Source organism: Strix uralensis, chromosome 3 (genome assembly GCF_047716275.1).
Source record: "Strix uralensis isolate ZFMK-TIS-50842 chromosome 3, bStrUra1, whole genome shotgun sequence".
NCBI classification, from domain to species: domain Eukaryota; kingdom Metazoa; phylum Chordata; class Aves; order Strigiformes; family Strigidae; genus Strix; species Strix uralensis.
This window is the reverse complement of record NC_133974.1, coordinates 8,571,533-9,148,248: the sequence shown is the minus strand read 5'-3', so window position 1 is coordinate 9,148,248 and position 576,716 is coordinate 8,571,533. Positions and strand designations below refer to the sequence as shown.

Here is a 576,716-nt window from a genome sequence, read left to right as displayed (position 1 = left end):
TTTTTTAGAAGATACTCAACATCACTTCAAATAGTCATGTTAAATGTAAATGCCAGACTTAGAAATGTGCATCCACACTGTTCTGCAGTCACAGCCTTACTGTGCTCCCCTCTGACTCATTTCCGTTAATATTTTCTGTTGATAATTGAATGACTTGTAAAATCATTCGGTTTATAAAGTGATCATTTGCTATTGTTCCCTATGATAACAAGGTACAGAGCTCGTCATAGCTCCCGTAGGAGATTACTTCCAGTTCTGTGCACCTCAAAATCCCAAACTCCTAAAGATTTTGTCAAAATAGCAATCCTGAGAGAAGGAATATCACCTGCAAAAGAGCAGTTTTAGAAGCATTTTGTTTGAAGGGATACAGATCTGTATGAGGTTCAAAGATCAGAGGGAGGAAACCATGGTGTGGTCGTGACAGGCTGTGATTTTAGCTGTGGTGGAGCAAATATTCCTGAAGGAGGGGAGGGAGATAGGTGAGTGAAACAGAGGGAAGAGGCCAGTGGGCAGAAGTCATTGGGGTGAGGAGTTGAAGAGGAGGATGTGAAATCTGTTCTTGTGTCAACAAGAACAAGGGACAGACCATAAACAAGGCAGAGAGTAAACAGGAACTGCCTAAGAAGGGTTAATAGAACAGGAGAAACGTACCATGAAGGTGGAGGGATAGATAGATGTTATGAGTCAAAACAGGAGTGTGGGTTATGAGCAGTGGTGATGGAAAAATGGTCCAGGTGAAAATGAAAAATGTTATTTTTCTCACTGGGATTCCATAAAAAGACAACTATGTTAACAAGTCTGAAGATGACTAAAATAAACAAAATGCCATATCAAACCCCAGATGTTTCACCGCCTTTACTGACATAAAAGTCTGTCTAGACTGGTGTAACACTTCTCCCTGCTATCTGTTTCACAGTCCCGCACCAATGTTTAACATCTAGCAACTACTGTGTATGAAATGCAGAAGATGGTACCAAATGCTTCTCAGCTGATCTGCTCACTACACTGGCCTGGATGTTAAGAGTCTTTCCCAAATAAACAGTGTGATAGGAAGTCAGTCCCATAAACTACTGCTGCTGCTATTTCAAGCAGCAGTCCCCACAGCTTGGGGCTTTTTTCCATACTGGTCCCCTTCAATCTGCCAGGAAAGCTGTTGAGAAGCAGACAACTTCAATGTTCCCCCAAGGAATTCATGTCTGAAATCTAAATAATCTATTTCCAGTACTTCCTGAGAACCAGGAGAATACAGCTGATCCCCTGAGGAATGCAAAAATCTTACAGTATTATGCTGTAATAGCAGAATGTCAGCAAATACTAAGGAAATCACAAAGGGTGATTTCTGCTTCTCACAGAAGTGAAGAGTGTATCAAGCACGTATAGAATAAAAAATGTAATCAATACAGATACCAAGACAAATAAGAAAGAACCTATAACAGCATCTGCAATCTGGAACCAGAAGAACTGATCTTTTAGTTCAACGTGGAATAAGAAAGTTCCATCCCTATTGCGAACCTCTTAATAAATTAAGAATTTAAGCAGCTGTTTTATGTATCCCTACAACATACTGAAGACCTCAGCATGCTGAAAGAATTTCTTGGCAACTGAAGGTGGTTTTTAAGTCTCTATTATTTTTTTTAGTAGGGTTTCTATTCAGAATTTTGAAGTACCCAGATATTTCTGTTCTGTCTTCGTTTATACCCTTTCCACCTGACATACAATCAGTTTAGATTTTTCCATTGAGCTGAGTGGCTGCTAAATGCTTGATAGATGAATGATCATTGCTCAAGTGATTTTCTACCAGACTCATATAAGAAGCAATTTTGACCTCCAGTTCTTCATACTTTTGCTTTTCATGTAAATCCTCATCTTGTTGACCCATCTGATCCATTATCACATCACCACCTGTTCAATCATCAGCCTAGATTGCAAAGATGAACCTTTGATAGGAAGACGTGGATTGATGTGTTTTGTTCAATGTTGCAGGGTATTTATTGCTCTGCAATGGAATTTTTCTATGAACTTTAAAGCAACATTCACTGCTTTGTTGATAAATGTCTTTTTTTAAATATATATAGCCTTTTTTTTTTTCTTGCAATGAGATAAAGCATCTGAAAAGGCAAGAAACTATTCTGATATCTAAGTCACAGCTTTAGTCTGAATTAGGACAATGCCCCTATTAAATACCATTTTTATTTCAAATACAATAAATTCTTAATTTAGTATTTATCAATACTTGTTTAATGAATTGAAATAAGAAAAATCCACCTTAACACTAGAATATAGAAACAAATCTTATTGGCAAAATTATTCTGGGTAAGTTCTGTCTGATCACAGTTTAGACTTTCACAAAACGGAAACTTGCAGTTATCCAAGGCTGGTTTTATATCAAATGGAGAAAAATAACCATTTTTAGGATATCATTATTGTCTTCCTAAAGTGGATATCTAAATTAAGTTAGATAAATGAGGCCCTGAAATTGCCTATTTCTCACCAGCGACAGTTCAGGGATCACTGGAAGACTAGCTAAATGTGGACATCTAGACACATGACATTTAAAACTGTGGAAGTTTAATCATGTCTTCTGTGTTTTATTTTGGTAAATAAGTTCAAAATTTAATCTCTTTGTAGATCTCATGCTCTCTCTTATTTTTTAGCACTGTTTACCATTTGCATGAAACCACATATAAGTACTTCTGATGCGAATCTTTCAAACAGAAGATTGAATTGAAAGGACAACCAGGGTCATAAAGTCTGGTCTCTCGCTGTCCAAGGCAACAAACTGAGAAAGATCTATCTTGAAACCCCTCAAAACTCTTCATCCACTCTTCAGATGCTAAAATAGTGTTCCCTAATTTCCAACCCAAATGTATTCATGGTCCATTTTTAACTATTTGACTATATGCCAACACTTCATTTTACCTTTAAAAACCTCCCTCATTCTCATATACAGAAAGAAAGCCCGCTGATTGAGTTACAAAATCCTCTTGGAACAGCTGAGACCTGATGTCACCCCATCACCAAACAGTTCCTTTCTCTCTTTCTACACTGTTTGATGCTGATGAACCTCCCATTCTGCCTGCATAGAAGCTCTATTCCTCTCTGAAAAATTGACCATTTCTTCTGAAATGCCTACCAGAAATCCACTTACAGTGATACCAAGGTTGAGTAGCAGCTAGACAGTAGTCTATTTTTGTTATATTTACATAATAAAACACCATTATGAAAGGCTTGAGGGGTCTGAACAATTTATTAAGCTTAAAATAACATAATGATCACTTTACAAGACTATTAAATATTCATATTCAGGAAACACATTAACTGAGACAACCAGAAACATTAAATAACAATGTGCAGGTGACAAATTAACTCTACCAATCAATATATCAAAGTATTTTAAAAACATTTTCTCCATCTCAGAAACATACTCTTACTCAAAAATACCTTCAATAAATTAAATACTCTATTAATTTTCTTTTAGTAGACTTTCAAGAGTTTCTATGCCATCAGGGAGTGCACTAATTCATCTATATGACCTTACTTCAATTAGTTTTGTTCACCCTGCTGCCTATTATATTCCTATATTTTGTCTGAAACAGGTTTAGTGGGTAACATTTCCACACTAGGGTTACATCTTCTTGAAGGTCTGCTCACTGGCAGAATCCTCATTAGGGCCTTCAAACTTGTACATTACTACCTCCTATAGAAATTAAGAATGATCCCAAGAAAACCAGGAAAGATGAAGCTAGTCACAGCACTTTCTCATGTGTCTCTACTTGGGCAGAAGGATTGAGGGGTGGAGGGAAGGGAGGAGGAAGTAGTGTGTTTGTTTCTTTTCATGATGCATGGTTAAGAGACAATCTTTTTAAGACCAAGGAATGGATTTTTGGCCAGATCCTTGTCTCCAATCCTGACCTAGAGTCCCTGGTGCAGGTGACCACCTCCAACATGATATCCTTATCATAAAATGAATATCAATGCCCAAAGTGCTATCTTGTAGAACTGGACTAGCAGTGCTGGACAGCATCAAAATCTCCGCCATTTCTGCTGCCAGCTTGGGCTGGATTCTTATTGCCCTGGGACAAGTAAAGATAACAGACATGGTACTGTTTTACATCATGACAGTATCAAGAGCTTGAGGGAAAGACTAGGACATGATAAGAAAAAAACATTGTTGCTTAGGTTTTCCTGTAAAATTTTTTTGGAGATGAGAGAAGTTAATTCATTGTTCATATAAACTGCCAGATTAAAATTTACAGAAAGTGGAATTTCCTCATTCTTTCTAAAATGAGCAATGAAGAGACGGCACTTATGACACATCCTTCTCTCTGTCTCACCTTTGCTCCAAGCCTCCACCCTGCATGGACTCTTTATTGAATTGCCACCAATATTCAGTTCTCTTACTCATTTCAGGACTCTTCACCGATGCCAATTACAACTTGTGATGACAAGTTATGACCTGGACACCCATGTGCTAGAAATGGTCTTGGTTCACTGACCTGTTCAGTGGTCACACAAATCTTAGGTATTTAACTGACATTTAAAATGTCTTTCATATGGAATTTCATGCTCTGTCCCAGATTACCTACTATGTTATTTCCAATAAACAGGTAATGATTCACCTCAACATAGGTTCAAGATAACCATCCTAAGAGCCAGGTACCACTGAAAAATCTCAGAAATACTCACATTTGTTCCTTGATGGGAACATAGGAACATTTAATTGGGAAAAAATGCTGCTTGTTTGATTTTTTTGTTAGTATTTTTGGTTGCACAATTAAAGATTTTTCTTGCTTCAGCAGTTTTCCCTGCTGATTTGTGGGGGCTCTCAGAGACTTTGCTGCCTCAGCAACACCTGGGACCAGAGGTAAAGCTGTTTTAAACTACTTGGCCTATAGAAAAACAATTTGAGCATTGAAGCTGAAATTGCACTAAATTTTCTCAGTTGTCCATAACCACACAGATTGGCTGTATACGGACTACATTGTGGGAAGGGGGGGAAAAAATCCGCAGAGTGCACTTCGATAGGTTTCTGACTAGAGAGTACATACAGCTGATTCAAAAATGCTGTAACAAGCTATACAATGTTTAATCTCAGGCCGAATGTTTTTGTTGTTATTTTTCTTTTTCCAGCTCTCACCATACTGATTAAGGCCAGTCTCATACCTTTTACTCCCACTGATTAGTATCTTCCTTCATGATTACTCCCATTTAAATTACAAGTCTGCTCAAGGATTCTCATATTCTCCAGAATGGGTAAAGCAACTCAGTTTGTCTCTGAGACATTCAGAAGCAAAAGGAAAAACACATATGTCTTCCTGTGCAGCAGAATGAGAATGACCTGTTCAGACATATACTTATGTCACCCTTCATTTGTTCTCTGTACATGGGAGTCAAGTTTGTGCTCCCTTGGGCAGCTCACTTGAAGAGTTTCATCTCTTCTGAGCAAGTGAAGGACCAGTTCCTTGAATCAAGTATGAGAATTCAAGAGGTGCTGTTAATCCATGAAACCATGGACGTGTCCTTCTAGTGTTGGTCATAGACCCGTCTTTTGTTCAGGACAGGACACTACAGGACCTCTAACCCCAAGCCATACTTCTGCATACTCCTCAAGGTTTTCATTAAGTAAGAGCAGGTTTTCACACCTCTTATTTTATGTGTGGGCAGCCACTCTTGCCTCCCAAAGTAGTCAGCTGAAAAGATATGCTTCTTAGCATAATATTCTAGAGCATGTACTCTAGATATGCTGCTTATGCAACACACCCTCTGAAAAGGGAGAAAATCCCTCTCCATTGAACAAAACCTCAAAGACACTGGTCACTTAAATCAGATGCCTGAGACAGATGATATGTAGTGCCACCAAAGATGGTACAAATATCTTCCCAAAATTTCCAAAACCTTGGGTTTGTTCCATATTCTGTTGGGAAGTGTGGGATGCTGGAAAGTAAATGTATTAGATTAACAATATGCTGAAATGTATTAGATACAGCAAAAACCAGACCCAAGGTGGGAGACACTTATTCATGTACAAAGTTTCACTGAAGTAATATATGGTACAAATAAGTGCTTTATTAATTTGAGTATAACTTGTACAGCTGGCCCTGAATGAGGGTTTATGTGCACAAGACTGAAAGATTAAAGCTTCACCTCCTACACTTACTACAGCACTTCTCCTTTGCCCAACCACATTTAGCAGAGTATGGCGTTACAGAATCACCCACCATAAGCACAAAATTCAAACTATTAAGTTTGTGCATCTGTCCTGGTTTCGGCTGGGATAAAGTTAATTTTTCTTGAGCTGGGAGGGGGCACAGCTGGAGTGCCAGACCTGGGTTTCAGCTAGTATAGAGTTATTTTTTCTTGAGCTGGGAGGGGGCACAGCCAGAATGCCAGACCCAAATTGGCCAATGTATTTCATATCATGTGACACGATGCTCAGTATATAAAGGAGTGGTGGCTGGGAAGGAGGCAGGTTCTCTCTTGCTTCCAGGATTACAACAGTGGGATCTTGGATATTTTGGGGTTGCTATCCAGGAACAGGCTGGGTATCAGTCGACAGGTGGTGAGCGATCACATCGTGCATTACCCATTTGTATTTTCTATTATTGCTACAGTTTTATTTTATTACAATTACTAAACTGTTTTTATCTCAACCTACTAGTCTCCCTTTATCCCTCCAATTATTTCCCCATCTCATAGGCAGATGTGGAGGGTGAGCAAGCAACTGTGTGGTGTTTGGCTGTCAGCTGAGTTCAAACCACAACAGCATCTATAGTTACAAAAAGTTCTATTTTGTAAAGACAACTTATTTACCAGGTTTTACTCACAAAGTAGTTTTGAAGAATAATCATTTCTTCTTCTGTGTCTACAAAATCATGATTAGCCCTGGGAGGGTAGATTGTATCTACCAGTAAGACACTGCCATTTGAAGAGCTGGGAATCATCCAATGAAACCAGGTGGAAATGTGTTCAAAACCAACAAATACACATGGTTATTCCCAAAGCAGATGATACTTCTGAAATTCCCCAAAATTTGTTAGTTGTATGTATATGGGTTCAAGGGAAGACTCAACTAAGAGTTTCTAAACATAAAAATCATACTGGGCTCAAGAAACTCCATGAACTTAAATACCTAGAGGCTGGGTGAGCAATAGGGAAAATAACAAATAGATTTGGCCTCTTCTTACCTTTCATTTCTGTGTGGAGACACTTTTATAATAAACATAAATGTATTTCTTGAGTAGTGAGGATTAAAACTGACCATCTCCTTGTATAAATGTATTGTTTCTCTTTAACTTCCTTTCTAAGAAGAGGATTCCAGTAAATAGTTCTACCACTAGAATACCTAAATCATTTGCATGCATAGCCCAGGAAAGCAAAAGAATGCTATCAAACCTCCTGCATATGTTCTGAGCAAAGTAACTTCTGGCTTAGCACAGCAACCTCTGGCTTAGTTCAGCATGCACATTTTTAGCCCACAATGTAATTGTTTTGCAAGGTAGCAGTTACCAATAAAAATGTATAAACTGAAAAAAAATATACTCTCAAATACACTATCAATACAAAATACTTAACATATAAATGTATTTGAGTAAGAAGAAAAATTTGACATATAGTATGAACACACTACATCCCAGGGTGGGGGAGGGGGGAAGCCTTCTCTCCTGAACTACAGGGCATTGTGGTTTTTCAATAAGTATTGAAGATTTGAGGCCTGTTCAAGGCCTTTAAGAACTGGCTTAACGTCCAAAAGACAATGTAGTTCCATATACACTGTGGCATCAGGTGCAGCTCTTAACTTCATAAATATATCAGGTCTAGCAACACTTACCTTTCACAGCATATTAAATCAGGTCAAATAAAAAAATTTAGCCCCACCTTTGAAATCCATCCTCCACTGGTCTGCATTTACTCGCAAGAAATATTGGTAGACTCCTCTGAAGCTGTAGATAACCTTCAAATAGGCAAAGCTTGTAGGGAGCAGACGATGTTGCAGTCCTCTTCCAGAGGAAGATAGGAGGGAATAATACCCTCTTCCTGAATGTTTTATGATTATTACCTCTAATATTTCAAAGGTAACTTCCTTCTCACAAAGCAGAATACACATTTCTACTTCAAGACTACATGCACACCAGGTCTGATGTTTTTAAACAAGACTGAGTTACCCAAGCATGAAATAGCTGAAACAATTTTCTTAACAGCTGAAAAACACTTGGCTAACTCAAAAATCGCTGAACCAATTTTCCTCAAACTTTCCAATGCAGTATACCTTTGGACTAATACTATACCTGCTAAATTTGTAACCTTCACATGTGTCTTTGCTTTTACCCAGTGACTAACAAGAACATAAAATAAGGATTAAAGATCTAATCCTGCACATACACAGCTACATGATTAAAATTACTACTACAATATTGAGTCTATGTTGGCAGGGTCAAGCCCTAAGAATGTTTGTACCATTTCAACTTCATAACACTGCTGTATTGACACTATAGCTCATAAATATGGAATAAGTTAAAGTCCACTATATTTTATAAGGCTGTAACTTTTCATGGGTTTCTCATATTACTCTCAATAACACTCCAGGGCAAATCTAGTTGGCTGACTTCTCAGAGACTGCTTTCTAAATCTGCTTGGGGCTGCTATTTCACATCAGTTGTGCATGTAAATTGGAAATGTTTTTATAAGAACAAATCATGTGACAAGTATGAATCAAAGTAGGATGCATTTTTGCATGCAATCATGCTCTGAAATGAACTAAAATGCTCACAAGTCAAACAATACCATTCACCTTTTTTAAATCCAAGGCAAACTTTTAATCCACAGCCTATTAAGCTTTCTTCCAAACCAGTGCAGGTATCATTCCCAGTTTATGCTCTTACCTGTGATAACTGAACTATGTTCCCCTATATATTTCCCTCACTCTAAAAACAATAGTCATCTACTCTGTGCAGATCCAGTAGTGCAAGATGTATATGGACCCTGACACCCTAATCAACCTCTGCTGAAGTTTTACATGTATTAGACATCTATTAAAGTCAGCATATATGGATTATTATATAAGAATTTAATTTAAAGTCATTATTTTGTTTTCTCTGTGTTCCTCATCAGTTTCTTAGAACAGCATAACTCCATTTAGCAGTCATGTAAGTAAACCACATATGTTGTTCTCAAAACATAGGGGTAACACTGGAAACCTCGAAAATTAATCAAATTAATCTCAGCTTCCAGTATTGCTCTTTCCTTAGCTTGGCCAAGCACAGAACATCCACCAAACTGGATTACATCTTGTACATTGGTAAAGTATATGATAAACTGGTCCTTATTCACCTATAAGAAAACTCCCAATTACACTGACTTCACAAATGACTTTGTCTTCATAATCTACATTAGCTCTCCCCTGTTGTTTTAGGATGTAAACCACTGTGGCACACTTTGTTCTGAAAGTACAGCCTTTCTTTGCAGACATACCTAGACAATGCCTAAACCAGATGCCAAATCTAGTGTAAACTCTATACCTCTATCCAGTATTCACCCATATAGGTAATCCAGGCTTTATGTTGAGATCTGTACTTCTGTGACTCCCATATTCACATGAATTCCTTCTTCATATTTCACATTGTGGAAACCTCCTAGAGATTTAACAAAAGTTAAGAATTCTACTGATTATTCTACAAAATGACATTGAAAACAAAAACCAAAGTATTACTGTATGCTTTGTATTATTACTTCTTGTAGTTCTCCCATAATTGATAAATGTCCTGCATAGGCACTTATATATTCCAGGTTCTTCCCCACACAAAAGTTTAAGTATAATGTGCAAAGGAAGCCGCTGAATGTCTAAAACCAAATAAATTCCATTGTAAAGCCCTGTGTGTTTTAATGCAGAATGATATGGTTTTACTCGGTGCATTTGCTTAAAAATCAGCATTATCGTTTTGTGTCTTAAAAGATCCATAGTCAATTCAGATCACTTTAACGTTCATGGGATCTCTTTGGTATACTCCTGATTTTTGTTAACCTATTCCTATGAGAAAGTTACCCAGATTTATTAAATGAATTTACATACATTTCTCTATAATTCAGCAAACACTCCTTTTAAGAGACTGAGATTTAATCTCACCTGCAAGGTTAAGATGTAGTTTTTATGTGCCAAATAAACTGAAATTCAATTTATGATCAGCTTCAACTGCCTAAAATACACTATTTTCAGTTTGCAAAACTTCACAGAAAGCCCTTTGCTATGTCATTTCACATAATTCTGTATCAACTACTTTCTTTTATTGGCAGTTTCAACAAAATAACTGTTAAGTCTCAAAAAAACCATTTGCTTCTCAGTCTAAAGTCCATTTTCTCTCAAACACTGGGCCCATTACAAAATCAAGTCACAGTTACTTAAAAATCTGCTGAGCTTATAAAAATTTTTCTACAGCAATGGTTCAGTTTCAAAGGCATCACAAAATCTGGAGTACTAATGTTTCATGCAAATTTGAGATCTGCTACCATAATCTTCCTTTAGCATTATTGAGTGTTTTCCAGTTTATGAGAGTGTATTTCTTAAATGGAAAAATCCAATCCAGGAAATATTCGTGTTAAACTCATTCATAGTGCCATAGCTGTCTGAACAGATTTGTATTGTAAACAGAAAATTTTAAAGCTGCATTTAATGAAATCAGGTTGTTAAGAGTTTATTGTCTATAGCTGAACTTGAGGTCTTAGATTAATAGGACTAGAAGGGATCTGAACGGATCATGTAATCCCTCTCCTTTTCCTAGACAGGATCAATTAGGACAATGACATTCCCAACTGACGCATTTGTAAATTGTACTATCGACCTTGCTGGAAATGCCACAAAGTAATCTCTTCAATGCTTCTCCTTACTACTGGGAAGCCTTACTTTCTAATTTGAATTGTCCTTCCTGAAATTTAAGCCCATTATATTTCCCTAGGCTCTACATGCAGACTACTCTCTTAAGGATCTCTCTGTATATATGAAGACTGTTACTAGGGTCTTCAATCCCTGAACTTCTGTGGTGAGTTGACCCTGGTTGAATGCCAGGTGCACACCAAAGCCACTCTATCACTACCCTCCTCAGCTGGACAGGGAAGAGAAAATAGAATGAAAGGCTCATGGATCAAGATAAGGATAGTGAGATCATTCACCAGTTACTGTCATGGGCAAAACAGACTCAACCTGGGGAAATTAGTTTAATTTATTACCAATCAAATCAGAGTAGGATAATGAGAAAAGAAAAATAAATCTTAAAACACATTCCCCCCACCCCTCCGTTCTTCCCGGTCTCAACTTCACTCCCAATTTTCTCTATTTCCTCCCTGCCAAGGGCAAATGGGGACAGAGAATGGGGGTTGTGGTCAGCTCAACACCCGTTGTCTCTGCTGCTCCTTTCTCCTCATGGGGAGGAGTCCTCACACACTTCCTCTGCTCCAGCGTGGGGTCTCTCCCAGAGGAAACTTCTCCATGAACTTCTCCAATGTGACTCCTTCCCACAGACTACAGTTCTTCATAAACAGCTCCAGTGTTGGTCCCTCCCACGGGGTGCAGTCCTTCAGGAACAGGCTGCTCCAGTGTTGGTCACAAGTCCTGCCAGCAAACCTGCTCCAGCATGAGCCCCTCTCTCCACAGGTCCACAGGTCCTGCCAGGAGCCTGCTCTAGTGCAGGTTTCCCATGGGGTCGCAGACTCCTTCCAGCATCCACCTCCTCCGGCATGGGGTGATCCACAGGCTGCAGGGGGAGATCTGCTCCACTGTTAACCTCCATGTGTGCAGGGGCACAGCCTGCCTCACCGTGGTCTTCCCCATGCGCTGCAGAGGAATCTCTGCTCGGGCACCTGGGGAACCTCCTTCCCCTCCTTCCTCGTTGACGTTGGTGTCTGTGGAGTTCTTACTCTCACATATTCTGACACCTCTCTCTGTCTGCAATTGCTGTTGTGCAGGGGTTTTTTCCCCTTCTTAAATATGCTATCACAGAGTTGCTAGCACCATCACTAATTGGCTCAGCCTTGACCAGCAGCAGGTCCACCTTGGGGCCAGATGGCATTGGCTCTATCACACAAAAGGGAAAGCTTCTAGCAGCTTAGAATCATAGAATCATAAAATGGTTTGGGTGGAAAAAGACCTTAAAGGTCATCTATTTCCAATCCCCCTGCCATGGGCAGGGACACCTTCCACTAGACCAGGTTGCTCAAAGCCCCGTCCAACCTGGTCTTGAACACTTCCAGGGAGGGGGCAGCCAAAACTTCTCTGGGCAACCTGTTCCAGTGCCTCAACCAACCTCATAGTAAAGAATTCCTTCCTTATATCTACTTAAATCTTTCAGTTTAAAACTACTACCCTTTGTCCTATGACTACATTGTAAAAAGACCCTCCCCCTCTTTCCTGTAGCCCCTTTAAGTACTAGACGGCTGCTATAAGGTCTCTCTGGAGCCTTCTTTTCTTCAGGTTGAACAACCCCCAACTCTCTCAGCTTATCCACAAGGGAGGTGTTCCAGTTCTCTGATCATCTTCATGGCCTTGCTCTGGACTTGCTCCAACAGGTACATGTTCTTCTCATTTTGGGGGCCCCATAGTTGATCACAGTACTCCAGGTGGGGTCTCACAAGAGTGGAGTAGAAGGGGAGAATCACCTCCCTCAGCCTACTGGTCACAGTTCTCTTGATGCTGCCCAGGATACGGTTGGCTTTTTGGGCTGCAAATGCACATTGCTGGCTCATATTCAGTTTTCCATCCAGTAAATCCACCAAGCCTGTCTCCTCAGTGCTGCTCTCAATCCACTCCTCACCCAGCTTGTATTTGTGCTTGGGATTGCCTCAACCCATGTGCAGGACCTTGCACTTGGCCTTGTTGAACATCATGAGGTTTCCACAGGCCCACCTCTCCAGCCTGTCAAGGTCCCTCTGGATGACATCCCTTCCCTCAGCGTGTCAACCACACCACACAGCTTGGAGTCATTGGCAAACTTGCTGAGGGTGTACTCAATCCCACTGTCCATGTCACCAACAAAGAAGTTAAACAGTGCCAGTCCCAACACCGACCACCGAGGAACATCACTCGTCACCATTCTCCACTTGAATATTGAGCCATTGACCGCAACACTTTGAGTGCGACCATCCAGCCAATTCCTTATCCACTGAGTGGTCCATCCATCAAATCCATGTCTCTCCAATTTAGAGACAAGGATGTCATGTGTGACAGTGTCAAATGCTTTGCACAAGTCCAGGTAGATGACGTCAGTTGCTCGTCCCTTATCCACAAACGCTGTAACCCCATTGTAGAAGGCCACCAAATTGGTCAGGCACGATTTGCCCTTAGTGAAGTCATGTTGGCTGTCAAAAATCACCTCCTTATTTCCATGTGCCCTAGCATAGTTTCCAGGAGGATCTGCTCCATGATCTTGCCGGGCATAAAGGTAAGACTGAACGACTTGTAGTTCCCCATGTGTTCTTTTTTCACTTTTTAAAAACAGCTGTTATTTTTCCCATTTTCCAGTCAGTGGGAACTTCACCAGACTGCCACAACTTCTCAAATATGACGGACAGTGTTGTAGCCACTTCATCCGCCACTTCCCTCAGGACCAGCAGATGCATCTCATCAGGTCCCATGGACTTGTGCCCCTTCAGGCTCCTTAGATGGTCTGAAACCTGACCTTCTCCTACAGTGGGTGGTTCTTCAGTCTTCCAGTACACATCTTTGACTTTTGTGTCTTGGGCGGTGTGGCTGGAGCACTTGCTGGTGAAGCCTGCGGCAAAAAAGTCTTTGAGTACCTCAACCTTCTACATGTCCTGGGTAAGCACATCTCCCGTTTCTTTCCAGAGACAGTCCGCATTTTCCCTAGTCTTCCTCTTCTCACTGAGGTACCTATAGAAGCTTTTCTTGTTGCCCTTGATGCCCATTTAATTCTACAAGCTTTCCTAACCTGATCCCTGGCTGCTAGGACAATTTTTCTCTATTCCTCCCAGGCTGCCTGTCCTTACTTCCACCTCCTGTAGGCTTCCTTTGTGTGTTTGAGCTTGTCCAGGAGCTCCTTGTTCCTCCCTGTAGGCCTCCTGATGTTTTTGCCTGACTTCCTCTTTGTTGGGATGCATCGCTCCTGAGCTTGGAGGAGGTGACCCTTGAATATTAACCAGCTTTCTTGGGCCCCTCTTCTCTCCAGGGCTTTATCCCATGGTACTCTACCAAGCAGATCCCTGAAGAGGCCAAAATCTGCTCTCCTGAAGTCCAGGGTAGCAAGCTTGCTGCACACCCTGCTCACTGCTCTAAGACTATTAAACTCCACCCTTTCATGGTCACTGCAGCCAATGCTGCCCTTGGCTTTCACATTCCCCACCAGCCCCACATTGTTGCTGAGAACAAGGTCCAGCATAGCTCCTCTCCTCATTGGGTCCTCTATCACTTGGAGAAGAAAGTTATCATAAATGTATTCCAGGAACCTCCTGGATTGCTTATGCCCTGTTGTGTTGTGCCTCCAACAGATACCAGGGTGATTGAAGTTCCCCATGAGGACCAGGGCTTGTGAATGTGAGGCTGCTCCTATCTGTCTATAGAGGGCCTCATCTGCTCGGTCTTCCTGGTCATGTGGCCTGTAGCAGACCATCACTATAACATCACCTGCCTCTGCCCTCTCTTTAATCACATAAACTCTCAGTTGGCTCCTCATTGGCAAGCCTCTGACCAAAGATGTTCTTCCCCTTCTCTGACAGATGAACCATCAGCCCCTAGTAGACCAAGTTTCTCAAGCCCCATGGTCTAAGTAGCTGAACCCCTGGCTGTGGCAGCAGTCCTGTAACCGTTTGTTGACTCACCAGATTCAACTGGCCATTTCAAACTCCTTCCCTTTGACCTGGAGTATTGATGGAAAAAAGCACCTGACCTCCAGAGTCCCTTACTGCCACTCCCTTCCTGATATTCCTCAGACTACTCCTGGCTGTATCACTGGTGCCCACGTGAAATGACAGTGGTGGATAATAATCAGTGGACTGTATGAGGCTGAGTAGTCTTTTGGTCACATTCGTGATACAAGCCCCCAGTAAGCAGCAGACCTCTCCAGAGTGCATCAGGTCAGCAGATGGGTGCCTCCAAACCTCTCAGAGAGTCACCTACCACCGTCACCCATTACTTTTACTTAGTTGAGCTGGTTGTTACACAGGGTGGAGATCTGGCTGCCTTGCTCAGCTCCAGCTTCTCTCCTGATGTGATGAGTCTTTCCTCTTTAGTCTTCAGAGTGGTGAAGTGGTTCTGCCACGGACACCTCAGGCTTCGGGGCAAGTCTCCTTCTCCTGCAGGTCCTTGCCGTTGCAAGCTTTCACTTTCCTGCATTATCTGCCCCCCTCCATTCCTTGTATGCTGGTGGGGGATTTTTTGGCTGTTTGACATGGTCTGTGGGTTCACTGCAGACTGTGCTTGGAGCCAGCTATCTAACTCCTCTCAGCCTCCCTGATGTCACGCCACCTTCTCACCACCTCCTGCAGCTCAGCCACCTGCTGCAGGATGTCCTCCACCTGGGCACACCTTTTGCAGGCAGGTCTCCTGCCTGTCCCTGCCCTGGGAGAAAGGTCTGGGCACAGTCTGCAGTCTGAGGTCTGCACTGCAGCCTCTCCGCTCAGCAGCTCCGACTGGTGGAGGCATTGGCCACCACTTGGGTAGATGGTGCAGACCCCCCAGCCGGAGCTGCAGCCTTTGCTCTCAGACAAGTGCCCACCAGCCTGCCCTGAGGGTCAGGTTGGATGAGTGCCCTTGGCCTGTGTGGATGGTCACAGAATGGATCCCAGTTACTTGGTTATGTGGATTTCAAGCCTCTCCACTTGGCCAGTGGAATGTCCCTCCTTCCAAGAGGCACCGTCCCACGCGAATGGTGCCTGTTTGCCCACCCTGTTCCCAGTGCTTCTGGTGCCTGGCACTCCCTGGGGCTGTACATTGTGGGAGTAGGGAGTGGCCGCTGTTATTCCTGGCCCTGCCCACTCCTCCTCAGCTGCTCTGTCTCGTGAGAGCTGCCAGCTCCTGGTGGGTCTCCTCACTCCCCTAGGTTTTTCCCAGCTCTGGAAACCCACCTGTACCACAGTCCCCCTCTTCACTGCACAACATACCTACACCAGAGCTGATCTCCTTGGTGGGTGACAGCTTCTCACAGAAGCCACCCCTGTAAGACCCCCACTACCAAAACCTTGCCATGTAAACCCAATACAACGTCTTAAGACAAAACCCACTATACTCATACCTTCTTTCTTCCTCAGTTATATCTGCAGGATTCCAATCCCTCCTGTAATACGTTCATTTGGCCCAACTCTTGTTTGAACTTCAGCATTCAAACTGGACAAAGTCTCTCGTCTAAAGTTTAATAGGCTTGAGTAGAGTCAAAGAATTATGTCACATTGTTTCTAAGATGTATTTCAGCTTGCACATCTTTTTCAGAACATGAAATAATATGAAAATACACCTTAAGCCTTCAATCTTTTTTGATTTTATGCAGATCTGCTAACAAGAAGCACTTCTTCCCAGTCAGTATACATCTGGTTTTCTGGAACTAATTTTTCCTATGTGCAGCATTTTGCATTTATTCAACAAGATTCATTCTTCAGTACTATGTTCGAGTTTGCCAGTACCATTTTCATATGCAAGCCTGTCCTGTAACATAACAACAGCACAATGCCATCTGAAAAATTTAACAAAGATACCTTTTACTTCATCGTGCAATTTATTAATGAAAATATAGTATTGGAGACAAAACAGGCCCCTATCATGGCAAAAATAATTTGAACAATAAACATAACTAATTCTTCTTGTGTAGCCTTAGTATTAGGAAGCTGCTTTCCTCAGGTAGTGAGGGATATAAGACAAAATTAATCTAGGCATACACAGGTGGGCTTCTCATCAAACAAAGGCCTAATAGTTTAAAAGCATCCAGAAGAAGCATAAACTCACCATGTGATATGTTACTTTTTCCCATTTTTGTCAGTATTCTGACTGAACAGAAACAAAACTTGATAAAGTATATCCCAAAGCAGATCTTGTATGACGGTGAGTCAGTCAGTGTTATATTCATTATTGGACTGAAATTACTTGAAACAGAACGTGCTTTTGAAGAAAGCAAAAAGAAAAGGAAAAGGAAATGAATGATTCAGTATATTATCTCCTCAGGCTGTAATATACAAAGCTGGCAGCTTCAGCTTTACAAGCACTTTAATTTCAAGAGACAAAGGTCTCATTTCTATTATTATTCCACTCACTAAAATTTACATTTTAACCAAGAAAGACCCTCTGTGCCAACTGATGTCAGAAGTGACCAATTTATATCCATTAAAAAAAAAAGAGAAGTATTAAGAATAACAGTTGAAATTCTGGTCCAGTTCAAGTCAATGGCAGCTGTAGTCTCAATTCCAGCAGAGTGCACACAGAGGATTTGGTATTCTGTGTTACATAATTAGACCAATTAAATTCTGCTCTTCTGCTAACAGCAGTTAATCTTCTAGTGAATACATAGAGGCAGAGCTGCAAAAAAACATATAGGTATACTGCTTATCCATTAACATGCAGCTTGTGTTTATTTTAATACCTTTTCCCAACAGCAAGGTTCTTATCAGCTTTCTCATATCAGTATCTTTTCCTCTAAGTATATACAATGATTTAAATAGGACCTCTGGTGGCATAAGGTAAATATGATAGGACATTTAGCATCAGTGACAATATCTGAGAGAGTATCTGAGCTTCATCCCTCAGTTTCCCTGATAGCTGATATGTAGAAAGTGACATTGCACAGAACAGCTCTTAGCAATATCATAATATGTACAAATCTTTGCAGTTTTCCTGGGCAGGAGGATGCTGTCCAGACTACATATCATAAGTTAAAGTACCTATAAATTGGTTAGAGGATGAAATCCTGCTAGTGAAGGGAAGATGGAAGAAATTGTAGGTTTCCATCCTAAGGTCCAAATGAGGCAATCTCATTTTGCCAGGCGTCAAAGTACAAAGATGTTACAGAGCAACAGGAGTGTTCTGCACCTTCACATCAGGACTCAACAGCTACATGGTCCATATCACATCAGAGAAGCCCTACTGCAGATTTAGTGAGCACCATCTGAAAGCTGTTGAAGTTTTTGCACCTTTCCTTCATTTTAGGTGCAAATTCTACTCTAGCTCATGCAAACCTGCTAGCACCTCCTTCTGCATCACTAATAGGGGACCTTTCCATTCCAATCTCCTGCTTTAACTGTGTGACCACTGTAGCATACTGTTTGCATATATTAAATCTCGTCTTCTTAGAGTGCCACTCTGAAATACAGAAGATCTTTAATTTACATTTTACCGATTAAAATTGAGAAAAAATCTGAAGACATTTACCTGGGGTCCAAAACCAAAATGTTCCCTTGCCCTTTGGAGCATACGCTAAACCTATGTCATGTAAAGCTTCCTACATCAGTGCTTTTCTTACATCACTCACATGATATAAATACATTCACTGGTATGCATCTGCAATTCTCCATGTCTTCCAGAAAAGCCATCACCTGGAAGTAGGATTTGGCTCTCTAAATCTATATATCTGTCCCCCATTCAACAGGGATGCAAGTAAAGGACAAAATATGGTATTTCAATTATGGGATGAGAAATCCATTCCAAAAGTTAGTAGTGGGCTTAAACGAGTCTATAAAGCAAGCATAAGCTTTTGGGATAGTGCAAAGCTGTCCCATGCTTAGGGGTGCTTGAGAAGGCAGGAATCTTTCCTGAACTGAGTAGAAAGTTGGTAAAGCATCCTCTTCCCTTCTCCTAACTGTACATTAGTGCACTTGGTGTCACCATAAAGCCCCTACTGACTCCCTTTGGCAGACCTAAAATTCAGGGAATAAGGGTATTATTCTAGCAGACAGCAAAAATACAACCATATTTCAGTAGTGTGGAGAGTCCTGCACAAAACCGGGGCATTTGGTGTATATTCTGGCCAATGCCAAAAGCTGAGATTTAATATGAACATGAAGCCAGCACTGAAACTATTTTAAGCATTGAGGTCTTTTGAAATCTAGCTCCAGGTGTAACTAATATGAATCAAACCTATCCAGCCTAATAATTTGATGCCTGAGGAATTTTTGTGATGTAATTAATCATTTGGTTCCATCTGTGGCTCGAACACAGCATGGTATCAGCATAATATAAACATTTGTGCTGTTACTCTGGACATCCACTCATTTTCAATCTTGCAGGCACCTAACAAGGATCATAGGAGGCAGGCTAAATCAACTTCAATAAAAGTATTGCATTAAAAAAACTAATAGGACATAAAACCCTCACTGTTCATCCTAACCAAATTATAATACATCATGTTTACATTTTATGCATTTGTGATAACTGGTCTGAGCAGCGCACAAGGAAAATGAGCTTTCTATGTACAGTATATTCATATTGAAGAAGTTTGCATTATTTATAACAATGGGCCTACCAACACTCTGCATACAAATCTGTTTTGGTTCGGGTTTTTTTCATAGGGACACCCGCGTATTGCTTTAAAACATTTTCTCAGTAACCCTACAGAAATTGTTAATCATTTCAATACACAGAATCACATTTGTAAACTTTATACATAAGTAACATGTTTTCAGATTCGCACAGGCAAAGCCTGTAACTTTATAAGCTGTCTGGGGAGGGATATATCTTTTGTGTGTGTTTATATGATGGTTAGAACAATGCAGTACAGAATAAAAGCACTCAAATAATAATAATATTTATAATAATAGGTCAAGATTTTCATTAACTTCTTTGTGTGGCTAATCAAAGCTCAGTGTCTTTGAAAGATAAGCCCACTTTTATATCAGTGCAGACAAAAATTCAGGTTGCTACATCTGAAAGCGATGCTCCCAGTTATACACAGCTTATGACTCAGTTATGGCCTGGATTTTCAAAAGAGTCTAAAAAGTCATGCTTTTTAATCCCATCACATTTCAATAGCTTTGGGTTCCTATATCATGCGTGCAGACAGGGTAATACTATGCAGGTTTGAGAAGCAAGAAGTCTAGCTGTCTTCACCGTGATCTAAATGTGCTATAACTAATAACTAGGTGAGATACACTCACACAATCTGAAAAACTGCTTAGTTGCGTATATGACTAAGCAGGCTACTCAGCAAAGGATACTGGGATCTGATTTACCTCAGCTGGAGGAAATGTGTCTCACAAAGAAGAATTAGCTGAGAAAAATCCAAATACAGAATTCAAAGATATATGGCCTAGTGTACCAACCAAACAGAGGAAGTCAACAGTGATTAGCTTTCAGTGGTAAATGCTTCAGCATTTAAATGAAGTCATTAACTAATCACAGCATGCGGGACAGACACATGATAAAAGGTTGATAACCAAAGGACTACCATGTGATTGAATATATAATACCAGTGGAAGGTTTAAGTACAGCATATTGCAGTCACTGGTCTTGGCTTTCTGGACACCTGGACTTCACACAGGTAACATCTCACCTCTAGTTCATAGATCTATGCTTGCTACCTCCAGCCTCAAGTGTAGACTGATACCTCATCTTTGTCTATCTTCTGGGGCTTGGAAGGCAGCCTCGTTCTTATAACTGCCTGGTCTAAACATGTCCTTTAGAGCACATTCATCTTATACAGATCTAAAGCCTTTGTGAGGGCAAGGAACCTTGACCCTGGTTGACATGTTTCACTTCTAGGGCAGGCTTCACAGAGAAACAGATTAAAGACGTATGTATTTAGGTTTAATGTAAATATCTGTGAGTAGTAGCAGTAGACATCAGAAACAAGAGACTGCAAGTGCTAAAACATTTGTAAATAAAATATATATCTATATATATAAAAGAAATTCTACCCTATTCTTAACAACACAATATCTTGCTAACAGTACTGGAGTATCTCAGCCGAAATACAGAATCTCAGAATCCTGCATTTATAGCAACCCTGACTCCGATTGTAGATAAACTTTTGTCTCTTCCTCTTAATATGCTAGTCTAAGTAGTCTTGATTTAGTGGAAAACAAATGAAGAATCAATGGCTTGTCTAGAGTGGCTGCCCTCTTTGTTATTAAAAGACTTCCTGGGTTTCACACTCCTTCCCTTTGTATTACATATTTCTGGCAAGAAATCTTTTTATTCTAGCTCCAGCCAACTCATCTTGGCCCATGCTACCTAATACACATTCTAAAAAGCTTTTCATTTTTTCTAATATGTCGTATATCATCCATCATAAAAGTGATGCAGGATGATGCAGGCAGGGTGGTGAGCACACAGCCTCACAAAAATTATTTGATCTGGATTTGATAGAAACCAGAGCACTTTGGAGTACATTACCAGAAAGACCCTAGCCACAAGAATAAAGTACTTTCCCAGACAGACCTTAGAGAGCAAGCATCCTTCCTTCTCTTTTAATCTTTATTCCCAGTTGAGTCCATCCAGAATCTCAGAGGGACATTGTACTGGTAAGGATGAATTTTCTGCAGTATTATAGGCCCTGTGTTACAAATGCTTCCTGTCACCAGTTTACCATCACCTTTCACCACTCCCTTTCCTTATTTATTTATTCCCCATCTTTCTCCAAAAGAGGAGAAACCGAGAGAATGAACTGGAACATAACTTAGCTGCATTTTCCTCTTTAGCTCTAGACAAAATGTGGAGGAAAAGCATGATGTCAAGGAAAAGCAGTGTGTTTTTCAGTGACTACTACCATCGTGCACCACTAAGACATCTTTGTTCTAATAATATTGAAAGCAATTGACCATGAAAATGCTATGCAAATCTTGTACTCAAGGAGAATTCATTGTTTTAGTAAGCGAGCTATGCACAAAGAGACGTAGATCCTGTGGAAGTTATATTAGCATGAGATATGAGTCCAAAGCAAAATATGAAGAATGCTTAGAGAACTATGACTTTATGTGCACTGTTTTCCACAACCTAAGTTCAGTAAATCAACAGCAGAAAAAGAACTACTTCAAATTATTAAGTCTTTCAAAAAATTAATGTAAGAGTCTTTGTATCCTTTTCTCCCCTTTGTATTTAAATTGTTGTGTGAATCTCAGCCAGTCTGCATTTGTGGAACCCACTGGATCTATACTGATATATTTGACTTTGATTAGTCTAAAAGAGGAAGTTATGCACTGGCAGAAAATCATGTATTTTGCAAATAATACTGCCAATATATATCTGCACAGTGCAGTCAATTCAATTATAAAGACCTAGATATAGGGTGCAGTAGTTATCAGATGTTCTCAGCAGGTTGTTAGTTTTTTTTAATTGAAGTTATATGGGAAATTTCAGTTGATAGATGTATTTTAAGCAGAGTGGGGAGATAGCTGCAAGACTCATGGGAAATAGGTGGCTTTGTAGGGTCACTGGATCCTGAAATATATGAACCTCAGTACCCATATGACTTTTGTTACAGAAAAATGTTTTCTAAATCATAAGAAGGCCTTTGCTTTTATTACATATAGTTTGTCCAGTCACAACAAGGGTTATGGGCCTAAAGGGAGTAAAATGCAAAGGATGGGGTCTGAGTCAAATACAGTGTCAGGACTAAAGAAACCAATGTCTGCATCAGCCCAAGGACAAGATGAAATCTTCTAGTATTAGATAGACATCAATCTGGAACCAAGAATAAGAAAATCAAGAATAAAGACAGGGGCATCCATTCACTTTAAGCAGCTGGTAACAATTTTTATTTTTACTCTTATAATGTGGCTCCCAATCAGGCTTCTGAAAACCCAGAGATGGTCTTGCTTTTCAGGTCTGTAGCTGTCAAGGGAACTCTTACTGTCAACCTTGACAGTAGCTGCAAAGCAGTCAGAGAAAAAGTGTTCTATGAGGATCACCAGTTGATATAAGCTACATTTCTTTCTTTTATTTTTTGTTGCCCAGGCTGTATTTTCCTTGGAATGCCTGTCAATGTGGCATGAGAGGGAGTGCTTTCTCCAGCCTGGGAACAATATCTCTGAGGCACCCAGCCCTCACAGTGCCCTCCAGAGTGCTCCTTCATTCAGCCAAGGTGTCATCCAGAAGCTTTTTTATCTGAAGAGCTGTGAATCAGCCCCACAACATGAGCCAAATTTCCCTCATTCACGGAGCCCCTCTTCAGAATTTTCAATAGACAAAGAGAACAAAGATCTTCCACATTTATACTTCGATAGCCTTTCACATTTGTAATGTGATGGCACCACTCTAACAAAGACCTGGTCCCCAGAGGACACCTGCGACAGAAATCGCATGAAACTGGAATATTTGCAACATTTCCCAAAATCTACACCTACATATGTAGATTGCTGCCAGACAACTTAGAGGAAGACTAGAAAACTGCAAGATTAAGGTTAAAAAATCTGAAGGAGGCCTATAAATCAGCAATAGCAATCTGAGGCAGAGGAGGAAGAAGCAAAACACTCCTCAGAAATAAAGTGTTTCAGAAGTCGTCACCTGAGGCATGATAACACCTTCTTTCTCAGATGGGGGAAAAGGGAAGAGATGGAGGGAAAATCATGTTAGCTTCTGCCTCTAGGAATATCATGAGAGAGCAATGGCAAGGTAATTGACACTTTACAAGTGACTATGGCCATGGCACCAGCCCAACAAGAATGTTAACTAATGTTTTTTCCCCAGTGTGCCTAGACTCGTCACATGGCTAAGCAGGGTGGATGCCTGAAAAGACAGATCCCCAGTCAGTCCCATCCTCACAGGAGTGCTTTAACCAGGATGCTTTTAACAGTCAAACCAGAACTGTATTTATGTTCTCTGTCAATTACTCTAGGAAACCTGACACAAACCACTGTCTAAAGGGGATGTGGTTAATCTCAGCAAGTTCTGAGGGATTTCAGATGGCCCCAGGAAACAAGCAGGTCCTCTATGAAAATATTTTCTTAACTGCGATTTACAAATAACGTGGTCTGGGTCCTCTAAGAGCAGCTGCCCTTCCTGTTCAAATGCTCTCTTGGTTATTAGTCTCCTTATGTAGCAGGTAGTCCCTGGGGTGCCCTTAGGTATACCCTGGATTTCAGGGCTTACCCATAACCTGGATAACCTGCCTCAATACCCAATGTATTTTGCTTGCAGACGTTATCAGTAAATAGTTTTCACACTCAGCAACAGAAAAGTATTTATGTGCTTAGTAGTGCATCTGGTTTGGGGGTTCAGTGTATGCTAGGAGGGCCTATAGCTCTATCAGTCCTTTTTCTCCTTCACTGTAGTCCTGGCAGGGTAAAAATACCAAACTGTCATAAGTTTTACATCCTAGGAAAAACAGATTCTTAAAGGAAGATGTCATATACGTGGGAGATATTGTTTGGAGAATACAGGCTGGAGCACTGGGATCTGGTTCTTGCATGTGAGGAGTCATGAAGAGGAGGAAGTGTGAATTGACTGTGGGAGCTAGTAGGCAGTCCTACTTCACCTTTAGTCTGAACTTAATGGCACTGAAATCTGTTCTCCTATCCCTTGTCCTTGGGCAGGAGCAGCAGCTGAAGCATGAACCTGCAAGTGTAGAGAAAAGTGGGATGTTTAGCATTTACATATAATGTTTCCTTACCAGCACAGGCCCACTAAGTGGTTGCTGTGTGTCTTTGTATAGTTTGTTGTGGAAGGGCTCTTAAGAAGGGATCTCCAAATCCCTCATTGTCCTGCAAATAAATTGTGAAGTGCAAAACAAGCAATGCTCAACAATGCTGTCCCTATCAGTGTCAAACCAGATAAACAAACAGAGGCAGATTATCTTGCATCAACTAAGGGCACATGTAGGAGAAACATGGTTATCACAGTAGGACCACAACATCATGGCAGCAGAGGATAATCAATGGACAGCACCAAAAATAGTGGTAGGTGCTCTCATGCCATCCCCATGAATTACACGTGGAAGGAACAGAGGGGAAGCCTGACTTAGGAGTTAGACAGGTATCAGAACTGTGAAGCATGGAGATAACATGATCACAATATTGGTATGATATGAATCATTCCTAAAGAAGGAAGGAAGCATTTATCTTCTGATTATAGTAATCCCTCTTGAAATTTCTGGTACTGTTATAAATGTCTCATGTGGCAATAGCATAGATATACCAGCCAGTATATTTGCATATCATGCTACTAATTACAACGACTTGTCATCAGCAACATGTGACACCACTATGGCTTGTCAGCATATCTTCTGTGCTACAGCTTGATAAGAGCTTGACATAATTCACTTCCTGAAGGCAGCATCGACATGGTGAGTTAAGCTAGGGCACCAATAGAATCAACAGTATAGCCATCTTGACAGTGTATTAAAAGAAGATCAGCATAGTTGTGTCTGGAGACATCCTGTCTGGAGACATCCATTATATCCCTGAGATGAGATCTCATCATCTGGTGCCATGTTGGTAGCAGGCTTAAGAGAACAAGGAGCACTGGTGGGTGAGAACCTCAGTGCAGAGCTGCACAGTGGATTAGTGGTATGATCAGTATGGAGAGGTCAATGGCAAGCTGACAACGGGGCTTTACCAGCAGTTTTACAGAGGTTGTGAGTGGGGGTGATGACTGGGTAAAACTAGGGCCTTTGTAAGAAACTGTATGATCTGCAACCTAGAAGTACTCCAGCTGAGAGAATTCTCATTAAATGTTTGACAGAAGAGTTCTGGTAGACTTTACAGATTAGTGTGGGCATAAGCAAGTACTACCTTCTGTTTTAAAATAATACTGTAGGCTGCTTACAAAACTTCCATGTGTTTACCAAGAAATTCTTCAGTAATCTATCTTTGAAAGTGTCTAAAAATGGGTGCCCTTTATTCAGGGTTTTGTACGTAATGGACACGGTGTTTATTCCTTGAAATATTTGTTAAAAAGACAGAATTTCTTGTTTGTGCTTTAGAGGGGCCATAAACTGATGATGAAAGACAAAACTGTCACAGCATCTTTCTGACTGCTTCTCTAATAGCGTGATAATAGCATAAGAAATCACAGCCAATTCCAGGCTTAAAAAAAACAGTAGTATGTGATCTATGGATAGAGTTAACCAAAGGCTAACAGGAAGATTTGAGGAGGGAGGAAAGAAAGAAACTCAGGGATTTGCCTGAAATTCTGAGGTCCCTCAGAATGATGCATTTGCAAGAGACCATTCGTCTGTGACTGCAGGAGGAAAATATTCCTTAAAATTCGGTATCTAGGGCTGTCAGCCTCACTTTTGATGCCTGAAGCTCAACAAGAGACATCCGCCAACCTCCCAGTTCCTGCAGATGGTACCTTCATATACTGTTTTATCTCTAAAGGTCTGCCACTCACATAAGTTTAGTGACAAAGTCAAAATTCATTCAGTAAAGCAATCTTCTCCAAGTTTTCTCTTCTCCCTATCTTTCTTTCATTTCTTATTCAACAAAAATGCAGTTACCTTTGAATCATCACTTGCACCAGTCTTGTCTTTGGGAATTAGACATTGAAATAAAACTACAAAATGACACATTATCCAAGAGTTCTTTGCTATTCAGAGAATTTCCTTGGTAATTAGAACATTGTTGAGGTTCTTATAATTGAATTGTAAGAAGTATTAATCTTTCCTACATTCCACTATGCCCATGGTCTTCAGAAAGTTTTAGATTTGGATAAGGATGACACATAAAATCCTACTTCATTTTTAGTGTAGTAGACCATCCCAGAACCAAATTCTTTGTCTAAATCTCTTACTATTAAGTGGGAACAAGTTTCTGTAATCCCTTTGTGCCTGTGAAAATGTCTCCCTTTCTTCAGTCCTAAGATTTTTTTTTCTTCAACAGGTTTTCAAAACAAAAAAAACCCAAACAACAACAACAACAACAACAAAAACTGAAACAAACACTAAGAAATTAACTTAATATTGAGGAATTAAGAAGTTATCTAAAAAAGGCTTGATGAGGTTCTCAAAGTTTACAGAAATAGAAGACTGCCTTTTGGCTTTTTTAAAGTATCAAAAATCACAAATTTGTTACATAAAATCTCTTAATAACTAAATGATTCCTGATGTTTCATTTCTGTGTTTAGCACACAAAGTATGACAGAGAACATTTTGCAGACTAACTTCCAAACTACTGTCCTATAGCTACCCCTTCATTTTAGAGTGTGCTTGACCTTATTTGTCTTAGTCATTATGTAGATGTTTTGCCCAACATCCTCACATTCTTTCACCCAATGCTGTCATCGCTGTTAACATACTTTACATGTGAGTCTCAGTTTTTCCTTTCCATCCTCCAGTGTCAAGGGGAATGATGTCATCAGCATGACAGCTGTCCCTTCCCATCTGGTATTCATAAATGGATAATATTCTATTTCCACAAAAATAGTTCAGTGCTGCCTGATTGCTTGGGTTTGTGTGAAAGTCAGAGGGTTTTGCCTGCACACACATTCCAGTGGGCCTCTGATGATTTCCATAGCGTCAGCCCTGTGAAACATCCATCCCCAACCCTGTCTGCAGGAAATATAGACTGCAGAGATCTACCAGCTTCTTGATCTTTTCTTACTAGGCTGGATGAAGTGCAGATAGTTAGGTCTTATGGATGGAAGAGTTTGAAATCTGAATTTTTGTCTGTGTTAGTATTGAAATGATCGTGATGGCCATGGGTTTGACTGTGTCCTTGGCATTGTTCTTGGCTCTCAGACCTCTGGGAAGGGCACAGCTCTAAAACAAGGTAATGATTGCCGAGCCTGTACCTGGCAATGGCTGGGGCTGACTACCTCTTATTTTAAAATTTGCAGAGATTCTTTTTTTGTACAGAACCATTTTTGCTATTTTTTATTGCAGTCAACCCTGTTTGAAAGGGGGGGAAATTGTATCAACAGCTGGGAAATTTTTCAGATTTACAATCTTTCTCCATAATAATTTACATCACTCGCAAATTCTACAGCAGAGATATAAAGTAGGCTAAAAAATTTTGTGCATATATTTAGCATCTTTGAGACTACCAGAGACTGTGCAAGTTGCCCGCACAAAAGAAATGGCACAAAGTTGGCTTTTTTGACACTCTTGCATTTCATTGTTCTGTTCCTAGCTCTCAAAATCACTGTGAAAAGAATGGCATTGTTTACTAACATTATCCACAACCTCAGTTAACAGGGCAAAATTCAGCAATCCGTGAGGCCATATTAGACCACATTAGTTTCTTGCAATGAGTGGCAGCCCTTCCAAAACAGGGATAAATCCAGCTGGTACAATAAGGTGAAAAAAATCTTATGCTGTCATTGCCTTTTGCCATCACATCTTTCAAAAACAAAACTTCCACACAGAAAATCGTAACATGCTGAAATAAATCTGGTAGTTTGTATAAATATATATATAAAAATTATGAGAAAAGTAAAATCTGAAATAAGACCCCAGAGAAATACAGTGCATAGCACATCTATAATTTTAAACAGATGAGGAACTACTTGCATTTTTTAAAAGCTATGTTGAATCAGAGCCTGAGTTATTATGTGAATTGGATGGAAATGTACTCCATATTTTGGAGGGCTTTGAACGAACTTAGGCACAGTTCATAAGCTGCCTCACTTAGGTGTTAAAAATTGTTCTTCCACATCTGTGCTTCTCCCAAAGGAAACAGCAAAGTCAATGGCTTTCTTGTACTTCTTTTTTCCCAAACGATTAAGACAACAGAGTAGGATTTTAACGGATATAGCACTTATTTCATTTTTTATCTCCCTAAATGAGCAGCAAAATTTGGTATAAAATGACCTATCCCTTTTCTCTGTGTTTATAATGCTTGTTTATAAAATGATGCCAAATTGTCTGCCCTTGAACAACACTATTTCCATGCATGTAAAAAAAAAAGGAAATCATAGGCAGCAGCAGTGAAAGATTCCACAGAGGTCTCCACCAAAATGCTGTAATATTGACATAAAGGAACAATTTACATGGATAGAAGCATAATATGTTCTCCAGACCAGCTGCAACTACATTTTTTTTTTTCTGTTATGAGGCCTTTCTGCTAATCATCAGACTAATTTCAAACATTTCAGAAAATATCAGATTGTAACAAGCTTAAGTTATTTCTGACTTGAACAGAATTAATAGCTGCAGCTGAGGCCACATCTAGATGAGGATAAGTTTATGTCTTCAGAAGTTTCAGCACCAGTCTAGGTAACCTGATTTAAAATAAAACTTTGCACCCAGTGTTCCCTTGCATTCAAGGGAAGCTGTGATGAGGACATGCTGACTGGTACTTCTCTGTCTTAATGTCCCATTATGTTTTGTAGCCCAGATTCAGCCAACAGACATGAGAAAAGCATCTGAAATGTCTGGGAAAGCCAGCTCTTTGCACTGACTGCTCAAAATGATTTTCACTCTGTCACCATTGGGAAAATGAGGAAGTCTTCACTCTTTTGAACTGTTTGAAGAAATATAAAGAGTAATTTTGATTTGTACGTTATATGATTTTAACCTGTAGAGGAATTTTATTAGTTGAAATACTGTCTCTTCTTTTGACTATGTCTGAGTATATATGTCCACATACATACTCATCATACCCATACTCCATATATATAATATGAGCTTCAGCCTCAGGTATTTCAAAAGAATATGGAAATGTCCCATTACTACCATAACATAAACAGACAAGTACATATGTCATAAAAGCTTGTACGTTCAAAAGGTACAAATTATTTTTGTACCATAACTCCTCCTGCAAATATCTGACCACTTAATCTTTTTAGTCTCTTCTTCAAAATACAGCCTAAAAGCATCACAGAGACTCCCAACCAGATGGCACAAGTATTCCAGAAGAGGATACTCTGTGTCTTCCAAAAAATTGATAACATGTTGAGCTTTATTTTATTATCGCAAGAGAATTAAATATTTCCATTTTAAGCAGCTGCTGCATCTTCTCTGTTTACGGTCCTCTTTCACTATTGGTGTAAGTCACCCATCCAGTTAAACACCAGCTACAATTCTCTTTACAAGTGCTAAGGAAACTAATTAAACCTAATGAAAGCAATCAGTCTGCAAGTGTGAGAATGTTCTTCTTTTCCATTTCTGAATATAGGTATAATGTTACCAACCTTTGGCGGTGGCAAGGCACTCAAACATTGTGCTAATGTATAAATTAAACAAGACGTGAGCTGTAGATTAAAAATCTTAAGTGCCAATTCTAAGTCAATACCACAGACCTGTCGATTTTCTATTTCTGGCATAAAAGCTTACTATTTCCTCTTAAACTTTTATTACAAGGTGTGAAATCAGTACTATGTAGAGGTTAAACCTTTTCGCTTGACTACAGTGACCCAAATATTAAATTATGTTAATTTAACACAAAAAGTTACCCATTGAAATAGAGCAATATATCCTAATCATTTTTTTAAGAGTTTAGGACTGGATTTTCAAACTCTAATTTGAGGTGTATTATTAAGTATTTCAGTAGGGAAAAATGCCAGTGTGGAACATTGTATTCTGTTCAGCATGGCAATGTGACCCTCTCCTGGATTTATGCAACTGCAAGGACATTTTTAGGAGTTCCTATTGTCTCAGTCAGGAAAAATTATATAATCTTTCTTTACAAACTTGAAAATACTATGGACTTTTGCAGTAAGTATCAGTCATTTTACCAAATCACCATTTTTGGACAATTTTTGGTAAAAAAGATATAAAAATTATGATTAGCTTTTGTTTGATTTCAAGTTACGGAAATTTTAAGTTTAAATCGCAAAGAAAAAACATTCTGTGATTTGATTCACCTTAGTTCTCATATAAAACAGGGCACCCTTTCCACATGTTTAATTCCTCAGTCTCAAAAAAACATCCATCTTCAGAACAAAGAAAATTCAGGCTGATTGCACTAATTGATTTCCTTGGAACAAGTGATTGCATAGCGCAGCTAGCTGCTAAGTAAAGAATCAAGCTCAAAAAACCCCCAAACCCAAAGTCATGTGCTTTAGTTACAAAAACTGATTTATAGAAGCAACTTTCCAAGTCTCTCATTGCTGTGTAACATTCCAGGCGTATCAGGAAAATTCAGCATCTGTGCTGCCTGATGTTTTTTTGCTGGTTCAACACATCCTAATGTGTGCTGGTGACTGTGATGGAACATTGGAACGTCAGAGGAACATTGCTCCAAGGAACGTCGCAGAGTGGATACCACAGTGAAAAAATAGCAGGGGGACAGATGGAAAGAAAATTGTGAAAATTTTTAAAAGTGGCAACAGCTTAACACATTCCTCTGAAGATCAGATCACAATGGGGCAGATGCTGCATTATAATTCATGGAATGTGTGTTGTTGGGGTACACTTTTAGTCTGAGATGCAGTGGAAGAACTCAGAGCCTAGAGAAATGTTAATTACAGTGCAGTTTGATAAAGACTGTCCATTGAATAGGTTTCACCCTTAATGTTCAGACTCTTGTCTTTAAAGATTTATTTAGACCTTTTAAAATCATTCTCTTTGCTTATTCTAATTGGTTCTACCCTGTTGACTAAAACTGCTAAATGGAGTTCATTACAGAATATAGCAAATAAACACTAGAGCATCATTATAGAAAGTAAGTGTCACTTTCCTAAGGGACTGTGAAATGAAGAACGGAAATAGGAAATGCTGGAGGATACTTCCAAAGTTCTGTAAGTTATTGCACTGCTTCTAGACTACAAGATCTTTGGCCACCATTATTTAAAGTTGCTCCTTTTATTTCTGTCAGAAGTATTGTGTGATTCTATGGTTCTATTTTAAAAGAAGACAATGCCACTCATGTTACTCATTACAATTAATGTAATGATTTTTCCAGAGTTGTACCTATGAGCCACCCACTGCCAGGTTATAAAGTCTTATTATGTTAAGTACTTCTTTGGTCATCAAAGAAATGCCAAGAACAAGTATGCTGTATCTTATGCACAAACACAACATTACCATGTTTGATTTCACAAAATTCTGTGAGTGTACCTAATGCTTACAGTATAACAGGTTTCTTTTAGCAATCTAAGATCCAGAATTTAAGGCCCAACTTATGTGCAAAGGCTTTATTAAAAACCTCTTGTTACACTGGAACAATAAATGAGATTACTGGAAAACCATGTAATTTTTATTTAGCTGGTTTTAGCTGAATTATATATAAGCAAGCTAAATAAAAATAAAAGGAATTTTTTTTTTTTAAATGAAAGTTGTATTTTTTTGTCTTCTTCAGTGCTCTGGACATGACTATTCATATGTGTAGATCAAATTTTCCAAGGAAAATTACTAAGATCTTTCTCATAGTCTCAGACAGTAAATAAGAAATAAATTTACTCAGTTATAAATTTGTATCTTCTCAAGCAGGAAAACAGTGTAAATGATAACAAGCTGGGAAGAAGGAAGTCGAAGGAACTGTTTTCATAATGCTATCGTGTCAGGTCCTATAGCTACTTAGTCATGTCAGACACAAAGAGATATCTGGGGGAAGAAGGGCAAAAGAGAATCTTTACAGAAAGCAATCTTGCAATGAATCATAGAGGCATGACAGCTGCTAGGTAAGAACTTTTGCTGTGTTGTACATATAGGCCCAAACTCATCCCACCTAGATGAAGGCTTACAGCAGTGTTGGGGAGGTGGGATACTTTTTGCTCTAGGGTCCCTTTAAGGTCAGTATAAAGCAACTTCTCCAGTGAGCAGTCTGGCTCACCTGAGATGTGATTCATATCTGAGGTGTCAGCTACTCTTCCTTAGCAGTCAGACAGGTAAGACAGACATGTCTAGAATATGCTTAAAATTAAGTGGGATAAATCTAGTGTCTAAAATATCATTGTCTAAAATCACCTAAATCTGATTTTTTAAATAGCTTTCTTGCTTTGTGAGTGACAGCAATGAGCATCCAAAATTAACAGATATGAGACCAAATTTCAGGCCTTTCTTTCACTGAGTAAAAGTAAATTTATAAAACTGATTCAACTGAGTAAATTTCAGACACTTCTTGGAGGAGTATCTTCAAAGAAACAATTTTGTTTATTATTGGAAGGAAGCAAAGATTTAAGTCCTGTTAAGAGAGACAGAATTTACAGCCACATTCATATTATTTTAGTTTCATGCCTTTAAAAAAGAAAGAGATCAAAACACTTGAAATTCTAGTAGCTTGTCAGAAAAATGTACCATTGGTTAGGTCACATCTCCTGCTATCATTAAGCAGAATGTCATAGACAGAACACTTTGAAACGGTAATAAACCGCTACTGCGGTGCTTAGGAAACTGAGAAGGGAAAAAATGTTTCAGGACAAATGAGAATTCAAGATTATAATGGGCCTAATTCTCTCACATATAATTTACCAAAATTCTCATCATAACATTACTAATTCAAAGGCTTTGTAAATAACTTGACATCTGGAAAAGATGAACAACAAGAGGAAAGTGGCCTTTTCACTTTAATGCTCAATGAAGTAATTATGGTTGAGAAAAGAAGATGAGTTCTCACTGGCAGATAAGTCAAATAATTATGGTGAGTACGATAGGTGAAAGAGGGTCACCGAAACAAAGAGCAGGAAACTGAACAAACAGATAAATTCAGATTTGAGGTTCAATAAGGAAGAAAAGACAATTTATTCATTTGGAAAATTACTCCAGTAATGTTTTGAATATGTGTACTTAAAATCTTTTTTATTAAAAATTTAAAAATTGAGTGACTGAAGAATTTAGTGTATCTTGAATGAAATGGAACACCAAATGCAAGAACTCACTACACTATTGGGAATCCAATATTGTTGGATTTTTAACTCTGCTAACTAACTTAGAAATAGCAAATTGCAGTAGAAATAAGACCTTGAGGTGACATCAAAGTAAGAAGCTTTTCTAATTGGTTTTCTCTTCCAGACTAGTTCTCTAGCAGAAATTGCAATATGGAATGAAAATGACGTCATTAAACAACTTTACCTATTTGAAAGACTGTGATAATGCAAAAGCATGTGTGGTTTTAAGACCTGGGAGCTGGTCCAAAATTCACTGAAGTCAAAAGAATTCTTCATCTACAACATTTGGTATAATTCAGACCCTGTCTGGTTTAATAACAAGATTTTGAAGTATTTGGATTGCTTTCCTGCAGGTCAGCATATCTGATTAACCATTGTTTCCCACTAAATTTGAGCATTGATGAAATTTATCCACTCCCAATATGCAGACATTCTAAATAGTCTGTGGTCTCACAGAAAACAAAGCCAAAAGGAATCATTAGGTCACCTAATCTGACTTCAGGTCTATCAGAGAAAATTATATTTAATCTAAATAGCCTACATATTTAATTGCAACAAATGTTTCAGTTCTCAAAAACATGAGAGGTATGACAATATAGAGATCAAAGTGTCCAAGGTCCATATGAAAGAAGAAAACTGATTATGTGTTAGCTAAAGAGATATATCTGCAGCTGAAGAAGAAAGCAAAAAGCAAAAGGCCCTTTCAGAATAATCTAGGATAAAATTCCTTCTCAACTACATATCTCAAAACAAATATGACTCTAAGTGTGTGAGAAAATAAACCACTCAGACACCTGTGAGAATTCTCTGTACCAAATCAGTGACCTATCCAATATCCAGCTGTTGCTTATTTCTGTTACTTCTGAGGGTGGGAAAAAAGAAAAGAAAAAAAACTAAAAACTTGGCGGCAGGGGAAAAATTCCTCCTTGACTCTTATAGATAACGACATACAGTCCAAAAGCCATTAGCTTTGATTATAATCATTGACTTAATACAGTTCTACGTAGGCCTACAAAAAAAGCATGATCAGGGAATGCAAATCCTTCTCCCAGCTGTCACTCACCCAGGCCAAAGAACTTTCTCAAACAGCTAGAGCAAAACATATTTTTCAGAAAGCCATCTAGTTTTGCCTTAGAAACACCTAAGGAATCTTCCCTGTTATTTTGTTATTTTAACAATCTATCACACATTTCATATCATAGCCTAGATAATTAATAAATAATGTTAAATAGCCTTTTAGCAAAAGTTTGTATTTTGGGGCAATTCCAATCAAAACAACTCCTCTCATGATTACCTTCCTAAGAGCTACTGCATTGTTAGATTTCAGTGAGACAGAGTTTAACTGAGGTCCTAAGCACCCTTATTACTACCACATAATGTAAGTCTTCCAGTCAAAATGTCACGGAGTTTAGTCAAGTGCCTTTGAGAAAAAATATTTCGGGTATGATTGAAGACCATTTAAAAGCATTACCAAGACTACCTCTGTATCTTTCTCTAGAGTCACATTGCCAACTTTTTTGTATAAACGTCCACAAAAAATGTTTATAAAAGGAAAACTTAGTTTCTCTTCCCTCCAATCTCCTACTAAAAAATTGTTAGATTTTACTTTTGAAACTGGCCTAATTAGGCAAATAGTCCACTGACCACCGGTGGTAATGAAGCCTGACGAGAAGCAAGCAGGGCTGCAAGACAGCAAGGTGGTCAGATGAGTACAAGATTAGGAGAAAAAACTTGGTGTGACATCATGTGGCAGCTAGAATGAGTTAAGCCTAGTTAGCATAGCTGTTAGGATAGCACTTTAACCAAATTTTTGTTTTAGTAGGAGTGGACAAACTTTAAACAAACTTTTGTTTAAGTAGGAGTAGGTGAAATATCAGCAACCTCTTGTCCCACAGAACAGAATGAACCTTGAATAGCTTTTGTGTGCTCAAGGAAACAGAGCCAAACCATGTAAGCAACCTGCTGATAGTCAAGTACAGCCATGTTCAGAACAAGAAGGTTGTGAGCACTAACAACAATGAAATCAGCCACTTGCTGATAGCAAATCAGAAAACATCACTGGAATTTGAACAGACCAGTCAACAGGGAGTTATTTTCCACCCAAATAAAGAATATTGGAGGGGGATGCAGGGAACCAGAGAGACTCTGAGTGGTCCCATGACCCTGGAGTGGTGAATCGGGACCATTTTTCCAACTCCAGGAGGAGTCAGGGGTCTGAAGAGACCCCAGAGGACCTGTAACCCTGCCCCATAGTGATGAGTAGCACAGCTGGAACCACTACACTAACCCCTCCAACATTTCTCCTGGACCACGTCACCTCTCCCACATCACAGGGAATCGTGTAATTATTAAAATTGCATATCTCTGTGATTAAAGTGTTTTGGTATCCAAATCCATTTAGTCTTCAAACTGGCATTTGCTCTTAAACCACAACATGCCACTGAGTGAAAGGGTGTAGTAAGAGCTCAGCTCTTACTATGCACCAGAGAATCCTCACAGGAAACAAACACTAAAAGGAAACCTCAGTGCTTGTTTTTTTCCACATTCAGACTATCCCTACTGTACCTAGCCATTGACTCTGTGTGTGCAAGTTGACTTTTCAGTCAATGCATCATCCCTATGTGTATTCTTTAGCTTCTAACAAGCTATGAAGACTGATTAAAGCTTTTCTGAAAATGGAGCATCCATAACGGTTCCCACCTGTCTGCATTCCTGCCTGGTAGGATCTGAGGTCATACTACAGTCCCCGTCCCAGAAGGGACACCACCTTCTTATTCACATAGAATTTTCAGGAAGTTAAGGTGAAGTCCAGTCCAAATGTTCACACTTCGGCTTGTCATCTATCTCAGAGAGAATGGAGAGAAATAGAAATAGCAAGACTTGTCTCATCCTACAATAAATGTCTAAAATAGATTACATAAATCACAATATACAGTGACCATTCCCCTCCACTGCCTATGAAGGGAGCCTGGGATGTTGAGTTCAAATGGACATATCCACACTTTCAGCCATCTAAATTTACATGAGATTACTCTCAACCTTACTGTCTTTGAGATTTCTTTCCACACAAATGCAGTTGAAATTGGCCAGTAAGCCCAATTTAATACCTACATATACACAGCATGATCGCATAAGCATTGATTTCTTAGGAAACCAGGTTAAAAATAGGAGGTAATAAATCAGTGCTGAACGGTGTTCATTTCTTATCCTAAGTCCCATTATTTCTTTATGGTCTCTGAAGCTGCATGGGCTAGAAATTCACAGAACTGAAACATTATCCTGGATATTGTTGAATGTTATATTATTTAAAGATAATTATGAAAATATTTGGAACCTGCAATCATTCGTTTCTATATGTGGAATACTCAGATGATGACAGCTTCAGCTGAACAGAATATACCACATTGTAGTTTGATAAATGCTTTGTTTGCATGTAATAACAAAAGACAACTGTAATTTACTGAGTGTATTTGAGCTCTTTTGGGTCTTGATATTCTCTTCATAGTTACTTGCTCATTCATAGTTTCAAGCCAGCCTCTTATCTGGAAAGTAGGAAAAACCAGTCTCAAAAAAATTAATTGACACCATTTTGGTAATTAGTGGGAAATAGGTGGAATTATACCTACCGCAAGGCTAGTTCACACTGTAAATGTGATAAAAATATTTTTAGTGTAAATGAGAATCAGAAATGAAGTGTTCCATTTCTAGAATTTTTTTTTCTGGAGTTCTTCAAGGACACCTTTCTTTTGGCATTTAAATCTCTTCTAATGTTAGATTTCCCAGAATAGTGAGTTTTATCTCTTCAGGAAGCTGAAAACCTGTGATGTCTTCTTGAATATTTTCCCAGGTGGTAGCATTTATTTTTTTAATTATTTCTAGGTTTATTCTGGCATTTTCATATCACCTGCAACAAAGCATATTTTACTTTCTCTCTTCTTTCCAGTTTGTCACCAGCCACTTTCATTACTGGGGTTAAAAGCAGCAGTTGCCAGAGCTTTACCTCACCCAACACAGACAAAGAAGAATGTCTGAATAGAAGTCTTCAGAGACAGGCACCTCCAGAAGGTGATTCATCTGCCCTATCTTAGATACCTCTCTTAGGAAAAGATGAATAGTCTTTTGACTAGAATTCTGTCAGTGAGAAGTTTCATATAAATATCTTTCAGAAGTGTTTTTAACAGAATATTTTTTATCTAAGGAATACAAATTGTTTCTATTCCTACCAGCTGATGTATCTCGCTGGCTATGAAAAGTGAGTTTGCTTATCTCACTCCAGCAACCACTGTATTCAAATTCTACCACTGCCATTGGTTCATATTACCCCTACCTCATTAGCACTCCATGGAAAAATAAAGAATGGAGGAAAAAACACACTTCTTACCATCTGGTGCTCCCTCCGTATCAAAGATGAAGAAGTTTGAATGGACCGTTATGGGAAATTACTGATGTGTGAAAAATATCTCTTAATTTTAGTCATCTAAAAATAAGGGATCTTCTTAAAACTAGTTATCCAAGTTGCTTATATGATCACTAAAGGTAGACAGCAGATCATCTTTCCTGATTTGAGGCACCTATTTTAAGATGAGTCATCTTATATAGGTGTCCTGATTCTGGCTGGGATAGTTAATTTTTCTTCTTAGTAGCTAGAATAGTGCTGTGTTTTGGATTCAGTATAAGATTTAGTATGAGAAGAATGTTGATAATAGACTGATGTTTTCAGTTGTTGCTAAGAGATCAAGGACTCTCCAACTCCTCATGTCCTGACTGTATGCAGGTGTACAAGCTGGGAGGGAGCACAGCCAGAGCGCCAGACCCAAATTGGCCAATGAAATATTCCATATCATGTGACGCCATGCTCAGCACATAAAGGAGAGTTGCCCAGGAAAGAGGGGTCCTGTCACTTCCGGGACTGCAATTGCAGGTTCTTGGTATTTCGGGATCCCTAGCTGGGAACAGGCTGGGTATCAGTCGGCAGGTGGTTCAGCAGTCGCATTGTGCACTACTCATTTGTACTTTCTATTATTGTCATTGTTTTATTCTAGTTCAATTATTAAATGGTTTTTATCTTAACCTATGAGTCTCCCTTTACCCCTCCAATTTACTCTCTCCCTTCCCCCAGGTGGGGCAGGGTGAGCAAGGAGCTGCGTGCTGTTTAGCCGTGGACCAGGTTTCAATCACGACAATAGGCAATTATCCTTATTGACTAAGCAGTGGCCTAGACAGCTAGGCTACAACAGATGCTTTGGTTTCAAAAATTAAAGTTAAATCAGAGAAGTCCCTTGCAAAAACTACTGCCCATTCCATGGATTTATAGAGACCCATACAACAAGAATTGCATCCTGATAACATTGAAGTTATGGGAGTATGAGAATCAGTGAGACAGATGCTTAGATCTGGAGTACCTTGACAAGGTTAATTAGCGAGCCTCTGTCTTAGGGAATGGAGCTTGGCAGGTTTGCTGTGAGCCTGCTTGGAAGGAGGCTTACCAACAGCACGTGTGTTTCTTTTCTAGCTTTCACATTCTCTTGTTCAACTTTGTAGACAAAATCCTTCTCTTAAAAACACACACACAAAAGATCTCACCATTTTCTGAACTTTCAACCACACCATGTCATAATGATTTATATTGACAAATCTGGGTCCTCAAGGGCACTACTTAGAGTTAAGGGCCAACATTTGGTTAAAAAGAGAAACAGAGTCTGCATAATTATGAGACTATCTACTGACTCCAGCAGTCAGAACATTTATGAAATATTAAACCACTGAGAGGGAGGGAGGGAACAGCAGAAATTAAACAGTGAACCCTAAGGTCAAGTCCAGTATTTGCGTGGGCCTGTTGTGCTAATTCCAGTGTTTGGCCATGAGGACTGACGATAAGTGTTCCCAGACTTACACAGCCCAACAAAGACTCAACAGATGTTCTATGAATTCTCCGTACATAGCTTGACCAGAAAATGCTAACCAAGCACAAATGGGCAGCTCTCCAACTAGTGCTTACTGGGTGTAGTTCTGAGGGCTTCCCTGGGGAATTGCTTCTGTTTTGTGTTAGGATCTATATTCAGGACAAATACCTCTGCACAGGGACAGCAGACACTCCTCATCCAATGCAGAGAGAAGGCCATGAAAAGACCAGACATCTGGCCATAGTGATTGGCAGTGTTTGGCCATGTACAAGGGGACACCTTTTGTTCCTTTTTTTTTTTTCCTAGCTATCATTAGGCTCCAGGATCAGTTTGCACTGGACTGGAGCTGCCCAAGCTGCTCACATTGTATGGTCAGGAACAAAGGCTAAGAAAAAGGTGGAGAAGCTTTGTGATGGTTGAGAGGGGCTCCCTGTGGTGGTTTAGCCCCTGCCGGGGCCTGAGACCACACGGCCGCTGCCCCTCCCCCACAAAGGGAGTGAAATACAAAGCCCCAAGACTGAAATAAGGAAAGGTTTAATACAACAGTGCAATAGCAACACAACCAACAACAGCAATAACAATAACAGTAATAGTGATAGCAATGAACAGAGCAAAACAGCTACCAAATACAGCAGTGGGAAGCACGATGTACAAAACCACGAGTCCACCGCGCTCCACACCAGGAAAATGTGACCTGCCAGGCAGGATGTGACGTCCACATGGTATCTGAATAACCCGGCTAGAGCTCCCCCCCACTGCTGGGGAAACTTAACCCTATCCTGGTTAAACCAGGACACTCCCTCTTCTTGAGGGAAGAAGAGTTGTTTCCCAGCTTATTCAGAATTTATTCACAGGGAGATAGAGTGAAGAATACAGCAAACTGTTGACAGAAATTCCCAGAAACCAAAACCACTTTATTACACAGAACCTAAAGTCCCATCCCTCACAATAATGTGTTTCAGATTTCCTTCCACATTATCTCATGTGGACCTCCTGAAAATGGCTTAACACAGCATGAGAGAGTGTAACATATTACTATATGACACTTCTGACTAAAGTAGAATATATAAAAACTATTTAAAATATCATCTCTGCTAGCAGAAAGACCCTGAATCATCAACCTTCATTTCTGATCTGTGTATGATTCCCAACCACAACTTAAGTTTAATCAACCTCATAACTTCTTCAGTTTTCTTCCACAGAGACAACCCAATGCATAAACATAAAGCACCTCCTCCTGTTTCTCCTCCTCAAGGGTATCTTTACATGTGAGCAGACATTACATGCTCAGCTCTATGAAAAGTACTAGAATTAGATTTCTACAATATTTTTTATGGCTGAATCTGCCTTTGCATTCTGAAAGGTCCTGTGCTTTTATTTTTATCAGTATTATAGAAGCTTTTGTGTTGGCTGTGTAACTCTAATTTAATTCCCCATCATAGTCACTGCTCCATAGTGACAATCGGTGTCTAACTGAAGACAACGATTTCTAATTCATTACATGTGTTCTTTTAACTTGTGTATATGTATTGCTAACTTCCCTTTTTGACTGTTTCTCAAGAGCAGAAATTAAATCATCAGTGCTGGATGCATAAAATGTTTTTATATGGTTCTATGTTTCAGATTAATTTGCAAGTCACAAGTTTCCAGCACATTGTGCTAAACAACAGCCATGTATTTATCTTGACAAATGATGCAGGAAAAACTAATAACAATGAGGCATATAGAGAGCCTTTCATCCAAAGATCCCAGGACACACGACAAACTTTACATGCTGATTATACTCTACACTCAGTATTGTTCAAGCTTTTAATTGGCTTTAATGGGCATAAATATAAATAGAAAACTATGCACAGGTAACTTCAGTCATTGATACACAGCTAGGTCTGGGGTGGGAAGCGTGAACAAGTAATTCCTCCTCATAATGTGACACAGGACATGAGGAATACTGTGTTCAGATAATAGTGAGGCAGCAGCTTTAATTACTCAGTGTAACCCCTGAGTTGTTTTCTCACTCTTCTCAGCAGCGTTCTTAGTAAGAACCAAATAAAAACCAAGTAAGGGACAAAAGAGTACTTAGAAGGTGATCTGACTTTGATTGTGGTCTACGCTATTTTAGGGCAAGAGCAGAGTGAATTATGGCCTTGAAGCTGGGGTTCTTTTGCTGCCTCAGGGCATTGTTAGTTTGGAGGCTTATTTTAAAGGCTGAAGAGACTTCTCTTTATATTTCCTGACTTACTGATGTCTTTCTCTCCTGCGCTTACATGGTTTTTAAGCAATTTAAGCTGGGCCAAACCCCAGAATCTTATATATAAAAATACCTGAGGTCTTTCCAGATCACCACAAGCTGAAAAGGCTATATGGTTTTTGTCTGTTGGCTGACTCTGTGGGACTGAAAAGCTTTTCTGTATTTGATAATGTGCCTTTTCTCCTTAATAATTCCTGAACCCCTAGAAGTAATTCAGCTAGGTGAGACTAAAGCTCCCATTTGCCCAGTGTCCTACTGTCAGTTCCCTGTCTCCCTAAATAGGCAATGTTGGCAACAAGGGCTCATGAAAGAGGTCCTGCAGGAGAAGACAGATTTGTCTTTGTAGTCAGAGAAAAGCAGTAGTCAGCACAACCCAAGCAGTCACCTTGCATGGCATTTGTACCATTGAGAAGTCAAGGTGTTGGAGCCCAGAGAAGTTAGGTTGGACCTGTCCAGTTTTTGGAAGGTACCTACAAACCTCAGCTGCTCCCTTCTTATATTTCCTCTGCTGCATCCCACAGAATGTATTCCTCCTCTCCAGTGCTCAATATAAACAAATATAATATAATCAACAGCTGGTTATATTATACAACTCTTTTAAATATAATATGCTAGATGGGTAGAACAAACTCAGGGTGGAATGGGTCACATCTGTGGGATATTTTATCAAGTGCTGCAATTACCATGATTAGGACAGGTTATGGTGAGGCACAAGTGCTAGAAGAGAGTTATGTTTATGAATACCTGACTTGTGAATAGATGGCTTCCTGGAGGAAGCCCTTGACCTTCCCCTTGACCTTCTAAAAAGAGTAACGTGGATGTAGCTACTCACTCTTTAGTGAACAGAATTACACTGAACATAAAAGCACAAAACCTACGATAACATGTCGAGCTATGCATGTAGAATTTCTTCTGTTTAAGCTCAGATACTTAATGGACAGACCTGAAAACATGGGGGGATTTATCAATTGAGAGCACAAACTGCAGAAACAGAAACAGGAGATGGGAAACTAGAACCTAATTTTTACAAATCCTGTATGTTTGGATTTTCATTTTATTTGAGGTTCTGCAATTGTTTGTTTGACTGTTGGAAAGGGTGAAATTAACAAAATGAAAGAAAATGCATTTGACTAACATCAGAATACTTTGTCTACAGTTATTTAACTCCCCCCCCCCCCCCCTTTTATTTAATTGATTTATAAACCAGCAATTGTTGGACAATCACAGACAGAATCTTAAAAAGAACCTTAAACCCTTGGGATATTTACATAGGGTGATGTTCACAAAAGGAACCAAACATCTCAAATGAGATAGTTAGTCACTGCTTGGATGGTGATGAGAGACTTTCAAGCACCCTTGCAATGGCACCTTCAACTGTTCAGAGTGAGACTCTCCAAACCTCTGTTCTTATACTCAGTTCTTACACCCACCCAGCCTGTGTACCTACTACATAGAAAACATCTCCTATCTTAAGCATATACCTGACCATTTCTGCACCTGCTGAAGGAATTTGTACTGACTATTTAAAATGTCTTATCTATGTCCAATTTGATCAATTCTGCAGCAGGAATCAGCTTGGAAGCCTCAGAGATGACCAGATTCTCCACTCTTGATGATAATCAACACATCTGAGCATAGGGACTGGCCTAGGCACAGTTGGAGCTGCTGGGGAAAATCTTCAAGACAGGCTGAAATTTCCACCTGGAGAGTTCCTGCACCAGTTAATCAAATGGTTTGTGGTGAAGCAGGCTAGGGGTTAAGTTCACCCTGTCTCAAGTCTCTCCACTGATTCAGATCAGTCTATTATCTTATCTATGCAGCTAGATGAGGAGTTCCTGGGACGCCCAGGGAACTCATGTCTAAAGTGCACTGGGTTTGCACATAGAGACAGACCTGAGCTGCACCATGGTTATACAACTAACTTGAGCTTCATGTTTATAACTAAAAGTCCACAGTTCTTATCACACAATGCTTAAAAAAAAAAAATGTAGAAAACAGTTTTTTACCCTTTCTATAAGAGGATACTCTATTTCAATACATCAGGGTGAATGTTCTCACCCTGGTTTTTCACCAGGTTTAATTTTCTCCATTCTTTTCAGCCAAAGTCAATCAATGGACTCTGTCTGGTTAACTGAATATTTCAGTCTCTCACAAATACCATTTTTCAGCAGATTTTCTACTCATTGAAAAACTCTAGTCTGGAATTACTTTGCTTTGTCTTATTATCCAAAACTGGCTGTGAAGTAGGTCATGTGCTGCTGGTCTGTTTCTTAAGCATCAGGAAGCATAGTGCTTTAAATAAAGTATTCACCTGTCATACCTATTTCAAGAATTTATGTTGTGGACCCTTTCTCTAACCACCTCATTTCACTGCACCACACTTACCAAATGAATATCTAGAGCATATAACGAAACTTTCCTTCACATTTATACTACAGGGAGCTATTGAGGATACTCTGACTCTAACAGTGCTATTAGGATTCTGACTCTAGAAAAGCCCTGTGTTAATATTGTATGCACTTTCTGCCTTGAGTAACTGTCTATTTGTTCGTAGTTAGAGCACAGTTTCACTTGCTATATTAAACATTTTTTTTCATCACTTCATTTGTAAAAATTTTTCTTCTCTTTTCATTTAAGACTTTTCACTATCCCAATTTTATCAATTAGAGTAATCTCAATATTTGGCCTGAAGCATTCAAATCTTACAATGAAATGGTTCACTGCTCCTCAGCACTGTGCCCATGCACAACATGTGTGTGATTGGAAAGATGGATGCTCTTTATCTATCCTCAGGCTTCAAGCATGAGCTACATTTTACTGCAACTTCACTGCTAGTTCATGCTGCAGACAGAGTGTCACTCATCCAGGAAAGGCAAATAGGATGTTCTCCCATTACCATGTGTGAAATTTTTCAAAAGGTATATGCAGATGCACACCCTGAAAACAGGCTTGTCCACTGGCTACCTTCTGCCTCTCTTCCTTAGCTGCTCTCTGAGAAAAAGTCACAGTTTCCACAAGTCAGTTCTTGTGATTCCTTAACCCATTTTGATCAAAATAAATTGGGTTAGCCATGACCTATACCCATTACTTAAGCTAAATATGACTTGGTGTAACTGAAATGAGTGAAGAACTACTCACACCATCAGTTCTGCTGGAAAATAAGAGCAAGTCAGCACTGATGCACAGTAATCTCCTCACAAGCAGAGCTGGGCTGAGAAAAGCACATCTGTTCCCAGCCTGAGTTATGTTCTGCAAAGCCCCATCCACAAAATTAGCCATGCTCTGCTATACATTGCTATACAAGAGTTTCAGCTTACTTTTGTATTATTATGAAACTAGTAATCGCCATGACTGTGAAAACATGAGAGAGTGAAATGTGGGACATTGCAAAGATAAACACCTGAAATTACAGCTCTGAGGATATGGCGTTTCCCTTACTTTCCAAAGGAATGTTAAGTCTGAAACCTAACTACCACCATTTCAATGGGGGTATTGTTAGCTATTTTACTGCTGTACATTGTAACAAATCCAGCTAACTCATGTGCTAAAATTCCAGAGATGCTCAAAATCATCTGTGTCCTGAAATGGCTGTTAAGGGAAAGCCATCAAGCTATTATATCTTTGGCATGAGAAAAATGGGAAATGGGCTGAGCATAAAATAGAGTTCTCCAAGAAAGCAGATGATATTTTTTAGAACTGTGCCTGCAAGTATTTTTCTTCTTACATAAGTTACTGCAACTTGATCTTAAATTTAGTTTCTGTTGAAGCATCCCATATTTTTTACCAACATAGCAAAACTCAGGTATACTACCATAGGCTTTGAGTCTAGTTGATCAGAGAGTACACAAGGAGATGATCTCATGCCAGCTCTTGTAGCAGCCACCTCTCCTTGCTCAGGTTGCATCCCCAGGATTTGCACCAACATCAAATTTTAGGGAGAAAGAATTCTGCTGTTTCACAATTGCTGCAGTATATTTGTACCAATAATGATACAGCACACAGAAACAGTCAGAAGCTGGACACTTTGGGCTACAGATTGTGCTACCACTCCACTCTGCAGCATTCAAAAGACAGTATAGAATAAAAAAGAGTTAGGACTTTAGAGTTGCCAACTGTAAATTCATTATTTATTAGGGAAGTTTTTAAAGTGGAGATAATAATCCCTTACTTGCTTGTTGGACAGATGTTTTTCCATGCTTACAGCTGTATAAAAGTAGAAAAAAAGAAAACTAAGAAGACTTTTTTTTTCCGTACAGAAATATAATATAAACTGCTCTGTAATAGCTTTTTCAATTAAAGCTAGTTCCATACTGTCCATATTAACAGAAGCCCATTTTACTTGATCATTCAGCCTGCTAGCTTAATGAAAGTAACGTGTACAGCACAGTGAGAACGTTCTCAAAAATCCAGTTTTTAAGCAGCTAGTAAGTATATAGTGGAGCTACAACTTACAGGTTTCAGAGAGGACATGAAACATCCTGTTTTGGAGGTAAAATAGCCTAGGACCAGGTTATAATCTGAATTGTATAGATGTTGTTCTTGGAGGCTGTGGGAGGAAAAGATCTGATTTTAACGGGGAGAAAGTGAGCAATCTGGTGAGTAAAATCTAAGTGAGTTGTCCTAGGCTTCTAGGCATCTTAACGCTTCTCAGAGTTACGACCTTGGAAATGAGAGACTCCTCATCAATACACCATGAAACAAGTTAATAGCCATTATGTCTTTTCTCTTTCCTTCTCCAAATGAATGTCTTTTAATAGAGAGCGCAAGGCTCATTCTCTTTATAGGAAATTACTTTCACATACAGTACAAGAGGATGTTCTCCCTCAATTGCTGAAACAGATGTAGGAACAAGCTGAACAGTTACAGGCCCATGTTAAACCAATATGAGTGACTACAAACAGGTTACCAGCAACTTATTTAAAACATTGGAAAAGCTATTCAGTTTGATTTATATGAATATAGGATCAAGTTCTTTTTCGTATGAACTTTATATAACCTAGGCCTTGTCTGGGGAACAAGAGAGGGATGGGGCATGGAAAGAAGAAAAAATCATGAACTTAAAGAAAATATTTGGCTTGCTAATGTGTCACTGTTACCTGATCCCTTCTTATGCCAGATTCTTGCTTACTATCAGAACTAGTTTTGGATTTCCATGCATTTCCAAGAGCAGTTTTATTACACTTTGCTTGTGTGTGTACCATTCTGCCCTTATGCAAAAATATTTACAAATAAATATTCCATTAAAATACATTCTAATTTCATAAGGGAGAATCATCCATCAGTCATTATGCTCATCTATGCTGCCTATCATAAAGCAACATTTTAGCAAACAGGAAAAGGTAGTCTATTGTTTCTTCACTATATGCATCCTTAAACTATTGCTGTACTGTTTTTTATGTACTCCTCCAACAAAATCCTACAGAAATCAATATATTTAGAAGACTATTTAAATTAATTTTCTTTACACAAAAGCTGAGAAAATTACCAAAATTTGCATTAAGCACAGAAGTTTTATATCATCCTAATAGCTATAACCTAACAATAACATTATCTTAGTTGATATTGTCTCTAAACTTTTCTTGTGGATAACCTAAATTAGCCTTCCTTACAAAATTCTGGGGATTACAATTCTCATCCTAGGGCTCAAACAGGCAGGATTTAGTTGTGTGCAAAGTGGGAGGGTTTTGAACAGGAAACACTCTATGATTTCTGAAAAGTACAAATCTTAGAAATAACGTACCTATAATCATATTCTGAAAAAAAAAAAAATATCAAAACTCTCAGAGTCTAATCACTGGGGCTTTAATCTGGTTAGCAAAATTAAAGTTTCTATGTCTAAAAGACATAGAGGAGCCTAATTAATCTAGCCTAAAAGTGAGGGAAACAACAGATATTCTAGTCCAGCACCTCCTTTTCTCAGCAAAAATGAATATGCAACCAAAAAACAATGTATGTCTCCGTAATTTATGACCACAAGTGTTCCTGAATTTATTCTAGGTGGCACTTTCTGAGACACCCCCAAATAAGTTATTTAAAGACATATTCTGAAGTCAGAGAAAGAGGGCTTTGAAGGGAACCTTGCCGTTAACTAGTCCAGTGCCTTTCAACTTTTTTAGCTCACATTTTATTTTGTGACTCATTTCAAGTGTGTGAGTTCTGGGACAGCAAGGTGCTTCATGCCTCATTTACTGCGGTAACATTTTCACCAGAAAGGAACATATCTCTGGCTGAGAATTTTGTCTTATCCAGTGCTGGCCCAAACTCAGGGTCTGCTATATCTAAATCATTCCAGACAGACACTTGTTCTATCGTTACAGTGACATGCTTTTCTCTAATGTCTTACCTAAATAACCCATGCTGCATTTTAAGATGTTATTTCATGTCATGTCTGTGGACACAGGGAACTGATTATTTCTTTCCTTTTGCTGGCAATCCTTTATAGCACTGTTACCGTGTCCTCCTCCGTCTTCTCATCTTCAGGCTAAGCAAAACAAATTCCTCCAATCTCACCTTAAAGGTCATGTTTTCCACATCTGTGGATTATCTGCACTCTCTCTGCTGGACTCCCTCCAGTTGGCCCATCTGTTACAGTGCACTGCCCAAAACTGGGAACAGGACAAGGTCTTATGAATGCTGAGTAAACCAGAAGGAGTAAAACTTACAGCACGTCAGCCATACACCCTAGTATGTGGTTTACTTTTCACAGCGTGGGATTCTTCACTCACATTCAGTTAGTGATTCAGTGGCGTCTGTTTAACTTCTGCTTTGCCAAGAGCGCTCTCTTTCTTATATGTATGCAATTAATTATTCCTCAGGGTAGTGTTCTGCACCTCTCCTCACTGAGTTGTCTCCTATATTTCCCCCAGATCTTTTCTTCAGCTTGTCAAGACAACCATGAATCTTTTTTAATCTTGTTTTCAGTCTTTCAAATGTTTCCTCCTGAGAGCTTGCAATCCCCTTCCAGGTTGGTATTGTCTGCAGATATTACAGCTGTACTCCCTCTTCCATCTTCCAAGGTGATTAATGAAACTATTCTATACACTCCAAGCCAGAAGAATCCCTACAGCAAGCACTCCTTTCACTATGAGAATGGGCCCATAATCCCTTCTTAACTTTTTTTTCCCCAGTGGTTTTGCACTCACCTTATGATAGGTTTATAAACCCAGTTTGTTAATAAGAGTGTCTATTAGACAAGATTAGTATTTTGTGAGAGTCAAGTTATATGACATCTTCTCCTTTCCTGGTCAGTTTTTTTCCTAATTATAGGAGTAAACTTATAGGAGACAACTTTGAAGATAATATAGGAATACGTACACTTGAAAGGCTGAACAAGACCTCTCAACATAAATTCTGCAAACAGGGAAAGGAAAAGCTTTGTAATATCTTTTAATAGGAAGAGCATTGAAGACAGCTTCCTCAAATAACCTACACAATTGGCTGGGAATCACCGGTGCAGATAAATAGTGTAGATTTATTACATGGCTCATAATTCAAATAGAATAAACTAAATTACAAAATTAATGTCTTAAAAGACTTTTCTCTACCAAACTGTTGTAAATTCAGAGCATGTACTCTAAGGAATAAAGTGCATTTATGGTTGATAGAACATGGCTTACAGCTCTGAAGGTATGAGAAGGTGAATGAACTGAAATGCGGTTCTCTGTGCTCTGAAGAAATAGCCATGCAGAGTAAACAGTCATAAATATCAGAAATTCATCTGTTCACTGAGATGAAAATACTGATCATGGTAACAGGAACATTATAGAAGGTATAATGTAGACAATGACAGAAGCGAAATTAGTCCATTATTGTCATTGGCTTAAGAACCAAAGGTCTACTGCAACTTCTACAGATAAAAAACATGAAGTTGTTGGAAAAGCATTCTTTGAGGGCACCTATCTGCAAATCAGATCTGAGACAGCTGCAGAAGAGAGAAAGGCATTTAGAATGAAAAAGCATGTTCCCGTACAGGGCAAGTTTTCATTTTTTCTGGATCCAAGTAAACACTATTGCCAAATGGTTTGAAGTATCAGGAAAATATCTAAATGCCTAAATCAAGGCACTCTTACATTAGCTTTTCACCAATATATCTTGATGTAACTCCCCCAGGGACACAATTCTGATTTACTCCAAATTTATCTGTGATTGGAGTAACTTTCAAAAACTGTTCAGAAGTGACAAAGAGAACTTGGAGATGAAATTCCCATTCTCAGTAGGCATTCAGACAAACAGGAGATTGCATTTTATGTATTTTCAGTAAAACTTTCACTTCAAAATTTCTAACATGAAGCAGGCATCCTGAGGTCACTGGGGTTTGTCTAAGAGCAATGATGACAACTCAGTAAGAGAGATTCATCCCCTTTGGTTGAATTGGAGCTGCCCAGCTGCCCACTCCTGAGGCTGGATCCAGCCTCCTCGTGCACAGCTGCATGCCCACTACCTGCCTGGGTGCACACATCATTCTGGGGAGGAAAATGACTGGCACATAGGGGAGTCCCACCAGTAGCATCTGCTCACAAATTCAGAAAGTTTGGATAGTTCTGATTTCAAACCATGAGACAAGCCACTCTAAGGAGAAGGTAAACTGCACTCACCCAAATTAATTCAAATATAAGAAAATGATATTTCCCTGAGGGAATGTGTTCATAACATCTACGGTAATTAAAATTCTTTAGAGCTGACGTGACAACAACTGACCAAGCAAAGCAACCTGACATGCATCAGAAGTACTGTTTTTAAGAAATCCCTCATCTCTGCCTTGATTAGATGTCAGCAAACACTTCTGACAGTAATTTTTCAACAGCAGAGGAATGCAGTCAATGGTTGTTCTCAGCCCACCAGAGAACAAATCTATTTCTAGAAAGGAAAAGAGAGGAAAAAAAAGAAGAAAAAAAAAAAGGAAAAAAATCAACAATCCTCAACTTCAAGGATATATGGGCTTCCCTAGGAAGTTTGCTTAAGTGAATACATTAGAGTCATTGCATGCACCACAGAGCACTGCTGAACAGAAGGCAAACAGGTGAGATCTTATCCTCTCCCCAGAATAAGGACCCTCCCCTGACTGCCAATACCATGATCAGTGGGAGGCCCTGCCATAAGTAGTTGAAAGGGCTAAATCGCGCTGTCACTAAGTGAAAAATAAAAAGTGTTATCAGTGTATGACTCTGTTAACAGCAGTGGATACACTGCTATTTAATGTTCCCACTTGAACCAAGTGGGTATTTGCAAATCCCCATGCTTTATACCCCAAACTGCTACACAAGTTCAAGTTCAAATAACTCGTTGACTTATGTAGGTTTGCCCCAGCTTTACACTAGCCTGCTGAGGACAATAATGTTAAAAGCCATTTGTGGCTGTAGTCACTTGCTACAGCAGTTCAAGAAATTTTGATGAAAACTTGCCCCTAGGCAAAGACTACACAGGTGTTGAAATACAGAGATACAGAAAACACATCATAGGCTTTACAAGTACATGAACTTTGGGAAAAGCAACTTGTTAGGGGCTAACACACATTACTGTGCACTGAGGAAATAGGATATCTGATTTTTTTATTTTAGGAGAAAAAAAGTAAAAAAAATGAAATAAAAAATGTCATGTCATAAAAACATAATGTTTAAAAAAAATTTAAAATATTATATGTCAGGTAATATATACCCTTCCGTTTGGGCTGGTGCTTTACTCTTTTATTTGAAGTAAATTTAAATGATCACAAGTTGCTACTTTTCCAACTGAAATGTCACCTTGAAATGGAAAAATCACAATTTTTTTTCAGTGCTGAAATATTTTTATTCTTTCAAAAATTGTCTTAGTTTTTCAGCTGAACTTAAGTTTACATATACTTCTGTGTGATCCAAGCATCATTTACCATAGAATGGAGCACTTTTGACAGAATACAATTGTCCATTTGCATTAGTTTGCCTTATGTGCACTGCAGGGCACTAAGGTTCTTTGTGCAAACACTGAGAGAGGAGAAGAGTCTCAAGCTGGTGAGCTTATACCATAACTCAAGCAAAGAGCAGTTTGTATAAACAGCAGATGCTGACTTTTTCACTCGGTGAGAGGGGGAATTGTCTCCATCTCAGCTGGTCACTCTGACTCCATTTATAGTCAGTGGAGACAAATGGATAGTTTTAGGACAGAATTCACAAAATCTTATTCAAACATCTACATTAGGATGAGATGAACTGCATCCTAAAATAAGCTGCTTTCTCCCCCAACCATAAAAACAAGCTGTTTTCCCCTCCTCCAACTATAAAGCTAGGGTAAGCTATAGCTCAGATGCAGACATCTACATTTAGACTGATGAATCCCATCCACCAAAGCTCGGTGAAATCACTGTGACTCTCTACTGAATTCGTTGGGCACTAAAAGGGAATCAGTCCCTGTTAAGGAAGCATTTAGCTGCATTTATTACTCACAGATCATAAGTGTATTTATTTTGTTTTACTTTTAATACCAGGTCAATAGGTCTTGCATATTGATAATAATGTGGCATTACTTCTTAATGGGATTTGCATAGATATAATACTTAACAGCCAGTCATGAGAGATCACACACCTTTTCTATTGAAAAATCAAACCCTTTTTCCTTTGTTGACTGTGAGGAGACTATGGGCCTGATCCAGTAACCTGTCAATTCAACAGTAAAGTCCCCTGTGATTTCAACCAGTCCTGCATCAGAATTTAAAAGTGTGGGTGGGGGTAAAAAAATCACAAATTTTCTGTTTTGCAAAGCATTCCTGAAACAAATTCACTACTTGCACTCAAATCTTTTGTTTTTCCCCAGAGCTCAGACAACCCTCCCACTCAGAAATAATTATTAGCTGGAAGCACATTCTGGCTTTTACCATTCCAAATGAACCTGACAAGCAATTTCCAAAGGAATTTATGTGCTGTTGTATTTCCCTAGGCTATGTTTTAAAAGTGTGATCCCCTTTATTGCCATTTGAGAGAGTTTAAGCAACTTTACCATTCCCCTTAGGGAATATTGGAGGACATTTTGTGAATAGAACAAGAAGCGATACCATCTTTTCTGCAGGAATTCTCATTACTTCACCCCACTCAGAGCAGTGGAAAAAGGGTATTTGTGAAAGCTCTTTTGAATAATCACTTATTTAGCTTAATAAGATTGCATTTGCTTTCCGGATGTTATTTAAAATAATATTGGCATAGCAAGTAACATGAATACTTGTAAAATATGTATAGAACACAATTTACTGCAAGCAAACCTTCCTGTACCACAGATGACACCTTCCACTTCCTTTTTAGTTAATTCATACAAATACAGAAATAAGTGACTAAAGTATCCAAGTCAAAGAATTCAAATATCTAAAACTACCTGTGACTTGAACAGTTCAGAAATAAACTTACAGGTTCACGTATGTTCACATGAAACCTTCACTAAATACTTTCAATTAATCAAAGAATGTATTTTGGCCTCTTCAAGGAGAAGAATTAAAAGACTAAACTTGTACAATGAATTACTTCCTGAGAACAGTTCAAGCCAGGTAAGCGTGAATGGTGTTTGGATTGGCTCCATGGGCACATCTGTATGTAACAGAGAAGAAAGATGTCACTTAAAATCAATAATTAGAGAAAACAATAATTACACTGAGCATGTATGTACAATGACATTGTGTTCCAAGTATCATACCTAATTATATATACCTTTATGCATGGGTGTATGTATATATATATTCATGTATATATTTCACATATACCTGTGAAATGCATGAGTTTCAGTTATCAAAAATTTGCAGAGGAAGTCAACTGATAAAGAAAGTTGAAGTTTTGGCCAAAGGCAAAAAGCAGCAGCTGAGTTAGGATGAGAATTCAGACCTGATAGGGGAAGTCCCAGCCCCGAATGATATGGACAACAGTATTTCTGTCAAAATGGGTGTATATGTTACTACTACACCAAACTAAAATAGGTCCAGGAGACCATCTAATAAGGTCTGGACATCCCCATGCCATTAAACTCTTACTTTCCAAAACATGACAGCAAAACCCATACCATGAGGGCAATATTGCTTGCCCTGTTCTAAAAACTGTGACCATGTAATTGTTAGCAAAAGCAATAATTTGTCCAGGCCAAAAGTGGGCAGCCAGGGACCATTTAACAGCATGGATAACCAAGTTTAGTGCTTAGGTTTGTGCTTGACAGTGCTTAATTAGCTAGTAAAGAAATAATCAATAGGGCTAGGCTACATCTCCATGAGTCCCCACATTGAACTCAGCCTCCAACCATCCTGCTCTGCCTTATTTCTGTATGTTATCCTCTATCCAAGAGTTGTTATTTGTTTCCATTTGATCCACAGAGAATATTTTTGCTATACCTGCCTACAGGAGGCTTAGTCCTTTAACTCAAGCAACAGAGGTTCTGTCTTTTGCATTTGATATCTGAGGCACACTCTCCAGTGATGACCTAGATACCAGGGTTACATAGAGATCGTGCTTCCATGCTGAGTTAGGCACCCTATGGAGACATCATTTGTTTCCCCAGGCAAGAAAGTATTACACATATAAACGAAAAATGCCTTCAATTGAAAAGGCATTTCACACTTTTCCCAAGTGCATGAGGGACACAACTCACAGAAACATAATTTAATAGGATTTTTTAATGAGTCCTATGATAAATGTTTTATGGACAAAAAAAGAAAGTAAAAGCCCATTGTACTTTACAAAGAGGCCAAAGAACATGTGAGTTCCCAAATTAATTCTTAGGTCTCCCTTGAAGAGCAATTCTTAATGCCCTCTATTAAATTACATCTCTTTATTTTGAGAAAATGGATTTACTTATTCCTTTGCTAGAAACCTGAGAATAGCATCACCAATCACTTTGTGTGACATCTACATGCCAGCGACTGACAACTGAGACTTCTGCTATACCTAGGAAGAGCTTAATAAAATTGACTTAACGGATATTTTTTATTATTCCCAAGAACAGGGTTGATAATGAGATTTTTTAGCTAACCACACTTCTCTTGACAAATTATGAAGAGATCAATTTTTTTCCCATTAGCCTCACCCTCATCAATGGCTCAGCTGAGGTCAACTAGCCCTTCACTTTTAGTTAATGGTACACAACCTTTGTCTACTGATTTTTCTTTGTCAGAGCCTAACAGAAGAAAAATCAATGGCTCTTATTTCAAATTCAAAGGAAAATATTTTTCTTTAAATAAAAAACTCCTCTCACTTAAAAGACACAACAAATATGTTTGGGAGAGTAAGCCATAATCTAGTATGATGACAACTCAGTGCAAAGGCTGAAGGCCATAAACTGAGTGCTGTCGAGCATTTGGAAATCCCATAGTACAAAATCTTAGTTCACTGAGAATATTATTGGTAATTTCAATGAGGCCTAAATGTTGTCTTTGGATTTTACCAGGAGGGGTAAGTATTCAGTAGCAGTTTCTATTAACATATTAATATCTAGAAGACATATTCTAAAACTTAGAATATTTTAAATTATGATTACTTCATTGTATTTTTGATTTGCTCTAGAAGGTACAGAGTGTACTTTTTACACCCACCTCCATTCCCTTACCTGCCTAGAAACTCAGCATTACCACAGTGCAGGTTGTGACTTTTAATAGAAATGTATATGTGCAAGCTGATTCCCACAGAGTCACATTCTCACTCCATCTTTCTATCATGTATACATAAGCCACCAATGTAAATCATGTTAGCATATAAATAAGTTATCAAAAAACATTTTAATAATGTTATAATAAGGATCACCTTCTTCTGGGAAGCTGATCATAATTTTGCACCGTTGTTGGCTTGGGTGGGGATGTAACTACTTCTCTAGACAGACGTATTAACCATTAGCTGATTATTCACATCAAAATTCAGGCCAGATTCATCCTTCCAAACTTCTGATGCTCAGCTGAAGCATTCCCCTCAGGATCCCTCTGTAGTCCACAGCAACTTAAAAGTGCAGTTTGAATCTCTGGTGGAGAGGATCAGCTCGATAGCCTTTCCATTGATTATAAAAGCCTAGGGTGGTCTAGTAGTGTTCCCAAAGAGTCATCAAAGGTTAGATTGGAGGAATCTGGATCTCTGTATACTGGATGGCTCTGAAAGGAGCACAGATGCATCTTGCTTAATTTAACATCAAGTATCTGTGTTAACACAGCAGTGTTATAGCCACAGAGGAACACAAGTATTTCCACCAGGTGATTTTTACTGACCTAGGTGTGTGCCTGACCTCTCTGTTTGGAGACACAGAGACACTAGTAAAAACAGCCTTCTGCTTCTCTTTAATGAAGTTATTGTTCCCTTCCTGGAAACGTCCTTACCAAGTAAAAGGGTCCTCATACTGGGAAACAAGCTTTAGAAAACTATTTTCTCTTAGGATATTATTAATAGCAGGAATAATTAATAAATAGATGTTGTTTTATAGGTTTAATTAATAGAGCACACGTGCTCTAGGAACAATACTGACAGTTCAATACAGTGTGCACAGGTGCTCTAGGAACAATACTGACAGTTTAAGCAATTTAGAAAGGCTAGGCAATGAAAAGATAGACGTAGACTAAGTATTTTTTGAGTCTTTTTTCAGAAGTCTAAAAGGGAATTATGGTGAAGATTGTTCAGAAGATAAGTAACCATGATGACCAAAGACTGCATCAGTGAGCAGTAGTGTCCGAAGAGAAATTGGAACTAGCCTAAACTGTGGAATATAATGGACTTTTGAAATTGATGATGAATTGAGAGCTGAAAGTTCCTGGAAAATCAGCAAAGACTCTTTGTATTGCATGTTATATCATATATATAGAGGGCGCTTTGTGTTAGCTGTTGCCACTCACTGAGGTGATGGCCCATCTCTGAGTGGTTAATAAAGCAAGCCTAGAGGTACTCTCAGTCTGGTGAAATCCTTTAACAAGTCCTAAAAGATGAAGGAACTAATACGGGATTTTAGATTTGTATTCCTGAAATTGCAGTGAGATTTGTATGTTCAGCCTGAGCATCTTTGCACATCTAGTCAAAGGATGTATTCTTTCAATGTCTGCCACAACTACATTTAAATAAAACTAAGATTCAGGGGTTCTTCCTCTCGAGTTTTACTCAGCTACATCCCTTTAAGCTCACACACCCTATCTGCAAGATTCTTTCAGACTTCAAAAAATGCTGAAACTTTAACTGATAATTTACACAAGAAAGGTCTATAAGAGCTGCATGTAATAAGGACAATCCAGATATAAAAGACATAGCAAAAATGTTGGCAGCCAAATTAATAACTGGTAGAAGTCTTCAAAAATGCCTAAGGCTTTTTAGGGCTGCAAGTCCTTTTCCAGTTTGTCCTTAAAATTTTCTGCATGAGTCATGACTAAAAAGGATAAATTATAGATAGGATTTAGCTAGTAATAATATCAATACACTCCTTTGGCCACAATGAACAGTAATCTCTTTTTTTATGAATGGATGTCGGGAAGCTATTTGTTTGGGCTAAATGGACCAGTCTTTTTAATATCTTTGATTTGGGAAGTGTGTTTTGATCTGATTATAGTCTTTTGTGTTAATCTTCTCTTCAAGATATTGACTTTAAAGCACCCATTCTCCTGAAAAAAGGCAAGGGAGACCATCAGGCCAGGTATCATCAATAGCTTGCAATGAGTGGACAGATCTGGACTCCATTTTTATACCAAACACAGGAAGGATTGGTCCTACTCAAAATAATTTAAGATCCAACGTTCCCATCCAGAAAGTTATTTAGATTTTCCTATGTCCACTGAAATCAATACCAGTTACAAACCTACATGACTTTGTAGATCTGGTCTCAGGTAGTTACAGTGTTGTATCAGGAGTCAGACAACAATCTATAGAGATAATTACTTCCTATCTAAATGATCTTATTTTACCCCATTTTACTGAATTTTTTTCTGTTTTTTCCTCAGTTTCATCTCACCTTTTAATACAAAAATAATTACTTCTAGCCCAGATATTGCCAATATTAATACCAGAACTTTTTGGAAATGGGTGGATGCATGGGTGGATGGATAGATATTAGATCTCTTCTTAATGGACTACAAGTACATTGAATACTTAGGGATTTGTTTAACCTCAGATGATCACTACAAGAATAAAGTAAATTTTGTGGAGATAAATAATCAACTTCAGAGAAAAGCTTGCAAGTGGGCACCTTTATTCATTAGCTGACTGGAAAGAGCCAATGAAGCATGAATTGATTACCTGGGATACATTTTTTTTCTAGATGCTGCCAACTGTGGTTCCTTCTTCCTTTCTGCAGTACATTAAGTAGAATCATGACTTCTGTTATTTGGACTAGAAAGACATTGAGTTTGCATTTCAGATTCATGCAAAAATCAATACAACTTACTAAGTCCGTATCTGAAACTTGTATCATCTGGCTGTAGTTTGCAATAGAGGGATATCCAATACTAGAACAAGACTAAGGTAAAGGAACTTCAGTCTGGAAAACAATTATTGATAAATTAACTGAATTTCCCCCACATCCCAGGATCCATGAGAAAGTATTTGAAGTAAATTAAAATCCAAGAAGAACTTTGATACATAGATATGTCAAAATATTAATTTCCCTAACCTACAAATTTAAAACCTGTCAAATAAAAGCATGGACATCAGCATATCTGTCCCTGGGCTATGATGGATTAGCCCTACAATGAAATACACCCAAGTTGTCAAGTCTTATGATTGTCTATGGACATGTTACCCCCTGAAATAGAGTATTTTGAAGCAATTCTTACAGGCCAGATCCAAATCCCACAATCTTTTCATTTGCTTCAATATAATAATATCTATACTTTTACTCATCAGTAATCTATGTAGCACAGTCTGCTGAAATAGCTGCAGAGAGGAGGCACAGAGGTAGATCTGACATAAATAAGAAGTAAAAGTGAGGTACATGTTTGTGCTCCACACGAACAGCAAGCTGCAAAAAACACATAGACCCCAGTCCCTATATCAGGGGAGATGTGACACTTATCCCAAGATTCACAGTGACAGCTTTTTGTTCTTCTAAGAGCCAAAGAAAACTCCTGTAAAGCACAGCACTGAAGAGTAGTCCTGGCTGCCGATACCATAGCAGGCTGGGAAGGATGAGAAGAAAATGGAGGAATCATAGGAGTGAGATCATCAATCTCCCTTCTCTCCTTGATAAATCTGCATGAGCATATGTTGTAGCCATACAGTAAACTAGTCATTTTACAAAATGTCTAAAACATACAACCATTTCATGAAATGACTGCTTCAATCCCAGATATGACTAAAATTTTCAAATATTTCAGAAGATTACCAGATATCATAGACAAAAATTGTGGGAAATGCCCAAACCTGGTTTCTCTTGGATCATGGGACAAGTGAAATGATGTTTCTATTACATTTATTTTTAAAACTATATACTCATATTTGCACCTAAAACTACATAGCAATACACATCGCAGATCTAACATTTATTTTCAAAATTGACACTACTTCAAAAAGTGATTTTTTTTTTCCTTTTTCAAAAAACACCCTAAAAGAGATTACAGGAGCTCAGAGAGGAGTTGTAGGAGGGTAGGAAATGAACGTGTATATGGCTAGACAATACCAAAGAGAAAATAAATTTTTCCTATAATTTATTTCTCGTCCATCTTTGTATTCATGATTTGGCATTCACCCTTTTAATTTGCTTGGCCCTTTCTATCAAATGAGACATCACAAGCTTCTCCAGCAATGTAATGTTGGGATCACTACAGTTATGAGAGAAAATCTGAGTCCTGCCTATATATAGCAAAGTGCTACTCACAGTAGTTACCCTGGGACCAGCGTGACCTCCTGCTAGTGCCTTCATTTACGTGGCTCATTACAGCCAGCTTCCACCCTCAATGCTGCTATAGAGGTTTGTTGAAGGCATTTTCCCTTCAGTGATAAACTAACCCTTGCTAGTGCTAGGACTTAATACCCATGCTTACTTGCCAAGGAAAGGCTCCATGTCAGACGTGCATGAATGAATAACACACGAGAGCAACTGATGACATGCTAGACTCCATCAATGAGCACCATCAGGTGGAGACCCAGCTGCAAAAACTCTGAAGGGTGCCACTGTTATGGCAGAGTACCCACTGCCTGCCAAACTGAGGAAAGATATATTTGCAGTAGGAGTGGAAGGAAAACAGGTGCAGATCCATTGACAGGTCCAACAGCAATGAAGATTTCTGACACTTTCTGGCCTTATGATTCCTTTTTCTTTTTTTTAATTGATTATGGACAAGGGATGAAGTCATAGAAGCAGCTTCAGATGTGCCCTGCGACCCTGCCACACACCTGGAAGGGAGAGAGTGAGTTGGTTTTCTCCATGTCAACCTTACCCTCTCCCAAATTGCTAACTTTGAAGCATTTTCTAGCACCCTGCTCCCCCACAGCCAATACCAGAACAGCAGGAGTCTTGGGTCATTCATGTGCCAGTCTTTCCTGGAATTTTTGAATACTAATGTGTCCTGATTATCTGAAACTGAAAATGAACCCACTAATCTCCTGAAGCACCTCTGGTTATAAGCATGATTTTGGTGCTGTGTGGGAGCCAAACAGAAGAGACTTCTACCTGAAGAACAACAGTTTCTCCTTCACACTCCAATGAACAAATTGAAAGAAATAACCTATGAAGAATACAGATATTAAAAGGAGACAACCTACTCAGAGAAATTTTGAGTGTAAGAAAGTTCCCTGAAGGAGAATCAACAAAAGGGCATCTTGTCCCATGGCTGGGGAATTTCCAAAGAACTGAAAAATGCTTGACTGCTCTTTTTCTTTGTATCACTGCCGTTGTTTATTAATTCCCTGAATAGTAAGAAGTGGCTAGAGACATTATTTCCCGCATAACCACAGTGTGAAAACACACGGATAATGCCAGGATTCACCTTCTGTCAGTTTATAAAACCAAGTGAAATAGGCATATCATCCAGAACACCTGTAATGCCAGTCAGTTGGCAAAAATAATTGAAACCTTTAATTATTTCATGAAAGGACTGATTTCACAAGATGACAGTAATAAGCACAGACACACAGAGACATACGTACATTTTAAAATACTTCAGTTTATACTTGCATGTATACATATATATGCATGCCAAACTAAACAAACAGCAGCCAGTAGTTAAAGGAACTGGTTGATTATTTCCCGTTGCCACCAGCTGCTCCTGTCTCTACAATGATCACTGAGTCCAAATGAATGACCCTTGTCCTATAAAGAACAGTTTGTCTTTTCACAGTTTGATTTGTCATCTAGGATAATACTGCCTTAACTTTTGCACTGTCCACCACGGTGTTCCTATAGGGCTTCCCAGTAAGCGGAGAGCAATGAATCAAAATCATTCCAGTTCCAGTCCCAGCAATGGCTGCACATCACATAAAATGACACTTTGGTGGTTGTTTTTTAAAATGTCATTTTATACTACAAGAAAAACGTTTCTGAAATTTTCAATTCATTTTTCCACTTCTTTCCTGAGCTAACTTGGCAGTTCCAGATATCTCATGCTTCACAAATTAAATACAATAAAAAGATGAGAGCCTTTCTTTTTTGGAGAGTGATATCATTTATGCTTTTATTTATTTTATTTTATTTTCACTTCAGTCACAACTGTTTATATTTCCTCTTGTTGCATTTTAGGCTAAAGAGATAATTTAAGATGACTGTGGGTTTTCCCAAGCCATAGCCTGTCAGATCGCTGAATTATCAGTACCTAGTCAAGCAGCACAGTAGCAACAGATCACATATGCCAATTCCCCCCTAGTTGGTAACCATTTTCCAGTCACTGGAGGAAAGTGCACAGTCCAATCTCTCTTTTGCATGATCGAAGTTAGTTCAACTCTATAGCTTAGCAGATGTCCTTGGGCAGCAGGTGGTCCAATGAATTATATCAGAGAAACCAATAAGTTGTGTATTATTCTGGAGACTTTTAGCCCTCTAACTTGTTAAGAGAACACATTGCCTTTTTCTTTTCTCCTTTTTTAATGAATTTTCAATCAGGCTGCCAACCTTCCTTAAAAATACTCTCTAAGAAAATACAGAAACAAAACTGCTTTCTAAAAAACTATTTCGAAATCTAACATCAATTGTTGGCATCTGGAAACAAAATGTGGGATGACAGAATATGATGAAAATATCCTACAAATATCGTGCACATTGACATCCCTCTATTCAAGCTGTTCTGACTAGAGTTATTCTGGTTTACATCAACAGGAAATCCTCCCCGTATTTGTCATGTCAACACAGATCAGAAGGGAGAACAACCTGTGCTGTCAAAAGCAGTTAGAAACACCCTAAAGACGATGACCACAAAAGTCACATCACATAACTACACAGAGAAGCCACAAGTCCTTAATGCATTGTCAAGTTTTTTGTTTGTTTTTTTTTTTTTCCTATCGAGAAATGAAACAAATGTTGACCAACATTTTAACCATATCCACCTTCTTCACAATATGATTCATATTCACTTCGATACCAACCTCAGAGTATCTATTAACAGTCATGCCTCCAGGCAAAAGTGATGTTTTATGTTTAACAAAGAGAACAGGGAGCCCAGTCATCTGCATTCCATCCCTGTTTCCATAAGACTTTCTCTGTGGACTTTGCAAGCTTCACATCTTCTATGTTCCTCAGTTATCCCACATGTGAAATCAAGATAACAAACTTTCCCTCACACACCAGGAAGCTGTGAAGCTTAATTTATGTTTAACGAGTTGTTTTAAGGTGTTGACTGAAAAGGAGTGTATATGTAAATTATTTCCTATCTGTATTAGGTTACTGATGCTGAAAAACATAATGCATTGTACACAGGTGAATATAGATCTTTTTCTGTGTATAGCATTACAGACTCCAAATTCCAGCAGCTTCAAGAATTAACAGAAGAAAGGATGAGTGATGTGCATTTTCTTCTGTAAGGTAAGGGCTGTATATTACAGCCTACTTTAATCAATAATAGAGTTATGCTACTAAAAATGAGCTAGAAAATTATTTAGGAAAGCAAAGGCATGGAGTCTTAAGGCTCTTTTCTCCCACAATTTAACTTCCCTATATTTAGGCTTTTAGCATACTTTAAGCAAAAAAACCCTACCAAAAAAAAGCACATCTCTCTAGCAATTCAGATGGCATAAAATCTAGTCAACTATTTCAAAAATCCCCATCCTCAAGGAGGATGGCAGCAGATTCCTATGCAGTGACAGGTTTAACAAATCACCTGATAATTGGGTGTGACCTGCTAGGAAGAACAAATTGAAGTGCAAAAATGGAGTCTGCAAACATATTGCTTTCTTCCTCAATGGATACCTTTTCTCATGCATTCAGGGATTATGTATTTACTTGTCGGCAAAAATAAGTTAGTGCTTTTCACTCCTTTTAGCTTTACACAGCCAGCACAGCAAAAAAGAATTTGAATTAATCTATTAGTACTTGTGCATCATCAATACATTTGTTTACAGAGTTCCTCATGCTTTCAAGACAACAGAGTTACGTGATTAAGTGCAAAACTAACACCATGCACGAAGCGAAGTCAGACACTCAACTGCCTTGCACTTTTCCTCCACTCCATGAAAACAGTGTATAAAAAGCTCCTAAGGCAGAATTCCCTACTGATATGCATAGCTCAGAGGAGAGTTTAACAGCCAGTTTGCAGCTATTTTCACACAGGTATAAATGCCTGCATAACATTTAAGGCAGTGCTGTGTGCATTGTGTTATTATTACATAACATGTCCTCCAGAGTTGTTATGGCTTTTGATGATGCTCAAGAAACAAAGAAATCAGCTTTGTTCTGAAAACTGGAGCAGAATATGCAGAGCTGATACCTAGCAGTAAGAAGGCAGGCAGGATAAACTTTGAGCTCTATGATATTTCTAGAGTTGCTTTCTTGGAACAGTCACATTTGAAGGACTTAATCACAGTTCTTGAACATTATCAGCACCCAAGAAAGGTGTCAGTGTGCATGTGAAACAAAACACCCCCACAGCACTGGATAGTAGTGCACGCTTCACCCTCACAAGTGTACATTTCAGGCAATCCAAAACTGGATTGTCCAAGGGAAGGTACAGGCGCCCAGTGGTGACATTTGCTTTGTCCCAGCGGGACAGCGTGTTAGGGCTAGTTTACCTTCTCTCATAGAACAAGCAGCAGTGTTGTTAGGGATTTGAGGCTAGAAAAGCCTCCAGACCCACGGGACCAAACCCTAAACGGCTCATCAGATTGTAGACAGCTTTCAAAAAGACCTTTATGCCCTGTATATAGAGTAACCTACAGGGAAAGGTATTGAAATAAAGGGCCTAAATTGCAGAGGCCATTCATGCCAGAGGAGGGATTTCCCTTCCGTTTAAGAGGCTGTTCTGTACTGTGATGTTAGAGTGGAGATCTGGTTAGTAGCACATGAGTCTCTGCCTTGAAATTATGAGTCATATGGCTGTTTTCACTTTCTACTCAGCAGCAGAGGACAGCACATCAGAGCCAATGTCTACCCTCAGATCTACATACATGTAGCCTGGTATTTCTTCAGTCCAAAGGGGAGAATTTAGCTCTCCTTTATATTATCTCATATTTATAATCAAAATGTCAACAAATCCTTGCATAAAATTTTTACCAAGAGTTCATTATGTAGTCACTGTAGCCACAAAGATACCCACACAAAACCTGCATTGTCATTCTGAAGGATCAAGAACTGTGCTTTTCATCCTAACTGTAGATCTTTTTCTCCATGAAAGTCAATGTTAAAAATTCCTCAAGCTCCCTAGAATCTGATCCTGGCTTCGAGAAATTGCCACAGGGCAACTCAGAGCAAACTCTGTAAGTAATTCAGGCACCTAATCACAGATACCCTAGGGTGTCTGAGGGATTCTGGCAGGGTGAAAGAAATGCCACAAAACCAAAGGCAGAGCCTTTTAGGACCAACAGGACAACCTGGCAGAGACACAGCTAAGAGGCCAGGTAAAATATCCTTGTTAATCTAAAACCACACCTGTGTTCAAGCAATTGAATCCCATTTGGTCAATCTTTGCACAGATTTCTTCAGTGAGTACTAGATTAGGTGCCTGGGGCTTTATTTGGAGGGCGGGGTAGTCTATTAAATATACAGATAGAAATACAATGGTATATTCAAAAAGACGAGGGAATATTGCTGAAAAACCCACTCACCAGTCCTTGGCTGCACCATTAGACATCCAAACAGCTCCAAAATATTGGTCAGTCTGCAACTTCTTACAGAGAAAGTAAAAATCCATCTTTTATATGATGAGAAAGCACCAGGTTTCCTTTCTGTGACTTTACATAAGAATAAAAATAATTAATAATTAATGTTATTTCTACATCTATTGCTCCACCTCTATATCAATGCTATCTTACTATAGATAAAAATACATTAGTAAAAAATGTACAGCAGTTCTAGGCAAAGTGGCATTCATCACTGTAGTGTATTTCAAAGCAGATGGGCAGAAATTCACCAGTGGGACAGTTTAAAGTCTGTTGGCTTATCATTTTCCCCTTCAGTCACATGGCATTATAAGAGATCAAAACAAGGAGCTCTGAAGAATGTAAACCTTCAGAAAGCTACACCAAAGGAGAAGGTGAAATATAATGTGATTTGCCATTACAGCCACAAAGTCACAAAGTACTGAGAAAGAACAAAGCTGAGTGTTTAACAGTATCAGATAAGTAGGGGAGGCAAAGGGGGGAGAAAGTACCTGTTAAATTACCCTTATCCAGATGTGATCAGATTTCTGCAGAAAACATGGAGCTGAATGTAGTTCAGTTACAGTGATGAAATTACAGTAAATGGGGTTACTAAAGTTCTTGCCTTTTAAAGACTAGTAGAAATGTTCAATGGAGCCCTGAAATTCTGCACTGATGGGGATTTTATTAGTACATGGATGGATGAATGGATGTAAAACCGGATAAGTAAATTTGTACTTAGAGAAGAAGGAGGATTATTTGGACTAATAAAAGAGAAAGAGTTTAGGACTGGGCTCAGTGCCCTGATTTTAAGACAGATTGATCCAGACTTCAAGATTTTCCATTATGTCAAAGAAATGAAAAAGGCTATGGCCCTCTAAAAATAAACGTGTTGCAGATAATATATGATGTTGATACCTTTCTATAGAAAAACTTCAGACAGTAGCATATTTCATGACTTAGAAGAGTCAGTGGAACAATTATGTCTGCAATTACATAAGTCTGTTCTATTTTGACTTTAGCCTAGTTTCATTATATTTTAGGTTTTAACCCGAATCGTCATAGGCTTTAATGACTTTAACAGAGATCCTTCTAATTTAAACCAATGTCAGCAAGAGCTAAATCAGGTGCTTTGTGCTCATATGATTAAAAATAGATTTCACAGAGCCATTCAAGTATCTTACCTTTATAGCTAAGAAGTAGAGTCAACAGCTTGTACCTAACAGGAATGCAAGGGAAATTAATTAATTGGACAGGCATTCTTCACCCCATTTTGGATGACTGCTCACAAAAAAAGTATGTAAGCTTCTTGCTTCCTAAGACCTCAGTCACTACAAATAAAGCAGCAAGACAAGAATAGTTAGAAAGACTGTTTATCATATCGTGAAGTCCAGATACATGAAAGATATTGCCCATGAACTAAGGTTAGAAAAGTGATACACCTATGATATAACTATGATAAAAATCCACCAGCTGTATTACCACCAGAATTATTATTTTCAAAGAAAACTAAATGCCTTCAAAGCCATCAGCTGGTAGGTAGAAAAATCACTGTGTTCAATTAAACAAGAGAGGAAAGTCACTCACTGAGATGCTGGATTTGCTTGTCCCTGTTTACACCCACTGCTGACCCACTAGTTCTGATGTTCACCCAAAGAGAGTAGAGCAGCTCTGTTTTCTGCCTACCTGAAATACTCAGTTTTTTCTGTAATCTCAAAACACTTGTCATGCCTGAACTTTCTGGAAGGAAAGCTAAGTAGTACACAGCACATGCAAATATAAGACAAAGTCCTACCTACGTCTTCAGCTGACAATACCATCATTGTAAATTCTGCAGAACTTACTTAGGTGCAAATATTGTTAGTTGGGATCTAATGCTGCTCTACAGCTGATAGCTGACTACTAGCAAACTTTCTAATTTGTACCCAACACCGTATCGCAAGGTGAGGAGATAACAGCCTACCTATCTAAACTGTAAATCAGTATCTATCTGAAGTATCTCTCCTCTCTGAAGGCTATATCACCGCAGGAAAACTGCCCTAAAACCTGAAGCCACAAAAGTAAGTTTTCAAAGGCATCTAAATTACTTCAGTTCAGCTTTCTGCCATGTTCAAACAGTGACATAATTGGAGCAATTTAATAAGCTACTAAGCCTTAGTATTCATTGCCCCCCCTAACAATTGTGATCCTGTCAGCTGAGAATGGGCTGAGAGTGCTCCTGCTCCCTTTCAAAGCAAAAATAGAACTGCTTAAACCACCCTTCAGACATGCGTGCAGTTTCCAAACATTAACCGAGACTCAGTTTCTGGCATTTGTTCCTAACATGTTTTCAGCCCATTTGAGACAAAATAATTATTTTATTCATCTTTTTTAGTCCTGTTTCAGAGTAGCAACCATAGTTTTATTCCATGTGCACAGCATCTGTTACAACATGGCACTGCCCCACATGGTAGTTCCTACTCATTGTCACGATCACAATCTCCAAGCTTTCACCTTCCACAAGGACATGGTGCCACCAGAGCCTTATGTAGCCACCGTGTATCCAAAAAACCAGTAACAACATCAGTGGGCAGGCCCAGAAGAAGTTCACTGCAGAAGCACTGTTTTAAGTAACCAGATTTCTGACCACAGTTTGAGCATGATCTCAATATTATTAAGTGGTAAGGACGTATGCCACATGCCATACTGTGGTCAATGTGGAGTGCAACAGTATTTGAAAATGGCTTGAAGTATGTGGAGAGGAAGCAGCTAGTGTTATCCACATGCACTAGGGCTGAAAAGTAGAAGGAAACTGGATATTCAGCTTTGCAACTGTTCAGGCAGATGAAAGATTACAGTGTCCATGTGATCCAATGTCAGTGCCCTAACATTGCAGAAAAAAAGTTGCAATAAATTTGGAGAAAGACCTATAAATCTCCAAAGTTGAAACTGTCCTTAATCTAAGACAAATGAACTCAGATTCAACTCTCCATGTAACAATTCAGTGAAGAATAACGATGAGACATGGCTTAGTATGATGGTGCAAAACAATTCTCTGGGACACCCCAGGCTGACCCAGTGGCCTTCTGTCCTGGGAAACAGAAATCAGGTTTGACACTCTAAAGTGCGGGAAAGGATGTTGTTATTTCAGCAATAATGTCTCGATAACACGTTAGTTTTTCTGAAGTACTTCTCTGCACATACATGATGCTGTGCATTTGTTTCTGTAGCACTTTTTGTCCTTTTATAATACTGTCTATTGCAATGAAACTCTTAACATATTGATTCATCTTTTTGCCCCCATTTTTAAGCCTCCAGTTTCAAGTTCACAGACACTCTTGTGGCACTTCAGCCCTCTAGGACTTGCTAGGCCCATCTTCTACGACCTAACTTGCTTTCTTGTCTGTACAAGGGACAATGCACATTTGTACTAAAGACATGTCTCAGCAGCTTACATCTCTTCTAGGGCTGTAAGAACAACCTGTATCAAGCTTTAGCTTGCCTAGTGCAACACTCAAAGGCAGGTCAAGAAAAAGACAACCCTTGCCATTTCTCAGCTACTTCTTGCTGAGGCAAGCAGGACTTAGCAGTACCCCTCAAAGTACAGATAGTGCCAGGACAACACCATCCAGTTCAGGAAAGAAGTCTGATTTAGTCTGTGTAGCAGGTAACACGACCATATCTACCTGCATGCACAAAGTACCCAGTTCTAGTCCTTACAGCAATAGCTAGGGACTTAAATGTTTTTTAATTGAGTGTGTTTAAATCCTCAATATTCTGTAGCCTCACTGTAGAAACTTTTGTAAGTCTCTTAGAATAAGCTCCACCTACATCAGACATCTAGTCTAATACAGCTCTTCAAAATGTCAGCTGTTGGTAGCAGAAGAAGGAGTTCAGGTGGGAGTCTGATCCCTGTGGATCAAATTCTGGTCAACCCAGGAAAGGGAACGGGGGTCTACATTCAGGTCAAAATCCATTTCACCAGGATTAGGTATTGAAAGTTTGTCTTCCACATCTAAGTCGGTCACCATAGACTCCCTGTTTACTAAATGCACCCAGAACAAGTGGTATCAACATTTGCCTGTGAAAAACATTGTGGAACATTTTTAAATACCAAACAAATGTTTAAACATCACCATCTGGTTGTAGATATATCAATACAAACAACCAAACATGATACAACTAAGTGTGTTAATCAGTGCCTGATAATTAATTCCCACATTATTTCCCTGCTTCCCCACTGTTCGGTGTCTTTTAGAGCCAGGCTCCTCCACTCAGGGGTTCTTCCATACATGCATGTGCCTACATACACACACACAAACACACACACATGCACATCTAATTAGCGCTAGGCACAGTGGGATTCCATTTCTGACCAAGACCTTTGATTCACCCATATTGTAAATTATGAATAATCAAAGAATGGAAAATCCATGAACAGGAAAAAAAAACCAGGAAAACAGTTGCCCAGATACAGTCTGCTCCCAGCTCTAATTAGACCCCAGTAGCTCTGCCGCATACTTCATCCGTCAGACTACGCTGCCTCTCACTTCAATTACGACGAGGCTGGGTGTGCAAAGTTGGATGAATACACAAAACCATTTTGTCTTTCTGCAGTCCTGTTGGTTGGCTCAGTCATACTTTGCTGAACACAGTAATCCTACAAGCCACCATCCCTTAAGAAAAAAAAAAAAAAAAAAAGAATGTATTTCAGATTGCCAAGAACCAAGAGACTCAAAGAAAAATACATCTTCCAGTAGTTTTGTTAGCCATATTTCCTCCCATGACACTTTTTTTATGTAGCAGAGGGTCCAGATTTCAAAGGATGGGTTTCTCATTATCTCATGCCAACCTGAGAAAGAAAGGAAGATGGAGCAGAAATCAGCTATAGAGATGTGTTTTTCTCATTATCCTCAACTGCCCTTTACTATTTTGTTTCTCATCCTCCCAATCTTCTGTCAGCTGACACTCCTATTTTGGCAGCAAGGTTGCCTGTGTAAGGATCAAGAACTGAAACTGAATCCCTCCCTAAATTTCCCTGTTATTACCTATTTGTAACAGGGACTACAAAAGACATCTTTCTCACTTAAACCTGACAGCCACAAACTGTACAGATAAGTGTTTCTCCCCTCCTCCATGACCTCTTGAAATATCTTCCAGGTGAACTGTAGAAGAGGTGATAGCTAGTAAGTTTTGATAATTGTGGAATATTTCCATGCAGTATATATCTGAAACGGATATAAAGTCACAGTCTCTTCCATAAATACAAGTAAAAAAAGTATTTTATCTAATGCTAAGTGAATTTACCAGCAACAACAGGAATAAGATACATCTGCACCACCCCAATATTCTCGTACTGCTGAAGAATACCATATATGGACAAAAGAGATTTCTATGGTTCACTGTGTGCACATTTGCACTTTGCTTTGAATGGGAAAATTCCAAATTTAAATGTCAGAATCATAATTTGAATATCCAAAGTTAGGCAAAGTTAGGTAGTTAATTTTCCAGCCTTCTTATATAATGAGAGACAGGTGTCTTCACTGTAACCATCTCAAACAACTATATTAGATTTTTTTTTTTTTAAATTGATTTAGATATCAGAGCTCTGGACACACAGCAAGTACTGATTTTGTGAAAAACTTCATCCAAAATTCTTTTGAAAAATATTTCTTCAAGAATCTAAATATAAATAGACTTCATTCTGGCAGCAAAACTTGATAGATGCTACAATGTAGGTGAAAATTTCCTTTTTGAGAGAAGGCCTACACTGATGAACAAATTTTTCAGATTCTCTAGCGTCAGCTCTAAATATGGGTGAACCAATTATATTTGGCACATCCTGCTTTGCAGCTCACTCCTCCTTTCTTGAAGATTCATGAAGAGGAGGTATGTGCCATATAATGCTCCTCTCCACTAACTGACGGCATTTTCTAATCTAATTGATACTCTCAGGTGGCCAGGTTCTCTCCTCTGAACCTCTGTAAAGCAGAAGTGCTATAACTCCACCTCAAAAAGAATGAAAGATGAAGAAGCAATATAAATGGCATCTCAAAGTTACCTGCCCTCTCCAGTACCACCTAAGAGTAAACAGAGACAAAAAGGAAGACGAAAAAGAAACCAGCTTGATAACCTGGTCTGATACAAAGAAGTCAAATGTAAACTGAATTAATCCTGAATCCTCTACATGCACCCCATGACAAGGAATGTAAACCCAGTATCTCAAATGTAAATGTCAGCCCTGTAGATGACAATGACAACACTCTAAGCTTCTCTTTTACTCATCAAAGCAATTTAAATATGTTAAGATATTTCCTCAACAAGCAATACTTGCATATTGGAGCCTCATATCACTGCTACTTCAAAGCAGAGGGTTTTGAAGCATGTTCTTGGCTCTCGCTGGGAGAAATCACTCATGTAACAAGGATGCAAGGTGCAGTTGCAGCAGGTGTCTACACTGCATCATATCTATTCAAATGAATTCAACACCCGCTGAATTACCTTGCATATTAAGTGAACAAGGTTGTCAGTTTCATTTGCCTTTAGCTTTCCCCTGCAGATGATCTAGGGCATTTTCTATGTCCGCTTTTAAAGGAGCACAATGTGAATGTGGAGAGTTTGGTGTCTTCTCTGCACTTCAAGGATGAAAAGAGGAGGCAATCTCTTAGTTTGAAGAAGATTAAACAATGTATCTCTCAGTCAGTTAAGAAGTTGCTTTCCTCCAAGCCGCTCTGAAAAACAGGCCAGTAGCAAATGGAAAGCAGTCTTCAGCTTCTCTTGGCATACTTCCACAGACGTCCACATCTCCTCTAGTGGAGACCAGATGCTATGTACTACTGTGAAGTCAATGCAGCGTGGCCAACCACACAACATCCAGTTCACGACAGTACTGATTACTCAGTGAAATTCAGAATGCTTGTGTAGAGGCTTGTATGAATGTGTGCATAGGGGCTAGTGGTTTCTCATACTTTCAGACGCTTATTTTTGAAATGCTTTAGTAAGATTCCAACTCTGAAATCTCTTGATCCATCAGAGAAATACAAGGAAGAAAGAGATGAGTTTGTTGTTTGTTGTGGTTTAACCCCTATAGGCAGTTAAGCCCCACACAGTCACATGCTCACTCCCCCGCAGTGGGATGGGGGAGAGAATCAGAAGAGTAAAAGTGAGAAATGTCATGGTTGAGATAAAGACAGTTTAATAAATAAAAACAAACAAACAAACAAACAAATAAGAAAAGAGACAAAACCAAGAAAAACAAGTGATGCAAAAAAACCCATTGCTCACCACGAACCAACCGATGCCCAGCCAGTCCCCAAACGACAGCAGCCCCAGACAACCTTCACACACACCCCCCCCAGTTTTACTGCTGAGCAAAATGTCATACAGTACGGGATATCCCTTTGGTCAGTTGGGGTCAGCTGTCCCAGCTGTGTCCCTTCCCAGCTTCTTGTGCACTCCCAGCCTACTCGCTGGTGGGGTGGGGTGAGAAGCAAAGGCAGCCTTGATGCTGTGGAAGCACTGCTCAGCAGTTACTAAAACATTCCCACTTTATCAACACAAATCCAAAACATAGCACCTTAAAAGCTACCATGAAGAAATTCAACTCTATCCCAGATAAAACCAGTACATTGCTGGACCAAGAAATCTGTGGGGATCAGAGGAATACAGTCTTGAGTCTACAGGGAAAAACTACTAGGCTAAAGAGCTTTATTGTGTGAGGAGAACAAATGGATTTTTAATCCTAATTGACTCCTCTTGACATGAAAATGCTTTTTACGTGTAAATATTTTATCTGTAAATGCTAGAAGATAAATGAGGGTGATACAGAGAATGGGATTCATCTCACATAAGTTGCCTAAAGATTTGGAGATCCTGTTCAAACTACTGGTCTGGGCTCCTCAATAGCCAAAGGAGAGGGACCAGCAATGCCAGAAGGCAGTTCATCTCACTTCTGTCAAATGTCTACTTGTTCTCCATCCTCTGAAAGTCCCTCTCTCTCCTTAGTGACTCCACAAGTAAGCTAGACAGCTTAGGCTTTGGACAGCTAAAGGTAAGTGACTGGAATCCCAAACATGTTTTGGGAACACCATGGGAAAGAGTCATCAAAAACAGAGGTCTGAAACAGAAACCCTTCTGCAACGCTCATGTGGCAGTTGCCATCACTGTCTCCACTGCGGAAAGTGATTTTCAAATGATGCACACACACACAGCTCCTTCTGAACCCAGTGGCACTTTTCCAGGCAGCAGCAGCTGAGGATCTGAGTCCTATGCATTTTACATGAGCACTGGTGGGAAGAAAAAAAAAAAAAAAAGTATTATTTGGGGGTAAAAAAAGCATTAACCTTTATTTTAAATGAAATATTTTTAAGAGTCAGCAGGAACCTGTGGTTGCAGAATCCTGCCAGTGGAGAACCCCTTGTGGAATTTCGAATATAAGTGTCTTCGCCAAGTATACAAATGACCTTCAATTCTGCAAGAAAACACCTATGCGTTTCACTTTAATGTTTGTCTTACCACCATAATTAGACTACAGGTGTGATGACACACACACACATAAAAGGTACACATCGGTGTATGCATATTGAACTGCTCCTTATATAACACCATTATGCTGCACTTTCAGCTTTTAAGCTAACAGAGAAATTGAGAACTTGACTTTCAGCTGAATGGAAAAATATACCAAATGTCATTCGTTTTTGAAATGAAGGAGAAAAATGCACAAAATTCAAGGAAACTGTATTTGATTAATGTATTCTCAGAAATTCATTGTTGATGTAGGTCAGGCAAGATGGTCTATGGATTCTGGAGGAAGAGATTTGAATACACTATTAAATACAAATCAGATAACTTAAAAAATCAATTTTGTTCAAGGGAAAAAGTTCTCTCAAGCCAAAAGAGACTCAACTAATTATATCAAGAAAGTGCATGTAATGCACTGTATATGCACTAGTATAGATTTTTTTGTCTGTTCACAGAAACAGGCAGGTAGAAAACTATGGGAGATGAACACAGCCCAGCTCAAAAAGTGAATTTTACAGCCTTTTGCAGATATATGACTCTGACCTAAACTGGAGTTTGATCAATTTCCATATTGTCATCATTCTCCAAAGAAGATGAGAGTAACTATAACTTACAAGCAGAGCCCAAAGCAGAAAGCTATCCCTTATCAGATGGAACAGGGACAGCTCAAAAGTGAAACCTGATCCTGGAATGAGAAATCATATGAAAGTACTTAAGCCTTAATATTAGATACATTAATTTAAGATGTAGCACTTCCCATTTTCTTAAATGTGGCACTCCAATTTAAAGCACACTATTCTGAGTTTGAGTTCAGCTGAATGCATTTCCTATCCTCACCTAATATCATAAGGGGCAAATAGGATATTCGCCCCAGAATATTTTTCTAGCACCCTAGATCCCAACAAAATGAATGAAGATGAAGCATTAGTAACTATAGCCTACTGTCAAGATCTCATAGCCACTAATTATCAACACAGGTCTTATTATGGAAGTCATCTACACCTCTGTGCCATTTAAGATTTAATAAGTATGACACCTGCAGATGGCAATCTGAAAGGTGCAGCAAAGGTCCTGACTTTTGTAGGATCAGTGCCTGTAAACTGTAGATGGCTCTGCAGCCTACACTTTATCTCAGCCATAAGCGTCTCATTGCATTGCTCAGTACACCTGTAAAATAAATAGTCTTCTGAAATCACAAGGAACGTCTCATTGCCAGAAAAATTCAAAGTTTGCTGATGCTTCATTGATTTTAAGCACCAAAGATGTTAAATACTAAAAATTGAGTTCTGGGTCTGGAGCAAGAACTATGTCTTGGTCTTCTCTTTAACGTCTACCCCACATAATACAAATAAGATTCTGGGATCTACCATTTACAAAGCACAGATTTTAGAAGTCTAAGGAGAAGGAGTCCTAAAACGCCATAAATAAGCATTTATTTCATTTATTAAGAAAAAACAATGCGGGTAAAAAATCCTTGGTTATCTCCCTCATTGGTATAAAAGTGGTACTTCGAATGAATGGTCTCTACTATGTATTCTAGGTAGCAGACATATTGATCCACCAGAGACATCTTGCTATTGCTATATAATAATATTTTAAATCCTTTTATTTCCTTCTTAGGATTCAGCCCTACATATAAGAGAATATACCCCTAAGGACCGGACAACATCTGGTATATATATAGGGATGAATCACAAGATGGATATAAAGAAAGAAAGATCTCAAATCCCTTGACAAAGTAGCTGTTTCAATCCTTTAAGAAGCCTACCGAAAGTTTATCTTAAATGTGATTTCAGGAGCCAAAAAGTTTTCTACACAATTTATTTTCTTTACAAAAGAAAAATGTTTTTTTAAAAAACAGAGCTGCCATGTGGATCCCCACAGCAGTGTAGCTATTTTCTTTCAAGTTATGGTTGCTTCTTAACACTGTAATTAAGTTTGAATAATGCTGCCACAGTAAATCATGCACTTTACACAATTACTGTACAGAATGTAAAAGGGAAATAAAATATGATGTGAGCTTTGTTAAACTTAAAATACACTTGACAATCACTTAACTTAATTAGATACTTATGCCTCCTGAAAAAGTTACTGTACTAAAGGTGATGTTCACCTTTCCAAGGAAAATAATCCTCTCCCAGAGCCAAAGGCATATATCCTACCTCTATTTATTATTATCACAGTAACACTTCTGTATAAAGCATCACTAGCCCAGCAGCCAGGGGACACTTTCCTACTCCCAACTCTGTCAACAATCTGCTCTGTGTTCTTGGGCTGGTTATGCCAGCTCAGTGCCTCTGTTTCCAGATCCATTGCTTGCAAGTCTTTTCCTTTTGGAAGTTATTATAATACTATGTACAGCATAATAGCTAATAATAATTACTGTAATATACATAATTATATTATGTGCCATGTAGAGAAGAATATAGTAAGAAATCCCTAATACTTTAAGGAAATTAACATTTTGTGGTTATAAACTAACCTAGATTTACAATTCCCCTGGTTTCATGAGGTTCCTTTAATATTTTTAAATACCGTTTCTTTTAAAGGACACGTAAGTGTTCCTTTTCTCTTTCTTTGTACATTTGCAAGCAGATTGGAATATGCATAGAGCTTAGACAATATTGTCCTTTTGTAGAGCTTGGCAGAGCTCCATTTATTTCCATGGGGTTGCGTCAATTTACATCAGATGAGAATCAAGCTTTTGTTTTCCCCTACCTTTTAGAGACGGATTTATTTTAAGCACCCATAGTGATAAAAAAGAAAGATTCATCCATTATGGTTTCATATCTGTGAAACTCATTATTCTTCAGGGGGAACCACAGAGAGGAAGTTCTGTCTTGGACACCTACCAGCACAGTACTGAAGAATAAGGTGCTGGGTTTGACCATGATGCAGTTGCCTATGCTCCACACAGCTAAGAAGAAAGATGGGCAACAATGACTCACATATTTTTCTTTCCCTCAAGTCCAAGGTCCACTGAAAAGGCACCAGATGTACATTTAAAACAGCCTGAAAGCTCTTTTATGTCAAACTGTCCAAAGCAGCAAGGCTATGTGCTCCACCTTGTCTTGCAACACATGCCTCTCCATTGAGGTTACAAGGTGGCATAGAGTTGGTGATTCCACCTGCACCTCCCAAGGGGTGTCCTGAGTCAACAAGAACCTTCCTTGTGTCTCTCAACACACCTCCCTGGCCACTTTGCATCATCTTAAAATGACAAAGGTCTGAACTGTTCTCAGAACTATTAAAGTCTGTCATAGACAGCTTTAATATAGGTTGACTGTAGTCAGGAGCATAAAGAGCAGCCAAAAATGTAACAAAAAGTTTGATGTTATGTGGGTTTCACATCAATTAAATCTACCACTCTCCTAAGGTTAATTGCTAATACGTTATTTTCAATTAAAAGGTCATCTCAAAAAAAAATGGTCAAAACCTAATTTAATTCAAACTTTCCCCATTTTTATCCATATGTGTGAATTTGACAAATAGTTCCCTCAGGCTACAGAATCTACATCTTCCAAGAAACACCATTTCATGAGATTATTTATTATTTAATAATCTAATTTAATAATTGTGAGAGAGGAGAAACCAGGCCTGTGAGAAACTAAGAAAAACAGTCTGAGAAAGCAAAAGTTGAGGCTGATCAAAGAAATGCCTCAAACACTCGCAAGACAAAACTATGAGTCACAGGGTGCATTCTGTGGAGGTCGAAGCTGATAAGGCTGCCCGAATAACACAAGATGGGACTGGAGGAGGGAGCCCTGTGAAGACAGGACGGCTCTGCTCTGGTGCACCTGGCCAAAACTTCAAGGGCCATCTGTCCGGTGAATGACCTTTGCTTCATTATCCACGAAATGCATATTAAAGTTAACACCCCTCAATATGCTAACGAGGGCTAACATGATCATGCTAATTACATCATCCCATGAAACACCTCACCCCTCCCCGTACATGGGATACGTAGGTATGTGGGTCGACCTAGGGGATGGACCCAAGGAAAGTGGGTATAAATCAAGAAGGGGGGGTGGGGTGCGTGCCCCGAGGAGAGAGAGTGCAGTGAAGCGAAGAAGACGGATGCCAGTGAAAAAGACGGATGTCTCCTGTGCCTCTCGGAACCCTCGTCGGCAGGATCAGCGCAGAAACCCAGACCGGTGATCTGTATTTCCCCATTCCCTCTATCTCCCTCTTTTCCCTTTCCTATTAAGAAATGCAAGGCATATTATATTGCTTGCCACAACTTGCTATATACTTAGCCAACTATCGTGTGTTCAATTAGTACATTGTGAGTAGTTAATAAATGTTTAGACTTGGAGACTTGTTGTCCACTCCATTGGGGATTTACGAATCTGAGTCACTTGTCCCCCTCGTCTGAGCGGGACGTGACATTAAAATTGGCGTAGTCGGCAGGATCCCCTTCGGTGTCGGAAAGTCTTATGAGATACTGGTTCTCTATCCGACCAACTCGGACAGGGAGAACTGGGAATTGGCCCCTCAGCTCTACGCTGGGAAAGGGTCGGAGGGATACCGATTCTCTATCCGATAAGGACAGGGAGAATCGGGAAGTGACCTCTCAGCTCTAAGCCAGGAGAGGTTCGAGCAGTGGCAAGCCATGACTGGCCAGGAAATGTCGGTGCTTGACTGCTCCCCTATTTTTGAGAAACTGAAGGAGTATAAGGCTTGTCCTCCTCATTTAGTAGAGGTTTGGGCCCACGATAATTGGCATAATCCAGAAGCAGTGGCAAGCTATATCAGTGCACTTGCGGGGGTGCAAGGGTCGCGACCAGGCAAAGGAAAAGCTGTAGTGTGCGCTGTATTAGGGGCAGCACTGACTGCAGCCCAAAAAGATAAACATGTTAAGAAACAATTAGAAGGGGAAATGATCAAATCCTTACAAGATCTGGTAAAAGCTCTCCAGGATCAATTGGTTGAGGAACGTAAAGTTACTGAACAAAAAGCTAAACTCTGGCAAGAGCAAACTGAAGTTCTGAAAAGCCAATTAGCTGATGAGCGTAACACCTCTCAGCGATTTCACATGGCTCTGTTAGATGCCTTGGACCGAGAAAAAATCTCACGGTCCGAAAAAGAGAGGAATGAACAAGAAACCTGCAACCGGACAGATTTCGGCTCTGTTCCGGATAGTGAACAGGGAGTTATGAGTCTGGCAAAAGCAGCAGCCAGACCCTTGTATCCAACAAAGGATTTAGAGATAAGCCGAGAAATTTTTTACCCCGAAAATGAGGGGGCAAATTTAAGACCATTAATTAAAACGGAGACCACCGAGGGTCAGGGTGGAAGAGCTCCACAGGTCACCATTCGAAGTACACCATATCCAGCGACTGAGCTTGCAAAAATTCAGGAGAAATATACCAGACAAGCTCAGGAAACTGAGACTGAATACGTGTGGAGGGTATCTTTGACTGGTGGCGACCGAATTTTGTTATCAGAAGATGAGGCCCAGGGATACTGGGGGCCAGGGGTTTTCTTAGTTACTGATGACCAGAGAGAGCCGTGGTCGTTAACTCAACGAGCTGCTTATTGGGCTGGGGGTCTGGACCCCTTGGAAAGGGGGGATCCAGTATGTATTGAGACCCCAACCGTAAATCATTTGACTGAAAGTCTGCAGAAGGCTGCTTGTCTCCAATTAATGCATGACAGGCGTTTGGTTCCGCAGCAGCCTTCCCCAATGCTATTAATTGCTAACCCTGATCAAATGACTCCCCTGATTCGGGGTTTGCCGGACTCTTTGAAATCACATGCAGTACAATTACAAGATCGTTTGCGGAATGCATTAGCCCCGCGAGGGGGGAGACGGGCGGGGGGAGAAGCCATGACCTGGGGAGAGATAGCTCAGGACTTAATAAATTATGGCCGGAGAATGGGCCTTACCAGGGGAACGGGTAAACCTAAGCCCTCGGTACGCAGAGTGGAACAGCAGGAAAATCCGCCTCCTTCCCCTCCGCAAGTTTTAAGAGCAAAGAGAAACCTTTTGTGGACTGAGGGAATTGGACAGGGGATTCCCCGAGAGTTAATGGATGGTATGCGTACTACAGTTTTAGAAAAGCTCATTCGAGCCTGGAAAGACAAAAGAAAGCTGCCCCCCCCAACCGAGCGAACCTTTCGAGCAAAGGGAGGGACAGAGCTGGAAACTAACGAGATGGTGGTAATTGCTTCTCAAACACCAACTGCCCCTGAAGAAGACTTGATTGATTTAGGGTCGGGAAACTGGATGCGCCATCCCCAGTAAGTGAGCCGGGGGATGGCGGGTGGGTCCACTTAAGGAGGCTCACAGAGAATACTAAAGGAGACTTGTTGATTACCTTTCCGCTCGGTCCCTTTAAAACTCCAGTTACATTTCTAGTAGATACGGGTGCTCAGATTTCAGCACTCCAAACTGAGGTTGCCAAGCGGAATGGCATAATTGCTGACAAAAAGCAGATCTGGGTTACAGATGTTTTCGGGGACTCTAAGCCACAGCCGACTGCTCGGGTGAAATGCTGGTTACCTGGGAATGAAACTGCAACAGAGGCTATGATGATCCTGGGAAATTTCCCCACAAATATCCTGGGACTTGACCTATTGAAGGGACAAGCTTGGGTGGATTCAAAAGGAAGGGAATGGAAATTTGGGTCCCCAACTGCCTCTATAAGACTTCTACAGCAAGCGCCTGCGCTTCCTCCTTCTAAAACTGTTAATGTGAAACCTTACGCCTTACCGTTAGGTGCAAGGGAGGGGATCACTCTGGTAATAGCAGAGCTGCGGGAGCAAGGGATAATCGTTCCAACTCACTCACCCTATAATTCCCCAGTGTGGCCAGTCCGTAAACCTAACGGAAAGTGGCGTCTGACAATTGACTATCGGCGATTAAATACCAATACAGGTCCTCTAACAGCTGCAGTGCCTAACATAGCTGAACTGATTGCAACCATACAGGAACAAGCCCACCAGATCTTAGCAACTATTGATGTGAAAGATATGTTCTTTATGGTCCCCATACAGGAGGCAGACAGAGATCGCTTTGCCTTTACATGGGAAGGCGTGCAATTTACTTTTACACGTCTCCCCCAGGGATACTGCCATTCGCCGACCATCGCTCATTATGCACTAGCACAGGAGCTTGCTCAAATCCCTCCAAGGGAAGGGGTCAGGATATATCAATATATTGACGATGTTCTGATTGGTGGCTCTGATGCTGCTGCAGTGGGACAGACCCAGACAGAGATAATCACCCACCTAGAAAATTTAGGGCGCCAAATTCCAGCTGAAAAGGTACAACTCCCATCCTCTGAGGTAAAGTTTCTGGGTATTTGGTGGCGGGGAGGAACAGTGTGTATTCCCCCAGAAACTTTAACTACCCTGGAAGAAGTAAAGAGCCCTGAAAATAAGAAGGAGCTGCAACATGCCTTAGGCTTGCTGGTATTTTGGAGGAAACATATTCCCGATTTTTCCATCATAGCTCGTCCTTTATATGATTTGACACGCAAAAGGGCTACTTGGGACTGGACTCCTGTCCATGAAGAAGCCTTAAAGCTGCTAATCTTTGAGGCTGGAGTATATCAGGCTTTAGGGCCGATACATCCAACAGATCCATTCCAAATTGAGTGGGGTTTTGCAATTCATGGACTATCCATACACATGTGGCAACGTGGGCCGGAGGGTACCACTCGCCCTATAGGGTTTCATTCGCGCAGTTTCAAAGATGCAGAAAAGCGTTACTCGATCTGGGAGAAGGGTCTTTTTGTGGTTACCCTAGCTTTGCAGGAAGCTGAAAAAATCATAAGGCAGCAACTAATCATTCTACGAGGACCCTTTAAGGTCCTGAAACCAGTACTGGCTGGAACCCCCCCTCCTGTGGGGGTTGCGCAGCGAGACACAGTGAGGAAGTGGTATGCACAATTAGATCATTACTGCCACACATATCAGATAGAGGAGGGGGCACCCAAAGTGCTCAAAATACAAGATCCACCTTCTGACCACCCTGAACCTCCTCCCTCATACATAAAACCTGCTCCCCCATTTGAAACCCATCTAAAGAATGTATGGTTCACCGATGCATCTTCTAGAAGAGAGGGAAAGGTATGGAAATACCGAGCAGTAGCACTGCATGTTGACTCGGGGGACCGAATCATAACAGAGGGTGAGGGAAGTGCTCAGGTGGGAGAGTTAACAGCGGTATGGAGCGTGATTGTTAAAGAAGCTGAGACTACAGAACCAGTATTTATTTACACAGACTCCTATGCCGTATTCAAGGGATGTACCGAATGGCTTACATTTTGGGAACAAAACCACTGGGAAGTAAATCGGGTACCAGTGTGGCAGCGTGAAAAGTGGGAGGAAATCTTAAACATTGCAAAACGGAAGTCCTTTTTAGTAGGATGGGTTGCTGCACACCAGTCAGGAAATCACCCTGCCCACCTGCTAAACAACCAGGTGGATTCAATGACTCGTTTGATGAGAACTGCTACAGAAGGTGAGGAGGAGAAATGGGAACACTTACTGGAATGGCTGCATGTAAAGCGGGGTCATTCAGGAAGCAAAGATTTGTTTAAAGAAGCGATAAGCAGGGGATGGTCCGTAACCAGGGAATTGTGCAATACCATTATTTCAGCGTGTAGTCTATGTCGTACTCGGCTGGGAGAGCACAACCCTCTTAAGGACCAACCCCTACACCTAAGGGACAACAAGGGACTATGGGACACCTGGCAGGTGGATTATATTGGCCCTTTCCGGCTCTCTGAGGGAAAACGTTATGTATTGGTGGGGGTGGAAATAGTATCAGGCCTAACTCAAGCAGAAGCTGTATCTCGAGCAACTGCAGAAAATACGGTGAAGGGGTTAAAACGTTGGTTTAGCTACTTGCCTAAGCCCAAATCGATCCAATCAGACAACGGTAGTCACTTTACTGCCGGGGTGGTTCAGGAGTGGGCTCAAGATGAAGGAATTCAGTGGATTTTCCATACTCCATACTATCCCCAAGCAAATGGAATTGTGGAACGCACCAATGGACTGTTAAAGCAGGCCCTAAAACCTCTCGAACCAGGATGGCCACAACGGGTGTCAGACGCAGTAATGAAGATAAACAGCCGGTGGGGAATTAATGGATGCCCACGACTTACCGCGTTCTGTCCTAAGCCTCTGTCCATACTCGCCAGGAAAAAAGAGACTAAAGACCCTGCAAACCCGCTCCATTATCCTGGACAACCTGTTCTAGTAGACTTGCCCACTGTGGGGCAAGTACCCCTAACCCTAAAAACTCCCATCAATATTTGTTCATGGGTGGCTACTGATGCCCATGGGAAAGAATACCGCATCAATACCAGGTGGATTGTCCCTTCTTTCTAACCATCATTGTTTTGTCATGTATATATGTGTTTTACAGAGCATTGATCCTGGACAACAGGAGACCTATGTTACTTTTAGCACTTTCAATGGTTGTAGGCATTATTGGCTAGTTATTATTTGTAATCTGCTTACATTATTATATAATTTGTGGAATCATACCTGCTGAGTGTGGAATAAATCATTGCCAATCAATTACAATCAACGATCCAGGAAATTTTACAGGTACATTTAATGAGTTCACTTATTAGAAGGTTAACCTGGAGTTGTGCCTTAAGTTACCTTATTGGGAATCACCTCCAAAATAAAGGAAGCCTGTGAGCCACCTGTGACTGCAAACTGGTGCTTGCAAATACCAAACAGATCACAGTGCTAGCTCATATAACTGTATGTGGTCCTTACAACACCACATCCATCAACAGCAAGATGCAGTCATCAAAGACTAGTTGAAGGGGTCTGATCCCACAAATTAAGCATTAATGAATTGTACCTGAATATTAAATTGTATTCCCATTTAAATCCTTATAGACCTGATAATGTCATTGTGTAACCTCAAATAGTTTTAGAAAATTTAACTTAGCAATTATATGTACTAACAAGATATGCCTTTAAGGAATTAAAGGTGCAGACCCAACAAGCATCTAAGATGACGTTGCAGAATCTGGCTAGCATTGCTGAAGGAACATGGACTGTGCAGTGTGCTGAATCTAACTGAGGGAGAATGCTGCATCACCATCCACAATGCCACCACCTCTACAGAGGAGACCGTGCCATGATGAAGATGATCAACAACGGGAAGTGAGAACCTTTTTATTGACTGATGGACTAGTTTGATGGATGGAACCCTGGGTCATGGGTCACATCACTGGGATCCTCAGGACTCACGGGGTGGGGAAGATGGCTTGTAAATATTAGTATTGTGATATTATGCAAATTTTTGCTTTTAATGGTATGCCTTGCAGCAATTAGCTATATGCTCTCTCACCTTCTGTCTTCCTTTTCCCTATACCTTTTGGGATCACAATGGTCAAAGAAGAACTTGGAGTGTTTGAGTCACGGGGTGGGATGTGAGAGAGGAGAAACCAGGCCTGTGAGAAACTAAGAAAAACAGTCTGAGAAAGCAAAAGTTGAGGCTGATCAAAGAAATGCCTCAAACACTCGCAAGACAAAACTATGAGTCACAGGGTGCATTCTGTGGAGGTCGAAGCTGATAAGGCTGCCCGAATAACACAAGATGGGACTGGAGGAGGGAGCCCTGTGAAGACAGGACGGCTCTGCTCTGGTGCACCTGGCCAAAACTTCAAGGGCCATCTGTCCGGTGAATGACCTTTGCTTCATTATCCACGAAATGCATATTAAAGTTAACACCCCTCAATATGCTAACGAGGGCTAACATGATCATGCTAATTACATCATCCCATGAAACACCTCACCCCTCCCCGTACATGGGATACGTAGGTATGTGGGTCGACCTAGGGGATGGACCCAAGGAAAGTGGGTATAAATCAAGAAGGGGGGGTGGGGTGCGTGCCCCGAGGAGAGAGAGTGCAGTGAAGCGAAGAAGACGGATGCCAGTGAAAAAGACGGATGTCTCCTGTGCCTCTCGGAACCCTCGTCGGCAGGATCAGCGCAGAAACCCAGACCGGTGATCTGTATTTCCCCATTCCCTCTATCTCCCTCTTTTCCCTTTCCTATTAAGAAATGCAAGGCATATTATATTGCTTGCCACAACTTGCTATATACTTAGCCAACTATCGTGTGTTCAATTAGTACATTGTGAGTAGTTAATAAATGTTTAGACTTGGAGACTTGTTGTCCACTCCATTGGGGATTTACGAATCTGAGTCACTTGTCCCCCTCGTCTGAGCGGGACGTGACAATAATTAACAGTTGTCTTTAATGTTAGTCATTAATATTATGAACACTAAAACTAATAAAGCCTTATTCCTTAAGGACTCATGTCTTATGGCTGTAGCTCCTGTTGTGTAATAAATTGTATGTTCCAACTAAGATCTTTGTCCTGTTTTGGAGCATAGAAGATATTCCTCCATGTGGCCTCTCCCGTGTCTGGTCTGTAGTCACTCTAGAGCCTTTCCATCATTCAGACTCTAGTTGAGTCTTATCTGTTTTGAAATTCCCACCACTCTGTAATCAGGCTTGACACTGGTCAGCATTTTCACACAAACACAACAGAAAATCAGGATAAAGAATGACAAATAAATGACGTATTATGGTAATTTAGGGATCTCGTTTCCCAAGAGAGGGCTTTCCTCTCTCTGGAATGTCAGAGCAAGAAGGAAGGGAATGATGAACCAGTTCAGTTCAGCTTAATGCACAATTTTTCATACCAGAAGGTAAATCGATAAATGGTTGCCTAGATCAATTTTCTGTCATGTCTATGCAACATACTGAGGAAATGTAGCAAGGAAGCACTTGAGGATGTGGCAGGTAGGAACAGAACTGGCATTTTGATTATTATATCTGGAGAGTTTTGAATTACTAAATTGGGGGGGGAATTTTTTTTCACATATGAGACTGAGCTTTGTATTCATTACATGTGCACACTACTGCATTGGTTGTTTATGCTCACCGATTAACTGTAAAAAATGTTATACCATTTAAGTGTGAAGGTCTCCACTAAAATTATAGAAATGTATTTATGGGAGACACAATATGTACAGCAGTTGTTTATTAAGGTCATTGGTATAAAATATATGATTGATGCAATGACTGTGTATCATTACAGCGCTGAACATAAAATACACCAACAGGGCACCTTGCCAGATGCAGGCAGCCTCTCCCAGGCAGGCATGAGGCTGATGATCAGGCAGCATATGTGCTCAGCCTCTTCCTGTGCTGTACCTCTACCAAGCAGAGGTTACTAAAGCAGCATCCTGCCCATGCTGAACTCTCTGGGTGTTGGCCCCCAGCATTACAGGTGGAAGCTTTTGACTGACCAGGCTCTTAAATCTGCTTTGTGCAACTCCAGCAGTGCAAAACAGACTTAATGCCAACTTATTGGCAAGTGCATGGGTGTGATGAACTCGTAGGTGGCAATAAGAGCACCTTTTTTGCCCAAGAGCAGAGCATCTGGTTGAGAGATGCCAGACCAGGTTTACTACCTGGTTCTGCTCTCCACTTGCCCCTGTAAGAAGAAAGAGCAACTGGAATCCTGAAACCATTCCTGGTTTTCAGTGGGTTCTTGCTGGGTTTCCTTAGTCCTCTACTATTTCTCCATATTCACTGATGATTTCAGCTGACAATTATGGGTGCATTTTGGTCATTATAGGTGTGCCTTTAAAATACCTTTTAATAGTTTTCCAAAGTAGCCTGTAACAAAGCTGAAAAGAAAAGGTAGCTAGGTATTATTTGTGCACTATGTAAAGCAGCTGCTTTGGACTGCTGCTAAATCCGTATGAAACAACCCTGCATTCTGAAATAAAAGCAGACATTCCTGGGTATATTTTTTTGTCGAGCTGAATAACAGGGAGAGTCCATATGAATGTGGTCCAGGCAAGCTGTTGAAAGCAAAAGCTCCTGGAAAAATATTTCCAGCTTGCACTCTGATGCCAAATTTTGCAAGCATCCTGTTTACTGACTGGGACATTCATGTGAAATCAGACCAGTGGGCCATGACCGAAGATTAAAAAAAAAATTACAAGAAGACGGTGTAAAGCTGCAGCTCTAATCCCTCCAGAAAAAGGTATGGCACCTTTTTCAATTTCATAAGGCTTTTAAGAACCCTTCTCTCCTTCTAACACAGCTTGAGACTTTGAAAAAGTGGGTTTTTTAAGAAACTGTCCCACTGCAATTTGGGCCAGGTACAGATGCAGAGCACAACCCTAACTTCTCTGGTCTGTCACTAAACAGAATGAGTTTATTACAGCATGCAGAGAGAGATTTTTGACAGACAGCTGGCCATCCAAGCACTCTATTATTAAAGCCTGTGTTCAGCAGGATGCATTGTTTGAAAGTCATGTTTGCAAAAGCAGTCTCCTACTACTAGCATCTGCATTAACTATTAGTTTTATGAAGTACAAACTGCTTTGCAATGTCATCGACACAAAGCAAGCTTAGCCCTGTGTCTACTTGAAGGAGAAAGAAAAAAACATCTCCTGGGGTTATTTAATTTTTTTCCAAACATATGTTGTGAAAGGCCTCACGGCAGTTTGAAGGAACTCTCAGAGCTACAGCTAGAGGCATGCTGAGACCTTCTCTTTTGCAAAGAAAAAGCTGAAGACTTTTTGCTTTCATCAGGAGAAACAATGAGGATGGAGTAGGCTGAGGTACAGGTAAATCTTGTTTTGTCTGTGCTGCCATGAAGGTAGGGCCAAAGAAGGCCTTAATAGCCTGAAAGGTGTATTGTCTTGTGGTAGTAAATCCAGGCACAACACACAGGTAGGAGGTTAATACAGTTTTACTACCAGAGCTCTGGTGCTCTACTCCACAATCCAACAGCCAGCCTAATCTCCAGATGCTCCGGGGTTGTCATATTACAATGTGGCAGCTATGAAGGAAAGTGCTATTAATGGGAGGAGAGAAATACTAAAAGTAAGGCTAGGTTCCTGACACAGAACTTGTATTTCCCTACAGGCTTACCCAAAGCTCTTGGCCATTCATTTTCCATTATTTGGATTCCCCTGAGCATGCTGTCAAAGATGTAGATACTTGGCTCCCTCTAAGGGGATATTTTTGGTTTTCTCATGCTTAACCCTAGAAATTCCTCAGATTCATATGCAGACTTGTAAAGTCTTCATATTTCTCTTTCCCTGAAGGTATGTTTGGAGCCAATCAAATCATTTCCCAATATCTCTGTTTGCCAAGGGTACATTTACTTGCCCCTACTACACACACACATAAATACAGCACATACAGCACTTAGAATGGGCAGACATAAACACACACATGCTCCTGTCATACAGGATGAGGTTAAGCAAACATGGTCATTCATTGAGAAGACCCCTTGCCACTTTATGTAAAGCTTCTCTGCATTGGACTAGAAACATGCAACAAACTTCAAGATAAGAACCATGAGAATAAGGAAGGAATTGGAAGGAATCAGTGTTTACATCCAGCAGCAAAACATGACCATCACAGACAGCTTCAACATTCAGACATTTAGTGTCTCAATGGACTCTATTTATTTTCCATCTATAAATAATGAAGAGACAGCAGCTGTACTTAAATCATAGGACCCACAAGTTCTTCATAGTCCCAGGGCTGGGCACTGGCCACACAAATATCCTCACTAAAATTTGGGGTTTTCCCCCTCCATCCTCTGGCTTCCCCTGGAGAGAAACCTGTGCATGGTAGACACACCCAGAAATGTTAGAGCATCTCCAGAAGCCAATCCATCTTGTTTATCCTAGACACATATCTTATGAAATGAACCACCCACCTATATTTCTGTTGACTGTAGATGACTCACTGGACAGCTAAATTCAGATGAAATGAATTCCATCTGAAACGTTCTGCAGGATCAGACTCTATTTTACAATTACATGGTATTGTAGGAGTTTGAAGAGTTTTCTTTAAATTAAAAAAAGAAAAGCTCAAAGAAAAACTACAAGAACCCGTGCTTCTAAGCTCAAGTCCCTAAACACACCAAAGCTGTGAATTTTTTCAGTAATCCATTTTCTGCAGTGGTAGGAACATGTTGACTTCCTCTATTAAGTATTATAATTGATAAGAAAAAAAAAACCAGAACAGAGAAAGGTCTTTGGCTGCTGTGTTAGCTATCACCTCCAAGAATATTTTGATCTTGCAATTGTAATAGACAATCTACAGCACAGAATTTATATAAGACATTTTTGGCTGGTTTATGAGAGAAAAATCTTGCCACTCTCATAAACATCAACGTATGTGTCTTAAAAGTAATGTTCGTAATTTACATAAACTAAATAAGATAAATTGGAAATTTCAGCTCTCAGGCAAAAAGTATGTCTAAAAGACAATTTCAGATTGAATTAAGTGCCCAAGGGACCAAAGCCTAATAAAATAATGCCCCTTAATGCAAAATGATAATACCTCAAAACTGGGCATGCACATACACACACCCCCCCACGCCCCTAGGACGTGTAACACAGACTTCTGTACCTGTCAACTCTTCCTCTTCAAATCCAGAGAATTTTGTACCAATGTACTGCTCTTTCTGCAGTCCAAGCATCTTTTCTAGCCTAGTCAGTTTAAAAGCTGGTCTACCATCTCTTCCTGCACCTCATTTTGATTTCAGTACCATAAATTGTCAGGCAGACCTGTAACAAAAGGTCACACTGTCTGGTGTTTGCAGTGTGGACCCAGTCGGAGTCGAACTGCTCCCAGCCATATCTCCCCTCCAGTAAACTCGCAATGATATTGCTCTCATGCAGCCAATTCACAGGTCTTCTTTCAAGATAACGCTCAGGTCAGTCACCATTTTTTCTGCCATGGTGTTGCCAAATTTGGGGTATGTATACCCCCTGGTTTTTGGGGTTTTTTTCCCAAATGTGATAATCTTGTAACTAGTCTGATTAAAAAAAAAAAAAAAAGTGTTTATGGTTCCGATTCTCTTTTGTCATGCACCCTGTCTGTGCCTCTGCAGCCAGATAAAATGAAACCAAATTGGATCAAAAAGATGATTAAACCAAATGTCACTGTTTCACACCCACCTTGACATCTTTTTGAAAGGCTGTAAATTATCAGAGGACTCAGCAGGGGAGAATTGAGCCTAAACAATTAAGATTCACTGTTCAAGTTTCTCAGGTGCCTTATCAAGTTCTGGCCTGGCAAAGGAGAATTAGAGAAATTCACAAAATGCAAAAGTGTTTTAAGGATCAATCATGGGATGGTTTTTGTTGCTTTAGTAGCTCACGTCCATTATTGTAAAAATTACAATGAAAGCAAGCAAAAACAAGAACAGAGTTTAGCCCTGAGATTTATCCCTGTTAAGAATGCAAATGAAATGCACGTAGATCTCTAAAAGGTTATTTATTATGTTGAAAATAATAAGTAAAAGTGTTTCAAAATGGATGTTCTTACATATCCCTGTGCTTATGAAAGTCCATTTACTGTAAATGACAATTAACAAAGGTGTGTTTTATTTCAGACTATAAATAGTTGAACTTTGCTAGTTCTCTCAGAGGGACACCATAAGGCAGTTGCTTAGATCACACACTCCATGTTAAGGAGCATAAAATCCCAAATCACCCCCCAAAAAAACTTTTTTTTTTTAAAGTATCGGTATTCAGGTTACATACAGACTGTGTACTCTTCCTTTTCCTTAAAGTGTATTTAATTGCCCGTTCATCCAATGAGAATCATGAATAAAATACATTTAAAATTGAAAATAAACAAATTAGACTGAAAGTTAAATTTTAAGTAGTCTCAAACTCCACCTAGCAGGGCCAAATCCTAAAGTTCTGCTGACCAAGAACCAATAAACAGCTATTAAGAAAGGAAGGAAAAAAAAGATATTAATCCAGACATTATAAAAGTGGATTTCAACAATTGTCTTAGTTCTGTCACTTATTTCCTATGCAGTCTTCATTCAGTTGCTTATATTTTTACAACAAGATTCCTATAAATAAAGCAGAACATAATCCCATCTGGTTTCTCAGAGGTTTAGTGTTCATAAAATAGTTAGTAGCCCAATCAATCATAGATGTTATAGGAATACCAGCCATTATTGGGATTTACATGAAAAATGAGCAGGAAACCAACTTTTCAAGAAATTTATGGAAAAAACCCTTCCAACCATGTTAATAAAAATACTATCCTTGTCCTGGTTTCCACTTCCAATATCATGGACACCACTCCGTAAGAAATGAGACAGGCTGGAGAGGAAGCATCTCACTGTACACTGAGTTCTGCTTGCAGAAGCAGGTGCTGCCAGGCTAACACAAAAAAGAAGGGAGTAGAAAAGTATTGAAGTATTTAGGAAAAAATGTCCCTTGACTAAATATTTCAGAGGTAATAAACCACCTGTTTTTGAAGATATGAGGAAAAAACACACACAGGTTTTTGAGATGGGAGGTAGAATTCTCATATAGAATATGAGCAAAATTTCTTAGGAGCTGTGATGACAATTCCCCCAAGTGGCATGAAATAACTGGCTTACGACAGCCAGCTGAGGGCCCCATCACAGCTGCTCAGAATGAAGCTTCTCACACAGCATGGTTAGGATAAGTTAGGAGGGAATAGAGATGTAAAGCATTTGTAGAGACTCCAATGTACATCATCAGTTGATGGATGCTCAATGCTGGCACCAAGATTATGCGACAGAAGGCATAACCTGGTGGGACCTGCCTGGCCAGTGGTTTTCTCCTTAGGGAACAGAAATGGTGGGAGCAGATATCTCAGCTAGTAAACAAGAATCACAGAATTATGGAATATCCTGAGTTAGAAGGGACCCACACAGATTATCAAGTCCAACTCCTAACTCCTTGAGGGTAACCTAAAACTTAAACTGTGTATCTAAAAGCATTGACCAAATTGTTCTTGAACACTGATAATTATAAAAGGAAGATATTTATGACTTCACCTTGTAGTATGAAGTGCAGACTCTGCCAGAAGGACACAAATACTGATGTTTCATAAGACTACATGAACGTGATCGCAACCACAAGTCATTAACAGAACCACTGGGCCACTGAGACCAAGGCTCAATCACTGAGACCACCTAGTGCTATAGAGGTACTTCAGGTTAGTTAAGACTAAGGCCTATGGGACACCTGCACTCTTCCAGACCATCAGCTGGAAATGAGCACTCATATCCTGGGCATCTCATAAGGCACCAGGTATATATATTTAGGCAATTTCTTCCTTGTGAACAAAACAGCTGGTGAAAAAAAAAACTAGAATAAAAAGTCTCCAAATAACCACTTAAAGAATGGAATTAGAGAAATCCTGGAGAGAAAAGACAGAAGTAATGTCAACTATTTTAGGAACATTGATGACTCAGCCCAAGACTTGCAAAGCCACCTAATTACCTGGAAATTTCTATCAGACTACAAGTCTTCTAAATAAAAGGATTTTAGAGACTTTTTCAATATCCCCACAGTAAGTTCATATGTAAGAATAACCTGTTTGATCCTAATCCAAAGTTGAAACACACTCAAAATAGATTCATACCTAACCATTATTTTATTTTTAAGTTTAAACCATCTTAATAACTACATTTTCCTTCCAATACACTTGAGTCTTAGTCACAGACAAGAACAAAATTGTACCAGGTAATTTAAAAGAAGTGAGAAAGCAACAGTTCCTATGTTAAAGAGGTTATAACCAGAATATAAAACAGGAGACAGCAGATATGTGTATTCATCAGAAGGACACAGGGAAATGATGAGGCACAAGTCAGTCATTACAAACTGGAATGGAGTCAGTGAACATATAGCCAAAACATCATCCCCTTTTTTGAGGGCACCACAGAAAATACGTTTTTTTAAAGAGGAGTTCAAAAGCAGATGACGTGATAATTTCAGGTGTATTTCTGTGGAACTTCCATTACCATGAGGAAGGTAACAGGAAAAAGCACAAGTATACTTGAAAATTCATCAAGTAGAGGATGAACAGTGGCATCAAGGGCCAATTCAAAATGGTTTTAGAAATACCTATGCTAATAGAAAGAGCACAAGTGGGATAAGGATGAGCATGAACAACACAGATAGCTTGTGGCTGCTCTGACAAAAGTGATTTAGTGGAAATACTTTTAAAAATGGCACAACTTCTATATGTTAATTGAGAAATGAACGTCCAGCTTTTACAGTAAACAAAGTCGGGTGTCATATAGGATCTTTTTCCTACAACTTAATTTTTAACAATAAAATGGATATATTCAGCTTTTAGACACTTGACAAATTCTCTTATAATTAAGTTTAATATCACCGGTCAAGGGAATCCTCTCCATTCATTTCAGGACTAGACTTGTGCTTTATTAAAGAACATTTGAATATTTTTTTTTATTCAAGAAATTACTCAGATTTTTATTCATTTAATTTTTATAAAGGACAATGGAAAAGTTAAGAAGTTACTTTTTTGTCCAAAGATCAGAACAGGCTTTGGTGATTTTTTTCCAAAAGTGTTATTTCCATTGTAATGTCAAATCATTTTGCAGCACTGAACTCCTGAGGTAAAACCTGTGGCCATTATTGAAGTTGATGGGAATTCTGCACATAGAATATAACCTTTCTCCTTGGTCATCTTTGTTCCTTAATACACTTTAGAAGTCAGAGGAAAAATATATCCCAAAAGCCATGCCATCCATTCTTGGAGTTCTTCCCAGAATAATACTCTCAGAAAGATCTTGCCTTTTCTTAGTCCTTTTAAGCAGGTGTGGCGCTCATTAGAGAGCGCATCTGATCCCACCACACTCCGTAACAAGCTGCAAGGCTTGCGGTGCCTGCAAAAGGGCAAGTCTGCAAAAATTGCATGCACCTGATTTTAACAGTTTTAAGTTCTGCATTTTAGAAGCTTGCAGTAAACTTCCCTGATATGTCAACAAAACTGGATGCTATCATGAATTCCCAGTTACCTTCAGGTGGGGGGGTTCCTCTGCCAAGGAAACAACTGCATGAATGGTAGCCCTGAATGAATGTTTGAAGTAGAACTCCTCCTCACTTACTATTATCGCAATTATTAAAAATTCTAGGAATATTCAAGTAGCACCCAGGTATATTAAAGTAGCCCCCAGAAGACAGCTATAACTCCTGAGTATACAAATGTATAGTAAAAAGAAATAACCCATTCTCAGCCTAAGTAGAGAAGATATCTGAGGAGTGAGCAAACAGGAAACCTGAGGGTGGGGAACTGAGGCAGAGAGACTTATTCACTCTCTTGAGGTAACAGAGCTCAGAACTGAAGAAAAATTTCCCAATTTTCACACCAATGCCTTAACCATATAGCTAATCCTCTGCAGACCTCTATTTTTATCCTTCATAACTCCTTTAAAAACATTCCTATAGGGCTCCATTTTCTCATTGCTTTGGCTGAGCACAAGTGTGAAATACTGGTGGGCAGGCAAGTAGATGAATTGTATTGGAGTTACACCACAGTAGGAAAATACGTTTGTCCTTTAACAGTGAAAGATGCATTTTTCATTCAGGTAACTCAAAAACAAATTCTTTTTTATTACATATTGAATGTAGATAAAAGTGAACATATTTCCTTATACACCTGTGCTCACAGAAAGCAAAGGCAAAGTAATGTCCCCAGCCAGTTCATCTTATGCAGCTTGTTAGGAGCGTCCTCTCTTTGTGTCTTTCTCATGATTTCTTCTCTCATGATTTCTTCAAACTTGACAGAAACATTTGTCCTCACTGAGAACAGAGGCCAGATTGGAAATGCAGTGATTTTAAAGACAAGTTTTTGTTGAGTTTTCCAAATGTAACAACACTAAAATATAATATATCCCTGAAATGTAATGCTTTTCACTGCACATTATTAAAAGCAATTTTGTCATAAACTGACAAGCAAATGTTTTATTAAACCTGTTGGAATCCATTGTTAAATAACAACAATGTTCAACATTTATAACCTTAAATCTCTGCACATACATAAACCACCAAATCTTGCAACACAAGTGGATCAATTTTTCTTTTATTATTATTACTAAATCTGCTTTATGACATGCAGCGCTGAGGCTCAATTTTCCACCATCCAGGATTTTCCCATGTGTGTTCATTTACCTATGTGAAAATTAGTTTAAAATGAGTAAACATATCAGTTTACACCCATATTGAACTCACTATTTTGATGGGTTGACCCTGGCTGGATACCAGCTACCTACCAAAACTGCTCTGTCACTCCCCTCCTCAGCTGGACAGGGGAGAGAAAATATAAATGAAAGGCTCATGGGTCAAGATAAGGACAGAGAGATCATTCACCAGTTACTCTCATGGGCAAAACAGACTTGACCTGGGGAAATCAAATCAGAGTAGGATAATGTAAAATAAAACCAAATTTTAAAAATACCTTCCCCCACCCCTTCCTTCTTCCCAGGCTCAAATTCACTCCTGATTTCTCTGGGTCCTCCCCACCAGTGGCACTGGGGGATGGGGAATGGGGGTTTCAGTCAGTTCATCACCCATTGTCTCTGCTGCTCCTTCCTCCTCAGGAGAAGGACTCCTCACACTCTTCCTCTGCTCCAGCGTGGGCTCCCTCCCACAGGAGACAGTCCTCCACTAACTTCCCCAATGCAAGCCCTTCCCACAGGCGGCAGTTCTTCATGAACTGCTCCAGCGTGGGTCCCTCCCACGGGCTGCAGTCCTTCAGGAACAGGCTGCTCCAGCATGGGTCCCCCATGGGGTCACAAGTCCTGCCAGCAAACCTGCTCCAGCGTGGGCTCCTCTCTCCACGGGTCCACAGGTCCTGCCAGGAGTCTGCTCCAGCGTGGGCTTCCCACGGGGTCACAGCCTCCTTTGGGCATCCACCTGCTCTGGTGTGGGGTCCTCCCCGGGCTGCAGGTGGAGATCTGCTCCACCGTGAACCTCCCTGGGTGCAGGGCACAGCTGCCTCACCATGGGCTGCACCACGGGCTGCAGGGGAATCTCTGCTCTGGTGCCTGGAGCACCTCCTCCCCCTCCTTCTTCACTGACCTTGGTGTCTGCAGAACTGCTTCTCTCCCATATTCTCACTCCTCTCTCTGGCTGCTCTTGTGAAGGTCTTTTTCCCCCTTTTTAAATACGTTATCACAGAGGCGCTACCACCATCGCTGATGGGCTCGGCCTTGGGCAGCGGCGGGTCCGTCTTGGCGCCATTTGTCATCAGCTCTATCAGACACAGGGGAAGCTTCGAGCAGCTTCTCACAGAAGCCCCCCCTGTAGCCTCTCCGCTACCAAAACTTTTCCATGCAAACCCAGTACAACTATGCAACAGTGTAAAAGGCACCATAAAGTAACAAAATGAGATTTCAGTCCTCATAGGCTTGGAAATCTCATGGAGAGCAATATTTGGAGCAGACCAAGAAGGTCATTGGGCGGTAGATTTGGGAGCAATCCCTGAGGTTTCTGTATGTTCATCTCACAACATCAACTGCTCTGCTTGTAGCCTGTCTGCTGCATTGGCAAAGAAGTGCAGATTTATTGCATCAGGCAAAATTAAAAGGACATGAATTTAACTTTAAAGAGCTCCAGCTTGCCCTCCTATGTCATGTGTCAAACATGTAGTTGTGCATCTCCTCTCTTCTCCTCCAATCCATCTCTCCACTGACAAAGTCTGCAAAACACTCAGTTCTGGACCTGTGAGGATGTTTGCTGTAGAGACAGAAACTTTTCCTTCTCTTTACACATCTAGCATCTACTGCTTGGTAAAGCTCAGATGGTTTTGCTGAGAATGGGAAGTGATCACACCAGACAAAACTCAGGGGAGTGTTTAGGGAGTAAAGCAGTCTCTTTCTGTGAGGATGATACAAGAGGTGAATTTTAGGTTGTAGGAGTCTGGGCCGTGCTGGAGGGAAGTTAGTGCGGGCAGAAGAATGCAAGGACGAAGACGAGGCCAGCAAAATAAGGCTGGCAAAAACACACAAGATAGCAGATAAGTGAGAAACACTTGTGGTCAGCAAAAGCACACAAGTCTGAGCAAAACAGGGTATGAGATAAGGGAGTTTTTGGCAAGTTTTGGGCTTTACGTGCTAATTGCAATTAACCAATGCAAATGCTTGTAGAGGTGCATGAACAGCGCGTGTAGATGACCTGTAGCCTATTAAAAGATAGATGAGTGCATGTACGGAACTTAGTAGAATATAAATGTAACCAGGATTGGGAAATAAATGAGGACGATCTGATCATCATATTGGTGTTGTGTCGTTCCTGTTCCTGCACGGAGAAGTAAGGACCCCGGCAAATGGTGACCCCAACATTAGGTGATATATTTTCTAAACCCAGAAAATAAAAAAAAAAGTTGCAAAGACCTGGGATATCATTAATTATCTGTTGCCACACTGTTTCATTCAGTTCTCCTTTTGATCATTCCAGGAACAGAAGGAAACAGATTCTGTCCAGGTTTTACATCAAGGGGATGGGGAATATTATTTTTGTATCCAAGCAGTTCATGTTTCAGGGCACATGGGCTGATCCCTCGAGAAGAAAAATGGTGAATCACATAGCATTTATGCACTCGGATTTTGAGTTGGTTTTTTTTCCCAAAGCTAGCACACAACATACCTTTCCCATGAACAACTCTCCTGCTCACAGTTCCAAACACTTTTCTAGACTCTACCCACAACATTAATCTTTCTTTTATTTTTTTCCCCAGGTCCTTGATACAAATATTTTCCAGGGTGACTCTGTTTCTTCCCTGTTATCCTTTTTGGGTTCCTCTTTGCCCCTTCACACAAAAAAATGAGGGATTTACCTGGAACGACATGATAGCTTCTGGTTATCTGAAACCTCAGCCTGTTTCCTCCAAGTTGGTCCCTGGTTTGATAATGAGAAATCCATTCCAAGGCAGTGTTTGGCAGAATTGACCTCACTGATCCTTTTGCTTTACAGGAGATATTCTTGCATCTCTTAAAGTCGTCATGGGCTTCAAATGTCCCAAGAGTTGCCCAAACACCACTATATATTTGAATTTACTACTTCAAGGAAGACACCCCTGTCCACTTGGATTTACTTTTCCAGCACAAAGCAAGCATTTGAGCGGGATCACTTTTGTCACACCTTGCAACTCAACCATGTACGGAAGCTACAGCCAGGCTTTTTGTGTTGTTAAATTGTTTGTGAGATCCCTGACATGCTCAGCTACTGCTCCCCAAACAACTCTGGCTCTGTGCATCCAGCCTTCCTGTTCTGGGGATGAGAGAGTTTCCAGAGGCCAGGAACAGTACAGATGTGGCCAAACTTTTGCCAGTAGGTCTCAGAGGACAGTTAGCCTCGAGGCTCTGGCACTTTTGGGATAACTAGTATAGATGTAGTTTATTATTTATTCTCAGAAAGACAAATATAACACTCTTCACAAATTTGGATGTAAGATTATGCAAAGAAATGTAGGTTCCTTCTAAGCTGTCCCTGTGTCCCTGCTCACATGTCCCCTCGAATTTTCATTTTGCTTCATCTCTCTTCCTTCTGCTCTTTATTTCCAGACAGGTTCCTTGGTTGCTATCGAACAGGAATACAGCTTCCAAGGCTTACATCCTTTGCTAACAAATATGCATGACTGATGGTCAGCCCTTTCCTACTGGAAATGGGAATTTCCTTGCTCTCAGTGAGCAAAGCTGCTAGTACTTGGGTAAGGTGGTGTTAGAAGCACTCTGTTAGGAGCCTGACTTGCTCCAGTCTTCTCACTATTCCTTGCTTTTTTAAAAAGTAGAAGCTAATTTAACTACAGCTTTAGCAGTGCTATTCTTTTTATCAGACAGCTTAATATGCACTGTAAAATCTTCTCTTGATTTTGCCATATTTTGTAAATATCATAAAAATTTTCAATTACATAACAGTTCTGTTATCTCCCAGCCCATAATATGGGCATAGATTTTCATGAACCACACAGGATACACCATTAATAAAGTACCCAGCTGCCTCATCAGATGAATGATTTACCCAAAACAGCACCTTTAACACTTAGGGGGGTCCTGGTGAACAGAGCACTCTCAACCATGACCATTCACACTAAATGGGAGTGTGCAGTGAACCACCTCACTAGTGTTTCCCATTGATTCTGATCCACATTGTGGGCTTTTTCTTTTCTTTTCTTTTCTTTTCTTTTCTTTTCTTTTCTTTTCTTTTCTTTTCTTTTCTTTTCTTTTCTTTTCTTTTCTTTTCTTTTCTTTTCTTTTCTTTTCTTTTCTTTTCTTTTCTTTTCTTTTCTTTTCTTTTCTTTTCTTTTCGTGATTTCTATTATTTTTCTTGAGGGGCTGTTCTTTCTAGTTTCAAAGTATTTATTCCAGTCCCTAAAATTTTGTTGTTACTGTTGCTGTTGTAGATCGTGCTCTACCTTGATACTTTGCACATTACAGACTTCAAAAAGTCTATGGCTGAGTTAATCACCCAAGAAGTCACAAAAAACATATCCATCAGTAGAAAAAAATGGCGAGGACACAGATAATGATTTATCCCAAGAGGAGACAGGTTTCTAAAGTAGATAGAGGTCTTGCCTTGTCTTTCTCTTTTGGTTACAAAGGAAGCCTAGGATGACTATGTCATACTTCACTGTCCAGTTTTTAAATACTTAAAAGTTAGAAGAAATGAGCCACAGACCTACTGTGCAGGAGCCAAAATGACAGATTACGACACCATGGTGCTGGGCACTGTCCAAAAATATTTTGGCCAGCCCAGAAGAGTCATCATTTAATCCTCTGAACTTTGGAGAATTGGTTTGCCTGAGGTTTTCACTACAGGAAAGTAGCTTTCTTGGCACGTATAAGTGGGAGCGGTAAGAGAGATGCAGACATTGGAAAATTAATTAAGAAAAGAGAGGGTCAGTGGGGAAGATACAATAAGAAACCAATCTTTAATCAACCTGAAATGCTATGGTATACTCATTGTGTCCTAGAGATGCAGATTTGCTCACAGAAAGACTAGAGCTACTGCTCCTGAAGAGCAGGTGCCTGCATTGCTCCTGCTACCTTGGGAACAGTCTTTTCCCATTGGAATGGCACATATCAGCACTATCCCTCCTGCACCCCTGCTGCCATTCCTCCTTCAGCAGGCTTTGCAGCAGTGACTGATGTCTCCTTAACTTAGTTTCTCCTTGGATAGAGTGAATTGTAAGCAGAAATACTAAGAACAGACAAAAGTAGAAGGAACAAGCAATGAAGGATTAAGGCAACAGATACAGGAGCCTTCTGAAAAGGAAACAAAATATAAATGATGAGCAAAGAGACTAGGGATGTTAATGAGGAAATAATCATAAAGAAGTGAGATTTCTTTCAGAGATATTTATAGCAGTACAGAAGTACAGGGCCACAAAAAACAGTGGGGTAAGGACTGTAAGATGTATCCCTCTACAAGGAAGCAAAAGGAAAGATTGCAAGGAGATACACAAAGTGTGTGAAGAAGCAATGAAAAAAGCATTTGGTGAATTCACACAACCGATTTCTGATTTAATTTTAGCCCAATATTATATGGACCTTGCAGCATAGCAGTCCTTTCAGTGCTGGAGCACAGATGTCATAGAACAGGGTAGGATAAAACACAAGAGAAAAAAGAAAAATCCACAGTTCAAACTGTTACTGACATGCAGGTAGGGAAAAAGGAATTGACCAAACTGGTGTCTGAGCCCAGTGGGTACACAGTGTTTGTATGAGCAGACATGTAGCAGAGAACTTTGCATTAAAAAGGACTGTGGAATCTGTAACCTCTCCTCCAGCCCTCACCAGCCTCTCTGTGCCTCCTCAGCCCGCACTTGGGTTCCTGACTGTGGGCTTGGGAAGTGAGCTGTGCCAAATCTTGCTGTTAAGAGGTGGGAGGGAAATGTGCACCCCCTGCCAGCGTGGCCAGAGCTGCACCAGCAAAACAACACACGTCCGAAGACACCCTGCTGCTGCAGTTTGAGGTGACATCTTAGACCAAAACAACCATCACTTCAATAGGCCGGTGAGCTGTCACATTTGAGCCAATGACACAAATCTCCTATGCTGCCTTTGCTATGGGAATAATAGTGTTTTTGACTGCACGGCAAGATCCAGCCAGGCTCAGCTGGGAGAGAGTTTCCTATACAGTGAATCATTGCTGAAGTTGAACCAGTCCATCACTACTGGTGGAGAAAACCACCAGGGGCTGCAGGTGGCACAGTGACAGGGACAGCTGACAGAGGCCAAAGGGGAGACAGTAAGGAAACTACAGTGATAGGGAGAATGCAGTAGAAAATATTCCTACATCCTCCTTGTTTTGCTAGTTTTATTTTCCACTTTTCTCCTTCACGAGGGTAGTTCACTCAGGTCCCCCATTCCTTCAAATTACTTACATCAATAAAACAAGTGGCAGCATCTGCTGTACCAGCTGCAAGGATGTAGCATGCACAATGCCCATAAAAGCTCTTATCTCCCATTCCCCACTACAGGCTGTGTCCTGTGATTGCTGGACTGGCCAACAAAGCTGTTGGGATTTCATAAACATCATTTTTCAGAGGGAGCCTAGTCAAATGGTTGAGGTACTAGACTGGGACTCAGAAGAACACAATTAACTCCTATCTTGCCACAGGTTTGCTGGCAATCTGGAGAACATCCCTGCCTCAATTTCGTATCTGTAAAATAGGGATAAAACCACATTCATTGCCTATTTAAGGCATGTCCTTTCTCCTTTCTTCATAGAGCACCTCGCATCATGGGACCAACAATTGCAGGAAGGGCCCTCAATAAAGTTCAAACAATAAAGATAATATGCCCTAGATGGAATTCTCTGAGGAAAAAGAGGGCTTAATTGTACCAAGATTTCAAAAACTATGTATGCACAAAAGGCTTTTAAAAATAATTGTGTTTATTTTTAATCTTATTTGCCAGTCTTATCTTCCAAGCAGTCAGAGATAGCACCAATATAATCTGGCAAAAGCAAGAGTAATTTAATGGAAGGAGTAGATAAAGTGTCCAGATGCATGTCCAGCATGTAAATTGAAGGAATTGCTTTATTGTACTTGCCAGATTTAGTGAAGAAAAGTGCAAAATATCTTAATGAGACAATTGTTAAAACTTGGAGAGTTGGTGTGTCTCCTGCATGGCTAGAAAAATCAAAGGACACAGAAGATAAAGATCTATATTATTCCAAAGTAATATAGTGACAGGGAGACTTGGGTTAATAAACACCCTGAACTAAGAATGACGTGAGCACCATAAACAAGTCATTGTCCAGAGAGTGCTCCCAAAGTTCGTAATGCATATTCTAAATCAAGAAGCTCATAAAAAGTGCTGATAGACAATTCCACTGGGAGAGACAGATCAAGAGGTGACTGTGAAGCCACCATAAATACAGCTGCTATGGATAGATCAGAAACAAACCACAACCATGCACAGTTCAAGACCAAGTCTGTTAAATGAAAAACTTAGTTGGGGAAGGAATCCAAAAGTAAGAGCAGACAAATGGGAGCTGGTATTCATTTTTTGTTCTGCTGTCTGACCTTGGAGAAGTTATTTTGGGCTTGGACTTGAAAAGTACCGACCAGTCTATTCCTGAACTAAAAAAGCCTTTAGAAATATGCCTTGCCAACACTGTTGTTTCTTGCGGGCATGGAGAAGATACTTCTCATCCCAGGACAGAGCCTGCCAAAGTACTCTGTTATGAATTGTAAGGATGGCATCTGTTCTCAAAGCTGTATTTGCACTGGCCATGAATACACCATCAGTGTGGGTAGGCAATGGCTGATCACACTTAGATCTCATCTGCATGCACAGCACTGAAATCCTGGAAGGGGACCAAGCTTCTACAAAATCCCTCTGCCAGCTTCACTTCTGTCTCTCTGCACGCAGCTTGTGGATCTCCTCCCCCAGCTCCTGGCCCCTTTTGAGGGCTTGTAAGTACCCAAGTTATATGCATGGTTGGAGGGTTGGTTGGAGCATCTCTGCCAAGTGTGAGTGTGCCTCCGTTCACCAGGAATGCTGCAGAAGCCATCTGTCCCTCACGCCCCAATCATATAGGGTCTTTCAGACTTCAGTAGACCCCACCTCCAAGACATCCCCCATGAAACCTTCAACCCTATTCATCACTCAAAGTCCCATGAAGGAAACGCACATCTAAGCACAGTTAAGCTCAGGCTGTGTATTTTCTGGACCAGATTCCTCTCTGACTCATATCAATTCTACTGCAGGATAACACTATTGATTTTAGTGAAGGTACTGCTGATTTACACAAGGTTGAATAAGAGGAGAGCACTGGTGACCCCTGTAAAATGGGGATAATAATCTTTACCTACAACCCAAGGGAAATGTGTAAGTTAATTAATTAGTATTGTAAATCTCTGTGAGATCCTAGCAGTCTATAAATGAATTGAAATGGCACCAGAGAGGGCATCAAATTTTTCTTCTTACAAAAGTTAAAAAATACAGACAAGGAGGAACAAGTGGAGTACAGATCCAAATGTTCAAACACTGAGCAGTGTGAGTGCATTTCAAGCCCCCTTCCAATAAAAGGATTTGAAAAACATATAGACATAGGATGATTTCACTCTTGAAAGCAAGATTCCCCAACATTTGCTTTAAAAGAAATTTCTGTCAATACAGCCGATAGAAGTTCACAAAAGGGCCTGTTTTAAGTTTAGTCAATTAAAGATGCAAGAAAAAGAACTTTAGACATCATTGACCCAGATACTCTGTGGCATTTATATTCATAAAAGAACAGAATATGGACACAATGAATTGCAAGAAAAATTCCCAATACAGATGGTTAACTTACCGTTCTGCCCTTCAATAGTGCAGAAGTCTGAAAGGTGATAGAGTCAGATGTATAGGGCTATTCCCTGATCAAGGGAGGAAAGTGTGCTATTTAATAAAAATGAGAAAGGAAAGGAGGATTTTTTTAAAGCTGTTGGAGTGTCGGAATGATGCTCCAATAGACCAATATCTCCCAAAGTCTGCATTCTGTACATACAACCAACCACTTCTGAAACCTTAGTAAGACACACCAGTTTATTTGCACACCCAAATATTTAAATGTGAGTGTACACATGGTTTGCACTGGATCATTGGGATTAGCTACTCTTTCTTCTACAGAAGTATGTAAAGACTCTAAGTGGAACAAGGCTCTTTTTTTAGTGCTACACACAAAGGGCACAAAGACCAAAAGCTTAGAATGTCCTTCTCCCAAGTGAGACTGAGAAAGTGTTCAGTCATGCTCTGCAATCTGTTTCTCTCCACTGACCATAAAGCCCTGGGAGAATTGTTGAATGACTTGAGCAGCCAAATTAGGTTCTGACAATGGAGCTTTACAGGATATTCCATGTCCTTAAGAGATCATGTTTGAAAATACTACCTGAAAATTTGTCAGAGGCCTAAAAAGGGTAATAAAATCTCACCTGTTGCATTCCTTAGATAGTGGGGGGGTTTCTGGTTTCGGTTTGATTGTTTGTTTAGTTTTTTGTTTGCTTGTTTGTTTTTTAACTCTTATCACCTATTATTCCCCAAAGCCAGAGGAAACCAGGTAACAATTTTAAGGGTACCTGTATAAATTCACAGCTAGCATCACTGGGAAATCAGCAGAGTTCCTCTTCATTTAGATGATTCCATGGTCTCCATCTGGCTCAAGTAAATTTGCTGAAAAAAAAGAAAACGTTCATCTATGAGCCGTCATCATCAAACCAATGACTAACTCAAAGGAGGCTGGTTAAAGTTTCTTCTCATTGAGTCCTGCATAGTCTAGGATGACTGTATTATCTAAAGATGGTGAACCAGGACAGCTGTAGATCCAAATGACAAACCAAGGGAAGCATTGCTAGCTTAACTCATAGCATCATGTTGACGAGCCACTTTGCTGATGGTTTTGAATGTATTTCCCACCATAGAGTATGCTTTTTCCATCTAAAGAGTCCTGTGGCTTCCTTCACGCTGATGTTCCATTACTGCCTATTTGTAGCTAAGAGCTCTGTGAATACAATTACAAATACAAGGACATTACTTCCACAGTCATCTATCTGTCCTGTAACTAATAGCTTCCTTAACTTCACAAATGACCTCGCCAGTGTGATCATGCTCCCTTATGTATATGCAAAACCTTTGTTGTTGAGGCATTTTAATAATTGCTGTGTTGTAAAGAACCATTTTTGGATGTATGGTACTCAGGCAATGTTAAAAAAACACCCTGAGCATCAGCTGAAAGCATCAGCATTTTTCAGCTGCCTTCTGTGATCAGTGTGCTATATCAGGCATAATCCAGGAGGAAAACAAAGCAAACCATGCGATAGCTGAAGATTTCTTTCAAAAAGTCTTTGAAACAAATAAGCTCAAAATATTTTTGTAACCAACAAAAAAGTACTTTATTTATTAGCACTGAGCCCCTCAGGCAGAGATTACACCTGGATCCTAACCCCAAAATCCCATTGATCTGTGTGTTTCTTCTACCTTAAGAATGAAATGCATTTTCAAAGCAGCATGAGGAACCTTCTCTGATATTGGCCTGTGTAAGTAATTGCATGGATCAGGCTGGGCTCTGGACTCTGAGTCAGGCAACCTTCCCTCTTCTCCCTGCCTGGGAATCTGAACCTGCATGTGTAAGTAGACTTCTTGATGGTCTGTCTAGACAGAAGAACATCTCTTCTAATGTACAGCACCTAACACAACTGGAAACCAAAAGTTGGGGTTTATTATAATGTACCTATTACAAATAGATTTTTCAGTTTCCAAGGGTATTTGATCTTCCTAATGACAGGCAAGGGACACTGATGAATTAAAATAAAAATGAGATAACAGATACAAAACTATTGCAAAGACATTTAAAAGTAGTATAATGTCTCAGGCTAATACAGTCCCCTAATATATTCTACTACCGCAGTAGAGAAAGTCTACCTATACATGTCAAATACCGCTTCTTCTCTTTTCGTGTGTTGTCTTTAATCTTTAGGATTTGTGAAGGTCCAGATTTTGAAAATTTCTGTGGTGACTCTTGGTACCTCAGTTTCCTCATCTATAATGTGTTGGCACATTATTGTTTCTTACATAGCAATAGTGCCTAGAGGTCAACCAGCTCAGTATCCCATTGTGCTTTGGTAAAATATGGAAAATTACAGTCTCTGCCCCAGAGCTTAAAATTGTTTATCTTCATTATAGACCTCTTATGGAGCTTAATGCTTCTGAAGTGCTTAGAAAGCCTGCAGTGAAAGCTGGGTTATAAATGCAAGTACTACCAATGATAATAGATGTCTTTGATTGAGGTAAAATCACAGAAATATATACAGTGTGGTGCATTAAAAATAAAGAAAAAAGCAAGGATTTAGTAATCAGCTATCACCAAACTAAAGAAAAATATCTCTGTCACCAAGGAGTGTGGCTAGAAAGTGATGGGTGGACTTCAGTTCAAAAGTTCAATTATACAATTTCAGATTCAAAGGAAACTTCAGCTCAGCTATTGCCTAGCGATACGATTACTGAAACCTTGAAGAAATGAAATTGAGTTTGAGCTGAGTGTAGGAGCAGTAATTTACCAGGTGGAGTATTCAGAAAACATTAACCCTGTAAGTGCCATTGGCAAGGTAGAATTGACTAATGCAACAGTAGCTTATTTCTGAAGATATCAGCCAATTTCTAACTCATAACACAGAAAAAATATATTTTCAATTTAATCATTGCTCAGACACAGCAGTGAATTCTGTCCAAAGCCTAAGTAAAATTTCTCCATCTTGAATATTTGATAGAAAAATCACTCTCCTCTTGTAGTCCATCTAATCCCGGGTCCCCAATAACAGCATCACTTGTTTTGGGGAAAGAATAAGAAATCTTTTAATAGTTTTGACGCAATAACCTGCCCCAGTTAATTCCCTTTTTATATAAATTATAAAACAATTTATGTTCCAAGTTACCAGGTTGTTGGCATTGTCAAAAAGTCTTTTTTTTAACTATTGTTGTTGGGAGCTAAAAATTCAATTTTTGCTATGTTACCTATATTAGTCTTCTTGTCCACTTTGGTAACATCATTCCCTGACATTTAACAGTGTCTGTCTTCACAAAAGCCCATGATTAAAATGCTGATTTCATTTTGCATTTACATGGCAACTTTCAACCTGCAATGCTGAAACCCTGTATGTTAGCATCAGTCCAACCCTTGAAGAACTATCAAAGCTACATCAGGTGATTGCAATAATCTAGTTCAACATTCCACTTTTGCCATTTTTCTTGTCAAAAGCAGTCTAAACAAGAGGACCCAGTACCCTATCCAGCCAAATCTTAAAATTGTCCAATGTTGGGGAAAAAATCTGATTCTGCACATCACCTACAAGAACCCCATTTTTCAGGAGAAGCAACTGGAAACCAGGCAGGACATACTGTGGTCTCTCAAAGTGTCATTATAAGTCCTGATTAGATAACTGAATCAAGGTTCTACTCAGTGCAGTCAGTGAAATCTAAAAAGACCTTTGAATGCCCAGCCCCTGGGCCACTCAAACAGAAACATTTTATGCTATTTCAAGCTCTGTCAAGTGCCCTCCCCAGGGTCCACCTGCCACTCCAGAAGGACACAGGTTTCCTGTAGATTGTATCACATCTGCCAGTCTGTGCAGTAGCTGTGGATGCTGTAGAGCATCTCAGATGGCACGAGGTACCTCATGCAAGGCAACCAGCTCCATAGGTCAAAATTCAAGTACAATATGTGAACAAACTGTAAAGGGCAACAGACCTGACCGACCGCTGACCAAGTGTATGCTTTGATGGGAGATAAGATTTAGTTCTCCCAAAAGAGACGAGACACGGCTGTTCCCATGGGAAGTAGCTGGATGACCCCTTGAAGAAGACAGCTTGGAGCAATGACCACACCTTTGATGCCAGAGGAACTGCCAATGCAAATAAATCCTGGACTGTTGGCGAACATGGCACTCAAGGAGAAAAGCTCTTAATCTCACTAGACAGCTGGGATAAACACGTATAAAGAAAACATTTTCAAAAGACTAGGCAGATTATAAAGGCACCAGGAGTCACTGAAATCTTGTTAAACATTGTTCACTGCATTACTTTAGATTTTAGTTTGAACTTACACTGTCAGATAAATTCCATTTATCTCCTGAATGCTTTTCTCACCGTGAGTGTTTGTTGCTATGAATTCACACCTTCACTGAAGATTTACATTTCGTCCTTGATCGAGACAAAGATAATGCTCAGCTTCAATCACTCTAAGGCACCTTTTTTTTTTTCACTTAACTGGGTCAGTGTTTCTTAGTGTGATGCTAAAAACACAGGTTATGGTGTACAACCGTTTGTATAGGAAAGCAGGATGGTCTTATAGGTAAGACACTGAATTAGTCCCCAGAGAGAAAGTCTTTCTCCAACACTTCCACAGACTTCCAGCCTGACTTTGGAAAAGCTAGATTAGTCCCCCTGTGTATCTATAAAATCGGGAAATAAATGCTTTCTCTTCCCCTTATGCTGACCTTGACTTTTGCTACACACAAGTCCAAGCATATTGGGAACAAATTTTAATTGAGGTTTATGGTCATTCTTTCAACACAGCCAATGATGAATCATCAACATCATGGTAAATTTGGTGATTTAACCAGTGCAATTGCTCCACTATAATTCAGAAACATAAAGACTTAAATTATATTTTTGGAAGAACTGTAGAAGAATTCCCTTGAGCACTCCCACACTTCCATTTGCTATCCTATCTCACTTGTCATTAATTACGAACTAATGAGTGCCATTTTCTGTTCTGCATTGATACTTTACTTTCTCCTCCTGTGGGGCTATCAACCAGCATTGAAGGACGTGTCCAGACTGAAAGCATTTATCTATGCCATCTCACGAAGCTCAGCATTTCAGATAAAACAAGACTTTAATACAAAATAACCCCTCTTTTCAAAAACTAATTTCACTGATAATCCCTTCAGTTTGGCTCAGTCTGTACTGGAAATTAATTTTACCCATACTCTTATTTGGATGGTGGTAAGAATGACCATGTGCCCCCTGACATTTCCCACTGCCCCCTGTACTTTTTCCTGATTTGCTAATATCGTATTTTGAACCAAACTATCATTAACCAACTCTGGTTTGTTTCCTGCATATTTTGCCTCTATGGCAATAGAGAGAAGATGATTCTGATCCAAGTTCCTTGTTATAAACTGTGTTTGAGGCAATGGAGTAATTTATACTAATAAATCTTAATCATTGTCTCTACATACTTAATGACTATGTCTACAGTAATTACCTATGCTACTAAATCTATAATTTTAAATTGTTAAACTAGTTGCTGGTATGGTTTTGGCTTGGACTAACAAGCTCAAATAACTTCTAGGCACAGTGAAGGCATTACCATGATCCAGAAACCACTCCAAAAAGGCTGTTTGGATACAATAACCTTATTTTGGGTGGTTAGAAAGTTTGATAGTGCAGCCATGGTCAGTTCTGTGCTACATGGCTGCCAGGCCACAAAACAGTGCCAGGTGCATTTACCAGTGTAAGTAACTGAAGGAAATAATGCCTCAAACATTAATTGACACAGAAAACCTCAAGGACAAATTGTGGCCTTTGTGATTAGTCAAAGGAATTAATTATCTGCCTAGGGAAGCACAGGGTGTATTGAAGGGTGCATGGCTCTGCTCCCTTGCAGTTGTATAACCAAATTCCTTAGATAAGCCTTGAAGAGAGGAGATGTAGGACTGAGTAAAACCATATGTTCAGGTTAAGGCCTACATTTAATTTAAAACTATAGCCTCAAAGAAGAACTAAAAGAGTGATAAGTAAGATAAACAACTGACACCAGATGGAGATAATGACTGGATAATCGCCCAAGAAACAAAAACTGAGGAAAAGGTAAAGGTGATAGGGGGAGATCATGACCACCGACTCAATTGCACAGTAGGGTTACTGTACCCCATTCCTCCCCCAACTCATGTACAGAACCCATGCTTCACCTTTTGCCTGTCTCTCATGGAAATAACTTCATGGAATACCTGCCTCTCTTTGTCTAGTATGCTGATCAGCTGATAAGATGATTTTTAAAAAGCGACAGAAAACTTTCTCTGTGTGCACCCACCACACAAGATTGCTGGACCTGAGACAACGCTGGATCCAGGGGTCATGATCCAGGTTTCTTTGACTCTCTTTCTCTCCTTTCTTTTTCTTTTCTTTCCTTTCCTTTCTTTTCTTTCTTACAAATTTGTAAGAGACCACATTGCTTATTATCCTTTTCCAAGTTTAAATTGTTTTTTACCACGAGTAAAACATTTTAACCAGTCATTTGGTGTCATTTCACCTTAATTTAACCTGAGGGGATCACAGAACCATTGCGAATCTCGAGGCTTCCAGTCCGGGTCATGACAACCAGTATACATAGCCAACAGCAAGAATCTAAGGGAGAACTGAGAGTATATCTGAAAAGGCAAAAATATATAATTGTCACAAAAAATACACTGTGGATAGGCTGCAGAACTGTAAACTGGATGCTATGTTACCTGATGACAGAGAAAGAACAAAGGTGGTATCTTTTATACCACCTGGAGTGAAGGGAGATGAATGGGGATGTGAATGATCTCAAGTACAACCTAAAACAGTCCCATGACTGCCCGGACTATCCAGGGCTCCTTGTAACCTGCTTTGCAGCCCCACATCTTCGTGGACTCTGGACCTTGCAGCCAACCTTGAGAGGGAGGGAAGCATCAGCACCTCCTGCTCCTACATTAGAATTCCGCATTGCCCATTTTGTGGTTCAATGAAATATGTCAAGTGGTTTCTAGGGCTCAGACCACAGACTCACCTTTAACGCCAACATGGAGAAAGTAGAGAAAGTCAAAAAGCTTTTCTGTGTTAAAAAAAAAAAAAAAAAAAGAATATCCCAGAATCTAAAAGTGATTGAAAACTCAGTGTCATAACTTCCCAGCAGCAGACATACTGAAGTTATTGGTAAAAGCATTAATTAATCACACAACTTTAAAGATCTGTGCCACTGTCAGTAATAAAATAAATACAGGACAGTGCAGTCAGACTATTCCTGAATATTGGATGTGCTATTACAATAATTAAGATGAATAGTGATTACCTGTCTTGTTTGTTGAGACTTTCTTGGGCACATAACTATACCTACTTTAAATGACATTCTAAACATATGTTTGGAGCATCATTCACTGATGCATTAACCCCTCTCATATGGCAGGCATAAGCCACAGATATTAAGAGCTAATGTGCAATAATCAACTTACTTGAACTCCAAGGAGCAGTGGTGGGAAATAAACTGTCTACAAACTACAGAGTGAAATTCAATCCAACCATGTTGTGCCTTTATCATTCATCCATGAACATGAGATCTTTGTTTACACAAACTTTGAAATATGGTTCTTCATTGTAAAAATACAGCATATTGATAGAAGTGAGGTTAGGCACATACAGTCTGAGTCTAGTTATATCTGGCAGTGGAGAAGATCAGAGACAAGAAGATAAAATGACAGCAGTTTACATTTCCCCCAGGAAAGACGGAAATTACTGGATTGAAGTCAATTTGAACAAAAACGGACTTTGTTTGTAAGCTGGAGAATGAATGTCCCAATTAATTATTCTCAATTACTCTAGTCCAGCACATTTTACCATAACCAAACATAATTTCAGAAAACTGACAATATTTGCCACTTTGCAGGATTAGCCTCTACCTCCCGTTGCTTCAGGATATCAGCTTTGCCTCCCCATCACCTCTTCTCCTCCCAGTTTACTCTTCCTCCTTCTTACTCCTGCAGCAATAACTGTGTTGTCAGCATCAATAGCGACCAAATACCAGCTGTTTCTCTGGGTGGCTTTGTATCCTGCTTCCAATCAAAAGATAACAATGAGTATATGGTAGTTCTTTCTGCTTGTATAGAGTTTCCATCCCAAATCCTTTCCACTCCAAAGGAAGCTGCAGTTCAGCACTTGCAGAAGAGATAGATTAGATCAGACTGGGTTTGCAAAGTACTTTGGCACTGTTTGGGAAACAAGACCTTGTAAAAATGCAAGGTTCTGTATTAGCATTAAAGTGATTAACTGAGTTACCATTAAAATGAAGAAATAACCAACAGGCTGGGAGTTTGTCTGTCTGTTTGTCAATTAGTAGAATTCTCATTTTATGGAAGCTGAGCTTGAGCCAGTTTTTAAATGTGCAGCCTCAAATGTCCAGCATACATCGAAGAGGTGTAAAGATAACATAGCAAAAACATAAAGGACCTAACTGCCTTCTGAGCTGGGAGGAACACTTAGGCTATATCAAAGTTTTATAACAGAGGGAAGTGGGATCCCAGCACAAAAATGCTAAAGAGGGTAGGAGTCTGCGTAGAGTGCTGAAGAACACCACAGTTTATCTCTTCAGGCTCAAACAGAGAATTATCTAACAAGAAAAACAGAGCACAGGCAGAGAGAAAAGGTTTGAACCACTCAAGTGGAGTAGCAGAGAATCCTATGTATACCTCAAGTTGCTCCATGATCTTGAGAGGCCAGGATAATTTGAACCATTAGAAATAGGAGACAGACAGCAGCCTGTATTGTGATACAAATAGCAAAGTATTTGTGGTGGTTTGACCTTGGCTAAATGCCAGGTACCCACCAAGTCGCTCTATCACTTCCCCCCCTTTCCCCTTTTTTTTCTCAATAGGGCAAAGGGAAAGAAAATAAGATAGGAAAACAAAACAACCCTTGTGGGTAAAACAACAGCAGTTTTAATATAAGCAAAGCGAAGCAAAGGTCCGCGCGCGGAAGCAAAAAAAGAAAACAGATTTATTCTCTACTTCCCATGAACAGGCGATGTCGGGCCTTCTCAGGAAGCAGGGCTCCAATACACGTAGTGGTTGCCTCAGAGGACCAAGGCTGACCCCACCCCCTTCCTCCTTTCTCCCAGCTTTATACTGAGCAGACGTCATATGGTATGGAATATCCCTTTGGTCAGTTCGGGTCAGCTGTCCTGGTTGTGTCCCCTCCCAAGATCTTGCCCACCCCGTCCCACTGTGGGGGGGAAATGTCAGAAAGAGCCTTGGTGCTGTGTAAGCACTACTCAGCAGTAGCCACAACAGCAGTGTGCTATCGACACCCTGCCAGCTCCCAACATAAAACACAGCACCATGAGGGCTGCTACAGGGGAAAACCAATTCTGGCTCAGCCAGACCCAATACAGTATTCCAGAGTCATTTAGAGCAGATTTTGGGGGTCAATGAGGACATTGCACAGCACAGGGGAAGAAGGTGCTAGCACATGACTTGGGCAGCAGGGGAACTCTGAAAGCACAGACATGCTTATATTCCTCACATGCAGAAGCAAGGGATGACAGGACAAATCATATCAGGTACTCCTAAACAGATATAATACAAAAGGGAGTAAGGAGTTCTGTGTTGTTCAGGTAGAGTGAAAAGAAAATCAGAACTTGTATAAGTAATACCTAGGAGGGTCAGACCAGCCATTAAAGGACTTACATGGAACTCAGGTCCTATCCTGCTCAGTTTGCACATGACCTTGGGCAAGTTGCTCAGATCCTCAGAGAAACATGAGCACCTCACCCCTGCTGATTTAAATAGAAGGTAATATCCTCAAAAGACCAGACCTAATCTCTCTGAACTTCATTTCTCCATCTATAAAACAGGGATAGCAGCACCTTACTCTGCCTAGGTTTTAAGAAGAGAAACACATCAATGATCATGAAGAGCCGCACAGTACAACAGTAGCAAAGAACATATGAGCAATGAAGGTAAGGTAAACAATCAGACACTTAATAACTTGTGTCTTATTTGTTTGTAAATACTGTAGACATTGAGTCCCATTCATTCTTGGTACAATCTCATTAATGAGGCCACATTCTGCATTGTGTGTCTTTATCTTTCTGATGATCCCTATGGAAAATTGAGGCAGAGGAAACAAGAAGCTTTATTGTGCTTAATATCCAAAGTGACAAGTCTTTCGTAAGTGGTGAAATGAGATTCTTCTACACAGGTATAGTGATGAGGCTTGAAAGAAGCCTGTTGCTGGATTAAACAGGGTAATTGCAGTACAATTAGGTACAAGCACTTAACTCCCCTCTTCCAAATTCTCAATTATAGTAATAAAACTGCTTTTGTTTTGCCTTTTGTGCTTCATGGCTTACAAATGCTCCTGTCTTCTGCAGCTCCAGAGAAAAAAAAAAAAAAAGAGAGCAAAAGAAAGAGCTTTGACACATTTCCAATGCAAGTGGTACAGCGTTCCTCATGATACATTATAGTGATGCTTAAACTCTGACAGCCTTAGTGTAACAGCACAGCTAAGTCTATCACTGTACTTTCCTGCCTTGTGAAAAGAGCTTTGGATAAGATGCAAAGCAACACTCCTAAAAAAACTTTCACTGGTTTTCAGAATTATCTCTTGGACTCATCTGGTAAATCATCTCCCATTTGCAGAGTGCGTGGGAGACATCTTTGCCCACAAGATGACAACAGGATCCTTACAATTTAGTCATTCTTGTGTTTCACAAGCATTGTTCCTAACAGCAGGCAAATGAGCCCTGATTCCTACAAACATATCCATTATTGGCAAATATTCTCTAAGTCACCTCTGTGAAAAAAAATCCCCAAGATGGGGGAAGCTGATTTATTTGCAATTCTTTACTCACAGGATTTGAAGGGCACTTATGTCACTTGACACTGTTTCCTGACTGGATGGCTTGAACTTTTTTAAAAATTTAATTTTTAAATTAAGGCCAACAAAAAAATAACCACTGGTGAATAGCAGATATCTTTCTATGTGATTACCTTTCTTTGCATGTGGATCTGGGTATTTACAAAAAGGAGTAATGAGGAATTGCCTAGCCCTAACCAAATTTGGCTTTGATTTTAACCTGTCTGTTGCACTGTTCATCACAAGTGTCCACCTCCAATTCATATCCTCTCCTTGCTTCCCTCTCCCTTTGTTGCTTTACGAGACAGACCTATCTACAAATCATGTCTGTATTACACTGTTTGGAGGTCCCTCTTGATTTTGGTAGGGTTCTGCACATTGCACAGTGGACCCCTTTTGTGGTTTCCTCTTCATACTTCTCTAGCATCCAAAATGTTGCAGAAGGGTTCACAAAGCCCCCAACAGGACATGGAGTACAGGGGTACAAAGCAGGACAGGGTCTTTAGGACCTGTAACAGAACAGCACTTTGGAGGTGTCCACAATTCTTAGTAGGGAAAGAGAAGAGGGTAGTGATGGGTTTCAGATCCTACAAAGGATGGTGGGTTTTCTACATTATCACCTTACCACTTTCCTATAGGGTTAGTATTCAGAAAACCCCAGGCATATTTTATATCTTCCCTTCAATCTCTTTTGGAGTGATGCTTGGGGAGGCTGCAATGCATGGTAAGCCAGATGTACATTACTGCTTCAGACGTGCTTTCCCCAAGTTTTAAGCTGCACCAAGCCCACTGTTCTTCACCAGGCAATCTCCATGTGTATGGCCATTCAAGAGATATTTGGGAAACCTGTTCCATTGTCAAAACTAAACTGGATTCTCAGGCCTTCAAAAAGTATTACTTTTTCTCAAGTGTTTTAGCAAAGGAAATCCCTTTCCCACAAATACTATGGGTGATACCGTGGTCAAGTAGAGCAGATACTCAGAATCGAAACAAATAGTCATGTATATTGGATTCTGGCTATAGAAGACTCAGTCCTGAAGAACACTTAGGTATTCACTTAATTTTATTCATATGAGTAGCCCCAATGGCATTAATAGGCATGAGGCTTAAATAATTGCTGGGTAAGTGCCCTGAATTACAGAACAAAAGAGAAAAGAAAAGAGAAATTGAAAGTAAAACAATGCAAAGATTAGCTGATTTTTTTTTATTATTTCACTGGAAATTTTCTTTTGTATATCATTATGCTAAAATCTATGCATAAATATGTATGCCTGAAGTTTCATTAAGACACATTAATCCTATATTTTATTACCTTGTACATTTCAGATGAGTAGAGAAAAAGATTCCTTGACCTAAAGAAAAAATTGATTCTGTCTATAATTTATGTAAAGTTTCAACATATCTCCTAGATTCGTTGCAAGAGAAGAAAAGATTGTAATTAATTTTAAAGGCCTCTCAAAAATGTTCAATCAGTTTACTCTGAGAAAGTGCACTTCTAAGCTTCTGCTGTTTGTCACCTTTCAGTCATTCGCTGCATTTGATCTTCACTGCCCACTTTTAGAGACAACCTGGAATAACTTCAGCCTCTCCTGGTCAGTTGGCGCTGTAGGCTCTTTCAGTTAACTGTAACCAGTCTCCACTCCCATTTAAGATGCCTTAGGGTTTAACAACTCCAGCTGCAGCTTCAGAAGGGCACACAAATTCCTCTTTAGTAGGTACAGACAATAGCACCTAGAGGGTGACTTAGCACACCCTAAAGTAGGTAGAGGTCCAACTCAATTTTCTAAACACAGTGTCATCTGAGATGTCCCATGGATTTAATACATCACGTGCACCAGGGAGCAGCAAGGTGTGATGCTGTCCCACAAGTGAAGCGGAGCTGGGAGCAAGGATGACATCAGGGCAGGTAGGGCCAAGACCTCACTAGCAAAGGGGCAGCCTCATGGTACCCCAGCAAGGTGAGCATAGCAAGTGCAGCAATGGTAACCAGGGCTAGTCAAGAGCCCAGATTGCCAGACAAGACCACAGTGATAAGGTAGATCCAGGACAGGGACAGGGACTGAATCAACAGATTACATGGCCAGTCACAGGCACAGTTGCTCATGGTCATCTAGGTCAACATTGATTAAGCAGGGACTACTTAAATGCAGCTCCCAAGAGAAGGGTGCAGAGATGCTGCTGCTGCTGCTACTCCTTAGAGTAGAGATTTCTCAGACAGCTCCTCGTAACCCCAGACACCTCATCTAAGTTGGTCAGGACCCTCACACCATAAGACTGGTGACAGGAAAGAGAGCTTCAGGGTAGCCCACCACACCTGAGATGATACCAGACACCTATCCTTACGCAGCAGGCATATATATATTAGCATCAAATGCCATATAAGATATCCTCATTGGACTGGCACAGGACCTAAAGCAGGGTCATAGCCTTTCTATGCAGGTACAATACCCTAGGCCATTTCAGATGCCACTGGATGACTGCATGGACAACTGAATCTGTCTTCTAGTTGTTGACTATCTGAATATCTCTGTAGGCTGCAATGACTGCACTGATAACCTCTCCTCTGGTTATAAGGGTTGGCCTAGTATCTATAGGCATCTGCCTACAGGTACATAAATTTAGATTCTTAATCTTGAAGTCTGCCCGAACTGTTCAATACAGTTTGAGGAATTTGTTTGGAAAGAGTGAGGCAGTTGGAGAAAATGGTCTCTAGAAACAGTGGTTCCTGTTCTCTGTCAAACAGAGACAGACATAAGCCTTTTGCTAGTATCATTCTTGTGATTTTAGCTGTTGTGAAACAGAGCCATCTGCACTTACCAAATTAAAATTAAAATTAGATTGTATATTTCATATTTTATATGTATGTACAAAAAGCAGCTAAAAGAAGAAAGAGCAGAAAATCTTACTGTATTGGTGGGAGGACTGAAAGGTCCCATCAATCTCATTTTGCAATAGTCCTTTCCACATGTCTACTGTAACAAATTTCTTTGTGCATATGTACAACCCAAGCAGGCTCAGAAGTAGACTTTGTTATGTCCTTTCTGGATAGAAGTTTAAAGGTGTTGGGCTAAAGCTTTATTTGAAAAAAGAAGACTTGTCTTCTAAGAGATTATTCTCTTCTGCAGGTCATGTTATGGCTGTATGAGAAAGGGACAACTTCATGAAAATAAGAGAACTGGGACCTCAAGAGGCACATGGGTGAGGGACACATTCTAAGAAGCATTAGACACCCCATCTGAAGTAACTGTGTGGAAATAACCCCTTCTGTCTGCCTGCTTCATCTGCAGTGATGAGGACAAAAGCTTTTCCCAGGTTTGAAAGAAAGAGAGCACTGAAGATTTTGAAGTGTTCGTGTACTTTGGTAAGGCAGGTTATATGAGCTATACACAGGAACTTTAACACACATCTCATTAGAGGCTGTTTCAGAATAACATATTTCCTCTTTCTTAATACAATATTATGGTTTAGAGGGATTGCATTTGCTGGAAATTGAGGATCACTCAGTCTGGAGAAAAATTTTCCTCCACCATCACATGCCCTCTCTCCCCGTAAGATCATGTACCATTTTTTTTCCATGCCACTGTCCCTCCTGACTTCTTGTCATGAATCAGAAACAGGTGTGCTTACTTTTCCTTAAAAGCAAGCAAATAACCATGGCGTGTGGTGATCCTACAGCAATGCCTCCTCCTGCCCACCAACTTAGTCCCTTTTGAACTCTATTGTTACATTTTTTGGAAGATTTGGAAAGCTTCTGTAAATTTTCTGACCAGAGTACACTACATGGATACTTGTTCTCCCAGACATACTGTCAGTGCTGTGTATTAGATCATAAATATGTATTTACATGAGGCTGATGTTGATAACAGCTATGAACCTAATAGAAAATTTTGCATTCAACAAGAGAAAAGATTTTCGTTTTCATCAGCCTGTAAGTCTTGCTCTCAAATTCATTTCTTTCCAGTGGATACAATCTAATATGGTTTGAGAGTATCATAGCAATCTTGATGCAGCACCTGTTGAAATATACATGGCCACCTCCTGGGGTGTGGATAAAACCTCAAAATGGAGAATAAATAACTTATTATAAAGAACTAGATTTCCAGTTGTTATTCACGGTAATATAAAAGAACTCCTGCTTTATAATTTAGAAACTCCATCGGGTTCATATCTTTATAGTATTTTGAAGGCATGCATCAGGTAGAAGGAAAGAATAAGCATTTACTTTTCCATTAAGAAGGGTAGAAGGAAGGGAGTGCCGTGCCGCTTTATATATAAAGGTACTAGTCACTGCTGAAAAACTGATGATGAAAAAGCTACATATATTCCCATAAAAATAAATAAGGAGTTCATTTCTTTCATCTGTGAAAGAAATATATTAAAGAAGGTCCCCTGACATTAAAACTTTAAGGGGAAAAAAAACCAGACCAACCCAAAAAAACCTATACAAAGATGTACTAAGGCTTTGGGTCACAAAGTCAGAAGACATCAGCATGAGAAGAGATTTGTACTCCTGGCCCCAAACCAGGTGGAGAATGAGTTCCTAGTGGGGGTTATGGGTTCCTATCACGGGCAAGGTGGGACACTTGCTACATCAATCATCCACGGTGTCTCAGTGGCAAATCCATGGACCAGTGAGAATCCTGACACTGAATTGAGCTTCTTGGCCTCTTGGCCAGAACAAAATCAAATGCCATGATATCACAGCAAGTGGAAATGAAAAATGCAATATAGTGAGCAGTAACACATTAAAAAAATCAAAAAGAGATTTGAAGATACCCAGAGTAGGCTGACATTTGGATGTTGTATTTCAGTTTCAAAAAAGATGGCTATTATGTGAAAGCTATGAAATGTGACATTTTTTACCAGCTAGCGTTAGGCTTCTTGTTATATCTGTTACATACTTTCTCTGCATGTATCTATGCCTGTGTGTGAGCACAAGAGAACGTAGTTTTTCATTACAACTTTGCACCGCTTGAAGCAATCATAGTGCCGAGGTCTAAAATTATCTCATATTCTTTCCCTTTAGATTGTTTTTTCTGTCCTAAGAAGTGGGTTGGCTTTTCAAAGCCACCTGGAGAATATGGATGAATCTCAGCATCGACTCCTTCAGCCATTATCTTGATCTAAAGTACAGAAACGCAACAGGAGCTGTCTGAGGATGGCGTATGCATAGGACAAAAAGAATTTACATTCAAGATACCCAAACTCACACTATTGGCTACATCTGTGCTAAATTAAGCAGTGCTGGGGCACAGGCCCTGGAGCCCAATTGTCTGTCCTGTTAAATGGTTTGAACAGTGTGTGGCATGTTTTTTCCCAAAGCTAACTAGCTTTCTCTCAAAAATATATTGCAGACACAGTTTAGGGGTTAGCATGGGCTATGGTCCATCCCCAATAGGGATGTCAGATGCAGCTACCCCATGTTAAAGGACTGGTACTGTCATGCTGTATCCATAGTCAAAGGCCTTAGCACTGTTTAGTTTGCCATATAGATGTAGTCACTTCATCAAGTCGCCATGGCATGACTGCAGGCTTCTCTAATGCTTTTTAGCACACCACACACTACAGATGCTCCAAGCAAAAGAACAAGTAAAATGCAGTGAAAAACAATGATCAGTTATGCATACTTTTGACAACAGCTGGGAGCAACTGGAATTCAGCACTTATTTATTTACATTTAATAATTTTTTTTAAAAAAAAGAGTACTGGGAGGATAGCCTTGTGTCTGACCATGGATCTGGCATGGCAGTGGATTCAGGTCCTAGCTGCACTGAGTCTTGCTGTGTGATCTTGGGAGTTAGGCTTCATATTCCTGAGTCTCAGCTCATCAATAAAACTGCAGCGACAAAACATCCTCAGTTCTCGGCTAATATACTCAGCTTATCAGGGCAATGTGTGTACATCTCTTAATATCATTTTGGACAGCATGAAGCTCAACGGGCTCTCATTCTCGGTTTGGGCCTCTAGGCTTCTGGAATACACTGAACAATAAAACTGTATATTTTGAATAGCTTTGGTAAATCATCTATTAAAAAAGAGTTTTCACAGAGCTCACAGTGTGCCTCATCATGGGATGTACTGCCAAAATTGTAACAATTAGCTGTCTATCTTAGGTACTTCTGTGGCTCCCAGAACCATAGTATATCAGCATATCACAAACTTTAATGGATTTTTCCTCCCCATACAGCTGTGAAACTGGGAAGGCAGTGTTAGCATCCCCCTTTTACAGCAGTCAGTGAGACCTGTATCTTAACTGGGGGAGTCTGGTAGCTTGGGAAGTATACTGCGTGGTTCCATTGCCACTGCCCCTTCCCCACTACATCCTCACCATTAAAGAAATCCCATCTTGGAGGCTAGAAGGGGCTATTGCATACCCTATCCTGATCCCAAATGGAGTGGGGGGTAAAGAACCAGGATCTCAGGGTGCACTGCAGAGCACATTTCTCCAACTGCCTGGAGCTAGCCAGTGAAACTAAGTCATGTGAAAGTCTAAATGCCACTGATTTCAATAAGGTTGATTTTAAAGGCACCTATAAACCCAGGCTGAGACAGATATGTGCTCTTAAATTACGGACGGATCTGATTGTAATGGAAGATAGCTTACTCTCGATAGCTACGAATTTTGCCAGTTGAGTACAATTGTCTGGATGAGCTGTGGGGTTGACAAAGCCCAAGGGACTGACCAAGGCTACAGAAGACATTACTGACAGGGAAAGCTATTTCTCCTCCACAAAGTCCAAGGCAGACCCTGTAACCTCTAAACTATATTTCCTTTTAGATATAATTTCTCTCCTGGGTGGCAGAATCAGGGAATCAGAATTTTGTTTTCAAAATACCCTTTCCCCATCTTGATGATAATTGACCAGACAAGTTGTCTTGCAACTTCTGGAAATAATGCAGTTATCACAGATTAAGTGGTTTCTCATTTCAGGAAAAGGTTTTACTCAAGTACCTGTCAAACTGAGTCCATACTTTAGGATTAAATACCCTGTAACTTTTTCCTTGTCTGTAGAGAGGCCAGGAATTGGAAGGGGACTACCTCTTGGTCCTTGGTGGATCTGACAGAGACAAGGAAATGTGGTCACTGATTACTTACCACTAGACCTTGAAACTCTAGGCAACGTCCCTGAGCCATCACCAGTGGTGGAGAGGGTCAGAAGAAACTGATATTTTAAAACCTATTCTGGAGTTAAATGAAGCTGCAAAAATAATCTGCATTTTGAAAGAGCATTAAAGATCAATTAAAAGCTAGGTATATTCTTTTCAGGTGATTTTCCCCCCCAAAAAAAAAATCTGTAAATTTGCTTCCTGGCAAAGAACTGTAGCTTTCCTGGTTCTTCGGTGACGTATGTCGGCACTGTCATTATTTTGCTAAGGAGACGCACTTGGTGAACAAGACAGAGGTAGAAGCTGAGAAAATGGTTGGTTGAACAAAGCCATCCTTTCTTTTCCTGCTGTTAGGCAGCACTTAAAAGAAACTGAGGTGGAAGCTAGTTTTCTTTTCAGCATGAGGTTGGAGAACACACAAGATCTTTAAATGCAGGTCAGCACCTTAGCCAGTGAGGAAGAAGTAATTAAATTACATTTGTCCAGGCTGGTTGTTAAGTTGTCCTGGGTGGCTGAACAATAGGCTTTTCTGAGCCTGGAGAAAATACATGTTTTTCCAATTAGATGAAGCAACAAGAAGACAAAGAGATCTAGGAAGGACGCTCTAAATGACAAGAGCTACAAAGACAGAAAATCTTACGTTTGTATTGCTAAAACAGCATGAAAGGAGTTTAAGAAGTCTGTGAAGAAAGAAGACAATGTAAGTAAGGCAGAAGAAATTCAGAGGTGTGTACATAGACAACATATAAAAGAGACCAAAATTTTTGTGTGTGTGTGTTATATTTTCTCAGTCTGTGATGGAGTTACATAAATCTAATACCAGTAACTGCAATATCAGTTAGAGTATGAAGAACCTGCAAACAACTCCTTTCTATCTGCCTCTGCTCCAGGCATTCCCCAACTTCAGCATCTCAGACCCCAATACATGCAGGGCTCAGTGTCATAATCTGGAGGAACATTGCTTTGAGAGGTAGTAATTTGAGATTTATGTTCCTCACCAAAGAATATGGTCTTCCAGGACACAAATCTGTTGTACCTTTTTGGGAACACACACACACTTCACTCTGTGTGATATTTTCAGCAAATCTGAAAAACAAGTTACATCTATATTCCTAAAAACAGATTTATGTGATCATTTCAGGCAGTAAGCTATGAACATTTTTAAAATAAGTTACTGTTTTGTAACTTCTATCACCACTGTCTTTTACTTAAGATATTCAAAACTTCTATTGCACTGATTTAAAAATGAACATTTCCTTTTACTTTGGGGCGTGAAGCAAAACAGTTTTCACAATATGTTGTTCTGAAAACCTTATGTTGTTTTTTATGATGTTACTAATTTTTGTTCATGTCTTTTTCAGCATCCTATTGCCGATAGCCTATGACACTGTGAGTGATCATTTGTGTGTTTGCATATCTGTGCAAGTCAAGGTCTGTGTAAAAGGAACAATAATCCCCTGGCACACACACATCACACAGAAGGTTTTCTATTTTTGAATAGTCTTTTGTCCCATTACTTTACTTCAAGTCTTCTCTCTTCAAAATAGGGACAACTGTTGTTTCTATAGCATTTAGGATCCAATATGACAAATAAGTGTTTGTAATAGATGTTCTTATTCACACAAGATGATCCACTCATGTCAGAGAGGCTCTTTTCAGACGCATAAGGGTGGCCTTTGGATTGAAAACAGCATAATTTGTGTCAAAAAAAAAGTCATCAGGGAAACAAAACAAAACTCCAAGAAAATAAACATAATGTGGCAAATTTAAACCACAGCTGTATATCCTCCATCTTATGGCTAGCTCAACTGCAGAAAGTCGTAATTACCTAGATTAATGTGGCCGTGGGACCACCACAGAGTTGGGGTGTTCTGCAGTTTTCCATTAGTAGAAAATTGACATAGTTCCAGAATATATTTTAAGTTGGTCATGGACTTAGCTCTCCTACATATGGTAAGGGAAAACCAAGAAGAATGTGATACATTCCGATCCTTATGCTTCTGATTTATTTTCTGTCTTCTGTATTTTTTTTTATTACTATTAATTTCAATTTAATTGGAAGGGCCTGGCCTCCTTTGCTCTAGGCACCATATACATTAATTAAAATATGGAAAGAAAGATTAAAAAGTAATTCAACAAAAATTTTTTTGATTAGACCAAATATATGGGTCCAGTAGGTCATCTTAAAACATTCCTCAAAAATACCATTCACAGCAACTACAAATTTAGCTCTTTGGCCTCTCCAGGACAAAGACCAAAGTAGGCGGCCAAACAGATTACAAAGTCTGAGTTGAAGAGATCAGAGCATTTCTGACAAAAAACAGCCAGCAGGATGCTCCATTGCATCTCAGATGGTGAAGTCCAGATGGAACTCCACCACTGACATCAGTTCCCCAGTTCAGGGAAGGTGAGGAAAAAATATTCTCCCAAGGAAACAGGTTAGTGCTCTGCTGTTACCACCAGCTTTCTGAATTCTTGGCAGCAGTTTGTTGGCAGACTTGGTAGTCTGCGGGGCAGCACTGTATGTGCTCTCAGCTCAAGGTGTTTGTTGGTAAGTGGACTTGTGCATTTTTCACATGCTCTCACTCCCAGTCCCTTCCACAGGAGATGCTACAATAGCTCTTTCTTAAGGTGGCTGATGCACAGGACGTATCAGAGAAATGATCATATTTATCTCATCAGGACTAGAATTTATTATCTTGGGCTCTGTTCAAGGCTTCAGCCTTATTGTAGGTGCATTTTGCTTTTTGGGAACCAGTGTTGTAAACTCCTTTTCGTACTGATTCTCTCTTTGCACTGATTGACTTTCTGGACAAAGGAGGTTATAGTTCAAGTCTTCCAAGGATTTTAAGAATAAAGTAGCTGAGCTGATAGTAAAACACAATATCTCTTTCAAGGTGGATACTCTATTACGATTTTGTGGGCTTGTAGACACTGGCCCTATACTTTAGAAAAAGATGGATTTATACACTGGAAAGTGATATATCTTTATAATTTTTTTAAAATAATCACTGCATATAGAATAACATGCTACCTGATAAATCATGATAAGACAATATCTAATCAGCATAAAGCAGAGACAAACTACGCCTCACTACTCTATTAATACTCTTTGAATGTGTTGATAAATTAGCAGGTAAAGGAGAAAAGATTTCTTTGATTACACCAAGTTTTTGAAAGGGTTGTTAACATGTTATTACTGAACTTAGAAAGTCATACAGAGGCAAAGTGCCAGTGTGAATTAAGAATGGCTAAGAGACAGAAAACAAAGTAAGAATTAATGGCCAAGTTAAAAATTTAACAGCAGATGCCTTGAGATTTTACATTGTCACTGGCGTTATTTAACATACCTATTAACACCTGGAACAGGAAGATGAACAGTGAAGCATCTCAATTTGCAGATGACAATATATTATTTACACAGCTGAGGACCGGGAACCATTTCAGGAATTCTCAAAGAAACTTAACCTATACAGATCTTAGTTTAATGAACACAATAGCAAATAAAGTTCACTGCTGAAAAATAGAAAGTAATATGCATCAAACTGAAAGAAATTCAGTTACACATACAACATGCACTGCTTTAAACTATGTTAGCAAAGAGATTGGTTACAATTATAACCATGTAACTGCAATTGCAATTAAACAAGCAAATACAATTTAATAACAAGAAAAATCATAATGCCAGTGTATGAAACAATATTGTGCCATTATAATATTGTATCCAAATCAGACCCTGTCATCTCAAAAAAGTTATTAAAAATTACGTGTTCAGAGACAAGTTGAAAATCATTAAGAGCACAGAGGTCACTCACGTAAAACCAGAATGAAAAGACTGGGATTGTTGACTTTGCAAATTAGAAGACCTAGAAAGCCTACATAAAAGTGTATAAAATAATGAATTGCTCAGAAAGGCAGATTGCTGGCTCTGTTCTCCTTTGCCAAGGAGACATTCAATGAAAATGAAAGATAATCAATTCAAAGCTGATAGAAAGTAATCATTTTTCATCCAGTGCATGATAAGACTGTGGAACTCACTGCTGCAAAGCAGTCTTGAGATCAATAGTCTAGTAAAACCGAAAGAGGAACTTGCTTTCTTATTGACAACAAAAACATCCCTCTTTTTAGCAACAACGTAAAAAAGTATGCTGGAAGGAATAGATACCCCAAGGTTTAAGTCAAACTCTGATGATTGTGGACTTTCTTGGACACATTTCCTACAATGTTCCCACATGTTTGTTGACTCAGCTGGCTTTGGCCCCTGCCAAAGACAAAAGGCAGCCTGAATGAACCGTAAGTCTGATCCAATATGGCAGTTCCTTATATTCCCATCTTTTTATAAATAAGCTTCAAGGACATGTTTGCACATACATCCTTCAGTAGGAGTCTATCAAATGTACACTGTGGTTAGTTGTCAACCAGCAGTTCAGTATTTTGGGGGGCAATTTCCATGACATGGCCTCCTAAATAGCTCTTCCTATAATGCTTCTTTCTTTACACATCAGGCTGCAGTACTTAATGAAGGCAGAAGCTTATGTATTGTCAAATAGTTCATAGAGTGGATTTTCTATCTATTCTTTTTCTCATTGTGATAGATAGCACAACTCTTCTTCCTCTCATTTACAAAGATTTTTCTCAAATGAACTATGAATAATTAAAATCTAACTCCATTTGTTCTTTTTTTTCTTAATTGAAGAAATTAAAGATGTATGTAGTGTGACTTCAAGGACTGCATATGAAAAGATATACATTATTTTATTCAAGTATAGCACTTTAAATGGTACAGTGCATAATTTTTTACTAATTCATGCCTCATTCAAGTTAAATATTTGCGCTATATGTGGCAAATTAAGCTAATAAAAGCAATTTTATTAGACACTGGTGTTTTTGTCACATCTACAAACTCCAATTTTTCCATCCTTGTGCTCACTGAGCAGTAACAATTTCTTTCCTACACTTTCTTCTCCTTTTCCTTTTTTTAACCCCAACATTGAGTTATTGCATTTATATTATTAATAAGACTGTCCGTAGCTAAATGACTGAAATATAGATTCATTATGGACATAAGCCCTCTCGCTGCAGGGCACAAGCATATCGCTGACTGTTTGGGGTTAAGAAGAAATCTCCCCAAAGGTCTGGTTGTTACAGTTATTCATTAGGAGATTAGTTGCACCCTTCCTAGACGTATCTCATTATGATGACTTTTGGAGACTGGATACTGGAACAGGGTAATAATTTAACAGGTTCTGTGCTCTGATCCTAACACGTCACTGATAGAAAACTTACTGAAGATCATTACTGGAGGTTAAAGAATAAGCAAAACCTAATAGGAAATATTTTCTGTATGTATCATTTGTTAATTAATTCCACCTATGGCTAATAAAAAGATGATAGAACTATAGGTCATTGGATCATTGTACAAATTTGTTTGCAATGCACTCTTAAAGACTTTTTTCTTCTTTTTAACAAACCCACAGGTGTTAGAATTTTGCATCTCATTCTATTTCAACGGTTGTCCTTCCTACTCCCATTTTTAAGTCATCAGGATATTTATTACATCTTCAGTTAATTATACAAGAGAAAATATAGAAGGATGAGGAGAAGTTGTTTGGTGAATAAAGAATTTCATTGTGTCTCATTTCCAAAATCCCTCCCATCAGAATATTTGCAGTTCCTCCTCATCTTCTGAAACGTACCACTACAACTACTACAACTCCCCACCATTCCTTATGGCATAAAATCCCTCTCAATTTCCCAAAGCCACCTCCAGATCCTCTTTCTCCACTTTGCTTGCCTGCTTGGCAGATGAAAGATGACTTGGACTGCGGTTAGTTCAGCACTACTTAGTGCTGACCGACCGCTGCACAGGGACTGGCCAGTTGACCATTGCCAAACAGAATAAATAAGGGCTGAACCGTCCTTGACATGACTTCAGCTGAAGCAATGATATATTCTCTCATCTACCAAGCCGTTGATTTTCACAAAACTTGTGGGAATGTAATACCTTTGAAACCTTTACTCCTCTGTCAAATAGAGCTGAAATTGGCCCCAAGTTCAGAAATTATAAGGAGGGAGCTGACAGACAGCGTAATGGCGTAAGCCTTGTTTCCTTAGGAAACCTGGCTAAAAATACCAGACCTTAAAAGCAAGAAAATGAAGAGCAAAAGACATCATAAATTCTACAGTACTCCCATGATAAACAAAAATACATTATCCTTGCCAAGTGCAATGGAATGAGATTTCACCACTGCATAACAGCCGGTGAAGTACTGACTGCTTGTTGAAGTCAATGGTGCAATAAGAAAGTGACACACTGCAGAGTTAGTAACACACCTAACTGTATTCACTGCCCGCAATTAGATCTTGGAAGCTAACATGTCATAAATTAGTGTCTGTGTGATCTGACAGGGATTATTGTTCTGCAATCCAGTGGCTGTCAAGAGAGATTTTGCCAAGAAAGTTTGGACCAGATGATCCTTGAGGACCCTTCCAATGGTCTGTGATTCTATGATTCTGTGATCCAGTGGCTGTCATGACAAATGGGAGATGGAGGTTTGTAGCTCCTCTTTAAGCTTGGCCTTATACACTTGAAGTCTTTGGTGATATTCACCTGGTATGAAGTCAGACACCTGGCTGGAGGTGCCCAAGCTAGAAGGCTGATCATCTTAGCCTCTCACTATTGATGCTGGAGAAAGATTGGCTGTTCTGAAGAGCATCTCAAACAAGCTTCTGTGCTGATTCATCATTTGAAGGAGTTTCTAACTCTCTACTGACCAGCAAAAGAGGTTTATAATATGCATCTCCTAATTTAAGCTCCAAAGATTGTTGTCTAAAGTTTGGTAGAAACAGCACCACCCTTTAAAATGCTTGTAAGAAGACTGGATTTTGTTAAAATTTTTCCTTTCCATAGAGCAAAAACTCCTCATTTGTTTATTTTCTTCTTTGAACACAGGCATCACATATGCCCTTGCACTAGTCTATGGAGCACGTATATTAGCTGGCCACAGTTCCTTTTGCTGGCTCTGCAAAAATGGAACCTAAGCAATACTGATCTATGCTTCATAAAAGGTATGCATCCCTCAGGCTCAGCCTGTATTTGTTGCAGTTTTGATGAAACAACTAAGTGTTGGGCAACTAAGAGCCCAGGCTAGAGCAATTAATTTTAACTAATTATTTCTAGGTCCTTCTGCATTGAAATGTTTAGGGCCTAATGTTGTTTCAGTGAAAGCAGTAGTTTAAATAAAATAGACCCAGAAGAACATATCTTACCAGTCTAAAATAATTGAAAGGCACAGTAATTTAAACACATTTTGAACCTGAAGTAGAAGACTATCAATTAAAGGGGCAAAACCAAGAAGACTAATCTTGTGGCCTGCCTTCTAGGGTGATTATTGATTTATACGGAGGGGAGGGTGCTAACTGGGCTTCTAGGTGTATATACAATTTCAGTGCCCTCAGCAAAGTCTAGACACTCTCTAATACCAAATGTGTGCATACTTTCATAATGATATCATGCATATGCTAAAAACCTGGTCAACAATTTACTGATTTTCAGGCAAGCTATCCTGACCAACAAGAGTGCAACAAAGCAGGTAATTCTATTCATAGACTCACAGAGGGCTAAACTGTGGCTTCACCAGGAGCTCAGAGGAGGGACAGCAGGATGATTCACTGTCAAGGAGGAGAATGAGAAACAGGCTGTGTTTCAGAGCCACAATCTTTTCCCCAATTCCCTCCAGCACAACCATCTCAGCTCCATTATTTTGAACAGTTTGTTTCCCCTCAGGCACTTGTAATACCCAAGCCTGCTGGAGGTGCAGAGCCATGACCTAATCCATCACCTCCGCATGTCAAGGGGGAGGTCACTCCTCCAGTGAAGTTGCCCTCTGCAATGCATGGGTCGCCCCACACCAGAAAATGGGAAGAACATTGCACATGTTGCAGTAGATGCCATGCATTAATGTGCTTTAGGACAGTGGTAATAAAGATAAATGGCCCCCTTTTTGCCTCCATACTATTAAACAGTTTAGTTTAGGACAAACCAGGCTGATAACCCTCATTGAGAAAAATCCATGGCCATGCTTGTGCCTTTAGACCAGAAACATTCTTAGAAACCATGCATTCAGATCTAACTGAAGCTTTTCAGAAGCCCAGAAAGTACCACCAGGATGCAAGCAAATTTTGGAATTTCCACCTCCCATTAAATTCCTCACTTGGAAATGAAAAACAAGTGAGATTCTCATTTATAGAAAGGTCCCTTTACATTGCAAAGTGGTATGAATAGGAATCAAATATATTGTGTTGCATATATATAGCTAATATGTCTTTGCATGTGTACAGAGTATCTTGTGTGAAAGGAAGCGCTTCAATATTTGTTCAGTATTTCATCTCCCAATATAATTTCAATATGTAAAACAAATGTTACTTATACAGCACACTCTTGTAAGTCATATAGATGTAGTTTGTTTCATGAGGCAGGATTTATTAGTCACAAATCCTAGCCAGCTTGTTTCTTTTTCTTGTATGTTGTAGTGTTCATAAGACAATTGAGTCTGGGGACTGGAAAACATCCTTGTATGCAAATCTGCATATAAAGCACACCTTTTAATTTATTGTTTGGATATTAGGTGCTGTGACAAGATAAGTCATATGATGTGTAATTGGCCCAGTGAGGATTTATTGGTGTGTATAATGTATACACTTTTATTAAAGTACAAGAAGAAAATTACTTTGTCAATCATTTCTAAGAGAAAAAGGGCCTGGAGAAAGCATTAATTCTTCTGCTGTCACTTTTGGCACTGTAGTCCTTTCTATGCACAACTACGCTTTTAAAAATATTGCTACTGTACTTTAATCATAAATAATACAGAAGTTTTCTAATTTCTGATTTGATGCAAAAGATAGTCATATCAAGCAGCCAATATCAGAGTTAATAATTTATAATTAAAAATCCAAATAGATAAAACAACAGATGGGAACAACATTGTTGTCCATGTTTTGTCAGAGGAGAGGTAAACCCCATCTATAAGTATAATCAACCCAAGGCAATACTAGCACTTCTAGCACACATGTATTATCAATACACAAACCGTTCTGTATCTATGTTGATGTACTTCCACTTTGTTGGAAATAAGAAGACCTATATAATCCTCCCTTCTTCCCGAGCTCAACTTCACTGCCTGTTTTCTCTACCTCTTCCTCACCAGTGGTGCAGGGGGAGGGGGAATAAGGGTTGTGGTCATTTCATCACATGTTGTCTCTGCCTCTCCTCAGGGGAAGAACTTTTCACACTCATCCCCTGCTCCAGCGTGGGGTCCCTCCCACGGGAGACAGTCCTCCACTAACTTCTTCAACATGAGTCCTTCCCATGGGCTACAGTTCTTCACAAACTGCTCCAGCAGGGGCCCCTTTCTCCACAAGTCCACAGGTCCTGCCAGGAGCCTGCTCCAGCACGGGCTCTCCACAGGATCACAACCTCCTTCAGGCATCCACCTGCTCTGGTGTGGGGTCCTCCCCGGGCTGCAGGTGGAGATCTGCTCCACCGTGAACCTCCCTGGGTGCAGGGCAGAGCTGCCTCACCATGGGCTGCACCACGGGCTGCAGGGGAATCTCTGCTCTGGTGTCTGGAGCACCTCCTCCCCCTCCTTCTTCACTGGCCTTGGTGTCTGCAGAGTTGTTCCTCTCACAAATTCTCACTCCTCTCTCCAGCCGCAATTGCAGGCTTTTTTTCCCCCTTCTTAAACATGTTCTCACAGAGGTGCCACCACCGTCACTGATGGGCTCGGCCTTGGCCAGCAGCGAATCTGTCTGGGGAGCCAGCTGGCATTGCCTCTATCGGACATGGGGAAAGCCTCTAGCAGCTGCTCACAGAAGCCACCCCTGGAGCCCCCCTGCTACAAAAAACTTGCCACACAAACCCAGTACAGTCTGCTGTCCCAGGGCAACTCTGACTTAACTGCAGAGGGAAGAGAGTCAGACCCACACCAAGCAGTCTGGCATGGCGCAGCCTCTTCCATTCTCTCATGCCACATATCCTCACTTTTACTGCCAAATAGTCTTTTGCTGTGGGTTTGGGTTTTTTCTTATGTAACTTCCAAAGCATTTGTGAACTTGAATCCTTAAAAGAACTGTAAAATAAGATAGCATTACATTGCCTCCTGTCCTCTCTCCCAGCCTGACAGAAACCTCTGGATCTGCTCTTTAGAGCCTGCCAGCAGAGGTAAGAGAGTATCTGACAGTAGCCACTGTTTCTCATCCTCTGGGTGCAGATGAGGGGAATAAATGGGTATTTTTCCAATGTGATTTACAACTAAAGCCAGAAGGAATGAGATGGTTCATTTCAAAACAGCTAGCCTTCCCCATCATCCCAAAACAGGGGGCCTACACCCAAACTGTCTCTTGCAAATAGTTCCTGATACACGCTAACACCAGGACCACGCCTGAGCATCATTTGGGAGTGTGGTGATTCTGTGATTTATGCAGGCCAAAACTGTACCTGAGTCTGTGCTAACAAATATAACAAAATAAACTATAGTACTACAGTGCTGGGACATGTGGCCCTGACACCATTTTAGCAATACAGGTGTAACAACAGTCTGTCTTTGTACAAATACCTGCCCCAGTGCTCCTCCACTGATTCCAGGTACTGTTTCACACATCTTCCCCCAGTTCTTCACCAGGATTTTTCTACTTTTCTCCTCCACTTCCAAACCACAGACTCACCTCCGAGCTCCTGATCTCAACCACTATAGCCACATCCAGTTTCCTCCTCCTGCTGTGCTTCACATCCCAGCCATTCATGCTGCAGCAGTCCCCAGCTTGCCTCACTTTCTCAGGGTTCTCACTGGATTTGAAACCTTTAGGACCTAGAATAACCCTCCAGCAACAAAAAAAGCATATAAAGATGTTTCAGAGACGAACAGTTTGGCTAAATGGACATAGCTGTGTGCAAGGACAGCACTTCCCTGACACACAGGCAATCTATCTGCCAAATTTCAAGTCCTTGCCTGAAATAACAGTTAAAAGCAGAACAGGCAAAAACTTATTAATAAAACAACTGTAAGATTTTTGTTTTAATATTGGCAGAAAAACATATTTTCCCTGACCCAATTTTGAAAAGTGCTGATTCATTTTTCTTTAAAGCTTCCTAAAATATTCAGCTAAACACAGATGCTTTTCACATTTTGAGAAAGTTTTAATCCAAATTATTACAGTCTGGCAAAGTTATAAACCAGTGAAAACAGAATTCAACAATGATAAGGGCTGAGCAACCTTAATCACAGGCTTTGCTACTGTAGTTAATCCCCAGAGGGGGTTATTACACCAATAATAATTTTAAAAAGATTATGGAATTACTTAATTTTTGATTTCCTGACTTGGAGAGATTTCTGGTCTAAACATTTTTTGATGTCTAATTATGATAGGAGAATACAGCACTAGTAAAAGTTATTGCAGCACACACATCACTCAGACTGACAGATTTTGCTAACAAAAGAGGTTTCTTGGTAAGGGGGACAGTGAAAGAGTTGCGGAAACCTTACCGTTGTTCCTAAGCCTGGATTTTCTTCCACAGGATAATACAGTCACTAGTAGGCTGGTAACAAATTCACATTTCTGTATTGGAATATGTTTTTTTGTTATCTGTAGACAAGAGAGGGAAAATTCAGGAAAAAAATATATATACATTAATTTTATTGCTTTTTAAGTCCCATAATGCTGTGAACATCATCCCCTAACTGGCAGAAAGATGGGCTTCCCTGCACCATTTCAAAAGAACACACATTTCAGACTAGAAAGCAAAAAAAGTGATAAACCTCCCCTCTGAACATCAGCCACCATTTTTAGCATTATTGTATCAGGCAAATGCATTCTGTTTCTTAAAGCTTCAAATGAGGGACAAGGAATAGCTGGTTTTAACTTTGTTTAAAAGCTGGCCAATGTTATATTTGTTTATTTAAGCTTCATTAAATTCATGTTCCCATCTGCCTCTTTTTCATACCATTTCCAAATCCTAAATAAAAGCTTTAGCCCTTTCTGCTAGTTATAACAAAACATTCTTGTTGGTTATTGCTCTCTTGACAAAAAAAACCCTCCACCCTTAAAAACTTAGCTAATAGCTCTATATAAAAAACACAATACTACCAAAACCAGAAAAAAGCCCCCTCCAAAAACCCAAACTCCTGGCCTTTCCAAACAGGCCAATATATTTGTAACAACATCTTTACCAAGTTCATGTATCTTCTTTATTGCTCTTCATAAACAGGCTATTGGATCCTTCGGACTTCCGACGTGAAAAATGAAAGAATTTCCTCTCATTCTTGCCTCTCTTATCTCATAATTGTTTTGTTCAGAGCAGTAGAAGAGACCAATATAAATGTCTCTGCTGTTTTATTTGCCCTTTTCAAGCTCATTCATACTTTTCTCGAGGGCATTTTTTTCTCCTTTTCGTTTTGAATTTGTATCTGTTTACTGCTCTGTACACGCAAGCAAGCTAAACTGTTTGAGATTTTATTCCAGAGCCTTATGTAACACAGATAAGAGAACAAAATATTTAACAGTGAGATTTCACAGTGTCTTGTAATAATGGTACGAGGTAAAAAATTTAGGGATATGTTCAGCCCTGAGGAATGCCTACACAACTGAACTTATGTTCCCAAACCTGTTAATCTTCTGAGCATGCAACATCAGACATCCTTTCTTCCAGACATCTCAGGCTACGTTGTTACAGCCCTTGTTCTGAGCTCATAAGGAAAAGGGTGCAGGAGACGGCAGGATATTGACAGCTGACAGCACTGTCCTGCATGATAGGGTTCACAGCTCATGCACATCTTGAAGTGTGGCAAGTGCAACTGGAGAAAGCACAGAGCTGGTTTCAGGAAAGACGTTATTTCTCATGACTTTAGGAATATAAATTGTGGTGTAGAGCTTCAAAGAAATCCCAGGACAGGATAGCAGTAAAGATCCATTTCCTGCGGCTGAGCCTTCTTGCCATATATCTCTGCTAACCAAAGTAGATACATGCTGCTCCTGCCTTCCTCCACCTTCCCACCTGTAGCTTAGGGAAAGCACTTTGGGTGTCTCTAGCAGACAAAGGTTAGAGAGGACCATGGGTCAACTTAACCTATGCCTATATATATATATATAGGTTAATAATCTGGAATTAAAATTCTATAACTGACTCTAACATTCTCCCATAACCTTTTGCTAGCTGAAATCTGGCACAGCACAAAGTCTATGCCTGTGTTTTCAGATGACAGCCTGTAAGGCATAAGACTGGTATGGGAATAAAGGTGATATGCTATTAATTATACAACAGAACCTGCATTGAGAATCTAGACAAGGAAGTGAGGAAATGATCTCTTAAGGGAAATTGTCATTTGGTGTTGTTTTCTATCCCCTTCTTTCCTCTGTAGGTTCTTATACCACGCTCACATCTGTACCATCCAGTGGAGCATTAAGCAATGTGACTAACATCTGCCAAATGTGTGGTGTCTGCTTATGTGAATGCTTAATTGGAGTGTTCCTGAGGCTTGGCAGCTGGTTATCTTTTGTGATCTGGAAATCAATCAAGGTGGACTTCTGCCAAATCAGAGATTTTTCCACTCTTCTCCTTATTAACCACAGCAGACATTCTCTTGCTGAGGTAAATACCAGCAAACTGTGGGACTGACAAACAGAAGTACCCAGAGACATGCATTGCTCAGGATGGTTGGGCAAGGTAAGTCTCCTGGTGACTGGTGGAGAGCAGCACCCTGTGCTGCCTCATGAGATGAAGTGAAACCTCAATTTCAGTTTTAATTGGACATACTGTGATGTTCTAGGCACATTTTATCCAGGAACTGGGGAAGATTGCCTGAAATCTTTCACCCCAGAAGTCATCCCAAACTGACAATCCTGTCACTGCATGATGTGGGTGAAAGCTCACTTTTCCATGGCCAGCTCTTCTGTGATGATCAGAACACTGGATAAGGCAGATGATTGATAAATGTTTTAATAAGACAGATAAGAAGAGGAATATAGAGAGCAAGCAAACCTTACATCCCTTCAGACAGTGGTACCCCAGCGTCGCACACACCCTGGAGGGATTTTCCCATGGCACACTGCACAGAGCGGATCTTGTCCATGGAGAGAAATATCTCCTTTTTTGGTTATTCAAGCTAATACATAATTTTCTTACAAGACAACTCTATTCACAAAGGACTTTTGCATGACAACTTCTCACTGAACTTTTAGATAAAGACAAGGCCACGCAGCCTATGTAATCACCGATACCAGGTGGGGGCTGTCTGCAGGATTGCTCTTACAATGAGCTGGCTGAAGTTGTCCTGTGGCCAGGGGGTCTGTGCAGCACAACCAACCTGAAGGCCACGCTGGATGCGCAGCACAGTACAGCACAGCACAGGCTGCTCAGGTTAACTGCTATGCGGATCACCAACTCCACAACATGCAGTGGTCTCCTGGTCAAGATCAATACATTCCACCCCTCAATTCACATAGAGTTTTACTTTCCCAAATATGTTATAACTTACAGATTATATTAATAACGTATGGGCTTCTCAAGCCCTAAATACAACGGCCAATGGAGCAGACAAGGCCTGTTCAGGATTGCTAACTCCTCAAATACAATGTCTTCTGCACAGCTCCCAGTACAGGCAGTAAGGGAGGTGGTTTGGGGAGGTTCTGGCAGGGTTTCCCAGGGAAGCAGAAGAGTTGGGTGGTTGTGCAGAGCTGCTGGCCCAGGACATAGTACTACCTCTTCTGGGCCCTTCCTGATCTCCATTTCAGGCTCATCGTGAGTCACAGAAAAGCTGTTGACCCAGACATGTCTCTTACCATTGACAGCATCAAGATACATAACTCCCTTTGAGTTATTTAATGGCCCTGCCCTCTGGTGAAAAGGTATGAGCAGCCTTTCTATGGCAACACAGCCTTGCTCAGCATTGCAGGGTTGAGGATTTAGCCATCCCAGATCCCAGATTCAGAGATACCTATATCCTACTGACTCATATATGGAATATATGGAATAACACTATTGGAAGGGGGTAGTCTGTGTGGGATCGCACCAGCGAGATGTCTCCTGCCAGCAGCACTGTTTCCTATCAGTGCTTGCTGCAACTATGCCTCACACCGTTTAAGCTCATTACCCTGGGACTCACAGCCTCCCTAAGACAAGCAAATGTAGCTTGTGGCTAACAATGTCAAACATGACAGAGGGATCCACAAGTATGAGAATGGATGTTTGTCTTCTGTGATGACTGAGAAATTTATTTCAAAAGCTGAACTAAACATTGTATCAGATAAACGTCTATCCTTTATAAAACAGTTGAAGTACAGTTACTGAAGCACACTTATTTAATATAATACTGAAATAAAATACCTAATAAAAAATTAGCTCAATTAGTCAAAACATTTTTCTTTCTACCACTAACCTAAGACATATGTAAAATTTTATTATGTTTAATGGCTGTCTGGGCTCCTGCTGTAATGACTTCAGGCAGCTCACTGAGCTATGATGTTTTTGCCATGTGAAGTCTAAGTGGAGGGCAAGACATTCCGAGGGAAATTTCAGAGAGAAACATGACAAGCTGCTGGACTTGACAGAGGCAGGGAGGTCAGGAGAGAACAGGTAGATTTGTAAGTCATTGGTACCAAGCACATAGCTGAAGCCATGTGAGGCAGCGAGCTCACTAAGAGGAAGGTTTAAAATGAGAAAAGTGAGCCAAGGACAGTATCAATAATCAGCAAATAATTGCCTGGTTTTACATGTGATGTCAGAGACACTGTAGGAAGTGCTTCCTGGGATTCACCTTAAATACTGTAGAGGAATTGAGTGTGGAAGGAGACAGGGAATGTTCCTACAGCAGTACTTTAGCTCCACTCGGGATTGTGCACTAGAAATAAATCTGATCATCACCTGTAGGCTCATAACACAAGTGGTCTCAGAGTAGGCAAACTGGACTCTTTAGGGGTTAAATTAAACCAAAGGATGTGCTCCAGGTGCACTCCAGCTGCCAACAGAAGTTCATTTCCCTGGATGAGAGTAGACAGCATCCAAAGTAAAGCTTCCAAAACAATTTTAGTGTGGATGTCAGGTTTTCAGCACCACTCCTCTCAGTATTACAACCCCCCTTCTACAGGGCCCCACTGCTTGCTAATGTAAGCACAGCCATGGTGGCATTTTTTCCAACTTTGCTGCAGACTTCCTGTATGGATTCACATAAATCACTTCACTTCTCTATGTCTCTGTCCTTCATATACGAAATACTCTTAATATCACATCCTGCGCTCGCTGGGACATGGAAAGGGTAAAATTGTCAACATACATCAGGCACCCAGACACCATGGTGACAAGCATCCCTCTACAAGGCAGGGAAAACAGTCTGTTCGAAACAAGATTCGACTAGTGTTCAGTGAATGAGATGGGGACCTTACCCTGAGCACTGAGGATAAACATGGACAAGAGTCCTTGATTCAGTTGCCTGTGCCCTTTCTTGCACATTCTGAAAAATGGGTCCTGCTGAAAGACAACATGACATAATCAAAGACAACCAGTTGAAGAAACAGCACTGCCAGCTCTGAGTAGTGGGTACTTCACCTTGTGGTCTTCATGTTCTTTTGAGATACCCTGGGATGTTCCACTGCTATGAAATTGCATAGTGTTCTGCCATTGTTTCATTCAGGCATTATCAAAAACCAATTCACTGTACAGCAGCAAGGAAAGGCTCCCTACGCTTTTGATTCCCAGCAGATCTCTTTGCTTGAAATCTGGTCATCATTTTTTGTGATGTTCTTGAGTTTGATTCATTCTTGTATTTAATCCATTTAACCTATTTAATAGCTGTGTTCTGCTGTAGAATCCACTGAATTCCAACCAGAAGCGCCAGTCCAATACCTCACAGCCCTGAAAGCTTTTGCTAATTAATTCTATACTCAGCATAACCAGTACATCTATGTTCTGTAGCAACTGTCAGTGCAATGGTTACTGACTTAAATGTAAACCAGCCTTTTCACAGAAGGAGTGCTATTCCCTCTTACTTCTTCCTCAGAACGCCCAATTGTACAAACCCTCCAACAGGATCTGTTCCTCTTGCTGTGAGTAATTATGTTCATTAAGGCTGCAAATGGTCACAAAGCATCAGGTAGCAAAGTGCTTAAGCCCTATATTAAGAGGCCATGTCCCATCTATAGAGCTTTCTCTTTAAATCAGTGAAATTCCTGAATTAACTCCAAAAGAACAGTTAGATTTTTTGAGCATTCGCTTTGACACACTTTACTAGCTTTTCTGGGAAAATAGTAATAGTTTCCAAATATTTTCTCAGCTATTGAATTTATGTTTGTTTGCTCGTTTCTGCTATTTGCACACAAATCTCTTTCCACTACACTTAAATCACTGAAAAGGGAAGATCCACACTCCCAGCACCAGGCTGTAATAGCATAAAACATTTTTCTGCTTTGCTGGCACATCACATTATAGAGGCTGTCCATAATCTTAGTAGAACAGACAATGTAAAAACCTTTCTGCTTATATCAGACCTTGTTATTAAATTTATATCCATTTCTCATAATAACCTACATTTCCCTTTATCGGAACTCTGAAAAATAACTCCTCATGCAGGACTTGAGCATGGCATTTGATACAGTCATCAGAGGAATTCTGATGTCCCATCTTGGAGACATGGCAGGGGATTAGTGGGATTGTGAGTAGATGGCTTCAATCATTCCTCACAGACAATACTCAGTGAGTCATGAAGACTTTCTACTTCCAGGGCTATCACCCATGAAGTTTTGAAAGAGTCCACCTAATTCAGTATTTAGAAGAGGGCTCTCAGTGTGAAATAGTTTGGACTAAAGCACAAGCAATATACCGTAGTCACTGAGCACTAGCTGGAATTGCCTCCACACCTCTGCTGTCCGAGGCCCTGACTGCACAGCTGGCTGAAGAGCCAAGGTGGGCTGGGCTGCCAGAGAGAAGCCCCCGTGAGCTCCCCGCAGCTCTATCGAGCTGGGACAGCCAGTCTTTTCGCTGCTCTGCTGACCCAAGGATCCTGACACTTATTATAAAACTGCAGTTTTGAATGGCAAATGAGAAGAACCACTCTCCAGTTAAAACAAGAGGTGATGTGACCCAAAGCAGCCCCTCTCTGCTATCAAATCTACAGTACCTTCTGTCACCTCTTTCCTGAGATACAACTACTGAAGCCAAGTGCTCAGTCACCATTCCACTGCTCAGAGGCCTGGACTACTTCAGTCCAAGAAAACCATCTTTTCCTCCTCAGTGTAAGTCTGGGCATATTTATGCAGAATATTTTGTTAATATCTTCATTCATGGATTTTGCAGAACATCCTCCGTTTAATATCTATAGAACTTCAAAAGTGCAATTAATTTTAAATAATGTAATTGAAACGAAGACTCAGATGCATCTGTAGCAGAGAGAAAAGAAGAAAAGAAATTTCATTGCATCTGTGCAGGGAAAGGCAGCCAGACTATCCGTGTTCTGTGAGAGTGAGCCCTTCGCATCCAGTTGTCCAGTTTACTGACAAATTAAAACTGGGATGTCATTTTTCTTGTGATGTGGCTGTAAGATAAATGTTTTTAAATACTTCTTTGCCTAGACCTAATTATTCAGCCCTCTCACCTTTCTATGTAGCATAGCTATTTTAGAAACTCTTACTAGGAGTGTCATATATAATGTTATACCTACCAATATGAGAAAAAAAGAGTTTCTTCTTTGGAATAATTTGCATAAGGGATAATACATTTGTGCTTTTTGCAGGGATCGCATGGATGTATTTATCTTCTTTGTTTTGGACACCTGGTCAGCACAGTCTGGAGGCAAGTTTACATACCAAAGAGACACAAAGCACTTATTACTTTCACATTAGTTTAACAAAACTAAAACCGTATTTTTTAAAATATTCTGAGAAATAATATATTCAACTAGCCCAACCCATCAGCCTTTAGAGTACATTCTTGCCGGAGCTCTCTGGTGGCATAGAAATTATTTTTACCAGAGATCTGCTTAGGAGGAAAAAGCAGAGAAGGCCTCCAGCATTCAGCTTGGATTTATGCAATATTTTTAGTCATTCTGCATGGCAGAGGGAGTTTACATGCTTTCCAGTTTATTCCATGTACCTAAAATTTGCACCCTGAGCTGCTGGGTTATATTCTGCTCATATTTTACTTTTTCAGAGCTCAGCATAAGCAAGCCCCTGGAATCTGGACAGACTATATTCCTGATGTTTTGTATCAAGCCTGCCCAGCAGCTCCAAGATAGGATAATGGGTTGTGGCCCTTCAACATAACCCTGTCGCAGAAGGGATTGAGAAAAAGCTTATTTCTCTCCCTACCTTCCCATTCATATCTACTAAAGTTTTCATTAATCTCCTGATTCTCAATTTTAAGATGAATCAGAGTAATTTAGACATCCCTTCTCCACTTTGCTTAAGGTTTTAAAGTGAGAATCTACCTTTTAATATCAAGATACTGAGACAGCTGTCCAGCTGATGCAAAATGATGACACTTGCTACACAAACGTTTGCAAGCAGAGGATCTGGCTTCCCAGTCTGCGTGGAGCATCAGTAAGCTTAAAAGACCCATTATCTTTACTACTCTAGTTAACACCTTGGTTAATTTAAAGATACCAGAGTAAAATAGCTCCCATGACTCTGTAATAAAACTGCAGTCCATTGACTATGAATGTTTGTACAGCTAAAGTCAGATAAAGTAGGTAATTTACAATGACAACTCCCTTGCCTTTTTGACTGTCCACTGAAGACACCTGAACAACACAAGCAAAATAGTCATCCCATCCTTAAACTGTTCATGGTTGACATGGTTATTCAAGGAAACACAAGCCACAGTTAGGACCAGCTTCTTATTACTGCTGCATTAGATGCAAACAGGTAGTCAAGGATGGTCTCCAGTCTCTGAATTTACAATCTAATAGACCAGATGAGAAAGGGAAGTATTTCCCTCCACTGAGAATAAAGTTAGATGAAGTGTCTTACTAGCACTAGAGTCCTAGTTAGATGAAGTGACTGACTAACAGGAAGGATTTCTCACAGACAGGAATTTAACTGAGATCTTTTAAGGTGCTGCTCAGCACCTTAATTACTGGATCATCTATCTTCTCTTCTCCTTAGGAGCAAAGGTTTTCCCATAATATAAAATTCTTCCTACAGGTCTAAAAGGTTAAGCTATTTAAGAAATGTGATTTCTTAAACCTGGCAAGATTAGTCCAAATATATATTAAAAAAAAAAAAACCCACACAACAAACTAACAGCAATAAAACATAAGTAGTTTTAACATCTCCAAAGCAAAGCAGAAAATATTAGCTAATTCAACCTTACGAGACCCCTATGAGTTAAGTACAGGCTACGCTTCTCAAATATGCTTTTTATCCCTCCCTCTCTCTTTCTCTAAGCATGCAACCAAAATTACAAACAAGGTGCATAATGCTTCTGTGTGGTAACCATGGTAATCAGCTGTATCAACTACTGTAAATGGCAATATAGCCAACAAGTCTCCTAAAAGCAGACCTCCTCCACTCTCACATGAGGTTTCCTACATGCAGCCATAATGTCCTAAAACCAACTTGAATATTTCTGCTGAGCAACCTGTTCCAGGCAATATTCAGGAACTGCCTTTTGTAAACCTGGGTAAGCAATCACTGGTTGCTCTGGAAAATCCTAGCCCAATGCCTATCCATGTTTCAGACACTCTCTGGCCAGCACAGCCCTGGTCTTTATTCTTACAGATCCTGTACCCTGAACAGAACACCTTGTTCCATGACCGCTCTTTCTATCTGGATGATATTAGCATCTGGACTGATAATAAACATTATGACTCAGGGAAGAGGTAAGATTTAAATGAATGGGGCCAGAAACACAATATTTTGAGAGTTTTTTCACCAAATTTTTGCATTTCTGCAAACAACTTTGTTCCCTTCATTGCTTTAAGTAAACATGGTTTCACAAGAGGTTACTGGGCAGCACCTTTAGGATATAAGTATGTTTTCCAGCCTAGGCCACCTCAGTACAAGACTGACACTCTGCTTTTTTGATTAGTTCAGCCTAAGTAATATGAAAGCCAGTCCTTCTCTCTGAGGGCACTGATACGAAGTTACAGATACCTCTAACTAGTATAACCTCTACCCTTTTCTATGCCCTACCTCAAATGTTTTTTTATTAACCTTATTTTCTTTCAAAACTTAATTCCTCCAGGTGCTTTGTTGCCACATGATGACTAAGGCTGCTTAGTTTAATCATGTCAAACACCTTTTATGTCCTTTCCGCCCATTGAGGCTAAGGCTTCTCTTACCTAAAGATGTAATTTTTCACATCCTAATGGTCAGCTAAAATGGGGGCTCCAGCAGGTTGAGGAGGGACTTGAGCATTCTAAAAAGAAATCGTTTAAATCCAACAAGACTTTGCATCAGACGGAATACGGTTCAGCTGCCATTGTGCTGAAAATTTGGCATGCCAACATTCACCTTTTAGTCTCCAAAAGCTATATAAATAAATGCAGCGTACCTGTCTGATTTGCAAACCGTTCTGTTATTTAGACAAGCGTTATAGTTGATCTCAGTGAGAGCTCAGCCTGAATCTACAACATCTAGGTCTGTGCTCTGTTTCTAGCAACAATTTGCATAATGGTATTCATTTCCAAAATGCTTCACAGACTTTGCACCCACAAGACCGTCTCTGGATGAAGAAGACAGAAAACCAGAAAAGAGAGTGTTGGACAGCTGCAGAAAGAAAGGAAGATTCGGACAGTACTGATATTTGGGACTGAAAGCCTGGTTTTATAACACAAAGATCATTGGCAAACATAGCAACATCCGTCAAGGTCTGTGTAACCCTGGATGCCCAACGACAATGGGGTAGGGGCAGGACTGGGACCTTTCTATACAGGAGTGGCCAAACCTCAGTTATTCAGGTTTCATTCTGAACATAAATGCATAGTACCTTATTAACTGACTCACTAAAAGTGTACCTGCAATTCTAACAGCTGTTTGCAATTAGATTCTTAAAATACTCCCCAGCCTTCCCCAGCAGCTCCCCTGTGCTCCCCTGTTTCCCTAAACACAGGGAAATTTGCACATTTTAATTCTGTTCTAGTCCAGGTAGTTTTTTAGTACACCTTGCTCACCAATAGTACTATCAGTGACATGATAAATACCTCTCAGGTATCATTCATCTTCTCCTGCTTGTTATTAAGGTGAACTGTGTGTGCAGCATAACATTTTGTTTTAAAAGGACTTGGGATTTTCAGGGGAGAAAGGAGGAGATTAATATAATCGTCCGTTCTTATTCAGGAGAAGGCAGGTGAAAGAGGCAGACGTCCAGGAAAGTGGGAGGTTATAAGGTTTGCAAAGGTCTTTAGTCCCTGAGCTTCTTTATTTAGTATGAGAAAAATACACAATCAACTCATTAATGCCTGATTGATAGCAGGGTAAAGAAGAAAGAGGCTCCGGGTTGTTCAGTGTCTTTCTCACTGCAATGATGTGAGGAATTGCATCACATCTCTAACGCTGAGCCTGAAAAGGGACAAACTGAAATCAGCAGCTCTTAGATTTGCAGGCAGCGGCGCAGCAGCCGGGGCGGGCAGCGGGGGGCGGGCAGCGGGTGCGGGCAGCGGGCAGCGGGTGCGGGCAGCGGGCGGTGGGCAGCGGGTGCGGGCAGCGGGCAGCAGGTGCGGGCAGCGGGAGGCGGGCGGTGGGCAGCGGGTGCGGGCAGCGGGCAGCGGGTGCGGGCAGCGGGTGCGGGCAGCGGGTGCGGGCAGCGGGCAGCGGGCAGCGGGCAGCGGGCAGCGGGCGGGCAGCGGGTGTGGGCAGGCAGGAGCACGGGGCGCCCCCCTCTGGCGGCCAAGCGCCCAACTGCGAAGTGACAGCGCGGGCCGCCCGACCTGCCGGTGCAGGCAAATCTACGCGGGCAGAGGGGAAAAAGCGAACAATGTCACTAAGGGCTATGTTACCCTTTTTTAGTTAAAATATTAGCTTTGCGCACACTCGGAAATGGCATTAAAAATTGTAAAAAAAAAAAAAAAAAGACTGATCCTTTCATATTCGTATTTCTGTAGAACTGCAAGACTTTATTGATGCAGCTAAATTAAGGCAAACGATGTTCCTTTTCACTACTCAATGTTTATGCTTTTGAATTTGAAGTCTTTGACTGAACTGGGTTTTATAAAAAACCTGATCCTGTATTACGTTATTTAAATATCACCGAATGTACCAGAGGCTAAGCAAGCAGAGCTAAGACAGAGGCAGTGGTGACTGTGGCATGAAACATGGAAAATGAAAAGAAGAGGAAAGTAATAAACACTGTATTCAGCACAGGCAAGCAGCAAAAGAAGGATCTAAAGAGGAGAGTTTGGTTTGTCTGACAGTTTCATCTGAAATGCAAATATATTTAACTGTTTTTAAAAGGGAACTGTAAAGGGAAGTTTTCAAAACCCGAAGATCATGTTTATGAAACAGAAAGGTGAGTGTAAAATCTTTGCTAAATCAGGAGTGCTGTTTCCTAAAGTCTCTCATTTAAAGAGAGATGGTGCTGTATCTGCTATAAAACGAGTATTTACAAGGCAAGCATGTTGACTGTGCTATGATATTTTGCATTGCTTCCTATAATTCAAATAAGAAATATTTCAACATACATCTTAGGGTCTGTCATGTTTTTCTGAACATCAAGCCCAATTTTGTGCTACCCCTTAGAAGACCTTTATAGGATGTGGAGAGATCAAGAAAACAAAAAACAACAAAAGCATAGTCCCTTAACTTTACTTAGATCCGGAGTCTACATATGGATACATACATAGAAGAAGAATTTCATTTCAGAACTGTAAATATTCATATGTGTCTCCCGCAAGCAAGTGCATCTCAGAAGGAGAGAAGGAAAGTTCTTAAAAATTGAAAGACACATTAAAAAACAAGCCGAATCATTTCATAGCTGTTGTATATACACAGTAAAGTTACATGGTAAGGCACAACTAAGGATCTTTTCTAGTGGAAGCACAGCTCTCCCTGTCAGAACTCCTTCGTACAGAAATGCAGGACGTCTCCAGTACAAATTAAATTGAACCATTCCCCTTTTCAGCACTTGCTCCATCCTCCCCTCTTTCAGCTGATGGCGTTTGGTGTTAAACCACAATCACTGTCCAGCGAAGAAATAATTCCAGTATTAACACTTACAACTTTGCATAAATACACCCTAATAAAGGCATATAGGCAAAGTGTGGCAGATGAATAAAGGTGACAACATAATGGTGCACACACTATTTAAAGCAAAAAGGGAAGGAAAAAAAGCTTCATACCGGCTCTTGGTAAGATTAAACATCCTCCTCTTAAGGAAGGAAGTGAACCAGAACTGATCGGAGCCGGAGTCAGCAGAGTTTCGGAGTGCTGTGTGTCTGCAAGGAGGGTCATTCCAGTTCTTTTGGAAATCGATTACATTCCCCAGCTACCTACTGTTATATTGCACCAGGATATTATTGTACAGTCTTGCTACACAGCCCTCCATTATAGAGCAGCTCTATTGGCATTTCAATGTTCAATGAAGGCTAGAATTGCCACAGAGGTTTCAATTAAAGAAAATTCAAAACGAAAATGGAGAAAGAAAAAAAAAAAAAGGAAAAGGTTGGGTTGAAAGTTTCCAGCAAAGGTATTTATGGCTGTCTGTCACCCTCTCTTTTTTCCTCCTCTCTCCTGAAGGGTAGTCTAAAGCACCCATTTATACAGACATGTGTTTTGCAGTGTTCTTGGGAGGAACACAAATGGCATCATTTCAGTGGTGTAGTAATAAATAAAAAATAGACATCCTTACCCGTTTGGTATAAACTCAATATTGCCCAAGTTAGAAGGGGGTAAACTACATTTACCTGTATTCACCCTTGGCTGCATCACTGCAGGATGCTACTAGGACATATCAAAAGTAGTTATTCAGTCCATAGCAGGCTGTAATCACTATTTTTCCTAACTCCTAGTCTGGTTAAAACACCCTGTGGTACCTACCACAACCACACAGGACTCCATATATCCTTATCTAAACTGAACAGCCCAGCAGAACGGGTTTCTACCGATTACTTTATGCACATCAACATGCAAAACTGGAGCACTCCCTGGCTTAGCAGAGAACATAACTGCCTGCAAAATGTGGCTTATGTTTGTCTCTACTAAGGTTTGATTTTTTTAATGTTTTATCTTTTGTATTAATGGTCTGAACAAATTGAGTTAATTGTTTAGTTGGCTGTAACAGACCCTATATTTGAGTTCAAGATTAACGTTGCAGCCAGTTTCCAAGGTGATGGCCATTTAATTATTGTTTATGTAGAAGCGATTAACTAAATACCAAAAAATCCTAGCTAAAACTTGAAAACAAGGAGGGTGTGTAAAAAGCTAAACATAAACCTAAAGAATTCAGGCAAGCATGTGAGATCCTGTCTATAAGGGGGTTTAATTTCCTTAAACAACTTAATGTCAAGAGTATGCTGTTTACAATGAGTTTACAAATCTTTAATTGCATTTTCACCGTTCCATTACATTCTTTAAAACTTTGCACAAGACATGTCTGGAATGAGAGGCTATCATGGAGGGCAACAGCGGTATTTGAGAGGGCGTTTTTTCATGCACAGGTCTCTTTCTAATCCTTATTTTTACATCTTGATTGCATTTCACAATAGCAACCAAGCACTCCAGGCAGTGTTTTTAGGGCAATTACTACAATTCTTGGGTGGTCACTCTGCATTAGATTTCATGCCTTATAAAACAACATGAGGTGTGCTATAATGACTCAGAAATATACAACCTTTCATGTCCTATTGCTTAATTAAGGAGGGTGTTTTGCAGTACAGATATTATTGCTAGTCTGTGGTTTTTAATTTTACTACACAGTAAAAGCACCTTAATTCATACCAGTAACAGGCAAACCTGCAAATTAGCGCATTTTCTGAATTAGAAAATAAGTGAATAAACTGCAGAAAGAAAATCTAAATGTGAACACCACAATATTAAAGCAAATGTGCTCATTTATCCTGGGAAATATAGCTGAGTCTCATTCTGGTGATATTTGATAGTGTAACACCTTGGATTTTTTTAAATATAATGAGGCCTCACACCCCAGCCCTACAATGAGCTCCCTGTGTGCAGACTCCTGTGCAAACACAGATTTCAGCAAGGCCTCCTGGGAGAGTTATCTGAGCATCACTTGTGGCAGTACCAAGAACAGGGTAACAAGATACTGGAAGGACTTGTTGAGACAGCAGGGTTTTGTGGTGATTATGATTTCTGTGAGGTGATGAAATAAAAGCCAGTGATCTTCCAGCGACTTTTACATTAGCATAAATACTGTAACTTTTAAAGCTATCCTTGATTTTTGGAGAGACACTGATAAGTAGATAAGTCACAAAATTTGACCTACTTGAATAAATACCTATAATCTGGCCAACAGTGTACTGTAATCTCCATTTTCCTCTCTCTTTTTTATAAACCCACTGGCCTTTTTGCTGGGATATGTGAAATGGCCAAGCGCATAGACAACTCACGGAGTAAGTGCACTCACTCTGCCCATCTCCCTTTATCCCTGTATCAGAAGTTAATAAAACTCTTGGTCCCAACCCTCACCTTAAATTATTTTGACACCAGCAATTCTCCACATGTAGACAATGAAAAGCAATGATCACTTATTTAAGCTGTTTAAGCCATCCTTTGGTCAAGTTGGCCAAGTTGGCCAAAAGACATTATTGGTCAAGTTGGCCAGATGAGATTATTGGCCAAGTTGGCCAAAACACCTTTCCACCAAGGCTCTGAACAGCTCTTGTTGACTCACTCCAGCAGCATACTCCGAGAGCTCAGCCAGGATTGTAGTTTTTGTCCTGCCTTTGGAGAGTTTCAGCTCACCAAACTCCCGTCTGCACCTGGCTAGCAATCATTAATGCCTAATTATTGTCCCTAGTCTGGTGGAGATATGTTTAGTCAGCAAATAGCTAATTGCCTGGCTACTGGAGAAGTTCATGGGGTCATCTTTACAGCTTCAGGCAGATTCTAAATCATCCATATTCTAAATCATCCATAGACAGGTTACCCAAGTCATCACAATGATGCTTCCACAACTGCCTGGTTCACAGTGTTTTGCTGCTTCTTTCCAAGCAAATCATGCTACTTCTATGTTAATAGCACTCTAACCTGCACTGGCAACTTCTGGGCTTGAAACTGTTATCCCACAGAGAGAAAGGGAATTTGTGACCTGTCTGGGAGCCAGGTTTCATCCTAGGTTCATGAAGAAGTGTGTGATGTTCCTCCTGAAAGTGAATAAACACTGTACTCCTGCCACAGGAATTATTCAGCACTCTTCAGTCTGGTATCTGACTATTTGTGACCATGAGCCCAAAAATTACTGAATACTTTTGAAAACTACTTTGGGTCTATGACCCACAGCAGCAGTGATCTTAACAGCCTGTCTACAGTGCAGCGTGAGGAAATATTTCCTTCTATTGGCTTAAAATTTGTGTGCAACCTACTTAAGTGAAGCACACTTATTTTTCTCTTCCCCTTGGGAAAACAGTGGGGAAAAAAAAAGAAGAAAAGGCTGCTTTGGTTTTATTTATGTCCTCTGTAATCATAAATATCTGCATTTGGTCTCCCTCTTATAAGCAAAACAATTCAACACTGCAATCTCTTACGCCAAGCCCACTTCTGCACTCATTGTGGTCAGTGGCCAAAATTCATATGGATTTCACAGGGAGCAAGAGTAGGCTCTATATATAAGCTCTCCTTATACATCTCGCCATCTGTGCTGAAGTAAACAAAAAAAAGCCATATTAAAATCAAGCTCAGCTGGAAACAGAAGGAGAGAAGGAAATACCAGCAATTGCTAAATATAAAGTAATACACAGATTTAAAAGGTGTTACAAATAATGGGTGGCTTTTTTAAAAAAGTTACAGCTGTGCTGAATATGACTTTCTTAAACAGGCCCATGTTGAGGCTCTTTCTTTAGTGAGTATTGCCTTTATTAATATGATGTATAAAATAATCTATAATATTCATTAACAGTATAGACAGCAATATAAAACATTTTAAATTATTGATAATTTTTCACTCCTGCGAGGAGAAAGATTTCTTCATTACAACCCCAACCCTGTTATGGGCTGTCTGCATGCTCAGATTTGCAGAGTTTCATTTAACAGAGAATCACACAAACCCTGGGATTTACCCCCAGAGATTTTGCTCAGGAGTAACAGAGTGAGGCTCTCATTCTACAAAACACAATGGTGTGGTACAGGCTTCAAATCAGTAAAGTACCCCTGTTTAGGAAAATATTCCTAAAACAAGAAGCCTTAGGCTTGTGCTTATGTGCTTCCTTGAATCAGACTGATTGCTGTAAGTATTTTCCCGGAGGCAGAGATAAGGTTTACAGACACAGATCCCAAATTTGGGCCAGCCCAAAGATAATTTAAATGCATCTCTTTCCTCTCCCTCTTTTCGCTACTGAAAGAGCTGGGTTTGCTGCACATCTTATTTCTATCTGCCTTTATTAGGCTTTTTATAAATGTGTAAGGAAAAAAATAAAATAAAATTCAGCATCCCAGACATCTTCTTGGGTTTAAGATCTTAACAAATGAGGACACAGCTGGGCTACTTGGTCTGTGGATTTGCTAGCTGCAGGATTAAGTCCAGCTGAGCTGAAGTTTATAAACCAACTTATTGACTTTAAAAATTCTCATACCGCTTATCAAAACACACCACATTGAAAGAACACCCTTCGCAGAATCAAATGTGGTAAAGCTTTCTCAATTATAGGCAGTCTCTCCCCATACAGCCGCCCTCACTGTAACCCTACTAGTCTCCTGCATCTACTTTATTTCAAGACTCACTCTCAAGTCACTCTAAAAAATAGGCTTTTCTATCTTCTATCCCAAATAAGCAGGGTCTAGGCAGCAAAAGGTCGGTTGCATATATCCTAGTACTGAAATGGGAAACAAATAGTGCCACACCAGGCATCATCCTCCCCCGGCAAAGCCTGGGCTGCCATTAGGTGCTACTCGCCTAAAAGGATTTGTTTCTAGTCTGAAGTTAGCACAGCGCCTTTGTACATTGCTTTTCACTAAAGGTCTGATCCAGCTGCCATTAAAATCAATGAAAAGGCTCCCATTGACTTCAAAGGAATTGAGATATACCATATATTGCAGTAGATGAAAAATATCAAAGGAAAGGAAAACCTCTGCCTTTTAGTATATACTTTCGATTTTTATATAGTCTTCAACATAACAATGTTCTGAAGGAAATGGACTGGAAAATTTTTCAAGTCTGTCAAAGCTGAAAACTGAAAAAAAAAATAAAAGTTTCTGACAAATGAAGACACTTTCTTATTTTCAAAAATTTATTTTTTCTGTCAAAAACTGTTTTCAATAGCAAATATGTGACTAGTTTAATTTCTAAGCTATCAATAGAGCCAGGAAAGTATTTTAAAACAGATAATCTTTGGAGGCATGCACATTCTTTCTGCCCACTTACTCATCAGTCACCAGGCCTCCAGCTCCACTTTTCTGTGACTTTGGAGCCTTAAAAAAGGAAAAAAAAAAAAAAAAAAAGGTTGGATATTAACGTTTTTATTGCCTGTGTCTATAGGGAGGATCCCAGTGCCTGCCTCTCAGCCCAGTGCTCTGTGACAGACATAAGATGGGATAACACATATAAGAAAGAGAAGGATTTATTACAGTACAGAAGAAGGCTGGGCTAGAAATCCAGCTATGAAGCTTTATAGATGCATATATTTAAAACACCTTTCAGCAGCTTTATATACCATTACAGTTATTGGATTTTTCATCTCTGACTTAGATATGAATTATTTAATTAGAAACTTCAATACCTGCATAACTTTGAAACCCTTCCACTATTATTCTTATTAAAAAAAAAAATATTTGCACCTAAGAGAATTTCCCAGCAGTCAAAACTTTTATTGAAAGCAGTAGTACAACTGAGGTAGGCTAGGTTATTCAGGTAATTTGGATCAGGCCACACTTTGGTTCAGATTACATCTGGCTTTCTTTGAATGTAGTGACCCAACATTTGGTTATCGTTTAGTGAATATGATTTGCTGCCAAATTATTCCCTCTGGATTCTCTGGAATCCAACAGAAAACATCTTGAAAGCATCCAGACGTTTAATTTTTTTAAAACACTCATTTTAATTAATTCTCTGGTTTTAAAATATTTTATAATTCAGTATCTCCAGCAGGTCTTTCTGTTTTTTTCCCCCAGTAGACTACTTTGAAGGAATCACAAGCTGCTGAAACTCTACACAGGGCATTTGTCCGTTATGGAAAGAAGATCACAAAAGCATTTCACATCCTGCTGTTCAGAGTAAGAACAAGTCTGTTTCTACCTCACATGGTAGGGTCATGTGCGTGGTGGGTTCAAAGAAGAATGATTGGGAAAATACTCTGTATATCTGATGCAATTATACGATACATATAATCGACTGAAAAAACATACCTTACCTAAGGGATCCCTGCTGACTTGTTCAGCACCAGAGGAATTCCCATCCATGCAGGGTCTGCAGATGAAGGATGTGGGCAACATGCTGGGTCTGTCCTCTGGGGTTAACCCCTCACACACCCTGGGAGAAACAGACAGGACAGCATCCTTCCAAGACACCCCATATGGGTGCTGTGGGCTTCTGCTAAAAATCCCGATGTGCTGTTAGAATAAGTGACTTGTTCCTTAAACAAAAAATAAAGGTCATTCAAATCAGTCAAAGACAAAGTAGGATGTGCCTCTAAGCAATTTATATGCATTATATTAAATTGCCAAGCAGATGTTTTGCCATCCTACATCTGCACCATACTTGGTGTTTTAAGGGGAACGGCGACCATTCACAAAGAGCAGCAATTGATCTAGTTACTGAAGAGTAATTAGAGTATTACAGGGGTGGACAGGCTGGTTCATAAAGCTGCTCTAAGGGGAGCAGCTGCTCTTTTTACTCCATATAAGCAGCAAACTTGCAGGCTCCTGCTGCTGCCCTCTACCTCGCACAGACAGCACCGGTGCATGGGATGCTGCTGGGAAGGCAACACATGCACCTGGGACACACATGAAGTCCCTCCCTTGCAACCACCATCCCACCATCTGGGCTCAGAAGACTACTTAGACCTCAGGGATCTGATACAGGTCTGCAGGATTCACTGTGTGCGCTCGAATCGATCACACATTTCACAGCCGACCTTCTCACTGTCCTCCTCGTGTGCACATGGGTGGCATGAAATCACCATCAGAATATTCTGCACTGAAAGGCACTGGTTTGTAAAACATTTTTATTGGTATCTGTCAAAATATTACTGCGAACTGGCAGAAAGCACGCTGGACATTTAGGATTTGGCATCATTTCATATATGATTTTTTTCTTTTTTACCTAGAGAGGAACACCCCTATTTTATGGAACTATATCCATTTTGACACCAGCCAGAAAAAAAAAAAAAAAAAAAAAAAAAAGGAAGTTTGGGTAAATGATTGAACAGCTTGGGGTCTCAGCTTATGCAGTTCACAGGACAGCAGCCCCTGACACCAGGCAGGGATGGAAGGGCTGTGTTAAAAGGAAAAACAGTGATGACCCTGTTTGATCTGGAGTTGTGATAAATAATGAATGTGAATCACAAGGACAAAATAACACAGTAGTTTTCACTGCCCCTAATGTGAAAATGTTTCCTCTTCCCTCTGCTTCATGTCCAAGAGAGCATCACCATTACCACCTCGCCCTTATGAGCACTGCTACCCTGAGAAACGAAGAGGCTGGAAGTGATTAATTTTGGGACTCCAGCCCCGGACACGCTAACCCGCATGCCTAACTCCACATGAGTAGCCGAAGACCAAGGGATTACTCCTGCAAGTCAAGTGAAGCACGTGTGTGTTTCTGGCTGAGGGTTTCTGACACGAAGGAGTCCAGCTTCCCAGGATGCAAGGATTAGGTTTTTATCCCTAGTGCCTAACAAGATATTGCTCTTTAAAACAGTCATTGGTGCACAGAAATAGGAAATATAAATGCCATTTCCAAGAGAGACGAAAATGTTTTCAGCGTAGTAACAAATATCCTGAAACAGTCTGCACTGGTGAGTGAACAGAGGATTACATTTAAATTCAACACTCTTAATGTACATTTCTAATCTTAAATTTCTAAAAAGATTAGCCATTTACAGTCTGAATAACGGCTTCTGCACTCATTCCAGCTAGTATAAAAATCATAAAGGTTAGCAAACTGTGTGGATCGGAATATAAACTAATCGGCATCTGGGATTAGGAAGAAATCTCCTCCAATTCATTGGTAAAGGCTTCCTCAAATACTGAACGGAGCCCATTATTCTGTTTGGCTGTTAATAACTCAGGTGACATTTGCCATATGCCATCAAAGAGCCTAGGGTCAATACAAATTTTATCTCTGTTAAGGCCTGTAGATTCAGCCTCAAATTGTGAGTCCACAATTCAATACTGAGTTCAGCATTCCTGTTTTTAAACAGTTTTTGAAAGTGGTAGGGATTATTTGGGAATCGTGTGATGCCAAGGTGCAAGGGAAGAAGCCACAGAGGGCCGGAAAAGAATGGAAATAAGATTTTGAGATAGGACAAATATCGAAGTAGGTGATCTTCTTTTTTTCTTCTTCAACCGTGCTGAAGTTGTCTTTTTAAACCTGAACCACTGTATCTCTCCAATCAAATCACATTCAAAGCAGTTATTCTAGTATGTCTCTAGCTGCATTTCCACAGTGATTTAGATACATTATTAATATGCTGAATTTCCTACAGAAAGGGAAATAAACTGAAGGATTTTTTTTCCATAGTTAAAGTACACTGAAGGTTTGACCTTAATGTAAGGATAAGACTCAACATGTTCCCCATTGGTTTTTCTGAAATAAGGTTTGACAGCCTTATATAGGCGGAATTAAGCCTCAGTTTCTTACGCTTCAAAACGAGTTGGCTTCACAAATCTGTTTTTTCTGGAGTTGCCAAGAATCCCAGCTAGGAACAATCCTCACTCCTCGATGTTGCTGCAGTGTCTTCATCCCACACGCCTGCAGTGCAGACCTACTACCTCTCCTGCACCTCCAGAGAGCCTGCGCCGTCTTTGCAGAGTGCTGGTGGAAAGGTTATAGAATCATAGAATGGTTTGAGTTGGAAGGGACCTTAAATATCATCTAGAATCATTCAGGTTGGAAAAGACCCTTGGGATCATCGAGTCCAACCATCAGCCCTACTCTACAAAGTTCTCCCCTACACCATATCCCCCAACATCTCATCTAAACGACCCTTAAACACATCCAGGGATGGTGACTCCACCACCTCCCTGGGCAGCCTATTCCACTGTCTGACCAAGTTTCAACCTGCCATGGGCAGCGACACCTTCCACTAGACCAGGTTGCTCAAAGCCCCATCCAGCCTGGCCTTGAACACTTCCAGGGAGGGGGCATTCATAACTTAGTTGAAGAGTTACATTTTCCCCAGAAGAATCCAACCACCAAAAGCTTTTCCCAGACCATCTAAAACCAGAAGTCCATCTGTACACTACCTGGCAGGGGCTAAGGGAGGATGTCTAGTGAAGAACACAAAATGGGGAGATTACATGGTGATACCTTGTTAGCAGTTGTTCCCTGACTCGAACTAATTACAGCAAACGGGTTTCTTAAGCCAGCGCCGGTGCCTCTGTGTTCAGCAGCTCTCCACACGTCTTTCTTTTGGGAATTCATCTGAGCCCTTTCTGAACCCACATAAACTTTTGGCATTCAGAGCACTCAGTTTTGTGAATGTCCTGTACGGAGAAGTTGTCCAGCACAAATCATGAGCAGAACAACTCCCTCGGGCTGTTTTGAAGCTCGCACCTGCTATTTGCCTGTGACTGGCCCTAAGTCCAGAGGTGATGCTGTCACATGCCTGGAAACCCTGCCAATCATGACGCCTGACAGAGCAGCCAAACACGCTCCATTTCCAGGAATATGAGAGGTTATTATGGTTATTTCTCAACGCTGAGTGAGGGCCTGCAAGCCTACAGCCCCAGTACTATGTGAAATAAAGGGTTCCCAGAGGTTCCTCCTTGGGCTGCAGCCAGCAAACACCTGCACACATACAAAACTCTCCATTCAAGCCAAAGGGACAACACCTGCGAGCAGAGTCACCCCCATGATGATACCTGTCTGGTTTCCCAACTGGGAGAAAACATGTTCCAAGCTGCGCCGAGTGACTGATGTGCTCCATGCTAATATTTGTTTCACAAGTCATAAATCTGCTTCACTCGCATAGTTCTGGGGTAACCATAAAACAACCTCTGAAGGTGGAAACTGCAAGAATTTCAGCCACCGCCAATGAGTGATAACTCACTGTAGTTTGAATATCTTATGCGTTACTAAATCAAAATTTAAATTAAAGGCAACTTTTAAAAGACACTAATATGATTTCTGAGCCTCTGAATACCTACCAGATCTATCCTTTGAGCACTGAAAATTTTTAGCCATAATATATCCAAGCCTGATGCTGTAAAATACTAAAAGCTCTGAACTGCAGTTACCAATTGATGTGGATGGTTTTCTGCCTGGGTTTTACATCTACATGCACACATTGCCAGAAATTAAGGTGGATGTTCACAAAAATCATTAAGATGATTTCTGAAAATCATTAAGATAAGTAACATAAAAGGCAAAGTCCTTGTAGAAAATCCCATATTATTGGAGAAGTAAAAAGACAGTTCTATACTAAACACTCTCTCTAACACAGTGAGACTAGAATCAAACCAGCTTTTAGAGACAGAAGGAAATAGCATCTCCCAAAACACCCAGGTATAGCATGAGATACTAAGAAACATATTTCGAAGAAATACGACTGCCTCTTCTTTGAGGAGTATGATGGAGAACTCTCAGGTATGGCAATTCTGTCCAGCCACAATACACAGGGAATGTAATGAGAAACACAACATATAGGACTAGTTTTTGGGAACACTTACATGCTTAACTTACTTGTGTGTGATCCCCTGGAATACATCCATTTCCCCAGTATTCAAATACAAAGGGTTTTAAGATGAAGATAACTTGCATCCAAGTAATGGAAGGAGGGTATTCTCCTCTTCCTCTCTAAAGAGGCTACAGGATTTATTGCATTGTATTGTGCCATTTCAAAATGGTTGTAAAAGTCTGTCCCTAGGCATAAAATCTGCTCACTTACTTTGTAGCAGTGCATCAGCTAATGAGCTCTTATTTGCCTTTCCAAATTAAATTACTCGTTACAGGTAGGAGGAATTTTGCAGTGGTGGGTTAAAAGTAATAGAGTAAAAAAAGCACATTAAGCAACTTTTCTAGTGTGTTCTAATTCAAAGGTACTTTACTGTTCTTCTAACACAGTAGTACTAAATTCACACATCAAGTCAAAGTTGCTGGGAAACTCCGAGGAAAGGTGCCCTTTTCTTTCACCATCAGACAGCGACGATGCTGCCGTTTTCCTCCGCCTCCAGTGGCTATGTCATCTCTGAGGCCAGTGTTCTGCTTCTTGAACATGACTTGGATGTTTATGAAATGTGAAATCAGCATCAACAGTCGGTAGCAACTTCAAGAAAGAAGCCTTGGGCTAACAAATAATTAAAAAAATCCTCATTTTTGCCCACAATGAGAAAAATCTACACAGCCACCACCTAAGGGCTTTCATTGCCGTCGGCACAGAAGGAATCCACATTTAGATAGTGCAGCCTAAACATTTTCACTCACTGAGCTCATCATTTATTTCAGTGGCAGACATCCCTATGTGAGACAACCTCACCAGTCATCAATCCCTCTTTAGATTAAACATGAAAGGGGGTATATCCTCCCATTAGCACAGGGGAGATGTACTAATATGGCCCAAATTAATGTCCTAATCATTCCTTGACAGAACAGAATTTAAAATATCCCAACTCTATCACTCCAAAATCATACAGTCTGAGTCTGATCATTTGAAAAATCGGTGTTGGTCATCAGGGATCTCAGATTTCAGATGAATTATTCAGAGTATCAGGCACAACCACACAAATTATGCTGGGGCAGAGGAAGTGGAACAACAGGGGGAAATGAGGGAACCTCGGTGAAAATTTAAACACAAAACAGTTCGGCCAAACCTCAACTTCTTCCCAGTTATTTAGTTACAGAACAGCACTTTCCTCCAAGAGAGTGCTTGCAGAAAACACCATCTTTGTGCATACTTGCTTGAATACACATTCGTATGGGTTTTCATTCTTAGTGTTTACTGGGGCCCTGGTTACATTCTCCAGCCAATTTACTCATATAATGTGTTTTTTTCTCCCTCTGGCTACCGTGAAACAAAGCTTCAAAAGGGATAGGCAGGAAAAAAATTCCTCTTGATAATGTTTTTCTCCTAAATACTGAGGAATTCTACTTCCCTAGCACTGTTCGCACTATTTACATGCATGTAGCTGTGTACATATCCCAGCTTACCAACCTTACTAACTGTGTTCCGCACAAGGGATATAACTGAATAGGGTTATTCATAACCAAACCCTCACACAGCTCAGCCAGTGCCAGAATTTTAGTCTATGCTCACAGGGCTGTGATTAGTGCTAGAGAACATTGTGAATATCAGCCCGGCTAACTATTAGTCCAAATAACCGAGAAAGGAATGCAATAGATTCTCCAGGAAATACTGTAAGAGAATCAAGGTTTGGGTGTTTGCATTTGTTTGTTTGTAAATGTTCTCATTATCTCATCTGTAAGATTTACACTCCATGAAAGAATTACCAGGGGAAATTCTATAGACTGTTCAATGAAAGAAGGCATATAGATCATCACGTCACTCCTTTTGGATACGAAAGCCTCTGAATTTCCCAGTGCCAAAATTTTGTGCAGAATATTCATCACGATACTGTTAATCATATCCTTATTGACTATACAAACCATTTGTAGAAAGTTTCACAGAATTTAAAAACAGAGCTGAGAGCCTGATCTCCTATATATCTCAAATCAGTATGTTTTATCCCTATTTTAAACCCCCAAATTAAATCACAGCAGTTTAGTCCTTTGGAGAGTAGATTTATATATAAAAGGAGAAGAACCTGTCACTAATATCAAGATCTCTACAAAAGAAAAAATGGACTAAGTGAGAAACATCTAGCTGGTTCCAGCGAGCACATTGTGCCTGATATACTGGAGAAGCTGTGTAACTCCTGATCTGACACGAGGTAAAAGTCCTAATCAATTTAACTGTTGCAATTAGTTTGACCATAAATATGAAAGGAAAATACAGCATCGAGGCACCTATGATCAGGGAAGGGTGGGTTTGCACCGGTGCAGAACTGGCAAAAAGCCATCCAAGGCCCCCCGTTCATCTCTTATGCTCCAGAGGGATGCAGAAAAATGAAACAACTCCCAAATAACCAAGATATATGTGGCCAATTTCATCCAAGAGAAAAAATAAATCCTTCCTGACAGTCTGTAAGACCTCACCGGAGCCACAAAACAAGAGAATGTTTATTTGATAATAATTATTCTCTTTTGAAACTGCAAGTGTTACGAGGATGCTGAGAGCAACACCGGCTGTGCTGGTCCCCGTACCCTCACCAGGGACTGAATAACAGGAGGGATAACAGGCTCTCAGACTGCGAGACAAGGAACTGCCACCAATCTCCTGACAAAGCTCTCACTCACACATGCACAGAAAGATGTACAGATTTTTCCACAAAGCGGATGAAAGAATGTATTTAAAAATACATATTTAACATCCTCTTAAACATCCCTACCTGTGACAGCTTTTACAGGACAAACAGTTTTATTATTTAGGGCTCTGTGGGATAGGAAATTGTGTCTTCTTTTAAGGGTGGATTTGTCTAACTTAAGCTTGCAACCACTGGGTCCTGTAATACCTTTGTCAGGTAGATAAAGTGGCTACTGACTCTTGGATATCTTTTCCATGGGTCAGTACCTACCTGTGGTGACCAAGTCACTTCTCAGCTTCTTCCCTGATGAGCTAAATATGTTGAGCTGCTTATGCCTCATGTTGTCACGCCTGTTTTCTGAATCCTTTTTCATACCTTTCCTTTGAACTTACCATACTACTTCTACATTGCTTTTAACTGTGAACACCAAAACTGGATGGAGTTTGTAACAGTAGCCTTACCACTGTTGTGCATGTGGGCAACATCAAATCCTCTTATCTGCTTGATAATACTCTTTTTTACATCTCAGGATTGCATTGGCCTTTTTGCCACAGAATTACAGTGAGATTTCATTTTGAGGTGCTTAGCCAAAAAGAATCCTAAATCTTTTTCAAATTCCTTGCTTTCCAAAAGAAAGCCTCCTGCCCTGTGTAGCCTCTTGTCTTCATTCTTTATTACATTGCTTTGCACCTAGCTAATATTCAAACTTTTTTTTTATTTTGACCTCTTCATTAAGCACTTCAGGTCACTCAGCAATAATAATTTGCCCCTTTATCATTTTTTCTTCCATTTGTTCACTATTAACCTGTGCCTTGTGTAAACCTGATTCGGTATCATTTCTTTCATCAGTGATAAAAACATTTGGCCTTTACTCAAAACTTGATTCCTAGAGGAATCTATTAAAAAGGAGTTTTATGTAACATTCAGAGTCTGTGCAAAGCATTAACCGTATCAAAATCGGGAGCACCATCGCCATTTTCAACCTGACTTTTACCAGGCATCAAGTATAAAGGAGGAAAACTTCTTGTCATAGTTAGAGCAATGATGCCACCCCCTTCCAGGGTGTTGTGATGATGAACTCCCCTAAGATACTGCAGGGACAACCTGTTTGCCTCAAACACTTGCCTCATATGTAAACTTTGAGGTAAATCAGCCCTTCTAAAATAGATGTCTATAGGTATGCGAGACCTCCGAGTGCCTCCAGGCTCCAAGGTATGCTGGCACGCCTGGCTGTACCTCAGATCCATCCCTAGGGAAGCCCCAGGTATCATCAACTGTTCGATGAGTCTGAAGGGACCTGCCCTGGTCAGTCTGGATAAAAGGAAAACAAAGACTGTAGGGTGTAGTACTGTCTCCATCTCACTCCAGAGCCTAGATCTGGTTCCCTGTAGTCAGTGGCAACAAAAGCAGGTGGCAACTAAATCTTCTGTGAGGCTTCAGCAGCACCTAGTTGTCTCAGTTTCCTCTCCGTGAACCTACTTCTGGTTCTTTCCACAGTCAGGTTTACGAGGTACTTAACATTTACATGAAAATTCAGTATTTAATTAAGCTGAATTACATTCCAGCATTGTGCTGAGATTGTTTTGGAGGCCAACTAAATATACAGAAAAATTATGTGTAGCTGCTTAAGCAAAATATTATAAGATAAATTTGGGTCTCTCTATTAAATGACAGAATGGCAGCATCTCTTCTCCATGCCCAGTGTGTTACAACACTGTTTCACTCAGAGCTGAAATGAATTATTTGACAAGAATGGGGGGCACGATGTGTCTCCTAAAGGAAATGTGACTGAGTCATTTATATTTTTTGTTCTCACTCTCTGTTCTACTTATGCCACAGATGGCAGAAAATAGGAGTCAAACCAACTTAATACAGACACTCAGTTCAAAATGGCATCTATTTTAGTTTTCCGAGTATAATTACGAGGAATAGGTGTAAACATATTGTTACTGTTTTAGACAAACAAATCAAAAAATGCAGCTCCCTCCAAAATCACCCTGAAACTCCAATTCTTCCCACATTCCCCCTCATAAACCAGTGTAGCGGAGTTACTTTGACAAAACCCAAGCAACTGATGCAATGATTTCAATGGCATTGAAAATGCCTCTCCATGTGACTGAGTGGGACCAAAGGTGACCGGAAATAAAGTTGCTAAACAAAATCTTTATAAGTTTTCGAAAAGTCAAGAGAAAAACCTGACTTTTGTGCTATTCCCAATGATTAGAAATCTTCACATAATTCAAGACAGAGCTCTCAACTCTGCCAATATAGTGAAATAGATCTTACTTTTATTGCTGCCCATCAGAAATCAAAATCGCGACTCCAGCAGAATCCACTTCTGCCTTCTGGGGGAAGTTTTAGCAAATGGTTCTGCCACAGCTAAGAGAAATCAACTCAATATACTGCTTGCTCGTAGAAGATCAGACTCTTCTCATTCCCTTGACAAGTCAGAGACAAGGAAGTTTTGGCTCACACACCTAAAATCACACAAATCTTTATTTCATCAGTTCCAAGCAAATGACTTCATAACCTTTGCCCCCAGAGCCATGCATGTATCTGCAAACAGTCTGTGGTCCGATTAAAAAGCTAAATGCCTGAGAAAATCAGGGATATGTAAAGTCTGGGAGTTACAATATAATCCTCCTGTGAAAAAAAATGGGGACAATGGTCCAATATTAAGGAGATGATCATATACCTTCCTCATCTCTTGGCAAAATAATTTTAGTCCCTCTATAGGTTATCAGCCAAACAGTGACCCTCTGACACTCACCTTCTTGTCTGAAGATTGATTCGTTTCACAAGAATAGTTGCCTGCCTTGATGACTACCCTACAACTGACGTGGAGGTGGACACAGTTTGGCATGCATGAAATAGAGAATCCCTTTCTAACCACCTCCAAGTGATGAGACATCGTACCTACCGGCTCTGCCTTCCCACCCCGATACCAGCTTTGGTTATGCAGCAGAAGAGAGAAGGTTTGCTCAGGGAAGGAGATATTTCATTAAACATGTTGTGTCCACAGAAGTCAATGATGTTTTTCACTAAATTCCACAGGTTAGCAGTTTTAATCCATCTTAAATTTATATTTTGGCAATTAACTCAAGCTGCACACCTGAAAATTACTTTAAATGTCGCTTCCTGCTTCCTTTGGGGATTATCTTTCTGCTAAACGCTAAGGATAATTGTAACAGATATGTACAGATGAATGCTAAAAGTACCAGTGAACTGTCTTTATACTTCAAATAAATAAAAATACATGACTGAAAAACAACTAAGATATCTTCCTGATCTCCACTGACTTTTTCAGAACCCTTAAAGTCTGGAAATACACAAAATATCTATTACTGTATTTTCTAGATATTTTACTATATCTGTCACCATTTGCAGACAGCAGAAAATTAATGCATTGACATTAGTATCCAAATTGTAAACCTGTAATTAAGGAGATTTTCATTAGCTGAAAGCAGGAGTCAAACCTTGCAGTTAAAGTTTGGGTAGCAGACATTCCTCTCTGGCTATGGCTTAGAAAAATCTCATACAACAATTTTGGAGGTGAAATTTCATGACCTTTGAAATGGCTCAACCTTCATCAAAAAGTAAGAATATTTTAGTAACAATTTAAAGAATTATGTTTTAAATCCCTTAACATAAGTAAGAATTTCACTCCCTTAAGCACGTCCAAAACTAGGAGATTAAGTTTACCGTAAAGTGGGAAATATTTATGGGAACCCCTTTGCAAAATCCTGGTACCCAATTATTAATTTGGTCCCTTTAATATGCCAACAGCTAATCTAATGGCATTGCCATCAAATATTTGGCAGACTAAAATGAAATCTCCAATAAGATGAATAGATCTGTGTGTCTTCTAATATTTTATCAGAAGATGGACTTGATGCTCTGACAATTCAAGATGCCATTAGTTTTGATATGATCAGCAAAGACAGGGGAAGTTGGATTATTCTCATTCTAATACACGCCTTGTAACATAATGATCTATTGCTAAAAGAGGAAATCTCTTCTTTCAGTGGAGCAAGCTTTACCAGCCACCAAAGTCTTGCAGGCTATCAGCTGCCTAATCCAAAACTGGGATTCTCACAAACAATCCTCAGCCTGTCAAGTACAACCCTGTAACAGATTCTATTAAAAAAAACACCCACCCATCCAAATAAAAACCTCACCACAGAATATGTGTTTTTTCTGTAAATAGATCTTTTGTTTCACCGGCAGTTTGAGGATCCTTATTTTCAGTGCTATTACTTGGATGTAGGTTTGCCACCCTTAAGACATGCACTAAATGAGAGGACAGGATTTTCCAAATACTGAGAAAGCATGTGAGTGGCAGTGCATCATTCCCAGTGCCAGGAACAGCATGCCAAGCACAGAGGAGTTTCTCCAGACCCCAGTATTAACCTTAATTTTTAAAAAACTTTTTGCACACTGTGACCCCATCGAACCATGAGCAGAATGAATGCCCCCAAAATATTTTTCAGCCACCTGCCCCTCTCTACAAAGCCCACCTGTACATGTCTTTCTCTCAGAAATAGGTCAGAAAAAAGAAAAGGAACTAAAAAAAACTAATAAGATGAAGCAGTTTCTTCTTACATTACTGAAGTTACTAAAACACGAAAATCAAAGCAAGAAAATGAATGTAAAATACTGTATTTAATGTAATCATAGGCTTATTCTTCATGAATATGGAATTGTGGCTCAAATTCTGAGTTAAACTAGTTTAGATCTAGAATAAAGTCACTGAGGATCAACAAATTTTTTTTAAATTCATTACCTATAAATGAAATCAGAATCTGACCCTACATCAGCATTTGTAAATCAGGTATTTGACCAAATTTGAAGGGAAAACTAAGGTCAAGATTTGAACTCTATCTTCCTGAAGGGAAAGAGTATGAAAGGACCTTCCTAAAATGAAAAACCCAGAAAATGGTCAGTATAATAGACCTATAGAGCTTCATAGCTTAAAAGTGCTGTCCAAATATTAGCTAAATCCTTACTATAAACCTGCGAGGCAGATAAGATGGAAGCACTTATGCTAAAAATAAATAAAACCTAGAACTGTCTCATATAACCATAAGATTTTATTAAAAATAAACAGGGCTGGTTGGTATCCTTAACCTCAAGGTCACAAAACAAAGTACTAGGCACTAGAGGATAGCGGCAGAAGCCAGTACTCCAAAATCACTGTGTCTAATTAAGGATTCCAGAGAATCTCTGCTTTATGCTCTCTCCTGTCTCGAAGCATTTGCTGCGAGAACATTCAAATGCCACCGGGAGACTGACATGCTACTTGTTAGGTCAACAGTCCCATTGAGACTTCTTCTCATCGGCTTCGTCGGATTCTGGGTCAACTATATATGCTGGGCAAATAACACCGCACCAGGGCAAATAACACCGAGTGGGGCTCTCGTGTTTAAAAGGGAGAAAACTAAGGGAAAAAAACAAAAAGCTGCGTGGAAATCAGAAGAGTATGTCGTGCGTGCGCTTGCTAAATAATTCAGATTTAAACTGTTCTGAACTTCCGACCCTCACACTCCGCTGCCGTGTACAGGACTGGAGGTTCCAGTGTTAATCCACAATATATTAATGACAAAAATGTATGGAGCCTTCCTGTTTCAGAGTGAGGCCATATTCTGCTAAAAGCTTTCTAATATTAATGATGATGGCTGGTTTTAGACATGTTTTAGTCCACTGCAATAACGTATTTTCATTTCTTTGTGAGGTTGGGGAGAGAGAAAATGAAATTACCCTTTTAACGCTGCACCCTGCTTCCTCCCAAGCATCGGGCAGCGTGTGTCCCTTTTTCAATAAAAACATGCATTTGCCTATTTCTGCGGGTTGTGTGCTTCCCTGCCTTCCCTTTGCTTTGCTTGGCTCTCGTTTGGCACAACTGCCTCACTTTCAACACATTACAGAATATATTTCTCCACGATGCATTTTTAACTGGCAAAGTAAGGAGAAAAGAATTTGATTAAGCTTATTTTTATGCTTACAGGAAATATAAAAGACAAAGTGTTCTATGTTTAAAACTACAGCATATGCAGCTTGCGTGCACATCAGAAAGATCTCTACAAAGCAGCACACGCAGATACAAGATTACACAGAACAGAGAGACAGATGCAGATTTCCACGCGTAAAATCTGTAGTGATTCCCAGCGCGACGGATATTTAAAAAAATAAATTAAAAAAAAAAAGAAAAGAAAAAACCAAAAAGGAGCGGTGTCGGGAGAGAATCGTACCGACCTATTCAAACACTCCCGTGGACTTCAAGAGGCTTTGGATCACGCCCCCGGAGAGAGATGATTTAATAAAGCGGGGTAATATTTCTTTTCAACTACACGCTACTTTTGAAGACAGCTGGGGGACCGGTGACCTTTTCGGGAACAGCCGCTCTCCCCCCCGCGCGTCCCTCCCGCGGACCGAGGGGGAGCGCGCGGCGCGCAGCTGCGCGGAGCCACCGCGCCCGCACCTGCACCCGCGGCGGGGGAGGAGGACTCGGGGCGGGCGGGGTGGGGGGGGGAGCGCGGCGGGGCGGCCCCCGCGGGCCCGGGCGGCGGCGGCGGCGGGGCCGGGGCAGCCTCCCGCGGGGGCGGCCGCGGGGCGGGGCGGGGCGGGCCGCGGGGCGGGCCGGGACGGGCTCCACCGCCTCCCGCCGCCGCGGTGATTGGCCCGGCCCGCCCCTCGCCCCGGCGCCCAGGCCGCCTCCTCCCCGGCTAAAGCGGGCAGTAGGTGAGGGGAAGGCGGCCAGACGGGAGCATGGTCGCGGCTCCGCAGCAGCCTCCGCCGCGCCGCGCCCCCCTGCCCGGCCTCCAGCGCGGCTCCCGGCGCCCGCAGCCGCGCGGGGCTCTGCGTTAGCGGCGGAGGCTGCGATGCACAAGCCGCCGCCTCCTCCTCCCGTCGCCGCGCATCCTCCCGCCGCCTGAGGACGCGGCCGCGCACCCGCGCTGCCGGCCCAGGGCCGCCTGCGCCCCCGCGGAGGGAGGTAAGCGGCGCGGCGGCTGCGCGCCCGCGGAGCTCTCCGCCGCCGCCAGCCGTGCCGGGCATCGCCGGGCTGGCGGCTGCCCTGCGCCTGCGCTCGCTGCCCGCATTAAAAACTTCCTGCGTGCCTCCTGCTGCCTGGGGTGTGCGGTGCGGGGAGCCAGCGGGGGATAATAATGTTATTATGATGATTTTCTTTCTCCCTTCCCCCCCTTCAGTTTTTGGGGTTTTCTTTGGGTTTGGTTTTTTTTTTTTTTTTTTTTCTTCACGTTGGCCTGGGGGTCCCCAGCTCCGCCGCGCACCCACAACTTCAGGCGCTCGCCCGCGGCGGGGAGCGGGGTCGGCCCCGCAACCCCCCAGCCCCGGGGGGCGGTGGCTGTGTCCCCGCAGACCCCCCCCACCCCCCCCCCCCCCCCCCCGCGCCGGCGGCGGTCCCGGTGGATCCCCGCTTCCCACCCCCGGGCCCGCACCCGGAGCCGCCCCCGAAACTGCTGGGGAAGGGATCGGCGCGCACCCCGGCAGCAGCCTGCCGCCTCCTCCTCCTCCTCCCTTCCCAAATGCCTCCGCCAGCCCCGTCGTCTCCCTGTGCCTAGAATACATTTCCATTCCACCCCTCCTTTTTCTGCCCCCTCCCCACGCGTGATGTGTACGAGGAACTTCTCGGCACAATATTGCTTAAATAGGTGTATTTTTTAAAAAAACCCACTTCGTACGCCTTTCCCACGCCGTGCCTCGCCACGCCGTATGACATACCTCGCTGGTGTGAGGTTTTGTTTGGTTGCTGCTGGGGTTTTCTATTGATGCTTTTTTTTTTGATTGTTTTCTTTTAACTTATCTTTGAGCCGAAGTGCTGTCTGGTGCCGTTAGGAGCACAGAGGCGCATCCCCTGGGTACCTGTTTTCGAAGGTCTTGCTTAGGATGGGAGGGAAAAGCTACTTTTTTTTTTTTTTTGACATTGAGTGGATGTGACTAGCTGTCCTTGTCGTGTGAGGATGCAGGTCTGTGATCCCCGGGATTTTGGGTTCAGGTTCCTTTGCTTCCCCAGAGGGTGGAGAAAGGTCTGGAGGGAGGGAGTTCTGGGGATGGATGGTGGTGTTTTTCATACACTTCATAAATAGTGTGTGCTCGTAGTTTCCCAGATTATTTTATTTTTTCCCCCCCTCTGGCTTCATTTATTAAACTGAAAAAATTCCTAGAATGCTCGAGATAGATTTATCTCCCTACCACCACCAAAAATTATAGAGCCCTGGTCATGTAATTGACTGCTTATCTTTTGTTTATTGTATATGAAAACTGTTTAGGGAAAAAAATACAATGTTTTGGTAACTAGATTAAGGGGGATTTAATCACTTTTCCATCAATGAAGAAAAAAGACGTGCATGTTTCTGGCTTATTATTGGTTTTGATGGGAGATCATATAGAGCATATTTCTGATAAATGCAGAAACTTTCTTTTTCCTGGTATTCTTTAAAACAACTGAGCAAGTGTGTGTGTGTACGTGTAGGCACGTGTGAGTCTCTTGGACAGATTTAAACACATTTATCGGGCTATCCTTTTGAGGACGATTTTGAGGTACTTAAAACCCAAACTACTGTAGCTTTAAGGTGACTGCAGATAACAGTATTACTGTCTCTTATAATTAGCAATCTGCTGAAACTTTAAATCCTCCTTGATAGATATGATGATCTGTGTAAGAGAAGGAATAGTATTCCAGCAAGCTTTATTCTTTTCATTATTTTTTTGCCGCCAAAACAAAGCAACAGTGTGTCTTTTATTATTGTTGTGTTCTGGTTTAAACTGCTAATGGCTTTATTTCTTTTTTTCCCCATGTGGAGAAAAATAAAGTACAGCTGTATTTTTACACTGACATTTATCTGCATCAAACTTCAGTTATGCTCGTGAGGTTGTTTAATCTTCTCTGAGGGTACAGGGCTCTTTTTTTTTTCCTTATAACCTGTCCTTATTGTGTGTATTTATGGAAGCTGTCTTCAATTTAAGATGAAATATGGGAAGTATGCAAATAATTTAGCGACCCATCCAGAGTGAGACTTAGCCAGCATATGTAAACTACGTCTTTCATTGCCTTGTTTCATATAGATATCTTTTCCTATAACATCTATTTTGATATTTCTTAATAGAAGCTGAATAATGCCTACGGTATTTTAATTGAAAATTAAAGTTTGGGGTTTAAGTTACTACCTCTTCTAAAATAGAGAGTATCATTGTGTTTTATTTAAAAGTTGAAAAACATCCAGTCATACCAAGTAGTGTCTTGCAAGTAATGACCAATAACACTTAATTTGGATGAATTTTTGTTCGTGTTCATTTAGCTTCCTGTAGAGGGTCTTAAATGAACTCTGAAATACATACTAGGTTCTTGCTCTCAAACTGCCTGACTTTCCTGTATTTGTTGTTTCTGGTAGCTTATGAAATGCATGCACAATGTGTCAACCTTTCCCTTAACAACAAAACCTATGAGCAAATGTTCAGTGTGAATTATATTACTGAAATAAAATATTCTATAGTTGTCATGGTTACAAATAGAGGCAGGGTTACTGGTTTTCATCTGCATGCTGGGGAGGGGGAATCTAGTTTTGTCACTTTTTAATTACATTTCTAATGAGTGATGGTCATACTTCAAGTACCCAATATATTAGATACACGGCATAGCGAATTAGATTTTTGTCAAAGTCTTGCTGAAATGAAACAAAGTGGTGGTGTGCGGGAGCAAACCCTTTCTTGTTCATTTGTTTTTTCGAAGCGGAAATCTTGAGGAAAGAAAGTAACCACCTCTGTTTTGTCTCTTCTTTTAGATTAGCATGCTGCCAGGGTTGCTGCTCTTCAAACAATAATAAAAAGTATATAGTGTGTCTGTTGACTGGATATCCTCCCAGTGATGGGAGAGGAAAACATGGATCTAGAAATTAGATATGATTTTTGAGTTTACTGTGTACCATATCTGGTGCTATCACTTTTAGTGCCTGTTTGTGAGGAGAATTCATTATCCACAGGTTTGCTGCGCTCATCTCACCAGTGGTATTGCTTTGCTCCCCTGCATCCTTCTCCTGGGTTGTGATCCGTTGTTTCCCTTGGAGTCACTCCAGTTCGGCACTGTGCTCACAGCCACCAGAATCGGGGCCGTAACTATTTGCAGTTGTTGGCGCTCATCCCAAAGCTGTTTCTCTGCTTCTCCGTGCTCATCTGCAGTTCAGTCTTGTCCATGCCTACTTGTTTTCCTGACCTTTTAATTTAGTTCCAAAAACCAATGGACCCACTTCTGAAGCACAGCAAAAAAAAAAAAAATCAAGGGGGGAGGAAAAAATTAATATATGTAAATTTTTTTTTTCCCTTCTCTTCTCTGTGTAGAGCCTCTGTGTGCTGTGGTGGAAACTCACACACAGTTTAAGAGGGGGAAAAAGTTCCCCTGGATCTGTAAATGGAGAGACATATTCCAGTCTGTCCTGTCTTGTTAAACCCCCTTCCCTTCCACTATATGCCTGTTGTGGGATTTATGTTTTTAATCTTAAAACTGATCTGGAGGGGTTTTTTTGTTGCACCCTTAAATTTTGGGGTCTCTTTAATATTTTTGTTCATTTTTTTAGCATCCCTTCTTTAACTTTAGGTTGAGCGTAGTGTTACTCAGGTTCTCACAGTGACTTGTCCACTAACTATAGCAATGTGCTTGGATTTGCTGTTGTAGGCTATGGACCCAGGGAGCCCAGACACCTGAAGGCCTGATCCTGAAGCTGTTCTGTTTGCAAAGCATCAACTTCACAGTGCACCACAGAGGTCTACATCATTTTCAGATCATTAATTCTTTGTGCCGTAGTCGAGGCTTTTAGCTAGCTAAAATCTCAGCATGGGTTAGTGACTTATTTGGTCCTTCAGCTTTTTTTTTCCCTCCAGATCTTCCATTTTGCAATATTTGGCCTCGCAGTGTGCTGATTCAATAACCTTAAATATGACACAGTATCCTTAGATTCTGTGATTTATTTGTGTTTCTAATCACTCCCTTAACGTACTCATCTTCTCCACAGAAGAAATACTGTATAAATACCTGTATCCTAAAGCCTATAAAAATATAAATTAGACAACGTTGCCTTGAATGTAGTTATGGGTACTTGAAATTATTGTATTAACCCTTTGTCACATTTTTAAAAATTTTCCTTTTGGTTTTGTGCTACCTTAGCCAGAGTGGGGAAGGGTTTTAGCATCCCTCTACGCACTTAACTCTTCCATAAAGTTACTTGTAGGAAGATGGAGCTCCTGTGCAAAGGTTGAAGACTGTCTTCACAAGAAGTAACCTGCCAACAGCAACTCCGAGTGTGAGGCTGTATGAAACGTAAACAGCTTTGACATGCTTCTGTCACTTCTATGTTTCCTTTGTTACCAGAAGTACAAAGAACTCTTCCTCAGCTATAAAGAGAGAGATTAAAAGGAAATAGATTAGACATCTCTTACGAGAACGCCTTTCTGTCAGATTTTTAAAAGTCAACACACTTCACGGGGTGTGAATATGCGCTGTTTACCTGTTATGTTAAACCAGAACTGAACAGACCTGGTACAGGAGATGCCCCAAGAAGCCTTCCTGGTGCTGTTGTTATGCAGCCGATTACCTCTGTGCTGTCCTGACCATCTGATAAATGACAGTAACTGAATTCCTAGTCACACTCTTCCATAAATAATTTTATGTTGTGGATTAGAATATCTGGAACATGGGACCATTTTCCTTAATTTTTATGTGCTGCTTTTTTTAAATCTGTGATGCTTAGGTCTAGGTTTTCAAATATCCTCAACTTGGATTTTTGCCATAATTGGCATTAACATCAGAAAAACACATAGTTTTTCAGTGGTCTTAAACTTCAGGTAATTTATAGTGCTGGCTTGCAATAGTAATACTGATTCACTGAAGCAGTCTGCTGAAACTACAGACAGTTTAAAATTAATTCAGCATTCCTTTTGTAGTGTTTTGTGTTTTTAGTTTTCTTTAATTCCCTGCCATTCGTTACAATATGCTATGTGGTGTGATATTAAGTGCTGGGACTTCTGTTCAAGTTTGGTTTGGCTTACTGGAAGACATGAATGTACAGTTCTTGGGTTTGTCTCAAGTTTTAGGACTAAACTCTGCATGAATACAGGTAATATGCAATTAGATTGAGGAAAACCAAATTATTTCTAGGGGCATGTTTTGGAACTCATTCAGTGCAGCAGTCTGCAGGAAAATCTGCCACAGATACAATTCCTCTGCACTATAGCTGCTAACTAAAAACTGTTAGGTGTGCATGTGGTAGGAGGTTTTTTTTTTGGACTGTCAATGTAGTTGAGAGCTACTGTGAAGAATCCCTCAAGTGCGTACAGAGGCAATAATGCTGTCCTGTAGCAGGTCTCCTAAAAGATGTGCCTAACTTGTTGAGCTGGACTTTATTTGTACATATCTTGATATTTTTGAACCTTGAGAGAGAGACTCATTATCAGCCTTCACTTTTTTAAAAAAACAGCAAAAAAACCCCCACCCCAAAACCATGATCTGCATGACAATGCAGACAGTAGAAATCCTGGATTTAAAGTGTGATTTAAGAGCTTTTGTTTCAGATGCTTCTTAAAGTCCATGCTGATGAGTAATTAATATTTAAATCAGATAATTCTGCTGTGAGACATGCTTTGTCAGACCTTGTTGTAGGATTTTGGTTTTAGGTCTGCAAAAGCAGTGCCAGTGGATTTGCTGATTGCATCATGCTGTAACTACTCAAAAGTTTCTCTCCTCTATCTGAAGCTTAAACATGCCATTTCCCTTAATTAGAGGGAGAAGGATTTCAATGCCCTTAGTTTTTCCAGCCATAGGTAAATCCCAGATCAAAAGCAGAGAGGTGAAAGAGTTCAGGTGGCTCATTGTAATAATCCCATGACATGGAGTAACTTTAAAGGGGATGCAGCTGTGTTTACCTGTGCTTTGAAATACATATGTATTGCAAATTCTGGTTGACTTGTAGCTTGTTGAACACCTGAATTCATTAAATGATTCCTAACATATTGTATACTTCAAAAACTTAATTTTTAACTTTCTCTTGATTTTTATTGTCTCTTGCTTGCCAAGAGTGGAACAATGCCAAATTGGAACACTTCATATTACAGAATGTTGTTGGGTATATAAATGTCTGGAAAATGCTCTTGAAACTATATGAAATGTGACAGAATAACTAAACTTAAGCAATATCTTTTTGAGCTTACTCCTTACCCCTTTGTGAAGTTTGGGAAGCAGGTGGGAGAAGTTAATTCTGTATGAAATTTCTTACGTTTTAGAACAAGGGGCAGAGCATAAAAATACATGTGTATAGAAAATGTATAAACTAATTCAACTGCATCAACCTATACACTGTGAAGCAGCTCCTTGACAGTGCCTGTATTCTTAAGTATATTCTTAATATATTGGTAGCAGGATGTGTCAGCAGAGCTGTTGAGCATGATGCTGTTGTTGCTTGGAGTGTCAATGCTGGGAACTCTGATGGCAGTGGAAGTTGGTTCTTCTAGTTTGTGTGTTTTTTTTTTCTTTCTGCCTTTTTTGAATGGCTTGTTTTGGCAAAATGTGTTGGAGGCTGTAAAAGATATCTCAGAAGGACTCTTCTGACAGAAGGAAAAGGATAGAAGAAACTCTTTACTCTAAAATTGTACAGGTGGTAGAAGTCCCTGGAACAGGTAGAGATTTCTGGAAGGTAGGAATAAGTGTCTGCTTGATTATATGACATTGTTATATCTTAAGGGTTCTTTTTAAGAAATGGGAGATTCATATAAATAACTGCTTCAAAGATGCAACTTTTTTCTTCCTCATCCTCCCTTCTCCCTTGGGAATAGGAGTAGATGCAACAAAACTTACCCAGATGTTCTCCATCATGACTGTGGACTCCTCTGCTTTCCCCCCAGACAGTAGGTACCTGCCCAATTTCACAAACAGATTGACAGATTACATCTGAAAAGCCTAGATACTGCCACAGATGCTTTGTAGTCTGTCCTACTTGGAGTAGAGAAATACCAGATACAGTAAGGATACTGTGTGGTGAGAGGTTATGAAAAATGCTGTACTTTGCTTCTTTAGGAAAAGGGTAAAAAAGGTGTGTGGCTAACACTTCCGGGTCATCTGACAGATTTGCTAATAAAATGCAAGGTAAAATGTTAAATATATTGCACTGCCCTCTTTAATATATACTTTCCTCATGATCAGCCAAAAATAGCATAATAAACAAAACTCACTGTTCTGAGTATGTCTTCCCTTCATTCTTTCCCCCACATTATTTCACATTTCTAAACATTGAGCATACCAATCAATATTCCATTAAGAGGAGAATTAACTTGGGAGAAGCTTGCATGTATTTGCATGTAGTAGCTTATTTCTTGGTCTGTGGCTTTGTGTTGCCTGTCCCCCATGTCACTTTTTTTTTAAGAACACTCCAAATATTTGTGCAATTACTTTTAATAGTGAGGTTTGCCATGCTCCATCTTGATTCTGTCAATATGAATTGTTGGTACAGCCTTCTGCAGTGCCCTGCTTGCAGGCAGCATCAGTCAAATGTTTGTAGCTACCTCTTTGCTCCTGTCTTACAATAGCTGGACATCAAGGTACTAGGCTTCAGATCAAATGTTGCTCTTGGTTACATGCATGTAGTTAACAGAAATCAATGTTGCATGGACATAAATGAAAGTTGGATTTGATCTTCTGTGAGTTAACTCTTATCTCATTTACACTGATGTTAGTCTGGATTTTCTGCAGGCTGGATTGAATGCCCAATCTCAGATTCAGAAGTCGTGAGACTTTGGCTGCCTGTGCCAACGTTTTATTCCTTATGGTCTTTGTACAAGTCTGAAAGTAAAAACCACTCTCTTGCTTTCTGAAGTCAGCGTTGAGACTGCAAACAAATGTAATGAGATTTGATTAAAAGCTGTCTATAGCACATAAGAGCGTGGGATGTGGCTGCGTGGGACCTTCTGGGGAACCTCTCAGTTGATCTGGATGTGTGAATTGTCACAAGAGCTGCTGAACTGTGGACCAAATCCTGATCTAGTTAGCACCTGTGGAGCTGACATGTTCCAATATGTATCTGATGTTGCACAGTGCTTCTGTACCCTGAGGAACAAATCACTTGTGAAATTCAACTGTGAAGGTCTTAAGGTCAGAGAAAGAGTCTCAGTAGATGACAGCAACTGCAAAAGAGGGGGCTGGCTGGTTGAGGAGTAGGCATGTTTTCTGGTCCCTGGTGTGGTCCTGGTGCTTCAATACCTTTTTTCTTCTTTCCTCTGACACTTCTGTATTATATAAAATGGGCCAAATTTGTCCTTGGCCCGAATCTGTGGAGTTAAATGAAGTTACATTTGGTACCCTGAAAATCTTAGATAAATGTTCTGCCTGTTCTTTAAGATTATCAAATCCCCAAAGCAAAGGCTATTTTCTAGTACATTTTTCTTTTTAGAAGAGAAGTGTGTAATTTTATGATTAAACTTCTGGGCAGTTATAGTTCTGCAACATCACAACCTTATCTCTCTGTGAACTAAATGGCAATGGGAAGTTGTGGCTGATATTTGGGTTGTTATTTATAGGAGGAAAAAATAGAGCATAGAAATGGTATAGGAATTAAGGAAACAAAAAGGTTTGCCTGAAGTCTCTAAAATACAGGACTGACTTTAAAAGTGGTACTCAGATACAGAAATGCAGTCAGAGATGAAGAGGAGAATTGTGGTTCACTTGCTGCCACAATACTGTTTATTTGGGTTTGTTTTTCTTCCGTTTCAGATAGAAATTTTGAAAGCCTCTGTGTGGGGAGGGAATGCTCTTGCTAAAAGAGAAATTGCAGCAAGTTTTCCTTAAACTCAGTGTTTCAATATCACAGTTGAACAGTTCACAGCAGCATCCTTCAAGCCTTCTAAAAACTGTTCTTAGACAAATCTTGTGGTTGCAACAGCTAAGTTACTGAGGTATTGTGTTTCAAGAATAATACAAGTGAAACAAAAAAACCAAACCCAAAACCCTGTGCTGGCTTCTTTTATTCAAAGAACTTCATGCAGTGCTTGGATGGCAGAGTTAAGGTGGTCTAAGCTGGAGATGAAGAATGATACTGTGTTGGGTCAGATTGAGAAGCTTAAACTCTAATTTATGATGGAAATGCAGGTGCACTTTGAGTGCAGTCATCTACTGCTTAAGGTGGTGGTTAATCTGGGCATTAGGTACCTCTGTACTTGTCATTTGGAGAAGCCAGTGGGCTGGTTAGACTGTTGCTGCATGTAATCTGAGTGGAAGTCCTGGTTAACCATTTCCTCCTTCCTATTTTCGGGCTACACTGTTTATCATGCAGTTGTTCATTTTCAGGAAAACATGAACAGGCTCAGATTTCGTCCAGGTGGTTACTAAAATGACATCGCATATGACTGCAGATTATTAGTCTTCCCCTGTCTAAATATTATCTTGTAAAATTAGAATATATCAGATCTTGTTTTTGAGTAGACCTGTAACCTCTTGAATTTTACTATAGCCATTTCTAAGTTTGCTTAAGAGGATAGTTTTACCCTAAGAAAGTGAAGGACAAAAATTTTATATATAAATACTGTGAATTTAACAACAATCAGAACTGTACAGCCTTGGGCCATCTTCTTGATTAGAAAATGGAAAGATACAAAAAAAACCACCACCCAAAGAAAAGTGTTTTTTTCTCTGTGCTTGTCAGGTCCAGTAACGTATTTTTTATATATTATGAATATTTTATATATTTGTTTTAAGGGGGCAAGAGTGGGGAATAGTGTAATTTACACCTGTAATCGCTACTCTAACAGCAAAGCTGCTTTTAAGAAAAGACAGAGTCAGGATAAGATCCAAGAAAAGTCAGTACTAATCTTACCTAGATAATCCGTTACTCTTAATTTTAGGCAAAAATTTAGGAGCATGGGCATTGTGTGTGTAACTGCTACATCCTCAAATACACCATTTAATCTTGGCTTGCTGTATCTAACAAGAGAAATATGTTTCAGTAGCTGCAATCAACATAATGTCTAGAGATGCTTGCAAGAATGATGATCATGAAGTGGTGATAGAGCTTATACAGTACAACACTGAGTGACAGCATTGCTCTGTGAAATCCTTAGCCTCTGTCTTCAGAGAAAATTGTAAATGTAGCTGAATATCTGGGTGGGCTGTTGGCAAAGAGGAATAAATGGGGGATCTTTGAATCTTAAACTAGAAGTTTCTGATCTTTGAGCTAAAAACTATGTTAGCAAAGCCCAGAGCAGGCTTGCCAACTGGTATGTGACCTGGCTGCCACTAGAGAGGGACGGAGCTCTATACAGAGCAGGAGTGCATTACTTATATAAAGAGCAGATTTAAAATAAATGAGTAGTTTTTTAACAGTTTTGTTTTTCTTTCTGAGGGTAGAAAAGGAGAGGGTGAATCTTAAATCATACCCAAGAACAACTTCACAAGCAAGGTTTCGTTGCCCAGAAACATCTTTAAAAAGACAGAAATGCTTCCTATTCCACATATAGATCAAACTCTTAGGTATTCTTAGCATAAAGCAACAATTAACTGCAAATTGTACTGTGGAAGCTGGAAACAAATTTCTAACCATCTGGGTGAACAGAGAAAGTGCCATATCCTGTATGAAATGGAAGCACAAAGACTTCCCAAGGAACTTGGGAATGCAGTGGAGTTCTTCAATTTTCCTTCATGTGTCACGAGTGTTTTATTCTGTTTATCCTTATTTAGCTGTGACTCTGAAGCTTCTCTGTTGCACAAAAAAAAAAATTCCCGAGAAACTATGTGGGGTCAGCTTCAATTCTGTGTGTAACTGCAACTTCCTTTGGCTGTGTTAGGGTCAGGCTTGCATAGTTGGATCTGCCTGGTGGCTCTCCTTTTCCAATTTGGCTGTGTTTTAAAGCAGTCTATTTTGCATATATATTCTCAAAGTAGCTGCACATGCACTCTGCCCCCAAGTTGCTGAATTACCTCTTCTGTCACTATCTTAAACTTCCAGTTCTCTGTTTTAGATTTATCTTATTTAGATTAACAAAAGCACCACCCACAATTATTGACCATTTTAAGGATGAAACACATCCTGTTAACTTCAGTTTATTTTTGAGGGGTTTTTCCATCCTTGCCCCTTCTGTTTAGGCAGTAAACTCTTCTGGGATAGGGGCTGTTGTTTTTTGCCTGTACAGTTAAGGCCTCCTTCCTAGCTGTGCCTTGTGCTCTATCTAACAGGACAAAAATGATTCATAAGCTCTGAAAATGCTTTGCTTTTCCACCCCTCCTTTCTCCATTTTAGTCTACAAAGATTCTCTTATGCTGAGGCAAAGCAAAACTTAATGCCGCTTTCCTCTTCTGTTTCTCTTAGCTGCTTATTTTTGAGGAGGGAGAAGTATCCTAAAGAAGTAAAATGAACATTAAAGTAACTTTAGGAATCATGTAATGCTTTAATAGGCTTTTTATTAATTTATAGCTCATATTCTAATCCAGAGATACATAGCAGTAGAACATGGGCTTGCTAGTCAGGGGTGTATCTGTTTCTTCTGGAAAGCAAGTATGTGCTTTGTCTCACTCCATTAAAAATAGTAAACCCAGGAATACATTGAAAGCTCTGAACTATTTAGGAGGTGGTTGTTGCCATAGAGGTCCACAGTCACGCCCACCAGAGGGCATTTTATCACCAATTTCTTGGGGAGAAAGTTTTTTCTTAAGTCATGCATAAAGTAGTAAATATTGGATGGAAAAGCAGTGTATGAAACATCGTACAGATAGCTTTTTTGTTTATACATAAATACATATGCTTATTTCCTGGCTGTATTTATATGTAAATAAGTAATGATGTCAGCTTGAATGGTTGGGTTCCCCCTCTGCTTCCTAAATACTTTCTAATTTTACTTAGGGATAATCTGGAAAAAAAGGAATTCTTTAAAGCTCTCCCACAGCTGGTGTAGCCATCGGTTACCAGGAAACTGGCCTCCCTACCAAACAAGCGCAGCAGATACTCTGGATGATTGCAGTGTACCTCTACTCCCCCCACCCCCCTTTCCAAGACACTCAGAAGCAGAGGCTGCTGTTCAGAAGCCCTACTCATTTAGAAGGCTGGAATTTGCAAATATATTTAATAGCGAAGTGCCTGAATCTTAAGGAAACACTTGGCAGCCGTGGAAGTGTACATCTGCCAGATGGACCTGACATCTTGTGTTTGGCAGCAGTTAATGCTAAGGCATGATATGCAAAAACCCAAGAATGACAGCTAGGAAATGAATTTTTATTTTAAAAACTGTATTTTTGTTTTGTTTTTTTTTCTCCCATCCGTCTTCCATTATGAAATAAAGCCTCGGCAGGAAGGAGGGGAAAAAAAATATCCACTTCTGAAAATACCTTCTCTTGCCCCTTTTCAGGGTGCTTCCTTGTAAAGTTGACATCTGTGCTGAAGGTTGGGCTGCCCCAGTTCAGATGTGTGACCTTGGTCCACCTGGTACAGCACACATAATGTGATTAATTCCCTTTGGTTCCCTGTGGACAAATATATTCACTCAACCAGAGCCCCCATGACTTGTTTGCAGCCTTAGCAGAGGCCTGGGGTCATAGGAGACAGCACAGCCTGTGCTTTGACATGTAGGGAGAGCAGTAGTAAAAGCCTTCCTCCCTATGTAGGACCCTCTCTGCATGTGTGTGGGACATGCTGTGATTGATTTGGGTAGAGATTTGGATACCCATCATAAGTGCAACTCTAGGACCTTTGGTTAAGACCCTGTGTTTTTGTGGACATCTGGATAAAGGTGGGAGTTGTTTGGAGCATGTCTGTTGTTTGCTGATGTCATGAGGATGGATAATGATGAAATGCAGAAATATTTTTTTGTTGTTCTCCAAATTGTTCAGGTCAAAAGGCTGCACCTTGCTAGGATGAAGCAAGCACAGACCCTGCAGACCTCCTGTCACTCCACCCTGAATGAAGCTAACATAGAGACTTTTTGATTTCTTTGAGAATATGGCCCATGGAGGTTACAGTGGTCTTGTTTGGGATGAAGTGAGGCAAATATATAAGCCAACAGCATAGTTTTGTGGAGCACACTGTCTGGGGAGATACTTGCAATGAGGATGGATGCTCTGTTTCTTGTGTGGTGTTAGTGAGGAGGCAGAAGGTGCTGTGGCCTCACCTTATTCCTGGTGATTCGTGGGAAGATGAGAATAGCGCTGAACAGCTCTTCCTTCTACCCAAAGTAGGTTAAGACCCTCAGCAAGTTGGGGAGTTGTATGGAAACAGTTGCTCATACTTTAAAAAAAAAAATTGCAATGAAAAAATTAAGGTGGAGAATTGAATCAAGACTAGCTCCTGTCTGATCAGCAGCAGGCAGTCTCCTAGTAAAATGCCTGAATGTTTTTCAGCCTCTTTATTCAGATGATAGATCCTTTAGCCAGGAATTTCTGTGGGTTTTTTCCAGCAGTGTTAGTGTCTGTGCAAATAAACAACTTACAAAGTAATTTTATTAATCATCTAGTACTGAAATTTTGAATTAAATTTTTAGCTAGATAAATTTGCTTTCCAGAACTGTCCTGATGATTTGATAAGACCTAAGTCTTTGCCACCTTGTGTTGTGGAGGGAGTGACACACTTCACTCATAAGAGAGAAGTAGCATATGTTTGTTAAACTGCTGTTCCGTATCAATAAAGTTTGATAGTAAATGTGACAGTGGTTTAACAAGACTTGTGCATCAAGGTTCACTTGATACTGACTGCACAGAGGACAGGGTTTATTTGAGGGCTCAAGTGTAAATGAACATTAAAAGGACTTAGGATCTGATCCTGTATTCAGTTTCCTTTGCTTTTAATTTTGTCTGTGGTGATGAGCTGGACTAAGTATAAATGTGGAGACCCAACTGTAAAGACTCAAGTGAGCCAGTGTTGTTGTAGTGTGTGAGCTAGTCTGCGAAGAACTTTGTTAGGATAAAAAAACTAAAAACTGTTAGGATAAAAAAAAAGTAGATGGCAGCACTAAGCTGTTCTGAGGGAGAGAGGATTTGAAGGTGAGAAGGATGAAAAAGCCTGTTAAATCTGCAATTATTGCAACAGTGCAAAGCTCCCGCAACACTATAGTAACTCATATTAGCAGAAGAACCTTGCAATCTGGTTTCCCTGCTGTTACACTGGGAATAGATACTACTGCTTCCTCTCATTTCATTAGCAAGGACCATATGAGGTCTCTGTGTAATTCTGAGCTAAAACAAGCTCATATCTAGGTTTCCTACAGAGTGACTTAAGGATTTGACCTGGCTGCTGTTTGTAGCTTGGTGTTAACTTATTAGCACTATTGTTACTGTATCAGAATCAATTCTTTGGCTTCCAAAGTACATGCAAAAACATACTTAATTTCAGTATATTTTAATTTTTGGTGTATAGGTCTGTGGCAGAGTCCTGGGAGTTATTTGATTGGTTAGGAGGACAAAGCAGCCAACACTGGTTTTTGACAGAAGTAGCCTGTACCAGTCTGAAATCTTATGCTGATTATCCAGTATTTGAATTAATATTTTGACATGCTTCAGCAGAAGCCTTTCGTATTGAAACCAACTACTTGTCACCTTTTGCAAACTTTGCTGCTTTGCTCGGTCTGGTGTTGAACGCTAATTTAAGGCACCTCTGGAGGTGGGGGATGAAATTGTTGCATTGGAGCCAGGTGACCACATTGCTTGAAAAGTATCTTTGAGCAGAGAAAAGCTGTCCTTCCATTTTGTCAACTTCCAAATAAAGCGCCCCCCCCACCCCGAAAAAATTCACAAATTCACTTTTGTTATTGTTCTTGTGCTTTGAGGCAGCCTGCCTGCCAATATTCAGAGAAGTTGGCAGCATGTGCCTAGGGAAGGGGAAGAAACTTGGATGCCTTCAGGACATCCAGCTTTGAACAGAATAGAGGAAAATCCATGTGGTTTAATTTTGACATAAGCACAAAACCAGCTGTTTCCAACTCTTTGTCTGACCAGTGCTCTCCTTAGCGATCAGGAGAGCCTGCTGATGTGCAGAAGGTGAGTTTCCCCCAGAGCAGGTTGTGTGTGGAGAGGGGACTCTGGGGGGGATGTGAACTAGCAAGGAGAAGAAAAGGGGTAACAGATGTCACCTGCTGGGGATGAAGGTTGATTTACAGGATTTAAGTGGTCTGTGGAAATAAAGGCTTGCAGAGCCTAACTGCAGGAGTGGTACCAGAGCTGCAGTACCTCCTCCACAGATAATGTCTCCACCTGACCTGTAGTTGTGGGCTCTAAGTCTCCTGTTGGAAGGTAGTGGGTACTTTATAGTGCTGGAGGGTGTGTTGTGGAGGATCATAGAATCTAGAATGTCTCAAGGTGGAACAGATTCATAAGGATCATCAAGTCCAACTCCCTGCTCCTTGCAAGACTTCCTCAAAACTAAACTGTATGACTAAAAGCATTGTCCAGGTGCTCCCTGAACTCTGACAAGCTTGATGCCAAGACCGTTCCCCTGGGGAGTTTGTTCCAGTGATGGACCACCCTCTCAGTGAGGAACCTTTTCCTATTGTCCAATCTGAACTTCTTTTCATCAATTTGATCAACTGCAAATAAAAAATTGATTGTGTTGTTGCATATTTGGTGTAACTAGTAAGAAAACCTCCAAAATAAATAAACCCCCCCAAAAAAGCCCCCAAAATACACCCATGAACTTTTACGTAGGTTGGTTTGTAGCTTCTCCTGCAATGAAAGTAACTAACTTTATATGGTACTGACTGCATGTACTGTTTGTATTATAAATACTGTAGGAATTTGGAGAGGTTTAAGGCTGCTAAAATAAAATGTAATTTTAGGAAACACCCCATAAGTCCTACTTCTGCAGAACTGGATGTGTTTTGAGGACACAGTTTTTAATATTACAATTTTTTGTGCCCTCTTGAGCAGCTAAGGTGTTTAACTGATATGTGTTAGGAAAGGAAGAGCTTGCTCATTTTGTGGATCTTATGGTTCTGTTGTGCACTCAGAAGGAAGATGGGAAATATGATTATGTGTTTTTCGTCTGAATTTAAGTTCATGTCATGTTACTTTTTTAAGAATGTTCATTTAACTTGGTGAATATTTTTTCTGAAAAAGTCCATTTTCAAGGACTAAATGTATTGTATCCAACTGAAGCTTAAAACTTTTGGTCCATTTAATCAAGTACCTACTTCCAGCAGTTCCCATGGTCAACCATTTATAAAAGAAGACATGATACTTTGATTTGGGCAGCTGTAATTATCTTTGTCTCTCATTACTGTTCAGGGATTATTCCAGAAGTTAAATACCTTGTCGCAAGAGTTTTCATCATGGACTCTTAAACCTCTTGATGTTCTTAACCATATAGATGTGTCTGATTGCGTTGAGGGGAATTCTTGCTTTTTTGGTCTTGACAGCTGCTTCTGGCTTCAAGCTCTGCAATCTGGTTAGACATTTTGAGACTGTCTTATTTTTATCTGTTCTATAACTTGTAGCTTTTATTGAATTCCCCTTTGTTATGAGACCAAGAAGAGAGAAACTGAAGTTATGACTTCTCTCTGCTAGTCACAGTTTTACATTTTTATTCTGTCTCTAAAGTCTGCTATTCAGTCTTCAGTCTGCCTTCAAATAAGCATCTCCACATCCAAAATGTTGTTGTTATGGTCCTCTGAGCCCTTTCTGAGTCTACAGTATTTCCCCTGGGTTTGGGTGTCTAGTGCAGAGAGCAAGGAAGCAATACTATTGATTTGATAGCGGCACTTCAAAACTGCGTTATTGCTCAAGCTAACACACTGAAGACTTTTTGGTATTGTTTTCCCAGTCTCATTGAGCAGTTATTTCAGGATTTTCCATGACCTCTCTGGAATGGTACCCATATGAATTTAGCTGAAATACTTAAAAAGTCTAGCTTGTTCTCCCTGAGATGAAATAACTCAGTCTATTCTGCTTATTTCAATACAGGTTATCATTGGTGTTTTTAAGGATGGGAGTTTCCCTTTTGCTTAAATCAGTGGCTTTTCTGAGCGGTCCTGCAGATTAAGACATTTTGGGGAGTCTGAACTGGATCTTGTTCTATCTTTGGAACAGGCTAATGTCAGGAAGTTTGTGGATGGATGCTAACTACTTCTGTGTATATCAAGGATGTGTATTCTATCAACGGTCCTGCAGTTACATAGGTTTCCTTTCTTTACCAAGCCTTACACCAGTAGGAGATGGTGATCTGCTAAAGTTTAGCTGTTTCCTTACTGTTCTCAGGATTAGACACTAACTTTTGTCTCTTTTTTTTTTTCTTCCACTCATGAATAGAACATGAAGAGGAGGGGAAGAATGAGTAGTATGAGTCAGTGTACATCATGCCCCCTCTGTTTGACAAGCTGTACAGCCCATGAGGTATCTGTTGGCTCAAGCTGGAGCAGCAGTATCTTTAGTGCTGACAGTCTTGTATTTCAGTCCTCCAGGTCTACACTGCAGCACACCGGTATATGTTGGATTCCCCCAACTGAGCAATGCCCTTCTCTGCTTGTGTGTCTCATCGCCATCCCACTCATTCTCCCATGCTGCCTTTATAATGAGTCAAGTTGAATTTCTTTCAAAAACTTGATCAAAACCCCCTCAAACCCAACCTCCCTCCCCCCAACAAATGTGGCTTCGACTTCTGGCTGTCATTTCTCAGGTGTCTGAACAGTTGCCGCAAGGCTTCTACTTCTCTGTTCGTTTGTGCTGATTTAAGCTGAACACAGCTGACTTATGAAATATATCCTAAACAAAGTTGGCTGACTAGCAAGGAGGTTTTTTTATTCACTTCATGGGAACTTAATTACTGGGGGGTAGGAAGGATTTGGGTGGCTGGTGTTTTTCTGTTCTTATTCAATTTCATGAAAATTAGATCCAAACATAAGTACCGTGAATTTCCTTCACGCTGCAAATTCTAAGAAAATATCACTTATAAACACTGAAACAAACAAATAAAAACGTATCCCTTGCTTGTTTGCTTTGAAGTAATACTTGTTTATAATCAAATGACTCCAGAAGCTGGCAGACTGCTTTAAGAACAACATCAAATGTGATTTAAAGAAAATACTCAGTTGGCAACTGTTGGACCTTTATCACAGCTGAGGCTTCTCAGTGCTCCTGAAACAATGTGAGAATGAATAAATAACCATCTTTGGAAAATCTGAGGTGATCGTGTCTGGCCCCATCTTGCCATTCTGCTCAGTGACTTTCCGCATTTCTGCGGTGCCTTTTGCTCGTGTATGTCAGACTTTGCAAAGCCGTACGGATGGGAAAGTTGAGATGCAGAGAGGAGAAAGGATTTGCCTGAGGCTCTCGGATCAAATGTATTCCCAGTTCTGGTGGCAAAAATTGCAAATAGCGCATTTCTCTTTAGGCTCGAGTAATCTGTCCTGTCGGTCAGCACTATTTATTTGTGCCTGGGCAGTCTCGAAGGTGACCTGCCCTTGGGGATGGGTTGGTGGCTCTCAGCTGCAGCGGGGAGGTGAAGCTTTGCCTGTGTTTTGGACAGGCTGTAGTGGTGATAATAAAACCGTGTCTGCCCAACTGCTAAGGACTCGGTCTTACAAAGGAAAATTTACTTCTGGTATGACTGTCCATCCTAGTCCTCATAGAATAGATGGAGACAAGACAGTGATATTTTATAGTTTTTTTTCCCCTTCAAAGGCAAAGTGGTACTTCACCTCAAAAAGATTGAGAAATGTTCTTTGTCATATGCTGCCACTGCAGGGCCTGTGGCTTTCAACACTTGAATTTTGCCACTTTGTTTTGTGAAATATCTGTTCTTCATTTTGGTTTTACACTGGACTGTGGAACACTGTAGGGTCCTTAGCAAGACCATTAGTCGGCTCCGGTGTGCCTCTGTGATGGTTGACAGCCCTACCTCTGGCACCAGTGCTGTGCAGTGAGCCTTTGCATTGATGCAGCAAGGAATGGAGCTGATAGACTTGTGGTAGACTTGGCCCTGATCTGTTAGAAGGCTATCTTGATGGGTAGTCCTTATCCTGTTGCTGGTGGATGGCTGTGGGTGCCCACAGGTGGGTTTTTGCATGTAAAAACAGTGAGTCATGAGGTAGGAAGAGCCTTTTACACTTGGTTCTGGGTGTTGGGTGCCCAAACACCAGCAATAGCTGTCGCATACCTCTTTCTCAGTAACATAGGAAAGTCATGGCTGTGGGGTGGAACTGAAGCTCTTCAGCAGGAGGATGTCCTTGGAGCATAGAAGCTGGGGCTCAGGCCAGGATCAGAGGTAATGCTGCTGCAGAGACGAGTGCTATAAGCAGCAGCTATCAGAGCAAATAGGGTGTTAGAAATCTGAAGCACTGTCCAGAAGGGAAACATCCATGGAAGGAAAGCGGGATGTGAAGGAAGGAGATGATAGAGCTTTTCTTGTTTGAGTTTAAAGGAGAATTAAGAGGATAATCTGCTGTGACAGCTGCCAGATAACTACTGTACTGCAGTGTTAGTGATGCACCAGTCCTCTCCTAGCACCCATGGCTGCCAGCTGCTGATAGAGGGATGCAGCTGTGGGTGGGCCAAGTGGAGACATTTCCTCCATTTGAAAGAAGGAGGAACTTGACTTATGGGGGAAAAGGAGAGCCGTTACAGGGAGCAAAATACTTCCTTTCTACTTGAAATAGGGGGCTTTCAGTTAAAAATAGGCTGCAGTGTTGCTTACATTATTCTGAAGACCTTCCAGAAAGCAGGAAGTAGCAACTGAAAAGGTGGTTCATTACTAATCTTGCTGCTGAGAGCTGTTAGGTGCTTGAGCCTTTGAGTTATTCAAATTGCTTTATTTCCATATTTGAAAACCATCTGAGAAGGAAATTACTGTCCAGCTATCTTCCAGTTGCATTCTCATAGAGGTTGACCTTACTTCCAGCATGAGAATGTGTTGCCAATTACCTCCCTTTTTTTAGTTATTGCTTGCTTTAAATGTCTTATCTCTTAGTTCTTGCCTTGTAGGGGTTTCTCTCCATCAGTCATGAACATACTTGTGCAGGTGGTAGGACAAGTCTTTAAGCTTTGAATGGTGGTGGTTGTGGCAGAAAACAGTATTCAACCATTTGGGGAAACGTTACTTCCGAACAAACTAGATGCGCCACCTTCTTTTTTACTTTCTATAACCAAGCCAACCCTGCTGTGGTCTGGTGGGACTTGCTCTGACTCGAGGATCAATAGGTCATGAGTTCCCACTTCCCTTTTTGGCTCTTTATAGCTATTGCTTTAGGAATGAGGAGTCTCTGCTGGCTTTGGTACTTGACTGCCACTTAAGAACTAAACTGAAAGGCTCTAATAGGGCAGCTTTTCTTGAAGTGACCTACTTCTTTCATCTGGGCAGTGACATCTCACCCAACCAGCAAAGCTGCATGTGCCAAAGGATGTGCTTGTTTGGTAGCTCCAGAGTCTAGACCACAATCTTTTCTTAGCATGGAACCAAACATTGGAGTTGGGGTGTTCCCCTATAGTTACCTGCTGCCTGGCAAATAATCCTGGCAATGTGCACACAACATCTATCTGTTAATAATTGGTCTACACAAGCTCTCACCTACATCTCACTTAAGAGGCAGAGGTTTGTGCTTTGAACATGAGAAGGGTCAGGGTTTATGCTGTCCTCTAAAAGTTTGTGATTAGAGTCAACTGTTTGCTTGCTTTTTATGGAGGAAAAAACAAACAACAAAACAAATCAGTAGTTCAACACCATAAGAAAGTATCCTTTAAAAACGTGTTTGACAGTCAAAAAAAAAAGCCTGTTACGCACTTACTAAAGGAAACGCTGTGTGTTTTCACAAATGGCTGTGTGTTACTGGCTTATGCCACTTTTGGCAAGTTCAGCAGTTAAACAATATTCTAAGCAGTGGTGGAATGCAGGGCAGTAATAGGGAAACTCCCACTGATGGAAACCTAGCTTAAACTGTTTAAAGACTTAAACTGGTCAGATCTCTAAGTCAGAGAAAAATGTTGAAATGTGTTAGTTTACAGTAAGGGATGTCCTTATGAATCCCACTGGACATCTTTAGCTTGAGAAGAAAATCAGCAGCACAAGTAGATTCCAAATCTGTTCTGCAAAGAGCTGTCAGTCCCACTGGAAAGATGCCTGAACCAGAAACTTGCACCATGAGGTACCACTGATGGATCCTTCCCCAGAAGGAGATTCAGGAGTAAAAAACGTGGATCATCCATCAGGCAAGTTTCTTGAGGTATTTTACTATTCTTTCATCACTTCTAGTGACAGAGGGCAGCCAGTCTTTGCTATATCAGTTGGTTTTGGGCTGTTTTTTTTTCCTTTGGAAAAAATAGTAGCATTGGGGAAAAAACATAATCGCATGAGAGAGTTCAGTACTTCTGTAAAATAGGCAAACTAGTTTGCTACGAAGTATCATAATTAAAGGCAAAGTACAGTTGTCAAAATAAATGAACAAAACACAGTTTATGGTACATTAACTTGTTTGCTTACTTGCACGTAACCAAATTCTTTTGGATTAGCAATTGGTCTCCCACTCATTAGTGAGCATTAATTAGATTCTATTGTGATACTTATTGGCAAATTTGAGAACAGGGAAAGAACACAAGAATTGTTGGGACTGGGACCAATATGCTTCTAAGTGCTCGTTGGCTTGATCTGAATTTAAAGGCATAATTTAAGCTTTCCTTCATGACAGGGGAGAACCAGCTGCCTGCAACCCGCCAGGACGGCAGCGAACTTGCTGTTGTGTTGTCAGTCACAGCCCAGTTGCTTGGTAATTCGGGTTTGATTTTTCTGAAAATGTCAGAGGTATTGCAGAGACCCTCTTGTGCTGCCAGACCCAGGCCACGGTGTGCCTTTTGCCTTTCCCTGTCATGCTGGGAGATAAGGGGTACAGCTCAGCCATTTTCATGTTCCACCCGTTGGAGCTGCAGCTGCCTACGCTGTTACTCATAGCTTTCCCAGAAGATACAAGATGAAATTGGGGTGAGTCTTGCCAGCTCCTTCACTGTCTGTGAGGCTGTGAATAGCATTAGTGAAAACTGACCGTAGAAGAAATTCTCATGTTGCTGTTGGGAGAGCTAATGTCTGTGTCTGAAGCATTTCCATGCTACCAACATCGGGAATGAAGCACTTGTTTATGTCACAGCCACAAGCTGAATCCCTGCAACAGGAGGCTTCTGCGTCTGTGTGAAGGTGGCAGGGGTGGGGTTCTTCCCCCTCTGTTATCAAGGAGGCTTTCCTCTTGACTGGTGAATGTAATGAGTAAGAGTTACAGGAAAGAAACTGTATTTCTTTGTACTGTGTTTTGATCAGATGTTAGCACTTCGCAGTTCCACATCTGTGTCTTCCTAGCTATCTCAGCAAGTTTTTTTGGATAGTAGTAAAACAGATCATGTCACTCTTATCTTTTCTTGCTTCACCAAGCAGGACTCAGATGAGGAGGTCAGTTACAGTGATACCCAGCCAAAGAGCCTCAGAGGTTTTTAGCTGAGAAAAGACCACAGTGGCAAAGATACACTGATGAGGTGACATAGCAGAAGCTCCTTAGTGTTTCTAGCATCCAGGATGCCAAGGAAGAAGCCATTTTGTCCTTGTACCTGAATGTTATTTCTTCATCTTAGGTAGCAGGTAAAGAGCTTGCTCCTCTCTTTGTGAAGCACTTGTTGATCAGTCTCCTGTGTTTGGCATGGACGTTTGTAGCATCTGTGGTCAGAGGTATATTCTTTTATATTGTCTTAGTAAGCTGGGCACAAAGTTGGTGCTTTCCTGTATACTCTTAATTAATCTCATCTGGAATGTGCATCTAAAATTTATTCTAAATTTTGTCCCCAAACTCTTCTATTGAAAATATGATTGGCATATACATTTAGTGTTTTTTTTTAAAGAAGTTCCTTTATCTAGAGAAATATGATAAGCAAAACCAGATTGAAGGAGTTGGTTATGCTTGGTCTCCAGTGCTCCATTAACTGTATTGCTGGCAAGTTTGGAGGGTTACAAATAGCTATCTTTCATGCTGAACTCCTTATTTTCAGGGTATTACAACCTCACTCTAAAATGCTGAAGTACTTCCAGTGGTTTTAGAAGAGACACAAGTTAATTTTAGAACCTGTGGTAAAGCAGATTGATTAGTAACTTGGGATAGCTAGAGCATGAAGAGCGATGGGCTGTCATAACTCTCTGGAAGTCATCTGTGTCTAACTGAACTTGAGATGATGTCATATCTCAAGCCACTCTGTGATCAGTGAAGACTATGGGGATGGATTTTTCCCTTTGTTGTCACGGGGAATCATCTGGGTCAACTCCAGACTGGAACTTGTCCCTTTTGGTCTCTGGCTGAGAATTTTTTTCAGGCATGCTGGAGATACGGTTCATTTAGCGAGGCTTATCCGCGAAGCCAAGTGCTGTGTTAAAGTTAATATTCCTGCATAAGAGAAGGTTTGTTGCATTATTTCCAAGTGAGTATTTTTATTTTGCTGTGATGGCCAGCACTTAACTGCGTGTCTAGTTGCCAGGTCGGCTAAGCTAGGCTCATGAAGCATCTTTGGTTACACAGTGCTGAATGTTTGAATGCTGAGCTGTCAGGTGCATTGCCAACCATCAAAACACAAAGATTCAAATTGGATACCTTTGTACTGAATACAGTTCATAAGTCCAGCGCTCAGGTCCTTGAGATAAATTGGGCAGAGGAACAGTTAGCTCTGAAGCTCTTGCATTGTGCTGTGAAAACACTGAAGCTACCCAATCTTGGTCCAGTCAATAAGTGGAAGGGTAGAGATGAGACTCTTCTAGGGTATGCACTCTAGTATCAGCCTTTTGGCAACACTTGGACTCAGCCAGGCTTCTGTTTTTTCTGCCTGTCATTGAGAACTTAAACATGGATAGGACAAGGGGTAACGGCTTTAAACTGAAAGAGGATAGGTTGTAATGTAGATGTAAGGAAGAAGTTCTTCACAGTGAGGGTGGTGAGGCACTGGGACAGGTTGCCCAGAGAGATTGTGGATGGCCCCTCCCTGGAAGTGTTCAAGGTCAGGTTGGATGGGGCTTTGAGCAACCTGGTCTAGTGGAAGGTGTCCCTGCCCATGGCAGGGGGGTTAGAACTAGGTGATCTTTAAGGTCCCTTCCAACCCAAAACGTTCTATGATTGAAGAGGGGCATAATTGCAAGAATTTTATATTGGGATTATTCTAATAAATGTCATTGGAGTTCAGATTCCTAAAACCATTCACTAGGGGCACATCAGTTCCTATCTTGATCTAGTTGCTAGGATTTTTAAGCTGACTTTATTCTGTGTAAATAAACAAAACTGAGACCAAACTGATTTTGAGGAAGTTATTTGACCCTGTAGAATTGAGCAGAGTGATGCTGGCCTTCTAAATTTATGCTTTCAACCTCTGTACCAGGAATATCAAGTTGGGACTTTTCCACAGTCATTTAAATCTTGCTGTGTGCTTTAAGTTTATCTGCAGGAGTGCGTGGCATGTTCTTCCCTTTCTACCCTCTCCCACAACTTTTTATTTTTACATGATTGTCCCCTATTGGATATAAAATAAACATACACCCTCCAGAAGGCTCTGCAATGCAAAGAAGAATAGAGATCTGCCCTTCCCATGGTGACAGAATGCCTAAATAAATAGTTGCCAGTGTGAGCAAAGAAGCTGGAGTAATGGTAGTTGAACCACTAGGAAATACATTCAAAGAACTATTGGTATTAAAAGAAAATCAGCTAACAGTAAGTCTGCCCCTTCCTAATGTTGCATGGTGGGTAGAAGGGAAATATTTATCAATTTTCCACTCCTGCAGCCCCCCCCCTCCTTATTTGATTTGAAAATTCTTATTGAATGGCATAAGGGGATTGTCATCAACCAGGTATGCAACTAAAAGTATTTTTTCCACCCAGTAAAACAACTTTTATATTTGTCCCTTCACTTTCTAGTACTGAAAATAGCCTTCTTCCTGCAGAAGGATGAAGAGTGCCGCAATATGAGATCTCGCTTGCAGAAAAATGTGTGCTTTTCTTTTAAAGACAGCAGTAAAAGGATTTGTTTTGGGTGTTAAATATGTCAGCATTGTAAAGAGCCAGCAACCCACTTTGTTTTTAAATGTTTAAATAATTGTTCGTATGCTATGCGTTCTTAAATTATGATTAATTATACAAGTCACAAGTTGGTAAGAACCAACCCATGAATGAAATATTATTTTCAGGGATTTGTTTTTCTACTTTTTTAAAAAAAAATTGAGTTGTTTTTTTATTTTTTTAAAAAAGGCTGGCTAAGAGAGGCCAGCTGGCATTATTACAGAGTAATATGGGAGAGCTGTGAGCGTCGAGGAGGCACAGCGTGACGGAAGGCAGCCAGAAGGATTAAGGTATCTTAGAACTTCTTTGCCGCAGGCTTAGTCTGGTGGCAGAGGGAACGCGTAATTCCTGCCTTATTTTATTTGTGGTGTGAGTGAGGGAAGGGGTTGGAGTTTTGCTGCTGCTGTTTGCGGGGTGGAGGCAGCGGAGCTGGCAGCGGGCTGTCGTGGAAGTACAGACGGAAAAAATGGGAGGGATGTTTTAGGTCACCTTTTTTCTAAAGCTGCTGTCCTGTGGGTCTGTTGGCATGAAAGGATAGTGAACAGGGCCATTCAAGTGGCAAAGGTCTCCAGGGAAGATTTGGAGTAATAAAAGTGCACACCGCTTGCGCACACCAGTTCGGTATTAATGCTGGGTTGGCAGAACTCTGCAAATACTTTAAAGTATTTTCACTGGACATTCAGGGATTACTGTTGCCTCCTGTCTGAGACAAATGTCCTATTTAACCTGTAAGAGGATAGGCCACCTTTTCTTTATGCCCATTTTTTTTATAAGCAACAAAATAATGCAGTAGGTGAGATTTGTTGTGGAAATTCAGGGGAGAGACTTACTTGTTTGGATTGAGACTCAAACTCCAGCAATGTTAGTCTGCTTCAGGACTTGGTTTTATATTGCAGGCATCATTGATACTAAGTTGTACGTGTGTATATACACATCTACATGCTTATATATCCACATATATGTATTTATGGATGTATATTGGTATATATATTTACTGAAGGCCCACAGAATTAAGAAAAAAAGACCCAAACTCTATTTCAAAGTTTTTCAGGTTTATTCTAAGAATACAGGTGTGAAGTTGACAGTATCACTTTAAGACTTGCACTGATGGTATCTCTTAAATACTTCCCATATTCGGTTTTAAAACATAAGTACTTGTGCCTCTTATCTTATGTGGCCACTGTTCTAGGAAAGAAAATCAACATTCTTTGTAGCTATTTTACTTTCAAGGTATTGAGCCCTTGTGCCCTAATCTCTCTCAGAAGGGATTGTAGGAAGTGAAGTGCTGTCTTGCTGCCTGTATTTAAATCCTCTTTGAGAACTTTTAATCTCTTTTATTTAATATTTTTAAGTCAGTTTGCAGCACAACGCTACTCACAACTGCAGTGAGACTTACGTTTTAGGAAGGTGAGCACAACCTGTTTCATGATGATTGAGATCTGGATGTTGGTGTATTTAGTAAGCCCTTAGGACAGGTTGGCTGAACCTTAGGAACAGCCCTTAAATACATATGCATTCACCTTGTATAAAGCTGCTTGTACTTCTGGCAATACCTGTTCACACTGGGTATGCCAAAAGGCTTAATGCTGGCATTACATTGTATTGGGTTGACTAACGTTATTGCCTTAGCTGGTCAGGAGTGGACTAAGCTAAGTGCTACCCAACCCTTCCAACACTGTTTACAAAAGTAATTTGAGGAAACTTAGAGAGCTAACAGGTGGTAGGCACATCTCGAAATGGTGGCAGACGAGCGCAGTTGCCGAGGAACACTGTAATTCTTTGCATTCTGACTTTGGAATTCCTTGGTTTTTGCCTTACCATGGTTAAACTTTTTGAAAGGAGATCTTTTGCCTTTCCTATATTTCTGGGATATTCTTGAATTGGAGCCTTGAGTGTTTTATTATGCTTAATTTCTAGGTCTGAGGTTTTTGAGTTGTGGGTTACTGTTTGTTTTTTCAATTCATGTCAGTTGTTATGTGGCAAAAATATTTTTGTTCTTAGCATATGTATAGCCTTATAGCTTCTTAATATTATCTAAGCATCATTTGTGCAATTTGGCCGAAACCATAAACAAACAGCAAGTGCTTTTATTAATAATTTTTTTCTTCTCTTTGTTAAATTGCCGTAATTGTTGCAAGATGAGCCTACACTTTAGCAAGAAGGGGAAGAAAATTGCAGCTGGCAAGATTAAAGCCTAGTCTGAAGTGAGTGTTGACAAGATAGATTTGAAGAGGGAGGCCATGTTGTTACTGTGGCACTTAAATCTCTCTCCCAAAACAATTGCATGTAAAGCTCCACCTATGTGGCTAATCATGTTTGCATTGTTGAACAGTTCCATAGCACAGCAGTGCTCGAGGTGCTGCTTTAGATTAGATTAGCTGCATACTGTGTTGAATAGATAGCATTTTGAGTAACAATGTGTCAAATGATACAGCCAGTATAAAGCATCTGAAGCAGCATCTTTCACTCTCTTCCCTCTGCCTTACCCAAACCTGCAGGCCTGTCTCCAGGAGGCTATTTAAACTCATTAGAGTCAACAGTTTAGTAGAACTGACCAGAAAAGGTGATCTGAAAATATTTTTTTCTCTGTTGGAGAGGCAGACTTTTACTTACAGAAAAATAATAATTTTAAAAAGCAGCGGTAGCTAAAATTCACTTTGTCTCTTACAAAGGGAACACATCTCTTTTTCTGTTGCACAGTAATTTTGTGATCAAGACCTGGATGTACAGTCCTGCATAGACTAAAATCTGGAAGTAGGTTATTAAAGAGAAGAAATGTTTTTCTTGTCTAGATGCTTAAGTCCTAATTAGAGATTTTTTTTGATATAGACAGCAAGGGAGGTGGTGCAATATGAGAAGGGTGACTTCTGTTCATGCTGCAGTAGCATGTGCTCCTGGTGGTGGTATGTCTTTCTCAGATGTCTGATGCGGGGATGTCAGTGAGTTTGCACACCTATTGTCAGAGCATGTCTGGTATCTTGGCAGAGTGTGGATGCCTGTTGTATAGAGGCAAAACCAAATATACAGGTGTGGCAGCATGCACTGCTGGTGAGTTTGTTTTTAAAGCACAAGTCTCTCTATGCTGCTTATTTTGGGGGTTGTTGAAAAACTTATTAAAACTAGGTTGGAAGAAAAGATGCCTTTTAGACCACTTAAATAGCTCTACTGACTGCAGCTCAGATGGACAACTGCCACCGGTTTTCTTAGTACATTCAGTGTCATGACTCAGGCAAGCAGATACTCAATTATTAATGACTTATCTACAAAGAAAAATAATTAAAAACAAACCCAAAGCAATAGAGCACTTAATTAAGAGTTAGTGGTGGAGTTTCTACTGTCTCTTAATGGAAAGCTTCCAAGAACAATTTTACCTTCCAGAAAGAGTACCTGCTTCAGCCTGCCTGATTAAAAATGCTTCCTGTGTAAACCAGAAGTTGGATCATACTTTTAGGCAGGCAAATAAAGTTATTGATTAGACACTAATTGGAGTTCTGCAAAGTGGAAGGGAGCCTGTACATATTTCAGAGACTAGTGTTATATTGTACATGATCCCAAGAGCAACTTACAGGAGGCCTAAGGAAACTTTATCCTAGACATGAGTTAAGACACTTTGGTCCTCTGTCTGTTATGGCATCTCTTGGTATCCTGTTGACTTATGAACTCCACCAGCCATCTAAGCAATGTCAATGTTACTGTCCTTGCTGTAGTACCATAGATTTTTTTTTTGAGGCCCATCCCTCTTCCATGTCTTCAAAAACAATCTGTAGCAAATTTTCCCCAAAATAGAAGGGAAAGCCAAGTGTTTTAAGTAGAACTTAGGTTTTCTGGAAATGGAGGTTAGCAATACTTACTTGTAAGGTAAGATGTAAATCTGTTGTGGAAGAGCTGTGTGTGCAGTATGTGCGAAGTCACATCCAAGCTGGCTTCTGCCTCCTGCCCTGCTTCTCTGGCGTTTCCTCCCCCAGCAGGTCTCTGAAGCGGAGTTCAGAGAACACAGCCCTATCAAGTCTTATAGCAATAAGACTTGCATGAATAAAAAGTTGTCTGTGTCTTGCGAATTAAGTTCATGGGGCCAGAGACCATGATCAGCTGCTTAAAAAAAAAAAATCAACTCATTGCAGCTGAATTGACTTTCCAAAGTTATTTATTTCCTTACATCTGTCTTGCTGTCTGGTTTTGTGTGTTGCTGTATGCTTGCTGCTTTCCTTCAGTGTCTTCCTCCCTACCCTGTGTTTCTGTGGTTTATCTTTCCACAGTAGTACGTGGTATAGACTGTCCTTGCTTTTGCAGTCCTGTTGTCCTGTTCACCTTCCATCTGTGAAATGGGTCTGTAGTTACTGAGGGTGCATAAACAGCAAGCGTGTTAAGTGTCTAAATGTAATTTGGTAGCTTGAAGTAAGGAGCAAAACCATCAGGATGTGACCAACAACTACTTTGCAAACCAAGTTGGGTGAGTGTGGTGTTAAATGAAGTCACTGTCCTTTCTCTTTTTTTTTCTTGTCTTAAAGTGCTGGCAGTTTCAGTACTGGAGGGTTTTATTTTCCCTGTAGTCTTCTGTATTCTATGTTGGCTGACAGTAACTAGCTGATAAGGTAAATGATCTCAAGTCCTGTCCTCATGTCATTACTGTCTGTGGTGTTTTTGTTTCTCTTTTTTCCCCTCAAGACATAATATACCAGAGGAGGGCTTTAATTTAATTACTTGGAAAGAAGAGTTGGTGAATGGTCACTCAAGATCTTGCAGAGGGTTTTAACCTACAACTCGTTAGTGTGGCTCAAGATGGAGTGATCAGTGAAAACGGAGGAGGCAGCCTTTTACAATCAGTGCAATCATCTGCTTTAATTATGTTACTTTATGTTCCCTATACAGAAGTAAGTAGCCAAAATTAAATTTTATAAGGAAGCTGTTAATGAATCTTAAGTCACTCAATTTCTGCCTTTTCAGTTAAATTAGAGATAATAAATAGCCAAAACCTTGGCAGTGTCTGTGCTAAAACTTGTCTCCGGCTGAACTGTACTTCCTCAGAGAATTAATGAGCAGAAAAATTATTTAAGCTGCAAGTTTTCAGTCCTTCCTGCTTGAGTTGTGTGGGTGTCAGAGGCTGGATGGTGGCGTGATGTCCTTTAGATGGATGGGCAAGAGAAGAGTGCTTCTGAGATGTTGGGCTCTTCCTGCTTTGCATCAGTGATGGTCCCAAAATCAGTAGCAGAGAGAAGAACTGCAAAAGGGAGAGTTATGCCTTAAGTGTCATCTATACCTGCAAGGCGACTGACAGCAGTGGTATCACGGCATTCATGTCTATGTTGCCTTTCTGATTCCTTGTTCAGTGTGTTTAGTTAATGAAGTTTTGTTTTTCTCTGAAGGCTCAGCTTACCCCAGACTTTGGGAACATGCAGGACATTGGCTGCCACAGGTAGCAAAGCAAGGATCTTCTGAGTGACTTTGTCAGAGGACACATTGCATTGGCTTTCCACAAGCTAAGATATCTTGGTATTTTTTCTTTTTGATTTTACTCTAGCTATTCTTTGAAACTTAGGTATTGATCTGTCAAAACCTGTATGCTCAGAGTTTCTGGAAACCACCTTTGATGGGAAAGCTGAACAGGGCTGCTCCTGCTGGTATATGCATCTCGTCATAGGCATCTTGTTGACTAAAATGTGGCCGTCTTGAGAACAGCAAAGACAGGCGTGTTCTCCCTCCCTTGAGGCAGATAAATACCTTTTGACAGTTAACTTACTGTGTATTTGTGCATTGTGTTAAGTATCATTCCTGACACACCTAATTACCTTGAAATAGCAGATAAAAATCTCTTTATACTGACTTGACCAAAAATATTTTTGTTGCAACTTTGATTTATAAGAAGGTGCCTTTTTTCTGAGGTGTTTTTAAGCTAACATATTCAATAAGTGCAGCTGTATTGTTTGTAATAGAGCTTTGAAAGGGGATTGTTGATTATTATACCCTTAAAACTGCAAGACAAATTTTGGTCCATTTAAGAAATTCATGTGGATGTTAGGGAGCAGTCCAGCTGAAAGCATGCGGTGTGGCTGCTCCTTTTCATACGTAGGATGTTTATCAGTGAGTTGGGAGGTTGTGTGGGCATTATTGTTTTTGGTCTCTGTGTTTCTGTTACTGAATGTTAGGAAGCTTAAGGAAAATATCATCTGCATTTTTAACCTTGCTGAACAGCCAGCCTGCTCTGAAGCTCCTGATTAGTGCAGAATTTGATCAGAAAGCGTGATTGAGAGTAGCAGCTTGTCACTGTGTGTGATTAATGACAGCTCCACCTGCCATAGAGCTTCCTAAGTGGTAACAGCAATCCAAACTGGAGTGTTCTCTTCACTGAGTTGCAATTTAGGTTGCAGATTTATTCCCTTATCTTCCCCCCCCACCCCAAGAGTGTGAAGCCGAAAGAAATGATCAGAAATACCTGTAAAGATTCAGGATTATAACAGCAAACTGCTGGCTAGTGTGGTGAAATTGTGACGCAAAGAGTGGTGCAGACATATTGGTGGCTTTAGTTGTGGGTAAATAGAATATATAAATAAATATGCTGGGCTGCTCCCAAAATAGGTACTGCTAGTGCAAGATGCTACACAGAATTAGTTCAGGTGCATTCACTGTGCCCATGCAGGCAGTCCCACTGGCTATCCAGGCTTCTGTGACTATTTTTCAGGCTAGTTCTGTACTAATTCTCAATAAGAACTGCTACTACTTTCTTTTTTTGCATTTATTTCTCAATACGTAAGTCAAAACTTAACATCTGCTCCCCAGCACTGCTCCCTACTAAGCTCCTGTTTGGCTTATGCTCTGACCAAAACCTGCACAGCTGTAGGACCAAGCTTGTGTGTCCTATTTGGCTTTTGAGAGCAAACCAGTCTGGTACTATACCTGGAGAAATAAAGGTACCTAGAATATATTCCTTAGTTGATGATTTCTGCATGAATGAAGTCTTGCAGATATACTTAGTCATCTTGATTGATCTCACTATTATTATTCTGGAGAAGAGTCTTTTACATTGCTATTTGTGCAAACCACAGACTAGGTTAGGGACCTGCCCGGGGAAAGCATGTATCTCTCTAATTGGCAAAGAAATTAAACCTCTACTAGAAATGAAACTATGAGTCTCACTAGGGGTAAGTAATGTGCTTCAAAACTGTGTATTAGTGAGAGCCTGCTCCCTTGTTCTGATGCCTCAGGTAAACACTGTACATAAATGATGCTTACAGTTTTGTAGCTGACAGATCTCAAAAATACTTAAAAACAAACAAAAAATTTTTCTGGCATTCAGCACTTGCTGCAGGTGGTTTGTCCTGGTAAAGGCAGCAATGGGCATGGCGATGCACGGGGTAGTAATAATGACTCGTGGTAGGAAGCACGGGCAGGCTGGGAGAGGTCTGTAGCAGTGCTGGAGGTCCAGAAGGGAAGAATTTGAGAGGTAGCCATGGTGGATTGCGAGGGTGACTCAAGCATATTCTAGCATTGATTGCCTTTCTTAAAATAAAAGCTGCTTACATTTGTGGCAGTGAGGGTGGGATTCGTCTCCCCTTACTTCAAACATCTAAGTTTAAGCTCCTTGCCCCAGGGTGCCTGCACAGTCAGGAGAAAGAAATAGATTGCACTCTGAACGTGCCTGTTTTGAATATCGTAGGCGCTGAGCTTAACCGGGGTTAGCTTCTCTCTTGGCCAGTTTGTGCTTATGACCTGTTCCCTTATTGTTAACCTCATGAAGGTCAATGTGGCCAAGTGCAAGTCCTGCACTTGGGTCAGGGCAGTCACCAGTATTAGTACAGACTGGGTGATGGACTTGGGGATATTGCTAGATGAAAAGCGGTGTGAGCTGGCAGTGTGCACTTGCAGCCCAGAAAGCCGATTGTATCCTGGGCTGCCAATTGTATCTGGGGCCCTCAACGTAAGGGGGACATGGCCCTGTTGGAGCGGGTCTGGAGTAGGGCCACAAAGATGATCAGGGGGCTGGAGCACTTCTCCTGTGAGGACAGGCTGAGAGTTGGGATTGCTCAGCCTAGAGAAGAGAAGGCTCCGGGGAGACCATATTGTGGCTTTTCAATGCTTAAAGGATGCTTACAAGAAAGAAGGAGAGAGGCTTTTTATCAGGGCCTATAGTGACAGGATAAGAAGTAACAGTTTTAAACTGAAAGAGAGCAGATTTAGATTGGACATATGGGAAAAATTTTTTACAGTTCCGAGAAAAAAGTGGTTCAGAGAAGACTACTTTGGTGTTGGTTTGTGGTTGCACTTGATGTAGGGCTGCAGTTGCATTCATTACATACTCAGCCTGAAATTCAGCTCTGGCTGCTTCTGTGCTGCTGCTTGCTTCCAGTGAGCCTCCTCAGTGCTCTCTGCTGGGTAAAAGCTTGACACTTCATTTTAAACAAAAATATCAATTTCCAGTGCTCCTGTTTTGAATGCAATAGGAGAGAGTGTGTGCATAAATACTTCCTCTGGCTTGTGCCTCTGTCTGCAATATGAATTAACATCAGTGTTTTGTCTTCAAAAAAAAAATGTTACCACATTGTTACATGCCAGTATGACAACCTAATAGGACCACTGCATCCAACTCTTCCCCTCTGTACTTACTGCAGGGAAATGCTATCAATTTAGCTAATGAGGAAGCCAAATACTGTAACTTGCAAGTATTTGTATTTTGGCAGGCTAGTGTGTCTACAATATACAGGCCTGTCTCTCCCTAGTTCTTTGGTTTCAGGAGATGATACACTAGTTATTTCCTTTTCCTATCCTTACCACAGAGTCTAAAGAACAACATCTCTTAATGCTAAAATACAAGCATAGAATGTAACGTCTAAAGAAATACTTGATCTGACTTGCTTCAAAAATGTGCATTTGTGGGGAAAGAAATGCTAGAAACTGTTTGGATGATAGGAATTTTTATGGTGCTTTTATTTATAGGTTGGCATCACTAAGTATATGAGTACATCAGCTCATCCTTTGATTTAAGGTGTTACAGAACCATTTTTGTTCCTAATCAAATTTGATGCCAGCAGAGAGACTGTGGATTGGCCCCAAACCCCACAGACCTTGGTAAAAGGGACAGTGAGAACCCAGTTCTACCAAATCTGAGTCCTATTCCCTACTGAGTTGTTTAGAAACAGGACACAACTTCTTGAGTGTGCATAGGAGCGTGGCTTTGAGACACCATGGGCATTTGTTGGTCCTGAGAAAGTCCAAGCGGTCCTGGCTGTCACCAAGGCCGGGCAACAGTATTATCTGGCCTGTGGCAGTTCACTGTACAAGTCACTCTCTTGAAGGGTGTTCGGGGGTGTTAAGTTTGGAAAAAAGCAGTCTAAGACTTACCTTATTCCCTGCAAGCTAAGAGGATACAGCTGGGTACTTGCCTTGCTGACACGTGGTGACTTGTTATGGTGTGATGACTTGATCAAGAATCTGAGTGATCAGAAAAATTAAGTCGTTTATACTGCAAGGCTAATAATATTTTTATAAGTGGTGTGAAACTGGTGGTGGTTTTGGGTTTCTATTCATTTCTGGGTATTTCAGTTTGAGCAGTTGTGCAAAATGAATTATATTTATTTAGTTGACACCAAAACATCTTCTTGGTCTGTAATTTTGCTATCTCTTTCCTGATACATAATTCAGTTACTGCCTTAAAGGCAGAAGGAGCTTTAAGTGTACTGTTGTTTACTTCTATCAAAGAAGAATTTTACCTGCTGACCTATGAAGGACTCTTAAGATAAAGTTAGTTTTGCTGTGCACAGAATGCTGTTAAACAGATAAAGCTAAACAGAATGAATCTGTACATTGTGAAGTCCAAGTGATGTGCAGAGAATGTAGCATAAGCGTATGTTTAAGCTGCAAAATAAAAATTAAAAGCCCTTGGTAAAATTGCTTAGCCTATAACTCAGAGACCAGATGCTTAGGCTGTTTAGAAGCAAAAAAATACTTGCTTTAGTTTCTAGAAAGTGGAAGACAAGTATTACCCTAACTCTGCTGTCAGAAAAGTGAATTTAAAAAGGTGATGTCTGGCTCAGCAGGTCTGTTTCTAGCCTGTATTTCAGGGTCTATTTTCCTTATTTTATTTTATTCGTTCCTCCTGATGAATGCTTTTGCTCTTGTTGGTTTTGCAGAGCTAGCAGAGTGTTGATCAAGGGGGGCTGGCAGATGCAGCAATTGGAATTATCAACTGCTTTGCCAAATTCTGCATTGCTGACAGCTGTGCAAGCCCATTGGGGACACTGGGAATGTGCATGTGTCCCTGTGCATGGGCTTGGCCTGTGGTCCCAGTATTACTGGTAGTGATGGGCAATGAAAAAAAGAGTCCAGAATGACTCAGGAGTGTATTGCAGGGTTGGCAGGTGGGAATGTTGAGAGAACATCTTTTATTTGTAAACTGAGACTTGAGATAAAAATCATGGAAACACTGTAAATCTGGAATATCACAGGGTCTTTTAAAGTCTTTTTTTACCACCTCTTCTTGTTCCCTTCCATATCCCCTTAAAGGAAGTCTTGTTTTCAGTCCACTTAGAGGAGAGCTGCTTGCTTAGAGTATGGGAGTGAAAAAAGGAAAAAGCTAAAACTCTAGTTTCTTCTATATGGAATATTTCATTTTGTGAAAATTACCTTAAACTGATAAGGCTGCAGAACAAGTTCTCTGTGAATTCAGGCCATTTTGTGCCTTAAAGGCTTTTCCCTTAAGAAGCAAAGAAAATAATAATAAAAATAAATCCAGCCATCCACTTAAATATTAGAATTTTGAAAACTTAGGCATAGCAATTAAACAGAGCCCCTTACTCCTTTTATTTTTTCTGTCTATTCTAAACAAGCCCAAAGCACTTTGCAAGCTACAAATGGAGGTCATACAACACAACCCAGTCCCTGTGGTCATTAGCCAGAAAACTGAAATACAGATGTCTCTGCGGCAAAACAAAGTAGTTTTTAAGTAGGACACAACTTTAGGACAAGAAAACGATGTCATCGAGCTGAGCTGAAATTTTCAAGGTAACCAAAGAATTGGAGCCCTTAGGTTCTAATTTTAAGGGTCTGTAGACAGCTAGCAAATGGACCACAGTCTTAAGTATATATTTATTGTTGCATTTACCTCTGTTCTCAGTGGTCCCTTCTTGTCCCATCTCCCCCTCAACACATGGGGTTTAGTTTGTAGCATCCCATTTTGAAGTTAATTCAGAAATTCTGTTGTTCTTCCATTAAAATGTCACAGGAAGGTTAAAGGACTTTCTCTTTGGCCAAAGCATAGGAATTTTTTTCTTAACCTGGATTAATTTAATTGCTGTGGCAACCAAGGAAATGGAATAATCCCACAGAACTTGTCAAAAGGGAGGCATAAACAGGGGCTTTGAAAGCCTACGTTTCAACTGGAAAAGAAAGCACCTTCTCAAGCTGTGATGGTTGATAGGTGTTCACAGTACTTTGACAGCAAATGCTCTAAATTGTAGAAAAAAATAAGGAAAGTATTGGGGGTTTTAATAATTAGTATTTTTTTTAAAGACACTTTTGCTAGATTCCATCACCTCACTTAAATACAGTTCCATGACATAACAAATACTTAGTCATAGCAATTATGATTGCTTCCTTTTTTTAACTTTAGCCCATACTAATGGTATCCTACAGGTTGCAGAATAGCACCCAAGGATGTGACAGGGAATATTTCTAATCAAAGCTTCAGGCAGGGAAGAGTTATTATTTGAGGCCTGCATATCTTCTAAAACTTAACTGTGTTGCTGTGAACATGGGATTTCTAGCCATCTTCCCATTCTGTTAAAGGATTTCTTAAACTGTTGATTATACTACCATCTGGGGACTTGTAATAATTTTCAAAAGTGTGAGAAATCTCTATAGTCATTCTGTGTAGAAAAATACTGTTGGAGATGTGGCGAAGCTCATGGGTGCAGCTACTGCAGGGTTGTGGTATGTTGACATGAATTTAATGGGACTCTTTGGCAAGAGTCTTTGTAAAACTGACTGCGCAAGACCCGCTTACAAAATGATGGGTTTGCTTGTTGAGAAGCATATGGAGGAGATGCTGTTGCTCCCTGATGTGAGTGATCAGGCAGGGTTTTTCATGACTTGCTCCATACAGTTGCTGCCTTCTTTTATTTCTACCTTAGGATATTAGTTTGGCAAGCAACCAGACCTAACTTTTTGGAGTGGAACATGAAGTTGGAGTCTTAGTAACGAGTTGAGTGATGCTCAACTTTTCTTTCAGAACTAAAGTAACATATACTGCCCTTCCTATAGAGTTATGATGTTATTTCAACAAACGGAAGCCTAAAACTTAATGTCTATGGTGGGGAATAATGGAATTAAATGGGAATAAGTGTGTGAGTCTTGCTCCATAATCCACCTCCGGTATGCTGGCTATAAATCAATGGCTGTGGCTGGTTTAATATTAAACAAGACTCTGCATTTTAATGGAATGAGCATGCAGCTGAGACATTAGCTCATGAGTCTTAATCCAGTGTTGCCTCTAATTCATTTAGTTTTTCAGTCTGTCTGCCTTTGAAGCTGTAAAATGGGTAAATTCATAATCCCTTCCTGAGGAAACTGGGAAGGATTGCATGGCATTAAATCATACCCTACAAAGGTCCCAAGGGAAGCACTTGTTGCAAGGATGTTGTAGCGATGTCCTTTTTTTTTCCAAAGTGTGTCAAAGTACTGTCTTGAAAGAGAAGATGACCAAGAACTACACGAGGTTAACTGTCCACTAGAAAAGTGTGTAGGTTGTAGATAGAGAAATATCCTGGGGGTAGGCTGTCTCAGCAAGGGCTGACGGAGCAGACGGACACTGCCTGGAGGCTGTGTGCAGGGGAGAGGATGCTGCTCTAGAGTCCTTTCCTCTAGTCTTCCCACACAGTGTCCTTTGGCACTCATTTGTTACCATGGGCTTCAGACCTTCCCTCATCCCTCCTACTGTGTCATTTTTTCCCCCCATTTTTCCTTGCCTCAGAAACAGCCAGACAAAAATAAATGGGAATAATGAAAAGCTACATCACCCATGTAATTCTTGTTGCCATTTCTTTTTGTAAGGTCTACCTCTTTCTCCTCCAGCTTCCATCTCTGCTATTTTGACTGGCTTTTTAGAGAGGCAGCAGTGCCAGTTGTGCATTGCAGATAGAGCTATGACAGTGGTTGGTCCTGAATGATTTTAACACTAAAATAGTGCAGAGTGCTATCTAAAATACCTATAGATGAACAGGTTTTTCATCTCAGGTGATTTTGCCACTTCTTGATTCAACCTCTCCTACTCATATGCAAGGTTATCAGAGGGGTTCTGCAAATCTTGGTGTTAATTTGATAATTTAATAATAGGGAAAATGTGGGCCCTCTGTGGAAGGAAGTGGGAGACTTGGTCACCCAGGATATGGAGAAGGCTGAGGTACTTTTTGCTTCAGTCTTCACTGGCAAGTGCTCCAGCCATACCACTCAAGTCACAGAAGGCAAAGGCAGGGACTGGGAGAATGAAGAACCACCCACTGTAGGAGATCAGGTTCAAGACCATCTAATGAACCTGAAGGTGCACAAGTCTGTGGGACCTGATGAGATCCATCCACAGGCCCTAAGGGAACTGGTGGATGAAGTGGCTAAGCCACTATTCGTCATATTTGAGAAGTTGCGGCAGTCTGGTGAAATTCCCACTGACTGGAAAAAGGGAAACATAACCTTCATTTTTAAAAAGGGAAAAAATGAAGACCCAGGGAACTACAGATCAGTCAGTCGGACCTCTGTGCCTGGCAAGATCATGTTGCAGATCTTCCTGGAAACTGTGCTAAGGCATATGGAAAATAAGGAGATGATTGGTGACAGCCAACATGGCTTCATTAAGGGCAAATCGTGCCTGACAGACTTGGTGGCCTTCTGTGACAGGATTACAGCATTGGTAGATAAGGGGAGAGCAACTGATGTCATCTACCTGGACTTGTGCAGAGCACTTGACACTGTCCCATATGACATCCTTGTCTCTAAATTGAAGAGACAAGGGTTTGATGGATGGACCACTCAGTGGATAGGGAACTGGCTGGATGGTTGCACTCAGAGTTGTGGTCGACAGGTCAATGTCCAAGTGGGGAGCAATGATGAGTGTTCCTCAGGGGTCAGTATTGGGACTGGTGCTGTTTAACATATTTGTTGGTGACATTGACAGTGGGATAGAGAACTCCCTCAGCAAGCTTGCCGACAACACCAAGCTGTGTGGTGCAGTCGACATGCCGGAGGGAAGGGATGTCATCCAGAGAGATCTTGACAGGCTGGAGAGGTTGGCCTGTGCAAACCTCGTGAAGTTCAACAAGGCCAAGTGCAAGGTCCTGCACGTGGGTTGAGGCAATCCAAAGCACAAATACAGGCTGGGCGATGAGTGGATTGAGAGCAGCCCTGCAGAGAAGGACTTGAGGGTATTAGTGGATGACAAAGTGAATATGAGCTGTCAGCATGCATCTGCAGCCCAGAAAGTCAACCTTTATTGTGGGCTGCATCAAGAGGAGTGTGGCCAACAGGTTGAGGGAGGTGATTTTCCTCCTCTACTCTGCTCTTGTGAGACCCCACCTGGAGTGCTGCATCCAGCTCTGGGGACCCCAATATAAGAAGGACATGGATCTGCTCGAGCGGGTCTAGAGGAGGCCGTGAAGATGATCAGCGGGCTGGAGCACCTCCCTTATGAGGACAGGCTGAGAGAGTTGGGGCTGTTCAGCCCAGAGAAGACAAGGCTCTGGGGAGACCTTATAGCAGCCTTCCAGTACCTAAAGGGGGCTACAGGAAAGATGGTGAGGGACTCTATCAGGGAGTGCAGTGATAGGATGAGGGGTAAAGGTTTTAAATTAAAAGAGGGTCAATTTTAATTAGATGTAAGAAAAGCTCTTCACTGTGAGGGTGGTGAGGCACTGGGACAGGTTGCCCAGAGAAGCTGTGGCTGCCCCCTCCCTGGAAGTGTTCCAGGCCAGGTTGGATGGGGCTTTGGGCAACCTGGTCTAGTGGAAGGTGTCCCTGCCTGTGCAGGGTGTGGGAACTAGATGATCTTTAAGTTCCTTTCCAACCCAGACCATTCTACGATTCTGTGAATTTAATTTTGTCCAGATTGTTGTGTGTTAGGCTTTGTGTTGTGGCTGTTGGTAGCGATCCTGCTGCATCTGTGAAGATCACATCTGTCTGACATGGAGTTTAAGTGGCAACATAGATAATAAATGTACAGTGAGCCTGGTTGGTTGCTGTGTATGCTTTTTGTCTCCAGGATCGGTTTTTATGCATAAGTGAATTGCAGCAAAGTAACTAGAGCTCTTAAGGTCTATCATTCTTCGACAGTGTTCTAGATGAGCATTTTTTTAGGGCTGGTAACCTTCTATTGATCTCTTTCTGATTCAAATAATGCTAATTTGAAATATATTTATGTTTATATTGATATAGGTGATGGGAAGAGGAACTTCTCACCAGAAGTGCAAGTTAAAATGAGTTCATTACACTGAAGAGAATCATAAGCTAATTTTTTAATGATATTTTGAGATAACTGTTTCAGACAGACTCTTTGTAATTTAATGTCTGGACGACTTTTCCTTTTTGGAAATGGGGAGACTGTTCTTTCCTCCAGCTATTTTCAGTGAACCAGTTCCTAGAATTTTATAGAGAAAGGATAATATTTAGGTCATATGAAGTAGGCTGTTGGAGGCTTACTTCAAATATACTGTAAATATCATAGCAACAGTTATGAAAGAAGGAAAATAGTCACCTCTCATAGAATTAAACATCAAGTAGCTCAGCTAAGCTATTAATTAAAACTATATGAAATGCAGTGGAGTGCCACATTAGGCTGTGTGAATGAGCCGATAAGATTTTCTATCAGAGAGGAGAAGTAACCATCCAAGAAAAGTAAATGTGGGAAGATTAAAGCTGGAATATTTTTTTAATGGAATAAACTAGAGAGGAAAAAGAGTAGTTCTGTTGGCTATCAGAAGAAGCTCTGTAGCTCTTCACTAGACAATTAAAATCTCTGGGAATCCAAACCTGGGAAGTGCTGCATATATGCCATCCAGGCATACCCACATTGTAAAGCTGAGAGATGTGCAAGGATACATAAAAACTCAAGACCTGTGGACATAAAAACCTTTCTTAATGTAATATTTTTTCCTATTGCTGAAAAGAGTTTTTTGAAAGCCTGGGCATGGCTTGACAGAAATAGGTAAGAATTAATAAGTAGATTCTTTTTTATTGTTTACACCAAAGTTGTGCGGTATCAAAAGAGAATGTTAAAAAGTGGCCTCGGTGAGAGTTTGATAGAGTACAGAATCCCACAGTGGCACATGGTCAAATTAAGTTAATCTCTTCTCTATCACAAACTATCAAATGTTACACTTTGGCTCATGGGTAAGTGCTTGTTAGTGACCAGGAGCTGCTAGTATCACTTTTCAAGGGCCTGGAGAGACCTTCTCTGAGGTGTTGTGACTGTGCCAGTTCAGGGAAGGTTAAGTCAGGCCAGAAGAAGCACTTGAATGGCTGTGTCACCCTATCGTCCCCAGACTAGAGGGCTGTGTGAACTCATGGATGTCTCTTGAGGGCATGGGTTTAGAGGGGACCCAGGCAGTGTGCTGCAGCCTTGCAGTTGGCTGGGCAGAGAAGGTAATGCAGGTCTCCCTCTATGGGTCCAGAAGAGATTTTCCTTGAGCAGTTGTGCTTGAATCCAGCCCTGAGTATGCTCCCGAGGAAAAGTGGACAGTTGCAGGTAATTTGGCCACCAGCCCAGCTTTCAGGCCACTAGTAAATCGAGGGAAGACGTAGTCGTCTTCTGCATCCTGTATTTTGACATTTTGTCTCTGGCAGTTAGAGGCAACAGATACAAGTAAGGATGGAGTGCTTGAGAAGTGATGTTTCCCTGTGGATGATTACTGTTTGGAGAAACGTAATGTGCGATGTGAGAGGTGGGAAGCAGAGGGTTTTTCTTCACCTTTCTTTTCACGTTATCATAACTTCACAGTACTGTCATTACAGAGGGGTTGCTGAGATGGTATTAAGTCTGCACTTCCACTGCCCTTTCCTTTGGAGGGGCAGAAGGAAAAAGGTTTGGTGCCCTATGACTTGTCTCCATCTTTCCTGTCTTCAGGCACCTGTGGTTCAGCATGGAGTTCCCTGGACAACAATCTCTGTAGTTGCAAGGTGGATTAGGCACATTGAATAGATGAAGCAGACTTAAGTCCTTTGAAAAGCAATTAAATTTGACTGTCACTTGCTGATCAAATGTGTTCAAGTGGTATGTTGATGGGTTGAGTTTGAACTGAAGTGCTGTTTTATAGGAGAAGATGCTGAGCTGTGTGGGTTTCTTGTGGGTTTTTTTGGTGGTTTTTTTCGTACCTGCTAAGAGTGCTGTAAAGTAAGAGCTTATGAAACTGAAAAATGAATGGGTTGAAGCATACCCTCAGTAAAGCAGATAGGTGGGCATCTCAGACAAAATCCTCCCTGCCCCCAAATGATCAATTCAGGAAAAGAATGCAGGAAGAACCAAGATTGCGTGAAAATTGAGCTCTTGTGCCTGTGTAAGTACCCGGTTGTGGCTTACCTTTCTGTTGCTGCTCTCCAAATGCTGATGGGATCGTAAATGGCTCTGTTAAATGTATGCAAACCAGATTGTACAAAGCAATGATTTAAAACAACAACAGTCTTTCATCTTTGGTGAAGCCAACAAATATTATAAAATCTAAATTGTCTGGAAGAAGTAGTTTATCTTCGAATCCTGACAGCGTTCAGCAGCTGAAATATATAAATGCACTCAATTCTAGCTTTGGAGCGTAGATTTAATGAGATGCTCAGAGGGAAATCTTTGGATGGGCTTATATAAATTGTAGAAATGGGCCACTGTATTGTCACAGATAACTATTTTTTTCAACTTTTGATCCATTTTTATAAGTAATCATTTTATCAGACAACCCTTGGGTCTGCTCTTTACCTGTCCTTTTTGAAAATAATTTTCAACAGTAACAAATAATCACAGGCTGGAAATGGAGTCCTGTCACTGATGCTGCTGAATAACAACTGATGAACGTTGCATGGTGTGTGAGCTGCCAGGCTCTGCATGGGTGCAGGATGCACCTACCTGCAGTTCAGCCCCAGCCTTCCAGTTGATAACTATGGTGCAGGAAGAATGGAGGGGACAAAAGGGAAGGGTGTGCTGTGGGTTAAAGAAGAAAAAGTGTTTTGCTGTTGGTCTCTTATCCTAAAAAAAAAAAGTGTAGCTAATACCTGAAAAGTATGAGAGCTCATACTTCCTTATAACTGACTTGCTTCTAACATAGCACTCTGTAACTTCACTGGGCAACCCATCCTTCTTATTCACCACTTGGTGTAGCTTGGTGGTGAGAGATGTTATCTGACCTCAGCATATTCCATTTAATTAGCAAATGGCCTGGGATGTTTTTAAAAAGAAAGACATTCTCACATCAATATAAAAATAAAATTATGTTTTGGCAAAGGTGTCCTGGTAAGAAGTAGAACAACCCATGGAAATGCCAAGGGTTGCATCAAATCTTAGAAGAAAGTTGTAAATTTGACCCAATATCTGCTTATGAACTGAAATTTCTGGAAGCAAAGGAATGCCTTTTATGTTTTCCCTGTTGTTGACAGCTTAAAATAAGTTAGTCTAAAGAGTATACGCTCCTGCTTTCTCCTCCAGTGTGAACATGAGCTATAGATACTGGAATCTACTGCTTTTCTGTTTTGCAAAGGGCTCATATTTTGATGTATCATAAAGACAATTAGAAACCACATTTTGGCTCCAGCTGTTCTAAACACTGCTCAAGCTCCTGGAGGCAATCCTTCTCCTAAACAAGCAAATGAAATGCATGGAGAAGGGAACCAGAAACCTACCACATACCTGAAGCTCCAGATTCATCTTTCTGATATAAATCTAATTCTGTACTTTCTCGGTTATCTAAGCCTGCTTCTTTGCTATGCCATCGAGGCCAACAGTCTTTGATGTGATGTAGTGTCACTTAGTTGCCAAGTAATGGCCACTTCTCAGGTACCACAGGAATATTTTTTTCAGCCTTTTCTGCATTTTTTCCCAGTGGTTTAATTACCCATGTAGATGTTGTCAGATGTTTTTGCCTTAATATAACAGATTTGAAATATTTTAATCTTTTCTTGGGAAACATCAATTTTGATGGCTCTTGTTTATTCATTGACTTCACTTATTTTTTTTATTGGACATTCCCAGAGGATTTTTTTTGAAGGTATCAAAATGTCCAGCTGCAGTTTCAGATTTTTTGCTGCCAGACAGTAAGTTGGAAATAACTTTCAAGTAGTCTCCCTTACCCCTCCTCCAGTGACCAGATCATTCCAGCATATGTCCTGTCCATGCTCCAAGGGTTTGTTTCTTCTTGATGAGTTGGGTGAATTATTTGCATTGTTGCATTCTTCTCCCTTCTTATACAATGATTGACTTAAGACTGAGCCTTGGGTTTTACAGCCAGTTAATATTAAAAAAAGTACTCAAAATAGAAATAAAAAAAAGTGAAGTTAATACTTAATGCTGGGTGGGATCCCCTCCCCTGCACACTTCAATCTTTGGTTGTACATTGGCTGAGTTACTGCTTGGAGAATATATGTATATCAGCAAATTACGTTGTTCTAGTTAGAATCACAGAATGATTTGAGTTTGAAAGGATCTTTAAAGACCATCTAGTCCAATCCCCCCACCATGGGCAGAGGCATATTCTACTAGATCAGGTTGCTCAAAGCCCTGTCCAACCTAACCTTTAACACTTCCAGTGATGGGGCATCCATAGCTTCTCTGGGCAACCTGTTCCAGTGTCTCACTCAATGTGTTACTGAGTGTAGTAGTGGGTAGGTAGTTTTTCATGCATTTTGAAGTGAGGTCTGTGGTAATAGTGCCTTCCTGGTGGGAGAAGGTGGTGTTGGGGTTTGGCACTGGTAACTGTTTTAAGACCATTTGTTCAAATTTCAATTTAGTTTAACTGTGCAGGATACATGCAGATGGTGATGTTTTACTTTTCCATGTTACAACACTTAAGGAGGTGTCTGTGAGGGCATCATGGGGGGTTATCCTGCCCCTGTAGTTAAGGAAAAGAGACTAGAAGAGCATTTGTCATTTGATATGCTATTGTTAGATTCCAAGCCAGAAGACTGTGGGTTAACTGCAGGTTTGCTGCTTCCTTTTTCCATGGTAAAGATGATGCTGGAGGAAACTTCTTGTTTACTGTTGGAAAGGGCATAATGTCTCTTTAAGTCATCTTTATCTGATATTTTAAGTATACTTTAATTTTCCTGTTTTATCCTCTGTGTTCTTTTCTAGGTCTGGAAGAATTTGATTTTTTTTTTTTCAGTCATCTCTTTATCCCAGAGTTTCAACGTTTTCTCCAAGTTGGTTTTCACTGGCAGCTTTCCCCTAAGCTGCTGTTACTGTATGTTTCATACCATTGTCTGTGGTGTGAAATGTTAAGCAGCTTAACCATGACTGTTTAATTTCTGTTAAAGCCTGTGCTTTTAAATAGTTGGCCTGCTTAGCACCTCCACAAAGTTTGTGGGTATCCCCCCATTACACTCTTCTGGTGAATGTTTTTACTTTGTCTATAGGTGATAGCTGCTTTCTGGGTCAGGCCCCTGAACTTAGAAGGCATTTTATTTTAGCTTCTTTCAAAAACTGTGTTTAATATCGTTAACTACATAATTTTTTGGGGGCTCTTTTTCCTTTTCATTTTATCCCTAATGTCAGCTGCTTATTTCTCTGAAGCTGTGTGTGAGAACTTAAATGTCTTGTATCATCTTTCCTACAGAGAATATCCCCTGCCTCTGATTTCTACATCTCCAGAATTACCTTCTGTTGTGGGAAGCGGTTGGTGCGTAGCCTATAACATGTCAATTTTGAGTTGTGTTGGATATGCATCTAACAGGCCTTAAAATCTTTTATTGATATTGATCTAAAATTGCCACTGTAATCGTGTTTAGTCCTCCAATGTGGATTTTTCTCAGTACTTTTTGTTTTGTGTTTTTAAAGTTTGTTTTTTGTTCTTGCTTTGCATGAAAAGTGATCAGATCAGATGTCAGCTGCACTACACACTTTAATATCCTGGATAAGTTGAGCTACGTTTTCATTCCAGTAGACAGGTTTTTAATCTGATGTATGGGTAGATATCTTACTAGCGGAATGAATATTCTACCAACAAGAAACCCCAGAGCGATTCTGTCAGTCTTTTGCCATCCTGACTCTTTTTATTATTATTTTTATTTATTTATTTCCAAGCATGCTTACCTATTTCATTCTCTCTGGTTGTTGTCAGCACTCTCCAATGTAAGCAGATGTCATGGCTGAGGACACTGTCACAGTTTGTAGCAAGCTGCGAGTTCAGCAGCACAGTTGTCTCTTGGTGTGCAGTATCCTATAATTGTCATTTTCCTATATCACATTTGAAATGCAGCTTGCAGTAGTTGGCTGTTAATTGGCTCACAGTCCTTCAGCAGTTTTTCAGCATTAGAAATCCTAATTTAATGTTGCTCTTTCTGCAGGGAGGGAAGGCCATTTTCCCATTTTGGTTCATCATGTGTATGATGAATTCTTATATTTAGTTATGTCTTTTAACCCACTCCTCAACATCGACATAAGCTGTGGATTTTGAGAACACACTCATCTGGTTTCTCTGTTACTTGTATAGCTTTTGACCTTGCTGATTTCTGGTATCCTGGAGAGCTATAATTGTAGTTGGTAGAAGAGAAGCATTCATTTTGGAAATTGCTGTTGCATTTGGAATATGTTACTGCCACTCCTCCATGCTTTCCCCAGCTGCGTGGTGCAGTGTTGCTGGTGAATGGGGAGATGGAAGCACTCTAGTATCCAGTTTGTCAGTCAGCCCAGCCAGCTTCGCCTGAGAAGTCATCGAAAAGCAATTTGACTAACCCAGGCAAGGAGAGGCTCGCAAAGTGCAGTGGAGATGAAGCCATTGCTTGGCGGGTAACTATTAGAAGTGGCAGAGCATAGTCGCTGTCTTCAGCTGCTCCTGTCTGTCCATGGGCAGAGCTGGATCGTCAGAGCCTCACTATCCAGGTAACTTCTCTAAAGGCTCAATTTTTGAGACATTCTTTTAGTGTACAGTTCGTTGTAGTGGCAACCTTGTTTGGCTTGACTTAACCACCCTACCTGGGTACCTCAGTTCCCTGCTGAGGGTAACTGGAAAGTCAGTGGGTCTGTAACACAGCAAATTACTTGCTTTTCATGGGATCCTTACTCTTCTTGACCTGCCTGTCTTGGCTTAACTGATACTGGAGAAAGTTGCAACTCTTGGTGTAGCTCACAAGGTTCCCATGATGTTCTCAAGTCTCTTCTGTCATGTCCACATGCAGGTCCTAAGGAAAAGACCACTGGCCCAGATGATGTTAAATTTTAAATGATATATTTATTTCCTTAGAGATGGATGCTTTCCCATTCCTAACTGTGGTCAATCCTTTTACTCAAAAGGTATGTACTTTTGAGAATTGCAATGATTACAAAATTGTTCTACTGAATTTTTTTTTAGTCCAGCTTTGTGTGCATGGCAGGGGAATAGCCCTTTCTATTGCAGTTGTGAAATCTCTCTGTATAGGAAATCCAAAATGATACTTGACTTGCTCTCATATAGTATGGCATACTGATCTGTAATCTTCAGTCCATTACCATGTGTAGGTTCCTTGGCTTTTCTCCTATGTCTGTAACTATATATTAAGCTATGTATATGTGCCATATATATTAATATATATGTATATTAAAAAATACTCTTCTGAATGCAACATGAGTATTATTTGAATCTTTCATTTATGTGACATGGAAGTACAGTGAAAAAATGTGCAAGCATGCATCTCCAGGTTTCCTTGGGATCTTGGACAGTGTTACATAGTACTGGTAATGCATGTAATCACAGGTGGAGACTGCTGCAGGGGATAATCTCTTGTTTGTTACATTGAGTGCTTTTTCTTTTCTTCTGTTTTTTAATGAGTCCCTTTCTGAAGTAGGCTAAGCCTAGTTGTCATTTTATCAAATCCCATTTGGTGATAGCTGTTAGCAACAAGATAACACGTTTTCACAAGCTTGCACCTGGTTTTAAAAAAAAAAAAGAGCGTGTGCTGCTTTGCACATAAGCTTTCTCTCTTAGGTTATAAGGGTTCAATTTGAATAGCTGATTTATGTTCTGTATGTAGATACCTAGTACTTTGGCTTTCTGAGAAGCTGTAATGTGTTTTGTTGGGTCTGCATTTCACTAAATTAAGTAATCTGGTTGCTCTTGGGACAGCCTGGAGAAGTTTTAAGTACAGAGATTTTCACTTCTGTTAAGCAGTAGTGATTTACAGTTGTAATGAATAAAAGGCAGAATCTGAGTTGCCACTGTAGGTATGAGGATTTTCTGTAAGAAATAAAGCTTGCTTGATGATCTTTGTAGCCTTAATCAGTTAATTGCTTGATTAGAACTTGAGTTATTAAATCAACTATGTGAATATTCATGAAGCAGTTACTGAGGTCCTTCCCAGCAGCTCCTCTTCAGACAAAAAAGGACTGTTTCCAGTCCTGAATCCAGCGTTCCTGACAATCAATGAAAAGGGTGTTCTGTGTTTGTGAACTTTGGATCAAGTCCTACGGCACTAGAAACAATGGGGTGATTTAACAACTCGGCATGTGTTGTGCTTGTTCCCTACCACCCACCCCACCACTTGGTTTGGTCTGTCTTAATTTTAGTAATAGAAACCATATTGAGTTTATATGAGATTCTTGGCCTTGGTAGTATCTCCATGAGCTTCTAAGATTCCAGCAAGGCAGAGTTTTAGAGGGAACTCTAATATTATGAACTGATGTATGGAAGAAAAAAAGTGGAATGGTTTTCTGGCACATGACCCCTGAAATTTCAACAATGTCATCTGCAGGAAACTTAAATCTCCAGTATTTACATAGCTGACTCTGTGCTTAGTCTTCCCATTGACAATAAGTAGTATCTTCATGTGCCAGTGCTGTTCTGGGTACGCATGTTTTTAAGAAGCAGAGTGTATCTGTTCTGGCTGAAGAATATGCAAGAGGAGTTGTACTATGTCAGTTGTTCAGGTTAAGTTGTTCTTAACTATGTCTTGGAAAAAAAAAAAAACACAACAAAATAAGGAAACAGGTGGAAAGCATTGTTTCTTCATATATTTCTGTGACAGGAAGCATCCTTCTAACAGAATTACCTATATTAAATTATGGATGAACTATATAGCAAGCTAACAAAAACTTCAGTCTTTTCCAGCCATTCCCCCCATGTGTGTCCCAAATGACATTCCTCTAAGTATTCCTGTAATTTCATCATGGGACAAGCAAAACTACACCCCCTGCAGCAAAGCCCTTGATGTAGGGATTTCATTGAAACAAGTTAGTGAGGAGCTCTGGATCTATTTTTGTTTGCAGTAAGATGTTTCCTAGCACCTGCTAAACTTCCTGGAAAAAAAACCCAACCCTTTTCTTGGTGAACTTCTGTATTTGTTTAATGTGGCAGTTGGCCAGAAGTCACACCTGGGTATAAGAAACTGTCACCCCAGTAGGTTGTGAGTGTAGTTCCTGGGTGGGGGTGCTAGGGAGATGCTGAGTATGCTCTCCTGGGGCAACCAGAGCCCTTGCCCAGCTGTTTGGAGATACCAGGGAAGTAAACAAGATCGGTGCTAACTAGTTCCTGAGGGGACTTTTGCTCAGCCCTCTGTATCGGGAAGCTGGTTGTTGTAAAACAGTCTTCTGTGTGAGGAGCAGCAAGCCCCAAGGCTGCTGGTGTGGTGAGCAAGAGCAATGGAGTCCTCACAATAGAGCTCTAAAATATAGATGTGCCCTTAGTTAATTAACTCACTTCCCTAACTTCTATGTCTCGCAAGAAGTGGGAATATTTCACAGGAAATACAGGGGTTTGGGTTTGAGGATTTTTGTTCCTTCCCCAATACTGGCTGCATTAAATTGCCAGTTAAAGCAGCATGAACTGAAGTCCTGGCTGTGGGTTAGGCCATCCTTGCCACTTAAGGCCTTCTTAAGGCTTTGTATACCCAAGGTAGCTTTAAATACTATAAAGGTTGAATTTTAATTTGAGCTTGATTCTGTATGGCTACATCAATATTGGTAAACTAAACAGGTCCAGGGCACAGGCTCATGTGTAACTGTGCCTTTGTGGGATCTTCGCACCTTCCTGGGCAGGGTTTTGGCTGAGGGCTTTCCCTGAACCATGCTCAGGTGTGGGCATGTCTCTGGAGGCAGGATGGACAGAAATACATCTCTGGAGGGGAGTTGGGCATGTATGTGGGAACTGTGCTGTGCCAGAGAATTGGCACTGGCCTGCTAGTGCTATTTACTGGTATAATACATTTATTATGGTGAAGAGCTTTTTTGTTCTGTTTTGGTTTTTTGGGTGCCTGGACCTCATAAGCATGTGTATGTACATGCAGCTGTATGGTATGAGGTGGCAGAGCAGTTTCTGGCCGTATGGGAGTGCAGTGGTGGGGAGCAGACTTGCCCTCCTCCTGTGCCACAGCAGGGAGCAGGAGAGCTGCCCTGCTGGGAGAGGTGGAAAGGGTCCTACACTCATGCTCGTGTCCTAGACTGTGCCGTGCCGGTGGTTATAGCTGCCTCCTCCGGGCGGAAGGTGGGATTTCAGATCTCAGACAGCAGAGGGGATTGAACCACAGATGTCTGTATTTAAGGAGAGTGCTTCAACCACTGAGCCATTGAAGGGAAAGGGAATGATGCTTTTGAACTGCTTAAGGGGAAGGAACTGCTGTCGGCAGAGGGGAAGGGAGATGAAACAAAGAGCAAACTCTGGTAGCGAGATCACACCTGGGAAACTGAAGTGAGGGTTTTACCTCCCCACAGAGAGCCAGTTTTAACGATTGGTTCCTCTCCTCAGCATTTCCTGGGCTTATGTGGACTCCTGCCCGCCCAGCATCCAGCCTGCTGCGAGCCCCACACCTGGCATGCCTCGCTCAGTGCCACGTGCCCGGCAGGGAGCGGGGACACCCTAATGCCACGTGGCATGTTCCTCCATAGGTACCACCTTTGGCAGCACCTTCTGCAAAATGCTGAGTTGTCTTTCATGATCTAATCTGTGCTTAATAACTAAAGAGTATTAAGACTCAGTGCTTTAAAGGTGGTGCATAACTACAAGTCCATGTGGTTTTTGTTTTTTTAAATATACTTTTTCTGATGTTGATCTTAATTCCTCCTTAATGCACTTGAGTTCCAGTCTGAACTGATCTTGTTACTTGGTTGGGTCTAATTCAGGGGCTAGGGAGGTGCTTTTATAAAATACTAGGGGGTTTTCACCCCCTTTTTGGTACTGTATTCATCTCTGACACTTAGAGTTTCATGAAATACAGCCTTGAATTGATGAAATTAACTTTTCTTGATCCAGGAGATTAAATGTGGTTGTAAATTTTTAAGCAGAACCAGTTGCTGCAATTCACCATCAAAGAAAATTTTGTGGACTTGAACGAATAAGACTTAGGGAGAGTGTTCTCCTGGGGAAGCTGATTAGTTAATACTTAAGTAATATCTTTTTCTTTCCTCCCCCCCCGCATCTCCAGACCTGAAACAACACAACTGATTCCTAGATCAAAAGAATGCTCAAGTCCCTTTTATTGGACAAATATCAGGAACGGTAGGCTCTTACTTTTCACTTGAGTAATGGCACAGGCTTTCACAATTCCTTTAATAAACTTGAAGTAGGTCATAATACCCACCACTGCATCCTTAAACTGGTATAAATCTTGGTTTCCAGAGTTTTAATTACAGTGGCTGCTCCCATTAGGTGGTCTTGTTTCATGGCAGGATGCTAGACAGCTCTCCTGCTCTAAGTCATTTATGTGGACTGCGGGTATGTCTGTCAAACCATAATGAGCAATGAAAGAATGAAGAATGTTAATTTAACTGATGCTGCTTTTGCTGTTAATGTAAGTACCACCAGCTGCACCTCGTAAACATTGCTGTTTGCTTGCCTGCACATCGCTATTCAGTGAGACCTAGTGTGATTGATAGAGGCAGAATTAGACTGATGGCTTGCATGCTGCAACTTTTCTGTAGTGCTACTTCTGTGAATGCTTTTTTGTTGCAAGAGACAGCTCCTAAATTTTAATTGCTTTTCAAACTAGCAAGTGCTGCTCGTGTCAAATGCTGATAATTGGTTTATGACATAGAGGTATTATAAATTAAGGAGAGGTCAGTGTAGATAATGTGCATATTACCTGCTGGAGGAACGATGGTTGGGTTGAAGTGACACTTAGGAGATGCTCACTGTGGCGTGCGGGGGTTCTCGGTGCTCACACATGGCTTCTTAAACAATGGGCCCTAATAGGAAAGGACTGGCTGCAACAATAGTGGTGCTTGAAGTCGCTTTATAATTAGAGAAATTACTGAATAATGCAAAACTCCATGAGTGGGTTTTTTTCCGGCCCATTAAGCGTTTATGTAAACCTTCAAAATCTGCATACCTCCTTTCACCTGTCAGTTGTGGTGTGCACTGAGCAAAAGCACGTTCCTCTGGCGGGTCATTAGGAGGGTGATGAACCCCAAGAATTTGACACAGGCCACTTGTGCTCCAGTGCCAGCTCATCCAGAAGCATCTCTCCTTCCTGCCCTTGCTCCACTGATTAAGGTGCTCCTGTACCTCTTAGCATGAAGCTGCTTCTCATTGACATCCTGTCCAACATTTTCTTCTATGCCTTGATGGTTTCCTGAAGTGTTTCTCATCTCTAGCATAGCTTCATTCTCACTCTGTCCTGATATACCCAGTTATTTTAGAGGTGATTTGCTAGATGTTTCTGCTCTTACTCCAAGTCTATGTCAGGATGAAATGCTCTAAGTCAAAATGACTGCAGTCTTTAGGATTTAAATTATTTAGGGTTTAACACAAGTAATGCTCATTTAAGTAATTGATTAATTTTTGTTTTGTATTACATATAACTTATTTCCATAATATTCTCCAGTTAGTAATAATTGAAATGTTATGACTTGCAACTAAATACTTCAAATTTATACCACTCTGTGCTAATCATAATAATACACTCTTATCTCTGCCCACTATTAGGTTTTAAAGCTTTATATTCTTAAGTAATAAATATTGTAGCTTTATTAAATTCTTAACAGATTAATTAATTCATGACAAGCCAGACTTTGGATATTTTTCTGAACACCTACAGTCAGTGAAGCTCCTTGTTTTGAGTAGAGATGGGAGAGACACAGAACAAGGCAGAACTGGTGCTTATGACTTGAAGGACCTGATGTTTATGCCACCAAACAGCAGGCCAGGTCTGGTCCCTGTGTCTGGGATACACCTGTGAGGGATGAGAACAGTTGTGCTGCCTGACTTCTCATGTGTCCTACCCATAGACAGTATCTTACGCTGCCTCTTTTTATGAGGGTTCTTGATGTTTAACACAAAGCGAAGCAAGGTGGATCCTTAGCAGTATTTGGGTGCTGCTTCATCTACTTTCTAGATTGCAGAGGCAGATCACAACCTTGCTATTTCAACTAGCACGGTTCTTGTACATTGGAAAACACAACAGTCTTGAAAGCTTTCAGTCCAAATAGAGAAAAGCCCACACAGAAGCGGCCTTTAAGTCATTAATACCATGGATGTAAGCTCATAAAGCTTGCCAAAACTGTGTTGTATACTAGTGTTGTCCTCTGGTCACAACCTACCCCATAACCTGTGTGTATCTAGGCTTTAGAGTTTTTCAGTTACATACGTGGAAACTTCTGGTGTCCATGCACTTAAGTGCTGTAATGAGATTTTTCCAAAAACACTTGCACGTACTTCTGCGGACCTGAACTGGTTACTATATAGCCCCATGTCTGTAAGGCTATAATATCTTTCTCTCCCACTTGGTTATCTTTCCAGCCTGTGACTGAGAAATTAACTTTTCTTGGTGTTATTTTCAGTGAATTGGTCCCAGTAAAGAGAATACTTTCTGAATAACTGCTGGCTATGTTGAAACAAACAAAGAAAAAATGTAGTTCTAGACAGCCAAGGCTGAAAAATCTGACTTCTTGGGAAAGGTTACAGAAGGAAAAGATAAAAATAGTAGCAGTTAAGCAGTTGTAAAAGTAATAATATAGCTATACACTTGAGCTTTACAGTATTTAAATACACAAACATGCTTAAACTGATATCAGATGGCAAGGAGGTCTTCCCTGGATTTTTTGTAAAATTTCAAGTTGTTATCCCTTTACTTATATCCTGGTGAGAATTCACTGATATAATTTAACTTTTTTCTTTAAACCTTAGCCTGTTTAAGCCTTTATATTAAACCTAAGTTTTAATACTTTGGTGTTTTAAATGAAATTTGAAAGTATTAAATTTAAATCCCATATAACTGAAAAATATTTATTTTAATACAACTGCATATGAATTTCACTATGCTTTCTTAAGGGGAAAAAACCATTTTACTCTTTTGTAAGAGTATTTTCATTTAGTGGACATGTAAAACTATTTCATTTATAGCCACTAAAAATAAAAGTATTTCTTCCATAAATCAAAGGACCATTTTAATAGGCCTGACAAACAGAATGCTATTAAAATTTCATATTCGCTTCAAAGCATGATGTTTCCATTTGTTATCTATTTCTTTCTGGTGACTTTTTACCCCATCCTGGAATACCTTGTGAGCAGACCAAGGGAAAGACCATGTGGGTGTGTACAGATACTGTTTCCACTGTCATAATGTGTAACTTCAGCGGAAGACCTGTCCTCCCCCTCAGTGTTGATTCCTCATCCTCTTTCCACTGGCCAACACAGGCTTTGGGTGAATCTGGTGAAGCAAATCTCAGTTCCTCAGTTCATGTTGGCACGCAGCAACTTTTCCAGTGCTGCTCTCAGCAGCGGCACCAAAGGAAGCTGGTGCTGAAGCCCTGTGCTGTGGTATCAAAAAAGGCTTGGCAAGAAGCGACAGTGGTTAATAATGTGTCCTCTTGCCACAGAAGTGATCTGAAACTCACACCTGAATACAGTTTGGGGAAGTGAAGAAGGGATAAGAGACCAAGTGAATTATGGAGAGGTGACATCCTTACCACCAGGCATTTCTTTCATCTAGTTTCAGAAGAGGCTGTTGCTATATTGAGCACTGTAGTGGTCTGTAATCTGGTTGTACTGCTGATTTTTTTTTTTTTCTTCTTTGAGAAGGAAAAGCTTCTTTGCTTTACAGGGTAGGAAAGCCTTGGGGCAGTAAGTCTAACTGGGTGTTGTTCACCTTGGTTTATAGGCTGGAGATGAGAAAATGAACAAGGAGATATGCCAGCCTTCCAGCTTTTCCTGTAACCTATGGGGTGTCCAGATAAAGGGTAGCATATCTGTACACATGGAAGCCATAAAGTCAGGATCAAATGGGTGAAATTCCCAGCTTCAGCACCTCTCACATGAGTTGGTAACAATTTCTTCCTCTTTCTCTCTGTCACTGCTATAAATTTTGCTGTAAACAGATCTATGGGGTGAGGTACAAGAGTGCTTCAGTGGATTAAATACTGCATGTTTAATACTGAATGGGTAGATGAAATTAACTTTTATTTTTAGCTGAAAAAACCCAACTTCTGATCTCATATTAGAAATAACTTAAGTCAAGGCAAGCTGCATTAAGCAATCAACAAGTAACATTTTTGTTTTCAACAATTCCACTTACCTCATGCTAATTTTCATCAGCATTCCTGATAATATACTACTAACCATTATTTTCTCACCTGGTTTGCTCAGTGCTGACAGATAATAGATGATCCTATTACAAATAGATTTGACACTGCATCCATGAAAATGTGAAAATTGGAGTCTCTCATCATTATTTAAAATGTGTGCTCACTCACTCAAATGAGGTATAAGAGTCTACTTTGGAGATAAAGTAGGCCAGATTGCTGGAAAGGCTGCTTTGGTGTCACACAGGTTAATGTAGATGTATTATGTATTTATGTAGCCTATAGGAGGATAACTTTTTAGCAAATGATTTGGACTGAATGTGCACTTGATCAGGACTCATTAATAACCCATGGCCACACTAATCTCGTGATGAGAAGTTACCCTTGCAATCACAAAGATTAATTCTGGGCTGCCTATTGTAGTTTGGGAGGAAGAGTCCAAAGAAGCAGGTGAGTTGTGTGTTAAGTGCTGAACAAAGATCTGTATAGACTGACTATATAGATTAAGATCCTGTGCTATCCCTGACATTTTGATTAAAATAGCTTTTTTTTTTTTTTCAGCCACAGTTTTGGAAATTGCAACAATACTGCTTTTCTTTAAAGCTGAGGGGAGCTCATGCTCCCTGTACCTCACTGAGGGCCCAATGCTGAACTGTAACCTCCATGCATGAGATATCAAAGATAAATGGGCTTTTTCTCATTGGGTGTTAGGTCATGCCCATGTTTCCATGAGAACTGTGGTAATGTCGTCAGAAGTTTAGTTACTAATGTGATGACACACCCAGTGAGATTTGATGCAAAAGAGGGAAGGATTGATTAAACATGAGACAATGAGCATTTTCTTTTATACTGGTAACTTGATTACCTCATTTGATGGGTCATGAGAGGGACATATTTGAAGTTCTTTGGAGCATGAACATCTTCAGTTGATTTGTCCTGAACTGTTAGAAAATCTTGTTATTGTGCGTGGGCTTTGCACATCCTTGAATCTGAGTTGCTGCAGGTGCCACGCAGCACAGCAAAACAGTTTTGATAGACCTTTTCCTCAACAGTGTGTGCCTGTAGCGTGGCATTTGGGTTGTGTAGCTTGTAGAAGTGGTCTAGGACCAGACAGTTGTCTGGACTCATCACATGAGGGCAGTTAGTGTTTTGAGAGTCTCTGAATTATGCATATGATGAGGACCATAAGAGAGGGCACTGAGTGAGGAGAATTGGAATGGTGTTAGATGGGATGGAGAGCTTATGCCTGGAAGGTACATCACCAGAGAGCTGGAGTTGTGGAGAAGGCTTTTGTACTAATCCTGACATCACTGTTAGGCCATGAGGAGAGAAGTGATGAAGTAAACGGCAGCATCCCTGGTGCTGGAGCATGATCATGCATACTGTATCATCAGCATATTCTCTATGCCAAGAAATGGGCGTGTGATAGTCTTATTCAGCACCTTTGATGACAGGCTGCAGGACACTGCCTGTGGCTGTAAGACAAATAATAGTAGTCTTCTCCATGGGTGCTATCTGACTTCTAAAAAATGAATACCTTTCTGACTCTGCTGGCTTAAGACACAAGCAAGCTCTTTGCTACCTATGTAGCTGCTGAACTTGCATGTGTTTTAGAGCTGTAAACAAGTGTGTCGAGGGAAGCACTGCAGTTCTTTACCTGGACTATTCATGTCTCTCCAGATACGGTCAAAGCATCACGAAGATTGTAGAAACTTAATGATGTGAAATGACTTGCTGTAATGCCTCATTCAAAGTAGTTGTGTGGAGACTGTCCACCAAGCTTATTGAGAAAGCTTGCTAGTTGGGAGGTGCTGGAGGTAGCATTTACGTGCCACCCACCAAGCATGCAACTGAAAACACGTGATTGTCAGGAAAATATGAATCCTCTAGGAAAATTCTTTCCCTCCACTCCTCATATGTAGGCATCAGGGCGATTGTAAGCAGTGCTGACTTCTTGAGGAGGTTAGCTGTCAGGCTACCCGCTGATGAAAGTTTCTCAGCACCATATGTAAAAAGCCTAAACCCTATGTTTTTCTATAACCTAATTCTTAAATTAAATCTAGCAGCTCAATTTTAACAGCATTATCTCACAATTGAATGAATTCTGTGATGGTCCTACATGCTAAAATCAACAATTTACATCAGGAGAACAAATTACTGCTGTGAAGGAATTGCTTCTTTTCCTCATTATTGTCATGGAATCAAAAGTTTGATTGACTGTAACCTGCTCACCTCCCACACTTCCTCTTCTGTCTTCTCTTGCTTTCTTCTCTTTCCTCTGAAAGGGATCTTTTGTAACTGATCTGTTTATTCTGCTGTTTCTTTGGGGATGACAAATTAAGCTACAGGTCTTTTTTTAGTGTTGTAATTGGGAGGTGGAGAGAGGAGATTAAGAGCTCCATTATGCCAGTGTGCTGTTGGCAGTCAGCTTTGGAAATTTGGTTTGTTGCTTTGGAAAAGTGGCCAAGATCTGTGCCTCAAAGGTGTGAGGTTTTGACTCCTGTCATTCTAATATTGATTTGGTGTATAATAAATGGGAGTACTGATAAAGGATTGAGTAAGAGAAATATAATTAATGCCAATCAACATGAGCTTATAGAAAATAGATCCTGTCAAGCTAACCTGATATCTATTAAGTGTTTTTAATGTAATTGCAAGTTTGATATTTATGGCTTCTACAAGGCATTTGACTTGGTGACACCAATTTGATTAAGAAACTAGAACAAAATAATTTGATTTGGCATGTGTGAGGGATGGGAATTGAGCCTGCCCATCTTCAGCTGTTTACAGTTTGGTGTCCTACCCTAAACTAGTTGTCCTGGAAATCAATGGAGAGGAGGAGAGGGGGCTATTGCTCCACCCCTGAGCTGATGCCAGAGGAATGTAAGCTTGTAGAACAAAGCTGTTATGTTGCCTGTGTTGGTAATCTTTGTGTACATCCATAGGAGAACTTAAGGGAGGCTGTGCTAAATCTGGGTCTGACCATATTGCAGACATTCCCAGAATATTGTGATCTGGTTTGTCTGCACCTCAAGGAGGTTGAGGAGATAGGGAGAGATGGTAGAAGAGTGATAATGGTGGCTAAGGAGAAGAAAGACATGCCTTCAGGCCACTGTGATTTCTTGCAATCATTCATTACCCTAACACAAGACAAGAAAAGAATTGATTAGGTTTTCTACATGGGAAATTTTAAGAAAGGAAGAGTCTTCAGTCTGAAGAAAAATGTAGCAAGATTCATTGTCTAGAAATGAAAGCCAAGAAAATTCATAATAGGAGAAACAAATAGATTTTGACAGCAGGAATAATTAATCACTAAAACCTTTCACCAACACCCCCAAGGCATCACTAGAAATCTGGTAATCATGACAGAATTTTAATTTTTTTTTTCTTCCTGAACAAGGCAAGAAACTGAGTCCTGTGCCTTATAATATGCAAGAGAATTGGGCTAAGGTCAAAAAGGGACTGCTAGGATTATCTAGTCAGTAAATAGTGTGATGGTTCCTGTGAAGAGAATAGGGTTTACCCTCCACGGTCAACTTGTCAGTCCAAAATGAGTCAGAGAAAATGGAGACTGTATTTGGGGAATCGGGTATCTTCTGTCAGTCCCTCGATATGCAGAGGGTAATTCCTCTAGGTGAGACGCTCATAGCTTTGAAAACATTTTTGGGATGCAGTATGTTGCTAGCCATGCCACATCATAGCAATGTTATCACCTTGGCTGTATTTTTACCTTTCAGACTACTTTGGGCCTGAATGTTGCCTAAGGATGTTACCTTCTCTTGGGGTACGGCAGTGTTAGTTCAGATCGCAAGAGAAATGGTTGCTTTTGCCATTTTGAGTATAGGCTCTTCTTTCCAAGCTAATAATACCGTGCTCTCCCTTCCCATTTTTCAGCATGAGACCCAGCTGAATGAGCTTTTAGGTTTTCCCCTCATCCCTACTGTCTCTGGTACATCGTGAACCAAGTGCAGTTCCTGTTCTCTGCTCAGACTGTCTTTGCATTGTACAAGGCTTCACGTAAGACAAAGAGGGACACAGAAGACTCTGCTAAGAGCCGGGTACTTACTTCTCCACTGCCCTGGCTCTTTTGCAGCAGCCCGTTCCTATCCTGCTGCTCTTCAGCTGCCTAATGGCATTCCTGACACACTACAAAAGGCATGATGTGGCTGTCTTCACATCACCTGCAGTTGGTTATGTTACCTGACTCCCTGATAGTCCCTGAGAGTCTTACTAGAAGAGTAGGACTTTCTATTAAAAACCATCTGCAAATGGCAAACCAACAGGTTTTGTTCTGTTTCTACTTTTTCTATTGACTTTTTTGACAAAAATCTGGAAAAGACCTTGAACCACAGAAAGCCAGTTCATGATGTCAAAGAAGTTGAGGTCTTTTCAGTCTCAGATGCTTCGATGCTTTGAATACTAGTCTCTCCAGCTGCTTTGGTGAAGCAATGGAGTTGGGAAGATATGTTAGTCAAGCTGTCCTAAAACTTTTCAGCTTTTTAATCCCAGTGCCTTCAAACCATTTCAGAAGAAGGTATCTTTGCTAGTCTTTGCTTCAGTAAAGAAATAAAAGACCTTTCAACACATATACTTGCCTATTACCTTCATTGAAACTCCAGCAAAGCCGGTGGAATTCAATGAATTGTGAAGAAGCTGACTCCACTTTAAGGAAATCTACCCCTTTTACTAGACTGTATGTATTTGTCTTCAAAGAAATCTCACTATTCGGGTGAACAATTTTGAACTGAACACTGCAGATCCATTAGAACTCCGCATTCGTTTGAATAAGCAGTCTCTTCAGTGGTCTCTTTTTGCATGTGAGTATTTTGCATATCTCTTTTGAACTCCACACATCTCAGTAGCTTTCCTTGAGCTTTTTCTGGGAAATAAAAATTAAATAAACTTAGAATGAGTAAGAAATTCCTATTTGCATCATCACAGTCATCTGGTGGTGAGTCTTGCTACAGAATAACACAGAAATCAATGTTGTCTGGATAATACAATTCTATGTTTAACATGGTTTAGGGAAAGGATAGTGAAAATACATCCTTTGAGGATGAGCTCATAAAGTGTCTGTCTACATTTCCTTCTGGAGTCTTGTTCAGTTGGGCAGGTGTGTATGCTTTAGCTTCATTTAGAGCGTCAACTAAAGGCCATTTGAAGACATAGATGAGACTTGATAGGCTATTAACACTGGATGTCTGATCTTCTAGGTCTGTAAACTCGTTACTAACCTGTGATCTCTGTACATCTTGCAGTGTTTTAAAAGTATTTTTTGAAAAGTATCTGTAAATTATCTTGACAAACTTTGTCATAATTGCTCATTGCATTTGAGTTTGCAAAAATAGCTTTGTTTATGATCTGATATTTTTTAATGGCATATTTCACAGTTTCCATTTAAACTTTGAAGTGACATCTTTGTTTTTCCCATTTAAAGAGCAGCACAATCCAGATGCCTGTCAAGAGTTGTTGATGTAGCATTTTATGAGTAATCCTTCTGTTTGAGTTTTTTGTTTTGTCAGAAATGTTTGCCAAGCTCTTATAAAGCTCCCCATGAATATTATTGATGTATACTTCCTTTTAAAGAAGTGATTATCCATGCAGGGTTACAAACTGAACAGTCAGTTCTAAACCACAAATGTTTTCTCAAAAGTTACATAATGTCATAGGAGGAGTTAATTTGTTGATGTAAAGCAACAAGGGGGTACTGAGCTAAAATTATTTCCCCCTTCCCTTTCCCCAGTTTAACTCTTTGAAACGGAGGCTAGTATTCAAGTTCGGGGAACTTTTGAAAAAGTATTACACAGAATAACCTCAGGGTTACTGTCAGTCTGTCTAAATCTTTGATGAAGAGACGTTAATAGTTCCCAGCCTGCTTTGAGAGATGAGTGTGATTGCGAGAAACATTATGAGTAAAACATACCAAGTAATCTTAAGAATCCAGCAATTATCACTTCAGACCTGAAGCTGTTAGTACATCCAGTGATGCTCTCATTTGTTGCTGCTAAAAGATTTATATAGCTTGTACTTTATGCATGTGCAGACATCCTTATCTCTGGTCATTTTTCTCAGGTGATTCCTTAGTCTTGGTGTCTGCAGCTTAAATTCTTTTGGACCTTGATGAGGACCGGCAGTATTGCTGGGCTTTTTCCCAACATTTCAGAATCCTTTTGGCTTGAAAATGCTCTGGGGTCTGCAGACCTTGCAGTGTTTTAGCCTGCAAATTAGTAGTTGGCTGCTTGACAGTTGGGGAAAAGAGATCTGTAAATTCTGTAATAAATAATAGATTAGGGTCAACACACACAGTAGTGTTCTGTGGGCGTCATGGTGCAGAGCAGTCACTCCTTCCCATAAAGTCAAGTGGGGCTGTGAAAATGGATTCATCCTTTAGTTCCAGCCCCCTGTTTTATTTTTTTCTATCCCAGCCTGCAACTCTTGGCTGCAGCTTCGCCCAACTTCAGAGCCTGCGTAGCTTCTCATGGGATCCATAATTACTCCCTTCTCAGACCACTTGCTCTGTTTCTGGCAACACTAGGACAACAGGTCACACCAGGCATTACAGAGATTTTCCTTGTAGAGCCGGAATAGTTCCAATCCAAATACACTAAAGATAACTGGGACAGCAGAGCAGTAGTCCCTAACTTGCGCAGCACTGGGAGCTTTGGGTATGTCAGTCTGTACTTAACTCCTGTGTCTGTACAGTTTTCTGGTTGTGCTAAGCTCGGCTGTTTGCAGGGTGAACGATTTTGATTTACCAGATACACTGCCTATAAGCACCCTTCTTTTACTGCTTATGAAACATCTATTTAGCCTATCTTACATTGGAGTCGTATTTTTTTTTTCCCCTTGTGACTTGCCTTATTTATTTGCAAAGAGAGTGTGTTCCAGCTGTGCCTCTGAGTATTTCATTCCCTCTTTCAGCCTCTGCCCCAAGCTGTGGTACCTGACGTGGGAGAGGTTATGTTTGAACTGCAGAGCAGCTTGTAAAGGGCATTTTTAAAGTACTCTGTGCTTCACATTTGATTTATAGCTTGTCTGCATGGGCAGGCTTTCATAGAATATTTTTGTGTTAAACTTTTTCTGATTAATTGACCTACAATAACTGTCTCCATGTCCTTGACTTTATTCTTATTTTCCACCTATTTTTTCAACAAGCAAGATGATGTGGGCAGGTGCTGCGGGGTCGTTGCATCCTCACTGAGGTCCATGTTGTGCACCCCTACTACAGGCTGTTGGGTGATCTCTGCTTTGGGGGAGCTCTGGAACAGTCCCTCATTCCAGTACTGAGTTGCCAAATGTTGCTGCCTGATACCTTACTTTAGGTCAGGAGGGTACTGGTTAAATCTGCGTATGCTTCTCTCAGCCTGTGCAGCTCTTGGTGGATGAGCTGATCTGCTGTATTGCCCTGGGATACTTCATCTGTAACAGAGAAGCTCTGAAACAGTGTCTTGCTGAATAAGAAAATTGTGGTTTTGACTTGACATCATATGAACTTATTCTCTTCCTCATCCTTTCTTGCCTTTTGGAAACCTCCTTTTCTAATTTACAACTTAAAGCTGAAACACGGTAAGCTTTCCATTAGCTGCTTGTGCTGTCACCATTATCTTATTGTTTGCTAGTGCAGGGTAACTCATTGTCCAACCTAGAACTGCTGAAGTTTGGGGGAAATCCAATTGATATAGCTGCTTTCTCCAAAAGATCCATACTGGCTTCTCACTGACCAGGTTTTCTGAGCCAAAGACATTTCTGATTATTCTATCCCTTCATGAAGATGCCTATGTTGATGAGGTAGGTGAGCTGACGCCAACTTACACCATGTTTTGCCTGGCCTCCTGATAAATGAGCTGCCTACTTCATCAAGCTTGCTACCACAGTGATGCAATACCTAAAGCAGATGCTTGGTTTCTATCAGGTTGCTTCAAGTAATTTAATTCAGAAGCTGAAGTACAGTATAGGATATGACCTGTCCATATTGAGGTTGTTAAGCTCCCAAAGGAGAGATGAGGCTGCTGCTGTAGGCTTCTGTACGGTACCTTCAACTTCATAAGTATCAATACATGGAATTGAAGCTTTACCTTTACAGATAGTACTATGATGAGAGATGGTAACTCTTGGTTTTGGTGTTCAGAGCTCCTTGCTGTGCTTCTACCTCTTCCAGTTTCAGTATTTTGTTCTAGTGGTTCAGAACTGCTTGACAGGTGTTGCTCCCCTTGCTCCCTCTCAATTGCAACTGCAGTAAAGTTTTTGTAAGATCAAAATCCTTTCCTATAAACAGCCAAGATTTTCTAAAGTGGGGGAAGAAAAACCCACCCAAATACTAGTAAATAATGTGAATTGCAATATGTTAAGCAGTAAAGACCATTAATCCTGTCTTTGTTTTGCCCCAAGTAATAATTTTGACTCTTCTTTGGGACTGCATGTCCAGGAGCAAGCAAACAGATTTCGAACTTAAGCCTGCCTTTGTGTACCACTTTCATGGTGACGGGTTATTGCTTTTCTTGCTCCTTTTCTCCTTCTGATCCTTCTTTCTTCAGATGTCCTGTATCCAGCTGCAAGGTCTGTTTTGCCTTTCCCTATGGCACTGCCATCTAGAGTCTGCAATACACTTTGTAAATATTCTTCATGTCTTTGATTATTGAGGTGAGAAAGAAGGTTTCCTTCATGTAAAATTGTCATTGTTTTTTCAGGCTTCTTCTCTATCAGAAACCCGTTTTATTTTTTTACTACTGTCAAAGGCTCTTCTGTTCTGTGAAGTCCTGGAACAAGAGTCCTGAGATGGCTTTGAAAAGTAGATGTTTACCCTAAGGAGATCTTCCAGAGCAGCTCTGGCCTAGTGTTGCCCTTGGAGATGATGGGGTAACTATGATATGATGAGTCACTATGCAAAGGAGAAATTACTCCCTTGAGTTTTTTTTTCTTTCCTTTCCATGAACTGCTTCATGAAAACAGTGTTCTTTCTGACAAACAAAAAGCGAAACAAAAAAAAATCCATTTTTGTTTGAGCTTTTTCAGGTGTTCCATGCTAAATTCTTTAGTCATGTTGTGAAAGTCAAAAATACTCAGTTGAAATGTATCAACAACACATTTGAGAAGTGTTAAATAGATAAATAAGTAGACCAACTATTTGAAAAGCTTTAAGTCCAAAATGAGTCTAACCCTGTAAACAAAGCAGGTTAAGGAGGAGGATGGAGCTCTATATGACAGAGGGGACAAGAATGACGGGGGATAACTGTTTGCTTTGAGATTAATTTTGGGATGTCAGCTGGCCCTAATCCTATCCCTTTAAACTTTTTTTCATAGTAGTCTGATCTTTGTTTTTTAATTCCTTTGTGTGATGGCATCTCTTGCCTTGCAGCCAGCTCTCATTACAGATCGTTCATTGCAGCATAAACCATTTGGTCAGCCAGTCAAGCCAAAGTTGCTATATGCTTAATTTACAGAAATATAGTAAGAATTTACCAGTTTTATTAAACTCTCTCAAAGGAATAGAGCATGACCCAGTGGAGCTCACTGCTTGACTGATCCACCAAGTGACCTTGGTTAAGTCATTTAGTTCTTCCATGTGATTGTTTCCTGTTCCTTTACCATCCTCACCTTCACCACCACGCTTTGGACTGCAAGCTCTTCAGCACTGAGCCAGTTTTAGGCTTTCACAAGGGAAATTACTTGGTCAGGCTATTTAAACATAGCAGAAGTCATACAAATATTCTGTAATAATGTGCTAGCAGGGTAGGGAGATATGTTCCAAGGACATGGTTTGCATGGTAAACTTCCTACAACTTGCAGGTAGGATTAGTGAGGTGTTACTCTAGCACCTCAAAATCATTATAATTACACAAAACAAAGCTTCTATAAAATAGAAAAGCTTAAGATGAGGTAATGGGAGGGAAGCCGTTATTGCATTGTTCAAGGGAAGTTCAATGTAAACTTCAAATTAGTTTGTGTCAACTCAATTACTTGCATGCAGCTCTTGTCATTGTAAGAATCCCCTCTGTAGAAACTGAAACTCCAGTGCTAAAAATGTGAAATCAATAGGTACTGTTATATCCACTTTAAAAAAATTGTATTGATTTGTAGATAATGACAGCAGTTCATTCTTGCAGGATTACATGCCACTTCCTGTCATAAAGATTACTTCAGTGTATATTACATCTGAGATGGAGAACATAGGTATAAAACTGCTTTGCTTTAATGAATAGTCGTTTTACTCTGGGCATTAAAATAAGATATATTTCTTTAAATTTATCTCTAGGGATTATTTTCATTTCACGGGCAAACCCTGTGTTACCAAAGACTGTAGAATGCTATTAAACTTTTAAATAATCTTAGATTGCCTTGTTTTTGTAAGTGCTTGAACTCGTCTTCTCTTTGATAGCAAGTAATTAAGCAAAATATCGTGCTCTTCCTGGTCTCCTCCACATCCCTGATTAGAGGGTTAACACCGTGTTATCTTGGGTATTAGATCTTCTTTGCTAAACCCTAAGTATCTACCAGCATCTAACTCTCTGTGCTTCGTAACAAATTTCTGTCACCTTCAGGGGATTAAATTCTTCATGCCGATCATGGTGGCATGTAACATCTCCCATTGTGCAGCTATTTTTTTTTTCTTGTGCTGTGGCTCATTTGAAGCTGATTCTTATTAAGCACAGGTGACTTCATCTTCATGTATTAAAAATAACTCTTTTCAACTCTTTCTAGGTAATCTGGCTTCCCAGAAACCTCCTGCTAAATGCAAGGGTTTGCTGTCCTGTTTACTGACTGTTACACCTGAGGCTGATTTTGATACAGATTCTGGATATCGTGGGGTAAGTGTGCAGGTATCTGTTCTTTTTGTAGTTTGTTTTTCTCTCTTATTTGCTTACATGAATGCAATTTGGGCTGTGCTTTCTCTTTCAGTGACTGCAGCAAGTCCCTATTGGAGCATGTGCAACTGAGCATCTGTGTTAAAATAGAAATATAATGTAGTAGGATGAATGCTAATGCTGTAAACTTGATCAGGAGTATTTGAATTTGGTGGTATAGCTCCAAGAGGGAGCCAAGTTTCTATGTGTGCAGACTCATAGGCCTATATCTTATAAAAATGTAAAAAGCTGTAAGACATTTGGGTGTAGCGAACATTTTGACTTTCAAGCTTACAAATGTGGATGTATTTTTATATTACAAATGAAACATTCTTCATAATGTACATAGTTATAAATATCTGTGAAATTTGCAAGATCAGGTTTAAATATTTGGCGAAGGGAGATTAAAGGTTACTTAGTTTCTTGGGGGCACAGTGGAGGAGAAGGAATGAACTGATTCCCTCTCTTATCCAATTCCACTATGTGCATCAGAGTAGAAACTTAAATACTTGACTTCATTGCTGAATGACTCTTGTGGGATTTTTCACCTCCCAGCTACTGGAAGAAAGTATAATTTAGTGGACACAGATTTGGTTTTTCTTTTTTTGCCTCTTCCTTAGTCTTGATCCTCTGCTTCACCTTCTCTTTCAATGTGCTATTTTTTTACTCACCCCTTTCCTAGCTTATTTTTGCAATCCTCTCTTGTGTTTTTCCTTCATGTAGCTAATCCTGACCCTCGATGCTGTTTGATATCTTTCTTGGCCTCCTTTGACCAGCTTTCTGGCTTCTCCCAACCAGAGATGTAGGTTTGTGGGATAATTCAGGCTGGAAGGCACCTGTGGATATCACCTAGTCCAACCTCCTGCTCAGAGCAAGGTCACTTAGAGCGGGTTGCATAGGGCCATATCCAGTTGGGTTTGGAATATCTCCAAGGGTGCAGACTCCGAAACTGTGTTGAGCCCCTGTTGCCATGTTTCACCACCTCATGAAGGGTATTTTCCTCATCTATAATCTTGAGTTTCCGTTGTTGCAGCTTGCTTTTTCTTGTCATATCTCTGCGCCTTTCCAAGAATAGGCTCACTCTCTTCTTTGCACCTTCCCTTCGGGGAATTGGAAAACATAGGAGCTCAGCCTATGTTTGAGACACCAATATCCTCCACTGGACTTGTTCCAGTGTGTAGAAGTCTTGATCTGGAGGGCTCACAAATCCTGCATGAAGGGGAAGGATCGCTTCCTGGACCTGCTGGCTGTGTTCTTGCTAACACAGCCCAGGATGGATGTACTTGGCCTTTGTTGCAAGGGCATATTGCTGGCTCAAGTTCTACTTGCTGTCTGCCAAGATCACAAAGTCCTATTTTTTTTTTCCTATTTTTAATCTGTTTAATCTTTCTCACACACTATTGTGCAATCCTTACTTTCAGTGTTTGGTGTTCATTCCCAGGATTCCTTACTGAACACCCTGCTATCTCCAGTGCATCTTGACCGTAATATTTCTGGCTTCCTCCTCCCATAAATGAGTTTGAACTACACTTTGGAAACAGTGAAAACCCATTTCCAAGTATTTCACTCCTGGAAATGAGCATATATCCCTGAGCAACTAGCTTAAAGCTTTCAATATAGCTTTGATAATTTAAAAATCTTTTTCAATTCCTATCATTAGTATGTTCATGGCAAAGCAGAAAATTGTGTGTATGCTTGGGTGTGTACAAGTGTGTATGGGAGAGTGTATTTAATCCCTTTTTTCTGTGCTGCCAGTATATAGTCATAAATAGTGTGTATAATAATACATATATGAAACTGTTGCTGAAAATTGAGTCTGAATTATGAATAAGGCTTTTACTATATATTCCTTCTTTATGTTTGTCCCTGCATGTGTGTGTAATGCTGCCAATTGCAGATACCAACAACTGTAATTGTAGTTGTAGTTAAATCAAATGTTCTCCAATCTTTTCTTTAGTAGCCCTCATGATGATACTATATCTGTGTTTCCTATATTTTAATAGAGCGTGTATATTGGGAGATATGCCAGAAAATGGACACTCAGGAATACAGTCTCAGCCTTAACTTTACACACTGATCAGATGATCCTGGGGAAGGGAGACATGCTCCTGTACTTCTGTGAGCTTTGACTGGTTCACTTGTAAGTGGCCTTAGGGGGAGGACCAAGAGGACATCAGTAGTTCAGTGCTCAGAACATAATAGTTTGCCCAGGGTGTCTGGAGCTCATGTGCAAGTTCCTTGATTTATATCTACAAAGGAGGGGACCAGAAGAAACCATTGAGGGGACAAGTGGAGCAGAGAGGGTTAAACATACTGAATCAAGAGAAAAAAAGTTGAGCAGAAAATAAGAGAAGTGGAAAGGAAAAGAAAAGGTACAGAAATGAGGATGAAGTCTTTAACTTGCAACAAGGTGTTTTGGTTTTAGTTCAGAGAAATGTTGTCCAACTCATGAAGAAGTAGTTATAGCAGAACAACTCATGCAGTGATGACTGACAGTTTAATTCACTTTCTGTGGTGGGGAATGTCTAGCAAATCTGGCTTGTGATAAGTTGCAGCATTGCCTAGTCACATCAACATGAAATGCTGAGGATAGTCTTAGGCTGAATATCAAATTATTACAAAGTTATTCTGTTAGGCTGTGGTATGCTTGTGGGTGTTTCTGCCACCATGGCTGTGAACTGGTTGTAACAAAAGAAGGAAAAAAAAAAATTAATTTGGAAATGAGAAGCCAGTTGTGTCCATGCTTCCTCCTGAAGGCTTCTTGTATTTGTGAGAAGTTGTTTGAAAGGGGCTTGAAATCCAGGATGGACTTTGTCTCCTGGGAACGGGCCGCATGTAGGAGTTGTGCACTTGCCTGTTTTACCCAGTTTCGGATATTCCGAGCTCAGCTGTTCCCCTTAAAAGGCCTTTCGACTCACTTAGTTTTTCTGAAGGATATAAAAAGTATTTATGCATGTTGACTGTAGCCCTGTATATCCTGACAGTCATGTGTGGTTGCAGTTTTTGTATTCCAACTGAGGAAGTACTTAACCCTATTTTTTTCTGGTTCAAACTGAGTTAGTTTTCACCATATGCAGCACCTCTTATAAAAGTGCGGGTGGGGGGGAGGAATTTTAAATGAAGTTGAGAGCTGTTTCTGCGATGCAGTTATTTTAATAACTGTGGGTCTCTCTGCACAGCAGACTGATTGCTTTTTGGAGTATTTCTTAGGAGGAATGAGGGTATGTAAACACAAAGCGAGACCTCAAATGACCACATGCGTTTAGGAGCTGGAACAGAATAATTGCGTTTTGCTTTTCATTTTTGTAGTTTTTAGGTGGGCGAAAGCAAAGATTTGGGTTTGTTCCATTTTATCCTTTTCAAGAAAAAGAGCAAGTCAAATGAAGTAGAAAAAGCTGGTCACAAGTCCAGGGTCACACTTCTTATATGAATTTGTGATAAGCTTTAGGATACAGCAGACAAACCAAGGAATAAGATCACTTGTCTTTGGTATGATATTCCTAGAACAATTCAGTTTGGGAAAGACCTTGGGAGGTCATCTCGTCCAACCTCTTGCTCAAAGCAGGCCAACTGCAGAAGCAGAGCAGGTTGTTCCGGGCTGTGTCCACGTCTAGGCAGGTCTTTTAGTACCTCTGAGGACGGGGGCTCTGCAGCCTCCCCAAGCACCTGTTCTGCTGGTTAAGCACCCGCTCCGAATTTTTCTTCCTAATCTTTTCCCTTGTTGCAGTTTGTCCCTGTTGCTTCTTTTACTGTGTGCCCTGGGAAGAGTCTGGCTTGTCGTGTTTATAAAGAGCGCAGATCAATGTTTGTCAAGTATCTACACATCAGGCAGTGTTTTTTGTTTGAGTCCATTTAACAGTGTCTGTGTTGGGGTTTTTTTTAACAGGGCTCTGATCTTGCTGTGCTGTTACGTCAGGGAACAAGGATGGAGTGAGGCACAGGCAACGTTCATACTAACATCTCTATAGGCACCAACACAAAAATAACTATGTTCCTTTCTGCCTATAGATACTACATGTCAGGTGGGCCTGGATTTACTCACAGAGCTCAGAGTTGGATATGCTTCCTGCTCATATCTCTGCCACAGCTGCCTTTGTAATAGTTGTGTCTCAGCTTCCATGCCGTTAAAATGGAGATTATATGCTCTTATTCACGAGAGTGCTGCAAGTCCTCCGGTAACTGTTAAATGCTTTTAGTTCCTTGGGAGAAAACTGCTATAAAAAAGGAAAAATATATTTTTATAATATAAACGACATATGTAGTTATACAGGGTTACGTTAACTCCATGCTCTTTGTAGGTTGCCTTTAAACCAATGTATGCTTTTGTAGTGCATTGTGTTCCCATAAAAATTAGATGCTTTTATCCAAATTACTTGTTGGAAATTGAAGGAGACATACACAAGGATTACTAGGATGGCCTCATTTTTCATGTTCCAGATTTGGAAGTAGAAACAAAGCTTAGAAACTTGAGATTCTTTAAAAAATTAAGTCCTTCCGTAGAAGCAGTTAAGTATTCTTTTTGTCAGCTTTAATAATAATGAGTTTTTGGTGCCAGGATGAGTGATAATTGCAAATGGCAAAAAGTCATCAGAATGTTGTTACTCAGATTGCAGATTTTATTAATCGTAAAAGAAATTATTCACCTAGAAAGGCTGTCTTATAAGTGCTCATTTACATGAAGACTTGCTGCCTAATTTATTTTGTTTAAAAAAAAACCACAAAAAAACACAACCAGAAAAAACCACAAACTTTGCCCTGTCCTTCGAAACCTTGATTATTTTGTCCTTCCCATTCAGTTTGCTTATGTCATCTCTACTCCTGCTTATCAGTGAGACCAATCTTATTTTTGCCCCTTCTCTCTCGTAAATGTATCTGTTGCTTCTTGGATTTATTTCATCAGCTGAATACTGTGCATCTCCCCTGCACGCACTTCCTCAACAATTAAAAGGGATGTTTATCTCTTATGAATGACTTCTTAGGTAGATTAGTGGTTTGGCCCTTTACATGTTTGTGATCTGATGAAGTGTTGGGATTTGCAGATGTAAATGAAACTTTGATCTATTTTCTCCCATTTCTTCCATGTTGTTTTCAACATGAGTCTTCCTTAAGTAAAGAAATTGGGCACATCCTTCACTGTAGGAATACAGTTAGTCAATGAGCCTGCCCTGTGGGCTTAAAATGGGGTACATACTTTAGTATCTCTTGAATTAGGGTGTTGTATGGTAAACTCTTCAGGGTATGGGTACAGCCTTTACATGTTCCTGCTAGAGAATACGTACAGAGAGCATTGCTACAGTATGAATATTCAACAACTGCTTGTCCCTTACTCCTTATGCTGAAATAGTAATACAGCAGTGATTTCTGCACCTAATCTTGTCGAGATCAGGTGTAATCCTAGTGACAACATCCTGCACACACCCAGGCCCTTTTTGAAGGATCATGCCTTTCTGGACCATGCTGAACACCAGTTAGTCTCAGTAATGCAGCTGGATCTGTAGCTGTTGTTGCTAAAATGGTGATGTGCTTCCATGTGGAGGGTGAAGAGCATGGGCTCTGCTCCTGGCTGTGTGCCACCAGGTCACCATTTTAGCCTGCAGAAGGACATTAGCTCCAAGGGTGGAATAAAGCTCTCATTCATCATAGCAAAAGTAATTTCAGACACGCGGATAGAGAAGTACTTTACTATAATGCCCATTGTGACAGAGGTCTCTTTGAACTTTGCTGGTACCAAATTGAGATCCTTCAGCTGGCATTTTCATCACTCGGGCCTTTTCAGGATCAGATTGCAGGTGACTCGGTGGCAAAACTGCTTTAAAAGTGCAGGATGCCTGTGCTCTACCATGCTCTGAGCTCTGGCAATTGATATTGCAGACTTCTGACTGTTTTCTAAACTAATATTTAAAGTATGCCCCACCAATTCTGGTCTTAAAGTTGGTTGTTGACACTATAATATATTTCAACACAAAATTATGCAGGCTAAAGTGAAGATTGCTGTGGTACTGGAGCAGATTCTTCAGTTTCATGTGTATTTGAAAGCTGAGAAAGTTTCTGCTGAAGTTGGATGACACAGGCTTGTTGAATTGTTCGTGAACGAAAAGATTGCTCTTGGATGGAATTAATTTGCAGTATCTCATTTACCATCTTAGTTTTATCATGAATTTCCCCTACTCGGCAGCCTGAAATGCCAAGTGAAAAAGTGTTTCAGTGAGAGATAATATAATATATTAAGAAAATGTTATTGATCACAGTATGCTTTTACTGGAAGATGACTTTTTCTGACCGGAACACAAGGGACTTTGCCTTGTTATAGTAGGAAAATGTATTGTAATATGCAAACATGATTATTGTTAAGGTCACAGCAACTTTGTTTTTACATTCCATTTCCTCTGGAAGCGAGCTTCTCCACAGCTAACCACTGTCAGCTGGGATACAGTAAGAACAATTTCAGTTTAAACTAAAAAAAAAAAGTTATAGCATGGGTTTTGTTTTATGAAGAAGGAAATGAATGCTGTTTTCCATGTCACCAAAGGTCAGAACTTGTAATTCGATAGCCATTACTGTAAGCATTTTGTTATGATGATGGACTGCATTGTGGTGGTTCTTTGTCAGAATAAGTTTACAGACATTTTCTCATCATATGTGTATTTTATGTGTATGTCATAGACAGAAAATGTTGCATACTTTGTTGTAGAGTGGCTTCCACACACAACGGCTATGAGGCACTTAATTTTCCCACCTAATGTGGGAAGATTAGCCAAGTGGAAGAGTCTGTTGCTCACAGAGAGCTTATGTGGGTATATAGACATCATTACTTTGTAAAGCATGAGGATGTAAATTTGTGATGGGATGCCCAGTGCAGGCAACTTAAAACAAGGACACTTTTAAGCATGTTTTGATTTAAAGAGGGCTCCCATTGCATAAACAGTAGCTCAAAGCCATTAAGGTCCTGCTTGCAGTGAGATTGCTTTCTGCAGAAGGGGTTCAAAATTTCCCCTCAAGAGTAAGCATGTCATTAAGATAATACTTCTTAAAGGTATTTCAAGCTATTTCTAATAAAACACCCAAAACACATTCTGCAAAACTTAACTCTTTAGCAAATCTTATCTCTGTGTGATTTAGGTTATAGTATTATGAGCCATGTTAATTTAGACTGGAAACACAAACTCATTTGGAATAAATCAGTGAGGGTTGCTCTGCAAATCCTAGAATCATGGAATGGTTTGGGTTGGAAGGGACCTTAAGGATCATCTAGTTCCAACCCCCCTGCCATGGGCAGGGACACCTTCCACTAGACCAGGTTGCTCAAAGCTCTGTCCAACCTGGCCTTGAACACTTCCAGGGAGGGGACATCCCCAGCTTCTCTGGGCAGCCTGTTCCAGTGTCTCACCACCCTCACAGGGAAGAATTTCTTCCTTAGATCTAATCTAGATCTACCCTCTTTTAGTTTAAGACTGTTACCCCTCATCCTGTCACTACACTCTGATAGTCCCTTCCCATCTTTCCTGTAGGCCCCCTTTAAGTACTCGAAAGCTGCTATAACATCTCCCCAGAGCCTTCTCTTCTCCAGGCTGAACAACCCCAACTCTCTCAGCCTGTCCTCATAAGGGAGGTACTCAGCCCCCTGATCATCTTCATGGCCTCCTCTGGCCCTGCTTGAGCAGATCCATGTTTGTTTATATTGGGGGCCCCAGAGCTTAATGCAGTACTCCAGGTGGGGTCTCATGAGAGCAGAGTAGAGGGGGAGAATCACTTCCCTTGACCTGCTGGCCATGCTTCTCTTGATGCAGCCCAGGATATGATTGGCTTTCTGGGCTGTGAGTTCATGTTGCTGGTTCGTAGTCAATTTTCCATCCACTACTACTCCCAAGTCCTTCTCCTCAGGGCTGCTCTCAGTCCACTCATCACCCAGCCTGTATTTATGCTTTGGATTGCCTCAACCCATGTGCAGGACCTTGCACTTGGCCTTGTTGATCTTCATGAGGTTTGCCCAAGCCCACCTCTCCAGCCTGTCAAGGTCTCTCTGAATGGCACATCCCTTCTCTGCAGCGTGTCTACTGCACCACACAGCTTGGTGTCGTCAGCAAATGTGCTTGAGGGTGCACTTGATCCCGCTGTCAGTGTCACCAACAAAGATGTTAATCAGCGCCAGTCCCAACACTGACTCATGAGGAACATCACTCGTCACTGCTTTCCACTTGGACATTGAGCTGTTGACCACAACTCTTTGAGTGCGACCATCCAACCAATTCCTTATCCACCGAGTGGTCCATCCATCTAACCCATGTTTTTTCAATTTAGAGACAAGGGGAACAATTTAGAGATGTGTGTGACAAAGTCAAATGCTTTGCACAAATTCAGGTAGAACAATGTATTTTCTGTGTTTGTTTTCCTTTGTCCTGCTCCACTTCCAACACATGCCTCCAGCAGTTTTCTCTGCTTTTGTTGCAATAAGTCTCCACTTCAGTGAATTTGGAGATACAGACCTGACTGCAGAAATTCATCTGTGGTACAGTAGTGGGTTACTAAGCTGCTGAAGCTTTTCACATAGCAAAATAATTTTGTCACTGCAACCAACCTTTTTCTGCCCAGGCAAAGCGGTGTTGCTAAAATTGTTGTCAATTGTTGTTAAATCCTGAAGTTTAATTATATTTCTTTGCTGCTTTCTCTAATTCAGTTTAGGCAGTGAGAAGTTGTTGGTATAAATTGAGGGACCAGATCTTAGTTGTGTCCCTGGTCCCTTTTTGCAGACTCTTCTTCTAGCACATTGATAGACATGTGTAGGAGAGAGACCACGTGTTAAAGCAAGCAGTTAATACTAAGAATTGAAAGGTGTAGATTCTGGCTTTTAAGGGACTAAAACCCAAACCAAAACCAAGTCCCTAGATTTTCCCCCTGACCTCTTGAGCTGCAAGAATTTGGTATGGTTTATTTAGCACAATAAATGCGACTTGAAGTGCAAGCATAGCAAAGTTTACAAAGGAATATTGTTGGACTTCCTGCAAGAGTAAACCTGTTGTTTGTACTTAGGATGTTAAAAAATATTCCGAAAACCTCTCTTTTTCTGCTATTGCTTAAAGAGGGGGAGAGTTACTACCATTGGTTTACTTTTTAGTCCCCATGGGACCTTAGTTTAAGGCAACTTGGCTTGCAGGATCAACTCAGCTAGTGTGGATGTCAACCCTGTGGGACTTGTGCTCCTAAATATGCTTTATGTTGCTGCATGTTTTCCTACCACTTGGCAGGAAAACGATGCTCAGCCTTTGTAATTCTCTTCGTCTTCCCAGGATGTGCCAGAGCTCGCCCCGCTCACAAAGCATCTCTTGTGTGGGCATGAGTTTCCAAAATGTAGTGGCAGTTTGGGACGGCTGGTAATGTCTCCCTGTCAGCTGTGTTCAGTAAGAATAGGTAGAATTTCAACACATGTTGTTTCAAAACAACTCTTATCATCACAGCTGTTCAGCATTTCCTCGCAACCTTTTGTGACTAGGTCTCCAGAATGCTGTTTAAAATACCAGTCGAATCAGCTAAATCTGGCCAGCCCTGTGGATGAACTTTAGTATTTGGTTTGATGTGCCTGAAAAGATGAATTATTTAAACATAAATCAATTTAGTTTTCATGTGCCCTATCCTCATGAACTGAAAGATGAGGGGAAGGGAAGAGGAAAAAAAGAAACCCTGTGGGAGAACAGTTTGTGCTGCTTAAATCACAGCTAAGTTGTTTTATTTGGTTTTGAAATGGTTCTTGGTGGGCACTGTAAACACATAGAAGGTAAAAACGAAAGATACTGCGTTTTGCACTGAGTGTGAAAATTCAGTGCGAAGCAGAGAAGATGACAATCTAGAAAATATCTTTGTACACTTGTAGAAGAGTTTGATATAACGACACGAAACATTTCTTAATCTATGTGTCTAACTGTAATGCAGTAAAGAATAACATCTTTGCTTAGGAGTATGTGAACGAAAACATTTATGCTGAATGTTTATGGGGACACAAAGAGGCAGTTCTTGAACAGTGCAAAAGACTTTCTAATTTTTTCCTGCTTATAGGAGTTTTTTTTTTAAAATGCTTTTGCACAGATGAGATAAATTGAAAGATGCAGAATATTACATCTTTGATGACGGTGGGCTTGTAGTAGGAAGATCACAGCCAAATTTGAATCTTCCCTTGCTCAGCTGTAAGCCTGCTCGTGAGTTGCTTTACATCCTTGTGAAAGGCAACTCTACACAGCCTGGATTTGAATAATAGAGCTGCCATTAACGTCCAACGTAAAAAAGATGATTGGTTGTATGTTTGATTTATGGGAAGCCAGAAGTGGTGAAGTATACGGTACACGAGGGGATATTTATGCCGCTAATGCTTAAAACACAACCGAATGTTCTGTGCACTGTAGATGCTTTCAAATGGCAAAAACAAAGGTGCGTATAGCAGTAAATCCGGTTATTCTGATAGTTGAATGGCCCTAGATCAGGATCTGACTGTGCAGTCTCTTCAACATGCAGAGCAAGTCTGGTAAGCCCTGGTTTAGTTACTGCCTGTTACAGGATTATCAGCTTTGAATCAAAGAAAATAATTTGAGATATGTTAGGATTTAGGGTATATTGTTTCATCTTCATCAGTTTCTAATGCAAGAATTGTTTTTTCCAATTTATGTGCAAATAGGCTTCCAAAATCTGTTGCTGTGAACTGAGATTTTGTCAGAATTTTTTTCTTCATCGAATTACTCCTGTTCTGCTAATAACTGTCAAATTGCACCTCAACTCAGCATTTTCTTGATTTATCTTGCCTGCAGTAGCTAACAGTAGCTCTCTGAGGTGTATCACTTGGCTGCTTTGCAAACAGGGTGTTCTTAAGGTACTCAGCTGTGCATTTAGGTTTTTCAAAATGTTACAGCAATTATTTGATTTTTAGAAGAATTATTCATTGTCAAGTCAAACTGGATGAATTTTTCAAAAATATAGAGGGCTTTTCCTCAGATGTTCATAAGCTGAGCAGACATTCTGCATTCATCATTCTGCAGTATTGAAAACATATATTAGTTCTATGTTTTTAGTCTTTTTTTTTTTTCCTCAAACAAAATAATTGGTCTGATCTTTCTGCTGAATAATGCCTTTTTCTGCTCTATTTGCACAAATCCACCCCTTTGCATGTTTCTCCAGCAAAATACTTTGCAGGGAGGGGGTTATTGGAGAGCCCTTAGTTTGGGGCTGGTTAGTAGCTCCCATCATTTAATGATGTTAGTGATGGTTTCTTCTGGCCACTTCCTTTCTGAGGCAGAAAGGTGTTATTAATTAAAGAGTGTTTACTGACCTTGAGGTGAATTTTGTCTCATACAAAAAGTTTACCTGTATTTCCTAAAATACCATTTTTTAAACCATTTTCTACATTTGAAGCAATTTGTTTCTCTCAACCCACTGTTTGGGGAAAACAACTACAGGAAAAAAAACCCAAACTTGTTTGGCTACTAAACCTCTTCAAGCAAAGCATATACTAGCCCATCTTAACTTGCTAAAGAATTTACTGTTTTGAAAGAAGGGGTTTAATATTAAGAAAACATAGATGAATACCTGTCTCAGTGTGCTGTGTAGACTTGAACCAACAAGATCGATGCATCCAAATTATAGAAGCTTTATCTAGTGTGAATGAGATGCTACTTAACGTTTTCAGGTAAAAGAAATCAACAACTATTAATTTGGCAGAATTATTTATTTCTTACTGATGATATTTTCAGTGTATCTAATCAGAGCACTCATGAATAGAAATGAAACAATTTAAATAGAAGCAGTGTACATTGTATGATCTTGTTTTCTCAAACTGTTCCATAATGCAGTGAATAAATTTATCTGTTCTACTGAAAAGACTTCTGCAGAAATCATACACAGTGCTTTCACCTCTATTATTTAATATGACTGTTTTATAACTCTTGGAAGATGGTTATTTCTGCTTCTGCTACAGGCATCTGGAAAAAATGTTCATTTTGGGCGGGAACAGAAGGGAAAAGTAGTCTTACAGAGTCTGAAAATGCAGACAGATGCACCAGGAGCACTTGACTGAAAGGCGTGCTAGAAAATGATGAAATGGTCTTATTCCACACCACTCCCCAACCCCTTGAATAGCAAGGTCCAGATTTACAGAAGGTAAGTTAATGCGTGTAAACAGGTTGGTCTGAATTAACATTTGAGCTCCCTGGAGGCCCATGAGGAAATGTAGCTGAGCAGAGCGAATGCTCATGAAATCACATGGTGGCACTTGAGTTATACACTGAATCATTGGATACATTTGGGAGGCTGTGGGAGAGAGGCAGGTTTTGGGTGGCCTCACCACTAAACAACTGTTGACTGTCCATCAGGCTGGTGAGGAAACCGATGGGCTTTGCGGAGGTCTGCATTCTCCTTGAGATGTTCTAGTACAGAGTGTGCAGTTTGGGATGGTGGTGGCCGAGGGTGACAGCAACGAATTTTGCAGTTGTTGCTGATGGAGAGCACTCTGTCATAAGTCAGCTAGGGAATCTGACCACATGATGCTGTGGTCTGCACTGCTTAAAATGTCTTTTTTGGTAGAATTTTCCATCCCAAATTCAAATCTGTTTTTTAAAAGATAGCAATTCCCCCCCCCCCCCCCCCGCCCGGGGAGGATTCTTTTACACACTCCAGATTGAGTATTTTATATGGGGAGCTTTACTTGTCCTTGGTAACTAAGAAAATAAATAGATCATATAGCTGAATCTCAACCTGCTGGAAACAAACCAGGAGATTAAGGCATTGTCTTATTCTTCCTACTGAAAGGATGCAGATACTAGATGCCATCATCATTTCTGTTATAGTGCCTTTTAAAGGTGTGACTCCACTGTGTTCAGGCAGGTTAACAAAATCTCCTAACCCAAACCCACTGTTCTAATAGGTTTTAGATTGCAGTAGTTAATTAGTAGGTACCAGAATACAAATGCTTGCTTCTCCTGACTAAAGCCCTCCTAGGACCCTTCAGTGTAAACCATGGCATACATTTCACTTTTCCATTCTTTTTAACTCTCCTAATCCTTGGGAATGGGTTGTAGATAGAGCAAGTGAAACTGGGTGCTCTGTTTATGGTCTATCCTTTTTTCTTTTTCTTTTTTTTTTCTTTTTGCTTGAGGAATTTTAATCCCAAAACGAATGCCAGCACTTACATGCTCTTAAACCCTACTGGCAACCATCACCTCTTAATCTTTTTACATTTCTTGTGATTAGCAGTGTTTTCTAATCCTAACACCAGACCCAACAGCAACTGTTAACTGCGCTTGTTTTACAGCTAAATCTAATCCTTCTAGCAGTCTGAGGCCAGCATTATATTTATCACTCCGAAATTACTAACTGTAAGATGTTGTGACAGTTCTTGAGTTAGGTTTTTTTTACTTTCTCTTTCCTTGTCATGGATTGATAAGTGCAGCGATTAGTATAAGGTTATTTTTTTTATATATGATGATTTCCAGAAAAAGATGAAAATAGGTGCTTCCCCCCCCCCCTTTTTCTCTTTCAGTTTTCTGTTTTTTCACTTCTTCTGGTCCGGGAGTAGCAATTTGCTTTCTACCTGAGTTTATGATTAGTAGCAAGATGTGTAGGTGGAATATATTTCAGTGGTTTTTTTCCCCTCTTCCTTTCCCTTCCCCCACACCTATTAATATATCTGTTAGTAAGCTAATGCTATTAGGTTATGCAGACTGTTCAGAGTACAAGGAAAGATAAGACAGCCATCAAATCGTCACAGTACCCTAAAACATCTTTCTGTTCTGCTGAAGGCTCTGTGTGTGTTTGTCCATGAGGCAGCGACAGATTTTATATCCAGTCACTTAGCAAAGAAAGGGTAAAGAAATTACTGTTATATATTTACTGGTGTGGGGTTCTTTTTTTTCCCCACCTGGAAAGTTGTGTGGGTGTTTACAGTTTCTACAGGAACTGCTCTGAATTTGCATTAGGAAAGGAGGAAAGGGAACGCTGAAGAGCTGCAAACTTACTTCTCTTTGCTGCTTGATTTCATTTTCTGATTCCCCCTGCCCCCAGGGGAGGGGCAGGAAAGGCTTCAGCCAGGAGCATACAATTCCCCAAATGACCCTATTTGCTTAAATCCTAAAATCATTTTTAAGGTGGATGAAGAGAATGGCAAAGAAAAGTGAGGCACAGAATAAGAAATAGCACTTTTCCGTAATCACAGTAGATAATAGCTAACTGTGTCTTCTGCTGCGGGGGTCTTTCCATGGTCTGTTTTTCGCAGCTGTGATTTTCTTTCCCCAACCAAAGAAAAGATGAGCTGTATTTCTTACTGGTAGTGCAAACTTGAGAAAGTCTTTCAGATTTTAAAACAAGGTAGGAAGTTTTTATGTATGTGTGTATACATACATGTGTATTTATGTGTTTATGTATTTAAGGAGCAATGGTCTTTGCTGTGTGAAGATCTCATGTCTGCAGATTTAGGTGTCTGAAAGCTCATCTGTCTTCTCTGTCAATGGACTAATAGAAGATGGTACCTCTCCCGGTGCTCTTTGCCTTGCTTATATCCCTAGACCATGTCAGCTCTGGCAAAAAATGCTACTTTTGTATTTAAAACAGGAACAAAAATGCAAAGTGATATGTAGTTCAAAACAATCAAAATGTAACTGTCCTTGCCCTTCTGACCTAATATGTATAGTTGCTTAAATCACTTTAATCTCTTACTAGCAAGATTGTCTGGTGGTTGGAAGAGGAAAGTGGGCTTTCATCTCTGCTCAGGCAGAGTTGCTCTGTATCTCTGCTCAGGGGAGAACATGTCAGTGCCTGGGCATTTGGGCTGTCTTCATTTTATGTTGAACAGCCAGGAATTTTCAGGGAGCTGTGTCTTCCTTATGCATGTGTGTGCACACCCACACTGCCCCTGCCTGCTCCGACTATTTCAGATCTCCCAAGGTGGTTTTAGGGCTCCTTGTGCCTCTTCTAATAGTCCCCTCTGCCGTTACTGCTTACTCTGTTTTTTTTTTTTCCCCCACATGCTACAGTTCAGCCAAGGTCCCTTTGAATTCGTACAAGCTTGTAAAATGTTTTAGCTGTAATTAATTTAGTCTTGACTTTCCAAAGGGATAAGGGGCCATAATATATGATGAAATAGGGCTTCCACCCTTTTTAATTATATTCTGCTTCACACCTTTGAGGTCCTTTTTCCAGATAAGTTTAAAACTCTGAGGGGTGGAGCAAAAATCATATAAAGTGCACAAGTCAAAATTAAGCTTTGTAGTCAAATGCCTGTGGGGCGAAGCTGGGGCACTGGCTGGGCTCTCCCTGGCAGCCCGGCAGGAGACACTGATCCCTGCTGCTCTTCTAAGCTGCAAACCCTCACAGCTGCGGAAGGAGGGAATGAAGTGAGAGCTGATCTGGGAGCTGGCAATATTCATCCTGGGTCTAAAGTTACATCTCGGGATGCCTTCTTGCAAGCACAGGGCTCATGGAGCAGAAAGGAGTGGGGGGGAAGCCCTAAATTTTAGGATCCTAATGCCTTTACTGCCATCTTCAGTGGGAAACTGGCTTAATGAGGATGTATTGCAAATTAGGAAACTATGATGATTAAAAATTGGGGTGAATGATACCACAGAAGCATGGGATAAATACACAATGTAGGGAAAAAAAAAGTTTGTACCCTGCATAAAATATAAAGAAGTCTGGGGTGGCATTTTCAGACTTGCTGCAGTGTCGCTGACAGCCATAGAGAGGTTTCAGCCTGAGTGCTGCAGTTATTTTGTACTGTTTACTTCCTTTTCTTCTGTTGAATTTCCTAGAGAGATATTTCCTGAGACCCACCTGTGGAACTGTTCCCTCTCCATTCAGCATCATACCTACATACAGTATAGAAAAACCCCTCTAGATTGTAAAGATAAAAAGGAAAACATATTTATCAGGTATTTCTCTATTTCAGCAAAGAGAATATCTGTTCTTTTGAAGTCTTCTGACTGAAAGCCATGCCAAGAGTTGATTAATATAAAAAGTTGGATCTTCCACCATCTCTTGCTTTTAGTTCCAGTTTTCAGCTCCAGCTAGAGAACACACATGGTGGGAGGCAGACGATCCCATTACCCTGCTCCTCCTTCAGTGTATCTGGTGAAAACCTTTTTCCAGTATTTATTGTAAAAATCGATATTCCAGTTGATGGGAAGGAAGGAGCGGTATGCAGGTTGATACCTAGGGATCTGCAATCTGTTAGGTGTGATTGCTTTCTCTCTGCAATGGTTACAATCTTGGTCTTACATACTGCCTACAAATTTTGGGTTTATATACGTAAGACATGCGCTTTTATGTTTTATGGTAAGTTTCAAAGGGACAGAATTGATCAAGGCTGCTATTGTGAACAGTAGATGCTCATTCCCATAAAAATTGCTTGTATAAGTAAACAGTGTTCCACAAAGTGACAGTCCTAATCCCTTACATCAAATTTTATCCATTCTTTTACCTCTATAAATGTAATTTCTTCAGTAGTTTTTGAAGCTTGGAAACCTTCAGGCTACTCTGTACCTTAGAAACCTCTTCACCTCCCTCAAAATAGCATAAGCAGTGACCAGTGAAGCTGAAAGGGAAGACAGTAATTAAAAACTTAATACAAATGTGTGGAAAATGGGGGAAGAATCTCAAGTTCAGAAGACACTAAGATCCAAGAATAAGAAATTTTACACTGACACAGCCCTGAATCTCAGCAGGGCAGCAATAATTAGACATAGCAATATTTATCTCAAAAATCTCTTTCCTTACCCATCCCACTGGTTGATGCCAGCTCAGGTGTTTGACTGCAGGACCAGGGTGGCTCTGACTGTCAGTGCTGTGGGTCTTGAGTGGGATGGTGAATCGATATGCAAAGCATGTTTTTAACTGCTTGAAACCCAGGAACGCACTGTACCTGACCACAGTCTATTTCAAGGTCTGTCAACTTTGAGGATTCAGTGAGCTGGCAGTGTCTCTTTTTGAACATGCCCATGAAAATAATTGTGAATGATTAATTTTAATTACTGCTGGCTGAGGGCAGATCCTTGGCTGTGTGGATGGGTTTTTATTAAGCCGTGTCGAAGAGTTACCTGAGCTGGGAAGCTCCCAGACTTCTTGCGGCATGAAAGATGTGCTTAGGGAAGAGCACGTCTGCTCTTTTCCTGTCTCCTGTAATCACTTAATGGTGGTGTAGCTGCTACAGCAGTGCCCATGGTGTGCACGTGTGTGCATTAGTGCAGAAAGCACTTGAAACTGGGAGGGGGGGAATGGGTGGAGGTGAAGACGTCCGATGGCTACTCCTGTTATTTTACGGTCTCTCTTTCACTTGTGTCTTCTAAACTGGAAATGATCAGAGAGGGTGCATACACCGATCTGAAAAGACTGTATTTCTATTTTAGCTTTAAACTGCATTCCTTCTACTTCATTTGGCCACGGTAGTAGTATTTTAATCTCTGTCAGAATTTAGAGTAGTTGTTCTCCAAAACAATCATGTTAGACTTGCTCAATGTACCTCCTGTAAAACCTAATCCAGGGGTAGTGGGCTATTTTCTCTGTTTCAAAAATGTAACTGAGACAGACTGATCAGAGGCTGCCTTACTGAAAGCTGTTTGGCTACCTAATGTCCCATCATTTGTGTGGTGTCTCAAAGGCTGTTGGAGAAGGAGTAGGCTTGAGCCTCATCTCACCTGCAACAGCTAGTTTCCTAGTCACTAAAACATCTTTCCTCTCAGACATTGAACCAATGTGTCTTCATTCCATTTTAGTAAGATTTATTTGTAAGATTGGAGTATGTGTTTAGATATATAGATACCAAAGAGACAAGAGGAGGTCTGTTAGGTAAGTTGCTGGCCTCAAACTCTGAAGTTCACAGTGAAATTATGTGTTTGACTTTACTCCTAGCTTTCCCACTGGTTTGCTTTTTTGACCCTGGTTAAATCATTTGACCTTTTTTTCTTAGTTTTTGCTTTTCTATTAAAAACATCCATCCACTGGGCAGAGACTGAATATGTATGTTTATTCCTTTTCTTTTTATATTCTTGCACAATACTAACAGAAAAACTTTCAGTTGGGAGTGTGTAGATCAAAATTGAAATTGCATACAAAAATATCTTCTAGTCATTAAAAAAAACAAAAGCATCCCTAATTTAGAAATGTCTGCTCATGGAAATATTTATTCTCAGCCAATGAAATTCAGTTTAGTATTACTAGGCTTCGAACTGTAAGAGTGTGCAGAGCAGCAGTGCTGATTTATGGCCCCTACAGAACTTTAAGGAATATTCCTAATCCAAGAGTGGTTTTCAGAAAGGTTTCCATAGAAGGCATGCTGCTTCTGATTTGAGTGGAGCTCTGTAGACAGCTGAACTTCAAGCCCTGAGCTGTTTATATATTCCTTAAAATTGTATAATTTTATTCTACTTAGATATTTATATGGTCCTTAACAACTCAATATGACCTTGGCCTTATGATGGAGGCAAGAGGTACATTTCCCTAAGAAACTGTATGGATGGTGTTGGGAGTGGATCCCAGACCACCTGAGCCTCAGACCAGTGTTTGGATCATAAATAATGCTTTCTTCATTGCCCAGAGGGATGACTAAATTGTCCTTGTAGCATACTGTGAGGGTAAATTTTCCTGCTTAAACTGATCATGGTCGTGTTTACAGCACCTAACCGATTGCTAAAAGTTGTCAGACTGGACAACACTTGAGTCTTGTACCTGTATGGAAATGGTTGGAAGATGTCAGCTTTTTTGGTGGTTAGCAAAGTGGGCTTGTTTCATCCTCTTCCTTTAGCTGTATTTTCAGTTAAGAGATGAGATGCAATGATCATGACAATCTGCCATTGTATTGTCTATACCATTTACTTTTGCCAGGGTGATAATCATCTGGACCCTCCTTTAATTAAAGCAGCCCAAACAATGAACCATATGAAAACTGCATTGGGACTTTAATGCAACTGGTGCATTCTTTTGGTTAGGCTTGTACAGTATTGTCTTTGGTTTGGAGACTGGTGGGGAGGGGAGTTGGGCTTGCACAGGGGGAAGCATTTCTTCATACTTCAGTTTTCTTGAACCAAAGTTTTTAAATTGGAATTTGATCAGGAGTAGGCTTTTTAATAACTACCTCTGTTTTTACTGATTCTCAGAGGAAGTAGAACTTGAAAAAAAGTGCTTTCATCTGAAGATTTTTCCTGTATTTCTATATATTAAATGATTAAATGAAGTTGGGTTGCTACTACTATAATTGCTCAGATCATAACTGGTCAGTGGGAAATCTGCTGTTAATTACTGATTTCTTCTGGCTCATCTGTAATTTTTCTTAGCCCAAGTATGTTTTTGTTGGTTTTTTTTTTCATAGATCGGTACAATTTTTGCCTTTTCCCTCCACCAGTACCTATCCTCACATTTTGTACAGCACCCTTTACTTAGTTCATGTTTTTTTCTCCTTTCCTTTTTCCTTTCTGTACAGTTAAAACAAAGATCAAAATACATACTTGCAGAATATTAGATAAAATAAGGAACAAATTGCAGAAGAGGGAAAAGTCACTCGTACTGTCAAAGCATGTAATTCTTTTTTGCCTTTCTTCAGATCTTCCTGGTGTAACATGACTTGTTGAATGACCTGTGGTTACATGAACTTCTTTATTTTTTTTTTCTAGCTTTCTGTACGGACTAAAAGTTAAGTAAATGATCTTTTCTAAAACATACATGTAAAAGGTATATTGTGATGTTATCAGTCACACTTGTACAAGGGGATTATTTGTTCCTGTGTAGTTTAAGCAGTGTTGCAGGTACTAGGAACCCCTTCTGAGTCATCAAGAAATTTGCAGACAAGATTTTCCAGTAATTTGGCTGCCTGTTTGTCAGGAGATGATGGAGAATATGTGGAAGGATCTTCCCTCATGAGTGGACTGTGCTGAAGCCCCAGCTGCTGATTTATTTTTGTCTATGTGCATTTTGTTATGTAAAACATAGACCATAGAGGCAATATGATTTATCCTAGCTGAAGGATTTTGTAAAAGAGCAGATTCCATTTTCTCTATAGCTCTGAGTTGATAACGACATCAGTTACTCACACTTCAGCCAGATACCAAAAACAGCAATGTAATTTCAGCGCAGAAACCAGCAGAAGTCAGAGGATAACTCTTAATCATGCTTGCCTGTCCCAGACAAGGATAGAAGTGTTTTAAAGAAAATACGTCGGCAAAGTAAGGTGGTTTGCATCCCAGAATACTTCTGTACATACCTCCCAGGTGACAGCTTGTTCCCTGTCATACATAATGGTCTCCAGGAGGTCACTCGTGGGAAGGAGAAAGTGCAAGGGAGCTGGGGGATCCAGCTAGAGGAGGATCTAGCTTAGCAGGAAACAACACACCTTTATTTTCGTGTTAGCTGCGTGGCAGTGCCAGGGTTGTGCAGTGGAGATGGTGTTGCATGAATACGGAGAGGACAGCTTGAGTCTAAAATATGATATTTGGGGGTAGGGGTGAAGACTTTTGCAGGCTGTAGTGCCATTGTTTTCCTCCCAAGCAAAGCTGAGGAGTGTGTGTGGCTCATACCTGTTGTGTGTGGGGGTGATGTGCCCAGCACTGAATAGCAAGAAGGGCAGCATCACCATGCTGCTGTCCTGCTGGACCTCGACCACACAAGTCAGCTGGTTAGTTCTTCCCAGATTTGCCAGTCACCCTCTTGGTCTTCCTGAGCTGACTCCAAAGTGGCACTTGTTAATCCAAGTAGTCATGTGATTCTTGCAGGAGACCTCAAGTGACCCTCAGAAGATGATTACGAGTCTCGTTCTTTTTTTTCTTTTTTTTTATTAAAGGCTCTTTTGATTAAATGGCCTGCCCTGCCACACACAGTGCAGCGATGTTGTTGCTTTTGTTCACAGAATAATTGCTGGGGATTTGTGTCTGCATGCACACACAACAGTGTCTTCTGCTGCTTTCTGTAATGACAACACTAACTGTAGTGAGATGAAGCTGGGAAAAACCCAAACAACAAACCACTAAAACTCACAAAAGAGATAGAGAATCCATGTTATATTTTTTAACAAGTCTCATGATTTTAAGGAGCTGATTTCTGAGTGGTTTTGTTGTCTTTCACTACTTTGAATTACTCATCACTTTCCTGTTACTGGAGGATTTTGTGTACTGCTAGGTTTGTATTCATATGAACCTAGTGTGTTAATAGGAAAACTATGCAGTTTTTGTACAGTTCCCTTCCATCTCTTTTGCTGTTTTCTTTTAATTAATCTGCAGCGGAGTCCAGCTACAACAGATAATTTGCTGCTTGTCAGGTCAGTTGAAGGTAGTTTGGTGCAAAAGGCGCTTTAACAACATGTGGAAAAGCTGCTTTGCTAATTGGATTGCAATACATGTGTACTGCCCACTTTAACTCAACAGAATCATTTTAATCTGATTCCCTCACTGTTATTTTACACTTAGATTTTGTGACATTCAACCTTTTTTGCAAGAAATAAATATTATTTAATTACCAGAGACTCACAGAACAGCTGAGGTTGGCAGGCACCTCATCCAGTCTGACCTGGTGCTGCCCTCAGTCTCCGCATGGCCTGATGCTTTGATCGTAGAGTAGTTGGAAAAATCCAAAATTGAGTGATCTTAATGGGAGAGTACTACTTAAGGTTAAAAAACCAACACACCTTAGTTATTTATTATGTTTAAGTTCTGGTTTACACACACATATCCCCCTGCTGAGCTTAATGGAAATGAGCGTGTGCTCCTCTGACCTAGGGCACCATTTAGTCACTGTCTCTGTATGCCTGTAAATGTAGAGTATCTTGATTTTAACAGAACTATTTATTTGCCTTTTTTTTCCCTTTCCCATTGCCTATTCCCTTTTCTACCGTGAAGAGAATTACATTTCCTACCTGTGAGCTCTGCTGCTGCAGCAAGTTGGAAAACAAGATGCTAAAGGCATTTATTGGTACTGAGTATGTCTGTGTTGCAGTCACAGAAGTAATTGCGGTGTCATGCAATTATACCCAATCTACCTTGGTATATACGAACATACCAAACCAGGTTGTTCACAAGCTGATAATACTTGAAACACAGTCTGATGGGGTTTGTAATAAGCTAGGGTACCCTGCTGGTGCTTGAGCTAATTTATGGTGCTTATATTTACCTTGCAACCATATGACCACGTCCTTTACTCCTGCATGACATGCTTGTAGGTGGGTTTTTTTATTTATTATTTTTCCTAGGAAAAAGCCATTCTTTCTTAATATTTTGCACTTCAAAAGCCCTTCCCTCTGAGGAACTTACTCTTTGGTCAGACAGGAGGAAGGTTAAGTGGTGACCTGGTTCACTGGGGAGCACAGCCGCTTCTGGCATGGATCTCATCACCTCCCTGCTGCAAGGGTTCTTATGCAGAAAATTACTGTCTTTCAAGAGAGCGCTGTCCTGTATTTTAACTTATCTCACTTAAGTCAAAAGTACTTACGCACATGGGGGAAGTCAGGGAAAGCATAGCCACTTTAAATCATAACCACAGTAATGCAGTATTGTCACGCGAAGGAAATGAGAAAAATAGATAATTGGGTTGGAATTATCCAGGAATTTAACTCCACAGGCATGCTGACTTCCATGGTAGGTGGTATTTGGTTTTCTACTTTCAGTGCAAGAATGTGCTTTCAGCAGCCCAATAACCCTGTGCTCAGGAAATGGTTTCTGTATTGTCTTATTAAGGAAACAGCGACGCAAAATGCCATGAGAACCAGCTTTTGTTGCCGGTAAGCAGTAATGTTTCTTAAAAACTGCTTAGTGTGCAGGATTTGACAACCTCGCAGAACGAGGCAGCGTTGGGGCAAACCAGATTCTCTTTATGCAACATGATACACTCTTTGTGTGCTAGGCTGCAAGGACGCCTAGCCGTTGTTCTAATTAATGTTACTGTTGTACACAAATGTACAGCACCACTTCTTTTTGGCTTCTGCAAAAATCCCAGCTCACGTGTGGTGAATTGTTTTGACAGTTGGCTTTCCATTAGCAGTGGGGAGAATAGCGAAGAGCTACCATCTAGACCTACTTGCAGAACTATTATGGCAAAAAGAATAATCTTACAGGAGAAGTTCCTATTTCCAGGACCTATTTGTACATTCTGACTCCTCTCCGTATAATAGGATTACACATTTCTTATCACAACCGCAAACTGGATGTGTGCCAGCCATAAACTGTGCACAGTGTAACAATATGATTGCAGGCAATCTTTTTTTCCCCTTCTCTCCTTTTTTCTCTCCATGCCTTCTTATTCTGGGTTAAAGGAAAAAAAAAATCCTATTAGTGTAGGATGAATCACAGAGCATCACTTAAAACATTACTATAGCCTGGTATATAGAAGCAAAACCACTTGACCAATGGAAACTAATTACAGACAGAAGTGTGCCTTAGGAGAAAAAGATATTGATGTTTGAAGTGTTTCCTTAATGCATACATTTGAATCTGGGGGGAGAATTAAGATTCTGTCCCTTTGAGGGAATCTTCATCTATTCATATGGTAAACGTGGGAGTGACACCTATAGCTGAATGATTGTGGACAGACACTCATTGCATTGCATTACTGTTTTACTTAACATGTGGGTTTGATTTACGTAGTACTCTGGCAGTAATTCAGTCTGTTCTGCAGTGTACTGGACTGTAATATATTGAACAGATAAAATAATTTTTGCCTGAGGTAGCTTAAAGCTAAATAAATGCTTGAGGAAGAAATCCAAGCATGACATGACTATCTTTAAATAATTTTTTTTAAAAAGAGGGGAGAAGCCTACCCTCTTTAAAAAAAATAAATAAAAATCATAATATACATAATCAGAAGTGGAAGTCTTCTATGATTCCTGCTGTTAAATGTTGCTCTAGCCATCTGCAGAGAAATATGCATTTCTGAAGTTTGGCCAGACTTCAGCGTAGTTTTGTGACGAGAAGACGACCCAGATTGCCCTTCCTCAGTGTCCATACCAAGCACATTTGCTATAGCTATTTTGGGATTTTTAAACTTTGGTCTAGGAAAGTGCAATATGTCTGCTGGGCTGAGTCACAGCAGCCATTTCAAAGGTTCAGCCTCTGTTGAAGATGGGCTGAACTGTGAACAAATGTGGCAATGATAAATGGCGTTTGGGATCTGCTCTACATCTGGAAGCTGCAAAAGTAAAAATGTCTGTCATTTGCTAGCCTCCCTTTCTGAAATATGTTCTTGCAAGAGACAAGATGGTTATCCTTCTCTTGCTGTTTAGGCTAGCTTGCAAATTTTGGGTAGACAGAGAATAGTTTTAGTAGTTTTGCTCCTTAGTCTCAATTTTGGAAGGACAAAGCTTTGGAGATGTTTGCTGGGTTATGTCAGCTGTGAGGTCTTGTGTTTGTCCTGGATCCCCCTTTCAGTTCATCTTTCCCTCCCTGAAATAAATGTGAACTTAGGAAATGTGTGTGTACTTGGGCTGTACTGGCGAGGATGCTAACCTGAAGGCGGCCTCAGCCAGGGGAAACAAAGTGCTTTCTCTCCCTTGCTCATGCAAGTCAGGATAGAAATCATTTGTGCTAATCAAGTGCATTTGATGTCTTATTAAGGAAAGCCTGCTTACTGAGTTGGTAGAAAAAGGAGTATTTTTAACTGAATTTGCTGGCCATTTGCAGGAGGGTCAAGAAGTTTTAATCAGGGTAGCAGTTCATTGCTAAGTGCATCATACAAAAAGGGGCTCTGTTCAAGTCAGATGGGAAAAACGCAAGTCACAGCTATGGCTGCTGAAGACACCAAGCACTTCTCAGGCAAGCGTAGATGGCATCTTGGCTGGGACAGCTGCCACTGTGTTCTTGGCCCACAGACTTTTATTAACTCAGTTACAGAGAAGACTCCCATTTGACAAGTTGTATTAGCCATGGTTTTGAGGAGGGGTCTTTGGAAGGGTGGGGAGGAAGGCTAACACAACATAAAGCAGTTCCCTTTGGGAGGAGTTTTTAAGACTTCCAAATCCCCTTCTCCCACCCTGAACCTTAACTCTATTGTGCCTTTTTGAGCTGTTTGAGGTAATTCGTTATGTTGTTGAAGTTCTAGTCACACATCCATAAGGTTTCTCTAAACTTTTAATGTGCGAGGCTCCAATTATTATATGTGCTGTTGGATTCTGCACACTAGATATGGTTATTTCAGTAATTGATTCTAAAGGTATAGGTGTGAGGTGGATTGATATATTTAGTCTGTAAATCGTATGTAGAAGTTGGTAAAAGTCATCTGCATTTATTTCAGTATTCAAACACTGTTTCATTTGTTTATTTTTAAAGCATTAGAAATGAGTGTTTAAAAAAACCCACCACCAGCAGAAGAGACTTAGCGCAGAACTATATTGGGAATTTAATGTACAAGTTAGGAAATTAAAAGTTCCTGCAATAAATGCGACTCTGTCATATTACAGGTATACTGCAACATAAATTTCCCAGCCTCTACAACAACATTGAATTCTGAATATGTGCAAGATGGTTGACGTAGAGTGGTTATGAGAATTACAGCCTTGTTTTTCCTAACTAGTTCATTTAAATTCTCAACCTTAATGTTCTGTTAACCTTCCATTTTCTTGCTAATCTGCTTTAGGAAAATAAACAAAGTACAAATCTTAAGTATCTTGCAACCCAGTGATGTATACCTGGAGGGAGAGATAATGTTAGATTGCAGGAATTTTTTGTGGCTTCATCAGTGTCAAATCCTTGGTCACTGATGTTAATGTCAAAATGTTCCTTGTCTTCATGGTAGCTATCAACGGACCTGCTGGGTCTGGTCTTCCTGAAACTGGGAAAATGGGGCGGAAAACAGTTATTCATTTGGAGAGACTGTAAAGCATTTTTCTGTGTCATGAGTGAGCTCAGCCTTTTTGGTATGCCAGGAGCAAGGAGGTGGGTAGGAGAACCCAGCTGCATGGAGCAAGGTGGAACCATTGCATCTCTTGAGAGGTAGGGTCCATGGAGGGGACTACCCTGTCTCACCCAGCCTTGAAGATTTTTCCCAAGTCTGCGTCCTCGTTGCAGATGCATCCCCGTCGTGCTGACTGAGCACATGGCTGGGATTGCTATTCTGATACAATACACAGTGGTGGTGTGCGGTATTTTCATGGTGTGGTATTCACTCAAAGCAGGACATTAAGACTTCTGAGGGCTCCCTCCCTGCTTTCCAGAGCTACAGTAAATCACACCCTTCTGAATACTGTTGCAGGAAATTTAGTCCTTCTTTTCTGGGCTTGTATCTGCAATTAACATTTACTTCAGTGCACTGTACAATTTGCTTTTTGCATAAGAAACCAGCTGTTGTGGTTTAACCCCAGCCGGCAAGTAAGCCCCACACAGCCACTTGCTCGCTCCCCCTTGGTGGGATGGGGGGGAGAACAAGAAGAGTAAAAGTGAGAAAACTCATGCATTGAGATAAAGACAGTTAAATAAGTGAAGAAGAGCCACACATGGAGCAAAGCAAAACAAGGAATTCATTCACTACTTCCCATTGGCAGGCAGCTGTTCAGCCATCTCCAGGAAAGCAGGGCTCCATCACACATGACAGTTACTTGGGAAGACAAACTCCATTGCTCCGAATGTCCCCCCTTTCCTCCTTCCTCCCCCCGCTTTATATGCTGATCATGACATCATACGGTATGGGATATCCCTTTGGTCAGTTGGGGTCAGCTGTCCTGGCTGTGTCCTCTCCCAACTTCTTGTGCACCCCCAGCCTACTCACTGGTGGGGTGTGGTGAGGAGCAGAAAAGGCCTTGACTCTGTGTAAGCACTACTCAGCAATAATTAAACCATCCCTGTATTATCAACACTGTTCCCAGGATGAATCCAAAACACAGCCCCATACTAGCTACTATGAAGAAAATTAACTCTATCCCAGCCAAAACCAGCACACGGGCACACAGAACTGATGAGGTTTGGAGACACCTCTGAATGTGGGTTACCTTTTGTGTGGTATCAAGCTGTATGCCATGCTGGGAGAGCTGAGAGCCAAGAAGAAGAAAGTTTCAGAAGTAGCCTCTACAAACTAGTAGAGGCCACCGGAAGATGGAAAACTGATTTTGCAAAATAAACCTGTTTATATTTCATATGCAATGCAGTACTAGTCGCTTTTCAAAATCTCTTGTGGTTAAATACTTCTATCATGTCCTCACCACCTGCTGGAAATCCAGCACAAGAAGAAGAATAACCAAATCTTAAGTTGTAGCAGCTGAACCTGTTTCAAATAAATCGCAAAAGCTATTGTTTATGATAAGTGTTATCTGATTGCTGGCAGAACCTGTGTTTATTGCTTTTGTGTATTACAGTCTTGTAATTTGGATAGCTAAAAACTGTATTCCTCTTTCCGTTGTATGGAGAGATTTGTAAGTAGACAGACGTCTATAATTATACTTAGTGGGACTGGAGAGCATATAAAGCATGAAATGAAATTGCTTGGTTTTAATCTGAAGTAGCATCACATTAAATTTTCTGCTTTTTTACATATCTTGGAACAAATATTTTTCTCATTCTTTGAATAACATTGGAGAACATTTATGGACTACCATGAAGATACTCTGTGCAGACTGTTTTCATTTACTTGTTTTGAAATGTTTGCATTAAAAGTCAAACACTGGGTGCTTATTGTACTCGTGGTCATGAAAGAAAGCTATAAAGTGCAGTCTGACAACTGTCAGTGACTGTCAGGAGTGAATCTTTGATTTAAGCACAGTAATTGGGTCTTTTCCCCCCTCTGATTTAAAAAAAAAAACCCCAACAACAACAAAAAAACCCAAACAAACAAAAAACAAGTGCAAATGGATCTTACAGTTAACTTTAGTGTTCTGTCAGTTCTCTTTAGAGCTCATTCCTTCCCCCCCCCATTGAGGAATGGTGAACAGAAAACGCCAAATTATGTGTAAAATCCCAAGCTGCAGCTATAAAGTCACAGCTCGGATATATTCAACTTATATTTTTGGGTGCTCTTGGCTTTGGGTCTTTATTTACGGTTTATGATACACTAACTTCTTCTCTGGGGATAGAAGAATATGCATATATTATTTACACCTTTTGGTTTTTTCAAATAATGTCACACTTCATGCTTTCAGAGCACTCAACAACCCAATCCTCCTAGCAAGCCCAAGAGTCAAGAATAGGCAAGTGTGATCCACCACACACAGGCTTTAATTTGGTATTAAGTGAGCCTCACTGCTGCCCTCTTCTGACTTTGTGTGCTGGTGGTGCTGGCCAAGGTTGGGCGGCCGTGGCGCTTCTGCTGGCTGTCTCAGTCATCCATATTTGTACCATCTACACACATGAAGTGAAACCATGAGAATTTGAGATGTTGGCTCAATGAGAGCTGCCTGCTGGTGGCCAGGAGAAATAGTCTGTAAACAGTAACACCTGTGTGTTGCAATCCCTGTAATACAAAGAATGAGGTTACTCATGAGAAGAGAGGTTTGATGTGTGATTTTCATCTGTTAAAGCTGTATCTATACTGGGGAGATCAGGATATGTGTGTTTGACTAGGTAGGAACTAACCTTGGTGCAGGTGTATGCTGGACAGTCATGAGGGCAACACCTTTACCCTCTGTAAAAGCAGGGGAGGGAAGGGGAGGATTGGTTTTGAAAAGACTGTTTTGGGAACAGACCAAAAGCACTTCTTTGCTTTTGAATCAAAAGCAGTGGAGGGTAGGCCCTGTGAAAGAAAATTTGCTTCCTCAGAGTTTCATGACCCAAATTCCTTTTAACCCAGAATACTTCATCATGCTACAAGCTTTGGACTATTGTGATTGCTTGTATTAAAAAGAGATATTTTTATGGAACTTAATCTGAATGTTCATTGTCTTACAGAATGTGTATGTAGGAGCACATTTGTCACAATTTGAATGCCAGATCTGTGAAATCTGTTTTTCCAGTCTTTGTTCTTTAGACCCACACATGCCTTGTAGTAAGACAAATTATATTGAACAAATGTGATCATGATGCTGGGTCAAGAAAAATGTACCAGAATGTCCAAGAGCAAAAAGAGCCAGTTGGTTTGGACTCTTACTAAGGATGACTAGCCTACTTACGTCTTTAGAAAGTGCAGCTCCTCCTCTTCCAGCTAAAGCTAATGGTCTAGAATGGATGCATGGCACAATGATAGTACCTGCTCAACTGGAGGGGCTTCACTTCACAGATGCTTATGCATCTTGTCATGCCATAAAAATGAAATGGTACGTGGTGAATAGGGTTTTAAAAATGACAGGCTTCTCAGGTACGTGACAGGTATGCCAAGAAATGTAAGGCACCATGTAGATTGAGTTCTCTGCAAGGTCAGGCAGCAGCTGTCTTACACAGCAGTCCAGAGATGCCGGCAAATGTCCCCTCTCTGTCCCTCACTCCATACTACTAGCTACTGAATTTATTTGGTACTCTGGAAGAACATGAAGACTAAAATCCAAAGTACAGCATGCCCTTGGGAAAGAGGAGCTGTTATGGGCATGGCCAGGTCTTGAGGTTCCTTTAACAACCAGGAGCTGACCAGGTCCCATGGTAGACCTGGGCCTGGACCTGCTGTATGCTGCTTTATTATTTGTCTTCTAGACAACTGAAGAGCAGGCTGCTACCTCGGCTCTTCTTTATTTTCAGTATTAATGACAGATTTTTCCTTCGCTCTTCAATTTAAATTAGAATTCTTGCATGATTTCAGTCTTCCTTCTGCTTTGAAATACTAGATCAGAAAAGTAATTTAAAAACTTGTTTGTTGTGTTGGCTAAAAATCTCTTATGCTGTTTGTTTGCTTCTGGTCTTTTGCATCCATGTTTCTGCCTCTGATCTGTGTGCCTGACCTGCAAGGGTGGAATTCAGATATGGTTTTGAGTGTCTCACCATGATGGCTCTCTCTGTCAGCCTGTAGCAGTAGTTTCTCATGCTGTAGATGAGGAGTAAATGTCTGAAAAGCAAATACAGTTGTAAAGCCCAGCGAAAGAGACATTAATTTCCTCTTTCTGAAAATGCATCATCATTCTCATTTCAAAGATAAGGGAATGTGTCCGTAGAAAACAAAACCATCTATTTAATTGTGTTTCTGTTGGGAGCATTGTTTGGAAGCGTTGGCCATTTGTGACATATTTTGGAGACCAAAGAACTTTTTATAGAAACTACTGTCAGTAACTGCAGGAAGCTTTTCTGTGTTGCACAATCCAGTTGGCTCAGACTGGGTGATGTCTCTCCACTGAGACTGCTGTCAAGCCAGTGGGTGATGTGCAGGTGGCACTTGGGGACTGGTCAGCAGTCACTGGAGACCACTAGTTTAATATCTAGACACTGGTAAAAATGTACAGAAATAGGATCCTAGATGGTTTGTTTGACTATACCTTGTATAAGACTATTCTTTCAAAGTATTTCTGTTACATCTATATCTTACAGCCACAATGGCTATCTTGAAGATTGCAACAAAAAAGGTTCACCAAATATGTGACCGCTGCATCTGTAGAAGATACATGTTTACTATTCTAAAAAAAATCCATTATCCTTTTACTGCTGGGACAGCTCAGGTTTATAAAAGATGGACATGTAGAAGTTACTGCTAAATTGCCCACTGATTTATGTGGCATGCCCAGATTCTCCTTTCCCAGTACTCAGAGAGATTTAGGCTTCTTGGAATGAGGTTAAGCATCCAGTACATGCAATATGCAGCTGCCTTCCACTGGTTGATAGAAAAGTATAGCATTAAATATAACATTAAATATAGCATTAAATCCACTTTTCCCAACATCTCAAAGCTTCAGGGATTTGCGTCTAGCTAACTCTTATTTTAGGACCTCCTCCCAAAGGCAGGTTCTCAGCTCCTCTGACCAAAAACCTGAACTGACACACAATGTTCTTTTTTTCTTATTGTTAAAAAACAATGCCAACAGATGAAGTACAGAAGCTGACAGATGGTTTGGTGGATTTGGTAAGAGCAGTAAGTTCACTGGTGTGAAGTTCAGAGGTAAAAGTTGGAGATAAGTTTGGAGTTTGGGAGTTCAGAAGAGTTAAGTGCTGTCTGTCGTGGCTGTATTAGTATTGCAGCTGTAGGCACAAGAGGGTCCTTATTAATTGTTTGAGGCACTAAAGAAACACAGGCACCTCAGGGAGAACTCATGGGAAAGGTGGGGTGACTTAGGTGCCCGTGCTGATGGACCAAAGCATGGGGAGCGAAGCTTTGCATATGACAGAGCTCCCTAGGGTTCAGGTGAGGCCAGGAGGTCCCCTGAGCCTCAGCAGTGCTCCTGGCTACACCCTGGACCATGCTCCAGGGACACTAGAGCAGCCCTTTGGGGGTTTTTCATGATCTGTAACGATGTTTTCCCTAGGCCTGTATGTTTTCCCTTTTATACAGGGCTCTGCTTCCTTGCCTGAGGAACAGTTGCAGAGATCTATTTCCCTCATCCTTTCTGAGCCCTTTTCTAAGCTTCTTTCCCTCTGCAAGTCTTTGATATATTCCCTTCCCTTCCTGATCTGAAGACTGGTAAGCACAGCAGGTGAGGAGTGTTAGTGCTGCATCTGCTGCTAATTGGGCTCCCAGGCTCATTCAGATAGTGCTGGCAAGTGATGTACTGAGTTAATCAGGAGCCGGGGTTTGTAGGAGAATGTTCATATTATGTAGGGTAAGCAGAGATTTGCATGTCAGCTTTTAAAATTGGAGCTTACCAAAATGAGACTGGCTGCTGCTTTCTGTTGTCGGTCTCCCCGTGGCCCCCATTTACCTGGGGTGTCTCGGCACCTTTACTCTATTTATCCTCGCAGCAACCCCGGGAGCATGAGTAGTGCTGCCATCCTCAGCTAGGAGGTAATGCCTGCGAGTCCAGGGTTTAGGGAGGAGGCTACACAGCACATTGCATTTGGTGGTGGTGCTGGCTTAAGCACATTTCTGGCAGTTTCTTCCTCCGAATGGCAGCAGGTGAAGTGCTGACATATGTTTTCTTCTGCTGCCCCTGCTAGGAGGGCAGCCATCCCTGCAAAGGGGGCTGGGGCCGCATCCATCTCCAACAGCAGCAGCTAATGCTGTCCGAGCGCATCTGGCACCACTGAGGAGGTTCCTCTGCCTGGCTTGGACAGCACACTGGCTTTGCAGCCTTCCTCCTGGTTGCTTATTCCAGCCTCTCTGCCACCGTAGGCTTCCCCCAGCCTCCACTCTTCTGCAGTTTTGCTGCTGTAGGTGATTGATTGTGGATCCTTTAAGCAGTCCTATGCAAAATTACCGTCCTTCCTCCAAAATACAACTAAAAACTTGCTTTTAACATCTTTCTGTTCAGTAATTCAGTTTACAGGGTAGTGCCTGTGGGCTCTCAGGGCAGTGCAAGTGTGGAGGCAGCAAATGGCAGGCAGGGGGAAGGCAAGAACTTCTTAGGCTGACTTTGCTTTTGAAGCCAAGGTATCCCCTAACTACAGCTTCAGTGTTTTTGCCTAAGGTCATGCAAGAATGCTTGGCAGAGCAAAGAATTGAAGTGGATCTCCCCAGATCCAGGTTACCACTCTAACCCCAGGTCTGTTTTTCTTCCAGCACTTAAAAATGGTCTGAACCTCCCATGAGGTACTTTGTGAGAGCTTTTTAGGCAAAGATTTTGCTTTAAAAAAGCACGACTGTTTGCTTTGTAAGGGGAAGCTCTTGTTCCTGTTTCCTTTCTGATGTATCCCTTCTGTTCTTGGCTTGCTAACTTGATGATATCACTCCCCATGCATTGGGCAAAAGCTGTTTTTCCTCTATTCAAAGAGCCAGGAGGAGCAGCTGCTGCGCTGACTCTAATCTCTAGTTCTTCCCGCACTCCTGCAGCATGCCAATGGGAGCTAGGACTAAGGAGGCACGTGGAAAACACAGACGAAAAAGTGAATTTGCTGTGTCATCCTTGAGTCTCACAAGCCAAGAAGTGGTTCACTGATGTTTGTTCAGAAAGGATCCAGAGTTTGTGCAGCATGTCTGGGGAATTGCTGGTAACTGGATATGGAGCACTCCCAGGCTCTTTGTCAAAACCACCTGTGTCAGAGAAGGAGAAAGTCCTCACCACCTGGTGACTTTCCTGTGACACGGTATGGGAAATGAATTCTTAGTACGTTCCACCTGCCACAGGATGCCCATATTGTGGGTACAACAGAATCTTTTTAGTTGCTAGCACGCAATGGAAAACTGTAAGCAGTTAATTTCTTTGCCTTTCTTACAGGCAGCTTCCTTCAGTCAGGTACTCTAACCTCCCTTCTTCCAGAGGACCATCATCTGTTTGAGTTTTCAGTGCTTAACTCTGCTGAATTTATGTGTATGGAAACACTTAAACTTGCTCCTCTTTTTTTATGTCCTTTTCCAATGATGGTATCTCATTCTTTTTAAAAACAGAGTAATTGCTTCAGCTCTATCCACAGCTCAGTCGTGCAGGTGCCTGGGTAAATTATCCCATGCATGCATCTAGTATTCACTCCAGCAGTCTTTCATAATTGACAATTAATTTGTGAATCTTTTTCCATGCTGTTCTTTCACCTTGAGTGCTGGGCGTACTGGATCTCTGCCACCTCATATTTCTGGGTAAAGTCACTGTGGCTTCTTGTCTTACAATGTCTGACTTGGAGGCAGTACAACTTGTTGAAAAAAAAACCTGCAAAATGCAGTGTGCGTTGGAAGATTCAGTTGAAAAGGCAGAAGAGTTGCTGGAGAACAGTCTCTGTAAAACAAAGAGAAAGTCAGAAGTCTTGATCTATCCAGAAAAATTTCAAGGGAGGGTATTTACCAAATAACACAATTAGTCAATGCCTTTGTCACAACTGTTGCATTCTTCATTCTTTCACTCTGTGAAGAGAGGATGATATAAATCATTTTCTGGGATGCCTTATGTCCATCCCATTCAAATGTATGAAATTCCAGTGCGGTGATGCTTTGATTTCTAACCTTTAAAAGTTATGAGCTGTGACAGAGAAAATTATAAACTCCCATTTGTTTTGTGTGCTTGTGTGGGGAAATTCTGTCTCAGTCCAAGCACCATGAAGCCTACAGTGCCTTAAACTGATTTATGAAGCCTTTTCTTTGATTTGCTTGCAGCTGGTGTATGTAAGTCCAAATTCAGTTACCACACCTGCAGTAAATCAGCAATATATAAATGTTTCCTAACTTGGGAGAAAATCCATTAGTGGTTGAATTAAACCTTTAAAAGACTCTTATTTCCTGAGCATTAGGCTACTATAACTTTTATGTGTGATTTTAACACATTCTGAAGTGTTAGGGAAACTACAAAGAGCCGCTGAGTATGTAGGTGACAGTTGTTAATGTATTTTAAGAACAGTTTGCTTCTAATAAAAAGGGCTCTGTCATGTAAATGTTGATGTATCAGCTCTAATGAGGGGGTTATAAAGCAGTCAGAAGTTGGTGACTTGGTAGGTTTTGTTGTTTTCTTAACCTAAGAGACCATCTCCGCCTTTGTAATACCATTTAGGTTTCATTAGGGACAAGGAAAAAGCTTTAGAGAGTGACAGAAGAAATGAGCCAGTATTTGCTAATAAACATTCCCCTCCTCCATCTTCTCCATCTGCCTTTTCCCTTTGGAGTTAAAGGGATCTGAGCTGGGAGTGGAGGGTGACCCAAAACCTCCCTCCATATCCCCAGCCGCAAAGGATGGGGATGCCCATGTGCACGGCCGTGCTGTGAGCTGAATTACCCAACTGCTTGAGCATGTCCCGTCTCAGCAGGAGTGAGGGCCCCGGCGGTGGAGTGGGCTGGATTTTCGTGGTGGTAAATAGGGCCAGACACATGGTGCCCCATTAGATCTGCCATCTAAGCTGCTCGTTTGAGCATTTCCACTGCGTTAAAAGAAGCCAGAGCTTAAACAGTTCAAGCACAGTAAGTCTTGGGTAACCCATGTAATTTTGCTGGCATGCTGTTGGCCATATGGATGCCGCTTGCATGAACCACTGGGCAGTGGCAAAATTTGGAGGCCTGTCTTACAATTTTGTCGTCTTTCTACTCCTGTAATTCCCTCTCTCCTTCCTTCCCTCTTTCTTTCCTTCCCTCTTGCACCTCCCAGAATGTCTTTCAGCCAACATATCTGAGCAGGTACAGAGAAGTAAACAAGTTGCATCGCTACACTAAATTGCTTTCTCTCCCCTTTCCTCCTCAAAAGCACAGAAGGGAATAGAAAAGGAAGATTAGTTGTGTCAGAGCTCCATCCTGGTGCTGTTCCCGTGCCATGGATTGCTCAGAGCTGAGCATGTACGCTTTGTCTGGGATAAATAACAGTGAAACTCTGTCTCAATTTTCTCTGCAGTTTCTCCCACTTGCATTCATTTTAAAATTTCATTCCTCGCTCTCATTATTGTGAGGCCTGCTGTTCTGTGCCCAGGGGAGTCAGGTAAAACATTTTTATTTACTTTTGGTTTGGTTCCACTTTTAACTTCCTCTCTTCGAATTTTTTTGTGTTTTGTTTTGTTTTCCAGTGACTTTAGGAGGAAGGGGGGGCCGCAAGGAAGGGGTGACATTTATACCATGTGTGAGACGCCTTCAAATGTAAATCCATCTCCTTCAGTGTTAGACTGCTGACTAATTCCTTCCCTCTAAAGGCATCTTGGTTTGTGCTTGCTATCTCTACCACTGGTTGTAGTCTTGATCTCAGAAACTTCTACATGGGATGAAGAGCACCTGGAGTTGAGGGAATTTTGGAATTCTGGATTGGACTCTTTAAATTATTATTGGATAATGGACTGTTTGGCAGTTTAGGGGTACTAGTCAAGCTGCAATTTTGCAGTCCAAAAGCCTCAGCAGCAGCAGTGGCTGAAAGTCTTCACCCTTTTTCTGTGTATTCATTCTCCCTGCAGCCTTCTTAGGCTGCCTGTTCAGTTGTGCTGATGCTGTAGTTTGAGAGACATGGCATGAACCAGATTATCAACTCATCTGGGCTAAAAATAATCATTCAGTATAGGGAGGAGGGACAAGTAGTGGGTTTTCTAATATTTGCCTCCGTTCACCACTTTGCAGGATGACTCCACAGATGGTTGCAACAGCTCAAACCGAGGGACAATATAGTGATGTGCAAGGATGGGAACAAGACACTAGAGGTTGGGGAGAGGTAGGAACTCCATAAAACAACTTCTCCCCAGAAATTTTGGCTTTCCACCTGGCAGATGGGTTTTCATGCACCTTGCTGCAAAGGTTTTCAGATGTTTTCACCATACATCTCTATAATACTTTCTGCTTTTGCAGCAGCTACCATATTGTTATCTCAGTGCTGGTGCTCTGTAGTTGATATGTTAATGCAAGCCCACTTTTGCTAGCAGTTGCTGTGGTTGCTGAGGCAGAGACACACACCCCATTTGGCCGCTGTTGATGTGAGAACAGTAACCTTTGCAGAAGGCCAGAGCAATAATGTGTGAAACCACAGCCACTAAATCTGCAAGAGCACGTCTGTCACAACACCTAAATAGAAAAGGTAATGTAAGCTTCCACTTCTGCAGCGTTACTCAGAAGGGACATCAGGTGGTACAGAATTTACACAGCGACTTCCAAATCAGTGACTAAATGGCTTGTGGAGTGAGGATGATGAGTATTTCTCTACCTATGTGACAGATAAGTGAGGATGAGGTGGAGTTTGCAGAAGAGGCTCAGGAGACTGAGATGCTCTGTCTGTTTGTAATGGAAGAACCATGGGCAAACCCATGTGGGTTAACAGACCACTAGACTATCTAAATGTTCTTACGGGCCAAAGTTCAATCAGCTTTCACTCCAAAGAGCATTATCAGTGTATAACACTAATCCTATGTAACAGTACTCTAGCCTGACACAGGTATGGTGAAGTAGATTTTGGTGACGTAGGTTGCCCTTACCAGTTTAGCAAAGACATTAAGATGTTGTCAGAGTTGACAGGCCAAAATACTTTTTTAAGTTACACTGCTCTTCTGATTGATGGCAATGAGTCTTTTGCCCCAAGGGTTATCAGTTAACATGCCGTGACCTTTGTAATAATAAAATTACTACCCAGTTGGTTTTGATTCTCTTGACTTTTTTAGTGTTTGGTTGTAGCATTTGTTTTCTTTTTTGAGGGGTGTTTTTCTTCCTTTAGCTGTGACCATTGTGCCTTGAACTTGGAAAGGCTCTGCTCATTCAGTCAAGTGCTGTGTGTGCCGTGCCAGACTGGGTCTAGGGCACAGTGTAGCCTGTGCTGAGATAGTGCTGGGTCAGATATCAGCTCTTCCAGCCTCTGCAGTGCCATTTTGGTTTTAATTTTAAAGCACATGGTAGAGGCAGGAGGGAAGTCATCTTAAAATATTCACAGATACTCAGATGCATAGGAGGCTTGTAGCGGAGATTTCCTAATCTTTCTCTTTTCAAGGAAAGAAATAGAAAAAATTCTGCAGGTCATTCAAATTCTCGCTCAGAAAACGGCGGACCTATTGTGATTGAAGACGTCCTGCTGTTAGGGTTGCTGGGAAGGAGAGAGCCCAAGGTTCCTATTCATGCATGATAGTCCTATTTTTCCCTATTTTGTTCTTTTATTTTTTCCACCCCTTTATATTGCATTACCATGCTCTTGCCCCCTACCCCTCCCTGGCCATGTGTGCCTCTCCATCTCTGCATATTGTGTTGCTTTTCCCCTGCTGTGCCACTCTCTTGTGTGCAATGGCAGCAGCAAAGTAAAATCGACTGAAATGCTGATCTCCGAAGCACTGGCACAGAGTGCTTTAGAGATTAGGATTTTAGTGCATTATACTCAGCTGCTAGTAGAGCAGAGCAGTGTGACAAGGGAACAATGCCGGAGCCAGGGGTTCTGACTTGGAGCTGTAGCACCGGTCCCTCCAGGCAAAGCACTTCGTGCTTCTCCTCCTGCAAAACATTTTGGTGAGCATATTCATGGAGGGGCTTGAGTTTACTCAGTAGACAAACAGGGATATCCAGGGGCAGGTTGAGAACCTTTTCATCTAAATCACATCTATTATTAAAAAAAAAAAAAAAAAAAATCTTACTAATGAAACAAAATGAAAAAAGTTTTTACGGCAAGATTTTCCTGACCTATTCTTCTGTCTACATTCTTATTCTTTCTTTTCCTTTGCTGTATTTAGATTTTTTATTTTCCCAGAAGCTAAGGAAGATAGATACTTTTCCTCTTGTTCCCATAGACTTGAAAACTCATGTTGCTGCTGTAGCAATTTGCTCTAGGTCCTGGTCTCAATTCTTCGAGGTTCTTGGATAATATGTGCATTTTGGGAAATGCAGTCTAGTACGAGAACTAAAAGTAGGCTTGCTGCTTGTCCAGTTTCCAACGAGCCTGGCTGGGTTTTGCTGCACACTTGCCAATTGCCACCGGAGCTACTGCCTGTGTGCAGGTTAGTCTGTAAGTACCCACAGCCAATTCTGGAAGGTTGACCACGGGATTTTTTTATACTTCAAAGAAGGCCGTGCTAATTAATGCCCTCAGCTAGTGTCTGCTCTTCATTGATTTTGAAAGAATCATTACTTAGTGACATAAAGTCATTTTAAAAACTTGGTAACCTCTAATATCTTTATCAAATATCAGATAATTACACGTTTTTCAGTGTATAGTTTTTCCATTGGCTTAAGGCCACTTAGTTATATAAATATTAACGCCTTCTACTGCTAGGTTTAAGTCCTGTTTAAAAGTGCTTCTATTCAGTATTCAGAAGGGAAGGAAATATTATCAGGTACCAGAAGAAATTCTCTCTTCTGGAACAATGAAATATTTCTCCAGCACAGGCTGAGGTTTGTGCTGCGTGCAGATGTCAGTGAGCATCTGTCTCTAGCTCTTGATCTGTTCAGAAGCTCTTGCTGCTGCTGGTTTTCAGCATCCCATTTCTCCTTCTCCTCAACACTATGCTTGGTTCCTCTTCCCTCTCATTTTCTTGTAACTTTGTCCATTGGCACCACTTTTCCCCCCGGCTTGCTGCTGATTTTTGCTATGCCATTTCTTCCCTGTTGTCTTCTGGTTTTACTCTTTGGCCTTGACCTGACCTTCAAACCTGAATGAGTTTTCTTTGAAAACAGCCACTTCTTGGACCTGGGTGTTTTAGCACTCTTTCTTTTCTGATCTTCTCCTCTGATCCCTGTTTTATTCCATGCTGTAGGTTTCTTTCCTGCATATTCTGTGACTTAAACATCCTGGTCTATTTATCTCCTTTTTACCTGACATAACTTCCCCTTCGCAGTCATCCTTAACTGGGATTTTCCCCTTTTTCCTCTCCTACTACCCTGTTGCTGTGAAGCCGTGAGGCACAAACTGCAGATCCCCCCACTGATTTCCTGCTTTTCACATTCTTTGTGGCTATTTTTAACAAAAAATTTACTTGTTCATTGCATTCAGTCCTGCACTTTCAGCGATCTCCAGTAACTTCCCTCAAATTCATATTTTTCCCTACTGCACTGACAGATTCAGAAAGTATTTCACCCAGCTGTAGTTCATGCTCAGCTCTCTGCCACCTTCTCCCAATGGTTTTTTCCTTTTCTTTCCCTGCTCCTGATTTTGCTACCTTCCACTTATTGTTCCCTTTCAACCTGTCTTCTTTTCTGTATTTTCCATATAAAAGCAGAGTCTCATAGCTTTGAAGCATCCCACAAATGGCCATTTGTATTTCTGTTGTCTCTTTTCCCTTGAAAATATGAGAAGTCAGCACTAGCCTTGCTGAGGCGAGGCACAGTGGGAAATATAAAATGAGAGTCCTTGAGCTTAAGTACTCCTTGGTGTAAGTTGAAGCATACACCTGGCTGCTGTGCATGCGGACCGAGAGTTAGATACCCATGAGCCATCCCGTAACCCATCTCTGTGGCTACAGACATTCCCTCTCTCATCGTTTGGAAGCACTGAGCCCACACTTGAGCTGTGGTGGCTGCCCATGATCTGCTCTTGGTCCCCTCTGTTCCCCCTGGATTCTGGCTCTGAAGAGCCTCCACTGCTCTCCTTCTCTCTTTGAGAAGATGCTGAAAAAACAGCCATTGGAGAGGAGGCGAGCCAAGGGAGAGGAAAATATCAGAGGCAATAAAGTGGCAGAAAGGTCAAGAAAAGTAGGGATGAATTACAGCCTTTCAGCCGTAGCCAGGAAAAGCACACTGGAGACTGGCATGGGGGTTTCTCCAGAGGGAGGACGCAGGCCAGGGAGCTTCCAGCACATGCTATACCTTGTAAATAAATAAACAAGTAATGTGCGTATGGCCTTGTTTGTATGTGCTATCCCAGCTAATATGCCTGTCTGACCTATAAAGCTGTGTCAGATCCAGTGCAGGACCATTGCTGTGAGGAAAGTGTTCACAGCCAGATTGGTCAGGGCTTTGAGCATCCTGGTGTAGCGAAAGATGACCCTGCCCATGGCAGAGGGATTGGGCTAGCTGATCTTTAAAGGTTCCTTCCAGCCCAAACTTTTCTGTGATTCTATGAAAACCATCATGCCAAGTCAGCTATAATTTGTAACAGGAAACATGGTAATGTTGGTTTTGATTGCATCACAGGGAGAGAATATATAAAAAGGGTCTCAGGTTCTTTTTCTTGTACCTCAATCAAGCTATTATGGTAAAATTACATAGTCAAGCTCAACACCCCATGGACAGCAAACCTCCAACACAAGCACTAAAATCTCATAAAATGTATTTGAGTCACTGTGCAGCAAATCTGTGTCTTCAGCAGGTCTATATGATCAAAAAATGGCACATTCTCTTAAAAATATGTCTATACTACATTTTCTTTGGGAAGCCTAATGCCCTGCATTTAGGGCTGCTGTGTGGGCAGTCCCTGACCTGCGATTTCTCTTTGTGTAGGGGAGAGCAAGAAAGGAAGGAATGAGAATAATTTTAATGTATTTATTTTACGTGTATGCTTTTAAAAGCTAACTGGCGCAATATTTGGGTCAGGTAATGATTGCTCAGCGCTGGCTCTGTTTTGGTACTCACCTCTTGGCTACCCAACAGTGGTTTTTAGGGTTCTGCCCTTGGTTGCTTAATTTAGATGATGCTTTAGGAAGACCCTACGCTGGGTATTAGCGGTGAAGAGCTGGTGCTTGCTCCATACTGGTTGCTGCTTGCCGTCAGGATGGCTGAGAAGTCAGTGCACCCTCTGACCTCGGGCCAGCTCAGGAGCAGTTTAATAATACCAGACACAGCATGGTCTAGTGGCCTAAAATCCTGCGAGCCAGGGAATAATCTGTAGCATGATGCTGATTCTCTCTGCGCCCGTCAGGTCCTGCTGCCTGTTCTGCGATGGGGTCTGGTTGCCACATGGCTGTAGCAGAGCTGCGCAGCCTTTAAGCTCACTGCTGTTTGCCTGTGCCCAGGGCTTGATTTTACAGGGCTCTTGCTGAGTGGGAATGAAGGGAAGCCCCAGGGCCTGAGTGGCACAGGCCAGACTGGTTCGCACTCTTGGTAGAGAGGACCCTGTTGATACAGTGGGATTACTGCTGCAAAGGAGGTGTGGGTGCTGTGGGGCACCCAATGCCTATGTGGGATGGAGTGCCCCACTGCTGTTCCCACTGTCATTTACCTGGTGGCACAGGGAGGATTGCTATGGGGAGCCCAGCAGCGCCACTGTTGTTCCCTGCTTGGTCTCACTGTGCTAGATTTTACCAAGAAAGATTGGACCAGATGATCCTTGAGGTCCCTTCCAACCTGGTATCCTGTGATCTGTGATTTCCACTAGAGAAAGGCTAGAGGGATGGCCTGAATTGTGCAGAGCCAACAGGTCTACCCCCTGCACCACCCCAGCTGTGTGCCTGTAAAATCAATGTATTTGTGCCCACTTGCTTGGGCAGAGCGCAGTGAGTTTGTGGGCAGTCAGACCTTGAGTTCATGTCTCTAGATGTGTGCTCTGGGAAGGTCAGGATAAAAACAAAGCAAGAGGAAAAATTCCACACCCAAAAAGTGGCTTACATGAGAGTATGGGAAAACGATTCTAGACTTCCAGAAGCTGGTATCTATAAAAGCAAAAATCAGGGCATTGTTGTTCCTTGCACCACTGGGGAGTGATGCAGAGAGGTCAGAGCTGACAGGGCACATGCGGCACTGTGCTGTTGTGCCACTTTCTCATGAGGTGCCAAGCTTTCTGGCAACGCTCTGCCTCCTGCCAAACCACGTGTGTGGCAGCCTCAAACTAGTGGGATGGGATGGGTTGGTCTGGGCATCCCAGGAAACCTTTTCAGGGCTCTATGAGACTTCACAGCTTGAAAACTGCAAATTGTATCTGTAATCTAACCTTTATTCACATACCATTTATTCACATACACAGAAGCATCTTTTTTTTTATTTCCTGTGAAAGGAAAGTACCCATTTGCTCAGCATCTTACAGATAGATGCTGTCCTGCCATGAAGTGCTGTGATTTGATGCAGGGAAGCTGCTTCCAGAGGAAAACCTCCTGTGATGGGCTCAGGTGATGCTAGATTGCTGGATCAGATTTCCCTGAGCTGAGTGAGGATCTAAGTGGTGGTCAGACTCACACCGCTGCTTCTCATGGAGGTGGTGATACAGCCACACAAAGGAGGTTTCTGCTTTCTAAAAACTGATTCAAGCTGTATAAGTAACTATTTTTATAGATTTTTAGTTTTATTTCTGTCATATACACATATATATGTATAAAAACCCCAACTCTACCAGGAAAATTACATTGGAGAGGGACTCTCCAATGGTTATTTTTCTCCTGCATCTGAAAACAAGTGCTTTAAGCTGCAGGTCATTTTTAGAAATCCCCATGAGCATCAACGTCAGAATAAAGCATCCCATATTTATGAAGCCACCGTCTTCATGTGCTTTAGCTATGTGCAGGGCAGTGATGGAAGCCACCAGTCTCGCTACTTGTTTATTCACGTATTTGTGCTTCAGATATATGTTACAGGTTTTTTTTTTTCCCCACTGTTGAGAGGCTGAGTGCTTCCAGAAGGGACTGTATCGCAGCAGTTGGGGCCTTACTGCAGGTGGCTGTAGTGGATGATGAACACAAACCTATTAGATAATGAAACATGAGATTCCCTATCAGATAACATTGTGCTGCTAATTCGGGTGTGAGTGAGACGTGAGGTCACCGGTGCAGGTTATAAAGAGATTCCAGTGAGTAAGCAGAGAGGGAATGGTCAGCAGTGTTGGTGGTTTAATTCTTGTACAGAATATACAGGCAGAAACATATATTTTTGTGACTGCTTTAAAAAACCAAAACAACTGCAAGGCAGAAAACTGGCTAACAGAAAGCCTTTAAATATGAAGGGAGTTAAATACAGGTGACGTGGATGGGGTCAGATCTGCTCTTAATGGCATTTTCCCTTTGTAATTCCTGAGAGTTGGGTTTTTTCAAACTGTTTTTTTTTTTTTTTTGTAATGTTTCTGTGCAGACACTATATTACATTGGCATTAATTCACTGAGTTTATTCGTCAGCAGTAAAATGAATGAAATTCTAGAGGTACAATTTCAACCAGCTGCTGTTGTTTACTAGTGAGACTACCAGTGACCCTTAGCATCTATAAATACTTCACTGTGAATTAAAAGCAGTGAACTATCCAGTAGTTTTTCCTTTTACTTATGTTTCCCAGATTTTTTTTGCTCTGCGTTTTTTTCTGTTATTATGGTTATTTTCAGTCTCATCTCCACTGCTTCGGGAAAGGGGAAAGGGCAAACATTAAGAAGAACATTTAATTTCTGGTGAGATTTGGTCATTTGTTAAAAGACTCATCAACTTGTTAGACAGTGACTATTTTCCTCCAGTCTGTGTGTTACTGACTTTTGGTGATGGCCTTTTAAAGTGAAAATTCAGATTTAAAATATCTGAGCATTATTTTTAGCTCTCCTGAGCTTGTCATTCTTATTAAGGAGAAAGTTGTTTGCAGTCATTGATTAGTTACAATTGTAAGTACCAGATAGCTTTAGGCAATATTGCAGAAGGACTGCAGTTTCTAATCCCTTTTTTCAGAGTGAGCTTTTTTTTTTTTTTTTATTCCTTTTCACTGATTTTGGAGGTTTGACATGGATCAGTAAGTCTTTTATCACAAGACATGAAAACAAACACTGATTTTGCTCAAGCCTAGCTCAGCCTTAGAAGCTACTATGAAAGGATTTGGTCCTTGGTAGTCCAGCCTCTCGCCAAGTAAAATTCACCTGGTCCCTCCGTGACACTGAGCATCTTGGTCTACAAGACTATTACCTCCCCTTAGACAAAAACTTGGACAGGATCGCTAGCTCCACATCAGAGTTCCTCCAGGCCTTATTAGCTTTTGTTAGAGATTTGGGGTTAGTTGGGTGTTCAGCTTTTCCACCTGCTGTGACAGTAGGCTGAGCTCACATCTCTATGCTCTTACTGCAAGGAGGGAGGTTACAAATTTGACTTTCATGCTGCAGAGCATGCCAGTGCCTTCTTGCCTGGCCTTACACCTCTAGAAATTGATGTGGATACTGTCGGCAGCACTGGGTTGAGCAAAATCTCTGACAAAGCGGCAGTTTCGGTGCCTTTCTTAAAAAAAAATCCAAACAGCCAGACGGAGGTGGTTTCTCCGTGTGGGTCTGTGATGGGATGTGAAGGGAGATCTCACACCTCTTGGCAGAGCACTGTGAGCACCAGACAGCCTCTGTCAATCTGTGCCAGCAAAGCTGTTCCACTTTCCATAAGGTGTTTCTGCATTTACAGGATCGGAGCGAAGGAGAGACTTCCCTGCCTCAGGATTAGTGCCGTCAGTGGTGCTGCTGGCTGTTTCTCCCTACTTGATATGGAGCAGTGATGCGTCCAAAAGAGAAAAACTGGCAAGGACCCACCCAAGAAAGGGTGGGAGATATCCACGAGCATCTCCATTTTTACTAAAACTGAGTCCGAACATTTTTTTGCTTTATACTTTATGTTTTATTTTGGTCAGCCACCAATTTTGTTTTTAAACCCAATTATTCATACAGCCCTGGCTGCTACAGGATTTGAAGTTAATAAACTCATAAGGACATGCAGTACAAAATTTGTACTGGATCAAAATGACATACAGTGACACACTGGGAACATGTAAACCAGAGAAGCAACCAGGTTTGGGGTTCATCTGCTTTTTGATTCCAGGCAATGGAAATTTTTCTTCACTAACACATTTCTTATTTTCCAGTCAGCTGTTGTTACGGTCTTTTTTCTGAACCTTCCTACAGGGAAATTTTTTCCAGCTGCAGCTTTTCTTTCACTGACGAGCATCCTTTGCTATCTCGAAATAGTGGTTCTTACAACAGGGTAGCTGAAGCCATTCGAGGACTTACTCTTGCAGTCTGCTCTCATGAGCAACCACACAACTTAATGAAATGGTCGAATTTGGAGATATGATTTACAACTGTCCTCCCTAATTTTCTACATTAAAAAGTATAAAAATCGGTTCCAAACTTTTCCTGATGAGTTCTCCTTAATTCTACCACTTGTGTCCTAAATACAATGAGAAGCATTTTCTTTCTTTGATGATCTGTGTGGTACTGCAGTGAGGACAAAGAGATGTTAGTCTTCAGAAACTTTTGCAGAGAAGCTTATTATTGTTTGCTAGTGTTTCAAAATAGGAAATTAATTCTAAGCTATTCTGCCTAAATGACTGAGCTTTGTCTTTTTACCTGCAATTAAAAAAAATCAACATTTGTTGAAGGGAAAGAAGATAATTATATAGTAAAATTGTTGCTATTCTCTCCTTTTAAAGACAAGGAGAAATCCAGCAGAACAGATGTGAATCTGCAGACCTGTAGTATTTAAGAATAATTGCTGTACCCGATATAAGCTGGTATTTTTTTCCTCTGTAATTTCAGCGTAGTTTTTCTTGTGCATTTCCAGGACGGCAGTGCTTTTTCATAAGCTTTTTCATAGGCTAGTCCATGTTTCCTGAGCTCGATTAATCCTTTTTTTGGAAGTGGCGTGCTTTTATTCCCTGTGTTGTTATCGCAGCAGGAGGAAGAGGAAATGTGTGATGATGGAAGAATTTTAACGTTTATGTATGCCACACATGAAGTTAGGGATCCCATGAGATTTGTTTGTGTTCTTGTATATGTGTGGATGAACATCTGTGGAATGACAGCTTAACAACTTCCTTCTGACATTATAAAGGGGCCATGATGGTACTATATTTTTTTATTTTAGTTGGCTTTTTTGTGTTAACTCTTTCATTTCCCTGCTGATTTCAAGCCTTGTTTACTCCATCAATCAGTAAGAAGGTTGCATTGCCTGGGTGTCAATTAGACCTCAAATTTGAAATTAAAAATGTCAGAATATTAAGCCTGGATCTTCAGGTAACAAGGGTCTCCAATTGGGCTCCTTCCCTATTATTTCCTGTACTAACTTGCTTGATTGAGACGCAATCTTTTTCCTTCCCCTTCTAATCTCCTCCTCCGTGGTCTGAGTGCCGTTCTGCAGGTAGTCTAATCGTCAATTATACCTCAGCAACCTGAAGATGCAGAGGTGAATACGCCTTGCTGCTTTGTGTAGAGTAGACATAAATTTAAGAGAGCAGAGAAATGTTGAAATTCTCCATGAAGTTTTCAGGCTGTAATGCCAGGGAATGCCGGGCTGGGAAGGGCTCTCATGTCATGCCAGTGCATCTCCATCCTTTAATAAACCATTCAAATTCCAGCTTACAACCTGGCTTTCTTTGTCTCTTTATCTCAGCTATTTTTGTAACTTGAGAATTAAGTTTGCGTTAGCAGTACGCAAATGAGTATAAATGTATTGTCAGTAAAGTTCAAACTGGAAATGGGAAATAGGATTTGAAAGCAGCATTTCAGCAAGTTTCTGCATTAACTTTCCAATAGGAATAATAAAGACCAAAAAGAAAAAACAACCCCAAAACCCCAATAACAACAAAATGCCTCACAATCTACTTTTTAGGGCCTGATCCAAATCCCAAAGCACAAACCTAATCAACTTCGTAATGATTAGAAAGTCTAATGTACTTTCCTGGTAATCTCTGCCTCAAACCCTTAATTTCTGTTGAGCTATAGCAGATCTTTTAGGACATTAACTTGTCTGGTTTACAAATTCTGAGCGATCAAAAATCCACACCATCCTTATGTGTTTTTCATGGTGATTAATTACTACATAAAAGTGAACGGTATTTAATGTGTATGTTAACACATGGTTACATTTTTGTCTTGATTTTAATTTTGGCTTTGTCTTCCAATTGAATCTTCTTCCGATAGATTAAAGACCTGTCTTTAGAGATGGTGATCAGCTCCCCTGTTAACCTCCTTCTCGATAAAACCGATTGCATTTAAGCCTGTCATTTATAAGGCAAGTTTTCTGTGCATTTGCAGATTTTATTTAGTGAATACTTTTTTGATTTAGTTTCTCTGTTTTAAAACAGATACAGTAGTACTTGCTTTATTCATTCTCTATGCTTTTCCTATATACTGAAGGATTTTATTCAACCTCATAACTGCAACACTGCGTAGAAATCTAATGCTCAGTTGGTAATTTATGATAACCCCTTCTTAGCATTGGTGTATTGATTTCCCTAGCCTCTTCTAAGGGAAGAAGGGGTGGCTTGAATATTAGAATTCTCCTGCCATGATATCTCTGTATAATATTGATTATCATAACCATATAAACTCCTGAGATCTATTTGATAAAAAGTTGCTAGAAACTTTGAAAAACACATAATAGCTTCCAAGTAAATAGTAGAATACCCAGAACTGATACTTTTTAGATTAGGCAATTCAACTCTTGCATGTGAGAAATATGTGTTTATGCTAAAAATCCTGCCATAATTTTCTGCTTGGGGAATTGAGACTTGCTAACAAAGTTTAATATGCAAAGCTGAAAATCTACATTTAAAAGCCCTTTTTATGCAAAGACACAAAAAATTAGCAATTTTTAATAAGTGAATGTATAACTTTAAGAAAAATTTGCACAAACTGTATACACTGTCTAAGTGGCAATCACTTGGCTGAGCAGCATAACACGGCAGACTTGGAGCTCCCATTGAGGAGCAGCGTGGCAGCCCTGGAGCAGCACCCAGCCACCCTGAGCGACTCCCTAGGGCAGGCACTGCAGAAACACCACCTTTAATTGAAACTCTGTGAGGAGCGAAGGTGGGCAGAAGGTTATCATCAGAAGATAAATTTCGCCAGGATAGCTGGGGTGAGTTCTGCTACTCCCAGGATAATTGCCATCACCCTGACTGTAGCATTCAGGATCTCTGCTTGATAGCTCATCTGAAAAAGAGTCATAAAAACCGATTCAGCTGTAAGCACACAACAGCAGCCACCTGAGATAAATAACTTCACTTTAATGGCATCTATTTTTCTTTGCAAATGGCTTTAATGTCTGCTGTGCTATATAAAGGCTTTCTGATATTCATTATTAAAGTTGTATGTAATGTACTTTATCTGAATCTAATTTGAGAAGTGAAATGCATGGGAACATGCAACCCAAGGAGAGGTCCTAAGTCTCCAAGTCCCAGCTAAGAGATACAGTCGTGTCATAAACATACTGTGCTCCCTTGTGAAACTCTTTGGCTTAAAACTGCTGTTGGAAAGCTATTCCTCTCTTCTCCTGTCTCATGGTTAGAAGTCGCTTCTGATTTCTAACCCAAGTCTATTCGGAGCAGGTTTATACCACGGTTTGTTAATGTCATTTTTCAGTATATCTTGTAGACTACAGTTAGGTACCTCAATTCTAGATTATCTTCATCAGCCATGAGAGAAAATACTGCTTTATGTCTGATAATCCTTACCAGATTTATGCCAGCAATTAATGTTTAAAATAGTCTGGAACACCAAGTACTAGGTTTGTAATGAAAAACTTGAGGTTTTGTTGCAGTAGAAGCTACTATAATTTCCAGTACTAGTTTTGCTATCCTAGCATGCTTGTTCTAACTCCTCTCATCTCCGAAGACCAGCAACTCAGAAGCCATGCAAATTCTGCAGTTTAAGGCTGAATGTCTCCTTGCTGGAGTTCTGAGTTTTTAGATGTGACTTTGTGACTCTAATGGTGCATTTCACACTGAGCTTTATCGTAACGCTTTACCCAAACATTTTATTCAAAAGGAAACCCTGCTTTTATTATGAGGAGTTTTCTTTGCTGGTCTGTAAGTAAAAGGTGCTTTAGCCAATCTTGTCTTGCTACAGAGCCCAGGTTGCAACCCTACTATATATTAACTGAAATTCACAGAGCTGAGCAGGACCCCTTCAATAATATGTGTTAATTTGACCCTGCAACTCCATTAAAAGAAACCACGCGTTCAGATTTTAATCCTGAAAATATGTGCATCAGGGTATCAAGAATATGGAATCAATAGTGATCTTTTCTGCACTTTAACAAAACTGTTAACATCCCACATTTGAGGTTGGATTCAGCCTTGAAATTTGGTCATAGGTGAAGTTTCGCTTTTTCCTCCCTGGAATTTTGAATTTGTTTTCTGCAGAAGTTTTAGTATGCAGTTGTGCTAGGAGGTTATTTAAGAATACTCCTGTTTTCAGCTGATTTCCTTAGCAAATAATTTTGTGAGCTTTGCTTTGCTCTAGCAATTTCCATAGCCTCCCCGATAAAATACTAAAAAGGATCACATAAGCTTTACCCCTCCCCATAACATTTAGCCTGTCTATTTCATTATAGCAAAATATTGCATTTTACATGCCAAGCCTTAAAACCTTCTTTCTAAAAATGGTAACTGTATTTAATAACTAATTACTCTAATGATCCTACAGAAGTGCTCGAGACCTGTTTTAGTAGTGGTGTCAATTACAACCATCTGCACGATGAATAAAGGAACCGTGGCCCAGCTGTAGAGTTGAAACATGTTGGCATTTTCCTACGGGCGGCCATATGGTACTTAACGAAAGCGAATTGTTCACACTGCAAACAGCTCTGCTCCTGATGAATGATAACGTTTTGTTCTGGAAAATGGTTCCACAAACACGGGGAGTATTTTTAAATGCTGGAAGTGTGTCTGTAAGTGACAGGCTATAAATGGGAAGGTCTTTGGAAGGAGGAGAGGGGGATGAGAAAGGAATTGTTTCGTTTGCCTAGGGGTGTTCTAGCACAGCCTTCCTGTCTCTTAATAGCAGTATCTTTTTTGTGCATACATAGCCCTGAATCTGTAAATTTTATTTATTTTGGTAAGGAAGAAGATAATTAGAAATGTAACTCTCATTTGCCATCAGCATGCCCAAGCTTGAAGCTGGTGTGAGCTTTAAAATAGCGAAGCTGAAGCTGTGAAGAATTAATAACTCTTTGCTTCGCATATGTGCAGACATTTTCTTACACTTGGAAACAGAGCTTCAGAGTTGTAACTGCAGTAAGTATGTGAGCACACAGGTTGGAAACAGGTCCTGGCTTCCCGGCACTTGGCGTTAGGGAAGAAAGGGCAGGTGACAAATCAGCTGTAGAAAATGTCTTCTATTGTCTTTTATTAGAAACAGAAATAGGGTTTTTTTTTTTACCCACACACATGACTGTCAAGGAATGGCTCAGTGAACTCATTGTAAGATTGATAACTCTTTACCCCCAAATCATTAGTTCAGGTCTGAACTGAATCAACAATAGACTGTTGCCATTTCATGGTTGATAGGCAACCATTTGGGTATTGAGTTTGGTCGCCATTCAGTTCCTAGTATCTGTCTTAAAGAAGTAACTGCTGTTAATGACCTGAATTGATCATTTTATTAATCTTGAAAATTGATTTTTTGCATGTGGCTTATTGCTTCTGTACATGAGATATAATCAGAAATTTTGCATCATCTGAATTCCTGTTTGGTTGATTAATAAATACCTAATCTGGGAATTTTTGTTTTGTCCTGCATGTTCTGTGTAGATGGAGTCTGATGATTGTTTCTGAGGTTTTGTGCGCAGATCTCACTGAGGTGGTACAGCGTTCCTCACAGTGAGGTACTTTCTACCTTTTGCCAAGAGAGGACTCTTTTTATGTGCCAGCACTCCTGTATGTTTGCAGGCATTGGAGCTGCTTAAAACCTCTTGATAGATCTTGCAGTAGTTTTGCAGAAACAACGTAGTAAAAAATCTTGCCAACCTGTGCCATCCGAGTTCTCATTACCTGTGCACAGAGCTATTTGCAAATTCACAGCAGCAGTAGGGCTACAACTCCAAAGCCCCACGCTTTTGGACTAGGAGCATCTGTCACTTGAGCTCAAAGCAAATCTTTCTTAGTTCTCCACAGCACAGGGTGGATAATGGTGCTGAGAAACCCCATGTAATGAAACAGTGGACCCCACTGCTGAAGCCTTCTAACGCAAAGTATAAGAGTTAACACAAGGACAAAAAACCCCTCGTGTCAGCTGGGTATGTTTTCTTGCAGCCTCCTTGTAAGACTGTGTTTTTATCTGATTCCTCTTCACAAAGCATAACCTTATGTTACATGTATGGCTGAAATGCAGGCAAGCAACCAAATCATGGGGTGCAAACCCACCTTGATGCCTATGAAACGTGGGGCTGTGATCTAAGAGGTATTAAGCAGCTAATCGCAGCACATTGTTCTCCGTATCCTTCTTGCTATTTGATCTGTTACAGCAGTGCTGTCTGATGCAATAAATCTTCCTCGCTTTTAATTAATAGTTGTTCATCTGTACTGCAATAATTTCAAGTAATGTTTACATTAAAAAGAAAGCACGAGGGGAGGGGGGGGGGGAGGGAAAAATATCTCCAGGCAGGAGCGTAGTAAAAAAAAAGTCTTTTCATCCAACTGAGAAGCAAATACTATAAATTGGGAGCAATGCATTTAGTGTGTGTTTTACAGAGGAAGACATAGCCCTTCCATAAGAAGCCTGCTTTCTAAATCAAACTCAGATAAGATATGTCTCTAACTAAGCCCTACAGTATTATTTAAGGTGTAATTCTGCATTGCATTTTCTCAAGGGCAGTGCCAGTTTCAGAGGTTCCTGCAGCTCCTGTGTTGCAGTTTACAGCCTGTCCACCTTCCTCCTCTGCTGTCTCACCTCTCTTGTGCAAATTCTCCTTTTTTATACAACCATATTATCCATTAGATCAGATAAATTGTTTTGCCTTAAAAATGCAGAAACCAAAACCAAAGGTAGACCCATGGTTTCTAAATGTAGAGATGAGTATTACCTTGAAGGCGAGGTTGTGAAGCTTATAAATATTACTTACCTGGTGCATAGCACACTAATCGTGTTACAGGTTTCCATGATGTTTGCTCCTGAAGGGAATGAGTGAAAAAATCACAAGTCAGAGATACTTGCGGTATGGGCTGCTGGGCCTGCCAGTAGCCCACGGTGCTTGCTCAAAAGGCAATCTGCAGAAAGCTGATTAAAGGGAAATATAGTGGTGATAAACTTTAGTCAACGTGTTTAAGCAGAATGTGTTGGAGGACCCAGCTCAGGATGCTTAACTGAGTCTCAATATTTGGTGTATTTGTTGTTGCTGTTGTTCACGCTCTGGATTCCCGTGACTTGGTGATAAAAATGCTTTGGTGAATGCTGGGATTGTTGGTTTGTAGCCGGTTGTGGAGTGGAACTTGAAGATTTTGTCACCCTGTAAATATTATAAGCATAAGAGAATTTGAAATAAACATATGAATAAAGTTTCTGAATCTGAATGCTTGGGTCTCAATTCAGTTGGCTAAACATCGGCATCCAGTGCCATTTAAGATGCCTCAGGGTTTCCCGTTGTGCCTCCAGCTTGCCATGCCAGATGGGTATGGGTTTCCTGTAGGTCTGTTGTCATATTTGCCTTGCCGACTCTGCGAAGATGTCTTGTATACCCTGGGGCGTCTCAAATGGTGCTAAATGCCTGTGTTTAGGCAACTGAATCAGCCCTTCACATTGGAGAGCAGTGCAGCCAATCTCAGCTGTTCATATATACTCAACATAAAAGAAACTTTCTAATTCCAGGTCCACATTACTGGCAGCTTGCTTTTGGCCAGTGAAATGTTAATTTTGGAACATTTCCACTGGGAGGTACAGCAGAGCCATGTCTGCCCACTGGAGACTACACACCCGTCCAGTAAACTGAACAAAGCCAGGACCCAGGCTTAAGTACTGTTCTACAATCCACCCCCCAAGTGTTGTCATGGTTCTGGGCATGATTTTGGCATCCTCAAAGACTGGCTGATGAGGTACAAGCTAGATAAATGCACAGTGTGGTGACCTGAAAAACTAGGCCATTCACTACTAGTGTGCCCCAGCGGGAGGAATAACCCCCCACACCCATAGAGGTTTGGACTGACCATCTGGAAGGCAGCTCTGCAAAGAAGGACCTGAGGGTCCTGGTGGATAGCAAGCTGACCACGTGCCAGCAGTGGGCCTTTGTGGCAAAGGTAGCCAGCAGCCTCCTGGGCTGCAATGGGAAGAGAATTGCTGGCAGGTTGGGTGAGGTGATCCTTCCCCTCTACTCAGTCCTGGTGAGACCCAGCTGCGGTGCTGGGTCCAGTTCTCAGCTCCCCAGTGCAAGGGAGACGTGTGCTTACTGGAGTGAGTCCAGCAAAAGCTGACAAATGGTTAAGGGACTGGAGCATCTCTTGCGTGAGGAGAGACTGAGAGAGCTGGGACTGTTCAGCCTGGAGAAGAGAAGGCTCAGGAGGGATCTTAGCAAGGTGGGTAAATATCTGATGGGGGGAGTAAGGAGGACACAGTTAAACTCCTCTCTGTGATGCTCTGTGACAGGACAAGAGACAATGGGTACAAAATGTGAGAAATTCCATTTAAACATAGAAGAAAACGTTTTTACTGTGAGGAGGATCAAACACTGGAACAGGTTACCCAGAGCAGTTGTGGAGTCTCCATCCTGACTGGACATGGCCCTGGGCAACCTGCTGTAGGTGACCTGGCTCTGAGCAGCAGGGCTGGACTAAACTATCTCCAGAGGTGCCTTCCAGCTTCAGCAGTTCTATGTTGTGTGTGATTCTGTGACTCTCAGGGCTTAATCAAATAAAGGATTTGGAGTTTAAGAGCTACTGCCACGTGTCAAAGGTCGTTCCAGTGATGTGGCAGCAATTCAAACTTTTCTACATCCAGACATATGGAGTTCAGTTCCTGCAAAAGATGCTGTGATTTTTGGTGTAATTCCCTCCCAGCATCTGCAGAATGCATCAGGAATGACAGTGGTCCTCCTCTTCTTCACAAATAGTGTAAGCTGTGGTTGGAGTAACGGTACTTTTCTCACTCCACAGCGATGCCTTCACGTGTAATCCAGCAGAGCCTTCCTTCATTTAGCGGGGGAGGCAAACAAATGTCTTCGCTGGAGTATTGAAACAGCGTTGTTTGGTATTTTAGCCTGCAAATTTAGGTTTAATCATTGAAAGTTCCTCTTCCCACTCATGCTTTAAAAACAAATTTTAAGCAAAATGGAAAAACTGAGCCAATGGAAGATATTTTGTTTGGACTTCAACAGTTTATCCACATACTGAAGAAATACCTTCTCTGATTGAGGGAGAGCTCTCCTCCAGTTTCCTTTAGGAAAATATTTACAATTGTTGTTTCAGTTTGGAAACCTCTTCCATATTATGGCACTTCAACTACATTAAATATTAAAAAAACTAATGACTGTAGAGCCGTGCCATTGCATAAAAGACAGAAACTGAAACCACTTATGAATAGAATTGGAGCAGACTAGTGTACTTTCCAAGAAGAGTGAATTGCCAAAATAAAATCTAATCAGTAGTTATCCTAGAATCATGCTTACTTTTAATAATCTGTGTGTACACATTCCAGAGTATTTTAAAGAGGAGAACTTAATATTATATGTATTTAGTAAATCTGAGTTTGTTTTGGCTGTCACAGTATAATACTGAGACAGACAAGCTTTCATTCACTTTTTGTGAGTTTCTGCTCCACTTTTTAAAAATTTTTGACTTTATTTTGAAGACAGGAACTATACCATCTTTGCTTAGATGAGAAGTGTACAACACTTAGATACTTTCAGCACTTAACAGTTATTTCTGATTTGCACTTACTCACCTTGAAGCAGGATACCAAATAAGCTGTAGGAAGCCTCAGAAGTGATGGCAATTTGGTTCTGCTTTGGAACATATTGCTGAGGGGCTGTTTTCATATAAGAGAAAACCAAAAATGACAAAACTGGATTTATTACACAGCAGATAGTCATTGTACTTTCAAATGTTTTACAGGTTTAATCCTTATTTTCCTTCGCTTTAACCTGGCATGCTGGTGGTAGGATGATGCTGGCCTAATGGCTGCTCTGTGGTATATGTTGGCTGGCAGCTATTTTTCCTTACGAGATGGTTGTTTAACGTGAAAAAAGCCAAGACCTCAGTGTTGTTTGGATAAAACTGCAGTGTAGGTGGATTTGCTGCCATTGGTTGGCAGTATAGAGGTGAATACACGTATATTTTAACAACAGGATAAAAATGAGCTTTTGTTGAAGAAGCCAGTGGTTGTAGTCACCTTTGAGTTTCGGTTCTGGTAAGAGCTTCTGACACTGGGGTTGACTTTTTAGCCATACACAGTATCACGCCAGCTCTTCATCTTCTTACCCAAAGGTCAGCTTACCCCTCTGAGCCCCATGTTGTCACATCCAAAAATCTCTTACTTTCCCATGAAAGGAGAGCTCAAGGAGAGCTGCGGTGTGAGGCACTGTGGTCCACCAGCTCCCACGCTCTCCAGCTCCTCATTGTTTTCTTTCTTCCGGGAGGATCCCAGCACATTTTGGAAACTCTGTAGATGAGTCTCTCCATCCACAACAGACACACAGGGACTCCTAAGGTAGAATAAGACAGCTGTTTAATGCCATGGAGCAGCACAAAGTTAAATTTAGGTGAGCAGCGGAGAGCACTGTATTCAGTCAGCTGCTGGTGGAACTGGAGTAGCCAAAACTCCCGACTGCCAGAATGGATGCTGAGTCCAGAGAAAAAGGTAATGATGTTATGCAAAAGGGTCAGAGAAAGGTGTCACCTGCTCTTGTTTAGCATTTTATTAGTAGTAAATGATTCAATAATTGACTATATTTTTTCTTTACTTAATCCTACAGAAAATACCCCAAGCCAGGGCTGTGGACTAAGATCTCCGTATGTTAGGTGGTGTGTGCACACAGAGTAAAACCAGCATTCGGACTCACTCCAAGTATCCTGCTTGCAAAGTATAATGCAGAATAGATGGGCTGGCCCATGGCAAAAGGTGGCATGTGAGATGAAACACAGCAAGGCAATTATTCAGAGGGATAAGCAAGAGTCAGAGTGCACCCTGTCAAACGGTGGCGTCTTCTGTGCGTGGCACCAGATATTTTGAAAGGAGGGAGAGATTTGCTTCGTTCTGCCCTCTTACAAGCTGTTCTGCGAATATTTACAGGGAGTGTCGGCTGCAGATGAGTGATGTTGGAGTGTTGTGCTGAGATGGTGAGGGCTGACATTGCTGATCAAAGGTGGGAGTCAGGGTGCCAGGAGCGCAGAAGGGCTGACAGTCCAAAAGGGCACTGAGAGCAAAGATGCACACACTGATGCAATGGAGAAGGGAGAGGGCAAACAGTCTGGGAAAATAATCCCTGTAGCAGCCATTTGAAGAGGTCACCAGGCTTCCTCCTTGCAGCACTTGACCTTGATAAGGTTTGAGATTTCCAGTGAGACAGCCCAAGTGACACAGCTGTATCTGCGATGGGGAAGGAGACTTTGTGGGATGTTGAGACTTTCCTAAATGAGCCAAGCTGCATGCATTTTCATCCCAGGGAACATAAAAAAGCTTTTTAAAAATTGATGTGCATACATTAGACCTGTTCCCCAGCCTTTCTCTCCTACCTTGGCTTTCACAAGTACTAACTGAGAAATCAGTATAAAATTACTTTGAAGAGAAGAAACTAAAAAACCCTTTCAGCAGATCAGAAATAGCTATATCACTTTTACAACATTTGGACAAAATACATATAATTGACACAGTGCAGTGGTAGCATGAGGACTCATTTTTAATGGGTCTTAGGGAAGGAACCGTGAGGTATACTGATATGGTACAGAGAAAGAAGTAGACTTGTTATAGCCAAAACTGCATCCGGGTTCCACAGACCAAACCTAACCCTCTTTTTCTACAGCCTCCTATAGCTTTTACTAGGAAAAAAAATGTTGAAACTGCCAGGCTCAATTTGAACAATTACTAGAATTTGTCTTCAGATTTCAAAGAAAATTAATCAAATTGGGTTTTATACTCCAGTTGTCCGGTGACACCTGCAAGGAGGATAAAGTGGGATATATGTTGTATTTTTGCTTCTTCATTTTTTTATTGTTTAGCTTTCAGTCTTACATAAATGTCAACCAGAGTGGCCATCCAAAGCTATGTTGTAATATATAGGAATGTTACAGATACAAAGCAAAACTGGATAATTCAACAATCCTGGAAAAAGGCATCTAAGAATGGTTTGAGGACAGTTGTATTTTTGTTTAAAGCAGATATTTTTAGTGTCTTCTAAAAGAAGCGGTTAGCTAAGCCATACTAGAAACTCTAATGGGATGTCTGTTGTAAATGCAAATTACTTTAAGGGAAGAGCTTTTTAAAAGGTAAATTTTTCCTTTTTAATTAGTTATAAAACTAAAAGCTGATATGCAAGTATTGTGACCAAAGTAATTAAACTGGACTTCAAAAACTGAGTTTAATTATTGTTGTGCAAGTTTGTGTACAGCTGGCCTTAATTTCAGAATAAATATAGACTGTATTGAGGTAGCAAAAATCCACTTTCCAAACAAAAAAACCTGTGACCAATTTGATTTTGAAATCTGAATGTCCAAATAAGTTTGTACAGCAATAATAAGGGTGGGAGGTTGTTTATTTTCAAATAATTTTTTCTCTGTACTAGTTCTAATGTATTAACTGAAAAAACCTGTCTCAAACATTTGCTGTTTTACCCCCTCAGGTAAATTGTTAGAAGCACATAGAAACGCTCTTGGACCTCCTTGTTATTTTTCTCAGATTGTCACAAGAAAAAAAGGAAAAAGCAAGGGCAAGAAGTTATTAAAAATAATTTTTAAAAAAATACTTTAATGTATTGCATATCTGGTTTTAGTGAAACCCCAAACTCTTGCTTAGTGAAATTAAAGCAGCCTGTATAAAATGTCTGTTTACTGTGTGCTTGTGCTAGTCTCCCTTTTTTCCAGACCCCACAGTGCTTTCCCCACAGCCTCTGGTTTGGGAAGGTTTCTGCCTGTAGGTGATAATGTCAAGATGTGAATGCAGTTTGTTTGACTTTTTTTTTCTCCCCAGAGGTCTTGAACAGCCTCTGCTCACCACAAACCTCCTGAAATCTCTGAAGTTACTTGTTTTGTCCAGCTGTATCCTTGTTTATGGCAGTATTAACCCATAGCCATCCCAACATGCCTGTGAAAAAGTGACCAGGAGACTCAAGTTAAAACTCTGTTTTAAAACATGACATTTGCTTAGCTGCCTCTGGTTTAGGTTTGGGGTTTTTGTTTGCTTGGTTTTGTTCTTAAAAGTCTATTAAAAACCCATTAGCTGGACTGGCTGCTGGGTATAGCCCAGGCAGGAGGATGGTTCAGCTCCAGCTCCTCCCGTGCTGAGCTGCTAGGAAAGTCTTCAACAAGTGTTTTGAAAAGTTTCCTTTTATTGACACCTCAAAAATCTCCGAATGGAGCTGTAATTCTCCCACACAGCAGGAATTAAAGCAAGGAGCTCTTCATCTTCTCTATGAAGACTCTCTTGTGTTGTGAGATTTTAGCATATAAATATTGACCACCTCAGACAGCAGATAAGATGGCGTGAAAGTAAAAATAATTCCTCAGACAGTGACATGACACACAGTGTGAAGTCCGGAGAATATAGAGAACAACTGAATTGTTCATACCAAAGGGAAATTTCTATTTAACCTGCAGGTAGCTACCACTATCACCTTCGCTGCTGCCAGGACGTAGAGGGAGAAGCGGTTGTAGTTCTGCTTAGTCCTTAATGCTTGTCCCCTCCAAACCATTTCATTAAATCGACCTCCAGTAGTGGGTGGACAACAAAGAGGAGCGTTAGCTTTATAAGACATATAAGAAAGCTGAGAAAGAGAATTGAAGACCCTGGCTTTCAGTGTGTCTTTTTAAGTATTGTTGTCCAGCTGGAGAAATCAAAAGGGGAGTTTCTACAGAAGTCCAGGGTCACTGAAGCCCTTGTTGAAATAGCGAGGGTCTGCAAGTTTTAAATACCTCTTCAAGCTTGGCCCAGCAATGCAACTCCTGCTTTCTGTGTTTCTCATGGAGAAAAAAACCCCACATATATATTTATAAATCCTTCAGTGCTATTTTAACACTTATATTCTCAGTACTTTCGTATACACTGCTTAAAATGGACATGTGTGCAGCCACATTATCCGCTGCCTGAATGACAAATGGTTTATCAAGCACTGACAGAGCAGCCGGCTTCATGCTGAACGGCGAAAGGCAGTGGCAAGGACTCCGGCTTCAGAGAGATTAACTTCCAGATAGGCAAATAGTAATAAACAACAGCCCGTAAGCAAAAGAACAGAAAAGAGGAATCGAGACCACAAAATGGAATCACAATGATCCAAACGGACAAAGGGAAGCGGATTTGTATATCTGAGCTTGAAATATGATAAATGAGTGGCAGATTAACGTTGCTAGGCTCCATGATTGCAGAGATTTGAAAGAGGGAAACGTGGAGAAGGGCAGTGCAGGAGAGCAGCAAAGACGACAGCAGGCGGTGAGGAGGGAAGAAAGTGGAGACTGAGCAGGGGCGAAGGGTGCAGGGCCCTGAAGATGAGACTGGGGAGCTGCAACTTCGTGGAGGGTTTTACAGGAGCGGGTGGCATGATCTGAGCTTTGAGATGTATGGCATGTATGTCAGTGGGGTTTTTAAGCTGCAAGAAAGGCAGTAAGAGCATATAGTTGAATAGTTTAGGCACTTTAGTTCATAGTGCCTAAATTAAAAACCCAGGATTTTGAAAAGGTGCATTTAGAAGATATCCGGGAGTTTATGCTTTCAAACTCAGGTATTTGCATTCATTTTGATATTAATACGTCTTGATCCAATTCTTCTCCCTGATGATAGAAAATGCTTTTGAATCATTTGAAATAAGTCTCACGACATACGGTACGGTTTGATTTATGCCTGAGTGATACTGGATTTCTCTGTTACATCAGAAAATTAGGCAATGGAAAGTTACCTCCCGCCTGCTTACTCTAAAGAATTGCTCCCAAACTGCTCCCTTGTGTTTAGACTTCCTTATTGGTTGGAGTGACTTGTAGTTAGGGTGTAGCAGGATCTGAGCATTGGTGGTAATTCCCAGGGGGTTGGATGGGTGTTATCTGTAATCTCTACTCTGGAATTTTACCAGGTTATCTCACAGTGTGACACAGGAAAAAGTCAGTTCACAGAGAACCATCAAAATACTGAACGTTTTTATAATGTCACATATGACCTCTTTATCTGCATATACAATGCCACCCCATTACAGATAACACTTTGATGTTAGTCTATTCTGCTAATCCATTAATTAGAACTAGCTAATATAAATACAGCTGGTACTGTCTAAGAGCCATCTAAGAGTTGGAGAAGCAGTGTGGCCTGGTGGCTGGACCACAGACCTGCATCAGCATCTCAAACCTTTACTTTCACCCTGTTCATGACATAGTTTGTGACTTTGAGTAGGTCACTCCCTGCCTCAGTTTCTCCATCCAGCCAAGATTATAATTTACTCTAGTTTTGTGTTATATTCCACGCTGTAGAGCTGAAAGTTTTGCATCTTTACTGTATTTGGAAGAAGAATGAAATGCTAGTGGAGTGATTGTATTTATTTTAAAAGAATTTGATAAAGAACTACAATTCAGATACTTTGGAGTGAAAGTGCCCTGGTTCTTGCACCTCTTCTGTGAGATGGCATCGCCTTTGGAGAAATGTTTGTATAATAAAATACTGTGAAATGACACTATTGCCAAATGAGATTGTGATGAATAGAGCATTTGTAGTATTAAATCCATGGGTACTTTACATTGTTATGACAATAATAGTTTGCATTGTTATAATAAGTTACACCACTTCTTTTTTTAAAAAATAAATTTAGTTAGACCTTAATGCATCTTGGAAAACATACCCTCCACTGAAATCGGATGTGCATCTCTTGGAATAAAACTGCTTTAAACATATATAAAGGTACATTGTATGGCATATCATAGGCAATTTTGAAATAAATGATGTTTATCATTGTGCCTTATGTAAAAGGATTGCAAATATGTGGTCCTTTTTGTAGTTCAGGTTTGACATAATCATTGCCATAACTCTTCTGCTTTTAATAAACAAAATCACATTGCAGCTGACACTTGAAACTCTTTTATTAGAAACACCCGGGGACAAAGCCCCGCAATGAGGGGCTGGGGGAGTTAAACACAGCATTTTAGAGATTTTATTCCCCTTTCTCAAATTATAGATAAGGGGTGCCATGCTTACAGCTCAGCTTCAGAGACCCTTGAAGGATATTGTGATCCTGCAGCTGCCAGTGCAGTTGTTGAAAACCTTCCATTTTCATAACAGGAGTTGGAATGAGACTGTATTCCTAAAACGGCAGGAAAAAAGTGCTTTGACTTAACAGGTGCCATCCATGTTAAAAGGATGATTTTGAAGATTATTAGCTGGTATGACTAAGATTTATGATGCAATCTGCTTTTTTTCTCTTCTTTAGTACAGATAAGGGGGGTTATTATTGTTAGTAGAAATACCTATTAAAATAAACCCCATGAAGCAGTTTCAAGGATTTGATAAAAATGAATATAAAGTTGAAGCTCCCAGCTTATCTTTAACTCAAGTGATTTTCATGGGGTTATAACTCTTCTGGCATGGGATAAGGGAGCAGGAGTGTGATTTTTATCCTCACTCTACAATAGAAGGGAAAAACAGATTTTGTATTCCATTCATTAGCACATTACTGCTCAGGTTTGCATCTGCATGGGAGAGTTAACAGAGATTGCATATAGGTGAGAGTGAATTGGGAATTTGCATGGATGGCTGATTTTCAGGTTGCAATGAGTGGTGTCTAAATACCAGGTTCTACGAGTAGTTTTAGGGGAGAGTCTTTCCTACCAAAGATGTGCTCAGAAGAGCAGGAGAAGCCTATGGGCAGGAGAAGCTTCAAAGAGCTCCCCCCATGATGCTTTTTGCTGTCAAAACGTCTGGGTCTCAGGCTTCCAGTCCTGCCTGCTGAGTCATCTCCTCCCTCCTACTTCTTGCTCTCTTCTTACATCTTAAGACTGCCATGACTTGATATGTCGATCAAGAAGAAGTCATTGGCAGCATCGGCTGGAAATTTTGACAATACAGTGTGTTATTCTGTCTGTCTTGGCAAGTGCATGTGTGTCCATCCCAGGCAGAATGGAAGTGAATGATGCTGAATTTGCACAAGAAGAGTAAGATATGGTATTGATTTTTACTTTATTTGCCTGTTTTAATATTTGGGGGGGGGGGGGGGGGGGGGCGGGGGGCGGTTCTTATTCTAGGTTTCCAAGGCAAACAAGTCACTTTTCATGTTTCTTTTGCACTTATTTTTGGGGGTGTTCATTTTGCTGTTGCTAAATTATTTTCACTCACAACCTTGTATTCTGATTTTCTATACAGCACTGAGCGCAACTAGGTTATGAATTAGGTTTAGCTAAAAGCTAAAAACTTTAGGTGTTCTTTTTTGATTAAAGAAAAGGTACCGCTGACTCAGAAAACATTTTTTAAAATTATCATTGCCAAATATTAAAGGAAAAGTTCATAATTTGTATGTTTAAGATTTTTTTTTCCTTCAATTAATACCTAAGTTTATTTTTTAAATGAAATCTTTTAAATTTGTGGGTCTTTCTGGGGATTTGGGGGATATTTGTGGAGTGTTGGGGTTTTTATATACATGCCATTTGTGCAATCCAGATTTTAAATGCTATTGACATGGAAAATTAAATTACTTTGGTAGCTTCACTTCTTTGCTGAGTAAGATGTGCTTGCAGGTTGTATAGCTGAGCGTGATCTTGTGTCCCCAGCAATCCTGGGGAATGCTGCATTTGCAAAAATATTATTCTGGCTTTTGGCTTTTTGTAGTCTGAAAACTTAACCTGGAGTCTAGTGACATTGGTTTGACCAATATTGTTGTTGCTTGGCAATGTATTTTTTATTTAGTAGGGGATTTTGTCTCGGTTTCTGAGCATTCAGCATGCTGCTGTTCAAAATTTGTGAAAAGCAAACGAGTTGTTGTGATCCCAAGAACAAAAAGGTTTCCAGTGGTAGAAGCGTGTGGGGTTCATTCTTCAGCATTCAAATGCTGGTTGAGAAAGATGGGATCATTACTAAAACAGAGTTTGAGTTTTCCATCAGTCTCATGGTAGGGTGCACTTGTCTCTCCACAAGCAGGTTCTTGGATGCAGAGATTCCCATCTTGGTGAAGCTCTGAGATCTTATTAAAAGTGAAGCATCAGGACCTGGCTCTGCCTGCTTTCTCAAAAGCCTTTTTGCATCTTAGCCAGGTGATGGGATGTCTTGGATTAAACTTCCAGTTGTTTGGTTGAAAGCTTAAATGCCAGGTACCATCCAGTGATAGAAGCTGTGTGCGGTTTTGCATTCTCCCCGTAATTTGTGCAGGGAGGTGTATGTGACATCCCTCAAGCAGGCCACTTCTAAGCAGTTGAATGCTGAGACTTTCATTCTCACTTCCTTCATGTTTATTAAAAATGACTAGAAAGAAGTTCAGAACTTTTGTATCTGATATGTGTTATATCTATTATGGTGTCAGACAACTAAGAAAAAAGTCACTGGCTAATGAGTCTTAATTGTAACAAAACATCAAATCATTGTCACTTCTGCTGCAGTAAATGGCATTCATTAAATTAATCCACTCCATTACAGAAGTATTTTGCAGAGAATACCATGACCCTACTGCTTCTGTAACAGTAATAAGCTGAACACATCACTGTGGCACTATTAGGTATATTAGAAAGCAGTTTGAAGCATGGCTGCATGACCTGAAGCAACATCAGCAGGTCTCAGGTAGCATGTTTGAAAAAATAAACTACCTTAATTAGAGACGGGACTAAAGCAGACCCTAGATGTGAACATGCCTGTAGTTTAGCGCTGCTGGAAATAAAAAGCTGGATCAAGAACCAATTTGGTTCCATTTGTAGAGCAGCACAAACGGAAACAAAGTTTAGACCTTGAACCGGGAATGGTGAATTTTGAAATCTGGATATTGCTCCTTTTTCTCCACTCTTGCGATCCCCTTTTAACTTCAGATCTAAAGCCACCATGCTGTCTCTCCCCCTTTCCCCCCAGTATCAGAAAACAGAGAACTGCATCACGCCCCAACGCTTTTTTTTACAGCGCTGCCATCAAAAATTTCTGGCAGGAGTTGCTTTGACTTTTAACAGCGTTCTATTTCATACCATATGTGTACATACACCAAACGATGATATACCGTGTTTGTAACTAGGGAATGGCCTGCTTTATTAAACATCCCCGTTGCCAACAGTAAAAATGAACAGCCACAGTAAACACAGACGCAGGGAGGGAAGAATAGTCCGAGCTGTGTCGCAGCGCATTGTACCTAAGGAAGAAAACATCAACCTCTAATTGGCTCTGAATGCAGCCCACCTACTTAGCAAAATAGGCTGCCAAAAGCAAATTGCCCCAGTGCTCTGTGCGCCGCGCTGCCTTCCCATTGAATTCAGTCAAATGGGAGGCTTTTGCCTTCATTTTCCAAACTCTCCATGAGTTGGCAAAAAGCTGTCTCAGGGAGAGCTTCTCTGTCTAGAATAAAAACCTCCCGAGGATGCGTTCCCTCCTTTGCCTCCTCCGAGGGTGGTGCCACTCCAATTCCTCTCAAAATTTGAAGACGACTGCGGGGGAACGGGGGGTGTGTTTGTTTTTGGAGGAGGGGATTTATTTATTTTTTTCTGGGAAAACACATTTTGGCCCAGGAAGAATGAGAAAAATGACAATCTGTCTTGGAGCTCTTAAGCTACTAAGCAAAACATTCAGTGCTTATATGTTGTCGCATTGCCAGCAGTGGGTATGCAGAGGCAATGCAGAAAAGAAGAAATTAATGTATGCCATCCTTAAAATGATTCCATTGAGAGGCAGTACTTTGTTTTCACTTACAAAATTGTAATCACCGGTTTTGGCCCAACTTTTGCACCCAAGCACTGGGACAGGGCAGGGATGCTCCTGAAACAAACTGCACTGCGGGATTTAATTCCACGAATTTCATCGCAGATAGGAATGGTTGGTCTATTGGCAGGTTTTCCTGCTGACCACTGAAATTTTCCCTTCTATGCTAATAAGATTAATTGTCCAAAACTAAAGTCTCCTGTGAGGCATTATCAGTAGATAGCTGAATGGGGAGAGAAAGGGGTTGCTGGTTCTCTTAAAGGTTTCTGCTAAATACCTTGTTTAGGAGGGAACCTTTTTCCCCTGGTTTTCAGAGGAAACTGTGCTTAGAAGCTTAATAAATTACAAGCTTGTCACTTCCATTTCATCACAACTAAATTCCCACCTGCTTCTTCACCTCTGTTTTCTCCTCCCTACGTCTGAGAATAGGATATGAGTCCTTTGTTTCTTTTTAATGGTGTCAGCTTGCCAAATTACTGGTACATCAAGTCACTCTTCCGCACCTAATGGTTTCATTTAGGGATTTTAAGATGGAAAAAGAAAGGTCAAAAAGATAAGAGTAGCCAAGTAAAAAAACCAAAGTTTTGCAAACTGCCTGTTTGGGTCAGTGTTGTCTGGGAACAGGGAAACGTCTTGGATGAATTCTTACTTTGACATGAAGCAGAGAGGGGAAGGGACCTGAACAGGGGCACATGGTAGAAGGGGATGTGGTGAGTAGAAATATGAGACGAAATGGAGATGTCGTAAGGACAGAGGAAAAAAGTTGCTTGAAAGAGTGATCAACACTGGGGGAGAAAACTAGGAAAGGCTGCACGGGGGCTTCCTACATGCTGCAGCATCCCAGCTTTAAGCTGCATCTGAAGGTGGTCTGTTGTTGCCCCTTCTTCCTCCCCACGCTTCTCCAAGCTGGCTCAGAACCTCCTTCACTGAGCTTCCCTCAAGTCTTCCCCATCACCCCGAGACCTGACTGCTGCCAGGGCAAGGAGCCTTGAGCTGCCCCCAAGTTGTGATATCAGAAAAGTGGAGGGATGGGCACTGTAACTTTTAAGTGCTTACATGGCAAACGAGTAAGATAGTGCCGTTTTCTTGGCTGCTTCAGAGAACTGGTGGTTCAAGATTAAAAAACAGACAGTAACAGCAAGCTGTGTTTTGTACATTCCTGAAAAAGACTTTAATTCAGTGTTACTGGTTATTTCTATAGTTGACAACTGCATAGTTGTACTTCTCATTTTAAAAAAGTCACAGTGACTTCATGAATATGGTTTGGTTCTCCATCCCCAAGGAATTTAATCTTGGCCATTTTGCTAAGTGTATTAAAATCCACGGGGAGGTGGTTGTTTCTTTTTCTTTCCATATGCACATTACTGACACAACATGACTTGTGTAGACTTCACTGTAACCTGTACTTTAGCTGGTCAATGTAATTTAGAACAGAAAAGCTACATATTATAATGACATAGCTTTCATAATATGTGTTTGTTGCCTCTACTCTGCTGTTTTATGGCAGTGCTACAAAATATTTTACCAGCGTCTCTGTAAATCCTATAATCTTAAAAATGAAATGGGGGGGGGGGGGAAGCCTCCATCTGACCAGGAAGGCAGAAGCACGTACTTCGTGCAGTAGCTGAGCATGTACGTGCCTGAGGAAGATAATGGCACACCTGCTAAATTGCAGTGGCTTCACTCCCAAAGAGTGGTGGCAGCAGAAACACCAGTGTCCTCCCTCATGGGCTTTAGCTGAGATGTGGGGTTAGGCTAAGTCTGCCCAAAAGCTCTGTTAACAGAGTGGTGGGGGCATGGTGCTGATTTGGCACGTACTTGGTTGTTTTTCTTATCTCTCTCCAATGAGCTCCAGTGCTCCGTTGAGCTGAGCCGAGTCACATAGGACATCTCAAGAGAGCAGAGGATTATACCCACTCCTTGCCTTCAGTCTAAAGCTGGAGATAAGTAGTACTACCTAAAAGAGAGCTCTAGCCTCAATGCTGTGCTGAACACAGCCATGCAGGGTGCATCGGCATCCAGCTCCTGGCATGGAAACCTCTGAGCCCAGCAGATTTTTTTAATGCCTCATGCTTGAATTATATAGGGAGCCAAAACTGGAAACCAGATCCCTCGGCAGGACAATTCATACTGTATTGCCTTCCTTCAGTGCTGAACTCAGAGCATCTGTGTGTTTTGGAGAGGCTCATGACATGACACCATGGGATTTGGGCAGTGGTTGCCTCATTTGGGAATTTCCAATGTCCCTGCAGTGATAAATGCCCAAATGATGTTCCATTTGGCTTATACAACAGCAGGACATTGGGTACCTAAATACCTTTATTAGCAAATATGTGGTTTCCTGCAGACTCTAAGGTACATAAGCCTTGAGGGGTTTTGTACATGTTTAAATTGGATATAGTGTCTGAGCTCTGCTCTCCCTACCTGAAGGCTTTGTTCTAGCTTTGGCCTGTATTCTCTCCATCCTCAGTTCATCAGCTGGAGAGGAGGGATAACAACAGTTCATCAGAACATCAGAAGATTTTGTCAGAGTTAAATGGGAATCAAGGGTGTTCGGATGTGGTGACACAGGTGCAATGTAAGCAGTAAGACAGAACCCAATGGCAGAGAGGTGGAAATTGTGCAATATGCAGATTATTTTTTGTTTATCTTTGGCTCCTCCCCATACCATGTTTCTCTTAAACTCTTAAGTGTGTTTTCGTACTGTTGATTTTGCATGTGTGTGTGCATTTCCCAAGAGAAATCTTAAACAGACCCGAGGGTAATGCCAGGAGCACGTCTCTCATGTGATCAGTACTGCAGGCTCCCGTGCCGCTTCCCGTGCATCACAGCAAGGGCTACTCTAGTGTTGACTGTCAGTGGATACAGCACGCACTGTCACGGTTATTTAGGGCTGGATTTGGCTTTCCATTCAGCCAATGGATGACGTTTCCAAAAAGAAACTTCTACAAAACGGGTTGTCTCTGGGAGATAATTACGTGGTTGTATAAATAATGAGTGAGGGCCAGATATTATCTGCTAGCTCTATAGTCGCATCCATGGAGAGAAGAGATGAGCTTTCTTCGGGGGCAGGAGAGTTCTCTCAGCTCAATTAAATGGACGTATAGTACCAGCCTGACACTGAGCATTTGTTCCCACAGAAGCCTGTTAAAGGGAAATACAGTTAATGTTGCATACAGCCTGTGTTTAGACCTCCCGCTTGGATTATGAAAAATGTTAAAGCTAAAAAAAACCCCACTCATTATTTGAGTTTTGAAACCTGACTGGCTCCTGAACGCTCTCTGCAGCAGGGCGCACCTTTTCCACTGGCCGATTAGCTTCTTGTTATCTTGTTGCAAATGCCAGGCTTCATGATTCCTGTACTTTATTTTAAAAGGCTTTTGCTGTGTGCAATTGAATATACTGTAATCTTCTTATCAAATAGTAAAGCTCTTTAGTGATGCCATTTTGAAACTTCAGTTTTTAAATTGCAAATTCTTCTCTGGCTGGAAGGTCTCTGTTCTCGGTTTAGGTAGTGGTTGAGAGTAGATGTATGTGTGTGTGGCTGTATATAAATGCTTGAAAGCATACTGTCCCCTTTTCTGATAACGTACATTTGTGGGTTTCCCGCTAGAACACTGGAAAGGGAGGATATGGATTACAAAGCTGGTAGCTGCCCTCATGGGTTATTTTGGTGTGCTTTTCCTGTGGTTTTTTTGGGTTGCATTTAGAACCTCCAAAGGGACAGATGAATTCTCCTTGAACAAGAGCAAGGTTTTTCATTTTTTTTTTATTATTTAAGTGAAAGAACAAGGCTGGTCTAGTTTTGAGTACAGAACTGAAAACCTGAGCTCGTATATTCTGGTCTCACATCTGTCAGTAACTTGTGATGTGACTTGAAACAAAATCACTTAACCTGTGAGTCTGTTTCCCTACCTGTAAAATGGGGCTAAGAGTAACAGGGATGCCATAGGCATTAAATATTTAAGGTTTGTAAAGTGCTTTGAAGACAGAGAGTGCCACAGAAATGCTTCTCATTGTATTAAAATACAAGGAACTGGATAACCTTGTGTTGGAAAATTTTGCTAGAGACTGTAACTTTGGGAATGAAAACCAAAGTGGGAGAAGAAAGGGCATCTTGCAAAATTTCTGTATTAAGAATTTTGAATGAAATGCACTGGAGAATCTGTCTCTAAAGAATTAGCAGAGGCAGTCTTCGGGACCATTGAAAATAACCTTTGAAAAATCATAGGATTTAGTAAATAGACAAAGTTGGACTTTTCTGCTAGTAAAGAAAAAAAGAAAGGAAACTTCTAAACAAATTACTCTGTTTAGCCTGACCACAGTAATCAAACATGTAATGGGGCCATTATGTGAATGCTGGGAAATAAGACATCTAGTTATAAACAGGCATTATTTTGAAGTGTATGTCATGTCTAATCCATCCTCAGTGTATATTATTACTTACCTAGAAGATCAAGGAAATACAATGGATATGTACTTTATTCAGGAAAGCAATTGGTAGAGCACTCCATCTATGAAGATCATTCCAAGCAGCTCATATACTTGCGTCAGCTTTGAAATTATTTACAAGTGGGTAGGCAAAAATATAATGATACAATGCATGGAGCAAAATTTTGTAAGAAATTGGGAATAAAACATATGTCTTCAAAGCTAGTAATAAAGAAAATCCAGCATTCGTAATAATGTAGGAGTCTTCCCCATGGTGTCTTTCATAAATACACTAAAAATATTGCAGATACAGAAATATTCAGTCCTTTCTGTTCCTTCTCCCTAGTACTACACAGAATGAGTGTGTGAACTGCCTTGGGAGATTCTGAAAAAAAAAAAAAACCTTAGTTCTTTTTTGCTGCAGGACTTTGCTCACTATGGTGTGTTGGCCATGGCCAGCATCCAGATCCCCACCCAGCCACTCTCACAGTCCCCCTCCTCTGCAGTACGGGGAGAGAAAATAAGATGAAAAAGCTCATGGGTCAAGACAAGGACAGGGAGATCTCTTACCAAGCACCGTCATGGGCAAAACAGACTCAACTTGGGGAAAGTTAGTTTATTGCCAATTAAAATGGTGAGAAAGAGAGGAAAACGCTAAAACAACTTCTCCCAGCCCCCTCTTCCTAAGCTCAACTTCACTTCCTCATTCCCAACTCTTCCACTCCCCCTATTCCCAGTGGGAGGATGGGGAATGGGTGTTGCGGTCAGCCTGTAACAGCTCCTCTCTGCCACTCCTTCCTTCTCATGGTTCTTCCCTGCTCCAGCAAGGGTCCCTCCCATGGGATACAGTCTTTCAGGAACAGCTCCAAGGGTCCCTTCCATGGGCTACGGTCCTTCAGGATAAGCCTGTTCCAGCGTGGGTTCTCCACGGGCCACAGCTCCTGCCAGGAGCCTGCTCCAGCATGGGCTCCTCCCCATGAGGAGAGGACAAGGAGGTTGTCCATGGGCTGCAGTGTGGAAATGTGCTTCCAGTATGGTCCTCTCCACAGACTGCAGGGTAATCCCTGCTCCAGCACCTGGAGCAGCTTCTCCCCCTTCTCCCTCTCTGACCTCAGTGCCAGCAGGGCTGTTTCTCACACTTTTTTCCCCATTCTTCACTGCCTGTTGCAGTGGTTTTGCCCTTTCTTATAAATGTTTCACAGGGCAGCACCAGTTTGGCTGATGTGCCCTGCAGTGGGGCCATCATGGAACCGTCTGGAACCAGCAGTGAGCAGCACAGGGCAACCCCTGGCCTCCTCCTGCAGACACCACCCCTGCAGCCTTCCCAGGTCAGATACACCACGAGGAGAAAAGATGTTGATGAGAAAGGTATGTTAGTTCACTGCAATAATCAATAATTAAAATTTTTTTTTCTTTTATTGAGCGAGAACTGTCCAGGTGTTTATGGGCCAGCTTAGACATATATTGTAATTTTATGTGTGATTTACCTAGTCCTTACCTATTTCTGTCAGGCAGGCAGGCTGCTGCATGAGGCGGGAGGCTGTGCTGTTCACAGTCAGAGCAGAGCGATCATAACAGCCTCCTGTGCTTTTTGGCCTTAAAAATCTATAAATTCGTAAGACTAACAGGAATGGTGCAGTGACTCATCCACGCAGTAATCAAGGTGTCACAGCAAATCAAAAGTTTCCACTGCTTCTTTGAGACGGGGATTCAGAGAAAATGTTGACAGTAATTAAAAGAATTGCTCATACAAGGCTGCAAAACTCCGGTGTGCCTCATAAGATAAGCGTCTTATCTTCAAACTATTTATGGCTCCATCTTGGGTAGTACGTGCCTCCACCCAGAGCTGTGGAGCAGGACGTGGCTCCCTGAAACGGGGTGTGCTGCTGGTGCTTTGTGTCGCACAGCGCTAGATTTTGCATTCGATGTCTTTCCCCAGTGTTTAGAGCTGTGACTTTATTCTCTCACATGCCATCATCTGTTAGGATTATTTACTGGGAGTGCAGTACCTTTGCCTGATCTTCCCATGCCCACTTCTGTTGATGCCTAAGAATTGCTTAAAATAATGGTAATTCACAGTCTCGGCTTTTGACCACTGTTTTTGCTTTCTCAAAGAGCCTGAATTTCTGGCCAAACTGATTAGATAAGCTGCAATTACAGCGTTGCTATTACATAGGATATATGCTTCTCTTAAGAGCTGTAATGTTTACACATGAGGAATAACTGCTCAAAGTGATGTCTCTGTAATATATTCATTTATGTCTCCTTGCCATGTTTTAGATCTCTGTGAAAACAAACTCCTTAGTAAGTTTTGTAGCAGTAATAAAATAATTTGCTTCAATGTCTTGCTATTAGATGTCACAACATACTTTTGGGTTTCCTCCTCATGTTTATGAGGAAATGGCAAAGTGAGGAAAGATTAATCAATCAGGAATATGATCTGTTATTTCTCTTCTCTTTATCTATCCAAAAAAACCTGATGGGCTGTGATGCGAAGTGTCTCTAAAGCAATGCATATAATGTATGCGATTACTGCATGCTCAGCAGCCAAATGCAAACAGTGCAGAGTAGAAACACAAGGTTTATCTAAAAATAAACAAATAGGAAACAGAAATCTGTACTTCAGATTCTACACACAAGCTGTTCAAACAGTCAGATCTTAATAGTAGATTTAAAAGTGTCAACAGCAATGGCCTTGGTTTTTTGCATGGTTAAAACTTGTCAGCAAATTCAGTCTACTGAGTGATAATAACGCTAAAAGACTTACAACAGACTGTCCTTGGTGTATTGCAAAAAAGAAAAAAAACCTTATAGGAACAACAAGTATCTGTTGACCTGGGGTCAGCGTGGGAATCTCAGGTCACTGTTGTAGGCTGAGAAGCTTCTTGAGGAAAGAGCAAAATCCATGAAATCATTGCATTGCTTAACCATGCAGTGAAAGGTCAGAAGGGAACAGACCTCTTCAGATTATGTTTAGTAACTATGAAGATTTTGCTTGTAGTAGTTGCTTTGCACCGCATAGTATTTTGCCCACCCTCCTCCCTCCTCCTCCTCTGAAAAATTTCCTCTGATCTATTCTGAAAGTAATCACATGCTCATGAGGAATTTTTCCATTTTTCAGCAAACCAGGCCAAATTATTCTAAAAGCAAAAAACAAATTGTTTTGCTTTACATATGTTTATTGACAGATGGGCCAGGCTGGATCCATCCTGGAAGATGCAGGGATGGGACAGTAGCAAATAAGCATGCGATGCTTCCAAATATTAAACTATCCTCTGATGCACTCCTGTAAATTGAAGTGACTGCTGTTGCTGTTAAGGTTGGCTTTACCGATATTTTTTGCTGGTGTTGACATCTACTGGATAAATTTGCTACTGGCAGGAGGAATACACTGTTTCAAAGAACAGGAGAGTGCCCCTCCATTCTGGAAGCTCACACTGCACAGTTCAGTCTTGCACAGTCATACACCCTTGCTGCTTCCTTTTTCGCTGTTTTTTGTTGTGTTCTGTTTCCAAAATTTTCCTGTGAACAAAAATTGAATTTAAAGATAGTAAATTGCAAGCGCGTTTGGGCAACAGACTGATGAAACAGCTGCAGTCTTTCTTTCATAGACTTGAATTTTTCTGTTTCGCCCAAGGCAGTAAAGGGAAATTAGTTTATTAGTTTCACTTTGGTCACTGGTGAATATTATCCCCCCTCACAAAAAATAACACTTTAATTCTGCTTGATTTGAAATAATTGACCGATCAGGAATGAGGCATGTGAAGGGAGCTACCAAGACTGAATTACACCGTAGGCCTGGAAGATCAATTGTTTGGGAGGAGAGCTGAGACACTGCAGCCTTATATTACACCTGCCTGTTTATTACACTTGGCCTGAGGGGAAGGCAATGCACCATTCTGATCTGTTGCCTCGGAGAAGTATGGATGTAAAATGAATGCAAAATAAGGGAACAGCATGTTATTTTTTTTTTATGTTAATACATTTTATATTGATATTGAGGACATTTGAGTAAACTGAGCTTCTAGTTTATAGAAGAGCATATGTGTTTTTCCTTCATTCTATGCCAATATTCTTTGCTAAGTGCAGTTTAATTTATTTTATATTTTTTAGCTTCTCAATAATACTTGTAGTGATTGACTGGTAGCAGTAGCACAAATACTTAGTAAAATTAGTCCCACTGGAAGATTACTCAGATGCTACAGCTCTTCTTCTTACTCCTCCTTCCTCTGCTCTTTCTGCCTGTTTTAATGATTTCGTTTTCAGAAAAACGACCTGAGGCACAGCAGAGAAAAAAAAAAAAAAAAAAAAGTCACAAGTTAAAAACAACTGATGGACTTATGCTTTGGCAAATCCATGGAACAGAAGTGAGGCCAGATGTTTGCTATACAGACATTTGGCATGTATATAAGAATCTCACTACAAGACTGCATATAGAGTTTTTGACAGCTTCATTGGGCGAAAATGAATGATGGCTATTCAGGATAAAATGCAAACATTTTGGCCAGTGCTTGCAAATCTAGGAGTTTTGAAATTATATTAACTAGATTCTTGGTATTCTTAAGTCCATATTTAAGTAGGTGCTTACCAAATTTGATTTGATTTCTTTCTGTAATTTTTAAAGCTTCTACATCATTTAACTTATCTTGAGAGGGATAGGGTGAGTGGTTCATGCTTTTGAGAAATGAGCTGATTCTTATTTGATCATGTTTTATCTAAAGCAGCTAATTAAAAGCTTCGGAACTCTGACCTAGGGAAGGTAGGTTGCTGATTTACTGCATTCAAAAACAGTCTTCATCCAACTGTTGAAAAGATAAAACATGAGTTGCTGGTGGCAGTTGTAAGTGAGAAGCAGGAAAAGGTGGTGGAAGAAGTGATAACAGGAATGGCTTTTGAAAGGCAGAGGAGCAAGCTGAGAAGCAGTTAACTTTGATACTGGGTGTGGTATTAATTCATTAGAATGGTGGCACTGTCCCTCTAACTCTTGAAGCATTGCCTTTCAAAACAAAACAAAACCAGCAAGTGGATGTAAGTGATACTGATTCTATTGAACCAACTGAAAATAAAATCAATCCATTTTATGAAACATGGTTAGGCCACAAGAGGTGATGAGCTGTGACTGCAGATGGACAGGTAACGTGGGCTCTGGCCAACTTCAGTGACATTCACCAGGAAGGAAACATTTAAGATTTCAAAGCCCTAAGTGTCTGCCGGGTGAGCTAGAAGTCCCTTATTTCCATCCAGGACAAGGGCACCTGGTACTGATGTACTGATACTAATGGTACCGGTGCCATGAAGCAAACAAATCTTGTGGAAATATGCAGTGAAGCTCCCCTCTTCAGGCCTTCACAATCTCCAAAAGTGTGAGAAGAATGGATGTAGCTCCTTAAATGAAGAGCGAGGTAGGTAGCTTTTGAGGACACATGAGTGAAGGTTAGCGACAGTCCCGCATTTAGGGCACCAGAAATTGGAAAAACAGTAGTTACTCCCCTCAGTGTAGGGATCTTGCATAGTCTCTGGAAATTCAGTTTCTTATTGCAGGATCAGAATAACCGCTCTTTCCTGCCTCAGTGTGAAGTGCATCATGTTAAAACCTCCAAGGCTCTTGGATGCATGTTGATATGGACCGTGATAGTAGATTTAATGTTTCTTGGTTTTTTTCTGAGGAATGTTGCATCTAATAAGCTCATTTTATATATCAGATGCTTAGTGACTGTTTCATGATGTAAGTGTACATGTGGTCTTGATTTGGGGGAGTGATATATGTCTGCTTTTAACAAAACGCGTGTCGGAAAACCCTGTGTGGTCAGAGGTCGTTGGTCCTGGAAGAGAAAATTTACTGCTTCCCCTGGTAAGTAGTAAAAGCTGAAGCTTTTTAAATGTGAACAATGACAGGGGTGGGATGACCCAAAAAAAGCCTCTAAGAGGGAAATTTGAAGTACAGTTTCTTTATTATACAGTTTTGCAGCAGTATGGGTGATCCAGAGAGCTTATGCTGTGAATTATGCTGCATTTAACCCTTTCCTTGGCAGAGAGCTTTCTCCTCTAATAGTTTCGACTGATTGATCAGTCTTCCCCAAGGGCTGGAAAATTGAGAACGGCAGAAAATCAAAGGAAATTTCTCCTGCCTTGTCCAAATGTAATCTGAAGACCTAGTCCCCTCCTCCTCCCACCCCCAAGAAATCAGCCCCAAAAGAGCCAAGATCCTGTTAATTAAATTTTGTGAGATTTAATTTGTGACATTTGGCAACACTGACAGTAGCTTATTCTACATTTCTGCTTTATTAACTATGAAGTCTTAGGCGAGATTAGGTATGTCAGGTGCTGGCAACCACTTAATGCGTTTTGAGAAGATGTCCCGTTTCCCCAGAAGAAATCTAGTCATGTCTCTGTCTTCCCTCCTCTATCTCTCCCCGATGGGCACCTTTGGACCCGGGCCACCAGTTCACATTCAGTTAGCCACTGTGCCCTGAGTCGGGGTGCTGGCCACCAGCTCTGCCATGTGAGTCTTTCTGCACAAACCTTTCATGAACTGGCCTTTAACATAGCAGCTTTTGGCATCTGGGGTTTTTTTGTTTGTTTGCTTTTCACGCTAATGAGATAATTCAATTAGGGAACTCGATGTTTTGGGCAGTGTTTTTCAAGCAGGAGTGTTACAGAGGAAAATTGTTTTTCTCTCTCCCCATTTTTAACAAGGCTGGGTTCCAGATAGTGCCAGCTACCTGGAACCCTGTAGAGACATCTGAGAAAGTTATCATGCCTTTGTATAAATTTCTGGTGGATTTTCAGTTAGAAAACTGTGTGCAAAATTGCAGTCGTGTTGTTGCAGAAGGATCTTGGAAAGCCCAAGAATCTGAAGCAAATGGCAGCTAGAATTGATTTTTGGGAATGGAGGGTGGTGAGGGTCAAATTCTGCTCTGAGCTTTTGGGAGGGTGTTTGCAACAAGCCAAGGGGGAGAACCAGATCAAGATCTTTCTGATAAAAGCCTAAAGAGAGAGGAATGGAATCAGGAATTTTCTTCAGTATATTTTTCACATATTTTCTATCAATTTATAATTGACAATAAGTGCATCTGAGGATGTGGATGAAGGCCTTCCAAAATAGTCTGAGACACTTGGATGATGGGGGGGCTTCCCCAGAACAAAACCCCTTTGCCTGATATAAACCTTGTAACTTTTTGTGTGTCCAAATTTGGCATGGAGCAGGGTTCAGGTTGGGACTGGTCTTCGTCTTCTGTTCCAACAGTGTGAGCAGCAGGACCACAGACACCTCTGGACCGCTGTGAATTTTTCTCGCCCTACCAACGCTCATGATCAGTGAATTGCAGGATGTGTTATCTACTCCACTCAGGCTGTAAAGGAATTAGCATTTGAAAGCAAAATGATGAAATATAGGAAGTGATCATATTGAAGATAAATTTCCATGAAGCTTAGTAATAAAACATACACATATAGATATTTTAGTAACCCCTTATTTAGGAAGACCATATTCTCCCAGCTTGGAGAAAAAGAAACCAGATTGGTAAGGTATGGTTTTACTCTTCATTGTGGCTGGGGTTTTTTTCAGTTGGATAGTCTAGTTTATCTTATTTATCTAACGAGAAGATTTCCATATCCATCCGAAGTACTCAGAAATAATAAGTGTACACACTTCTCTACAATATTTCGAGACAGAGAGGAAAAGTCTCATTTGTGCGTCTTGCATAGTGAACTCTATCCTGAGAAGACACTGTTGTGTTGCTGCGCTTTTTTTTTTAATATGTCCCAAAGCATTGCCTCTTCCAGCGTATATTTGGAAAATTAAATCCTATATAATCTCTTAAATCTACTGCTTCTTTATCACTTACAGGGTTAGGATTTGGCCTTTTCTTTCTTCTTTTCTTTTTTTTTTGAAGATCTGATTGTAGCAAAGCAGCTCAAGTCTCTCTGCCTTGTCTTGGATTTTACAAGAGCTTTACAACTGTTTACAAGACTAAATCAGGGGTTTACAAAAGTAGACCTTGCTTGATAATAAAGTTGTTTCCTTGCCCCTCAAATATTTCTGGGTCTTATCTTTCTACACAGCTGCTTGTAGTTCAGCTTTACACAATCTCTTGATTGGATTCCTACCGCCTTCATCTAACAAAGAAGTCTTTCAATGAAGTCACCCAAATGGAAAAAAAGAAGTTAAGTAAAAATTGTGAAAATGGATTAGTCAGATCCATGTAGGCTTATAACAGTGATTCCATATGTGTCTAAGAAAGTCTCTGTAGGTTATAAATAATGTTGAGCTCAAATAAAACATTTTGTTTATCACACTTCTGAAGTGAAGAGTATCTCCTGAAGCTGCCAGGTCCACTGGTACCCTATTCTATTTGTAAGATTTTCTTAAAGATACATTTACATGTGTGTAATATGTGTGCATGTATGACCTTACTATTGAGTTATATCCAGAATTTATAGTAATACTGATATATTTCAATATTATTTTGGTGCCATATGCATAAATTAATGTGTTCAGTCCTGTGCCTCAGGAAGAGGTGGTTGTGTCGGTATGCTCTGATGAAACTGCATCCAGTAACATTTCCCTGCAGCGTCTATCTGAAATCATTCAAGCTTAGGTACTTAGACATCTTCTTTATCAGTTACCGTTCTTCATGCTAGATCTGATTACAGCAAATCTCTCTCTTCTTCCTCATCTTTTTTTTTCTGTGGATCTCGTAAAATACTTAGGCTTTACATGCCCTTAACTGCTTTTGAAGCTCTCTAATAGGCTATTTTATCTGTACTTCCGTTCATCCAGTCTGAAAACACATAATGCTATTTAGCTGCTTATTTTAATGTTTCAGACTCACTCTTTCTTCTTTTCTTCCATTTCCCTAATGACCGTGTATCTGCTTCTGTTGCTCTGTCTCCCAACCTCTCTTGCCTATCAAATTTCTCTAATGTTATTATTTAAAAGGTAAATTTAGAAACAAATGCTTACCCAGGAAAAATTTAAATTAAAAGGTTGACTTTTATTTTTGAAGTCACTTAATGAAGTTGACTAATAGTCTAAGCAATCTGATTCTCTAGCTTCAGACTGACTGAAAGCCTGTTTTTCCTTATATATATATCTGTGAGGACAGGCGTTCTAAGGAGACCTTGACTAGATAAGCGTGGAGAGCAGGGAAGAAGCTGCTCTAAGGCTCAGACTGGACTGTCATTTAGAGGAACATGAATAGGAAGCATTTTTTCTGCAGAACAGTGAGTGTTTTGGGCTTGGGGGAAGAAGGGCTGTGTTTAAATGTATTGAGCATAAAATGAAATGTTAATCACTTAAGTTTAAAAATCTGCAGCAATGATCTGTTTGAACCTGGTAAGAGGCCTGTAGTTAGCACACTGCTATCTCAAATGCCTCTGGTCTTTTTCTTGCCTCTGCGTATGTGTGTGGAAGCTGTGAAAACAAGGAACAAACGAGCTTGCATAAGAGATGTGGTGAAAAATGAGTACCAGGAGGAACGTGGTTTTAAACTAAGAAGGTAGTAGGATTTCCAAATGGCCAAAGGTGTTTGGGGTGAATTTGGAGCCTGGATGTAGTCATCTGTGTAGCTACCCTATATGTTAGTCCTAAAGACACTCATGTTTTGCAGAAAAACCTTCTCAAATTATATTGTTGAGCAAGCTGCTTATATGAGACATTTCTAAAACTCGTGGTCATAGAAGAAGTTATTTTCTCTAGCAGGGGTACTCTCACATTGTACTTTCCCTCAAAAGTGATAGATTTAAAGTAATTTCTTTTTAAAGTAATTTCTTTTTATGGTCTTCCTCACCTGCTCCATTGCATATTTTGGCCTTGGACAGCTAGAGAGATGGCTGTCACATTCCTCAAAAGGGCATTCAGTATTGCTTTGTTAGTCTGTTACTCTTCCCTGTTCTACCCTCCCAAGCCCATCTTGCTGTGAAAATAAATTATGGAGGAAAGGGTTGGGTGCATTTATAATCCTCATGCCTGGCTCCAGAGTACTTTGCATAACCCTTCTCTGAAACCTAGAGGGGTGTCTTATGTTTTGGCATGATTTTTGCCACACATACACAGCGATGCAGTCTTTAGGGACTGAGATAGGCATTTTGTTTGCTTTGCCATATCACTAAATCTCATTTCAGATTTGTCATGGGATTTTTATTTTCCTCTAGTTGCTCGATCTCTCTTCTTTAGCTTATAGCCTTTTCCATGGCTCTCCCTTAATACCAATTTGATCTCCATTTTGCTTTGAATTTATCAGTTCATCTGGTAACAACTATGGGTTTCTCTCTTTTCTTGTCTCTCTCTTTAGTAGGGTGGGTTTTTTTCCCTCTAAGAGAGTTTTTGTTCCTTTTGTCTGCACAGTAAAATCCTTTGATTCTGTGTGACAAACAGGAACACACATTTCATTTCTAGTCGAGATTAAAGACACCCAGCTACTCCAGTGATTACGTCTTGAGTAGAGAGTGGGGGAAGGCCTGTCTCATTGACTTTACCACCTTCACAAGAGAGTATGTCAGCTGAATTAGCTGTACAGAGTGATTTTCAGCAGTAACAGCATGCAGTATGCCTCCTTATGGACTTCTGTTCTGAGATACGCAAATCATACATTCTTTCTGTTGCCAGCTATGTCTACATTGTGGTTTTATGGCTCTGATGTAGGGTAGATGTATCTGAGATGGCTTTAAGCTTATCTGCTCAAGAACTGACTTCTAGATGCAGCAGCAGGGAGCTTTGTGCTAGCTGAAAAATCAGCCCCAAAACTGAGGTTGATGGATCTATAATTAGCCAAGGCCTAGCTGGGGCGGTGACTTCAGTGCAGACAGCACTGGGAGTTCCCCAAGTCTGAAGAACAAGGTAAAAACCTTCTTTCTCTTCCTTGGTGCCGTTTAGAGGGACCTGAAACTATTTAAGATACAAATGCCTGCATAGGAATGTTGACGACATATGAATTAATTGTAGCTATTGATATTGGTATTTGTAAGTATTAGGTATTGATCTTTCTCCTTGTCCCTGTCTCCCCAAAAGAAAGGGGATTTTTTTTGTTTATTCCTAAAAAAAAAAAAAAAATTCAAAAGAATCCATATCTAGAAAATTTTAGCCTAAAATCGTGTGTTTTGGAACCAGTAACGACTGTGTTAGGATGAAAATGCTCGTACGTCTTTGATTACAGTGAGTGCTGTCCTCCTTGCTGTTCGTGTGTGGTTTCTACTGGCCTCCGTCACTGCCATTTCTCAAGATGGTTTATGCTGCCCTCTGTCAAGTTCTGTGCAGAGGAATGTGATGATTATACTTGGCTCAGGACACACTTTGTTGGAGAAGTTTTTCTTATGAGTACAAAGTATGTTTAAAGCATTATTATTATGATTATGATCTTTGACAAAAATAGTCTAGACAAAGCATAAGCTCTGGATCCAAAAATATATTTAAAAATTAGCTAGCCTGTTCACAAATCATTTCTTAACTCACCCAGCAGCTATTTATGAGAACATTTTATATTGTTTCTAATTTTAAACATTAATAGCAAGCACTAGCAGTTGAATACTCATTTATTAGATAGTTATCCCCTCTGGTTTTTCTGCACATCTTGTTGCTGTCAAATATTTTTGTACCCAGCCAAAGATGACATGTTGAAACAAGCAGTGTATCTTTAATGCAACACATAGAAAAAGATGTGATGTTCAGCCCTGGCTTTTTATTTTTATTGGAAATATCATGAAATACGGTAGCTGGACAAAGAAGTGAATTTGCTCGTGAAGAGAGTGGTGGGTTTTAAGTAAACTTCTTAATGCGTGGCTTAGTCGCAGGCTTTTTTCCTGCTTGTTATTGACGTAATTGCCTGTCAGTCTCATCTGATAGTAGAATTGCTGGGGGCATGGTGTCTTGGATCGTGTGGCAAAAACTGCTAGCTATTGACTTATGTGCATGTGTGCCTCTGCTCTCCGCTGAATTAAATGTCAGATATACTCAAGTGTGTGGGTGGGTGGGGGATATGTGATTTGGTTCTCTCTAGTTGCCTTGTCAAGAAGTACACTAATACAGCTAATGGAGATCCTCGAGCTCGGAAGCAGAAGGGCATTCACTTGACAGCCACCATCCAAACAGTCAAAAAAGAGAGCTTCATACTGCGGTGGAGACCGTGTGGATTTAAAAAGAAACTTTTCCAAAGGCAAGGAATAATAAAGGCTATTTTGAAATTGTAGCTTGTAGTTTATAGTCTCCCTTTTTGCCTGGCTTTGCAAAAGGTTTATAAAACAAAAGGAAGGGGGTTTATACCTGTGGAATTTATAACCTTTAAAGACTGTCTTTAGGTACTGATTTTATTGTGAGACTGTTGCCACTAGAGGAAAAACTTGCTTTCTTCACCTCTACTAAAACAAAAGTTTCTGTTTTCATTACAGTGTCTTTCACAGCACTTGTGTCTCTGGTTTTTGCTGTGTTTGGTGTATATCTGTCATTTCCATGTGGTCCTCTGGAAAATATGAAATGAGCTCTCTGAATTAAAGTGTTAGATGGCCACAAAAATACAAGAAAGAAAATCTAAGTAAATATCAGTGAATCATCAACCCTCAAAACATCAAGCCAAATCTTGCATCAAATCCTACTGGTGAAAAAATAGCTGGCTCTGTTGGATTAAAAGGAACGTTACTTTTGCGGTCAATACCTACAACACTGCTGTGTGGTCCTCAATGTACACTGATGCTGAGGTGCTTCCTCCTGCAGAGGGGCAATATAACCATTGCAAATGCAGCTTCTTGGGAGATTTGGTTCAGCCTTTTGTTGAAGGTAATGAATGTGGGAGGGAATTTTTGGTTGTTTTAATGCACATTTATATTATTGAATTTTTAACTGAGGTTGAGTTTTCTTCATCCCAAGCTAGTAGCTCTCTGGTGAACCAGGTGAACCTTTAATTACTTAGTCATAATAGTTGGGTATGTTTGCCTTTTTAAAAAATTTCTATCATGTGAATAACTAACATTATTGATAGGTGGACTGTTTTATACCACTTCTAAGTTACATTTCTCTTAAGTAGTTTTTTATCTTTAAGTTTTTGGGTGAGTTTGGTTTCATCTCCCTCCTGAGCTGCTGTAAGCAGATGTTTTTACTGTCCATTTTTGTATCTAAGAATTTGTGAAACAAAATTGCTTCAACTGACCTGATGTTATTATTACAAAGAACTTACTGGATCGTGTGATGCAAATAAAATAAATCAGATGCTGCAGTGACCTAGATACTCATTATTTATTTATGGGAATAAATATATTTAGCATTTATTTATACTGTTCTTCAATTCCAAATGCTGTAAAGTTTCACTTACTCTTAACTCTGCTGGGAAAATAGCATTATTGCCACCATTCTGCAGGTTAGGAGACCTTGGCAGGAAGACTTAAGTAACTGCTCTAGGCTACATAACATATAATTATCAGAACTAGGATTAGATATTGGGAGTCTCAACTCTCAGCATTGTGTTCAGATGTCTTGCTCCTGGCAGATAAAATCTATGGATAACAAAGACTGAGGAGGTAAGTAATGATGAGGACAGGATGATCACACAAAGCGACTTGGTCATTTGATCATCTTAGGTATATTAGGTGTTTTAAGTCTAGTCAGAAGCACAGGAGGAGAGTATGTTGGAGAGGAGCCACACTGCAGAAAGCTCGAGCGTCACAGGCTGAAGCATTCCTGTAGGAGCTTCCAGTGAGGAGGTCTAGCAAAAAGGAGGGGAGGCAGCTGCGTAAAGTAATGTTTGACTTCGAAATTAGGAAAGTAATAGATAGATTTATGAGGCAGATTTTTATCCCTCTGATATTTAGTATTAATATTTGGTCAAAATATAAGGTGCAGAAAAGAGCTACAAAAGTGATCTGAAGGCTACCGAGAAAACAGCAAGATGGAGCTGTTGGAAACATTTTTCTGCTATCAGAAGATCTGAATGATGATTTTCTTCTAACCTGGCTTTTCATGATTTGTGTGCTTGTTATTCTGCTGGAGCGTTTGGGCAGATGAAGTTTCCTCAAATCTGAGGGACTGGTCTCTCCACTGCATGCTAGTTGTCCAAATTCTCTCATCTGTGTTCTAGATAAACATTTACTACGCCACTCTCTTCCTCCTGGTGTTTAGCTGGGAGATGGGGAGGAACAGTGCTCTCCTAAAGAAGAGGAGGCATGGCAGGGACTTGCCCTGGTGATTATAGAGTACAATCACTGTGCTGGGACCTTTTTCCTAACTCCTCTTTGGTTTTAATCTTTCAGGCAAGCTCTCAAGTTCCCTTTGAGAAGAAGCTGCCCTCCATCGAGATGTCACGGCACCACAGCCGGTTTGAAAGAGATTATCGGGCCGGGTGGGATCGCAGGGATTGGAGCTCCAACGGCAATCACGTCAGCAGCACCAACTGCAGCAGCACTGTGAGCACTAACAGCAACAACCGCCCTGGGCTGCTGCCCCTGCCCATTGTCCCCTCCCGGCTCCCCACCCCGGCCACCGCTGCTTGCACCACCATCAACACCGATGTGATCACGAGCCTGGTGGCCAACTCGTCTCCAGCTTCAACTACCAAAGTAAGAATTTAGTTGTTTTTTTGTTTTTTAACAGGGTTGATGTATTGAAGGGGTGTTAGAGATGGAGATTCATCTGTTGCTTAGCAAAGTCTGTGTTCATGGTATAGCCAAGAGGAGGAAAAAAATTTCTACAGGTAGTCTGTGTCTTTTTTATTCCTTCATGTGTTGTGCATACACTAGAATAGGTCTTTCTTGCTCCAAGACTGAGGGTTCCCATGCTCCTGAGAGGCCCAAGCACAGCGAGTGCTTCTTTCCTTTCAGCACTGCCTACATTTGGGCTTTCTCTTGCTTTCCCTGGAACATGTGGTTCCCACTTTTGCTTTTGGGAATGCTCTCCTTGTCTGTTGATCAAGGCAGAGCTGTGGTTGACAACAAGTGGATGTGGTTTCCATCCAGAGGGAGTGGAAAGTGACTAAAGGGCATCATTTTGGCTGAATGGTGTTTTTACTTCTCTTTAGCTGGTACTTTCCTATAAGGTTCTCAAAGCCTTGTTCTTAGTGCAGATTGGAGTGTAACAGTGGGACTGCTATAACCAGGCTCTCTCATTTGTGCAGAAATGCACACTAAGGAGTAGGAAAATGTTAAGCGGCAAAGAATTGAAATCACTAGTAAACCACTGGGCTTTTTTGTTCTAATATATAATTGGAGGGAAGAGGGTGACTTTTCCTTTATTTTTAAACATTTAGGTCTTCCAAATCTGCAAAGTACAAGTTGTTATTCCACCAGAAAGTTGGGGTTTCTTTCTGCATGCAAATTCAGGTAGAACAGCTGGGGAATAGAAAATCCTGGCAAATTGTAAAGGTGACCACAGCATTAGCAAAGTGAGCCAGAAGCACTGCTGGTTTTCTTTTTATGATATTTAACATTTTCTTTCAACTTGGTTTCATTTTAATAACTGCAAGTGCCAAATACAGCAGACGCAGACAGAAGGAAAGGAGACAATAAAGTTATTTAAAGTAAGCCAAGAGCAAGCTGAAATTTTACTGCAGTACCATTATTATATTGATTTTTTTTCACACTGTAGAAAAACAAGGTCAATGCTGCAGAAGGAAACATTAGGCCAAAGTTTACAGTGTGATTGGTTTTAAAAATTTTCCATAGCATCTTCAAATTATTTTCATTTGAAAGAAGCCAACCGGATTCTGATCAAAACATATTTAGAGTTCTCCAGATGCTATCCACCGATAGATGCATTTCAATCATGCTTTGTCTGGAGAAGATTGAGGCAATTTTGGAGCCAAAGCAGTCATTTCATTTATCATGACCTTTGTTCCTGGGTGTATTTAGAGTCCAACGATGGTCTGGAGCTGATCAGCCCTTCTCCCAGATGTTCAAAACCATTTTGAAGTGTAGCAGTGCCAGTAAACCATGTGTTTATTGGGGGAGAGGAGGCAGGAGCAGCAAGTTAAATGCCTTTTGATCATATGCTCAATGTGAACTGTCTTCTAAATTACCTTATTAGACAATTTTCTGATGGCTTTCATTAGTAAGAATGTTTTGGCATGAATAGATCAAAAGCAATAAATAGACAAGAATCGAGGTAACATGGGACACTTTTTATTCTGAGAATTGTTAATCAGCTGTGTAATCTCCCATAAAATAAATGTGTAAAAATGCATACAGTCTTTGCCCCAGCCTCTCCTACCGAGAATCAGATAAACAGCTCTAAAAATTCAAAATTGCTTGTACTAAAGAGGAAAAAACTTTGAAAAAGAAGTGAGGTAGGTAGGATGAACAGAGATGTAAGGGTATGGTGCCTAGCAAGCTTGCCACTAATGATGTGAAACAGTGTCAGAAAAAAACATCAGGTGCTCATACATACTCATGTTCACTCTGCCTGACTCTCCCTCTCCTTCACACACAGCAGATTTACACTTGTGGTTAGCAATGTAACCAGCCAGTGCCTTTCCCTTGTAGAATCCAGCTAATGGTTAGGCATAAAAAATTAAATCCGTATAATGAGGAAATCACAAGTCAGGAGAATAGCATGGTTGCTTGGTTTATTTAAAAAACAGGAATGTGCCGAGTTGCCTTGAGCTATGGAGAGTTCACAGTCTACCCTCTGCAGCCTTTTTGTGAGCATGTTTATGGGGTACCAGCTCATGGGGGGCAGGTGTCATCTTAAGCTGAATTTTTTAGTTCTGTTTTGTGGTCGGGAGCAGGATGTTTGATTGCTTAGCTGCCCTTCTGCAGTCTGAACCTTCCCCAACATTATGGCAGATGTCATTAAATTTAGTGGCAAGGGGGTGCCCCACACAAGAGGTGACATGGTGTTACAGAGCAAAGAAAGTATTATGGTGTTACGGAGCAAGAAGATCGAGAGCCTGGTTCTCCTTGTCTTGTTGTCCAAGCATACGGGTACAGCCAGCAATGTTCCTCCTCCACGCTGAGGACAGAAAGGATGCTCTGTGTCATCCAGTTAGCAGTTTTGAATTTAGCATATCTTCCTGAGCTGTTTGAAGATCTCAGAGCATAGAGGCCAACTGTCCATCTCCCTTCATTTTGTGTTCCTACTAATTAATTATCCTCCTAGTTAAAAGTTTGTTTCCTTTTTTTTTAATCACAGAATCATCTAGGTTGGAAAAGACCTGGAAGATCATCTAGTCCAACCATTAACCTAACCATTATAAACCATTTAGTCTGTCTTCAAACTTTTGATCCTTGGTTCCTCTAGTTTCCTGCTGTTTATCAGTTTTAGTAGCCTCCAGATAACTGTGTATCTTTTGTATCCTCTCCATTCTTCATTTGTCTTTCAAAATATAGGTACCGAAACCATATGCATCCTTTCAGCATCAGACTCACTATTCCCTTGCATGGCAATAATATTGCTCCCTTCCTCTGTTTCTGTGTCTGCACAGCCAATAATTGCTGCAGACTTTTTCACCAAAGTGCTAAGTCAATAGTTATTAAAAATACATATACATGCCATCGTCCTCCATTACATGTTATCAGAGTTGTAATCTTGTCAAAGGCTGAAACGAAGTCTGTTTGACAAGATCTGTATTCTGGATACCCATGTTGGCAGACATTGGGCATATTTCTCTCCTTCAGCTCCCAATTAACTGAATCCTGAAGTGTCAAATTAAAAATGGAGGAAAAAACTTCTTTTCTCTCTGACATGTAACTGAACTGTGAAACTCACTGTGTTGGTGGTGGAATTGGTCAGGGAATTCATAGATAAATGGTTTTAAGGACCACTAGACTATCTAATCTGGCTGAACCATTTGGTCTTTAAATTATTATGTAAATGTATGTAAGATTAAAGACTTCACCCCGAGTTATGTGATATGAACGGAAAAAGCATTGGAAGAGAGAGAAAAAATTGATCACATTAACTGTTGGAGAGAGGTGAAACCATCTTCAGAGGGAAGCTTAAGATATATAACACCAACTATGAGGGGGTTGGGTTTGGTCTGTTTTTATGCTCTGGAAGAGCTTTTTACATCTTTCTGTGGAGGACTTTAGAAGGATTTTATTACTAATTATTAATGTGTAGGAGAACTTTAGAACTAATTATACTTTGCAGACCTTTGAAATTTATTCTCAAAGCATACCTGTAACCTTCTTACCACAGATGCTTTGGTACAAATCACACTTAGTGGATGTGCCACATTTAAGTGGTTATGGATGTTTGGTCTGAGTTATTTAAACAAAAAAGCTGTATTTTCCTGAGCTTTATTTTGTGCTGAGCAAAATTACAATGATACTTTGTACTGCTGTAGCCCATTTCATCAGAGGCTGCCAGAAGACATCAGAAAAACTATTTAAATCTCAACCACCTATAAGAAATAGTTTAATGTTGCACTCCCAGTATACTGACAGGGGAACTGAGGCACTCGGAGGTAATGATTATTGGTTTTTCTGCTCATTCTGTGCTACTGTGAGCAAAGTTCCAGCTCTTTTACTCAGTTTGGCTTTTCTATCCTGGTGCTGTATCCAACGCATTGGGCCACAGACCAGCACCCAGAGTCACTGCAATTTGAAGGGATAAGTCCTTCGCTGGAGATACTTCCTCAACCCCTTGAATGCCTGAAGTAGTTGATAGGAGAGTGCAGTTCCTGCCATTAAACTGCTGCATTTGGATCAATTTCTCACACTCTGAGCCCAGGCTTGTACAATGATTGAGCTCAGGTTTGGGTTTGTCTATGTGTGGTGGGGATTTGGTTTTTTTTTTTTTCCCCTGCAGTAAGGTTATTTGTTGGTAGAAGGAAGCTATCAAAGAAATCCATGTAAGACTGCAGCACTGCTTAAGATATTGGCAACAAAACAGTCTAAAATTCATTTAAAGATGCTGCACACCATTCCAGCTATGTTTTCTGTTCATCTCAGCAGCACCCTCATTCTTTGTTGCTTTTCCGAATTACTTTGCGAGTTACTTGTACAATTTTCTCCATCAAAGCTCCTGTATCACAGCTTCAATTTAGAAGTGTTGTCATGGGCTGTAATTTGAAATTTTATTACCAAGAGATTTTTTGGTTATAGAACATTTACTTTTATCATCTCTATATTATTTTTAAATGCCTGAAAAGATTGATACATCAACAGAATCTGTGCAACACCAGGCGAGATCCAATTTTTTTTCAACCTTAATTTTAAAAACCCTTTGCTTGGAACATAAATTGATTCTTAAGCCCCCACACATTTAATGATTTGTTATTCTCAAGGTTAAACCTATGACAAATTTTATAAAAATGCCAGTCTTCAGTTTTGATCAGATTTTCTCTAGTTGAGCTCAGGGATAACTGTATAATTTTAAGTCTTTAAATAGCATAACTGAGAAGTGATCCTGGCCTCCTGTACTTACAGTACTCCCGTAGCATTTAAGACTTGTGTGTTGTTGCTACTGTAGTTTTTATCCCACTGTGGTTAGCCACAGTTATGATGTGGGAGAGAAGACAGAGAGGGTAAAACATTTGTTAACCTCTCTGGAAAGTCAGGCAAGGTTTGCAGGCGAAAAAATCGCCCCCACTGTCTTTGTCTCCATGCATCACTGCAACTAAATAGCATTAAAAAAAATGCGTGGGGAGGGAAGAAAAGTCTTCTGTTAAAGGAAAAACAAGTCAGTATGGCTGAAGAATGCATGGTAAAAAGGAATAAAGTGGAACAACACAGAAGTAAAATGTTGTATGCTTCTTTCCTTTATGGTCCAAAAAAATTTAGTTCCATCAACAGCAGTCTGTCATATGCATATGATTTGTTGTACATTGCAGAATTTGTGTTGTCTTCTCTCACTTCGGAGGTGATGATTTGCTAAGCTGGTGTATAGCTTCCACAAATATTTAAAATATTGATTAAGCAGAGGAAAAATAAACATGAATTGTTTTTCAAGTTACGCCTTATGTTGTACATGACTAATTACATACAACAATTTGCTCTGCAACGGTAACTGAAATTTATGGACTCTTTTTATTATAAAACATAAGAGGCTTGCATAAAGAGAGAGATTATAAATATTGGAATACAACAGTTGCTAGAAAACAGTCAAAACATGCAGTGATGAAGTATATAGGATTTGCTCTTCCAGCTTCTCTGTGCAAAGCTACTCTCCCTCCCCTGAGGGTTTGTATTGATAGCTGGCATATTTTTGTCACCATTTCAGATAGTAGCCTGTCAATTCTTTGATCTGGACATGGTGTAGCAGCCCAGCCCAAGTGCAATAATGGCAAAAGCTGTGTTAAAGATCCTTCTGATTCTTTCGGCAAATTACTGTGATGGTAAGTGAGGCTTCAGTTGCTGGAAGTCAAGTAGTGCAACTGATTTTTTTTCAGGAGCGTATTTTTACCTATGGATAAATTCTTAAAATAGATTAATGTCTACTTTCATTGGTAAATGAGATGCAAGCCCGTTCCCATCTATGCAGAGACTTCTGGTGCATATGAAGCTCTAATTATGTCAGACTATTACATGAATGTATAGGAAATCAGAACAATGCCCAGAGTATATAACACTCGATGGCTTGTAACAGAAGACAAAGACAGGTTTTCCCTGGCACCCAAATCGCATTCTCCTGGTTGTCTAGGTTTCAAAGTTCAATAAGCTTTGCACAATTTACTTTTTGGGGTGACACACCATTTAACTGGAGTGCAGCTTCCAGACTGTGCCTTCTTTGAGGAGTCTGCAAGCAAGGAAAGACAAAGTGTATGATGTTGGCAATGACATGCCATTGCACCAGCAATGGTTCACAAGGGTGAAACCAGCAGATTGCACTGTGAAGAAATATCATTATAGTATCCTCCCGGTATCATCAAGTAATCTTGAGGGTTGCTTTTGAGGAATGGACAGAGCTTGTACCAGGAATGAGAGAGGGAAACACAGAGGTTTGATCATTGACTCCCAGGAGACTTTTTCTCTTTTTGCTAATTACGAATTGTCCAAAAATCGCTGTAAATTGAACTTAGCAATGACTTCTGCTGAAGTAATCATATTAAGTTACTAAGAAAAAGTTACAACTCCTGGAAGGTAATTGTGCCACCAAGGAAGATCAGTGGTGGGTTCCAAAACTGACATGTTGAACGCCTTGAAATAGAGGAACCAATTCTTTGAACAAACTGGAGAGATGCCTTGGGCATTTTTCAGACTCTACTGTGGAAGGCTATTCTTAATGATCTGTGGCCCTAGAGAGGGCTTAAATTGTGTTGATGATCTGTCACTTCCTCTTACTGGCTTATTTTAGCTTTTTTTTCTCAGATGTATTTTTACATATTTTTAATAGTGTAGAACTTGGAACGTACAAAATGTGATTCTAGTTTGTCAACTTTTGCAGATACTTTATTGGACTGAAATTGGTCTGAAAGCCCTGGCATGCTAATTAATCTGTAAAGTCATAAAAAGCTGCTTGGATTTTTTGACTCGCAATGTGTTTATCATCTGTTGAAAGAGCTAAGAGGTCTGGCCAGTTTCTAGGCCCAGTTCCATTTGAAGATGAAAGGCAGCATTTTTGAAGCACTAATTGACATAGCCAAGTACTTACAAGGTCACAAACATGACAGATTTGGATAAAGAAAAAGGAGTATTTCTAGGCTTTGGCACTTTGATCAAAAGTATCTTGACTTCCAAAAGGGATAAATATCAGTAATAAGAGTAACCTAACCAAAATGTGTGTTGGCCAGGATTTAAGTGCTTGATTCTTTGAAATGATTTAGAGTTCTTTTTATTTTCTTACTTCTTTCTCATCATTACTTCATTTTCACATGTATTCCTTGGAGATTATCCATTAAAAATGCAGCAGAATATATATTCTGCCATTCAGAAGCCATGAGTGTTTAGTCAGAAAATTTGTCCCAGCCTCCTGTCAGGCTAAAAAAGCCTGTCTGAGAGCTTTCTTGCCTATGATTTGATGTTGATTACTAGAAGGTTTATTTTCAAGGAGCAGTACTTCTGAAGGAGGGCAGGTTATCTGAGTTGTAGATGCATAAAATCCTAATGTTGGTTGCTATCATTTAGGAATGTGTTGCTGTTGTCACCATCAAACATAGCTACAAAAAGAATTTTACAGGAATCATTTGATGGTTTCCTATTATTTTTGCTGTCAATGCCTAACCTTGCCAGGTAGGCCCTGGAAATTGCTTTCAAGAAAGCTGACCTCAACTACGTAATTTCTGATTTTGGCATTTCATGAAGGGGGTAACGTCAGAGAAATCACTGAGTGAGGGGATGAGTGGATTAAGGTATATGTTGGGTGCAGACGACCCTGATGCAAACAGTTTGTAGAAGACTGCAGAAGTGGCTGGGTGGGATGTCTCCATACCATAATTTTTGGTATAAGTAACAGGAAAACAATGGTCATTTTTTAAAATACAGTTTTAATGCATATCAGAAGGAAAATAAGTTGTTTCCAAACAGGTATTTTTTTGATGCCATTGGTTTCCTCAAATTGCTGATTGATTTGCACTTTTCAATTTAGAAGTTGCTTGCAAAACAAATGAACCGAATGAATAAAAAGAAAGAAATGGAAGTGAGCCAAGCTTCACCTCTCCCTGTGATTTCTGTGGGCCTTGAGTTCCTGCTTGGTACGACAGTTGTCTATGAGGCTGATAGACATAAAAATAAATTTGGGCCTGGGAGTGATAAACAGTAGATTAAACTCTGCTCTCTGCCTCCTTGTACTGCTGAACGCTGCACCTGCAAATGCTGGACACAGGCTGCTGCGCTCTGGGCATACTGGAAGCTCTGATCAGTCAGAGCTGACACTCCAAATTGACATTAAAGCAGCACCACCATCCTGTCTACAGTGCTGAAAATCCTCTTGAAAAAGTGCCCAGACCCTTAAGAGGAGCACGAGGATCTTGTGACTTGATGGCATGAAACGTAGGCAGCCTGTGCTGTTTCGACAGAAGATTGCTCTGTTGATGCCACTGAAGTAATGCCAGGAGTCACGTTACATCAGCAGTGCTGAACTGTGCTCTATCCCAGCTGAACAATGCACACAAGGTGCAGAAATCTTCTGCATAAATGGAAATACAATGACTCAACTACCTTGTGAGTGGGCACAACACAGGTTTATTGTCAACGCCTGCAGGAGTACTGTAGGGGAGACCACAAAAAGAATTCCTCACACTTTTTCCCAACTCCAGTTTCACTCTCTAGAAGCATCTCTAACAAAGATTTATAATCGACCATTACCTTTCAAGGTAGCATGTAGAATAGGATAAACTTGCAGGTACTCAAGTTACTTGGTTGGGTTTTTTCTTGGAATTTGAAACATTGCTAAATGTCCAAGTGTTGGTTAAGTGGTTGTAACACTCTGTTCTTGGATGAAATGGGGACCTTCAGCAAACAAAATGCACATTTGACTTTGGTTTGGAGGAACTGACTACTCTGAATTCTCCCAGAAGTCGATCTGGCTCTTCTGTTCTCGGTTGTTCTCTGCTTCTGTCAAGCTGAAACGTATGTGGTTGTTACCCACTCCAATTTACCGTCACCAAACTGGTTCACTTTGGAAAACAAAGCTTGTAGAGGTTTTTCAGAGAAATATATGCTGTCTGTAAAGTGATGTTTGTGTGTAAAGCGATATGCACCCACCGTATAAATAATGAATAATAACTAGTAATAAATTCTTCATATCATAGCATTATTTCTCAGTGTTTGTGATCCCAGGTCTTTTATGGTAATCCTGGAACAAAGCACTGAGAAGTATGTGAATAATATTTACTACTGCTAAGTTGTTGCACAAACATGTCAAGAAAGAGAAGCTTTTTTGGCTGTGTAGTTTGAATGTTTAAGATTATATACTGTTTATATTATAAAATTATGTATAATTAAAGTTATCCTTTTATCCCAAAGGAACATAAAGTGTTACACAAAGTCCATGCATTCAAAACCACTGAAGTAATGAATCAAGGTACATTTGTCAGCCAGCAAGTGGAACACTACCAAAGAGCGACGCTGGACATAATTTGACCTTGTGTCCCCCTGCAAATCCATATTCTTATTCAGAAGTGCCAGTCTTTGTAAGAGAATCTATGTTGTATGAGACCCTGCAGAAGGATCCGGTAGTTCATCAGTGACAACCTCCTGGTGGCACAGGAATTGCTCACCCAGTGTACAAGAGCCAGGCAGGCATGGCTGGAGGCCAACCTGCCTGAACATGGAAATCCTGAGCAAGCTCAAATGAACAATGAGGTGTATGGGAACAGGGAGAATCAGAGAATCACAGAATGGTTGAGGTTGGAAGGGACCTCTGGAGGTAGTCTGGTCCAACTCCTCTGCTCATCAGGGGAGCCCTCCTCACCTGGCCACCTACAGCCAGTTGCCCAGGACCATGTCCAGACAGATTTTGAATATCTCCAAAGATGGAGACTCCACGACCTCTCTGGGCAACCTGTACCAGTGCTGGGTCACCTTCACAGTAAAATAGTGTTTCCTGATGTTCATAGAATCATAAAATGATTTATGTTGGAAAAGACCTTTAAGATCATCAAGTCCAACCATTAACCTAACACTGCCAAGACACCACTAAACCATGTCCTTAAGCACCACATATATGCATCTTTTAAATACCTCCAGGGAGGGTGACTCACCCACTTCCCTGGGCAGCCTGTTCCAATGCTTGACAACCCTTTTGGTGAAGAAATTTTTCCTAATACCCAATCTAAACCTCCCCTGGCACAGCTTGAGGCCATTTCCTCTTGTCCTATCGCTTGTTACTTGGGAGAAGACACCGACACCCACCTCACTACAACCTCCTTTCAGAGTGGTAAGGTCTCCCTTGAGCCCCTTTTCTCCAGGCTAAACAACCTCAGTTCCCTCAGTCACTCCCCATAGCACTTGTGCTCTAGACACTTAACCATCTTCATTGCCTTTCTTTGGACACGCTCCAGCACCTCTGTGTCTTTCTAGTAGTGAGGGGCCCAAAACTGAACACAGTATTCAAGGTGCGGCCTCAGCAGTGCCGAGTACAGGGGGACAATCACTTTCTTAGTCCTGCTGGCCACACTATTTCTGATACAAGCCAGGATGCTGTTGGCCTTCTCAGCTGCCTGGGCACACTGCTGGCTCATATTCAGCCGGCTGTCGACCAACACCCCCAGGTCCTTATCTTCTGGGCGGTTTTCCATTCACTCTTCCCCAAGCCTGTAGCAGTTACATGAGGTTGTTGTGACCCAAGTGCAGGACCCGGCACTGAGCCTTGTTGAATCTCATACAGTTGGCCTTGGCCCACTGATCCAACCTGTCCATATCCCTCTGTAGAGCCTCCCTGCCCTCAAGCAGATCAACACTCCCACCCAACCTGGTGTCATCTGCAAACTAACTGAGGGTGCACTCAATCCCCTCATCCAGATCATTGTTAAAAGATATTAAACAGAACTGGCCCCAATACTGAGCCCTGGGGAACACCACTTGTGACCAGCCATGCAGCCATAGATTTAACTCCATTCACCACCACTTTTTGGGCCCGGCCATCCAGCCAGTTTTTTACCCAGTGAAGAGTGCACCCATCCAAGCCGTGAGCAGCCAGTTTCTCCAGGAGAATGCTGTGGGAAACAGTGTCCAAGGCTTTACTAAGGTCTAGGTAGACAACATCCACAACCTTTCCCTCATCCACTAAGCGGGTCACCTCGTCATAGAAGATCAGGTTAATCAAGCAGGACCTGCCTTTCATTAACCCATGCTGACTGGGCCTGATCACCTGGTTGTCCTGTACGTACCATGTGATGGTACTCAAGATGATCTGCTCCATAACCTTCCCCGGCACTGAGGTCAAAGTGACAGGCCTGTAGTTTCCTGGATCCTCCTTCTGGCTCTTCCTGTAAATGGGCATCACATTTGCTAACCTCCAGTCAACAGTGATATCCCTGGTTGGCCAGGACTGCTGATAAATCATTGGAAGTGGCTTGGTGAGCACTTCTGTCAGCTCCCTCAAGTACTCTTGGGTCGATCCCATCTGGCCCCATAGACTTTTGTGTGTCTAAGTGGTGTAGCAGGTCCCTAACCATTTCCCCTCAGATTATGGGGGCTTCATTCTGCTCCCTGTCCCTGTCTTCTGGCTCAGGGGGCTGGGTACCCCAAGAACCACTGGTCTTACTAGTAAAGACTGAGGCAAAGAAGGATTAAGGACCTTTTCCTCATCCTTGGTCACTGTGTTCCCTCCCACATCCTTTTGTTGCTAATGTGTTTATAGAAATATTTTTTATTGTCTTCTATGGCAGTAGCCAGGTAGAATTCTAGTTGGGCTTTAGTCCTTCTATTTTTTTCCCTGTATAAGCTCACAACATCCTTTTAGTCCTTCTGAGTTGCTCCCCCTTCTTCCAAAGGTCATAAGCTCTCCTTTTTTTCCTGAGTTCCAGCCAAAACTCTCTGTTCAGCCAGGCCAGTCTTCTTCCCCACCAGCTCATCTTTCGGCACATGGGGATGGCCTGCTCCTGCGCCTTTAAGGTTTCCTTCTTGAAGAATGTCCAGCCTTCCTGGACTCCTCTGCCCTTCAGGACTGCCTCCCAAGGACTGTGTCAGTCACTCTCCTAAACAGGCCAAAGTCTGCCCTCCAGAAGTCCAAAGCAACAGTTCTGCTTACTCCCCTCCTTGGTTCTTCAAGAATCAAAAATTATAATTTTGTGATTGCTGTGCCCAAGATGGCATCCAACCATCACATCACCCACAAGTCCTTCTCTGTTTGCAAACAACGGGTCCAGCAGGCTGCCCTCCCTAGTTGGCTCGCTCACCAGCTGTGTTAGGAAGTTATCTTCCACACACTCCAGGAACCTCCTAGACTGTTTCCTCTCTGCTGTATTCTATTTCCAGCACATGTCTAGTAAGTTGAAGTCCCCCATGAGAACAAAGGCTAGCAATCGTGAGACTTCTCCCGTCCCAGCTGCTTACAGAATATTTTGTCTGGCTCTTTATCCTGGTTGGGTGGTCTATAACACACTCCCACCATAATATCTTCCTTGTTGGCCTTCCCCCTGATTCTTACCCATAAACACTTGACTCTATCATTACCATCATTAAACTCTAGACAATCAAAACACTCCCTAATATACTACCCCACTGCGTCTCCTTCCTTGCCTATCCCTTCTGAAGAGTTTATAGCCATCCATTGCAGCACTCCAGCTGTGCGAGTCATCCCACTGTGTTTCTGTGGTGGCAATTATTATCGTAGTTGTCCTGCTGCACAATGGCTTCCAGCTCCTCCTGTTTGCTGCCCATGCTGCATGCGTTGGTGTAGATGCACTTCAGTTGGGCTACTGATCCCACCACCGTTTTGGGGGGAGAACCTCATACAGAACTTCTTGTTATTTCAGATTGTGCCCCCTTGCCCTCTTGCCACTGGGCACCACTGAAAACAGCCCGGCTCCGTCTTCTTTGCGCCCTCCTTGCAGGTATTTATATACATTGATGAGATCCCCCTGAGCCTTCTCCAGGCTGAACAGTCCCAGCTCTCTCAGACTTTCCTCATAGGAGAGAGAAGGCCCTATGGAGGTAGCATTTAGAAATACTGCTTTGTTGTGCAGGTTTAAAATCAGGAAAGCCAAAGATCAGCTGGGGCTAAAATTGTCAAGGGACATGAAGGACAGTAAGAAGGGTGCCTGTAAATACATTGGTATCAAAAGGAAAATGTGGGCCCACTGCTCAGCCGTTAAAGGGACATATTCCCAAATGGACATAGGAGAAGCAGAATTACTCATGCCTCCTTTGCCTTGGTCTTTACTGGCAAGATCTACTTTCAGATTCTCCCAGATCCGTTTGCCTAGCAGCAGAGTCTGGGGGAGTGAAGTATGACACATGGTAGAGGAAAGGCATGAGGACAGGGATAGAGGATGAGGAATGAACTTACGGACCATGTAAGTCAACTGGACATACACAGGTCCATGGGACCAGGCAGGACACATCAAGGGATACTGAGGGAGACCAATGAGCTGATGACATTTTGAAGTCACTTGCTATCATCCTTGAAAGGCCATGGTGATCATCGAATGTTCCCAATGACAAGAGAAGACAATGGTCATGGCCATCTTCAAAGAGGGCAAGAAGAGGGATCCAGGTCAGCCCAACCTGAATGTCTTAGAGGACTGTGTAGCAAATCTTGCTCAAAGGTATTTCCAGGTACACAAAGGACCAGAAGGTGACTGGAGCAGCCAAGGATAAATCATACCTGACCAACCTGATGGCTTTCTATGAGGAGATGACTAAGTTGATGGACAAGGGGGGACCTGGGGCTTTTATTTACTTATCTTTATCAAGGTTTTGACAGTCTCCCATGGTATCCTTTTAACTTACGTGGTGGGATATGTACTGCATGGTTTCACTACAGATAGGTGGCAAATTAACAAGACTACCAGGCTCGGGAGGAGTAGATTGCAACAGTTCAAAGTTCCACTAGCAGTGGTAAATGGTCAATATTGGGGCTGATAGCATTGAATATCTTTATTAATAACCTGGGCATTGCAATGAATACACAAATAACAAATTGAGAGGAGCAATAAATATGCTAGAGGGCAGTGCTACCATTCAGAAGGACCAAGATGAGATGAAAAAATGGCCTGCTCATAACCTAATGAAGCTCAGTGTGATGGTTTAGCCCCTGCCGAGGTCTGAGACCATGCGGCCGCTGCCCCTCCCCCACAAAGGAGTGAAATACAAAGCCCCGATCTGAGATAAGGACAGGTTTAATACAACAGAGCAACAGCAACACAACAAACAACAACAATAACAGTAATAGTGATAACAATGAACAGAGCGAAATATCTACCAATACAGCAGTGAGAGGACCAGATGTATAAAACCATGCGCCCCGCGCTCCCGCGCCAGGATGTGACCTGCCAGGATGTGACATCCGCATGGTATCTGAATAACCCAGCTAGAGCTCCCCCCCTCTGCTGGGGAAACTTAACCCTATCCTGGTTAAACCAGGACACTCAGCAAAGACAAACACCTTGCATCTGGGATGAAATAATCCCATGCAGCAGCACAGGCCGAGCAGCAAATGGGTAGAAAGCAGCTTTCCAGAAAAGGACCTGCAGGTCCTGCTGGAGACCAAGTTGAAAATGAGTAGTCGTGACGAGGAAGGTCAACCAAATGCTGGGATGTATTTGCAAAAGAGTAGCAAACAATTCAAGCAGAGTGCTCTGTCTGTCTCTTCTGTGACTACATCTCGAGTACATGTCTGGTTTGAGACTCTCAAGCGTAAGACAGACACTGACCTGGCTGGAGAGACCCTGCACAGGCCCAACACCCACTGCAGTGGCGAGCCACCAAGGTGATCTGGGGACTGGAGTGCAAGACACACAAGGAGAAACCGAGACCTGGGTTTGTTGAGCTTGTGGAAGGGAAGGCTCAGGGTGAATTTGATTCCTCTTTACACCTGTCTAATTGGGACAGTATAAAGAAGAGAGACAGATTCTTCTCAGAATTTCCCTGTGAAAGGAGAAGCAGCAATGCGCACAAATTGTAACAAGAGAAAGTCACATTACATATAAGGGAAAAAAAAAAGATTCTCCATGCACAGTCCAAAACTGGAGCAAAGACCCAGAGCAGCTGCAGAATTTCCATTAGAAACACTGCAGGCTTGGCTGGATGTGACCAGGAGCACACTGATCTAACATCAAAGTTCACCTTGTTTTGAGCAGGAGTGGACCAAGTGATCTGCAGAGGTCCCTTCCAACCAAAAGCATTATATGATACAATCCTGACATCATCCTAGAATTGAATCACCACTTAAATATACTTCACAAGGCAGAGGTTTTGTCAGTTTGCTTTGAAACAATACCCAGAATCCTCATCGCCCAGTAAATACTGGAAGTTTGGATTTATTTTAGGTCGTCTCTTCCTAACTCCTATCTTGGCATAGTCATCACAGTTTTGTTTTTGAACAGCTTGTTTCCTTTAGAATTTCTGCCTCATGCTAGGATGGAGTAAGACTGAATAATTTATCTTCCTTTTCCTCAAAAGCTGAGCAATAGTTATACCCCACATGGATTTGAGACATTATTATCTTTCTAAGCTTCCATTAATTATCTTTATCATTCCTGCTTTTAAAGGTCCAGCATTTATCTTTGCAAGGTTCTTCAAGCTGGATTATAGAGGAAAATTTGAGTGTATTAATTCCATTCTTGCTCATGAAGTTTTAAACTCCATTTCATAAACATTTTTTCCACTGCTGGCAATAATTCTTCTGGTAGTTTTCCTTGACCAAAGTGTCTGATGTGTAGAATTGATGGCTTTTAAGGTCATCATGCACATGCATAATTATCTTAGATGTACTGCTTTGATTAAGGCATACACATGTATACAGTTTTTGAAGATATGGATCACAGATACTTTGTTTGCCACATACAAAGCTGCCGTTCACCTTGTTTTCTCAGCCTGCTTAGAAATATGAACTGCTTTACAATACCATTTAGCTCTGGAGCAGTGCAGGATAATGCTATTTCAGGTTTTTTTAGATGTCATCTAGGCTATGGATTGTACAGCTGTTTCAAGTTTTTCAACAGATCCATCTTCATTTCCATCTTCATGTTATGTAGATAATTCCTGAGTTTTCCCGTAAATTGCCATTGTTTCCATCACTGGTTGCTTTTAAAGGGACAGGGCAGCAAAAGGTCAGTGTCAGTGCTTTGTAAAAGCTGGAGCATGCTCTCTGATGCAGTGAACCGAGTGGAGTGAAAGAGGACCCTTTCAAAATAACCGGAAGTAAAAGAGTGGAGCAAGGCACCTATAAATTCATCCAGACAGCTAACCGCTTCACTTTGTGTTCCTCCTCTGTTCCCTGTGGGCCATGTTGCTCCTCAGGTGTGCTGGGTGGTTGTCCCATACAATAGTGCAGCAGAGCCCGTGGTGGAGGAGAGGCTGAGGGTTGGGTTTGCTCAGCCTGGAAAAGAGAAGACTGAGGGTGATGTGATTGCTCTCTTCAACTTTCTGGTGGGTGCTTATGGAGAAGACACTGCCACAGTCTTCTCAGGGGTGAACAGTGGAAAGACAAAGGACAATGCACACAAAAGTCGGCAAAGGAAATCCTGGTTAGGAAGAAAGAAAAACCTGCTCACACTGAGAGTAGCCAAATACTGGCACAGGTGCCCAGAGATTTTGCATACCCTGAAGTTATCCAAAACTCAAGTGGACAAAGCCCCAGGCAATCCAGTGTAGCGTTAGATTGCTCTGAGCAGGGGATGTACCTGATGGCTTTCAAGATCCCCTTCCAACAAAACCAGTCTGGTTATTGTCTGGTAGCGAAAGCCTGCAAACAGCTATGGAGAGGAGTCTTTAAGAAAAGTCAGTCTAGACGCTCTTAAAAAGTTTCCTTCAGAGAACAGAGAGGTGGCACCTACCACACAAAGATAGTTATGGAAGCTACCTTGTCCTTGGCAATATGCCTGCATAGCCAGTCTTGCTAGCCTTGTGACCCCTTGGCAAGGAAGCAGATTTGCTCTGCAGGAAAGACCTTCTGGGTCATTCTTTTGTTATGGAACAAAGAAGGTTGTTCAAAACCAGAGAGGTAAGGCAATTGCAGCAGTTGTTGAGCTGTGTACCTTTTTGTGTCCAACTCTTTGAACTAGGAGATTAAACAAAATTTAAGCAATGCTGCAAAGTTTATGGACCAATCCAAGCTTTCACTCCTTTACCTTTTCACCTTTCTCCTTCACTCTGGACATCTTTGTCCTTCTCCCCCAAATGCAAGGTCCTGCACACAGGTCAGGGCAATCCCACAAAAATACAGGCTGGGCAATGAGTGGATTGAGAGCAGCCCTGAGGAGAAGGACTTGGGGGTGTTGGTTGACAAGAAACTCAGCATGACCTGATAATGTGTGTTTGCAGATCAGAAGGCCAGCCGTATCCTGGGCAGCCACAAAAGCAGTGTGGCCAGCAGGTCGAGGGAGGTGATTTTCACCCCCTACTCTGCTCTCGTGAGACCCCTCCTGGAGTCCTGTGTTCAGCCCTGGGGTCCCCAACATAAGAAGGACATGGACCTGTTGGAGCAAGTCCAGAGGAGGCCACAAGGATGATCAGAGGGCTGAAGCACCTCCCCTATGAAGACAAGCTGAGAGAGTTGGGGTTGTTCAACCTGAAGAAGAGAAAGCTCTGGGGACACCTTATAGCGGCCTTCCAGTACCTAAAGGGGGCTACAGGAAAGCTGGAGAGGGACTTTCTGCAAAGGCCTGTAGTGATAGGAGAAGGGATAACTGTTTTAAACTGAAAGCAGGTAGATTCAGATTAGACATAAGGAAGAAATTCTTTACTATGAGGGTGGTGAGACACTGGAACAGGTTGCCCAGAGAAGTTGTGGCTGTCCCCTCCCTGGAAGTGTTCAAGGCCAGGTTGGACGGGGCTTTGAGCAACCTGGTCTAGTGGAAGGTGTCCCTGGCCATGGCAGTGGGGTTGGAATGAGATGATCTTTAAGCTCCCTTCCAACCCAAACCATTCTATGATTCTATAAATCTACGATTTTCCATCAGACACTTGATTTAAACTCTTTTGACACTTCCCACAGCGTATCTGACTGTACTGGAAGTGCCATAGCTTACTGGCAACTATCACTGAATCATCGGTAAGAAATGAAACACACTCAACACCACAACTATTTTGACCTTCTGTTGTTTTGCCAAATAGAACACCTCTATGGAAATAAGGATGTCTGGAAAATAAAACTTAAGAAGAAAACCCAGAAGAATAAGGAAGGGAATCATGAAAATGCATAGAGATTTTATATTTGGTCATATACTCTTCTTTTTTTGTGTCTGTTTTCCAGCCAGCTCTGTTCACAATACAACTGCATTTGGCTAGTTCTATGCTAGTAGATTAAGCAGTGCCAGGGCACGGGCCCAAGAGCTGGAATTTGACCATCTATACCATTAAATTGTTAGCACAGGCTCTGCCTTGCGTTCAGCCAGGGCCAGCTAGCGCTGTCATAAACAATTCCCAGGCATGGCTTGGGGATTAGCAAGGGCCAGCAGCCTTTCCCAATAGGCATTTTGGATATAACCACCTTGTTTTGGAGGGTAAAAGTATATAATCCTGTGAATGTGGCCAGGCCATATCATTTGTTCTCAGAGCTATATAACAGGTCCTGGCCCTGTTTAGTTTTCTAGTTACTGGGATGGCTTTGTGTTTGAGGCAAGCGTAATTGATTTTACTTGACCTTACAGTTTTATACTTGACTGAGTTGTATGTGAACAATAAGGAGCACGAGCACATCTCCACTTTGTCTGTTCTTTCAGCCAGTGTACCTGTGCACTAAGATGGTGTGGTCTATCCCTGTTGTAAATTGTCACGGCAACTAGAATAACTTGTGAACCCACTTTCCCATTATGAATAGAAATGTATAGTCTAAGGGAGTCTAGAAGTGTATCTTCTAGGGAGTTTCAGCTGTTTTTCAGAAATCTTTGTCATGGTTTTGCACATGGGCCACCAATTGCTGGCAAATTCAATTACTGTTATCAGAATGAAGAATATGTTCTGCAGAGGTTCCTGGTGCCAGGGAATGATTTTTGTCTTTTCTGCTGGATCTGGAAATAAGAGATTGGTTTAGATATTGGACAGATGTTGGCATACAGCTGGTATGAAAGATCATGTTAGCCATTAAGTGTTGAAGTAGAAACACCTCTCACTACCTGCACGATTGTTTTTTCACTTAGTAGACTGACTGTGCTCTTCCTTTCTCACCGCAGCATTGAATAGAAAATAATACAGCTTTCTGCCAGTGAAGGCCTAATAATCCCGTGATAGTTGCCAGGACTGGGGAAATTCCAAGGATATGGTTATATCCTTTTGTCCTGCCCTGTTTCCATCTGCACGCTTGCATTTCCAGCTGCCTGAGGTACAATTATGTGTGCATCTTGATTTTTTTGAGATAAATTATGAATGCCTTTTATTAACAGAAGTTGTGTGATTCCATGAGTGGAGAGCTACAAGCTGCTTTCTTGGTGCATCCTTCTAGCACTGCAAGAAGAGAGACCCAAGGTTTTGCTTTACCTTCAGCATTTTAGTCATCATATGAACTAAAATTAGTGTTCCCACAAGTGGCTCTCACAGACTGCACACACCCTGTTGCACATGCCACAGCCTGTACAAAAAAAATTAAAGTAGCACAGTTAATGTGTGTGTCTCCATGTGGGGTGGATTTGGCCTTGATTTTCAGTCACTCGTGACAAATTTGGAGACTTTTCAGTGCCAGATATTTTATCTGAAGTATTTGTCTCAGGATATGTCCACTGGTCTATTTATGATGACACCTGGACAGAAATCCATGAGCATATGCTGTATTTGGGATACTTCCCCTCAGAAGAGGCTATAGAAACAAACCTAGGTCCATCTCACCTGTGGTGTTATTTCTTGAAGAGCTCTGGTTACTCACTTTCTTCATCCCGTCAGCCATAAAATCTGCCAAATCTACCACACCTTTGTAGAGGAACAGTTTATGAGTCTATTTGATGAACAGCTTACGGGTTAATAGTGGGCTGTTTTGCCAGTCAGGTTCAGTCAAACGTAATGCTATTAGCACTGGGTAGTTCTTCAGTACTGTTGGAAATGAGCTTCTGTTTCTCAGTCCTTTTCCCTTTGTGTTTCTGCTTCATTGTGTTTAGTGCCCTGGCTGTTCACTTTTCCTTTGGAGGTGAGTGTTCCTGGACAGAATAAAAGTACATAGATGGAGCAATGTGCAAATGTGCGTACCGCTGCTGAAACCCTTTTACAAGAGCTATACTGCTTGGAGAAAGAAAGAAAGAAAGAAATGCAGTTGCAGGAAGCGAATCTAAATAAGCTCCCACTCCACTTTTTTCAATTTACTGGAGGAAATACCTTTCTTCATATCATTTGACTTTTTGATTGTTAGATCAAATTGAGCCAGTTGGAATGAGCCTCAGTGATCAGAAGGCCTGAAAACCTCTGCTTAGCTGCTCCCTGGTCTCTGTGCAATTGGTTTGCTTAAATTTGCTGTAATAACCTTTTAAGAGTCGTGTACCCGTTCTTCACTGAGGACCCTGCTGTGCATTGTGATTATGTTATCTGTTGCTTCCCTGAATGTTTAACATGATCAAAATGTTGTGTTGTGGGGCTTGATTTTGGGGGGAGTTTTTCTTTTTGTCTAGGTCTGTTTCCCTGCCCCCCCCCCCCCCCCCCCCCAGCTTTTACTTTCAAAATATAAACTTAGATTGCTTGTTATCTATTACTATCCATGTGTCAGTCTTCCTTTTCTTCTTTTTTTCCCCCTTTCCTCTTTAAAGTATCTGCTTAGTAAAGTATTGAACAAGCATGCTGAGTAGCTCTGATAATTAGGTAATTTGAATTCGGGGATGGATGTTAGATGTTAAGTCGTGGGATGGAGGCTGGTTGTGTTGGAAGGCAATGTATTCTGTCTCTGGGTAGGAGAGAGTTGAGATGCCCTTTATATCAGCACCGCTCGCCAGCAAGCCAAGGGTATTGCGTTGAACATAAATGCAATTGCATGGCCTTGTTCGCCCTCTTTCTCAGGGAAAGTAGCAGATGTTGACAGTGAATACAGCAAAGTGCAAACCGGTAAAATAATGAACTCAAGTGGTAGCTTAATGGAATTATTAATGGGATTTGTGTTCAAATAGTGAACAAGGATTGATTTTTATTAACATAGGTTTTACACATGTAAACTTCTGCAAAAGATTATACCACACTATTCATTCTCTGGTGGAGTGTTTATAGAGTACGTTGTATGCACAGGGTTTCCAAACTTCTTTAAATATTGCCCTTTCTCCCACTTATCTCATGGTGCTTTCAGTGTGTAGCACTCCGTATAAATCTGTATAATACACCCAGAGATTTAACTGAACAGCGAGGAAACCTTGAAATTAAAACTGAAATAGTAGGTGTTCAGTGGGAGTTTGGCGTTTGCTTGTTCATTCTCACCAGAATAAAAGGTGGGAACATGACGGGTAGCTCAAAATGCTAAAGTGCAGCTCTCTGCGAGCTGTGAGGCCTCTGCTAGAAGTGGCTATATACCTACAAGGTGGTGGTGGAGGCGTCATAATTATGAGCTGACATTTAAAGAAATGTCAGAAGCATTCAAACAACCCCCTGCTCGGCTTCCACCCATGTATCTTTTTGTGTCCCCGATCCTGCCATCTGTTATCCCAAGGACTCCAGTTTTGATTACCTTTTTGTTTGCTTTTCTGATAAATGTTTTGTTTATCCTCTGTGCCTGGCATGTGCTTCCAGAGATTGTTTGCAAGCCCCTTGCCCTCTTTGTACGTGGATTTCTTCTAAAGAACTATTTATCACCACAATGCTGGCAAAAACTAATGCTCTGATTATGGTTGGACTGTGAGTATTTCTGAATGCATCTGTATTTAGGAGCAGGCTTTGCCAAATAGCTGTTTGGAGTGTGTGTACAGAAAAACATATGGTATTACTCAACATCATTACCTGTCATCTACTTACTTGCTTCTTGTGTTATTTTCTTCACATGTCGTTTTCTTGTCATTTTAGATGTGAGTTCCACAGGGCAGGGACCATGCCGTTCCTGGCATTTGGGAAGTTCTTTGTTTCATTTAATAGATTTTTATTGCTACAAGTCTTTTGAAAATCAAAGAAAAATGCTATATTGCCTTTCTGCCCTGGTGCAGCAAGGTCTCTGCAAAGTTCATTGGCAACCATTAAAAAAGACTTCTTCCAAAGCAGCTGCCATACTTTATTGGTATTAGTGATAATGTTAAAGCATGACTTGTGCTACTAATCCTAGTTCAGTCCATAAAAGATAAGAACAGTCATAGAAGGCAAGACTATGCATTCATACCGCTCGATATTCTGCCTCCAGTGGGAGATATACGTTGCAAGTACGCTGTATGTATACTTCCCCAGTACGCGCTTCCTGCAGCTTGGGGATTTCTTTAACCACATGTTGTGTCTTTGTCTTTCAACCATCTGGTAAAACATGAAGTTTATGCTTGTCTTCAAGTGTGCAAGTAGCCCCATTGACCTCAGGATGGCTATTTTCATGCCTATGGTTTATGAAGTTTTTAATTGTTTAGATGGATTGAGACTTTCCTATGGAGAGATATCCATGGCAGGTAGCTGCCAGTGTGCAAAACAGAAGAACCTGAAGTGTGCTCGAGTCTGCCTTAAGAGCTGTTTTCATTAGGGAGGATGAGTGAGTTCTTCAGACACACATCAGTATCTGCACAAGAGGGACAGGGCTCAGCTTATGTCCATTCATTTTGCATTACCTGGCCCAAATGACCAAGTAATTTCCAGCTGGGCAGAGGAGAGAAAGCCCACTGAGCAAGCCTTGACTTGCTGCTTGGAAGCCATAGTTAGGCACTTACCTAAATACTGGCATTTTAACAACCATAAATGTGCGTGTAAATTATGGCTGGTGATTCTGTAGAGTCAAATGGATGCAAGGTCAAGGTCAGATGCATAGTGTTGTAGTAAGACTAATCTCTGATGGCTGTTAGTGCTTTCTATTTCTGAAAAAAATGCTGACCGTGTGATTTTTTATTGTAGAATCACGTTAGTCCCAGGGTAGAAAATATTGGGTAAAATATATTGTACCCATAATTCATATTAATGGAAATTCAATAATGGCAACCTGTCATCCACAGAGATTAGAAATGAGTCCAAATGTTGTGCTATAAAAACATTAAAAAGGCATTATGAATTAGAATCTATTGCACCATGTTTTGCTCGTTATAAATAATGGAGGGAAAAACTAGTCCTTGGAAGTTTTTGGATTGTCCATTTTGAGAGAAGCCAGCAATTACTTTCTAGAGCTGACTGTGCACCATTGATCTGACTTATGGATTTCATAAATGCAGTGGTCTGCTAATTTAATAAACTTGCTCAATCTGTTTTTAAACAGAGTACAGAACTTTGAAAAATGACTTCCTTTCAAACTAAAATTAACTCTTATGGCTTTTAAACATTAGACTGTGATATTTGCTTCCAGTTTTTCATTAAAATACCTTCTGGTTTCACATTTTTCCTGGGATGGGCTAGATGCTTGCGGCTCATATTTTATTATGTTAAATACTCATATTTCACTTATGCTAATTTGGCACCGAGATACGAATTGGAGTTCTTAGGCAAACCTTTATTTGGTTCTACATTGTCAATAAAGTTTACAGCTGCCTACAAAGTTTGCCACTGCCAAAAGCTTAGATATAATTGTTCAGTAAACTAGGACTTGTCATATAACGGACAGAATATTGATACACTAGATGTGATATCATGTTTAAGTAGTTTGTATGTGAGTCTTCACATTTTTTTTTGGAAAAACTCACAGTGTTTTCAATAAATTTGCAGCAAACTGAGTAAAGGGAGAATTCCTTCTCAAATTAATGCGTACTCTCAAGCATGAGGTGTGATTATTTCTGTCTCTAGTCTGTTTTAGCTCTTGTAACCCCACTAAGTCGTAAAACAGTTCAAGCTGCTCTTGAAATCTGACTGCTTTTGAAAATCTAAAACCTACCAGTTGGACTTCAAGCATAAAGAGGTCAATTACTGTGATAGCAAATACTATCAGCAACTGAGTTTCAGGATTTGGTGACATAATATCCATTAATGTCCAGGGAATCTTGTCATCTGAATTCTTTTCCCCTCCCTCTGAAAACATGTCTACCCTGTTGGAGCATATAGTGTAACTAAGGACCGAAGTCTTCCACGTTAAATGAATTCTGAACTTTATACAGTATAGATCCATCCTTTATTCCCTACACCAATCTGTACAAAATGTATTGTATCATGAATTAGCATTGACAGAGTAACTGAAGGATCTTTGGTCAGATGCCAGATTTAATTCATTTGTTATCAACGCTGAGAAACAAATGTGACAGTGACAGTAATAATTATCTTCTTCTGTAAAGAAATGCAATAAAAGCTTACACATTTTGGTTAAAGGGGAGATAAGGAAGAGTAAGGCAATTATACCTATCATACACTTTTGACCTGTGTTTTTATCAGTCTTGACAAGCTTAGAAAGTATGATAGTACATCCTGGCCAAGGAATACCTAAATTCAAATAAAATAACTTTCAACTGCTACCATATTTGTACTGCAGACTGATAAATTGCTTTTTCAGAAATAAGCTCTGTTGCATTTTTTAATAAAGTTAATGGGCTAGGACAGACAATAGTGGGTTGCTGTCTGCTTAGTGTATTCTAGATACAAAATTAAATTCCCTCAATCTTATTTAATATTACAGGTTTGGGGTTTCAGAGGAAGAAAATGAAAAATCAATGGCATTTGCAACAAAACACAATTTTGGAGCAGCAGGATTTAGGGAAACTAGCTAGTGACTGGCCTTGAGGTCTCCTCGCCTACTCTTAGCTTCAGGACTCCCACTATTTTTTTTTTCCTTTCCACCTCCTACAGATAGAGGACTAATATTAGTTACTTTCTTTTATTCTGGCTCTGTTGGATTACTTGAACAGCTCTTATGACCTACTTGAACATGGGACAGCTTTGAAATTCCTGCCTAGACAGAGGTCCAGTTCTTGCTGATATTCAGACCATTTTGGGGTGTTTCCATCCTGGAAGGTCTTTTGAAAGAGCCTGAGGAGTGAGTTGGCACAAGCATGAGTGTTTTGAAAAATTTACTTGAGGAAGAAGCAAGCTTCTGCTTGACATAGGTCAGGACCATGGTCACATAATCTTAGATATTAATCTGAATATTTAGGTATTGTTATAGACTTTGGAGCCTAGCCTTGGAAAAAACTTGTCTAAGACTGAATGGAGATGCTTCAAGAAAAGTGTCTATAAAAGAGCTAGTTCACAGCAAGTCTTTGATTTGTCCTTATGCGGGTAAATATAATGATGTCAGGCTGGTGGCAAAGAAGCAGTGCTTCATGCTGTTCACTGCTACCAAAGTTGAGCTTGTCAGTCCTTGACCAAACTGAGAAGTTTACAGTGTCATCAAGACCAAGGCCTGGCTGAGAGGCTACACCAGTCATCTGAAAGACTGAGCTCATGGACTGTGTCTCGTGGTAGGAACAAAAGAACAGACTTGGCAACATTTCCCTTGAAAAAGCGATCTTCCTGAAGACAGCAATCTCTGTGGCTCATTGGGCCATTCTGCACATCTGCATCCGCTCTCCTGATCCTGACAAAACATTCCTTCTCTTTGCTGAGTTTTCTCCTGACTCATCAAGTCTTTCAACTGTATTTTCACTCTTCCTAATGAAAAAAATTAAATAGAAAAAGCTGTTTCTTTTTAATGAAAATGTATGAAAACAGAAAATCTCAAATGTCTCATTGATCTTTTTTGGTTTGTTTTATTACTTAAGCACTGAAAATGAAATAGATGAGATATAAATGAACCGGCTCATCTTTTGTTTCCTTCCTGCTCTCGAAAGGCTTTATTTTTTGTGCCTGCTGTACAGATTTGTCATATATAATGCACCTTTTTTTTTTGCTACTCATCCATTTTCATGCCTTTCCATTTATTTTTACCTCCAACAGTGTTGGGTACCTGGAAGCACTCTGTTGCACTCCTGGGAACAGGCTAAGTCTAGCAGATGAGGCATAAGAAAAAGTTTAGGGAAACCTGGAGCCTAATACTCTTTCACTTGACAGCTTCTGATGAATCATTGAAGCTTTGATTCACCTGTATATCTTTATCCATCCAAACGTTAGGCATCTATTTAAAGCTAGCTTGTAACCTCCCATTTCATTCAGCAGAGAGGAATAGCACTCTCCAAAAGATGATTTTTCTCCTTCTAAAATAGGTGGGTTGAAGCTCTCCTTTGGTGTGCTTTTCTGTTACCATTGGCTACAGGGGGACACTGTAGATCACCTTTGGATATCTGATATTGAAACAAAGCCTGTCCTCACACTCTGTATTATTTTATCCATGTCAGCAAAAGCTATATAAGTATGTAAAGATCTAAATGTGAAAAAATACATGTTCTGCAAATGGTTATGGATATTGTAAGTATTATTATCCACCTGCTGAGGGGAGAAAGTCACATCTAGCTTATACTGAATCGTTAGAGTGGCAGAAACTTTGCCCAATGTTTCCCTGCATACACTCATTTCCCCTCTTTATTTTGCTTTTTCTTTTGCTGTTCATTAATGCAAATTTTTCTCATTTGTGACACTAGTAGGAAGCGCTTGGCCCATTACACATAGCTTAGTCATAAACAAGGTATTTGCTCTTTCTCATGAACAGAAAAGTGTCAGAAAATTTCGTTCTGTATTGTTGGTGACATTATCACACTGGAGTTTGCTGTTACTGAAAATTATTTTCTCTGCAGAGACAGCACTCAACCTCAAGATTTTGAGGTAAATCCACACAAACAAAGCAGTTTACCATCTCTAATCAAATTGCTCATTTTCAGTTATGTGGGAGGACTATAAAGGAATATGATAGAGTATTTGTTGAGGCCATGGGGAGCTGGAAAATGAAAACAAAGAACAATAAAGTTTTGAGGCTATCAAGGAGATGGGACACTGTTTTCAAACTGAGAAAGGACAAAAATAAACAAGACCTTGACTGGCTTTGAAGCACTAGGGGGAGGAACTCAGCTGCAAGAAGCCACAGCTTGCGCTCCTTTTCCAGTGTAGCTGTACTCTGATGGTCCACCATGCTGACTTATGCTTGCAGGAGGTGCTGGTCCTATTGCAGATGTCTAATCTCTATGATTATGAAAGCAGGTAAACATTTTCCGTCTCCATTACTTGGTAGTGGAGGACCCTGAATTGTGCAGTAATGGAGCGGAGAGGGAACTAGTGGGAGATCTGAGGGGTTTGAGTTAGCTCTTGGCTGTGTTTTTCACAGAGGCTTTGGTCTTGGGCAAATCATCCAGATGTTTGAATATCTATTGCCTCCCAATTTTGGTAGCATTTAGGTGTGGACAGCTGTGGATTTGGACTTCAGTGTTTCGTTTCAGTGACTGTAAAGGAAGGGAAAGCACCCCTAAAATTCCTAGGGCAATGCAAGAACAAATTGTACTAAGCAGCGTGAAGGTAAGTTGATATAAATTCTACCAAATGTTATCAAATTATAGTATATCACTGTTGCTAGAAATAATTACAGCTGACTGAAGGGAGGTGGGGAAAATAAAGAAAGGTGATCTGGAATACTCCATAGTCCAGGAAAACACAAAATAAGACAGCAAGAAACAAAGACACTTTGACATGCCTGTAGGATGATTCTGTTTGCGAAAACATGATTCTAGGCTTTAGAGACTTTGGGAAGAGATTCTAAAAGTAAACTCTGGAAGACACAATGGCATTGTTTTTAAACATGACTGCCTCACCTGTCTGTCCCTTTGCCACAGATTCATTTATATCAAGGTCTGCAGGTTGAGGATATGTAACTGTAGCTTTGTTTTCTGTGCTATTGGTTTGGTTTATGAATAGAAACCCATATTTCTGCATAAAGCTGATCTGCTCAACTGCTGCAGCTGAAGCTTGGATACGCCTCCTGTTCTGCTGTCCCATGAGATGGACTTCTGGAGACAGCACCATCCTAGGTCTCATAGCTAAACCATCAGGACTTATCTCTTAAAGCCCTCGGGAAAGGGCATCAGAGTTTCCTAGATAATCACCTCAAAATTAGCTGTCAGTATAATAGTGTAATTAAGAGAGCCAGCAAAGACCTTGGTTGTGTAAAAAAAATATCAAGTAAAAGTAGAGAAAGTATTTTGATTAAAGTCTATTCTATTAGTAAGACTGATGCTTAAATACTCTGCCCAGTTCAAATGTCCGTGATTGCAGAAGATGGAAAAATGCTAAATTAAGTCTTAAGGAGGACCATAATAATTATCTAGGCCTGGAGAATAAGCCATAAAATCTATTCCATTTGCTGAAGGGAGGTTAGAAGATGATTGCTTGGGTGCTGACACATGGAAAAACAGCTGAAGTGGAGAACATGTAAATCTTGCAAACAATACTGAGTCTGGAAGGAGCAGTTAGATGGTATTGGGAAATCAAGTCATCCCAAATGCTCCTACGAGTCCTTCCAGCCTTATGTGGTGGATCTAAAAGAACTAGAACACTTGACAAAACCTGCACTTTTAAACGACTAAAGGACCATAATCTTCCATTTAGGTACTGTGGTGTCTACCCATATCCTCCTAAAAGGTTTTGACTTGAGTGGATCTTCACTCCAAAGATGTATTTTGCAGTTACCATAAAAATTTAGCTGATTCTTCTGGAGTACATTCTCTTAGTTGCAGAAATTGGGGGAAAACAAGTTTGTGGGCTTTTTTTCCGTGAAGACTCTTGATTTTAAACCTCTTATTATTCCTTCTAGAGATTTCAGTGCATGCATTAGGGCACAATTCTTCTAATGCAAAATTATTGGATAACGTGACATGAAGGTCTTTGTGGAGAAAATGACTGAAAATGAAACTCCTGTAGCTGCAGCACTGTTTGGGGTCTAAAACTACAGTTAGAGAAAGATGCTTGCTGTGTTAATCCTACTTACAACTTTACCATGTTTTTTATCAGGTCTACTGTAAATGTCAGGTCCTCAGCTGGATTGTGTTGCTAAACGTCCACATTTGTTTTCTTTCTTTTGTTCCACCATTTTTATTTTTATAATACTGCTTTCTGCCTAGGTTTTTTCCTGCCTTTGTAGCTCTTAAATATTTCTTTTAATCATATCGCTCATTTTATCTAAATAGCAATGACATGGTAACGAGGATTACATACAGTTGTTAACATAATGTAGCAATTAATCAGATTGCACTGAGTATGTTAGGATCATTCAACAAGGGGCACCAGGGAGCCCATTCCTTGTGTCTAGCAATACATAAACCTATGTAGGTCTCTCTGTAAGACTTGGGTACAGAAGGAGAGGGATGTGAAAACAAACTGCATGGCAGATGTTACTCACTGTCACATCACTGAAGGGTGCAGTGAAAGGCATTTGGTGATGTTCTGAGGTGCTGGTGAACAGGGTGTAGGAGTCCGGACAAGGTACTGTAGTTTGGAGGTCACAATGCTTGACTCAGCTGTAGGATTTTGCCTCGTTACCTCTCTATATTTGATCTCACATTTCTCAGGCTCAAATTGTGAGATCCTTCTAGGTAGTTGTGTGATGACAGTGTTAGAAATACGAACTTAAAAGTCATAACAAATCTCATTTAGTCTCATAACAATGAAAAGTTTACATAGTTATAAAACGTTCAAGCATCTGCCCTGTTGTGGTACACATTGCTTATCTATTTTATCACATTTGTCATCCTGTTAGCATTAGTGACTTCTAGAGTTGCCAATTCCATATGTTCAGATGTCATGACGCGGTCCCCAAAATTGTAAGATTTTTACAACATAATAAATTTGGAGTTGCTTTGGTTTCCTTTATGACTTTTGAACTTTCAGACTATGGTCAGGTTGCATTTCTTATTATTCCCAGTAACAATCAGGATTAGAAAATGTTTATCTTTTTTAAATGAAAGCAGAGCTGGCCTCCGTGAATCCAGAGTTGTAAACTTAAAAAATCTCTGCTGCCTAATCCTGGGGGTACCTCCAAGCTCCATAGGTGCCTTACTTTTCGACAGTTGAGAATACCCCGGGGCATCTTCAGCTGTATATTTGTATGTGCCAGAACTGTCCCTGGCTTACAGCTAAACCTGCCTGGGAAATGGAAACCAAGTATTCCTTTACCTAAATCCACGGAGTGGCATTTCTCAGGGTAAGCCTTACAAAAAAAAGAGGATTTAAGGAAATCTGAATACAAGACATAAGGTCAGCAGCAGCTTTCTTTTTTAAAAAACAGTGTAGCACCAGGAGATCTTAAAACTGTCAAAAACTGTGGGGAACGAGGATTTTTGGATAGAGCATTCCAAGTGGCAGTTCATCATCTCTGCTCTGGGGTCAGGTGTGTGCTCTCTGGAGAAGCTTTTTCCTTCAAGGCCTGCCAGTGGATGCTCTGTTCATATTTAAGAGGGAAAGAAAAAAGCTGAGGTCCAAAGAAGAAGGAAAGGATACGTCCTGTATTCAACACAAGGAATGCAAGCCCAGCAGGTGCAATCCTGCTGTTTAAAAGAACCAGAGAAAAAAGGAAAACTTTATTTTTCGTTAAAACAAGAGAAGGAAAAACAGTAGTCTCCAAGTGTACAGTCCTGGGGTAAGGCTTCAGAGCTGCAGTGCAGTTTGGGGGTTCAGATCCTATAGACAGTGAAATGAAGGTAAGAGTATTGTCAACTTGTTGTTTCTCAGTCCCTCAAACTGATGCAAAACATAACTTCATGATGTTATAATTAAGAAAGGATCTTGCTGTAATTATATGTTTAATTTTAGTGGGCTAGCAGTGTTTTTTTTTAAAAGATGATTCTAAGTTTGCAAATAATAATTCTCACCATCTTACAAGAATATTCTTGTGATGCTTTCACTCTCAAGTCAGTCTGTTATTAAAAGTCAGTCTGTCTGAAGCTTGCAAATCCAGGATGCATGTGTCCTTTGGAGGTGAAAAATCCAATTACAGCAGCATGCGTCAGGGAACCTGCAAGCCTGGGAGGTGGGTTTATCTCGATCTGAATAACGAGGGTTTGTAAGAGCACTGGCATCACAAGTTACTGGGCTCTGGAGAGAAGCATTTCCATGTAGATATAAACTAGGCTGCTCTTGTAAGAGGCAGAGAAGTTCTCAGTGCATCAGGCAAGCCCCAGATTGTCACATGTCTGAAATAGTATGAAAAAATCCTTTAATTTTATAAAATAACCACAGCAGCAGACCACTAGCCTGTGAAATAGGAGACTTATTTCAGTTGCCTCCTCAGTTTGAGGAGATTCAGACTTACACTTCCTAAGTCTCCAGGACTATTTTATAACACTTTAACATTTCTGAATAATATTCAGTATTCTAAGAGCAGGGATATGAACCTTCCTCTTACCTCCCTATCCCACCATGGGGCTGCAGAGTCAGACAACCCTGAGAGAAGTGCAGGAGGATTTCAGACTAATTTCTTACCCCAGCTTTCCTGTTGGGTTGCAGATACTTAATGAGGTTCTTGTCTTTTGGGAGTTTTCTGCTGGATTTGCTGGCTTCTGTGAGATGTATAGTACATATGTATGGTGCATGGTACAAGTCCAAATGCCTGACACAGAGTTCAGGGTTCTTCTTGGACCTGGGAAAGCATGGAGGAGAGCAAAAATCATCCAAAAATCCTGTGTCCCCCATATAAGATGAAGCCATAGAAATAGTCTTCTCCAATTCCCAATCCTGCACATTTGCAGCAATGACATTTTAAAGCTCTGGTTTCAAGCATCAAAGTCTACAGCAGTATCAGCAGTGCCTAAAGGGGACTGGAAGCAAACATCAGAATGTTTTTTAAGGGAGGTCTGCAGTTCCCAGCACAACCCTGCTGACAGTGATATGGGTGCATGCCACCGCATGGCAGTAGCTCGTGGTACTGGGGCAGGTGGGCGTGTGCCACTGCAGACAAGATGCAGAAGGAGAGACTGGACAAGGATTAATGGTGCTGCTGCTGTGAAACCACAGGTTAAGAATATTTTTGGCTTTTAATTTCTGCTTGCCTGGGGTGAAGAGCTGTAAGCTTTGACTTTTTGACCCATTTTTTACGTTGTTTCCATTTGGATCTTGGATTTATTTGGACCTATAGGTTTTTTGGGGGGATATTTTTAATTGGATATTAAATTAAGATCTATTTCTTGGTCCAAAGCCCTACAATGTGGTGTTCTAAAAGTTACCTTACTAGTCTAGATGAATTATTCAGCCCTCTACTCTTCCGCTCTCACTACTTCTACAATATGAATTGATTAATCAGTATCAGTTACTTACTTTTTGATTGTAAGAAATTAACTGGGCTGTAATTTCTCATTGACTTTCTATTTGTGTTTTAAAGAACAGTATAAAAGTAAAGTCCTGACTGTTGGGTTTTTTTACTGTGTCCTTACAATTCTTAATAATTCCATGTCTATCAATGGAAACAACAGGCAGTCCTGTTGTAGAAGGAGATGAACATGCAGATTGGCAAAGCAGCCCATATACAGCAGACTGTCAGGTAATAAAATTCTGGTGCAACAGAAAAAAAAACCAAATTTGTAACAGAATCACTTAATACAGACATTTTAGCGTTCCTGTCTGGAGCACATATGGCAGCTAAAATGGTTTCAGGACATAGACAATATTTCATAAATGGAAAATTCTCCAAGCAAGTGACTGCAGTCTGTGACTTGCCAAACAATTTTTCCTACAGCCGAAAGTAACTGAAGTAAATACACTGTATACACAGGGGTTGGGAGAAGCTCAAAGGCAGCCCAGGGTGACTTGCTGAGATGGCAGAGAAATCTATGCACTGTAGAAATCTACAGTTTGTTGCATCCCACTCTAGATACCTTTTATGTTATGAGACTGAGATGGGTGCATGCTGAGAATACTATTTATTTAAGTACCTAAATCTGGCTTTCAGTTATTCTGGATCGAGGCTTTAGTATCTAACCTCCAGAACCTCCCATCTAAATGCAACATTAAATGAAAACATTTAGCAGTTTGTACATCACTCCTGGTAATACTATCCCATGCAATTTCCTGTGGTTTCTCATACTGAAAAGACAACGCACTACACAAGAAGTTTAGTACAGGACTGAGGTGGACAAAGCAGTAAGGAAAGGAAGTTGGCATCTTTCTGTACTATTTGTGGAGAAGCCAGTGACATATTTTCCCAAGCAGCAGGACTGACACAGCGGTGACACTGAAGAGCTGGTAACACAGTTGCAGTAATAAATGGAAATGTACCTGGACAGGTCAGAAAGTGCACTGGAACACAAGTATCTTTGAATAAGTGTGAACAGAAGAATAACCCCATGAATCATTTGAAAGGTTGCAGTGTACAACTATGATGAGTATCCAACCTGTAAATGTAGCTAATCATCTCAGTTGTGGGCTGTATCATCATATACCTCAGTGAAGGTCTATGTTAGTATAGCGTGTATTCAAAACATAGTCTGTTGAGGTTTTCACTGCACATAAACATTTGGGCCTCAGAAAGAAAGGATGAGACTAAATTTCTTTAAAAATAAGTTACTACAGATACTGCAGATGCAATGCTGTAGCCCACCAGGTCTTCAGCTTCACAAGGATGTAGGGTACCTATAGGGCCAGTGTTGTATCATCCAGACTGGTGCAGATGTCTGAGTTACCTTGGGCATTTAAATCAGCACTAGACACTAAAGTGTAAGCAGCTGAACCCTCTACCACTGTTAATTTATTTTGTGCTAAATTGCGAAGTCTTTTTGCAAAGGCAGCAGAAATGCAGCGAGTCAGCAGGTTGTCGGGATTAGTGAGTCGTGCAGCAGTGAGGTGCCCATGTGTCCTGTCTTCCAGCCATCGACCGTGGGCAGGACTGTCCTTCACAGAGGGGCAGCAGAGATCCCCCCCAATGAGCGATGGGATTCTGAAGACTTAAACAAAGATTGAAAAGAGGACAGCTTCAGACTAAGCCAGGGGGACAGCTGCTAATAGTGAGCCTTACTGTATTGCTGGGTGATGTGGAGGAAGCCCTATTACTCTTGACTGCATAATTGGATGGGATATCACTGCAGAAACCATATTAGGGGACAATCCTGCACTATCAGCATGAACTGGATGAGCTAATGGCTGTTTTTCCTATGCAGTGGCTGTGATCAAATCAGAATGGCAATCTAGCTGGAATGAGCAAAAAAGAAATTACATAGTGGATTTCATGGAAAATTAAGGCTTTGGGTTGCTGTACATATCAGTAGCCTTGAGTAAATCTAAACCTATGTGTATTTTCTGGCATTTTTTCTTTTCTCTTTCTAAATCTTCAGCCTGATGTAGTTCCTTCAGTGATTAGATACACTTTTTTATTTCATTTTTATTGTACAGTGGAGGCAAATATTTAAGGAAAAGAAGTGGGGGGTTGGGAGAGGACCAAAAGTTAATGTTATAGCTTTTTAATTAGAAGTCTTTTAAATTACAGCAATTTTATACTGTAGTAAGTTTTCAGGGCCATTTAGATTCTAAAATACCTGCCAACTGGGAAAGCCAGCAGTTCAGTTGTTTTATTTTTCCTCCATTACATCTGCAGCAGAATGTGGCTTTTATAGACGTTTGCTTTTCCCCCAACGTTTCCTGCTGAGGTGTTTGTTTGTGCCACTGCTGTCTTCAGAATGCTGATACCATGTCGTTGTCATGTGTTTATCACCTCTAATCGTCTTTGTTGGTGTTTAGGTAGGGAATTCTTCTGGGTAATGCCATTTAAGGTGATCCGTGGCTGCAGGTCTGTGTGTACCAAGAGGAGTAGATGTCCGTTAAATATTCTTGCACGCCCGTCTCCCTCCAGCCTGCTCCGCATGCCCTGCGCTTGCGCACAGCAAGGTTCTTGCCTTCTTCTCTTGTTTGTTGGTGCCTGGAAGAGTCGTCTGGAACCAGTGACATTGCCATCGGTACAGCCCGATGGAGTGCTAAATGAGAGGCAAGTCATTTTAACAGTCTCACACAACCCCTACGTCTCATGAATATTTTAGTTTACTGGCAGAGCTCCTGTTGTGCTGTACGGTCCATACTGTGTATAGCAGCAGTGCACTGGAATGTAATTGGTGAACAGGGAATAAATAGTGTTTCGTATTTGGAAATTTTCTGTTATTCTTAGAAATAAGCTTGGTAAATTAACGTAACATTGGCAGGAAAATCCAAGGGAATTTGTTTCAGAAGTCAGGTCAGATTCATAGGGTGTCAAGTGGGGTTTGATATGAGGTTAGGTCAACTCTACATTGAACTATCAAATACACATCTAAAATAAATCAAAGAATCAGAAATATTAAAAATCAGATCCAGTTATTATTACCCTGTCTTTTGATGAAGAAAAGACTGTTCAAAAACAAACGGGCAAAAGCGCTCTCAACAATTTGCTATGGGAGTTTTCTCTTTTTAGCTTAACAATGATGCAAGAATTTGTTTTCCTGAGGGTGCAGGGGTGTTTGTTTGGTTTTATTCCTCAAACTTCAGAAAGTGTAGATGAGACAACATGAAGTAATAATCAGAGCACAGAACCCTGATCTAAGCAGATCAGAAGCTGCAAAGAGCCTCTCACTGCATTCAGCAAATGCCTACAATATCTGTCAGTACTGTTTTGTATTAAACTGCTGGCTGACGTGGCTGGGATGGGACGTCAGAGAAGGTTACAGGATGCTCGATGATATGCGTGAGGCCACCTGTTGTATATGGACAATATAAGATCTGGTCTGCCAGATAGCTAGAGATATTCCTGTTGTTTTCCTGGATTTTATTCTCTTTTTTTTTTTTTTTTAATGCAGTTGTATTTTTATAGAGAAATATATTTATTCTAGTTTTGTCTTAGTTTGTCTTTCCCAAGTGGCTTGTATGTGTGTGTCAGCAGAGGCCCTATAGTCTTCACTTCCTTCATTTATTTATAGCTTGCTGGGCTAATTTTGCTGTTGGTTATTCATAAAGAGTTATTTTATCAAACTGTTTTCATGACAGCTAGGTAAAATCAGAGAGGGAAAAACCTATATGTAATTATTAATGTGGCCAGTGTGATTTCTAGTAGATGCTGTTGATGTGTTTTCCAGTATATGGAGAACACTTTTTACTCAATTTCTGAGCTGCCTTCTCAAAATAGGTCCCTTTTGTGAGTCTCTTACCTCTGGACTACATGTGTGAATCCCAGCTGAAGGCTAGCTGCAGAGATGGACTGTATCATCAGAATTGAAAATGTCCCCGTTCAGTAAAATACAAACCTTGAAGAGGCCCCAGCTGCTGCAAGCGCTATCGGCAGGCTTGCAGCCGGTCACTAGCATTTGGGTGAAGGTGGTGGGCTCAGTGCAGACCCTTCCTCCAGTAACATGATCAATATTCTCCCTTACCTTTCCACACCGTGACCTGAGTTTCCTTGCTTTCAATTTTTTTCTGCATAGTAACACTGGCAAAAAAAAAAAAAAAAAGAAAAAAAAAATTAAAAAAAAAAAGAAGTTATGCTGTGTATATCCCTCGGACTCCTAACCCAGAGGTAAGGGTCTCTCCTGGCTGACTGATGTCCCTTCAGCCAGGGAAGAATTTTAAAGGGTCTGTGTGGCTCAAATACATCTCCGGCTGACAGCTCTGTTGCAGAGGGTTGTTTTAAATGCGAGTTAACTGTCAACACTGAAGCACACAGCATGAGGAGAAAACTTAAGTAGTAAACTTAAAGTTTTGCCACGATGTACTTTCAAGCCTTCGTCTGGTGTGCTCTGGGACACGCCGCAGCGGGAGCCAGCCAGCCATGGCTGGGCGAAGCTAATGCCGGCAGAGAGGAGAATCTGAAACAAGGCACTCCCTTCCTCCCGCTTGTTTCTCCGCTCGGGAATTTGGCTCATGTGGCCTAAAATGAGTGAAAAAATTTGGCAACTTGATTGGCAGGTCACCTTTGAGAGGCCGCCAAGTCCTACAGTGGTTATCAGGCAGATCCTAGCTGCGAAGGCATGCCATCGCCCGCAGCCGCACAATAAACACAGATGTGGCAAAGACAAATAGCGGGCAGAAAGGAGAATTTGAGTGGGAAGTAAAAGCAGCTTTTGCATGGACGCGTGACTGGAAAATTTAGTAAACCAAGCAAATTGCTTACCAGAAGCTTAAATAGGATTCCTCTGGTATCCAGCAGGATTCACGACGAGTGAGTGATTTATAAACCAGCACATCCACAAAGAGAAATAGCTGCGCTCAAAGCAGCCAGCGCGCGCCCTAGCCATGCACTGAAATCACTTCAATAAATAACTTACTTTTTTTTTAAATAATACTTTAACATACCAGACTGTTAGCAGCCTATTTGTGCAGCCTTTAACTTTGCAAGTGTGTTTTAAAGCAAAATATTTAAACAGCATTTTCTGCGTTTGTAAAGTACTGACTTGAAAGTTGTGTTGCGTCTTGTGCAGGGGTTGATGAATCACCGATGCCCGAGGCTGTAGGGAGAATCCAGGTTGGGCTTTGTTTGGTGTTAGTTATTCATCAGTAGTTTCTGGGGAAATAAAGAAACTTGAACCTTGGTCGGCGTAGGTGAAAAAGCCTTCTGGTTCGCCTTTTAATACTGGAAAATAAAATCGTTTTCCAACTAAGAAGAAAAAGAAACAACAAAAAAGTATTACATAAAAGCAATAGAGGGAGGATTGCTCTGAACTGGACAGAGGACAGCAGTTATCACTCGAAGATAAGCACTGGGTAAAGGCAGACTTAATTTTGAAGCTCTTTAGGAGAGTGGATAGAATAGTTATTTGGCCTAGATCAAAGGTCTGTTCTGCGCTGTAGCTTGTTAATTGTTGTATTAGATGTTGCAATTTAGGTTCCAATTTGGTAACTATTAAGAATTTTTCCAAGGATAATGAAAATGCACCTAGCAAGCCTTGCCAGACCAATTCCACTCAGTATTGCTGTATTCATGCGTATGGAAATCTCCATGGCGAGGAGAGTCGGGTCTGGCATCCCATGACTGAAGGACCTTTGTCTTCTGTAGCTGGAGTAGAAAGTTAGAAGGCGCCAAGAGCAGGGAGAGAGGTTTCCCCTCTGCTTATGGATATGTCTGTACTGTAACCACTGCTAAGTTCTTGAGCATTTGCCACCTTCTCAGATAGGTTTTTTAGTCCTGTGTAAGCTCGGTTGTAGAAAGCCTCCTGGGTTATTTCTGTTTTCTGTGCAATGCTCTGCAACCACACAGGTCATGGAATGCGCATTTGGTCTGAGACAACCGATTCCTTTCTCCCTTTTCCATCAGCCTGATTTGTAACGGCCAGACTGCTACCAGAACCAAGTTAGCTGATATAAAGGCACTATAACTGTGGTAAGACCATGTCTTCAGTTTGATACAGCAGATCATTTGACATTAAATAGCAGGGAGACAATTGGTGGCACCAGCTCTGACTGAAGTGTGGGAATGAGTCAGCTATTTGGCACGTATTCATTTTTAATCAACACTTTTGGAAAGAAGATGCATTTTTCTGCCTGCCTTGTTTATTATAAACCATGCACATGTTATCCTTGTGAAACAAAAGTAATACGTCTACCAAAGTGTTGAGAAATTGAAGCTTGACAAATGCAGATAAATTCAGAAATTAAGCCTCGATTTTCAACAGTAGAGGGCAATTGACCAAGAGGTCAATATACCAAGAGATTTTTGCACTAAATCTCCATCACTGTTGATTTTTATATGAAGATTAGATGTTTCTTTACAAGATACACTATAGATCAAACAATAATCAATTCAGGGAAGTTCTGTGGCTTCTCTTATGCAAGAGGTCAGGTTGGGTAATTTCAAAAGGTCCCTTTTGGCTTTCTCTATGAAAAAAAGACCATTAAAAAAAAATCACAGTTTATATAAAATACAATTCTCCTCTTGCCTGATGCTAAATGAATTGCAGAAGAGTGTTTGAAGAAATCTGGCAGATTATCCAGAACACTGTTAAGAAACTGCAGCTATGCTGGAGATCGGAACACACTGTATTTTGAGGTTAAGCAAATAAAATTTGTTTCTAGTAGGATAAATACATATTCATAGCCCACGTGGTTATAATTTATCTCCCTATCGACATCTTAGAGAACATACTTTAGAATAGAGATTCAAAGTTCTATGTCACTTAGTCCATGTGTGAATTGCTCTTTTCTCTCCTGTACAGATCACCCTGCAGTGTCTGCTGTAAATTAGTGTGTTGGGAAGCATATGCAGTGTAGTACCGTGGGGTTTGTTTGTTTACTTTTGTTTGGTTTACTTTGGTATCATCTTTGTTGGCGATGACAAGATCAAAGAAATTTGCCCTCCACATGGAGCATGCTGTGGGGTGAGTAGCAATGATTTTTACTGCCCTGGAGTGGGGAAGGATTCCCCTCCACAGCTTCTCGGCCATGGTATGTTGTCTTCACCTGAAGAGCTGAGCTGTTGACTGCCATCTTCATTCACACCTTGGCACAATCTTCCAAGTATTCAGGACTAAGACTTTGGAACGTCTTAGACAGAGGCCAAGACCTTGTATTAAAAGTCCAGTTTGCTAGGAAAATTAAATACGAGACACAGAGAAGATATGTTGGCCCCTCCTTGTGATGGTTGGTTGGTGTGGCTGGGTGTACGCACAACAACTTGAGACATGGCACGCTGTAGCCACGACTACTGCACTATGTCCCAAGAGCATTGAGTCTGCTGGTCTCCAGCAGGCAATATATTTGTTGCTGCAGATCACTCAAAGTGTGTAGTGACTGCCAAGGTGCCTGCTCTGGTCCTTGCTGCCCTATGGCATGGAAGCCCTCAAGGTGAGCAGGTGGGTGGCAAACAGCAGTTCCAGCAGAATTCCTTGTGGTTTTACTGTCACTCTACGCTGGAAAGCAATGGCAGCTCCAGCAAAGTACTGCATGGAACAGAACAGGATACATGTTACAGCCCCGGCATCTCTTATTTATTTTTTTAATATCTGTTGCAGAGTTTAGGCTGCTGATGCACTAAGCTGAAGTTCTTCTTTTTCATTCCTCCCCCTGTATAACCATGTAGTCACCTAATAGGTTAGACAACGCAGCATTATTTTTATTTTCATTCCAGCTGTCCTTTTGTTCTTGTGCTCCCTCAAACAAATTATTTTCTAGAGAAAATTTTGTGATGCTTAAGAAGACAATGCAGAAACCCCACCTCATATCTGAGAGTAATGTAGGCTAAGGCTCATGATATGAGTCATATTTCTTGGAAACAAAAGACCTAACACTGGCACTGTAACAGGGATATGTAATAGCAAGGACTGTTATCACCAGTAAAGTAAAGACATCGTGATTATTGCTGCTCATGCATGAGTCCAGACTGATAATAGCAAGCCTCTTGTGTTGATTTTGCAGGACTTAACTGCTGTAGAATAGCCAAGCTGAGTTTCTTTCTCTCTTGTGTTTCAATTAAATTCAAAAAATTAAATACTTCCATTGCCAGTGTTGATGGTTCCTTGTGCAGTGTATATGTGATAGGATGGGGTCCAAACAGCTCTTATCTATGTATCACATCAGGAAAGTCACAGCACCTCTTTGCGTCTCTTTCTCTGCCATCCTCTTCCTGATTCTTAGTTTTTCAGTCATTTTTTTGAGCTAGAGACTCTCTCCAGAGGCAGGTACTCTTTCTTATGTATTCCTGGCGTGTCTAGCCCCAGCTGGGATTGTAAGATGCCGCTGTAATACAAACAAACAAATAATAATAACTAGAGATAAGAAGAAAAAAGTATCCATCTTGAAATATGGATCCCAAGGTGCCTGACGGAGAGAAAACTAAGCAAGTCTTACAGAGAGGTCATTGAAGGAAAATAAATAAGGATGCTCGGCTGCCAGATTTACAGGCTCCTGAGAAAGCTGCAATTAATAAAATATATTAATTGAGAAGTGTGAAGAAAATCTTAAAGCAATGCATGGAAAATATGTGTATATATCTCAAGAATAAACATTACATTGGGAAAAGGGAAAGTTTATATTGCATAGCATAACCAAGCTCAGAATGACTGTTGTAGCTAAGTAAAGATTTATGATGCTCTGACATGAGGCAGTGAACACATTATCTGTACGTAATACATTAGTCGTTATGCAGTATTTGCAGTGTTTCTAATGGAATCACAAACTTAAAATGTTTTAGTACCTCAGTATGGGATGCTGCACGTGATTTTTTTTGTCAATGCGGCTAAAAAGCCTTGAAAGTAGCTGTGGTAGATCTTGAGGCTTCAACTGTTATTTTCAGCACGGACATTTCACTTTTTCAGAACCTCCTGATAGTTGTGGAAATTTTTTTTTTCTTTTCCATCGAACAGATTTCTTGCTGCAGGTGAATGTTTAAATTGTAAATTTCCCTACATTTACTGTGGAAAGAGAGAATAGGGGTTTGGTACAACATTACCTTTGCATTTTCCTTTCAATCAGTCACAATTTCTTTACTTTGCCATCACTGAAAAAGATATTTTATGCAGATCGCAGTTCTATATATCATCAGGTTGATTGTTCCTTATGTATTCCTTATATATTATCTGCAAGTGCCTTCCAGTGGTTCAGGATTGGGACTGAAGACTTTTTTAATTAAGTAGATTTTTTTTTTCTTCATTTATTTCCTCAGCTACATGAATTAAGCTTCTTGGAGTGATTTTTGTAGATTCTGTTCTTTAATCCTGAAAGCATCTTTGTTCTCTCTCGTAACTTAACTGCAGTTAAAATATTTGTTGGGAGGGGAAAGAGGAAAGTTTCAGACTGAAAACAAGGCTAGGATTAGAGCAGACTGAGGAAAGGATGATGTTTGATCAGTAGGTCTTGTCTTGATATTGTATCACTGTATGGTACAGGTGCTCTCATTAAAAGAAAAAGAACTAGAGAGGACATGCTAGGTCGTACAGATAATGTGTCTATCAGTGTTACCACTAAACAACTCACTTCATTAGGGTACGTATCTTACCTTCTTCTGTCCCAGAATTACTAAATTGAAAAATGTGACTTCCAGATGATGTGAGAGCAAGAGTATCAGCCTTGACTCTGGATTTCTTCTTGCATTTTAAACGCAGCCCATAATATTACTGTGAGTGTGCTTTTTTGTGATGGACTAGTTTTTTGGCTTTTATTTTGTGTCTGACATCGGTGCCTAAGCCCTCTGCCTCCTGGTCACTCTGCTGTTTGACTCCCTCCTAACATTGCCGTGGTGTTTTCAAGAGTGAATTCTGCTATTACTCCAGGGCGTTTTCAAAGTCCTTCTTGTGGTCAAGTTCAATTCCATTTATTTTTGACATGTGTTTCCTACTTCAGAGACCACAGTGCATTGCTTCACATTTCTGTCAAACTTTGTTTCACAAAAACTTTATGATTCTTCTTCATCGTCCCTCTTTCTGCTGCCAAGCACCACAGTCATCATTTTTTTTTTTTACATATATGGCATCAATCACAGAATAGGGTAGAGGGTTAGGATGAAACTCCTATACCCCATTGTTATCATGGTGGTGAATAATTGCTTCGGGTTTGTTTTTTATGCTTTTATCTCTGACTCATATTGTGGTGTGAATCTCACAGCATGCCTCGAGAGACTCAGATGCATCCCATCTAACTTTAGACACTTAAATGAGACACCAAAGTTAGGATGGTCCCCATATAATAGAGGAGGGTACTCAGTGAAGGTCTCACTCATCTTGTCACTGACCACAGAGGAAACTTTGGGAACAACATGCCTGAGACATCTCATTCAGATGCTTAGAAAATGAATCCAAGCCGAAGTTTCCAAGTTCCAAATACCGGGGTAAATGAAATTGCTGTGTATCATCTTGATTGTTTACCTGAGTGCTTTCGCTCCTTTTGAATAAATGTCCCTCAGCTTAACTTTGTTACAGACTTCAATGAATTAAGAAAATATGCCTTTGAGAACAGTGGACACTCTACGTTAAGAGTTTTTTCCTTGATGGGAGGAGGAATGGAAGCAGTGACATCCTCATGGTACCAGGGGCCATGGCAGGTGATGAACAGAGGAAGACCTGAGGAAGCCAGCAGGAGAAAAGGAAGTCAGTAGATTTCTGGGAATGGGTTATTTTGCAAGGACAAAAAAAAAAAAAAAAAAAAAAACAGAGGGGGAATATTTAGTATACCATCTTTCTTCCAAGTGATCTGATTCAGTAGTAGAAGTTGCTAAGGTGGAAAGAGTGCCAGGAGAAGTGAGATACAATTATAGTTATGAAAAAGGAGGAATTGAAAGACTGTCACTGAATGCACAGATAGGCAATGACACTTGGGTATAGTAATCTAATGGCTGGGGCCTGGACTGAGAAAATATGAATTCTTTTCCTCAAACCAGCTCTGTGACCTTGAAAAATCTGCTTGCCTTCTGGCATTGACACCTCCTCCTGGGAATCATCCATCTCACCCATTTAGGACATAAGGTCACTGGAGTCAGATGACCTCCTATAGCTCTGGGCCGATGCCTAGCATGGCTGGACTCCCATTTGGACCCCTAGCCATATTAAAAGAATAATACTTCAATACACTGCCAGCCTGGGCAGGAGGAAATCGGGAACCACTGTGTGAAAACTCTGAGCGAAATAACTGCTTTTCTCCCAGCGAACCACCTGGGAGATTTGTTTTGTTTTGCTTTGATAGCTTCTGACACTGTGTCTTATATTGCGACTTGTCAAATTATGTCAAAATTGTGATATGCTGCCATGTTACAAACCATATTTATTGCTAATTTCACACTAAAATGTTATTTCATATCGCTTCGTAATCTGGTGCCATATTTACTGATTTCTGTATTCCATCTGGAACTTATCAGCCTTTCCATGATGTCTGCCAGTAGCCCAAAAGTTTCTTTCTTGATCTTCTCTAATACCCAGGGATAACTTCCATCTGGTCGTAGAGATTTGTTGCTTTTAAGTTCCTCTAGATTATTTTCTTTCTGTCTCGCTGGTGCTGAAATCAGCTTGGATTGTGGTTGTGACATGGGCATTTTTCCTCTTTTTCGAAAGGCATTTAGAATATACTAATTTATTTTTAGCTTTCTGGGTATCCTGCAGTTTTCTTCAATTTTCTCTCCCATTCCTTCCCATGATTCCAATTCATGTGATTGAAATTCTTTTGTAATTCTCCATTAGGAATTAGTAAAACAGCAAAAGCAAGAAATTAATGTCCCTAGCCCATGGGGCTTTTCACAAAGTTAGATGAAATTAAAGCAAAATAATGAGTAGACACACAACTGAGTTTTTTACATTCTTTGATTTTCCTTTCATAATTTATGTAGTAAATATTTTCTTCTTTCTCTCTTTTTCTTTTTTCTTTTCTTTTCTTTTTTGAGATATGTGACTTGTTATCATTTGAGTGAATTTACATACCAAATGGATTTTAATGTTGTTTTGCTGCTTAGGGTCATGACATGTATTTATTATTTTTGAAACACAAGTAGTTTTAATTATTTTTGTGCTACTCATGTAATTCCGGATAGCTGCTAGCAACTGAACTTTTACATTTTTGTTCGTGTTATTAATAAAGTATTGTTTTTAATTTTACGAAGATTTACTGCTGCTCTTCCATGTAAATTAAAACCATCATTTACAGCAGAAATGAAGCTTTCAGTCATACTCCAGGAGAGTCCGTTTCACATTTATTCCAGGCGATATGCTTGTTCTCCACTTTAACCACCCAGTTCTATCAGATCAAAGTTACCCATGTAGGTATGTCCGGAGATTGGATTACAAAAATGTTTCCATTGCCTAAACATTAATAGTCTTGATAACATCTACTTTTCTTTTAATTCAGGTTGCCAAAAGAATCTACATCCCTTAACATAAACATTGTTGCCTTTTGATCTAATATTCAGTCCTTTCGTGTTGCCACAACCCCAAGAGATAGCATGGTGCTCTGCATCTTTAAAAATACGCATTTTAGCAGGATGTATCAATTCCATCGCTTGCACCAAGGGGTAGCCCTTGCAGCTAGAGACACCTTTAATCAGTGGAATTAATCACTCTGGAAATCAGCAGGAGTGCTTGAGGGGGTGAGTTACTCCTCATCATGAGTGAACGTGGAAGAACTGATGTGTAAACTGAATTTTCTCTTGGAAACTGTATTTTCACTATTGATCTGAGACTCCAGCTAATGTCCCCGCTGCAAGGGAGGTGGTGTGAGATGTTAGGAACTTCTCTGTGGTTGAGTGCCCCTAATCAAGCCCCTCAGATTACTTCTCTGTACGTTTGTGGTCCAGAGGTAGGAGATATGGTCGGCTAAATGTCAATAATTATCTCTACTACTAATAATTAAAAGGCGGGATTCATACTATTTGTCACTCACATTTCTGTTTATCCTTCTGGGGACTCACTAGCTGAAGGACAGCAAATTGATCACAGGTTAAACTGTGGCTCTTTATTATTAAAAAAGGAAGGAAAAGGAATTTAAAGTGGAAGATCAGAAGGTTGTTGCACTGCCGTTTCTTCACTGGAGACGCTTTATGTCTCTTTATTAAAAATTCTCCAATACAGATTATACCTTAAGCAGAGTCAAAATTAATTTGTATTAGATCAAAGTATCTTCTTTCCAAAAGCAGCAGTTCATGTCACCTCAGAATACTCACTGTTATTACTTCAGTCTTAAGAATGACAATGGAATTTCACTTTGTTTTTTCCTTTGGATCAATATTTTCTAAATCAACTTTGTTTTAATCCAGATTAAATTTCACTGGAGATCTTTTTTTTTTTTTTTTTTAGACAGGTTATAAACATTTAAAGATAATCTAATTTAAGGAAACTGAAAAAAGTTTTCCAAGAGACATATGAAAGAAGCCTTTGAGATAGTCTGTACACTAATACTAGTATCTTATTTCTTCAATAGGTCCTGCTTTCTCTCTTTTTGAGAAATAATAGTCTATGCAACCTGGGATTTGACTGAGGGTAACAAAAGCTGTTACTCTATTAAATTGCAGATATATTTCAGTATGCCATTATAAAAGCAGCAAAAAAGAAATTAAAAGTAATGGGTTTACTGGAGCTTATAAAGCTGTAAAAAAGGGGGCAAAAAAGAGGAACCAAAGAACACCCAAACCAAGCAGAAGTACTTTGGCAAGTGCTGTCTCACCAGTGATGCTGAAGCCTAAATGTTGTTAAGCAGTTGCAAAAGTGCTGGACTTGCTGTTTCTTGGTAGTGCCATTGGGTCTTTTGTTCCTAACAATTTGTTGCTGCAGAAAATTTGTTTGGAGTGAGCCAAGCTGCTGCAATAGCTTTGATGAGGCGGCTGCTGTTCACTGCCCAGTTCAGAGAGAGTTTCTGCTGTAAAATCTGTCAAGGTGGTGGCTGAATTCAGACGTCAGCCAGTGCTGCCTTTCTCTCACTCCGTACCTCTCCGGTTTGGTTTCACTAGCTTCTTCCACTCCTGAATATAAATTCGGAGAGCGGGTCGGCAGCAGGGTTGGGATTGCTTTTGTTGTTACAGTGGAAAACTTTTCGTCTTTTCTTTGATCAGGTCATTTTCAGAGCTATCCTTTTAGTTCTGTCAGGGCTAACTCAAATCAAACCCCATTCCTAGTTCCTAGATTTAAAGCATGCATCTCTGAAAATAAGATTTCTAAATTTTCCAAATTTCAACTCAAGTATTTACTCAGTAAATTAATATCCTTTTTCCTTACTGGTCCCTGCAGAACTAACTCTTGTCTTAGTTTCTCAGTTAACACAGCATTTTATGCTCAGATGGTGCCTCATATTAGAAGTTGGTTATAGCACCAAACGAAAGCACACATGAAATGTCTCAGCATTTGTGTAAATGTAATCAAGCAGTTATAATACGGAATGTCTGTATTCAGATAAAAATGTTTGCAAATATGCAACTGAGGAAGACCTTGTGTAATCCTAAGCACTGTAGAAATAGTTGGTATCCACTGAGAAGTACAGTTTCACACCTATAGATGGTTTTCCTAATATTTGTAGAAACACAGTGTTTATATATAGATATTTTAGTCTTTTTTGCTGGAACTTTAGTGGTTTTTTTCTTTCCTTGCTGAAACAAAAGAGACAAAAAGACCAGATAGTTTATAATTCTAATAGTATATTCTGTGCATTACAGCCCTTTGTAATAATTCTGTATAAACAAGATCCTAAAATTCTTTCCCATCACCAGACACTTTCCAAAGGTACAGCCATTTTACAACGTTCTTATGATACTTGCCAACAAACTAGTGTGTTGTACATGAGGGCTGCGTGGTTTTTTTTCTGATAAGATGCCCTTGTAGGTTTATTTGCTTATTGGCAACATGATTTCTGGAGTCCTGACCTGCCTCATAGTATGATTTGTAATTAAGGATGCCTTGTGTGAAGTAATCTGCATAGAGCACCATGGTAACTGGAAGACATACAAGTATTTTAAGGTCAGGTATAAAAAGATACAGAATATTAACTGTGAATTGTAAAATTGCATTTGGGATCCTCTGTAATCTCATGCTGTAGTAAGAAACATGGCTTTATGGCTAAGGAGATACTATTGTATTTGGCACTTGTGGTCTATCTCAGTTTGGTGGAAAGAGATCCTCATAGCTTAAACACATTATATGACTCAACAGAGCCAATCTGCATGAGCCCAGCAATGCATGAAGAAGTGCTAATGCAGTGTTAATTTCCTAGCAATATAAGAATAATTAAAAATAATCGTATTAATAAATATATTTGCTCATAAACCATACATTTCCACCAGCTCCAAGATGGAGGAGTCTAATGCAAGTTCACTCTGGATTTTTTCGGTTTGCTGTGAATATTTAGGGTTTTGCTGACAGAAGGAGCAACACTTAAACAAACACCTTTCTGTCCTTACACCCTCTACTGTATTTTATTTTGCAAAAATGCCACGTGCACGTAAACGTTAGAAAGAAAAATGCCCCTCAAGCTTTAGGTTTCTGCCAGAATCTCAGTGATTAGCATGGCTCCACTGGAATTTACCTGGCCTTTTTGCAAAAGCACTTGCATAGGTAAGATAGCATCTAGTGAACCTCTGGGAAGGGTATACGCTTGTTTGGCTTCATCTTATATAATGCAAAACAAACAAGGAGATAAAGAAGATATCCTGTGTTTGCAAGAGCAGTATTCAGCAGGCAGTATTTACTGCAAATGCACAGAGAACTTCTGCTTTGCATATTTATTTAGCAATAATACGCCTTCACTTCAGTGCTACTGAAAAGTTAAAGGTCATCGTGTGTGGAGTCAGTGCTGCAGCAGTGAGATTTGAGTAGACATTTGTAGTCCTCATCCATTTGGAACTCTTCTGAGAACCTCAAGACCTCCTTACAAACGTGGAGTTAAAAGTTTGAGGTAGCCCTGAAGGATATTTCTTCTAATTCATCAGTAAGGCTCAATTTGCTGGCAATAGCTGGAAGGTGACACCTCCCTAGCAATGTATGTCAGGTGATCTTCACTATTCTAATTGCAGTGCAAGGTGCATTTCTTTTGCTTGCATTTTATAGTGTAAACAGAGAGCAACAAATACAATCACAAGAAATCCAAGACCAAGAGAAAAAATAAAAGTAGCAAACCAGATAAACTCCCCAAACCATCTTCCACACTCACCATGAAAGAAGATATAGCAGTCTACACACACCTTTCACTTTAGATGTACAACCTACCTGTACCAAATATGAGTCACTGCTTAATGCTCTACTGGGAGCTGCTCAGATAGGTACAGTATATAAGACTGATTAGTGAATATTTGAGATAGTTTAGGATGAGTTGAAAATTCTTAAGGCTTTATATGTATGTTGTCATTTTCATTGTGGTTTGTTCGGACTAAGACAAAAATAAACTTTACCTGTAGGAGTACAATCCCAACCCAGCTGAAATCACTGACTTGGTAGAAGTCAGAATTTCATCCCACGTCTTTGGGTAAGCACAAAGACCCCTGAAAGTCTGAGTTACTGTGGCAGGGTAGGAAGAATGCCTCTGCTTCTTGCCTATATAAAATACATCTGTTCACAGTCTTATTAGAGGTACATTTATAGAAAAATAATGTGATCTTTAAAAGGGTTCCCGAAGAGTATTTTTTACAGTAACAACACTATCATCCACTATAGTGAATAAAAACTGAGATTATGTTGGGCAAAACCCAGTAATTCAGTGATTCACTTAATTCTTTGAATGGGAACATTTTCCTTCCAACTTAGGCTACAAAGAATTCCTTTACATGAATTCCGTAAGCTGCAGCAAAATTACTTCAAACAATGGCATAAATGTTCTTTTTTATACCATCAGCTTCAGATGAATCACTTTTCAGGAAATGCAAAATAGTAAGTCAGCTGCCATTGCCTTCCTCACCTCTCTTATTTTCTTTCTTGTTTGTTATTCTTCTTACCCAGATAATCCTACTTGATCAATGTCCTCATACATGCTTTGTTTTATAGCACCTACTTAGAATACTTAAAAAACCTTGGTGGCACTTGAAGAATAAAACTGTAGTTAATTTGATTACAGTGTTTTTAAGATGTGGCAGTTAAATGCAATAATTTTTAAATAATATCATTTTAGAAACATTGTATAAACATAATGTAAGCTGCATATAGCTGCTTCAAATTTATAGTAAACGACTTTATTGTATACTTGGACAAATATTCTGGAAGCTTGAAATATTAATTTAGATTTTTATAGAATTCGTTGTTCATTGCAATAAGAGAGCCCTATATATGTTTAAAGAGTGCACATTTAGGGCAATAGATTGAATGTTTTCAGGAATTTTTAGAGTAGCTACTTCTGGTTTCTTAAACAGGGTATAAAATTTCAGTTTTGGGATGGCCCTGGTATACTTACCATTTTGAAATTTCTTCAGTGTACATTGCCTGGTAAAGAAATGAAAAGTTGTTCAGCACCAACTGTAAACAGCCATCTCAGTGACAGACATGTAAAATTAAACGTGCTCTCCAAAGCCATTAAGGCACCTTTGCTACCCTTGTTGAAATTAAGTAGTGAGATCTGGCCCCCGAGTAGATGGAAAAAGTCACCAGAATAATGTGGAGCTGGGAGAACTTGAGCAGAATGTGAAAGTAGCTCCTGAATTAGGGAAGGCATATTTTAATTATTTAGCTTATTTGTTTTGTTTGCTTTGGACTGATTTTTGTAAGCCATCATTCTCCAGAGAGAAAGACAATAGTCCATTTCCTTCAGTGACAAGAAGATCCTTTGTTAGTGATGCTCTTCTTCACAGTTTTTCGAGCCGTGGGCGCATGTATAAATAAAAAATTAAGAGCCCTCTAAGATAAAGAACTTGCAAATGTAGAGACTGCAGGTAAGCAAACTTTTTTAAATGAATGAGTTAGGCAGTACTGGAGCTTTCTAATTCAGTGTTCCACTGGCCTTCTGTTGAGTCTGGTTTAGTTCCCTTGGGAGTTTAAAGCCACTTTGAGTCTGAGCAGTGCTGTGGATGCCTGATCAACAGTGGGCAGCATTACCATGATCTAGTGAGGTATTTTTCGTCAGCTCAGATGCAGTAACGGACTGTGTGCCTGCTTAAAACCTGCCTCACTTCTAAAGAAAAACATGCTAGCTTAAGTCTCAAATGTACACATGTGGCTTAAGCTCATTTTGCTTCTCCAGAGGGGCACACTAAGGGAAAACACATGATATGTTACTGCAGCCTGTTTATTACTTGTTATTTTACAGTCACTCAATTGCTTGTGGTCATCTGTGTATAACCTTAGTCCCGTGTAGAAGGATTTAATGTAATTGCAAAAAAATTCCATTAAATTCTCATTTCAGTTTGGCCTTTGTAGGTCTGGTTATGCTTCTGTTTTGCTTGTATTTTGTGTCAGTCCAAAGGTCTTCTTCTTTCAATTTTACTGTGTGCATATGCTGTTAGTTGGGTAAGAAGCAGGAGGATTGATGTGGAAAATTTAAACTGAAATGACAAGTACTGGTTAACGTATATCAAGCACAACTCAACTTATTATACAGGTAAAAAAATCCTTGTTACTGGAAGTTGAGCGCCATAAAATCTACATTACATGGAATGTAAGATATGTTAACCAAAATCTTAATGCACAATTTAAAAAAAAATTATAACAGCCTACAGCTGTCAAAGAGAAGTACACTTTAATTTCATGTTGCTGACTCTTTAATGCCTCTTCACCTTAACCCATGTCCTATCCTTGCTCATCCTCAAGCAGGGAGGTAAACAGATGTCCCCCCGAATGATGGGCAGTAGTAGAAGTCCCCTAGCAAGAGACTATTTTTACTTTTGACATGCTAGTTTTTTTCTGGCAAGTTTAAAGTGATAGATGTGGAATTTAGAAAACAAGAAACCTATGTTGAATAACTATATCGAATGAAGTAATAATAATATATGTTTCCTATCACCTTTGTATCAGAGGGCCTTTGAAGGCAGCATCTCTGTATTTTTGTTGCTTTATTTTCCCCTCACATCCACAGTGGCTTTGTCCTGTTGGTGCCTTGGCTGCAAACATAGTCTGTAAAGGCATAAGCCAAAAGCAATCTTGGGGTTCAGTTTGCTTTCCATCTTATGCGATAAGCCTAAATTTTAACTTCGGTAGATCACCTTCGCAGTATAAATGAAAAATCAGATTTGTCTTCCTCTTTTTGTTTCTCTGGTTTTCTTGCAATGGGTCATTGAAAGGAAGCCTGAAGGGAGATTCTGGAAAGCATTTTTCTTCCTCCTGTCTTATTTTGTACATTTGAACTACTTCAGCAATTTCTCTCTTTTTGCTGGACAACTCCTCAGAGAAATTAAAGAATTATTTATTTATGATTATTAGTTTCCTTTCAGCATTTTAAAAAATGTCTTCAATGTTTGAAGCACCCCAGCAGGCATCACAAGCAAAATCTGTAGCAAAGAAAACAACAATAAAGCAAAAACAGTGACAAATTCCATCCAAACAGGAGAAGGGAGCAGAGTTATTCAGCAGCAATAATTAACCAAGTTTCAACATGCTTGAGATGCCTGTGGAAATTACCTGACAAATTGATGGGGTTTATGGTATGCCCTGAAGATGGATAGATCTTAGCTGTTTCAGTCACAACAGAGAAGGAGAGTGGTTAGCCCGTAAGCCTGTGTGGAAGGCATTTCTTTTTATAACCTCCTCAGTAGTAATAAAAATTAGTGTTAATCATGTTTATTACACATTTCTCCTGGAAAGTTTCTTGTGAGAGGGGAAGAAGGAAGGGCCCTCTCCTCTGAAAATGCAGGATATGCTCCCATTTCCGGCAAGTTTCTACTGGGCAGCTTTTCCTGGAAGTTCATTCCTTCTGGCTCTTTGAGTATTTATAGGGAAATACCAGCTCCTCCAACTTGACCTTCCTGCAGCGGGTGGTCAGTGGAGACACATCACAAGAAACGGTCTCTTTGAACTACGTGAAACACAACCCTATCTGTTGCCAGCCTCCTGAATTCATTCCATTCCTGTCTCCTAATTGAATCTCAGCATTTTCCCTTGCGTGTGAATGGAGTGGGATTATGCCTAATCACGAGAGAGTTTCAAGCAGAAGGTTTGCCTTCTGGGCTCTTTCTAAGTTAGTGCTTCATGATCTTTTGGGCTGGTAGCAGTTGATTTTAGCCGATTCAGCTGATTTAGTTGATGCAATCCCCTGATTGCAGTAGGGATTGGAAGGGGTTGCATGGGGTGAAGTTGAAACTCAGGGTGTCAAAGGACAGGGGATACTGGCAGAGTCAGAATAGTTTCATCGTAGCCTATCCCACAGTCTTAGCCAAAAGACAAGACAAGATTAGATTTTGATCATTGGAGCAGAGGCTAAACTGTGGCTTGCTAGAGACCTTGGTCTCACCAAAGATCAGAGTTGTTAACAGAGCCCATTGACAGAGGACCCTGGACTTCACCTTTCAGCAGCACCTGAAGACAGGATACAAGGGATAAAAAATCTATAATTAATATTCTCTTAGAATATCCAGAACCTGATGTGTTGCCATCACACATAGCAAGAAACCAGTGCTACTCAAAATCATTTCATCAGTTGTTTCTCTTCCCATGATCCAGCATCCCTGTGAGGACTGCAGCTCTGCTTGGCGATTGTACATGACACATAGAGGAGCCGCTCAGTCTACTGCCAAAGGCAAACATCCATTTCATAACGGACCTTTCGTTTTTTACAGACTGTCTGAACTGTCAGAGGAGCAGGATTCTCTCATGGTAGCAACAGAAGCTCCCACTACAGCTCCTGGCCTTTGGGGATCATCCCAGAAATCCTCACTGTTTCTGAACTTCCCATCATTAAAGCAAAAGAAAACAATTTTTTAAATCTTTCTGTTCTATTTCCTTTGAATATCCCCTTCAGATATTGCAGAATAATCATATTTTTTTGGAGATAAGGTTGTTCCATTGAGAAGGCTGTGGGTAATGGCTTCCTTGTGCTCCTTTAAGGTCTTGATCTTGGATTTTTAAAGTTAAATTGCTAGAAGGGACCTTCCCTAGAGAGCACATGTAACTCCTCAGCTGGACTTTTTCCCTTATACTTCTAAAAACATCTGCATATTCTTTAGAAATCTGTGGGTTTTGTGGTCACAGAACATCAGTTACTCTAATTAAAAGAAGATTTTTGTAATGTCTTTTTATTGTAAACTATGCAAAAATTCTGTGGTGAGATGAGCTAGCAGAAAAAGTCTCGAGGAATAATCCTAAATATGCCTGTTGCGCCTGCCTGTACCCATGTTTCATCCAAGCTGAGGTTCCTGCAGCATTTAAGAGTATTAAGGAGTCTGAAGGGAGTTGCTTCTTTGGTCATGGACCTGCATTTATTTATAGAGAAACCAGTCTAAAAGTGTTTTAAAGGACATAAGATGTCCTTTTTTTCCCCCCATAAGATGGAGACCTGGAAAGGATCTTTCTGCTTCTTGAATCTAAACTCTTGACATTACATGGAATCACGTTATTAGAAGTAGATTCATAAATGTATGAAGCACTACCTAAAGACCAGGTGGAGTTTTAATCCCCATCACTGACTAAGGAAGCCCTTTCAGAATTTCATTTTTCTGCTGGTGTGTTCTCTGACAGGTCATGGCTATTTGTTATTGAGCAAACCTTGTTTTGAGTTTACCCCCTGTATTAACAGAGAGCAATTATACATCCTCATGCTGTTACCTCTCTCCTGTCGGCTTTCTGGCCGTGTGGTCCCTACAAGATCCACCTTCCGTGGTGGCAGATTGAACCATGAACTTACCTCTGATGAAGAACACAGTTTGTAGCTTTTAAATCGAGATTATACCTATTATAAAACACTGCTATTTCAGACCTGGTGAGCTCACCAGGAGGATATTAAATAGATGATCTAATCTGTTTGTTTCTCTTCCTCCTGTCGGCATCCTCTCAGTTTTGTTGTTAGTTGCAAGTTATGAAAATTGGACCCAAAAGACCACAGCATGCAAGCTACAGCATGTCAAGAAGGTAAGAAAACTGCTCAGAATATCCTGGCTAGAGATTCCTCTGGATGAAGACAGAAGGAAAAAAATTGACTTGTGCCACTTCGAGTGTGCTTTTCTTTGGATTACTACGTGGCTAAAAGGCAAAGAACCGTAACTCCTTCTTAGGGCTGTAACAGAGCAATTCAGTCCCAAAAACAGAGACAAGAACGATGCACTTTTTGAGACCACAGAGATATTTTCCCCTTCCCAATTCCTACTCCTTTCAGTGCAAAAACCAAGCAGACCCGTGGCATGTCTGGTGCCAAAATCTATAATACCCATCAGGGAGGCCAGAAGGGGTGTGTGTGCACCTTACAAATACAGTCCCACTTGTTTTTTCTGTAGCCAAATCAGTCCTTGAAATGTCTACTGTAGGTTCTGCACTTAAAGTGGATCCAAAAACATGGCAATTAAGCCCAAGTCAGCACAAGGTGAAAGGCCTTTGAACACATAGCCAATACCACGGCGAGCACGAGAGGCTGATATCGCTGATCTTACTGATCTGTAGATTTAAGGAGTTTCTGTTGCCATTTCTGGTAAAATGAGGTCCTGCAGTGTTATTCCAGCTTAGTTTAATAAGATTTAAGCCACTGGGCTTTTGTTTTTTCCTTGTAGACTGTTCCACCATTTGATAGCAGCCGGTCAAGAGCATTTGATTAAACAGTCCTCCTCTTCCCTTTCAGTTAAGATAATTCCCTTTCAGTTAAGGACTTCACATAATACTGCCTTGATCCTCAGTTCACAGGGTGGTAGGTGCTACAAGAAGAAAATGCAGTACATGGGGAGGTTGTCTGTGTCTATATTCAGAAACATAGTCTTATGAACATAAGACCTGACAGTGACTGCTTTTATTCCATCTGTTTCTGTTCTCCACCCAAACATGCATACTTCTACCAAAGAAATAAAACCTTAAATTACTTGTATGGTCTGCAGTCGAGCTACCAACAGAACATACATATATATATTGCATGAGCCAAGCCCTACTGTTCCTACTCAGTTCAGCTTGTCTCCATCATTTCAATTAGACAGAGTTTTGCTTTAGTGAGAGATGAGTAAGAATCGTGAGTTTTGGCCCGAGACTGCTTCAGCAGTTATGTGTCACGCTTTATTTTACTGCACAGCAGTTTGCCAGATATACCATATTGGAGACACGTTGATCTTTGTCGCTTCCAAAACTGACACTTCCTTTTTCAGTCCTGCCTTTTAAACTCTTTCAGTTGGACAACACCAAGCTTTCGGAAAATGCTGATATTTCACCCCCTTTTGAAACAGTATTTTAATTCAAGGGCTTAGTCAAGACTTAAATCTTACTGATCCAACCATGCCAGTTCATGTTGCGATTTTTATTTTATTAGAAAATATGGTGATGCTGGTATAAAGCCACATATACATCCTTGGCTAATTTTGTGACAGAGTGGCATGCCAAAACCTGTTTTTCTACCCATCAGCTATATTTCTGTGTTGTTTCTAATTTGTGTGTTAGAATTCTGGCTTTCTCTTCACTGCAGAATGAGTCCTGGTCATATTGGTACAGCTTATGCCAGTACAACCCTCTAGTATAGGCAACACTATAATCTGTTGTAAAGCCATTATGAAAGATCAGGAAAAGGTGGTCTGAAGGACTATCACAGAGTTTCAGGACTAGGGCCATGTCCTGATTCCTGGAATTTCAGTCAGTAAGGCTCCTTGCCAAGTTGGCCAGAATTTAGGATGTTTTGACTCCTTGCATGCTGGATTTTTAATCTCCTTTTACGTATCAGGTGGATCTGGCAGAGGGTAGGATGCCACGAGGAAAGCATGTCTTTCTATAAATTGTAGCTTGGGACAAATAAAGCAGCTGCTGTTGGTCTTTGGCCTTGATACCTCAGTGCATCGTTTTATGTATCTGCCCTTTGGAACATGTGGAATTTGCATGCATATGTGCCTTTTTCTTGTAAAACGAAATGAGGACAGCCTAATTTAATTTTTTTCATTGAGAAGAATTCCCTTTTTATAGCCATTCTTTCTTTCTAACACAGACCATTGCATTTATTCATGATAGTTTCATTTGGGGGTGGGTGAAATCAATACATGCCATTGGTTTGTGCATCCACTGGGATGTGCACATGAAGCTGTGTTTCCTTCTGTGTAGCTCTTGTTAAAATACAAACCCATATTTATTTTCAGTATGAACAAAGCCAGAGAGAGAAGGTTATCCCAGTACCTTGAATGCTGCATTACCTAAAGGCTGATGATATAGAAATAATTGAAAGTAAGTACTGCAAAATTGTTGAGATAAATTTTGACATAAAAATGTAGGTTGGTTCATAAAAAGTTGCAGTGACAATAGGTTATAGTGACAGCTTTTCAACAACTGTATAAGCCTCCAGATGGAAGGGAATTTGGCTTAATGAATTATAGGCAGTCTGTGTAACACAAGCTCCTTTTATAGGAGCAAATCAGAAGAAAGAATAAACTTATTCATACTGGCATGTGTTAAATAACATCATTGTTAAAAACATGGAGTTGAAAAGAGACTGAGAAATGCAGGACTTCTTAAAAAAAAATCCACTGTTAATATCTCAAGACCTTTGGGCTCCCAAGCAGGGCACTGGACTGCCTTGTTTCAGCGTTATCTGATAACAAAAGTTGTTGTCAGCCAACTGTGGAGGCTCACAGCCTTCCGGTGATGAGATGACCCTGCTGCAGGACCTTCGTCTTCATGACTGTTCATGCCTTCACGTTCTCTCCCCCTGCATTTGCTCTGGGAACGGAGTAGCCTGAGCTGGTTAAGGTTGTTACTTACACCTGGGGACAGATAGCAGAGCTCCCAAGAGCATTTTTTTCCCAACGTGTGCCACAGACAGGCTGCATGACCTTGGCAAACTACTTAATATCTGCTCTCTCATACAGAAAATGATGATGATACTTACCTGCCTCCCAGGAGAAGCATTTGGACTTCATTAAGGATTAGGACATGCTTTTAGTTTAGTTAGTTGTGTTGAAATGTGCTTGGTAAGCAAAAGTTATTGTTAAATAATGAATGAGGAGAAATGCTGTCAAAGTGGTATAAAGGACTGAGCTAGTGCTAAGAGCAGTAACCAAATGAAAATCACATGCACCGTGATGTCAGAGCAGGGAACTACGACTGAAAACTAAGAATAAGCAGCAGATGTCAGTGACTCATTAAAATAACAAACTTGTATTTCTAATTTTGTCAACGTATTGTGGCACTTTTGATAGAACGGATTAACCACTGATGAGCTTGTAGGATTTTTTAGGCACATGGCAGTGAGTTAAGGACATAGTTATAGCCTTCACCCTGCGTTACTGAATCTGTGGCTGGTTTATGAGGCAGTATTAAAATCCACAGATTTGAGATACAGAAATGCAGGAAATTTCTGTAAAACTACTAATTGTGGATGCGTAAAATAGTAAGTTATTTGGGTAGGGAGTGCTGTATCTTGGTAGGGAATATTCTTCTAGCAGGTCTGTGACTTTAGACATTTTCAGGTGGCCTATTTTGCATCTTCCAACTCAAGCGAGCAGCCATGTGATGGACAGATGCATTTACTGTGGATGTGGTACCGATACTAAATATTAGGTATATTCTTACAGCAATAATCAGAAAGATGCACAGCCAAGCACTTAATTATCCCACTCCCTGTTTCATGAGCGCAGGCATCATAATTGTACTGGCAAAGCAGATGTGTGTGTTTTGTCAGAGCGACTGTGTGTTTTTGATAATCCATCTCCTCAAACTCTGTGAGGGCTCATTTTTCTCAGCGTATTTTATACTTAGCAGCACCTGTATCGTTACCCGTGCACCTCATGAAACCCCTTTTCTTATTCATTTTCCTAATTAACAGCCCGTGCCTGCCACGTGTGGATAATAACACTTACATCTTTGCGCAGGTAAAAGGAGTCTCTCAACAGCAGTCATTTTTTTTTTCCCCTTTGCATCTCTAAAACAACCTAACACATTTTTTTTTGAGACTTTTTTTCACATGGAACGCAGACCTCTGCCAAGACATGCCGCAGGGCGCTGGAGGTCCCGCCGAACCCCGGCGCGGAGCCGTGCCGCTGCTGCCGGCTTCTGCCAGCCGCCCCTGGCAAGTCAGTGAGAAGAGAGAGCCGAGCAGCTCGGCGGCATCACCGTCAGCCTTCGCCTCACCCCAGGCATCGCGTCTCTCCCGGAGCACAACAGCGCATTGTACGATGCTGAATGACAAGCAGCTCTATATTAAGAAAAACATGAAAACGCAGCTTATTAGAAGCCACGGGGTTGATTGAAAGCGTAATAAATGGCAGCCTACCAACAAAGATTGTTGCTCTGGGTAGATAATCTGATTAGTAAATATTTATTTCATTACAAAGTCTCTTTTATGGTTTGATCGGGGTTCAGTCAACAATTCTAAGTGACCTCTTCAGCATTTTAAATTGGATCTGGAGGTTCTGCCATTTGAACCAGGGATACCATAAACAAATAAGACATTCAGTGCAATTGGAGGTAGTGGTACGAAATGCAATGGCGTTTATTTAGAGAATCCTCGCAGGGCATCTGCTGTTTGATTAGGCATTTGTTTGCTTTGAACTCCTAACTTGTTTAATCTTAAACTTTGAGAAGATACAGAAATATTTCACTCCTCCAGGGACAACTGAAAAACATTAACTCTTCAGTTACTGCTGTGCAGGCACCCATTTAACTGGTGCAGCTCACTAGCATATCTCATAACCCAATGACCAGCAAATTGTACTGTGCCTGGATTCTTCAAGCAGCGTAGCAAAAGCTTTTTGCGCAGGCATGCCTGGTATAATCAGATATCAAGAAGAAAGGGAAAACATACAGTTTTTATGAGCTTTCCTGGTGCATTATATGTACCAAAGTAAAGCAAACAAATCAGAGCATCTTAATAGTTGTATTATATATATTGCACAATCATTGTTCTCAGCCTCCATGAACTCTTCAATGTAATGTTCGAGGTCTGCAGAAATAATAAAAGCATTTTTACTTTGTCCAGTGGCAGTGTATCAGATAAATGAATGCAGATTTAAAGGAGAAGAGTGCAGTACTTTCTCCCACTGGAGGTTGTGGTTTTAGCTTTAAATTCAGAAGATGCTTAAGAGAACCTTATGAAATGTAATAAAGTTCTCCTTCCCCGAGCTCACACTCTCAATCTGAAATTGTATTGAGGGAATTTGAGTTTCAATAGTGTCCTTACGGAGCAGCTATGCTTATTACTTAGATATTAGAGGTGCCCTGTTGATGTACAAGCATTTGAATTCCAAAGGGAAATAAAGTCTGTATTTTCAGCTTATTATTGTACAATATTGTAGGCACTCCACAGTAAGCGTCTGAAAAAAATTGTTCTTTTTCCCTTCTAACTTTCACCACCTAACGTGTTGTCTTGACTTCCTACCTCTGCTGCGAAAGAAAACATCAGTTTAAATTTCCAATTCCCTAGTAAGAGGTTACGTACATTATAACACTATTATAGCTAATGTTGTTTATGTACTTAATTCTTTGCGCTAACAGTGGTGGCCACAGTTTGAAGTCAACGTGCCACCTAGGTGCTCGAGGAAAGTACTAAAATTACCCAAGAGCGGGCTGAGAACCAGGCAGCGTGTCCTCTCCTGTTTTGTCTCCTCCAAGGCTGACTTTTAACATCCTGCTAAGTTTGCCTTGTAAATACAGGTACACACCAGCTAGCATAGCTGTAGGATGGCTCGCTCAAAGAAGCAGAAGTGAAACCATGCAGCAGGCTTGTGGATGTACTCGGAAGGAGCTGCTCTGGGTAAAAATGCCTTCTCGCATCCCTCACCATCTCATTTTCACTTGCATATGCTCCTGCGGCGTTGCGGGAATATGCTTGCTTATGACCTCGCTTGCAAACCCGAATCCCAGTTGTCCTTCTTCCCACCCCGTGCACTACAAATGAAAAAAGGAATCAGCAAACCTGAGCAAAAGCTCTCAGCTCTCTCTACTCTTTGCATGAAATGGAGCATGGAGGAGAGTGCTCCAGGCAAGCAGCAGCTCCGAGTTAACCGCCAGGTCAACGCAGAAGGCCAGGAGCTGGTCAGTGTGCTCCCAGCAGGTAACCGAGGCAATGCTCACCACCTTTTGCAATGGATAAGATTATTTATAAATGACGCATGAAAGGATTTGGAGGTCTGCAAAGGCAGCACTGTGGCAGGATCAGAAAACGCTTGAAGGAATTTGTTCAGGGAAGCTCCTTTGCCATGTTTTCCCCAGCCCAAAACAAGCCTCAACATGAGAAGGAATGGAAGATTTTTGCTGGGCCTTGGAAGAACTTTCTCCACTTCCAGTTGCACAGCCATAAAATGAGAAACGAGCCATGCTGTGTCTATATTAGGAGATCCCCTCTTCTCTATTTTGTTTCCTTCTGTCCCCAGCAAGTGCAGAAATATTGCTGATTAAATAAAAACTGAGGGCAGGATTCGCCCAGCTGAAATCAGGGAGCTTCGTCATTGGCTTCAGTTGGGATAGTAGAAGCTGAGCACACATGTGGGTTTTGGTTCATGCTTCCTATGGGCAGCTTCGGTGCTTTCATACATAACTAGCCTACTTTGCATTTCATTATGTCTATTTAAGCTATATTTTAACCCTAGATTTGGGGGGCCTAGCTCCTGAGGTCATTTAAGAGTGTTTGACAACAGGCTCTCTTTTTTAAATTAATTCTCTAAAGTGATAGTCTTGTCCCAGTGTGGTGGGTTGACACTGGTTGGATGCCAGGTGCCCACCAAAGCCGCTTTATCACGATCCCCTCCTCAGCTGGACAGGGGACAGAAAATACAATGAAAGCTCATGGGTCAAGATAAGGACAAGGAGACAACACTCAGCAATTACTGTCATGGACAAAACAGACTCAACTTGGGGAAAAAATTAATTTAATTTATTACCAGTCAAATCAGAGTAGGATAATGAGAAATAAGACCAAATCTTAAAAACACCTTTCCTCCACTCATCCCTTCTCTCAAGGCTTAACTTTACTCCCAATTTCTCTACCTCCTCTTTACCAGTGGTGCAGCGGGGCGGGGGATGGGAGTTGCTGACAGTTCATCACCCGTTGTCTCTGCCGCTCCTTCCTCCTCAGGGAAGGACTCCTCACACTCTTCGCCTGCTCCAGCGTGGGGTCCCTCCCACAGGAGACAGTCTTTCACAAACTTCTCCAACATGACTCCTTCCCACAGGCTGCAGCTCTTCATGAACTGCTCCAGCGTGGGTCCCTCCCACGGGCTGCAGTCCTTCAGGAACAGGCTGCTCCAGCGCAGGTCCCTCACGGGGTCACAAGTCCTGCCAGCAAGCCTGCTCCAGTGGGGGCCCCTCTCTCCACGGGTCCACAGGTCCTGCCAGGAACCTGTGCCAGTGCAGGCTCTCCACAGGGTCACACCCTCCTTTGAGCATCCACCTGCTCTGGCATGGGGTCCTCCCCAGGCTGCAGGTGGAGATCTGCTGCACCGTGAACCTCCCTGGGTGCAGGGCACAGCTGCCTCACCATGGGCTGCACCACGGGCTGCAGGGGAATCTCTGCTCTGGTGCCTGGAGCACCGCCTCCCCCTCCTTCTTCACTGGCCCCGGTGTCTGCAGAGTTGTTTCTCTTGCATATTCTAACAACTCTCTCCATCTGCAGTTGCACGTATTTGGTTTTTTCCCCTTCTGAAATATGTTCTCACAGAGTCGCTACCACCATCACTGATGGGCTTGGCCTTGGCCAGTGGTGGGTCCGTCTTGGAGCCGGCTCACGTTGGCTCCATCAGACATGGGGGAAGCTTCTAGCAGCTTCTCACAGAAGCCACCTCTGGAGCCTCCCTGCTACCAAAACCTTGCCACACAAACCCGATACACCCAGTTACATGAGTTGTGACCAACCTTACAATTGTTGTTTTCCCCCCATATTCCAAATAGAAAACTAAAGCAAAAATGATCTGTCTTGGAGGAAAACAGATTATAGGACTCATTAACCTATATGCATGTAATGTGGGATCCATATATTAATTCTTAGCACCAATGAGTGAACATTGCTTTCCATGGATACCCTGGTGTTACAGCTGAAACTGAGACCCCCTCTTCCCCCAGAGCAGGTCTGCTAAATTTTAGATTGTTAAAAATGATGAAAAAATCCTTCTGACACACACAGAGGATTAAAAACAAAGATACTGGTTTTTGTGTTGCTACAAACACACCCGGAAACTGAAGCTCAGGTGTTTACCTTCTGGGTTTTGACCCTTCAGTGACTGAGTTCTTCCCAACCAAAGCAGTTAGAAATCACTAATGAAAGTTATATTCTTTGTTAGTTGTCTAGGCTCAACAAGCTAGAGCTCAACAGAAAACACAAACTACCAGTAGACTGGGGGTACATCTAGGGTTATTACAGCTGGCAGTATGGCAGCAATTTTTTGGACCATATCTTTTGAGAGTCTGAAAAAGTACTGTATTAAAAAATAAACATTCTTGGGCAAACATGAAGCTGGCAGTATGGGAGAAGTCCAAGTTTATCACTGCAGTACCAGCTGTGCAAGTCTTCGTATTCAGTGATTGTATTTTGATTAAGGAAAGGCGGCTTCTCATTGCAAGAGTCCATCCGTGCTGTGGGTCCCCTCACCCTGCCGTACAACCTGACTTTTCCCCCCCATCTCAGTCATTTCTTGCAGTTCCAGGAAGAGGGAAGGATGTGTCTGATTATTCATCAAATTCTTTTGTGAAACCAAAAATTCTAATGACTTTTGAATGACCAGCAGCACTACAGGCTTGGGGAGGAGTGGCTGAAGAGCTGCCAGTCAGAGAGGGACCTGGGGGTGTTGATTGACAGCCGGCTGAACATGAGCCAGCAGTATGCCCAGGTGGCCAAGAAGGCCAATGGCATCCTGGCTTGTATCAGAGATAGCGTGGCCAGCAGGGACAGGGAAGTGATCTTACCCCTGTACTCGGCACTGGTGAGGCCGCACCTCGATGACTGTGTTCAGTTTTGGGCCCCTCGCTACAAAAAGGACATTGAATGACTCGAGCGTGTCCAGAGAAGGGCAATGAAGCTGGTGAAGGGTCTGGAGCACATGTCGTACGAGGAGCGGCTGAGGGAACTGGGGTTGTTTAGTCTGGAGAAGAGGAGGCTGAGGGGAGACCTCATCGCCCTCTACAACTACCTGAAGGGAGGTTGCAGAGAGCTGGGGATGAGTCTCTTTAACCAGGTAACAAGCGATAGGACAAGAGGGAATGGCCTCAAGTTGCACCAGGGAAGGTTTAGATTAGGTATTAGGAAGCATTTCTTTCCAGAAGGGGTTGTGAGGTGTTGGAATGGGCTGCCCAGGGAGGTGGTGGAGTCCCCATCCCTGGAGAGGTTTAAGAGTCGGGTCGACATAGCACTGAGGGATCTGGTGTAGTTGGGAACTGTTAATGTTGCGTTGATGGTTGGACTGGATGATCTTCAAGGTCTTTTCCAACCTAGACAATTCTATGATTCTGTGTGATTCTGTGACCTTAAGAAATATGTCTTGCCTGAGCCTTTCTCGTGCTAGCACATGTGCATGGTTTAGGGTCCATGCTTTTTATGTTTCTGGCTCATAGAAAACCCCATTCCTGTTGGATGCCCTGTTCCTGTTGGATGTATTGAATGATATGGTTGGATCTGCTTGTCAGAGGAAGTGTTAAAATCCTGCTTGTACCCATTTGTCTTCCTGTATTCCCTTTCTGTTCTCTTTTCCCCCCTCCATATTTTTAGCCCAAGAGCTCTAATTTGTACAACTCATTTACACTTCTTTTCCCCTTTTTCTTGGCTTCACTACTATTTTGCAGTACTGGTGACAAAGTCTGTGTAAGGACGACATGCTCAGCCTCGTAGCTGTCTTCTGCTGCCTTACACAGCAGTGATGCCCAGATTGTTCCCACCTTCCAAGGGGTAAAAACTCCTCTTCCCCTGCCTCTTGGTGACCCAGAAGTCTTCCTCCCCTCTTCTCCCTCCTCCACACATCCCATCCTGCCTGTACCAGGAGGAGGAGGGAAGTCACTCTTGGGTTGTAATGCATCAGGGTCTTCCTGATGTAGCAAGATACAAGACCCGTAATAATTTATCTCTGTGTTAAATATTGATTTATTCTTTTCCATGGCACGTTCATTCAGAGCTTCATGCCATCAGGTTTCCACCATCAGTCTGTGTGTGTGCACGTGTTCACACATCGATACTCATTAATATCGGATGTCCTGTCAATTCCTTATATTGACACTGAAGTGGACCCTGCATTTGAAAGCGTGTATTGACATTTAGGAATTGCCTGTATCAATCAAAGATTTTTCTCCCAAAGGAAGGAAGAGCCCAGCCAAATAAACAAAAGGTCCCTCTGTGATGTGCAGCCTTTGCTGCTGAAACCTAAACAGGGAAGAACATACACTTTTTTTTTTTACCCTGAAGAACAGTTCCTTGCAAAGCCTGTAGTACACAGCTCACTGAGATGGGTTGATGTCTGGAGGTTGGTTTGTGAGGTTTTCCACCTTTGGTTTCATGGATTGCTTAAAATTAGCAAGGAAGCAGCTCTTAATGTTGAAGCCCTATACCCATGGCTGCAACCTTCAGAGCCCTGGAGAGGATGAGGTAAGCAGGAGGAGACTGAGAGCACTGTGCAGGCAGAACAGAGTCACTAATTGAGATAACTTAATAGTATAGCCCATTTCACTACAGCCTGATGAGCTAATTGTTTATGCTGCATTTCTCCAGCAAAATGCATTTGTATGCATTATGGCTAATAAACACACCAGCCAAATTCAAATGGGAGCTAAGACTACGTGCATTTCCAAGAGAGTTCATTGCTGAGAGAAGAATTTCCCGTGTTCTTTTCCTGTGATTTAGTTTCAGTTTTATGGGGTTAAAGAGGTTAGGTTTTTGATAGTGCATCCTGTAAGCTGTGGGTCCTCCGTTTGATGGTAGTGGCTGGCAGGGGGCTGCCCCCACTTCCCCACGCATTGGCGTTGCGTCAGCACCTGTCATATCCAACTAGTTCTGGGAGTTACTTTTCAAAGGGTTGGCAAAGAATTTGCTGGAAAGAAGTAACTGCACAAGTAGCTTCTTTCGGGAAGAAGTGGGTGGTCTGACTTGGAGGCTGAGGAGTCAGAAAGCAATTTCTGGCACTTGCTGCTGCATCCTGTGGTAAAATTGAAAACTTGCTAGCTGCTGGCCTCCACAACCTTGGGCAGACAACCTCTCACAGTGTTTCCCTCCGCTGAGAGTACCTTGTAATTTCAAAATGGAAAATGTGTTGCTGTCTCCATAAACAAACCTGATCCTGGTATGGACATCAGGAATCATGTCTCAGTCTGCCTGTAACATTGATGGGTCAGGACTGATGGTCATGCTGGCTGGGCTGTTGTGGCAGTCTGCTGTGGGCAGTTGGAAGGGATCTGTGGCTCAGTGGGGTTGTGCTGAGGCTCCTCACTTTTGCAGGTTATTGTTTGGAGAAAGCGGTATTCTGCAGCAGTTGTGGTCTGGCCAGGGCAATGTGTATCCTTGCACTCACGTTTTGAAGCGTTCGGAGATGTGGCTATCCCATGAACTTCTCCTTTTGCAACAGCAGAGCTCCAGGAAGCAGCATGCTGTCCTTTCTTGTCTGTCTCACATGGGTGATATTAACCCATCAGCACTGCACCATCATTTGTAATACAGTTCTTCCTGCATTTGCAGTTTCCAGGTGGTACTTGCTGCTCTGCCCAGCTCACCACTCCAGGTTTGGCTAAGGTGCACTTGTGAGGCACCAAAATAGCCCAAATTCTGCAGAACAGGGCTGTGGAGACCACTTACAAACTGGTGTTTGGACTCTTGCACCTTGTTTTCCGTGAGGAAAGGGTGAGCCTAAATAGCTTTCCTGGAGTCCTTGTCATTTCAGTTCCTTTGCTCACAATTCACCAAAGGGTCTAGGCATGGAGACAAGCTGAGGCTGGTGGGACTGCACCGCTCCTGGGACATGGGACAGCCAGTGCTTGGCACAGAGTTGTTGTGTGTGGAGAGGCATCAAGGCTGAGACTAAAGACGTAGGATGCCTTTGCTATCACCATCCTCACTTGAGAGTTTGAAGATGCCAAACTCAGGCTCAAGAGAGGGGCTGTCACACTGTAGAGTTCTGCAGCCCCTAACTCCTCCTGGTCACTGGCTAACTGCTTCAAGATGGGCAAAACCACTGTGGGCCAAGTGATGATGGAGGGCTTTCAAGCCATCTTCCAAATACTCCTTATTTAAATATAGATTGTTAATGAAATCCTGGTCTCCAGATGGTTCCTAAACTGTACTGGGGCTCTTGTTGGGATCCATATTCCCATGTGGTACCCCGTCCATAGCAGTTACAGCTTCATGAATAGCAAAGCCTACCAGCCCATTCTCATAGAGGTCTTGCGGTAGTGTTCACCCATCACACACTTGGTTTGTGGGTGACATCAGAGCTGAATCGAGAGCTCCGTGGTCAGCATTGACACCACTTCAGTCTTGTCAGTAGTTTGTTCCCTAACTTCCCTCTGTTAACAATTCCGTACTCATCTTTTACATTTTACCCAAATCTGTCTTCTGCCCACCCATTTTGTGTCCTGTGTACTGTTGAAACTCCTTTGCATTATGTATTCAGTAAGAAATACCTCTCTCTATGAAACGCCTTCTGCCTGCAAACACCCTGTTTCCCTTAAGACTTCCAGCAATGATCTCTGAAAATAACCACACCACTTCACGGAGAGCTTGTCTCTGGTGTATTCAGATGTCAAACTGTTTGTGTCTCGGCTTGGAGCAGATACTGTCTCATTTGTGTGCAAAGCCCTACTGTGCACATGGGACACTTCTCAATAAATAATAGCACTGGATTCGTCTGCTGCATCCTATAGTAAAATTGGAAAATAAACGCAAACTTTTCACAGTTGAGGACTGTCTCTCCTCGCTTTCTTCCCTGCATTTTAAATTATGTTTTTCCTGTGCTTCCATTAAGCTTTTGTGATTGTGTTCTCCAGTGTGTGAGAGCTCCCGCTTCACAAAACTGGGCTAAAAATCAGCTACAGATTTCCTATGGGGAATCTTCCTGGGAAGGGTGGAATTCTTCTGATGGAGATGACACTGTGGTCTCCAATGCCACTTTCTTTTTCTAAGCCTGAAGACTGGGTGTGATGCAGGGTGAGGTGAAGAGAAGGTGGCTGATGCACCTTATATGAGCTGAATCCAGCATGGACGTGGGGGATCTTAACACCATCCCCGCAAGGAAGGGAAGGACCTGTCCTGTTCTAACATAGAGCTGGGCCAAGCAGGGCTAAACTAAGTGAGCAGCACGTAGCTGTTTCCCCCCAGTTTTCATGCCATGCTCATCGCTGCTGCGTCCAAACTTCTTGCAGTGGTAGAGCATAGAGCAACGTGGTGGCACATCGGCCACATGCTGTTTGCTTCCTCCTCCCTTCCCGCCTGGCTCTCTGCTGTGTCCCTTTTCCACTGGTTGAGTTGCATGAGGCATCCTTGGTTTTTTGCCCAATGGGTGTAAAAGAAAGCATTTGGGGGATTTTAGGTAGCTGTTGCAATGAAATGAGGGGTATTGCAGAAATCAGCAAAGCAGCACCACAGCAGTATCAGAAGAGCGTAAGCTGCAGTGGAACCAGGTAGCCTTTTGGTCCATTTATCCATGAGTCTGCTGATTTTAATATAAAAGTGTCTGTATTTGCAGAGGAGGTGTGTGTGGAAGCAAACAGGGCTCCAACGAGGCTTGAAAGTAGGGATGTTGTAAACCTGCAGTAGCAGTGCTATGTTGCTAGAGATGCCTGCGTGCCTGTTTCACCATCCTGCTTTTCTGCCTGTCGTCCCTGCTCTTCTTGAACAAGCAGATATTTCGATACATGAAAAATTCCTCTGTCCAGGGAACTTGCATAGTAAAAACAGCAACTAATCTATGAGGTGACCAACCAACACCACCAACCGAGGGCTCTGGGTGTGTTTGTTCTCCTGAGTGTGTCTGCACATCACACCCCTTTCTCTGCTCAAGAGCCACCAGAGTATTGTAATATAGAGGAATCCTGCTCTTGCACAGAAGCTGATTGCAAAACAAACCCTTGCTGTCCTGACCTGTGGTTTATATAGTGGATGGCTTTAAAATTAGGGCTCGGTGAATAATTCATCTGTCTGTTAGACTGCCAAATTGGAAAAAGTCATCACCGATGTCATATTAAATGCTCATAGATGACTAAACAGCACTGGATTTGTTTCTTCTGATCAACATGGCAGCTGCAAAATGGAGAGGAAAAAGAAAGTACAGGAAGAAGGAGGTTTTAGTGTCAAACGAAGGAGTCCGATGCACTCAAAGTGAAGCGTTAGTCCTTTGAAGAAAAGTGGGGGAGAGAAAGGCAAACTTCACAGAGGGGGAGAAGTGCTTCCCTTTCACCTGATAGCTCAGTGATTCAAGTCTGCACCCAGGGTGGCACTGGCCGGGTCTGCCATCCCTCTCGTGCCTGGGACATCCTGGATCCAGCCCCTGTGAGCAGCCAGCCCTGTGCACCCACTCTGCTCCTCCTACTGGGTGGGTCGTCCCTGCCACGGGTCCGGGGGCTCACAGCAGCAAGGGGGATGTCCTCGACGTGGTGTTACTCACACCTTCATATTCTCTTTCCGGTGAATAGTTAAAATATTTCCATCCCAGCAGGCTGCACTGAGTGAATCGCAGCCACACGGGAGTTGAGGCTTTCTCCTGAAAAGCAGAGGGCTTGATTTGCGTCTGCCCCTGAGACAGGCTGTGGCAGGGCTTGAGCCCATTTCCCACCACTCAAGAGGACTGTACTGAAGCTGGTTTCCTTAATCTGTCCCGTTTCATGTCGACTCTGCTCTGTACCAAACACATAAAACCTGCTGTACATACACATGCCACCATACAGCAGTAAGTAGAAATTGCTACAAGTCTGTTCCTGTAGCAGATGTTCCTGCAACTCCCCAGAACAAAGCAGTGGGACATTAATAAAGAAAGAAAATTAAAATAGGCAAGAATAGCCTGTCTGGCTTGATCTTACGCTGAATTTTTGGAGAAGAAAGCAGTGAAAAGCTGGGAAGCGTGGTCAGGGACGGGGCTCTGCCGTTAGAGTCCTTGGAGTGAGAAGACCTGACCTCAATCAGAATAAAAAGGGGGACCCTGAAGGATAGGCGACCCAGAGCCTTGGCAGTATGTAACATGAGAGATGGCCAGCTAGGTACCTTGGGCATAAATTGTAGCTGGCACTTTAATAATCTTGCAGCCCTTGCTTTGGCAGACTGATAGATTTTTTCAGAATCAGGAGGACATTTGAAAAATGTATTTTTTGGACTAGATTTTAATTTGGGGGCCTGTCAACCTTGGCACTGTCCTTTCTCTTAAAGTAAGGTCACCATGACGTCCATAGCCTGTGGAATACATGCCTTTCCCAGGGATTTAGACCTCTGAGACATAATATAATTCATAATGTTGTAAATATCTTCAGGTTTGTCAATTCCTGTTATTTGATTGCAAGTTTTGCAGTACTGTCTGATTTGAAAAGGGGAAGAGAGAATGATGGTTGTTGTTGTCGTGGCTTTTTTTCATTTGGCTTGAAAATCTCTGCTTTAAAATTGTGAAGTTATGTGGGAATGTTTTTTTTTTTTTTCTTGGCTAATATCATAGATCTGTTAAAGGTGTCCTGAATGGATTCCTTTTTTGGAATACTTAGGAGAAGCAGTAGCATATGCTGAGAAGTGCATTTCCATGGCTCAGGATTGGTACCAGGGAGCCCAGTGGGCCCATCACCTCTGGCTGTGTCACACAATCTGCAGCCAAGTCCCCCACAAAGACCTATGCTGTTCTTTTGTATTCAAGGACAGGTACACATTTGATTGCATAGATGAAACCAAACTGGTGCTTCCTATCTTCTCACTGCATTTCAGCATTGTCATTTGTCTTCCTCCTGTAACTTGTGTTTCAGCTCTGTATCTCGACAAGAGCAGCCAGGTTAGCCACTTCTTCTGGTTAGTTGAGCATGGAGAAAGTAGGCTACTTTCCTTGGATTTTTTTTCCCAGGAATTGTGTTAGTCTCCTGCTGCTTTGTACAAAGTTCCCTATGCTCAGGTGTTTGATTTATCTCGGTTCATCAGCATTAATGCTTTCATTTGCCTCTCACTTAGCATCTCTGGCAAAATTAGAACTCTCCATGCAAATAAAGATTGTTTATATTAATAATTAAAATAGCAGCAAAAGTAAGTCTGGGTGCCTTTGCTGATCTGCAACAGCTTTTTCTACCTGGAAAAGAATCCACTTGAGACTGCCCTTTGTCTTTTGCTTTTAGGCTTTCATAGAGTTATGTCAATTGTTTTCCTCTCCTAGACATTAACCTTTCGCAAGAAACAAGGTCAGAGGGGTTAGAAATCCAGATAGCTGAACTTTGCTGTTCTTTCCTTGTCAGACAAGGCTGTGATATTCTCAAAGAGATCCAGTGAGTGAGTGAAGCATCCTCTCCCCTGTGCTTGCTCTCCTTGCTCTCTTTTCTCCCTGCCTAAAATGAGATTAAAAAATAAATTCATAAGTATTCTTTCTTATAGTATTTTTAAATTTCATTATGTAATAATTTCTTTCTTCACTTCCTCTCATCTTCTCTTTAGTTTTTTATGCAGGAAGATTGTCACCATCGTGACAGAGCCATCGTCCTAGAAAGCCATATTAAAATACTCTTTTTTTACTGACTCCTGCGAGCAGAACAGGAGAGGTTAATGCTGATAGCTTCTACTTTATCTCAGATTTTATGTATAGATCGTGGTGGACATTTTATTTACTCATTTCTGCAAAATCGCATAATTTCCCATTCAAAGCACATATAAATTTCTTAAAGGCATGTGAAAGCTGTAGAGCTCTGAAAAGTGTAGTGAGCTCTAACAGGCATGTGACAGAAAAATGGGCACGTTTATTTCTGGCAGTTTTAGAATGTGTCCAGTCTAACGACTTGAAATACTATAAATATTCGCAGGCGTTTTTCAAATAACATCAGATCTAATAGACGCTGTTTAAAGTTGCTAAACATTAGGCATTCTGTTATTCAACTGATCTTCTGAAAAATACGTTCTTCTTTTCTTGTAATTAATCTCATTAAAAAGTCTTTAGCTGGTATGGAGAAATAATGGATCTTTAATGTTTTGTTTGATATTGAAAGCAAGTTTTATAGTGAGACATTAAAAAGTAGTTTTAATGTGCCGCTCAGCATGTGTGGGTACTCGCAATAGGTGATGCCTAATGGAAATGTGATCAAAACTGCAGCTTTAGGCCAAAAAACTGCATGAGAAATGTGCTGAGGGAGAATGGGAGGGGTAGCTTGGCACCTGGGGACCAGCATCCTCGTGCTCTGAACAGAACAGCCCCAGGGGAAGAAATATGTCTTTTATGTCAGTAGTTGGTAGTTCAAGAAGTCACATATCCTGTGCTGGTCCTATTTTATGAAACATATACATATAATCATAGAACTGATTAGGTTGGAAAAGACCTTTAAGATCATTGAGTCCAACTGTTAACCTAGCACTGCCAAGTCTACCACTAAACCATGTTCTTAAGTGCCACATCTGCATACATGTAAATGTATATATACATATATATATTCCCAACTTGTCTTTTTTTCCCAGCATTTATCATAATTCAGCAAAATTCTAAAAATCCGTGATCTGAAATCTTCCTGTTTAAAAAGTAGATCTCGAAGTTTAGCTGCAAGCCAAGTAAATTTGGCCACTTAATGTCTCTGAAATATCTTGTAATCATTTGACATAGCTCGGCTGGATCTCATTCAAACAGATGGATCTTACTCTTCTGTGGATCTTGTTCAAAGAGTTTCCCTGTCTATTTTGGAAACGGGAACCACCTATGACAACTATCCAGAGACCTACAGGATCGTGTTAGAAGAAGACTGTGAGCCAACCAGCTCCCTAAAGAGGTGGTGTTAGCAAATAATAAGCTTTCGTGTCAGCAAGTAAAATGGAAAAAAGCAAACATTTAGTGTGGTAAGAAACTTTTCACTGAAAGCAATTTAAAGGTACTTCATTGGGGTTTATTGTCAAAGTAAAAAAACAATTAATTTTGCTTGCATGTAGCAGGGTGTCAGAACCCATCTGACAGGTGAGAAGGAAATGGTGAAGGTGGTATGTTGGGAATTGAATAAGGTTTTTGTTATGGTCACATGTAACATTTTCTTAAGTAAACCAAGGAAGTGTGGTTGAGCTGAGAGGGCAGCCCAAGACAGAGCTTTGCATGGACTGGCCTGTCCCAAGGCTGTGCCCTACTTGCCTTACTGGCTCACACAGTGCTGGACAGCAGTGCATGGAGAGCAGATGAAGGGGTTGGAGAAAGCCAGCTTTCAGTTGGCTTTATCAGTGCAATGCAATTCTGTAAGCAGAAGTGGAAGTAAGAAGGAAAAAACCCCATCCAAATGCATAAATATAAAAGGGGAGCTCGCTGGCTGGAAAGTGTTACCAAAAGAGGAGCTTTAAGTCAGCTGGTAGGAAAATTTTTCTTGTGACAGATACAGTTAAGCACTGGATTGGGCTCCTTGGCAGGGTTCTGAATTGTCTTAGGAGACCTTTAAAAAGCAATGGGACATGTACACCAGGGGCAGGCTGTGTTTGTGGGTACCACCTTTGAGGTGGCTGGTAGAGCTCCTTTCAGCTTCCTACTTATTCTGGTTTTGGATAATACCTTGCAGCCTGGGCTCGTACCTTACCAAATCAATATCCTGTAATGGAAGAGCGTTGACATTTTGCGAGCTCAGCCCTCCGCCTCCTTTCCTGCTGAATATATCTTCCCGTAATTTGTAACATACTTCTTGACAAATACAATCTGAACACAGAATAAAGAAATACACCTGACAATTATGATGATGGGATTTTTATGCTTGTAGAACCGCTCTGACAACGTCTGCTTTTTCTAGCATTTAAATTTCTTTAGAAAAAGCATTATGGGCTTTCATTTTCAGTTTAAGTAGCTGGGAGCTCAGGTAGAAGAGCCCTTGTATCATCCCTGCTCATGGCTAAAAAGACATGGGGAAATTGGCAAGACAAGAATCTGCTTAATATCAAGAAATGGGACTGAAAGTGCAAATTTTCTTAGCTGTGTTATATGCTGTTTTGGGCAAGTCACGTAACTCTCTACTTTCCATAGCTGCTCTGAGGCTCTGTCTGATCTCTTTTGTGAAGTTTTGGGGTAATTTAGAGAGACAGATCTATGTAACTGCTAAATATTATTGTTACTATCATTTATTCTGTGAACACTTTTTATTAAAGTCCTCCATTTTTGTATCTTCCTTAAGATGATTTCATGGGCATTTTCTTGCCCTTTTCCCTTTAGTTCACAGAAGTTTGTAGTTTATTGCTACAAACTGGAACTTCACAGATTTCCCATTGCTGCTAAATAAATTGCTACATTATGTTGTCAACATGTTTGTAAAGAACTTGCATGTATAAGAACTGCAGATAAAATGTGTGGGGCCAGGAAGATGCCCTGGTCTTTGTGGTGATGCTGAATATTGTGGTCTAAGAAATATTAAGTTGCTGCAACGCTGCTGAACACAAAGGCATAACTTCCTCTTTTTTGTGGCAGAAAATCAATGTATAGCGTCAAGACTGTATATTGACAGCTTGATTATAAAGGACACTGAATATGCTTGACCCTGGAATAACACCAGTATGGAACAGAACAAGACATTTATACAGCACCAACAAGGGTAGCGTGCATTAAATCCTGCTTGCTCTTCTCAGTTACATCAGATATTTTTATATCATGTTACCATTACTGTTTCTTTTTCAGATCTTTTTGCTTTCTGTTTGCTTTCCTTTAACTCTTTGGCATTGATACTTCCTAGCGCATGTGTAGCTGGCGGTTCATTTCTGGACTGAAGCTTTGTCACTGCACATCACTCCTTACTCTTCAGAAACATCTTGCATAGCTTATGGGGGGAAAGCAAGAGCTTACAGTTGAAGCTGTGTGAGAGCTGAATTTTATGTGGGTTTTGTCCTTTTAATTTCTTGTAGCAGGTGTAAGGTTGCTGCCACAGGGTGGTCGCGAGTGTCCATGTTCAGACCTGGGGCTAGCAGGTGCCATGCTGGCAGAGCTGGGAGGTCCCCATTGCTCTGCTGAGGAGTAATTTGTCCCTTTAAGTGTAACAGCATAAGAGCAGTCCCCATGGCATGTCTTTCTGACTTCCTACATATGTTTTCCATCTCGTTTCAGGTGTTACATACTCTCTTAACACCAACTGTGAGGTAACTGGGCAGAGTGCTGGTTATCCTACCGGCTTCCAGCTGGAGTATAAGAGAAGACTAAAATGAAAGACTGTAGTAAACAATATGATTCATTTCCTCCAAAAAGGACAAAAAGCTAAAAATGGTATCAAGAAAAATCTTTGCCTTCTTTATTTTACTATTTTAACTCAGGGATAGCTGCAGTTACTAAAAGCATATTAGGCAGTTGCAAATGAGGGAGAAATGAGCCTGTAGGGTAATTGCTAAAAACTTTTTTGGCACTGTGAATTTCATGGGAAGTTCCAGTTTTCATAGAAGAGTGTAACCTTCTGCTTGTGAGTCACTTCTGTGACTTTGCTTGTTACTGCCTGACCCTGAGCATTACAAAACTTGATCTCTCTTTTGCCACAGAATAAACCATGGTGACATCATATGTCATCTCTCCTTGACGTATTCTGCTTCCCGCTCCTGTTTTCTCTGGCACTTCATTGCTGGCATAGTTCTCATAACACTTGTCATCTCTGTTTCATTGTAGTTTCCTTTATTTTCCTTCGGCGGTGAGCACAAATTCCAGAAGATTCAAAAAAATGGGAGCTATCTCAGCTGTTTCCCCGAGCAGAGCAGTCACACTAGCCTGAGTATCTGATACACTTGTCCTGAATGGGATTTTGTTCTCCCTTCTCTACACATCACTTTCTTCATGCCATCTTCATTTCAGAAATGACTTACTGATGTGAGAATCTCTCCCAAAGCCAAGGAGACACAAGCAGCTAAATTTTGTCTTACTTTCCTGTCGTTAATGGCTAGATAATAACATTCCTGGTTTTTTTAAAGAAAAAGGCTAACATTTACAGGTATGTCATTCATATTTCTTCAGTCAGTAAGGAAAGGTCAGTCTGTGCTGTAAACAGAGCTGCGACTGTGGTACAAGTCAGGACACCGTCTCAGCCTTAATCACAATAGCTTGTAACAAAAACAGGGAAGGTGCAGCAGGATAAATGTCATCTGTGGCTTGCCATGTGGGTGAGGATCCAGGCTTCATGCTGCTACCCAAGGCAGCTAGATTAACATTGTCTCAAGTACTGCGAGAGGTGCTGCATTTGTAATTGCTTACCAATTCTAGGTCAAACATATTTTTGTCTTTCTGTTTTTTTTTTTTTACTCTTTGCAACCGAGCAGGAAGGAATACGGCTATTTTAACTTTGGAGGTGGGTAATCATCATTCCCCTCCCTGTCTCAAGCTTTTGGGCAGGCACAGATTCAGCAGGGAGAAGTTGCTTTCCATGATCTCAGTGATTGTTTCTAGACAAAGTTAAACAGGAAATTAGATAGCTTTTTTACATTCTTGCAGAGCTGCTAAAGCACCGTTTGGATAAAGTTGAGTGCACATTCGTCAGGAGAGGAAACATTATCCTTTTTTTATTATTTAGAGAATATTGGCGCATACAGATGAGCTTGGCTCTGGCAAGTCACTTAGGGGGAGGAAACCTCAAATCTTTGGAATCCACTTACCGTGTCATCCTCCCTCTCAGAGCAACTTTCAGTGCTAGGATCTCTGTAGGAAGCAGTTGTATAAATTAGGGAACTGAAATTTGTTGTGTTTACGTGTGTGTTTGTGTAGTATCCATCACAAAATGCAGCTGTCTCAGCAAGAGATTTCACAGTGCTTAAAAGGTGCACCACATTACAAACCAGATGATGGCACACGGGGAAGAGAGCCTTATCCAATTAGAAGTACAATTTGCTACAGAGAATAAATGTGGCAAACTTATCCCTGACAAGTTGTTTATCTATTTAGCTCAGTTGCATTAACAAAGGAAAGCCCAAAGCGCTGGCTCCTTTTGTGCTGGGTGCTTCAACATACATAGCTAAAAGATAGTCCCTGAAATAGATATCTTGTGAGGTTATGATACAAGACAAGAGGTGGATAGAGCAAACAGATGGAGGGAGCACAAGCGAGACTGTTACATTTAACGTAATAAGCCATGGTCACACCATCTGCCAAACTGTTCTGGAGTGTGTTGTAGTCAAAATCCCACCTAGAATACCCCAATTCTTGTGACGATTGCCATGAAATCTTTGCTGACCACAGGGATTCAGGTTTTTCACTTAAATTACATTTCTGGAATAATTTTACAAAACGGCACTTTTGAATATTTTATCCATGGCTTTGGTCTAGAAATAACCTAGCAAATGGTGATGGGATGCATGCCCTTATTAGAGCTTATTTTTGTGCTCTTGTTTGTTGTTGTAATTTGTGGGGAAAGGCCATAAGTTAAATCTCTAATTCACAACAAGTTTTAATGTAAATCATATCCCATTACAGTACATCATAGTGATATAATACAATATGTTAGTTTGCCCTAAGTGGATGTATTTGTCTCTATTTTCTGGCTCAGATAATAGTTGCCATCTGGGTGTGTGTTTATTTTTTGTTGTTGTTGTTTCTTTTAATCATTTGTGGTGCTGCTTGTTTTAAAGCCGAAAATGAGTAAAATTTGAAGCTGATTTAGGAAATTGCCTGGAGAATACCAAAGGGAACATCAGACACTTTAAATGCTTCACATTTTTAACCTATTACTGAGAACATTTTGGTAGCCCTGAGGCACATTCCTCCCTTCCTACTCTGGTATCTGTCTTTGGATATCTTATAAAATCAGCAGCACTGGGATTGAGCATGAGAGAGAGCAGGGTAGAATCCCCAACTTCAAACCGTTCTCTTTTATCTGGACTTAACAAGTACCAGATAGTGTTGTGAAGGACTTTGGTGTTGCCCATCCCCATGTGCAGAATGCAGAGGTACGTCCAGCCTGGCTCTAAATCTGAGTGTTCATGTTTCTGGCTGCTGTGAGCGTTTGTGCTGCAGTCAGTTTTGTCTTATATAGCTGCAACATTCACTGTCGGTATATTTTTATATACATGTATTTTGTACATCCTTCAGGCTGTTTTATTCAATCCTTTGCAAGTCTCTTTATTTCAAGTCAGTCACCAGTGCATTGTATGTAGGAATGTAGGTTCCTAATTTGCACCTCAATTTTAGGTGGCTGGTGAAGATGCCCCTGTAAAGTAAGTGCATAAATTCCTTATAGAGTCACTGGGGAGAAGCAGTTGCTTTGAAGGCTCCCAAAGAGAGAGCTTTTCTACCTGACTTTGACACTTAAGTTGCTCTCAGTAGTGCTGTGATCTTTTTCTTTCTGATGAAATCTCAGGGATTTGAGGTATGATACATTTTTTCTTGTTCTGCTGTGGTGCAAGACAACTGTGCTGGTCAAAGATCATAAAGAACACACTGAATTGAATTTGGCCTCTGTCGGTGAACAAAGGATATATATATTCAGTTTTCTGGTTTAGGGCACCTATAACAATATTTTAGATCTGGATTTGGAGAACATAAATGTAGGCTACAAACTTGCACACATTTAGATGAGGAATAGATGCTTCACAGCAATACATCTGCCTTCTGACTGGTTCCTCATGCACAGGCAGGCATGTGGCTTTTACCCTAAGAACTGAGCAAATGTGACCCTATTTATTCTAGTGCACCACTGTCCGTGGTAAATACCTTCACCATTGGCGATACACAACCCACAACCCTGTGTGTGCTTTTAAAAATAGGCGTGCCTCGCTTAGCTCCTGACCATTAAGTCTTGCAGCACCCATGGAAGTCAAAATGAATCCTTGTTCTTTCCAAAATGTGCCTCTGGGTAAGTGTTAACCAGATGGGTACCATACATAACATGGCTTGTCCCCTGTAGACCTCAGGCAGACGCTACATGAAGAGCTGGTAGACATCTGCAGACACCTACTGCAGTTCTTGCTGGGCATAGAGCAGCAGTGGCAGATGTAGCTCTCCACACATCAGATGGGGACCCTCTCTTGGTTTGTCTTCTGCCGTATCCTGGAAGCTTCCATTTTCTTGTCTCATGCACTAGTTTGGATACAGCTTTCTAGACTGCTTCTGAGCCCTTTACCCAATTTAATTTTCCTCACCCCATGCAGAGAAATGCAGAATTTATCCCAGCATCTTTTCCAGACATAAAATACTTGAATCATATTTTCTAATTATTTCTATTCAGACATGGAAATCCAAATCACACAGTCCCTAATGATGTTACACGCAATGAAAGGAAGGGCCTTTTCCCAAATATCTGACTTTATTGTGTCATGATTAGAGGCAACAAATAAATGAGAGAAAACAAGGTTTTGGTTAAATAAAAAAGTCATGGCTATTTTCTCTATGTAAACTGCTTTGATATGATAAACTGTGAAAAAAGAAATTACACATGAGAAAACACTTGAAATTACTATTGGTATTGTCAAACAGTACCATTTGCTTGAAAAATACCTAATGTTCAGACAACAGTATTCTTCGGAAGCAGTGTTCAGATCACATCCTCTGGGGTTGACTTGAGACAAGTTTGAGAAGCATCTTTCTTTGCTATGTAATTCTGTTATTTCTAATTGTGCCTCTGATGAAGGTTTCCAGGTATAACAAGATTTATTTATACCAAATATGTGGCCACATGATAAATATATGTTCCTCACCACCGATACCGATAAACATCTGAACTGTGCAAAAGTAAAATAAATTGAAAATTAAATTATTTGATTTTCTGTAGACTCATAGCCAAAATTCTTTTGTTTGTAGTACAAACTAGAGTTAAGCACAACTTTTCCCATGCTTTAGTCTCCGTCATCGCTTTTGTATTTGACTGTATAAAATATATCAGATAGAGTAGTCTTGTTTATTCAGAGATTCAAAGGTGGGGCACAGAAGCTTCATGTATCTGCATAGCAAAACTTTTATTAAGTGGAACCAGCTATACTCCAACAGAAAAATGGCCAAGGGCCTTAAAGGAAATTAAAGTGAGCCATAACAATTGGGATTCACACAAGAGCATAAAGGACCTTCCTAAGATAAATAATACATGCATTAAAAAGCATTGAACAGGAAAGAATGTGATAATGGAGATTATCTCTCAAAAGCAAAAACAAAATCAGAAAATAAAAATAAGACCTTTGAGTGAAGAAAAAAACTCTGCGACACCATGCCTATGACGGCTTCACAGGCAAGGCATGCCTTCTTGTCTAGGGGCTGAGCTAAGAATCAAGCTCTAAAACTCTTGCAAGAGAAAGGGGTCTTCAACAACCAATCAGGCAACGATTTCTTAGATACAGGGGGATGAAAGCTGAATCTGAACTGGATTTGTCTAGAAATTAAATATATTTCTTCCATAGTGGACATCATTATTTGGGGGAAAATTTACCAAGAATTGTGGCACATTTCTATTTGTGACATCTTAGAAATCAAAAATAGGAAGTAGTACAAAGAGGTGCCGTTTAAAAGGATGTTGTTATTCAAACACTTTAGGAGAGGCCTTCTAACTCTGTTATGTAGGAGTTCAGAGCAGATAGTGATGTCTCTGGCCTTATAATCAATGCAATAGTATAAAAGCCCAAATAACTTGGAGAAGGTGTTAGAGGTTGAAAATCAATATCATAAGGGGTCTAGACATAACAAAGCAAAAGGATGGAAGAAAAGGACAGAAGGGGAGTGACAGAAGGATGACTCAGGTGGCACCTGAATTGTTCTCTCATTCCATGGCTTGTCTTCTATACTCCTGCCCTTCCTCCTCCTCTCTGTGTAGTTTCCAGCAACTCAAATGTGCTCCAGGATCTTTATACCAGTCTTTACTTGTCAGAGAGCAGCAGCAGTGGCTTCTCAGCAAGTGAGGGACAGCCAGGAGCGAGGGTAAGAGTAGGGCAGGCAGGGCAAGGACACAGTCTCACAGGACCTCATAGGATTTTCTTTATTTGCCGCTAAAATGGACTGCGTTTGAAACCTGTGACTGATACAAGCTGAGTTGATGCAGGTTTGAATGCAACAAAAAGAAATGTTCTGATGCAACTGTGCAAGTTGGTAGTTTGGGGCATACAATTCCTTTTCTTCTTTTTAAATACAGAAGACACATAAGACTAAAGAGAATCAACAGAATAGCCCAGTCCTTCTGTACACTGGCAATGAAGTCATAGGCAGCATGTCCATGTTTACTCCATAGGCAATATCCATAGGCTCTAAGAAATGTCTAGCACTCTATACAAATCAAGGCCTTTTCTGAAATGGAACAAAAGCCGTAAACTGTGTAGTAACACAGAAGAACATCGCCAGTGTCCTAGATTGTTGCAGCAGCAAGAAGTTTGGTAGGTAAGTATGTGCTGGTATTCCTTACACCATGATAGAGAATACAAAAAAAACCAGTCCCTGTCTGAGCAAAGAAAGTGTCTTCTCTGATGGATGACAACCAATATGCAGAGCTCAGATATGCTTTTGAAACCGCCCTCCACCACCTCCACCTGGAAGATTATCCAAGTAATGTTGAAAAAGCTCTTAACTCATTAGTGCTAAAATCTTTGAGGGCTTATCCCAAGCTCATCTGAAGTCAAAGGACATGTTTATATTGACTTGATGAGTTTTGGATCAGAGACCTTGGCTCTTCACACATGTGACATCTAGCTCCCTAATTCTGTGCATATAAAAAGAGAGAACATAAAAGCTGTCGAGTTTCGGTGCCCTGTGATTGTCCTCAGTGATGCTTGGTACTCTTTTTCCAGAAGGCTTCTGCTACCTTCTCACTCCAGGCTGTTTTGATGACTTAATAAGGAAAAGCTCTTGCCATCAAACAAAGCTCATCCAAATACACATCTTTCTTTGATGCATCCCAGGTCTCAGACTGAATTTCTTCAAAAGCAGTAAACAGAAAAAAAGAGAAAACAATTATCAACTTTGTGTGTAGACATCTAAGCTTCTAAAACAAAGCTTTCTTTCATGTCTTCCAAGTGTTCGAGGCTAGAAGTAGGCTTTTGACCCAATTCTCTAGAGAAACTCCTTTAGAAAATAACTTGTTTGATTGCTTGTCAGGGTTTTATTTCATGCCAGTCTTACTAGACTAATATTATAAAAAGGACAATTTCAGGAAATAGTCTTGAAGCCATAGCGAGGATGCTAATAGCTCCAGAAATAAGGAAGCTGCATGTCAATTGGAAAACATAGAATTAGCTGAAAAAATCAACATCAGCAGACATGCTGGCTGCATGTCATGAAGATCACTTCTTCACACTGGTGGATATGATACACCTTTTGTTCACATTACCTGTTAGAGTGGTTATCAAATTTATCCCCACCAAGGACAGCAAGAGCTTACATGCTCATGGATGGGAGTAAATATTTTACAACAATCATTTTCTCATGTTGTCATATTATTTTATTTTACTCCTGGAAATGACATTTTTCATCCAGCGGATTCCCAAGTTGTAAGGTGCAATGGAAATATTTCATGACTGAAAATATTTCATCCTGCTTACTGTATTTTATTTTTGAACTTTCTCTAGAAGTGGCTCAATTCTGAAGAATGATGAGCACATTAATACTCTCACATTGAAAACCTAGACTGCATGGAGGTTTACAGAAATTTTTTCATTGTTCTCTCTAACACTGTCTGTTGTTTACTTGTATGAAAGCATTTGTAGATGGCTGACATGAAACCCAGAGCCATAAGACCTAGCTGTACTTCTCAAACCACTTTATTCCTGCATGAAAGGGCTGGACCTTTCAGACGGGTTCTGGGAAATCTGCATGTTCCTTAGATGATGACACTGATACACAGGGAAACACATAAGTAATGCTATTTCACAAGCAGCCAGTAAAAACAAATACATTTTCTTCTCTAGCTTATGGAAAATAAAATAAGCTCTATTTCACATAGATGTCAAAATTGATAAAAATTATTTGGAATCCAAAGGAAAAGGTCCCATTTCCACAGCAGAACTTCATCCTTCAGTATTCCATTGCTAAAATACAGTTCTCCAGGCTTTTTATTCCTCAGACCTACCACAACTTTTCACTGTACTTTATGAGCCTGAAGCCAAACTTAGCCACCATTTTTTCCAATTTAAAGCAATTGGGAGACGAACCCTCTTCAAGTCAGTCAACGCTGTTTATTAGTAGTTCATTGCATTCCTTTTACCGTTTAATCTCCACAGCCTTTCTTTTTTATGTGACACATTTCTTCATAACCACTTTGGGCAACATACGAGAGATTTTTTTTCTCCATATATTTATAGAGTTTAAGGCCACAGATGATGCCTGTGATTACCTTTCAAAAGGCCATAGAGTTTCACCCAGTGATCCTGGGACAGATCCCATACTTTATGATGAAGCAACAACATGGCTTGAAGATCCCCTTCATCCTTAGTCTGATTCATGATGGGCAATCCTCCTTGTTCCCTGACAGTATGGTCCAGTGGTTAACTAATGGCAAAACCTTTACTTTATTTCCTATTTGAATGTACCTTTCTACAGCTCCCAGCAACTGGATCCCTTTAGTCTTTGTCCATTATGCTAAAGAATGAGAAGTTTTTTACCATTGCAGGGTAGCACTAGGCTTTGATGAAGTCCCCTCTTACCCTTTTTAGTGTTGATAGGTATGAAGGAGAAAATATTTTAGAGTCAGGAACCAAATAATGTAGCCTTTGAGGAAGCCTCTGAGGAAACGATGAACTGAATTACATGTAATTGTTTATGCGATGCAATTTCAGGGACATGACGATCCTATTAGTGTCATACTGTAAAGATTCTTACCATGCCCTGGAGGAAAACCTGACAAAAGTAAGCAAACAAAGGAAGTGGAAGTTATTAATCACAAATCTGGTTTTTTCTTTCTTCATGTAAAAAATGGTGTCAAAAAATAAGCAAAAAACCTCCACATTAGTTCTGTTATTCACTGGGAAAGATGCAAAGTTTAAAGACAGAAGTTTTACAGTGTCTGAACACAGATAAACAAGCAGGTTGTCACCTCTAAAAGAAATAATGAATTGACAGTAATCCAAAATACGTTTCTTGAAGTTTCTCAAATATAACATTCGTTTGACATCAGAGTCTTCCTTTTAATTCTTGGTATGTTTACAAAAGATGCCAGTGTTTAATATGATCATTTATAATAAGACGTCTCCAGAGGAAAAGCTCTGTGGTTTAAAATTACATTATTGTGCAGGAATGAGGTGGGCTATTTTTATGGATGAGCTTATGGCTTGAAATAAGTGAGATTGCTGCATACTTGGTGTACTCAATTAAAGAGTTAATTTGTTAGGATCTTCTAGGATAATCTTATTTTGAAGGGGAGATGCAAAATTGTCTTAAGAAGAGTCACTCTGATTACAGGCATCTCTAAGGAAATATTTTTGCTTGTCTGGCTTGGAAAAGAGTTTTAGCTTCTTCACTTATTAAATTTAAGTTTCCAGTTACAAGTCTCACAGTGGATATTTTACATGCAACAAGAAATCCTTACTATGTTTAGAATACTGGTGAGTTTCAGGGGATGTCTGTGAGAGTACAGAGTAGTAACCAGGTTTCATGAACTTTTACTGTCCTTTCTTCCATTTTACTGCTTACTCCTGTTTCATTTTATTCACTGGAGGTTCTAATTCTCCAAAACTGCTGTATTGGAATCTAATTCACTCATATTGCTGTGCTTTGAGAGTCTTTACGTTGATGAACAAAATTAGTCTTTTTAGCAAGTAATTACTTAAATTACCTTAATTATATAATAATGTAAGGTCAGCAACAAAATTATATATACTCTAGCTGAATTGTTATAATGCTGATGACATTAAGTGCCAAGCACTAACTTCCATCCTGTCTCTCCCAAAGCCAAGGTTTTGTACAATCCCACTGCGGTTTACTCAGTATAATTTAGTTTGAGGTGTTTATCACGGTGGAGATGGCCAAAAAGGTATTTGAGATAATTAGTTAAGTGATTTCGTAATTACTAAAACATCTGTCGGAATTAATTCCAGCAAGGTAGCCATGTTATCGAAATAAAAATATTCTCATAATACTTTTGGCAAAATAGCTCCCTTGAAGTTATTGAAATGGCTACGGGGAAGAATTTGGGGCATTGAATTAGTCTTCAGCTGCACACTGCATAAACTATCTGCCCTTCTGTCATTTCAGCTTAGGAAGACATTGTCAAGCTCGGTGCAATAAGTCTTTAGCTGCTTATAATAAAACTCTTTCAGCTTCTTCAGCACTGTGGTTGTTCTGGAGAGTCTGAATGGTCCTTGTGCTCACAGGGTATTTCCTTTGTGTCTCCCCTGACCTCAGATGTGCCAGCACTACAGACTTTTCACTTGTTACGGCTCTAATGAGAATCCACGGATGTGTTTGTTTCAAGGTTTTATTTTTTGTCTCTTCAGACAGCTGTAAGTCTGCACATCATCTTTTCAGAGACCATAAATGAAGCTGAACTTCTAGAAACACAGATATTATTTAGAGCATTTTTAGAATTTAACAGCAGCTGACATTCTGAGAGGTAATGTTTTGGAAAATGCCAGTGATGCTGCAAGTGAGTGTCTGTGGCAGAAAAGAGTCTCATGATAAAAAACGTGTATAGACACAAAAGCTGCCCCATTGCAGTGGTACTCCTTTAGGAAGTGCAGGCTGCGTGTTTACCATTAAGTTAAACAGTGTCAGTGAACAGACACAGACTGGGTCTGTGGCACCTGGTAAAGCTCAGTTGTGTAAACGGTTCTTGGTGCAATTTTGTCTTGAGCCAACTGAAAATCTCCCAAATAGTTCCCAGTCGCATTGCAAAAGTTGGCACTACTTGGTTGACTGTTCTGAATATAGCCTTAATGTCCTTGGGTCAAGGGAAATGCAGCTTGATGGTTGTCATCCAAGTGAGGTCTACCATGTGTAAATTGTACTTGACTCTGGTGAGTACAAGAGTAATAACTGCTGTCCACGTCATGTGTGCTGTGGAGGAACCGTGCTACTGATCTTAATCTTGTCTTGCATTCTGCTAATGGACAGCATGATGACATGGAGTCACCAGACGATGTCATGAAGCTGAAAATTGAGGCCGGTGCTGTTGTGATGCAAAGAAGTTTGCACTGCAAATGTTGAACCTGCTTTGTGCACAGAGTGATAACTGATGTGTGTGGCAAAGCAAAAGATGGCGAGTGGAGGGAAAGTACTCAAAGTGTCCAAAACCCAAATTTACACCTGTTCTTCTGAAATTTTTCATAAATATATTGACAAGATGGGGCAATCAGTGGACACTGGTATTAAAGACAGGGAAGAAGCAGAGCTCAGGAGATGCTTATCCAGGTAAAAAAAGTATCCAGAGAGGTAAAAGCGGTGAGGGAGAGGAGGACAGGACGGCAGTGTAGAAGGACAAAGTGGATCAGAAGTAGTGTTTATTTACAGTCATTAAGATCAAAAACAATTCATGTGGCTCAACAGTGCAGAGCTGGTGTTAGCTTTCTCTTTTACCTTTTAGTTCACACCTGTTTAGTAAGGACTGGTTACTTCAAAGCTAGCTTAAAGGTATTTCTGAACTTGTGCTGTATCTGAAGTTTTCTCACCTCCATAAAAAACCAAGACAAGTTGTAGCTCCAGGTCACTTTCTGATACAGTTCCTAGTCAGGCTGGCTGAGGACGGAAGGATGATGAGCTCTAAGAAGGCTCGGCATCTCCAAACAGACCACAGCGAAGCAGCCTGGAATACCACAGCGCCACCAGCACCCAGCTCTGAGCCTGAGCTTCCCCCTGCACCCAGGTGCTGAGTCCATGTCCCCAGGGACAGCCACAATTCAGCGCAGAGAGAGGGCTTCCAGAATGGTTTAATCAGAGAATATGTCTCTTGAAACCTTTTTCAAACAAATTGGAACAGCAAACTGACCCCCCCACACACATCCCCGTCTCCTCGGTCTCATTTTCACAGCTTATTACAGAAGTGGGATGGAAAGAGCAGAGGGGTGTCAGGGCAAGTGGTTGGTTGGTTGTGCGCAGGGAGCAAGATCTGCTATAAAACAACTTACTGTTTTGAATGGGGGGAAATGTATTTGATGAGTGTGAAAGGTATTCAAAGAAATATCTCAGGGTATTTCTGCTTTAAGTGCTGGATATTTTCTCTCTTTCTACATCACAGGCATCACTGCTGAGCAAGACACCAATGTTCCTTGGTAGCTTTCTTTAGAGGGGGTAAAAAAAAGACAATACCAAAAAGACATTGGAAATAAGGATTTTTCTTTCCTCTTTCAAAGAACATTAAGATTTTATTTTTTTTAATATATGTGGCTGATCTTATTTCAAAGTCACTTTGAAATTTTATGGGGGTATGTAATACATAAAAAGTTCATTGGGAATAAAAAGAAGTTTTAAGTTTTTAAAAAATTGAAAGAAATGTTGAATTGCATTGCAACCACCAGTTTGTTTCTCAGCATTTTCATTGATATCACTTTTATAATAGAGAAGCTTTTGTAGTGGCAAATTTTGTAGTTTGTAACATAACTACAACCATTTAGAAGTTTCTGCTTCTGTAACTAAACTTTCATCTGTAGGAATGTGGTCAAACACACACATTGACATCTGAAAAGCTGAAGCTTGTGAAAAATCTCAGCATTTAGCTGGAGGCAGAGCATGCAGTTAAACCTGTTGCATCATAGTTTACAGTAGGCAATCAGCATCACCTCCCTGCCTGTAAGAAGTCAAAGTTATTTGTTGGTGTTCAATTTAAGAAAAAGATAAATAAGAAAATATTAGGTACATAGAGACTTTACAGCTGGTGACTGTTTTTGGCTTCTCCTCTATATCTTTACAATTCCAAAGAAAGATTTGGCAGTTGGCAAATGCAATACAGGCAGCGCAACCATTGTGTTGAATACTGAGAAACTGGTCAGGAATTAATGCTTTGGTAGTTGCAAGTTTGTAATTGAGAAGGAAGGAATATGTGCTGTAGAAAAGTGTAGTTTATCAAGGTTCATTTGCGTGTATACATACAGATGTGTGTGCGTAAGTACAATGGCAAACAGCACAGAGAACTGAATTGTGTCTCTTCTTGAAAGGAGTAGAGGAGCCTTCAATGAAATTGTGAAACATCTAAAACTCATGAAAGATCAGGTAAGTTCACCTAAAACACAACTCATCCATGACTTTCACAGCCACAAATTACCTGTTTTAAGAGCCTGTTATACATTTTTCCTGCTCAGATTTCTCCCACTGCATCTACTCAGGACTGAGCCCGCTTTCCCCAAGTGTCTCGTAGGGGATGGACCTTACTGTTGCCAAAGGAACGGCACAGTGTTGATGAAAAGCATTCGGCATCTTTATGCCTCAGGGCCCATAGCATAGACATTACCAAGTGATACAGCGCTTTCACCAATTTACCTTGTACTCAAGTGATTTGCTGAAAGAACTGACGTCATGCATGTCCCGTAGTGCTTATTTATCTTCATCAGACAGCAGGTAGTAGTGCCTTTCTTTAGATATAAACACCAATATTTTCTATCACTATAGACAGGTGTTATGTTCTTAGAAATCAGGGAGTTCATCAAGCCCAACTTAATCTCAAAATTTTCCCAAGAAACTCTCACACAAGGAGATACTCTTGTAGCATGGGTAGCAGTGCAGCTACAGTTATCATCCAAGGATGGTCTGTTCTCAGGTCTCCCCAGCTCCCTTCCTAGTGGCAGAGTTTGGAGAACTAAAGTACTACTCATGGTAGAAGAAGATTGGCCTAGGGGCCACTTAGTCACCTGGACATATGGGTCCATGGGACCACACAGGGAGAGAACAGTGGAAGTCATTCACTTTGACCTAAGCAAGGCTTTTGACAGTTTCCCATAGTACTCTTATATGCAAATTGGAGCTGCTATTTCCAAATTGGAGATATATTTGGGATAGTTATACTGTAAGGTGGTTGGAAAATTGACTGGACTACTAGTCTTGAAGGGTTGTGATCGTGGCTTGAAGCCGGTGACTGGTTCCTGGGGATTCCTCGGGGGTCAGCTCTGCAGAAAAGGACCTGAGGACAAACTGAATGTCAAGCCATCAGTGTGCTCCTCTGGAAATGGAAGTGAACTGCATACTGGCTGTATGAATTAGTGGGAATGTAGCCAGAAGGTCCAGCAAAGTGTTACTTCCTCTCTGTTCAACATTCATGTCTAGTTTTGGATAGTCCAGTACAAGAAACATATGGACATACCAGACTGAGTCCAATGAAGGGCCACTAAATTGTTATGGACATAGAGCACATGGCATAGGAGGAAAAACTCAGAGTTGGGTTTTGTTCAGCCTTAGTAAGAGAAAGCTCTGCTTGCTGTGTACAGCTGCCTATGGGAGGATAAAGAGCAGGCAGAGCCAGACTCTTCTCAGAGGAGCACAGCAGAAGAAGAAGCAACAGACACAAACTGCATCAAGGGAAATTCCAATTAGATATTAAGAACAAAATGAGGTGGTCAAACACTGGAGCAGGTTGCCTAGAGAAGGCGTAGCATCTCCATCCTTGGAGATATTCCAGACTTCACTCCAGACTTCCCAAGCAACCTGATCTAACTTTGAAGTTGGCCCTACTTTGAGCAGGGGGTTGGACCAGATGGCCCCTAAGATGGCCCTTCCAACTTAAATTATAGTGTGATTTTATAAACCACAGGACATAAAATACTTAAAAACAGCTCCAGTAGTCCAGCTCATCATTTCAATGTAACACTCTTAACGCTGACTTTCTGACAATGCACGAGCTGTTTTAAAGTCTCTTCTGTTCACCTTTTGTGTCTGGGGCCACAGTGCCTGCAGATACCTTGTAGTAAACTGTGCTGTTTTTATGGGGTTTCCAGCAGTGCAGGGGATGGGTGTAGGACCAAGGATAGGTGGAGCAAACAGTACACCAGGGCAGGTTGTTAAATACCATGTCCATAAGGCGAACTGAGTGGTTAGCACTTTCTACTCACAAATGAGGTCTGAGATCTTTGTTTGGTTAATGTTTGTCTCCACTGTGCACTGAATTTGGCACAGAACAAGGTGGTCTGAGTGTGGTGATATGCAGCCAACTGAAGGTCAGTACAAGATACTGATGGGCGAGGTATATTTCCTGCTTTCCCCTGATATATAAAGTTAACATTTAATTGTTGCACCTGCTTTTGCTGCAGGTGCTGATGTTGGACAATTAACTTATTGATTTCTAACCTTGCACCTGAACTCTGAGGATCAGATCTATACATGGTAGAGCTGCTGCATTTCACTAAGTTTCTACTAGGGATCAGGTTGACCTGAGCTGTGCTCTGCTGTTGTCTAGTAGCAAAGCTTGAAATTTCTCGAATTGCTTAGCAGTATAACTGCTGCAAAAAGAATTACAGTGGTTTCAGTGTATCCTGATTTGCTGAAGGCCACATATAACCCATCTAAGCAATAGTTTAATAGCAAAGCCAATTTTATATGTTTTTTATTACAGGTGCCTGAATTCACCCTGACCAATTTCCATTCCCATTCAAGCTGTGACTTTGTATTTGCCCCAGAAGCCTGTTGGAGAGTGGAAAGATGTGGCAAAGATTTTAAGGGACTGTTAGAGAGCCCCTGGAGACAGAGATTGAACAGTGCTTTCATAATTATTCCACAGACTAGACGATGTGACGTCAGTATGATTCATGCAAGGTCATTACAATTTATCTTTGTATCTGAGTAGAAAGTGGGAACAGGATACTGAGGGAAAAAAAAACTTGCTGTATGTCTGATTTTGGTATAAAGTGGAAACAAAGTCATAAATAAATGGCTAGGTGCCGTCTTGAGGAGCTGGGGTGAAATAAGGTGGAAAGCACATTTAGAAAAACTCACATTTGTAGGACATTCTCATGTTGTTTGATACAGATTACCTGTAAAGCTACAATATGGTGATAACCAGCACACTAGCAAAACCATGCAATAAATAATAAACAATATATGTAACGCTTGGTACAGTTGAAATAGGCAAACATTTATGACCTAACATTTTGTTAATGCCTGTGCCCCTTTTAAGGGAAGTAGTGAGAATTGCCACCAATTTCTAAATGCAGAAATTGTGCAGAGTGATTTCTTTTTGCCTGCTCTCCCCCCAACACTTCTCATGCCATCTCTTACTCCTCTTGAATTACTATATTGCATTTTGCACAATAAATGGCATTTGAGTGTATATTTGAAATGACCAGGATTGGTATTAGAAATTAAATAAAATATTACCTTTTTTTTTTTTTCTTTTTGTAAATTGCTCCAATAGTAGCAAATTAATAGTAAATTGATAGAGAAAGGTAAGCACAGATCCTTTAAATCATAGTGAAGTTTTTGGCATTCAAGCTAGAAGTGTCTCAATTTAACACATCATTGGTTTGTATTATTAGAAATTTCATTGGTTTGTGGAGCGTATGATGGTTATGCTCTAAAATTGAAAGTACATAGACTCAGGACTTCTACAGTAGGCTGAGCTCTTACGCCGTTACTGATCAGTGTGCAGCAACTGCCACGGCTTGTTAATAAGCACAGGCAAACCACCATTAAAACCCTACTTGCCACTGTATAGAAAGATTTTTAACAGTACTTATTTTCTTGTTTATAGTTCTATATCAATCATGAAATGGGAACTGAGAGACCAGTAAATGTCATTTGCCACTTTTCGAGTGGCAAGAATTTATCATCTTCATTGCATTTCATCACATTCATCTGTTTCCTTCCAAACGGGAGTAGGGGATTAGAGTGGAAATGTGTCTTGAATCATTAAAAGAAACTCTGCTTAAAATAGTAACGTAAATTAAGCTAGCAAAATTGTTTCAGTTAATACTTAGTCAGTATGATCCAAACTCTTCTTTTACTGTTTTGAACATTATTCCCTGAAAATTATCCTAGAACTCCCTCAAAATAGGGGAAACATTTTTTGGTTAAATAATAAAATATTTTTAAAAGCTTACTAAACTTTAAGAGGGTCTTTATTTGCTAACCATTATGGCTGCCTTCTCCATGGTATATTTGACGGGAACTTAGCAAGGGTTTATTATGTCTATAAAGTCCTAGCATGATGTTTATTCTTTGTCATGTGCAGGCTATGTTAAACGTGCCTTCTGCCACAATCATGAAGCTGAATTTATTCAGATGGTGGTTTTTCCATCTGTGGGGATGGTGACCGAATGAGCTGTATGACATTGGCTGATAATGAGCATTTTTCCACTCTTGTGTGCTGCTAGGAGGTCATTACTTGGTACTTAAGATACGGTCTTTGCCTTTTCCCTCGATGGATTGGGCTCATCTGTTGTCAGCCTTTTGCTCTTAAAGCCTAATGTTCTTCATTGTTCCTTGCTCAATAAAAGAAATATTTAAAAGTTTGTGCTAATGTAGCATAAGAAGGTGATCTGTCTGAAGCACAGGTGATCTCACTGGCTTGTCCCAGTGGTGTCCCGTTTGCAGGGCAAAGCTGCAGAGTCTCTGCTGGGTGCATGCCTGATGGCACAACAGCTTGTGTAAGTAATGCTTACAATGCTCTTTGGTCCTGCAACATGATGGGACATGGGCATGGCATGGTACCAGCCTGGGTAAGGAAACAGTTGTACCTTTATGATGGTAATGATGGGTGTTAGTCACAGGATGGAAGAGGGTTTGCAAAATGCTTGAGAAACCCAAGTAGCAAAGAAGATGCCAGATTATTTCTTTCTCCTATCTGGAAGTCCCAAGTAAGAGTGGTGTTGGAGCAGTTAGCAAGTTGGACCTACCCTGCAGATTACATATTAAATATACTCATTTAATCTATTCCATGGGCTGAAATATCTCCACAGTTGAGGATGCTCAAATCCAGCCTGAGTACAGGCAAGCAATTCATTAAGATGTGCAAACCCTACCACAGTCATGTAGATATCTTTGGTCAAGGACACTGTGATGCAGGACATGGCTCCTTTAGCACAAAGAATATCTGCACCATCTACACTTGCATTGAGACATTCCCCTGCAAAGTCTGTTTTCTTAATGGAGCCTAAACTGGAATCTGAATGAGTTGTACTTGAAAGCAATTGCTTCTCTGCTTTTAATTAGTACTGGTTGAATACCATTGGTTGAATAATGTATTTGATGAATAATGTTGTCGTCCATGAAATAAATTATTCAATTAATCTTTTTTTTTGCATTACCTAAACACTTCTATAGAAGGTTGCAAATATCCATTGAATAATCTATTAGAATGATACATTGCTTTTCAAATATACTATACAACAAATAATTTTATCTAGTATTCAGCCAAGTTTTCCCTTAATTAAAATTTACACGTATATAACAACTGTGCCTGAAGAATCACAAAGAATTTAGGTAGTAGTAGACATGAGGTGGAGAGAAGTGTTTCTGTTATTATGGATGATTTATGTTTTGTAACTCCTGTGGTATTGTGTTTTAGGAGTATGTCAGGGATGCCAAGAGCTTTGAAGAATATTTTTTTTTAATAGAGTTATTTTTATACTGATCTCCAAATAAATGATATGCATTTTACCAGTGACGTGTAGCCACCTTGCAAGAGAAGTGGTTTGCAGTCAGTTCATTGTACAAGGGTGGAGAATGAAGAAACAGAGGCTGAGGAGAAGAGCCAATTTCCCCGTGGATAGATTCACGTGGCAGGCAGCATCTTCTCATCTGCACTGACATGCAGAGAGCTCTCACTCCCAGCAAACAGCTCAAAGAGCCCATCGCAGAAGGGCTGACTGCTCCTATCAGGGTCCAAAATTGTGGGTAGCAGGGGACCCAGCTTCCAGATCTAATATTTACACCAGTCATTTGTGCAGGCAGTTCAGATGCCTGGAAAAAATCAAAACACATTTGAAGAAAGCTCTAGTATGAGTAGCAGTGAACAGGGTGATGGCTCACTACTGCCTCCTTCAGATGTCACCACCAAAACATGTGTGCATACATGTATGTTGGGGCTGGGAGGCGAAAGGGAATGTGTCCACAACCCCCTCTGGCTGTAATGGCAGATGAGTAGGCAGCCTGCTCTGCTTTTCCTCTTCAGCTCTTTGCTAAGAAACTCTCACCTTTCAAAGGGACTCCGTTGTGCAGCTAACCAGGATCTGTGTGATCAAAGAAGGGGCTTTCTGTCCCTTACACAAATGGACAGTGTCCCTCTCCCTCTCATATGTTCCTTGCACCTTCCTAAGCCATTTCAGTTGGCACTGTTGCATTTGGAAAAGTTTGTTTTCATTTCAGACAGGAGGGGCTGGTCACAGTCTGGCCCTGCTGCTGCTGCACAGGCCGGTACCATGCGTAGCATCTCTGCAGGATGGGGAAAACCTGTGGCCTGGGACTTTGCATCTGGGCACTGGGTGTCTGGCCTGAATGCCCTGCCTCATTTCTGTCGACGCTCTCCAATGCAGATAGCAGCTCGCATTTCCAAATGCACCCATGTCCCATTTTTGGAGGTGAATGAGGCCCCTGAAGTCTGGCATTCAAAAGCCTTTAGGTGCCTCTGGATTTTCAGGCTTGCAGGTTTGGCCAGTCTTAACTCCATCTCTCCAGACTTTGACAGAAATCAAGTGCCCCCTCCACTTCAGCACTTTTGGAACTCCTTTTGGTGCCTACCTGTGTTATTAAGACACCTGAATACCCTTGAAAATTGGGCGCCTGGAGGCATTGCCAGCTGTGGTGTTCAGCATGGAGGGTCCCTCCTGCGAGGTGCTGTGGGGGGTGAGCATCCTGGAGAGAGACTTGAGCAATGGGAGACTTCAGCTGTGGAAGAACAGAACTGCGGTGCACAGGGCTGCCCGTTGGGTGGTTTTCACTAAAATTCACTTAAATAAAGAATGAAAAGCCAGTCTTGTTTTGATTTAAGAGAGGAAGCAAGTCCTTTACTCTTGCAATTACATTTCTCTTTAGCTGCCATTTAGTAAAATTAAAGAATAATTTAGAGGTTCAGAGGATCTCCATGAAGTATGAAATAACCCAGTCACCACTGCGTTTGGGGACCTCAAAGACAGTCAAGGAACCTGGATTGAGGCCATTAAGGTCATCTGATTTAGTCTCACAAAATCAGGTGGGTTTTGAGGTCTAGTTACTCGGTCAAGAATACTTTTTAAAGGAAAAAGCCATTTATTCAGGAATTTAAGTCCTGGGTTTTATTGCTAACTCTTGGGAATGGTTTTACAACAGTTCACTGTCTCTCTTGTTTTGAGTGTCTGTCTCAAAATGATGTAGGCTCTTGATCTAGCCAACTTGACTGTATCTTTTTATTAAAGTTGCACTTCCTATGATGGTGGATTTAATTTAATGCAAACGAAATTGTGTCTAGGTGACATGATCTGACTGTGTTATGCAAACTCCTACATTATAACATTCCTCTCACACTAACTAAAAGCTTTGTTGCAACATATTAATATAGAAGGGGTTATTTGTTTTGCTAGTAATAAAGGCTGTATATTTGCTGTAATAAGGTTGACTTTTACACAACCTTGGGGAGAAAGTTACGTTATTTATTTATTTTTGAAGAGTTAAAAATTAAAAATGCATCTTGTGTATGTTCAGATGAGACGAGAGTGAAGGAGAGTACATACAAATTCCATCAAATACAATTAGCATAATCAGAGGCTGGATGAGAGCCACAAATGATTGCACAAGGGAAAAAAAAAAAAGTAGTTCCTGGGATCTTGGTACATTGCCTGAAGCTGAGCGGGACACAAAGCAGTAGGAACTATTTTTACCCAAGGGCAATTTTTACCAATACTGCCCTTGCAAGCAGCTCTCATTTTATTATTTTTATGGATTCTTTTTCTGCCCTAAATTTGTATACTGAATTATCCATGAGGATAAATGTCAGAGTGGATTAAGATTAAATTAGGAACTAGATACTACAAAACAAAAAATCTCTCTCCTTCCTATGCACTCTGTTTTCCTTAGTTTTAGGTTTGGGGGGTGAGGGGGATGCTTTATTCCCTTCAGATGCACCAGGCTGCAGCTACATAGACTATATTTTCTTTTGAATCTTTTTACATTAAATTTTCCGCACAGATAATTTAACTTCCAGTATCCTATCTTCTTTGGTTTAGGTCATCATTCTCTTCACAGAGTTCCTGAATTTCTTTCTTCTGCTTGTAATATAGCTGGATGATATTCTTTGTCATTTTTTTTTTTTTTTCCTTTTTCACTCTGGTTCTGCTGCAATGCACACAGGGGCATAGTCAGAGAGTTTACAATAGCTCCTACCTTCCAGAGAGTGATGAGTAATTTAGACCACTTGTTATCCAGGGCTGCCAGACTCCAGCTTCTAACAGAGCCAGTGGAGAGAAGTAGGCATGACACCTAAATTAGGTACCTGTGTTACATCGTTTAACTGCTGCCCCTAGATCTTACCAAGTTAGTTATAATAACCCTATTGATGTTAGCAGGTAAAAGCTCAGCGTTTAAAAATTTCCCCCATGTTGTACACAGAGTCTTTGCTTATCTGCAAGACAGTCTTTTCCCTGCCTCCTTCTTTCTTCCCAAACTGGTGCATTTTTCTGTCATTTTGTCTCTCATCTCATATTTTCTCATCTTCCACTCACCTCTTTTCCACTCTCTGACACATGCAAATGCTCCAGAATACATTCGTGCACTTGTACTTCATTAGTCTTTCTCATATGCATACTTTTTTAGTTCTTTTTTTTTTGCTGGGCGTGTTTTGTTTGGCATTCTTTTTACATTTTAATACAATATATGCTTAACAGTGCCTATTTAAAATTGCAGTTGCTTAAACGCTCCAAATAGTCCCTTTCAGAAGTGGGAGGAGTGCAGGGAATGTGGACAAAGGCAGCTGACAATGACTTGTATTTAGCACATCTTCTTTTGCCCACAAAACCATGTTTACAGGATTGATTGGATGAGTTTCTGGCTCAGAGCAACTTCCAAGAGTTGCTTAGTCTTTAAAATAATTTTTTAAAAAATGAAAAACAGTTCTTTCTCTCACTTTGTGCATTCACAGATCTCTCCCAAAATAATGTGAGCCAGCATTTCTGATGGAGAGAAGTCAGTCAGTTGAGCACTACTGAGAAGTTTTTGAGAAGCTGGATTGCAAGCACATACAGCTGGAAATAGGAGTTCCTTCCTACTGGGGAAATGTTTGTTTTCTGAATATAGGAAAGATTTGGGGAGTTTTTTAAAACGTTTTAGTTACACCATTCTTTCCCTCTGGTACTCTTACAGGTGGGCTAATGCTACTAATGCCCCTGGGCTTACAGCTCGAGGTAAGATGCTGTGCTAGGTGTATGACACCTTTTCCAGACATGGAAATGTCACAAGTTTAAAACCTCCCATTTTATGCCCTATACAGCTGTAAAAAGGAGTTTTATTCCACTGAGGAAGGCAGATTTTTAGTTTGCCGGTGGAGTTAGCTCTCCTGACTAGATCTGAAAGGGCTTGAACTCCCTGAAGCCTGGTATTGAAAAGCTGTACAGTCACATTTTATAGATATTTTGCTTTCATTAGTGAAATTAAAAAAAAAAAAAATACAAACTGAGACCTACCTAGCTCAACCTCTGGTAAATAATTTAAATGTACAAATTTACTCGTGAAAGAGAAGGAAATTAAAAGATGTCTCAAGATGACTAGTTCCAGAGACAGATAAATAATTTTTTAAATAACAGCGGCAACAATATCTTAGGCTTTGCACCTCTTTAAGAATCACAAAGCTGTTTAGGCAGTAACTGCTGTGTACAATGTACACAGGGAAGGCTGTGTCCACTGCTAAAGTGTATCTGCTTTGGTGCTGAATGTGGCCATGATGCCATGAAGCAACGTGGGACTGGATAAGAGGGCTCCCGCATGTCCTCGAAGCGGCAGGGGAATATTAGGCAGGCAGAAATGTAATTACTGGAGTTGAAATTGGGCCAAGACAATGGGGCTGACAATACTTTCTTGGAAAATGTGCTCTTTGATCGTAAATATCCATGAAGTAAGCTTGCCAGCGGTATTGATTTTGGCAGTGGATTATCACTGACAGCCAGGATCTGCTGCCCTCCTGCTTTAAGCGGTGCCCTAATAGGTTTTTAGACAGACAGCCAGGGTAGTACATAGAGAACAACTCTCAGGATATGTTCATCACATCACAGGTTCCCTGAAGAGACTGACCACATGAGAAATACTGTACAGGCTTTAGTGCTGGGGCAGCAAATCCTACATGTTCAGGACGTGCTGGACCTACACAGACCAGTTACAGGTGCATTGTGTAATGTCCAGCCTGCCTGTGTCAGCAGCTCTGTGCAAGCTCCCATCCACATGCTGAGGCTGATCTTGCTCAGCCCCGCTTTCATCATGAGCTTTGACCAAAACGAAGCATGAGCAAAGTCTGACCTTCATGATAGCTTTTTTTCATCAAAATCTACACCTGGGAGACAGTTGCTGGCTTTAGCAAATGTAAGACCTGGGTTTCAATAGCAGACGCATTAGGTAATGATGCTTACAAGCTGATGGTTCTTTTATTTTTAAATAAAGTTTAGTATACCTATAAGAAGGGCATTGGTTAAAATAATGAGATGAAATTTGAGAAAGTGAAAAATAATACCTGCACATCATCCAAATGATCTTTGTGTGCAAAATGCATTGAAATTGTGCCCTGATCCTCAACTGACAATTTTAAGTCCTACTGTAATACAAATAATAACCAGATATTTAGGATAGATTAGAATTTACTTTTGGATCCATTAGCATTTCTGTTAAATCTGACAAACGATTTAGAAAATCTATATGAATACAAAGTGCCTGCTCATCATATTTTGTGACAGCTGGGTGAATACTTGACATCTTTGTGCTCTTAAAAGAACATATGCAAAGACTCAATTTAATTTGTAAGGTTGAGGGAATTTATTTGCCTAATTTTGAGCCCACTAGCACATGATGGATTGAAAGTTCAGTTCTAACAGGAGTATAATTGGGTTCTCATTTCACTTAGGAGAGAGCGTGATAGAAAGGGTGAGGAGAGAGATAGAGACATGGGGAAAATAAAGTAAGAAAATGAAACTGAGAATACTCATGAAGAAAATTGCAATGAGACTGAAAAAAAAAAAATGTAGCAAGGAAGAGCATGAGAAAAAGCCTGCACATACAAATAAGATACTCTTTAAGGGGACAGAAGAGAGAAAATAATGCATTCTTAATCATAATGCCAAATGTCTTTTGGCTGGAAAGAGCTGATGCTTTAAAATATACTCATCTTGGTAGCTGAAAACAAAGATAAAATATTAAGTCTTTAAGTTGTGGGAAGGAAGAGAGGAATGTTTCTCTAAATACTTTCTCAAGCTCAGTAAGTAAAGCAGCTCATCAAACATTCAGTCTTACGGGGATAGTCCTTCACTATCTGTGGTGCAAATGGTGAGCTGCAAGGATAGAACACATGGCCATGGCCATAGAAACCAGATCCTATGGGTTAGCCTCGAGCTTGCTGACCATCTGAAGTTAATCTGATGATTCCAATGGTTTCATTTGGGACAAGGACCAACCCATACTCCAGAGGTCAGCTATCACTTGCCAAAATATGCCAAGGCATTAGAAGGTACATCTCTGTTCAGTGCTGTAGGACCTTGTTGTCTGATCAAGGTGTGTAGGTCAGTACAAAGCAAATGGAAGTACTTTTCCTGTGATACTTGTATTTACTTTGATTTTTAGGTAAGAACTACATTTCCAGCTGTATCACTGGCAACTTTCATTAACGCTCCTTGTTGAACAGTAGCTTTTTCATCTTTGTGCTCTGCTAACGTTGTAGAATTAAATGGGTTTTTCTGTCTTTTTGATTGTATCCTGATATTCTGTCACCTTTTGATCTCTGTGTTGTGCATATAGACTGTAAACTCCTTCAGGTTCAGACTGCTGGGGGAGTGGCATGTGTATGGGGGTGTATTTTTTCTTTAGAGAGTGCCTACTATGGCAGAGCCACAGATACTGTGGTAGTGTGAAATAATAGTAATAGTATTAGTAGTAATAATAATAATAATTTCCACCTTATCCTTGTGATACCTAGGAAAAACAATTTTGTTTAAAGTTTATTGAGAGCTCTAGGGAGAGCTGGAAATGGCAACCTACAGACACAGCAAAGGGCCCGAAGTACTGATACATTTTGACTTTATACAGCAACTTCTTCTTAATCCGATCACTGGTTAATTTAATCCTGTTTCATTTGATTGGATCCCCTGGAACCAAATCATTTGTATTGTGTTTTAGTCTGGTATTTCTGATCATTGTCTTTGTTAATTTGATCAGGATTGATTGAACCAGTCATTGAAAATAAATCACCTAATTAATCAAATGCAGCATTAGAAAAGCAGATCCTCGGCTAGTCTGTTAGCTTTTACCTCATGTTTTTCTTCCTCAGTACATGGAGTTTGGAGAAAAAAGCAGAGATGAACATTTTAGTGGCATCCACATTTCAGTAGTATAAGGGGATTATATATATACATATATTTATTTGATTGTTTATATAGAATAGAACAGAATAGGAGTAGTTCAGTTGGAAGGGACCTACAACGATCATCTAGTCTAACTTTATATCTCCTCTCAAAGCGTCTTAATCTCATAAACTCTATGACCCTTTCTGAGACAGCAGTGTTGGGTGGAGGGTCTTGCTTAATGACTCAACTTTCATAATGACTCAATGATTTTAAGGGAATCAGCATGTGATCTATGTTTGGATTTGCCACGGAAACAATAAAAGTAAAAAAAAACAAGGCTCTGTGCTTTGTTCTAATAAGGTCTGGATAGTCTGGTGTACAGTCAGGGCTTGTCTCAAGTTGACAGTTACTCCAAAAACTGTGCTATGGGTGAGAAAGAACATTTTGGATTTGCAACAAAGATTGTTTTGATCTTTACCTCTTGTGTGGAAAGGAAAGTATCACACTTTTAATTCTTTTTTAAAAGTAGGTGCTTGGTCCTGTTTTGACTCTTCTCTCACTATGATCAATACTTGTGACCAAAGTTGGCCATTTTGATCCGCACTGTTAGATATTTATAGATTTGTGTTCTAATTGAAGCTGTATTACAGCAAACCAAGGCTCTGTTTGTGTTCTGGAGGTGATGGTTGCACAAATAACAGCTAAAACTCCCTTTGCCTCACCTGAAATCCACAGAAAGTTCAGCCAGAGCCATGCTGCCTCTTAAGGGGTATTATCTGCAAAGACCCTGGGCTGGTCTCCTTGGCAGTTCTTCCTGGGTGGTTACGAGGGCACTGTCTGCCCTGCACCCATCCTAACAGAAATAGTGGCTTCTGATGGACCATGACCTGCAACAGCGGAGGCGGAGAATTACGAAGATCAGATCATGACGTGCTGCTGTAGATGAGGTATCCCTACCAAAGGTCATATAATCTTAGCTTGTCCTTCCCTACATGGTTTACAGAACCAACCTGTGTTATTTAGGGCTCACAATAACTCCTCTCTCCCTCCCTGTCACCCTGAAGTTTCTTGAGTAGGAGATTATTTTTAGAGGTGGTTTGCTCTGTGATAACTTCCAAGGAGCAAAGAGAGTAGGAGGTTTTCTGTTTCTAGTAGCACAAATTTTCTTTAAAAGATACATAACAGAGGATTTTCAAAAGCACAGTCTTTGGCCAAACTCCCCACCCTTGAAGGGTTTCCTCTTCTTAATTAGTCCAATGGCCCAAACTGGACACCTAGAAGAGCTTAATCTTAAAGGAATAAAAAGTAAAGGAATGTAAAGCAATTTATTGTTGAAGGAAATGTAAGTAGAGCTTAATCTTAATGGTACCCATTTATCTTTGTTGCCACAAACAGAGTAATATCGAAGGATCATCTCATTCACACCCCAAACATGAGAGTGAGGTGTCTGGAAAAAATGGGTGGCAACATAGCACAATTTTGGCAGGCCTACTAGTAATGCTAGCCACAGCTATACCATTATCTGTTTTACTTTAAATTGTGTGGCTGTGGACAGCAAAGTATGTCTAATAGCCATTTGCTAGATTTATAGCTTGGTATGTGATGTGTTTGCCATAAATCTTTTAGAAAGATGATGGTTGAGGCAGCTGAAGCGTTCATGCTAGTCCACGAATCAGTTCTGCTGAAGGAAAACAGGAGAACTGGGCAGCTTCCTGCCGGTAGCATGGAGATACGGAAACAAAATGAGCAGGAATGCTTTGATGTAAAACCTACAGAGTGGAAAAATTGGAGAAAGCAGTGACTGTGTTTCCAGAAAAAACATATATTAGCACTCTATTGTAACTGAAATTAAATGACTGCCCAACTGCCTGATCCTGCACTGAACTTCTTGTGTTATTAAAGCTATGAATCTGAATGGAAGCAGGATTGCATCTTGAGACCTCATTCCCGAAAAGGATCTGCCAGTCACGTCTGGTTGGAACAGCTTGGTGAATGTTTAGCTTCTTTTAAGAACCAACTGGGAGATTGATGGGTTCGAGCTGTTTTTGCACAGACTTGTTTGAGTCTTAAAATGCATTTTCATCTGTCTGCACAGAAAAATAACATTTTAATAAGACTCATTGAGATATGTGATTTTGGATTAAAAGGGGATGCAGTATATTATTTTAGTAATTTTTACTGTGGAATACATTTGTGTTTCTCCTGCATAACCGAAACTTTTAACAAGACTGGAGCAATTACAGGAATAGACAGATTTTAGATGCTATCTTGTGTGTAGGAAAAGGGATGGATTATTAAAGTGTATAGCCTCTTTGAGAGATGCAGCGTTCTAATCCTGTTTTCCACATCTTGATTTTAGTGACTGCATAACTTACCTTCATAAGATGCTCTTAATTGAACATTTCAATAGAATTTGAATAAAGTCTAATATATCTGGGATTCCTCCTCCACTCCTTTAAAATATGATGTAAATTTTATTAGTCTTAATGTACATATCCCAGAGCTAATTGTTTTATCTTGTAAATCAGTTTCTCCTCATCTTTTATAAGGCATTTACTTTCAGACTGAAAGAATAAATAAATTCTTGATTGAAAAGTCTTTGTTGTTTTGCAGTAGAAAAAGGGGGGCAGCTTTATACATGTAAAAGGATTTTTAGTTCTTTTTTAATTATTTACAAACGCTGAGTTAAAGGACAGTGGAGTTTAAATTATGCATTAAATTAGCATCTTACTGATGGAAGACTCTCAAAGTTGAAATTTTTAAATTGCTATGAGTCAAATTCAGCCACAATTTAATAGCTCAATTGATGTTGATGAACTTAAGGCAGTGATAAATCTGGACCTATAGGCTTATTTTTCTTTTTGCTCTGAAAGGTAAGCATGCTGTTTCTACAGTACTGACTGTCCTTTTGTTTGAGAGTTGACCGAGTATACTTTGATCCTTTTTTTAGAAAAAGAATTCTCTGTTCTCCCTTAAAGAAAGCTTCCCGAGACCTGGATCAGGTTATGGAGACTAAAGTGAGCACACAAAAGTGCTTGTTAGAAAGTGAAATTTATGTGCAAACTAAATGTGCACTTGATGATAGCCTTATTGATCAAGCCAAGTTAATAAATCAGTAATATCATGCAGCACTGTTCAACACTCACAGGCTTATCTTGGTTTTCTTTTTTTTTCTTTTTTTTTTCATGTGCCTGCTGTGTAGGCAGAGAACATGCACTTTTCTGCCACAGAGTGTGTACTACCATTGAAACACTGAATTCAGAGGGCTTGAATGTAAAATGTCGGCATCCAATACAACAAAAAGGAACTTTTATAGAAGTAACTTAATACTGGGATCGGAGCCTAAAGTGGCAGTTTTTACGTTATAAGTATTCCTCTTTTTATTTCTAATTCTTTACGCCCTGATTCAGATTGAAATTCAGGGTCCTGTTTGGATAATTAAAAGAAATCCATGGGAAATTTGGGACAAAAATACCACATGGAGTGACTTCTGAGCCTATCAATGGCCAGCATTTGCATTCAGGATAAATGTTTAGTTTCCAAGCAGTCTGCCATTAGGTCATTGCCAGTACACAAGGGTTACATCCTTTGTACGCCCTTGGGATTCTGGTCTGACAAGCACTTACTCTGTTATTACCCATATTTTCTTTTGCCCTCTGACAAAAAGCACTTATGATGAACTGGATTCATCTGCCTCTATCATGGGATGCCTGCAGGATCTCTGAGAGCCCTCTTGCATTGCGTAGTGCATGTTCTCTGTAGTACGTACTGCTGCGTTGTTCCTGATGTTGCGCGTTTTCTCCTCCGTTATGAGATAATTTTGCATTCATAGCTTTGCTCTGATTTGGGGTTGATCTGCATGCCGACCGTGTTAGTAGAGGAGGTTCTGCTCAGGCTAAAGTGGGGCTTCTGTGCTCGAACCCAGTGTCGTGCGCTGATGTCCCTGGTGTCTTGGAGCAGCAAGTGTCGCAGCCGGGACCTTGGTTCGATACCTCAGCTCCGTTCCCTGATGTTCTCGCTGAGAAACGAAGGCAGCTGGGTGAGTACCTGAGCCTCTGCTGGTGAAATTTGCCAAGACAGAATACAGAGTGCCATTTATGAAGCGCTTCTTATCATTCCATGTTCCCTCATTCATTCCCAGCTAATGCTGAGCACCTAACTGGATCACTGGTGTGAGAGTGGTGGCTGTCCTGGCCAGTGCAGCCACCAGAAAGCAGTAGATACCACCTATGGTCAATTAACAGCCTTCTTCTATCCCATCTTTCTCTCTCCTTTTCCATAACCTCATTCTTCCTCCTGCCTCCCCAGACCTGCAGCCAGTGTAGATAGTGAGCCTTAGAAAGGGTTAATGAGACAGTAGCCAATGACCCATTCCCAGTATGGAGTTATCTTCCATTGCATTGTCAGAGCTTGGGAATTTGTCTGACTGTCTTACTTAGGGGGTAACTGAGGCACAGATGCGAATGAGATGGCAGAGAGGCTCAGTCCAGGGAAGATGGGGTTGGTGTTGGTGAGGGGAGGAAGCTGGACATGCTTATTCATCTGCTGCCTTAGCAGCTCACAAACTGGGTTGTGAGAAGCTCTGCAATGCAGAGGGATCAGGGCTGGGTAAAGGCAGTTGTGCTGTGCCTGTCAGGGACGTGGGCCCCACTGCACTCATGGGTTTCTCCAAGCCCGTGTCATTAACCTTAAGGTGGGGAGTGTCTTTAAATCCTCTGAAAAATGGGAATGGATGCAGACTGTACCCAGCTGCTAAGCCATGTGCCTTGCCTGGACGCTACACCTTAGTGCTCCAGAGCTCACACTGGCTGGTGGCTCGTCGCTGGATGGTGTTTAAGATGCCAGTATTGAATTATTCTCTCCACTCAAGAGGGAACTAAGACTTCTTTTGTCTTTTATGCAGGGTAGCAACATTTTTCCTATGAGTTAACTGTATTGTTCTCTTCTCACTGCTCCCACATTAGCTTTGGAAAGAGAAAAACAACGCTGTGTCATCGCAGAATTGCCTGGTGATGGGAACTGTAAGGTAGATGAGTTCTTCTCTCCACCCATGAGCAAGTTCCTGAATGAGTTTTTACAGCAGGACAGCTTGTTCTGTTCCTCTTGCACGCTGGCCTGTCCATATCTCTTAGGTTTTTAATACATTACAGTACATCCATCTCTTAAAACAACAATTTCATTTCTGTAGCCCAGCCCAACAGCCAGTGCTGGGGAGATATTGCTGTCATCACTGCATCTTTAAAAGCTCTGCATCCATCCTTAAGAGCTTCTTTGGCCACGGACTAGACTCAGAAATATGCTTGGGATCCTGTCCAACACAGTATAGGAATTTACCCCAGATGAAGATATATCCCTGTGTGGTTCAGATTTTACATGCATGCCTCATGCACACAAATAATACCTGTTTCATGCAATATTTAGCAGCATGAACTACAAATTAGACCATAAACTCCTTGGTGCAGAGACCACTAAGCTTTTTAGAGCACCAGACACGTTCAGGCTTAAAACCCAACCAGGGCCACTAGTCATTACTTGTTAGAGCGAGGCATAGCTAACAGCTTTAAAAGGAATTCCCTCATTAAATTGAAGTTGCTTTTACCCATGACAGGCCATAAAACCTGAATCCGTGGGAGGGAATGTTTGCCTCTATGCACGCGTGTGTCTTAGCCTTTTTATTTTCAATGGGGAGAGAAAATAGAGTGGGTTGCATATTGGATACATTATCTTAGTATTAAGCTGCCATTCCCAATCTCTTTTGGATAATTGGAACAGAGAATCACTACTTCTCATCCATCACTTTAAATGAAGGCCTTAGTAAAATAATTTTGGTCGCTGGGAACCACAAATAGGATCCCTCTATCCAGATTAGTTCTTTTGTGCTCATGAAACTGTTTGAATAGGTCTTAGCACTCTGAGCCGTAGCAGGATGTATGTCAGCAGTTTTAGAAGCCTTTGGGGAAATTGCTCAAATGTGTTTATAAGGACCTCCCAGGAAGTGTTTGGTGGTGTTGAGCCTGGGGAAAATTGTATTGGAATTTTTGTTGTTGTTGGGTTTTTTTAATTCCACTAACATACTCTGTAATGCTGGTAGTTGTGCAGTAGGCTTTATGTTTCCGTTGATGTAAAAAAAGGTCTTACCAAAAGTTTAGGTCATATTTCATAAAGGATTTGTAAAACTTTGAACTTAAAGTCAGACAGTTGTCTCTATGCCTCCTGAACACCTAATAGCAACCACGTAAACTGATGCAGTATAGACTGAATCACTAATTCCCAATCTTTAGCACCAGCTGATTGCTGTGAACTCGTGAACTTTCTTGTGGATATTCTGAAAAGCCCCATGAATCTGAAGGTTTTTAATGTTTTAATTTAATAAGGTTCAGTGGACCAGCTGTACACCAATTACTGTTGCCTATGGGCCATGGTTTATGACTGTTGGAGCTACAAAAAATCGACAACCTGGCAACTTGTCTGTGTTAGTCTCATGTAATTCTGAAATTGTTCCATCTTGCTCCGTTCTGCCTGTACATCTGTATTGCAGTTAATTTCCTTAAAACTGGGAGATTGCTCACTGCTGGAGTTCAAAGTGGCAGACATGAGGTGAAATGTAAGCTTCAACTGAAAATTTTATTTGTTCTTAATGGTTATTTCAAACCGAAGAGGGAAAAAATCCTCAGATTTGGATTTGGGGTACTCTCTGTAACAGAGAGCACAGATTGAACATTTTAGGGGTGCTACAAAGATGCTGATGATTGCTTTAGTAATATTTGTAGTCTGCTGTGAATTTCAGACAATTAAATAGCCAATGCTGCTGTTGACTAGCCAGGCTTCAACAGACCTTTTAGAAACCTTCTTGTCTTTTCATGTAAATAGACATTTGGCAGTATTTTAAAATGTATACCCAGTAGATTTTATAATGCATTTCCTTTTTTCATGTGTTTCGTGTTTAATTCAAACAAGCATCTGACATGAAAGCTGAAGATAAAAGTGTAACATAGTACAATTAGTTTCTGTGAAGTCTGCGGATCACTAATGGAACACATCTTTTCCCCCTGCACAACCAGCATAATACAGGCCATTTTTTGGTCATTTGTGTTGTACATTAAAAGCATCAAATAGAGTGCTGTCATGTGCCTGAGCTCATGGACAGAAAGTTCCTTTGTTTGATAAGATTGGAAATAATTTTGCTTTCCAGATACGCAAATGGGTAATTGCTGCAATCGGATCAGAGACATGTAACACTTGTAATGTAACCCTTCAGGTATAAAGAAAAATAATGCAGAAATTAGATCAGAGACCAGAAGTATGTATATATGTGTATATATATATACAAAGAAGTTCAGAAAGCTGTTTTTCTGTTTCTGTCACCATTGTTGTCTAAACTGTGTTTCATGAATGTGTGTTGTGATTTCCTACCAACTAATCCTAGCTCTTTCTGATCGAATAAATACAAGCTCGGGAGTACAGTTTGAAAGCAATGTGCTGGACTTGTGCATTTAAATCCACTGAGTCTCTAAGAAGCAGGGTTTGTGAACATATTTAGTGAAAAAAATTTTGGAAAAAATAGCATTTTGTGGAAGTGGAAAAGTATTTATTGACAACAAACCTGTAAACCTCCTTCCTCTTTATTAATGCTCAAAGTATGGAATTTAGATCTAGATTTGGGTGCTAAGTCCACCAGTTTCAAATGTGCCTGATCTGGTGCTCTAGTTTTTTGGAAAGCAAGCTTTCAGTTGCAAAATAGGCAACCGGATTTTTGTAGGATTTAGGAGAGCTGTGTCACATACTCCCTTTCTTACCCATTCTGTACAGAACATATGGGTTCTTTTAAAATTATAGCGTGTGTGGTTCTGTATTATTTAAGGTACAGGAATATTTTTTTCTTATTTTAGATTGACACTGATTTAAAGCAGCTTGGGGATGTAACAAAGTTACACAAGACGCTGCACATCTTGACAATGCCACACGATAATGATGTATTTCAAACCCACTTATAAGACCCAGTTCATACAACAAAGAAATGCAATACACAGTTGCCACATGTGAAACGTGTGGGACTTGACTTGTGTTGTGCATCCTCCTGTCTGTCTTTGATGATTCGTAAAAATGCCCAGCTCTCTGTATTACATTTACTGTTTTTAAAAGCTTTGCTTTAGGATAAATAATAGTGTTTCTGTGGAAAGTATCTTAGCTGATATACAGGCAGAAAATGCTGGTGGTGCTTTTTTTTTCTTCTTTCTTTTTCTACTGCAGAGTGCATTGGCCACTGTTAAACAGTTTAGCTAGATCCAAAGGGATACTGCTAACATGAACTGGTAAACCACCAACAGCATTATATCCTCCTGTGTCAAAGACCTTGTACAATGTAAAAGCTAAAGGTATTCAGATTAAGCCTTTTCTTAGGACAATTTATAAATAGAAAGCATTTCAAAACTGAGATTTATTTCTTCCCCTCCTGCCCTTTCTTTGCCATGAATACAACACAATGAATCTTAAAGCTCTTGCTTGTCTGCATGTCCTCTCTTTTTGCCTTTCCCGACTCTCATTTCTATTTCAATTGCAAAAGTTGTAGAAGTAGTTGAAATGGTGGGGGCAGAAGAAAATGTGAATCTAAAACCTGGATGTTGTTGTCCTTGGTGCCAGTAGAATAGGAAAAAATCTGTAGAAGTTAAATAAATAAATAAATAACAACAAAAAAACAAACAACAACCCCCATTAAAAAATACCCCAAAACACATGGAAAAAAATAAATTGATGCATTTTGAAAAAAAATAATGATAATTTGGACAGAAGCTGAAAATTCTAACTTCAAAATTCCGTACAAAAAAAGACATTAAGAATCACATTTCCCTGTGAACATCTGCATTTAACGAAGTACAGCCTTTAGAGTGGGGAAAATATTCCCATTGTGACTCCTGGGAGCAAAGAGATCAGCACAGCAAAAACCCGTTCCTCCATCAAGGTATGCACCCAGGATTCCTGACTCCCAGAGCCCAAGGAGGATGAAGCTCCGTTGGAAAAGGGAATGGGTGATAGGAGGTGTCCGAGGCACTCGGATGAAGGAGGGAGCATTGGAGCAGGGCAGAAGCGCTAGCGGGGTTGTTAGTGGGGTAGAAGGGAGGGCAGGAGTAAGCAAGCACCTCCAATGGATTTGAAGACAGGAGGAATGACTGAGGAGCTTGGGAAAGGTGTGCATGTATTTGCAGAGAGCATAAATGGGTCCGCTAATGACTTCTTTTCATGGGGTGATTGAGGTATTGATGATGGGAAAAAAGGCTGCTGGTGTTGACAGAGATTTCATTGGTTCTACGTGACCCAGGACATTTATGGAGCTGCTGTGCCGGTCTCAGAGCTAAATTACTTCCCAGATGTAAGGCAAACAAGCAATCGCTCAGACTGGTCTCCTGTTCTTTATGGCTTCAGTCCTCAATACTCATTCAGCAATAGGCAGCTGGTTCCGTTTTCTTGGTTTAGTGGTTCTGACACCAGTAAAAACAAAACAAAAAAACTTTTAATCTTTCAGCAATTAAATACGCAGCAGAGTTAAATAAATGAGACCTGTTGGAGCACCCTTGTTTTCTACAGGCCTTTTCTCAGCAAAGGCATGGTTGTTTGGGAAGATGCCCCCTAAAACTGTAGGGGGGGACCAGCTTAGCATTTAAATCCATGTGATAGTTTCTTTATCAAAAAATCTCTTTCAGATCATATCCCCTTTGATGATTATTCAGCCCCAATCCTTCCTCTACTTTACAGTTATTTTAACATCTCTGAAGAACTGCCAACATACCCACTTTAGCAGCCAATGACTGTTATGCTGCTTTTTTTTATTGGCATTCAATTTTAAGGGTTGACAGACAGTAAATACTAAGACTTCTCTTTACTGTTCAACAGTAATTTGTCCTACGGTTGTAAATAAGTCTCTGTTGTTCTGCCTTCTGCTAAACAAAACTCACTATTTTTGGAAGAGACTGAGCAAAGAGAAGATAGTCCCATTTTATGTAAGCTCTGACTGAATGGATATTACCATATCTGGTTTGGGGTTTTTTATTTTCAAGGCAAAAAAGCAACTTATTTCTGAAAATGCTAGTTTGTTGTGGACTTTTTTTTTAAAGGTGGAACTATTAGATTTCCAGAAGTATTTTTTTCAAATATATTGTATTTCACATACAGACATGTCATGCAAGCCTGGAGGAAAATGATATTTAAAGATCTTAGGATATCCTCTTGGACTGTAACAAACAAACAAGCAAGCTACTAGCTATAGGAACAGTAATTATTCCCAGCAGTCTAAACATTTTTATTCTGTATTTTTCTCTCTCTCCGGTAGACACCTTGCATTTCCAAGACTGAAAATCAGCCTCAAGGACTTGCAACAAGCGTCAGGTGGGGACAGACACCCATCAATCAGTCCACGCCCTGGGACACTGATGAGCCTCCATCTAAACAGATGAGGGAGAATGAAAACCCAGGTATGTTTCTAATCTTATTTGTAGTTCTACAAGGGGAAATCGTTCAAAGCAAATTCAATGCACTATCTCCATTTACCTCCGTAAATTAGACTTCATTGTGAGCCCTTTCTTTATTCTTGAGCAGTGTTTTTCACTCATTGTAAAGACCCCTCAAGTTTCTTCTGTGCTGGGGCTAATATAAATGTATTAAGATGCCTGCAAGTTCATTAGAGTGGGATTTTTTTTTCTCCTTCTCTGCCTTCACTAGAGGAAAAGGCACTCTGTAATACTTTAAGACCTCTTTTTATGTCCAGAACTACCTGAAATGATTTCCAGCTTCCAGACACATATCATACATTGTGCTACTATGCCAGACGCCTAATTACAATCTCTTTGTAGTGGCTGGAGCACCATTATTATACACACAGAGTGTTTGTCAGGGAGCCATGAAAGCATGGTGGGGAAAGAGGTTAATTTTCTTGGAAGCGTGCGCTTAAGCTGCATAAAGCGCAAAATATATAAAACCACAAACATGCCGCATGACACCTGATGAGTATTTTAACAATTGCACTCACATTGCCGTAGCAATTTTACGCACTTACCGGTTGGGAATGGTTCCAGACCCTGAACTGCTTTAGATACCGTGAAGGAGAAGAGCGCATCAGCGCAATTCAGTAGCGGACACAGGTGTGGGAGGGGAAGGCTGGAGGTGTTTATTTTTGTTCTGGTCTCCCCCGTGCCGAGCCCACCGCCATTGCTGGCCTTCCTTCATGCCGCAGGTGCAGCGCCCTGGGTCACCACGGTGGCAGCAGGCAGCCAGCCCGCCTTGATCACACACTCCTACGGGATGACGCAGCCGCCAACCTTCAGCCCGGCCGCCAACGTCCAGGCCCCCGTCATCGGCGTCACACCCTCCCTCCCTCCGCACGTCAACCCCCAGCTGCCGCTGATGCCGGCCCACTACCAGCTCCAGCCGCAGCCCTCCCAGCCCCTCAGCAACATGGTGGTCAACCTCCAGAGCCAGCCCTTGTACACCAACAGCCAGCCCCTCAGCATGTCCTCCATGAGCGGCGTGGGCCCAGTGGCCCACCCGGGCCCCGGGGCAGTGGGCAACGGCCACCTGGCCTGCCCCATGCTGCCGCCGCCGCCACCGGCCCTGCCCTCGGCCGCCCTGCCTAGCAGCGCGCCCGCCACCAACGGGCAGGCGGCTGCCCCGCTGCCCCCCAACGCGGCGGGGGGCCCGGACAACACCAACGGGGTGCAGATGCTGCGGACGATCGGCGTGGGGAAGTACGAGTTCACGGACCCCTGGCACCCCAAAGGTAAGGCGGGCCAGCTTGGCCCCACGGGGCACACGGGCAGGGGTGGGCAGCGGGGCCAAGGATGGCGGCAGAGCCCTGGGGCTTCCCACTGCTCTCCTTGGGCCCGCCAGCCCAGCTCCGGCGTCTGTCTTTGTGCTTTTCTTTAATGCATAGCTTTTCTGAGTTAATGACACAAAGCAGTGCATTAGAAAGAGGGAGGATGAGCTGTGGGCGTATTTTGTAGTGAAAAACAGCTTTCGGGCCCGTCAGAGAAGCTGGTGCTCCCAATGGTAAAGCAGCCACCATCCTGTGCCTCTCCCTTTGAAACACATGCACCCGTGTTTCCATCGAACCACTTTCCTTCTGGCTTCAGTTGTGTATTAGTCACAACACTAACCTTCTTCAACCATTGTCTTTTCCCCACTCTAGTAGAAACCCAAGCCAAATGCAAAGTAACCCTGCTGACTGAAGCTAAACGACCCAAAATGTTCAGCATTTAGGGGAAAACTCTTCATTACCAGCTTCATTGGGCTCAAATGCTGCAAAACACCCTGAATAGTCATGAGTGTTCCTGAGAGGTTGACCTTTTCTCATAAGTAGTTTCTAAATGAGCCACACCGTTGGGTCATGTTGGAGTGTGATTTCCGACTGTCTTACCCTAGACACTTCAAACATACCTACGCTCTGTGTACTTAGTTTCTTATTTAATTTGCAGAGTTTTCCCTGCCTCCCTTAAAAATCATGACTGTGCCACATGCTCAGGTAAAGCAAAATGTAGCTTACAAAAATATAAATGCAGACCTATCAGCAAAATCAATTAAATTGATTTAAAAAAAAACACCCCAAAGGCTTCATTAAGTCTGTGATATTTTATGTATACATTTGTATTCAGACACAATCCATGTGTAAATTATTTACTTGCCACAAGCTATTAAGTTCTGTTGTGTAGCTCTGTATTAAAGACAAGGAATCTCTGTTAAAAATGATTAGTCCAATAACTCTTCCTGCTCATTACGTAAATCGTACTTTGGTATGTGCAAATCCTTACCAAACGTCTCTTGAAAAGGAGTTCAGGCACAAGCTCAGCAGTACTTTTCTGAAGCTAAATATTTGGACTGCTTTTAAATTTTGAGCTCCAAGCCCCAAATATGATGAGAACACTTGCTGGATGGTAAGCTTTGGAATTTTTCTTTAGTATCTAGATGGGCTTTCAGTGATACTGGCCCAGTCAGGTAGCCAAAAATTGACCAACAGTTGCTTTATAACAGTTTTGTTAATTCTTTCCCTTCAAAAAAAAAAAAACCAAAATCCACAAAAGCGATTCATCAGGTCAGATTTATAAGTTACAAACCTTTGATGTTGTGGAAGGAGAAAGGGGATAGATTTATAATCCTGGTAGACTGAGCTGTAGTGATTCTGCTGGATGTCTCTCTTCTCTGTGGAAGCTATTTGTTTTCTAAAAGGCATCATCTCCACTTTTCATAGCCACCTATCCCAATTTACTGCACTGGATACTCGGATACATGATCAAATTAACACAATTTAAAGGATTACTTGGTGTCATTGGAGACGTGCAAATATACAATACAAGGAAAAACACATAAGCTTAAACCACTTTCACTGCGGTAATTTGATCACATATCTGAGCCCTGGTGACACTAACCTAGTGAGACAAATGAGCATGTCAGTGACTGCACACTTGAGGTTAGGAATACTCTTAAATGCCTTGCATACTTAGGACTAGCAGCATCAGCTGTTACTTACTCTTCCTCCATCAATTAACCATCAGCATATCTCTGGCTAGCAGAAGAAGTAAACTTCAACTCAGAGCCTAAGTAAAAAGATCGTAAAATATTTAACCACTCTTTTAATATTTGATATGCAGAGTCTTAGTCAGCATTCTTGCTGTAAACCCTAGTCTAGTCTAATTCACTGAGTGCCACTGAGTGTGGTCAGCCGATGAGGCGTTCATTTAGGTGAGGAGGAGAGTTCCTCCGTAGATTATGCCAGGCATGCCACACCTAGCTCTGGTCAGGTATTTGGAAACCTTTGTACCTAGGAGAGGCTCTTAAGGAGAATATTAAAACAAAGCAGTATTTCTAATCCATGGCAACTGCTGACACATTAGCCATACTGTACGTTATAAACTGCAAGCTAGATAACTATTTTCCCAGGGATTAGCTAGTTTCTCTATGACCATCAGTTATTGAGTTATTCCTGTTCCTGCAGTGGTTAAAAATAAACAAATGTAAGATAACAAAGCATGCATATACAAATGTCTCATAAGCAGGACCTACTTTATAGAGAAAAAGTAATCTCTTCTTCCATTTCCAAAGGTAAAAGCCCTTACGTCTAAAGCTATAATTCTTCTTGTCAAACCTAAAGTCAGAGAAGATATGTGTTGGCGTTGGTTGTTTTGAATGATAGAGAAAGAATCAGGAAAGAGAAGACAACTGGGTGTCTAACTAGACCTTAAAACCTCACTAGAATGAGAGTCTTAATACAAACTGTATGGATTTCAGTGTGGCTCTATTTTCAAATTATTTTTTCTTTTACATTCTTCCCTCAGGGATTTCAGTCTCTAAAGCCTGACTGGTTTCACAGTTTTACATGATAGGCACCTTTCTCTCTGGGGAAGGAATGGAAACTATGAGACAGTACTAAGCTGTTCAAATATACAAGTTCAAACTAGTTCTCTACAAGTTGCATTTAAATATTCTCTCTCTTTCTTGGGGAACCTTGGTCAGCATTATAATAAGAGCCACTGCTAATAGCCTTAAGATCTATCTCATTATCCTGAGATACTCTACTATTATTTCAGTTGACAATCCAGTCTTGTACAGGTTTGAATAATTACCCAACTATCCTGTAAGTGAAAGAGCAGTTCTTGCTGGTTAATATGATAGGGTTTCTTATATTTTTAGACTTTATTAGGGAGCTGATTTGAAATGTCATGTTTTATTTCCCATAATTATCTTTCATTTGGCTGTGTATGTGTTTGGGCCATATTATACTATATTCATGTAGAACTAGGTTTCTTGTTTGGCTGTTTCTAAACAAAAATAAACAAATAAGTTGCCAAAAGTGAAAGGCACTGCTAGTATGCCATCTCATTTGCAATAGGTCAAGAGATCTCGCTTACATGACTGAAGAGTCATTTCCATGGCTCTGCAGAAAATACATTTTGATAACAAGAGTCATGATATAAAACAGGTATGTCATTCTCTTTACAGTGTCACAACTAATTCCTACCTAATGACATTGAAACTACTTGTAAGAAAATAATTTTTGCATGGATTAGAGAATCTTCTTCATCTAGATGGGTTATATTCTGTGAAAGGATTTTCTCTTGCTTCTGTAATATGTTAAATATGAATGTTAAGTTTAGCTACATGATCCATTTACTTAGTGAATTTATAAAGCAGTCACATTATGAGAGACATAAATAATGTTTCAAAGTAATTATTGCTTTTAGCAATGTGTGGAGAACTGTAGAGCTGCCTTATGAAATGTATGGGATCCTTCACCATACACAGTCAACAGTTTTGAGAGGTGTATGTTTTGGACTGTAATTGCCCTTTGGATAGGATTTATGCTAGATACCCCTAGCTGACTTCAAAAGCCATGTCACCTTAACACAGACACGTAACCTAATATTTTAGAACAGAATCAGCCCTTGTTTTCTATCCATGTCTTAAGTAAGTCTCGCTCTGTAATCTAAAGATTAAGTGCCAGGGGAATGAATAAAGCAGAATATTCAGAACCATGAAGATGTTCATTATGAACATATTCAGCGAAGATCCACTGAAGTTCACATAGCCAAATTTTTGTGTGGCTTCTTCAGAAAATACAGAGTTGCAAATGATATTCAAACATAATTTCAGTATCTTCAGGCTGCATGATGTGCCAGCACAAGTTGTTGCTTGCACAACGTGCCTGCAGAGAAGAGAGAGGGACGGCAATCGTCGCTTCAGTTTCTGACACAATGTACTGGTGTCCTGTGCCATGGCACAGTGACAGAGACTGATGTCTATGTACCTGCCAATCCAGTTGAGCCCAAATGGAGAGAAATTAATCAGTCTGATGAAGGACTAGAAGAGATTGGTTTCCTTGCAGAAATAACTGAGTAAGGTCAGTATGCTTCTTTATATCCAAGTCTTACAGTAAATCCAAAACTGAACCCTTGGTGGATGGCCCTGCCATATGTAGGACATAAATGTTCCAGCTTGGACTCTCAGATCTGTTACACGTTTGGAAAGACACTTTCTTCATAAACTTGGTATAGAAGCATGGTCACTAACACAAAAAATAAGGAAAATACAGTTCTTCATTGCAGTACTTTCTCCTGCAGTGTAAAATTAGCCATGGACATTTTGGGGTTTCATTTCTGGATGTTCATGGATAATACTGATGTTTGTTTCCATAGTATTTTTGTTCTATAATTCTTTGGTTTGCGGTCCTCAACTAGTGGGAAAAGAAATCAGATGCTAATTAGTGTTCAGAATGTAATGACTGTAGAAACATAACAATATCAGAAATAAAATCTGAATGTTAATCCTTGTAGCACTAATTCCTTAACACTTCATTTTCAAGCATCACCAAATACCATGAACTAAACAATAACAAAAGTACGAACAAATATTGTTGCATCATCACTTATTGATTGCACCTTTCACACTTGACTTTATTGCATTGGAATTCTCATTAGACCTCAGACAATATTTACTTTCCTTAATCATGAATAGTAACAAGGCAGACTACAACATTTTGTCAATAGCCATCAAATTTTTCTTCACAAAAGGCTGAATTTTCAAAGGGATTTCAGCTTGACCTGCAATTCTGTGAGTGTGCCTAGTTCTAGACATGAATGCTGGGAGGTGGGGGGGGTGTTTAAATTTAAAGTGCAACCTAGCATTTGGAATTCTAATAATGTTAGTTAAAGGATATTGTGTGATGAAGACTCTAGAAAGCCTGTTTTCAGTTCTCTGCCTTGCACCAGAATATGTGGTCTGTGTAACCTTAGGAAAGTGTCCCTATTTTTGTATCCATAGACATAGAGAGGTAGATAGATAAATAGATTATAAAATTTATAGATATAAAATTATACATAAAATTTCAGTGTGTGTGTGTGTACATGTATATACATATATATATATGAATATGCATGCATATAGTTGTGGGCAGGGAAGTCTACAATAGAAATAACAGTGCATTCTACCTCCTGTTTCTGGGAAGAGACTTAGGTTAGCATGGAAATCTTCTAGCATTGTACATGCTTCTTACTGTGTTTTCCTTAAGACAGTATTGATTTGCTGGGGCAGCCTGAGTGGTACCAAGATACCAATGACTAGTGATTGTTTGTAAGCTCAACTTGGTAATGACACGTAAGAGTTCACAGAATCACAGAATGGTTGAGGTTGGAAGGGGCCTCCAGGCGTTGTCTGGTCCAGCCCCCCTGCTCAAGCAGGGCCACCTGGAGCTGTTTGCCAAGGACCGTGTCCAGATGACTTCTGAACATCTCCAAGAATGGAGACTCCACAATCCCTCTGGGCAAGTGCTTAGTCACCCTCACAGTAAGAATGTGTTTCCTGATGTTCAGATGGCACTTCCTGTGTTTCAGTGTGTGCCCATGGCCTCTGGTCCTGTCACTGGGCACCACCAAAAAGAGCCTGGCACCTTTTCTCTTTGCACCCTCCCTTCAGGTATTTATATACATTGATGAGATCCCTCTGAGCCTTCTCTTCTCCAAGCTGAACTGTCCCAGCTCTATCAGCTTTTCTTCACAGGGGGCATGCTCCAGTCCCTTCATCATCTTCATGGTCCTTTGCTGGACTCTCCAGTAGGTTCGTGTGTCTCTTGTACTGAGGAGCCCAGAACTGGAGACAGCACTCGAGGTGTGGTCTCACCGGTACTGAGTAGAGGGGAAGGATCATTTCCCTCGACCTGTGGGCAATACTTTGTTTAATCCAGCCCAGGATACCATTAGCCTTCTTTGCCGCAAGGGCACACTGCTGGCTCATGTTTTAGCATGTTCATGCACAGTAATGAACTTAAAGGAAACTGCTTGAACAGATCCTCTAAAATCAAATCTTTTTCAAGCTTAATTAGAGTCTTCTGTCATTAGAATAATCTTAACAGAATTGCAAAGTTGATGAGGGTATCTCAGCCATCGCTTGAGCAAGATTGAAATACATTTCACTTTTTTGTGTTCCAGGTGGATTATTTTCAGTAATTCATGCCCTGTCTTTTAATGCCACTATTGGCCACGTCATGACAGACAGTGATTAGTGCACCAAAGAGTCAAAGAGGACTTGTAATAGTCCTAGAACACTGCCATGCTAAACGTACAGCGTAAAGAAGGTCATCAAATTCTCTTTTGATTGACAGCTCTCAGTATATGAGTGACTTGAGATTTCCAAGTTTCAGCTGGAGAGGAGTCTCTCACCACTACCAATATTTTATGAGTGTTATTGTAAAAAAAAGTGTGGTGTTGCTAAAGTGTGTTAAAACTCCCTGAAACTGCTCTTAAAAGTCATCTGCTTCATGCAGCTTTTTTTTATACCTGTTTTTTTTAAATAAGCATTAGATTTGTAACTGTAGTTCAATCCGTTCTTGAAAGCACAGAGCTGAAGAACTTTGATTTTGCTGTTACGTGATATTATGTCATCAATTTCAATTCCACTTAGGCAATTAGTGATACATTTGAAGATGCCTTGAGTTTCTTCCCACCCTGAAGTCTAAGAAATGGTTTGCTTAGAACGTGGTTTCTTAACAAATACGGTTTTGTCCATGACAGTGACCACTAAATTCATTCAAAATAAGTCTGAGAGGGGGCAGAGTTCTGTTGAACTACTGTTTTCTCTCCTGTCCACACAACACTATACTCACAAAATGCAAAATTTCTCAGGGGCTGGATGATAAACAAAATTCAGGCTCCCTTTTTGCACAGAATACGTAAGTGGTAACTCTTTTTAAACACAGCCTAAATTTCCAGGCTACCTATCCGTCCACCCAAATGCTGTTCCAAAAATCCCTTGCAGAGAGCTGGCACTGAATTTTGATTAAAGTTACTAATTGTCCAAGACACTCACAGAGTCTCTGTTCTCCTTTAAGAACTCCTTATGTTTAATTTCTGATTTCTCTGACCTTTTCTTCCCTTAGTCCTCTGTCTTGTTCAACTCCAGACACAAACTTGGATGCAACCCTTGTCTGCATCCAACCCTGTGGATGCAATGGGAAACATACCTGTTCCTTTTCATGCTGTCCTCAATATAGTTGGAGCCACCTTAGAGCTGCTTTTCCTTCATGTTCAATCCTCTCCACAAGTTTAGCCTTTGAATTTTCCACTAAGATTTCTTCCTCTGTACAGCAGGATAGTTCCACTTCTTTTGCTGTCATGACATAAAAAATGGACAGTCAAGTTATAGCTACTACAGGGTCAGCAGCGAATGGGGACTTCATGCCCAGTCCAAACTGAACAAGCTGGGTACATCAGGAGCCAGACTGTGCATTTGTGTATACACTTAAATGTTCTCAAAATGGTCTATTCTGTGATCTCTGGAGATCTCCAGACAAGTAGATTTATCAAATTGCAAATGGGTTTTGGTTTCCCTACAAGAAAGTGGAAATGCTTCTTTTTTTGTAATCATCAGTCCTCCATGGAGCAGTGCCTGAACTCTGAATGAAGAAGAATCATTTCTGTCTTGTTGCATTCAGAACGAGAATGATTCTGTCCCATGCTAGATACAAAAACTCTAAACAGATTTGTGAAGTACAAACATTTCCAAATAGCGACTTTTCTTACCCTGCTGTGTCTTGAGATTGCTGATGATAAGCTCTGCTGTCTCACAGCAAGGCTGGGCTTTGAGCAGCAGTCAATAATAATAATAATAACATGGGATTACATAATGCCTTGCATCTTTAAAGCACTTTTATGGACATTTTTTTTTTAAATAATACCTGTCTTTAAACAACTGATGTGCATATTGTATAAGACTAAAGATACAAGAACTTTGTCTGAAGCAAAAGCAAGAATAACTGTCAGGAAACTAGTTTTGGTGTAACATCCCACAAATCCGCTTGTTTCAGATGTCTTCTATATTCACAGGGTGCATACTATGAAGAGAGGAATGATTTTTCACAAACATTTGTATTAATGCTTGCTTTTCTTTAGTTTTTCTTTCAATGTTCAAGTAGGAAATAATTTGGGCAACAATTTGAATGATGCATGCAAGAAAATTCTTCCCAGCAGTGGACATACTTGTTTCTGTATGTTCCTGTACATTGTCACAACGATATACTACTAAGTTCTTTCCATGCGGTAGGATGGTTAAGCTTCTTGCATTCAGTCTGGTTTGTGTTATGCATATATTCAGGTTTCTAGTTGTACCAACTCAGGGTAACAAGGTATTTGTATATAATTCCATCTTAATATTTACAAATCATTACAATAGATTCTCAGACTAGATATTCTGGAAAGTATCATAAGGTGATGATATCATCACTAGGAAGGAGGTACATACGCTTGCAGGAATGATTACTCGTAGACAAAACTTCCATCATGTAGATGTGCAAGTAAAAGTGGCATGAAGTTTTGTCATACTAAATTCAGAAATTTACAGCATGTAGTGTTGTACGTGCTTACTACCGTACTGGAAAAATCCTTGGGCTGCTGAAATCAGAGGTTCAAGATAAGTGTTTGACCAGGATTATAGACAATAATACATACATACATCTCTGTGTACTGACAATTAAGTCAGAAGCATTTGACTAGACAAGGTGCCAAGATACTTAGTCAAGTTTGCACAGTGTGACTATGTAATACTTTCCAGGGAGCTAAAACAGATTGGAGGGCTTGCCTGAAGACGTTTTACATTATATTTTGCACAATGCTCATTGGTATTGCAACATCAGGGAAAAAAAAAAAAAAAAAAAAAAAAAAACAGGAATGTAGGATTAAAGAGAACATTATGGTTTTTTTCATGATTCCTCTGATGTTTCAGAGAAAGACAAAATGTGTCTTGTCCATCAATCTGAAGTATTTGGGTGAGGATGAGGAAGGTGGTATGAAAAAGACAAAATTGGCTAAAATGGAAGAGTTCTTAAGAGAATTCTTAGAGAAAGACACTCCTCTTCAGTCTGACTGCTTTATAGAAGATCCAAGTCCAACATCAAGCCCAGCTCCTCTGCATGACCTTTTCCTTGTGACTGAAGAGGGAAATATTCCCTGCATCCCAAAGCTGTGGATGTTCTCTAAAACAAGGATCATTTTGCACAAAACACCACCATCCTGTGGAAAACAGATGGAGGAGCAACGCTAGTAGATTCCTATTGCCTGTAACCTAGGAAATAGGAGATCCTGCTCTCTTTGCTTTTTCCTGTATGCCATGCGGACTTTTTCATAGATGTGAATTTTCTAGATGGCTGGAATTGCTGGATTTTAGATGGTTTTCTGCTACATATACTCCTATCATGGCCAAACTGTGCGGTTTTGTGAACAGTGCATTTCTTGGAGGTTTTTTTTTAATACTTCTGTAGGATGGTTAGAGCTCTGATTTGGAAACTATATTGAGCATCCAAATAGAAAAGCACTTTTAAGGAGCATTTCAGAAGATGGATAGCAGGTACCTCCTGCAGGAAGCAGTTTAGTGATTTCAGATTTAGACAGATACAGATACTTAGCCATCAGTATGTAGAGAATCCTTGCACTCTGAAGAAATACAGGAATCTCTCTTTCATTTGTATAAATGTAGCAAGAACAGGAACTTATGTTCCTTCAGCTCCAGAATAACACAGTTCCTTATGTGTTTTAGTTGCTAGAATGGGAAAAGCAAACTTGACATCTTGTCCAAGGATCAGTTATTCAAGGACAGTCAGATCTGCTCATGGGTAGAAACTGAGTATATTGCAAGAACAGTCAATCTGTTAAAGCCCCACACCAATAAGATTTTCTTCTGTGAAAACTTAAATGAGTTCCACAGCCCTTCCCTTATGTCTTTGGATGAGCCATCATTACTTTACTTTTTTTTTCCCTCTCTCTCGAAACTGCCATATAGGCAAACCATGTGCAGTGAGTCTAGGTGTTATCAGTCAGGGATGCTTTAATTCACTTCCATAGAGATAAAGTGGTGCTGAGAACACCTCTTGGCTTTAAGGGTGAACTCAATCAAGAATTTTACTAAAGCCAGAAAATTACTTTAGCATATATTTTTTTTCCAGATTCTTGGATGTTGGGAGTGCTAGATTCAGTATTTCAGTAAGATTTGGTATTTCATGAGACTGAATCTTTTTGTGTTTTAAAGAAAGTAGAAAAGGGCTGTTCATATACTGAAGATCTATGGAAGTGTCTGGGAATAATGTGTTAATATATTTAGAAGACAAATTCTAAATATCAAAATATGTTTTAATAGACAGTTAAGAGAAGGACCCTATTTCAAAAATAGAAAGTCCTTTTGCACTTATTGAGTTAGTAACATTGGTTGGTTCCTACCCCTTTGAACTCACTGAGAGCAATGTTGGGTTTTTAAGATAGCTTCACACTGCAGTGGGAGGTAGCCGGCCCTGGAGTAGAGTGGGACCACACTGTGTTTATGACAGAGCAAGGGGTAGCCATATTGCATACAAATGAAATAAGAGAGGTAGTTTTAAGGATATAGTTTATAATTACCCAGTCTGGATCTAGATTATAATTACATGGTCTGAAACTATGCCAAGACACTGAAATTAATATTTCAAGTTTGGAAAGAAGAAAAATGAGATTATGTTTGACTGCGTTGGTAGTTGTCTATCAGCTGTGAACTCAGAACCAGGAAAGTTCAGGGAACCTACCTTGAACCTTGAACCTACCTTCCAAAAACAGTTGAAGAGACTTTTACTTAAAATCTTAAATGCACAGCAGAATATGTAAAAAAAGACATCGTCATAAGGAAAGGACACAGTGACATCTTTGAATGTTATTACGTGGTTAGTAAATGAGAAAGAATAATTGTTTATATTCAGACCCGTAGTCTTATTTTAAAGAACCCTAACCAGCAGTCAAGTCTGTTAGGTAAGATTTCTTCCCTGACTTACCTAAATTTAGAAAGTAAGCATGTCACTCAGTCATTTAAACAAGGGCAGCTAGGACCATGTTTATCCTGTGGCCATAGTACATCTTACGTGGTGTCTTGGTACTGGCAGGGCACAGCTTTTCCATAGATGCTGGCTCTTCGTAGGGTTCTTGGCTATCTCAGAACATGTCAGAGGACATCAGGAACCAGCGACTGCATTGTACTTCTGTTGTTGCCCCATTGAATCACTCTTGGCTCTGTTAACTGCCCTAATTATGTTTCCACATATATTACAGGAGCTTCTACACGTAACCAACTTGAATGCACTTGAATTTAAATATCTTACCATAACCTGAATCCCATCCTAAGTTTCAGGAATAGGGTCAAGAGTCTCAGCAGATGGAGACCTCAGCGTGAACACAGCTTCACTGTCAGAAGTACAATATAACAAAGTACAGCCCTTGTATTAGTTTACTGTCATTGTAGTAAGAGTGTATTTTGATATTATTGGTATAAAATCAACTAAAATTAGTACCATATTTGCCTATTAACACTGAAACATGTTGATCTAGGTGGGCTAAGCAAAGTTATCTAGTCCCTGTTTGTGATCAGTCTGGCTTGCTTCATCTGCCCATGGAAAGATACTTCTGAATGTCATACATCCAATGTTTTACCAGGCATCATTTTCAATAGCATAACTAAAGCTAATTTGGGCATATATTGTCAACAGTTTTGATTCATGGCTTGTTAAACTGCTGCTTACACTGTTATCTCACATAATTTCCAGTGCTGTCTTATACTGTTTAATATATTAAGGCCTGCTAAGAGGGTTAAGGTTAAGAGAGAGGCTTTACATACTGCATTCAGGAGACATCACTTGCAGTAGTGTGGTGTCCTGCAGGGTAGTTGAGCTTTTTGGTTCAACAGTGACTCAGAAAAAAAGAGTGCCCTGTACGCTGTTTCCACCAGTGCTTGGTCTTTTCTCAAAGGTTTCCTCACTAATTCCCAGCTCATCACGGTCCTCATCAGCCTGTGTAATGTGCTCATCACACGCTCATTTTCAGCTTTTGATTTGGCCAGGCTGTCTGCTGGGGAAGGTTTCCTCTGGTAGAAGTCTCCAGGTACATGAACAAGTGAGCTCTAAGTGTTACTAATAAAAAATCCTTTAATCCACTTTAACAATGATAAATTGGAACTGAGAACTCCTCCTTACTTTATAGATACATTCAGTTCAGAATTTCACTTAAGTCAGGAAATCATTTTATGGGCAAAAGTCCTAAACACCCCATGTGGACGATGGGAATGAAAGGCCAAATGCTCAATTGCTCTTACTAGGTTTCTGAAGCAACTACTGATGACTGAAACTTCCACTGACATGGCTACTTTGTAGCAAATTCACTGATCTTTGCTGTTATTTTTATTCTTAATTCACCTTGGAATTTCCCTTTTGGTTTTCCTCACATTGTAATTGGTGCATGATGAAAGGAAATAGCTGATTTGGGCCACAGAAATTCAGATTGAGCAAAGATCTGGCTAAAATGTACTTTTCTGGATTTAGATGGATTTGCTACATTGTCTTGGTAGTAAGTAAATCACACCTAAAATCTGTACTGTTATCCACCCGCTATTCTACATTTTATTTCTGCTTCTATGTTGAGGAAGCAATGATCAGATACAATGAAAAATGAAGTCTTTTTATTCTTCTTCTTTCCCAAAAGCATGGGAGTTTGAGCTGAGGCGTCATCCACAATAGTTTGTGCCTCTTGCAATCCCTACAGATCTCTCTTTCAGTAGTGGCACTTGAATGATTCCTACAATACAGCTCATTGCAGCATTATACCAGGCACCAAGTAATGTTCAGGCAGCAGGAGGGCCCTTGGAGTGGTGTTTACCCTACCTGGCCTTACTGCTGGGTTCCTTGTTGGAGCATCTCAGGTACCTCCTGTGTGCCATCATCCTATGTGGCCTGGCCAGGCTTTAGGAGGCAGCACACATTCCAGTACCTGGTTTCCAAGCATCCATCCGTTATTTGCAAGCAAATGTAGGCTCGTTGTTTCATGTCTAATTTTGAAAATCTGGCCCCAGCGGCAGTTTTTTTGTGCATCAGTATAGTAACATCTGGCTTTTACTGGCTTGGCAGACAGTCTGTATCATTAAGTAGAACCAAACTATGCATTGATATGGACGGAGATGATCCTGCACCAATTTCCAAAAGAACGGTAGGGCTATTGGCAAATTAGATAGTTGGAGAAATTCTCCATCTCTCTTCCTTTCCGTGATGTATCAGGGAATAAAATTCAGGGGAAAGCAGAAAACAAACTAATGTGAATGTAATTCCCAAATTTCAATCTTCTGTATATTATGGGTCATTACCCGTTAATTTGCTAAATGGCAGTTTTCTATGAAAGAAAAGTTTTGTTTAGCTGTATAATGATGACAGATGATGTAATTAGTATCATCCCCGCATTGAAAATGATAAAAGCTTTTCTTTTGTGTGTCACTGCTTTTAGACAGTATAATATCAAAAATGATAACAGTATGAAAATTGCAGCGGCCACTTTCATATTGTGCATGTAGAATACCTCAGTGATATGATACAAGTAATGACAGGTACTTTGCCATGTATTCATTTTCTCCACTCTCTAGCCTTTATATTACAGCAAAATTAAAGCACAGCACTAAGCAAACCAGACGTGCCTGAATGCAGACCCATCTTATGAGACTGTAAACAGCTAGAGTCCCTTTACTATTGCTGGTTATGATAATTAAGCGATTATAAACAGGGTTTTTGAGGGAGAACATTGAATCATTTTTCAGTTAAAGAAGTTGGGGGGGTATTTTAATTTCAGGCCACATTTGTTGCTTGAATTAGTTTTAATTATATTCTGTATAAGTACTTGCCCCATATCCTGGTCTTGATAGTTGTAGATATTCTCATTTAAATATAAATAAATGCCAAACTTATTTAACATGGAAAAGTGACTGCTGTGACTGTGTAGTAACAATTTTCTCTTTGTTGCCATGGTTTGGATTTTTATATAAGCTTTTCAAATATAATAAAGCTAATGGAGCTCTTCATCCAAGGAAATGGGTATATTCAAGAAAATAAATTACATTTTGCAAGCTAATGAGCTCTACTAATTGTGTTTATCCTTGTGAATTAATACAATTTAAGCAAATCTCTCCCCCAAAATCAAGCATTTGATTGCATTTTAGCTGCATGGAAATCTGAACATCCGGATCAAATCTGAGTTTACTGGATATCCAAGGGGTAGGGGGGAAGGTTAATTTTCATTGACTTGTACAGCTGGTGCTAGCTCCTAGAAAAGCAGAAAAAGTTCAGCTTTGAAAGTTACTACTTTCATCATTATTTTTTTCATTCAGCTACTTCCCACACAGGCAGAATTCTCAACAAAGAGTTGTGTCTAATAAATTCTATGTAATACGATGGCAGGCATGTACAAGTCATGCTAATTAGCCCACATGCCCACAGGACAGGATAATGGAAGGAAGGAAAAGGGAATAACAGTTGTAGTTTTTAAGACACAACTTGTCTTCACCCACTTCCCTCTCCCTCCCTTTTCTCACACTTTCCTTTGCCAACATTTGGATTTCTTTATTTTCTTCTTATAAACAGGTTTTCACGTCAGTGAGGGATTTTGGGAGATGTAGGATGGATTAGAAAACTCCATATATATTCTGGCAGATTTTAGGTTATTCTCCAGTTTGGCTTTTAGGAAGGATGTCAGAGAGTAGACAAAGTGGTCAGTTTGAATGCTTGAAATGCTGTAAATACCCCCAAAAACTCGCAAGCAAACTGCGTAGGTCAGCAGCAACAGGCAAACAAGTGCTGGCCAGGAAGTTTGCACTATAGAAGAGTGACAGCAATTGTCAGCAATGGGTCCTTATGAAGACAGTTTAGCTTGCCACGCATTGGGTTGCTGCCATTTTTAACACCGTGAGAGAATGCAGGCCTGGGATGAAGTCTGAGCCTAACTGACTGTATTTCCTTGGTCCTGACTGCACTGTAGCCCTGCTTTTTTCTCCTGCCAGATAATTTTCAGTGCCGATACAGGAGTTCCAGCAGTTAACAGCCATTGCAGATTCCTCAGATAGAGCAGGCATGAGATCAGAGCTCTCCTGTTTCTCGGCAGTGGGCCCCTCTTCGTTTAAAACCAGGTTTGGGAAACAGGGCCAGGCAGCCTTTCTCAGCTGCTGAAACAATAGCATCTTAAATCATACAATCATAGAATGTTTTGGGTTGGACAGAACTTTTAAAAATCATCCAGTCCAACCCCCCTGCCATGGGCAGGGACACCTTCCACTAGACCAGGTTGCTCAAAGCCCCGTCCAACCTGGCCTTGAACACTTGAGGGAGGGGGCAGCCACAGCTTCTCTGGGCAACCTGTTCCAGTGCCTCAACCACCCTCACAGTGAAGAATTTCTTCCTTATGTCTAATCTAAATCTACCCTCTCTCAGTTTAAAACCTTTACCCCTCATCCTGTCCCTACACCCCTAATAAAGAGTCCCTCTCCATCTTTCCTGTAGCCCCCTTTAAGTACTGGAAGGCCACTATAAGGTCTCCCCAGAGCCTTCTCTTCTCCAGGCTGAACAACCCCAACTCCCTCAGCCTGTCCTCATAGGGGATGTGCTCCAGCCCCCTGATCATCTTCATGGTGTCCTCTAGACCCACTCAAGCAAATCCCTGCCCTTCATATGTTGGGGGCCCCAGAGCTGGACACAGCACTGCAGGAGGGAACTCAAGAGAGTGGAGTAGAGGGGGAGAATCCCCTCCCTCGACCTACTGGCCACACTTCTCTTGATGCAGCCCAGGACACGGTTGGCTTTCTGGGCTGCAAGCGCACATTGCTGGTTCATAGTCAGTTTTCCATCCACTAATACCCACTAATAAAGATGGATAGCAGACACAAAAAAGCGTTCAGAAATGAAATTGTTGGTTTGTTTGTTTATTGCAGCTCAGGTAAGAGCCTGGATGATCTTTCTCAGTCTGTGCACTGAAAAAAAAAATATACTCTTTCCATCCCCTGCATTTAAGTGCTGAGAAGGGATTGTCTTCTAGAAGTTTTGTATTAATTATCTTTCTGTAGTGAAAAGAGCACAGCTCCTCAGTGTAGATGCAATTGCACTGTTATAAAGATGCTTAGAATAACTTATTCTGGAAGGAGTAAAGAAGAAAACTTGAGAGTGATAGTATGATCACACCTGTAAGCTGTTATAATTGTGTCCAGCCTAGAAATTGTATTGGAAGAGTAATTTTGACTGGAAAAGAAAAAAATAAATCTTGTAAATGAAATATTTACGTAACGAAAAGTCTTCATGCACAGAGCTGTTCTGGATTCCACAGATTCGCAGCTCCTCAAGCAGGCATTGACACAGACCATAGCAACTCCAGAGGAGCCATGCCACAGATACATAAGTATAGGGTCCCAAAGTACACATTAATGAAACCATTATCTTGTCAGTGATATGGAGTGTAGAGCTATCTTCAGCAGAGGTTACTATGATTTTTCATAAAAGAACAGGGAATTTAGTGACATTTTCATTATTTAACATCACATCACTATTAAAAAGTAAAAAAAGGAAGCCAGAAGAAGCATAAAGTACAAAAAGCTTTACATGAAAAATATTGTTCACCTCTGATGGAAACTATAGGCAGCTGGGAGAAAAAGATCTGGAGTTTGTTCAGTTCTTGCACTGAAAGATTTTGATAGCAGCAGTTTAGAAGTTATCTGTTGCAGCAAAACTGGATCTCAGAAATGAGTATAGCCATGATGATATGATAGTTTTGGGCCTCTGACTTGGCACAGACCCATGCGTATCAGTGAGAGTTAAAATCAAAGTAGAACCTCAGTTTTGAACTTCCTTTTTCTACAGCGTTTGAGTCAGATCTTCAGTGTTTCATGTCTCCCCGCGTGGGGTTGTAGGGGTCGCTTCTCAGGCCCCGTTGACCCCATGCAGATTTATTGTAGAATTGTTTCGGTGAAAACAGAGCTTTGATACGTCATGCAGGTTGCCTAGTGACTCCTGCAAAGTGCTGACCACCCCAAGTCTGAGGAAAGAGATACCTAGGCAGAGCTGAGCTCTATTATGGGTTATAAAGCTGGGACAGGTTTGAATGATAGAAGGAATTCTGGCAGGCTGTTAGCTCTCATCAGCTGGGAAAATGGAAAATGTTTATTAATAAGAACCTCTGACATGATATGTGCCCCCTGCGCGAGGCCCATGATTAATAATATTAATTATAAGGAGTTCATTATAGTCTCATGGGGATGTGATACGTAATTCAGCCAGCGTTTCATTGTAAATTAGCATTAATGTCCACTTTAAGTACAGTAGCTATCTATAGCAATGCAGAAGGAGCTGCAGTCAGTATGTACAATAACTTCACCTTCTTATTAAATGATGCTAGACTTTTACCTCAAAGAATTATAGACCTATTAGCATTTCTCCTACGTTAAATCTTTGGTGTGGCCAACAGTGTAATGTCTGTTGCAGCTAACCTACTGGTGCTATAAAAACTTTCCTCAGTGGTGTTAGAAGAGTCTAGCTCCTTGCTGATTTTCAGAAAGAACCGGATAATTTTAAAATCCCGTTAGAAGTAGTCTTGATTGCAGTTTCATTAGCAATTAAAAGAGCATGTAACCTAATGGTTTTTCCACCCTGGTCCAGAGAAATTATGCACAGTGGGCAGCTCTTCAGTTGGTGTAAACCATCAGCGATGTAATGAAAGCAATGAACCTTCACTGATTTTCCCTGAGAATCTTGCCTGCTCCAAATTGTTCAAACATACGCCTTCCTAAGGCTATGCTTTATTGTTAACTTCTTTAATAATGAAAAAATATTTCATCTTACTTGAAATTCCTTTTCCCTAGCTTGCCTTCCAGGAATCTCATGTGGAAATGCCTCTATCTGGCCTCAGTTTCTTCTGAGCCACACATGCTGATTCGCTTACCTTCATACAAATGACCCTTATATACAAACACGGTTTCTTTTCATCCTTATGTAGCATCTCAGAAACCAATAGATACTCAGTGCCACTGCCTTCCTGTGGTGGATCCTGGAAATAGCCGGGAGGACCACAGCCGTGGTGGCCCCAAATATGTATGCTTTTAAGCAGCTGGGGAAGCAGCTGGTGGCACTGTGGGAAACATCATGCAGATGCCAGATATCGGCTGAAGGACAGAAGTCTTCATTAAGAGATCGTATGTGTATTAAAATGCATATGTGTATAAATAGGGATCCAGTCAAAACAGAAAGAATAGAACAGGGAGGATACAAGAACTAGGGGTTTTTTTAATTTTGGAGGAAATTGCAAGATTGCTGAGTTACTATTCTTATTTACTTGTTTGGATTGCAGCAAGTTTTAGAAATGCAAGGCTAGAAGGAGTCTCGTGAGTCATTGTGTCCCCTCTTCTGCAATCACAGGTAACCATGTGTGAAACGTGTAGTTTAGGAGAGTCCAAGGATCACTTGCCTTAGGTGCCAATACATACCAGGGGCTACAGAATACTTCTTCTCTGAAATTTATGACAGGTAGTGACAGACGGAAAGTCATAGCTGTACTGTGCCAAAGGAAGATGGGAAGAAAACTCGAAGAGCATCACCAACAGCTTAGGTTCTCGGAGTTTTCTGTTTGCGTACCTGGGAATTTGTTCAGTCTTGTTGAGTTGCCTACCTAAACTGAAGTCAGCTCGAGAGAATTGTAAATCAAAGTAGCTCTGCAAGTGGCTGTACTAGAGAGCCGGGTAGCAGCCTGCAGCCATTTGGCACCGAAGGATGCAAGCCGGCGAGATCCAGCACCTGTTGGGCTCTAAACACTTTTCTTAGAATTCGCACAGCTGACCAGCTCCTGGGGGAGAGGCAGCAGCTGCCGGGCAGCCGTGGTTAAATATAGGAAACAGAGAACGCCACATCCAACTGGAAAGGGAAAGAGGGAGAGAGGAATCTAGCCGCAATGGAAATTCTTCTTGGTGAAAAGGGCCCTGGGGTGATCAGGAATCAGAGGCTTTTACACCCTCTGTTTTCTCTCGTCTGTGGCTGCACCTACAGTTGCTCACTACATTAGCCTCAGATAATGCCAGACACTTGGCAGTGACTGTATTAACGAGTGTCACTTCTGGAATGTTTTGGAGTAGCATGTGAGGGCCCTGCCTCTCACTGCGAGTCATGTATAGTTGCTGAGATGTGTTGTCCTTAATTTGACTTGATGCTTTGTAGCACTTTTAATAGCAAAAATGCTGTGAAAAGCTTAAATATGAAGCAATACAGCTTTAGCACAGATGGAGTTTGAAAAGGACATTCAACCTTCTGTAATCTTCTACTGAGATCAGCAAGTAAAGCAAAAGGAAGGACAACCTGAAAGATAATATTTTCCATTCTGATAATCTGCAGTACTTTAATTTCACCCAGGCATTTACATGGCCCCTTTATCGAAGAGTCTGAGTGTTCCTTTTGCTTTAGCTGGAGGACTGTTAAAAAGGAACAAAAAAGCAAAATCCTTTGCTTAGCCACCTTTCAGGTGGTGCCAGACATCCTCGCAGAGAAAGAGAACAATGTGAAGTTGAGGAGGCTCAGCTACAGATTGGAAGATTATTCCTATTCTTCAGACAAACACAACAAAAGAAGGCAAGGGGAAAAAACGGGGAGGAAGAGAGAAACTCCTGTTTTGCTTTATTGGCATGCTGCACACGTCCACAGGAGAGAAGCTCACAGCACACAGGTATGGCACAGCCTCTGGCCCTGGCTTACCTCTCCATTCTGGGAGGACATCTGGCCAGCACGCTCTCCTCTCCTCCCACCCCTTCTCCTTCACACTGGGCTGCAGCAGCTCAAGCTGGCTGAGCCCGTCATGGTGATGATATCATGCAGTTAAATTAATTCCAAAGCCAGTCAAGCTTGGAATCAATTAGACAGGAGACAAAAAAGGAAGCTGAGAAAGAGAGAAAAACAGACCAGGTGTGAAACAGCATGCAAGGAGAGGGAATAGTGGGCATGGTCCTAAAGGTGGCTTGGAATTTGGTTTAACACAGGATCTGCAGGTAACGGGAGCGTCACACCACCACACAGATCCCTTCTGTCTCCATACAATCCCTTCTTGGCCATACAATCAAGACAGCATACAGAGCTCAAGAGGAGGGTGTTCCTTTCTGTTTCAAGGACAACACTTAGATGGACATAAAGATCCTCAGATTAATATACAGCAACCATATCACTTTACCTCATTCCCTATGTCTTGACCTTGCTGTTGAGCATAACCCAAGCCCAGGAACAGGTAGTGCTGAGGAGGCATCATGCTCTCCATTCACAACCTCAGCATCTGCTGCAAGTTTGGGCCAATAAATCACAAATGTTGGGAGGAAAGGACCACCTTCCTACCGTGTGTCCTGACAGCATTTCCCACAGTGGGTATCTGATCCTTGACTGAACCTCGAGGCACTGCCATATGCAAATAGTAGTAATCTCTGGTTTGTTGTTCCTCCAAAGTCAGATGCGCCTGCATGTGTCTGCTTGGAAGCTTAAATAAACCCAGTTGAGGTTTGTTTGCTTTTGCAAGCTTAATTCATCAGCTTGATTCCCAGAATGTGTAAAATACTTCCCAGTTGGTCATAATGGCTATTTGTTATCTTTCTCCCAAGTTTGCCTTAGAGAAGACTTTTTAAAAATACATAGTTTTTTAATCTTATGATATTTTGGATGCTGGCCTGCAAAATTGTAAAACAGCTGGTTTCTAACTCTGATATTTGTAATGTTTTCCATTTTCTCCAGCATAATCATCTCAGAGACCCCATGAACAACATCAAAAAGAGTTACAACTTTATATATCGAGCCAGGTGTAAAGAAAGGAACAAGGACTTCAGTAAACCAGGGAATTTTAGGAGCTTCTTTATGAAGCCACACAGACAAACTTGAATGTAATAATCCCTAGCAGGGCCATCAGAATTGCAGCCTCTACCAACTTTTACACTTTGCCTGAAAGTTACCTTGATTTATTTTGCTCCATTATACTGTTGTTACATTATTTTTATTTACATACGAATACTTTACAAATAACATTTATAACAAGAAAAGAAAAAGTAAAAGGTCGCCGCACCAAACAGCCTGTGATTTATGAGTGCCTCCCTGGTCTTTCAGCCAGGAATAGTGCTTTTCACTAAAGTCAGTGGGACTATATCCTTCCTAAATTGCCATACCTGCTTCAGAAGCATTTGCAGAGCCAGGCCCCACACTGTTACGTGAGACATCAACTACTTCAGCTACAGCAAGGAAAATTATGATTAGGTCCTTGAATCTGTTTTTAAGTGCTAGTCCTAGCTTTTCCACATATACTGTTATACCTTGAATAGCTCACGAGCTGGTCTCCACCTATCATCAGTGGAGAAAGAGGCATTTCTAGAGGGCTGGCCATCTTTTCTGTTGATTGTAGAGCGAACTTCAGCAGCTGGCTTGGGATAGGGGTGTGACATTTAGATGCTGAATTGTAAGCCTGGTAGCTCTTACAGACTGCCTTGCAGGTCCCTGTTTCCTCATTCATCTTATCCATAGTTAAGGGAAAGAGGTGGTTTATGGTTATTTTGGATTTCAAGTTCTTCCAAAATGCAAGGCTGGCTTGGGCTTCTGTATTTCTGTTAGAAGTTATTTGAAGAGTTCAGAGGTCTCTCCCAACCTAAATTATTCTGTGGTTCTATGAGTCTAAATTTTTGAACAGTTTCTTAAAATTAAAATTAGGTGGGGAAAAGCATAACTTTCAACTAGTAACAGAGCTACTTTAAATCTCTTCTTTGAAAGTTTCCCTTTGGCTGCTGTCTGAATTGTGCACAGTTTGCCCTCCAGGACCCATTTGCTCTCTTTTGGCAAAGCAGGTTCTTAGATGAAAAAAGTGCTGGGATTCTTTTTTTTCTTCGGTCTCCTGCCCAGAACACAAATCAAATAGACACTCTTTTCCCCTGTGCAAGCCCATTAGACATCCTGTATGTTCCCATATGAGAAGCTGGTGTGTTCGATGCTGAAGTCAGTACTATCTGGATATGTTGGGTGAATTCAGCCCCTCAGACCCCATCTACACTAATAAATGAAGTACTTAAGAGATGGGTCCCTGGTACAGAGATCCAGCTGGCACAGAACATCCTGCATCCGTCTTGTTAAACTGACCTACTCATCAGGAGAGTGTGCCTGTGTGTAAATAGTCTGTTGGGAATGGTCCCTGTCCTGATGGAAGAATGTTATTTGGCCCAGACCAAAACCACATGAGTGGCAGAGACAACTGAGTCCTAGTGCAGAAGAGTATTCCCTGGCGATGTTGAACTTACTAGTACATATGTATCCTCAGGGAGCCCATGCTTACAAACTGCTATTCATGAGTTCCAAGTAAATGCACAGTCTTCCTTCCTCTCAGTGCATGCTTCTGTGGGTTGTTTCATTGGATTTGTTTTTTTTTGCTTTTCCCCCATACTCACTCTAAAAATGGTTTATTTTTTGTTCTATTGCAAGTTCTGCTTATTACCCCTTACTTCACAGGGTCTCTGATGCTTTCCATCAAATCTTCCCGATTCATTAGGGCTAGGAACGACAGCATGCTGTTCCTTCAGCCCACATACGAACAGCATCAGATGGACAGCATCCTCTGTAATACTAACTGCCAGTAGAGAAGCTGAACCTTTAACTTCAAATCCTGGCTCTTTGCCCGAATTAAATAAATGAGTGTAGACTGACCGCCATCGTTTCTGTGGATTAACCGCTAGAGGGAGGCATGGCAGATTTAGCTTATTTTGTTTTTACAGACTTTGTACTGAACACAATTTTATATAGTTTACACATCCAGTTTTTCTAGTCCTTCTCTTTTCCATAAGCTAAGGCCAGTTTTTATACAACCCTCACGTGTTGCATCCTTATCACGGTATTGGTTATGGGCTGTTTATCACAGATGCTGTCTCATGGCTTTGTTTTTATAAGGCATCTAGTAAACCACCACTGTGCTTGCAGAATATATTGCATTTTCACATAGTATGAAATACTGGATTTTGTAGTTCATTTGAGTAGCCAGAATTCTCCAAACAGTCCTCCTCGGTAGTTTTAAGTGCAACCGAAGCAGGCAGTCAAAGATTGCAATGGCATGTTATTTCATGTGAGGATTTTTTTTTCTGCTTTCAAAACTAAAAAACCACTGCCAGCAGTGGGAATTGATCAAACCGTAACATTTGTGTGTGACGCCCTAATAGATTCTATAATGCCGTTAGCTTGGCTTACAACATGGCAGCTAGACAGGCATATTAGCTGCATCCTTTTACATGCAGACCTTGCTGTTAAATCGTGTTTGGCTAATCTTCCCTTAGGGAAAATTGGATTTCGGCCCCTCTCCCACCTCAAAACCCACTGTAAGATATAAAATTGGTTTTTAGAAGTCTCTTTTTCTCTAAGGCACTTTAATTGGCATAAGGCAGTTGCTCCTATAGAGAGACTATTGATTAGCATTTTTATTTTGTTATACTTTAAAGTACACCACTTTCAAAAGCATTTCATGAAATACCAAGGCAATAAACCTAGCAATAAAAGGCCAGAATGGGAACTGACTTGGCTTGCTTACTCCTACCTGTCTCATTTTTTTAATTTTTTTTATTTTTGAAGCTGGCAAATGGCTGAAACTGTTTTTCATTCTCCTTCTCACATTCATTTAGTGAAACCCAAGCTGGACATAGGCGTCAGTGTCAAGTACACAGCAAGATTTGCCCCTGGGGTTGAGGGGAACAGAGTTCCAGATAGCCTTGTCCAGCACAGCATGTTCTTCAGTGCCCACATCAGGAAAAAAGCAGGCACAGCCTGTGCTTAGTTGTCCCCTCCTTCCCCAGCATTGGGGTTGCTGACAGTACTGTGGCATCAATCCTAAGGAAGTGGCACAAAGTCATTAGAGAAAATAGATTTGGGGGATTTTTCTACAAGAAAATACACATGCATCTTAACATCTCATTTGATTTTTCCAGCATATTTTATTAGACCTTTTTGAAAGTCTTTAATGCATTATATTATCTTTGAAAAGATGTTAAAATGCCCCTTTTAGTCCTCAACACCTGTTTTCAGCATGAGTACATTGGTGACCACTCTCAGAGCTTTGTTCCTTTGGGCTTTCTTTGTTCCCAGAAATTAAATAAGTTACAATTTTAAATGTGACAGTCCCTGAAGTCTTGTCTCCTGTCTGTGTCAGACTCAGTTTTCTCTTAGTTAATGGATTACTGACAGCCTGAAGTCAGGAAGTCATATGTGTTCTAGCTACAGAGCGTGTCCTGAATGCCACGTTTTTTTCAATTTATCTTTTGTCTTCTACTGCCTATCATATCCTAAAAGCAAAAATAACACTTGGCCTCATTCTCTCTGCCAGCACCAGTAAGAATAAAATTTAAGTATGTACATGGCAACACTATGCGTCTGGAAACTTATATATTCAATAAAGGAAATACTCAAGTTGCCAGAGCTTTGTAGCAGTAGAGTACATGAGTACTCAAGAGCAAAAATGTTGAGTGAAAACAACTTGGTGATCCCAGTCCAATCTTGTTACATTACTTATCATCAAAATCCAGGGCTCGGAGGCAGAATAATTTTGACCTAAGATGAAGCTTTTGTGTATTTACTCTGTGCATTCTTTTGTAGAAACCATTATGGGGGTACATTGCCTTGCCCGGATCTTGTGTTTAATGGTACTTTGCATCCATCTATGCCACTGAGACAGATTTAATTTTAGAATGTTTCAGAAGCGCCTTTTCACCAATCAGACATTAGCTGTACAAAATCACCATGAACTGCTTTGCTTTCTCAGCATGGCTCAGCTTTATCCTCAGTCAATAGACATCTTATCAATCCTTGTTCAAAGACATTCTCTTGCTTCCCCTGGGCTAGTGCTGGTGATAGATAAAAAGTCTGCAAGCTTGGGTTGTGATTTGTTAGTCCCAAGTTATTTGAGGCAAATGGATAATAAACAAATTTTGAAAGTCCACCCAGTTCATTAAAACTTGAAGCAGTCATTTGAAAGTGTGGTGGGGTTTCAGAGGGCTCTCAGCTTCACAGCATGGCCCATGATGATGCATGTACAAACCAAAATGTAATATAAAGTACACTTTTTTCATCTTCACAAAGAGGTTTTATCATACAGCCTTAAAGACCTTTAGGTCTTTCTACATCTGAAAGGAAGATCCGGCATCTCTTGGAATTTCTCAGTATAGATTCAGCACCCCTTTAGTGACTCTTCCTTTGAATCTCTGGGTTAACTCTCATTTTTGTTTTGTATTAAAGTTTCTTCTTTTTTTACCTTTATACTTACAAGGGTCATTAGAGGATTATCCCTAAACTTCACAATATTATCAGTTTCTGACAGCTTCTGCTCTTTCCCTTCCTATGGTTAACTTGACTTTTCACTTGAACCAGAAAATAATTCTTATCATTGCTTTATCTTAATTCTAAAAATTTCCCCAAAGAACATCTTCAGTTTTCTTTAGTGTCAGTGTGATAGTCTTCCACTTTGTTTCAGACAAATGGAAGGTTTCATAAGAACAATTTTTCCTTGTTAGTATTAAGAACATTCCATGGCTATGGATCAGGACTACTCTTTTAGAAGCAAATCCATTGGTACTTCTGTAGCAATTAGATATTATTAGAAAATAACTTCATTTTTTACGGATTTGTCTATGGGAAAAACAGAAGCAAAGCTGCTTCTTTAATGAACATAAAGTGTAAAAATGTTCTGCAATCAAAATATATTCTGTGAATAACTAATTGTAATCTGTGCGTATGCCCAGGCAGCTTTCTTTCCCCATCCACTAAGCTTTCAAGACAGCCATTAGTCTAAAATAAACAGGCATTTCCAACCGGGAAAATTACAAAGAACTTTTGAGAAGGCTGGGCCATCTGAGGATGCTCCAGTACAAGAAGGCAAACCTAAAAGCATTTAAAACACAGAGAGGCTTACTCTCATGGGCCAGCATGCTGAGGACTTAAGAGAAAATGAATGTGTATCAGCAGTGGTATTAGAGTTTATTATAGTAATGCAGTGACTGGAAAAGTACAGCTAAATGGTGAAATGTGATACATCTGCCATCCATTTTAGCCATCAGTTTCTTAGAAATCCAAATATACTGTCATGGAGAGACTGTTCTGTTGCTGCCTTAGTTTGCCTCATTACTGTGGATGAAAAGCTTCTATAGGCAGATGTCTCAAATGTTACCAGTCTTGGATGGTTGGAGGGCCTGGGATAAGAAAACTTCCCCAACCTGAAGAAGGTTCCTGAAGCACAGCAGCAGAGCAGTGCCAGCATATTTCCTGAATTAATTTGGAGGATTCTGACAGTGGATTCCTTCTCCTTTTCCTTCTCCGTCTCCTCCCATACCATCATTCTTACTTTGGTAGAACCCATCATGCCACCTCCTACAAAGAGATTTGAAAGACATAGCTCTCAGATTACAGTTTCCATGTCGTTGTTCATCAAAGGTTGCAATAAGTCACCAGAAATAGACTAATGGGGGCAGGTTTCTGGAGGGCCCCAGTCTGTCGGGATACCAGAGGCTTAGGAATGCCAGTGGGATATAAGCAGATCACAAAGAAGCGATAGGAACTCATCATGTAACAGTGGACATTTCAGCTGAGTGAAAAAACACACTGTCTCTCTGCCATATTATTTATGGTTAGTGAAACAAAGGGAGCAATTTAATGGATAAATTATGTTATAAGCCTTAAAACTATTAAAGTCTACCTAATTGTGATGGTGATATCATTTACAACTGAGAGGTGGAGCGAAAAACTACAGACACAAATGTTTTATTTTTGTTTAGCTGAATGAAGCAAGGTGTATACGGGTATGAGTCTCAGAAACAGATGTGTGCAAAAATGTATGCATGATTTAAAGCAATTATGTATGTAAACTTGATAGTAATGCATGTGACAGATGACTAAAGACCTAAGGGGTCGCTTGCATATGCAAAATTATCCACTGATTCTTTGGACCCAATTCTCACACTATGATGTGACCAGAATAACTCCCATTCCTATGGAACTGAGATCCTTAGAGTATCCTGTAGGGTTTTTCTCCCATCTCTTTAAACAAACATTCTTTTTCATCAACCTGTGTTACACGTGAAAATGTAAAGGAGAGTAAAAATAGCTAAATTGAAGCAGTGCTCTGAGCTGCCTGCTTTGCCATCATGTCTGGTACAGTAGTTACGTCTCATTTTTAGAAAAAAGTGGAAGAAATTCTGCAGGAGGCACTTGTAGGACCTCTCCTAAGCTTACATAGCTCATTGTTTTCATTTGAAATCTCCTTCTATTAATATTTCATAATTTCAAAGTAGAAAGAAATCCATATGGCAGAAGGATTAGAATAACAGGATTTTCTCTTTGTTTGCCTTTTATGCAAGGTACCTGGAAAGGTAAGTAGGGTTTCTCTGGGAGTAAGAAGCATTTGATGGATTTTTTTACAAAGGTTTTCTATGTTATTGTCACTTCAGCATGTTTACTTCCATTCAAAATCAGTTCAGCTTGTATTGAGAACTGAAAGAGATTTCTAAGACTTCTGTAAGGGCGTGAAGCTTATATGATCACAGTATTTTGATATCAGTGGGTCTCACTATTGTTCCACTATTTTTAATTTGATTAGCCCATACAAACCAAATTCTGCAAAGTGTTCCTGTCCTTCAAGGCCGTTATTTTTTTCCCGGTTTCATTAAATACCTAATGAGTAGAGAAGAGAGGCTTCTACACTGCCTCCACTGAAGAAATGTGGAACATCTCAGGAGCATTTGGAAGGCCTCACTTCTTCTATCAGAGCTCAGTCTTCCTGAAAATCAGAAAATGCAACCACAAGACTCCCTCCCTAGGAAACAGTGCTTGCATGTTCACAGGCTTACTTGTTTTCTTGGATGAATGTCCGGTGGCCAGGTGTTGCTTCCCTCTGCATTATGCTGATATAACTGAGTGAGGCATTTGGCTTGTTGACTAATAAGCATAAAATACAAAAATAAAATTAATTGCAAGGATTCCGAGAAATCTCAGCAAAGGAAGCTGCTTAGAGCAATGCAGCTACTTAAAGTTAAGTATCTGCAGAAGAAATATTTTACCATTGTATGGGCTGCCAGATTCTTAGGTGACAAAACAGTTTGACAGGGCTGACACTGTGCATGGCCCCAACACAGTCGCTGGCTGGAACAGGTCCCTTCCCACTCATTCCCCCACCCTTTAGACAAGAAGGCCAAGGCACAAAGTTGTGGTGACTTGCTAAGGTTCACAGAGCATATCTGTCACACAGCTTTGAATCACAGCACTTGGTGTCGACGATCTGCTCTTCTCTTCTGAAATGAGAGTAACACATGCTACACACATATTCATCTAGATCTCCGTCCCTAATGTTGATTTACCAACAGGGTTTCAATTTCTCCTGACCATTATTCCCACACATGCTCTTTTTTCACTCTTACAGGACAGAGTCATGCACCTGCACAGTCCTGCATCAAACCCTGAATAGCTCTGCATATGTTCTACTTGGCATGTGGGAGTTCTGCAGGGGATACATGTTTGTGGAGGATTAGGGACTTGAAGTAGGTGGCACTTCATGATTTCACTGACCAAATGATTCAGGCTACCTTTGCAAATTACCCATCAGACCATACTGCGTTTGTCTGGAGGTTGCGCTAGTTTGAGTGGTCTTGAATGTGAAATGAGTTCTTGTTATCCTGACTCCAAAATTGTTTTCTCTGAGGTTTGATACCACAGTTTCTGCTGATCTGTGGTGCTAGTATATTACGTTGTTATCATGTGCTTATATTCTTATCCTAAAACCACAATAAATAAAAAATCTTCAGTGTAGAGAATGAGGACAAGTTGGACAAGCCTGCCTGCTAAATTACTTTCCATTCCTGTGGTGGTTTCTTTGTGATTGGATTAAAAGACGTTGTCAGTGTATGCTCATCCTGTAACTGCCTACCCTGTCCCCTGGCTAGGTATAAATAAAGGCTTGGCAGGTTCTAGTACAGCATCTTGTTTAACCTCTACAAGTACCAATATTTACTCAGAAATTTGAAACAATGCATTCAGCCTTCTCTTACTGGAGGGCAGCAGGAGTACAAAGTGGCCAGTCATGTCCATGGCATGTCTGCTCTCCCCGTGGGGTTTCCCTTTCGTTATCTCTTGACTGTCTCCTTTTGTTTAATGTAAGAACTGAATTGTGAACTGCTCAGGAATTCCAGACCCATATACCGCAGTCTGCTTTGTGGAAAGCTCTCTTTTAGGTATTCAGTGACCGCCTTTCTCTTACTCCCCCGGAATGGAGCTAGATAGGAGATATTTGCTGTTCTGTATTTTCCAGCAATTGAATATCGTGATAGCCACACTCGCAAATCTACAGAGCTGTGTCCTCGCTTTCATTATGCAAACCCTTTTCTCTGGTTCCTCTAACTTTTGCTGTTGCTGTTGTTGAGAGCGCAATAGATTTAATCATGTGTATGGGTAAAACAGCATAGAAGAAAAAGCGTGGAAATTCTGCATATTAAAACCAAAATTCACTTAATAAATTTAAAACAATAATAGTATTTAACTGAATTTCCCCCACATTTTCTCATTACAGAAAATGGATTAAAAACCTTACAAGGGCATATAAATGGGCTTGTTTTTCAAAAAGTGTATTTTTACTCAAAAAAAAAAATTCACCTCTGAAACGGTCTTTATCAGGCAGCCTGCAATGAAAATATGCAACTTGAGAAAGCCACTGGGTATACAGCAGAAAAAAAGAGATTATAGTACCTCTGCATGGTCTAGATATTGAAGCAGACTATTCTGTCCATTCCTTTGTTCCCCGAATCCCTAGAGCCTTCTCCCCCTTTCACCATGACACTTCTGCAATCTCTTTGAGCTGCTACAGCTTCCTACCAGCTTCTGTCTCATTGCTGCCCTCCAGCCCTGGCACTGCAATCCACTCTGCTTGCTTTTATTTTCTTTTACCCCTACCATTGTCTGTCCCCCCTGTCCCCAGAGGGGCTTAGGCATTAGCACTCCTGTGCACCAGAGTCAGGCTCTGGTCTCCCACCTGGAGTTAGTTCTGAGCTGGGCTTTAAGAACAGAGATTGCAAGGGGCAGCTGGCACAGCAGGGCCTCACACATAGGACAGGTAATAGAAAAGAACAAAAAAATTGGTACATCTAAAATCTCACCTCTTTTGAAGACCTAGGTCCCTTTTGGAAACTTGGATTCATACTCTCAAACTCCATAATTTAGACCTTTAATTCATGTATTACCAAGTAGATGGGGGATGTCAAGGAAGAGCAGTCTGTTGGGTAGAGCTCTTGCCTGACAAATAGGAAACTCAGACTCAGTTCCCTTCTCTATGTTAGGGACTGAAACTCAAGTCCCCCACATCTCAGGGAAGTAGCCAGCCTCAATAGCCTTAGTGTGGACACTGTCTGTTGAAGTCAGACTGTTCTGCATGGCAGTCATGGAGCTAGAAGCTCAATCATCTGTGAGGGTGGGAGAGGGCCTAAAGTTTGATGCCCTCTTTGGAGCTATTGAATAGTAAATACCTGTTTTGTAGAAAACAGGTGTTACAAGGAAGATGTAGCCCCAGGACATCCCTCATGGGACAAGCAAATAGGAAAGTTGCACAGCCAACAGCAGAGGAGAAAAAAAGCACAGGGCTTGGTTTAACTACAGATGCCAAGGGGTCTTCTGGAGCGGTGAGCCAACAAGGCAGGAAATTCAGAGATGTGGGACAGTATATGGTTGTGGGGAAGCAGCAGTCACTCCAGCCAGTGGTCCTTTCCACTGGCCATACAGGGACCTAACAGTGCTTAGTGTACATCTAGTCATCCTAATTCTGCCGGTTACCATTAATGGTTGTGACTGTGGTGCCATTTTGCTTTTTAACCTCACTAATGATCTGACCCCCCGCTGCATACTATGTTGTGTGCTGGATGTGCATCTAGTTAAGGCCCCTTGTCATAAATCAGGCTGGCAGGACAGTCTGCGAGGAGTCTGGAAATCACTCTCCTGCTTTTTTATCTGAACTTCTTGGTGATATTCTCAGTGTGTGTTCAAGAAAGATTTGACAGAAAGGCTAAGGCTATCATTCCTTGAAGATGAAACAGGCTCCTAGGTGACTGGCTGAGATCCTGTAGGACTGACAATTTTGAGGCTGCCAAAATTTACTTTAATTATATATATTGTATAATTAATGTAACGTGAGATAAGTGTATATAATTAATAATGTTAGGGTGTCTGGAGTCTTGTATAAGGTAATAAATCACCCGAATTAATAAATAAAACAAACACATGGGGCTACTCATAAAAAGAACTGCAGAGCAACACAAGGAGGGGGCTGCAGCTTTCTGCACGTACAGTTGGCAGAATCAGATTTTATGAGTTCCCTGAAAAATGCCCCAGCTTTCCATTTGGTCGTAGGGGTGAGTTAAAACATTCATAATGATCTGTGATGCCCTACGTGATTTGTGTTCTGCAGGTCTAAAGGAGACCTCTCTTTTATGTGTGGGCATAACAGCTGAAATTAGGGGAAACATTTGTGGTGAAGATTTCCGAGGTAGAAAACTGGCACACTGGAGGTTGCCTCAACCGTTGCCTTCTGGAATATATCAGCTGGAAATGAGATCAAAATGTCACGTCTCTGCGTGATGGGGTTGTACTTGGGCTGATTTCAGTCCCTAGCTGTTAAAATGGGTCTAGTACAAAGCTTGTTGAACAACTGCATGGCAATCAGAGAAGAACTATAAATCAATTTGTGAAATACAGCCTGATCTGCATACTTTCTGCTAAATAGTCCTTTATAGTTTAAACTTTTTTAAAGGCTCAAAATCTGTTAATGATGTGTAATACACAACCTGGATATATAAAAGAGTAAATCCACAATATTGTTGCCTTTATTCCACAGAGTATCAGTCTTGCCCTGGCTACTTTAAAGCTCTGTTTCAAAATCAAATACATGAAATATCTGTCCAGCTTTCTTGCTGGAAAACATTAACTTGGGATTTTATTGTTGCTACTGAAGAAACTGTCCTGCTCACACTGGCAAAGCAAAGAGGGAGAAAGTTTTACAGATGCTGCTAGACTCATATGAATGCCTGTGTGTTCTCCCACATTACAACTGAATTAGGGGAGAACCAAAGGGAATTTTCAGTGTCATAAATAGCTGGTCAAAGGAAGATGTGCAAAATTAAGATTCAGAAAGGATGGCTACTTCACTGCAGTGAGCAGAGGTCCTCTAGCTAGACCTTCTTGCCTAAAGAAAAAGAAAGATTCACCTCCAGTGCCCCTAAACCACAAAGATGACTGGAGCAAGTAAGCAAAAACAGATTTAAAACCAAGGGGAGAGATTTACATAGGAGGTGGGGTGTTGAAGGAGACCACAAGGTTGCAAAAGACCTTTGCTAAGCGGAGCAAGAGGGAAAAAGAATAGATATATCCTCTTAAATCTGCAGTGAGTCACCACAGGTCATGTTTTATGGGGGTTTTATTGCATGTTTTGTGTGTACCTAGGAGAATAAAACCATATGCATCTGATTAGATTACTTAGTACTGGGAGTGTGAGGTAAGAGCATAAATTGAATGCAATTATTTTGAAAGGAAATTATATTCCTGTTGCTTTCTGTCTGTCTGCTGTCCTCTTTCTTTTTATTGTCTCTTTTATCTTGGTTCTAAGATGGCTTTCACACCATATCTACCTTGCAATCCCCTGGTTTGTAGGAAGGCAATTCACAGCTCAGTGCATTGCCTGTCTTCTCTGATTGTTTACAACTGGTTTATTAACCAGGCTTTGTCTTGGACTATCTTTGCTTCATCAGGAGGGAGGGGGAGAGCACAGTTGTTCATTTTGCATTAAGCATGTGTGCTGATGTGGAAATATCCAACCATACCCCTCAGCGGAGATATCTGTGTTAAAATGAAACCAACTTTTATAGGAAAAAAATTAATTTATTACCAATGCAAGGTTATTACTTGGACCATATAATCCAGTGTAAGTATGTGATATTGCCTCCACCTAAGAGTCCTGTATTCCTGATTAAAAAGTGCCAGAGGGGAGTATATGCCTTGCAACCACTTATCTGCCCCGTTTTCAATTTCACCTGCTACAATATTCCATTTGAACTCTTTCTTAGAATTTTCCAGCTGAAGTGAAATATTTGACTTTCGCATTGGGCTGCAATTTTAGGGTGAGAGGGCAGGGGCTTGAGAAATTTCTTCCTTTTCCCTGCTGCCTTCCTGTTCCTTCCCCTAGAAATATGTTGCTGTAAGAGCCTTTGGCAAAATAGTGATTAGCTATAATGAAGATCTGTCTGAGAGAGATTACTGCCTTTATGAGGTGGCATTTTTCAATGTGACTGTGCCTCTATCTTCCAGGCAGTTTGCTTTCTCTGTCCACAATTATATTTATTTATTTTGTTCTATAGTTTTAGATACCTGGGCTAGACCAGGCTGATTTATTTATATTATTTAAGTAGACACAACATGTAATGTATTGAACCACATGTTCTAACTTTATATATTATCACCTTTGCCCTCTATAATAATGAACCTATGTCTAACTATCCACTTGCTCCCCAGATTCCCAAGAAGAGAGTTACGCTGTGCAGCAAGACTGAAAAACTTGTGTTGAGAGACGTATCTAGTCTAATGATTTTTGGATCTCCCCTGGGCTCTAGACCTGTTTCCTGGGGTAAGATTCATCTCGCCTTACTTCAGGCAATTGACAGGGTAGATGTTGACATTTGAGATGGTTGTCATGGGCTCTTTTTCCAGTCAGTGGAGATCTATAGAAGAGCATCATAGGAGTCTGGGGTAATTAGTCTGATCCTCAAAATGTGAATTGTGCATGTGACTCCACTGGCTTTGTTGACTACATCTCCACTGTCTGTTGAGAGACCCATGAACATCTGGCCCAGCTGTAGACATCTACACCAAGTCAGATGGGTCCCAGTCCTTATGTCCTACTAAAATCTCATCCTGTAACTCTGCAGATGGCTTTCCACCAGCTCAAGCTCCTTTTACTCAAAACCAATGATTCACTACCTCCTTTACTCAGTGAGCAACTGAGCTGTGAGCAACTATATCATCTCACCTGGGCTCTCCAGCTATCATGTTCAACACGTATGTCTCCTTCACAGTCAGGTTGAATGCACATCTTGCAGATTTTTCTGCGTTCCATGATACTGGCTTTCCAGGTCATTCTCATAGCCAAAGCTTTTTTCCCACCTCTCTTCATCTCACATCTTGGCTACTAGAGCTTCATTTTCCTTGCCTTTGACATGACCAGGCCTGTTCCTTTCAGAGCTTTTGAGGAAGCTACTGGAAAGATTGTAGACTGTCTTCAGGTTGCCCAACTTTATGAATCTCTTTATTGCTCTCATTCATTCTGCTTCATCAAATGTTACCTGCATTCACATTAAAGGTCCTTAAAAACCTACATGTTTCATGCCTACCAATTTTTAGTCAGTACTGTTAATGACTGAAGAAGCTTCTGTGCTCAGACATCATACCTGAGACATCATATCTGCTTAGGAGACCATCTCTTTCCTTCTCAACCCAGTACTTTCTTTTCCCATGCTGCTCATTATGCTGGGGAAGTATGCCTATAAGCATCTCTAAGAGCACCACATAGTTCTCCCTCCAGTCTATCTGGGAAACTCCCCTCCTTCATGTTTAGCAAGGGCTCACAGGTAGCTCTGGGAGATCTGTGCTTAAATGCAAGTTACATCACCATTGAGACACCTCCATGTCCATGGCTAACTCACACATCAGTACCTTTGAGCTGCCTGTACTCTTGGAAGAGTAATGGCATTGTGATTTGTCCCCTTGAGCCAGGCAGCATTTTGGCCATGTGCAGTGGACCTCATCTATACTTCCATTTTGACTGAAGCCCCATAGGACCCTGTTACAAGCTCAGCGTTCACATTTCCTGTTGCTCAGACAAACTTTGTTCTGACTTGCATTGCCTTTCCCCTTCCCAGTGCTCACCCTTTCATTTTCTGAAGCTGCACTTCTCCCACCACCACACATTCACACCCACACATGCCGCACAAATAAGGAGAAATAATTTACTTTTTCTTTTGAAACGTGGATACACACAGGATTGACCACTTCACCTTTTGAGAGTATCACTTTGTTAACATCAATTTCAATAGAAGTCTTTATCTCTGCTTTTACAGGTCTAGCCTTTTTAACCTTCTGCAGTGTGTTCTTGGACTTTATAATTTTAACCAGATCCATTATTATCTAAATACTGGGGAAGCAGGCAGGGGAGGGAAGAGAGAATGAGAAGTGACTCCTTAAAGTGCTGTTCTCGGTAGCTCTTTACAATATACATTAGGAACAGCAGGGAGAACAGCTTTCATGGTAGATCTAAGCCTGTTAAAAAAGAAGTTATGGTGCATAGTCTCAAAAAAAAGGGGGCTGGTTCATATCTGTCACCATCGGTCTTGGCATTTCATGTTTGCATACGGTGATCCTGTTGTGCATAGTCTAGACAGAGCAGTGTCAGGTTTGCCCCTGCTGCTTTACAGTCATGCTGGCTATAGTTTGCTCATGAACAAAATCTCTTTAGGTGTTTTGGGATGCACAAGGCTTAAGATCTTAAAATGCTGCTCTCTAGAGTGTATGTTCCTATTAATGGGCCCATAAAGATCCCCTTATTTATTATTGTTTAATTATATGCAACCTCTTGCTGCAAAATAGCTGTGCATAATTGCTATTTATTTCTGTGCTGGCTTGTGTGTACGTGTATTTAAAAGATACATTTTGGGTTTAGTGAATTCTGTGTTACTGATTGTTCAAAGTGACTTTATTTTCTGTTGTTTTTTCTCTAAATGTTCTTTTGATATTTAGAGTGTTAGTGATGATATTATTACATTGCTGTTAGCTATTGAATGAATGATTGCTGTTGTATTCTGAATGTGCTGATGCTGAAAATCTGTGATATAAATAAACTTCCTCTGGTAACATCATTATAATAGCACAAGCAGCAGAAATTTATGGAAAGAACAGATTAAATGCTTAGACTTAAATTCTTCAGTGTGCAACTCTGCTTAAACTGCTGTGTCTGAATTTTGGGTTGCTGAATCAGGTGGAAAAAATCAAACTGACACATCGCTTGTCTGTGCATTTTTACTATGATATATTATGTTACTAAAAGAAAAAGCTCAAAAGCTACCATTGATAATCCTGGCTAAAACTTGGAACATAAATTATTAAGATCTGTAGTTTCTTTTCAAAGTGGCCTGGGACTTAATGCATATATCACAGCAAGGAAATGTAACATCAATATGTACTTATGCATTATAACACGAGACATTTTTATGTATGTAATAAAGCATTCACTATGTAACTGTTTATCTAAGCAACAGATAGGAAGGTTGAGAAATTCACACAGTTAATCATATTTATTTAGCTAATTAACAACTAATAACATTAATCATAAAATGCATGAACATTTGAAAAGTAATTTATTGTTGAATATGAAAACTATTCTCAAACTTGCTTTCCAAAGTATATTTTGTTTATTTATATTCATAAAATCTCCCAAGATACCCAGTCTCAGTATTTCACATACTTACCCATAAATTGAAAACGCAGGATATAAAATACCGTATCAAGAATTTACCAGAGATACATACACCTCCACTAACCATCTCCAATTATCCTGTGTAATCACTGTTAGGCTAGGGAAATGAGACTCCCAAGTCAGTGTTGCTTATCTCTGGATTGCTGTAGTCACCTACACTTTGGGCGGAGCTTCGGGATTTCCCAGAAACAGGTTGAAAGGTAATATTATAATTATGCAATAAGATTAGTGCACTGGTCCCCAACCTTTGCTGCCCCTGGCAGCAATACTGAGCAAGTAATGTTGTACAGTGGGATCATAATTTGTTCTCTGTGTCAGCCTTAAGTGTTAACTCCTTAATTCCCTGTATCTGGGAGCAGTGCTGTCCATTAACAACCTGTTGGGAATTAGTGAAAAAGCTGAAGACATCACCAATGTCTGGGTTTCTAATTCAGTAGGTTTGTTCTCTTCCTTTCGGTAACTTTTTTATTACAAGTTTAATAGTGCCCAGTGAGACTCCCTAATAAATGAATGAATGTTCATTTCCTGCACAGGTTTTGTCAAATTTGCCCTATTATCTTCCAGGTTCAGACTAAGAGTAATAGAGTGACAAGGCTCATCTTTGAAAATTGAGGAGAGGGAGATGTGCCTCTCTGGGGGAAGAGCAGGAAGACTTGAATAAAGACAAAGTTAAATCACAGAATTGAAAACTAAAATAAAATCACGTTTTACCTATATTTTTCAAATGTTTATTTGTAACTACATTTAAATTAATCGAAGTAAATGACTGAACTCAGCGGGTATGCGAAAGCTGAAATATATAATCACTCACAGAAAGCGTTACAGCAACACATTAGCAGTGCTGTCGAGATGGCTGTGTGGGAGGCATTTTCATACCAAATCCTTTTTTTTTTAGTTATTTATAATTGTTTCAGGAAAAAAATACATCCCTTCAGGGCTTTGGACTGGAAGAGCGGGTGCTTCCTTTCTTTACAGTGGTGCATTTTACAATTGGCCATGTTCTCTGTGGCCATTTTAGTGTTATCATAGTGTGGTACAACTGGTTTATACCAGCTGAATTATTTTCCAAATGTGGTTTGTCTGGTTTGGAGTTCATTTTCAATGAGCTGAGTGTTAGTTTATTGCAGAAAGGAAAGCTTTCAGTCAGTAACTCCAAACTGACTTGGACCTTAATCCTGCAATGATTTATGCACATATTTAATGTGTCCTGTAGAGCAGCCAATGGCCCTGGAGTCTGTGCTTTATGGTACTGCCTTGCTTTGGAAACTGGAGAGGGATGTGCTAATGGGAAGCTTTAGCAGAGCAGCCACAATTAACAATAACTTAAAGTGGGCTGCAAAGCACACAATTAAACACATGTCTGAGTCTCATCATACTGGGACACTGTTTCCAAATATTCAGAAATTACCTGGGTTTAAACCTCATCTAGATGCTGTTAGACCAGAAGAAATTCAGTGTAAAAGTAATGAAACTGTATATTTGTATGCATGTGTACAATTTGGTATTGGAACATTTTATTCAAGTTCTGAACGTAAGTTACATTTCTGTTCTACACACAGCGAACGAAACCGCAGTTCAGCCATATTATGATCTAAGCATGTACTAATACATTGCAATCTGTATACTCAAAATGGTCATTTTCGCTTGTAAGTGTGCATTTAAAATTATGCATAAGATCATATAGATAAGGCCTATAAAATTATAAGTTATTGTAGTTTGATTCGATTATAAAAATTATGAGATTATTTTAACAGTATATACGCTTTTGTAAACTAATCTGGATACCTAATTTAATAGATAATAGCATCCTTTTCTGGATTTTTGTGGTGGGGGAGTAGGAGGAAAAAGGGGGAAGGTTTTCATCCCTCCTATAGAATACTGTAAAGAGACTTTAAAGGAGGAATTTTAAATTATATAGAAAGGTTATAATTTTCTCTGAAGTCATATGGAACTCAGCATGAAGTGCTGATGACTTATTTTCATGTAAATTCTTCATCTTGATGTAATTCATATGGCATCAGCACTGATAAGTAATCAGACCTTTCTGATAAAATCTAAAGCCCAGAAGAATAAATGAATGCCATGCAGTTAACTCTTAACTGTAAAGCCATAACACAGCATCGGTTTCAACTGTGTAATCCATAAACCATGTAAACCAGAGTGTTCGCAGTAAATGTGAGCCTGACAGTAGCTCACAGCACTGTACAACACAGTACTGCAGTGTGCAGGCTGCTGTGGGACACAACCCACCGTAGCCATCCGAGGCCGACTTTAAGCTTGCTGAGCTTCTGCATGCCTTACTGACCTCGGTCATGGGGCAGCAGTGTGTTTTAATACCTAATTAAAGTTAATGCATACGAGTACGCTTATGGGCACCCTCCTCACTCAGAGCTGGAGATTCTTTGTTCAGGTCCCAAATGAATTTTGTTTGTGTGTGTATCAGTGTTTTCTGCTAGCTGGGGACAAAGACATATTAATACTTATTCAGTCTTTTGTAATATCCTTTGCAATCTTCAAATTAAGGTGCCATGTAAGTATATTGTAGTGTTGTCGGTTGTTCTTGTTATTAATCCTGAAATAATAAAATGTGTATTAGATAGAATCAGGGCAGCTCAACAGTATATTGCAGGCTATAAGCTTTCATTAACAGCTACAAGAAATTTTTTGTTAACTCGGTGTGTGTAGAGACAAGGAGAGAGAGGAGATGGAGAGAGTGTGATCTGGGCTTGATAAAGAGAGGATAAAATAGGGGTAAGATTTGGATTCTGGTCAGATCTGGCTCCTCTTCAGCTTTGTCCATCAGTTGTCTTCCAGCAATACATTGTACTGCATGCTCAAACATAACAACAGTCCTTTATAATGGTCTTTTAAACATGTGTTTCTTGGGCCAGGTAGGTTAATCTGCAGTAGCTTTTTATTTTTACTATTTTTTTGCATTGCTCTCAGCAAATAGGTGAGTGCCGAGTGCTACAGAACGCAGCAGCTTTGGTGATTTTTTTCACTATGATTAAGGAATAGTTCATCTATAACCAGAGCAGATCTCAGTCACCAGGAGAATGCAGTGACAAAAAGGGGTATTTAATCATCTGGCTAGGATAGGATCAGGAAAGAAAGCCCATTGTTATTGCTGCAATCTGACTGCAGAAGAGAAGCAGCCAAAAGTGAACCACCAGCTCCTACTTCCACCCATCTGCTCCCTCCTTTCTCCATTTTTCTAAATATTTTTTTTTGTTCCACTTTAATTATGATCAGCAGTAGCACTTGACAGAAGCTCTTTGTTCTGACAGACATGGTGGGTCCTGCAATTTCAGCACTCCTCTGACTGTGAATGGCAGAGGAGCACTACAGAAACAAGACTGAGATGATAATCTCAGGAGGTCCTTTCCCCTCACCTAGATGTCAGGCACACTTGGAAGGACAGGCACGTGCTCTCTTCCCAAACACTTTCAGCTGGAGTGGCACGTGAAAACCCGTTTCACGTGTTGGTATGCAGTGCCTGGTGCTTTCATGTTCCTCAAAGGCACCTGATGCTGCTGAAGCACCATGACAACTTGGCTGTCTTTGGGATCAGAAGGTTCAGCATCTCTAGGGTCTACTGCATCTGCTGGTTCATTTGGCAAGAGAAGCACTGGTTCATAGTAATGCCTTCCACCTCCCAAGTTAAACAGAAGAATATATTAATTGTAGTTATGTGTTGTCATCTGTACACTCGGGAAACAATTAGGGAAAACCTTCCTAATTTTCTGTGCAAGCTGAGCCTCGGGTGTTCTGTAATAAACTAGCAAACTGTGACTTTGGCGTTTGGATGTATTTGAACCTTGCGTGACTGTTGAGCTAAAAATGAAGCAATTCTCTCATTCCTTAATTCTGATCTTAACACTTTACTTGCACAGTTTTATGAATTTCAGGTTTCTGAAGTTTCCCGAAGTAGCATTGTTATGTGGCTTTATAGAATCTTTTGTGTGGGATTATATACGTCTGAGAAAAGGAATCAGTGGATTCTCCTACATGAATAGTGCTGCATTTCTCTAGCAACGTTTCTCCTTGATCTACACGTTTCATTTTTTCTTACCAGATTACAAAGAGAAATTGAGTCAAAAAAGTCGTGGCCAGTGCTAGACAAGGAAACAGTGTGTTGTTAGAGATGGAAAGTGGAATCTCTGTCTTCTACTTGGGTCACTTCCCTTTGGTTTCGATCAAGGGAGGCTGCAGGGGCTGTGCCAGCACCCGGTGCGGTGCAGAGAGCAGCACATGAATACCCTGGAGTGTGCGGTTAAGATGCCAGTTTAAGCAATCAGTCAAACCAGTCTGCCTTCCTCATCAGTTAATGCAATGAATGAGGTTCATAATGTACCATGAAATGAGAAGCTTTTCTGTGGAGGCTTAAAAACAGAAATGTGAGTGCTTAGATAAGCGCTATACAATTGCCTTCAGTTCTCAATCATATGCTATCAACTTCAGTTAGGTTGACTTTTGCATCTGGGCAGTGTCTTAAATTGGGGTGTTGGTCATAGGTAAATACAATCAGACCACCAAAACATGTGCAAGAAACAGAAGGAGACTACACGGAGACACTGCAGCTGATGGCAACTCTTACAGCTGCAAGACTGCTTTACCAGTATTCCTGTAATCAACTTCTCTATCATATTTTAGGCACTAGAAATTCTGTTATCACATCGCTGTGGTTAAAAAGCCCATTGGAAATGGCAATTGCATGCTGCAGGATGTCTCATCAGTGATGCTGATGTTTCTTTAATGTTAATGGCAGTATAACTTTGTCAGTATTAACTGAAATGGCCCTTCCAACATTTACAGTGGCTTATCTAAACCTATCATTATAGTAGCCATATGCTTACTGGGAAAGTGCAGTATCTTATTTCAGTGAAAGTTAAATAATTATTGATGGTTTAAGTGACAGCATGGTATATAGGGAGATGCCATAGTGAAAAAGTTATCTGATAGCTTAGATTTACTTTTTCCTGTTGAGTTTAAATTGTCAACACACTTTGTAATAATAAAACTCTTTGCATGGAGAGGACTATAATTTAATTTACTACTGTGAATATTGATTCCTGGATAGTACACTTTATCCTGCGGATGACCTAGATCCTTGGTTCCCTAAGGGTTTTGAATAATAACAGCAGCAAAAGGGTCTGGATTACATAAGAGACTTGATGGAGATTAGTTACTTTCTCTGCTGACATTTTAATTTTATTCGTTTAATTTATTTCTCATATTCCTCATCTTGCTTGGTATGCTGGAAACCATTGTCAGTTGGATTGGTGTTGATGAGCACTGAGTGTTTTAAACATAATTTTTCCCAATCATATAAAACCTTATGTTTAAAGTAAACCAGAAAATACCACATTCACTTAGAGAAGTTATTTCATTCCTCATTAATTAAAATCATCCTCAAAGAGATGATTTAGTCCAAGTCTCTATGTTAGGAGAACAGTTGCTGTGGGCCCCTGAAAGAATCTCCTTACAGCTGTCATCATGGTGTTGGGTTGCATCTTCTTTAGAACCAATGGGGAGTATTCCCACAATGTAGGGAAACCTGATGGAGTTCCCCCAGGAATCCACAAAATCCACTCCTGCCAACTCCAGTCATTGAAAGAAAGGACAAGACCTCCAAGAGTGATACAGGACTCTTGAAAAAATAGGAAAAAGCAGGCAGGAAGGAGAGCAGGTCAGTGGAGGGAGGGAAAGAAGAACGGGAGTAGGGGGGAGGTGGGAAGGGTGTATCATCTGTTTTCTGAATCCCCAGTATTGAGGGTGCACATGGACCAAATATTCAGGCTTTTGAAGGCTCTAGTCATAGGGACCAGTGATCAGTCAGTGTATTGGGACCCTAAGAAAATTACCAGATCTCTCAAAATTATCTATCTACCCACAAGAATGTGGCAGAATTGCACCTGGAAAACCCAGAACAGAACATGACAAACCAACATAGTTTTGGCATAAAACAGAGGTTACTTCAGCAATTTTTTTAGCAGTATTTCCTTTGCCCAGTTATTTTGAGCCACTCTAAGGCGATTAGAGTGGCTCGTTACCGACGCTCAGGAGCTGAGAAGGCAAGTTGTGTTCCCTTTTGAGAGAACTGTCACTATCTCTGCGTGAGCTCAGATGGAATTGAATAAAAGTCTGTTTTGTGCTCAGAGTACCGAGCAAGCCCTCTTTTTGCTTTCGGTGACTGTGGGTTAATACAGGCAGCTGGGGGATCTGAAGCCTGTTTCCTCCGTCTTGCAGCCGTCTGCTCTGTGAACTCACTTGCAACAGAAGATATTGTATAAGTACATTAAAGACCTATTTTCCCTGTCCCCTAAGCATTTCTGTGCTGTCCACCAAAGAAACCTTTACCTTATTTAGTGACTGTTTTCTCCCTCAGACACTTTCTAGACAAAGACCTACATAACTAATATTTTTAAGCTTCTGAAAATCTTTCAAAATCCTTATTAGAAAGAAGGAGGAAAGGTGTAATTGCCTGATTAGGGTTTGTGGTGGACACATTTATTAGAATAGATAATTTCACAACTATAATGGATACACAAAATTGCTTTTATATAAAAATAGAATTCTCAAAATATTGTTAAGTCCCTAAAAGTTTTGTTTTAATTTTGTCTAAGATGAAACAACAAATCTGACAGTACAGCTTTGTATCTGTCATGGACTTACAGGGAGAAAATTATTGTATGTAGGAAGTGATAAACCCTCTAAACCCATCTCTGTCTGGCGCCAGGACTGAAATATGAGAAAGAGAGTCTCTGAATAATTGGAAGATATTTTTGTTGAAAATAAAATTTTTAAAGTATTTATAATAGACTTTTAGGTCAGAAGGTTATGTGGTTAGATAGCTAGTTTTGTGTACCAGGAAAACAAGTACACTTGACCACAGGTTCAGTTTCCAAGCAGATAATGACCCCAAACATTCTTTGAAATAGTATAAACATTTAAAAAATGGTATGATGAAATGTGAAAAGAAAATCAGGATGGAGCAACCTGGTTTTTAGTCATAACCTTAGCCATTTGGAGCAAATGCAGATTTTATTTCATTCAACACAGTCACTGCTGTTCCTTATATATCTCCAACACTTCATGTTGCACAGTATGTTCATACAGCACAATCTTCAGGCACAGAGAGATAAAAACTAACAGGTTTTAGATAGGTGTGGTTTCTTAATTAAGTGTTGAATTTTGAATCATCAAATATATTTCAATTTCAGTCTTGGCAGTACTCAATGTTATTATTGGACTCGATATCTAGGTCAACCTCTTAAAAGACTGTGGGGTAGGGAGCATGTCAGCACTGGGCAAAAGCATTATCCATTCAGGCTGCAAGTGAATATGCAGAGCTTCATATGAATTTTTATTGCATTAAAGAAAAGGGTTAAGGAAAAAGCCAGAAGGGTTTGGCAAAGAAAAAAAAAATCTGCGTTTGTAAGTAACAGGATTTTGCAATTTAGCCCATATGTTAATGGAAAAATGAGCCCTTAAAAGTATTCTTTTCTACAATACTTCATTAATGGCTACTGGTTAATAAGGCTACTCTGATTTCAATAGTTGCCTTAATTTAAAATGCTACCTTGATTTTCACAGGAATGGCTCTTACTCCATGAATAAATTATTACTTTGTCACTGTTTTTGTCAGCACTATTAACTATGGAATATATTCTGGCTGGTCATTTTAAGTGTCTTCCTTATCAGTATTGTGCCTGGCATTCATTATCCTCTTATCTCTCTGCCATTTCTCTCAGTAGAGAGGTAATGGATTGATTACTTTCACTGCTATATTGGTCAGGATGTACAACAAATTCTTTTCAGCTCTACAGCTCATTCATCATGGATATCCTTTAATCCCCCATCCCTGAGTTTAAACGTTTCATTCTCTTCATATATATTGGAAATTATTAGCGAAGACAAGAATCCAAGCAGTGCATCTTTTATCACTCATTTACTGTAAAAAAAGAGTCACTGAAAATCCAGGGGGGGTTCTCTCAGTTATGCTGCTCAGAGGGGTTTAAGTGCCACAGAACTACTAATTCAGCGGCATTTGCATTTTCTGAAATACTGACTTCTGTGTTGCAACTGCAGAATTATTGAAAAGAAAACCCCCCAAAAAAGTTCTTTGTGATATGATGCTCCCCAATGTGCCTCACAGATGTATGGATAGTAACAGAATCTCTGCTATATGGGTGCATATTTTTATCTCGCAGATAGCATTTGCAAATAAAGGCAGTTTTCAGGTAAAAAAAAATGTGTGCTGAATATCATACATGCGTACTATATGGAAAACTCTGTTAGAGCAAGTTCAATGGGAATCACAGGGTTTCCTCATCTCGCAAACCTCTAGCAAGTGGAAAACAGAGAGTAGGAGTGCTTTCCTTGGCTTTTCTGAGAAACTTGTTCTTGCTGGCAAAACTATCATTGCAGAAATGTCCAGCAGGCATCAACATTTTGCTTGGAAGGACCTTGTTGAAGGATCAAGACAGTAGAAACTCTGTAGGACAAGCTGAAACTTAAATTATCCAGAAAGACATTTACAGAGATAGGGAAAGAATACCTGCCTTAGGTATATGAAGGACACACAAAGGCTCTGTATTGCAAGGGAGGTTCCCCTAAATACAGCCATGTAGAAGATCCAGCTCTGTATCACTAACTACTTATCCTCCGGAAGGTACATTTGCTTCCCTTGTCACTGGCACTGTTTTTGATACTGATGCTTATCAGTCTAGTCTGCACACAGATGCTGATGTGAGGTTATACTAGCATCTCTTGTGCAGAAAGTGCTTAACCTGTGCTTTTTGAAGGCATCGGCTTCATCCTGGGAACAGACAAACCTGACTCCAGAACAAATGGAGGAAAGAAATACTGAGAATCTTCCAAACAAGTATTAGTCAAATATGCAGAAAGGCACCAGTCACTACAAAGTATCTTTTTTATTTAAAGTATAAACAGTAAAGCACCGAAGCATTTCCACTAGTGTATCTGCCCACTGTAAACTACAGAACTGCTGCATGTTTTCTCTCCAGAAGAGAGTGCTTGTTTCTGATGGCAACACACTTCCTAACATGAGGTTTTGCAAAAAAAAAAAAAATATTGTGTATCAAGATCCTTTAAGACTGTCTTGCCTTCTCAATTACAAAAAAATAAAAAGAAATCACTTAGCATTATACCTATATTCAATCTCTGGGCAGATAGTCCAGAAGGAAGATTGTGTCACTTCAGCCGGGTAGTGAAAACTCTGTAAGCAGTCCCTTGCCTCTTTGACATCTTCTCTTAGATGTCTTGTCAGAGTCTCTGCCTCTGACATCTCTTTTAGATGTCTTTTATAGTTCCTTTAAATGGAACATGGCCAAAAATTAAGTTCTCATCCTTTCCTATGTCCCTTTTATTATGAACAGTGCTATTATCATCCCTGTCTCTCAGCAGTCGGCATGTTCATAGTTACAGTTCTGAATGTTTTACTTGCCAGAATTTGTCTGGTCCGATCAACAAGGTTTTTGTCACTGGTCTAGAAGTAATTAGGAAGGACAGATTTCTCAGCAAGAGAGAGGCATGCAAGCAAATCTAGACCCATGTTAGGATCCGTGAAGGTTACTGCTTAAAGAGAGAAGATTTTTAGTAGGGCGCTAGAGACCAACCGAGGGGAAAAAAAAAGGAATATTTCTCTCTGTGCTGTTTTAATTTGTACTGAAACTATTAATAGCCCAAGCTTTTCTCATTTCCTGTATTTTTCACAGTGTGTTGTGCCTTTCTGCTTTTGCTTCCACCAGATTGAAATAAAGAGTCATTTGTTGTCTTTAGAAATGTCATTTGTCCTGTATCACAGTATTTGATTTCCTGGCACCTTTTGCTCGGCTCCGTGGTTCACAGTGTGGATAATGTTGTGTCTCAGCGACCCCATCATATTGTAGTACGACACTGAAATTCTTTCAGGTACGCATGAGAGGGAGAGATGCCTAAAAGAGTTCGATGTTGCATTCTCCCACAAAGAGCACTCTGTATTTCAGCCGTTCATTTATTTAAGATTTGACAGCCTTTAAAAGGAAGGGAGGGTTATCTGTACACATAAACACATTCTAGAAGGGAGAGGTTCAGCCTGTATTGCAGTCAGGCAGTCTACTCATCCACCTCATTTGGCTGATTTCTGCTAGTATTTAAACAATTTCAAAAACAACCCTTACAGAAGTCCTACTTTCGGTCTTCCCTGCATTTGAATGTAACTTTCAGGTTCCAGCATTCAGCCAGAAATCAATTATTCACTGTCTTTAGAAAATGTATCCCCCAGACTTTGCTCCTCTGGACCCAGGGCAGGGTTAATGCCATACTCTGGACTACAGTGGAGTTTAGTGTAGGCTGAGACTGGGGACTGAGAGCTGGCGGGTTGGTGTCCAGGGAGCTGCAGCCTCACAAGCGAGATGCCCAGTGAGTTTTTGGGTTATCCAATGTCAGGCAGTGCTGATGCACATGCTTTCTAGGTTACCCTTTAGCTTGTGTCCGCCCGAGTTCTAAGGCAACTTGAATTTTGTCCTTGGTGATTACCTTTCTGTTTGTACTTTTGACTGAACTCAAGTATCCTATTTCTGTTATCTACACCAAGATCACTTGAAGCTCAGCTGCCATCCTCTGATTTCACACAACTAGTGTGGTATTTCCAGCTGACCACTGCAAAATAAGATTGTTTTCCACTTTTTGAGTGAGGAGCTTCTAAATTAGCATATCTTCTAAATTGCTACCTCTGCCATGGATTACCTCTCTGACCTTACTTTATTTTAATAATTGTGTCAAAAATATATTCAAATGGATGTGTCAAGTTGTCATCAGGAGCCCTTAATACTTTTCTTAATATGCTATAGGGCATCAAAATCATTACTGAGAGACTAAATATTAGCTAGCTGTGTTTTTCTTTCATATAACTCCTGTGCATGGATTTGACAGTTTGGTCATTTTGCATGTTTCTGCTTTGGAGTATCTCATGAGTAATATGAGATTAAATACCAAAACCAAATATGAATGTAGCAAAATTTTGAATGTTGAATAGCTGAAGAAGTAGTAGCCAAATTTTATTGAAGATACACTATTTTCAAGGAAGTAGCTTAAAATATGAAAGATATCTTTATCAACATTTATATTAAAATATGGTACTTAATTTCTGATTGTTTTTATTTCAATTACAAATGCTAATTCAAATAAATTCAAGCTGAGAAATCATTTTTGAAAACTGCAGTTGAAAAGAGATCTGCAACCATCACTGAATAGGATATGGGCGAATTAATGAGATCCTTCTTAAAGCATGTTGAAAATGAAAAGCTGAACATAGCGCTGCCAAGTATTAGCACCATTCTTTAAAAACATGCAATACAATATTCACTAAGTTTTGATCAAATGTTTTACAAATGTGGAGAGGATTCTGATCTTTTTTATAAACTGATCTTATTATAGGGGCATTTTACTATTAGATGATTTGTCTTGCTAGGAAAATACTTTGCTTTTTTCATCTTCAGATTAGACTGAACTTATCTTAGGAGATTTCAAGATTTTGGTTTTTTGATTTCCTAGCACTATCCAGGATAACTCTCCTCCTGGTTTCACAAGAACAAGTGCCATACGAGTGTTTGCTATGAGAAGTTTGAGAAGGCTATTATCAAACTCTGAAAAAAATTCTGAACTTCTGCTTTATAGTAACTTTTTAATACAGTATCAGAAAGATGCAGAAGATCTTCCTAGAGACTGACATTTAGCTATTGTGCTCTTTTAAATTAAATGACAGCTCATACAGGCGTTCTAGGGCTAGGTGTAGAATCCTGTTATTTAAACATTGTCAAAGCTTGGGTTTAATTAACTCTAATTCAGTGTAGTTTCCCCATTCTTGCATACTCTTTCTGTCTGTCTTTCGCTCCCTCTCTGTCTTTTCTTTCTGCTGGCCCTGAAAGGCTTCAGAGTGCTGTCAGGGTTACTGTGTGATTTCAAATGCCTTCATGCCTGTTGCTGGTTGGAAAGAAAATTACGTCCTGGCAGAGCAGCAACGAAGCATTTCATTGTCAGCTGGGAGATTCAGGTTGCAGTGTAAAGCTGGAGTGCGAAGTCCCAGCCTGTGGCTCTTAATGTTTCAAATGATGTATGCGTGGTTTCTGAGGCAAACGGAGCCACACTGCTTCTCTGATCAAAATCACGGAGGGCGCATTTGGACTTTCGGAGGCAGAGTGAACACATCGTTTGTCAACTTCACCATCAAATGAGGCGGTGGAGGTTGCACTGTGCCTGTCCTCAAAATGTCGCCGGAAGGGCTGTTGTGCCAGCAGAGTCGGGGGCTCTGGGATAGCAGCGCATTGAGGATCACAGCTCAGCCGTGGCAGAGGATGGGACCAAGGATGAGTAGCAGCTCCTAAGAAAATCAGCCAGCAACATGTGACAGGGGATGGTGAAGCCATCAAGCAGTGGGGTGGCATAAACACATAAAGAGATCAAAGTCTTAAGTTGTCCTTCATTCAGTGCTCATTCAAATTACTATTTTTTGGCAGAAGTAGTTCAGATTAAAGGCAACCTTTCCTGAAAGCTTTTAAATAAATAAATTGCCTCCTATGCATATCTAGCTCTCTTTCTCCTCTCTTTGATATGCTACTGTGGTTCCTCAGTCTCTATGGATATACGAATTATTACTCTATTTCTTCAATGGGATTTTGGATGGCAAATATTCCTAGGCTCTGAATGGCAATTTTTGTAATGAAAGTTGCACTAGAATAGGCCAGGAACAAAACAGACCAATTAAGGTTTGCTTTTATGTAGCTACTATTCAAAAGCAGTCATCCAGCCTTTGGGTTGTAACAGCCTTCCACCTCAGTTATGCCCAGACCAACAGCTTGGTTGTCAAAAGTAAACCCTAAACTTGCTTCTCTTTCTATTTGAATTCCCCTTTCCCTCTTTGCATTCAGTACATATGTTTTTGCTTTCAGAGCTTTCAGAGCTTTTATGGCTTCAGAAGCTTCTTCAATTCCTCCTGGTGACTTTCCAAATAGTGAAAAAAGTCACGTGCTGATTTTCCCCAGACCAGGAGACCTCTTTTTGTCCTAATCAGCTGCCAGCATATGCATGCTGTCCTTCATGCCGGTGGCTCCTGTCCTGGGTGCTCCCCATCCGCTGGGAGCGATGTGGGCGGCCCTCAGCAATCTCTGCCTTTCAGTGGATGAGAGTCAACCCAGCTGGATCAAAGGAGTTGAAAAATGCAGACAGCTAATCAAATCTAATCAGCTAGCCTTCCTTTGTACTTAATAGAGAGAGATGGACAATCCTGGGGGAAACCCAGCTGTGCTGAAACAGATGTCCAAGGAAGCGAGAAGACTCCCCCTCTGGAGGTGCCTGTGTCTGTCTGCGGAAGGAGCCTGGGTAACAAAGTTAAGGCTAAATGCCTTTTACACAGCTAACTGTAGATTTGATTAATTTCAGCCCAAAATATGTACCCCGTGTAAAGGTATGCAAGTGTGTTTATCACAATTAAACTTTAATAAGCAGTATTTTGAGGAGTGCTCCCCTGTCCTCTACCTGAGGGACTGTCGAGCACAAGGAAAGCAATCACATCCTCAGCCGTCTGCTGCAATGCTAGCAGAGGTGGACTGAAACAACTGTCAAAGCTGACACTTCAAAGATCTTTCTAGCATTTCCCAGCCTTGAGAAAAAACAACCCGTTCAGATGTTTTCCCTAAATATTTTGTAGATTTTCCAAGAATGCCCCACTTCACTTTTGGTTTTTAAAAAAAAAACAAACAAACAAAAAATTATTTTAATAAAGATAGCTCTGTTATTTTTCCTTCACTCAAGGACAGCTGAGATTCTTCTTATTAAAAACATTGATCCGCATAGGACTCCGTTAATACTGGGAAATAAGACTGAGTTAACAATATATATTGCCAGTGCATGTATATCGTATATGTGAAGTTAGAAACTTGAAAATGAGTATACCATATAAATACTTCAAGTTAAAATTGATAAAAGTGCAAGAGTTGTTACTTTCCAGTCTAGTAGAAATGAATAGGCATGTACAGTACATTGTTCTCCTTTGCTGGTTTTTAAGGCATGAAAAGCAACTTGAAGTGTAGTCTTGCTTTAATGACATTTAGATTCCTCCCACAGTAATGTCAGCGCCTTTCATGTGTGTGAGCGTCTACTTAACATGTTTCTAAAAAAAAAAACAACTTAGTTCAGTTCTGGTTTAAAAAGTTTTGTTGAGTTACCACTATTCATGCAACCTTTAAATTTTCTATAGCTCTGTGAAAAAAATGCATTTAAGGTTTATTGCTGAAGTTTCCACCAACCCATCATGGCCAATGCTTTGGGACATGTGTGGTGCTTTGTCTTAGATTCCAGAAGGGTGATTTAGAGCAGTCTGAGTTAAAGGAGACTTAAGCTGATGGGGCAAACTGTGCTGTACTGTGATGGGAGGGCTTTGTTGTCACCGGTCCGAGTGCAGGCTAGTTACACCTGTGAGCCATTAGGACAGCTGGAAGTCCTTCCTAGCTATAAGCTTAAGCACAGCACCATCAGACCAGCCTGTGTTTGGTCCTGAGCTAGCGGTGCCCACACATCACTGCGCCATGTTGTGCTCTTTTTCTGTCATGCCTTGGGTCCTTTTGAAACACGGCGCTGCTACCCAGCACTCCCTTTTGTGGTCTAGAGGTACCTGACAAGGTGATGCAGGCATAAGCTTTGGGGCTGAGTGCATCAGGAGCATCACATCATTCAGAATATGAACCACATCCATCTATGAGGAGGTGAGGGGCCACTCTGCTTCGTGAACTCAGTGCTTTGATTAATCTATTCAAATATTAACATGCCTGGTGAGGTAGACCAAAATATCCTCTGGATATATAAATATTCATATACTAACATCTGCCACAGCTGCATAGTTATAATTCTGTTTTCATGGGAGGAAAAAAGTCTCTTTGAGGAAGGTCCAATGTAGCAGAGGGTTTCTCTCTTCGTACCTGTCACTTATGAAGTTGTGTAACTTTTAAAAATCTTTTATACTTGCATTATTTTAGAGTTAGCCTGGTCTATGAGGATTTAACTCCAGCGTAACAGCTATTAATGTTCCTGGATCACTTTTACTGTGTGTATGTGAGGTAGTATGTGTTTTTCATGACATAAAACAACCTCTTTGATCATTTTCAGGCTGATTTCTGCCACTGGCACGGTCCTGAAACAGCCCTGCTTTGCCCAGTTAATAGTACCAGATTTTCATTATGATCTTGACCTCTGCCTTTGGCACTTAAGAACATGCCTTCCATTTTCTATGGCTTGGCACAGTCCCTCGAAACTCCAGGTCCTTTTTATTATTATTTTTTTTATTTTCTTGCTTTATAGTCTTACTTTATGGTTATGCTGATCCAAGATGTCTTTTTACTAGGTTTACTTCTAGCTTTTCTCCTCTGAATTTTGCCTATAAGTCTACTTGGACCTCTTCTTTCAAGAAAAAAAGAAAATAACCCAAAAATATTACCAGCGGCCTTATTTGTCAGTAGATTCCATACAAATCTACAGCAGCTGGCTTGTTACACTTTTTTTTTTAAAAAAAAAAAAGGACTTTTTTTGTAAAGTTCAACATACTGGAAGACTTTGTGACTTTCTAATTTTTGGCAGAGGGCAGACATTGTTTCAGTGCACCACCAAATATTGGAGTGTACAGCAACCATATTCTCTTTTTGCTTCCAAAAAGGACTTGAAAAAGATTGTTTTTCAAGTAGAGTCAAACCGAGTCATTTATTGTATGTCTTTTTCCCTTCTGGAAGCTCTATTCAGTACTCCACAGTTGTTTTTAAAGAGTTATATTCATTTTTCTCATTTATAGCTTGAATACTAAAGCCCATGAAAGAACTGGTTTGGGCTGCTTTTTGGGTCCATCAACTACAGAGGAAAAAAACATAAGAATAGCCAGAGTTCGCACTTCCAGTTCTGAACTCTGACTTCTTTTACTTAAACCAGTATTAAAGACTGGTGTTAAAATGATGTAAAATTTGTGTGATTAAAACAAAAATTGTATAGTTCCCTACAAAAGGGGATGTCTTGCTTTTATGTGAAGCTGTCATTGCAGACTATTCCCTGCAGAGCAAGCAGAGATGTAAAGCTCCAATGAATGGCTGTTTTATAGAGTAGGTACTTTCCTGCCAGCTTTATCTTTTTAACCTTTGACATTACTTAGATTAGTCAAAAGCAGTTTGACCCTATTATTTCAGGAGAAATCACTGTTTTTCTTTGTGGCAAATTATAGATAGGTTAAATTTTCAAGAGTTGTTATGTCCCAGGCTCAAAAGTTACTTGGGCATTTTGAAAAATTTAATCTAAAACTTCTAGGTTGATTTTTTTCATTTCTTAGAGTTCTTGCAGATAAGGACCCCAGAGCTGCTGCTTCATCTTCAGTTTTATTTTGGACTTACAGCATTATGTATTTTTCAAAAAATGTTGCAGCCTACCCAAATTACACTTCAGTCTGGCAATTTAATGTCCTTAGGAATGCAACGAATTATCTTGATCACTTTCTTCAATGATATATTACTACCTTTAAAAAATACTGCTAGGAGAATATCGCAAGTGTACAAGAGGGAGTTGAAGAATAAAGATGTAACAGTTAAAGGAAAAAAGGAAAACGAAACAAAACCCAAGACATAAGTTAAGCTGACTAGAAAATTGACATTAAAAAGTGTCGGGAAATCAAGAAACAATGCTCCTTTGATGGTATTGTGAACGTGTCTGTATAACTATTTATTTTACAGTACAGTAGTGGGAAACAAATTCTGTTCTCAGGTAAACTGGTGTGTTGGTTAGAACTGGTAAACAGTGACACTTAAAAGGGCTTTGTATCAGTTTACTAGTTACTGCACAGTCGTAACTGAGTTAAATCAAGCTCTGATTATAGATAAGTAGCTACTGCCTGATGTAGTATTGGCAGTCTTCACTGAAATAAATTGTCCTTGAAACTATTTTTTGCTGTAAGACACCATTTCAATCAGAGGTTTTTCCAAATCACACTAATTAGAAAAGTCGTTTAACCATCATTAACAAGGTACATATTTCCAGAATTTGTTTCAAGAGCTGATGCTGTTTCAAAATGTATTTTATATTTGTTATCCAGTTTAATAAAATTTAAATAGCAAGTAGATATGATAGTTCATTAAGATGTAAAATGGTCAAATACTCTATTTTCATTTTAGAATGTCATGCTTTTAATTATGTTGTTGCTATTTAGTACCAGAGAAACATCCTATTTTCTAGGTCAGTGTTTCATATTTGTGTTATGATTAAAACAGTCTGACATTTTGAATAAAAATATACTAATTCATTGTATTAATTAAAAATAATGACCTAGAAAAATGCTTCCAAACTACCCTAAAGACGTCAGCGCAGTGAGACGTGACAGTTGTGCCATATTGTCACTATTAATGACATTTTATTAAGCAATGTAAAAATGTACATACAAATGAAAAAAATAAAATTAAGAACAATTTTCATTTTTAAAACCATGTATATGAGATTTTCAGTCCACAGAAGGGGTCACAGATAACTTCGGAAGACAAAACCAGCTTTTGAAATATTGACATTTCCTGTGAAACATAAAGGGCAGCTTTTGCACAGGTAGATATTTGTTCTTTTTAAATACGTGTTAGCCTTCTGCTGCTGGAGGGGGGAGAGGGCAAGTACGCAAGAGGTGAAATCTCGAAGCCTTTGAAGTTTAGCCATAGATTTTTAATGAGTTTGTTCCCAGGGTTGTTCATTTGTACATATAAACTGCTAATACCATATAATTAAAAGTACCATAATTTTCATAAATATGTATATGATATATGAAAATTAATGGTCTAGAGAAATGAGAAATAATAAACGAAATTATAATAATTATCTCTCCTGAAACCAGTTCAGACACACAGCTCACACTAGTTAGAGACACCAGGTTCTATTCTGTGTCATAGGGCAAAATATCATTGAAGACAAAGTAAATAACCACCAACTGTTTTATTCCTGAAGAATGCAAAATAAAAATTAAAAAGACCACAGACAATAAACGGTAATTATTTCATTTCCAGTTCTGTACATTGCTTTTTGGAGCTCTCATCACTGACTTTAAGGCAGCAAGAATGCATCTGCCCTGTGAGAGGACTTCAAAGGCAGTCCTCTTCACCAAATTAGTAGTGAGCCCTGTTTTAGTGTGTCACAGATCAGTAAAATAGCTTATGGATGGACAACTATTTCCATTTTAAATTTGGCACCCTAGATTATATTCTAGTTTCAACCCAAGAAATTAATCAATGGGAATACTAATGTGACTTCCACTAAGTCCAGTGTACCAAAGAAAGTTTCTACATCATCTACATCAGCACATTTCTGATTTTCATTGCGAGACAGACAAATCAATTCCCATTAAGAATCTTCTATCTAAATTAGATCCCGTTGTTTTCAGTTTACCTAAAGCTGCAGAATGTCCCCTCTCCAGATCTGCACGGTTTCAACATCTCTCAAAGATACCTGTCAGCCCTCAATGTTTCTTACATTTCACTATCTTTAATGCTTAGATTCAAAACTAGAAACAGTTAATATTTTACTCTGTATATGGCTTTTCGGAACAGTACAAGTGGCTTTATGGACCCCTGTTATCCTGCAAACTACTGTTGGGCAGCTATTGGTCTAGATATTTCGGTCATTAGCAAGAGAAGCTGCTAGTATCTTAAATTAAAATAGATCTTTGATTTCCCGCTAAGACCTCTAGAAAAGAAATTTACTTCAATTCTTTCCTAAAACTTTACAACTTTGTCTTCCCAGTACAAACTGGAGCCCTGGTGAGGCTGTCATTTGAACTGAAGCTGTATTGCAGCCTCTTTTGTTCTCTCCTCGCCTTAGATGCCTGCTTGCTGCCTGCTGGCTTGCAGGAGCGAGCGGGATGACTTGTGGTGACAGCTGTAAAGTTGTGGATGGGAGCAGAGAGAGGAAAAAAGCCCTTGTTCGGTTAGGAGGGGTTTTATATCTCTCTGTTTCCATAACTACACAGGAGGAGAAAAACATGCTTCTTTCATGCTTGTCTAGATTCAAAATTGCCTGTTGTCATCCTTTCATAGGTTCAGCACCTTTGCGGGTTGGTCTTAGTAGCATTTTCAGATTATTAAATGATTGTGAAATTTGTATATTGCCTTCACAGTTGAAATTTTGACTTAATCACTGTGTTTTCTGAGGTGTCCCTTTGTTTTCATTTGTATTTGAAATGTTTTAGCCAGGTCTTATCAACCATCTTCATTATGTGAAAGCCATTCAGCTCTCAAAATAGTCTTTATAAGCTTGCTTAATTCTTAGAGAGCCCATAAATTTTAATACTCATTAAATAAATCTTTGTCCTTTAATCTCAAGAGACTTCTTAAAAGCGTGTTTTTTTTTTTTTTATTCTGAGTTTGCTAAGGCAGCTACTTAAATACTTCCTGATAACTTGTTCCTCTATGAATATAAACATTTGCAGTTACATGTTTTCTTATATTATCAGCCAGTCACAGCTCGTATTCTCTTGCTATACTGTACAAACTCACTATTCAGGCAACATGGATGCTAGGAAGTGACTTTGCTAGGATTTATACAAAAATACTTAATATTAACAACAATACCTTCCAAAAAGTTTATTTAAACAAAAAGATTTAAAAATCAAGGTTTACCCTATTAAGGGGAAACATGAGTTAGGCAGAAGTGAGGAGGACATTTTAAAAAACATTTCCTAAACAGCTACAACACAGTTAGACTTCGAAAAATTTACAGCTCTTATAAAAGAAGAAAAAAAAAATCAATTATAAAGCCTTTCACATCTTTAAGACAGGTAGAATCTAGAGATTTGAAAATGTGATAAGTAGAGACATGTTGAAAGGAAATCTGACACAAATTATGGTTTTTTTTAACATACGATACCATGTTCCTAAAACTCATGGGGCACAAAAAATAGCTTATTTATTATTTTTTCCAAACATGTAGTCATTTATGATTCTTATGTAAGTTAGCAGTCTTGTATTTAACTATTATAATTACTTCTGTAATTGTGAGTGGACATGAGTGCAACCTCCAGCACATGCTGAAGCTATAGAGCAGGGAACCAGTTATTGAAGCAGAGTCGTTGGGTTGCAGACTACCCCCAAGGGAGGGCCCAGACTTGACTGGCAGTGTTTTCATTTTTTTTTTATTTTGCAGTATTTGGTTACACTTGTCTGTTCTGATGGTGTCTACCAAAAGAACAGTTCTCTGTCGTGAGGCGTCTGCTGGACCAAGAGATGCCGTCACATACATTTAACCCAGTGTGTAACATATGCCCAGTACTTAACCATCCCCTGAGTATGTAGGCCTAAATACTTAGATTTAGTACTTTATTATTTATAGATGATGTATAATATCTTCTGAAAGGGTGAGATTTCAATGCCAAAGATTTGAGTTGGTTTTACTTGCTTTCATTAGGCATCATATACTGCAGTATATAAATGCTAGAAAACAGGTGCATTACCAGTGGTCAGTAAAGATGTTTATTTCAAAGAATTGTGTTGATTACACTTTCATACATTTTAAGAAAAAACTAAGTTCTGCCCCTGTTGAAACTGGGCAGCACTGCCTTTGTTTACAATGGGCAGAGGAACCCCTCCTCCTTGCTAATTAATGTATCTTAAGCACTTTGAAGTCTTTGATTGTCAGGTATTACACCTTACAGTTGTTTTTTGTTGTTTTTTTTTTTTTACTCTAATACGTGCAATTTGTCCTGGATGCATCACTGATTTATTTTCAGAAACCCGTCTTATTTTCTTATTTTGGAAAACAAGCACTGTGTTTGACAGCTGTACGTATGCACACGTGTGGGACTGATTGCTGTTAATCCACAATTCTCGGCTTTTGTTCTTACACCACCAAAACTGGTCAGCGTTTGACTATTGCTGACATGTCAGGGAGCCTGTTGATTACACTATCAGTTTCACAGATGGGTGCTTCTTGTTCAAAGCCTTCAAAACTAGGAAACGTTTAGCTAATGCCTTGCACTACATAAAGAGATCAAAAAGGTCTAAAAGCTATCCGCTAGTTTTCTGCTACAAGCAATTAGGATAATACTGAATCCATCCCAGATTCATGTAGTAATAAATATTTTAGCCTTCCCTTAAGTGTGTATTGATATTCAGGGCTGCCTGCTGGTAAATAAAACAATCAGAACTAAATTTCTCTGAATCTGGGCTATTCTACGTTTCCAGCGCTCACGGTTGTTGGGTTGTTTTTTTTTTTTTCCTTCTCTTTCTGTCTCTCTCTCTCTCATTTTGTCTCCAGAGAAAATTATTGTCTGCCTGGAAATCAAGTTACAGTGCTAACTGAAATAGTGGCATGTTATATATGGAACAGGGGGCCAGGCTGGCAATTTGCTGGGATCCCCTGGGGTTTGTTTGCCTTGGCCAATATAGAACAGGCTGCAGCCAACTTTGTATTTAATCAGGGGTGAATCCTGAAAAAAAAACCCCAGCAGATCCAGATATGGGAAGTTGCATCTTTATCTCAACATCTCAGGGGGTATTTTTATGTTGGATCCTTTGGCCTTGCTGCTTGTCCTTGCATGGATCACAGCCTGTGCTGGAAAACTAAAGAGATCAGATTGTCTCCATATTTTTTCTCATTCTTTCTGTGCATCCACATATGTAATGTAAATGCAGTTCATTTTCAAACCCTGTCACATACACTCACTGTGCATTTGTAACCCTGTATGATTATAAATTAGCAGGCATGGATACCATAGAAGACTTTACCTTATAAATCAAAGCAGCAAAGGCATTCTAGCCCCCAAACTTACCTTTTTATTATTTTTATGCATAACTGTGATATCAGAATCTCTCCAAAGTTGCATTTAAAGTAGATTTTCTAGAAATTAGGGGTGTAGTTTATCTCTGAATATAGTCAGAAAATATGTTGAAATAGCTCTACAGCCTAATATAGGGAAATATCAACTCTGTAATGTGTGAAGGCATCCTTGAGGTACCTCCTAATGTCAGTTCTAGTGATGATAATAGCCTGAAAATTGGTTTCAAAACATGATGCAGTGACTTCCCTGAGTTTTTAATATATTTAGAAAGGCTCCATTTACACATAGAGTCGTAGTTGTCTTCCTCGAGTGAGTAATCACCACAGCTGACTTTGTTGACCCTTTCTCATCATTATAAGGTGAGAAGAATTTGTCTATATGAACAATAAAAAATTATTTAGCACAATAGGATATCTCATGGCCAACGATCCTTTGAGTAGAATTACCATATACAGCCACATATGTGTTGTTCAGTATGAGATTTAAAAATATTTTCCCACTCTCCAGCATCTGTTACTGTTTTCTTTAGCAGCACAGGTGTATAACACTGTCAACAAGACTAAGATCTAGACAGGTTGGTCTGCACTACAAAGTTCTACTGCCATAGCTGTATCAGCTCACGGTATGACAACTTCACACCTTGCATTTCACATTGCTGTGCTGACAAAACCCAGCAGAAGATGACTCTCTTTGCTTTTTGTTCAGAGGTAGGTGTAGCTGTGCCAGCAGCCATACCTCTCCATCAGCATATGCTCCATCTTCACTAGGGAGTGTAGCTGGGTAACAGAGACTCTGTAGGGCACGGCCTTGCTGAGCCTGTGCTTGTGGGCTGCAGGGCTCCTATAGTCAGTATTGAGCTTTTCTCAGTTCATTTTATCTGTCTTAAGAGCTTATGAACACAAGGCATTCAGGAGATGGCCACGAGCTGTTGAGCATTTTCAGATGCCCGTGGAACAGGATGGCATCCTGTGGAAACTCCGTAGTCAATACAGACTGGGAGAGGAGGACTGGACACACCAGTATCATAGGGCAGTATTTTGCACCTCCACCCAAGCCATTAGCAGCCTTGTCACTTTAGGGCACAAAGCAAGAGTGTTTCTCCATTTGTCTGCCTCCCCCATCTCACCAATAAAGGATCCTTATATAGGCAAGTCCCAGCTTTGTTACTCCCCCTTCTCCTTCTGCTCTTGATGAAGAAGTTCAACTGGATTTGAGATCCGGAAGGGAAAAGTGAAAGTATTTATCTGCAAGAGATTAATTTTCATGTTCTGTGCAAAAAACATTGAGTGGTGTCAGATAATTATCTAATCTCCCTTGGATCTATCTCCCTGGGTAGACACCCGTGGTAGTGCATCCTACCTGACTGAGTGCACAGAAGGGGCTAGGTTGTACATGAGACATGTTTCTGTCTCTGTTTGTCTACAGAGGCAGTCCAGATAACCAGGCATTTAATTTTTAGAGTCCAGGAAGGATACTGAAGATCACAAGATAATAGCTGAGACATCCTCATCTATTAATGATTCCACAAGGCTTTGCTCATTCCCATTTTTCTCTAATGCCATTTCATTTCAGGCCAAAAGAGAATAAGAGACCTATTTCTTGTCCTCAGTCCCAAGTAAGAAGCTGATCTCCAGAGGTGTGTACTTGTCTTTACACCACATGGAAGCTGCCATAACTGATGGTGTATTTGTCAGCTGGGAAATAACTAACCCCCTGCCTGATAATCATGGGAGACCCTAAGGGTTGATGTTCAGTGGTAGTTTGTCTGCAGTGTCAACATGCCCCAGGGGAGTGGAGAACAGCCTCAGCCACTGCAATGCCAGGTGTGTCTGCATAACTTCAGACTGGCCTAGCAAGGCAACTAGGCATTTAGTTGTTATCTCTATGTGCAGCTGCTTCAAGCCACGTGTCAACAGCGGGAGAGTAGATGGAGCAGTTTTTTGTGTCACTCTCCAAGCTTTGGAGTTCCCTGTGTCTGTGGATGTAGCAGTGAGGAGAGAGACTTGTCAAAATTGGCAAAAAGTCATGAATCCTTGTGTGGTTCGATAGGACAGGTTCACCATGGTACAAACTTTCCCATCACTCATAACTCCTGTTTGACTGCTAGGTCTTTTGCTTCATAATTTAATTTATTGTAGCTACACAAGCTCTACCTCCGTCTATCAAAATGAGCAATTGTGTGCAGTGCTGGCACTTAATGGTTAAAATGCTTGTTTTACATAACTAGAGCATAACCTTGGTAATTAATCTCCTTACTTATTAAGGCAAGAAAGTAATTGGATTTTCCTTCTGTTAACTTTTCTTGGCTTTCCCACATTTTCTGTCCCAGTCATGAAAGCATGGGGCTGTCTGGGCAAGCACTGATCTCTTGCATGTTCTTCACAAGAATAATTACTGATGTTTCATCACTTACCCTTTGCAGTTTTATAATAGGTTAGTTTTTCCAAGCAAATTTTTAAAAATACTGTTTGTAAAAAGTGTTCTATATTTCACAGCTCATTATATTTTAGCTCTTGCTGCCCCCTTTTAAAGCCTTATCTACTAGAATTTAAGTAAAGAGTTCTTCATTAAAAGTGGAAATAAACCTGAGAGCTTCCATCGTGCCACAGGAGTGTGCATTAGGGAGGATCTTTGACTGGGTATCCAGTCTCCATTGTGCTTGAAATACGGAATAAATAAACTTGGGGAATAAGTTCCTTGTTCATTTTTATATCTGATCATAATTAATTTTAAAAAAGATTCACTGTGTAATTTCTGTTCCCTTTACTTGATCTACACAATTACAGAGTGGTTCTTGGTCCTACATTTGATCCAAGGCTTGTGGGCTCTTCAGTTTAATTTGTAATTTGTCCATTAATTAAGATGAAGAAAATGTAGTGTGATGGGTGGAGCTGGGGACCAGGAATCAAAGCTTCCAAGTTCTTCCTGGCTCTGTTCCTGACCTGAGGAAAGTCGCTTACACCTTCTGGCCCATATTGTCTCTGGGATTCTCAATATAATTATGTTTAAATGCCCCCAAGCAATGACATGAAGGCTGATAATGGTAAGATAGAAAGTGCTTCCTTTCACAAGCTCCACAGAGACGTTCAGTTGCAGGTTTCAGGTCAAGTCCCCTTCAGGTTCTACTGCTGCGTGGCTCATGTAATTATGGAAGGCCATGGGCGTGTCTAGTGTGTACTTCTTTATGAAGAAAACATTTAACCAGTCTTTGACTGAGCATGATTTAGCATCAGTAATGATGAAGACAGAAAGGACTGACCTGATTTCTCCAGTCCCAACACATGTGTGCACCTGGGGCAGGAAAGAAAAACCCTTGCACTACGGATGTGAGAGCATTTGCTGTGATTCACTGAGGAGAGGGAATATCAGTGCCCACCCTGCTGAAACCTTGCACCTTAACTGTCCTTGCACTTCACATTCACCTGGATCTCTTAAAAAAAAAAAAAAAATCAAACGAGAAAAAAAAAAAAACCTTTGTAAGAACAAAGAAACCAGAGGAATAAATAACCACTAGGAAATGCCCAGCACATCCCTTTCTGAAGGTTTCAGGAAATTCCATTTGTTGGAGGAAACGCTGAAAATTAGGAGGAGCCCAGAAGAGGGACTAGCAGGAGACAGCTGAGATAATTTTTCACTGCCAGAACTGCACTGTGTTGTCTCTCCTTTTACAACTCATTGGCAGGCATTATTACCTGGTGAAAAAATTTGTTTTGCAACTCATCCTGAGTCCTCATAAATCATTAATGCCTGGCTAAGCACAGTGTGAGCATTACAAATACTCCAAGAATGAGGGCCCGTTCTGATATAGCCTTGTGTCCAATACTAATGCCTGCTAGTTATTTAGTAATACAAAGGAGCCTCAGCAAGGAAGATCGATGAATCAATGCAGTCTCCTGACTTCCTTCTCCTCTCCACCTGCCTCTTCTCTTTCTAGTTCAGAAACTGAGCTACAAAAAATACAGGACTGTTCATAGTCATCTCTCTGTGGAGAGCACTGCAACAAGTCAGGGGGGACAAAGAGGGAATTATGGCCTCCAAATGTCTATAGGAAAAAGAGGAGCTTCAGCTTCTGATTAGGGCTTGTTCTGATTTCTGGTTTTTTATGAGCCAAATTGCATCACTGGTCCAGACTGATGTTTTCTGGTTTGCGTCCATTAATGAATGCATGCAGTATAAAGCACACTGAAGTGTGTAAAAAGAATAGATAGAAACTGCCCAGGAACTGCAGGACTGGATGTAATTAAAGGGTGCTTAGTAAAGTCCAAGTAATCAATCCATTACCTGGGAGAGACATTTGGGGACTTAGATGCTCAAACCAGCTCTCACAATACTGGAGGTAGCATGGAGAGCACAACATCTATAGGTGCAGTGGCTGAACTTTGTGTCTTGTTATTCAGCAATCTTGGCCATAATCATGAGTTCAAGGATGGTCTCTACTGTCCTGCTTATCCTGAGCTCGCCTCTGAAAACACCCAGCCCCTTCAGAGTGCAACTAAACTCTGTTTCCTCTCTTCTCTCCTGGAGTGCAGGATTCATCTGTGTGGTTGCTATTCATACAGTTGTGCTCTTTGAACACTTAATAATTGATCATGACCTTTAAAAGGAGGGAGTGGAATGAGGTGAGATGGAGATTGACCCCCTTGTGTAAGTGTAATCTTAAACTTGTATTGTATGACTTAGTCTTGGCTGGAACCCTTGTCTTGAAAGGCTTCTGCAAGGAAGATGGTAAAGGGCTGCCACAGATACTGGAGAACAGGATCTTGAATACGAACTTGTGAAAAGTGCAAATGGAGATGGAGGACAGTAGTTGGGCAAATTTGAAAAGGGGATGACAGAAAACAAAAGTGAAATTAAGTAGGGGATAAGGGAGTATCAGAAAGTTTAGAGGGAAGAGTAACTGTCTTTAAGACAGAAATTTGGTCAGGAGGAAAATGTAGTTGCTTTAAGTGAAATTGGGAAAATGGACCAAGACAGAAAAATAAAGTCGTTCATATGTGAAAAGGGACAGAAAAATCGCCTCCAAAAATATGCAGCTAAGAAAGCACCTGGTGCTGTTCCTGTGAAACCAGAGACCTTAGTCACTTTGACCCTAAATCAGGTAGAACACCCCTTGTGTCCAAAACATCCTTGGTCTTTAACTGAGGCCTGAAGTGTTCATGGTCAAGTCAGACTTTAGGCACCACACTTCCAGCAAAAGCCCGAAACTTTCCTGCACTAGAGTGAACATTCAGTTCCCCTTTTAAATTCTGCTTAAAATGTATCATTGTAGTTTAGCTCAGATGAATTTGTTAAAAATAGTCCCTCCTATAGCACCCACAGGACAGAGTGGTTTATTTTCCCCTATTATAGATCTGACACAAGCCTGCTGTTATTTCTGTGCCCTCTCTAATGATCTGCTTGCTCTCCGGAGAGCACTGACCCATTTCAGCACAGAATAATTAGCCTTTCAGACACTACTGTGTTTCCATTAAATAGACATAAATGTGCAAGGTGACATTTATTTACTTAGGCCTGAAAAATGTGCACCACGGATGTTGGGTTTCTTTTCATGCAACAGTTGTATATTTGCATGCTTTCATGTTGTTTAACCACTAGTGCTGCACTGAAATGATTCCTGTTTAGTTTCACTGGGGAAGCAGGAGAACACAAACATTATTTGGGTCTTCATTTCACCATAAGGCCCTTCGGCAATGCTTTGGCAGCCCAGTGCCTGAGCCCAACAGTGGCATTAAATGTGGTTATAGTTACATGCTCTTCAGGTCCCTATTACTTTGTGTACAGAGGGACACCATGTAAAGAACTGTTGTTGATTTACAAAGCTGTCTGAAGAGGAATGTGTTCAGGGTGTTACACAAAAAATGAGAACCTTGACCTATTGCAAACATAAAATAAAACCAAAATCCTTTAGTATTTAAAATCAACTCTTTTATCATCTTGATCACTGGCTTCTGAACCACCAGACTATTGTCCAGGTGAAAAGTATATCATTCATCTTGATAGCCACTTTGGTCTGCAGAGTTGGAGGGAAGTCTTACCCTTAAAAGTCCAGCCAGCATATAAAACATGTAGGTTGTTTAGTAGTTCACATCCACACATGAAGACATGGCATGCTATTATTTCATTCTGTTAGTACCAATAGGCTTCATAAAAGGAGGCATCATGCAAGGTAGGTGCTTTATTGCAGGATGGAAACACTTTCATAGGTTATTTTAATCATTATGATTCTTTCATGATGTGTGAAAGTTGATTGTTGCTGTAAATGAAGCCATTGAAGGCTAAAAAATAAAAATGCTGTGATGGTAAAAATCCTTGGAGTGCAAAAAATGGGAATTGCTATAAAAGGCAGTAATTTATTCTCTGCGTGAGATTATTTTTTATCATAAGGATGCTTTTAAGCTAATTCTGAAACATATACAATTGTAGTCTATATAGCTAAGGCATATAGCAAGATACATTGATAATTTGGCTAATTTTTTTATGCACTGTAATTTATATATTATTTAGATGTACTATTTTATTATGTTAACTGAGAGGCTTAACACATTTTTACTATGTTAAGGATAAGTTATTTTTGCAGGTCTTGTGGTTTTATTATTTTGACCCATATCCAGTTCATATTGCATCATAATACCATATTTTTACTAATATTATTCTAGTATATTCAAAACTTATTTGCATTTGGATAGAAATTCATTAGCTCTTGATTTTTATTATAACAAATTATTTTAACTTTTCTGTGATAATGCATTCTCTGTGTTTCTGATTTGCTGATGCTGAAATATTTTGTTTTCATTTTTAACCCTTCCAAATTTAGGATTGTTTTTTCTTTTTTTCTGTATATATATTTCAGTTGTTTAGACCTACTGGTTCCTGCTTTTTTCTTTTTCTTTTTTTAATATGTTATGTTCGTAACTTCTGTCTGTGTTGAGCCAATCTTACCAACAAAAATATCAGTTGTTTCCTGTTTCTCTACTTCTTTACAAAAAAAAATGAAAAGTAAAAAGTAAAAATAAAAAACTCTTAATGGGATCCCTGGCACTGTCTGTCTTCTCTGTTCTGCAGAAATGTTGAAGGAGTTGAACCAGCAACGCAGAGCGAAAGAGTTTACAGACCTGAAAATTATTGTTGAAGGCAAAGAGTTTGAAGTCCACCAAAATGTTCTAGCTTCCTGCAGCTTGTATTTCAAGGACCTGATTAAAAGGTTTGCCTTCCTTCCAGCTGTGATCTGCTCTGTTCTTTTGTAGGGCGCATTTGTGTCGCTTTTTTTTCCTCCCCTCTCTTGCAGGTTTATGAAGATTGAATCTCCTGTCACAGAGCCAGTAGCCATTCTTTCCACCTCCTCTGAATGTATTTCCAAAGTGAGACTCAGACCCATTTGTTACACATCTGACTCGTACAGTGTAATTATTTCTGATGAGTAGAGGCTGGTTTTGGCCGAAGAAGGTGTTCCACCACTGAGAGATCTAAGATTTAAACTCAGCTGCTAATGGTGATTCAGACCACAACTAAAAACTGTTGCTGTCAATGTTTTAAAGGGACTGTGTCACATATGACAAAAGTCTGTCCTTTGGGCTACAATAAGCCATCAGCATTCTGGTGAACGATGCTGAGACATCGTGCTAATAAAGCATTTTGAGGATTGTAATCCCTTCACCCTGAAATCTTTGTTACATGCTTTTGTGTGGCTTTTATGGGCAAAGGGATTGATATTTTTATTATTTGGGGACTTTTAAAAGAAAAGACAACTGATGAATTTCTCTAGAAAAGATTGGAAATAAGACGATTTTCTGGTCAAAATATAGCTCAGTCTGCATGTTAGATGAAGGGTAGTTTTTTCCTACAAACACTCTAGCTTAGGGTAGGTACAATATGTACATTTTCTAAACATTATGTCTCCGCCTTCGCATTTTCCCCCCTCTGTTTCTAGCTGATTGATTCTAAACAGTGCATGATAATCTTTTTTTTCCATTACATTGATTTTTCAATTTGTATGCTTCATATACTTGCATAGGAATAAATTGGTACTCTCGTATTATTAGTAAGTTAGAGTAGCAAGTAGGGAGAAAAAAAAACCATGAGGATAACTTTCATTTTTCTCTCAATCATCAGCAAATTAATGCAGCTGCTGATTTTGCCTTGCAGTATTTTCCTGAGCAGACTGAGCCTGGACTGTGCTAAAAAATGGGATTAAAGAACATTTTGCTTGCTTCAAATCCTGTATTTAAATTTTGCCAACTAACACAATAGTGACTGTATTTTATTTCAGGATGGCATAATGGCTGGTATCTCCTTTCAGTGTATTATGTCCTTTTGCACAAAGCTGGTTTTATAATTATGGATATATATTACATTTCTATGATATAACTGTGCTGACTGCCTTATCAATTATTCATAAAAAATATGTTGGCCTAGGAAGCATGTCTTTTCCCCTCTGTAAATCTAATGATTGCTAGCTGTAGCTATGCCAGATCTCTCCTGTCCTTTCTCTTCTGTCTGCTCATTATCATTTAATTGTTAAGGCTACAGTATATGCTTTTTAGGGTGATAAGGAGTAGAGTCTACAGGGAAGGAAGAATCTTAGAATCAGTTTACAGAAATCCAATAACTGACTGGCCAAAGACTGTCATTTGGATTTTGCTGCGAAGACATCTGCTTGTGTGCAGAAGTCACCAGGCAGCATCTATTTCTAGAACACTGAGGAATCTTGCTACTTTATTATTTAGTTATCAAATGGAGATATACTTTAGATTGATCACTGCCCTGATATGAACTCATTTAAAAAAACAAACGCAAACTTTTTAAACGCTCTGAAAAGAGACTATGAAAGCAAAACCCTAGATTTCAGCATTTATTGTCTTTCAGCTGCTCACATAAGGCTCACGTGCATTATAAGAAAAAAATAGTGCAAGGTTTAGCCCATTTGCCAACCTCACCACTCTTTGCCTTCTTTCACATCATCATCAGCAATAAATATTCCAGAGGTCGATTTATGTCCACAGTCACGTCTCTTCATCCCAGTTGTCTTCCATATATAACTTCAGTTGCACACATGTAACCTTGATGAAGGCTAATGGAGTTGCACAGGTGTATCCAGGGCAAAAACACCTTTATTACTGATGATGATGCTTGAATAAGGAAAAATCCAGCTTGATGTCTAGTTGAGTTTGCAAAACTGTCAAGTGAGAAAAACAAATATTCACCTGTAAACTGAGCGAATGTGTCTTTGCAAGACAATAAACTCAGGGCTGTGGGGTGGAATTTCTAAAGACTTGCTTTTTAGAGGATACTTGCAATGTTAAGCCTTATCCTTTTAGAAACCCCATGAAGTCAATGACAGTCAAGGACTCAAGTTGTAAGAGGCACTCAGTATTTTGTAGGATCATGCCCTTAATAATACAGAACCATTATAGTTCACAGAGTCAGTATGTTTATAAATATGTCTAGAATCCTGTCCTGATATTTGTTAGCGGCTCCTTTGACATAGTACTTAAAGCTTTATGTGATTAATATTGCACTCTTCATGTTATTATAGAAATCAAACCGAGAAATGGCAGTTTTTCTTAAAGAATAAAAGAGATCTCTTCATATTAAATATAATACAAAGGCCCTTTCAATGAGTTCATGATAGGGTTAAACTCTAATGCCATTCCAACAGAAGGTACTCATGGGTCACCAGAAACATCAATGAGAAGATGACCTATTCATGAAGGTGCTATGTGCATCCATATAAACATGCAGAAAAGTAATATCTTTCAGAGTATTTACTTCAGCTGTTCTTTACCACAGGCTAGTTATTGTTAACCTCATGTTCTGCCATTGATTCCACTGTGTGTTGGAGTTGGTATCTGATGGTAGAATAGCAAGTAGTGTCTCAAAAGAATAAAAGGGAAATGTTCAAACCAAACAAGATTAATTATCCCTTCTTCAAAAAAAACCCAAAACATAGACAAAAAGCATAATAAAACTAGACTTATTGCCCATCTTAAGGAAGGCTATTTGATGACTCATAGCAGGGGAAAAAAATGTTGGTTTTATTGCACTGTAGTGAAAAGATGATAGCCGTGTTTGATTGACCAATTCTGAAGTTATTTATTATTTATGAAACAAATTTGATAATAAAACCACCTTTTGAAACCCAATTATTTTCTCAGAAAATGGTTAATCCTGCAATGTGCTGAGCATTCTGGTTCATCTAGAAAAGTTCTTGTTCCATGTGATTTACCTTCTAGATATATGAGCATGACCCTTTTCAGGCTGGGTTAGTCCAGTCCTGAGCCTAAGCTCAGCACTGTACCAAGCACTGTGCTCTTGAAAGTGCGTTAACCAGTCCCCATCAAGAGTTCCCCAGCACTCTAGCCTAAACCAGGACTCAACATTCATCTCCCTCCCACCAGCAGCTGACCATAAAAAAGAATTTTAATCAATGCAAAATCATCTGAAAAGGATTAGGTATATTAGGAACAGCAGGTGTGATGTTCCTGATGCTTGTTTCAGTTCACTGTGCCCATGAAGGGAGAAAAGTGAGGTGCAGGGGAAGGATGGGGATGTGTGAAGATGGGTACATGCCCAACACTGGTCCCACAGTAGGACATATCACAATAACCTCAGGGGCTGTTGAGCTATAGTTGACAACCTCAAGACCAATTTTATACAATATTAAACATAATTGGAGATTGCTAGGTTTCCTTAAGTTCTCTTCATAAAATCATCTTCGAAGTACATTCTTTTTTGGGTGAATATTTAAACCTACGTTATGACAGGTATGGGGTTGAGTACTTGGCCTTACTGCTTGCTCCTTCAGGCATAGAGCCTACAGAGGAGTTGATATACTTTATCTGCACTTACGGAAATCATATGGTTTGTCAGCTTCTTCAAACTGTGACCCATACAAGATTACTACAGTATAGGACTGCAGGAGAAAATGGATTATAAATAGCAGCTAGAATAGGGTTCTGTCCCCTAAATGCCATCTTAGGTATTTTGAGTGCACCACCAGCCACAGTTGCTTCCAAGCTGCCTGACTTTGGCCTCTAATTTGCACCTATATTTTAGGTAATCAGCCTTCCCAAAGCAAGGGCCTAATTTATGGTACAGGCAATGAAGAGAAACACCTTCAAGGCTTCCAGAAGGAGCTTTTTCTCCTAATTCAGGTACCTATGTGCAGGCAGGTAGGAGAACCCTCTGGAGCAATGAGAGGTTCTTAGCTCTCGCTGTTAGTCAACCAACATTAAGGCCCAAGGTTTAGTCTAACCTCACCTTCTAGACTACTGCTATAGTCTGCAGAGGGGGAGACTGACCTCTCCAGGAGGCAAGTCCTCTCACCATAAAATAGGTGTCTAAGATAGGAGGTGAAGGAGGAGGCTATCCCTCTCTACTATTAAAAAGAGAGACAAGGTGATTTGCTTAGACTATAAATTATGATCGGTCTTACATTGCTTTCTTCAGGTCCAGCCTAAGCTGGTTATCTAGGCTTCCTCAGCAGCCGTGAGGGAAGACAGGAATATCCGTAGGGTGATTCAATCCCACCTTGTGATAAATAGCATGAATTGTCTTCTGGAAGTGCTCATTTTTCATTGCCCAGAGAGAAAGGCCAGTCACCCAGCCTGAATCGTAGTTGGCTAAAAGTACATGAATGATTCCTTCCAGAAACTAATGTTTGTGTTAATGTCACATACATATGCTTAAATATGTACACAGAAAGAAAAAAACAGATCAGGATCCATCAAAAAACCCATCTCCAAAATGCCCCTCCTGCAGAGCACAGATTTTCTTATTTAAACCATTCTTCATTTGGGGGAAGAGAGAAATGAGCTCTGTGTCTTTGTATCTCCCCTAGAAGAAATGGTGGAAGGTGTGTGTATGTTCTGGAAGGAAGGAAGGAAGGAGTGGAAAATCCCATGAAGAGGCATCATTTTTTTCCAGCTGTATTTGGGATAGACAAATATAGCTGCTGGATAAATGGAATGTCTGGTATTTCTGTAACAAAGAGAGTTTCACCGGAACATTTTAATTTGCTGCTTTCTTCTTCTCAACCCAGCCCAAAGTGCTGGAATCTCTACCATATATGACATTAATAATCAGAAGCATTTAACATAAAAGTCTCTTCTTTGCCAAAATACTGACTTTTATAAGCAGACTTTAGTTTTATTTCTCTGTGGTCAGTTACTAAAGATACACAGATCCTGTCCTACAAGCTTTATCTTTTCAATATTTGATTTTAATGATGCTTTCTAATCTTGAAGTCATCCTGGTTGCCTGATTCCACTAGCACAGAGCAGTAAGTCACATACACAAAGAGATTTGATAAGAAGAAGCAAGCATTTTTGATGCAGTGTAATCTGGCAACGCTATGTTCATCATTCTTTTCCTAAGGAGCAGAGCCAGTGACTTCATGGCCAAATTGCTTTTCCACAATACCTTGACTCTTTTTGCAAGTGTTCAGATTTTTTTTTTTCTTTCCTAAAATAGGGTTGTATATACTCTCTGAGGGCTTGAAGGCAGGGCAGGAGGGCAGGAGAAGTGAAGCATTTAGGGTGAGACGACCAAATTTCTTTTGCTTTACACCTATACTGAAGACAGAGATGTCATTCTGCATTTTACACCATTGTGTGGAAAGGCAGCATTTGGATGCAAGACAGAGAAACCTGCCACTATCCATCTGAAACAGTCTGACAAAACTGCAGAAGCATTAAGGTGTCTGGAAAACAGACTGTCTGGTTTGTGTTTACGTTGTAAAAAGCCCAAAATGAGAAATAGCAGATGAAAGAAAAATCTACTCTTAGTGACCCCTTCGTGTTTTCCTGCTTATTAAGAACCATGCTTTTAACTCCGGGAGAGAAGCAGGCAGCATTTCTACATCTGCATGCTTCAGCTCCATTGTAGAACAGAATGAATGTGGAAACAAATTATAACGTTTCTTTGAAAACAGAGAAATAGGAAGTTAAAAATATGATGTTTGTTTCAGGTGCCAGGAGAGGTATATTGTGCCTAGACATACAGCACCAGTGGTTTCTGTTAAACCACTTAAGGGAATCTATGAGAGTGGGAGGTTCATGGGACTATAAAATATTCTTCACCCTTTACTGCCAGGGTGCGGGTGTAAATTAGGCTATGGATGCCATTTTTGCCTTAAACAAGGGACTGATAATTGCTGTGTGTTGGGCACAAAGTCTTGGCACGGGAAACAGCTTTCTGCTTTCGGTGGCCCATTTCCGTGAGCGTGCTTCGCTTGCTCTGCCTGGCCGAGCAGCCGCACTCCCGCCCGCGTGTCGGAGCTGCCTGCTGGGTTTCAAATTTTGCAGCTGCCAGGCCTTGGAAAACATGTTTTCATCAAGCAAAAATGTATGGTCTTCCACATAAATGAATTGCAGCTTACAAGTATTCAATGGTGTTGCTGGGCTGCCTCGCTAAGGCACTGCCACAAAACCCATAGCAGGCATTGCAGCCTGGCTATTTCTAGCCTGGGGAGCGTGGCCATGGATTAGAAGGGTGAGTGGCTTGGGCTGGATGCTGGTCTGAAAGGAGGGACAGATTGATGGGCCCTGCTCTAAAGAGAAACCGTGGCAAGGAGGACAGAAAGGCTCCTTTTCAAGCCTTGAGGTGCAGCACAGAAATTAAGCTTCTGTCTCGTAATGGCTGCAGCTTGCAGAGGCACCGAGCAGAATCACTTAACCTCGTGCTCCACTCTCTCATTGACAGCATCTCTATTTACTGTAGTTTGGGCTTCTCGCTCACATAATTTCTAGACACAACTACAAATCCTGCAAATCTTATCCAAGGAATGACAGACTAATCACCTCTCTTGCTCTGGCTAGACCTATCTGCAAGCCATGCAGCTGTCATACAAGCACTCATAAGATGCCGGTGCTGGTGACCTACCTATATTTATTTACATCTCACAGCCCTGTCTAGGCTCAACTGTGTTGAAATTTAGGGGTGAAAGGGAACAGTTATCTAACGAGGTGCAGTTCAAGCTAAATGGATCAAAGACAACGAAAAAACTTCCACGGCGTAGAAACTGAAGCTGTGTTCTTGAAAGCTGTCATTTTTGGGCCATTTCCAAAAGCCAGGCTTGCCCTAAAACACGGGTAATCAAATTTCCGACTCCAGCGTGCTCACAGGTAGCTCCAGGGATCAGCAGTTCACTTCCTTTCATTTAAATCATCAAGGATTAACCACTGCTGGATTGGAATAATGAATTTGAATTAATATGACCAGGTTTTGATCATATCAGATCACGATCCCCTCTTTTTGCTTGCATAGCACTAAGCTTCAGTGACTGAAGTACTCCGAGCAGTTCTGGGGGGTGGTGTGGGCAGGGATTGATGGGGTGAGAAGAGCTACCTGCCCTTTCCCGCATATACTGTGGCCATAGATGATGCGATGTATTACCTTTCATTGATGTCCAGAGAACAGGTTAGCTTTACGTATACTGTAGAAGAGCACTAGCAACACCCTGTAGCTGAGCAAGAAAGAAACAGTGCTGACAGAATTAATTCTAATTACTGAAATGCTGATTGGGATCTTCGGGCACTACCATAATCATAGTAGTCGTAATAAATAATAATTGTGGTTATCATTATTTTATTATTATTTTCCCTCTAGACATTACAATGATGAGAAAGAGCCTTGGATAGACTTACCTAGATAATTACTTGTATAAATTTCACCACATTCCTAAGAAACAGATTTATTAGCTGCATAATGCCAGCTCTCTGCTAAGCTGGTTTTTGATAGTGTAATAAATATCATTAAAACAAATCAGATAGGAGTTGGTTAAGGGGGTGAGCTTTAACTTTGATGAGAATAAATTTTTTATTCTGTCATTTTATTTTTAATCTTCCTTCCTATATAATCCACCAAAACCTGCTTGCATCTTTTATTTACTTTTATCAAATAGTATTTCTCACCCCAGGCTATTTTGCCACATATTTGCTGAATTAGGCTGCCAGAGATACTTGCAAACAAGTTAGATCCCACGCTGTTAGTAAGTTGGCCCAGTTTTTTTACTTCTCCACTAGTACCTTGTGAGATTCAGTTTATTCTCAGCCCCTAGCAAAAGTCTAGGTCATGAAATGCTGTTCTTCCAAGGGCACTTGCTATTCACTTCTTCATTCACTTGCTAGTCGTTTAAGCCAGCATCTTCAAACTCGTCATCTTCTTTCTTAAATCTCAGCAGGGAGGCAGATTTGTGCCTCTGACTGTGATCTCCGACACTATAGCGTTACAGACTGCCACTGATCCCACGCCTTTAGAAACAGTCTTGACCGAGCAATTAGATTGTGTTCCATCAGTGAATAGCATTAAGGGTATATAGGAGACGTGGTTCTTTTGTTTGTTTTATTTTATTCTGGCCATGTTGTCCGTGAACAAAAGCATTTGCTGTTAATCCCATTGCTCGTCTTGGTTTGTAATGATCATTTCTGTGATGGTGATTTAGCAGGAGCTGCTAGTGCATGCCCAAGCTCACAGACATTAATTTTCCTGATTTTGTTCTGATAGAGAAGGTGCAAACTGGCAGCATTTGACCCTAATAAGTTACACTAGTCTTGCCAAATTTTGTTTGCCTGGAACAAGGAATACTATTTGTATCAACATCCTGGTAAAAAGCAAGCAAATGGATTTGTTGGTCAGGTAAATTTTCATGACAAATTTGCAAGCCTGTGTTTAAACAATGTAATTTATTTAATCTTGTGATTTTACTAGTTCTTTATCGTAATCATACAATAGCACCATTACAGTATATATTTTCTTCTCTCATGAGACAGATGGATAGTGGCTGAGGCTCAAAGATAATATTTATCTACAAGATAGTATAATGAAGGCAGAGATTTGCAAGTTAATACATTTTGAGCTGATAAAATAATTCCAAAGGAGAAGTGATGCTAGGGTGTAATTTATTTTTTTAAAAATCCTATGTAATAGAACATTCAGTGCCTTATGACATACATACTGCAATGATGTTGCTCTATAAATGTCCCTTCCTGTCATCATTTACATGATTGATTACCTTGCAGCTGCATAAGCTTGAATAACTCAATAAATAACCTGTTACCTCAGTATGCACATGCATCTTGGTGCATGTGTCATGGAAATGTATGTTGGTATGTTTAGGCATCTATGCTTTTTACCTCATGAGCATGTAATTATGATAAATCAAGCTCTTCAGTACAAAATACAACTTTCCATGTAGAGTGCTGTGTCTCTTCTGTTCATAGCTGAAGGTTGGCTATAATATAACAAAGTTTCTTTGCTGCTTCTCCCAAGATAAATAGATATGTGGGTTTTGAACCATTAATAACTCTGAAGATGATGAAAAGTCAAATAGTGGACAGTTAAGATGCAGCAACATTGCAGTCTCTTCTTTGCCTGGAGTTTCAATGCTTTAAGGACTATGTTCCACAGTAAACAACATGTTCAGTCTAAATTGTATAGACTTGAACAGGAGTTTCTAATGAGCACATAGCTAACAGACTCTTAAGCCTCATGAGAAGTTGCCTCTCCTAGTCTGAAATCCTTTCTTTGATAATCAAAATAATATGACAGAGATAAAAAGAAGTAGTTTCTCTTCATTTAAGTGCTTCATCTTACACAAAAATATTGGTCTTCCTGTTTTCTGGGGACCAAAACACTGTCCAGGGAAAAAAGCAATTTTTTTTTTGTCCTATCTAACTGGGTAGCAAATATTTTGCCCTAGTGGAATGGGAACACAATTAATGTATGGTAAACATTTATGTTCCTAATTATGAAAGCAAGCCAGCAAGATTGGCGTGTAGAGCTGATGGGGCAGATCCTGGGGGGGGCGCGAGGTGGAGAGGCCAGCAGGCAGCTGGCTGGGGGGACAGGCCGTTGCTTTGGTCCATACAAGGAGGGACCAACCCCAAAATATGGGCTTCAGATGCCTCAGTCCAGGTAGAGCTGGAGCTCCTGCCTGCATGCAGGTAGTCCTGTAGCATCCCATTAGATCAAACATGTGCTTTTAGTGGAGGATATTCAGATTCCTGAGTTGTATGAGATCCTGAGCAATAGATAAAGATAGCAATTTTTTTTTACTGCACTACAGAATCAGTGTGAATTCCTATTTCTTAAAAATAATTCTGAGTGTAATATGAAGAAAATTGAGGCTATATTATGGAGCTAACTCTTTGCCAATGTCTCCTGTTGGGAGAAGCAGGTAATGCTGATCAGCTCTCCGTTCACAAGAAGTGATGGACCTTGGAGAGACAGAAAGAAAAGGATACACACCAAGTCCCATGTGTCTGGGGAAAGATCGCAAATGATAATTCTGAATGTGTCTTTATTTTAAAAGATAATCATTTATTTCAGTGCCCTTTTGGAGCACAAAGCTAAAATATATGTCATACCTTTGAGTCTACGGCACAGTGAGTCATATGGCTTCGAATGTAAATAGGTGTCACAAACTCTGTCAGTCCTCCTGTTCCCAACCAGGCAGCCTGGGAGGAAGCTGAACCAACTGTTCCTAGGCAGTAATGTACATTTACATAAAATGTTTCACATTTTTCATGTTTATTCCGTGCAGATGGCTCCATTTTGAACATCCAGAATTTGTTTTGACTTTGTGACTATAGCTTGTAAACAGAGAGTTGGCTGGCGTCTGTACCGGGTATAGGTAGCTTTTCATATTTGATCTAAAATTGAGTGAGGCTGTAGCCAAACCATTAGTCAGTCAAAATAATGTTGCAAGCTGGTTAAAGGCAGCGTATCCAAACCATGAGGGAAGCCTGAATTAGAGGCAGTAGTGCTGTCCATAAATTGACAAATTGATGCGCTAGCAGTGTTTCACCTACACAGCTACTTTATCCAGACTCTAAATGCAGCTTCGCAAATCAAGGCATCTCACTATTAAATGTTTTGAACTGAATCACACAGACGTTCTGTTACATGAAAGCGTTGATACAAATAATGCAGGGAAAATGCATAGATATACATATATTTATAACTCAACATGCAGAAAACTCGGTTGCATCGCTATTAAGCATGAAAACTCTAGTGCTGATTCTTGTCTGCGTGTATTACATGTTTGGAAATTATTTTCAGGGACAAATGAATACCAAATATGTAAAGTTGTCTACTTTCTTTTGTCAGTTCCACTTCTAAATCTTGCAGATGAGGTTTTAGGGTTATTTTTCCTTCTATCAGAATTGAAACATTTTAGCTCTTCTCTATGTATTAGTTAACAGAAAGCGACACTGATTTTGATTTGTTATTTGAGAGTGTAGTCGGGCCATCTTTTGCTTTAAAAGGTTCCCTGTGCCTTTGTCTTCTCTATTTTAACTAATTAAGTTGAAGGATAAGTAGCCGGAGTATATTCAAAGGCCTTGGCTTTATGTTGTTAGACCTAATTATTCCAGACAATACAAAATACTTTTCAGTAACTCTCCCCTTACCCATTCAGAGTGTATCTGTGCTTCCTGCTTATCTGCGGATTCAGTTCTGCTTGCACATTGCTCAGGTCTGTCACCTTGCTGGAGAAATACATGATTTGTAAATCTGAAAGAATTCCCCAACAGCTACCATAAAATTAAGCTGTTAAAGAGCTCTTGGAGCTTGTTTAAATGTAGACCTAAACAAACCTCTTTGCTGTTTAGCTCAAGATAAATCTTTTTAAAAGTCCTGTTCTAAATCACTTCCCAATTTTAATGAGTTTATATATCAGCCTTTGCCAGATTTTTACTGTAGCTATTCTCCCAGATTACAGCCATGATAAAGTAAGGACTAAAATTGTTTATTATATATTATTCTTCAGAAGCAAAACTTTTTCCCCCAGAGGCTGTTGGGAGAGCTATTGATTTTCTGCCACAATGTGAAATGTGTGACCTTTATAATATGAGCAATGATTACAAGACCAATAAAATGACATCATTCTGTTTAAACTTTAGAGTTCGCAGGGCAAATAGCAAAATGTACCACATTTAATGATGTCCACGGACAATAAGTGTACATTGCCTGGCTTCAAGTGAGACTGAAACATGAAGCAGGCAGGCTCTTCATCCCCAAAATACCCCGTGTTTGTGCCAAGAGTAGGGGAGCAGGAGTGTTTGTACCAGGTAGAGCTGTGTCTTTTCCCAGCTCTTCAGGCAAAAAGTCAGTGCTTTTCTGAGAGCAGACTTTTCTAAATGTTTGCATGTATCTATGCCACTGACAAAACTCCTCCTGATGTGATACAGGATGAGCTATTTGGGGCACAGCTGTACACATTCGTACAGATTTTCCCCAGTTCACTGCATATGCATTTACAGGACTAAATTCTATTCTTGTAATACAGCTTTAGCCGCTTCATTGCAGTTCCCCTAGAGTAGCTGAGAGAAGGCTCCATCCTAAATAGATGAAGTATAACTGCACAGAGCATATTGATATCTAATACACATGAAAACAAGGAACACAGAACGCTTTAGTCAGGCTTGGAGGGGGATGCCACAACCTGATTCACTGAAATAATTTCAAGAATAAATCTACGGAATTGCCCACTTCAGTCACATCAGTCTGTTTCCGCACATTATTTTCTTCTCTTCCTTCAAACACTCATTTTTGATCCATTAGGTCCTGCTTCAACCAATTCCCTGTCCATTCTCTAGCCCATACGAAGCCAGATCCCAAGCATGGAAACCAGCACAACAGTACAACATATTCAAGGCATCACAGAGGAAGGAATAGGGATAATTTTCTTTCCCATTTCTGGCTCATTGTGTAATATCAATAATCTCTGTAGCTTTGTATTATACTTGCCGTAAGTGGCTCTAGTGATTGATTAAACACCTTAGCTTTTCTTTGGCGTTTAATCAATCGCAGCACAGTTTATTGCTTGGTGTATTACAAAGTAAAAGAGATTATTACTTAATTATTCTGAAAAATAGCAGCATGCAGTTGTTGCTAACATCAGTATGTGTCTACACTGACATTGGTGTCACGTCATCCTCTCCTTTGTACCTCCTCATCTCTGCTCTGGAAGAGAGCACGCGATTCCTGCTGGCTCGCGCACAGTCATTGCCGCAGCCATCACCAGCACAGTGCAATTAGCGGTGTTAAATAAATAATTGCTTACGGTGGGGCTTCCCACAGTGTGAAGAGCCTGATTCTGTCACTTGCTGGGTACCTCTAAATCCCACTTAAATTTTAGGCAACATCCTTATTAACCAGACCACGTGAATATGAACTTGCTGTCAGGTACAAACCGCTTCTGGAAACAATTCAGCAAGTATTACATCGGTACCAGGAGGCATTTTGATAGCCTAGGGTGCAGCACCGGATGTGTGCACCACTGGAGATAAATCAGATAGGGGGCATGTTATTGCTATGTGAGTGTGAGAAAGAAAAACAAATAACATTTTGTGACATCCTCTTGAGGATCTAGGAAATGGCAACTCTTCTGTTTTGACACCTGAGGTTTTCTGCCTTGAGTGCGAAATTGAATCCATATGCAAGAGTTCAGAAAGAATATTGCGGTGTGATAAAGCATAAGGATTCAGGGTAGCATACACATCTGTGCATGTAGGGGTACCACAGGGATCGTGATCAGTACGTATTCTTACCCATCTGCTTGTGTAATAGGATCTAACCCACCTGTATTCCCATGCAAAGGGAAAGCCCAATATTTAGAATTTAAAAATTGGGTTTTAGTGCCTTGCTTTGCCCCTGACTTTCTCTATAATCATAGGCAAGTGATTTTGTCTCCTTGTGCCTCAGTTTCCTTTTGTGAATAGGAGTAACTGTTGTTCACTACCTTAGAGAAGCATATGAAATTAAGGACTGCTAGCTGCTCCTCCATTGTGGCAATGGACACCATCTAAATACTTCCAGTAGAAAAATGAAATATCTTTAAAGCTTTGATCCTGCAAAGTTTCGTTTGAAATAAAGCTGAGCGCTTGACTTGAACAGGGCTAGTCAATGGAAGACCCGTGTCAAAGCATCCACTGCAAATTTTAAGCATTTCCCAAAATGATTTCAGGGGTTATTTGGGTGGGTGGGGTGGGGTGTCATGAGGGAAGAAAACCAAATCTCATGTGTTGTTTATTTTTCCTCCATTATAGTAGTAGAGGTCTGACCATCACCTTTCTAGGCAGCTTTGTGAATGCAAGAGGTTGGTAGTGCTCTTACTCATGCTTAAATTGGCATTGCCTGTGAATAGTGATGCTTTGGCCAGTCCATATAAGTCACGCAACAGCTTATGTCGGTTTTGTGTCAATTGTGCAATGGCTTTTGCAAGTACTCTAGCAGAATTGGAACGAGCAGACGTTGACTGTCCAGTGACTAGAAGTTCATGTTTCTTTGAGAAGGTGCTGGATGGTCCTAACCATTAAAAGAGTTTATTTTCTTACTCCAACAGATTTCCCCTCCCCTCCTTGATGTTACCAAATTTATCATCACTTTTGTCTTTCAGGTGTAACCTGTCTTTAGTGTTGCAGACACATCAGCCAACCATGCATTAAGAACTGGGCCCTTACTTTAATTCAGTATAATTTTCTTTTTGTCCAATAATTTCACAAGCACTAATCCACACTTCAAATGCAGGAGATACTTTGATCCCCAAATTGTTCAGCACTTCATGCAGGAAAAACCGTAGGCCACAGTCATGAAACTCCTAGAGGATGGCTGCTGGCTTCCTGTGGCAGAGCTGGTTGTTGTTTTCCCCCCTCTCCCTTCTTTGCTCTAACCATTTTGTCTGTCTATCTTGTCTTGTATTCAGTTTTCAAAGCAATTGCCATGAAGGGCTTCCTTTTTTTAGTGCCTAAAAGGGAACAATAGATTTTTAGAATAAGCATATATGTATTTTTTTATATGACCGTCTGTATATACATATCATATCTATACTTTAATATAACATGCTGCGAAGTTCACGCTAAACAGAAATTAATATTTATTATTGTTATTTTTTATGAAAAGGTCTTTAAATGTATCCTTAAATGCACATGACATTTAAAATTATTCCAGTGCTAGATTCCTGAAAAAGTAGATGACCTTTTCTCTTGAAATTGGAGACTGTTTTTTCCTTAGCAGTTATATTATGCACAGAAGATGAGATGTTAACCAAGATGTTAAAATGTATTGTTTCCCTTTGAAAGCTAATCCCATTCCTCATTTTCATTAATGTTGGCTCATTCATTTTTCTTTTTCTTTCTTTCTATCCTTTCCTTTCCTTTTCTTTTGCAACTGTTTTTGCATGAAAATGCAGAGTAGCAATAAACAGATTTTTCGTAAGACTTGCTTTAAGACTCTTCTCTTTCAGATCCAGTTAAAGTTTTTAAGTTCAGTTATTTTAAAATTCATATTCTTCAGTTCCGTAAACAAAAATAATGGAGAAATATAATGAGGTGCAAAGCGATTTTCTAGCCCTCACTAATCAATAAATGCCAACAAAAGGGGGATGGTGTAATGTCCGTAATTTAATTGTCTGCTGTTACTAGGTCACCACGAGACAGTAGCAGAAGCGGGGAGAAGCTGGAATTGGCCATGTCCAACCTCACTGCGGATGTCCTGGAATTACTCCTGGAGTTTGTTTATACAGGTTCTTTGATCATAGATTCAGCCAATGCAAAAACTCTACTGGAAGCTGCCAGCAAGTTCCAGTTTCATACTTTCTGTAAAGTCTGCGTTTCGTTTCTAGGTAAGAATCACTCCATCTCATCTAGTGCAGTTTTAAGATCTTATTTTAAGGTTTGTAAGCTTTTATTCTAACAACCCTTAAAAGATAATTAGGAAACCCAAGATTAAACATAATAAAATAAAAAAACAGTATTTATTTGTGTTAAGATTTGAATTCAAAATGCTGACACGGTGGCAAGTGGGAAATGATCTAGAGAATTGTAACCTGTTGTTTGAGTAGCAACTGCTTTCGCATCTTGGATAGACTTTTTTCTCGAATCTTGGTTCATACTTGGTACCACGATGACACTTGGTTTCCCAGAGGTTGATCACTGCACAGATACCAGGCTGTAATGCATATAACTGTGACAGCAAATGGTGGGTGCTACACCAGGCCAGCTTGGTCAAACACTGAAAGAGTTGGAGTTGGACTCCCACATAGGAGTCAGGATCTTCAGTTTTCTTGCATCCATGAGAAAATCTTTCACATATACAGTGTTCTTGTAAATAAGATCTGGTTGAACTACTCCAGGTTGAATGTTCGCAGGGTTTGTTCTTTCACTATGGTCTGATGGTTGTGTCATCATTAATGGTAGATGGGAATGAGAGGTTGCTGTGCCCTCCCTTGGTAACTGGTGTGCACGGGGAGCATTTGCCCCAGCAAGGGTGTTCAGATCAACATCATCACCAGTGCCTCTGTCCTTTCTCTCATGGCCACATGCAAAGCCCATTCTTCTTGTCTGGAGCACCATGTCATCCTGCTCTGTGCATTTTCTGTATATTTTCCACTATAGACTATTTCAAAACAGTCCAAGGTGACCCGTTCTGTTAACTGAGCTTTACTGGTCTGAACTGGAACCATCCAGCCCCATTTCTGTCATGGCAGAAGAGGAACCAGAACTGGAGATCAAATGAAACACATGTTGGTTCAAATTCCTGCCAGTATCACATGCCACTCCTTCACTAACATGGCTATAATATCAGTTAAGGAGACAGTAATAATTTTCAAATTATTAACACAAACTTATTAATGCAAAAAGTGTGAGCTTGATCTTATTATGAGTTACTTCCCACGTCCAAATTCCAAGTATCTTTTTTGCACATCTGATTTCTATTCAGGCTCCCTCAACTTGGTATGGAAGGTGTCATTCACTCTGGACCCTAAATATATCTTCAACCCACATGAACGATAGGTTTTTCTTGGGCAACTCACATTTAAAATTGACATCTAGAATTACAGAGTGTGGAAGATGAGAGTTTAGAAAAGGTTGCACTCATTAAAAGAAAAAAAAAAAAACAAACTCAAATGAGTCCAGTTTACTGCTGTGTTAATTTTCACTGCTAAGCTGACCTGCTGGTAAGACGAGTGGTATGACTAGGCTGGTACAATGCAGGCATCAGTGAAGGATCTGTGACATTGTATTCTTCTCTTCTTTCCAGATTTTTATATGTCACTTGTTTAAAAGCCTGTTCTGAAATGGGTGGGAAATGGGGACATGAGATCTATGCTTTGCAATCCCACTGTGTTGGTTGTGCAACTTGAGTGAGGGCTCTGGTTCTGGCATTGCTTTCCCCCCACTTCCCTTGATCACCTTTTAATGTCATTAGATCTTACTGCCTTTCCAGGAACGGGATATGTGTTTAAGTTGTGCTATCTCTAAAGATTTAGCCACAAAACTAAAATACATTTATTTCACTAAATCAATGTGAGATTTCTCTTTTCCGATAGTTAATATTTGAATTCAGTGAACCATGTTATGGTATGAAATAGTAGAGTTGGTTATAAGTTTAGTGATATATGGGGAGTCGCTGGAATTTTGTATTCTCATTTGGAGAATTCATGGAGTGTAATTGCTTATTTTTATTTATAGCTGTAACTGGATTGCTCTACAGAGATAGTAGAGCATTTGCCATCTAAAAAGTTTAGGGAAAGGTATTTTGTCTTCTCTGTGGCTGTGTTTTTTCTTTTCATCCCAGCCACCTCTGCTCCTGACAAAGCAAAATTATGATAAAAAACTGGGTTTTTTCCAGGGTTTCTGGAGGATTCATCAGTATAAACAGCAATTCTTTCCTATCGGTGGCCATGTCTAAATAGTGAGAGAAGCGGAGGGAAGTCCAAAGAGGCCCAAAGAAGTAAAAGCCCCAAATTAATAGGTCTGTTCAGCACAGCACAGCACCGCACCATCTCAGAGGAAATTCAGGTCATCCTTTTTCAGGTGTGAAGCTCCAGCAGGGTCCTAACTGGTTGATGTCCCAGCAGCTCTTGTGTCTCTATCCTGGGCCCCTCAGCAGTGTTGGGTAGAGGCGCCCCAAATCTACTTGCACTTTCTGGTGAAACATGCTGCAAAATGTGTCAGGAAAATTGTTCCATTTCAACAGGAGATTTCTTAACCAGCTTCACTGGGCTAATTATAGCCATGTTCTCTCTCTCCCCCACATGCTGTCTCCTCTGCTTTTGTCTAGACCATGAGAAATGACAACAGTTTTATGCCGACTGATGCAATGATGCTGACAAGTTCGTGCTAGCGCCATATGATAACTGGGCAAATGTTTGCAAACTGGTCAGGACATCATAGGTATTTCCTCCATCATATGGCTGAAGACTTGAGGGTTTCTTTTTCTTTTTTTTAATATTTGTTTTATACTATCATCACAGTCATGGCTCAAATCGGGTTTCAGGTTATTCACCAGTATCATGGTTTGGGTCTGTGATGCAGGGACCCCCATCACAGGAGTGAACAAATTCTGAGCTTGTACTTCAGCCTGCTGCTGATAACATGAAAGTACTCTTCCTTAAATCTAAAGAAGATGGTGAAACCTATTAGATTCGTGAAGCACAATAGGAAAGAGCAGGAGCTCAGAATTTTCTTAGTCTCCTGGGCAAAGGGCACAAAGACAAAGTTTGCAAAGGGTATGAGAGGGAGCCATGAGAAAAACTGAATGACAGAACAGTAATGAGACCTGCATGAACAAGCATATGCATCTGAGGAAAGAAGAGGCCTTTATGGTCCTTATGAATTCCAGAGAAAGTATTGTGAGTAATTTTTTGTTCATCCAAGGTGGACAACCACACTGCCCAGCACTGGAGAAACTGAAGCATCTCCTATCTGGAGACAGGAGAAATGAGGAACACTCTCACAGGGCAAGTGAAATCTTTTGGACGATGAATGGATCTGGAAGGCTTCCACCTATCTCCCATCTTCACATGCTTTTGACACTAGTAGCAATACCTGCAGAATAAGATCCCCATCAGAATGTACACAGAGTATGATAAGGAAATGCACTTTTTATGCTAATTTTAGTGATATCCAAGTCATCATCTAGAAAGCATCTCTAAGTGAAAATATAGTACTTAATGCACACAGAGGGGGCTTACATCAACACTGAGCTTCCATCATACTGTTACCACAATCTCGCTGAATAATCCTTCCTACATACCATCTAGCTCTGACTTTATCTCAAGTCGTCCCACCCCCAGAAGTGCAGCCTTAACAGTCTGCCTGGCTGATTATCTCATGATGACTCTGCACAGGATCCGATTCCGAAATCACATCTAACAAAAGTGGAGAATACCAGCTGCTGATCTGCAATATTGTGGCATACATAGAAACAAATATGCTATCCAACACTGTCTCAAAACAGAGAGAACCTACTAGATTACATTTGATATCCTTAAAGTCCACTCATAAGTCTGTTACGAACTGTCCTTGAGCACTGGGAATGGCTTAGTAGTCAGCAGTCATGTTCTGAATAGACTCAAGGTGAAACTACCACAAAAATGTGTTGTTACAAGTCCAGTGTCACTGTAGCAAGAAGTGGCAATTACTGTAAACATGTCAGTGTTCAAAGGAAAAGGGCTCGGAGCAGATGGAACATAACTGTCCCTTACATGTCCTTGTCATGTCAGCATCCAGAAGTGCCCCCTGATTGCAGTCACTTGGGATGGGCTATATTATATAGCAGAAGTCCATATCTAAGTAGTCATGTAGGCTCCCTTTATAGTCAGTGAAGAGTAACAGGCATTGGTAAGGCACAGTTAACATCCTGAAGTCGTTATCCAAAATATTACCAAATGAATCCAAAATATTACAAGATTGCTTCTTGGAATTGTTTGTTTATGAGTGTACAGGGATACTCAATTGGTTGCTCAATTGCACCATAGGCAGCTGAAGTCAAGAGAGATGAATTCTGCCCTCAAATTTTGAGTCAGAGGTGAAAAATGGAGGGTGCCTTTTTTCTGTTCACAGGATAGAGATTTTCTGTACCTCCTATAGCTGTTGCCCCAGCCTCTGTCTTGCTCACCTGCAGTGACTCCTTCTAGTTCACATGCCAGCCCTCATCTTAAAAAGACATCACTGTGCCCACCTTGCTGTGGTGCTCATCACATCAAAAGTGATGAAGTGCAAAGAAGTGTGTCACCAGCCTCCTGAAGGTACCCCGGACTGCATCTCCCTGGGACTCTCTGAATGGCCTTACGATACTTGCTGCATCCGACAGGGATAACATAATTTGGGTCTGCCACTGAATGGTTTCTCAAGGAAGACGAAGGAGTGAAGCTCAAAGGGATAAAGTGGAACTGCTTGGACAACAGTGCACCAGGCTGCATCTCTCAGCATTGTTAGAGGTAGAAAAACCTGTCAGGAGAGAAGAAAGCAGTCGTGACCAGTGCTTTTTCTGCCCCATGCCACAGGCTTATCTGGGCATGGTATGGGAACCTCTCCTGATAGAGGCAGACACAGTCCCTTGAAGGCGAAGACTCATTCTTGCAAGTCTTTTCCATTGTGTGCTAGTAAAAGGCTGCTGAATGAGTCAGACTAGATTATTACCTTTATTATAAACCCTGTGAGGATAAGGTGGAGCCGTGTCAGATTTGTCTTTAACTTGAGAGTTTGCCAAGTGGTGATGAGAGTTTTGAGCTCTGTTAGGTGATTGTTTTACCCTCAACTGTATGTATACATGAAACTGTGCCAACACACAGAACCAAGGAACCTGGAAGAGGTTTTTGGTTCTTTTTTTTTTTTTTGTAAAAGAAGACATTTTGGGAGCTTTGTACTTCATAGCTATCAGTTTGCAGCCTGTCTCTGGGCAGCCTTTGAGTGACAAAATCTACTGACAGCAAATAGTGCTGCTGCTCCTGTCTGCTTGAGGAAATGGGCTCCTTGGAGTCAGTACAATCAACTGATGCAAAATGAGATAGCCTGGTTTCAAGACTGCTGGATCTGTAAAAGAAAATAAAAAGGAGGGGGGGAAGGAAAAAAGAAAAAAAAACACCACAAAACTCCTAATCTCATGCCAGGTTAAAAAAAAAAAATCATAATCCCATTTTAATAAAAGCCATGTGTAGTGTGCAGATTTTAAATCTGATGAAAGCAGAAACTGGGTGCAGGGAAAAATCCCCGAGCATTTCCAGCAGAAGCAATCTGATGGGAGTTTCATTTGAAGAGATGTGGGGCTATCACACATTCCTGTCCAGTGCTCTGAAATGGTGCACTAGGATATGATACTGCCCCAATGTGATACACTTCTCTGAGAAGCCTGCCACTGGTACTGATGCTTTTGTGATCTGTTGCAGTCTGTTTCTCTTATTTTTTTTTTCTTGGTCCTCTATCTTAAAAGAATATATTTTGCCTATTAGTACTGGCTTGGTTAGCAAAAGCAGAAAGAATCTAAGAGTTCCTCTTATAAATGTCTGAAATTGGTGGATTTTTCTTCAGAATAACTGAAAAGGAAAACAGTACAGTCAAATGTATGGTGTAGCACACTTTTAACACAAAGCTACACACTGTGCTGTTACTTCTGTTTGCTGGGTAGGAGATAATGCTGTCTCCTCTGTGCATGATTTTCTTTGAAACCCACTACACAACATTTAACAGAAGGCGTTAGTATAATCTGTGTTTTGCATAAGGGATGTCATCACATTCGGCAGCAACAAAGTTCCTTTGAAAAAAAAAGGGGGGGAGGATTTTTTTTTATTTGAAGTAGCTTAGTAGCTGAACAGGGCAAAAATTATCATAAAGCGACTGCAGCATCCTCAGAAATGTCCTTAGTGCTGTTTGCATTTATTCTTAAGTGTCTGCACTGGCGTTTACATCTTTGCTGTTTCTTAAAGCAACATTGTAGGCGGTAGAAATAGCAGCAGTCTCTTGGCTGGGTTCCCGTCCCTTGGGAAGCCCCACATACTATTATGTCAGTAGGTTTCCCCAGTGCCTTGTGAAGACTTACATGAAAAGCAAACTCAGAAAGTGTATTTCTCTCCCCATCCCCAGCTCAGTTGTTAGACAGACTTTGATTTTTGTATTTTAAACCCTAGTCCTAAAGTAACCCAGGGTGCTGCTTCTAATTAACTCCCTGAAATTAATTAGGGTTGGAGGTTTGTCTGTGGCACTTTTTTTTTAATGATCTCAGTAAAAATGTGAATCTTGCTTTTCATAATTCTCACTTGCTTTTTTATTTTCCTGTGCTCCTTTTAGAAAAACAGCTGACTGCTAGCAACTGCCTAGGAATTTTAGCCATGGCTGAAGCCATGCAGTGCACTGAACTATACAACATGGCCAAAGCATATGCCCTGCAAATTTTCCCAGAGGTGGCAAATCAAGAAGAGATACTTAATATCTCAAAAGACGACTTCATTTCCTACATGTCCAATGACAGCCTGAACACCAAAGCAGAGGAGCTGGTGTATGAAACAGTGATAAAGTGGATTAAGAAGGACGCTGCAATCAGAGCTCAGGTAAAAATAATCTCAGCAGCCTCACTCTGTTCCGTTCCCATGAATGCCTCTTTTAAAATAGAAACCATCCCCATGCAATTTTAAACATGAGGGTGTGTAGGAGATGGGATGGGCAGTTCAGATAAAAAAAGAGAAAGGGAATGCAGGCTACGCACAAAATGTATGTAATTTCAAAATCTGATCCCCGTATCTGATCATTTAGAATGAAAATCTCATTTGTGACATGCATGGTACAAAGCTAGGGCCTCAAGTTGTTGGCTGCAGACTCGGTCAGAGATAAATTGGGAAGGATTAGAGTTGTGTGAGATGCTGCTTTAAGAAGGGGATGCGTTTTAGTAACAGTGGGAAATAAAAATCTGTCAGAAAATCTGTATTTCTTTTGATGCCACATACTGAATGAGTATAACTTCAGTACACAAAAAAAAAAGAGTCTGTATCTTTATTGGCTGCTTAGATAACCCCTTGGGTATTATATATTTATTAGAATTAGCCTCTCCTCAACCATCTGAGCTATGCAGTCTGCTCTTGAGTAAAGAAACTGAGCATATTACTTTGCCCAGCACTGTCTCCAGATAAAAGCTAGAAGCAATGACTGTTTGGAGGCTGGTGATTGTCCTTGGGCCCAGAAGACATCCCTGGTGATATTTAAAAACCTGCCACTTGCCTTCAGTGCAGATCTTGCAAGTCAGCTTCTGTGTGTAGTGAATTGTGGTGGTCTGAACCCCAAACCTCTCCATTTGGAAGCCAGTTCTCCCCACAGATCCCAGAAGGGGAAGGTTGTTTTCCTTCTTTCCCCTCCTTTGGAGGCCAGAATTTCTGGCCTGTCCTGGCAAGGCTAACTTCTGTTGATCCCTGGTCAAATTTTGGCTGATTGAAGGAGGGCAGTCCAGTTGCTTATGGACCAGACTGGGAGGCAGGGAAACCCTTGGCCACACATTGTTGATGCTGTCCCACATCATGAAAGGCTGTACTTTCTTGATTTAAATGGGAATTCAAGCACCTAAATGTGCAATGCGATGTTAAATACATCACTGGATGTGATCTAGAGCAGCTGCATCTCTGTCCCTCACCTGCAAAGTGGGAGAAATAGCGTTTCCCAACCTCACTGTGCTGCTGGATGAGGATAAGGACGTTAAGGATGGTGGGGCACTCCATGCCAGGCCAAGCCTTGCTGCCTGTGTGGCCTATGCTGCCGCCACCAGCTCAGCCCCCGGCCCCTCCAGGGCCTTTCTCCAAACTTGTCCTGCCCTGTGCAAGCAGCTGATGTAGCTCAGCAGGGAAATCCTGTGCTGGGGACTCACCACTCTCTCTGACCACGTACTCCACATGCCAGTGATGCCATTTAGTATTGCCCAATATTATTATTGCTTAAAACATTTAGACAATATCATTGTTTTATTGAAATGGGCCCCTTTCTGTCCCTTGCTGACCTTGAAAAACACACTGTTTTACAGAGTATTTGCCTCCTTGCTTAAAGTTTGATGACAGCTGTCAGCTCTGTGCAGCTCTGAGCTCTGAACCTAATGCAACCTTGGAGATTATTCCCAGGGGCTGGAATACAGGAGCCCTGTGGCAAGAGCCTGTTTGGCTGGTGCAAACGGAAGGTGTCACTCACCAGGCGGTCTGGGTTATGATTTCAAAATTACTGGTTTAAATATTTCCTCTGAGCCCTGCTGTGGTGATGTTATGAATTTATTTTTTTAAGTGGTGGTTATCCTTGCCCCCCTCTCGCTGCTGCCACCACCACCACCTCCTGCTCTCTTCCTTTCATGTTGCGGTTGGGTTGGTTTTCTGGGCTTTTTTTTTATTTCCAAGTTGCCTTCCCCTCTGCCCTGCTTCTGCAGTGCCTTTGTAGTTTATGATGGCAGTTTTATTTGCTTCTCCAAATTTCTCTGTGGTGCTTTGGTTTCATGCATTACTTTACAAGGGCTTTTAATTTTTAATTTGTATTTATCCAGAGATGAGGGTCTTGAATAAATTAATATTAAAGATACCAAGCAGATAACTATTCTCATGCCAAATCCTACCACTAAACTAGTTTCTTTAGGCTCTAGCCCTCACTTTTTTTGTACTTTCTGCACTGCTTGATCTTTTATAAAGCTCTTAGTTAAATAGGTACTTATTTTCTAAAAGTAGGAACTCATACTTACCATGAAAAGTACCATCTTTACAGTAATGACTTCTGCATTTTCAGAGCCCAGGAACAAATAGCTCTGACGGTGGATAGGAAGGAAAATAAACCTAAATAATCTTGAAAATTTTTGCTTGGTGTGTGGCAGGGCCCACTGTGCCAGGAACTGCCAAAGCTCCTGTGAGGTGCACAGGATGCTCAGAGGTTTGCAGAACTGGGTGACCATGGCAATACTGAATGCAGGATGGGCCTTCTTGCAGGAGCTGTGTATGCATATTTCGGCTTTATTCACAGTTTGGTGAGATGGATTCACTCAGCTCTCTTTAGGCTCTTTGGGGTGGGGAACCAGCACGTGGAGGACACCAGTGCAGCAACAGGATTGTTTCTTCTTCACCCAGCTGGTGGGATCTTTTGGGAGGGTTGCTGGAGAGGCTTTAGCCATGAATTGCAGCAGCCCCAAGACATCACCTCTGCTCTACTGCACTCCTCAGGTGACCAGTCTGGTTTTATTTCTCTCTCCCAAAGGCAGTCCAGGCAGTTAAATCTTTCAGGGCCTGGATTTCCAGGGCCTGCACTTTCATATCTCCCCCCTCCCCATCATCCTTTGCCTGATAGGCCAGCCTATAGTCATGTTTTTATTTTCAATAGCTCCAGTGGCAGGTGATTAAAATGCCTCTTTGGCAGCTTCTTCCAAGCACTGAATTGGTGATTCTCCCAAAGGTGAATGTCTGGCATAAACAGGGAAAGGTCTGTGCTCTTTGTCTCACCTGCATGTCCATCTTCCCTGGCAGGGGCTTGCTCAGCAGAGGCATCCTCACAGGGATGCTTGGAGAAGGAGCCTTCTCTCTAAATCGGCACCCTCTGCCCCCAGGGCAGCTGCAGCCCTCCAAAACTCCTTGTGCTTTAATGGCTTTGTGTCACTCTGGAGTGCAAGCTTACGTCTGGAGACAGTAAATCTCACCACTTGTGTTCCCCACACCGCAGCTCCTTGTGCCACACTCTTATGAGAACTTACCTGTCACTGCCTGTTCTCCTGGAAGGGCATTGAGTGTACTATCTTTCTGCTCTTCTCTGCCTTTCTAAAAGCTCTTCTATGGGTATCTAATTGTTTCTGCTTTTGTTAATTCTTTCCCCACCCTGGAGGGCAGTGGCAGGGAAGGAACCAGGATTTGCTTGCAAGGCAAGTTGAAAAGCTGTGCTCTGGCTGACTTTTACTTTCAAAAATTGTGCTCATACGAAGTCTTACAGTGCTTATAAAAGTACTCTGTGGCATTACAAAAAACAACATCCGAGCCTTGTTACAAAGAAGGAATAACAGTGCTTTAAAGGTTACTGATCCATCAATGTAAGACAGAAAGGCAGCTCAGACAATGACATATGTCTTAAGCTAGGATTTGGTAAATAACTGTATCCAGTGCGTTGGAGCAGTGCAGCAGCTCATATGGTAATGTTTATGGAGCTATTTCAGTGCTGGTGGTAGTGCAGTCACGTAAAATCGGTCTAACCAAAAGAATCAACCTGTGATGTGAGCTCTGGACTAGGTAGGTAATTTCCTGTACCAGCGGATGCAGAGCGCTAGTTGTAGGAGTCCTCTTGATTGCTTGTCACTGAGTGGAAAGCCTGCAGCTGACTGACACATCTGTAAAAGCTGAATCTACTAGTTTTTCCTATTTATTTCTCTTCCTGACTGATGGACAAGATTGTAGGGTTTATCCTAACAGTTATCCGCTTGATAAGCTTATTACAACTCCGGCAAACTCATGCAAAAAATATATTGTATAATGGAGGCTTTACTGTCTGGAAACCAGCACAGTCTCAGCCATCCAAACCAGCAAAGATTTCTGCCAGGGCCCAAGGAGTCTTCACCTGAGCTCATCCCCCAGCTCTCTGCGTGGTCTTGGGTCCCCATTTCTTACACTCTAAGCTGGAGGGAAGTGATGCCTCCCACATGGGCTGTTGGAAGGATCCGGTGGATAACGAGCCATATTGTCCACTGGTACTAACGACTGCCAGAGCTGCACAGAGCTGCAGCATTAGTGTGGGATGAGGAATATCTGAAGTTTCTGGATGTGCAGCAATTCACTGCCTGCCCAGAGCATGGATGTACCAAATCTCATTGGAAACTTTCCCACCTTCTGGTCTAAGTCCAAAGTTGTATCTGTTTTTCTGACATAAAAGCACAGTAACATGTTTATTAACAACAGAAAGCCTGGGAAAACAAGACTCCCAGTTGCGTGAAGCTTCCCTCTTGCCCTGAGGAAGGACAAGAATTGAGGGGAGGACAAACATTCCAACAAGTTGCCTGGAGTAGTGCTGGAAGAGAGGCAGGTATTGCAGTGATGAGTGACAGACGAGAGGCTCAGCTGAATGGCAGTCACCTTTTGTGGGACTCTGCAAGGATATAATCGTGTGCCTTTTTTTAAAATCCTTTTTAAAATCATGGTGTCCAATAACAAAATGAAATGTCTCACCATAAAGGCATTAACAAGCCTTCTATGAACTTGTGTCCTCAGAGGCAGATTTGTTTAAACAGCATCTTCATGGTGCCTGAGAACCAGAGATGCGTAGACAAATTGGAGGTAATTTAGAGAAGAGCAACACAAATGATTAAAAGACTGAAGGAACTGATGTGAGAAAAAAAAGATTAAAAGATGTGAATATGCATGACTTGGCCTAATGACAGCTAAAGAGGGATAAACTTCTACAAGTGTTTGAAGCCCCAAGGAGAGGAGTTGCCTGGAAGGATGCAAGGGGTGTAACAACAGTAAGGACCACTGGGATGAATTTGAGACTTGGCAAATTAGTCTAAGCAAACACAAAGCCCACCTGAAAGCTCTGTATCTGTCAGTGAAGGTAAGGAAAGGTGATGGAGAGGAGAAGAGGATTTATGTCAAAACTATTACAAATGCCCATGAGCTATATTTTAGCAGTGACAGAGAATGTCAATTCAGAGGCAAGATCCTACAGAGGAGAAGGGGCTGGTAACCATGAGAGGGCAGATGTAAGATCCTTGGTCTGCGGTTAGGCTGTTGAGATGATAGCGTAATTTCTCAGGCATGTTTTAAAGAGTCTCCAAAGTTATGCAGAAGAGTGACTTGCTCCAAGAAAATGGAGAATCTGAGAAGAAACAAGCACAATCCCAACCCTGCAGTGACAAGGAGGTAATGATATATTCAGAACTTGATACCAAATACCAGCATGTACAAATTACTGAAGTTCATCATAATAGGAAATTAACTGATCACTCAATGTACTTAAGGCATTAAGCTTCAGGAAAGCAATATCAGAGTAAGTATGAAAAGGAAACTTCCAAGGGAGCCTAAGTGAATTAGGCACTAACACTCTATTACAGTCAATTAGGCTTCTTTGAAAAGCCCACACTACCCTAATGCTTTGAAATCCATTTGCGGGGAAGAGCAGACAAATTCAAAAAGATGCCATAATGAAAGTGCAAGAAGCTCCAATTTCTCTGAAAGTGGAAAACGCAAGGGATGAGCGGTAACCCCTGTGATTTCCCAGGGACAGGCTGCTCAGAGAGCTCAGATTTAAATGAATCTTTCACAGACGCACTCAGAACCTATATGGGCTTACGGAGGGAGTAGAAAAGGCAGCAGCAGGAACAGAATCAGTGCAGGAACATGCTCTTAGCTGTATATTGGAGAAAGAAACTGCATTAAATAAAAAAAAAAAAAAGAGGATGCAGGTGATATGAACAGTTCCTTAAATTCTCCCCATACTAAACATTTAAGTTTTTTAAAGGGATAACCTTAACTGAAAATCTACTGAATTATTTCTGTGAAGTTTAAATTGGTTTGAGAAGCTCCCTTGTCTCCCAGTCTGCTCAGTCTCTTAATTTGTGGCTTTTTCAACACATTTTCCTATTTTTTGCAAAATATTTCTCTGCTAGTTCTGATGCAACGGCCTTACAAAAACACATATCTGCAAGTAGCTCCTCACACGTGCTCATTTGCATTGTCTTGTGCTGCACATGGCCCCAGCTCTCAGGACCGACCCCCAGAAACAAAATTGTTTTACACAATAGGCAAGAAGCGTTTTGGAGAATTGTTGCACACAGATTCACGTGTCAGTGTGTTGTAGGGATGGGTGCATCAGGAGTTTACTTGGTTCTGTGAAGCATCTTGGAAGCTTCAGCCATTTTGTTGTTGTCAGCATGCTTTTGCAGTGCATCTGTGTGCATATGGGTGTTTGAATAGGTGATTGCCCATAAACAAAAGAAATGCCTCTCACCTCTGTAGTAACTTTTGGGGGAATTTAGGGGGTTTATTTGACAGAGTTTAGTCAGCAAGTTAGAGATTGGGTGGTAAGAGTGAAGTTTTTTTAAGCCTTAGTATGACGTAAATTCCAAGTACGATGGATCAATGATTTATCTTCCTGTGTATTTAAAAAACTGTCATCATATTACTGCTAGAAATACCTACCCGTGTGCTGCTTTGCAAACAGTTCGGAGAAGAGGACAGCAGTTCGCTTTACATGACGCTGATGACATTACAGTGTTTAGTCAGCTTGTGCTGCCATAAAGATGTCATGTTGAAACCTTATTTCAGGAAGACAGAGAAGCTGCTCTTTCTTTCTTGCTAGGCATGAGATTTATGCACGTGGCATCCCGCCACCGAGCCACCAGCTGAACCCAGTGCCTGTGAACCAGATTTTCTGCCACATGTTTATCTCATGATATTATGAGGCTGTTGGCTGACATGCTACTGAGCCTTTTGGTTTAATCTGAAGGGAGCATTGCAATTCCAAGAAGTCAATACAGGTGTTTAATAAATATACCGAGCACACCAGAGAGCTTAGGTTGGGCTTGGATGTGACCTTGGATGTAGGAATGTGCAGGAAGTTACTGGAAACACAGTGTGTCTTTGTAATACCCAGGAGTTAGACGTACCAAAGCAAGTACCCTCGTTACCAAGTAGCAGAACACACTGTGAAAACCTAACCCAAAAAGGCAAATTTCTGAAAATGGCAAAACAATGCACCAACAGCTTTGGCTTCCCCAAACCAGCCAGTTCCCTGCTGGGCTTGCACTTGGAAACTTGGAGCCAGCAATATTTTGAATATCAGTTTGGGTATCCTGCTGGGGAAGCCTGGGCTGGAAATGGCTGCGAGAAGGGACCGCTCGTGTCACCACTCCAGTGAGCTTTCTTCTTGGCCACCAAGCTGCATCTCCAGCTGCCACTGTCGGCACAGCTGTTGGTTCGTTACCTGGCCATTTTGGGGGGATTGGGTGTTTTGTTTTTAATTAAAGTGCCCTCTTCTCATTTGAAGGAGATTTATGCAGTGGGGAACTTATTCTGCTTCAGATCTGTCCCTGATGGCTTCCTCCCTCTGAGGAGGTCCTTGCTGAGCTCTCAGATCAGGCCTGTGCAAGACATGGGGAGAGTCTGAACCCAGGGTTTATGTGAGATGACATAAATCCCCTTTGTAACTCTCAGATGAATCAAATACATTCCTACTTCATAATGTTTTTTAAAACTATTGGAATTATGCATAAAGAGCTGAAACATCAGTTTATTGGAGCAAAACCCTATCATAATATGGGTAATCTAACTTCTTTATTTGTATTTCTAGGTGAAGCCTGTTTCTTTAGGCAGATAGCACAAAGGGTCCTTTGTAGGAAGAACAGTAAACTAGAGAGACAGATGAGTTATAAGGCATAAGGGAAACATTATTTTAACTTCTTTGGGCATTACTTCAAAAATGTTAAAAATCTTCAGAGCTTTCCAGTGTAGCATTTAAGGAGCAGGAAATTTGACTCTAGCAGTAAACATATTTCCTTTTAAAACTAACTGTATACAGTTGTAGCCCAAGTCTTTGCAGGAGCACACTGAGTGTCCTTTTGGAGAATACCTGTGAGGATTTTACTGGATTAGCGATTTGAGAATAAAAAGATTATTTTTAATGTGATGCTGAAGAGGGTTTTGAAACTGAGACTTAGAAGATACCAGAACAAAGCCCGCTTGCAAGCAAGTGTTCATAAGACCAATATAATCAGTAGGAGAAGAAATGTCACAAAAAGTTTAGCAAAGTAAATGTCCTCACTCAAACTACCAGCCAGGAACAAAAAAAATACATTCAACTGTTCTGTAATACAGTTTGTTCAAGCTCTGGCCTGCCTACCAAGATGGGATTAATTTATGTATGAACAGATTATTAGGGAAAGGCTTGAAAGGATCAACTTCAAAGTATAGCGGATCATGTAGATCATTGAGTCAACACTGACTCAATGATAACATTTAGGCTTCCTTGTAGCGTGATCATGACCTTCCAAGCACAGTGCCCAGGGCAAATGGACGCAAAAATTCCCACCAGAGGAAAGAATTAATCACCTTCCAGTTTGGGTTGATGTCTCATTATAGACATCTCAATGTGGCATGGGCTGAGGAACACACTCCCTTTCCCAGGAGCTGATGGCTCACAGTTTTAGGCCAGAAGGGGACATTGATATTCTCTACTTCCCCTGGTGCGTGATGGATCCTCTCAGCTCAGATTGCTCTGGGGACTGTGTTAAGTGTGTTGACTAAATCTCTGTTAATTATAACATGAGTTTACACATGTCTAGCTGACAAGTAAATGCTTGTATGTACCTATTTAGATGTCTGAATCTACAGCTGAATCTCTCCCTTGAAATGTTTAGGTAATTAAGGAAAGATAAGATCTCCTAAGATTTTTCTTTGCCTGTTTTTTATGAAGCACACTTGTGATTGCAGGCTGGTTGAAGACCCTGCTTTCAGTTCAGACACTGAAATCAGTATCGGTGAAATAGGTGCCTTGAAGCAGTTCAGATAGCATCTCTCAAAAGGCACTACTCTACTGTATCCCCACTGACTGTCCAAAAAGCCTTTACTCATGTGGTAGCGGTGCCCTGGCTCCTGCAGAATCATCCCAGCCGTGCACGGCACCGCAGAGGTATCTGGCAGCATCACTGCTCAGCAAGGATTTTATGGACTAGAACCTCTGCTGGTGCAAAACCCGAGCAGCTCCCTTCATCCAATGGGAGCTGTGCTGAGGTTCACGTCACCTGAAAACCCAGTGCTGATGGTGTCCAAAAACTCCTCTAGCATTTTAAACAGAATCACAGAATCATCTAGGTTGGAAAAGACCTTGAAGATCACCTAGTCCAACCATTAACCTAGTATTGACAGTTCTCTAAACAATAAATTGGTTAGATTTTTGCGTAGTGGTGTCCATTTTCAAGGAGCTGAGGCATGGTCTCCCATGTTTATGAGTTTATAATGCTTCATTTTAGGCCTGAAGGGGCATAAATATTTTCTGCTTCACCCTGGTATGTGATGCAGGTTGTAGAGTAGTCCTAAGTGATTCCCAGCAAAGACCTGAGAAATACTTCTACTTGTCCAGCCAGCGCCTGTAGCTGAGTAGCAAGAAGAAAACATCCTCAGAGTTACAGGCACAAACCACAATTCCAGGCACCTGAGGTTATTGTCTGCTGAATGTGGCAATGTGCCCTGCACAGGTATTCTGCTGTTTTAATAAAAAACGGAAAAATCAGTAGGTGCAGTAGCTATTTCGTAGCTGTATAAGGAACAACAGAAAGACAAGAGAGAATGAAGCGCAAATAACAGACAGTAAGGAGGTTGAAATGCTTTATGGTGCTTATTTCAGTCTTAAATGAAAAGGATAACAGTAACAGGATATTTAGTACAATCATAGCTAACAGAGCTAGGAAGCCTTCATAAGGGAGAATCCAAAAGAAGAAGGCTGCTGATTGCCTAAATCACTTGAATATTCTTAAATCAGTGAGGCTAAATGAAATTCACCCTTGACTATAGTGCTTAAAAGAGCTGGTGCAAAAAGCCATTGGTTTATAAAAGCCACTCCTGTCTTCTCGAGGCACTGCGATGGTACGTACTCTTGAAATCCCTTGGTGAAAAACACTGCGATTATATGTACCCTTAACGCTATCAGCCACGAGCCCGAGTCGCGACTGTGCGCGGTCATGCACACACACACACAGAGCCAGCTTTTTCTAGATGTTCGAGCAAAGGGAAGAACACAAGTGAAAAGTGACATCGGTTTTGATATGTGACATTAACTTTCAAGCTGATGAAAGGGAGCAACATGTTCTAATTATTATTCCCCTTCAAAATAAGCCACGAGTTCAGACAAAAGAGGAGAGAAAGCTGGGGGGGGGGAAATCCAGGAGGGAAACAGAATCACATTTTCTCGCTTATCTAATTAAAGCAAAGTGGGCGAGCGAGAGGGAGAGCTCACCGTGCTCAGGCAGTGGCGCTGCCCCATTTGTTCTGGGAAAGGTGGGAGACAGAGGCGGTCACTCCGCCAGGCCCATGGGAATTGTCCATCCCCGAACAGATGGGAGCTCTCTTCCCAATGGTAATTCACACTCAACTTTGGGACATCGTGGTGCCTGTCAAACCCCGTGTCTTAATTTAGTGGCTCTACTGTTTGTGCCTGTGTTTTGCATTGCTCTGTGTTATGGCTGCTTCCAGCGCAGACCTGTCTAAGGAGCATCAGGGGCAGTTCTGACGTGTCCCACTGCACTGAGGGAAGGTGCTGGCTCTGCTATACACTCCATATATTTTATAAGTATTTAAACTGCCCTTTAGCGACTTGTGCTGCTTCCTGAGCAGCCTGTGGTGGGGATTAACCTCCCCCATGGGGGTTGTCTGGCTCATCCCCAGTATACCCGCTATCTGCATTATTCCCATGTCTCGATGCCACGTTTCGTCTTGGCTCCCGTGTAAGGTTAAACGCCCCCAACCTTCTTAAAAAAAGCACTTCCTGAAATCAGAGCTTTGCCACCCACTGCCATATGTCCACTACTCCCTCTCTTACAAGGTATCGTTTAATGGTATTAAGATATCTGCAGCCAAGTGCGTGACATTCGTGACTCCCGGGAAGGGAAACAGCAGTTTTACTTCCTAGAAAGCACCTTAGAAATGGATTCCGGCAAGGGAAAAGAGAGGAGTGTCTTCTTTTCTGGTTTGGAGGCTGATGAAGTGATCTCAAGCCCTAGTCAGCCCCGTACCATGCCGGAGGTAATAGTGAGGAGCCACAGACTCACTCCTCACATGAGTGTCTTTTCCAACCTAGACGATTCTGTGATTCTGAGATTTTTTCCAGAAAATGAGCACTGTCATTTTTCTGTGCCTTTTGCATCACTTGTCTTTTTTATCCGCAAACAACTTCAGGGTGGCCAGACCTAAACACTTCGGGCTGTATCTAAAATTGCTGGCCTAGGTGTCGAGCAGGGCTGGTGAGAAGGGGGCCAGGAGTCAGCCTGAGACTATGGTCGTCTCCCTGCTGCCATGTGGGGTTCAGCTCCCCACAGGCAGCCACATCTCACTTTGACTGAGCTTGCACCAGGCTGATGTGGCTCTCTCGCAGGAGAGCAGTGTGAGTTGCTGTTGGAAGGATAAATCCTCTGTTTTCATCCTAAATGAAGCCTGCTTCTTCAATTTGGGTGGGGAAAGGGGAAGCCCTGGAAGCAATCCAGGGTGTCACTGTGGCTCACCTGCCTGGCCAGCCCATTAGCTGGCTCAGGCCACATCCCTGCCCTCCCGTCTCGCTGTGTCCCTGCCCCATTCCCATCCCTGCTCCTGCTGTGACTTGGCTCTCACGTGCTGCAGGGACAGGCATGCTGCTGAAAATGAAAGTGAGAGCCAAGTAGCTTCTGGAAGACCAGAGGCATCTGCAGGCCAGCAGATGCTGCTGGTGCCTGGTGTTTCTCAGGACCAGTTGCACGGACCTCAGGAATATTTATTGCGTCCTGGCCTCCATCCCGGTTGGGATCTTTGGATGCAGCGGCTATATGAATATTTATTACAACAGATGATTGTCTTTTCTTGCTGCGCACCCTTAGTTTGCATCCTGTTTGTGTGCACTGCTTCTCAAGAACCATGTTTTCCTATTACTCTGCTTTTCACTGAACTCTTGTGCTGTGTTGTGATACAACCAATTATATATAAAAAGAATAATCTGGGGATGGACTCTTGGTTTTTCGATTGCAGTTTTCTCTCTTGAGGTTTTGTTCTTTAAGCTGTGTTCAGTTACAGACAGCTTCATTTGCTCGGGTGTCCTTTGCCCTCCAAGGTTTAATGTATTTATTTAGAAGATGAAACTTACTGTCAGTATTTGTATAGCACCCTCTGGAGTCTGACTTCCCCAAAATGTAGAACTACATGATTTGTTTCACCAACAAGTAAACCCTATTAATTAAAAGATTTTTAGCAAATTGGCTGATATTATTCAGTCTCTGCCATAGCAGTTGTTGAAATCTAACCTATTTACCATCTTTTGTTTCACATTTCTGGTGCCAAAAAAGACTTGTTTGGGGTTTTTTTACAGTGCAACAACCATGCTCACATTTCAAGGTTAATTCAGAAGACTCAAAAGCTTATTCCATGTCTCCGGTGCACAAGCTGTTATATTCAGCCTGAGTTCAGAATGAGCTTTTATTTCAAAAATCCCTCCATACAGTGCTATATAACAAGAGTATAACCTTTCGAAGATTGTTTTCAGTCTCCTGGGACCAAAACCAGCCTGGGTTGGGGAGCACTGAGGGCTGCGTTGTCTCTGTCCCACCTGATTGCTAGGCAGGGCTCGGGTGCAGCATCCATGACAAGTGTCTTTCCAGGTTGGGTGATGGGACGGTTTGCAGGGCAGGAGGCGGAGATGCCAAGCAGCTGAACTCTGGCACAAAGGCTGCAATGTGCTATTATTTTTTCCCCCCCTCGCAGTATGCTGCGGAGTTGCTGGCAGTGGTGCGCCTCCCCTTCATCCATCCCAGCTATCTGCTCAATGTTGTTGACAACGAGGAGTTGATAAAGTCTTCAGAGGCTTGCCGGGATCTCGTGAATGAAGCCAAACGTTATCACATGCTGCCGCACGCCCGACAGGAGATGCAGACGCCAAGGACCCGGCCCAGGCTCTCTGCAGGTAAAGCAAAACTTCCTTCAGTGGCACCAGCTCCCTGGTTCAGCAGTTCCCAGGCATGGCCAGGACATGCCCTGGGATGGGGCACAGACCTCAGCTCCTTCCCTTGACTCCTTCTTGGAGTCTGGTGATATTTCAAGCTCAATTTTCCATTTCTACTTTGCTTGAGCATGTAGGAGCCTCTCCCCAGTGGTTGGACATGAGTTTTTAGATGTATGCTTCTGAAACAAGATTTAGAAGGAGCCTACTTTTTAGGAATTATTATCTTTGTTCCCCAGTTGTCCTGAAAGTGAGCCCCTTGCCCTCCATGCCTCAGTTTCTCTAGCTGCAAAAATAGGTGAATAATTTGCTTCTTTGCCATTCAGCTAATGGCAATTAGCTAATACTCATAAAACAGCTTCACTTTCACAGCTCTATGTAAATATACTATTTTCATATGGTGAGTCTTACAGTACCAGTACAGGCTGTTTGCTGCCTCCAAAACAAATAGATCACACATGATATATTCCCTTTTAAAAACCCAGCAGCTATGAAGAACTGTGTCTCTTCAAAAAGTTTCTCACCTGAGGAACACATGCATTTTCCTTTTTGGAAAAATACATGAAAAGAATCCAAGTGCCCAACTTCCCAGCAGAGCCCATGTCATGATAAAGTAAGAAATAACCTAAATATTTGCTGAACAGAGTGGTGCAAATATGTAGGAAAACTTCATCCAAGAAGGAGTCAGATGAAACAGGTGAATTGTTTTAACATGCTGCCTGTACTTCTGCCTCCCATAACTACAATCATAAAGCCAGGCAAAACTTTCTGTCACTGCCACTAATGCTAATGTGGCACGGAGATGGCATATCAAACCACAGCATTTGCAGCTTCTGGAGACTGCCTCATCAAGGCACCTTTCAGAAGGATGAAGTGTAGAGGACTTTCAATAACAATCTATCCTAAAAAGTCTTTCATTGAAGACGACTAATGGTGTGATGTTTGAAGGGATTTTTGAAAAGTGCTTATTTTATGTATATAAAATTGTAGGTGTAATATGATCCATTTCCAGAAGCTTGTTGATGAGGGAAAAGTGATTCTCTCAGGGTAAGAGAGGGTGATTATAGTTTTTTAGGTCAGAGTCTAATTATATAGAATCATGTTATTTTGCATATCAACGGCATTCATGTAGGCACAAAGGATTTCTAAACACCCTTTGTGGACTCGCTGCATCGTGTCACATGTCCTCTCGAGGTCATTGATTATAATCAAGTTATGTGTTGCACAAGTGATTAGATTTTCTGGTGTGGTGCAAAAATAATGATCTCTTGTTACTGACAAATATTTACTTAAAACTGTACAGCACTTTAACTTAATACCTTTTAAGAGAGTAACCTTGCTTGAATGACACATATACATTTTTTGAAAACACTAATGAAGAATGACGATAATCCATCACTCCGAAAGACACATTTCTCTGCTGCCGCTCCTGATCCTCTCGCTGGCAATCCCAATTCCGCACTTGTGACCCCCCCGCCTGTGCACGCTTGTCTCTAGGATGGGCACCATAACACATCACAGCAACAGGTCCGGCCGTGAGCACAGCTCCTGAAATGGTGATTCCTTCCAGCTCGTGGACTCATGGTCCTGCTTCTGAGCCTACCTCTCCTGGCAACAGATTGCACTGGGACTTACAATTGCTGCAGAAAGATTTTTAGCACTTCTGCTAAATGCTAAATCCAAACCATCCCCAGCAATTGACTCTTGGGGTTGGAGCCAGAAAACATCCAGATGTTAAACTGTGACGCATCACTGCAGGGATGAGCCTGGAGTAACACTCAGATCAGATTTGACTCAGTTCTGGCTGTGAAATGGTAATAAAAGCTCTGAGATGTGGATTGCAAAAGTTTGTGCATTTGCACGAGCAGAGAATTTGGCTTGCTGCACACCCTGCGTGTTATGGGCTTGGGGGAGCTGTTTAAACACAGATAAATCTCAGTTAATAACTATATTAGGGCAGGGGCTATCTCCGTCACGTTTCCTAGCACCTAGTACTCTAAGACTCTGATCTGAAACTTGAGCACACGTTAGTTACATCTAGAACACCTGCTTTCTCTGGAAAAGGAAAAACAAAAACAAAAACAAAAAACAGAAAATGATATGTTAATAGAGTATATGCACAGAGAAGATCAGGGTGAAGAACCATAACCATAGCCTAAATCTTCTCCAGACATTAGCTTTTAGTGTGAGAACACTTTCTTCAGGTTAAAGTCCAGACATACTTTTCCTGGATAATACCTAAGCTCCAAAACTATCACAAGCCTTGACAAAGTTCCCATTTTCTTCAGTGAAACAGGAATTTGCTACATGCAGGTCTCACTCAGAAACTGTTGAAGTCAACGGACATCTTTATATGGAACTGGTTTTTTATTTCTTTCCCCTTCAAGTCTTGCCCAGATGGCATGCTCCCTCTCAAGTTCTCCCAAGCATGTTCATAGTGTCATTCTTCACCCACCACTCCCCCCCCACACACAGTCCCTTTTTTCTCACCCTTCTTGATTTGATTGCACAGTCTAAAACAGATTTATATACGATACATTAAAATTACCCTGACTGCAGAGTATTTTTTGATAGGCTCCTGCCTGGTTGAGAGATGACACTTTTTTATAATATTATTTTTCCTACTTGAATCCTAGGTGTAGCCGAGGTAATAGTCTTAGTTGGGGGTCGTCAGATGATTGGCATGAATCAGCGTGCTTTAACAGCAGTCACTTGCTTAAATCCTCAAAACAACAAGTGGTACCCATTGGCCAGCCTGCCCTTCTATGATCGAGAGTTTTTCAGCGTGGTCAGCGCTGGGGACAACATCTATCTCTCAGGTAAGCAGCAGATTTCATAAAAACATAGAATCACAGAATGGTTTGGGTTGGAAGGGACCTTTAAAGATTATGTAGTCCAACCCCCCCTGTCCTGGCCAGGGACACCTTCCACTAGATCAGGTGGCTCAAAGCCCCATCCAGCCTGGCCTTGAACACTTCCTATGATGAGGCATACACAGCTTCTCTGCGCAGCCTGTTCCAGTGCCTCACCACCCTCATGGTAATAAATTTCTTCCTTATGTCCAATCTAAATCTACCCTCTTTCAGTTTAAAACTGCTACCTCTGGTCCTTTCACTACAGGCCTTGGTAAAAAGTCTCTGTCCATCTTTCTTATAAGCCCCCTTATAGTATTCAAAGGCCACAATAAGGTCTTCCCAGACCCTTCTCCAGGCTGAACAACCCGAACTCTCTCAGCCAGTCCTCACAGGGGAGGTGTTCCAGCCCTCTCACCATATTCATGTCCCTCCTCCCAACCCACTCTAACAAGTCCATGTCTGTCTTGTGCTGAGGACCCCAGAGCTAGACACAGTACTCCAGGTGGGCTCTCACCGAAGCGGAGTAGAGGGGGAGAATCACCTCCTGCGACCTGCTAGCCACACTGCTTTTGAGGCAGCCCAGGATACACTTGGCTTTCTGGGCTGCAAATGCACATTGCCAGGTCATTCCCAATCTTTTGTCCACCAGTATCCCCCAGTGCTTCTCCTCTGGGCTGCTCTCAATCCATTGATCCCCCAGATTTACTGGGCTGGGAGAAAAGTGTCCTTCCTTACAACATAAGCAGCACAGACAAAGAAGGACATGCCAGAGTTTTACCCAGCTGCTCCTGGTGAAAAAAAAAAGACAAGTGGGAGGAGGTTGGGAGAGAGGGATTTCCCTGCTTTTATCATTCTCCATTTCTCTGCGGCGTTAAAGTTCTCTCAAAGCAGTCAACAGTAACATTTTGCAGATGCAACATGAAGAAAATAGATCTGACAACCATCAAGCATGCAAAGAGGTTTCACTGCCATAGAAACACAATTTAAAATACTGGCTGCAGTTGAGTCTAAATGGTGGGTTATGGAATTTGAGACAGACAGGCTGAACTGCTGAATATGTGACCTACACTTACAGTATTTATTTACAGGAGCATTCACGTTTTGTACTTGTTGTTGAGACCTCTCTTTTGACAGTAGTCACTAGCCCTATAATCTTCTTAGTTTCAATGAAACTGAGACCATGCTCCTTAAAAGGCTTTAACTCCCAAAGAAGCTGTCTACACTGTGCCCGTAGCATCACGGTGTCTGGTTTTTTGCAGTCTGGTGGTACCTCTGCTTGGCTGGAGGGGGAAAAGCAATTCCCACCAGGCGATGCAAGGATGCTCTGATGGCAGCTGAGTGGAGGTTTGATGATTAAAAGAGGAGCCTGGGCAGGGAGGTGCAGATGTGTGCGATCCAAGGGTGTAGTTGGGAGCACAGATGCGCCAGGCAGTACCAGTAAGGGGTTACAGCTGTTGCCTTTCCCTTGCCGAGTTCCCTCACTGCATTTTCCGCAGTAAATTGCTGCCTGTGGTGTTAAATTCCATTAATACTGCATAGAGGCCCTAAGGATTGATTGGAAATTACTTCTTGACAGTTTTTTGCCCATGCTCATTTTGCCGCTGGAGCTAAAGCCTTCTATGGAGGCTTTTGTGAGATGCTGACTTTTAGTTATTCTTAGCTGAGGTACTTTCCAACATGTAAAGCCATTCTAGGCTGTGCCATACCTGCTAAAAAAAAAAAAAAAAGCTGTTGAATCCTAAATTCAAAGCTTATTTCATCTCTTTCCCTTGAATCTGGATGAGCAATCTGATGGTATTCGGTGGCTATGATAGGAGAGCTGAAAGTCCCACATGGCTGAGTGTTGGTTGATATTTTGCTTTGCTAAAACTTACCAGGCAGAGGAAGAAGGGAAAGGGAACCAACAGAAGTGGGAATGAACCCCTGCAAGCTCCAAGTACTGGATCCCACACTGCATAACATAGGTGTGGAGAGCAAAATACTAAGGAGGAAGCCTGATTTTCTCATTAAACCACAGAACTGAGTCTGGTTTCTTTTCCTGGCTCAACCACTGACTCCTAGTGTGGTCTCAAATAAATCATTTCACCTCTTTGTGCTTCAAAATGGGGATAGTAAGACACCCACTAAGTGGCCACCTTGGGAGCTTCAGTCAGAAGTTAAAAAATGACCAATATAAGTATTTAACTGGAGCATCTTGAACTGTTTTACAGGAGTGGTACAGGTGGTTCTTTCCTTTATCAGCAAATGAAAATAAATAAGAAATTTCTCCCTGAAAATTAGACGTTAAGCCTACAGTGCAAGCACTGACTTTATTGTGCCCATGTATGTGTTGCTTCAATCCATCACTGTATTAAGCATTTTAGATTTCAGACCAGCCTGTGTCTCACAAGCCAAGATAGGCTCTGCCTTCTGACACTTTCTTGCAAGTGTTACAGTGATTGAATAGACTGGAAGTTATTTATGAACACTGAAAAGGGTCTATCCCCTTATGTACATGTCCCTCGTAGTCTGACATCTTGATTTCTTCATGTCATCTTATTAAAAAAAAACAGCCTTTGGGGCGCATGAATAAATGACACAGATATGCATCATCGGAACAGATGCTCAGTATTGAGGGTGATTTATTTTAATTAGTCAAATGTCATTTGAAGAGTTTTTACTTTGTAACTGGCTTTGATTGCTGTGTGCAAAGCTGCTGCCATTCCAGGATCTCACGTAATTCTCCCCTTTTCTTTCCCTCACCCACACATCGGTGCCAGGCGGCATGGAGTCGGGTGTCACACTTGCTGATGTCTGGTGTTACATGTCCCTGCTCGATAACTGGAACCTCGTGTCCCGCATGACAGTCCCAAGGTGTCGACATAACAGTCTGGTGTACGATGGGAAAATTTATACCATTGGAGGGGTCGGTGTGGCAGGCAACGTTGACCATGTGGAAAGGTAAAAAAACAAAAACATGCTGTGTGCTGGAGCTTTTTTTTTCATGCTATGCTAAAAGACCATTTCCCTTTTAAAAGACACATCAAATGGACTGTATGTTTTAAAAAAGTTTTTATAACAGCTAAGAAAGGAGGAAACTATGCAAGATTTGATTTCTTTTTAAAGCTTCAGTGGAAACTATTGTTTCAAAACCAAAGACAAAAGCTGTCTGTTTGTCAGTTTGCTCACAGGAGGGAAGAGAGGAATTAAGCTTCTTTGGACACTTTACACAGATTATACAATGAACTAGTAAACTTCATTTGAATTTAGTACTGATGAAAGTCCTTACAGACCACAATATTTTTTTTTTTTTTTTAAACCAAAAAAAAGCAACAGCAAAGTGAGTTTCTCACATGCACTCTCCTGGTAAAGCCTTGGCCTGGCTGGAAGGAATGGTGGTCTTGGCCTGGGGACCTGCCAAGCCCCGACTAAAACAACAGGCATTTGAAACAGGCATTTGCCAATAAAAGTTTCCTTAGCAGTCAAGCCAGAAAGGAATAAGTCATTAAGAAAGATTTGCAAAAAACCCACAACATTTTTCAAAAGGTTAGGATTAAAGATGCTGTCAATCTATTATTTTTTTATTTCGGTGATGCAACGTCTATGTTCCATTTATGTAGGAGGTGTTTATTTTTTCATTTAAGTAGATAGCATAAATACTGAATACCAAAATCTGTATTAAAAGTTTATTAATATTTCAAAGTCAAACACACAGGAAATTAGAAAATGCCAAAAATAAAGTTTCCTTCTGCAGATCTACTTTTTAGTACAATCTTTAATCATATGATGACTTTTTTTTTCCCAAAGGATTTCTGCCTGGTTCGGTGCATGAGACAGACCAGTTGTCTGTATGCAAGGCCAGGGAGATACTGTCTGGTGCTGAGCTATCACAGTTCACATATGGGCCTAGTTTTGTGTTCCTTTATCTTCACAAATATGGCACTATTTTGCCTAGGAGACAAGGATGTGACAAAATAGCCCCTGGAAAGGACATGTGCAGTGGGACAAGGTCTGCAGGTAGCCTTCCCTCCCAGCTCAGGCATGGGCTGAAGAACTGACATTGGTGATGATGCTCTCAGCAAGTCAGGAAAATGCAGACAATGAAGAATGAATGATAAATCGTAGCAGTGAATGCAACTAGTGAGCATTGCTTCCCTCCTTAACCCTGAGCTTACAGTGGGCACTGCCCTTGGGACTTGCTTTGAAAGAAATCTCATCATTTTATCCAAATTTATTTCTGATTTCTGAAGGTATTTGTCCTGTAATTTAAGTCAGCAAATTTTTAACTAGAAGAAATGTTTTTGTGAACATGGGAAGGAGAGAGCCTGGGAAAGAGACGGAGCGTTTCGTTCCATCTCTTGATAAAGATGAACATCAAAATAATGCTACCACGGATAGGTATCTTGATGGATGTCATTGATTAAATTACCTCATTTTATTTTTCCTAGGGTCTTATTTCTGTCTGTGCTCTGATTCTCACTGTCTGTTTTTAACAAAGCATCCAAAATGTTGGTCACTTGAATGAACCCCAAATCAAGTAAAGTAACCCCCTCTCCTTCCTTCTCATCTGAGTCACCCAAGCCCTCGCTACAAATGACATTGCAGCCTGCAAAGTCACACTCAGGCCCTCAGCGTACCCTGCATGGCTCAGTGAGAGCAGCCGTGCTAGTTTTCACTTGTAACAAGCCCACCAAGAGACTTATATGTGGGAAAGGAGCAGATTTCCTCCCTATCATTTCAGCGCATGCTGTCTCAACCACAATAAGGACTTCTTGTCATGGGGATTTGCTAAACCTGTGGTTATAATTAATCTGCTATTGTCTATAAAGTGACTTGTGAGACAAAGCCATGGAAAAAGTGCAACATGGCCTCCTTTGGGTTATGCCAAGAAATGAGAGAGGTTTTGGGATGTTTCCTTTTTTATTCTTTGTATTAAAATGACAGTGGGGGATGACAGAAGCAAAGCATGGCATGGCTGAAGCTGTGCATTTTGGAAAGGATGTTTCAGGGTCTGCTGTTAGAAATCCATGTGAGAAGAAGGTGACCCTCGTAGCTGTGCTGAGCAAAGTCAGGCCTTTTCAGATAAAAGCATTTCCCATTTGGACCACACAACTAATTTGTGCAAGTGTTCAGGAATTTGGGTTGCAGCTTAAAAAAAAACATTTAAATACAAAGTAGTCACTTTAATTGCTCATCTGTCTGCTGTCTTATGTGCAGTTAATGCCCACTTCTTGACTCTGCCTTCTTTTTCTTCCCCCTCAAGAGCTTCAGGTGACTGACCTTCTCCCACCATACTTCTGTGTGGGCTGCACATTCCTCTTCAAATATTGTGCTGCTTTGGGTGGGCCACTAAGATACCATCTCTCAGGATGGGGGAAACCTCTCTGTCATTGCAGCAGGTCTTACAAAAGCACTATATTAAAATAATAAAGTGACATGATTATATGCTCCAAGTCAGGTTATGCCAAAAATCACATTTACCTCTGAGGTTAACATTGTTCCCCTCAGTGTTGAATTTCAGGGTTGCGCACTCGGGTTTTGGTTAGTTTTTTGCCTCAAAGGAGGCATCTGAGATTATAGCCCTGTTATCCACCCACATGGAGGTATGGAGTCTTATCAAGGCCTGATGCACAATGCAGTCCTGGGCTGTGCCACCAATGTGAAGGGCAAGGCACTGGACACCATCCATTGCTGGGCCACCTACCACCTCCCCTCGTACACATGCAGCTTATCTTTCCCAACCACATTTTGCTTTTTGTTTGCTCAGTGAGCTCGAGCGTGACCATGCCCAGCTTTGGCATGGTTTCGATGCATATTCACTAGCATGGTGGAAGGCAGATCTCCAGTCCAAAGTGACCTACCCTGACCTCACCAGTTAGCAGTCCCAAAGCATGAAGACTACAGGGTGTCTCACCACAATGGGTCTTTGAAGATGGAGAAAATAACATTATCTCCTAGTTTCTCTCTTGTTCTCCACCTGTTTTTCCTGGAATTCTTGTAATATTTCATCTTAAATGGTTAAAATCTTACAAAGATGTTTTTACTGCATTTTGTTTTTTAAAAACAAATGTCAGACCATCTTAGCTATACATGCTGCCACCTGACTGCACCTAATACATCTGCTGCACTATTAGAAAGCATTAAAGCAAGTAGGGACCACCAGACTCCTAATGATTTATGGCATCAGCTCCTGTGCTTTTCTCTTCGTGATTTTAGTTGTGTCATTGAGGCTGAAGGATGCAGCCTCAACCAGAAATTCTGGTGCCACTTAAATCAGTGGGTGTTTTCCCATCAACATCAATAGGGCTGAGATTTTTTACCCTTTATCTGCCATTTGTCTGTAAAGAGGCAGTAAAAATTCCAGCTCGATGGATAATATTACGGGACTATCACAAACAGACAAGTGTGAGTCATTCGTTACTCATCTTAAAACAATATGCATGTGCCAGAGGGGCTGAGTTATAAGTCCATTTTTGTGGCTGTACATGGGTATATATTCAGGGAGAGTTATGTTTTTGGAATGAGTGTTTAGGGAAATAACGGCGTGGCTGCAGTTCTCCATCAAGCCCCTCTGGCAAGTTTCTTTGTGACAGGGAGCGAGTCATTAGGTGTTAGGAGAGAGGGTATTACATTTTCTGTCTTCTGAGATATGAATTGAGTTGGGAGGCAGCGAAATGAAGTGAATCCATGAACTAGGTTTTTAGATAATGGATGGGCCCTGTAATATATGCAATTTGAGAGCCGAGAAGACTACGTGTGCTGACAAGACAATATATGTGACTAAAAGTGTGGAAATGTGGGTGCTTTGTGGTTATTATCTGTTTGAAGGACAGAAGATGAATCCCCTTGACCTGACAGCACTTTTACAATAGGGTTGTGTAAAATTGGAAGATTACTTTGGTTGGCAGTGTGTACTTGGAAGACAGTCTAAAAAATTCAATGTAAAGAATAAGGTTTATAAGCCTTAGAAACTGCTTCAGAACCTACTGTTTTATTGAGACATGGTCACGTAGGAATTAGGGCTTCACCCCCAAAAAAGATGGTGGGATCAGTAGCCCAACTGAAGTGCATCTACACCAATGCATGCAGCGTGGGCAGCAGACGGGAGGAGCTGGAAGCCATTGTCCAGCAGGAAAACTGATGTAGTTGCCATCACAGAAACACAGTGGGATGACTTGCACAACTTCAGTGCTGCAATGGATGGCTATAAACTCTTCAGAAGGGATAGGCAAGGAAGGAGAGGCAGGGGGTAGTCCTGTATGTTAGGGAGTGTTTTGATTGTCCAGAACTTAATGATGGTGACAATAGGGTTGAGTGTTTATGGGTAAGAATCAGGGGAAAGGCCAACAATGCAGATATCACAGTGGGAATGTGTTATAGGCCATTCAACCAGAGGCAGATGAAATATTCTGTAAGCAGCTGGGAGAAGTCTCACAATTGCTAGACCTTGTTCTTGTGGGGGACTTCAACTTACCAGACATCTGCTGGAAATACAATACAGTGAAGAGGAAACAGTCTAGAAGTTCCTGGAGTGTGTGGAAGATAACTTTCTAACATAGCTGGTGAGTGAGCCAGCTAGGGACAGCAGCCCGCTGGACCTGTTGTTCATGAACAGAGAAGGACTTGTGGGTGATGGGATGGTTGAAGGCCATCTTGGACATAGCAATCGTGAAATTATAGAGTTCATGATTCTTGGAGAAGAAAGGAGTGGGGTCAGCAGAACTTCACCTTGGACTTCCGGAGGGCAGACTTTGGCCTGTTTAGGAGAGTGATTGACAGAGTCCCTTGGGAGGCAGTCCTGAAGGGCAGAGGAGTCCAGGAAGGCTGGACATTCTTCAAGAAGGAAACCTTAAAGGCGCAGGAGCAGGCCATCCCCATGTGCCGAAAGACGGGATGGCAGGGAATAAGACTGGCCTGGCTGAACAGAGAGTTTTGGCTGGAACTCAGGAAAAAAAGGAGAGCTTATGACCTTTGGAAGAAGGGGCAGGCAACTGAGAGAGAGATGCAGGGAGAAAATTAGAAGAGCCAAAGCCCAACTACAACTCAATCTCACTACTGCCATAAAAGACAATAAAAAATGTTTCTATAAATATATTAGCAACAAAAGGAGGGCTAAGGACAATCTCCATCCTTTGTTGTATGTGAGGGGGATCATAATGACAAAAGATGAGGAAAAGGCTGAGGTTCTTAATGCCTTCCTTGCCTCAGTCTTAACTAGTAAGACCAGTGGTTCTCGGGGTACCCAGCCCCCTGAGCTGGAAGATGGGGACGGGAAAAAGAATGAAGCCCCCATAATCCAAGGGGAAATGGTTAGTGACCTGCTACACCACTTAGACACACACAGGTCTATGGGGCCGGATGGGATCGACCTGAGGTTACTGAGGGAGCTGGCAGAAGTGCTCAGCAAGCCACTTTCAGTCATTGACTGGAAGTTAGCAAATGTGACTCCCATGTACAGGGAGGGCCAGAAGGAGGATCCAGGGAACTACAGGCCTGTCACTTTGACCTCGGTGCTGGGGAAGGTTATGGAACAGATCATCTTGAGTACCATCATGTGGCATGTACAGGACAACCAGGTGATCAGGCCCAGTCAGCATGGATTTATGAAAGGCAGGTCCTGCTTGATTAACCTGATCTCCTTCTATGACAAGATGACCTGCTTAGTGGATGAGGGAGAGGTTGTGGATGTTGTCTACCTAGACCTTAGTAAAGCCTTGGACACTGTTTCCCACAGCATTCTCCTGGAGAAACTGGCTGCTCATGGCTTGGATGGGTAAAAAACTGGCTGGATGGCCAGGCCCAAAGAGTGGTGGTGAACAGAGTTAAATCCAGTTGGCGGCCGGTCACAAGTGGTGTCCCCCAGGGCTCGGTTTTGGGGCCAGTTCTGTTTAATATCTTTAACAATGATCTGGACGAGGGGATTGAGTGCACCCTCAGTTAGTTTGCAAATGACACCAGGTTGGGTGGGAGTGTTGATCTGTTTGAGGGAATGAAGGCTCTACAGAGGGATGTGGACAGGCTGGATCGCTGGGCCAAGGCCAACTGTATGAGATTCAACAAGGCTCAGTGCTGGGTCCTGCACTTGGGTCACAACAACCCCATGCAACTGCTACAGGCTTGGGGAAGAGTGAATGGACAGCTGCCCAGCAGAAAAGGACCTGGGGGTGTTGGTCGACAGCCAGCTGAATATGAGCCAGCAGTGTGCCCAGGTGGCCAAGAAGGCCAATAGCATCCTGGCTTGTATCAGAAATAATGTGGCCAGCAGGACTACGGAAGAGAGTGTCCCTCTGTACTCAACACTGGTGTATTCAGTTTTGGGCTCTATTACTGTGTTCAGTTTTGGGGTCCTCACTACAAGAAGAACACTGAGGTGCTGGAGCATGTCCACAGGGCAACAAAACTGATGAAGGGTATAGAGAACAGGTCTTACGAGGAGTGGCTGAGGGAACTGGGGTTGTTAAACCTGGCAAAAAGGAGGCTCAGGGGAGACCTTATCGCACTCTACAACTACCTGAAAGGAGGTTGTAACAAGATGGGGGTCGATGTCTTCTCCCAAGTAACAAATGATAGGACAAGAGGAAAGAGCCTCAAGTTGAGGTTTAGGTTGGGTATTAGGAAGAATTTCTTCACCAAAAGGGTTGTCAAGCATTGGAACAGGCTGCCCAGGGAAGTGATTGAGTCACCATCCCTGGAGGTATTTAAAAGTGTAGATGTGGCACTTAGGGACATGGTTTAGTGGTGGACTTGGTAGTGTTAGGTGAACAGTTGGACTCAATGATCCTAAAGGTCTTTTCCAACCTAAACAAATCTGTGATTCTATAATTCTACGATGTCTTAAGAAATATAAATATATAGCCTTGTCTAAGGATAGTTTCTTAAGCCCCTCAGAACAGGCAGAAGAAAATAAAAAAGGCAAAAAATAGTAATCCATTAATGTGATTTTAAACAACATGTGAATCATCTGAGGAGCAGATCAATATGACACTGTACAGCTTTATTTTAAATAGCAGCTTTCCTGCACACAGAATTAAATAATGTATAAGAAACTGGAGGGTGCATGTCTAGAAGTGACTGACCATGATGTAAGGGTTTTATAATGTGAATAAATGAAGATACTCATATGGCTGTTTAACCTAGAAGGAGAGAAATTAAGAGCCTGAAGAGAAGGAAAAAAAAAAAAAAAACCCCACGTTTTCAGGTACTGAAGAGATCAAAAGTCAAGAAGGCAGAGAAGCAAACTGCATAGCTTGAAATGACGGGTTTTCTGCTGTTAACACTGAGGTGGTAGGGAAAGAGCAAGAAAGGAGGCGTTGAATGAAATGAGTGAAGCAAGAGGAAGATCAGGCCCACAGATGAAATCATAAGGGTAGAGAGTTGTGGAAACCAGCAAGGTTATTTCTGTGTGTGCTCTCTTCAAGCCTGAGCTGTGTTTTCTGCTGGGTTTAGATCATTTGCCATATCATGGGTATATAAGTAACATATAAACCAGAGAATAGTGACTGCACAAGGGTCAGGTGAGACGACAGTGCTCAGTGCACGTGAAGTGTCAGGCGGGGACACACACATCCTGCACAGGTGGAAAGCCTGATGTCCAGAGCACAGCAGGGCCATGGACCGCAGGGTTGCAGGGACTGCTCTGGGGGCAGAGAAAGGCGTGCGAGGGCATCTGTGCAAAACCACACATGAATCTATAGTGTGCAAAGACTGCAAAACCAGCAGTCAGTCCCGTGAAAGGAGATGTCCTTGAAGTTTCAAGTTCAACAAATTGGATGGGCTTGGTAGGCTCCTAGCCAAGGACAAGCATGGACACACCAGTACTGGAGGGAGAGTGCAGGAGAGGGAAGAAAAACCTTTGCCTGGCTTGAAGCCAGCTTCCATTAAGTCTCTGTCTGTGGCTTCAAACAGGGGAATCAGATGCAAAGCTTGACTAAAGGGAAGAGATCAAAGTGATTATTCTTTAAATCAGTTCCCTCCCTGCTGGCCCCTTAGCAGAGCTGGTGTTAAAGGCAGCTGAGGAGCCCCACTAGCACTGGTGGCAGTGGAGTGATGGCAACACCAGAGATGACACGACAGATGGAAAGGCCCTAGGGCAGAGAGGTAAAGCAGGTGTCATTATTTCCTGTCCTGGAAGGTTACAAAGACTCAACTTTATTCATTTTTAAACCAATTTAGTTAATCTGGTGCAAATCCTTGTGTGAACACATTAAGAGCTGACTTGAGATAGACCAAAATGATGGAAACCTGCCTTGCAGAGACTTAAGGAGCTTAAACGACTTAGTTTATCCCATAGAAGATGAAGAGGTGACTTTATTATTTTCTGCAAGTCTGTACGTGAAAGCGAGAGATTTGATAGCAGATGGCTTTATAATCCAACAGAAAAAAAAACCTTTACTTTCTGGTGGGTGGGAGCCGAAGCAAAACAGAGACTAGAAATTAGGTCTACAGTTTTGCAAGGAGGGAATGAACTGGAGGAATAAATTCCCAGGGGATGGAGGGACTTGGTGGACGGGTATCAGGAAGCCTTGAAGGCACCAACTTCTCTTCAGCCCCAGAGGTAAATTAGGCACTTACTTAAGAAGATTGCTTCTACAGCAGCCTATGTAAAACCCACATTAGATGCCTGTGTTAGGTGGACATGGACTTGCTTCCACCTGCTTTATGGTTCACTGATTTTTTTTAAAACAAATAACCCTCAAGAGAAGTGTTTTTTTAAGCTGCCTCACTTGCACCTATAACCAGCAGATCTGCAGCTTTTGACTTTCAGCAGATGAAGTGAAACTGGTCATTTTTGATTTCCAAGTGGCAAATGAAGGAGAGTAGGAGAAAGAAAGATCAGTTCTGTTGTCATAGAGCATAAACAGAGAGAAGTAAAAGTGGGGGGAAAAATGGGGTCTAGAGGACCTGACGTCCCAATAGTGATATTTGTCTAGGAAAAGGATGATTGTTTTTGTAATTTGAACTTTTCTCCAGTATTCCTATAGATGTGGTCCTCAACCACACCCAGCCTCCAGCACATGTGAAAGATATAACCCCTCCTTCCCATAAAGGTATTAGGAGGATCAGAAAGTCATTGTCAGGAATGTATCTGTCTTGGGAACTGTGGTCTGCCAGGTACTTCTGCCAGTGCCAGCAAAGGTGACTTCTACTGGCCACATGTGTTCCTGGTGCTAAGTCAGAGTGGATGGTGTGAGACAATACCTATCGGGTGACAAGTATAATTTATATCTTAGAAGCCAAGGAACTAGAAAGGAACATTAGGCCAGTTCTCAGCTCTATAGCTTTTCCCAGTTTCTAACCAATTCCTTAACCAGCTTTTAATAAGACATCAAGAATTAAATTACCAAGCCCCAAATTACTGCAGTAGGTGAGTTCGCAAAATGTAACCCAAAAGCGGTGTATGAAACTGTTTATATTATGTGAGATTTTTTGCATATTTGCCAGGATGGATGTGAGTGCTGCCCCAAATGCTGTGGGCAAATGCAGGAGATGCAGCATACGCAGCCTTATGTGGAGGAGTTGCTTGTGCAGTCAAAATGCATCTGCAGGCTTGGGTTTGGTATCAAACGTTAAGAATCAGCCCAATATAGGTGTGTCACCTTGAATGCTCCCAGCACCATGTTGTTTAATCTTGTTATATTTCTCCCCTTTGATCACTTGTTGCAGATGAATTTAATTTCTCAGTAACTAATTTAGAGCATTGTACAAGGCAGTTCTCCATGCTCATTTTAAAGGACTTTCCTAATTTATTTTTTTTAGTTAAAGTTTGCCTCCCTCTTGCTTTTGCTTCAGTTTTATGAGTGTGTTAATTACTTTCAGTTATATTGCTTGGAACTCATTAATGCATTTTCATTAAGCACATTATTTTGTGCTGTTTCCACCATTTATATCATTTCTCCCTTTCATTTTCCCCAAGTTTGGGCAGTGAGAATTTGAGGGATGAGTTACAAAGGGAGAATTCCCCTGTTGCTAAATCATTTCTTACAGATGGGTTCATGGCCATGGATTCATTTCATATTTGCATATTGCATATCACTAATATTAAGAGCAAAAGCCCAGAGTGGGTGATGAGGGCTTCTGTTCTTGCAGTCAACAATTCTGAATAATCACTACGCAGGAAACTCCTATTTGACTGAATGTGCCATTACATGGAAATATAGAAGCCTAAAAAATCACATTATTTTCCACTGTCTCCAGGACTCATTTTAGAGCAGCTATTTGGATCCCTGCCACATTATCTTTAAAAAAAATTGACGTCTGTACTTGTGACATTGTCTAAAATGAATCTTCATCCATGGATTATTAACTGCACATCCCTTATGGTCAATGGCTTAATTAAATCAGATACTGATGACCTTAAAACTAATTTAGCACTTCCATGCATACTCTTTTCTGTTTGCTTCATGTCAAATATGGATACAATGGTGAAATCTTATTCCAGCATTAACGTTTGCAGCATCCTGCAATGAAGCACAGTAGTTTGGGTTGCACAATGAAAATTAAATGGAAGCAACTTACTCTGGCACAAAATGTGCGTCGCTGGTCAGTTAACTAGAGTAAAAAGAGCTATCGTGTTGCATTATGTTGCAGGTGAGATGTGTTTCACAAGCTGAACAACTGAAGTATATTAACAGTTGCCTGCCTGCGGTTGCTATTGGATATCACTGCACTGATTTGCAAGAATAATCTCATTGAATACTCATTAAAAGAAATTAATTAGTGGAAGACATCTCAACAAAGATGTCCTGAGTTTCTTTAGCTTGGACTATAATGAGATTTGAGAGGCATATACAGAAAGTAGAACCAGCTTTCTCTGGCCTTTTCTCAATGTTTTAAAACCTTAGAAAAAAAGCATTAATTACACTGTTTACCAAGTGGCTGAATTTGTAAGATGTTAAAAAATATATTTCCACCTCTGCTTTTCTTCTGCTTGTCAAGCTGCCTTTGTGTTATATCCCAGCCTTCTTTCACTACCTGTCGTGTCTTCGCTGTTCACCCAGTGTTGTGCCACCTCAGCTCACTCTGATTGCTGTCATCTTAGGTACGATACGATAACCAACCAGTGGGAGACCATCGCTCCTCTGCCAAAGGCCGTCCATTCAGCTGCTGCAACTGTTTGCGGTGGGAAGATCTACGTCTTCGGTGGGGTGAACGAAGCCGGCCGAGCTGCAGGGGTCTTGCAGTCCTACATCCCTCAAACTAATTCGTGGAGTTTTATAGAGTCTCCGATGATTGGTAAGGGATACATGGTGTCAGAGTAAACCTGTATTACAACAGAAATGGCTGTGCTTATAGGTATTTTAATGCCTTTGCGGAAAGCAAATGAGTTGGTGGGTGAGGGGAGATATGTGTACAACAGATTGGCAGGAATGCATGGTATATTTACCAGAAAGGGAGTTACCTGGATCTTTACTGAAGGCCATTGTCACTCATTAATACAGTTAGTTATCAGCTAGAAGTGATGAGTTCAAAGTCGAGGAGAAAGGAAATGTATTAGGTATGGACAGCTAGTAATTTTAGATACAAAACAATCGCAAAGTTCAGTGAAACTTCATCCTGGCATCATGTGTTGCTCCATGTGTTTTTACAACACTGCTCAGTTAATGGATTATTACTCCTGGGTTTGTTAAAATGCTGCCTGTCCTGTGGGAAGTGATGGTCATTCTTAACTGGGATTTATCAGTGGTGTCCAAAGCCATATGTGCTTCAGAGGCTGAAATCTCTGAGACGTGTAGATTATTAAAACTGTGTTCATTAGCTTGTGATGCTCTCGAGCTCAACGAACCTTTTACAGAATAAAGAGCAAGATGAGAGGTCCAAACTTGCCACCATACCAGCTGATGTCAGAGGTGCAGACTTCCTTCCAAAGTTAGGATAGCACTCAGAAGATGCAGCTTATCTGCTTTCTGTGGCAACTTGCACCCTGAGTGTTTAGGCTACTTTTGGAAACAGGGTTTAGCGTTCCACTTCACAAGGACATTACTGCAGGGTGGCAGCCGACCTGGGCCACCTGCTCTGTGCTGGGTGGCTGTGGGCATTCTTCAGTCTGGCTATACTCAGGCGGCCAAAGAAACAGTGCTCATACAGTCATTGCAGAGAAGCTGCTTTGGGATGGCTTGCTTTTGCATCCTAGAATCGTAGAATCACAGAATGGTTTGGGCTGGAAGGCACCTTTAAGGTCCATCTAGTCCAACCCCCCTGCAATGAACAGAGACATCTTCAACTAAATCAGGTTACGCAGAGCCCTGTCCAACCTGACCTTGAACATTTCCAGGGATGGGGCATCTACCACCTCTCTGGGTGACCTGTTCCAGTGTTTCAAACCGTGACATGAAGTGCTTCGTTTAAAAAAAATCACAGTCTGAGTCTGGTGGAGCAATAGGAGTAGCAAGTAATAAATTATAGAAGCACAGGTATAAGGTATTCAGGTAAGGCCTAAGCATATTCAGAAAGCTAAAATAACCTGCTCTTTTTATTGTAGCTTGTTACAATTATTATGACTCTTTTCTTGGGGTTCCCTAGTAGATCCAGGTCATGAGGAGCTGGTAGAGCCATGGCTGTAGCCTCTCCTGTGCAGACAGTGCTGCTGCTTTCCAACTCCCTTGCTGCTGTTTGTGTCCAGCCTAACATAACATGACATGCATATGATGTAGCATGAAGCGCCCAGCGGGAGGGCGTTAACCAGCAAAAGTCATGTTTATGTAATACAGCAGTGCAAACAACGCTATTGCCTGGCTTTTTTCATCACACAGCTACAGCTGCTGCTGTTCATTTAATCCACTGACTGACAGTATGAGGTTTTCCTGTACTCACAGCATATTGCAAAAATGAATGCATTATGCAAAGAGGCATTCCTTTTCCTTACCAAAATAGTACAAGTGCCACAGGAAATCATTCCTCGGGGTCGTTGTACTGTCTAGCAGACACCAACACCATGCGTGCTTGGAAAAAATCATCCGAACCGTCCAGAGTTGGGTTCATCAGCCATTGTTCTACTGGACATGTACTATTATTTCCTAACAAAAATACATGAAAGATACCGGTGAAGTTAAAAGATGACATTTATATTTTCTTGGTGTCAGCAAAGTTAATTAATTAAGCTGAAGGCATAAAATATATGATCAACTGTGGAATTGCTGTGTGTCTTTGTTGGGAAATTTATAACGTCAGTTTATTTGCGAAGAAAGTAAAATAACACAGAGCCTGAAAAATTGCACCCCCATGGAGAATGTTTGGGAAACTGGACTGATGTGATGCCTGATCTTCACTAAAAGGCAGTGGGAATGTTGGAAATATACTTTAATTTCTCCAGCTCTACAAGAACCATAGTATAACCTGTATTTGTAAAGTATCCCCCAAGAACTGGATGCTGTGCCAAGTATAGTACCATCTAAAACAGAAGGGAGTAGAAAGAGCCTTGGCGTGCCTTTTGCAAAATGGATCTGAGATTAATCCTGATATGATCACTGCTGGGGTGCCTTTGATAGCCTCAGAGCCTCTTTGTTTTGATTTTGGAATTCTTAAGGTGTCCCTCTGAGCTAAGTCAACTGAGATATCTGATGGTGAGTCGAGAGATCAGTGAAACCTGTTTGAATTCAAATAGGACAACGGATTATTTAAAAACACCTCAAGCGTGCTTAGATATGCACCAGTAGATGCGGGTATTGAAAATAGCCAAGGTCTCTGGAGCTTTTCAGACCAGTAGTACCTGTCGCAAGTCACTGTGGTATTTTATGATAGTGAGTTCAACGCAGCATGGCACACATTTGAACCCAACAGGTCCATCTCTTCCAAAGTGTCATGTCAACCTAACCCAAGGCAACACTGGCATCAGCCATGGCAAGGGGGAAGGCCATTTTTTGGCTAATCTGAATGGAGGTCAAGCAGGGTGGATCCTGATATCCTGCCTGTGCAGAGGATATACAGAGTGGGGACGAATAGCAAGTCCATGCAGCTCAGTCCCTGCTCTCTTCTGCCTGGATTTTTTCTAGGAATAAGCAGCAAATTCACTCCCAGTTTCCATTTATTCTTTAGCCTTCACCTGCCGGGAGGTGTTGAGACATGGATTCCTGTGTGCAATAGGTATGACACTCACCAACACATTTCACATGGATGCTGTGGTAGCCTTTGGGTAGGTGTCGATTACACACATACGTGTTTGGAGAGGAGAGGGTCTTTCTCAGTGCCCCATCCTTTGCCCTGCGTCTGTGCTCCCCACCTCTGGAGCTGGCAGATGTTCCTGCAGCAGTGCAGCCCACAGCTTGATGTTACTGGGGTAATGGAGCCTCCCAGGGCTTTCACATTGCATATTTTTGGTAAACCACCTTGCACATCCCCTTCTTGTGTTTTGAGCTGTAAGAAGTTTGCTGCTGTTGAGCCAAAGTCCTACAACAGTAAATGAACCCAGGCTACATACTTGCAGCACCTGCCTTTCAGTTTGTTGCCAGGCTATCCTATATAGCTCTGCTAAAATTTTATTTCATGTCCAGCTTCCTGAGGTTTGTCTTACTTAACAAGATGGCCACAGACATGCTGGTCAGTGATTGCAAGTAAGCCTAATTATCTTGTCACTGGCTTGTAGTTCGCTTTGTGCCTTCATGCCAGGGCACTAAAAGATAGCTTTTTTGATACCCTGAACAGTCAGTATCTGTACTGGTGAATTACAGGTTTTTATTAATGTTTCTGGTTTTTAAAAAAACAGTGTTTAATCATCACTATTATTAAATTTTAAAATCTGGTGGGAACTATGAGAACAGAGAGGTCAAAGATCTATGAGCATTTCTCGTTTCTAATCCAAGTATCTAGTTCCTCACCATACCATTTACTCCTGCAGTGATATGTCCAACCAAAATGGGACAATCACAAAGCTAAGAATGCAAGAAATATCTGGAAAACAGCATTAGCAGCATTTTTACTGCACTGTCCCATGGCTTATTGTGGTTAAAATGCATAATCCTTCCCATGAATTTATTTTTAGACTTTACAAGAGAAATCAGGTGTACATCTTGGCCTGTCCCTCTCCCCAAGGTCAATAGGTCAGTACCTGTGTTTGACCAGCTCTCACCTAGAAGTCTCAAAGCAATGAGAGTTTCATCTCATCCTTCAATGTATTTTTCTTCCCATTACTAGTTCTTAGTGGTTTTCCCACTAGTAAGCTTGAATTTTACTTTCCTTTGTCTCAGCCTTTTATCCTCCATGTATGCCATATTCTTCATTCAGAATGGCTTTTCCACTCCTGGATGTCTTCCCCCTACACATACTTACTCTGCACTCTACCCAGCAGTCAGTATTTTTGTGTTTGGCCTTTAGCAGATGTCCTCCCTTTCACTTCCTACCTCTGCTTCATCTGTGTGACCATACTTTGTCCAACTCTCCTCAGTTTGTCAACATTTTGCCCGTAAATTTGATGCTGAAACTGCCCCATGATGGCAGGTGGAGACTTCTGCTTTGGCACAGGTGATCCCTGCCACACATACATGAGGACTCTCAACTTCGGGGTGTCTGAGGAGGGTTTGCTCAAGGGTCATTGGGGAAACCATAGGGCCCTGCAAACAATTGTGTAGTTATGAGAAGTCAGCTAACAGGAGAGCACCGTGCCAGAAGGGCCGACATCCGAGACCCTGCTGTTAGTTGCAGTATCTGCACTTTGGCCTCACAAGCTATGTTGAGGATCAGACCAGTCTCCCAGCTGCCATGGGATGTGATCTTATCCTTTACTATGCCATTCTTGAGCTTGTCTGCATAGTATTCAGGGAGGGGAAGCGGCACTTACTATTAAAAGCAGATTTAGTTTGTATTAACTACTCTCCTTTCTCCAGTCTGCTTCTTCATGTGCATCAACCCCCCCCCACCGGCTGCCCACACCTGCAGGGAGACCCTTTGGTTGGAGTTGTATCTGGACTGGTGGCATGCCCACATTTCTTCCTCCTGATAAAAATGTTTGACTAAGGTTTTAATAACCTTTTTCCATATGAAGTGCTGCGTTGTATTGATTCATATTCATTGTAATGCCACTTGAGTGCCTTATTGGAAGGCAACATAAGATCTTTAAGCAATCATGGACGGGAAAGCAGAACTGTGCTACTTGACCATATTTGACCATATATGTGTCATATACTATGTATCTATACATATATGTATCATATATGCATCATATACTAGACCATATATGTACTGAGTGATACGAGAGCCACAAAACCCATCACAGACAGCATGCTGTTGTTACTAAGTGAGGAGCACACTTGTAGGTTAAATTATCAACCCGATGTGAAGTATACCTCCGGCTCAAGGATTGTCTTTGAGTGCATACCCCTTCCTGCAATGACCTGTCACTAGCATAGAAATATTTGCATATTTTCCTATAGCAACAGCAAAGGAGAGTGATGTTATGATGTTATCCACTTGGAGAGAAGAGTACCTTTTATCTATTATCTCCTTTACATTTATTCTGCCTTTTAATCTCAAGTATGCTTGCTGTCCTGGACAAATCCCATTTAAGATTTTCCAGCCTGAAATGGATTACTATACCTGACAGCCCCAACACTTGAATTTTGGAGGGGAAAGGAGGCTGCTTCTCTGTTTCTGTGCTTCCTCTCTCCTCTCTTCCTTTCCTCTGGCAGATTTTTGAAATAACCAGTGTCCCCTCTCTATCCCACAGTAAGCCTCTGACCCATAGAAGCTCATGTTCACACCCAGTAGCATTGACCAAAAAGCCCAAACAGAACATGCTTTTTATAAAATTAGGCTCCCCCAACCACACACCTTGCACTATGAGCACGTTAAGGACTTAGAGCAGTGACAGAAGTTGGAGTCGCCTGCATGTTTGCCTGAGGTTACCAAGCCCTGGAAAGGACAACAAGGGAAGAGTGTGGGTAGCACTCTTCACCTGGGATGAAGTAATGTTAGAGACTGAAGGCGGTCATCCACACCTAGGTAGCAGGAATGACAGTTTGAGTTTTCCAAGCTCCCTGTGTCCATGAACAATTTCTGCCTCCATGGTAACAAAATAAAAATAAACCACACTGTTTTCTCTCTACCTGTCTCTGGAGGGGTGTCCCTCGTGTCTCTCTGCCATATCTTCATCAGGATCAGGAGACTGTTTGCTGTGAACTTCTCCCTTACTGAAAGAAACAGAAGAGATTTCTCCGTTTCTCTATCTCAGGCTTACTTTATACCAATTTATGAAATTGTAGCTAAAGCCAAAAGCAGTAAAAAGACAACAGATAGGTGATGTATTGAAAAATTGATGAGAATCAAACACGATTGCCTCTTAGAAAAAGAATATCAGACCGTCTGCCTATTTGAAAAGGAAAAAAAAAAAAAAAAAAGTCACTATAAAAATAACCAAGGGGTTTCCCTCTCTTTCTTTAACAAAAAGAAATGTGAAGTCAGTGATTCAGTCTCCTGAGAAGTCTCTGTTTCTGCCTTGAGGGAGCCCCAAATAATTTCCCTGTGAGATTTGGGAGCTGAGGGGGTTTTTTATGTGAGAGTTTCATTCTTCTGCAAAACAGTGCTAGTCAAAGAAAAAAATCCAGGAAGATGTGATAATTAAATATGGAAAATTTCTGATGAGTGTCTTAACTGGAAAAAATGTCACATATGCAAGTCTGATTTGGAAAGGGATCTGAGCCGGGTTGTTAGGACAGATAAGTCTTTCTGATGAATTATAGTGGCTTAGTGGCACCAAGAAGAAACTGAATACTCCTTGTTCTATTTTCTGGATGAATTAGTTTCTTCCCATCTGTTCCCAAGGATCAGTGACATTTTCCTAATACATCCGTGGTTTTTTGACATATGCCTGTAGATACTCAGCATAATAGGAGCCCAACTTTAACCCATGACATGTTTTGTCTGTTTTCACACCGAGTGCTGCAGCCCCGTACATCTCCCTGAGTATGCACCGAGGTAGGGTGAGATGAACTGAGCCAGACCACCCTGTGGCCATGCTAGGACAGAAGCAGGCCCCACAAACCCATTATTTTCCTTATAGTTCAACCAGTTCAAACCCCAGTTAAGGAAATTATCTCTCTTCCGGAGAAATTCATCAGCTTTTGCTTAACTCATGTCAAATCAAAGCTCGTGTTAAATATTTAATGGAATAAGGTGGTTTTACAAGAACCTCAGGGTTAAAATGCCAGTCGTTCAAGAGGTAAGCAAATGCCAAGAGTAAAGCTGCTGGGGCTAGTTTAAGCCCATCTCTTCCTAAAAGGACACAGTCATAGTGTTATAGATCTGGGAGAAACATACAGACCCTTTCAGTGTTACATAGGGGCTGTTAGCAGAGATGTCAGAGTGTAGTAAAGATGATATCACACCTCCTCTCCAGTGCATTGCCCACGACTCCCCACACACAGGAGGAGGGTTGCAGGCACTGAAGCCAGGAGGACTGTGTCCAGGCTGATTCTCCACTGCAAGAGGATCACCCTTTTCTGAGCATACGAAAATGAAGATTTTGGAGAGGCTTTAACATATAGCTACATATGGATAATTTTTATAGAAGTGTCCCCTCATGCCAGGGTAGCCACCCAGGAAACGTCTGCTTCACACCCCAAAGGGCTCAGGCACTTGCGTCTTAGAGAACTGGTTGTGAGGCTTATTTTAACTCAAAGCAATGAATTTTCCTGTCTTTTGTTCCCAGACACTGACGATTGGTTTCACTGAAATGTTGATTAAAAAAGCTGTATCGCGTCAAGACAGACACCATCATGAGAAATTTCAGCCCAACTGGCTCATATTTAATAATGTGCATATGGCGTGCTAGCAGCATACGGGACAAGTCAACTAATTAAATTAGAATTATTTTATTCAATAATTTATGGTTAGTTTTTACCAATATTTCTAATAATGCCACAGCTAACACAAGAATTTTAAAGTATCCTTGGAAACTCTGATTGAACTTGACTTAGCATAAGGGACTTGCTTAAATTCAAACTCCAGCCTCACACAGTTCATTGGTAGAATACAGGACTGCTTGGAGGTACACACACATCTGAAAATAAAAATGCAGGTGAACTTATGAGACAGATGAAGGGAAAAAAAAATCGGGTCTCAGAAAATCTTCTGGATTATGTGGGTGACTTTCCCACAAGCATAAGCAGAATACAGAAAAGAATCAACTATTGGATATTACTAAGCGGGTCTCTGCGCTGTGGGTTTCTTCTGTACTTAGCTGCTGCACAGGTATGGGAAGCATCGGAGTTAAAATTTGCAGCAATGCAAAATTCTGAAACAACTTGACATCGTAATTTCATATGTAAGAGTGGAGCTTTCACGGTGTCTCCATTAGGCTTCGGGAGAGGATAATTGTACTTTACCAGTTTAGAGGGAGGCACGTACTGGGGAATGAAGGACTGATGAACTTTAAAAGTGCCTTTGAGAACTTGGAGGGAGGAGAACAAAACCAGGAAAGGTTTCGTCATTTTTCTTTCCCTAGCCTTGGAGGTTTAGAGAAACGTGAGTTATCTATAAATAAGGGGAATGTATAAATAAAAAAAGTCTCCAAACCTGAGTCTAAAACTGATCTCAGTGTTGCTTTCCATTGACAGATAACAAATACGCTCCTGCAGTCACTCTCAATGGGTTCATCTTTATTCTTGGAGGAGCTTATGCACGAGCAACCACCATCTATGACCCAGAGAAAGGCAATATTAAAGCAGGTCCCAACATGAACCACTCCAGGCAGTTCTGCAGGTGAGAAAAAAACATTAAAACTGCATTACTGGTGCCTTAACATTTTCTGCTGATAAATAAGCTAATACAACCTAACAGTGAAGGGGAGAGGGGAAGGGAGGTGTGTACCATCTGGGGGTTTTCCTCATATCTTTTTTGTACGTGTTCAGGGACGCAGCGTTTCCCAAAGTGCACATCACGGACCCTACTATGGTTCATGTGTCTCCTCATGTTCAGGTGCAGTGGATCACAGTGAGGGCCGTGTGTTGGGCTCCTCCAGTGTCTACAGGAATGCCATTTTCCTCAGTTTGCCATGTGTAACCAGTGGATAATATACACTAGCTGTAGGAGAGACCACCACAATGTCGAACATGTTTTTCCTAACTAGCTAAAAGGTCCTTGAAAGAAAAAAAAATACTGAGTAAGCACCACACACTGTTATTAATTATTATTTATTATGTGCTTTTGATTGCTTTTTGGGCTCGCTTCCCCGATCCCAGTCATAGGTTTAACAAACTTCCCAAATTGGCTAACAGAAGTAAAACTTGGCACCCATCACAGGTACTGGCAGAACTTAAAGGACTTTTAAAAAGTGTTACAGAAAGACGGGCTTGTTTCAGGCTTTGTGCAGCGCCAGTCCCTCGCAGAGAAGATCCCCACGCTGGGGACTGGCTGAGCTATCGGGTTCACGGGGAAAAGCCATCTGTGGGCACTGGGTGAGGGTTCGTTATCGATGTCCGAGGCAGCAGCATCTTGAGGCACTGAGCAAAACCAGGGCAGAGGGGTTGTGCCGGGCAAGTGCCCGGGCGAAACACTGGCTGGGGTGGGAGGAATAACAGCCATGGGGCAGCAGCTGGGGCTACAACGGACCCGCATCTCCCCAAAGCAGCCAACAGCTCTGCTCCTTGCCCCAGGGGTGTCCCTGGCCCTCATCCTACGGTTGAAAAACACCTCCATGTTTTAACTTATTGCATTTAACCTTTCTCTTTGGTGCAGATGAGAAAAATTCCTTTTTAAGAATGCATGCTCGGTTTTTCTCTTTTTTCTGGTTTTCGCCTTTTATTAATTTAAGGAGCGCCCTCTCTTGGCTGCTGAAGCATATTTTGCTGTAAGTAAAGGGGTCGGAGCAACCGGCTCCATCCCGGGTGGCTGCAGCCATGTACGCCCTGAGCTGACAGGTCTTCCTTGTCCCTCTGCTCTAGCAGGAGGTGAAGCTAGATGAGGAGGAGCCTGCAGTGCTCAGGCAGCTGCTAATGATATTTTTCTCCTGAAAAGCAGAAATAAAGGGTACGATACAACTCAGGCTTAGAGCCCTAACCAGTAAAATGAAACGTGAGGGACTTGTACATTTGATAACATTTCTGTGTCTTCCCATGGAGAGAGATGAACTGCTATTTGAACATCCCTGTTTTGTAAAACATAACAAAAATCTGTTAATTAAGTGTCTGGAATATGCTACAAGAGAAATTGCATGGTGATTTCAACCAGGGCTGTTGGCTGAGCATTTCACCTGAAAACATCCCAGGGTTTCTAACGTGAGGGGTGCTTTGCTCCGCACCCTCCAGAAGGGAATCCAGTGGAACACCTTGTGATGGACCAAGGAGATTAAACTGGTAACCTAAATATTAGCTGCTGCTTAGGCACTGTAATAAACTGGCTTTGCTTAAGTAGAATATGATACCCATCAGTAAAAATTAACTTCAGACTTTTAAAAGACATTTTTTTCTAAAGCGTAAAGCAATAGTGGACTGGAAACCTACATTTATAGTGGGATAGTCTCCAAAAAAAAGGAATAGTTCAGTACATTCCAATTGGATGCCAAAAAAAAGGCACAATTTCAAAAATTCTTAAATGTGCTGGGAAACAGCGAGGGAAAAATATTTCAGCCAAAAGGAGATGTAAAACCTATGACAAAAACTGAATAAATCAGTATGCATGGAAGTAGGGAAAATGGGAGGTTGGCAGTAACAAGTAGGTTTAAAACTGGCTGCTGCTACAGGAAGCTGAGGAAACCAGTGAAGTACTAAGGGCTCATAGGGGTAAAAAGAAAGGCACTTTAAACCTTTTGGGATCAAATTTGTCATTTTAATCAGTTAGAAAACCACTGCTGATGAGGCTGATGAGGTAGCAAAGTGTAACACAGACCAATTGGATGAATATTTCTCATCTGTATTTGGAAGGGAGCAAGAAGGTTTGGGTCCATATTCTGCTGTGAGGAACCAAAAGTGGTCACTGTTGGTAGGAAGGAAAGATGTGAACTCAGAAATTAAGTTCTCAAATCAGGCAACCCAGCTATCTTAGACACAGGCGTCTAGAGACTTCTCTGAGAAGCTGATTGAACCACTAATGTTGATTTTTAATAACTCTTACAGTTCAGGATGAATCAGGGCACTGCCAAAGTGTTTCCATGTTTTGAAAAGGTGAAAGGGAGAATTTTAGTGCAGCAATTAATTTTGCAAAGTACAAACATCAGGCTAAGTGGTCTCACTTATCCTCACATTGGTCCTCTGCAAAATACCAGAGTGGTTAATTTGAGCTTTCATCAGCAAATAAAACGCTAATAATACAATAAACAGCAATCAATGCACTTTCCTGGAAAATGGGTCTTGTTAAACCAACATGTTGTCTTTTGCTTTTTGGGGGAGAAATTGGGTTCTTTGTTTTGGTTTTTAATAAAACATGCCTGGTTGCTAAAGACAACTGTGATGCTATAATATACTGTGATTTCTCCAAGGTATTTGGCTGGTATTATATGGAATTAACAAGGCACACATTAGAGAGATTAAATCTGCATCACTGACAGATCTCAAAATGTAGTTGTTAATGAGAAGATATCATTGAGCAAGGCCACCGGTAGGAAGCGTTGATTCTTTTTCAATGCTATTTAATATATCTACCAACAGTCCAGGTAATAAAAAAATCTCCTCTGGTAAAGGCTACAGGTGGCATAACACTTGGGTAAAAAATATTACAGAAGGAGCTGTTTTAGCCAGTTATCTGCATGTCTCAGTTAAGACGGTCTCAAGCCAGCAGCGGTATTTTAAATGCAAAGTAATACATGGAGGAAGCAGAATCATAGCAGCCCTGCTCCCCTTGGAAAGTCAGGCGCTCAGAGGAGGACATAAAGGAGGCCACTCAGAGCTACACAACATGAGCTCTCATTGCAGTGCGGTGGAATAAAAGGTCAATGCAATATTGGATATATAATATGAGCCCTAACACCGAAATGAAAACAAGTTGAAGCTGGGAAGACAGAGTGCTGCTGCATATGGTGTTGGCAGGATGAATGCAGGGCTTGGGTCCTCGCATCAACATGTGGAAATATCAGCAGAAGTTCAAAGGGAAGCTGCAAAAATGACCCCAGGTTGCAAATCAAATCTTTGACATGAAATTTAAGGAGTTGATCAAAGAGAGGTTGAGAGGTGACTTGATCACTGGGAGCAAGTGGAAAAGCTTTCAGTCTCGCAGACAAAGGCGTAGCAGGTTACAGGGGCTAGAAAGTCAAGTTACACATCTCAGCCTTGAAGTCAGGCACTTTCCCAACAGCAAGGATAATTAAACAGTGAACCAGCAAGGGAGGGGGTGAACTCACCAACACTTGGTGTTTTTAAGAGGAGATTAGATACATTTCTAAGAGAGATGCTGTGTGGGGAAAAGTCCATGGCCTGCGTATACACAAGCTCAGATTAACTCAGCACAGAGATCCCTTCTGACCTTAGTCTGTGAATCTATAAATTCCTCATTCCACTCATTAGCATGGATCACAAAAAACATGGCTTAAAAGCAGCAACATAAACAGCTTAAAAATTAACTGCATGCTATTGATCTCCTCTCACCAGGAATCACTCGATACCGAATTTGCTGGGAAAAAATCTTGACCGCATCCCTTTTATTTTTATCTGCACTGTTTCTACATGTTAGTGACTAGGGAGCGTGATGGCTTTGAGCATGGGGAAGAGAAATGTGTGGGACATTCCCTGTGTGTGAAAAATTAAAGGTCCATTCAAATGGTTTTAATATCAAGTTAAATTACTTTTAATGAAAAAAAAAAAAAAAGGTTCAGGTCTCCAGCTCACAATCAACAGAAGAGCAAACTGAGCGTCATTTTCACATAAGCCTGACCTGATGGAAGTCAATAAGAAATTTGTGTTGACCTAGAATTAACCCTTTGAGGGATGGTGCCAAGTGGGCAAAGAGCAATAATATGCCCAAATCATTGTATAATATTTCAAGAGTTCACATGCAGGTCTTGAACATCTTCCACACAACATGTGAGGGGGAAGGAAATATCTGATATTTCCCAAACATCAGTCAAGCATGTCCTGTTTGCCACCACGGACCCCATCTCGTTCTGGCAGCCCCTGTTCATTTGCAGGATCTTTGGAGGCGGTAACGGCAGACAGCAGCCGACAGGGATGAGGAGGTGGGATGATCACTCCTTGCTCTGCTGGACACCTCCCTCCAGAAAGACTTGCAAAGACATCCCTCCTATCCAGCTCTGCCCAGTCCTCCATTGGCAGGCAGGCGCTCTCCCTTCCCACCTTGCCCTTCAAGGGTTTATTTTTCCACACGCAAAAAAGGATACCGAATGCATTTCTGTGCATGATTAAAAATTCCATATTCTGCTTGCTTAGGATGCAGGCGGCGTGCAAACAGGCGTGTGCTACAGAGAGCCTCCACGAGCGGCAGCATGATGGTGCCAGCAATAATTCCAGAGCAGCTAATTTAGTACCAGCAATTCCCAACAGGCACCAGAAGAGCATTTTCTTCCTCCTCCTCTGACTGTTAACCAGTAAGATTTATTAGATGGTTCTGCCAAATGGAAATCTTTAATAAAACTTCGACTCGGGCTGAACAGCACAAAAACAGGGTCCGTTTGTGGAAATTTTTTTTTTTTGCCCTCTTCTTTTTAAATAAGTCCTTGTTCTTGAACAGCGAAGCATGGTGACTCCTGTGCTTAACTACTAGGCATTGCTAATGTACGGCACCAGCCACAGACTCCCCCAGCTGATTTCTTTCCTCATTGCAAAGTTCATGGTAACTTCAGGCACTGGAAGGGGTTAGAGCACAGCTTGTTTGGATGGATATTCCCAGGTGAAGCTATTACGGAGCACAGTTCCTTAATGGCCACGCACTTCTTGAGCCTGCAGACGTAAAGGCTGGTCTGTTCAGCAGGCAGCATTTGCAGCTGGAAGTGTTTGTGGTCCACAAGGGAAAACTGAAATCTTCCAGCATATCTGGAAGGAGATGTGTGGCTGGGACTATGCTCCACGGACAGTGGATAAAAACTGCTGCACCAGACTAATAGCAATAATTTCTGAAGCAGTTGATGACATGAAGGATTTCAGTGTGCATTAAAGCGTAACTGATACAGACAGAGCACTCGGGCCGTTACTGATGTGCAATGGACTTTGGAATAAAACATTGTTGGTTTTCAGCAACAAGTAACGATGCCACGTGATGGTTTTGGCTCATTAGCAAGGGAAAGTGCTCGCAGAGTAGGGGAGAATATAACTGGAGCTTGGCCAAAACACCCACACTAATAATCCTGCTCCAAGAAGTGGCATGATATCCTCCTAATTGACCATGACTAATCTAGACCCTCATTTATCCATCTCATTGTAAAGATGACACCTCTGGCAGCACAACACGGCCACCCGAGCTCGAGACCCCTCAAACATAACAACCTGGCTGCCAACCCGGCCGCAAACAGCCACGGAGGTTGTCAGCACAGCTACCAAACTCAGGACGACTCTTTGGCACCCTGATCACCACCACCTACGGAGACGGTGGCAGTGCCTTTCACTTCAGCGTTGCAAACGACCATTCAGGTTTCACTAAAATGTCCCTGGTTTCAGCAAAAGCTTAAGGGGCACCTGCAGCTTTGGCTGGCACCGCACAGAGCTTCCTCCCACAGTAGCTAGTACCCCGCAGGCTTCTCTTATCCTAGGGCTAACTCCACCCAGTTGATGAGCATCATTCGGTTCCACCTCCGGTAAAGCCCTCCTGAAATCTTAGGGCTGGAAGGAAATTCAGCCACTAATAAATGCAGGGATATTTTTCTTCTTTTAAGCATATTCTGTGTCTATCGAAGTGATAATATTTAATAATGTTTATGGAACTGCTCCAAATAAATTAATGAGTGTGTGTGCATGCATAGCCAGGACTGAGGAGGGAGAGGAGCTTTGTTTGTGGCCTCAGAAGATACTAAGTTTCGGGGAGTCAAAACAACACACTAATTCAGCCATTTCAAATCTTTTACAACCCCAGATATTACAAGAGAGGATTTTTTTTAAACTATTTTTTAACATTTCCTGTTAAGGCTGATGTGATCTTTAGGACTAAGGGAATTTAAAAATAATAATAACTAGCAAAATTAACAAATTTTTGCTGATAGTCCCACTGCCTTGTGCTATGTGTAGCCATCATGACTGGGTGAGGGAAGGTCTGGAGCAGGAGCTCCCAGGCACTTGGCTCTCAAACACTGCAGAAAAGAGGCACTGACATCCTCCACTCTGGGTTGCTTCCAAATTACTGCCTATCAGGAAACTTTCACTATAAGATGCTTTGGAATGGGAAGTGGAGGGTCCATAACACTCTTGGTAGGAAGGCAGCCACCACGCAAATGGCAGCTGAGTTGCCTGAGCAGGGTCCCAGCTGAAAGCACCAACAGCTCGTCTGTGCCACGCCCCAAGGCTCCATGCCTGAGGTAGAGAGGTTTGTTCACATGTGATTAAAGAAGTTAATTAAAAAGCAGTGCAAAGTCAAAAGCAGCAACAAAGGCAAATCAGTTCCTGGGCTACATCTGCAGGGGCGTTACTAGCAGAGACAGACGCGTGGTTATCCCACTCTATTCAGCACTTGTCAGGCCACAGCAGGAGTACTGTGTCCACTTCTGGTCCACACAATTCAAAAAAGACACGGACAGACTGGAGAGGGTCCAGAGGAGGGCCGCAAAGATGATCAACGCGATGGAGAACCTGACTTATGAGGAAAGACTGAAGGAGTTAGGTCTCTTCTCCCTGGAAAGGAGTCTCAGGGGGACCTCACACAGTATTCCAGCACTTAAAGGGCTGCTACAAGGAGGATTGAGGCTCTCTCTTCACACTGAGATACATGGAGAAGACAAGGGGCAACAGGTACAAGTTGCATCAGGAGAGGTTTCATCTCAATAAAAGAATTTTTTACGGTGAGAACAATCATCCACTAGAACAAGCTCCCCAGGGACGTGCTAGAGTTGCCATCACTGGAGGTTTTCAAGATGCAGTTGTACAGGGTGCTAGATAATCTGATATAGTATCCCTTCCCTATGAAAGGTTGGACCAGATGATCTTTTGAGGTCCTTTCAATCTGGGGTGTTCCAGGACTTTATGATTCAGTGATTCGCTTTGTCCATCAGGTCCTTTAATAGCCAGCTGTCAGAGGGATCTTCTCTGCCTCCTGTTTGCTCAGGCTGGGGAAGGCCTGCAAGGTGGATAGGCAGAGAAGAGATTTAAAGGGTTTTTAGATTACACAAGCACTGCAGCCATGGACAGCCTGGTCCCCACCAGCCCTTGGTGCACCTCAGCCTCACTGGGATTTTCTTAGAAGCGTGATTCATGGCTTCATGGAGGTCAGCAGATGGGCCAGACTAGAGGTGGCAGCATCTGGGGACAGTCACAGCGTGATCCTCTGACACTGCTCATGGTTTGGGCAGTGAAGGACACCCTGGCACCTCAGGTGAATCGGCTGCAGGGCTGTAGGTGAAGCCTCTCTAGTAAATGGTAGTATTCACCCAGGGAGTAAGAAGCAGGGTCGTTAGCCTGCCAGGTAGTAATTTGCAAAATGCTGAGACATATTTTCCTGGAAGGAGTGGATGAAGTGACCTCCATTTTGATGCCTATTACCTTCACTCCGGGTGTGCTGCTGGAGAGATGGGGGTCCAGCTGTTCCTTAGCTGGGGAGGTCGCTGCCCCTGAAGCTGCCGGAGGGTTCGCATCCCCGGAGCAAGGCTCTGCAGCGTGGAGCTTCCTTCCTTCCCAGGCTCTGACAGCCTGTAATCATTTTATCTCTCGGGATTAATGGCATCGAGCAATAAACTTGCATCCTAATTATTGTAATTATTTCTTTCTTTGTACGTCAGCCTTGGTAATGATGTTTTTACAGCTGATGGGATGGAAGGGAGGGGAGAAAAGAAATATTGTCACAGTAATGAAGAAAAAGCAATGAGCATACTCCTTTCCACTCACTTTCCTCAAGGTTTTAGAGCCCACTTGAGTTTCCTATTCCCTAAGGTCTCAGAAATTAGCAGTGATTGTCCTAATACTGCAAAGTAGCAGCAATCTAGGACTAAATTCCTAATTGAGCTTAAGTACCTACCTGCCACTTTAGCCCTGGAGATGCCTGAATGTCTCCAAAGTCCCCTGCACACGTAAGTACCGGCTGCATACTTAGAACTGCCTATTTCTTGATAACAGGAGTATCTCACTGTTTTTCTTAACCTCAGGCATGACTCACAAGCTAAGCATTGTGTCAGTCTTATCTATGGGAATTGCATACAGAGGGGGCAGAAGCTACTCTAATCACCATTTAAAATTCATACAGTCTTTCAGAGGGTGGAATTCAGCATCCATTTCTTCCCCAACACATTAGCACCATGGTGGGAGGCTACAGTATTGAGCTGCTTGTCCCAGCCGCTGGGCAGGAATTTCTTTCAGTGCTGTGACCCAGGTGCTGGTGAACAAGAGCAACATTTGCCCACCCGCTGTAACCCCTAATCCAGAGAGTGGGCTGGGAAGGAACCCAGACCCAGATCATTTCAGGAAGGTGTGCTTGGCTACTTAGCTGCTCTATGGTGGCATCAGCTCTGGCTTAGAGTAGCTTCTACTAAACATGCCACAGAGGAGACTTTACTAGAGGAAATGTGGGCAGCTAAGATACTACACAGGAATTTGTAAAGCACCCATGTCCCTGTTTAGAGACCTAACACTGGATGTCCAAGGAGATACCAGACACTTAAGGCCAGACTTTAGCTACGCAGCGCACACAGCCAGCTAGGAAGGGCTGGTGGTTGCTTGGCATCTGTTCCCAGGGTCACCTACAGCATAGATGGAAAGGTCTCCACACAGAGTCCTCCCTCTGTCCATCCCGTTCTTCCCATCCAGATCGAAAGCTCCATGCGGAGCAGCCTCATCAGGTAGAGACCTGTAAGGATTAGACAGGCCCCATTTGTAAGTGGTAACAGCCACTAAGGTCCTCTCCTATGCTGGTGTGAGGGGCTGTCATCGACACTAGCATGTCCACACCAGTAAATTAAAACTTAGTTGAGGCCATTCATGGGCACCAGACCTTCATCATTAGCACTGATGGAACCAGCCCCAAGCTCCATGCTCCACACTAGCACTTCTTTTAATTGCCCATTATTGATAGTTCTGCAGCAAGATCTTTCTTGGGGATCTTTTCTTTGTTAAAATGTAATTGCTAAATTAACCCATTTGTGGGATTTTTTTGGTCAAGCTTTGTGTAAGGGTACTTTTTAATGACTGATCAGCATTTCATTGGAGAACCATGGCAGCAGGGCTGCTCTGTACCGCAGTCCATCTTTGAGACTGGACCCTCTTCCGCCCAGCACATCCCAAACCATATCCCAATTCAAATAAGCTTCTATCTCCTTCAGATTCACTGTTAAGAAAAAAAAAAAAAAGTGAAACACAAACAGCAACCACTATCCCATGGCCTCATTTCTAAACTCTCATCCTGCTGGTTTCAGCAGCCCTTCCACCACATCAGGACTGTTTCAGCATGGGGTGGGACCATCCTCCCCTGCTCCTCATGGCATATTTTGCAAGCTGTAATTCCCAGCCTATCTTGCTTTTAAATAGTAAGTTGTTCCAGTACAGAGATGGGCTTCCCACCCCCAAACAAGTATCTTAGGTCCTAAACCATGGTTTAATTTTCACATTTGTCTGATTTACTGGGTCAGCTGGTCCTGCCATCTCTGCTCCCTGCTGGCCATAGGGACCCGAGCCCTGGCAGGAGTGCCTCTCCACCACCAGCTCTGGCTCCTTTGGAGGTGGGATCATTCTCTTTCAGAGCCGTCTTTCAGGATGACGCTTGCTTTACTCAAGTCCTCATTCTTCCCCATTTCTCCCTGACGTTTCAGAAATAATTACCAGTGCTTCAGTAAGTTCATTAGCAAACTCCCTTAGGACCCTGGGCTATGTATCATCCAGCCCTGCTGATTTGTGGATAGGCTCTAATCAAGTGTTTCAAGTCTCTCTCTCCTTCCTCCTCCTTTCAGATTAACAGTTATTTTGACAAGATTCTCATTATTTCCTATTTCCTGGCGGTACCCAGGGACTAGGCTTATTTGAGTCCTTACTGTTGTCATTGTGGGTTTATTTTTCACCTCAGGCTCTGCTTCTCCACAAGGACATCAGAGTTTTGTGTTCTTCAGAAACACGTGGCTTTGTCAGTGCCATTTTAGTCTCAGTTCATCCTGGGTGTTCCAGCGCGCTCTGTCTTTTGTCTTTATCACTTTTTATCCTCCTTCTTCCCACTGCTCCAAAATGAGCCAGAAGAAATTACTTTGCTTTTACCAAGCCTATAGGGTTACTACCCTTCTCCACCTTATTAGATCTAGGCCACCTTCCCAGCTGCAATTAATTTCTTGTCTTACCCTCTCTTTTTCTCCCTGCTGTCCTCTAGTGTGTATGTACTCTCCAAGTCTCCATTTTCCTTCCCAACACAACCATCCACCAGCTGCTCTTGGAAGGGACCCAACCACCAAAAAACCTCTTGGAAGGGACCCCAACCACCAGAACAGCCACAGCAATCCCATGCAGCTTAACATCTTTAAATGTTGCGGGGGCAAATTCAGGCTTCCCAGCAGATGAAAAGCAGAGCCACCCCCACTTCTGGGTTCCCCCTACACAGTGGGAAGGCTGCATGGAGAACACAGCAGCACTGAGTAGCCTTTTCCCACTAGCTGCCTGCTGCCTCTGTCATCTTTCTGCCCTTTCCAAATACACAGGAGCCCAGCCCCTCATTGTCCACCTTCATTAGCCCAAAGCGAGTGTCATGCCCTGCACACGATTGCTGGGGAGGCCGGGGGTTAAGTGGAAGGAGGAGGAAGAGATGAGGCTGAAAGGAAATTTTTCTTTCAAATACCTTCCACACCTATGCACCTTCCCTCCTATTAAGAGTCTACAGACCATGGGATTAGCCCAGCCTTGCTATCCTTGATTTGCAAGAGATGTCTGAAGTCGAACACTTTGATTTGGGGGTTGAAACTAGTTATCTTAAAGGTCCCTTCCCAAATCATTCTATGATTTTTAAAAAGCAGTAAGGTTTTTTGTCTTCTTTAGATGCCAACATGTAGCTCCCCTGCCAATCCCTCAGCTGCACATCCCCAACCACCAGATTTATGTGCCCCAGGTTGGCTTTCCACTTGACACCACCCCTCCTGGGTGTGCAAAGAGGACAAGTCAGCAGGACCTCCAGGCCTCCACACGAGAGCACAACCATGGAAGGGGCTGAAGCAACAGAGCATTTTTTGGAGTCCTTTTTTTCCCACTTTGCAGCATCCATTGATAATTAGAGGCCTAACCTGAAGCAAGGGTTTATTCCAACTGAGGCTGCAGGGACCCCAAATTGCTTGGATTGCTTTTGCGTGTGTATGGTATTACAGGGACGTGTTGTCTTGCTACATTTGCTGCAGATCCCGTACGTGGGCTGGAGAACTTGGACTAATTTCTGTTGTTTAAACTAGAGACATTTACCTACCTGGCAGGAACACAAAAAGGATTAATTTGGGGGAAAGGGAGAGGGAAGAGAAATGCCCACACAGCTTCATATGGATAAGAATAAAAGGTGTATTCATTGTTTACCCGTTGCTATGAAAGACTGGGTTTGTTTTAAGCCTAAAAAAGAAAATTGTTGGGTAAGAAGACTAACTAAAACTTCATTTTTTTTAAAAAATACAGTGCTGTGGTTCTGGATGGAAAAATTTATGCTACTGGTGGGATCGTTAGCAGCGAAGGACCTGCCCTGGGAAACATGGAAGCCTACGACCCTAAAACAAATACGTGGACACTTCTACCAAATATGCCCTGCCCTGTTTTTCGACACGGCTGCGTAGTAATCAAGAAGTACATTCAGAGCGGCTGATGTTACCCAGGAGTTGGATGGAGAACTGTTGGTACCTGTTGAAAGCAGGCAAGAAGAATACTACTACTTAAGAAACAAAAGCAGCAAAGCCAGCCAGTGAACATATTGCTCTAAAGTCTTGAATAGTGTCTACATTGAATGTAGAAAAATCATCCTCACCTTTTGGTGAACAAGGAGCAGAGAGCTCCGTGCTATGTAAGATATTGTAACTTAATAATACAAGGGTGTCACTAGATGTTATAGTGGCACTTGTTCTGGACATCGGCTTTTGGTCAACCCAGGTGCAATAGAATTTCACATATTTTTTAAGCTGGGGAAGAGAGGAAAAAAAAAAAAAAAATCTGCATTTTACTTTAGAGCTCAAGCTTGATTCTTAAAATAACCATGCAGATTAGTTTTACTATTACACTTTAGGCATCAATCTCTTCGAAAGGTCAAAGTGTCCTTATCACTTTGATTCCTACATTTGTTTTTAACAAATACATGCTTTTCAATACCAATGACTGAGAGAAATCTTGTGTGACAGATGGCTTACACTGATGTCAGTCTTCCATCAGATCAAATGAATCTTTCAGTCCTCTAGAGCAGAGCCCAGAAGGAGGGTGAGGTGGGGACTGGGGAGAAGAAGAATAGCCATTGCTAATAAATTCCACGTAAAACGATGAATAAAAAAAAGGTCTGTTGGGCTGGATGAGTTTCTGCTCCCGGTGATACTTGTGTGGGCACACGTGGCTGTGCCCACAGGTGGTGGGCCAGGGCTTCTAAACCTTTGCTCCCGGTTTCTGCTGATGAACAAACTTGGCAGTGCTCGATTCCTATAATGCAAAATGAAAACGGTTTCGATTCCAGAGGCATTCTCCTGATAAACCTGCTCTTCGCTTCTGATTGGGATCACGTTAAAACACACAGCTTAGTGTGGGGTTTCCATATTTTCATCAAATGGAGAAGATGCCTCCTGTTGTGGCTACGCACTCAGTTTTGGCTCTCAACCAAAATTCCTTACGTTGGGATATACGCCACTATCTTTTATGTAAAGTCTGAGAAGTTTTTTATTTGATTTTATTTTTCAAGTTTCCCCGTAAGTGTGGAAACCATATACTTCTCTTATTTACAGATTTTAAACACACAAGTTTAAATCCCATGGTAGAAAAATGCATAGACTTAAGCCCAGTATATGAGACTTAAAATGATTACTATGTAGAGTTGTAAGTATATGCACAGCACAGGGGTTATATTTTTATATATATTAAAATATTGTCTATCCAGAGAGCATTGTGATGTGGAAGTTCTTTATAAATTTATACATAAAAGGATCAAATGGGAGATGGACTGGGTAACGTAGAGGGGGCAGGGGAAAGAATCTTAAAATTCACAAGTAAGTAACCCCAAGCTAAGGATTGTCTGATTTCTTTCCAAGCAGATGGAAAAAAGTTGCCATACTTGCCTTTGCAGACTCAAATCCCAAATGCCATGCCAGTAATTCAAGAAGGAGGGTCCTATACAGGGCGTGGATGAGATCTTACAGTCAATATCTAGTTGAATTTCATACCAAATACACTAGCCTTTTTGTACAGCGGGAGGTCTGCCTACAGCTTTGGGGAAATCAATGCAGATGGTTAGCTAATCATCTTATTTTATTAATAATTGTTTATAAAATAAAAGAAAAAAATGAAATTTGTATCTTGCAGTATTTAAAGAAAAAGTGCTCAAGTCAGATGAGTCAAGCTATAGGGTGACTCAAGTCTCTCATTTTGACAGTGAGGTTCCAGCCTTTGTTATGCAGTTGTTTTATTTATTCTTTAAAGAAAAAAAAATAATAAGCACAACAAAATTATATACTAGTATGTCATTTAAAGTATTTATGTCAAACAGGGTGCAGGTGTGAACCTAAAGATTGGAGCACAAGTTTCTAACTGCCTGGGGCAGGACTAATTTTAGTGTTGGTGTGTGTCTACCTCCAAAGGAGGTGCTACCTGTCAACAAGACCTAAACACATTCAACATTTCCAATTTAGCTTATTTCTTCATTTCTCACACTGGAACAAAACTGGCTATTTCTGTGAATAATATTAAAAACAGGGTTATCTGTAATGGTATTGTACATAGTTTATGTTTACTGTTAAGTTCTTGTTATATTATAATAAATATATTTATAGATCTAGATTCAGCATCCAGATTGGATTAATTTTGTCACAACTGAACAAGAAACAACACTGCATGAATGGTGACTTCAGGTTTCATCCTGGATGAAAACGTGTTCACTCCATCCCCCTAGCTTCTCTTGCAAATCCAAAAATGTATTGCTAACATTTAAATGCACAGTGGCTTCCAAAGTACTTCCACTCTCCTTTCAAAGAAAATTCTTAGAAGTGATTTTGGATTTTATTGCGCAAGACTTTCTTCATCTATGTCCCCAAACTTACTATTAAGTAAAGAACAAAAGGGCTCAAGAGAGTTTAGGACACTATCTTGAAAAAACACTGATAAACAGCTTTTTTTCTTTTTTTTTTTTTTTTCATTTTGTTCTAGATGAAAGTTAGGATTTGTACTGCACTGCTGCTGCGATGTCTAAAAGATGACAGCCACTTTTGCCTTATGGTCAAAACTCCTTCTATCCAGAGTGGGAGCTCTGTACCCCACTGGATACATCTTTCAGAGTGCACTTCAGTGCAACTGTTCGTGGTTTCTTTGATGTTTCAGGAGGGTGTCATCTGGTAGCTGTAAAACTGGGTATGGAACAAAGATGAGCCAAATATAACTAGTCTCAAATACTACTGCAGTGGAACATTGCAGCTGGGTTTTAGGATGTAGTATCTGTTCTACACATTAACAGGAAGAATCTAACATATACTGAAATTGTCTCCGGTTCTTACAGAGTCCGTCTCTGTAAGTATTTAAGAGTGTGAACCACAGTTTTTAAACATTTTAGTTTAGGCTTAGTGGCTCGGGTTGAACAGCCTGCAAAGATTACTGAAAGCCTTGCAATTCAATATTGCGCAACCATGCTGCAATAATCCAGACCAAGTGGAATGAGTTGCCAACCCTTTCATCAGCGCTCTGCAAAGATCTCTTACTCAGCACTAGTCAATAATACTTGGTAGGATGAACAAGACACAGGCTATTTGCTTTACTTGTATGTGGAAATTATTTTAGTTCCCCTCTGGGAAGTTGGCAGAGCGCTTTTGCCAAATGAATCATGTGCACATATCTGCTCAAAGATTTTTCTATTTAAAAGCTTCAAGAAATTCAGGGGACAGGCTGGCTCAGCAGCTTGATAATGCTAAAAACTCTTGTTCACTGGTTTGACTCTTCCCTGGCTCACCTGGGAAGGAGAGCGATCTCCAAATGGGGCTGTTCACTGCGTTCAGGTAAACCTACCCCTGACAATTTACACAAGTCATCCACCTTTCTCCTGTTGTTTCATCTAGTGGCAAACACACTGTACTAACAAAACCTCAGCAACCCCATCTTTTAATTAACTGCAGCTAGATGTTAAGGCTGAGCTTAGCACAGTGCAATTGGAGCAAGCTAATTAGAGTATTCGTTACACTTCAGTTTGCTCTTGGTGGAGTCCAGACAAACTGAACTCCAGCACAAGCACCCGCTTTCCGCAGCTGCGGGGATCAGCTAGGAGAGGAGCTGCAGCCTGCACTTCTGCCTGACTTCACGAGTACCATTATGTTCAATCAGCAGAGACAGCAAAGGCACAAACTGCTTCAAGTACTTTCCCACCTGCGCAGCTTCTCCTGAAGAATTTCTCTGAAAAAAACTGAACCGATCCTGAAGCTTTTCTCTGCTGTCTCGAATGCAAGGGCAAGGTCTCAGAACCGTACTGCCTGCCCATCACCAACTGAAACAGGTGACTTAATGTAATATAATATAATAGGGGATAAACCTACGAACACTATATAGAGTCAAGTCCTGGCAGGCTGCAGCCTGTGCCAGGTCCCTAGGAAGACGCTGACTCTGTATCTGCTTTGACATTTTTACAACTTGTTATGCTAATACAAGGTTTTTCAATTGGATGAGACCCTTAAGCTCACCCCTTAATGCCTTCTTTCCCATTTCAAGTCAGCTCAAAAACAGGAGCTGAAACATGCTTTTGGCTGAAGTAGAGATGCCAGCATGCACAGGAAGGCAGCAGTAAGTTCCCATCATCTGCGAGTGTTCTGGGTTGATAACTTCAGAGTGCAGAAAAAGCCACAAAGAAAATGGTCTGGAGGGAAGCAGATGGATGTGTCTCGGGCACAGTGTTTCCATCACTCATTACATTAAGCTGGACAGCGATACCAGAACAGAAACACCGTTTTTCCTGTGAAAAGCTAATCTATTTGAGGCATGATTAAACACTCGCTGAGGCTAGAATCCATGAAAGCAAGAGCTGCCATCACAGGCTCCTTAGCCGAGCTGCACAAGCATGACAAGCAGTCCAGCATGGTCCCCAACTGCTGGAGACTGGAAACAAAAAAGAACCATAGAATCACAGAATCGTTTAGGTTGGAAAAGACCTTTAAGATCATCGAGTCCAACCATTAACATAACACTGCCAAGTCCACCACTAAACCATGTCCCTAAGCACCACATCTACACATCTTTTAAATGCCTCCAGGGATGGTGACTCAACCATTTCCCTGGGCAGCCTGTTCCAATGCTTGACAACCCTTTCAGTGAAGAAATTTTTCCTAATATCCAATCTAAATCTCCCCTGGTGCAACTTGAGGCTACTTCCTCTTATCACTTGTTACTTGGGAGAAGAGACCGACACCCACCTCACTACAACCTCCTTTCAGGTAGTTGTAGAAAGCGATGTCTCCCTTGAGCCTCCTTTTCTCCAGGCTAAACACCCCCAGTTCCCTCAGCCGCTCCTCATACGACACGTGCTCCAGACCCTGCACCAGCTTTGTTGCCCTTCTCTGGACACGCTCCAGCACCTCAATGTCTTTCTTGTAGTGAGGGGCCCAAAACTGAAAGTGGCTGACTACCTTGAAAAACAACTCTCCCTTCACTAGTCACCAGTATTTTTTCTTTTGATAACACCTACTTTTAGTAATTCCTATTTAGCTAGCAGATTTCTTAGAGAGTAACAAATTCCAATTTTCTTTATCTAAACAAATTCTACTTCAATCGGTAGCAGCTTTACACACAGAATTAAACGTGTTGACTCAGTTACTACCTGGGAGAGGAAGTTCCAGTGCTGTCATCAAGCCAAATCTGCCTCTGAATTTTTCATTAGTGGTGGTCTATACAATGAAGGTTTGAAAGGCTGCCTGCTGGTTTTAATTTCATCATCTGTTATTTTTGAACAGCATTCTCTTTACCTTTGGCATGTATATCCCAGATCTTCAGCAAGATTCATACTGGCAACGGTATCAAACTCTTTCACGACCTGTCCAGAGAACAGCACTGGTAACCCAGGTTTTTTAATAGCTTGACAGGCAACTGCCACACGTAGCTTGTAAGCTACACGCAAAAGTTGCCTGTCAAGCTATTGATACAGAACTAGGAATTGTGATGACAGCTGGGGCTAACCTGAAGATTGCTTGAAGTCACGCCTCGTACCACAGGCAATACACACACTTTCTCCATCATCCAGCATCAGTGACCTTTTCTTGCGTTTTTGTGGCTAAAGAGCAGACACCTAACTAAGGTCACTGGTGACACTCCTACATAAGCTTCAGCTTCCCACCTCATTAAAAAAATACATTTATAAAAACATATATGTTTACATATAAACATACGTTTATAAAAACATATAGAGCTCTTACAGGTAAAAAGGAACCAATTCCTCCCCACATCTTCAGAACTTAAACAAAGCAGTCCCTAATTTCGAAATACAATGTCTTTGTGCTGGTGGATAGCATCAGAGTAAGGATCGGTGAACAGAATAGTGAAGATGACATACCAAATGCTTTAAACCTTAAGAGTATAATGAGCATTATGCTCTACCAGAAACACTGTCCCTCCATTCAAGTAAAAATAACCAGCTCCCGCAAAGCAAGCCTAAATTTCCAAGCCCACTGGAATTTCTGTAGCCACTCTGTTTCCATTAAAAGAAATTATTTTTTAATAAGTTATTTACTTTCATGTCCAATGAATGCAGTGCTCCATTACTTGTTGACACTTAAGTTCAATTTTACCTGCTTCAGTTTACGCCCAGCTTTTTCTGTTTATGCACTGGAACACATAAATGCCACACACAGCCTTTCCAGGGAAAATGAAAAGTGAAAATGTGGCAGGGAGTGCTTGGGAACAGCTCACATTTCTGTTTTCTATTTGGCAAGAAGTACCCTATGAGGATTAAGACATCCAGACTGCATACTACCTGGAGAGGATATTGGATTTTCTCTATGGTAAGGGTTTTCAAATTCAGGAGGTAACCTAACACTCAACAATCTCCAGAAAACCCAGAAGTCTCTGGCCTGCTGACATTCATTTTTAATAGCACGTGGGTATTTCAGGAGTGCCGATAATGTGACAGTTATCAAAAGGGCAAGCGAAATGACTGGGTAATTACAGGGCATTCACCTGACATCAATCCCAAGTAAAAATGGAAAGATGATATCTAACTAAACTGATCATGAATCAAAGAGATAAGAATAAATACAATGATTTTCTAGAAAATCAGCTGTATCACACAAACCTGATCTCACTCTCTGACAGGATTACACATTTGATTGATAAGGTAATAGATTTTCAACAGCATGTGACAAAATACTTCAACTTTCTCACTGTACAGTATTCAGACAGCAAATATTAAATGGGCTAAGAATAGGCAGATTAATTGAGGAATATCTAATCTGTTCAAGTAATTCTCAATTTTATATTATCAGAGTATTTCTAATGGGGGAATCCTCTTCCAAAGTTCTTCAAAGAAACCGTTGACATAAATCACTAGTCACAGACCTGTGGAAACAGATTAGCAGAGCAAAAGATAAGGAGGACCAAAGAAGTCATACGTACTATGCTCGCTCCTCTGGCTGGCTGGGACCACTAAACCAAAACTTCTTTTCATAAAGCTAAGTGGGACCTGAGAGAGGTGGGAATGAGGAAGGCTGACATTCAGGATGAAGAACAGCATCATGAAAAGCTGCAAGTCTGGGAAGAGTCAAGCAACAAGAGCTCCCAGCCCAATTTCATGGCATGAAAGGCCTAAATTGATCTTTGGATGTGTAAAAAGGGGAACAGTGAGTAGAAATTGGTGATTTTTAGCTCTATATATGGCACTGATGGGACCAATACCGGAATATCACATCAATTTCCTCTGTGAACAAATGTTTTAGAAGATGTTGAAAAATTGACCTACTGCAGAAAAGAGCCACAAAATTGACTTAAAGGCTGGAGAAAATGCAGTGAAAGCCATAAAGAGCTCATTCTGCTCAGCAAAAAGAAGACTGAGAGGCTACTTGATCACAGTGCATTAGTATCTTCATGGGGGGGGGGGGGGGGCGGGCAGGGGGGGGGGGCAAAATCTATGTATGAAAAGTCTAGAACATAAAGAGAAGACAAGCAGCAGTGCCTGGAAGTAGAAGCCACAACAAAACAAATGAGGAAAAAGGCACGTGTTTCTACCCATGAGCTTAACCACTTGATGAAAAGCTCAAAGAGCAGGGTAGATGTGCAAACTCTGCAGATCAAGACTAGATGCCTTTCTTGAAAAGACTGTTAAACCATACGTAAATTAGTAGACCTTGAGCACGCATGAGATTAAATCATATGTGCCACAGCATCAGATTCAAACAACAGTGTTTTCTGCTAACATTATTCTCCATGAATAAACCTGAATTTTTGTGACAAATTCCTAAACATTTAAATCATCATTAGGTGTCAGCTGACCTCCATTTCCAAAATTTATTCTCATATATTGAAAAGATTAACACTGTAAAATTTATGCTCAGCTTGTGCTTTTGTGGCTGTCCTCTGAATCTTGTGAAAATGAAGCCTTTTATTTTAAAAAAAGCTTTCTGCCTTCAGGACATGCTTTACATTTTAGAGGAAGACTCTAAAGCACTCTAACCCCGATATAAAGGCTAAACGTTAATTTTAAACCAATTACATCTCCAGTGCTTCATGAAAATACAGTCTTACATGCTTATATTTCTGATATTTAAAATGTCTACACAAAACACTAATTTATTTATTACAAAACTGATATTAATAGTCACATACAACATGTGACTATTCACATTGTATTTCCTTTTTCTCACTAAACCTTTTGTAACATCACAGAGGATGCAGTGGGCATCACTTCAAAACTCATTTCAGAATTCTATTCATAAAAAACCTAAAATAGATTGGCAATTTGTCCTTTCCTATCACCAAGATCAAGTATCACTGTTCTTCCAGGCAGCCTCCACAGGTGGTGTACACTACAAGGTGTAACGAAGTCAGCCAGGGAACACAAGACCTTTATGACAGAACTAGAGCTGAGGTTTTGGAGATGAGAAATAGTTCCTTAACTAAACCAGCATTATTTTCTTTCCGTCTACAGCAGAAAGACTCGGTTTCTTATCAAATTAATTTAGTCCAAATTTAACATATTTTCTAAGATGAATATTTTGGTCTATTTTTTACGTCCTTTGCTGAAGAAATATTTCTAAGGGAGCCCTTTTAAAATTTCCGCAGGTCCTTCCTTCCCCTCAATCCACAGTCCTAAAGCTGACAGGTCATCTTCTACAGACTCCTACTTCCATACAGACACAGTTGAACACCTGTGGATTATAGCACAATTCAAATTTTACATTGCAAAGAGGTTTTCATCACAATGTAATTCATCTCCACAAAAAAAACAGGATGACAAATGGTGTAAGCATTCCCAGCAGCCATCCAGTCTCAGGGACCTGGACATTTCTCACATGTACTCTGCCAAATCCCCGATTGCTGAGACAGAAGCAAACAACACAAACCACGCAGAGGAGTCCACTGGAGCAGAGCAAACTCAACTTGTGCGGTACGCCAACACATCCGAAGTGCTGCAGCACTGATGGCTCAAATGTGGAGCCTGAACAACCTCTCCTCTGCTCTCAACCTGCCCCACTCCTGTAACTGAATGTGAGGAGCCTTCTAACACAGCTTAACTCCAGATTACTTCTTACACCTGAAACGTGAAAGCAGCTTTATTCCAAATCAGCACCACATATCAGCAAACCTTAATGTGGATTGGCCAGGTTTACACTAACAGCGGTGAATTCACTTTAAATCTTAGCAGCTTATCATATTTTTAAATGAAAAGGATTTTCCTTACTATTAAAGTAAGGCTCAATATAGCATAACTCAAATGAATGGAATTTAGTAGTAGTCACAGCCATTTATTGGCAGTGGGTTCAACTGAAATATGCAAATGATCACACTGTAAAAAAATTACCTAGAAATGGAATGAGGCTGAGTTAATTAGTGTTAAAGTTTATAATCCCTCATTTTTACATAATAGTTACATGATCACAAGTGATGCATAAAAGGAGGAGAAAAAAAATGAAGTGTTTGGCTTCATTAATCAGTTCATAGGTTTACTGATTTAGCTTGCAAAATTTATTCACATGCAGTGCTAGCTTAAAAGCCCATATATTACAAGTCCAAATCCAAATCCTACCCAAGATACAGAACAAAAGGATCTCATTTTTAATTTATTTAAATAAATTATCTGAGGAGCTTAAAGGAGGAAACAGGATGTGCAGCACTGCAAATGTAAGGAAATATGGGAAATTGCATTTGAAAGCTACATTCAAGGCAGAAACCAAGCGCAGAAGGAAGCAGCATTACACAGGCTTTTACTAAGGCTTTATGCAACCCAACTACTCCTCACTAATTCATGCTTTGGAAGCACCACTCAAAGCTCACCAAGTATTTTTTACATTAATCCTTTTGTCAAATGCCCAAAGAATGCAGAGTTTTGTCCCTTTTGACTGATCATTTTTACAGCCACTGTCAGAGATCAGGCCTGAAACAATTCTGTTAACATGGCCATCACCACTCCTGAAAGACGGAAACAGAGAACGCAAGACCTCATACCCTACATTCTTCATTCAGACTGCAAACCCCTCGGATGGTGTCAAATGTGGTGCTGGTATCTGCAAGGCCATTCAGAGCAGAACAACACATCTGACCATGCTGACACAAAAATAAGCCTAGGCTCTCACTAAAGAACTTATTATATTTATATAATAATTTACATAATACATATTTCACATCAAATTGTGTTTTCAAAGCTGCACATTAAAGTGGAATCAGAGTCAGACATAAAGTAAGTTACTACTACCCTCATCCTCAACTAACCTTTTGCCCAGGAGTCCTTTAGTTTAAGGTACACAGAAGGGAAAAGAGGAAAACGAGCTGATGCGTTACATGTCCTACACCTCAAGAGAGCCCCTAACAGAACAGCTTCTCATACTCTGTTCCACATTATATACATCATATGCAGTTTGTTAGCTCTGGATAAATTGCCAACAAGTAAGATCTGGGTTGATGCTTCACTTGCATAACCTCTAGCAGCTTGCTCTCCTAGGCATGAATTATTTGGGGGGAACTAAAGGAATTCCTAGATATATTAGAAGTTCATCTTTAAAAAAAAGAAAAACAAAAAACCTGAACAACACAAAAAGTAAGAACAACTCTGACAAATAGGAAGGAAAGAGAGTGTTTCCTTAAGAAACCTCAAATGAGAAACTTTAATATTACTTGGATGCTGATGTACTATAAGCAGTCCTGGGTGGTACCCTGCAACTGAACATAAAACATTTTCTAAGCGCAGA

The 576,716-nt window shown here is 40.8% G+C and overlaps 1 protein-coding gene across 3 annotated transcripts; it reads left to right on the top strand.

Moving 5' to 3' along the window:
- The first annotated feature begins 164,861 nt into the window (after nt 1-164,861).
- On the top strand, nt 164,862-568,132 carry KLHL29 (kelch like family member 29). Of its 3 annotated transcripts, none has more exons than XM_074861476.1 (15): nt 164,862-165,003; nt 232,035-232,141; nt 315,751-316,056; nt 419,585-419,698; nt 425,984-426,125; nt 426,884-427,426; nt 492,958-493,096; nt 508,317-508,516; nt 514,965-515,224; nt 528,092-528,290; nt 530,963-531,145; nt 533,941-534,121; nt 545,199-545,392; nt 553,702-553,846; nt 565,789-568,132. In XM_074861476.1, exons 3-15 carry the CDS (start codon nt 315,796-315,798, stop codon nt 565,970-565,972), a joined length of 2,745 nt encoding a protein of 914 aa, XP_074717577.1. In that variant the 5' UTR covers nt 164,862-165,003; nt 232,035-232,141; nt 315,751-315,795; the 3' UTR covers nt 565,973-568,132. The 3 variants fall into 3 exon arrangements, with proteins under 3 accessions (XP_074717577.1, XP_074717575.1, XP_074717576.1); XM_074861474.1 differs by lacking the exon at nt 164,862-165,003 and adding an exon at nt 165,492-165,668; XM_074861475.1 differs by lacking the exons at nt 164,862-165,003; nt 419,585-419,698 and adding an exon at nt 165,492-165,668.
- The last annotated feature ends 8,584 nt before the right edge of the window (nt 568,133-576,716 follow it).

Coding starts and splice junctions, on each gene's coding strand:
- KLHL29 (XM_074861476.1), top strand. CDS start 315,796: ATGTCACGGCACCACAGCCGGTTTGAAAGAGATTATCGGGCCGGGTGG. Junction 508,517..514,964: donor AGTCTGCGTTTCGTTTCTAG/GTAAGAATCACT, acceptor TGCTCCTTTTAG/AAAAACAGCTGACTGCTAGC. Junction 553,847..565,788: donor CACTCCAGGCAGTTCTGCAG/GTGAGAAAAAAA, acceptor TAAAAAATACAG/TGCTGTGGTTCTGGATGGAA.